General features: G+C 41.5%; 2 protein-coding genes across 3 annotated transcripts; one reads left to right on the forward strand and one right to left on the reverse strand.

Moving 5' to 3' along the window:
* Window positions 1–223,691: 223,691 nt before the first annotated feature.
* TTC6 (tetratricopeptide repeat domain 6) lies at window positions 223,692–486,702 on the reverse strand. Its single transcript, XM_036338786.1, has 31 exons — window positions 486,697–486,702; window positions 485,178–486,167; window positions 389,215–389,307; window positions 374,495–374,704; window positions 367,944–368,071; window positions 363,434–363,628; window positions 341,025–341,166; window positions 328,559–328,663; window positions 318,559–318,651; window positions 313,242–313,621; window positions 309,403–309,865; window positions 308,972–309,101; window positions 307,961–308,133; window positions 306,087–306,223; window positions 283,427–283,596; window positions 280,423–280,543; window positions 278,621–278,771; window positions 272,532–272,614; window positions 271,556–271,632; window positions 270,977–271,137; window positions 261,516–261,650; window positions 260,171–260,320; window positions 259,238–259,378; window positions 257,336–257,449; window positions 251,521–251,640; window positions 246,005–246,078; window positions 242,034–242,244; window positions 236,872–237,024; window positions 235,923–236,093; window positions 224,427–224,652; window positions 223,692–223,993 (listed from the first exon to the last, which is right to left on the reverse strand). Exons 1-31 carry the CDS (start codon window positions 486,700–486,702, stop codon window positions 223,863–223,865), a joined length of 5,634 nt encoding a protein of 1,877 aa, XP_036194679.1. The 3' UTR covers window positions 223,692–223,862.
* Window positions 486,703–525,267: 38,565 nt separating this feature from the next.
* FOXA1 (forkhead box A1) lies at window positions 525,268–530,787 on the forward strand. Of its 2 annotated transcripts, XM_036352856.1 has the most exons (3): window positions 525,268–525,767; window positions 527,962–529,261; window positions 530,558–530,673. In XM_036352856.1, exons 1-3 carry the CDS (start codon window positions 525,696–525,698, stop codon window positions 530,581–530,583), a joined length of 1,398 nt encoding a protein of 465 aa, XP_036208749.1. In that variant the 5' UTR covers window positions 525,268–525,695; the 3' UTR covers window positions 530,584–530,673. The 2 variants fall into 2 exon arrangements, with proteins under 2 accessions (XP_036208749.1, XP_036208741.1); XM_036352848.1 differs by having other exon boundaries at window positions 527,962–530,787.
* Window positions 530,788–567,264: the final 36,477 nt, after the last annotated feature.

Below are 567,264 nucleotides of genomic sequence, written 5' to 3' on the forward strand. Positions count from 1 at the left end.
TCACTTAGCATAATGCTCTCCAGTTCCATCCATGCTGTTGCAAAAGGCAAGAGTTCCTTTTTTTTTTTTTACCGCAGCATAGTATTCCATTGTGAATATGTACCACAGTTTTCTAATCCATTCATCTGCTGATGGGCACTTAGGCTGTTTCCAAATCTTAGCTATGGTGAATTGTGCTGCTATGAACATAGGGGTGCATATATACTTTCTGATTGGCGTTTCTGGTTTCTTGGGATATATTCCTAGTAGTGGGATCACTGGGTCAAATGGGAGTTCCATTTTTAGTTTTTTGAGGTAGATCCATACTGTTCTCCACAGTGGCTGCACCAGTCTGCATTCCAACCAGCAGTGCAGAAGGGTTCCTTTTTCTCCACATCCTCTCCAACACTTGTTGTTTGTTGATTTGTTGATGATAGCCATTCTGACAGGTGTGAGATGATAACGCATTGTCGTTTTGATTTGCATCTCTCGTATAATTAGTGACTTTGAACATGTTTTCATATGTCTTTCGGCCTTCTGTATGTCCTCTTTCGAAAAGTGTCTATCTAGGTCCGTTGCCCATTTTTTTATTGGATTGTTTATCTTCCTTTTGTTAAGTTTCATGAGATCCCTGTAAATGTTGGAAATTAAACCCTTATCGGTGGTATCATTGGCAAATATGTTCTCCCATGTAATGGGTCTTCTTGTTGTTTTGTTGATGGTTTCCTTTGCTGTGCAAAAGCTTTTTATTTTGATGTAGTCCCATTTGTTTATTTTCTCTTTAGTTTCCATTGCCCTAGGAGCATTATCAGAGAAGAAATTCCTTCGGCATGTGTTTGCGATTTCGCTGCCTGTGGATTCCTCTAGTATTTTTATGGTTTCCCGTCTTACGTTTAAGTCTTTTATCCATTTTGAGTTTATTTTTGTGTATGGTGTGAGTTGGTGGTCTAGTTTCATCTTTTTGCATGTATCTGTCCAATTTTCCCAACACCATTTATTGAAGAGACTGTCTTGACTCCATTGTATGCTCTTGCCTCCTTTGTCGAATATTAATTGGGCATAGTGGTTTGGGTCGATTTCTGGGGTCTCTATTCTATTCCATTGATCTATATGTCTGTTCTTGTGCCAGTACCAAGCTGTTTTAAGAACAGTGGCTTTGTAATACAGTTTGATATCTGGTATTGAGATCCCACCTACTTTGTTCTTTCTCAGGATTGCTGCAGCTATTCGGGGTCTTTTTTTTTTCCAGATGAATTTTTGGAACCTTCGTTCTAGATTTGTGAAATATGCCGTTGGTAATTTAATGGGGATTGCATTGAATCTATAAATTTCTTTGGGTAGTATGGACACTTTGATGATGTTGATTCTACCAATCCATGAACACGGTATATTCTTCCATCTGTTTATGTCTTCCTCTATCTCTTTTTTCAGTGTCCTGTAGTTTTTTGCATATAAGTCTTTTACCTCCTTAGTTAAGTTTATTCCAAGATATTTTAATTTTTTTTTGGTGCAATGGTAAATGGGATTGCTTCTGTAGTTTCACTTTCTGTAAGTTCACTATTGGTGTAAAGAAATGCCATGGATTTCTTAGCATTAATTTTGTATCCTGCTACATTGCCGAATTCATTTATTAAGTCTAATAATTTTTTGATGGAGTCTTTAGGGTTCTGTATGTACAGTATCATGTCATCTGCAAATAAGGACAGTTTTACTTCTTCTTTTCCAATCTGGATGCCTTTTATTTCTTCTTCTTGTCTGATCGCAATGGCTAGTACTTCCAGTACTATGTTGAACAGGAGTGGTGAGAGGGGGCATCCCTGTCTTGTTCCTGTTTTTAGGGGGAATGGTTTTAGTTTTTGCCCATTGAGTATGATGTTGGCTGTGGGTTTGTCATATATGGCTTTTATTATGTTGAGGTATGATCCCTCAATTCCTATCTTGCTGAGAGTTTTTATCAAGAAAGGGTGTTGGATTTTGTCAAATGCTTTCTCTGCATCAATTGATATGACTATGTGGTTTTTTTCTCTCAATTTGTTTATGTGATGTATCACATTTATTGATTTGCGGATATTGTACCATCCTTGCATCCCTGGGATAAATCCTACTTGGTCATAGTGTATGATCTTTTTGATGTACTGCTGGATTTGATTTGCTAGGATTTTGTTGAGGATTTTGGCATCTATGTTCATGAGGGATATTGGCCTATAATTCTCTTTCATTGTATTGTCTTTATCTGGTTTTGGGATTAGGGTGATGTTGGCTTCATAGAATGAGCTGGGAAGTGTTCCTTCCTCTTGGATCTTTTGACATAGTCTGAGGAGGATAGGTTTTAGGTCTTCCTTGAATGTTTGGTAAAACTCCCCTGTGAAGCCATCTGGCCCCGGGCTTTTGTTTGCTGGAAGCTTTTTGATTACTGCTTCGATTTCCTCCACAGTTATTGGCCTATTGAGATTTTTAGATTCTTCCTGGTTAAGTTTTGGAAGGTTGTATTTTTCTAGGAATATATCCATTTCCTCCAGGTTGTCTAGTGTGTTGGAGTAGAGTTGTTCATAGTATTTTCTAACAATCCTTTGTATTTCTATGGGGGTCTGTTGTTATTTCACCTCTATCGTTTCTGATTTTGTTTATTTGGGTCCTCTCTCTTTGTTTCTTGGTGAGCCTGGCTAGAGGTGTATCAATCTTGTTTATCCTTTCAAAGAACCAGCTGATTTTGTTGATCTTTTGTATTGTATTTTTGGTCTCTATGTCATTTATCTCTGCTCTGATCTTTGTTATTTCCTTCCTTCTGCTTACAGTGGGCTTTTTTTGTTGCTCTCTTTCTAACTCTTCGAGTTGTAGAGTTAGGTCATTTATTCTCATTGTTTCTTGTTTCTTGCAGTAGGCTTGTAGAGCTATGAACTTCCCTCTCAGGACTGCTTTTGCTGTGTCCCATAGGTTTTGGATTGTTGTGTTTTCATTGTCATTTGTTGCCATGATGCTTTTTATTTCTTCTTTGATCTCACTGGTAACCTAGTCGTTGTTTAATAGCATGCTATTTAGTCTCCATGTGTTTGATTTTTCTGGATTGTTTTTGTTGTGGTTGATTTCCAGTTTTATGCCTTTGTGGTCTGAGAAGATGCTTGATATGATTTCAATTTTCTTGAACTTGAAGAGACTTTGTGACCCAATATATGGTCTATCTTTGAAGATGACAAATGTGCACTTGAGGAGAATGTATATTCTGTGGCTTTGGGGTGAAATGTTCTGAAGATGTCAATTAATTCCATCTGATCTAGTGAGTCATTTAGGATTGATGTTTCTTTGCTGAGTTTCTGTTTAGAGGATTTGTCCAGTGGTGATAATGGGGTGTTAAGGTCCCCTACTATGATTGTATTGCTGTCAATCTCTCCCTTGATATTCTCCAGAAGATATCTTATGTATTTGGGTGCTCCTATATTGGGTGCATATATATTTACCAGAGTTATTTCTTCTTGTTGGACTGCTCCCTTTAGTATTATGAAGTGGCCTTCTTTATCTCTTTTTATGTCCTTCACTTTGAGATCTAATTTGTCAGATATAAGTATTGCTACCCCGGCTTTTTTTTCACTTCCATTGGCCTGAAAAACCTTTTTCCATCTCTTCACCATCAGTCTGTGTGCATCTCTTTTTCTGAGGTGGGTTTCCTGTAGACAGCAGATATATGGGTCATGTTTTCTTATCCACTCATTTACCCTATGCCTTTTGACTGGGGAATTTAATCCATTTACATTTAAAGTTATTATTGATAGAAACTTGTTAGTCGCCATTTTTGTTCTTTACCTCTGCATTCCTTCTTTGTTTCCTATTTTTTCTATTTACAGCAGACCCTTTAGCATTTCTTGCATTGCTGGCTTGGTTGTAATAAACTCCCGTAGACCGTTTTGTCTGTGAAGCTCCTGATTTGACCCTCAATTTTGATTGATAACCTCACTGGGTACAGTATTCTTGGATTCAGACCCTTCCTTTGCATGACTTTGTATATTTCATTCCATTCCCTTCTTGCCTGATGTGTTTCTGTTGAGAAATCGGTCGCTAGTCTGATGGGGGATCCTTTGTAGGTAACTTTCTGTTTCTCTCTGGCTGCTTTTAAGATTCTTACTTTGTCATTGGTGTTTGCCAATTTAATTATTATGTGCCTTGGCGTCGGTCTTTTTGGGTTCATTTTGTTTGGGACTCTGTGAGCTTCTTGGATTTGTGTGAGTTTTTTCTTCCCTATATCAGGGACATTTTCTGTTACTATTTTTTCAAACAGGTTTTCTATTCCTTGCTCAGTTTCCTCTCCTTCTGGCACCCCTATTATTCGGATGTTGTTTCGTTTAGCGTTGTCCCAGAGTTCTCTTAGGCTCTCCTCCTGCTTTTTAATTTTTTTTTCTAGAAGCTGTTCTGTTTGGGTATTTTTTCCTACCTTGTCTTCTAGCTCGCTGATGCGGTCCTCTGCTTCTTCTAGTCTACTGTTGATGCTTTCTATTGAGTTCTTTATAGCAGTGATGTCATTTTTCATTTCTTCTTGGTTTTCTTCATTTCCTCTTGGTTCTTCTTCATTTCCTCTTGGTTCCTACATATATTCTTGAATTTGTCTTCCATTTTTTTCATCCACCTTATGGCCATTTCTCTGAATTCTTTCTCTGACAGGTTGCTTGCCTCCATTGCCTCCATTTCGTTTACTTCCTTTTCTGATGATGCCTGTTTTTCTTTCATATGTGGGTTGGTTCTTTGTTTCACCATGATCTCTCTTCTCCAGGTGTTTGGTTATGTAGTTCTCTCTCTGCTTTCCGTGAGAAGAAGCAGTGCTCATCTGAGTTCACGTAGGCACACTGCTTGAGATCCCCTGTTTCCAGGTTCAATCTTTTATTTTTTAAAGCAAGTGTGATATATCCTTAAAATTAATTTTAAAATCAGAGAAAAGTGTAACATGGAAAGGGAAAGGCTCCTGGAATTCCACACCACACAAAAAAAGCTGTGCAGACCAAGCATGTCAAACTTGTGGCCTGCGGGCCACATGCCTCATTTATTTGGCCCGTGTTAGCCTTTGAGTTTGACATGCTTGGTGTAGATAGTTTAATGTATAATTCCTCCAATACATTTTATCAAAAAAGCCATCGCACTGTAGAAACTACTTTGCAATTTGCACTTCTTTTTCCTCTAACAGGTCCTGGACATCTTAGTAGTATGTCAGTATGTATAGATTTACTACATTTTTAATGGATATATAATATTTTATATTATAGGTACATAGCATATATAAAATATGTTATTGTATGATCTAAATTTGCTTCTGATTTTTATCAATTTTTCAACAATATTTCACTGACAATAGCATACATATATCTTTGAGTAATTCTTAAGAGTGCTTCAGGAGTATAAATTTTTAAAGTGCAAAATCTAGTTCATTAACTAGTAGCCCTTTACATTTTAAAAAATTTTACTGAAAAGTCCTTCAAAAACATTGAAATTTTGGATAGTCCCATCAGCATTGGATATGAATGCCCAATATACTTATGCTACTGATTTTTATTAGGACATTAGTAGAAAATGATGTGTTTGAAAAGAATTTTCATAGATGATGCTATGAACTCAATTTTGTTCTCCCCATAATTCATATGTTAAAATCCTAATCCTCGATGTGACTATATTTGAGGTAAGAATGAAGAGGTGATAATGCGTAAACGAGGTAATGGAGTGGAGCCCTGGTCTTATAAAGCTGGTGTCCTTGTAAGAAGAGAGACACCAGAGCTCTCTTTCTGTCATGTGAGGACACGGGGAGAAGGGGCGATCTGTAAGCCAGGAAGAGCAATTGCACCAGAAACCACCCTGCTGGACCTTGATCTTGGGCTTTCCAGCCTCCAGAACTGTGAGAAAATAAATTTCTGGTGCTTACGTCATGCGGTGTGAAGTGTTTTGTTATGTCAGCCCAAGCAAACTAATACATATGGCATTTCATTCAAAACTCCTACCACTGCAGTGAGGTATCACCATCTCTAATATACAGATGAGAAACCAAGGCATTAAGGACTTGCTCAGATCACATGGTCTTTCGGTGGTGCTGCAGGGAGTAGAATGCAGTTCTTTGTCTCACAGTCACTCCTTTCCGCTGCAGAAGAGTAGTCTTATTTATTATAATTCCAGCTCATTTATTAGCTTCTGCTAGGGGAAATCTAATAAACTCATAAAACTATTGAGCTGGAAAAGTCTTTGGAGATTATCTAGTCCAACAAAAAAAGTGAGGCCCTGGAAGATGAAGTAATTGGCCTGAGTTCACACAGCTAGTTAATGGAAAATCTGAGATCGAAATCCAATTTGACTTCAGTTTAGTATTCTTTAATTTTGACACACTCATATTTCAGAGTTACGTGGTTTTATTTAATGTAAAAATTATTCCTTTCTAAAGCTAAATCTTACACTAGTTATTTTTCAGGTGGCAAGCTCTATCTTATAAATAGTGGTTGCCCTTTAAAATACCAGTTGGGTTTATTTTTTTATGCCCTTTGATAAAGCAATATGGCACATAAAGGCCAATGTTTGTTTCACTATTTTTTAAAAGCATGATCAACCCTAATTCATTTATATAGGATTCTATTACAGGCCTTAGTTCATTCAGGGACTGCAGGCTTCCACATCTGTCGTTTCTATGCTAATTAAGATGTTGGTTTTTTCAGTCTCTGAATATGTGCAACAGGAGATTAGAGTCATGTCAGCTTCCTGGATATCAGCAAAATGGATGGCAATGCTGCCAGGAGAGTTCCATTAGTGTCATAAATCTTAGAAATATTGTAAATTTTCTGAGGATGAAGCCTGATATTCAGGAAGCAGTACAGTCACTTTTGCTGACAGATATGCCCACCAGGACAAAAAGGAAAGGGTCTCAGTGGGGAGACACAGATGATTCTCAACGTTAGCAAAGTAAGAGATGTATTTTGAAAATAATTATTTCCCTCTCAAAGTGGTACAGATGTTTTTAATTTTTTTACATTTTTTTCATAGTTAGTTTTGGCATTGTGTTTTACAGAACATCAGAGTTAAATTGAAAATGGCAAAGAAGAGAAATTAATTATCTCAAAAATCTTTTTACCTCCCTATAATAGAGCATATTCAGTAATGTGATAATTTCAAATATATTTTTTAAATAGCAAAGGGAATTAAAGTTAATAAATAATGTGTGAAATACAATATGTGAATTCACTATCTTCTGCAAAACTGTCTAGGTGTGGAATGCATGATACATAACTGTGGTATTAGTAAAATGAAAGGTAACGTTATTTCACTGCATGTTTTAAAAACTTAGGCAAATCTTTGACTAGAAATAGCTTGAAGACATCTGAATCATGTTTTTCCTGGTGTCCAGAAAAAAAAAATGGGGCTTTTAAAATCATTTCCCAATACTTTAAGTATTTACTCAATCAAGTATGTTGTACTTACCTTTTAGTGAAATAATCAAACACATTATAAGAGTACTAGAGGCCAGGTGCACAACATTCATTCACTGGGGGTGTCCCTTAGCTGGGCTTGCGCCCTCTTGCTGTCTGGGACCCCTCAGTCCACCTAAGCCGGCAGGTGGACATCCCCCGAGGGGTCCTTAGTGCTGCTGCGGAGGTGGGAGAGGCTCCCACCACCACCGCTGCACTCGCCAGCCATAATCCTGGCTTCTGGCTGAGGGGCACTCCCCCCGTGGGAGCCCACTGACCACCAGGGGGCAGCTCCTGCATTGAGCATCTGCCCCCTGGTGGTCAGTGCACGTCATAGTGACCAGTCGTTCTGCTGTTTGGTTGATTTGCATATTAGGGTTTTATTATATAGGATTCTCAGTAACACTATCCACAGGAAGTTGATTGTGAAACTATTTCATCATTTAAAATGCATGTTTTTCTCCACTCATAAGAATAAAGGCAATAGCAAGTAGGATAGTAGAGGGCAGAGAGAAATGGAACCCGCTCTGAGCATCAGAATCACTTGGGGTGCAGGGTTTCACATAGCACAAGTGCCCACATTCAGCTCTGGGATACTGATTCACTTGGTCTGCACTGGGGCCAGGCATGCTCATACCCAAGCCTTGGTTGAAAACCATTATGATAAGACAATGAATAAGTGCTTGTGAGGGCATGTGAGGCATCTCAGTGGCCTTGGGTGACTTGCAAAGATGGACACTTCTGCTATCTGAAAACGAGCATCCTAGCTAAGTGGTGTCCTACACCCAAAGACAGATGCTCTTGAGGGCTCAGAAAAGAAAACAATTGGCTCCACAGCCTGTTTGTTGTGCGAGCTGGAGCAAGTTACTTCACATTTGGTGCTTCAATTTCCTCACCTGCAGAATGGGGATGATACTGCTGCCTGTCTCATCAGGTTATGGTTAGGATAAAATGAGATAATCCACATAAAAGATTTAGCTCAGTGCCCAGCACATAGTAATTCTCAGTACATGTGATTGACTGCTCCATTGGGAGAAAGTAATGAGATCACTTCTTGGCCTTTTAAACACTTACTAGCCTAGATATTTACCCTCCAAAATACTCAACCGAACTGTGCTGCATACTTAATAAAATGAGAAATGGAAAGTAAGTGGAAGTGTATCTAATAATAGAGCCCCCTTCACAACTGCACTCAGGTTGCATCAGGCTCCCTCCCTCAGGCAGTGCCTCGCCTGCTCTGACAGCATGGATGGTGCAACAACAGCCTCTCTACTGAAGAGACACGGGGTAGTTGGAGCAAATGCATGTGTGTGGAGGTACTGTTGTTTAAATTGAAGAAACGTGAGTAGATATATAGGCAGGAAGGAAAGAGCCAATAAAGAGGCAGCAGGGAAACTGCAGGCAAAGGGAGATATCTGATGGGTCCAGAGCCCTGAAGTTGAAGGAACTCGGTGGCAGGATCAGCCTCAGCTCAGATGCAGCAGAGCACAGCCCTCCACTGAGGTGGAAGGGAAGGGCATTAGGAAGCCATAAAAGCAGATAAAGTCTGTAAGAGGGCAGGAGAGTGAGTGGAGTTCTTCCGTGTTGGTCTTTATGTTCTCTAAAATATGAGCTGAAGTCACCTATAGAGGTTGGAGTGGGAGGAGGAGAGGAAGAGCGCAGAGGGTTTAAATAGCTAGTGGGGAGGTCTCAAGAGCTGCCGAGGACCCCTTGCTGCAATAGGTCATTTAGATGGTATTCCTGATTTGTCTTCTTGGCAGATTCTTGGAAATTTGCAGCCATTTGGAGATAATTAGTTTTCCAAATAGCTCCCACTCTGAGAGAACCAATATTGCATTCTTTTAATGCAGGCTTTTATAAATAGCAATAAAACATTCTGCCATCTAACCATAAAGAAGAGACCCACATAAAGTCCTCCCTTCATTGAAAAGGGAGACGTTATCTTCTAAAACGATGTTACAAATATAGTTCCTCCAATGCATGGTCCGTTCCTACTACATAACTGTCTCTTAGTGGGGGAAGCAGAGGTTAAAAGCTGGTGTTTTTAAAACCAGGAAGATTTTTATTTTTACTTCTAAGCAATTAATTTTGTTTTACTTTTAGAGAGGTGGGGAGATGTTTTAAATCTAAAAAGCTATGCAGGAAATACAAAAATAGAAAAGTAAAAATGTAAATATATACATGCTAAAAGTCAACCACCTTGTTATTTTTCCAATTTAACCTTTAGACAAAAAATTGTAGTTTGAGCTAATGAATAAAAGGTCAAAGAGCTGAGGCTAGATAATAAAAGGAAGTATAAAAACAATTGAGAGAAATGTGGACAGCATTGGAACAAACCACTTTGCAGATGGAATTTATGCTGAAGGCCATATGCAGGCCAGAGCTGGAAATACAGCTGAAAGCTTAAAAGGTACAGTGGTAAGAAAACACAGCAGAGGCCACGAAACAGCTCTTCAGGGGTCTAATCACAAGTTCCCGGGAGGATTAGAGCTTTAACAAATACACTGCTTAGAGAAAGTCAAAAGCAAAATGAAAATGCCAGCCTCCAAAAGGAACCAGAGACCCACTCGATCTGAAAAAAAAAAAAAAAAAAGAAAGAAAAAGAGAGAAAGAATTATGATGTAAAAAGAATAATAATTGCTTTTTTAAAAAATCAGTACTCAGTGTATCTCTAATATTTGTTGCTACATCTTTTCTCTATGTTATTATATAACTCAAGTCATTTCAATAAAAATATTTATTTATTTATTTATTTTTTAAACATATTTTATTGAGTTTTTACAGAGAGGAAGGGAGAGAGATAGAGAGTTAGAAACATCGATGAGAGAGAAACATCGATCAGCTGCCTCCTGCACATCTCCTACCAGGGATGTGCCCGCAACCCAGGTACATGCCCTTGACCGGAATCGAACCTGGGACCCTTCAGTCCCCAGGCCGACGCTCTATCCACTGAGCCAAACCGGTTTTGGCAATAAAAATATTTAAATTAATGAACCCAGACCATAAAAATTTGTAGAAAGTACATATATACATATGTATAGAAAATATCAATTCATTCTTTTAAAAAAAATCTTGTTTCATTCAAAAGATCTATAGGTAATAATCTGAAATAGATTGTATTACTTTTTTAAAATATAGGCTTATACTTTCTCACTACAAAAATGTCAGTTTTGGCCATGAAACCAATGAAATGTGAGCAGAAGTGACATGTGTCTGTGCAGAAAGGAGTTAACCCAGCAGGTCAGAGGCTGCTAGGCTTAGGAAGGCCCACATGGAGGGTTTGTCCTTGGCTGGCCTTGGGGAGCCTGGTTTCAGAAAGGTCCCCGTCATTCTCTGATAAGAAGCCTTCCCCTGTGAGACAGTCTGAGCCTCTCTTAAATGGGTGAGGATCTCTTCCGTTATCTGTTTAAGCCTCTCCTAGATAAGTTTAAAGTTCCTCTTCAGGCACTCCTCAAAAGGCTCTGCTCTGCACCTGTGCCAGCTGATGCCCGCTCACGGCTAAAACCTGGAAAGCGAAGAAATCGACCTGTGTCTGCGCGTGGAACCCAGCCCTTGGTAAGCAGACCCCGCAGCAGTTCCGGGAGCCAGACTCTGCGTTGGTGTGTGTTCCTTTGGTGCATCAGGCTCCCTCCGTTACGTCCCTCCCTCCGCCTGGTTTCCACTGAGCCTGTTCTGCTGCATCTGTTTCACTTCCGCTCTTGATTTCTATCTGGAGGGGGGCAAGAACCCCTGTGCTGGTGACAACTGTCCCTAAACTGTTAGTGCAAACAATGTGGCTTAGCTGAGCACAGCATTCCCTTCTAGAATCCAGAACTGTGGTAGGTGCCGGGCAGAGGGTGCCTCCACAGCTGTCCCCCAGGAAAAGCCCTGAGTGCTGAACCTCCAACCAGCTTCCCTGGTAAACAGATTGCACATATGGTGTCACAATTTGATGCCGGAGCAATTGAGCACATCCTGTGTGGCTCCGCAGGGAGAGGACTCCTGGACGCTTGCTCCTGGTTTCCTCCACACTTTGCCTCGGGCACTTTTCCCTGTTCATTTTGCTTCCTATCCTTTCACCGTAATAAGTCATCACCGAATACTGTAAGTCCTTCTAGTGAATCGCCAAAGCTAGAGGTGGTCTTGGGGACCCCTGCCACAGTTCACTTCCAAGAAGTCCTCATGACTTTTTCTCCTCTCTCGTGACAAGTGTCACTGCTCCAGCCGGGGGCCTCTCTGCCTTCTGGGTTGTGGAGTGAAGATGACAAGGCAGAGGCATAGCCAACCTGAAGCTGGCTAACATGAGCAAAAAAGAAAACTCAGAGATTGTAAGCCTTTAATATTATGAAGTTTTCATTGCAACAGCAAAACCTAGCTTTTGCTGACTGATATATAATCCCAGTGATACATTTGCATAGTCTTTCCTGCTCCCAAAAACTTGTCTCATATTGTTTACTTCGACCATTCCAACCCTATGAAGTGCGGAGGCCAGATGATGATATTTCTATGCCAGAGACTGGCCGGATCCTTATCTTGTTTCCCAATATTTTATGTTTTAGATAAATAAATCTCTACTCAACTCAGAGCATGGTTCCATGGAATTGCCCATGTAATAAACAAGATAAATAGCAAATTAATCACTATAATCTGGAGCACTCACAGTCATAAGTTTCTATTTGAGGTTCCTATTAGTGTTTGTTTACTGGAGTTTATATATATATATATATATATATATATATATATATATATATATATATATATATATATATATATATATTGATTTCAAAGAAGAAGGGAGAGAGCTAGAGAGATATAAACATCAATGATGAGAGAGAATCATTGATTGGCTGCCTCCTGAACATCCCCCACTGGTGCTGGGGGGATCGTGCCCACAACCTGGGCATGTGCCCCCAGTCGGAATCGAACCGCGGACCCTTCAGTCTGCAGGCCGACACTCTATCCACTGAGCCAAACCAGCTAGGGCAACTGGAGTTTTTTTTAGTTTTTTTTTTTGTTGTTTATTTGTTTTTTGTTGTTGTTATTGTTTTCTGTTCACGACACCTTACTAGGCATAGATGCCTTTCCAGCCTTCTGGTTATCCATCAGTTTAATCTGCTCTGGTGATTAACAGTTTCTTTGAGGTAATCTTGTAGGACTACTAAATTAGATATGATTTAAGCCTATATTTTAAATCATACTGAATAAAACATAACCTACAATTTGGTGAAACTCAATTTATTAATTCTTTAGCACTGTATAATAACAAATTACTCCAAAATATATTGGCTTAGAACAATAAGCATTTATTAACTCACACAATTTCAGTCCCTCAGAAATTCAAGAAAATTTTAGCTGAATGGTTCTGGCTCAGGACTTACCAGTTTGCAGTCAAAATGTTGACCAGGGCTGCAGTCATGTTCAGGCTTGACTGGGGCTGGAGCATCTGCTTTTTCTTTTTTTTTTTCTGGATTGGTTGCTTTTATAGAGAGAGGAAGAAGAGGAGAGAGGGAGAGAGGGAGAGAGACAGAGAGAGAGAGAGAGAGAGAGAGAGAGAGAGAGAGAGAGAGAGAGAGATTTTGTTGTTTCACTTATTTACACATTCATGGGTTGCTTTCTGCATATTCCCTGAGTGGAGAGCAAACCCACAACCTTTACATTCTAATTGACTGAGCTACCCAGCCAGGACTTGGGAAATCTGCTTTTATGGCAGTTTGTTCATATGGTTGGCAAGTTAGTACTGTCTGTAGCAAAGAGGCCTTAGTTTCTCACCACATGTGGTTTCCATAGAGCTGCTTGAGGATCCTTGTGACATGACAACCCATCTTCCTTCAGGGTGAATGATCCAAAAGAAAGCAAAGAGGAATCCTATATAATAAAAGCGTAATATGCAAATCGACCAAATGGTGGAACGGCCAGTAGGCAGGGGCAGGGCCGGTGAGCAGGCAGTGCCAGGCCAGCCAAAGTGTGTGCTAGCAGGCAGAGGGAGGGAACAGTGGGGGGTGGCGGTGACCAGCGACAGCGGAGGGGCGATTAGGGGGGCTGGCATCATCCCCTGATCCCCTGTCCAGTCGCGTCTTGCAGAGGGAGGCTGGGCAGCGGCAGCTGCAGGGGACGGGCGTGGCGCTGTCCCCTGATCGCCAGAGGGAGGCCGGACAGCAGCTTAGGCCAGACTGTGGCAGTAGGACATCCCTTGAGGACTCCCAGACCTTGCACTGGGCCTCTAGTCCACAATAACTTTGATGACTTTATCCCAGAAGTCATACACCATCATTTCTGTCCCATTTTATTCATTGGAAGAGTGTCACTAAGTCTAGCTCACAATCAGGAGGAGAGAAGCTAGACTTCACCTTTTCAAAAGAGGAGTGTCAAAAAATCTGTGAACATATTTTATTTTATTATTATTATTTTTAATCCTCACCCAAGGAGTGAGGATTTTTTTTTCATTGATTTTGAGAAACAGAAAAACATCAACGTGGGAAAGAGACATATCAATTGGTTGCCCGTCCCGCATGCGCCCTGACCAGGAGCAGGGATGGAGCCTGTAACCCAGGTATGTGCCCTTGGCTGGGATTTGAACCCGTGTACCTCCTGTGAGCAGGCTGGCACTCTAACCACTGAGAAAAACTGTCAAGGTCAAAAACTCTGTGAACATATTTTAAAACCATCACGTATATGTAGACAATTATTGCTGTGCATCACTATGTCCAGTTTTCCCTGACTCTGGACACACTGTCGACATGGCATTTCCTGCCACCTTACAGTGAGTGGGGCCATGTGACTAGATCTGGTCCATGAGTTGTGAGTGGACTAGTCAGTAAATGCTCCTGGAAAATTGGATCTTCATATGCAAAAAAATAAAAATAAAAAATAAGAAAACATTCATATTTTATGTCATTTATAAAAACAAATGCAGATGAAACAAAGAAGAAGAAAAATCAGTAATAGGAAAATTTTCAAAAAAAGTTTATAATATTTTATGACATTGGAGAAAGTAAGAATTTCTCAAACAAGACACAACAAACATTAAAATTTCTCTTCCACAAAAGACATAACCAACAAAGTGAAAGGTAAGACACAAATGAAGAAAATACATAGAATAGCAAAGAATCCAGCATATAGAAAAAAGTCATAGACAACCATAGGGAAAATAATAATCCAGTAAAACTAGAAATAAATGATCTATGCAATAGAGAAGTCACAGAAAAGGAGATAAATGATGCCCAGTTCTACTAATAAACCAGGGAAATGCAAAATAAACTACAATGAGATATCATTTCACACAGCAGATTTAAAAATATTAATAAATCTGAGAACACAAACTCTTAGCCAGTTGGCAATTTGTTGGTGTGAATGTAAATAATTACAAAGGCTACAGAGAATAACAGAACAAGAGCAATAAATCTAAGACATAAATGATATGACCCAGAAATTCCACTTCTAGTTCCAGGTGCTTTGGAGAAGTACAAGGGAGAAGTGCACAAGGAGATGCATGCAGGATGCTCACTGAGGTACTGCTTAGAATATCGAGAACCTGGAAGTACTGTGAACTCTATTTTTAATGTGAAATGGAATGTAAGAAGCAGTTAAAATAAATGAACTAAATCTCCATTTACCAACATACTAATGGGTACATTAGTTGGTAAAAATCTCAAAAGTCAATAATAAGTAAAAAAACTTTGCAAAATAAAAGTCATAATATGATTGCATTTATGTAAATTTTGAAACATGTAAAACAATACCATATAATGTTTTTGAATAAACTAGAGGCCCGGTGCACAAAAATTTGTGCACTTGGGGGGCAGGGGGGGCCCCTCAGCCCAGCCTGTGCCCTCTTGCAGTCTGGGACCCCTTGGGGGATGTCCACCTGCTGGCTTAGGCCTGCTCCCTGGGGGGATCAGGCCTAAGCTGGCAGTCAGACATCCCTCTGGTAGCACGGCAGCCCTCGGGGGATGTCCACTTGCCAGTGGGGAGCAGGCCTAAACTGCAGTCAGACATCCTTAGCCCTGTTGACGAGGTGGGAGAGGCTCCCACAACCACCACTGTGCTGGCAGCCATCAGCCTGGCTTGTGGCTGAGCAGAGCTCCCCCTGTGGGAGTGCACTGGCCATCAGGGGCACCTCCTGCATTGAGCGTCTGCCCCCTGGTGGTCAGTGTGTGTCATAGTGACCAGTCATTCCCTGTGGTTCTGCTGTTAGGGTCAATTTGCATATTACCCTTTTATTATATAAGATAGAGGCCTGGTGCACTGGTGGTGGCTGGCTGGTTTGCCCTGAAGGGTATCCCGGATCAGGGTGGGGGTCCTGCTGGGGTGCCTGGCCAGCCTGGGTGAGGGGCTGAAGGATGTTTTCAGGCTGGCCACACCCCCTTCAGAGTGGGGGTCCCCACTGGGGTGCCTGGCCAGTCTGGGTGAGGGGCGGATGGCTGTTTGCAGGCTGGTCAAGCCCCCCAGTGGGGACCCTCACCCCATGGTAGTGTGGCCAGCCTGGGTGAGTGGCTGAGGGCTGTTTTCAGGCTGGTCGTGCCCATGGGCTGGAAGCAGGTACCTGGGATTTATTTAACTTGTATAATTAAAACTTTGTAGCCTTGAGCGGAGTCCAGGTTCTGGAAGCCTGGGTTTCCCCAGGCAACCGAGGCTCCCAGCCCCTCCTTGAGCAGAGGCCACAGCATCTGGAAGCAGGTATCTGGGGTTTATTTATCTTCTATAATTGAAACTTTGTAGCCTTGAGTGAAGCTGAGGGCCAGCCAGGGCAGGCGGGAAGCTTGGCTTCCTCCATCGCCAGGGGCAACCAAGCCTCCTGTTCGCTCCAGCTCTGTGGCCACCACTATCTTTGTGATGGAGTGATAATTAATTTTCATATTGCTCTTTTATTAGATAGGATAATATGTTGCAAAGGTTAAAAAATATTTTTCCTCTGGGGGAAAAATAGGCAAAATGATTGGAAAGTGTAAGAGCGGGTTTGCTGTGTCAGGCATATTTTTTTTCTATTTTCTAAAAAGAGATGTGAGGCAGATGTAGCAAAATGTTACCATCTGCTTAATACTGAAAGTGAATGTAGGCTATTGTTATTTTTCAGTCTTTTCAGTTTCGAAGAATTTCAAAGTTGAACACTAAAATTGTATTCTAAGAAAACTACTGGACTAGATATTTTCAGTTTCTTATTATATTAAAATCTGTGATTCTAGTGGGAAGAGGGTTCATCATTAAATTATCATAAGTGATTCATAAGATCCTGGCCTTTTTAAAATACCTATCTTAGCAACTTTTGCAAAATGAATTCTGTATATGACGTGCCAAAGCTACAGTCCCTGGAGCAGAACTCACTGATACCTGTAGCCCAGAAGAGTTCTCCAGCGGTGTGTTCCTTTGCAAGACAGTGCCATTATCTCAGTTCCGGACACTACCATTCAAAGCATCTATCTGTATAACCTCAAAAGAATCAAATTGGTTTGCACTCCACTGAGTGTTGCTATAATGTCAAATTAGCTGATAGAGTAAGTTTTTGTTTCAAAAGTGGTAAATTCACGGTATTATCTCTTTCCCAACAAACCAACCCAATCACATTTGAATTTATTAGGAATGAAAAAAATACACATAAATCTCCATCATACCCTAATTTCCCAAAGAAGGTATGGAGAGAGTGAAAACATGTGTAATTATACTTTCGTTATAACTGTCAATTCCTGGACTCAGCTGAATTACAAGAAGCTGTGAAATTGTCCCCCTACCCCCACAATTTTTAAAAACTCAACAGTTCCTATTTTGCTTTTAAGAATCACAGGAAGGAATCTTGTTATATTTCTAACCACATTGTGAGCTGGATGGGATAAATAATATAGATAAGCACCCAGCCTTCCAGATGCTTATCCAGAATAAATTGCCAAACTTTGAAGGGACTGCCTGGGAGCTAATCTTTTCAGCTTTGAGCTTGAGTCAGCCAATAAGGAACAATAAATGGAAAGCTGGTCTGTTTCCCAGTTTCTTTCCCTTCGTTATAGTACAGTACCAGGAGCAACTCTAACTTAAGCTATGGTGTTCCTGCGTTGGATGTGATTGTGTACGTGCGGATGAGCATGTGTATGTGGGGGGGAGTGTGCCTTTGTCCAAAAAGATCTTCATCCAAGGGCACAGAATGGCTGGCCCTCTTTCAGTAGCGGAGTTTTGCAAGTCTCCACAATCAGGACTGTATTTTGGATGTGAGCCAAATAATCAAGGCAGAAATTACAAAATAATCCTACTCATAAAGTGTCCATTTTAATGAGCCCAACCTGGTGATTATTTATTTAAATCATAGCTTTTCTATTTGCCTGTCATTCACTCACTCATTCAATAGCAAATGAATACTTAAGGGTACCTATACTGGGCAGTTTTTATACTAGACATTTCATAGCCAAGCTGATGAGATTATAAAGCAACATATCACTTTGTGTATCCCATGTCAATTAAACTGCATGAAAATTAAGTTTCAGAATCCTTAGTGAAATATGTTATTTCAGTCATATTTTCTCATTCCTGGTAATATTGAGCTGACTCTCCATCACTGTAATCAATGCACAATCAGTAACTTAGAAAAATTAGAATGTGACAACAGAGGAGATCAAAATGATTTGTAAAGCAAAATTCATCACATTTTCAGGGAAAATCACACAGTATCTTGAACCAAAAGCTGTTAGAGGGAAATGCACAGCATTAGCCTTGTTTTCTAAGGACATTTAAGATATAAAGCCATTTTGCCTTGTTTTTATTCTTTTCCTCCAACCTGTACCATATATCCTCATGTTGTTATGGGTGTTCTCTAATTGCCTTGGAATCCGAAAACAATTTTTAGAATATCACTAGACAGAATGGATTATATTTGGCCCTTCATTCCCTTTCCCTGGGAGATTTCAACAGGAACCCAAATCTCCATTTACCTCACATGTTTTACAGTTATTCAGTGAGTACAGTGATATGAATTCATATGCAGAACCATGTGATGGTATGAATTCAGACTGTCATCATATTCATGACACAAAGAGTGGAAAATTTAAAATGTATGCGTGTGCCCAGCCAGTGTGGTTCAGAGGATGAGCATCAGCCTATGATCCAGGAAGTCATGGTCCCATTCCTGGTCAGGGCATGTGCGAGGTTGCAGAATTAATCCCCAGTGTGGGGTGTGCAGGTGGCAGATGGTCAATGATTCTTTCTCACCATTGATGTTTCTACCTCTCTCTCCCTCTCCCTTCCTCTCTGAAATCAATAAAAAATATTTTTAAAATGTATGTGTCTTTGTGTGTTAGCATGAGTATATGTGTGCATGTAGAGAGATAAGTAAGAAGAAAGAGAAAGAGGGAAAGAAGCACTAACCGGTTTTGCTCAGTGGATAGAGCATTGGCCTGCAGGCTGAAGAGTCCCAGGTTCAATTCCAGTCAAAGGCATGTACATTGGTTGCGGGCACATTCCCAGTAGGGGGTGTGCAGGAGGCAGCTGATCGATGTTTCTAACTCTCTATCCCTCTCCCTTCCTCTCAGTAAGAAAAATCAATAAAATATATTTTTTAAAAAAGAGGGAAAGAAAAAGAAATAGAAAAACAAGAAGCAAGAGAGGGACAATTTGAAATAAAACAAAACAATAAAATTTATTTATGAATTAGTATGTATTAGTTAAAACATTATGGTAAACCTTGTGCGGTGAAAAGAGAAAGAACCAGAAATGATTTCTTTTGTTTTTATTTATTTTGAAGGTTGGCCTTTTTATATTTCATTTTTCAATTACATTTTACATTCACTGTACTTTACAAAGTGTTCCCTCTGACATTTCAAGTACCTACCTGGCATCATACATCGTTATTAAAATATTATTGACTATATTCCCTATGCTGTACTTTATATCCCCATGACTTTTCTGTTACTACCAATTTGTACTTCTTAATCCCTTTACCTTTTTCACCCAGCGCTCTCCACTTGCCAACCATCAGTCTATTCTCTGTGTCTATGAGTCTATTTCAATTTTCTTTATTTATTTATTTTGTTCTTTAGATTCCAAATATAAATGAAAATGTGGTATTTGGAAAATGACTTCTTTTTAAATAAGTGCACTAACTGAAAAAAAATTAAAAAGAATTGGCTTTGCTTCTTTTTTTTTTCTTTAGGCTATGCATCCACTTTATTCAGATGGATGAAGTGGTAGATAAATGTGGAGAGAGGAAAGTGAAGCTGTAATGTTCAGTTTGTACATAAATCTCTGGCCTTAAATTTAAGGGGGTTGTGCTTCTTAATCATGAAAGGAGTTGTAAAACTATTAATGAAGTCATAATTCTATGAATAAAGTGGTCTGGAAGGTGCTTCAATAGGGTTTGGAAGGACAGCACCACCAACATCATGGGGGAGGGGCAGTGGGCTCCGTGTGTTCTCCCATGGTTCAAGGTAAGATTATTTTCAGAGATACCAGAGCCTATAAACTGCTATGTTTTTTTACTCCAATATCAGAACACTAACACAAAGATAATCCTCAGTCTGCAAGTTAAAAGGGCACATATACCAGCATCCTGGTGGGAAAACTCTAGAATGACCAGTACTGTAACACAATTTGATAAGATTATTGGCCTTCAAGTTTGAGAGTGTACTGCCATCCAGGCCAAAAAGCAAGGTACTAAAGGCTGGCCTTATATTATTAACAAGAACTTATATATTTTAGGCAACAGGAAAAATATTATGCATGTGTATATTTATATATCTGTGGAAAATATCTAAATGTTATGCACCCTCTCCCTTTACTGGCATTGCAGTGGTAGTCTTTGGGGGTTGGAAAGTGATCTGTTTTTTTTTTGTTTCCTTTCTTTATTTTATAATTTTATGCATGTGTATACATTATTTTGTAGTAATAAAATGCTATTAAAAATAAAAATAAGTGCCCTAGCCGGTTTGACTCAGTGGACAGAGCATTGGCCTGCAGACTGAAGGGTCCCGGGTTCGATTCCAGTCAAGGGCACATGCCTGGGTTGTGAGCTTGGTCCCCAGTAGGGGGCCTGCAGGAGGCAGCTGATCAATGATTCTCTCATCCAGGTGTCCTCAAACTTTTTAAACAGGGGGCCAGTTCACTGTCCCTCAGACCATTGGAGGGCCGGACTATAGTTTAAAAAAAAACTAGTCGGCTGCTAAGCAACAGGCAGCGGCGGCAAAAACACCAGGCAGGCCAGATAAATGTTTTCGGCTGGCTGCATGTGGCCGACGGGCCGTAGTTTGAGGACCCCTCATCATTGATGTTTCTATCTCTCTCTCCCTCCCCCTTCCTCTCTGAAATCAATTAAAATATATTTTAAAAAAAATAACTAAAATAAAATAAAAATAAGAAAGTAAAATCATAAACAACAGTTAAGAAGACAGTGTAACACATACTAAAAGAAAGGAAACAAGACACAAGAAAATTATATGAATAAAGCAGTTTGATTTTAAATGTAATAGACACCCATGTGTTTTGAGGAGAAAAATAGAATTAAAAAATCCTTCTCCCCCAAAAGAAATAATTGGACAAGCCATTTTGAAAATAGTGTCAGTAAACATTGAATCATTTTGAAAATAGTATAATGTTAAATAAATTTTAGATACAGATTATAATAATACCAGTATTATACAGCAAAATAAAAATTTATAATTTAACAAACAAAATTTAGGAAATGAACTTCAAAAGACAGACTAAAGAGACACATTTCTTCATCTTACATAGTATAAAGTCACTAACTTCTATTTATGAATGATAAATAAAGTAATAGAAATTTAGGGATGTTCAAATGCATAAACATATCCCCAGGAAAGGCAAAACAGTGAAAATATGAGGAAGTAAGAAGGTTAATAATACCCCTAATTACTGTATAAAATGATAATAATTATAACACTACTAATCATAATTTTTTATTTTTTTATTTTTTATTTTTGCAGGGCCCACATTTCACATTTTATTGAACTTTTTCCACAATCACTGAGTCATGCTTGGCTGTGCCCAGGGCTCTGGAGGCAGGACCTGGAAGGTGAAGCTACGCAGGCAAGCCATTCGCGCAGAGGGGCTGACCCAGGGACCCCGTAAGGATGACCTAGTGGCCATGGTTGGGAGACCCATCGATGACTGAACCCCACCCAGCACCCACTTAGGTGGCCCTCAGGTCTCCACACCATCTCCCGGATGCTGCCCCCAAACATGGCTAATCATAATTTTTATATATATCACTAAAGTAATACTCAATAGAAATTTATACCATGTCATTCAAGAATAAATATTGAAAATAAGTGGAAATATGTTCTCCCACGCAGTGGGCTCTCTTGTTTTGTTGATGGTTTCTTTTGCTGTACAGAAGCTTTTTATTTTGATGTAGTCCTCTTTATTTATTTTCTCTTTACTGCATAGGAGAACATATTTGCCAATGTCATCACCAATAAGGGTTTAATCTCCAACATTTACAGGGAACTCATACAACTAAACAAAAGGAAGATAAACAACCCAATAAAAAAATGGGCAACAGACCTAAATAGGTACTTTTCAAAAGAGCGCATAAGGAAGGCCAAGAGACATATGAAAACATGCTCAAAGTCACTAATCATCCAAGAGATGCAAATCAAAATGACAATGAGATGCCACCTGTCACACCTGTCAGAATGGCTATCACCAACAAATCAACAAATGACAAGTGCTGGCAAGGATGTAGAGAAAGGAACCCTCATACACTGCTGGTGGGAATGCAGACTGGTGCAGCCACTGTGGAAAACACTATGGAGTTTCCTCAAAAAATTAAAACTGGAACTCCCATTTGACCCAGTGATCCCACTTCTAGGAATATATTCCAAAAAACTAGAAACACCAATCAGAAAGGATATATGCACCCCTATGTTCATAGTAGCACAATTTTCCATAGCTAAGATTTGGAAACAGCCTAAGTGCCCATCAGCAGACAAGTGGATTAAAAAACTGGTACATCTACACAATGGAATACTATGCTGCAGTAAAAAAGAAGGAATTCTTACCATTTGCAACAGCATGGGCGGAAATGGAGAGCATCATGCTAAGCGAAATGAGCCAGTCAGAGAAAGATAAATATCACATGATCTCACTCATTTGTGGAATATAATGAACAACATAAACTGATGAACAAAAACAAATCCAGAGACAGAGAAGCATTGATCAGACCGTCAAACATCAGAGGGAAGGTAGGGGAGGGTGAGGGTAAGGGGGAAAGATCAACCAAAGAACTTGTATGCATGCATATAAGCCTTACCAATGGACACAGACCCCAGGGGGTTGAGGGCACGAGTGGGGGGGATACCTTATGTAATACCTTAATCAATAAGGAAAACAAAAAAAGAAACAAACATTTAATTTTTTTATTCTAGAAAACAATGTTAAAATAAAATAAAGTAAAAAGGGGGAAAAAAAGAAAAGAAAAGAACTGGGGGAAAAGTAGAAAAAATAAATGCAGAGTGAAAAATACCCTAAGAAAGATAAAAGTAAAAAATACTTCCATAATGTAATGAGAAATGATGAACAAAGATAAGAGTGTGGTTCTTGAGCAGTAGAGAAAACAATGTGAAAATTGGTTCAAAGCACAAATTTGCAATGAATAGAGAGTAATGATTAGCAAAAATATTTTTGTAAACTTTTTATGTAAATTTAAAACATCTGGATGAATTCCATGTTTTAGGAAAAAATATTACTAAAATTGATTTTAGAAAGCTATGGGAATACATTTGATAACAGATATTTACTAGAAGCCCACAGCAAACACTCTTAATGGGTAAACATCAACAGTTTACCCATTAAAATAAAGAGCAATGTAAAATATCTTTTAAATGCTTTATTCAACATTGTTCTGAAAGTACTAATCAGTTCAGTTACCTAAGAGAACAAAAATAAGAGCCTTAGAGGAAAAGATGATATGATTCTATATCTAAACAACCCTAGAGAAGGAAGGAAAGAAAGAAGGGAGGAAGAAAGGAAGGAAGGAAGGAAGGGAGGGAGGGAGAAAGAAAACCACCAAATATTTCAGTCAGTTGTTAAAAAATTGATATCTTAAAAATCGTAAGTTTGAAATTGCATGGTGTTCTGAGCAGTGTGATGAACTCTCACACCCTCTCGCTCCATCCCGCTCAGGATGTGAATCATCCCTTTGTCCAGTGCACCCATGCTGTATGTACAGTCCAGTAAGGTATTTTGAGAGAGACCACATTCACATAACTTGTATGATAGTTTATTGTTATAATTGTGTTAATTATTCTTGTTGTTAACCTCATACTGAACCTAATTTATAAATTAAACTTTATCAGAGGCACGTATGTGTAGGAAAAGTCATAGTGTCGCTGTTTCAGGCATCCACTGGGGGTTTTGGAAGCTACCCCCACTGATAAGGGGGGGCTGCCGTAAACCAGCTAGCTATTAAAACTAAGAGTAAATGTTGCCGAAACCGGTTTGGCTCTGTGGATGGAGCGTCAGCCTGCAGACTGAGGGGTCCCAGGTTCGGTTCCGGTCGAGGGCATGTACCTGGGTTGCGGGCACATCCCCAGTGGGAGATGTGCAGGAGGCGGCTGATCGATGTTTCTCCCTCATCGATGTTTCTAGCTCTCTATCTCTTTCCCTTCCTCTCTGTAAAAAATCAATAAAATATATTTAAAAAAAAAAAAACTAAGAGTAAATGTAAATTCTTCCTCTACTCTTTGTATCAAAATAATGTCCAGCTGAATTAATAATAAATCATAACCATAATAAAAATTACATTCCAATTTTTCAAAATCCTGAAGTTGAACAACACTTTAAATCAAGATTAGAAAATCCAGAAACCATAGGGTATGTTGGTAAATTAACCCTCATGAAAATTTAAAACTTTTGTGTGGTTAAGAGCAAATAGTATAAACAAAGACAAAAGCCAGGAAACAAATTGGGGGAGAATATTTGCAATACATTCAAAGGTGAAAGCCTATTTTCCTCAAAATATAAAACCCTCCTAAAAATAAATAAGGAAAATAACCCAAATCCTTTAGAACAATATAGATTAAGGGGCATTTCACTGAAAAAATAAACACATATGGCTTAGTTTACAAGCAGATGGAAGGATGCCCAATCTCTCTCACAAATAAATGCAAATCAAAGCAAAAGAAAGATAGCATTTTTTAGCTGCCAGATTGGCAATGGTTTGATAGTATATAGTCTTGGCAGGGCTGTGAGGAAAAAGGCATTATCACACACTGGCAGTGGGTGTACACACTATCATAATTTCCTTGGAAGGAAGTTTGACAGTATCCATAAAAACTAAAAATACCCCCCAACTCAGAAATTTCATCTTGAGGAATTTATCGTACATATAGACTTGCAAATGTGTGCAACTGTGAATGTACAAAAAATATTTTGAAGTGTAATTTGCAACATAAAAATGCAACACACTGGGAGCCACCTAATTGGGGGTTACGTGGGCATGAGCCCTGGGACTCTAATATCTGGGGGTCCTACTACTACTGGCTCCATGATCCTGAACAAACTCCCTAAGCTCTCTGTGCTCAGAGGGAAGGTAGGGGGGTGATGCTAAGAGAAGCGTTTCTTTCATAGTGTTGTTGAGATTAAATGAGTTAACAATACAAAGTGCTTATGATACAAAATGGGTCATATGTATATAAAAGTATACATGTATACTTTTTAAATTGTAATATTTTAATATTGTGATATTTTCTATTGTGATATTTTATAAATTACATTTGTAACATTGTGATATTTAAAAATTACAGTTTTAAAATGACTTTTAATTATAATATTTTAAAATCATTTTAAAATAATGTAAGTTCATTGTTGATAAGAAAATATCTCCAGGATATATTAAAAAAATGAGATGAAGAACAGAGTGGGTCCTGTGCTCCTGCACATGTCCAAAATGATATGTGTTCACATAAAGCTCCAAGATGCGGTGAACCTCTAAATGTATCATGCATTTCTTACAGGATGCACTAGAAACTGACGCCAGTTGTTGCCAGTGGGAAAAGGGCTCAAGATCTGAGATCAGAAGCAGATATTTTAGTGAATATTTATGTATGGCTTGACACTTTTACCTTGGGATTACAGATCTAGGTATTTTTGTTTTGTTGTCCTTGTGTTAAGGAAACTGAACAAGCAGCTAATTAAAGAGACCCTTATTCAGCAATAATATTCATAGTCCACAACTTCCCTCTTCGATCTCTTCCATAGGATGTCCCTCCTGATTACATTACCTATCATATTTCCAGGAAACAGAGCAATTGGTGTCATGAAAACACCAATTGTGTTTTTGTGATTATAATGCTTAACAGCTCAGAGTTTCAAAAAAGTCCCAAGTATGAAAATAGAAACCAGTGATTCTCTGAAAATCCTTAGCCCATCAAACATCCTACAATTGGTTCCCGTATTTGACCTCATCTACGTGCAGAAATGACTGCCCTTCCTTAGCCTATCATCATCACATACAATTAAGGGCTGAGTATTTACTAATAATCTCTAGGTGAGGTCTTGAACTTCATTATGAACTGAAACCATTTTAAATTATATTAATACTCTACAGTTCTGCCATCACTCAGTTCTTTTCAATAGGACAATGAATATGAACAGGATAGGCGGCCATAGCGCCTATATTCATTTTCTATTGTGGTGCAACAAATGACCACAAACTTAAAAAACCCACATTTATTATCTTGCCACTTCCATTGATCAACTTTCTTGGACACAGATTGTTTCCTGGATCCTCTTTTTCTGGATCTCACAAGACTGAAATTAAAGTGTCAAGTGGACTCAGTTTTTATCTGGAGCTTGGCTTTCTTCTCCCAGCTCATTCAGGTGGTGGGGAAATGTCTTTCCTGTGATTGTATGATTTAGGTCTTACAATTGGCTCACATCTACTCTCAGCTTCTAGAGGACTGCCCTCAGTCCTTGTCACATGCCCCCCTCCACGGGCCATCTCCCAGTGTTCAGCTGATTTCTTCTAGGACAAAAGGAGAAGGTCTCACTCTGGTCTGCTAAGAAGGAGTTTTATATACATCACATGGTCACAGGAATGGCATCCCAGCACCTTTGCCATATAACATAACCTAATCAAGGGGTGGCATCCCTTTGCCATGTTCTATTCGCCAGAAGTAACTACTGGTCTATCCTGCATTCTGAAGGGAACTTATCTGAGGGCGTGACTCACTGGGGTCATCTTAGGGTGGGTCTGACACAGTGTTCCACCTGAGATGTCAGTTAGGAAAGTTTGAGCTTATTGCCCATTAAAGCAGCTGTAAGTGATAAATATAAAATAATTTATTGTGATGAACTTACAGATGAGGGCAATGCCAACATCCAGCAGAACCTGCAGTATGATCGTATTGGTTGACATGCTTCTTGGTAGTCAGGAGACAATATGAATTGATGAAAAATACTTGGACAGCATGTTCCATAAGTAGTTCATAAACTGCTTTTTTGTTTGTTTGTTTGTATTTTGCCTTCCAACCTATGCCTGCAGGAACATTTTTAAATAAACACACACCAAAAAAATAAAAAAAATAAAGAAGCCTTGCTTCCAGAAATTATCTATGTCCTACTGCAAGTCAAACCTGACATCTGGATATAATCCCCCTGGGAAATTTCTGTTGTTGTTTTTTAAATGTTATTTTTTCAAATCTTGACATTTAAGAAGATGGTAGCCACCTGTTCAGAAATAGGTTGGGGAGATAATATCAAGGGCATAGGTGCTTACAGGCTACTGGGTCTCCTGACCCCTCCCTCACTTCCTTTGAAATAACCTCTAGAGATGTAGCCTTCCCTCCAGTCACTGAATTGATTTCAGACCGATTAGAATTACCGAGTTCAACTGAGCCCTGGAGGACCTCATTAGTCACTTTCCCAGCATAAGTATCAGTTTTTGCTGAGATGGTTTAAAACACCAATGATTACCCTAACCGGTTGGCTCAGTGGATAGAGCATCGGCCTGCGACAGAAGGGTCCCAGGTTCGATTCCGGTCAAGGGCATGTACCTTGGTTTCAGGCAACATCCCCAGTAGGGGATGTGCAGGAGGCAGCTGATGGATGTTTCTAACTCTCTATCCCTCTTCCTTCCTCTCTGTAAAAAAAAAAATCAATAAAATATGTTTTTAAAAAAATACACCAATGATTATATTCACTTTCTGTAGGAAATTGTTATAGGCTAGTTAATAATTTGTATCCTATCTAATAAAAGAGAAACATGGTAATTAGCCGTACGTCTGCTACCCTTCCCATTGGCTAATCAGGGTGATATGCAAATTAACTGCCAGCCAAGATGGCGGCCAGCAGCCAGGCAGTTTGAAGCGAACATGAGGCTTGCTTGCTTCAGTGACGGAGGATTCCAACGTTCCCCGCCAGCCGCTGCCGGCCTCTGAGCTTGCAGTTTGAAACATTGTTAAAAATATAGAAGCTAAACAAAACCCCAGAAACCTGCTTTCAGCCAGCCGGGATCTCAGAGCTGGAGTTGAAACAGTGTTTCGATTATAGAACCCAAACAAACCAGATACCTGCTTTCAGCAGCAGAGGCCTAAGAGCTGGAGCCAAGCCTCAGAGCTAAAGCTGGAGCAGAATAAAAAAGAAAAAAAGGAGCAGTTGGGAGCTTCAGTCACCCACCAGCCTGAAAACAGCCCTCAGCCCCTCACCCAGACTGGCCAGGCACCCCAGTGGGGACCCTCACCCTGAAGGGTATGTGATCAGCTGCAAACAGCCATCATCCCCTCATCCAGGCTGGCCAGGCAAGCCAGTGGGGACCCCCACCCTGATCCAGGACACCCTTCAGGGCAAACGAGCTGGACCCCACCCGTGCACCAGGCTTCTATCCTATATAGTAAAAGGGTAATATGCCTCCCAGCACCGGAATCAGTGGAGCCGTGAGGCCTCCCAGCACTGGGATTAGTGTGACAGGGGGCAGCGCCCAAACCCCCTGATCACCCTGGGGCTCTGTGTGTGACAGGAGGCAGGGCCACAACCTCCCTATTCACCCTGCTCTGTTTGTGACAGGGGAAGGTGCCCCAACCCCCTGATCAGCCCTGCTCTGTGCCTGATGGGGGGAGCTCCCCAGCCCCCTGATTGGCCCTGCTCTGTTTGTGACAGGGTGTGGCGCCCCAACCCCCGCCATGGGCCCTGCTCTGTGTGTGACGGGGTAGAGCCATAACCTCCCCATCGGCCCTGCCCTGAGTGTGACAGGGTGCGGTGCCCCAACCCCCTGATCTGCCCTACTCTGTGCTTGACAGAGGGGAGCTCCCCAACCCTCTGATCGACCCTGCTCTGTGCGTGACAGGGTACAGAGCCCCAACCCCTGGTCAGAGAATCCATCTATATGAATGCCAATCACTATTCAATTATTCAGGTCTAGCACTTACTCAAAGCAATGATTTCACTACTTACAAATGAAGTTGACATGTGAGTGAAATTTCAAGATGAAGCTATGACATTAGCTGTATCTAAATTATCTTTGAAAAAAATCTTAACTAGAATGCTAGGATTGTCTATTTCTGGGTCTTAAGTAAATAAATGGAAGCACACTGCCAAAAAAATGCCCTTTACAGTGAATTTTCTTTACATATTTCTCCTTATACTAGCTGAGTTAAAAGTCAACTCTTCTGCATTACAATCTACATTTGTAAAATAGGGATGATTGTACAATCTATGAGGTTCCTCGAAGTTAAAGAGATATTACATGCAACTATTTTAACACAGTGCCTGGTACATATTAACTGCTCACTTAATTATAGCTAGTATTAATAACACTACATAGAAAAAAAGTTACTCAATCAGAATTTTATATGCACAAGTCTCTCCATTATCTCATTAATAAGGTCTATGTAAACTTTGTGGGTTTTAGTGTGTGTGTGGGGGGTGCAGTTTGAGTCTTTAAATACAAAATAACATAATGCTAATAGGTAATAATATTTCTTTATGTGTTAAAATTATGTTGCTCTTTAAATGCTATCTGTATTTTATGCCTTTGAAAGAAAACACAAACTTCTTTTCTAAAGTTTCTTTTGCATAACTGCTGAGAGGAGGGCAGCAGAGAATGTTCAAGGGGGCCACATATCTGAGTCAGAGAAGAAAGGCACCCTGGAGAGAAAACTGCTAGCATGGTATCACATGGTACATGGGGGCAGTTTGATTCGCTGTCTTCTTCATCTCACTTTGCATAGTTTGAGTTCCTGGGAAGTCTTTCTTCTTCTCTGTGCTCCTGTGCACTCCCAATATCTCGTCTCCTCCTCTCCCCTCCCCTTGCTCGCCCCTGTTCCTCCCACTCTGTCTGGAGCTGAGTAGCAGCAGATCTATACACTCACTCTGCCTGTCTCCCTCAGCCCCCAAGATCTGAATGTCTCATTATTGAAATGCCCTTTGTTCACATCTAAGGTAGATATTAACATTTTTGTTGAAAACTCAAGTAATTTGTTTACTGTGTGAATTCTCCGCTGCTGTGAACGACAGAGGAGACCTTCTTGCCAAGTGCAGTCACTTCAGATGCTTTATTACATGCAAGAAGGAAAGGGTCAGGGTTAAAATAAAGTTAACAGATTTGCTGAAGGGTATGTCTCTATGTGCAAGAAAGTGTTTCCCTTTCTAACATATTCTGTTGTTGAACTCTGTGCTCTTACTCTCCAGAGCTGCCTGTTAAGGGACTCAACACACACACAGCAATGAAACTCTGGGTCTAAACTCCTGAGGCCTTCCAGCAGCAGTTCCTGAGGCCTTCCAGCAGCAAACCAGAAAGTCCCCATTTATGCACAACATCCAGGGCAATGACCAAATATGCACTTCTTTCAGCTGGATATTTTCTGATCCAAGGAACGAGCAAGGAAACCACATTCCAGGCTCACTGTCAAACTCAAAAGACCCCAGCACACGGTATTTTCTAGCTTTTGGAAGCAAACAAATCCTCCCTGCATGGCTCCTGCCTCCCAGGGGTCTCCAGAGACTCCTCTCAGAGACCTCCCTGCTCTATTGTTCTAAACGAAATAGCATTAAGGACAACCTCAGTTTCATTACTAATTCAAGAGGTGTCAGATTTGATGAAATGACCCTGGGCACCCAGGAGACCTCTGGCTGTTAGGCCTATTTCAGGGACTTCCATTTCATACCAACTAAGGTAGCTTAAAACATCTAAAGAAACTTTTTCTATTCTTCTCAATAGCTTCCCTAGTTTAGTGAGAAAACCATTGACCTGGAAATCAGGGGACCTGGTTCTAATATTGCCAGATCACTGTCTAGCTTTGAACATTTTTTCTCCTGAAACTGAAGGTCCTCAGTGGAGATATAATGTGTACGAAAATGCCCAACCAATCTAATTGCCTACTTATGACAATCAAATAAATAATGTATGAGAAAGCATTTGATAAAATGTAAATAGTATATGAATGAAGTAGGGCAACCCCTTATAGTGATATCAGATTGTTCTGTCCTCACCCCAAAGCCATATTCAGGAGCCATAAAGCACTTCAAAGCCAGGAGATCAGCCCAGAGACTCCTCAGCATGACCCCGCCAGGCATACCCATGCCCCCCAGCAACACTGGCAGAGGCTTGGGGCCCCACCGCAGAGAAAGGAGGACCAGTGCCTGGCCAAGTTCTCAGCAGACACCTACTCAGGAGGTGGCTGATGCTGGTGGTTTAGGAGGAATTTATGGAGAGAAAGAAGGTAGGGTCATGATCAGAGTAATCTGCTCTTTCCTTTATCTTTCCACTATTCCTTCAAAGAATTATATTCTACCATTCTGGTCTTTGAAGGTATTAAGGCAAAACTTTCCAGCTAATTTCTCTTAAATTTTGGGTCTTTAACTCAAAGAGGATGAGTGTACATTGGACTTTTCTATGAGATGATGAGCTTATTCTGAAAATAAACACAAGCTAGAATATGGGATGAATCCAGGAAAAAGTCAGATCTTTCTTAAGGGAATTCTACCAGACATGCATAGATAGAGGCTCCAATGTCAAGGTTAATGCCGTTGATATTTCTGGAATGACCTCACAGAACATACCCTTTGAAAGGAGACTACTTCCTTGAAAGCCCAGGGTAAGTGTGGTTATTTAATGGATATGCTGTTAAGAAACATTCTGGCTCCTTTCATTAACAAAGGTGGAGCACTCTAACTGGATGGTCCCAGAACCCTCACACTCACTATGTGCATAGCTTTACTTTATCTTCCCTGTCCCATACCTTACTGTCCTCACCTCACAATCCCTATCGAGTTTCTTATCTCAATGCATGAAACAAACTTCCCAAATGAAAAAAAAAATAAGATAAAAATAGACCATTAGCTTTTTCCCCAACCTCAGGTTCCCAAATGCCACTCTGACAATCTGACCTCTAAAATAAACCTGATTTTACATCCACTTCAGTAGTATTTTAAATAAGACAACAATCATTCCTCACCTTGTTTACTGAATCTAAGCTACCATGGTGTGTAAATAGCATTATTCTTTTTTGGATCACTGGGAAAGAAAATAAAAACTTCCTGTTAATCTAAGACAAGACACTAATGGTAAGTGAATCCAGACTTCAGAGATAATAAAATGTAGAAAAGTATGTCTTAAAATTAATGAAATACAGTAATTTTTTGTCTCCTAATTGCTCTCCCTACATCTATTCCTGTCCTCCTTCATTATATTCACAATTCATCTAGAATGTTCTCTCCCTAATAGGATTGTGGTGCTATCTTTCTTGCTTAAGACAGTTCAAATTAGTCTTCATACATTCAAGCTAAAATCCAGCATTAGTACAACATACAAGGTCTTGCCAACTTCTCCAGCTCTTAACACTTTTATTCTCTCGCTCTAAGTTCCAGCCATGCAGACCTACTTCCAAATACTAAAAATAAAACACACACACAAAAAGTCTGTCCAAACTTCATATTTCTGCACATACTCTTCACTCTGCTACAATGATCTTCTTAACCTTCTAACCCCCTATTCAACCTTCAGGTCTCAGCCAGCTCAAATGTCATTTTCTCCAGTGCTTCTCCCAAATTCCAGAACAGGTCTCCGCTGTGTTCCCATAATACTCTGTGTTAAACATCACCACACTCTATGAATTGCCTCTTTATCTGTTTGTCTTTCCCTCCAGACTAAAAAGTCCTTGGAGTCAGGGGTTGTGTCTTGTACACTGTAACATCCCCAGTGCCAGCACATGGTGCCTGACACCTAAAGATTTGCTTAAAATTGACAGCACATGAAGAACCAATGAGAGAGGTTACCAGCCAAATAAGTAGACCAACCAGAGGATTTTCTTCAAATAATTCAGTCAGTGGACTCTCTACTAGCTGAATTAAGTTTCTTGTCAATGCATTAAATACATTGCAAATTACAATCATATGCCTAGCTAGAGTTAGTTGCTATTTTGTCTTTAGGGAGATCAGGCTCAGTTGAAGAGAAAAAAAATTAATATAATTAGAGAGCAAGCTTGAAAACAAAATAATCAGAAGAAAAAGCAATAGAGGCTAAGTCTAGATGCGCCAATTGTGTAACAGATTATGCTCATTGTTGGCACTCAAAAGAAAGACAGATCCCTAAAAACTGAACCAGTCATACAAGAATTTATTGAGGAAGTTAATCTTGAGCAATCTCTAGAATGAAGGGTAGAATTTAGAGTGAGCACATTTAGGAGGAAATAACCATGGGATACTGAAAAGAGGCCCATCTGTCATTTTATTGTTTTCACTCTCTTAGTAAAAAAAAAAAAAAAAAAAAAATCTTTTTCAGGAGGGTTAGAATTATAAATTTTGGGGAATGAATTAACTGAATTAATTTTAAATTTACTCTTAAGTTCTCAAATAGAGTCATTCTTCTCTCTCCTCATCCTAGCATAGACTTCCTCTTTTTCCTGCATCATATTCCTATTCAGCTTAGAAAAATATATATTATATCCTGAGGAAGTCTATGGAAAATTATTCTGAAAGTTAAAAGTTTTAAAAACACTGAACAGAGCTGTACATGAGGTCAGCATTTATCTGTCTCAGCCAATGTTAGCAACCCATCAATTTCTCAGACAAAAAGTCACAATGACCTGCAGTTGAAGAGGAGTCACTTAGCACCACTTACTCAAAATGGCAAACATGTCCCTAGTGACACAATGTTCAAATGGTTGGCCATGAGTTTGCTGGGATGATGGCCTATGGGTCTAATTGGAACTGCAATTTCCCCAAAAGCCCTTTTAAAGGCTTCTCCCATTACTATCTCCTCCTCTCTCTGTAAGTTTTTTAATTTTTATAATTATTCAGTTAAATGGTATAGAATTCTGCTTTTAAATTACTTTGTCACTATAAAATCTATGCTAATAAAATCTATGCTAATAAAATCTATGCTAATAATAATAATAATATGCTAATTAGACCAAATAGACCGGACGTCTTCCAGACATCCTTCTGGACTTCCTACTGGACAAAGCCATGGTGGCAGGGGCCAAGACAGAGGCAGCTAGGGGCAACCAGGCAGGCAGGCAGAGTGGTTAGGGGAGATCAGGCAGGCAGGCAGGTGAGAGGTTAGGAGCCAGCAGTCTCAGATTGGAGAGGGTACAGGCCAGGTTGAGGGACCTCCCCCCACCCCATGCACGAATTTTGTGCACCAAGCCTCCAGTAATTACAATAAAGTCATAACTGGAAAGTGTCCCACCACTGCCCTTGAGCCTGAAGCAGTAAGTAGAAGTCAGGTAAGAAATTATGGCCAGAAAGAAGTGCATGTATAAATAACCAGCAGTCATGTAGGTAATAAAAGATGTAGAGCTTCTTTTTTCCTGTCATGGTGGCTAAAACTGAAACTTTGTGGATATATTTTGGTTATGTACATTTCTGCTAGGACCTTTTTTTTAACAGAAATTCTACTTCCATGGTCCTTACTAGAGCCTCATCATTACCAATGACTATAATCCCTCATTTTTCATAATTTCATGTATTCTATTTCTGATAAGCCTATTTTAACCTGATTTCCTCTAGAAGCTAACTCTGATTCAACATTCTCAAACCATCTAGACAACCAATCTATTGATTATCCACCTTTACCCTGTCCCTTTGACATCTTCACTTCTTCCCTTACATGACTTAAATTCCATGAGCAATCATTATAATCACTTCTCTGCATCCACAGCTTAATAAATCTTTTATCTTTCTTTTCAAACAGGTTTGTTGGTGACAAATTCCTTTCAACTTTTGTTTATCTGAAGATGTCTTTATTTCACCTTTATTTTTCAATGATCTTTTTGCTAGATAAGAATTCCAGATTGAATAATAATTACTTTCAAAATTTTAAATATTTTTTTAGTGTCCTATGGCTTACATCATTTCTGATAGAAAGTCTAAAGGAATTTATCACTTTTCTATATGTAATGTAGTATATTTTTACATACCCTTTAAGGGTTTTATCTTCATCACTGATTTTCACCAATTTGATTTTGGTGTACTTTAGTATGATTCTCTGTGTTATTCTCCTGAGCTTATTGAATTTGTCAGTTTATAATTTTCATCAAATTTGGAAATTTTTAACCCTTGTTTATTCAAATACTTTAATGCTTCCCTCTCTCCTCTCCTGGGATTTCATCAACTCATATTTTAGATTGCCTTATATTGTCTCCAAGGTCACTGAGGCTCTATTCATTTTTGTCAGACATTTTGCTATCTGGGTAATACATAATATATATTTGGATAATATATAGTATATAATGGATAATTTGTAATATATATATTTTGGACATTATACACAGAGATGGGTAAAAAGTAGGTTTACAGTTGTGTAAATACATGAAACAGAGTTTATTCTTGTATTATTATTTATTAATCAATGTATTATTTTCCATAAGAACAACTGTAAATCTCCTTTCCCCCAATCCCGTATATTGTTATGTCATTAAGTGCACTGGTTTTTTTGTTTGTTTGTTTGTTTTGTTTGTTTTTGTTTTTTTGTAGTGTATACATCTTTTAATACCACCAGTGAATTTGTCATTTATGACACTGTATTTTGAAGATGTATAATTTCAATTTGGGTCTTTTTCTATTTCCTTTTTATTATGCTCACTTTTTCCTTTAAAGTCTATCTATTTTTTAAAGTCTTAGTATTTTAATTTTACATCTATATTATTTCTGTGTCTGCCTGAATTAGCTTTTTTTTCTTGGTAATAGGTCACATTTTTGTTTCATTATATTTATTACATTTTTAATTATATGCTATACATTTTGAATTTTATGTTGTTGAGTGCCAGGTTTTACTTGCTTAAAAATTGTTGAACAATTATCTGTCAGGTAGTAAAGGTACTTGTGAATCAGCATATTTTGAAGATTTTTGTTTGTTTCATAAATGTTGCTATGTTGGGTCTTGTTTAGACTTACCACTAAGACTTGAGCCTTCTGGGGTCTCTATTGAATATCCCACGTGTTCATTGAGAACTCTATGATGGCTGATTAGAACTCCAATGTCATCTAGCCTGGCAAAAACTATGAAACTTTCTTCCTTTGAAAGCTTCCCATTTGTTCTTTTCCCAGCATTATTTGTGGCTGAGTATTCAGCAAAAGGATTAATATGATTCCTATGCAAACTTCTGGAGTGTTTCTCTGCTATTTTCACTGCAAATGCCAGCTACCGCAGCCTCCCTCAACTCCTCAACCTTTTCCTTCTCAACTCAGTGTAACCACTGTGTTTTGGTAGGGTCCCCTCCCTGAATGATGGCCCAGAAATGCTTCCAGGCAGAAAACTAAGGAAGATGCAGGGTTCACCTCATTTGTTTCCCCTCTCTTAGAGATCACAGCCCCCCATTGCCTAATGTCCAATGTTTGAAAACAGTTGTTTAATATATTTCTTCTGGTTTTGTTGTTGTTCTTGGTGAAGTCTGACCCTAGTTATTCTAACTTGTGCAGAAACATTTCTAAATATATTCCTTTTTACTGATGAATCTCAGAGGGAAGGCAGGAGTGAGGCAGGAAGAGATTAACCAAAGAACTTATATGCATAAAGGAATTCCAAGATGGCAGTGGACTGAATAGAAGCTATACTGACATTCTCCCAGGACCAAACTGAAATTACAACTAAAATATAGCAAAACCATCCTAAATAATGAAGACTAGCTGTGGAGAACCCTTACAACCAAGGACATAAAGTGGAGACTGCATAAGCATTGGTAAGAAGTGTGGAGACATAAGAGGGCTGGCCAAGCTCCCACATAAGGCTTAAGTTCCAGAGGAATATCTCAGGTTCATGGAGTTCCAACTAAGAACTCTGGGGTCTAAAAAACAAGCTGGGCTCCCCAGCCCAAAGTGCCAGAACCAAGAAAGGTGCCCACAAAACATCTGACTGTGAAAGGCAGTGAGGTTGCTGTCTGCCAGGGGGAGATGGTTGGGAATTCAGATACTCTCTTAAAGGGCCAATGCACAAAATTTCATGTGCAGCCACTGACTTGGTATCTGGCAGAGGGAGTGGAGTGTGGACAACAGCTGTGTGAGCAGAATCCAGGGTTGGAGGCTCTAGGGATAGAGCTTGGAGGGCAGTCACTGGGGTTTCTGTGCTGAGTCATAACCCCATACTGCAGAGGACATCTTCCTCAGGCAGACTTTCAGTATGCAAGCAGCAATTGCCCCATCTGTTGGAAAACCTCTCGCCCCACCCTGTGGAGTTTATGCCTTGCTTTGGTCGATAGCCTGAGGCTTATTAAGAGACAGAATAACAATCACCTTACAGGCAGAGGCAGATATCTGGGTACATTGAGTTTTTCCTGATCTACTTCTAGACCAAAGGCTAGAAAAAGCAGATCTTGGTGCTCATCTTGTTCCTTTCTAAATGCACCCAGCATGAGCAGAGAGAGCCACAAGCTGTGGATTATTTATAACTCCAAACAGGGTACTCAGGATCAGTCACTGGCCTGCACCAGAGACCCTCCAAAAAGAATGGGTATAATACCAGATCTCCCTAATATATAGGACAAATCCAAAGAGGCAGCCAGGATGGAGAGATAAAAATAAGCTTCAAATAAAAGAACAAGAGAATTATCCAGAAGAAGTGCTAAATGAAATGGAGAAAAGAAATTTATCAGACATAGAGTTCAGAGTAATCTTTATAATGATGACCAACAACATGAGAAAATATATAGAAACTATGAAAATTGACAAGTCAAAAATGAAGAATGACAGCAGAAATAAAGACTACACTGGGAGGAATAAACAACAGATTAGAGGAAGCTGAGGATTGAATCAGTGAATTAAAAAGCAGGGTAGAAGAAATAACTCAATCAGAGGACTAAAAAGAAAAAGAAAAGACAATTTTAAAAAAAGAGAGTTAAAGGAAACTGTTGGACAACAAGAAATGTAATATTCATATCATAGGAGTACAGAAGGAGAAGAGAGTGAGCAAGGTATAGAGAACCTGTTTGAAGAAATAATGGCAGAAAAATGCCATAACCTGGTGAAGGAAAAAGTCACATAAGTTCAGGAAACACTGAGAGTCCCAAGCAAGAAGAACCCAAAGAGGCCCAGGCCCAGACACATCCTAATTAAAATGCCAAAATATAAAGGCAAAGAAAGAATCTTAAAGGCAGCAAGAGAAAAGCAATTTATTAACTACAGTGAAGCTTCCATAAAGCTGTCTTCTGATTTTTCATTAGAAATTCTACAGGCCAGAAGGAATGCTATGAACTATTCAAGATAATGAAAAGCAAGGCTATGAAACCAAGGTTAGTGTAACCAGCAAGACTATCATTCAAAATGATGGTGAAATAAAGAGCTTCCCAGACAAAGAAAGGCTAAAAGAATTTATCACCACCAAACCAGCATTGCAAGAAATGTTATAGGGACTGCAGTAATAAGAAGAAATAGAGATAGAAACAAAGGCATACCATATTAAAATGACAACCAATAATAACCTTAAGTGCAAATTGATTAAATGCTCCAATCAAAATACATAGGGTAGCTGATCAAGAAAACATGATCCATACATATGCTGTCTACTAGAAACCCATGTCAAAACAAAAGACTTACACAGGATGAGAGTTAAGGGATGGGAAATTTTTTTCCATGTAAATGGAAGTGAAAAAAAAACCAACAACACTAGGTAACAATACTCATATTTTCATATTTGACAATAAAGACTTCAAAATGAAGGCCATTATAAGAGAAAATAAAAGTCACTACATAATAATAAAGGATTGACACAACAAGAGAATATAACCTTGCTAAACATATATGCACCCAATATAGGAGCACCTAAATATATTTTTAAAAATCTGGAGGACTTTAAGGTAGCTATAGAGAGCAATACAGTTATAGTAGGGGATTTTTCACACACCTGGCTGACTTCACTGAATAGATCTTCCAGACAAAAATCAACAAGAAAACAGTGACTTTAAATGACACACTGGATCAGATGGACTTAATTGACATTTACAGAACTTTCCCCCAAAATTTCAGAATATATATTTTTCTCAAGTGCACATGGGTCATTCTCAAAGATAGACCACATATGAAGACACAAAACAAGTCTCTATAAGTTCAAGAAGATTGAAATCGCATCACGCATCTTCTCAAATCACATGGCATGAAATTAGGAATCAACTACAAGTAAAAACACTAAAAAACATTCAAACACATGGAGGCTAAATAGCATGTTATTAACCAATGAATGGGTTACTAATGAGATCAAGGAAGAAATTGAAAACTTTCTGGAAACAAATTAAAATTAACATATGACAAGCCAAAATTTATGGGACACAGTGAAAGCAGTTCAGAGAAGGAAGTTCATAGCACTACAGGCTTACCTCAAAAGAGAAGAAAAAAATTTAATAAACTATCTAACCCTACAATTTAAAGAATTAGAAAGAGAACAAGAAGAAAAGCTCAGAGTAAGTAGAAGTAAGAAAGTAATAAAGATTAGAGTAGAAATAATAGCATAGAGACTAAAAAAAATGTAAAAGATCAATGAAACCAACAGCTGGTTCTTTGAAAAGATAAACAAGATTGATGAACCTCTAGCCAGGCTCATCAAGAAACAAAGAGAGAGGATCAAAATAAATAAAATCAAACATGAAAGCAGTGAAGTAACAACTGACACCACAGAAATACAAAGGATTATAAGAAAATACTATGAACAACTATATGCAAACAAGCTGGGCAATATGGATGAAATGAACAAATTCCTAGAAAAATACAATCTCCTAAAACTGAATCAGGAAGAATTGGAAAACCTGAATAGGCTGATAACAACTGATGAAATTAAAGTAGAAATTTAAAAACAAACAAACAAACAAACAAGAAAAACAACCTCCAAGCAAACAAAAGACCTGGTCTACACGGCTTCACAGAGGAATTTTACCAAACATTCAAACTATTCCAAAAAATCCAAGAGGAAGGAACACTTCCAAGCTCTTTTTATGAGGTCAGCATTATCCTAATCCCAAAACAAGATAAAGACACTACAAAGAAAGAGAATTGCAGGCTAATATCCCTGATGTAAAGAGATATTAAAATTTTCAGCAAATTATTACAAAATCAGATTCAGCTATATGTTAAAAAGATCATATACTATGCCCAAGTGGGGTTTATTCCCGGTATGCAAGGCTGGTATAATATTCACAAATCAATAAATGTGATGCATTAAATAAACATATTGAAAGACAAAAATCACACAATTCTATCAATAGACACAGAAAAAGCATTCAACAAAATCCAACAACTATTCTACATAATAAAAGCCTAATATGCTAAGTGTCAAATCAACCGGTTGGCCATTCAACCAATCAAAGTGTAATTATGCTAATGATATGCTAAGGCCGTTCAACTGCCCACTATGACGTGCACTTACCACCAGGGGGCAGATAGTCGACCAGTCGACCAGTTGCTATGACCTGCACTGTCCACCAGGGGGCAGGCACTCTGACCGGTAGGTTAGCTTGCTGCTAGGGTCTGGCCAATCAAGACTGAGCGAGATGGGCAGGAGATGCCCTGGAGCCCTCCCATGGTTCCTCCCTGGCTGGCCAACTTCCGATGTCTCTCCCCTGCCCCAATCATGCACCGGTGGGGTCCCTAAGACTGGCCTGTGCCCTCTCACAGTCCGGGACCCCTCGGGGGATGTCAGAGAGCTGGTTTCAGCCCGATCCCGCAGGCCAAGCCGAGGGACCCCATTGGTGCACAAATTCGTGCACCGGGCCTCTAACCTATATAATAAAAGCCCAAATAACTGTTACAGCATAACTACCAGAACGACTGGTCACTATGATGCACATTGACCACTAGGGGGAGCTGCCCCCTGGTGGTCAGTGCACTCCAAGCAGGGCTCACAGCTGGTGAGCACAACTTCCACTGCAGGAGCCTCTCCCAACTCCACAGCAGCAGGATCAGTGGGCCGGGATGAGTGTGAGCAGCGCCTGGCTCCAATTTGGACTCCTCCCTGGCCACCTGCTGCTTGGCAAACTGCTACGTCCCCTGAGGTTTCCTGGACTATGAGAGGGCACAGGCTGGGCTGAGGGCCTCCACCCCCCCCCCCCGACCAGTGCACTAATTTCATGCACCAGACCTCTAGTTTTTAATAAAATCTCTCAGTAAAGTGGGACTAGAGGGATTGTACCTCAACATAATAAAGGCCATATATGACAGTCCTAAAGCCAACATCATACACAACAGGCAAAACTAAAACCATTTCCCTGAAAAACAGGAACAAGACAGGGATGTCCACTTTCACTACTCTTATTGAACATAGTACTGGAAGCTCTAGCCACAGCAATCAGATAAGATGAAGAAATAAAAGACATCCAAATTGGAAAAGAAGGAGTAAACCTATGACATGATACTGTACATAGAAAATCATAAGGACTCTACCAGCCTGGCTGGTGTGGCTCAGTGGTTGGATATCTAACTATGAACCAAGAGGTCACAGATTCTATTCCTGATCAGGGTACATGCCTGGGTTGTTGGGAGGCAGCCTATTGATGTTTCTCTCATTGTTGTTTCCATCTCTCTATCCCTCGCCCTTCCTCTCTCTCTAAAAGTCAATAAAAATATATTTTGAAAAGTAATAAAGACTCCACAAAAAATACTAGATTTAATAAATGAATTCAGCAACACAGAGGATAAAAAATTAAGACCCAGAAATTGGTGGCATTTTTATGCATTAATAATGAATTCTCAGAAGGAGAAACTAAAAATAAATCCCACCTACCATTGTAACAAAAAATTAAGATACTTATGAATAAACATAGTCAATGAAGTAAAAGGCCTGTACTCTGAAAACTACAGGATGTTGAAAAAAAGGATAGAGGAAAATATAAACAAGTGCAAGAATATACCATGTTCATGGATTGGTAGAATTAACATCAATAAAATGTCCATACTACCCAAAGCAATCTATAGATTCAATGGAATCACTATTAAAATTCCAATGGCATATTTCACAGGTCTGTGACAAATACTATAAAAATTTATATGGAACAAAAAAGACCTAGAATAGCCACAACAATCTTGAGAAAGAAGAATGAAGTAGGAGGGATCACAGTATCGTATATCAAGTTATACTACTAAGCCACTATAATCAAATCTTGTGCCTGGTACTGGCACAAGAACAGGCATATCAATCAATGAAACAGTACAGAGAACCCAGAAATCAACCCAAGCCATGATTCTCAATTAATATTTGACAAAAGAGACAAGAGCTTATAATGGAGTCAAGACCATCTCTTTAATAAATAGTGTTGGGAAAATCAGACAGGTACATGAAAAAAAAATGAAACTAGACCACCAACTTGCACCATAGACAAGAATAAACTCAAAATGGATAAAAGACTTAAATGTAAGTCATGAAACCACAAAAATCCTAGAAGAAAACATAGACAGCAAAATCTCAGACATTCCCCATAGCAATATATTTGCAGATTCATCTCCTAGAACAAGGGAAACAAAGAAGAAAATAAACAAATGGGACTATATCAAAATAAAAAACTTCTGCACAGCAAAAGAAACCGTCAACAAAATGAAAAGGAAGCCTTCTGTATACGAGAACATACTTGCCAACGATACATTTGATAAAGGGTTAATCTCCAAAATAAAGAACTCATACAATTTAACAAAAGGAAGACAAACAATCCAATTTAAAAATAGGCAAATGAACTAGAGTCAGGGGTGGGCAAACTTTTTGACTCAAGGGCCACAATGGGTTCTTAAACTGGACCTGAGGGCCGGAACAAAAGCATGGATGGAGTGTTTGTGTGAACTAATATAAATTCAAAGTAAACATCATTATATAAAAGGGTACGGTCTTTTTTTTTCAATAGTTTTATTCATTTCAAATGGGCTGGATCCGGCCCGCGGGCAGTAGTTTTCCCACGGCTGATAGACACTTCTCCGAAGTGACATTGTCCCAGTTGACCCCAAATTCTATTAATTTCTTATTCTGCCTTAGCCTGGTTGGGACAAGCGCAGGTGTCTGAGAGCCCGTGATAACAACGTCCCCCTCGGATCTGTAAGGCCTAAGACAACCGAGCCAAGTCATAAACATCAACACACAGAGACAACCGAGCCAAGTCATAAACATCAACACACAGAGACGGACGGTACTGTGCCATCACACAGGGCTTTATTGCCGGTTCCTGGTGGATCCTAGCACCAGCGCAGCCACCCGCGAAGACGAAAACAGGAGCGGCCGCGCCTCGGTCTCGGTGGAGCGTCTCGGGGTCGTCTCGCAGAGCAACGTGGAAGCCTTCTCTCTCGGGGCAGGAGACACTGAGTGTCAAAAGTCCGGGGTTTTTATGTGGTCGAGTAAACACGACGGTCCTTATCGGTGGCTGCCGGCTGTGGTTGCTGTATTGGTGCGATATGGGTCGGGTACAAGTTCTGGGCGTTCACTCATTTGGGAAAACACATTCGGGTTTTGTGGGTCTCACATAGGGTTACAACTTGATATTGAAATATGGGGGTCACTAGCTACTAATACAATCATAACTATAACAGACATACAAATGGACAAGAGATATATGAAAAAATACTCGAAGTCTCTAATCATCAGAGAGATGCAACTTAAAATGATAATGAGGTATCACCTCACACCTGTCAGAATGGCTACCATCAACAAATCAACATATGACAAGTGCTGGTGAGGATGTGAAGAAAAGGGATCAATGTACTGCTGGTGGGAATGCAGACTGGTGCAGCCACTGTGGAGAACAGTATGGAGTTTCCTCCAAAAATTAAATATGGAACTGCCAGTAATCCCTCTTTCAGGAATATATCCTACGAATCCTGAAACACCAGTCAGAAAGCATGTATGCACCCCATGTTCATAGCAGCACAATTTACAATAGTTAAGATCTGGAAACAGCCCAAGTATGCATCAGAGGGTGGCTAAAAAAGCCGTGGTACATTTTCACCATGAATACCATGTAGCTGTAAAAAAGAAGGATCTTTTACCCTTTGAACAGCATGGAGGGACCCGGAGAACATTATGCTAAGCGAAATAAGTCAGTCAAATAAAGAGAAATACCATGTGATCTCATTGATATGTGGAATCTAATGAACAAAATAAACTGATGAAGAACTTATATGCATAAACCTGGATACGGACAATAGTGCGGGCAAGCCCTAGAGGGTGCTGGGGTGGCGTGGAGGGCATCAATATTTGGAAAAAGTGGGGACATCTGTAATACTTTGAACAATAACAACAAATTTTTAAAAAATTATGAGATTATTTCACTTCTACCGAATAGAGGAGACTCTTTAAATATTTATACATCAAAGTTTAGAGATGCTGAAAAAGAATAAATAATAAATAAATAAATAATAATTGAGTACTTAAAATAGTGCTACAATTCAAAAGCTGGACATCCTCATCGCCAGTTAAATGTCCAAGAGGAAACATGAAGTTGGATTTGGACAAGTCTGGGCTTGAATCCTGGTACCACTATTTGTAAGTTGTGTGATCTTGAACAAGATCCATCCCCTCTCTGTGCTTGTTTCCTCTTCTCTGTAACAGCAGTCACAGTAACTGCCACAATGAGGGTGTCTGCAAGGTTTTAATGAAATAATACACCTGAAGAGCTTCCAGACAGTGCCCATTTCAGTGGCCTCTCTTTCCTCTGAGTGCCAACAAGCAGCTTAATCTGCCACATGTAAGTAGGTACTTCCAGACATACCCTGTATGGCTTTTTTTCTAATTTTTTGTTTTTTGTTTCCAAGCTTGCTCCTTAATTATATTAATTTTTTTCTCTCCAACTTATGGACACAATAGCATAAAACTCTAGCTGGGCATATGATTATCATTCACAATGTATTTAATGCATCAACAAGAAACTTGTGATAGAAATGTGATATTTGATTCAGTTTACTAGGGAATTAACCAACTGAATTCTTTTAAGAAAAATCCTGTGGCTTGTTTGGCTGGTAACCTCTCTCATTGGTTCTTCATGTGTTGTCAATTTTAAGCAAAGGTTTACGTGTCAGGTACCATGTATGGCACTGGGGATGTGACAGTGTACAAGACACAGCCCCTGGCCCCAAAGGCTCTCTGGTCTGGAGGGAAAGACAAACAGGTGAAGAGGCAATTTCCATAGCGGGTGGTGATGTTAAGCAAAGGGTGTTATAGGAACACAGAAGAGACACCTAGATGTGTTCTGCAGGTCAGGAGAAGCTCTGAAGGAAATGACATTTGAGCTAGCTGCGACCTCAAGACAGAGTAGGGGGTGAGGTTGAGATCACTGTAGCAGAGGGAAGAGAATGCACAGAAAGATCAAGTTTGGAAAGAACTTTTTAGGTTTCTTTGTTTTCAGAATTTGGAAGTAGCTGTGTATGGCTCGAGTTTAGATTAAGAGATTAAGAGAGCTGAAGAAATTAGCAGGTCCTTGTATGTTGTACTAATGTATTTTATCTGGAATGTATAGAGAATAATTTGAAGTGCCTTAAGCAGTAAATACAAAAATGAATTCCTGAAATAAAATTACAGGCATCTTCGTCTCGATGTATCTTAAGTGTCAAGATAGTGTCTGACACAAAAGTATGTTCAAAAGAGGTGTGTTGAATGAATAAATATAACTGTACATCAATCACAAACGTGGAGTCTTTACAATAGTGCTACAATTCAAAAGCTGGGTGTCCTCACCCCCAGTTATATGTTCAAGAGGAAACATGAAGTTGGATTTGGACAAGTCTGGGCTTGAATCCTGGTACCACTATTTACAAGTTGTGTGATCTTGAACAAGATCCATCACCTCTGTGTGCATATCAGTCCTATTACTCTACAATTTTTATGTTGCACATTTTCCTTTAATCTTCACAGAGGTTTCATCCCATTTGCTACTATTTGGCTTACACCAAGCTGCTCAAATAATTTTCTTATCTACATTTGCTGAAAACATGTACTCCTTCTATCTTGGAAAAACCAGAAACTAAATGGCCAATTTATTGGGAATAATTTCATTATTATTTGCAAGAAGAAATGTATCGTGTCTTAATTAGCCAGTGACATTGTCTTCACAGACTACTGTAGAGCCATGTACAGACTGCCTAAAGGAAACCCTATTTAGAAGTTATGAACAGAGCTCCTTAATATGGGTTCTGAAGGATATAATAATGAATGTTTTTTTTTAAGAATGACAGTATTTTTTTAAGAATGTACCATCTCTTATCAACTGTCACTTTTAAATACAGGTTGCTCTGAGTAGAGTGAGTTCCCTAGGGCAGTGGTCAGCAAACCAGGGCTCGCGAGCCACATGCAGCTCTTTGGCCCCTTGAGTGTGGCTCTTCCACAAAATACCACGTGCAGGCGCGCACGTACAGTGCGATTGAAACTTTGTGGCCCATGCGCAGAAGTCGGTTTTCGGCCTGGGCAAGTCTATTTTGAAGAAGTGGCGTTAGAAGAAGTGGGGGTACGTTCGCTGAGGTGGACCCCCCAGATTGAGGACGTTTTTAGCAAAGGCCAGATTAGGAGTACCCTAATTAAGTTAATAACAATGTACCTACCTATATAGTTTAAGTTTAAAAAATTTGGCTCTCAAAAGAAATTTCAATCATTGTACTGTTGATATTTGACTCTGTTGACTAATGAGTTTGCCCTAGGGGCAAGCATTGGTTTTTCCCATCCTTTCTCATCAATTCTCCATCGTAATGCAGGTCACATTATAGATGTTCAGTGCCTGCCTGTTGAATGAAAGTAAAGCCATCAAAACTCATTTGTTGAAGACCCTCTCTAAGAGGGCAATCTCATTCAGGAGGCATAAAACACACATAAAAGAAAAAAAAATGAAATAGCAAAGCCTGGAGATATGAAGACTTTACCCAGAGCACTAATACTGTCACAGTTAGTTGTACCCTATGGAACCCCAGAAAACAGTCACACTTTTCAAAAGAAAGGTGAAATAGCAGAGATGGGTTTTCTGCTTATTTATACCTTGAATTTCCTAGGGAAAAGAATATACTTGACATATCAAATTAAGGAAAAAGGGGTGGGGAAACATCTAAAAATATGTTTTACATTTCCCATTTTTTATCTAAAGGCAGAGTTTCTAAAACTTGGTAAGCAAAACAACATAAGTGGTCAGTGAAGCAAATGCTGGGTGGATTATTATTTAGCTATAGCTGAAAAAGCATTATTATAAGTATGTTTACTATTCTTTTCAAAGCAAAGTGGCTTTTTAACTCCATCTTTCTTTGTTTCTTTGTTTTATCATGGAATCTTTGGAGAGTGTCAAAGAACTTTGGCCTGGAATTCAGAAGAATTGGATTCTAAGGCTTCTTCTGCCTTTAAATAGCCATATGATTGGGGTAAATTTTGGTCGCTCAGCTATAAAATGAGAATATGTTCTTACAGAACTCCTAAATTCATTGACAATCATTCTGTAGGTCCACAATTCACAATTGTAAAGAAGTTACAAAGAGAATTTTTTAAAAGTCAAACTCCAGGTGAAAGACAACTTGTCTCGTTGTGGGACTCCTGTTCCTTCTCCATGTAATCAAAGCTGAAAGCAGCCTGAGGGGTGGGGAAGAACAACGCATCGCCGTTCCCATGATTAAATAGAGAGAGCCCCAGAGCTGGCTCGCTGCAGTATGAGTCACAAGTTAAAACGTTGTTGAGGGCGTTTATATCCCAAGAATAGCCTTTTCCCATAAGATGGTCCTAGTGATTACGGATCATCTCACACAGAAAAGAGGCATGTCTGTTGTAGTTAATACTGGTTGTGTCAGTCAATCTTGGCTGCGTGCAAGGGTAGTAAACTCAGCTATTTAAGCAAAACTGTGGCAAAGACATTGGCGGCTCCGCTGGAGAGGAGAACTGGATGCTGTGTAGCATAAACCACAAAGGTTCCGTGTGCACCACAGGGAAATCTGCTCCTTGAGCCTCCTCTGTGACCAGTCTGACCCCAAAACATTCTTTCCACCTCGTGTCATTCACATAAAAGCTCCAGGAGCCTGGGTCGGTGTGGCTCAGTGGTTGACCACTGAAAGGTCGCAGATCCAATTCCCAGTCCAGGGCTTGAACCTCGGTTGCAGGTTCCCTCCCTGCCCCCAGTGGGGATGCTCGTGCTTGTGGGAGGCAACTAATGGATGATGTGTCTCTTTCACATCTCTCTTCTCTCTTCTCTCTTCTCTCTTCTCTCTTCTCTCTTCTCTCTTCTCTCTTCTCTCTTCTCTCTTCTCTCTTCTCTCTTCTCTCTTCTCTTCTCTCTTCTCTCTTCTCTCTTCTCTCTTCTCTCTTCTCTCTTCTCTCTTCTCTCTCTCTCTCTCTCTCTCTCTCTCTCTCTCTCTCTCTCTCTCTCTCTCAAACGATGGAAAAAATATCCTCTGGTGAGAATTAAAAAAATAAATAAAAGAAGAAGCCAACCTCAGATTAAGGACCCACAGGTAGGAGTCTAAAGTCAGGGAACATCCACTCTTCCTAGACCATACACAATAGAAAATAACCACAAAAGGGAAATGAGGATCTAATATATGTGTGTCATGGGGTGGGGAGAGAGGTCCATGCTCTATATTGTTCAAAATATTAATAAAAGGAAGCAAGTTATATATGCATTTTTTATTAATGGATTAGGTGGGAAGTAATAATTACAGGATTAAAAAACACAGATTTTTACATTGCCACAGACTCAACTTTCAATATTATTTCTAAAGTTTGCTATTAAAATGTCTTCTTTTTTCAAAAATTCTGCATAAGTTTTATCACAATGCAATGGAGGCAATCAAGCAAAATAAAAGTGGAATACAAATGGTTCCTTGGTAAATAGCACCATGACATTAACACTGTGCTGGGAAGTTACAGATACATGATAATGTAAGTTCTGACTCACTGAATTTTATCACCCACTCTATAAGGATTAGCTTCATCCCCAAAGCAACTGTATCTCTCACCCAGATGTTCTATTGGCACTCTTACTTTCCTGGGCCACTCTAGTATTGACTGGCACCTTCACTCTACCCCAATTTTGTGCTAATCCATTACCAACCCAGCAGCAATAGAACATTAAACAGGAACGATACCCAGAAGGCCTCTTTGGAAATGGAAATGGGAGTCTTCATTAATTTAGAAAGTCCAGGAATGCATGTGAACATTTACCACAATAATTTCTCTTCCTGATTAAGTCAGTGACTAAACCAGTACTCACAGCCATATTATCCAGACTATCTGCTTTGATCACTTCCTGTGGTTTACAGCAAGCATTTATTAGTTCCTTCGCTCACAGGGTCTAAGAAGTAAAGAGGTAAATTTAGATGAATACAAGCCATACTTAGTCCACAATGAAAACAGGAGAAGACAATTCTCAGTGGTTCACTTTGTGGCCCTGAGCAGCACTTGCTGATGGGGTTGTGGAGAGACACCGGACAATGCTGCTGACGGAGGCTGTGGCCCAGTTACAACGTAGATGTGTTGTCATTGCATAGGTTAACTGCTGACATCTGTTCATGGACCATGTTCTTGTCAAGCTATAAATACCATGAGGGTATTTATAATAAGAACATACCAACATGGTACCCTAAAGTCAAAATATTTTATCTGCACTCAAACATACCTCATTAATTATTTTGGAAATTTTTAAAAAGAAATTTGGGGGTAGAGTTAAGAGAACTCACTTTATTGAAGTGGCTAAAAGATATATACTTTTAAAAAGTCCTCTATGCCATAATCCATTGTCATAATATTAAGACTGATAAGTGACAATAAATTCTAGTGTTGTTAAACATAAGATAAACTTTTCAAATATAGAGTGTTAATACTAATTACACACACACATGTGTTTATATCAGCCGTGGGCAAACTACGGCCCGTGGGCCGGATCCGGCCCATTTGAAATGAATAAAACTAAAAAAAAAAAAAAGACCTTACCCTTTTATGTAATGATGTTTACTTTGAATTTATATTAGTTCACACAAACACTCTATCCATGCTTTTGTTCCGGCCCTCCGGTCCAGTTTAAGAACCCATTGTGGCCCTCGAGTCAAAAAGTTTGCCCACCCCTGGTTTATATATACATGTTGCCCTTACTATCAGATTTGATGTGTGATGTTGCAGGGTTGTCTGTAATTCATGCCTCACAGCAGACAGGTTTTTTAATGTCAGCAGTCAAATGCCTATTCTTTTGGAACCTGCATTTCAATTGTGTATTATTGTTCTGTGGTTCAACAACCTGATTATTTTGGGGTAGAAATTTAAAGTTAAATGGCACCAGAGTATATTTAGAGAGGCCTGCAGCAGGAATCCAGCTGTCACAGACAGCATTCTGGCATTTGCTTGGGGACGATATCATTTTCAAAGGGCAAGAGTCAGCAATAGCAGGTCACTAAGAATTGCTGCAGGAAATCACTGATTCCTGGAAGTTATGACTGGTGTCTTGACACTCTGGAAGTATTCCCAGACCACTTGGCTAAAGCAGCTAAAGTTTAATTTATGCCCTGCTCATATGTCTTTCCTTGCTCATCATAGAAGATGAAAGCAAGTGAGAACTATACCTTGGATTTAATTTTGCAGGGGACAGAATAACATTTTATCCATTCAGTCAGTCATCCAACAAATAATCATTGGTAATTTACTATGTACTCAGGGATTGTATTTGATGTTCAACATACAATGGCAAGGGGATACAAATATCCCCATGTCTTCATAAAGCATAAGACTTAATGGATAAGATTAACATTACTCATGTAATCATACAAGTAATATAAAATTTCCACTCTCATAAACACTGCCAATGGAAAGTCTATGGTGCTATCAGGGCAGACAAGAGGGAAATTGAATATAGCCAAGGAGGTAAGGGAGGGCTTCTCTGGAGATGAGACAATTGAGACCAAGTTGGAAAGATTAGTAAACATTAAAAAGTGAAAGGAGAGGGAGATCATTTCATGCACTTGGAACAATAATGGCAAAGGCTCTGATGCAAAAGGAGCACACTTTCAGGGGCTGACAAGTCAGTATGGTTGAAGCAGAGAACAGGTTGTTTTAAGATGAGCCTCACAAAGTAGGAAGAGGTCCACCATACAGGGTTTTATACACCAAATTTAGAGCTCATATTCTCAGTCACATAGACAAAATTAGGGAAAACATACTTTAAAGTAATGGATGCTTATAAAAGAAGTTAAAGTCAACACATTGATTTGCTAATATTGAGTGCAAAGAACAAAGCTAAAGTCTGAATACAATGCCAAAGGCATACAACAGTCTGTGTGCACAATACATAAGCAGTCCAACTAATAAACAGGGAGTTTGTACCATGTTGTGAGAGAACGTCTTCAAATAATACAAAGATTTACTAGAGGAAGACATTATGCAAGATGACAAGAAGGAATAAAATCTGGGGAAAGCTTCATGTAGGAAGACTGGGGGACAGTCAATAGAATTTCTACAAATAGAACTGGAGGGTATGGGTTTGGGACTATTGACAGTAAAACCCAAACACCAAAAGTAGACCATGTTGGTCATCTTCAGGTAGAAATTCAAGTTAACTTGTGATACAGGTGGCGCATGAAGATGGTACAACATGTCAATGTCTTAATTTATATAATACTCTACAATTTTATTTATGTTAATTTTTATTTATGTTAATTTATAATCTCAAAAATCTATACTAATAAAAAGGTAATATGCTAATTAGACTGGGTCGACCAGACATCTTCTGGTCATCAGATCCTCCTTCTGGACAAAGCCACCGTGGCGGGGCCAAGGCAGAGGCAGTTGGGGGTGATCAGGCCAGCAGGGGAGGGCAGTTAGGGGTGATCAGGCAGGCAGGCAGGTGAGCAGTTAGGAGCCAGTGGTCCCGGATTGCGAGAGGGATGTCCAACTGCCAGTTTAGGCTCGATCCCTCAGGCAGTTGGACATTCCCCAAGGGATCCCAGATTGGAGAGAGTGCAGGCCTGAGCTGAGGGACACACACCCATGCACGAATTTCATGCACCAGGCCGCTGGTAATCCTATAAGAGAGGTAAGAAAGCTTTAGCAATTATTTTCATTTTACTGAAATCCAGGAAAGATAAATAATTTGACCACAAACACACAATTAGCAAGTGACTGATTCAGAATAAACACAGATCATAAATTTCCACTCCATTGTTCTACAAATTTCAATCATTCAGGATCCATCTTTATGATTTTGCCATATCTGCACATCACTGCACTTTCACATACTTAACTGTTTCTCTTTCAATCAATTTATTCTTTTTCCTTAAAAAAAAAAAATTAAAAGGAAATTTTGTATCACTCCAATAAACATAAACCAACATCATTTGCCACAAATTGAAGTTAGCCATAAACATAAATACTTTAAAAAACAAACAATTGTAGATTGTTCTTTAGAAGACTCTGAGATATGAACATTTCTTTGTTAAAAAAAAAAAAAAAGAGAGATTAGCAAATATTATAAAGGTTTTTAAAAACATGCTGGTGAGGGTATGGAGAAATGGAATCACTCAAATGCTCCCGGTGGTTGGAGTATAAATTGCAGGAACCACTTTGGAGAACATGCATATATACATATACTGGTATGTACATACACACACACATACTAGAGGCCTGGTGCATGAATTTCTGCATGGGTAGGGTCCCTCAGGGTGGCCTGCAGGGATCAGGGCCCAGCTCAGGCCCCCAGCCTCACAGCTCCACAGCCCCGCCTGGCATCCTGCTGTGGCCTGGCTCCGCCCCCTTACCTGCTCCACCATCCCACCTGTGGGGTGATCAATCTGGGCTGCGCCCCCTGCCTGGCTCCCTCAGCACCTGGGAGCTGAGCAGCAGCCCCGCCATCTGTGGAGTGATGGGCAGGACAATCACACCCGCCTTGGACTGGCGCCTCACCTGCTCCACCATCCTGCTGCAGTCCTGCTCTTGTCAGGGCCTATCAGGGCTGGCAGCACCTCCACTGCCACCTGCTGCCAGTGCTGCATTGCTGACATTCGCCATGTTCTGTGCCACCCCCTGGTGGTCAGCGCACATCATAGCAAGCAATAGAACTGGTTAAACAACCGCCTGAGGGGACAATTTGCATATTAGGTTTTTATTATATAGAATACACACACACACACACACATATAACTTTTATTTAATTATATACATTATTTTTAACAAAAATGTTTTACTTTAGATATACACTCGAGATCAGGAGCCAGTGAACTTTTTTCTGTAAAGGACCAGAGAGCAAATACTTTCAGTTTTGCAGTCTATGCAGTCTCTGGAGTGACTACTCATCTCTGTTGGGATAGTGTAAAAACAGCCATTGATAGTAAACAAATGAGCATGGTTGCACTCCAACAAAACCTTATTTTGGGATACTAAAATTTAAATTTCATACAGTCTCCCATGTCGTGAAATACTATTATTTGTTGGATTTCTCTCTCTCTCTCTCTCTCTCTCTCTCTCTCTCTCTCTCTCTCTCTCTATATATATATATATATATATATATATATATATATATATATATCTTTCTATATGCTGACTTTGTCCTAGAGAAATGTGCCTTCATGTGGATAAGGAGAAATGTCAAGCACAGTATGTTTATTGCAAGCATGTTTTGAATATCAATCTTAGTTTAGGTTCCCAAGGATAGATCCTGAAGCAAAGATCTGAGTGCACACAGTTAATCCGGGAGGTCGGGAGTGATCCCAGGAACAAATGAGTGGGAAAGTAGAGACATGCCATAAGGAAGGCAAAAAGCCGAAGGACTAATGATCAACATATTGCCATCGTGGACAATTGAGGCAAATACTGGTGCGGAGCACACCTCAGAGTTTCCTCATAAGAGGTATGAAAAGAGCTGAGTATTTATGCATCCACTAAATTCATGTCTATCACTGAATGAAGGTTACTTCAGACTCTTGGGCATTTCAACTTGCCCTGCAGGTGGACTGAATGTGTCAGAACAGAAACCCTATGGCACAGTGTCACAAAAAGTTGCCTGCCACGGGTACAAGGCAAAAATTACAGCATCTGCTAAATAGCACAAATGTATAAACATGAACCTGAAATGGATAAGTTGTTACTTGCTCATACAAAGGAATATTAAACAACAGTTCCAGTGAATGCTGTACTAGTATATCTATAGCATTAGTAAAGATGGATCATTTCAATGCATGATATTGAGAAAAATGGAATTTGTATCATAATAATTACAATATGCAACATTTATATAAAGCTTAAAAGAATGCAAAACTGTAGCAAATTCATGAAAGGAAAAGAAGAAAATTTACGCAGAGGACCTCAGCTTTATCTCTAGTGTCTTGTTTTAAAAAAACAGCATAAAATTGTGAAAAATTGGGGTGTGATTATATGTGTATTCATATTAATATTTCTATATTTTTCATTGTTTAAAAATTTATAATACAAAAAACTTTAAGAAATAAGTCAATCTGTAAATCTTGGTTGGTCTTGTCAAAGGAGTAAGCCCCTAGAAGAAAGAAGTGAATTAGTTATGCAAATAATAATAATAATAAAACCTTGAGAGTATTTTGCCTAGGAAGTTTTCAATATTCAGTATTTTTGGAAATGTCATTGACTTTGACAGAGAAGAATTGTATGGATATGAAATCTGTAAATAACATAAAATAGCTGGGAGAATTAAAAAATATAGCTAGCTAAGTACCTTGAAAAGAGTAAGTGCTATGGAATGTAAAAGAGTATAATTATGACTAAAAGGCAGTGACATTTTAAAGTGTTCAAATTCTTGATATTAGTTGTTGAATATTTATGGAAATTACTGCCTTGTCTTTTGTCAAAACAAAACAAAATTATTTCATTTTTCTCCTTTTATGTCCTCTATCATGTTAGTAAGATTTCAGTTTTTGGTGAAAATTCATGCATATTTTAACCATTTGGAAGTACCAACAGCTAAAACTTTTAAAAATATTGAATGGTTTTTGTGCTTTATACATAAATATTTATGGCATAGGTGAGAGTAAAAAGATGTCTAACAAATATCAGGTGCTTATAATATGCTAGCAGTGTGCTAAGCGCTTTAAACATATAATCTCATATATAATCTTTATTCCCGTTGTTACGTCGGTTTATTACTGTCACCGTTTTGCAGATGGGGGAAGTGGAAACAGCTCAATGTGACTTGCTCAGGAATACAAAGTTAGGGCTTGGGTGGTTAGGCATTTAAAATGAGTCCTGCCAGTTCATTATGAGTCTTTACCCTGTCACTCTGCAGAATACTGCCAAATACTCCCCTGCCCCCCCCCCCGCCCAAAAAAAATTTGCAAGTCAACTCACATTGTACAAAGCAAGGAAACATCAAATTTTATTTCAATAAATTGGCCATTAGTATATTTTTGAAGTATTTTGGGTCACAAATACTCCCTTATAATATGTTTTGTTGTAATAAGATTTAACCAATTAGCTGTAACTCACTTTCACTGATCCAATTGCACACTTGGAATACTGCATATTAAATTATTCCATGCAGGAAAACTAAGACAATTTCATATACTTTTATATACTCCTGACTGCCATACACTTAGTAAAACTTAAAACAAGGAGGGTCACTTTAAGAAAACACTCCCTCTGAATAAACAGATCAGGAGATCCAGGTGACCCTGGTATGGACGGTGCTGCCTCTGACATTCACAGAACACTTCAGCACCTGGCCAGGGTCTGACCACGTCCTATTCCTGGTCCAGCTCCAAAAGTGCCAACAGCCTCCGTGAGAAGCCTGGCTGCCACTATTCGGTTAGTAACAGGTGAATGGGAGGAGGGCTGAGTCAGAACAATTCCACAGGTTTTAGGGCTAGTCCTGAGCTTTGGCTGCTGTCCTTGCCTCTCACCTAAGACATGACCCTGCAAGCTGCCTGGTAAGAACAAATAAAGTACTGTTTAGTCAACTGTTGTGTGACGTTAACAACTCAAAGTTGCAGTAGCTTATAATACTCATTCTTTTATATAAAGGATGCAGGGCAGCAGCAGGTGTGTTGGTTACATAGGTAACCAGGTAGGGGCTGACCTGGGTTCCATGGGGCCAGCTCTGAGTCTGCTCACATTGCAATCCAGAATGAAGGAGCAGCCAGACATAGGTCCTGGTGTACTCAGGGCAGAGGGCAGATGGTCAAGTGTTGATGGAGAAAAATTGCACAAGCTTACTTAAATTTTCTGCTCAGATTTGGCTTACCTCGTAGCCACACATATTCCACTGACCAAAGCATGTCACATGACCATATGGTCAAAGTTAATGGGACAAGGATGTATGTTCCACCTGTAGAGAAGATACTACAAAATTTGTGGCAAAGAGCAAGTATGTAAAATTCTTTAGTATGATGAAGGTAATAATTGGGAACTATAATTCAGTTTACCACAGTAATAGAAAAATTTCAAAGAAGGGATGAAAAATATATATGCATATGTATCACACAAATCCTATCTAATAAAAGAGAAACATGGTAATTGGCGTACGACCGCTACCCTTCCCATTGGCTAATCAGCAAGATATGCAAATTAACTGCCAGCCAAGATGGCTGCTGGCAGCCAAGCAGCTTGAAACTAACATGAGGCTTGCTTGCTTCAGTGACAGAGGAAATCAACGTTCCCCACCTGTCTTGCCGGCCTCTGAGCCTGCAGTCTGAAACATTGTAACAAATATAGAAGATAAACAAAACCCCAGAAACCAGCTTTCAGTGAGCCGGGATCTCAGACCTGGAGTTGATACAGTGTCTCGATTATAGAACCCAGCAGAGGCCTCAGAGCTGGAGCCAGAGCTAAAGCTGGCTCAGAATAAAAAAAAAAAAAAAAAAAAGGAGCAGTTGGGAGCTTCAGTCACCCGCCAGCCTGAAAACAGCCCTCAGCCCCTCACCCAGACTGGCCAGGCACCCCAGTGGGGACCCCCACCCTGAAGGGTGTGTGACCAGCTGCAAACAGCCATCATCCCCTCACCCAGGCTGGCCAGGCACCCCAGTGGGGACCCCCACCCTGGTCCAGGACACCCTTCAGGGCAAACCAGCCAGCCCCACCCATGCACCAGGCCTCTATCCTATATAGTAAAAGGCTAATATGCCTCCCAGCACTGGGATCAGTGTGACAGGGTGCGGCGCCCCAACCCCTCCCCCCCATGGGCCCTGCTCTGTGTGTGACGGGGTAGAGCCATAACCTCCCCATCGGTCCTGCCCTGAGTGTGACAGTGTGGCGCCCCAACCCCCTGATTGGCCCTGCTCTGTGGGTGATAGAGGGTGGCGCCCCAACCCCCTGATCCGCCCTGCTCTGTGTGTGACAGGGGGCGGTGCCCCAACTCCCCTATCGGCCCTACTCTGTGAGTGACAGGGGGGAGCTCCTCAACCCCCTGATCAACCCTGCTCTGTGCGTTACAGGGGGGAGCTCCCCAACCCCCTGATCGACCCTGCTCTGTGCGTGACAGGGTAAGGAGCCCCAACCCCCCTGATGGGCCCTGCTCTGTGAGTGACAAGGGGCAGCACCCCAACCCCCTGATCAGCCCTGCTCTGTGTCTGACAGGGGGTGGTGCCACAACCTCCCCATCAACCCTGCCTTGAGTGTGACAGGGGGCGGTGCCCCAACCCCCCAATCGGCCCTATCCTGAGCATGACTAAGGGTGGCATTGCAACCTCCCATTCCGCCCTGCTCTGTGCATGACAGAGGACAGCACCCCAACTCCACAATTGGCCCTGCTCTGAGCCCAACCAGGGGCTGCACCTAGGGATTGGGCCTGCCCTCTGCCACCTGGGAGCAGGCCTAAGCCAGCAGGTCGTTATCTCCTGAGGGGTCCCAGACTGCGAGAGGGCACAGGCTGGGCTGAGGGACCCACCCTTCCCCCCCGAGTGCACAAATTTTTGTGCACCGGGCCTCTAGTAAATTTATAAGTATTAGAATCAATTTTTAACTGTTAAAAATATCTAAAATTGTAGACATCCAAAGTATAATAATATTTTGGGAGAAATCTCAATGCCCTGCTTATATTTCTATGTGGAAGTACTTCCAGACTCCACCTTCTTGTTCGCTCCTCCCAGGAAAGGGAATGGCAGGTGCATTGCGGAGTCATGGGGTTGCATGACCTTGCTGTAGACCTTCTCTAAGGAAAGCAACTTGGATCTTGTGAAGTTTTTTAAATGCTTAAGCCACTCAGCCACTGACTATTTTCAAAACTTGATATTTGGAGGTGTGACTTCTACCTATATAATTATAGAGCTCTTGGATTAAGCCAGAGATAAAGAAAATTTTCATCAGTGATAGCATTTTTGTACTTTACCTGATACTTTGGCATTTACCTGATCCTTTAGAAGGATATTTACATATTCTTTTAGGGTTTCTGGTCTTAATGTTAATGATAATATGCTCTCATCTCTCTTTTTCTTTCAACCCTAAGATTAATAAATTGCATTCCCGGAGCCTTCCCACTCAGATAAGTGCTATTATCTCAAAATCTTGATTTAGGGAAACACCACAAACCTCAATTCCTTCCTGCCCTTTTCTCCGTATTCCTTGTCAAACCATTATTGGAAATGAGCCTCTGACCTTCTTTTCTCCCACACAATTTCTAATAAAGATGCTGCCACACGGCCGTATCCTAGTAACTAGGTTTTACACTGAGAAAGATGATTAAGAAAGAGTCCAAGCTAGGGCTGGTTTGGACCATCAGCAAAGGTAATTTGCTAGTCTTGCTCCCTTTTCCAATTTCCTTAACTTAGATGAATAAGTGATCTAAGCTTAATGTTCTTTCTGATAAAAATAGTCATATAGACCCAAATTAGCATATTCGCTTTTGATTACCTTGCAGAATTCTATTTGCTCTCTTTTCTGAAAAAGCTTAATTATTCATATAAGCCTCCAGAGGAATGAAATCACTACGTGTGGCTGAAAAGTCCCAACTTCCCTGCTGGGGTTAAATGGCACGCTTCAAAGAATTTTTTAAATAAATAAAGTAGATACTCCATTTTGTTTCTAAATTGCTGCATGAGAAGTTCCTTAGTCATCTGAATTTGCAGAGACATAAAAAAAAAAATCAGCAGTCACACAAGCAGGTACTAGAGATCAAGAAGTTCCGTTTCCCAAATGAAGGGCAGAGATTGGAACCTTGTGCGTCTGGGAGTCCTCAACTTTCAATGCAGTAGCTTGCTTGATACTCCTATAGCAAGGGCATGAGATTAAACAAGGGAACAAAATGTATTCTTTTCAGGTGGGCTGAGGAAAAGAGAGGTAAAAATGTGCAGACACCCTGGAAAAGGGCTCTCTGCCTTGGGAGCTCTCCGCTGGGCAGAATAGGAAAGGTTTGGGATGAAAGGCCTGTGTGAGTGTACCACTATGTTATGAACATGACATTTTTGCTTTCAGGTCACAGAAGAAGACGTGCACCCCGACCCAGCTCTTACTTCCTCCAGCCTTAGTTTGGTTTGCCACTATCACCGAAAGTCATGGAAGTCATATTCATGCAGAATTCCAGGAGCTTTAGGTTGTGAACAGAGAGGTGGGTTTCCTAAGGCTGCTCCCCTCTCTTATTTGCTGCCATTACCTAATTCCAGCAACTTTAATGATGACTCACTGGGCTGGCTGATCTGTGGGAGTTTGGCCAGACAAACAGTTGGATTTGCTCATCATACTTCCCCAGAATATTCTTTACTATAATAAGCCACAAGTTAATTTTTCAGAAGTGTAAGTCCTTTCTAGAAGTATACTTTTCTTTTTTTCTCATGTTTTTCAGTTTTTTTTATTTCAAGAAAAACGATTTTAAATATGATAATGTTACATGCAATAAACAATTATTCAAGAAAAATGATCTTACATATAATAATATTACATGCAACAAACATTACTAGTTTAAGAATAAAAGGATTTTAAGTCTAATAATATTACCAAAACTGTACTAACATAGTACAGTTGATATCACAAAACTTGTAGGAAATATTAAAAATCTGCAAATAACAGGATTACTTCTATTATATTCTAGTATATTGTTTCCCCCTCTGGCTCTATTTTTGTTAATCAGTTTATGTTGTTCATTATATTCCACAAATGAGATCATATATTTATCTTTCTCTGACTGGGTTATTTCGCTTAGCATGATGCTTTTAAAGTCTATTTTGTTGGATATGAGTATTGCTACTCCAGCTTTTTTTTCTTTTCCATTTGCGTGGAAATTTTTTTTTCCATCCCTTCACTTTCATTCTGTGTATGTCTTTTGTTTTGAGGTGGGTCTCTTGTAGATAGCATATAGTTGGGTCATGTTTTTGTATCCATTCAGCTACCCTATGCCTTTTGATTGGAGCATTTAATCCATTTACATTTAGGGTTATTATTGAGAAGTACTTATTTATATCCATTTTAATTCTGTATGGCTAGGTTTCTCTCTGTTTCTTCTTCTCAGCAATCCCTTACAGAAATCCTTTTAGCTTTTCTTGTAATGCTGGCTTAGTGGTGATGAACTTTTTTAGCTTTATTTTATTTTTTTATATATTTTTTTTTTTGGCTGGGAAGCTCTTTATTTCTTTACTTAACTATCTGTTTTGAATGATAGCCTTGCTGGATATAGTAATCTTGGTCTCAGATACTTGCCTTTCATTACCTTGAGTACTTCATGCCATTCCCTTCTGGCCTGTAGAGTTTCTAATGAGAAATCAGGTGTCAGTATTATGGGAACTCCTTTGTAGGTAACAGTTTTCTTTTCTTCTTGCTGCCTTTAAGATTCTCTCTTTGTCTTTAATTTTTGGCATTTTAATTATGATGTGTCTGGGTGGGGGTCTGTTTGGGTTATTCTTATTTGGGGTTCTCTATGCCTCCTGAACTTATGTGGCTTTTTCCTTTACCAGGTTAGGGAAGTTTTCTACCAGTATTTCTTCAAACAACTTCTCTATTCCTTTCTCTCTTTCTACCTCTTCTGGTACACCTACTATTCTAATATTGTTTCACATTTTTCCACAGTTCCCTTAAGCTGTCCTCCTGTTTTTTTTCATTGTTTTCTCTTTTTTTGGTTTTCTAATTGAGTGATATTTTCAACTCTGTCTTCTAATTCACTGATTCGATTCTCAGCTTCCCTAATCTGCTGTGTATTCCTTCCAATGTGTTCTTTATTTGTATTATGTCATTCTTTATCTCAGAAGGTTCTTTTTTCATAGTTACTATATCTTTTTTCATACTGTTGAGAATTTTTAATATCATTACTCTGAACTCTATTTCAGATAATTTTCTTATCTCTGCTTCATTTATCTCGTCTTCTGGAGAATTCTCTAATTCTTTCATTTGGGGGTTGTTTCTTTGTCTCCTCATTTTGGTTGTCAGTTTGGATTTGTGACTGTGTTTTCAGTAGATCCTCTATACCTCTCAATCTCTAGTGCAGGGCAGTGTTAAAGGCTGTTTCTGACTAATTGGATCAGGCAAAACTCAGAGCCTCCAGAGATCGCCTCTGTCTACAGACTAGTAGGATTCTGACTTGAATTGCCCCCAGGCAATTGTCCTCAGGTGTAGGGAGAGTTTTTTCAGCAGGGTGGGGCAGTTGCTTCTGCTTGGAGGCTAATTGTTACTTTTAATCTCTTAAGTGGCCCCAGGGCAAGTTGTTTTCCAATAGGATGTGTTGACTGTCTTCCCCCCAGGCAAGGCAGATGTCTATGTGGGAAAGATATCCTCCACTGTGGGAGGGAATGACTCAGCCCAGGAAACTTGGGGTGTCTGCCTTCTGAGCTCTATCCCCCAAGTTCCCAGTCCTGGGTTCTGCTCTCACAGCTCCAATCCACTTCACCCTCCCTCTGCCAGAGCACAAGGTGGGTGGCTCCATAAGGAATTTTTGTGCATTGGCCCTTTAAGGGGGTGCTCTAACTTTCAGCTGCCAATCCCTCGCAAGACAGCACCCCACTGCTTTTCACAGCTAGATGTTATGTGGGTATTCTCCTCAGATTTGGTGCTCTCTGTTGAGGAGCTCAGCTTCCGGATTAGATCCCAGAGTTCTCAGTGGCACCTCCCCCCTCAGGCCCCCCCCCCCGCCCCCCCCCCCCCCCCCCCCGCTCCCTCACACACACACACAGCTGAGATATCTCTCCAGGACTTCAGTTGCCATCTGGGTGCCTGGCCAGCCCTTTCACGCCTCCACCCGTCCTACCAGTCTCTATGCGGTCTCCACCTTTGGTCCTTGGGTATCAGGGTTCTCTCCTGTGAGTTTTCCATTGATTATTCAGGAAGCCTTTCCGTATTTCAGTTGTAATTTCAGCTTGTTCCTGGGCGCATGTCTGTGCACCATCCTCCTACTCTGCCACCATTTTTAATTAGAAGTATACTTTTCAATCCTCTACTTAACTGTGTTTTTTCTTGTTGCAGTGAAATCAGTGCAACCTACACTAACCTCAGACTATGGACTCCCCATGGGCCAGCATTTCAACTATAACAGGGTTCCTTTCCTAAATGCTGCAAGCATCTGCTTTTTTTCTCTATTCCTTTACTGCAAAAGGGCTCCATATGTCTTGTATTATCACAGCATGTTTGCAGCCATAGCAGATTAAGCAACACCAATTGAGAACCATAAGGCAAAATCTGAAAATACAAATTTATGTCTCTATAATGCAATGTTTCCTGAATTTAGTCATTCACATAAGGTCATCATGATTTTTGTTAAATTTGTGTTCCACCTATAGTATGAGTTATTTAATATTTTTCTCTATTTTGACTTACATTTTTACTTCTGGAAACTAATGTCAAAGGAAGCTACCATACGTGTAACATATCATTCACCATGAATAAAAGGTAAATGTAAAAAAAGAAAATCATTAGAATACAAAATTTTTCATCCCCCTGAAAATCATCTTGCAAACTAACAGTGGTTATATACCATATTTTGAAAAGTTCTGGTATGCAAGCTTAGAATTTACAAATTTCTCTAGTATACATTAATCCATTTAATCTGCACAAAAATTGGCAGAGCAAATATAACCATCCCCATTTTAGAGATGAAAAGCAGAGTCACTGGCTCAAAAAAATAGAGTGTTCATGCTGAAAGGGACCTTCGATATTACTTTTATTTAAAGCTCATGTTCTCTAATTTTTCATAGTGGATTGCAACTTTCCTAGGATCATTTATGGTTAAAGAGTCTAAAATTCCAGAATTTAGATATTTTAGAACAATGCCTTTTAATTAGTTTCATGCACATTTACCATCAAAAATCCTTCTTGGAACTGTCCAGTTTTTAATTGCACTAAAACTGTGCCAAATTGTGTGTTTAAAAAAATTGCTGCTGAAACCGGTTTGGCTCAGTGGATAGAGCGTCGGCCTACGGACTGAAGGGTCCCGGGTTCGATTCTGGCCAAGGGCATGTACCTGGGTTGCGGGCACATCCCCAGTGGGAGATGTGCAGGAGGCAGCTGATCGATGTTTCTCTCTCATCGATGTTTCTAACTCTCTATCTCTCTCCCTTCCTCTCTGTAAAAAATCAATAAAATATATTAAAAAAAAAAAAATTGCTAATTGGTTGAACACTAAAAATTTCTTTAAAACACACACACAAAAATATTTTGGTAAGTTTGGTGGCATTTTTCTTTCCATTTTGCAGATTTAAAAAAAAAAAATCAAGTAGTATTTAAATTTGTCCCAAATCAAATTTTTTCCTATAAAATAAGAAACAAAAAACGTTTAAAAATTTAAAAGACTTGGGATGAGGAGGGGAAGAGGAACGGGGGTCAAGTGTATGGTGACAGAGGATTCTGGATTTTGAGTGATGAAGACGCTAATAGAGTGTATATCTGTCATATTGTTAAGATCTTGAGGGAACCATGCCAGAGATGCCTCGATGCCTAATAGTCAAGGCCAGTGAAGCAGAGGCCTTGTTAATACACCAGACATCCAAGACCACCCTGAACACGGGAATCTTAATCAGGCTGAGAAACAACAAGGAGGTACAATCCCACAGAATACTGTGCCTGTGTGCCCTTCTGTAGTCAAAATGATTGATGTCACTGTTGGAAACTAGCCTTCTTTGTCTCTGGAGTAATATACAGGTTACTGTCCAGCTAGTCTGCTAGAGAGAAAGCAGCTAGGAAGGGAAAAAGCTAGAGAGCTCAGACAGAGCTGAGAGCTGGTACTGCCATGATGTAAGGCTAAGAGCTCATAGAGAGCTCAGATATAGCTACCATGTTAACCAGCCAGTGTGCTGAGCAGGGGAGACAGGAGAAGCTGCTGAGCCAGAGAGGTTGGAGAGACTACTGAGGCTGTAGCTCTAACAAAGAGAGCTCAGATACCGTTACAATGTAAGGTGGTGAGTTTAGAGGCAGCGTGCAACTGCTCAGATAACAGCCATGGATACAGAGACTAATGCTGCTTTTTGGGAAGGATGTATTTGTTCACCAGCCAGTGTCCAGCTGCCTGCCTATATGGGATTGCTGTGAAGGACTGTGTTGTCTGATGGCTATATGACCACTGGCTTCTGCAATAAAGACTCATTCTTATATACCCACAACTTCTCATGGCTTCTCCATCTAAGACCCGGCGTCCTCGGAGGTCCAGCCCCAGGCATCGAGGCTCGGACCTGACACCTGTAACTAGTGAACAGAAGATAAAGGAAGAACTTGGACTGAGTTCCCAATAGTTAGTACAATGGACAGGGTTCAAGTAGGAACCAGCCCTGGTGTAGTCAGGAAGAATTTAGAAGAATATATGGATGCAGAGGAACTCAGAGCAGGAATGCTGAGCAGTGCTTTGACTGGCTCTGACAGATGTACACCTGAAGCTTATATGGTGTTATTATTAACCAATGTTACCCCAATAAATTTAATTTAAATTTAAAAAATCTTCAATAGGAAAAAAATTTAAAGACTCAAGTGGGGTCTAAAATAGTGCTTTATAAATTACATTGGAAAACACAACCATTATGTGAAATTCCTCATAGTGAAAAATAAATTAAAAAGATCTAAAGTATGTAATTGGGATAAAATGCTTTAATTATTTCACTAAATTAATGAAGATGTAAATTGTACTCACCTAAAGCAAATGGTGAACCTAAAATTGCAGGTAAATCTTTAAATGTGAGAAACACTCTATTTACTATTTAAATAAATAGAATAAACTACATCGATGTTCAATAAAAATAGCCACAAGATAAAAGACTGACATTATTATTATGCCATTATACATTATATTAATTCATGCTACAAAAAAATATGTTCTTAACAAATGCCCGTGACTTCTATAAATTTAATTTACTTTATTTTCAAATATAAATGTAATATATGAAAATTTAAAATTTTTTAAATTGTAATGCTAACCCAGTGTTGTGGCTCAGTTGGTCCCATGCACCAAGAGGTTGCCTGTTTAATTCCCAGTCAGGGCAAATGACTGGGTTGTAGGCTGGATCCAAGTAGAGGGCATGCAGGAGGCAGATGATCAATGTTTCTCTCTCACCAATGTTTCTAACTCTCTCTCTCCCTCACCCTTCCTCTCTCTCAAAAAAATCAATTAAAAAAGCATAATTTTAAAAATGTAATGATAGAAAAGAATATCAAATAAATATTTCTCTCTTCCTCCCTCCCCTTTCCCTCTCCCCAATGCTACCTTCTACATCCACTTCCTAGGGGTAATCACTGTAAAGTTTCTTATTTACTCTTTCAGAAAATTTCAATGTATATTTACTAGTATATTCTTTGTTTTTAGGCAAATGGGATCTAACTATACTTATACCACTCTATTTTGATTCACTTTTTCTTGATAGCAGGTATCTTTCCACATCATTATATATCAATCTTTTGTATTCTTTTAATGGTAGTATCCCATTGAACATTTATGAAACCATTTATATCAGTGGTTGGCAAATGTTTTTCTGCAAAGGATCATGCAGTAAACATCTCAGGCTTTGTGAGTTACATGGTCTCTTTCACAACCACTCAATTTTGCCTTGCACAATACATAATTGACAGGTATGGCTGTACTCCAATTTGAAAATAAACTAAATTAGATTTATAGAAGTCATGATTGCAGACTGGATTTGGCCCACAGGTCATAGTTTACCTATTCCTGATTTACACAGTATACTGGTGGAAACAATAATTTCCTGTTTGTTACTATTAAGAACAATGCTGCTATGAAACTATTCCAATACACTTGCTTTGTCAAGGTAGAATCCACTACAGAGTATTTAAAATATTGCTTTAAAGGTTAAAAAAAATGCAGACTATGGTTGATACGCCATCCCTAGTTTTTTTCCTGCCTACGCAGCATTTAAAAACATTTAAAATTTGCCAAAAAAAGTTTTAAAAAACTAATCTTGTATGTTCAGGGCTTCTTTCCATTAAGTCCATGTGGTCGCTCTATGGACAAATTGATATTGTTATTTGGATTCTTTTATTTTTTGATCTGGCCCCTTTCCTACCTTTATAATGGCTAAGGGAAAATCCAGAGGCTCAAGTCTATTATTTCATCTAGTCCCTATTTCCCCTGGCTGCGTTGTCTACTGATTAGTGATCAAAAGTGTTACATCTTTGGGAGACAATTGTCTAAGTCAAATTAATGTGTAGGGAAACACCTGGAGAAATGGAATGACATGTCTGTCTTTTCCTTTTCTTTTTTCTTTCTATCTTTTCCCCCCAGACTCTATGTAGCTAGTTGAGTGTATAAGCAACATATTTCCACACAATAGGAAGCTTCTGGAATCAGCATTTCACATTAAAAGACCTTCCTCAAAGACATTCCTATCAGTTACTTCAAAGGATAGAGAAGTTACTACACTCAACTGCCGGGTATTTGGGAAAACATCAGAATAGCAGGTATTATGTTATCACCAGGATGGTGGATACGATTTACTTCTGTTCCTTGAGTTAAATGTTTAAACACTGTCTGGCGAGAACTTATAGGGAGAGTTAAGCAGGAGCTTCTGTTCTGAGTTCTCTACAAATAGTCTCATAATCCTCCCCTGTGGTCTGAATTTTAACTCATTTTGCTTCCTTTATCACAGAGGTGCCCACTGAGGATGTCATTGTAGTGGGAGCACCTTCAATGCCCCTTTCCTCTGGTGCCTAAAAAAAGTAAGTAAGCCCTTGTGTCCTTGACTCGCCAACTTCTCATCAGACTTTGAAGCTGAGGTTTTTCAACAAATATCTTTGTGCTTGAAATTTATTGACTTATGACTGAATATCTCACCTTTCCAGGGAACACTCACCACATAAAGAAGGGTCTTAAACTAACAAAGGAGATAGACGTATACACCATGACGAAGGACTGATATGGTGGTTAATATTAATTTGGGTATGATATTTAGCTTAACTAAAATCCAATCAGGCTCATTGGATTCTCACAATGTCATGGTATGCGTGGTTGTAGATTCTGTCGTGAGCTAACTTATCTTAACCAGTGGCATCTAGCATATTCCACCTTATTAAAAAAGGGTTATATCCCCTTTAGTGCTTAAATTAATCCACTCCCAGGCACTCCCACTTACCTGGAGAATATCTTTATTTTCTCACCAGGATCTCACTCCCTTTTTATAATAAGTCTATGAAGTCCTGGGGTTTTATTCAATGAGGGTCAGTCCTGCTTATTAGCGATTCAAAGAAAAGACCTGAGAAAGTTTCCTCAGTCCCCTGAAATGCATCATCCTTAATCATATTTGCTGCTGCTGCTGCCAAAAATCATAGAGTCCGTCAGTAATTTAGTGACCGGGGCGTGAGCTAGCTACGCAGAGTCCAGGTTCTGGTGTCAGTTTCTCAGAAGAGAGGAGAAAAAGGCAAAGCCTCTTCCCAGTGTTCTAACTGCCTCTGGTCTCCTCACACAATGCATTATTGGAAACTTCCTAGGAGACAGGACCCTTTATGTTAAACCTGGCAATGATTGCCCCAGAGAAATCCAGCAGATACAGGATGGAAAAGTGAAATGTGTCTGTCAGGTTAACATAACTAAAGGAAAGGGGATGGGCCAGTTTGCCTAGGAGCCCCACTGAGCTTGCACAGCAGACTTTACTAGCACTACCTCCAGCTGAAAACATGTATGTGCGCATCAGAACATCACAAAAGGGCTCTTCTGAGAAGTCCCTACCTTGACCCAAGAAATCAGTTTTAGATATGGACTGGAATCATCTAGTTTTACAATGAATACGTGGGGGGGGGGGAGTGGTGGAGAGAGAGAAAGGGGGGGGGGAGGGGGAGAGAGAGAGAGAGAGAGAGAGAGAGAGAGAGAGAGAGAGAGAGAGAGAGAATACTTTATTATGTATAACTTCACTCCACCCAAATTGCCACAAAACAGCTGATCGTGATGTCAACCAGAACTGGCTGCAGGTGATGAGACCTTCCTTTCCAGTTGTTGTCTACATAGCCTGCCCAGTGCCAAAGAGGAGAAGCCCATAATCAAGGTGTCTGACAACAGCATATCATCCTCAGGACTACGGGGGGACAAAGGGCATTGCCAGGGCTTGAGAGAAGGTAAAAATGTGTGACTAAGGTAAGCCTGGGTTAAGTGATGCTATTTGTGCCTTTCTCTGTGACCCACACCCTACACCCCCCCTTACCAAACCTCTTTATGATGCCAGGAATGCTGAGTCAGCCAGGTGCTGTGCTGTGAGCACTGCTCTCTAGAACCTCTCAAAAGCTTGCATTCCCAGCTCAGAATTCAGAACATGACTTTCCTGCCAGGCACTTTCACCCTAGTACATCAAGTGAAGTTTAATAGCTTTCAAACTTAAAGGAAAGTTCTCAAAGTCTAGAGCATCATGTCCCTGGAAGGCTCTTTGGCAAAGTTGCTCACCTCTTCCCCAGCAACTTTTAAAGTGGGGGCAGGAAATAAATCCAGAGCAGTCAGGAGCAGGCTCTCTACCTCACATCTACTTCACCAAAAGGAGCCACTCAAGTCTTCTTCCCCAAACAAAAAGGATTTCCCCCACAGTGTCCTAATCCCGATACCCTCCAGGAACTTTGTCAACAGCATCTCTTGCTAGTACTTTGATTTTTTTCAAGTTCCCAGCTCCAGGCATTCTATTATACAGTGAAGTTGTAGATATTTAGCTGTCTATTTGATCACATATATTACAATACATGCACTAAACTAACAGCAGAAATTAAAACTTTGCCACTCAGTGTCAACAGAGCACAGCCAACAACTCTTAAGATACTTGTTTTGGAAATATTGAGAAAACAAATATGAATGTTCTGCTTCCGATAGAAAGTTAAACTAATGCATTTCTAAATTTTCTTCCAACCAGTAATCTCAGCGATCAGCAGGTCTATACCCATCCTGCTCATCCTCATCAAGACCTTGAGTCCTCTCGACAATATCCTCGACAGGGGTCTCTCCTTCGAGCGCCTGGACTCTAAGCAGCTATGTTCAAGAGCTTCCCCAGTCTTCACTTTTGGGTTTGCCTAAAATAAATCTAATCTCGCTTCCAGATCGCAGCCTTTTGAATATTGTCAGACAGATACCAGGTTCTTCGTCAGCTTTCCATCTCCAGGTTGAATATCTATCTGATTGTTCCAACTGATCACCTTATTGTAGGGCTTTAAGTTACTTCATGACTCCTCTGTGCTCTTTACCAGACACGCTCAGGGGAGCACAACCATTCTCTGTTGCAGGAGCCATGCTTCCAGGTGTTCCATATGGTTCATCACCACCGTCATTTTAGTGGTAACTATACTAAGTGGGTATTTAATGTGCATCACCGTGCGCAAGCGCTGCCCTGAGTGATTTGCATGCCCTGACTCTCACCACCTCAATGATCCTGACGCAGGTGTGCTCCTGCGGCTGATATTGGGACAGAGTTTGGGGCGGGGAGGGAGTGTAAAAGTGAGATGTTTTAGGGATCAACACCTGGAAAAGGACAGGAAAATCTTTAAAAGGAAATACAATTGCAAGGAGGGAGAAATAAAATTGTTGTGCAGACAATCCAGCAGGGGGCTCCGAAGCAAATAATTGCCCCAAACAGTTGTCCCTTGTGGAACCTGAATGGTTGTCTCTTATTCAACCCATTCAAAGCATTGCTCAGTCACTGGGTGCAGACTGCCCAGGGAGGGCTGTGACCTCAGGTGGTGTGGCTGTGCAAGCTGTCCCTACAGCTGGGTGACAAGTCCTTCCCAAAAGGCAGTGCATCTCCACATCTATCACAAACCTATAATGCAGGTACTTCTATTCTTCCCATTTTACGCATAAGGAAACTGAGGTGAGGCAGATTAAGAAATTTACCAAGATAATACAGCTAGTAAGTGAAAAATATTGTTGAAAACATTCACCCTATAGGTAAAATAAAATTGCAATTAAATTAAATGTACACACACTGAACATTCAGTTCACTCCCCTACACTGTGCCAGGCAACATACTAGATATTATAAAAACTGTCAATAACAGTGAAGGGTCTGTGATTTGCCCTACCTGCAAGCTATTGATGTTGGCAGAAGATACAAGACCTTGGGTCAGAGGGAAAGACTTGATAACTCACAGTACATTGGAAAATATGAGCTTTATATTCATACCAATGTCCCTTCCCAGCCCTCCCAAGTTTATTTCAGGTGAGATGGAGGCAGTCCCAGGTGAATGCTGCACACATGATGGGTTTGTGTCACAGCTGAGTAACCCAGAGCTTAGGAAACCTGATCTTTTAAAAGGGGTGCTAGAATCTACTCAACCCTTACCCCTAAAATGATGTTTTTATTGTCCTGGTCAGAAGAAAAAAATCTTCCCTCTGCTCTAGGGTGAGACACTACATCTTCCAAGGCTGTTTGCTGTACAAACATCCTTGAAAAGGTAATCCATAATAAAAGTTGATATGAAATGCCATGGAAAATTATCTCTCAGTCCAGCTGGTGTGGCTCAATGATTGCGCATCGACATACTAGTATGAACCAGGAGGTCACAATTCAATTCCAGGTTGAGGCACATGCCCAGTAGGGGGTTCAATCCCCAATAGGGGGCATGCAGGAGGCAGCTGATCAATGCTTCTCTATCATCATTGATGTTTCCATCTCTCTCTCCCTCTCCCTTCTTCTCTGAAATCAATAAAAATATATTTTTTAAAAATTATATCCCAAAAGATACAAAGAGGAAAGGGGCATGGTCTTTACACTCCATTCATTTAGAGAGAAACAAAAGCAAAATATTATTGCATGCAAATTGTAACTGAAAAATGAAAATAATAAAACAATGATAATAATAAAATTATAAAGCTTTTTTAAAAAACATAATTCGAGTACACTCTGAGAGTTTCTATAGTGAGGGTAAGACCAGGAAGCTATAGGAACACATAGAGAAGACACCGATGACTGGCTACAGCTGGGAAAGCCTTCAGGCACGAGGTGATTTTTAAGTTGGAGGTTGTTTTTTTTTTTTTTTTTTTTTAATATATTTTTTATTGATTAAGATATTACATATGTGTCCTTGTCCCCACGTTACCCTCTACCCCCCACCCCCCCCACCCCCGCTCATGCCCTCACCCCCCCGTTGTCCATGTCCATTGGTTAGGCCTATATGCTTGCATATAAGTCCTTTGGTTGATCTTTCCCCCTTACCCCCACCCTCCCCTACCTTCCCTCCAAGTCCCGACAGTCCAATCAATGCCTCTCCGTCTCTGGATCAGTCCTTGTTCATCAGCTTATGTTGTTCATTATATTCCACAAATGAGTGAGATCCTGTGGTATTTATCCGCTCTCAAGTTCCATCCATGCTGTGGCAAATGGTAAGAGTTCCTTTTTCTTCTTCCTCTTCTTAAAGAATACCTTTCAGCATTTCATATAATGCTGGTTTGGTGGTGATGAACTCCTTTAGCTTTTTCTTATCCGTGAAGCTCTTTATCTGACCTTCTATTCTGAATGATAGCTTTGCTGGATAAAGTAATCTTGGTTGCAGGTTCTTGCTATTCATCACTTTGAATATTTCTTGCCAGTCTCTTCTGGCCTGCATGGTTTCTGTTGAGAAATCAGCTGACAGTCGTATGGGTACTCCCTTGTAGGTAACTGACTGTCTTTCTCTTGCTGCTTTTAAGATTCTCTCTTTATCTTTTGCTCTTGGCATTTTAATTATGATGTGTCTTGGTGTGGTCCTCCTTGGATTCCTTTTGTTTGGGGTTCTCTGCGCTTCCTGGACTTGTAAGTCCATTTCTTTCACCAGGTAGGGGAAGTTTTCTGTCATTATTTCTTCAAAAAGGTTTTCAATATCTTGCCCTCTCTCTCCTTCTGGTACCCCTATAATTCTGATGTTGGTACGCTTGAAGTTGTCCCAGAGGTTCCTTACACTATCTTCATATTTTTGGAATCTCTTTTCTTTTTTCTTTTTCGGTTGGGTATTTTTTGTTTCTTTGTATTTCAAATCTTTGACTTGATTCTTGGGATCCTCTTTTCTGCTGCTGGATCTCTGTAAATTATTCTTTATTTCAGTCAGTGTATGCTTAATTTCTAGTTGGTCCTTTTTCATGTCCTCCATGGTCTCCCTATACTTATTGAGGGATTCATTAAATTTATCGGCAGTTTCCATAAAATTCTTGAAAAACCTTATAACCGTGGCCTTAAACTCTATATCCAATCGTTTGCTTTCCTCCATTTCTGCCATTTGTGACCTGTTTCTTTGTCTCCGCATTTTGGCAGCTTCCCTGTGTTGATAGAGTGGCCCTGTGCGCCAGGTGTCCTGTAGGGCCCAGTGGCTCAGCCTCCCCAGTTACCTGGGGTGGACACTCTTGGTGCACTCTTGGTGCCTTGGTTGTTGTAGGATCACTGGGAGGAATTGAACTCCAGGCCAATTGGCTGTGAGAATCAGCTGTGTCTAAAGTGGGAGAACTTCTGTGCTGAAGACACCCTTCTGGGGCAAGACTTGCTTCAGTGGGGCTTTGGTGCTCACTGAGTCTGCTCCCTGAGTGCGTCCCTTATGGATCTGAGGAGTTGCAGTCTGGATGGACCCCCTCTGACCACTGGGTACAGTGGCTCCTGGATCTAAGGAGGTGCTAATTCAGCCTCTGCCTGAGGCCACACAGCAGGAGCCACGAAGAGGCTCAGCTGTGAAGCAATGCAAGCCGCTGCGGGGCCTTGGGCCTTCTCTTGGAAGTTCCAGGTCTGCCTGGTTCGGCTGCAGTTAGGTACATTCACATGCAAAAGCCTCTGCGGCAGCCTGGGTGGGGCGGGGTCTCAGGGAGTCAGAGGGCGGAGAAAGCAGCCATGGCCGATTCTCCGCCCGGAGTCGCGCGTCTCAGTGTTCCGGTAACGGCTGCAAGCACCTCTGAGGGAAAGCTGCCCTCAAGTTCGCTCGCTGCCGGACAGACCAGCTTCTCCCCGTGTGAGACCTGGGTCCCCAGAGACTTCCCGGAACCGGAATTCAGAGCCGTCGGGAGTTTGTGATTCAAAAAGACAGCCGCGTCCTCAGGCGCCACCCCCTTTCCTCGCGCGCGCGCGCGCCGCTGTACCTCTGCACTTCACCTCCGCAGCACCTCTGGCTCTCAGCGTGCTTTTCTTTCCTTCTAGTTGTGGACTTTACACTCAGCCAGCCTTCCTGTTGTTCTGGATGATGTTTGCTCAGTCCTTTGGGGTAATTTTCAATTGTTGTGTGAGGCAATAATTTCCCGGTGTTTACCTATGCCGCCATCTTAGTTGCTCGAGAAAAAGATTTCAAGTTGGAGCTTGTTAACCAGTCTGAGCTCCCTGAGGGTGGCAACCATGCTCTCTCATGAGTGGAATTTAATAAGTTTTCTGGAATTTAATTAGTTCATAATAACGTTTGCAGAAAGAAGAAAGGCAGGAGGAATGAAGGAAAGTTTACCTCATGACCTTAAAATTTACCAGCATGTGAAGAACACGAACTAGTTTTTGTAGTAAAAATTTGAATCCTAAAGATTTTAAACTTTGACAGAATAATGGTAATGGAGACATTTACAAAACAGCTTTAAAAAAATCTAATGAATTTCCTCCCCCCCTCCCCCCTCATTTCTTTTATAGCTAATGACAGTACCCAGTTACTGGAACGTTAACATCATGCTTTATATTCAGATTAATATATTTAAATAGTTACTGCATTTCAGAAGGAATCCAAAGTAGAAGGTCCCAGAACTGGGAATTTCAGTTGCTAAGAATTCTTGTGCCCAAACCTGAAGTTCTACCTCCAGAAGATGTATCCTTTAGGCTTCTACAGGCTTTTCTTTCATCACTGTTTTTCTATTAAAAATCAAACACTGCTAGGAGCAGTGACATTTCAAGTAAGGATTAATTAACAACCTGCAGGGAATAAGGCAAGAGTGGGGGGCTATCGGGAATAGCAGAGCAGGTCCCCCAAAAGGGAAGACCAAAGGGCACTAGGCCTTGTGCATGTCTCTGCTCTGCCTACACAGGTCCTGGGTAGAGGTGATGATTTTAAACCTTCACAGAATAATATTGAGTTAACATATACACAGGTGAGATGGGAAACAAGGTGGGGTTGCTGCCTCTTCTCCTTGCAGGTGTGCACACCCTGTCTCCTCTACTACTTTATCCATTTAGAAAGCATCCTCCACACAGCACCAGGGCCAGTGACAACACGGGCGGGTGAACTCTGAGATGCTATCAGTCACTGTAAAGAAAACAGAAGAATCAATTCTGTTTGACTTTGAGCGAGTCACCCTGCTATGGCAAGACAGAAAAAAGTGTGGTCCTTGGGATCCAAGCAGCTGTCGGGTTCATCGCCGTGACTTTGCTACTGATACCTCCTAGCAATGGCAGCAACTAACAGGACGATCAATAAGTCAGGCTCGGAAGGCCAGGATCACTGATCCTGTGAAAGAAAGGAAATGAGCAGCCCTTTCTGATAAGAAAAATCAGCAGAGCAGCGAGAGCCCCATCACACGACAGTGCTACCCAACAGGAACGTAGGGACAGCAGCCAGAAAAATAGAAGGAAAGCAGCTCAACGTGCACACAGGAGCAAGGGTCAAATTAAGCTTCCTTTTCATCCTGTTAACAGACACGACTTCAACATTTAGAGACTACCTCAGACAACGCATTCAGTAATGCCCAAAGGGCGTGCGCTCCGTCTACCTTATTGCATAGAATCCCGACAAGCACTTGCCCAGCTTGTCACGCAGAGTGTATAGGCGTGGAGCCTGATTTCCAGTCTCAGGGGCCGTCACCTGCAATGTGGCCCAACAGTGCGGAGAACTCTCCACTTGCCTTCTCACTTTGCCTCCCCTGACCAGTCCATCCCCGGCCTTGGCTCACTCCTGTCCTTCCGCTCTGTTTCATAACCACCCTGGCAGGATGTTTATGAGCTTGGGCAGTCGAATCAGACTGCCTGGGTCCCAACTCTGCCGCTTACTACGGACGTGACCTGGTGCCCATTATTTAACCTTGGCTGTGTTTCTGCTTTCTTCTTCGTAAAATGAAATAACAATAGCAGCACTTCAGGCAGTGCCTGTCCTACAAGTGAGAGCTCAGTCCTTTGCTAGTACATTTCTTTCCCCCGTCCTCTCTGCTCTGCCTGAATCTCCCTGAAGTCTCCCCATACCCTGCCCTCAGCAGCAGCCCGCGCTCTCCTTTCTCCCTTTCCATTACCCCTGTGTTCCGCCTGATGGCCTCCACAGCAGTGCCCAGGATGCCCAGCCTGGCCGCCCCTGTGCCCTTGAGCAGGTAGGCTGGTGGAGGCCCGGCACTTCCTGGGGAGAAAGTGCAGAAACACATCCTGTGAAGCTGTTGCCGAGTGGGGAGCAGAGGGCTTTGCTGGGGGATTAAGGAGGTTGGGGAACACAGATTTCTAGCAGGTGCCGCTTCCTTAGAGGCCAGGGACTCGGGAATGCCTCAGGAATGATAATGAGCTCTCTCCTAAGGGCCCTCCCAGTGACTGCTGGGGAGCAGGAAAAAGCTATGCCAGCTAGTGTTTCAGGCTAATTTAAAAGCATGTTCACCTACCTTACCCATGTACACTCTACCGCTTCCTGCTCACCCAGGCCAGAAAACACAGCTTTCCATCTTCTCAGAATAGATCTCCCTGAACCCAGTTTCTCACACACAAACACACACACACACACACACACACAAATACACACACTCAAACAAATATACATTTACATACACACACTCACAAACTCACACACACATTAACACACACTCACATAAATATACACACACATTAAAACTCACACACATTAACACACACACATGCTCACACACACATATACTCATACACACTCCCATCTTACTGTCTCTAGGTCTTGAACAACCCAGACTGTGGACAGTCATCCCAAATTGACATTCAAAATGCTTCTATTCTGTTCTAAAAGATAAAACATGTAAAGGAATGACTCGTATATCTCACTCATAATCTCTCTAAATGTGTATATATATACTAGAGGCCCGGTGCACGAAATTCATGTACTGGGGGTTGGGGGTGGGATACCTCAGCCCAGCCTGCACCCTCTTGCAGTCCAGGACCCCTCACTCCTTACCGCCCGCCTGCTCACTCCTTACCTCTCTGCTCACTGCTTCTTAGTGCAGGCTCCTTACAACTGGGCTCACTTCTCCTTAGCACTGCTGCAGAGGCGGAATAGGCTCCCGCCATTGCTGCTGCGCTCACCAGCCATGAGCCTGGCTTCTGGTTGAGCAATGCTCCCCCTGTGGAAGCGCACTGACCACCAAGGGGCAGCTCTTGCATTGAGCGTCTGCCCCCTGGTGGTCAGTGTGCATCATAGTGACCGGTCATTCCCTTGTTTGGTCAATTTGCATATTAGCCTTTTATTATATAGGATATGACATTTATAGTACAAATCTTTTAAATTATTCCCCTTTCTAGGGAGAGACATGTGGCACCTTGTACATATTATTTCATGAATTATTTCAAAAAGCAAAATGGTAAATCTGAGAAGAAAAGCAGAGGCACAAGTGAACCAGTATTCCTGCTATATCAGTGTGACGTCACACCTATTACACACCCTAGTGTTTCTGAACCATGTTCCTTGATGATACTAATAGGAAGTGTCACACTTCTAAAACTAAAAATATTTCTGCCTGTGATCACAGCAAAATAGCCCTTTACTTCTCGAACAGAGGACAACAGCATCAGCCTTACCAGGAAACTTGTCAGAAATGCAGACTCTTGGGCCTCACCAACACGTTCGGAAGTAGAGTCTCCACCTCCAGGGATCCATGCGCACGTTAAAGTTTGAGAAACACTATTAACCAAGTCATCGCTATCACTTCCTGGAGTTTGTATGTGATCTTGGAAAGGGACAGGAATGAAATTTCACCTTCAAAATTACAGGGAAGATTTTTACTCTTCAATAAACCACTCAAGGGACAAAAAAATGTCAAAAGTCAGCCCTCACCATCTGTTCAACTAGACATTTAAAGATTCCCCAAATTCCAAAGGAACATAAAAGTTTATCCTGGACTCAGGCCCAATTTGCTGGGAGTTGCTTCAGGCTGAGACTCTTGCCTGGGTATTGACACCCATCAGCTTGGCTTCTGGGACCTGCTGCTCATCTCTACAAAGAGAGAAATTAAATACATCACTTTGTTCGTGTGGCCACAACAAAGGAGCAAGGTACCAAGTCCAATTTGTCAGGAATATCTTACACTGACAGTCTTGCCCCTTCACAAGGGATGACAGGAGCAGTTATGTAAGCCAAACTTTTGCAAACACGAACAAAGAATACAATAAAGGGAGAGAGGATGAGAAGGAGGAAGGAAAAGTATGGAAGGAAATAACAATCACAGTTAGGTGTCTTCTCCCATTTCTGCCCTTCTCTTTTTTCTCCTAGCTATTGAAACGCTGCTTCTACAAGTCACCCTCAGCTGGTCAGAGGCAGGAAAGGCATCCTGACAATGAACCTCTTGGAGGTGAATGAGGGAGACACAGGGCTTTCTTCATGAGCTGGAGGCCCACTGCATGTGTAGGAAAAGTCTGCCAAGTTGATTTCTCCTCCCTATTTAGGCCCTAGGCAGGCAGGCTCCATTCATTTAGTGAGGTTCTCCACTTCCAGCCTTATGTTCAGGCAAGAAAGGGTTGTGTTCCATAATTCAACTTTTATTCCCTGACATTCCCTGCATTGTCCTGCCAGCTTGACTGCGTATCCGTGGATACTCTTGATGGACAACACAGCATGTGACCAGCCATCAGCACAGCCCAATGGCTTTCACTATAAGGAAAATGTTAAATTCCACTCCCTAAGATAAAGAGATTATAAAATCAGCTCACTGTGTTCTTAAGACTGTCTTAAATTTCCCTCTAAAATTTTTTTTGCTTTTGTAGAGAGTAGATATTCCTGGAAAACACCATGTTTGCACACACACACAGTCCTTGTTTGAAGAAATTGCTCAGAGAATAATTTGTATAAATGTAAGTTTACTAGTGGCTCCTCTAGCGATGGAGTATCCAGGCTACCGCACCTTGGTTTAGCTCTTCGGGTTCTTCAGGTGTCATAGCACCCAACAAACAGATATCTTTAAATATTTTCTGTGAGTCTGGCACCCTGCTAGTTAACCTAAACCGAGTTGCTCATGCTCCTTCTGGGAAGAAAGAATTCATTAATCATGTTAATTTTACGGTTTTATATGATCAGTATAGGAGTGCCTCTGTGTAAAACTAGATCAGTGTGAAGCACGTACAAATAGCATCAAAAACTAAAAACATGACATGTGCTGGTTGAGAGTCATTTTTTTAAATAGCTGAACATTTTCACAGAGGGCATTCCCATAAGTCACATAATTTGAAGAAAAGTTTTTGTCAGCATAACGGGCCTCCCGCATGCAGGAGTGTCAAGGCTTTGGGAGTTAGAGAGCAGAATGTCAGGTCCCAGAGAACCTTGTTGTGCATAAACCATGGTTCCATCCATCATTTTCTAAAGCGACTCATATAGACAATTCTCTGTCTGAGGAGGGGCCTTGTTCACAGACCCCTGAGAGGGGCTGAGTGTGACCTCCTCAACCCTCCTTCTGCCACTTACTCCCTATCTCATCCCCCCTTGGTTTCTCTTTAGCACAAATCACAATCTGAAACTATTTTACTTCCTTGTCAGTTTACTTGCAGTTTGTTAACAATTATCACTCTCCATCCCAAACACTCCAGGAAGAGAGATCACGCTTCTCTTGTTTCCTGTTTTATCTCCAATGCCTAGCACAGTGCCCATCCCACAATAACTGTTTTTGAAATAGAGAAAAATAAGTGAATGTTTTGCCAAGATAATCAATCTTGAGGAGAAGGCGAGGCTTTACCCCAGTGTCACGCAGCCTTTGTCATACTCCTTCCTCAGGCTAAGGCCCGAGCTGGGTGTGGGGGTCTGTGATGAATGGAACAGGCAGCACCTCCACTTCCTAGTGAGATGTGAGCTTATAATCCAGTAAATACCACTTCAGTGAAGCTGAGAGGCCAAACACTGCTGACCAGAATGACTCCTCAAAGGGACAGCCTTATGGAAGCCACTTACACGTTACTAGAGAGTGGCACGCCCTTGATGCTTTGGGAAGAGCCTGGAGAGAGCAGCTCTTGGTCACTGTTCTAAAACGGCACAGCATTTCTTTCCAAGTGAAACTTGTGTCAACCACCCTGCAAATTATGGGAATGGCAAGGTAAGATTTCCAAGTGACCCCTAAAACACTGTTCTGAGACAGGTACCCTGAGCTTTGTATACTCAGCCAGCAGCACCTGATATGGAGGGCAATCCAAGCAACCTGATTGTTGATGAACTAATTAGGAAGCATTTTCCAAATTCTTGACTATATATATAATAATTTTTTTAATTCTTTTTTAAAATTACAGTTGACATACAGTATTACAGTAATTTCAGATGTATGACATAGTTATTAGACACTTCTGTAACTTACAAAGTGATCATAGTTATGCCATACTTATAAATCTGAAACAACTAGAAATTAAAATATTATGAGGAAAAGCTATAATTTGATATGTGCAGGAAGAAAAACACACCTTTTAATACAAAGGATTGGTGGAGAGAAAAAATTGAGTTAAAAAATTGGGGGAGCACATTTTTAAAAAACTAAATTCAAAGCTTCTTTTGACTTCTGTAAGAATTAATGATATATGAGGATGTACCAAAAATTATGGGAATGTATATATTATCACATATATCTTTAAAGCCTCGATTCTTCTTTAAATAAAGTACTGAGCATAACTTCTGACACAGGATCAGACTTAGCCTGTGGCGGTTTGTTTGTTTGCCTGGGTTTAAATTTAAATGAATGCTTCAGGAATTCACTGTTTCTCTGCTCCACCCTGGCCCTAGCTGTCTGGTTCTCTCTGGGCAAAGTTATTCTCACAACCAAATGGTTAAGTACTGTAGGTAGGACTAGTGAATGTATTAATTTATCATATGTAAAAGGTATATAAAGTCTTCCGACAAGAAGTCCAGTGCAATCCTTCCAGTGTGCTCAAAGGAGTGATATACTGGATGAACAAAACAAATCACTAAGAAGGAAAGGTAAAATGGTAGATGGTAGTCCTGAATCCCTTGTTCTCAGGCAGAAAAATAGACTAAGCATTCCAGAACAGACCTGATTGACGAAGCCACTGAACTGGGGAGATAACCAACAGAACCCCATCAGTGTGCTATGGCCAGATAAGTGCCCTGACAAGAAGTTCAAGTCTTTTAAAACATAGCCACATCTTTCAATACGTGATTCTGTGCCAGAATGGTGCATTCTAAAATTCATCCAGATAGTCTTCATTTCCTGGAAAACATTGAGCCTTTTAGCTAATTTCTCTGTTCCTCAGTTTCCTTAATTATAAATGGCAGTAGTTATAGTGACTAGCCCACAGAATTGTTACAAAAAATTAAATGTAAAGCTTTCAGAAGAGAGATCATGGTGATGATAATGTTGATGATTATGATGCCAATGATGTTTTTTCTTTCCTTTCAGGAAAGTACTTTCCTAGCAACCTTCAGTGATATAAAGAGATAATGTGTTGCTTTTAATACTAGGCCATTGTGGAGATTGTATTACTGACCTCACTTCTTCACTTCCTCCCTGTATCCATGCCTTACCTGCTGATTTTGGCCCATAGAATGGAATGTTGGAAGTGACATTGTGCCAATTCCATGTCCAGGCTTCAGAAGTCATGCATATGTTGCTTGCCCTCTTGAATGGTTAATGCTGCCACCACAGGGACATGCATCAGGAGGTTGCTGGACCACTGAGAAGCTGTGATGCATGAAGCAGACCAAAGATCTGGTGCAAAAGCAGGCTGCCTCATGTGTTCATTGTTATGTGCCATTAAGGTTGTTCATTATGCAACAACAGTTAACTTAGCCATAATCCATATAATTGTGAACTTAATAAGAATAAGCAATGAACATAATTACAGAATGAAACCATGGCTACCAATAAAAGGCTGAAGTCATGTGTATGTATATCAAAACATAGAATTGTTATTTTCATAAGTAAAAAGTGGTCAAATATGGCAATTCTATATGATTCAACCTAAGTATTATGTAGTGTGTGCATTGTGATCACTCTTTAAATTATATTTTTCTTTCTGCTCAGTCTTCCCACACTATCACCTAGAATTTCTCCCCGACAGCTGTCAGTCTGCTCTCTATCTGTCTCTGTTGTGCTTGTTAGTTCAAACTCTGGTTCCAATTAGGCAGGGTCAACAACTAGAAACACACACATGCATGTTCATTTCATCATGGTGAGAGGTAACAAAATTCAGGCTAGCTTTCTCCAAGCTGCTATACTAGTAAAAGCCTAAGCGGCTGTTACAACCAGACGACGGGACGACAGCTATGATGTGCACTGATCACCAGGGGCAGACACTCAACACAGGAGCTGCCCCCTGATGGTCAGTACACTCCCACAGCCAACCTCCTGTGGCCAGCCAATCTCCCATGGTCCCTTCCCCTGGCCCGGCTGCCCCGATCAGCCCCAAAAGGAACTGGGTGAGATGGCCCCAATTGGCCCTGATCGCCAGCCAGGCAGAAGGACCCCACCTGTGCATGAATTAGTGCACCAGGCCTCTATAATTATAATGTATAATTATAATTTGTGTATAATTATAATATTTAAGTTAAAACATTTAAGAAAAATAGATTTTTTATATTATTACTTTAATAATTTAAAGATTTACTTAAAATTCAATGTAACCCCTTAAATAATCTTTATTGCACATAAAAGCTATCCTCATGGACACCAAAAGAATCTGATTGAATATATTTATAATTTGTCATGATTCCTTATCCATGGACTTTTTAGATTAACCTACTAACTACTAATTCTGATTATAGTAAATAGGTGTTTTGATATTGGTGGGGTGTCCTCTGTGTCCCCTCCTATTACTGGTAGAGTGGAGGTCTTGAGGTGCCATTGAGAAAAGAATTTCCTGAGGCCTCCACGGGAGGATGAGGTATTGTGGAAAGCTTTTACTGATGACTGGAGGCCCAATGCACAAAATTCGTGCAAGGGGCTCAGCCCTTGCAGCCGCGGCAACTTGCCTCAACCCTCACAGCCCCAGCTTCATCCAGAAGGTGGTCTGGAAGAATGTCTGGTCTAATTAGCATATTATGCTTTTATTATTATAGATGTGAAATTAAGGAGGTTCCCTTCCAAGGTCCCATCTCCCTCCATCTCACCAGAAAAATCCCACTCTTGTCTTCAGCAGGATTAGGATTAAAACCAATGCCCAGAGTTTCTGCTCCGTACTAAAGTCCAGTCCCGCCCAGCATCTGGCCAGCTTAGCTTGTGTTCCCAGCTGCAGTCCACCACATGGATTACAGAGGAGCATGGCAAGTGAGGGTCATGGAGCAAGAGAGTACAAGGGAGCAGGAGTGGAGCAAGAAAACAAGTGAATTCTTTTTCTGGGAATTATAATTAGGAGAATAACCAATTAACCCTTCAGGATTTTGCACACTTGCAGTGGCTCTATCCCCCTAGTCAATTGTTTTTTCCCAGGTTAGACTGACAGACAAGCACTTTCCCTAGTCACCCCAACTTCACTGTGCATGCGCCTGTCTCCCCTTTTAATGGACCACTTCCTCCAGTGATTCCCTGGGGACCCTGAAGTGTAGCTTCCTGGTGAAGCTGCCCAGATGGCCATGCTTATAATGTCTGGCCTTCCCTTTGCTCTCTTTCTATCATTAATATTAGCTAGCTTATTACAACGGTAACAGTTTCATACATGATCCATTGGTCACGAACCATTGAGTCAGCCCAGAAGCCACAGTAGGGAGTTGCACGATTTATGTTGTTCAGCTCTATGGGTGTAGGAAGGCAGGACATACCTAAATTATAAGGACCTCTGGAGTCAGGTGGCCTAGGTTAGAAATCTGCTCTAGCACACACTACATGTGAGACTTCTAGCAAGTTAATTAACTTCTCCGTATTCAATTTTGTCACCTGTAAAACCTGCACTTACTTCATAAGGTAGTTCTGCGGTTTACATAATGCAACAGACCTGGCATACTTAGCACAATGTCTAACACATAATGAAATGTCCCATAAATGTTGGCTGTGTTTGCTATAACTTATTACCATTAGCAAAATAGGGTTATGGATGTGAATTTCACTCAGATGTTCTTGGGGGGCGGGGTGGTGATTATTGGTCAAAATTTACCATGAAGTCTTCTATTTGGGAAACTCCTAAATATACCTTTCCATATTTCCATTGCTAGGACTTTCCAGTAGCCCCAGGGCTGATGATGTAGCCTGAGGAAAATCCTGGTTAAAAGAAAAGAAGAGCCTTTGGTGTTAATCACTGGTTTCAGGCTTAAACCCTAAGGCTCTGCAGATGCTTTTATTTCAACTACTTGGAAGATTAGCAGTTAACAGACTAAATAAAGTCTTGCTGTTTTTTGACATTTGTTTGAAGAGCAAAACAGCTTTAATGACTTTGCTGGGATTGCAAGTGATCCTATCTCTTTAACCATTTGGCCCTTGAATGTGTAAATTAATAACAGGAATGAGAAGTGTTTCTAATAGTTACTTTTGAACAGCATAATAGCAATTACTTTTATAGCACTTGCTAGATGCCAGCCCTAATGTATAATGTTCTTTATACATTAACTCTTTAAATATTGTCCCAAGCTCACTCTTTGCCAGAATTTTCCCCTGCAGCAAGTATTTCAAGTCAAGTATTTTAAAGACAATAGAGGCTAAATAAAATTCTACAAAGCAAACCTGCATACTAGGCTGATAAGAGAATGAGAGCATGAAGTGGTCAGCCTGGTGATTATTAGAGGTCATTTGTAGTGAGTTAAGAGAATGAAACTGAAAAACAGACCCTGCTTTATCACGAAATTGCATGATGCTTAAGTGGTCACCTTGACTCAGGTCCAATCTGCCATAATATAGCTGAACTGAAGGCTGCTCTTTCTGTTCAGAGGAGCCATTGCTCATTTATTCTTCCCTCTGCCCTGTGCAAAGAGGAGAGGGCTCAGGAAAATTTTTTCAGGAAATGAAAATGCTCTAAATTTTCCTAAAGATTGCAGGTATTTATTTAACTAACCATGGTTAACATATAGATGGTCATCATGGAGAATGTGAGTGACCTCAAATGCTGTAAAAAGAGCAGAAAACTGTCACAGGTTCCGTGTCCCCTGGTGGAGATCATGAAAGGCACTTCCTTTTCCTTCTGTCTCTTAAAAAGTGAAATCTGCCCTAACTGGTTTGACTCAGTGGATAGAGCATTGGCCTGGGGACTGAAGGGTCCCAGGTTCGATTCCGGTCAAGGGCATGTACCTTGGTTACGGGCACATCCCCAGTAGGAAGCGTGCAGGAGGCAGCTGATCAAAGTTTCTCTCTCATCGATGTTTCTAACTCTCTATCCCTCTCCCTTCTTCTCTGTAAAAAAAGCAATAAAATATATATATATTTTTTTAAAAGTGAGATCCTATGATATGCATGATATATATCCATTTCTTCACTGGCTTCCTCTTGTCTTTTCTACTTTCTTTGTTCCTTTGGCCAAACTATTTTTACCTTTATATATTCACATTTATTTTATATTTTTATAATTTTGTAAACAAACTTCATTCTTTCTGGACAACCAATGCATCACTAATAAACATGCTGATGGTTAGCCTGTGGGGCACCAGCTGAGCCAGGTCAGGTATTTATGGCTAGTGGTCACTATCTCTGTTTTGATTTTCTTAGTCATATGAGTGCTTAAATATTTTTCATATGTATGTGTGTTTCCACAGAGTTGGCCTATGCTTTTAAAAACCTTTGTTTTTTCAGGTTCTCAAATACCAAAGAATGCAAGGAAATTAATCCCCCCAAAATTAAAAATACATATTCCAACTACATATCTTACAAAATACCCATTTTATATGGCCTATAGTAATAATCATGATTTTAGGAACTCAACAAAGGACTGAAGGCCACTAAGAGTTTAGCTGTCACTCAAAATTTGAATTGCTCAAAAGAGGAAGATTCTACATCTCTGATATGTCAGCACCTGGTGATGACCCTCAAGTCTAGTCCCATCCATCTGTGATTTGCCCATGTCTTTTAATGGGGATCTTCTCACTAATCATACCCATAGGATTATAAGACTGTCCTGGTTTGGTTTACAGAAGAGAGGAATTACTTTCAAAAGAAAACAGTTTTAAAAAAGATTCAGGTGTTTAGAAAATCATTGGCAGAGCTAGAGGAGCCGGCTCAAGGTTGGAGTCTGAGGAATGGCTCCCATAAAACCCCTTCTGAACTGACCTGCCCCGGGAACTGCTTCCTTTGTGACAATCAGCGAAAGTGGCAATCAGCCCTCTTAGCTCTGCTCCAAGTCCTATCTCTCAATGCCTACACAGCTAGTGACTGAACACGAGAATTCCGCAGAAATTCTGTGGAAAAACCTGGTGTCTTCACAACTCTGTTTTCCAAAAGAGAGAAATGAAAAGGAAAAAGAAAGGTTGAAATGTGGCCTCTAATTTCATGTAAATGAATTTGTTTGGCTAAATCTAATCACATCTGGGCCCTTATTATAGGAGTCTGGGACATGAAACTTTTAGCATTTTAGTATAGTTTCACCCAGAAGGAAAACATATTAAAAGGACATTTTTCAAATTATACATTGTAAATTACTTGGGAATCATAAAACCAATTTATTTAATGGGCCATGAAATAAACTGATTTTTAATGAAATGGAATCGGATAGAATATATTCCTATGTAATAAAAGAGGATTGTTTACAACACCTTTCATTTCAGGGTTGTGTGTGTGTACTGGGTTATGTCTTCAAGTGATCCTATGGTCCATATGGTCTAGGGTCAAAGAAGCTTGATACCCACTGCATTACAAGGAAGGCAGACTGGACTTTGAACACTAATGAAAATTTACAACATAAACTCTATAAAGATGAATTTGTAAACTGTGTTTATATGTCTGCTGTAACAAAGTACCACAAACGTAGTGGCTTAAAACAACACAAATTTTTTATGTTATAGCTCTGTAGTTACAAAGTCAAAAATGGGTTTTCTTGGGCTAAAATCAAAATGTTAGGGCTGCATTCTTTTCTGGGGGCCCTATGGGGAGAATCCAGTTCCTTCTTCTTTCCCCTTTCTAGAGGCTGCCCACATTCCCCAGCTCATGGCCCTCTTCTTCCATCTTCAAAGCCAGCAACACAGACCAGCTCTTTCTCAGATTGCTATCTCTCTGGTTGTCTTATACTTCCATCATTTCCTTTTACTGTAATTACATTGGGTCCACCTAGCTAATCCAGGATCATCTTCGTATTTTAAGTCAACTGATGAGTAATCTTAATAATTCCATCCTCAACCTTACTTTCACTTTGCCACCTAGCCTAACATATTCACAGGTACCAGGGATTAGGATGTAGATATCTTGGGGTGAGGCAGGGGGACACTATTACATGTACCACATTAACCAAAACAAATTAAGGATGGGGAATGTCTAAGTGCCCTATAAAATAGGGAGGAAAGGTACAACTGCTCTTGTAATTAAAATTTCTCTCCTCTCCAACACTTTCAGACTCAAGTGAGATAAGAAAAATACATGATTTTTCTTCAAGACAATACATAAAAATATATCTAATTTCATTAGACATTTAACATGCTTTCTGTTGGTTCACTACTGTGAACAATACTGATAATAGCTAGCTACCTTTTGTTCCTCCTCCCCACCAGCATCATATTTTAAATACCTCTTTACTTCAAGGTAAATCCATCAGCAAGTTTATACTATGTTTTATGTACGTACCCATTCTTCTCCTACTGTTTTTAGAGTCGTGCTGTACCTACACTGTCAGATCATTGCTATAATATATCTACAGTGTTTTCCTTAACTCTATCATTTAATCTCAGTGTGACAAGTAAATGTATTTTCAATACTCACAGATCAATATGTTGTCAATATTCCCCAGTCACAATAAAAGTCTGAAGATTCCTCAGGAAAAAAATTTGAGTTCTCATAAGAGTATCTATCGCCATTATGCTTAACAACAGTCAGTTTGGCAAAATATAAAACTCTTGACTTATATTTCTTTCCTTGAGTATAGTAAATGTTCTATTTTGGCATAAAGTATTGCTATGAAAAAAAATTTTAACAATGACTTTTTCTCCATTATAAGTGACCGAATGTCTTTTTCTTACTAATCTAATAGTTTTACGAGAATATGTCTCAGTGTTAGCTATTCTGGGACAATTTTCTCATAAACATAGTGTCATTTCAAGGCTTTTTTTATTACAAACAAAAACAAAAACAAAAACCCACAGAAAATAGCAAGTGTTGGCAAACATGTGCAGAAATTAGAACCTTTATGTACTGTTAGTGGGGATGTAAAGTCACAGCAGTTATGAAAAACTGTATGGCAGTTCCTGAAAAAGATTGAAAAGAGAATTACCATATGATTCAGAAATTTCACTTCCGGGAATTGAAATAATCTCAAAGAGGTATTTGTAAATGCATGTTCATAGCAGTATCATCCACCATTTGCCTACAGATGGAAGCAAGTCAAGTGTCCATTGATGGTTAAATGGATAAACAAAATGTAGTCTATACATACAGTGAAATATAGTAGTCATCCTTGAAAAGGAAGTTCTGACATGTTACAACATGGGTGAAACTTGAGGACATTATACTAAGTGAAATAAACCAGTCACAAAAAGACAAATAAGCTTGATCCCACTTATATAAGGTTCCTAACTAGAGCAGTCAAATTCATAGAGACAGAAAGTACAATGGTTGTTGCCAAGGGCTGGGGAAGGGAGGAATGGGGAGTTGTTTAAAAGGTATAGAGTTTCAGTTTGCAAGCTGAAAACAGTTCTGCTGATTGGCTGTACAAGAATGCATTTAACACTACTGAACTCTACATGTAGATGAGGATGGTAAACTGCATGTTTTATGTATTTTACAATTTTAAAAAGTCTTTTAAAGTTTTTTTAATATCCCAGAGTGGGTATGTCCTCCAGGGTGAGCAAATAGATCTACCCCGGGGCTCAAGCTAAGGAGGGGTCCAGGAGTCATTCTTGACTCTCGCACTTCACACCCAACCTATCATGTGATTCTTTTTAAAAAAATATGTTTTTATTGATTTTTAGAGATAGACAAAGGGGGGGGAGAGAGAGAGAGAGAGAGAGAGAGAGAGAGAGAGAGAGAGAGAGAGAGAGAGAGAAACATCTACCAGTTGCCTCTCTTATAATCTGGATTGAAACTACTACAACCTGGGCATGTGCCCTAACTGGGAATTGAGCCAGCAACTTTTCAGTGCTTTGGACAATGCTCAACTAAATGAGTAACACTGGCCAGGGCCCGTGATTCTAGATAGCTCCTAAATCTACCCACTTCTTTCAGTCCCACTGCTTTAATCCTAGTTCTCTTACATTATTTGTCTCTCTTTCACTCATGTTGGTAGCAATCCATTCACTGTACTTTAGCCAGCCAGAGTGTTTTAAAACAGAGAATGGATCACATTACTTCCTCAAGAAAAACCAGGCTCCTTAAACAGGATTATAGACGAGGACTACATAATCTGGTCACTGGTGATCTTCCCGGCCACATCTCTTACCACCCCATCCACTGAGTTTTCATTATGGCCATCATACCACAGATCTGGCGGTTAGTCTGAGCTACAGGTGAATCAGGTGCTTTAGAGAGATGTTCATATAGCCCAAGGCCCTTGCTCGTCTGCCCTGCTGCACTACTTAGCTATACGTAATCTTCATTAAATGCTTTTTTATTTCTGCTGCAAAATCTTCAGCCATGATCCACTAAGCCTCCCAAGCACATTAATATCAAGAAAGAAGCTGTAATGGGCTCTTAACAATATAATGCCCCAGAAAAATAGAATATAGTCTCCAAAATGTACATTTTTTAAGTGCAATAATAAAAGGTAATTCAGTTCCAGACATTTCCAATCACAGTTTTTCATAATCCTCTCTCTCTTGCTTTCTATTGTCCTTACTCTCTCTTCATGTATCAGTAATAAATAATGATAATAATAGTTACATTCCTCAAACGCAACCTCACACTCCTTTGGCTCAGGTTTCTTTTGAAACTTCGTCTTATTTCTTTAGGTTGTGTATTTTTCCCCTTTCATCATCTTTCCATTAGTCTCCAAGTCCCCTGGCAGTGCTGATGCCTGGAGGTTAATGTGTCTCACTGAGAGATCAAGGGAATGGGGCTTTTTAGGCTTTCTTGTCCTCTTGATCTGTTTGTGAATCTATACTTTGCTTTATGAGAATAGAAATAAAGAGAAACATATATCAAATAAATTAGGGAATTGCTTAAAGTTGCTGGGCAAATGGAAGCTCCTAAACTCAATAATAAACATAGTTGTTTTTGTTTTTTCAGATAGCACTCTTGGGGGAACTGAGAGTTTATTTTTAAAATTCTACTCTTTTCCCCCTAACTCCCTATTCTCAAAGACGTCATCCAGTCTCAGAACTGCAACTCTAAATTCCATCCTGCCAATTCATAACTCTTTATCATTGGGCCTGACATTTCACCCAAGATCTATTATTTCCAACCATAGTGAAGACATTTCTCATGGGGTTCCTGTCATTTCCAAAAGCATAGAATTTCTGAATTTTATTTCTTCCCCATCTATAACTCATACATTCTCCCAGGTACCCAGGTTCAAGTTATCCTCCGAAACACCTAATATGTGCCAGGAGCACAGAACTGGGGTATGTATACTCCTCACCCCCAACATGTTCCCAGTCCACCCAGGAAGACTGACAAATAAATCAGAGGGTGGCTGCCAAGATCTGGAAAGGAACACATTGTGGTCACCATTTACTTTTCCATTCTCTTCACCCCTGATATTCAACTTTTTACCAAGTGCTGTTGTCTTTTAATCCAATGTGGGTTTTTTAAAATATATATTTTATTTTATTTTATTTCATTTTAATTTTTTTTATTGCTCAAAGTATTACAAAGGGTATTACATATGTGTCCATTTTTCCCCCCGCCCTAGACAGTCCCCTAGCCTCCCCTATCCCCCAGTGTCTTATGTCCATTGGTTATGCTTATATGCATGCATACAAGTCCTTTGGTTGATCTCTTGCCCCCCTACCTCCTGCCCCCCAAAATATATATTTTATTGATTTCAGAAAGGAAGGAAGAGGGAGAGAGATAGAAACATCAATGATGAGAGAGAATCACTGGTCAGCTGCCACCCACACACCCTGCACTGGGGATCCAGCCCACAACCTGGGCATGTGCCCCCACTAGGACTTGAACCATGACTTCCTGGTTCATAGGTCGACACTCAACCACTCAACCCTGATCCACACCTGCTGGGCAATCCAATGTTTATAAGATTCATCACTGACACCAGTCTTCTTTCCAACATGAAATCTTCAAATTGTGTTTCCCACATTCTATATTCAATCAATCCCAAGTACAATCTTTGTTGGTTTGGTTTGTCTCACAGGTTCATTCCTCCTCTTTGCAGCGCTGCCAGGGCACCACTTCCTATATTGGGTACACCAGTATCCTCCTTTTAAAATTTTTCCACATTTTCGAATCCATCTAGGGCCATGGTCAGATGGATTCGCGAGCCACATGCGGCTCTTTGGCCCCTTGAATGTGGCCACGAAGTTTCAATCGCACTGTATGTGCGTGCCCGCACGTGGTATTTTGTGGAAGAGCCACACTCAAGGGTCCGCAGTTTGCCGACCACTGATCTAGGGCAGTGGTCGGCAAACTGTGGCTCGTGAGCCACATGCGGCTCTTTGGCCCCTTGAGTGTGGCTCTTCCTAAGCCTTAGGAATACCCTAATTAAGTTAATGACAGTGTACCTACCTATATAGTTTAAGTTAAAAAATTTGGCTCTCAAAAGAAATCTCAGTCATTGTACTGTTGATATTTGGCTCTGTTGACTAATGAGTTTGCCGACCACTGATCTAGGGCATCAGACTGAATTTCCTACAGTGTTACATTCACAAACTATTCCCTGTCTCAAGAACCTGGTGTAGATTTGATCCTATCCATGATGGGGAGCTTTCAATGAGTCTCCATTCCAGGCCCACTCCAGCTCCCCCAACTGTTCTCCCACTAATCTTCAAAGCTCTACTCAGGGCTGAGATCCGAGGCTCAATGACAAATGTGTGCCTTTGATGAGCACCCTTAGTCTGACAGCTCTTGTGAATCTATTCAAATTCTGCTTGGCCTTTAAGGACAAGCTCAGGTTTCACTTATTTCCCTAATTTCGGTAACTATACTTAATTGTTCCTTCTCTGACTTCATCCAGAGTTACTCCAGAATCCCCAGGCCATTCAAGGCCCAAGGGGCTGGTTAATATTGGTTCTGTCTTCTCTATTGTAGAGATGTAAAATTGATCGATGGCCTTTTATCTCTTTTGTTTTACAAATTATTTTAGTAAATTTTGAGTTTCCAAATAGAGTAAAAAAGAAGAAAAAGAAATGGCTCAGTCTTAAATAGATAAATACTTTTAAACTTGAGGTGTTTTGAGAAAATATCAAGTGCCTCCCAGGTTACAAATGGAATAAAAATGCCCTGCCCAATCAAGCCAGCCCTCAGAAAAATTATCATAGTAATAACCTCAGCCTTCCCTTCCCCTGCTTCCTTTGCCCTCTCAGGCTGACTTTTCTGCCTAGCACTTTTAAGATTTTAGCTTTCCTACCAAAACTTGCTCTCCAGAAAGGATCTCATGAGCCAGGTATAATAGCAAGAATGCTGGACTAAGAGTCATAATGGGGTAGGCAGTAAGATAGACATAAGCAGAGCAAGGATGATGGGCCAGGTACAGAAGGCCACCAGGTGGAAAGCCCCAGGTGCCTACCAAAGGATAACTGCAGGGTGGGACCTCACCCCCAGGGTGGCCTTTCCTCCCCTCCCATATGGCTGGTCATGCAGTTTGGACTCCCTGGCCTTTTCCTCCCCAGAGATAACATCTAAGCCTCAGTTATATTTTAGCTCCTGACCCAGAAAAGCAGCAAAAACAGACAAGTGTCCCCATAGCTGATCTCAGGACCAGCTGCTTTGGATAATGATCCCCTGCTCTGGAGTGGACAGATCAATCATTGGAGACCTAGACCCTGAAAGGACACACCTAGAAAGCTGCTGAATATTCTATTGAGATCTTTCCCTGGGACCTCCCTTAAAATCTCCACCCTTAAGACCCTCAGGGTGGAGGACCCAGCATGCTCTTCCTCCTGGGAGCACACCCACACCTTTCCCTTCTCCCTCCTTCTCCCCCTCCCCTGAGCCATGTCACCACTGCTCTCAAGCTCCAAGGGCTTTGTACCTCTATAATTTGTCTCCTAAACCCATTTCTTCTACAAATTACTTCTACCTCTGTGACTTTCCAAATAAATGTTCTCTTATAGTTTGAGTCTTGGCTCTGAATTCTTTCCTAGCTGGAACTCAAGTACTGAGGTTGCTAAACCCAGGTCCAGTCTGACCCCACCTGGTGCTGTTTTCACCACCTCCAACATTAAGATCTGTGTTCTCTGGTGCCAGTTAATAGAAAGAGTCAATGTCAAGAGAAGTCTCTTCACTTCTGTGCTTCATTTCCTTTGTCTGTGAAATAAGGAAATTGAACAAGATTTTTCTCTAAGGTTCTTCTCAGTTGTACATGACACTATATACATGGATACATGGTTATAATTAACCAGTGACTGATAAATAAGTACTGAGTTATTATTTCTTCTTGGAGTTAGTTTATTTAGTTTATTTTAGTGGCCCTAATACTATAAGCAAAATAAATGAATTTATATTTTATCTGGCTCTTCTAGAAAAAGAATTTGGGAAAGGAAGAAAAGTGAATACTGAACCCAGTGGGTGGCTTCTTCCTCATGAGGTCAACCTGGCTGCCCAATTATTCCATGGCACTAACATGACTATCAGGTAAAAACGAAAACAAGGGTTAGTAGTTCAGTCATACAAAAACAAGAACAGAACTTTCATTTCAAAGCCTCCATTGGTCCAACAATAGTTCATAGCTGTTTCTGAGTTCAATAAATAACATTATTGGTTGAGCAAAGACATTTCTGTGATTCTTTTTTTTAAAAAAAAACAACAAAAAACTGTTTCAGAGATGCTTGCCATGTCATGGGGGTTATAGGAGCTCACTAATTACTGTTCCAATCATCAGCAGGGTAAGGTTAGGGTTAGGGTGAGGGTTAAGGGTTAGGGTTAGGGTTAGGGTTAGGGTTAGGGTCAGGAAGTTGGAAAAAATCCTAAATAGAAATATCATAGACACTCACTTTTGCCTAATACCAGAAAAGGCCAGTGGAAACAGGTATTTGGACTCTGAAGTACATAACCGGAGAAGTCATAACCCAAGGATTGAGTAATACCTCCTGGAAAATGAAAAGCTCAGTGACCCCCCCCAAGGAAATCCCATATCCAACATCCCAGGTAAAAGGCAAGGACATCGCTTATTTCACTGGAATGATGGGTACAGCTACTCCTCAGAAAAGTCATCTTGTTGAGTCAGGTGTTTCTTTATCACCCCTAAGTTATAAGGGTGAAGATTATGACCATAAAACAAAAGGAATTATGAGAGAATATTTTCAATCAAAAAGCACCCAGTGAAGCATGTAATTAAGTAGAAAACTCAGTGATTGCTTATTGTATCTGTACAGAACAAGACATTGGTTTAACGGCTTTATATAAATGGGAAAAGACAACTTGGTAATTGACTTAGTACAACAGTAAACAATGTAGAAAATACACTTCTGGGGGGCAACAATCATTGAGAACAGTCTCAGGGGTGTTGAACACTTAGGGATGCTGAACACTGAGAAATGGATAGAGTTGAACAAATTATTCTTTAAATAATAGATGTATTTTAAAACAATAACAATTTATAAAATTGGCTGACTTGATAGCAAACAAGTAAGTTTATCTCTTATTGTTCCAACCATAAGCCACTTCTTTCTTCTAGAAAAAATTGGAGAAATATTCTCTGGACAGAACCAGATGCAATGTGTTAAAGGAGAGCAGGAAATCAGGAAATGCATTAAATTTCAGACAAATGTTTGCACTCTCATCATAAACATAAATGTCACTTTTTCCTACAAATTAAATCTCACTACAACTCCAAAAGATCTCTATATATAAAAGGCTAACATGCAAAGGTGTCTCCTTGGGAGTTCGACCAGGAGAATGGGAGTTCAATTACTCACTATGATGTGCACTGACCACTAGGGGGCAGCAAGGAACATGGCAGACGTCCAGCGGTAGGTGGGGGGGCAGCGCTGAGGGAGCAAGAGAAGGAGGAGGGGGGGAGAGAGGGAGGCAAGGAGGCAGGGATTCTGATCTGCCCTGATCTCTGGCCTAGCCTAGGGACCCTTCCCATGCATGAATTTTGTGCACCAGGCCTCTAGTAGTGTAATGTTTTAAGAAGTTCATGAATTTTATTACATTTAAGTCTACCTACAATAAATAGGTCATTGACTACAGATTGAAAATATTTCATAATGTGGAAGAGTTTGTTGTAATATGAGGAACTGAAAGCTTTGGCTGCTCTGTACTATCTCAAGCTATAGAGAAGGAAAAGAAATGAAATGACATAAAAACTCTGAGACAGAAAGCAATGATATCAGAATTATATCATGTTACAACTTCCTGTTCCAACGTAAGAAGCAGTAACAAAGTAGTAAATGAGAATTTTAAAGAAACAGTAGTGGCAGGAGAGGGAGAGCAAGTATTAGAGTAACACAGCATGGGGGTCCCTGTCCTTTCTCCTTTCCCCTCCTTTAAGACTTCTACACCTTGCTCTTTCACCCCATGCCAAAATAAACTTATATTATTATTTTATTGGGAATAGAATCATATAGAATACAGACTGCTAGCTGAGGGAACATGGTAGGACATTTTGCTTTTCAATATGAATCCATTTTATAGAAAACAAAATCAGAGATCTAACCAACCAAGGAACAGAAAAGATTGTGTAAGATGGAATAATTTTTAAGTTACTCTTCACTCCTTAATTTTACCACCTTAGCTTATCTTATATTTTTACAGTGGGATGGAGAGAAATAATATTCATCCAACAAATATTTATAGTTATTGTTGTTGTTATTATTGTTACTATTATTATTATGTGTGAGCACCTTGGCCATTACAAAGACGAACCATGGGCTCCTCTAAAAGAACTGGAGATTTTTGTCTTCTGTCTTTCAGAACATCACCCTTTTGCTCTGCTCTCATCTTTCTAAGGACATCATTTTTGTGTTTTTCATTTGCTTTTTTCAAACTTCTTACTTTACAAACTATCCTTAAGGGAATGCCTTCTTCTAAGATTTCAATTACCACCTCTTTTTTCATTTACTCGCCAATCTAGAATACCAGAGCCCAACATAATTCTTAAATTTTATTTCCTTTGCATTCCTATCCCTGCCTGAGTGTCCCAAAGGCATCTTCCCCTTGAAATGTCTAAAGCAGAATTTATTTTCCTGCTCACTATGTTCCTTTTCCCTTCCCTACTCTCTTAGTTTCCTTTATTCTACAGGTAAATCCTGAGACAAGAACTCCACTCCAAACAGTTTATTTGGAAAGTGATCCAGGAGAGATTGTTCGAGGGTTGGGCAGAGACACGAAGGAAAGGCAACTAAAAAGGCTTAGCTGTCAAACAAGTTACCACTATAGCAGTGGTTCTCAACCTTCCTGATGCCACGACCCTTTAATACAGTTCCTCATGTTGTGGTGACCCCCAACCATAAAATTATTTTCGTTGCTACTTCATAACTGTAATTTTGCTACTGTTATAAATCATAATGTAAATATCTGATATGCAGGATATATTTTCATTGTTACAAATTGAGCATAATTAAAGCATAGTGATTAATCACAAAAACAATATGTAATTATATATGTGTTTTCCGATGGTCTTAGGCGACCCCTGTGAAAGGGTCGTTCGACCCCCAAAGGGGTCGTGACCCACAGGTTGAGAACCGCTGCTCTATAGGAACATAGAGTTGAATGGCACCAGGGAGCTCTGGGAGTAGAATACACACCTCAGAGTATTCCCACCTGCGGTGCAAATGTGCTGAGGTAATTACCCAAAACTCCTGTCAAACAATGGTGGGGCTGTGCCAGGGCAAGAATTCCCCAGCACTTCTCGTCTCCTGCAGACTTGTCACCAGAGAACACCTCGGGTATTGGAAATGCGCTTCAGCTGTAAGACTTTGCTCTGTGGTTGTGAGGCAACCAGCAAGGTTGGCAGCTTTCTGGTCAATGTATCACATCATCGGTGACCTCAGCGATGACCTTGTAATCATACATGATATCTTCCTCTCCTTCGGACCCACCCCCCCCCCCCAACCCCCCTCCCCACACACACACACATTTACTCAGTCACCAAGGTCTGTTCATTTTACTCCCATCCTGGCATTATCTTTGCCCTTCTCAGTCCTTACGCTGTTGCCTTAATTCAGTGTGCCAATGCCTCTCCTGAAATATAGCCATGAATGGATTCCTAACTGGTCTTCTGTCCCCCAGACCCCTCCTTGGGGCTGTTAGCAGAGTCATGCATATTTTATACCACCCCTGGAGGAGTGTTAAGAACAGTAACAGCCAACAGGTACTAAATATTCTCCTTCTGTGCCAGACACTGGACCAAGTATGTGACATGCATTGTCTCACTTAAGCCTCACAATAAACTTTAGACAGGTAATGGTTTTTATCCCCATTCTACAGATAAGATCACAGAGGCTTAGAGAAGTTAATAAAGCCAGAGTAATACGATCAGAGAAGGAATCCAAACCCAGGCAGTATGACTGCAGAACACTGGTGCTGACAGCCATACAATATCACCCTTGTACTCAGTCATCGGTTTAAAAGGCAAATCCAGTTATGTCATTTTCCCAATTAAAAGCCCAACCACAACAATGGTTTCCTAACACTTTAATCATTAAAGTCTTAATTTTTAAGCATGACTTGACCCCACATCATACACTGGCCTCCAGTTCCCTCCCTAGTTTATCTTTCTCCACTTGCACTCATACAATATTAGTTCATAAATTTAAGCCACAGGAACGGGAAGCAGTGTATTTGACTAAAACACAGGGTGCTTTGAGGAGAGTTGTAGAAGATAAGCCTGTGTTTATATCAAAGAGGCCTTCTATAAATCACAGATCAAAGAAGTTCTATAGCCCTCCAAGAGGCAGTTACCTGCCCTAGCCATCTGCATTTCTAAGACAGCAGTCAGGACTTTCAATCTCCCAGCTGGGAGTGGCCTGAGCCAGCTGGGAGGTTAGCTGACTTACAAACCCCTGATCCATTCCTTATAGTCACCAGCAGGTGTTGTCTAGCTTCCTGCTGTTTCCTTCATCTGCCTACAGAAGCTCTACCCTTCTTTCCATGGTATTCCAGCTGTTTCTTTCTCTGCTAGGTCTTTGTCTGCTGCCCATGTCACTGTCACTCTTCCTCTGCTCTGAACTCACAAGGGACTCAGTGTCTGTCAAACGGTTCTGCCTTGAATAATTGCCAGGTCATTTCATTTTCCCTGAAAGTACAGCCTGAGTATGTTGTAAGCAGATAGAAGGCATCTAAACGCCCGTTGGAACCTAGCCTGTAGATGATTTGCAATAGACAATTGAATGAAGTTAGATGGACTATTTAAGATTTCTTCCAAACCTATGATATTTTAAATCCTAATGTTCTCATATTTTAAATACATACTGACATATAGTAAATTATACATATCACAGTTGAAAGAATATTAAATTCTGAAGGTCAACTGAAGCCTAATTAATAATAAGCAACGGGCTTATATTTCATATATGAAAGTGACTCACTATCAGTAAAGCAAACATTGTGAAAGTTAAATATTCACAGAGCTGGCTGTTATCAGACTAAATGGTGTTATGGGTGGTTAATATTGCACAGGACAATTCTGTTCTTTTAACAGGATGTTAATCACCTGCCAGGTCCCCAGCTCCACCCCTCTTTATGATTCTTCAGATTAGCACTTTGGATATAAACACATAGAGGCCTATTTCCTCAACAAGGAATAAGAAATGTGAATAGGTAAATGAGAAAATTACGGTTCACAGAAGAATTCACTTCACAGTGTTGAAAGCATATGCACATTGTTTTAAGTTTGTCATCTATTCATGCTGTTAATACCTTCATATGAAGTGATTTCAACTTTCTCCCCTCAGGAAAGAGTGGATATAGAATTATATTTTCATCATGGAGTCAGCATTTTATCATTGACATGGCCAGGAGAATTGTTACTATAAAGGCAGATATTTCTGCTGTGAAATATTGTGCAGCACAGAGGTGGAAGAAATTGAAATTGACCCTCAGTAAAAAGATGATGCCAGTGGAAGGCAACTTTTCTACCCATTTGTTTTTGTAATACAGACTAATGTAGTTGAAGAGTTGATATAAAGTAAGAGATTATTGGTTGTAGGCCATAAAAAACATAAGAATCATGAGCATTTGGATACTAATGAGCTATGTTTTGAAAATGTATAGTTTATGTGGTGGGGGGCGGGCAGGGAGTAGTTTGTACACTATTAAATTTTAGTAAAAAGTATTTTATTTGTACATCACACTAAAATATTTATTATAATGTGAATTGTCATGCTGCTGTTTTACCATTTGGGTTTTTAAATATAATTCATGTTTTTATTTTTATTACTTTTGAACCAAATGTGTTGATGTATTGTAATTTGAAAAGGATATTACCACTTCTCAGGGATACAGAAGGAGTATATTTTATAAGTTCTTATTATTCAGAAGGGAGTCTAGAAATATTAGCATACAAGTCAAAGTCAAGACAGGGTCCCCAGCATTTCACAGTGCAGAACACGGATCAGCTGATCAGAGCCAGATGGGGAACTTCTTGAAAATGCAGCTTCTAGAGCCCTACCCTCTACCTCCTCAATCAAAATCATTGGGGTTGGCTTCTAGAATCCACATTTTTATTAAGCACACCAACTGATTCTTATGCACATAAATATGAGAACCACTGATAATTCTCAGGCACTCTCCCAACCTCCCTACTACCCCCAATACACTCATCTAAATCACCAACAGTGCCTAGATTATTCTCTATTCCAAACCAAATTCTCTAGGTCAACTTCTGAGAAACAAGTATACTTAACTCATAACACTGAATATTAATAATCCCCCCAAGATATGCTGTCAACATACTCCAAAAATCTTAGACACTGTTGCTGGCAGGTTTATTTAAAATTCAGGGTTCTTCTATGTTTACATTCCTACTAGGATGACCCATATTCTTTTGGAAATCAAGGCATCTTTCACAATACATGTGAAAATTTCTTCAGGAGCACTTCCATTATGATGGATATAAATGATGAGAGGTGTTTTATATAAATCTGGCTTGAAAAGCAGTAGTAGCAGTAGGAGTATTAGTAAGTAATGATTGACTATATTGAATTATTTCCCTATGTACTTTATATTCAAATATCCTTGGACTCTCATTGTATATGTCTGGATTGGTGATTATATTTAAATTTCCTGTAGGCTTAAACCACTATTTCAAAGAGTTACCATAGTGCATTATCCTGGGGAAAGCATTGTTCCTTCATGTCTTGCCCCTGACTCTTACTCCCAGGCAGCAAATTATGGATTTAAAGGAAGCCTTTCTCTGTATGGAGTCTCAATTGAAATATATGAATTTTAAATGACACCCTATCATCAACAAATCCAAAGGAAGATTCCCTCACAAGGATATGTTATCTAAGATGATTTATGTTTGGCTTGTGAAGTAGAAAAGCACATATGATAAGAGATGCCTACCTATTGTAATTCCCATAGCAGCAGGTGCTCCAGGCTTCAGGGCTGTGTCAAGGCTCCTCCCAATGGGAACCCTGTGAGTTTCCTACTAATCATTGTACTGGTGAAGTTTTGGTCCTTTGACACAGGGAGAACTTTTATTTAAAGTTTTGAACATATACTAGCTCTAATAAAAAGACAGATGGCTCCATAAAATATGCAATAAAAGCAGTCTCTAGGGTCTTTTGAAAGTTGGAAATGTGAGAATCATTCTGGTGCCATTTGGTCCCTGAGGTTGTGAATCTGTCAGCATTTCATTTCCCAAATCCTGCATTTTTGTTGTTGTTGTTCTATTTGGGCAACACTAGTATCCTACATCATAGAAAGGAAAACTCTGTCTGGAAAATTGTCTTTTCCCACACAAATATGATTATATTATCTGTGGAATCACAAAACAATCACAAAGTGTCTTGATGCTTATTACGTACAGGAGAGCCAAGCTACTTCCTTCGTCCCTCTAGCTCCAACCCAAGACCACAGTGGGAGTCCCAGGTGTGTATTTTTATTTTGTTTTGTTTGTTTTTTATCTCTTCCGTAAGATAAAATGCTTCTTTTGAAATGCTTTTTTATTTTTGCCTTTAAAATTTTGTGTGATGGGTGTTATATTACTATATCATTTTTAATCAGAAAATACCTCACTAACCCCATATTTGTTAAATGTTGCATGGAGTTTTCAGGTCAGAACTAGAGATGGAGTCAGGGTCTGAAATGAGCACTAAGCCAGTGCTAAAGGAACACCTGAGAATCGGGAATTCTGTGTCCTGACTACCGTTAACAGCCATGGATTGAGGCAAGGCCGTGGAGCAACCCAACCAAATGCTCGTCCACTGCTCTGTGTGAAAGCATATCATCAGCTGGCATATTACAAAATGTTCAGTCTCCATCCTCAACCAAGCCTCACCAGTGTTCAGTAATGTTATACTACCACAGAGAGGAAATAGTTAAGAGTTCAAATTAAAAAGCAAAGACAGATGGGTTATAAAAGTGAATGAAAGGCCAAAGAAGCACATGGCATTCACTACTCTAATGCGTAAAGCTCGCAGTCCTCTGTAATTAATACTGAGGCCTACCGCATCCTGGTGGGAGAGCTCAACCTGCGAGTTCCACAGGCATGCATCAGGTGGCTGCGCATCCCCTGAAACTGGATAGAAAAGTAGGGGCTTATGTCCCTTTTCCTGGGGAGAGAAATCATTACATTTTTCACAGAGGTTCATGACAAAAATTATTTTTGCATATTATATAAGGAAAGGAAAGTGACACATTGTACACACCAACCTGGAAGATGGTCTATTCTTTTTGATTCTACAGTTCTGTGCATGACACACCTGCCATGTAATACACATTCAAAAAAGGGTTTCATGAATAAATGAGTGCATTAACAAATGAAAGAGCAAATGTTCCAGCCCCGTTTGGGAATAAGTGGCTGGGCACTGAGAAGCAACCTGCCTGCCTCAATTAGCACAGCTAATCAGAAGCCTCAGCTCCTCAATGAGCCGTGCTCTCTGCTTCCCCACAGCAATTTGTGGACAACATCCCTCCACTTTTCTTTCTACTAGATACGGTGCTTAGTATTATTGCCCACGGCCAATTAGCTTCAATGGAAAAATGAAATCTATCTTAATATCCATTTTTCTAATGGAAAAGTTCAAAGCAGTCTTCTCTGAAATAGAGATGCATGATAAAGGGCTTACTGGAATAGAGTTGAAAAGGAGCGCACTATTCTTGGGCCACCATATTAGAGTCACAAGAACCAGTAACTGCCCTAACCGGTTTGGCTCAGTGGATAGAGTGTCGGCCTGAGGACTGAAGGGTCCCAGGTTCGATTCCGGTCAAGGGCATGTACCTGGGTTGCGGGCACATCCCCAGTAGGCGGTGTGCAGGAAGCAGCTGAATGATGTTTCTAACTCTCTATCCCTCTCCCTTTCTCTCTATAAAAAATCAATAAAATATATTTAAAAAAAAAAAAGAACCAGTAACTAGCCAGAGACACTTGTCCATCAGGCCTCAGCCAAAGCCTTTGGCTTTAAAGTTTGCCCACTAATTTGAGAGCCCATTAAATTGTAACTACTTTGGCTCCTGATCATAAACCAAGAACACAAGTATCTTTGGTTTATTCACTGCAGTTCATATTCTCATCCTGGTTCCATCCCAACCAAGAGCTGTCATTTTCATGCTCCTGTTGCTGATGCTCTGTTACTCTGATCATATTACCCATTGAGATCTTTCTGAACTGCCTTAGAGATATGTCTGCATCTCCACATTCTTCAAAGTGCCTTGATGCTTATTATGCACAGGAGAGCCAAGCTACTCCCTTTGTCTCCCTAGCTCCAACACAAGACCACTGTGGGAGTCCCATGCAAGAACCAGAGAAGGCTCCTATTGCTTCTGTGAGGGTGCCATGAGACTTGTGCTGCAGGATGGCTATGTCGAATCTACAAAGCACTTCAACCTCTGCTCAATATATATGGTCTTCAAAATTTTTAACTGTCTTCCAAGAAAGTTGTGCCTAAAAGGTGGGCCTTGAGCTTGACTGTTTCCTCACTCTAACCTACCTGAGATAGGCCCAAAGAATACAGTTATTTGAGGGCCCAAATGTGGTCAAGAATCATAGGTTCTAGTTATGGGACTTACACCAGACTTCCCTGGGCCTGATGAAGAGGCACTTGTGCTACCCTGGTGACACTCTAGGATAATCTCTATGGGCTAATGTATCTGTGTTGGGTATCTGTCTATTGACCTCAGCTCAGTTTAGTCTACCTTACCCTTGCTAAATTCAACAACTACCTATCAATTACCTATTTTATTACTATATTATGTTAGGCATTAGGCATTAAAGTCCATACTCCAAGGACATTAGAGTTTAACTAGACAATGAGATAATTGTGGTAAAAGGAGTATATTACAATAAAGTGTTTTCTATTAGTTAGTATTGGTCTAAAAACAATTGGCCATTGTCATTAAGCAAGAAAATAAATGAGGCAAAAAATAGAAAGGAAAAGGGAAAATTATTATTATTTCAAAATGATATGGTTATATAACCATAAACCCAAGAGAGACAGCTAAAATTCTATTAGACACAATAAGATGATTCAGTGAAATCTCTGGTTACAAAATTAATTGCCCAAAATAAATTGCTTTTCTATGTACAAATTGCTAAGAAAATATAATGAAAACATAAAATAGTTTAAATAAATATAAGAAGTGTGTTGGATCAATGTGAAAAAAATTCTAAATTCTACCAAGAGATACAATGCAAGATGAATAAATAAAAACATAACTGTTCTTCAAGAGGCAATGTAAGTATTATAAAGACACCAATTCTTCTTAAAATAATCTATATAGTTAATGCATTACTATTTTTATAATACCGTGTTTCTTGCCAAGTTAGTAACTGACCAAGCTATAAAACTTACATTAAAAAGATGGCACTGACACAGAAATAAACTGACAGAAATATTTGTAACAAATTTGAGAGTTCAGAAATAGGACAAATATATATTTTTAAATTTAGTATACAAAACAGAAAAGTAGTTTATATCAGTGGGGAAAAGATAGATTCATCTAAAAAATGGCCTGACATTTGGACTAAAATAAAATGCATGGCTATTCCACTCCTTCACCAAACTAAATTCAAGATGAATCAAAGATTTAATTAAAAAATTTTAAAAACTATTAGGTAGTAAAAACAAAGAGAAAGAAAATTCTCACAGAGGTTCACAGGTAACAAATAAAGTACAGTGTACACATGGTGTTGAGGAGCAGGAAGTGAGGGGAGAAAGAATGGGGAAAACATGGTAGAGGTATGTCATTCCCCAATAAGAAGCAATGGATTAGCAGTTATAGAATAAAATAATTTGGTCATTAAAAATGGACTTATAGTTTCATCTATGACATGTAAAGAGTTTGGGATTCTTCACCTCAACTTACAAGGAAAAGCTGAACAAATGGCTAGCAATGACTTTTCTTGGACCCATGAGAGAACTGAGTTTTGAGGGCAAACCACTACTCCTCAGTCTGAAGAAACAGGAAAATCCAAAGTCACAGCCCAAATCTGCATATCTGTAGCAAAAGCCACCAGAACTATTAACTTGTAGGAACAGGGAAATGATAATTTTGAAGAATTGGAAAGAGGCCCTTTCATCTGTGGCAAGGAGGGGGAAGTACTGGGAAAGGCACCTAAAGGGATGAAAAGACAAGCCACAGACAGGGAGAAAATATTTCAAAACATGTATCTGATTTAGGACTTGTTTCCAAAATATACAAAGAACTCTTAACTGTCAGTAAAAACAAACAAACACTTCAGTGAAAGAATGAACAAAAGATTTGAAAAGACATCTCCCCAAAGAAAATATACAGAGGATAAATAAGCATATGACAAAACTAAAACCAATAACCGACAATACCAAGGACTAGTGAGGATGTGGAGAACAGGATCTCACATTCATTGTTGATGGGAATGCAAAATGGTACAGCCACTTTAGAAGGCAGTTTGGCAGTTTCTTACCAAACCAAATGTCTTGCCATACAATTCAGCAATTGCACTTCTAGGTATTTCCCCAGCTGATTTGAAAGCTTATGTCCGTGCAAAAAACTGCATGTGACTATTAAGGGCAGCTTTATTCATAATTAACAAAAATTGGAAGCAACTGCTCATTTGAATAAACAAACTGTGGTATGTGCATATAATGGAATGTTATTCAGCAATAAAGAAAGCTACCAACCCACAAAAAGACATAGGTAAATCAAAATGCATATTAATAAGTAAAAAAAAAAAAAAAAAAAAGCCAGTCTGAAAGCTACCTACTGTATAATTTCAATTATGAGACAGACTAGAGAAAACAAATGGCAATGGAAATGGTAATCTGCCAGGGACTGAGAGGGTGGGGGGGATTAAAAGGGGAAGCACAGAGGCTTATTATTTAGGATGGAGAGCCATTCTGTATGATGCTGTAATGGTACATGCAAGACATTAAGCATTTGACAAAACCAATAGAACTTCAGAGCACAAAGAGCAGTTTTATGAGTGTAAATTCTTCTTAAAGATTAATTTAAAAGTCATAGGATCCCCAGCAGAGGATGCAGAAGGTGACAAAAGAATCTAAATGTATTATAAATGTATGAAGCAACCTCAATGAAGTGGGTAGGGCGAAGGGGTTCAGAATAGGCCTCCCCTATGGGGCCACTTTGGGATAAGAATTATTTTGAGTTGAAGGCAATAGAGACACTTCAGGCTCAGAAGAAACTTCTACCTCTCCTTAAACAATTTAAATTTGGGGCTTTGCTCAATAAGAGTTATCACCAGAAATAACTTTTTATGGCCTATCTATACAGCAGGGCAAACATCTAATTACTGAACATCTGCTCTTCTTCTCAATCTGACAATGACCTTTCTCCCCTCTGGAGCCCAAGGTGCCTCACCTCACCCTTAGCTCAGAATGTCATGTACACCTCGCTTTAACTTTCTGTCTCTGAACCTCAAGTATGTGGAGTTCCCATGCACACATATATAAGTTTGGTTATTTTCTCTTGTTAATCTATCTTGTGTTGATGTAATTGTTAGACCACCTGAAGATCCTAGAAGGGAAGAGGAAAGTTTGTTCCTTCCCAACAAGAGGAATAAGGCACTGACGTAGGTAACTATGGAAATGAATGAGTCCATAAGAACAGAGGCAATAAGACCTGTACATAAGTGCTATGCTCTAGTTGATAAAAGTTTATTTCTCCATTGCAGTATGGGTGTACTATTTTGAAAGCATACCAGAACTGAATGATTAAGTGAATGCATGGCAGATGGTGGGAGTGGGGCACTACAGATAAGCAAGGAGAGAAAGCTAGAATGATCCATGTAGTAATGGATCACAGTTGTAAACATCAGTATGAACTCATTAGATCAAATATATCATATAGATACAGTTGGTTAAATATCCAAGTATTTTTAGATAAGTGTATTTAAATCAGTTAACATATATGCATACATCTTCCTTGTTCTTTCATCTGAAAAGCCCTGTACCAAGGAGCACACCCAGGGCCAAGATCTTAATTTTTAAATACCATCCTGGGAGAAGTAGCTGATTGTAGGACTGGGGCAGGAAATACACAATATGAGCCTAGAGCAAGCATGGCAAACTCAAAGGCTAACATGGGCCAAATAAACGAGGCATGTGGCCCGCAGGCTGCGAGTTTGACATACTTGGCCTAGAGCATCTTATAGTATCAGAAAGTGAGGAGGTACTTTTAAAAAAATGATGGAGGTATGTCAAAGGGATCCAGGATGCAACTGCAAGAGCTTTCAATGGAACTCTGAGCAACAAAGCTGGAGAAATTTGAGCAACAAAATTAATAAAGTAACATTGGGTATAACTCAAAGTATAAAATAAATACCGAGAAGTACTCATCAATCCATACTAATGTAAGTAAGTGATTGAATAAATAAATAAGTTAGGGAGAACCGACAACTTTCCGCAGCAGAAGAATTCCAAATAATTTGTGCAGATACCCCATAGTCAAGGGGGTGGGGCCTAACATCCCTCCGCTTAAACAAGGACTAAGCATAGCAATTTCTTTTCTTCCCTCATTTCCATAGTATATGGAAAGGGGTGAGAGTGAGAGGAGTAACTTTATAGTGGAAAAATTTGGATCCACAAGAAAATTTCCAAAATGTATTTTAAAAAGCAACAGCTGATTATGATTTTTTCCCCCAACATCATTTTTCAGGCTATAATGATTACCTTTCATGCCTTTGAAAAGTACAAATATCTATGCACTTCTAAAAATAGGTTTTTTATAAAAAAAATAAAGAAAATATGCAAAGCATAGCAACCTCTCGCATTGCCCCCACATTCTCTTAATTTCCAACAGCACCCACAGAACAGTTGTAAACTCTAAGAAAAATTATCAACACCATGTGTCTCTAGATTGAGCACAGAGCAATGAACTAGAAAGACAAAGTTAATTTGGTCAAGCAAGAAGCGCATTGACTTCCAGGCTTGTCCTTCTGCCTCTGGCCAACTGCACAGTCGGAGACAGGCTCTGGTGAAAGCATGTTATATTATGCAGTGCTTCCGAAGGCCGAAAGATACTGAACATAAAGTGAACAGAAGGACAGTTCACTTTAGGCCTAAAGGCTTTGGCTCTCAGATTTAATGGTGTTACACAAAGTTAAAAAGAAAGAAGAAAGGAAGGAAGGAAGGAAGGAAGGAAGGAAGGAAGGAAGGAAGGAAGGAAGGAAGGAAGGAAGGAAGGAAGGAAGGAAGGAAGGGACAACAGACCCAAAATGAAGTTCCTTATGCTAAGTCCCAGATCATCAAACCAAGACCTAACTTAATTACAGTTTTATCTCTCCCCAAAATGGAATCTTAATGCAATCAGGAATTATCTAATCAGCACAAGTTATGAGATCTGCCTGATAGACCCCTGTCTAAAGGAAAGTGATTTTGCAATAACCAACATGCATCTTGCCTAGAATAACTTCCTTGTTCCTCTTCCCTTCACCTACAAGTCTTTCATTTTGTACAGCTTCTTAGAGCTCCTTTCTATTATGCTAGATGCAATACTGCCCTGTTTAAATCAATTTTTGTTCAAACTTTTAAAATTGTAATATGCTTCAGTTTATCTTTTAATAACAGGAATCTCCATGATGCTACACAATGAGGAATCAAGTCCCAACAAGGGCTTTTAGAAAGGATATCAGAATGTGCCTCCCACTATTAGAAAAGTTGGACATAATTGTGACTGAAGGAGAACTGGCCCCCAAAAAAGGTATATAAATACAGAACAGAATACAGAAGAGCTCAGCATCATGAAAACCAGAACTATCATTGTGCAGAGCATACTGAAGTAAATCAAATTTTTCACATTAGTTCATCATCATTACAAAAGGTAGTAATTCATCTTTGCTATCCTATACTGTATATTCAATGTTCAGAGTGTGAGCCCCCTCCCAGTGACTTCACACTGAAATAGAAAACCAACTCTTAGAGCAACGGTTCTCAACCTGTGGGTAGCAACCTTTTGGGTGGTCGAACGACCCTTTCACAAGGGTCACCTAAGACCCTCCTGCATATCAGATATTTACATTATGATTCATACCAGTAGCAACATTACAGTTATGAAGTAGCAACAAAAATAATTTTATGGTTGGGACACAACATGAGGAACTGTATTTAAAGGGCCAGAAGGTTGAGAGCCACTGTCTTAGAGAATGTAGCAATTATGATAGTAATGGTTATTTAACTGATATTTATTGAGCACTCAGTACTGTGTGCCAGGAAATACTGCAAACTCATCTAAACTGATAACAGCCCTATGAGATAGGTATTTTTATTATTCTCATTTTACATCTTAAGGATAGAGACACAGGGAGATCTAGTGCATTAACAACATAAACGGAAGCAGGGCTTTAGTGTGTTTTATGAGGGGCAAAAAGACTTGCAAAGTGAAGCTCTCAATGAACAATTGTTTTCTTTTGGTTGGGTAGCATTGATCAGAAGAGAAGTCAATGGTGTTTAAGGATGGATTCCAGGCTTAGTTAGTAAAAATACTAACTTCGCACAGTTGGCAAGACTTTCAAACTGTAATAAAAGGAGGAGACTGCAAAGCTTTGTGTTCTTGGGCTATTGAGCTGAAAGGGGGCTGATCAAATAGAGAGAGGATTCTTCAGAAAACTAAAACCAGACAGTGGCACCCTTCTCATGCTAACATATTAAAATTGGGAGATACAACAGCAAATGAAGTAATTAGGAATCAGGCAGATCCTCAAATGCCACTTTGGCAAAGACCTGACATAATTTGGGAAGCCTTATGCTGAACATAAGGCATGGGAAAGGAGGGGGTAGTCTAGGTGTGCAAATAAACAGGACTAGGCAAAGCCAGCATATTCAGAATTTCATAGGCAGTACAGACCTGTTGTTCTTTTCTAAATAGGTCAAAATCAGTGTAAATAAATGTGAAGTAATTGAATTGCACAGAACTCCTAAAATCTTTGTAACTTCCTGAATGATAGGAGTATCTGACACCAAGCTCTTAAATCCCTTGAAACTCTCTCCATCTCTCTCTCTCTCTCTCTCTCTCTCTCTCTCTCTCTCTCTCTCTCTCTCTCGTAGGGATGTCTTTTGCTCTAATGTTACTCTTCCAGGGCTCCCTCAGGAGGGTTAGTCACTAGAAACACCAAACCATGATTACAAGCTTGGAACTTTCAACCCCACTCTCCCGTTGTCTGGAGAAAAGAGAAGCGAAAGGGGCTGGAAATGGAGTTAATAACTGATCATGCCTCCTTGATGAAGCTTCTATTCTGTAAAACTCCCAGCAGTACAGGATTCTGAGAGTTTCCAGGTTGATGAACATGTCCATAGACTGGGAGGGTGGCACACCCCAACTCCATGGGATGGAGGCTCCTGCACTTGGAACCCTCCTAGACCTTGTGTTATATATCTCTTCCTCTGGCTATTCATCCATATCCTTTATTGTATAATAAACCAGTAAATATAATTATTTCCCTGAGTTCTGTTAACTGTTTTTAGCAAATGATCAAATCAAAGTCAAACATAAGATCTGGGGAACCTGGAGACCTACTTGTGACTGGTGTCTGAAATGCCAACAGTCTTGCGGGACTGAGCCCTTAACTTGCACTTAGTGTCAAAATCAAACTGAATTATAGGACACCTAACTGGTGTCAGAGAATTGGTTGGTGTGGGAGGTAAAGCACACACATCTGGCCTCAGAAGTATTGTCTGAGTAGAAGAGAAACATGGAGTTGGAGTCTAGACAATAAACCAAATAGCCTCCCCTGTCTCTCTTGACTCCATGGAGGCTGGGAAGAAAGCAGAAGGGGTGGAGTGGGTTATGTAACAATTCTTAGGATGACTGATTTGCTCTTAGGAAGACTTCAGATTCAAACAAAATAAATGTCCATTGTTCATTATTGGTTAGGTAAGTTGTCTCATATATAAATAATGGAATGGTGTAGAGCCATTAAAAACTGTGTGTGGTGTCAGGTGGGTACCCTAATTATTAGGGGGATCACTTCATAAATTATATAAATGTCTAAACACTCTTATGTATACCTGAAATTAATATAAAATAATAATGAATGTCAATTGTAATTGAAAAAAGTTAAAAAATAAGAAAAAGATTTATAAAATCATGTTATAGAAAATGTTTAATCACATGGGGAAATGGTCATGAGATGGTATTAAGTAAAAAAATTAATATATAGCATGACACTGATAATACAATAATGAATAAAGCTGACAAAGACCCTGCCTGCAGGAAATTTACTTCTGTGATCATGGCAAAATATGAATATTCCATTAACTATTTGGGTATTTCCTGTGATGTGAAAAATATTCTGAGATGTTCTAAATTAAAATTATAGCAGCCAGAAAGTGAGTGAAAGAGATGAAACAGCCTATATATAGTCATCGTACCATCTCTGAAAGATTGCTCACATTCTTGTTTATCTGTTGGAATTTAGAATTAATTTCAAGGTGATGATTTCTGAGGTTATGCAAAGAGAGAATAGCTGAGAGACACAGAATCCCAGGAGCCTTCACTTCTTATTTACACGTGAACTTTCCATGCTGCCCACGGCTAAACGATGGGAGCAGACACTCTTTCTTTTGGACTCTGCTGCCCCTTCCCCAGAACCAGCCCGCCTTTTTTGCACCTCCTTTGCCTATAGCTAATGTAAATTCTCTCGGCATGACTTACATCTTTGGCTTCCCTACTTTACCTATAAACACTTGCAAACCTCTGGGATGATGAACATGTTGTTTTTCCTACCTAACCATGCTGCTCGTGGCTTAGACTCCTTGCCTCAGGACCCGTCATTTTTTTTCTAGCCATGGCCTTTTAATAAACCCTTTCTTTTTAAAAAGACTTTCAGCTGTAGAAGTTAAAACTGTTAATTAACATTAGTCTCATATCTTTTTGGAAACCAGTCCTTCCTCACTCTGATTCTAATAATTTTTTTAAAAATTCTTGATGTTTACTGATGAGCCTGATACTGTCTCTACCCCTCTTCAGGCTCTGGGCTGGGCAGGCAACACAGCTGTAATCCAATATCCAACACAGTTGTAGCCAATCAGAATAATAAATCCTCTGGCCACAGTGATTGTTACATAATAAGCACATGACCTAAACCGGGGCAATCAGAAGCATTATTGAGACTTTTATCAGAGCCAATGTTACAAGGACTTTTCTCCTCCTGCTATAATTGTTAAGCTCGTTAGGGTGGGAATCAGGCTACCCATGGTCATCATGCCCATAGTCACCAAGCTGAGAATTAGAAAGAGAAAACAACGGCAATTTTTAAAAATTTGTTGTTAAAGTCCTTTGAGTGAAATTTACTCCCACTGCAGAAAATAAAAAGTCCTAGTAAAACAAACGTATCCCGGGGATCTCAGCTTGATAGTTTATCTGGTTGTGTTGGGTCAGTAGAGGGTCTGTTTGCACACTATTATGCAGAGAAAAGTGTCCTGCTAGACATAGAGGGACAGGAAAAAGCATGGCGGTGTTCTCACGTCTCCATGTGTTTCAGCCCTAAGAATGGAGGACTGCTGGCTCCTAACCATTCATCTGCCTGCCTGCCTGCCTGATTGCCCCTAACAGCTCTCCTGCCTGCCTAATCACCCCTAACCAGTCACCTGCCTGTCTGATCTCCTCTAACAACCTCTGCCTCAGCCCACCACCACAGCTTTGTCCAGAAGGATGTCCAGAATGACATCTGGAAGGTTGTTTGGCTGTCTGGACTACTTAGAATAGATACATACATATATATTGCATCTTCTTTATCCAATCACTAGTCTAAGGACGCTTAGGTTGCATTTATGTCTTGGCTATTGTGAATAATGCTGCAATAAACATAGGAGTACATACATCTTTACAAATAAAAGTTTTTAAATTCTTTAGGAAGGTACTCAGAAGAAGGATTGCTGAGTGATGTGGTACTACTCTTAAATTTTTGAGGAACCTCCAGACTATTTTCCAGAGAGGCTGAATCAATTTACATTCTTACCAGCAGTTTACAAGTGTTCCCTTTTCTCCAAATCCCCTCCAACACTTATTTCTTGCCTTATTGATAGTTGCCAGTTTACCAGGCGTGAGATGGTATCTCATTGCAGTTTTAATTTGCATTTCCCCTATAGCTAGTGAAGTTGAGCATCTTTTTATATATTTGTTGGCCACCTTTTTGTGTTCTTGGGGGGAAAAATAAATGAATTTTAGATATATGCCTACTGCACTATGAACTTACTATAATCAAGACAAAGAAAAACCCAGGACAACGGCATTGCACCACTCTGGGGCACCACTCACACAGCAACTCTGGACAAATGCCACATAAAAAATTTTATAGAGAAGGTTAGTAATTGTTTCCTAAAGGATATAACAGAATAAGAAACATCCTCTAGTTTAACTTCTAGACTAGAGGTACTATTTTCCCCTCTTCCCATCGCTGACTGCTTATTTTGTGTCTCATTATCTAATTGACCATTTTCTCTGGTCTTTAATAAGATTCCACTCTGTTTCTGGCAAGTCATTTGTGCTAATAATTTCCGGCTCGAGTTCTTTCTATAGCCTCATGTAAATGATGACTTGTTGCTTTGCTGAGAGCTCATTTGCTGGACTGTAATTTTGGTTCAAGAAGAATTAACGTTTTGTAAAACAGATGGTGGATAATAATTCATCACACCTTGAAAGTTTCAATGATGCTGCTGCTGCCAGAATGAAAGCCAGGTTCATTTAACAGGTGTTCCATTACCTCTCACTATTGTGCCAGCTGATATAAACCTTTTCTTTCACGCATGCCTTTATTTTTTTCATTTTTTTTATTTTTTTCTTGCAAAATCTTCAATAAGCCAAAGGTTCTCTGAGTGGCAGACAGCATATTTTCACAGGGCGAGTCTTTCTGTGTGAATTCAAAGGGGGAAAAAAGCAATCCCTGGACATTCAGCACTTCTTTGGTAGAGAGACAACTACATGATTTTTGCTAACCTTTTAAGATATCCTCTTTGCCGAATCAAATTCAAGGCTTAAAATTGCATTTCTAAAGCAGCCATTCTGACTCAGCAACTAAGAATAAGACTGAAAAAAATTTTTGAAAGATCAATGAAATAGTCTTTTCCACACAGAAAGTTGTTTGCAAATTTAAATCCTCCAAGGAGTTACACTGACTTGCTTCGCACAGACTCAGACTTCAAACCTACGTTTTGAGGATTCATTCTATTAACCTTCTCAGGTACTGTGCACAGGCCATGGTGTAGACAATAATTCTTATGCAGGGATGTGTGTGAAGAGGCAAATCTAGGAGGAGGTGTCCTTCAGAATGATGTATAGAAAGTGATGGCTGGAATTTCTAGCATGATCACAGAAAGAACTAAGATAATCCCTACAATTCAATTTGTTTTTATCTGTAAGAAGTCCTTCTCATTATGATTTTGAAATTCAAAAATGAATATTAAGAGGTGGATCTCATAAAGGTAAAAAGTAAGCTCTGAAAATGCAAGCTGTGCACTCTAAGGACAGACTTCTGGGAGGAAGTAAGGGAACATCTGTTGTGAAAAGATAGGTATTTACCCGGCACCCCTTCTCTAGAGGGGAAATCTGAGGCATGTTCGACATTGTCCCTAGAGCTCCCCAATGGGATTGTGCCCCAGTGGAAACTGATCAACAGCTCATGTTCTGTTTATGTCCTTCCCTTCCCTTTTTCACACCCCCATTTGCTAATCAGTACTTCCTTGGGTCACCTCCAAAGAATTTACTTGCATACAAATCCTTATCCCAATGAGTGCTTCTGAGAAAGCCCAACCTAAGATGATATGTGTACCCATGAGTCCCTCTGAGCTATAAGAACACCCTGTTTCTTTATTTTCTACTTTTGTAGGCATTATAGAATGAAAGGCAATATAAAACTCAGTCTGAGAATAGAGTGTCTTCTGCAAAAAGGGCTCTTAGTATTGATGAAGATCAATTCCATGCCCAACAGGTATTAGTTTCCAAATGCTGCCATACAAATAACCACAAATTTAGTGGCTTAAAACTACATAAATGTATTTTCTCACAGTTTTGAAGCCTAGGTATCCAAAATTAGGATGTCAGCAAGGCCATACTTCCTCCGTAGGATCTAATGAAAAACCCTTTCTTGTCTCTTCCTGGCTTCTGGTGGCTGCTGGTAGCCTTGGCATTCCTATCCTTCCAACCTCTGCTTCTGTCTTCACACGGTGTTCTTCCTCGTGTGTCTCTGTATCTTCACAAGGCATTCTTGTGAGGACACAAATCACTGGATTTAGGACTTCCCCATCCCCCCAATCTAGTATGATGCCGGGAGCTGGTCCATCCTTGCTATTTCAAGGGACCTGGCATATATGGCATACTGTTCTTAATATGTTTGCTCACCTTGGCACTATGTGTTTTAACCAAGGTCACCTCTCTGAGAAAGGTTGTTTCCCCAGGTAGGGATTTTCCCCTGGAGTTAGGGAGTGAATAAAGCCCCTTAACTAAGTGCCAGGCGGGTAATTAATCACTTTAACTACGAACAATCATGCTTAGCTACATAATCTTTACTCCCTGGAATGGAGATAAGAAATGCCCTAACCTTTGGAATAGAGATTGATAGGATTGGAATCAACTGGTATAAATACAGATGTAACAAGACAACAGGACACAGAACCTAGACACAGAAACTGGCCACAGAACCTAGAGACAGAACCTAGCGAGAGAACATGGCAAAAGATCCTGGACAGAAACTGGCCACAGAACCTAGAGACAGAACCTAGCGAGAGAACCTGGCTGAAGAGCCTAGAGACAGAACCTGGCTACAGAACCTGGATAGAACATGGCAAGAGAACCTGACTAGAACCTGGTGACAGAACCTGGCTGGAGAACCTAGCGAGGGAACATGGCTACAGAACCTGGCTGGAGAACCTGGAGAACCTGGCTGGAGAACCTAGCAAGAGAACATGGACACAGAACCTGGCTGGAGATCCTGACCAGAACTTGGCTAGAGATCCTGGCTAGGCTGCTGATCAACTGAACGCTGTCTCTCTGTCATTCCTTCTTCGCCAACTCCATCCACACCTTTGGGGACCCCTGGACCTGCTGGGGTTGGACCCCAGCAGTATGACTTCATCTTAACTTGATTACATCGGCAATGTACCTATTTCCAAATAAGATCACATTCACTGATACTGGAGTGTGGACTGGGACATCTCTTTTTGGAGAAATAATTCAACCCACAGCATGCTACATCCACAGAAAAATCAAGTCAAGTAGTGTTACTGGTCTGAAGTCCATGTGCCCAACACTTCAGTAGGCAAATTTCAAAGCATCAGTGTTTGGAGTCAGGAAAGATTTATTGATCAAGAAGGTGTCAACGGAGAAGATGGGAGCTCTATCAGTGTCTCAGATCCATCTTAATAAAGTACAGAGTCCAGGCTTCTTTTATGTCAAAGGGAGGGGGATGGGGAGGGACTGTTTTGGTAAAACTCATGCAGCAAGCAGAATTCCTCTAATGATTAGCATGACTACATGCAAAACACAGCAGGCGTGAACAAGACAGTCTTAAAGCAGAGCCTTCACTGTTACATGAGCCCCCTTCCCCACTCACTCATACATAAATATGATGATCATCATCATTTAAAAAATCTCCTCCAGCCAGGAATATAGCTCTTAGCATAAACAGAAAACCCATTCTAATGTTTCCTCCTTATATCAGCTCCTGATTTTTCTTTCTAGGCTAGTTATAGTCCATAGTACTTCTGCTCTGAGAATTTAGTGTTTGCCTTGAATCTCTATTCCACTATCTCCTGAGAATACTGAGCAATTTTGACAAGACAGTGCCTTCCCTTAATGAGGCGAGAGCCAAAAGCAGCGGTTTATCAGCCCCTCACAATACCTGACCTTAGCTGAATCCTATTTTGGTCGCTCTGAAAAACACAAACAGCTGCGGGGGAAGCAGCCATGTGACATTTTCAGCCAGTCCCTTGCAGTGGAGCATGTCCTTTGTTAAAAGGCTATTTATCTCTCATCTTTGTAAGCACACCTGGTTTCCAAGGTAAATACTCCCGGGTTCTTGAGTAATTTACAAACCAGTCATGGCATTTGAGCCACATATGTATATTCAGCTTCTTTGATGTGATTTCTCTTTCGATAATGAGAAGACATTGAAAAGAAAGGGAAGGTTATTGAACATACAGAGCAAAAGGTCCATCACTAATTATCTGAAAGCCTGAAGATCCAGCATCCTGATTAGCACAGGCCTGGAAAAAACACAGAGTAAGACTGGACATTTATTCTCCAATTAGGGAGAAGAATAATGGCTGCCTTCCAGATATCCTGGGAGCAACACTTCAACTCCATCACTGCTTGAGCAGAAAAGTAATTTAAAATACAAAGAAGTGCACATTTAGGGTTGATGAACATAGCATCAAAATGCTCTAGCGTGAAGTCACTCCTGACTTTTTTCAGCTTTTATTTCTTAATCAAATTAGTCCCCCGCTGAGCCAAAAACAAAGAGCAGTTCACAAAATTGTGTATGCCATGCTATCTCAACTATTTAAAATGTACACACTATTTTGAAGGAAACATAACAAGTGACTAACTAGTTATCTTTGAGGATGCGATCATGAGTGTTTTATTATTTTTTTCAATTTTTTTATGTTTAACTTTTCTACAATGAGCACGTATTAGTAGTATTTTATCATTAATTTTAATATGTGTTGAATGCTTAATGTACATAACACGATGTAAAGAAAATGGTGCATTTTATCCTGTTTAATTCTGAGCAAAGGGGGAAATGAAAGAACTTAATGTAGGAAGTGTTATCTTTACCAGTGTGGGTGAAAAAGGGGCCACATACTAAGCCTGACAAACTCAGGTGAGGCCTGCATGGCAGGTCTTATAAACTCAGAGACCTAAAATAACCACATAGGATGGTCTGAAGTTAAAACTTCCTAACTAAAAGTGAGCCATAGTGGGTAGGGTAGCCATGTCCTAGGCTGGTATCTTTCTTGACAAATGTCAATCTTTACCTTAACTGAGCCTGTCTATTGTCTTTTAGTATTATGATAACACTAGAGGCCCCATGCACAAAATTCGTGCATGGGTAGGGTCCCTAGGCCTGGCTCGCAATCAGGGACGATAAGGGCCTTCCGGCTGCCAGCCGGGGCCTTCCTTCATGCCACACTGCCTCTTGGTCAGTGCACATCATAGTGAGTGATTGAACTCCCAGTCTCCCAGTCAAACTCCCGAGGGGACACTTCGCATATTAGCCATATATATATATATTCCACCTTTGGAATGTCAGAGTAATCCCCTTTTTTTCCAGACTCCTCAGGGCACATTCTCCCACTGGAATAGGAAACCACAGAACCACAACCCCTCATTGTTATCTTGTTCTTTTGCATATCATCTCCATGTGCTCTAAAAGTTCATTGTTAACTCTCCCATAACCACCAATGTAAAAGATGTGTCTATTCCTTTTACTTTTTATCCAATCTCAGAGATTTCCACATGTTGCTTTCTCCCGCCTTCCCAGTCTATCACCATGTACTCCCTTATGTCATCCCCTTTGACTCTGATGTATAAATAAGTGATAAAACTCCCATTTTCTGAAGCATTTTCTGAATTCTGGCAATCTTGCTTTCTGAAAATTGTCATCAGTTTGGTTCAAATAAACTCATAAAAAATCTCTACAGATTTGGATATTTTTTATGTTTACACTAGGTAACTTGCCTAAAATCACTTACCTGATAAATGGTAAAGTCAGGATTGAAACCCAAGTCTGCAATATTTCATTCTGTCTCAGAGAAAAGGGGCTATCCTAATAACAATATCTGAGATGTAAAAATGGTGGAATCAACTTTTATAAAATAAGCTTTGTAAAACTCAAATAAAAATAATACACCTAAATAAAATAGAAGTATCCCTGGCCAGTGTGGCTCAGTTGTTTGAGTGTCTGCCCCTGCACCAAAAGGTCACAGGTTTGATTCTCAGTTGGGGTACATGCCATGGGTCCTTTGTCTTGAGGCTTTTTATCTTTCTTTAGCCAGTGGGAATCCTAAAGGGAGGTCTTAAAAGAATATTTAGTAGCTTTCCAGGTGTGTCTTTCGATATGTTGATTCATCAAAGTGTGTGTATAGAGGGGTCAGGGTTATTTTCTGGTTAGTTTTATTTTTAAAGAATGTCATTGAAGAGAGAGGGGGACAGAGGCCAGTCTGCCCTGATAGGTCTGGAATGTGGAAATAATTTGTTCCTAGGTATCCTTGGCTAGGGGAGATAAAACCTTGTGATTCATTAGCTGGCTGTAAATTGCTCAAATTGTTTGGCCTTGTCTATTTTGTCTCAGTTTCCCTTATTCCACTTGCCAAAGAATTTCTCTAGTTTCTTACTATCCTGCCTCAATAACAGGAAATTCTCTCGCTCATCTTTCTGTTGGAAGTGAGGGAAAACCATTTCTTTTAGTGTTCACACCCAACAGAAGATTAATTATAATCTGCCTCTAGTGCCATTTCCTCATTTACCAATAAGTACTCACTTCCCAGCCCTGACTTCCATCCTGGTCTTGCCCAAGTCTTAGGCTAGAATCTGAAAAGTCAGATTATCACCAAAATTTATACATATCCTCATCTATGACATTTCTGCAAGCTAATGTCCCTCTTCCTAAATATTCTCTCCTTTGTCTTCTCTATGTCCCATATCTTTCAGGTTTTAGTTCAAGTTTCACTTATCTGTGAAATTTTCCACTAAAGTTTCCTGCATTACTGTTTTCAAACTTTTCATTTTAAGTCCTTATAGCTCAATGTCTTTAGTAAGATCTAATTTATCTGTTTCACATTTAGAGAGTATCTCATAGTTAAAGTGCAGCGAAGGCTGATTAGAAAATTTCCAGTGACGTTCATCTATGAAAGGTAGACATGTGTCAGAAGAAGCATTGGCTCTGATTTCAAATCCTGCTTTTCCTACTTTCTAGTATGTGATCTTTGAAAATCACTTTATCTTTATGTATGTGTATGTTTATTTGTGAAATCATAATACCCATCCAATATGAGTGTGAAAATATATGACAATAAACTAGTACAACACTTGGCACAGAGCAAGCACTCACTAAATGATAGCCATCAATATTAAAAAGCACTTCTTGCCTGATTATTCACCGCTAGAGGCCCTGTGCATGAAATTCATGCACAGGTAGGGTCAATAGGCTTGGCTGGTGATCAGGGCTGATCTGTGGGGCAACCGGTGGAGCAATCAGTGGGTCAATTGAAGCCCCCACTCACACCCGCCTTGGCCTGGCACCGCCCACTCACCTGCTCCACTATCCTGCTGCGGTCCCGCTCTTGTCAGGGCTCTTTGGGACAGCGTCTCCACTGCTGCCCACTGCCCATGCCGAGTCTCTGATGCCCACCATGTTCTGCACCACCCCCTGGTGGTCAGTGCACATCTAACTCCCGGTTGGTCAAACTCCCACCTGTGGGGAAAATTGCATATTAGCCTTTTATTATATAGGATTTTAATTCAACTCAGTACCAAAAATAGGTAGTGTTTTCTATCACCAATCAATTTTTTGAGGAAAAAATTATATATATATAGTCTTTGATGCCTAGAAAGGCTACTGAAGAGAATAATATTTGTTAATGAAATGGAAACAATGTTGTGAAAACTAAAATAAAAACAACTTCAGGAGATCGGAAGTGGACATGTTTGGATGTGTTAAGCCAAGTATCAAGAATGACCTCATGGTTTCTTGGTCCCTATAACAAGAAAGATATAAAATAACATACATTTCTTCTGAGGATCTCTTGAGGAATATCTTGACTGCCCCATTCCTATCGGCAGGCACTTTAAATCTGCACTGATCTGGAACAGATTAAAAATTATAGGACACAGATGAGATTTACGTGACAGCCTCCTGCATCATTTTCCTCACCTCAGTGACCTTAGTCCCCAGAAGGCCATTTTTATTTTTATTTTTTTTAAAGTGCTTCAATGCTGCAGAATTTAACAGGTTGCCTTCCTTTTGCTTACTTCTCCAAAATCCTGCTCTACAAACTTTTTGGCCTTTCAGCTACAGAAATTATTTCTCAAGAATACATAAAAGTGTCATTGTTACCAGGCGGTCTGGTGATGCATGGCATACCTCTTACCAGAGCAAAGGCGGTGGAGAAGGTGTTGCTTTGAATCAAACACTGACCGGGGCCCAAAATCATGATGTAATACATTCCCCGATGGACTAGGTAGAAATGTACAGGATTGGCCTGATGCCTGAGATGCACACCACACAGCAGGAGAGCAAGCCCAGCTTTACGATGAGAACTTGATGAGCCTCAGAACTGTTCTCATGTTAGCTAAATTGAAATTTTGCACGAAAACGCATCGCATGTATGTTTGAGGCAGGACTAAAGGAATGTGCTCTTTCTTCACTTGGCTGATTCCTGTTTATCCTTTAGCGCTCAACTCAGTAATTAGCTTCCGCAAGAAGCTTTCTGTAATCCTCACTGCATCCATCAATACCGCCAGCCTACACTGCTACAGCCGCCGCCACTGCCACCACTGCAGCCCCACCCACCTCGGTGACCCGCGCACACCTCCAAAGGCAATATCACACTCTATATAATTGTCGCTTGCTGCTCTCTCACTAGACTTACTTTTGTGGTGTCGGGGACTGCTTTTGTTAATTTTCTCTCCCGAGTGCCTAACAAAATGACTACCATATAGTAGGTACTCAACAAACGTTTGCTGAATGAATGGACAAACCCAAAACTGGAATTACTGTTGCGAAATGGTTGCATTTCTGATAAAAAGTTATCTGCTTTTTAAAACATTATAGTCAGATTTTCACAGTTCAGAAATTACTCTTAGTAACTTCATTCTTTCCAGCCACTAAGGAACACTAAAGAAACAGTTTACTGGATGACTTTCTAGTGACAAGAAACAGGTAGTGTGGCTAATTCCAAAAGTAATTTCCATGCAGAGTTTACCCACAAGAAAAATATGGCTAAATGCTTCTTAAGGCAGTAGGATGGGGAGCACTAAATGAATTCAACTGGCTGTGTCTTTCCAGACTCTGAGAATTTTGTATGATGGAAGCCAATTTTGAAAATCTGTTGTAAAAAAATCCTAGTGTGAGAACCAAGATGGCGGCATAGGTTAACGCTGGAGTTTGCTGCTTTGAACAACTACTTCAAAAGTGAAACCAAAAAACGGAAGGGACATCACCCAGAACCACAGGAACGCTGCCTGAGTGGAAGTCCTACAACTAGGAGGAAAGAGAAACGCATACGGACACTCAGAGGAGGCGCAGTGCTGAAGTCAAATTCTGAGGTGCGGAGTGCGCGAGCGGGCTGGCGGCGGAGGGCGCGGTTGGCGTTTTCAATCGGGAGGGAGTCGCAGACTCTGATCTCCAGATCCGGGCGAGTCTTTAGGGACCCAGACTCAAACGGGAGAAGCGGGACTGTCTGGCTTCGGTCAGGGTCAGAGCGAGTGCAGCTTTCTCTCTGAGCTTTGCAGCGGGTGCTGGGACTCAGAGAGGCAGAGCCCCTGGGGACAGGACTGAGAGCCGCCATAACTGCTCTCTCCGGCCCACTCTGTTGATCCTGTGCGACCCGCCCCGCCCAAGCCCTGCACACAGGCATTTGCCGGATAGCCTCAGGCAAACGCCAGATTAGCACCTCCCTAGAGGACAGAACTTCTCTCACTGCTGACACAGCTGATTCTCATAGCCACTTGGCCTGGAGGTCAAACCCTCCCTGGAATTAGCTACAACAATCAAGATTTAACTATAAGACTGTGAATAAAGACCACTAGGGGGTGCACCAAGGAAGCATAACAAAATGCGGAGACAAAGAAACAGGACAAAATTGTCAATGGAAGATATAGAGTTCAGAACCACACTTTTAAGGTCTCTCAAGAACTGTTTAGAAGCCGTCGATAAACTTAATGAGATCTACAAGAAAACTAATGAGACCCTCGATCTTATATTGGGGAACCAACTAGAAATTAAGCATACACGGACTGAAATAACGAATATTATACAGACTCCCGACAGCAGACCAGAGGAGCGCAAGAATCAAGTCAATGATTTGAAATGCGAGGAAGCAAAAAACACCCAACCGGAAAAGCAAAATGAAAAAAGAATCCAAAAATGCGAGGATAGTGTAAGGAGCCTCTGGGACAGCTTCAAGCGTACCAACATCAGAATTATAGGGGTGCCAGAAGATGAGAGAGAGCAAGATATTGAAAACCTATTTGAAGAAATAATGACAGAAAACTTCCCCCACCTGGTGAAAGAAATGGACTTACAGGTCCAAGAAGCGCGGAGAACCCCAAACAAAAGGAATCCAAAGAGGACCACACCAAGACACATCATAATTAAAATGCCAAGAGCAAAAGATAAAGAGAGAATCTTAAAAACAGCAAGAGAAAGAAACTCAGTTACCTACAAGGGAATACCCATACGACTGTCAGCTGATTTCTCAACAGAAACCATGCAGGCAAGAAGGGAGTGGCAAGAAATATTCAAAGTGATGAATACCAAGAACCTACAACCAAGATTACTTTATCCAGCAAAGCTATCATTCAGAATTGAAGGTCAGATAAAGAGCTTCACAGATAAGGAAAAGCTAAAGGAGTTCATCACCACCAAACCAGGATTATATGAAATGCTGAAAGGTATCCTTTAAGAAGGGGAAGAGGAAGAAAAAGGTAAAGATACAAATTATGAACAACAAATATGCATCTATCAACAAGTGAATCTAAGAATCAAGTGAATAAATAATCTGATGAACAGAATGAACTGGTGATTATAATAGAATCAGGGACATAGAAAGGGAATGGACTGACTATTCCTGGGGGGGAAAGGGGTGTGGGAGATGCGGGAAGAGACTGGACAAAAATCGTGCACCTATGGATGAGGACAGTGGGTGGGGAGTGAGGGCAGAGGGTGGGGCGGGAACTGGGAGGAGGGGAGTTATGGGGGGAAAAAAAAGAGGAACAAATGTAATAATCTGAACAATAAAGATTTAATTAAAAAAAAATAAAAAAAAATAAAATAAAAAATAAAAAATAATAATAAAATAAAAAAAAAAATCCTAGTGTTCCATTACCTTCCATTGTGACTGACTTAGATGGATTTCCATACAAGGAGGTGCATGTCAGATTCTAAAGTGTATTGTTATCAATGATCCTTAAATAATAAGGGGGGAAACCTGAAGTTACTTTATTTCTAAAGGTTATTCCTTTTTTGGAGGGAGACTGACACATATTTTAAAGATAATAGAAGGAACAGAAAAAGAAGGAAGAGAGGCAGAGAAAGAGATAGGAAGAGGGAGTGGAATATATATATTCAAATCATGTCAGACATAACTGCCAAAAACAGAATAACTTTGGAGTCTATAACTTCTGGTAACATGAAACTCACTTCCTCTGTCTGGTTCTAATTCTGGTGCTAACAATGTGGCAGACATTAAGGATGTAACTTCACCCTCTGTTTCTTTTCTATAAATTTGGAAGATAGTGGTGTTTACCCAAAGGCCCCTTCATGCTCTGTGGTTTCATAAACTTCTACAAATAAGTTCCAAGTGCTGCTTGTTTTCACATCGCTCTGCCTCTCTCTCAATTAGAAATCTAAAGATCCGTGTCAAGGTGGAGAGCACTAAAATGAGCACCTGCCTAGGAGTCTCAGAGGTGTTGTTTTTGTTTTTAACTTACACAGTGAAGGAAAGTTGCTTTATTCTGCTGCCAAGCTCAAGGGGAGTTATAGGCACAATATCTATGTTTGAATTTTAAGTCCTCTATTAATCAAAATCCCCCAGGTTTTGGTGTTGATCTCATTCCAATAATTCAGCACCTTACAACAAAAAGAAAATAAGAAAGACAAACCAACAGAGTTAGTTACATGGCTCTCCTGGCTGTTGTCACCAATTCCTTTCATCAATGTGCTCCCAGAGGAGGAATATAACCCAGGAAATAAATAAAATATTTGTGATAATAAAAATAATAAAATATGTGTGTCTCACCTATCCATTTATTTACCATCCAGCATTCACCAAGGAGGAAGACTTTCTCCCCTGCCTCGGCTCCCTCCCATCTCTGCCGCCTCACTCCCTCCAGTCTCCACTGCCTCGCTCCCTCCCTTCTCTGCCACCTCACTCCCTCCCATCACCAACGCCTCGCTCCCTCCCATCTCTGCTGCCTCGCTCCCTCCCATCTCCGCCGCCTCGCTCCCTCCTGTCTCCAACGCCTCGCTCCCTCCCATCTCCGCTGCCTCGCTCCCTCCCATCTCTGCTGCCTTGCTCCCTCCTGTCTCCAACGCCTCACTCCCTCCCATCTCTGCCGCCTTGCTCCCTCCTGTGTCCACCGCTTCACTCCCTCCCATCTCTGCTGCCTCACTCCCTCCCGTGTCAGTTGCCTCAGCTCCACTCCCGTCTGTGCTACCTTGGCTCCATTCCCTTCTCCACTGCTTCGCTCCCTTCTGCAGCACTTGGCTTCCTTCTACACTGTCTTCAGTCTTCACTCAGGGCCTGTGTATGCAAATTAACTGCCATCTTTGTTGGGTTAATTTGCATATCACTCTGATTGGCTGGTGGGCATAGTGGAGGGATGGTCAATTTGCATGTTTCCCTTTTATTAGTATAGATATCACCATGGCTATGTATTTTATTATTCCCTTTGTTATTGCTTTTTAAATTAACATTATTAATAGAAGTTTTTTTAATATGTTTTTATTGATTTCAGAGAGGAAGGGAGAGGGAGAGAGAAAGAGAGAAACATCAATGATAAGAGATAGTCACTATTGAGCTGCCTCCTGCACACCCCCCACTGGGGATCGAGCCCACAACCCACACATGTGCACTAACCAAGAATCCTATGGCAACCTCCTCATTCCTGGGTCCACACTCAAACACTGCGCAACACCCACTGGGCAGAAGTTTTTTGTTTTTGTTTTTTAAGTTCAAACCTGTTTCAACTAACAGATCTTCTTGCCCTCAAATATGTGCAATAATAAATAATAATAAAAACCAACACCTGCCATGTACCCCAAAAGTCAGGAGCAATGGGAATGGCTCAGGTAGCCAAGATAAAGGCCTACCAACCTAGAACAATGAGTGAAGTCCTCCCACCCCCTAAATGGTACTGATTACTGCTCCCTTCCCACCTGGATGTTCCCTGAATATATTTGCTCCTTCAAAGTCAAATTTCTGCAATATATTTAATAACTTAAAACCTCTAAATATACAAAAATTTTATACATTCAGTTCACCCTCTTAAAATTTTATCCATGGTAGAGTAAAAGTAATGGAATTAGGAAAATATCTACCAGAAATGTGATATTTATTAAATTCTCCTGTTGGAATATGTACCATTCTCCATAACATTTTTTGTAATGAAAAAACATAAATGCATCTCTGATAATAATGGGGATTTAAAGTTTTTATTATCTCAAAAGAGGAGAGGTTCTTCATTCCTTTTTATCAATATAAGCAAAGGATCCCTTGAACATCCCACATGAAATTAATTCAGCAATAAACCAGTGGGGTGCTAGTACACCATCTCTCTGAATAAAAAAGCCCTGTTTTGAATTATTTGCCAATTTCCGTGCTGTAACTATTCCTACCATGACCAATTTAAAGCTACTAATATTTTAATGAACAGCTTGCAAAATGTTTGATTATTTGGAAATCAGCCTTGTGAGCCAGTACAAGACAATACAGGCTAGATCCGGTGCACCAGCATCACATAATTAAACAACTTACGAATGCTTCTAAGAAATTAAACTTATTATTTAAATAATTTCAATAAGTCCATCAGAGTCTGCAATTCTTCCTTCTAAATTGTCAAATAATGGATCTCTAAAAATGGAAAAAATAGCTGTTGAAAAAGCAACATTGAGTATATTGCTTACTGCAGTGAGGGGATCACTTCCTGGAAAGATTCTTAGTAGCATTTAAGAGGGAGAAAGAAGCACAAAGAGAAGCCATTTATAATGTTTCAGGGTCTAATTTAGGCAGTTTTTTTTTGTTTTTTTCTCTACAGGTAGAGAAAGGGGAGCTTAATTGGGTTCGGTCAAGTTTTTCACATAATAGTTTAGGATTGGTGGACACAGCAAGGAAGGGTTTCAAAGTGAATCTTAAAGAATAAAGTCATTGATCTTATGTATCATGCTGAATAAAAAATTTATTATGATGAAGGTAAATTGAGTAGTCTAGTGTTCAGATCAATGGATTTTGGGAATGTTCCTGAAACAAAACAAAAAAAGTTACTTGCAACTTTTTCTGCCTGGGCAAGAGTTTCCTGGAATCTAAACATCATGCTAGAGAGTTCAGTCAAATAAGAAAATAATTTTAATCAAAATATTCAAATAATAAAGTTCCATGTAGGTGTACCAGGTTTTGATTGCCAGAACCAAAGGTCCATGACATGGAGGCTTCTCTGCCTGCAACTGGTGATCTTCTCATCAAAAATAGGAGTGGACAGTGATTTTTCCCCCAGGTCATGGGGATATTCACAGAGGAAGAATATTTGAAGACACCTACAGAACCCTGACAAGTTTCTGGACCTCCAAAATATAGAAAGAATAGTGGGTATAGGAAGGTTTGGCACTTGCCAGGCTACTGCTATAATCAGAGGATTCATAAGTGATCCTTTCATAGAAATGTTGCAAAATACCTACCACTGCCCTCATCTGTGTGATACAGGCCAATATCCCTTCAAATACAGATCTCTCAACTCAGAGTTCTATCAATACATTGTCTCTAATATCTTAGTGTGAATGTTTCACTATTTCATTCATTGGTTTAATCTATCAATTATTTAATCAAATATAAAATGCTAAGCCCTGGTAGGTGTGGCTCAGTTGGTTGAATATGTTCCCATACACTGAAGGTCAATGATGTGAGATTCCTGGTCAGGGCAGATGCCCGAGGCTATGGGCTTGATCACTGGTAGGGGCATGCAGGAGGCAGCCAATCAATGTTTCTGTCTCATGTCGAAGTCTCTCTCCCTCTTTCTTTCTCTCTCTTTTCCTCTCTCTCCCTCCCCCTCTCTCTAAAACAAATAAAGTGCCTATTGATTTTCAGACTGTAATAAGCATGCAGTGACCAAGAAAAATGGGGGTACAAAATATAACTGTCATTGGTAACAGAATCTTCCTACTCGTGAACTTTCAATCTTTAAAATTTTTTGTATGAATGACAGAAGCAAAAGCATGTCAACCTTGCCTGCTCTTAAGTAGCAGTTTTATACATTTATTTCAGAATAGTATATTACATTATTCATTAGCCTGAGGAGTATTAGCCTAATATGTTCATACTAGGCTATGTGGGATCATTGAAGAACATTATTATCCCTATCATATTCTATAAGCTTATCAGCAGTGAAAGTGGTTTAAAAATCTATTGTAAGAAGAAGGATACAATTACAATAGAAATAAAAAGATGCATATATGGATATCTGTGTGTGCACACCTTAGATAGTATTTTCTTTTTAGTATTTTTTTAAATTGGAAGTAATGATAAAATGGAAAATATTATGCTTAAAGTTGAACTGATATTCAACAAAAGTAAAGCATCTGATAGAAATGAAATAAATTGTGTCACCTGTGAAAAGATTCTGGGAATCAATAGTAAACATTAAGGAAAAAGCAGAGATTCCAAAATGGTGGCAGAGTAAGTGGATGCTACACTGACATGCTCCCAGGACCAGACTGGAATTACAACTAAAATACAGAAAAAACAAGCTGAATAATCAACTGAAGATTAGCTGAAAAGAACCCTGGTGGCCAAGGATGGGAAGTGAAGACCTCATGGAAACCTGTAGGAAGTGTGGAGGCACAAAATGTCTGGCCAGGCTCCACAGAGAGCAGTTGTGATTCCTGAAGGATATTTCAACTGTGGGGAGTTCCCACTGAGAACTTTGGGGTTTAAACCTCAAACTGGGCTCCCCAACTCAGAGCACCACAGCTGAGAACATCTGGTTGTGAAAAGCAATGGGATTACTGTCTGCCAGGGAGAAACAGCTGAAAATGCAGGCACCCTCTTGAAGGGCCATTGCAAAAAAAATTATATATAGCCACTCACCTTGGGCTCTGGCAGAGGGAGAGAGGAGTGGAATAGAGTTGTGAGAGTGGAAGCCAGGTTTGGGGGCTTTGGAGTTGGACCTTGGGAGGCAGAATCTTCCTGTGCTGAGTCATGCCCTCATGCTGTGGAGGACATCGTTCTTGGTGAACTTTTGCTATTCAGATGGTTTTTGCAAGGGGGGGAGCACAGTTGCCCCACCCTATTTTACAACACCTTCCCCACTCTGTGAAGTTTCTGAGGTCCATTAAGAGACTAAGAATAACAATCAGCCTGCAGGCAGAAGCAATTGCCCCACTCTGTTGGAAAACCTCTCATCCCACCATGTGGTCAATAGCCTGAGGCTAATCAAGACTGAATAACAATCAGACTACAAGCATAGGCAGGTCTCTGGAGGCCTTGAGTCTTTGCCTAATCTAATTCAGGGCCCAGGGCTAGGAAAAGAAGACCTTAGTGCAGTGGTCGGCAAACTGCGGCGCGAGCCACATGCGGCTCTTTGGCCCTTTGAGTGTGGCCATGAAGTTTCAATCACACTGTATGTGCATGCCCACACATGGTATTTTGTGGAAGAGCCACACTCAAGGGGCTGCAGTTTGCCGACTGCTGCCTTAGTGTATATCTTGGTCCCTTACAAAGGCACCCAGCCCCAGCAGAGAGAGCCACAAGCTGTGAATTGCTGATAGCTCCAAACAGGGTATGCAGGGCTAGGCAGAAACTGTCCTGCATAGAGATTGGGAGTCATAATAGATCTCCCTAATATATAGAAACAAACACAGACAGGCAGTCAACATGGGAAGACAAAAAAACAAGCCTCAAATGAAAGAACAGAGAATTCTCCTGAAGAAGAGCTAAATAAAATGGAGGTAAGAAATTTATCAGATATAGAGTTCAAAGTTATGATGGGAAAGATACTCAACAACATGAGAAAAGAAATAGTAACTATGAAGATTGACATGGCACTAATAGAGAACATGGTGGAAGGAATACTCAACAGATTAGGGGTAGCTGAGAATCAGATCAGTGAATTAGAAGACAGGGCAGAAAAAATCACTCAGTCAGAGAACCAAAAAGAAAAAACAATTAAAAACAGGAAGACAGCTTAAAAGAGCTGTGGGACAGCATGAAATGTGACAATATTTGCATAATAGGAATCCAGAAGGAGAAGAAAGTGAGCAAGGGACAGAGAACATGTTTGAAGAAATAATGGCAGAAAATTTTCCTAACCTGGTGAAGGAAAATGTCACAAAAGTTCAAGAGGCACAGAGAACCCCAAATAAGAAGAACCCAAACAGGCCCATGCCCAGACACATCATAATTAAAATGCCAAAAATTAAAGGCAAAGAGAGAATCTTAAAGGCAGCAAGAGAAAAGCAATTTGTTACCTAGAAAGGAGCTCCCATGGACCTGTCAACTGATTTTTCATCAGAAATTCTACAGGCTAGAAGGGAACAGCATGCAGTATTCAAGGTAATGAAAAACAAGGATCTGAAATCAAGATTATTATATCCAGCAAGGTTCTCATTCAAAATAGATGGTGAAATAAAGAGCTTCCCAGAACAAAAAAAGCTAAAGGAGTTTGTCACCACCAAACCAGCACTGCAAGAAATCCTACCGGGACTGCTGTAATGAGAAATAGAAATGGGGGGGGGGGGGGGAGAGAGAGAGAGAGGGAGAGAGAGAGAGAGAGAGAGAGAGAGAGAGAGAGAGAGAGAGAACTACATCAAAATTAAAAGTTCTGCACAGCAAAAGAAACCATCAACCAAATGAAAAGAGAGCTCACTGTATGGGAGAATATATTTGGCAATGATACATCTGATAAAGGGTAATTTCCAAAATATATAAGGAACTCATACAATTTAACAAAATGAAGACAACAAATCCAATTAAAAAATGGGTGCCGAAACCGGTTTGGCTCAGTGGATAGAGCGTCGGCCTGCGGACTGAAAGGTCCCAGGTTCGATTCCGGTCAAAGGCATGTACCTGGGTTGTGGGCATATCCCCAGTAGGAGATGTGCAGGAGGCAGCTGATCGATGTTTCTCTCTCATCGATGTTTCTAACTCTCTATCTCTCTCCCTTCCTCTCTGTAAAAAATCAATAAAAAATATATTTAAAAAAAAAATGGGCAAAGAGCCAAGATAGACACTTCTCCAAAGGGACATACAGATGGCCAAGAGACATATAAAAAATTCTCAAAGTCACTGATCAACAGAGAGATGTCAATTAAAATGACTATGAGGTATGACCTCACACCTGTCTGAATTACTACCATCAAAAAAATCAACAAATGGCAAGTGCTGGCAAGGATGTGGAGAAAAGGAAACCCTAGTACACTGTTGGTGGGAATACAGACTGGTGCAGCCAATATGGAAAACAGTATGGAGTTGCCTCAAAAATTAAGTATGGAATTGCCATTTGACCCAGTGATCCCACTTCTAGAAATATATCCTAAGAAGCCCAAAACAGAAATCAGAAAGAATGTATGCACCCCTATGTTCATAGCAGCACAGTTTACAATAGTTAAGATCTAGAAACAGCCCATGTGCCCATCAGTTGATGAGTGGATAAAAAGCTGTGGTACATTTATATCATGGAATACTATGCAGCAGTAAAAAAGGAGGATCTCTTACCCTTTGGAATTGCATGGAGGGACCCGGAGAGTATTATGCTAAGCAAAATAAGCCAGTCAGAGAAAGATAAGTATCATGTGATCTCACTCATATGTGGATTTTAATGAATCTCAGAGGAAGGTGGGAGTGAGTGGGTGGGTGGAAAGACATCAAGCAAGGAACTTGTACACATATATGCATAACCCATAGACACAGACAATAGGGTGGTGAAGGCTTGGGGAAAGGGGAGGAGGTGAGCCATAAAGGGTCAATGGGAGAAAAAAAAGAGACATATGTAATACTTTCAACAATAAAGATTTTTTTTTTTAAGTGACTAACAAAATGCTGCCACTCTGTAGCTTATAGAATAGCCTTCAGGCAAACATTTAAGGGAAATTGAAACTTATTTTATAGTGAAACTGAATGACTTCAAATTATCACAGTGACCAATAATATTAGAATTAAGGAAAATAATGAGGTACAGTACATAACTATTTCAGAAGGGTTCCATAAGTCTTTTTCCTGAGAATAAGAATGATTTGGCTCAGTGGATAGAGCGTCGAGCCATGGACTGAAAAGTCCTGGGTTCAGTTCCAGTCAAGGGCATGTACCTTGGTTGCAGGCTTTATCCCCAGTAGGGGGCATGCAGGAGGCAGCTGATTGATGTTTCTCTCTCATCGATGTTTCTAACTCTCTATCCTTCTCCCTTCCTCTCTGTAAAAAATCAATAAAAATATTTTTTTTAAAAAAAAAAATAATGAGAACACTGGCAAATCTCAATGGTCTTTTCATCTTACCTAATAATAGACAAACATATAAATTAACCATCCCTCCGCTATGCTCACCAGCCAATCAGGAGAGTATGCAAATTAACCCAACAAAGATGGTGGTTAATTTGCATATGTAGGGGCGAAGCGGCACAGCAAAGACTGAAGGCTCTGTCCGGAGCAAAGGCCTGGGTCCCGGGTGCCAGAGGAAAACTGGTGCCGGCAGTCAGGGGAAGGGAAGGCCTATGGCACAAATCTCGTTGTGCAATGGACCTCTAATAAAATATATAATTTCTGAAATATTTATATTAATTACTTTTTACTTATACAAGCTTAAGGGGAGATTGAGCATGTCTTTTGATTTGACAAATACTCCCATGTAATCCGTAAATTAGTGTCAGGCTAATTATGAAATGTATAACATACCAAACATTCCTAATTATTTCTAGCGTTCTTCTTTATAAAGTAAAATAATGTCTTTTTATTTTCCAGGGCCCTCTGGTAACACTCAAAGATTGTTTTAGGTATAAAAAACAGATGATTTTATTTTTCTAATTTTAGGGTCTGAACGTGGAAAGGAGTTATTAGAGTAGATCTGCGAACTTGATTAAGATAGCATCCTGGATAAAGTATAATAATAATATACTTTGTTTTAAAATATATTAAAATACTTTACTGACACTTGGTTATCTACTTAATTGTCAATAAAGTATTTTAGCCAAAACCGGTTTAGCTCAGTGGATAGAGCGTCGGCCTGCGGACTGAAAGGTCCCAGGTTCGATTCCGGTCAAGGGCATGTACCTGGGTTGCGGGCACATCCCCAGTAGGAGATGTGCAGGAGGCAGCTGATCGATGTTTCTCTCTCATTGATGTTTCTAACTCTCTATCTCTCTCCCTTCCTCTCTGTAAAAAATCAATAAAATATATTAAAAAAAATAAATAAAGTATTTTAAAATAATATCAAACAAGGTAACATGACTGTAAGGAATTTTAGCACTTTCACAAATGAAGAAACTGTGTTCTTTATTTTTGCTTTTTAAAAATATTTAAGGACATTATTAAAGTCAAAACAGAGCAGAAAAATTTACTTTGATGAGAGATAGAGTCTCTACTATACAGTAGATTTCCTAGAGGGGGCAGAATAGCACTTTGTTACCCCTAAATAAAGGCTCCAATCTATCTTTTTGCCAGGGAGAAAACCAAATTCTAGGTTTTCATTAGTATATTAGATAAAGATTCACAAACTCCTTTATGTTTTTTAAATTATCTTATGAATAAATTCTTCAAAATAAAAATTAAAAAAATTGCCAAAATGTTAGTATATTTTATGTTTTCTGCTCAGACTCAGTTTCTATAATTTAAGGCAAATAAGGTTTATTTTCTTCAAACCTCTATAACTTGCTATACATGCTCAGACTTTGTCCTTCACTGTGTTCTCTATACTCTAGAACAAACTGACAGTTTAAGAATAAATCACTCTCTTTTTTTTTTCCTTGAAAAACCAACATACATACAGTTGTATCTCCCTCTCACTATGGCTCCTGCTATAGTCTCAAGCACTCACATTTAATTTTAACTTTTAACTAAAATAATCCTATATAATAAAAAGCTAATATGCAAATTGTCCCCTTGAGAGTTTGACCAACCAGGAGTTTGACTGCTCACTATGATGTGCACTAACCACCAGGGGGAGGCGCGGAACAAAGGAAGGCCCCTGTTGGCAGCCGGAAGTGTGGGGAGCAGCTATAGGGTTAAGCCTCCGACTGACCTGTTGGCAAAGTCACAAACAAGTCCCAGCTTAGAGGGCACAGTCCTCTTAGTATAATTAGGCTTCACCTTATAAGGCTCTCTAGATCTTATCTGGGAAGCTAATGGGCTGAGGGAAGTTCAGCAAGTGCTGCCAAAACAAGTGAAACTCACAAGAACAGTGTAAACAAGTGAAACTCAAAAGAACAGTGTAATATGGGAACCACTACCTTGTTTACCTCTGACTATAAAATAAAGGCTCAGCTTGCCTCTGGATCTTTCTCTGTGGCCTCAGCCAGGCACAGGAAGATCCACGGAGACTAAAGAGAGCTATGCTGATCATCTGAACGCTGTCTCTGTGTAAATCATTCTTTGCCGACACCATTCACACCTTTGGGAACCCCTGGCCCACTGGGGCTGGACCCCGACACAGAAGGAAGGCCCCAGCTGGCAGTCAGAAGGTCCCGATTGGCCCTGATCACCAGCCAGACCTAGGGACCCTACCCATGCACAAATTTCATGCACCTGGCCTCTAGTAACTTATACTTCACAGAGCAAACTGGAAGAAAGAAAACTGAGAAATGTATCATATTTAAGGATTGTATCAGTCTAACAGAACTCATGCATACTAATAACAAAACTTTCTCCAGCTACACACAATCCTTTACACCTTCATAAAATGGCAAAAATAAAGCATTCATCAACACAAATATCCTAAAGAAATAACCATTTTATAGTGTGTTAAAAATCAGATGTGAAAATATGACTTAAAATTATGCTTAGTAATCAATATTTCAGTGTCAATAGTATTTATAAATTATCTCTGTATTCACTAATCATCCTTTGATTGCTGAATTTTTTTTAAAATATCATGGTTTTGAAGGAGAATCAAGAAAGCGGCATAAGGTATAAACCTGTGCATGCTGCCTCCCACAACAACACTGAAATTACAACTATAACACAAAACAACTATCATCCAGAAACAAGGGGAAGCTGGCCGAGTGGAAGTTCTACAACTAGAAGGAGAGAAAGAAGTGCATTGAGACTGAGTAGGAGATGCAGACGTGCCAAGAACAGAGGTAAGAAGGTGCGTGCAAGGCGGGCTGCAACTGGATGTGTGGTTTTTTTCAATCGGAAGGGGATACAAGCTCTCAAATGCACTGAGCTCATTTAAGGCGAGATTCTGAGGTCCCAGACTCCTACGGGGAGAAACTGGACTGTCTTGCAGTGGGTCTGAAAGTGAAGGTGGCTTTCTCTCAGAGCTGCTTGCAGGGATCATTGTTGCGGTGGGGGCGCGGGACTCAGGGACGCAGAGACGCGGAGTCCAAGACACAGAGACCTGAGGAGATGCTGGCAACAACCATTGCTGGTTGCTCCACCTTGGTGATTCTCTGAGACCCCACCCCACTCAATTTACATCCCCACCCAAGCTGTGCCAGTGGCGCAAGGAACCACCTGCATTTTTGCAGCCTATCCCAACAAACTGCAGCTGGGTCAGTGAGCTCCAAAACTTCCAAAATCCAAACAAAGAGGAGAAATCTGTTGATATCGCTATAGTTCCTGCTGGGTGGACTCACACAGTGGTTGACTTGGAGAGCCAGGAGCCAGGGTACCCCTGGCCAGATACCAGATTTCAATTCGTCACATCCATAAGGTACACACTCAAGAAGCAGACACAGTGAGCACCAAAGCCCCACTGAAGCAAGTCCTGCCCCATAAGGGTGTCTCCAGCACAGCAGTCCTTCCACTATAGACACAGTGGGTCCTTGCAGTCAGCCAAAAATGCGGAGACAAAGAAACATGTCACAAATAAAAGAAATGGAGGAAAGCAAACTAATGGAGGACATAGAGTTCAAAACCACAGTTATAAGGTTACTCAAGAATCTTCTACAGACACCCAGGGGAAGAGAAACTAAGATGGCGGCATAGATAAACACCGGGAAATTGCTGCTTCCCACAACAATCGATAAATGCATCAAAAACACAAGGTGGACATCATCCAGAACTACAGGAGGGCTGGCTGAGTGTAAATTCTACAACTAGAAGGAAAGAAAAGCACACTGCGAGCGGGAGGAGCTGCGGAGGTGGAGTGCAGAGGTACGGGGGCTCGTGCGCGCGGAAAGGGTCTGGCACCTGAGGACGCGGCTGTCTTTTTGAATCCGGAGGGAGACACAAGCTCCCGACGGCTCTGAAATCCGGTTCAAGGAAGTCTCTGGGGACCCAGGACTCATATGGGGAGAAACGGGACTGTCTGGCAGCGGGCGAGCTTGAGAGTGGCTTTCCCTCAGAGGTGCTTGCAGCCATTGCCGGGACACTGGGACCCGTGACTACTTAGGGCGGGGCTGAGGCTCTGCCATAGCTGCTTTCTCCGCCCTTTGATTCCTTGAGACCCCGCCCCACCCAGGCTGCGGCAGAGGCTTTTGCATATGAATGCCCCAGCCATTTGCAACCTGTAATTACCTAACCGCAGCCGGGCCAGATAGACCCAGAGCTTCCAAGAGAAGGCCCAAGGTCCCACAGCGGCTTGCATTGCTACACAGCTGAGCATCATCAGGGCACTTCCAAACTCCAAAAAAAAGGAAGGGGAATCTGCAGTTCTCTTCGTAGTTCCTGCTGTGTAACCTCAGGCAGAGGCTAAATTAGCACCTCCTTAGATCCAAGAGCCACTGTACCCAGTGGTCAGAGGGGGACCATCCAGATCACAACTCCTCAGATCCATAAGGGACACACTCAGGGTGCAGTCTCAGTGAGCACCAAAGCCCCACTGAAGCAAGTCTTGCCCCAGAAGGGTGTTTCCAGCACAGAAGTTCTCCCACTGCAGACACAGCTGATTCTCGCTGCCAATTGCCCTGGAGGTCAATTCCTCCCAGTGATCCTACAACAGCCAAGGCATAGCTACAATAAGACTGTGCACAAAGCCCATGAGGGGGTGCACCAAGAGTGTCCACCTCGGGTAACTGGGGAGGCTGAGACACTGGGCCCTACAGGACACCTAGCACACAAAGCCACTCTATCAACACAGGGAAGCAGCCAAAATGCGGAGACAAAGAAACAGGTCACAAATGGCAGAAATGGAGGAAAGCAAACGACTGGATATAGAGTTCAAGGCCACGTTTATAAGGTTTTTCAAGAATTTTATGGAAACCACCGATAAATTTAATGAGTCCCTCAATAAGTATAGTGAGACCATGGAGGACATGAAAAAGGACCAACTAGAAATTAAGCATACACTGACTGAAATAAAGAATAATCTACGGAGATCCAACAGCAGACAAGAGGATCCCAAGAATCAAGTCAAAGATTTGAAATACAAAGAAACAAAAAATACCCAACTGAAAAAGAAAAAAGAAAAGAGATTCCAAAAATATGAAGATAGTGTAAGGAGCCTCTGGGACAACTTCAAGCGTACCAACATCAGAATTATAGGGGTACCAGAAGAAGAGAGAGGGCAAGATATTGAAAACCTATTTGAAGAAATAATGACAGAAAACTTCCCCCACCTGGTGAAAGAAATAGACTTCCAAGTCCAGGAAGCGCAGAGAACCCCAAACAAGAGGAATCCAAAGAGGACCACACCAAGACACATCATAATTAAAATGCCAAGAGTGTGGGAAACTGTTTATTGCCTTCACTATCTGATAAGCATAGACAGAGCACTCCCCGAAACCCCCCGAAGGCTGGGTGCCTTTGAAGCCCTCCCAAAGGTCAGAGCTAGGCGCCACCTCTGTTTGTCCAGACAGTGGTAGCTGAAACTGCTCCCCCATTTATTATTATGTAAATCCTTGCTGATGGGCTAGTCTGCCTGTTGCAGGGGGTCACCTGCCTAGGGCTATGCTATAGGGGCATCCCAGATCAATAAAAGCTTGGTGAGGCCTGAGCATAGAGAAGAAGTCCTTCGGGACTTGCCGCCTGGTCCCCCAATATTGCAAAATTATCTCGTGTCTTTTTCTCTCATTTGTTGTGCGGCTCCTCTTTCAGATACCGAACCCTACTCCACGCGAGTCGTGGAAGGAAACACTCAACATCTGGCGCCCAACGGGTAATCTGGAAGTGCAGGTCTTGCTGGAGCGAGAAAAGGAAGTTTACACCGAAAAGGTGTGGAAAACTCACCGACAAAAGGTGAGGGGAAGTCTACCGCACGCAATGCCCAGGATCAACTACAGAAGCCCGGGTCTGTAAGTAACTGGGAACGTTTTCTCAACCAGGCTAACAAACGGGGCAGGATTTGGCTTTAAAAAAGTAGATTCAGCTTTAAAAAGGTATATTTGGCTTTTAAAAAAAGTAAGAAACTTTATTATAGACTTTTGATTTGCATGTTTAAAGTATTAAAATTTTAGAAGGTAATATTTTATAGTTTTTGCATGTTATTATAGAACATAACCCTTGGTTTCTTGAAAAAGGTACATTAGATCTTAAAAGTTTGCCAAAAAGTTAATCAGAACTTGCCAAAAATTGTTTCCCCTTGTGGAACACGGCATTTCATTTCCTAGAGGCTTTAGGAGAGGTCAAGGAGGATAAATCTCCTCCCCTTGCACCCTCTGCTCCTTAAGAGGAGCAGAAAGAAAAAAAAAAAATGGGAGGAATGGCCTTCATGGCTCCCTCCACCTCCATGTCCTAATCCTGATATGATTAATTTGCCGTTAATAGAATCACCTGTGCAAAAAGGCCAACTTATAAAGAAATTGGAATATTAAAAGGTACTCCTTAAAATCAGGCTGAAAAAAGAGTGCCATGGTCACCTCAATGTGGTTTCTTGTCCAAATTAAAATCTTAATTTGTATTTGGAATCTAAAATCTGTAATAAGAAATGAAACCCCGCTGCCGAATCTGCCTCTAGTGTGGAGAGATTCAAAGGTGGCAGGAGAGGGCAGAGCTACAAGCTCTCCCACAATGAGATTACTTAATGTTTTGTTTAAAAATTACCGGAGAACATCTTATGACAACCAAACTTTGGCTAAGATAACCTTGGGTGCTAGCCATGACTTTAGAAAGCGAAATAGGGAAAAACTTAAAATGTCTTTTTCAATTAAGCATGACTTTGGGAACAAATACACCATCTTTATCCTTTTTTCCAGCTAATGACTTAAAGCTTTTACAAATTTATAAATGCATCTGGGATTTCTGTGCACATGTAAAGGGAAAAGGCCAGTTTAAAAACGAGTGTGCATAGTTTTGAGCTGAACTTGACCTTTTGCTGTGTACAGAATAAAATCCCAAGACTGTTTTGGTCTTAAAAATGGCGAAGTTGAACCTAAGAAAGAAATTTCCCAAAGCGATTTAAAGTAGCTTTTGAAATTTCCTGCCCTGAGGCAAGTACCACCAGGAAGTTGATAATCAAATTTACATGTGAATACCTATGGTTTTGTTTCTTGACTTCCCCAACAGGAAAATTGTGACCATTTTAGCAGCTATGCCAGGCTTATTGGCTAGAAACTTAAAGCTTTTAAGTTCAAATCATCTAAAAGTATTGTAATTTATAATACTGAAATGTTGATCTGAGTATGCCTATTATGAAGTCTAGAAGATAGAAGTTAATCTATTAATTGAAAATGCCTTATATTTTATTTGAAATGTCTAAGATTTAAAGCTCTGAAAGTTTAAAGTGCAAATTGAATCGGGAGAAATTAATTAAATATCTAATGTATAACTTGTTTTTGAAAAAATAGAATGTGTTTTCTCTTAAATGATTAGGAATTCAAAATATGTTACTTCTTGGTCTGATTTTAAAAAGAGGATTAATTTTTAAGATCTCAACTGAAATTTTTAATACAAAAACCAGTTTAAATTTGATTAATATTCTTTAAAATAATTATAAAGGGTATAAACAGCTAATGAGATTTCTGTTTGTCTACAATATAATGTTGGCCATCTATCTTTTAGGGATTTTGGTTTGCTCTTCCCTTGTTTATTGTGAGAATAAGGAAATCATCTTTTCTGTTCAGAGAACAGTGTAGACAGCCTCAATGTTGAGCTGCCTGACTTGGCAGCCGCCATGTTGGCCGCATGGCCTGCTGCTCCCCTGGGGGCCGCCATCTTGGAACAGCCCCGCCCTCTGACTTAGCCAATCACAAAAGGGATGTCTGCTCACTGAGGCAGGATGGGATTTCAGGGGTGGAGTTTTAAGGCGGAGTTTTACTGCGGAAATTTGGATGGGGCAAACAGTGTGCTTGCCTCGTAGATTTATTTAATACTATTTTTAAGAAGATATTTTTAATACTTAATAAATTAGCAATCATGGTCTTAATATAATTTCAGTGGTATGATAGACCAATGTTTTAAGCAGTTGGCTTTATAAGGGCCGACAATAGAGCTTGTATTTCTTAAAAGGCTTGTAGATACATTTTTCAAAGATATCTTAAATTCTCAGTAGAACCACAGTTATACATATATCATAAACAAATTAAGAGTAATTGATTCCATGGTCAAGACTAGATCCTATTATGTTGAGAACTGTTTTTAAGTGTTAAATATTTTTTAATTAGATATGTATTTGACAGTTTTTCCAGAGTACAATATTTCAAAATATAATATACTTGGTTGCATAAGGAATTTCTGCCAAATAAAAGAAAGAATTGATTTATTAGTAGCAAAGTCTTTATTTAAACTAGCAATGTCTTTTATTTAAAAGCTCCTCACCGCTGCATTTTAAATTAGGCTGGAAGTGAAGCAGCGTTTGCACCTTGTGTATCAGACATAAAACTTTACTAAATTTACTAATCTTTGTAAGCAATTGAATCCTAGTAAAGTAAAATTCTTCTAAAAAGTTACTGAAGGCTTCCCATGATCCCTCTGTATATGCAAATAAGCCAAAAGGGAATGCTGTTTAAAAACATTATTTTAAATTTAATAAAAAGGAGAAAGTTTAATATTTTGAAATATCTTCCACTAATATTTACAGGATAATCTAATGATTTGCTGTTAAAATACCAAATCTGAAAATAAGTACAGTCACCATAAATGTATAATGACTTGGAATATATGGCCTTGCGGCACTATCAGTCAACATTCAAGAAGTAACCCTATAAGTTACTTTGTGTAAAAAAGAAAGATTTTTCCTTTTTAAGTTAAAGTTCTCCAAGTGTAATCCAGCAGGAGGAAGACAAACCAGACAACCAACAGCCTAGAGACCACCTGGGGCACGGTAAAGTGAAGTATGGTAACAATTCATTCAGGCAAAAACTGTAGTTCAGATAACAAGCCTAAGTTTTACCTAGGTTACCCAAGGACTCTAGATAATATGTTTACCCAAAACTCTAATTTAGATAGCATATTGTCTCTGCTTCTGTAAATTTCTTCTTTTTTTTTTGAAAACTAGGTTCCTCATTCCAAACCTTGAGTTTAAAATTAAGTTGTCATGACCTAGAGCAAAGAATATTCTTACATGGTATTATTCTACAAAGTTTCATTAATAATTTTTGATGCTTTATAACAGTATATTGTGCATTTATCCCAAACAAATTTACAAATGAATTTGAATGTTTTACATGAAGGGATTTATTCCTTTCCACTGTGTGGAGGGCCTCCTGGGGAAGGCACTTAAGCATTCTGTATTGACCTATCTTGACTTTTTTTGCCAAGAGGAATCCAATTGCCTACAGCTGTTATCTGAGCTCTCTGTTCAAGCTGGGATCATGAAAAGCTGGTACCATGGATCTGTCTCTGGCCCAATGGCGTAAGCTGGGCCCTCTCTGGAGGAGAAACCTGGGTTCCCTATGATCAATGCCGGGGCCCCGCCAGCAGGCGAGGGGATCCAAAGGCAGTTGCTGGGCATGGAGGCCAGAGGGACATAGGCTATCAAGGAGACAGAACTGAACCTCACATCACCCTACTTGGCCCAGAGATAGCTGGTAGTCAACGACGGTTAAGATCCCACAGGGTGGGACGACCTAAGACAGGCACAGCTGGGGGCCAGTAGGAGAAAACTTGGGGTGCAACAAAGGTGGGGTACAGATCCTCACCCCCCCCCCAATGGTGCACAGGCTTGAACGGTACACGGGCTTGAACACTCGCCCCTTCTGAGGAAGGTCTCCTGTCCCCATGGCTGCTTCTTGCTTCCCATGCCCAGCCCAGATCAGGAACCAAATAACAGAAGAGATTTGGTCCAGCTGAAATCAGTACCCAGAAAAACGGAGGCTTGGCTAACAGACCCTATGTCTAAATCTAGCCTAACAACAGGAATGCTCAGAGCCTTCACTAGGATGTAAAGTGATCCTTTTCATTAATATTTACAGTGTAAATTAAGATTATTGTTAAAATATTAAATTTGACAGCAAAATAGTTTTCAAATTAATTAAATTCAAGTTTTCAAATTAATTAAATTTGGCTATTTGAAATAAGTAATTATTCAAAAAGTATTAACAAAAATTTTCATTTCATAGTAAACATGCTATGAACCTAAAGCATGTTCAGGTTCAATTTTTTTTGTGTGCAAAAAATTAATATTTAAAGTTATCTAGACTGCATTAAAAAATTTTCCATAAGCCTCGTAATTAAATCAAAAAAGGGGGATAGTGGAAGAATACCATGTAAGGAAAAATATCCTGTAACTAAATTACATCTAGAAAAATTTCTTTTTTCATTTTGTAATGCTAACAGCAAGACACCCATGAAAAACATATGTGGTGTCAAAATAAGCCAAAGGAAAATCATTTGGGCAAATATAAAAAGGATTCCCCAAGTAAAATTTCAATTATTAACCTTTGGTCGAGAATATGTTTGTATACTTTCAGAGAACAACTCCAAGACCATGTGGATTCCTGTAACAACGGATCACAGAAAGCCAGCCACAAAGACAGAAGAGACAGTTCAGAGATGGAGATGGTGAAGACGCCTTGCCATGCTAGCAGTCAGCAGCTGTGCGTCGCTGCAGGGTGCCCAGGACCAGACCAGAGAGGACCGGACCTGCATTTTCCACCATCCAGAACCAACATTTCATTGCTGGCGTGTACACATGAACTTTTGGACATTGAAACATGGACTCAGAACTTATGGACATTGAAATTGGGACTTGATTATTTTTTAAAGAAAAAATAAGGGGGAGATGTGGGAAACTGTTTATTGCCTTCACTATCTGATAAGCATAGACAGAGCACTCCCCGAAACCCCCCGAAGGCTGGGTGCCTTTGAAGCCCTCCCAAAGGTCAGAGCTAGGCGCCACCTCTGTTTGTCCAGACAGTGGTAGCTGAAACTGCTCCCCCATTTATTATTATGTAAATCCTTGCTGATGGGCTAGTCTGCCTGTTGCAGGGGGTCACCTGCCTAGGGCTATGCTATAGGGGCATCCCAGATCAATAAAAGCTTGGTGAGGCCTGAGCATAGAGAAGAAGTCCTTCGGGACTTGCCGCCTGGTCCCCCAATATTGCAAAATTATCTCGTGTCTTTTTCTCTCATTTGTTGTGCGGCTCCTCTTTCAGATACCGAACCCTACTCCACGCGAGTCGTGGAAGGAAACACTCAACACAAGAGCAAAAGACAAAGAGAGAATCTTAAAAGCAGCAAGAGAAAGACAGTCAGTTACCTACAAGGGAGTACCCATACGACTGTCAGCTGATTTCTAAACAGAAACCATGCAGGCAAGAAGGGAGTGGCAATAAATATTCAAAGTGATGAATAGCATGAACCTGCAACCAAGATTACTTTATCCAGCAAAGCTATCATTCAGAATAGAAGGTCAGAGAAAGAGCTTCACGGATAAGAAAAAGCTAAAGGAGTTCATCACCACCAAACCAGCATTATATGAAATGCTGAAAGGTATTCTTTAAGAAGAGGAAGAAGAAAAAGGAACTCTTACCATTTGCCACAGCATGGATGGAACTGGAGAGCGGATAAATACCACATGATCTCACTCATTTGTGGAATATAATGAACAACATAAACTGATGAACAAGGACTGATCCAGAGACGGAGAGATATTGATTGGACTGTCGGGCTTTGGAGGGAGGGTAGGGGAGGGTGGGGGTAAGGGGGAAAGATCAACCAAAGGACTTACATGCAGGCATATAGGCCTAACCAATGGACACGGACAATGGGGGGAGGGGGGGGGAGGGCATGAGCGGGGGGGGGGGGTAGAGGGTAACGTGGGGACAAGGACACATATGTAATATCTTAATCAATAAAAATATATTAAAAAAAAGAGAATCTTCTACAAACCTCTGAGGAACTTAGTGAAACCTCTGAGGAACTTAGTGAGACCTTCAAGGATCTTAATGAGAATGCCAAAAAAAGGGAAAAGGACCAGTCAGAAATTAAACATACACTGACTGAAATTAAAAATAATATACAGAGATCCAACAGCTGACTAGAGGATCCCAAGAATCAAGTCAAAGATTTGAAATACAAAGAAGCAAAAAACACCCATCCGGAAAAGCAAAACGAAAAAAGAATCCAAAAATATGAAGATAGTGTAAGGAGCCTCTGGGACAACTTCAAACGTACCAACATCTGAATTATTGGGGTGCCAGAAGAGAGAGAGCAAGATACTGAAAACATATTAGAAGAAATCATGACAGAAAACTTTCCCTACCTGATGAAAGAAATAGACTTGCAAGTCCAGGAAGCAAAGAGAACCCCAAACAAGAGGAATCCAAAGAGGACCACACCAAGACACATAATAATTAAAATACCAAGGGCTAAAGACAAAGAGAGAATCTTAAAAGTAGCAAGAGAAAAACAGTTAGTTACCCACAAGGGAGTACCCATACGACTGTCAGTTGATTTCTCAACAGAAACCATGCAGGCCAGAAGGGAGTGGCAAGAAATATTCAAAGTGATGAATAGCAAGAACCTACAACCAAGATTACTCTACCCAGCAAAGCTATCATTCAGAATAGAAGGTCAGAGAAAGAGCATCACAGACAAGAAAAAGCTTAAGGAGTTCATCACCACCAAACCAGGAATATATGAAATGCTGAAGGATATTCTTTAAGAAGAGGAAGAAGAAGAAAAAGGTAAAGATAAAAATTATGAACAACAAAGTGACAACAAATAAATACCTATCAACAAGTGAACCTATGCGGGGCAGGAGGTAGGGGGGTAAGAGATCAACTAAAGGACTTGTATGCATGCATAGAAGCATAACCAGTGGACATAAGACATTGGGGGATAGGGGAGGCTAGGGGACTGTCTAGGGCGGGGGGATAAAATGGAAACATATGTAATAGCCTTTGTAATACTTTAAGCAATAAAAAAAAAAAAATAAAAAATAAAAAAAAAAAAAACAAAAAAAAAAAAAAAAAAAAAAAAAAAAAAAAAAAAAAAAAAAAAACAAGTGAACCTAAAAATTAAGTCAGAATAAACTGGTGAATATAATAGAAGCAGGGGCATAGAAAGCGAGTGGACTGACAATTCTTCAGGGGAAGGGAGTGTGGTGGTGGGGGGGCAGGAAGAGATTGGACAAAAATCTTACACCTATGGATGAGGACAATGGCAGGGGGTAAGGGCATGGGGTGGGATGGGAATCAGATGGAGGGGAGATATGGGGGAAGAAAAGAGGAACATCTGTAATAATCTGAACAATAAAGATTTATTAATTTAAAAAAATCATGGTTTTAAGTTACCTACAGCTCTTATTAGTGATGTTCAAATGGACACACTACAAAAAATACTATTAAAATATCAGAATTATGAAGATAAATTTTCATTTTTGCAATCTTAACCTTTATGTATTGTAATGTTATTTTGCTTAATCAGTAAGCCAAAGTAAGTAGTTTAGGAAGTTTATATTAAACTAGCCTCTTCATGAAAACATACCAAAATCATGCTAATAAATTCATATGCTATGTTATACTGAACACTGATAGACCAAAGAAAATTATTAAACTAGTATGGTTTGTCCAAATATTCATCTTATTTGTGTAAACTTAGATTCTTATATGTTCCTAAGCTAGCAGTTTCTGTAAGAAGGATTATTTCTCCTCAAAAACCTAGTGCATTTAAGGTAGTAAAAGATTGTTATTTTTTAAATTTTCTTCTCTGAATTCTGGGGACATTTAATTTACATAAGCAGTGGTTTATCTCTAAAACTGTTCAAAGCAGAGTTCCTTTAATTTAATAGACATTGTAATCTAATTTATTAATACCCTCCAGAAGTAAAAAAATACTTCACATTCACACACAAGAGATAAAAGTTTTTCTGAATTACAAGTACATAGCTTTAGCCCAGTTGTACAACTTCAGAGGCAAGTAAAAAATAAACCTAGAAATACAAAACTCACCAGTCTAGGTCTCAAGAGCTATTGTTCTTCCCAATGGTCACACACATACACACACACACACACACACACACACACACACACACACTCACTCACAAAATCAAGGTATTTGAGCTCACAAGTATAAAAACAGAAAACAATAACAAATCCAATTGTCATCTCTCACCCACCAGAAACTAGATCTCCATCATCCATTTGACAGAAATCACCAATGGTCAGACCACAAGACCAAACTTGCAACTATTGCTACCACCAATAGGGATTTTATTGACCACTCAGGAACCAGAAAAAGCAAAAACACAAAAACCAATGGAGAGAGAGAGAGAGAGGAAAACACACACACACACACACACACACACACACACACACACACACACACACACACTGGAAGAAACAGAGCATTAGAAAAGTTAAACTTCTATTGCTGCTTGGAATTTAGTCTCGGAGGATGGAGGTGTGGGAGAGAGGGAAAGGGAGTGGGGAGATGGACATGCTTGGGCCTAAGCAACACTGAGGTGACTTCTCCAAGAAAAGCAGTTCTTCAAGTGACTGCTCTTGGGCATTTCAATGGACATCCATTAAAGAATCATTTTCAAAAAGGTAAAACCATGATTCTCGTGCAATATAATATGAGCTCTTTTGTAAATGATTTTTAACTCATTATTTAAATTATTAAAACTTTACAGCAAAATGTTAAAAAAAGAGGGAAGAGATTCAAAGAGGATTCAAGAAGGTAGATACAGGTAATTTAATAAAAGAATGTTCAGATAAAATTGGTAGGTTAGATACAAGACTGCTTAATATCTTAGAGGCACAAACTGTATCCTTTGGGATTATTTCTTCCACCAAACAGGAATTATTTTCATTTCCAGCAGACAAAAATCCTCATGTTAACCTCAGCCACTACAAACTTGTAAAACAGCTCAGTCAAAATAAAGTCAAGCCCAGCGCTGCACCAAAAAAGTGCCCAATACTCTTTGACCTATTCCAAATTTGGATTCTTTTTTTTTTCTAAGCAGAGCTCAGGAATATTTGCCATGCCTCAATATATCTTTTGCCATGTATCCTGCTGAAATCTGGTGAGCCCTTTCAGTGTGCAGATTTAAATATTTAAATATTTTTTTCAAATCACAGACATTATTGACTAGTTCCTCTTTCTCCTTCTGGAACTCTCACAATGAATATAGTGGATGTTGTAGACTCAACCATATTTTCCTAATGATTTCCATCTCTTTCAAATAAGCAACTGAATTCATTAGATGGAAAATAATTTTTAATTACAGAGTCTTATTGCTCTGGTGGTGGTGGTTGTTGTTGTTGTTATTATTATTATTACTCTAGAGGCCCGGTGCATGAAATTTGTGCACGGAGGGGGAGGGGGGTCCCTCAGCCTGGTCTGCACCCTCTCCAATCTGGGACCCCTCAAGGGATGTCCAACTGCTGGCCTGATCACTCCTAACTGCTCTCCCCTGCTGGCCTGATTGCCCCTAAACACCTCTGCCTCAGCCCCCGCCACTGTGGCTTTGTCTGGAAGGATGTCCTATCCAGTCTAATTAGCATATTACCCTCTTATTAGTATAGATTATTTTGCTTCAGTTTTCTTCTGCTCTTTCTACAATTCTCTATTGCCAAGCATGACTTCTGTTTCTGCTGGCTACTCACCTTTCTGCTGCTGGGTCCTTTAGAGCAGCTGTATTTTATTGTTGGGTTTTTGTTGTTGTTGTTAACTCCTCAGAGTGTATGTCTGACACTCTCCCAGCCTCCTGCCTAGAAAGACTCAGCCTACTCATTCAGCTGATTCTTGGCCTGTTGCAGACTGGCACACCTCAGATATTTATGCAAAGATGACTTTAATCCTCTCTCTCCCACTCTGGGAAGAGACCTCTGCAAACCAAGCTCTTCCTAAGAACCTTTGCTTCACCCCAGGGTATCTCTAGTACTGCTTCACAAGTTCATACACAGTCCGAAAAACATCACACCCACTCCCCTCACCAAGAATCCCACAGCCCAAAGGCTCATGTGAATCCAGCAACCCATCTGCTTCACCATCCACATGGCTCAGCAGAGGCGAAAAGATTGGAATTGGGAGTGTAGGCAAAGGAGCAGGGATTCCTCACCATCCTTCAGAATTCTTCACCAGATATAACTTCACTGGTGTTATCAGAAACCCCTTGATGCTGCTGCTTCTGTCAGCCCATAATGAGTATACAAGTGGGTTAACAGGGAGAAGGGGTGAGGTTGGAGGCTGTTCTTAAGCTAAGCAGTCAATATGTGAAAATTAAATTGCGTTTGAATAGGGAAGCTAGTATGTGTTCCTTTAGCATTAAAGAAGTAAAGTGGTCATGCCTAGACTCCCTACATCGCCAAATCTCAGGCTGGCATTAGGATCGAGTTACCCGCTTGACCAGTTGTTTATCATTCAATGAACTTGCTTATCTGGGTTCTTTACTTATTTTGTTGAATTCCTATACTTCAGCGGGTAGGACACTTAAAGAATGGGGCATGTTGGTGAAATGAGGGAAAGGCTAGCACTCAGGCTTCCACAGAACGGAAAGCTTGCTTTTGCGTTTGTCTTTTTCTCAGGTTGCACCTGCTGCTGTAAAATGGGCCTGGGGCTGCCTGGCAAAGGGGAGGTCCCCATCCTGGGAAGGCCCAAGTGTGGATGCCCTAGACCAGCACTTCTCTGGGCCTTGGGACAAACCATCTCCTCTCTGACCTCAGTAAAGTCTCACTTGGTGTCTTTCCATCCCTCCTTTCACCCGCCGGGTGGTGAAATCCACCGCTGACTAGTGTGTGGGCTTAGGGGACAGACACCAGTGAGGCTCTCAGCGACCCAACAGCAGTTGCTGTGGTTTTCAGTGTATTTTTTAAGGTTTATCTCAACCACTTAAGTCTGACTGCTCCAGATTACCAGTAAAAACATTTTGTGACATATCATGGTATGGTTCACCTCCCCAAAAAACCTGAATTTAAGTTTGGAATTAAACCTCCAGCTATTCATAGTCTATCTGTACCTGAATTTATCCATTACTTATCACCTTTGCAATCTGGTGCAGAGTTGAGAGACTGATCACTGATGATATTCTAGTTAAGATAATGGACCTAGCTCTGTGGAAGTGGAGAGTGACACATCCTTTAGGACTACGTGAGGCAGCTCTAACGGGCCTAACAGATTTTATGTCTTCATAAAGCAGAGGCTAACTTGAAGCATTGTCAATACGATTAGAACCTTGAAATGGGTTCAGAGATTTTCCTGCCTTGTTGCTATTTACTGTCAATTATTATTCACAGATGCAATAAGAAAACAAACCTACCTGAATATTTTAACAGTAGCTTGATTCTGCTTCTTTTATTTTTTTTATTTTATTTTTTTTATGAACAGCAAACATTGCTTGGCTTTTGCTTTGACTTGTAGCTTTATTATAGTTTTATTATTTGTAAAAACACAAAAACATAGGAAAGAATATAAAAATCATCCACGATTCTAGTAACTAGAGGTTTCCTCTGCTAGCATTTTACTAAATTCATTTTTAGTCTTATCTCTATAGATAGCTAATGAGTTCAGTCATAGCTATGTATTTATTTTAGAGGTAGTTTTTAAATAATTTAATCAAATATTTTTAAAATCATACTTTAATTTCTATTTTTTCATTATGAAATCCAATACTTGTATAATTATTACTTTAATATTCTTTTACTTCCCAATCCTTGCCAGTACAACATGAGAATATGCATTTAAAATATCATTTAATTATTCTTTAGTTTGACTTTTATTTTTTACTAGAGACCTGATGCATGAAATTCGTGCAAGAGTAAGCCTTCCTTCCCCCAGCTGCCAGCACCAGCATCCCTCTGGCACCTGGGACCCAGGCTGGCTTCCCTCCAGCCGCCCGCTGGCACCCAGGACCGGGGCCTCCCGCTGGCCCCGACTTCATCCAGAAGGATGTCCAGTCTAATTAGCATATTATCCTTTTATTATTATAAAGTCATGTATTTAATTTTATTGGGGTACCAATTTAAATAATTAATCGGGTTTAATTCTACACAATTAGCAGACATTCTGTTCTGTCCAAATTGTCCACAGAGACATTTGGTCCATAGTTTATATAAATCCTACTTTTCCACAAGAGCCAAACCATGAGCCATCTACCTAACCCCAGCTAAGCTACCAAGACAAGAAGGGTTATTATTGGCAATACAACCCCAACACAATTATTGGACAATAAAACACCACAGTATTTTTTGTGTTAATCTTATAAATAAAAAATAGAAATAAACATGGGCTTTTTGAACATAGGAGCTTTTTCTAAGCGTGGACATTTCGACAGGACCAAATACCAAGGACCTTTAGGTGCCGATCAAATGTCTCTATGGCAGTTTGTACAGGACCAAATGCCCTGCAAGGCTGTACACGTATGTCTGGCATCAATGTCTTACCATGGTCCTATAGACAAGGAGCCACTTTATTTTTTCTGCTTGAAAACTTTAAATTATTTTGTTCTGGAAATTCATATTTTCATCAGCATATGCCTAGAACTCTTCTCATTTTATTCATTTTTCCTAGAACATTTTCCTTATTCTATAGTTTCAGGTATTTTTTTTCAGATATAGAAACTTTTCTTCATACATCTTTGATTATACACTAAATTATAGTTTCTACTCTATCCATATACTCTCATTCTCAAGGGTGCCAACTATCCATAGCTTTATATTGTATCCCGTAAACCTATCATTTTCTTTCTCCTGGTTTTCTTCCTGTATTATATTAAAGATTCTGTGTTAACCGTCCCCAGTGTGGATTTTAATTCTGCAATAGTTTTAATTACTATGAGTTTTCTTTTACAGTGGCAGTTCTTTTTTAGTTGTTATCACTCCCCCTTCTAATGCTCTTTTAGAGATATTCTTTTTTTCTTTTAATGACTAAAAGTAGGTACACTCTAAATTTTCTTTTTTTACCATGATGATATTTCACACATACTTTTAAAATAGTACTGAGTAGCAGTGGATCCCTCTTTTATGTTATACTAGTGGCCCAGTGGACAAAATTCATGCACATTAAAAGGGAATTAATTAGACGAAATATTTTAATATTTGCCCTTTCTCTATAATAGAAGTGTCAGAGATGAAAGAAAATTAGTAATATGTATATGAAAATCTTCCTCCTGTCAGAGTCTGGGGAACCAGAGTCAAGTCCCCACCCATCCACGTGTGCCTAGAAATTGCGCGAGACCCAGACCCGGCTGGCCCCACCCCCATCGAGCCCTGCTGGGTGGGGGGTGTGGCCTGAGGTTCCCTCAGCCCAGGCCGGGGAGTGTGCCTTAAAGTCCCCTGGCCTGGGCCAGGGGGCATGGCCTGAGGTCCCCATAAAGCCCCATCGGGGGGGTGGAGGTGGGCGCAGCCTCAGGTCCCCTGCCCCATCCCAGTGCCACACAGCCTGAGATCCCTGCTGATTGCTCGTTATTGCTCATTACGGAAACTCGGCCTCCACTGTGGGCACAGCCATTTGTTACAGCATGATGGTCAATTTGCATATTCTCTCTTTATTAGATAGGATGGGGTATTTTAAAGATATTCTTTTTGTGCCCTGGCCAGTGGTTGGAGCATCATCCCATATACAAGAGGTTGCCGTTTGATCCCCAGTAGGGGGCACCACCACCAATTCAATGTTCTCTCTTACACTGATGTTTCTCTCTCTCTCTCTCTCTCTCTCTCTCTCTCTCTCGCTCTCTCTCTCTCTCTCGCTCTCTCTCTCTCTCATTTCCCCCTACCTCACTTTCTCTCTAAAAAAAAAAAAAAAAATTTTTTTATAAGCATATCCTTGGGTAAGGTTTTTAAAAAAATATCCTTTTTGTTGTTGTCCGCCCCCCACCCCCACCCCTTTTTTTCTTACCCACCATGGATTGAGGGAAATTTTACCGGGTCTGGTGAATGCCAAGCAGTGAAGGCATCTTCCCTTCGTTCCCACCCTGCTTCCAGCTCTGACAGCAGCTCCCTTGCAGGCCTTCCCTGGATGTGGATGAGCCCAGCCCCTCCAGCCATTTATCTAGGAGACTCAGTTTCATCAGGAATATGGTGGGTGAAGGGAAAACATTTTCTAAATTGAATACAAAGAGAGTAGATTGTGTTTCTAACGGTATGTCTTGTTTATTCACAAGAGCATGGCTAAAAAGCAGAAAGTTCTAAATAGAGATGCTAAGGCACGGACGAGCTGTTTACTTTCTCGTGTCATCAATTACCATGACCATTAAATCAATCATGCTGATTGGCTCCCCACAGCACTCTGTAGAGTGCATTTTCTCATACGTTGATATACTGCCTTCTATCATTACTCTTTAATTATCAGCGGATGGCCAGTTTCCAGTACCCAGTGAATTGGCAATGCTCCAAAAATCAACTAGAGTCAAATCTTTCCATATCCATGTTTTCATTATGATTAATTTATTCACTTAACTAAGCTCATTACCATTTATTAATATTTATTCTAAGACCCATTCTAGGCTTGTGGTAATTACATTACAGCCCTAGCTTTCATGATAACACATGAATAGTCATTATTGGCGCGAGTGCTTACAAAATGCTACACACGGAGCCCAGGCCCGTGGCAGGCACACCGCGGTCGGAATGCGTGCTCCGTCTGAGGGGTGAGGTAAGGCCTCACAGAGGACCTAGCGTCTGAGCCTGTGTGAGCGCGAGGGGACGGCATTGGGAGGTGAAGGAAGCGCGCTCTCCGTCAGTGGGGCGGTGGGGAAAAGCACTGACATCCAAAACGTGGCAAGTAGCCCCACGTGACTGAAAAGTGGGCCACTTAAGGCAACAGCAGGTGTCTTCTGGGAAAGCAGGTTTGAGATACGTCAGGGAGAACTGCATGCCAGCCTAAAATAATTCTCTTTTGCAATCTCTCCAGCAAAATTTTGACATTTATTTTTAAAGTCTGACTGGCTATTTCCAATTTTTTTTTAATCTGAAGCAAGTCCTTATTTAAAAAAAAAAAAAAATTCAAAATCTACAGCATCAATGGCCTACACCAAGCCTGTCAAACACAAGGCCCACGGGCCACATGAGGCCCACAATGAATATTCTTGCGGCCCAACAAATAGAACGGTATGTAAGAAATGTTTTTTTGTTTTGTTTTTTTATCAATCAACATTTTAAAAGTCTCCTTTATTATATAAAAATATAACAAAACTTAAGACATGTCATTTGAGTTAACAAATATTCATAATCTCTTCTAGTTGTACATATACATATTTGAAACTTGATTTTTATTATAGTGGATAACCCTTAATGAAGAACTTTTTTTTTTTAATATATTTTATTGATTTTTTACAGAGAGGAAGTGAGAGAGATAGAGAGCTAGAAACATCGATGAGAGAGAAACATCGATCAGCCGCCTCCTGCACATCTCCTACTGGAGATGTGCCCGCAACTCAGGTACATGCCCTTGACCGGAATCGAACCTGGGACCCTTCAGTCCACAGGCCGACGCTCTATCCACTGAGCCAAACCGGTTTCGGCTAATGAAGAACTTTTTAAGATCTTGGTCATATATTCTTACTATAAATATGTTCTTCCAATAAAATCAAAAAGTCCTATCAGTACTTTAGATACATTGATTTGGTTTTACTGTTTAATTTTATGGAACTTCTATCTTTACAAGATTGAGCCTTCCTCTCTAGAGAAAAGCCTGATATCTCTATTAAAAATCAATTTTTACATGTCAAACACAAGGCCCACAGGCCGCATGAGGCCCATAATGAATATTCTTGGGGCCCAGCGAATATAACGGTATGTAAGAAATGTTTTAATAAAAATTTTGTAACTTAATTTTTTTCAAGATCCTGTTATACATAATTATTAATAACAAACTACAATGTTCACTAATGACTGATTACTATAATTGTGTTGTATTCATTTCCCTTACACACCTTATGCACAAGCGCACCATTTCTCTCCACTAATAGTAGCAGCGAGTATTTTAGCAGCCGATTGCCACATCATTAGCCTTGGACTGACTTGTTTGGTGTCCGCAACAGGAAATACTCACTTTCAGAGAACAAGAATATTAATTTGTACAGTTATTCAGTGTCTGGTAAGCTGATGTTCAAGAGAAAATATTAATTTTTATTAAAATGTTCTATTATTTTATGTTAACAATTACTCATTTATTTCAGCCCTTTGAATTCAGCATGCCTCTATTGAAATAAACCTACGTTTCTATGAAAGTTGAAGCTTTTGTTTTTTTGCAGCCAACATAAATTTAAACCTTATTTGTTTGGCCCATGTTAGCCTTTGAGTTTGACATGCTTGGCCTACTCTATCAAGCAGGAGATTTTTGAACTAAATTGAAATCCTCCTTTTTCACTGTCATTACATGTTAGACAGCGACACCTAATGGTAATAAGTTATTTTACAGCCACTTTCATTATTTGGGCGGTAAAGGGTGGACAAAGGGCAAAGAAAGGAGACTGCCAGGGACAGTAAAGGGTGTGATAGGCTCAGCTAAGAGCTAAGGTAGAAAATGATGGGGAAGAGCCCCAAATTTCTTTAATTACTAAGTTCCATCATGGCACCAAGTTTCAGTCAGCATTTCGGACCCTCTGTGCTTGTTCCCTGATGACGACAAACCTACAGTATTTTTAATTAAGACTATTATGAGAGTGAAAAATGAACACCTATCTAATATTAGGTTCTTGCAGGTCCCCATTGCTAATGCATACAGTACACACCAACAAGAGAAATCCCAAGTGTCCAAATGTTTGTCTAACCCTACACATAAACAAAGAAAATGTATAAAAATTGTCCTGCATTCTATAGCTGGCATCTTTCTGAAACAAAGAGGTAACATGGCAAAGTTCCCCTGATGCTACTTTCCTCACCTCCAGTTCAAAGGCCAATGCCAGCATCTGCCTACGGAGGCTGTGGCTCTGTGCTGGAGGGCTTTCTCTGTTGATTACCTCCTGCTAGTCGAGAGGGATGATGCAGGCTAGGATAAACGCTACTGAGCAGAGGTGGGGACAAATCCATCCTATTAAAAAGGAAGAGTCTCTGTCACATCCACACAGTGACTGTGATAATGTTCAAAGCACACATTCTCTTGCTCAACATATAATACTGGCAAACTCAGAAAGAAAATGTTCAGTTGTTTAAGTGAACAGGAGCTTAGTTTTTACTCACTGTCTGCCTGCTTCATATGAAGACCTGTCATCTCTTAACCAATGGGGACTCCAGGCTGCAGTCCAGTTTATCCTGGGCTGAGGAGAAAATGTAAGAGTTAACACCAAACACCTCAGTCATTTTAGTTTCTCAGCTTGTCAACAGCACAGCCTTCCACTCAAATCTCCAAGAATTAAAAAAAAAATCTAGCCTATCTAATAATAGACAAACATGGTAATTGACTGTACCTTCACTATGCCTCCCATTGGCTAATAAGCGTGATATGCAAATTAACCACCAACAAAGATGGTGGCTAATTTGCATACTGCAGGCAGGGCATGACAGCACGAGCTGCCAGTGCACCACCATCCAGCGGGTCCCGGGCGGCAAGGCAGGCGGGACCCAGAAGACCCAGAAGCCGACCTGCCTTGCCGCCCGGGACCCGATCCGGTCCTGATCTGGTCCCTATCTGGTCCCAGATGGCAAGGCAGGCTGGGCCCCACAAGCCCCAGAAGCCACCTGATATGGTAGTAACTCTATCAGTAAACACTCTGGAAGTCATTGGCATAGATGCACCAATTAAAAGACAGATTATGAGGGTGAATCAAAAACAAAACCCACTTTAAATATAAAGACACATATAGATGAAAAGTAAATGAAGCTGAAGCCTGTTTTGCTCAGTGGATAGAGCATTAGCCCATGGACTGAAGGATCCCAGGTTCGATTCCAGTCAAGGGCATGTACCTCAGTTGCTGGCTTGATCCCCAGTCCCTACCAAAGCATGTGCAGGAGGCAACCAATCAATGTGTCTCTCCCTTTCCCTTCACTCTCTCTAAAATTCAATGGAAAAATATCCTTGGGTGAAGATTAACAAAAACACAGTAAATGGATTAAGTAACATTAAAGAGATTATAAGAAAAATATATTCCAAATTTTGTTAGTTGTATAATGGTTATGTTTAAATTATTAACACCTAAGAAATTGGGTGAAGGGTACATATAATATGCTGTAGTATTTTATAGTTTTTTTTACATGTATGAGGTTATTTCAAATTAAAATATTAAAAAATTAAAAATTAATAAAATATTAATTGAAATGTATCTGCATTGCAAGAAAAAACTCCTAATTGCTTCTAGCATAATTTATTAAATTGTGCTAAAATTTACAAGGGTTCAATGAAAAAAATATCTTAATTCTAAATGATATAATAGAAAATATATAATAGTGCAGTTATAAGCACTTAACTGAAAATAAAAATTTAAAGAAGTGAATTTAAAGAAGGGATTAGCCAAAGAAAATATATGCACAACCCATGGACATAGACAACAGTATGGTGATGGCCAGAGAGAAGTCGGGGGCAAGGGCTGGGTAGAGGGAGCAAAAGGGGGGAAATAGGGACATCCTATCCTATCTAATAAAAGAGAAACATGGTAATTAGCCGTACCTCCGCTACCCTTCCCATTGCTTAATCAGGGTGATATGCAAATTAACTGCCAGCCAAGATGGTGGCCGGAAGCCAGGCAGCTTGAAGAGAACATGAGGCTTGCTTGCTTCAGTGATGGAGGACTCCAACGTTCCCCGCCTGCCGATGTCGGACTCTGAACTTGCAGTTTGAAACATTGTTACAAAATAGAAGCTAAACAAAACCCCAGAAACCTGCTTTCAGCCAGCCAGGATCTCAGAGCTGGAGTTGAAACAGTGTTTCAATTATAGAAACCAAACAGCCGAAACCGGTTTGGCTCAGTGGATAGACCGTCGGCCTGCGGACTGAAAGGTCCCAGGTTCGATTCCGGTCAAGGGCATGTACCTGAGTTGCGGGCATATCCCCAGTGGGAGATGTGCAGGAGGCAGCTGATCGATGTTTCTCTCTCATCGATGTTTCTAACTCTCTATCTCTCTCCCTTCCTCTCTGTAAAAAATCAATAAAATATATTTAAAAAAAAAAACAAAAAAAAAAAAAGAAACCAAACAAACCAGATACCTGCTTTCAGTAGCAGAGGCCTCAGAGCTGGAGCCAAGCCTCAGACTAAAGCTGGCCCAGAAGAAAAAAAGAAAAAAAGGAGCGATTGGGAGCTTCAGTCACCCGCCAGCCTGAAAACAGCCCTCAGCCCCTCACCCAGACTGGCCAGGCACCCCAGTGGGGACTCTCACCCTGAAGGGTGTGTGACCAGCTGCAAAGAACCATCATCTCCTCATCCAGGCTGGCCAGCCACCCCATTGCGGACCCCCACCTTGATCCAGGATACCCTTCAGGGCAAACCAGATGGCCCCCACCCATGCACCAGGCCTCTATTGTATATAGCAAAAGGGTAATATGCCTCCCAGCACCGGGATCAGAGGAGCCGCGAGGCCTCCCAGAACTGGGATCAGCATGACAGGGGGCAGCGCTCAAACCCCCTGATCGCCCTGTGGCTCTGTGTGTGACAGGGGGTGGGGCCACAACCTCCCTATCCGCCCTGCTCTGTTCATGACAGGGGAAGGCGCCCCAACCCGCTGATCAGCCCTGCTCTTTGCCTGATAGGGGGGAGCTCCCCAACCCCCTGATCGGCCCTGTTCTGTGGGTGATAGAGGGCGGCGCCCCAACCGCCCCCCATGGGCCCTGCTCTGTGTGTGACGGGGTAGAGCCATAACCTCCCCATCGGCCCTGCCCTGAGTGTGACAGGATGCGGCACCACAACCCTCTGATCCACCCTGCTCTGTGTGTGACAGGGGGTGGTGCCCCAACTGCCCTATCGGCCCTACTCTGTGAGTGACAGGGGGGAGCTCCTCAACCCCTGGATCGGCCCTGCTCTGTGCATGACAGGGGTGAGCTCCCCAACCCACTGATGGGCCCTGCTCTGTGCGTGACAGGGGGGAGCTCCCCAACCCCCTGACCAACCCTGCTCTGTGCGTGATAGGGGATGGCGCCGCAACCTCCCCATCGACCCTGCCTTGAGTGTGACAGGAGGCGGTGCCCCAACTCCCCAATCAGCCCTGCTCTGAGCCCGACCAGGGGCTGCACCTAGCGATTGGGCCTGCCCTCTGCCACCGGGAGCAGGCCTAAGCCAGCAGGTCGTTATCTCCTGAGGGGTCCCAGACTGCAAGAGGGCACAGGCTGGGCTGAGGGACCCCCCGAGTGCACAAATTTTTGTGCACCGAGCCTCTAGTATAATAATAATAAAAGGCTAATATGCATATTGACTGAACAGCAGAATGACCGGTTTCTATGATGAACACTGGCCACCAGGGGGCAGACGCTCAATGCAGGAGCTGCCCCCTGGTGGTCAGTGCACTTCCATATGGGGAGTGCCACTCAGCCAGAAGCTGGCTCATGGCTGGCCAGCGCAGTGGTGGTGGCAGGGGCCTCTCCCACCTCCATGGCAGCACTAAGAATGTCCAACGGTTTAGACCTGATCCCTTGGGGGCCTAAACTTTTAGTCGGACATCCCCTGAGGGCTCCCTGGCTTCCAGAAGGATGTCTGACTGCAAGCTTGGGCCTGATCCCCCAGGGAGTGGGCCTAAGTCGACAGGTGGGCATCCCCCATGGGGTCCTGGACTGTGAATGGGCGCAGGCCGGGCTGAGGGACGCCCCCAACCCAGGTGCACAAATTTTTATGCACCGGGCCTCTAGTATATATATAAAAGTCTAAGCAACCGGCCAACCAGCCAGCTGGCCGGTAATGACACACACTGACCACCAGGGAGAAGATGCTCAAAGCAGGAGCTGCCAAGCTGTGGTGACTTGGCAGGTGTGGTTCTCCGGTGACACACCTGGAACCAGAGAGGAGGGAGCCCGATTCTGGGGTGCGTCACCCAAGAACCACCCTCTCACAATATGGGACCCCTTTGGGGATGTCGGTGAGCCAGTTTCGGCCTGACCCCTTCAGGCCAGGCCGAGGGACCCCACCAGTGCACAAATCTGTGCACCGGGTCTCTAGTAATAATAATAAAAGAAAAAAAATAATTGTTTGCTTCTATGATTCTAATTGAACTGAAAAAATTTCAGTTTTCAGCTAGGGTTTTATCATTTTACTCAGATGAAAGCTTCGATTGTATTTCTAAGATCTAGGTTTGTGGATATAAATCATTTTTCTAAATGACATTAATTTAATGCCACATATTGAATATCTGATAGGTGGCATCGCAGAATTAGTTAGATACAAGGGAAAGGCTGATAGAAAAAAAAACCACAAGTATATTTTTTCCAACAGTGTTTATTTTTCCTCTATATTTGCATCCTTAGAAAATACTTATGCACCTCAGGTTTACTCAAATCTCTTAGCTTGATTTATGCTAGATTTATATTATATAATAGTTCAAATGTACTTCCAAACTTTTTCATTCGCATTCTTGTCTATGCTGTAATCTCCTGAGAACTTGTGAAGCATCAGAAGAAGAGAAGGACATTCAGATATACAGGACTCCCCTGAGAAATGAACATGACTGGCAATGCAAATGGAAATGTTATTGTTGGATCCAGAGGGATGGGCCCCAGCTGCCTGTCTCAGCCCCCAGAGGGAGGGAACTAGTGCGGATGGAAAGGCCCAATGTTCCCAAGGTGGCCGTGCATGCTAATGGCTCCACCAGAACAGGCTCCTTGGTGAGTTTTAAAGAGATGGCAGGCATGATGAGCGCTCCCAGCCACCCCAGCACAGGTTCCTTCCAGCTGGCAGAAGCCTGCCTCTGGGACAAGATATTTCAAAGGAACTGATTCATCCTTCAGTGCCTCTGCTTCTCCCACTTCTAGCAGAAAAATGTTCCCACTGAGAAACACAAAAAGTTAGTGATGCCTTTGGACCACAAATTTGTTCACTTCCTTTATCATGAACCCCAAGCCTAATTTGCATTCTCCTCTAACACCACAACTTGGCAACGTTCCTCGTAAAACTAGATAATGAACAGCTATATAAAGTCGATGCTACATGAAAATCTCTCCTCTACAAGAGCTTTTCAATCTTTATGGCCATTTGGCAGTGCAGGAATTTCTTTAAACAACATATAGCATGTTGTTGTTGTTTTTAACTCAATCTGAACTTTTCTTTTGTTTAGTGAATTTAGCCTATTCACAACTCACATGAGAAGAAATATACATACCTTGCTTGCCCCTGCCATCTGATTTTAGGTTTACTGTTTATTATTCTATACTGTTGTGGGTCCGTCTGTCCATAGTGGCTTCCAGACAGACACTACCAAGCAGTAGCACCCACAGAACATTCTGCCATGATGGAAATACATGCTGTCTGTGCTACCCAGTTCAGTAGCCCCAGCCACAAATGGCTATTAAACACTTGAAATGTGGCTAGTGCAACTAAGGAACTGGTGTGTTTTTTTAGTCTTAATTAATTTAAATGGCCGCATACGGTCAGTGGCTACCGATACCATTGTAACTTAACCCAGTTACTAATAACTGGAAAGGAGCCAGGGGACGCAAATAAGATGGACATGCCATTTGTGCAGTTTTGCCAGGAAGCTGCAGGTTAACGCTTCCCAGGGAACCACCGGCCCATTCCCTGCAGATTGAAGGGGAAGGACCTGGATGAGGGGAAATAAACTCATGCCCAGTAAAGTCTGGGTGAAATAGGGAAGGTACTTGCCTTTCAGTCACACCTGGGAACAGGTCAATGGCCAGAGTAGGTGTGGCCACAGCAAGCAGAAAATCTAGGATATTTAATCTCCTAAACAAAGGAGTTCACTCTCTTATGCTCCTGGTCTCAGGGGCTCTCATGCCCCTGTGCTCCTCATTCACCCACATGGCCCACGGTGGACCCCACACAATGGACTGATGGACTGCAGCTCACTTAACGTTAAACTGGACCCGATTACCAAATGGAAAGGAAACTCTGGACACTGGCTTTGCTTCTAGCTCCACTGAATCCCAGCTGCACATCTTACAAGACTGGAGTAAGGGAAATGGAACTTTGCAAACACAGGGATGTAATTCCACACAAATAAAAATCTTGTGAGTCTCAGAAAATTCTTTTTCTCCAGATATCATAAGGACTGGACCCCCAGCACCTAGTGGGGAAGAGGATAACCCACTTTCACTGATAACAGCTACCACACTGGACAATGCAGCCCCAAAGCTTTCATCAGACTGGGATGCTGAGAGGTGAGTGTCCCCACCCGCGAGGCAGAGGCCAGGAGCGTGGGCCAGCATGGCTGGCTTCATCCTGCTTTGCCAGCAACTCCAGAGCAGAGGAGGGTCCGGGCAGCAGGCAGAAGATTGCCATCTCGCGTGGGCGCTGGGTCCACTCTCCGGGTGTCTTTTGCATCTCTGCAGACCCCTGGCATCATGAGCCCTGAAGTGTGTCCTCCCTGGGACTCTGAAGGTCCCACACACCAGGAAGCCCTCTTGGGCCTCAAGGGCTCTGCCTGATGCTTTACTGCAGGTCCTGGGAAGCCAGCCCCTTCCTCGCCCACATTTGGCTTCCTGCTCTGGCCCTGGCCTCAGCCTAGGACAGTGGCTTTCACACTGCAGGAGACAGTAAGGTCAGGCAGTTCATCAGGAACAGGCAAGTAGACTGACCAGCTCCTTTTCAAGAAGATCCAGAAGCTTCCACTGGCTGGGCCCTGAAGAAGCCACAAAAGTCTGTCGTGTCACCCTAGACTTTGAGGAGCGACCAGCCCTCTCCGTTTCTGTCAGTGACTAGCTCTCCCCAGCACCATGGGGGACTGGCAGCCTGGGCTCTTCCAAGTCTCCTTTACTTGTTATAATGTTCCAGAAGGAAGTGGGAATGAGGGCGGTCAAGCCTGTCGTATTCCACCCACACATCACTTTGAGCATCTTCTCTAAGAAAGTGGTGCACCTTTGCCCTAACCACCTTCTAGCCAAACGACTAAGGAGTACTAAATGCTAGACTGTCTCAGCCTGGCCCCAGATGCCTGCTCACCCACAGTTGGATGGAACTTTCCTGAAACTTAGTGTTTCTTACATTCCACTTAAGGCAACCTTTCCCACCTCTAACTACAGAACACCAGTGCCTGTATTCTGCCCTCCCCCTTCATTTTATCTTTTGGGAACATGCCCGGTTTATGATTAACATTTTGGAACTACAAAGAGGCTAAAAGTCTTCTAGTATAAGCTCCTGATCTTACCGGTGAGTAAAAAGCATAAAGAAAAGACAAATACTGCTCTGTAAACAACATGACTAACCACTGTGCTGTACATCTGAAGCTAAAACAGAATAATATCAAATATAAAATGTAATTGAAAATGTTTCAAAAGTAAAAATCCTATCTAATAATAGACAAACATGGTAATTGACTGTACCTTCGCTATGCCTCCCATTGGCTAATCAGCATGATATGCAAAATAACTGCCAACAAAGATGGTAGCTAATTTGCATACTGCAGGCAGGGTGGGACAGCACCATCCTGCCTGCCCTGCCGCCATCCAGGCCTGCTATCTGCGACCGGGGGCAGTGGGCGTCCTGTGTGCGACCCGACCCGGGGCGGCGCTCCAACCCCCGAATCGGCCTTGCTATGGGCGCGACCCGGCGAGGAGGGGCAGGCACTGAGGGATTGGGCCAGCCATCTGCCACCCAGGGAGCGGGCCTAAGCCAGCAGGTGGTTATCTCCCAAGGGGTCCCAGACTGTGAGAGGGCACAAATGGACTGAGGGACCCCCCCCCCACTCCCCCTCCCCTGCAAGTGCACAAATTTTTGTACACCGGGCCTCTAGTCTTATATAATAAAAGGCTAATATGCAAATAGACCAAACAGCGGAACAACCTAGTTGCTATGACGCACACTGACCACAAAGGGACAGACGCTCAACACAGGAGCTGCCCCCTGGTGGTCAGTGTGCTCCCACAGGGGGAGTGCCGCTCAGCCAGAAGCTGGGCTAATGGCTGGCAAGTTCAGTAGCGGTGGCGGGAGCCTCCAAGGGCTCCCGGACTGCAAGAGGGCACAGGCCGGGCTGAGGGACCGCCCCCTTCAAGTGCACAAATGTCATGCACTAGGCCTCTAGTAAGAAAAATAAGAGAGGACAAATAAAAGGCATGCATGCTCTCACTCTCCCATCCTTCACCCATGGCAGAGATCACTAACCAATTAGAGAAATCTCTTCTACTGAACCTGGACATGGCCATAACATCTTTCTCAGCAGAATACTTCAGGCAACTTCTTCATACCTATAATAATAAAAGTGTAATATGCTAATTAAACTGGACGTCCTTCTGGACTTCCTTCCAGACAACCTTCCAGATGAAGCTGAGGCTGCGAGGGAAGCCCAGGTTCCAGGTGCCTGCTGGCAGCCGGAGGGAAGTCCAGATCCTGGGTGCCAGAGGGAAGCTGGTGCCGGCAGCTGGGGGAAGGAAGGCCTACTCTTGCATGAATTTTGTGCATCTGGCCTCTAGTTTAATCATAAACATGATTGGCCTCACACATTAAGCCCATTTTAAGCTAATGCAGTGTTAAAAGATGTCAAAGTAAATTGTGGAAAAACTAAAATGGAGACCTTAACCCATGTCCCTGCTTCTCAGGCCTCTGACCTTTCTAGCACATTGCAAAGCTGTGCTTATACTAAAATACTACATTTTAACATTTTCCCAGAAAATATTTCATTTGGGTTTAAGTTTTCCAAAAGATAATTCATCATGTTTTTGTTTTTTCATTTTTTAAATAAGTAATATATTTACAAGATTTAAAAATCAAAGCAATATAAAGCTACTAGAGGCCTGATGCATGAAATTTGTGCAAGGGGCTTGGCTCCCACCCACTGCAGTGGCTACTTCTGCCTCAGCCCCTGCCTATGCAGCTTCATCCAGAAGGTCATCCAGAAGGATGTCTGATCTAATTAACATATTATGCTTTTATTATTATAGATACCCTGAAAAGTCCCCATCTTTCCACTATTATTAGTTTTTGCTTATCCTTCCAGGGTGATTTTTATGTATGTAAACACAAGCAAATCAAACATATAGTCTCATTTTCTGTCCTGATCATACACAAAAAGTAGCACATTATATACAATTTTAGCGCCTTGCTTTCATTTTTTTAGCTTCCTATATAATAAAGAGGCAATATGCAAATTGACCCTCATGCCCTTACAAGATGGCTGCCTACAACCAGGCCGGCAGGGGGGTTAGTGAGGGACGACCAAATGACTGAACAGCAGGCTGTGTGGGGTGACCAGGCTGGCAGAGGGGTGGGGGCAGTTGGGGGCGAACAGGCTAGTGGGGGTGGGGGCAGTTAGGGGCAACCAGGCCAGCAGAGGGAGGCAGTTGGGGGTGACCAGACCAGCAGAGGGGGACAGTAAGAGGCCACCAGGCTGGTGAGGGGGGGCGCAGTTAGGGGCAACAAGGCCAGCGGGAGAGGGTGTAGTGAGGAGCAACCAGGCTGGCAGGGAGGGGGCAGTTGAGGGCAACCTGGCCGGCAGCAGGGGGAAGTTAGGGTTATCAGGCCAGCACGCAGAGGCAGTGAGGGGCAATCCGGTCAGCGGGTGGGGAGGGAGCAGTTAGGGGTGACCAGGCAGGTAGGCAGGTGAGCAATTAGGAGCCAGTGGTCCAGCATTGTGAGAGGGTTGTCTGACTGCCGGTTTAGGCCCAATCCCAGGGATCGGGTCTAAACCGGCAGTTGGATATCCCCCGAGGGGTCCCAGATTGGAGAGGGTGCAGGCTGGGCTGAGGGGAACCACCCCCCCCCCACCCCCGCATAAATTTTGTGCACTGGGCCTCTGGTAAAATAATATATTCTGGAAATGGCTTCTCATTTTTAAGCAGGTACATAATCATGTTGCCCTTTGACATTTAAGTCATTCAAGCAAGATCCGATCTGTCTTCTTCAGCCCTGCTTTTGTTCTGAGACTGAATGCCAGATTTGAAGGCTCCCATTTTTTTCATGTCTCAACCACTGTGAGGAGTATGCTAGCTTTTAATTCATGTCTCCATCAACTATTTCCTCCAGAACTTTCTCATCGAATGAATGTCATCTGGCTGATATTTATTTTGTAACTCCAGGCTGTTTAATTATTGGACAGAGGTAGTGATTGATTTGGAAGATAAAGTCACTAAGTGGATAAATTTATAAAGCCAAATATGCTATATCTTACTTTTCTTACATGGTGTTTGAGGGGAAAGTCTATGGAAATTCCATTTGTAGAGCCAAGTTGTCATGCCCATCCTACCACTGCATGCTACAAGGACTCTTCTGATGATGGAATTTTGATTAAAGTGCACTGGGAGGTGAAAACACAAAAACAGAACTGGCTACTACAGTTAATATTTAATGGTCGTCTGTGCATAAGTTTAACAACCATCCATGATAATCCTCAGAATCTAGGTGAAGTTTTCTATTACCCAGCAAATATGACCAATGCTTATTTTAAAATGAACTTTATTACAAACCACCACTCTTTTGAGAAACATTTAAAAAGCACACAGAGAGTTGCCAAGTGGAGACTTCAGAATTAATTATAAGGAGAGAGTCCTGTTTGTTATACAAATAAAGTGTCAATCATAGTGGCATTGATAAGCGTTCAGTATTTTGGAGTTGCCAAGTGGAGATTTCAGAATTAATTATAAGGAGAGAGTCCTGGTTCTTAGAAGACACACATCTGCTCCTAAAACTGGTGCCCCTTACACCGTCAGAAATCCTGAGGCTGCTCTGGCTAGAGCCTTAATAGAGCTCCTTTACATCTGCGACTACCCCTGAACTGACCTGCCGGAATGGGTTCTGACTAAATGGACCCCACAAAGTGTTCTTTTGTGTGTGTGTTTTTTTTAATATTTATTGTTGAAAGTATAACATATGTTGCTTTTTTTCTCCTATTGATCCCTTCTGGCCCGTCCTCTCCCTCCACCCCAAGCCTTCACCACCCTATTCTCTGTGTCCATGGGTTATGCATATATACATACAAGTTCTTTGGTTAATCTTTTTCCATCTATCCACTGACCCTCTCCTTTCCTATGAGAGTCTGCAGTCTGTTCCATGCTTCTATGTCTCTGGACCTATTTTGTTCATCAATTTATTTTGTTCTTTAGATTTCACATATGAGTGAGATTATGTAGTACTTACCTTTTTCTGGCTGACTTATTTCACTTAGCCTAATATTCTCCAGATCCCTCCATGCTGTCTCACCAGCAGTGTACTAGGTTCCCTTTTCTCCACATCCTCGCCAGCACTTGTCATTTGTTGATGTTAGCCATTCTGACAGGTGTTAGGTAATACCTCATTGTCATTTTAATTTACATATCTCTAATGATTAGTGAATTTGAACATTTTTCATAAGCTCTTGGCCATCTGTGTGTCCATTTTGGAGAAGTATCTATTTAGTTCCTTTTCCATTTTTTAGTTGGATGTTTGTCTTCCTTTTGTTAAGTTCTATGAGTTCCTTATATATTTCGGATATTAACCCTTTATGAGATGTGTCATTGCCAAATATGTTCTCCCATAGAGTGGGCTCCCTTTTCATTTTGTTGATGGTTTCTTTTGCTGCGCAGAAGTTTTTTTTATTTTCATATAGTCCCATTTTGTATTTTCTCCTTAGTTTCCTTTGCCCTACTTCTTATATACACAAACATATTGCTACAAGAGATGTCTTAGATTTTGCTGCCTATGGTTTTTCCTAAGATTTTTATGGTTTCACAACTTACATTTAAGTCTTTTATCCATTTTGACTTTATTCTTGTGTAAGGTGTAAGTTGCTGGTCTAGTTTCATTTTTTTTAATGTATCGGTTCAATTTTCCCAACACCATTTACTGAAAAGACTGTCTTTACTCCATTGTCTTGCCTCCTTTGTCTAATATTAATTGAGCGTATTGGCTTGGGTTGATTTCTGGGTTCTCTGTTGTGTTCAATTGATCTATATGCCTGTTCTTGTGTCAGTACCAGGCTGTTCTGAGTATAGTGGCTTTGTGTATAACTTGATATCTGTATTGTGGTTCCTTCAACTTTGTTCTTATTTTCCAAGATTTCTGCAGCTATCTAGAGTCTTTTTTTGGTTCCATATAAATTTTAGGAGTATTTGTTCTAGATCTGTGAAATATGCCATTGGTAATTTAATAGAGATTGCATTGAATCTATAGATTTCTTTGGGTAGTATGGACATTTTAATGATGTGAATTCTACCAATCCCTGAATACGATATATTCTTCCACTTGTTTATATCTTCCTCTATCTCTTTTTTCAATAACCTATAATTTTCTGAGTATAAGTCTTATACCTCCTTGGTTAGGTTTATTCCTAAGTATCTTAATTTTTTTATTGGGATTGTTTGTTTAGTTTCTATTTCTGAGTTCATTATTGCTGTATAAAAAATGCCATCAATTTCTGAGTGTTACTTTTATATCCTGCTACATTGCTGAATCCATTTATTAAATCTAGAAGTTTTTTGGTGGCGTCTTTAGGGTTTTCTATGTACAGTATTATGTTATCTGCAAATAATGATAGTTTTACTTCCTTCTTTCCAACTTGGATGCCTTTTATTGTTCTTCTTGTCTGATCACTGTATAGCTACACTTCCATACTTTGTTGAATGAGTGGTGAAAGTGGACATCCCTATCTTGTTCCTGTTCTTCGGGGAAATTATTTTAGTTTTTATCCATTGAGAATGATGTTGACTGTATGTTTGTTATACATGGCCTTTATTATGTTGAGGTATGATCCCTCAATTCCTACTTTGCTGAGACTTTTTATCAAAATGGTTGTTGGATTTTGTTGAATGCTTTTTCTGCATCTACTGATATGATCAAGTGTTTTTTGTCTTTCAGTTTGTTTATGTGATATATCACATTTATTGATTTGTGAATATTGTACTAGCCTTCCATTCTTGGAATAAATCCCACTTGGCCATGGTGTATAGTCTTTTTACTATGTTACAGGACCCAACTTACTAATATTTTATTGAGGATTTAGCATCTATATTCCTTATGGGTGTTGGCTTGTTATTCTCTTTCTTTGTAGTGTCTTTATCTGGCTTTCATATTAGATAATGCTGGCCTCATAGAAAGATGTTGAAAGTGTTCCTTCCTCTTGGATTTTTTGAATAGTTTGAAGAGGAAAAGTGTTAGTTTTTTAAATGTTTGGTAAAAGTCCCCTGTGAAGCCATCCAGAACAGGGCTATTATTATTATTATTATTATTATTATTATTATTATTATTACTGCTTCAATTTTATCAGTTGTTATTGGCCTATTCAGGTTTTCTGATTCTTCCTGATTCTGTTTTGGCAAATTGCATTTTTCTAGGATTTTGTTCATTTCATCTACATTGTCCAGCTTGTTGGAATATAGTTGTTCATAGTATTTTCTTACAATCCTTTGTATTTCTGTGGTGTCAGTTGTTACTTCACCACTTTGGTTTCTTTTTTTTTTTTTTAAATTAAATCTTTATTGTTCAGATTATTACATTTGTTCCTCTTTTTCCCCCCATAACTCCCCTCCTCCCAGTTCCCATCCCACCCTCTGCCCTCACTCCCACCCACTGTCCTCATCCATAGGTGCACGATTTTTGTCCAGTCTCTTCCCGCATCTCCCACACCCCTTTCCCCCCCAAGAATAGTCAGTCCATTCCCTTTCTATGTCCCTGATTCTATTATAATCACCAGTTCATTCTGTTCATCAGATTATTTATTCACTTGAATCTTAGATTCACTTGTTGATAGATGCATATTTGTTGTTCATAATTTGTATCTTTACCTTTTTCTTCTTCTTCCTCTTCTTAAAGGATACCTTTCAGCATTTCATATAATCCTGGTTTGGTGGTGATGAACTCCTTTAGCTTTTCCTTATCTGTGAAGCTATTTATCTGACCTTCAATTCTGAATGATAGCTTTGCTGGATAAAGTAATCTTGGTTGTAGGTTCTTGGTATTCATCACTTTGAATATTTCTTGCCATTCCCTTCTGGCCTGCAAAGTTTCTGTTGAGAAATCAGCTGACAGTCGTATGGGTATTCCCTTGTAGGTAACTGAGTTTCTTTCTCTTGCTGTTTTTAAGATTCTCTCTTTATCTTTTGCTCTTGGCATTTTAATTATGATGTGTCTTGGTGTGGTCCTCTTTGGATTCCTTTTGTTTGGGGTTCTCCACGCTTCTTGGACCTGTAAGTCCATTTCTTTCACCAGGTGGGGGAAGTTTTCTGTCATTATTTCTTCAAATAGGTTTTCAATATCTTGCTCTCTCTCATCTTCTGGCACCCCTATAATTCTGATGTTGGTACGCTTGAAGCTGTCCCAGAGGCTTCTTACACTATCCTCGTATTTTTGGATTCTTTTTTCATTTTGCTTTTCCGGTTGGGTGTTTTTTGCTTCCTCGCATTTCAAATCATTGACTTGATTCTTGCGCTCCTCTGGTCTGCTGTCGGGAGTCTGTATAATATTCGTTATTTCAGTCCGTGTATGCTTAATTTCTAGTTGGTTCCCCAATATAAGATCGAGGGTCTCATTAGTTTTCTTGTAGATCTCATTAAGTTTATCGGCGGCTTCTAAACAGTTCTTGAGAGACCTTAAAAGTGTGGTTCTGAACTCTATATCTTCCATTGACAATTTTGTCCTGTTTCTTTGTCTCCGCATTTTGTTATGCTTCCTTGGTGCACCCCCTAGTGGTCTTCGTGCGCAGTCTTATAGTTAAACCTTGATTGTTGTAGCTAATACCAGGGAGGGTTTGACCTCCAGGCCAAGTGGCTATGAGAATCAGCTGTGTCTACATTGAGAGAACTTCTGTCCTCTAGGGAGGTGCTAATCTAGCCTTTGCCTGAGGCTATCCAGCAAATGCCTCTGTGCAGGGTTGGGGTGGGGCGGGTCGCACAGGATCAACAGGGTGGGCCGGAGAGAGCAGTTATGGCGGCTCTCATTCCTGTCCCCAGGGGCTCTGCCTCTCTGAGTCCCAGCACCCGCTGCAAATGTCGGAGAGAAAGCTGCACTCGCTCTGACCGAAGCCAGACAGTCCCGCTTCTCCCGTTTGAGTCTGGGTCCCTAAAGACTCGCCTGTATCTGGAGCTCAGAGTCTGCGACTCCCTCCCGATTGAAAATGCCAACCGCGCCCTCCGCCGCCAGCCTGCTCCGCACACTCCGCACCTCAGAATTTGACTTCAGCACTGCGCCTCCTCTGAGTGTCCTTATGCGTTTCTCTTTCCTCCTAGTTGTAGGACTTCCACTCAGCCAGCGTTCCTGTGGTTCTGGGTGATGTCCGTTCCGTTTTTTAGTTTCACTTTTGAAGTAGTTGTTCAAGGCAGCAAACTCTGGCGTTAACCTATGCCGCCATCTTGGTTCTCCCCACTTTGGTTTCTGATTTTATTTATTTGAGTCCTCTCTCTGTTTCTTGATGAGCCTGGCTAAAGGTTCTGGTTTATCTTTTCAAATAACCAGCTCTTGGTTTCATTGATCTTTTTTGTTGTTTTTTGGGGTTTTTTTTAGATTCTATATCATTTATTTCTGCTCTAATCTTTATTATTTCCTTCCTTCTACTTACTCTGGGCTTTTCTTATTGTTCTCTTTCCAATTCTTTAAGTTGTATGGTTAAATAGTTTATTATTAATTTTTCTTTTTCTTTTTTGAGATAGGCTTGTAGTGCTATGAACTTCTGTCTCAAGGCTGCTTTTACTGTGTCCTAGAGATTTTTGATTGTTGTGTGTTTATTTTCAATTGTTTCCATGAAATTTTTTTTATTTCTTTCTTGATCTCATCGTTAACCCATTCATTATTTAATAACATGCTATTTAGCCTCCATGTGCTTTTGAGTGTTTTTTACTGTAGTTGATTTCTAATTTTATTCCACTCTGATCTGAGAAGATGCTTGATATGATTTAGTCTTCTTGAACTTGTAAAGACTTGTTTTATGTCCTAACATTGTGGTCTATCTTTGAAAATGACCCATGTGCACTTGAGGAGAATGTATATTATACAACTTTGGGGTGAAATGTTCTATAAATGTCAATTAAATCCATCTGCTCCAGTGTGTCATTTAGAGTCACAATTTCCCCTGTTATTTTTTTGTCTGGAATATCTACCCAGTGAAGTCAACAGGGTGTTAAAGTCCCCTACTATGATTGTATTGTTGTTGATCTGTCCCTTAATGTCCTCCAGAAGATTTTTTTATATATTTAGATGCTCCTATATTGGGTGCATATCCAGGGTTATATCCTCTTGTTGGATTGATCTCTTTAGTTTTATGTAGTGACCTTTATTTTCTTTTTGATGGCCTTCATTTTGAAGTCTATTTTGTCAGATATGAGTATTGCTAGCCCAGCTATTTTTCGTTTTTGTTTGAATGGAAAAATTCTTCCCATCCCTTCACTTTCATCCTGTGTGAGTCTTTTGTTCTGAGGTGAGACTCTTGTAGACAGCATATATTTCAGTCATGTTTTTGTATCCATTCAGCTACCCTATGTCTTTTTATTGAAATATTTAATCCACTTACATTTAAGGTTATTATTGATAGGTACTTATTTATTTCATTTTAATTCTTTTTTTTTCCCCACTGATTTTTAGAGAGAGTGGAAGGGAGAGAGGAGGGAGAGGAGGAAGAGGAGGAGGAGGAGGAGGACAGAGGGAGAGAGAGAGAGAAAAGCATGGATGTGAAAGAGACACATCAATTGGTTGCCTCCATCACCCTCCCTAACCGGGACTGGGGATGAACCTGCAACCAGGTATGTGCCCTTGACTGGGACTCGAACCCGTGACCCTTTGGTGTGTGAGCTGCTGCTCTAACCACTTAGTACACCAGCCAGAGCAACATATTTAGTGTATGGTAACAAAGGTAAGTAGACTTACTGTGGTGATCATTTTGCAATATTTACAAATACCAAATCATTATGCTGTATATCCAAAACTAATACAATATTACCTGTCAATTATAATTCAATTTCAAAATAGATTTATATGTTAAAATGTGTGTGTTTTATGGGCTGGGGAGTGGTCATTAATACTGTTTCTGGCTGACCTCTTTCCCTTCAAATAGAGTCCAGTTTCAATCTCACTGGCTGAAGTAAATGGTTTCTAAAACGGCTCACCGCCCAGAAAACACCCATGGATGTCAGAAACTTAGTGGTTTTTAAAGTGAAAAGCAACTGCTAATCACAAAAATAACTAGTTGACTGGCAGAAAAAAGAGATTCAACCCTTTCTCACATAACATAACGCCGCTTGAAACGAGTACAATACCTGCGTTTTCACATCCACACCCCTGTTCCAGTGCTTAAGGAAGCTACTCCCTGTTCATGAAGCAGGATTAATAAATTAGTACATGTCTCACAATCACTTTCAGTTCACTCTTGTTTACTTTCTAATGCTCATCTGAGTTCCTAACAGGAAAAGAAAAAAAGCAGAGATTTCTCAACCAGATGGTTTAATGCCCTCACTGCCTTATTATGCCCCAAGCAGGGCCTCTTCTGTTCACCGATTAGCTTCTGGGCACCTCAGCATGATCTCTGCATGTACCCAACCATGATCTCTGCACGGACCTGGCCATGATCTCTGTATGTACCTGGCCATGATCTCTGCACGGACCTGGCCATGATCGCTCATGTACCTGGCCATGATCTCTACATGGACCTGGCCATGATCTCTGCATGGACCTGGCCATGATCTCTGCATAGACCTGGCCATGATCACTGTATGTACCTGGCCATGATCTCTGCATGGATCTGGCCATGATCACTGTATGTACCTGGCCATGATCTCTGCATGGACCTGGCCATGATCTCTGCATGGACCTGGCCATGATCTCTGTACAGACCTGGCCATGATCTCTGCACGGACCTGGCCATGATCTCTGTATGTGCCTGGCCATGATCTCTGCACGGACCTGGCCATGATCTCTGTATGTGCCTGGCCATGATCGCTCATGTACCTGGCCATGATCTCTGCATAGACCTGGCCATGATCACTGTATGTACCTGGCCATGATCTCTGCATGGATCTGGACATGATCACTGTATGTACCTGGCCATGATCTCTGCATGGACCTGGCCACGATCTCTGCATGGAACTGGCCATGGATGGATGAAGTTGCAGCCAAAGCTCTGGATTCATGTGAAAAAAAAACTTTTCCAGGAGAAAACCCGCAGCCTTAATGGAATCTTAAAGTCGCCTAAGATCCATTTCACTCAACAGCCAAACATGTTTAGTTCCAGAGCTTGCCACCACGTTTCACACGCTCAGTACTGATAACTTCCCAACAGGGGACACTTAGAGGCCTTCTTTGTTTTTTAAAGGACAGGAACAATTAGGAAGCGGAACAGAGCTCCTTTCCCATCCTCTTCTATCCAACAGGAGGTCAGTCACACAAGAAACCTGCCTCCCTAGTTTACAAGAAGGACGCAAACACACACGTCTGGAGCGTGGGAGCTGGTTCAGAGCCGAGACGAGGCTCTGCAGGGAAGCTGTTCCAACACGGTGCTGTCTACCTATGGGCAAACTTGTGCCCAAACAGCAGCCCTGGCTATCAAAGGCTGGGAGGCTGACCTAGCCTGGTCCCTTACTGTACACCCACAGCCAAACGGCTGTTTCCTCAACACCAAAACCAAGCCCGCCCGCCCCTGTGAAGCCGAGGCGTGTAAGTGGGTCAGACTGGGAGGCACTGTGCAGAAAATAACACATGACCAAGTCAACCAAAGCACTCAGCACCTGTTTGAGCAGGACCCTCCATGGGGCCTGGACACAGCATCTCAGGGGCTGCTCCTACGATGCTATTCGGCCTGGGCCTCGCCCATTCAGCATCGGCCCAACAGGGTCCTCCGTCCCTGCTGTAACCTGGGGAAGGCGTGGCCGGGCACCTGGGCCCTTTGCAACCAACCCGTCAGGTTCCAGGGCCAGGGCCCCAAACCTGCTGTGACCTACTCTCCAGTCGCAGTTACTACGCTCCCCGGATCTCCACCTGCTCACCTATCACACGGGAGTGACCGCACCTGGCTCACGTCTGCTGTGAGGTGGGAGGAGGCAGTGCCTAAGGCTTAGAGCGCTTGAAAGGTGCTCCCTAAGTGCCCGCTACTGTTCTACCGGAGGGGCCGAAACTGACAGCCCACCCCGGCTCAGAGCCTCCGCCTCCAGGAAGCCCTCCCCGGGCGCCCCGCACCGGGCCGCACCCGCGCAGGAGGCCGGGGTGTGAAGCGCGCTTCTCCCGCTCCCTCCGGGGCGTCCCAGCGCCCAGGGAGGCGGGGAGGCGGCCTGCGGAGCCAGAGGCCCGGCCCGCCCGGCTCAGGGCCCCGCCGCCCGCGACGCGGGCAGCCCAGGCCCGGGCGGTGCGGCGGTTGGGCCGCGCCACTTACTGTTTCACGTTGTCACCCAGCGCCTTGCTCAGGTTCTTCTTGGCCGCCTCCAGCTCGCTCACAAAAGTCGCCATTGCTCCCAGCTCCCGGCCCGACCGCAGAGCCGGCCGCCGGGCCGGGCAACCGAAGAACCAACGCGGTGGAGGCCTCGCACCGGAGGCCCAGCCCACTCCCGCCCCCATTTTAATTCTTTATGCTTATGTTTATCTCCCTATCTCTTCTCATTACAGCAGTCCCTTTAGCATCTTTTGCAGTGTCAGCTTGGTGATAATGAACTCCTTTAGCCTTTTTTGTCTGGGGAGCTCTTTATTTCACCATCTACTTTGATAACCTTGCTGGATATAGTAATCTTGGTTTCAGATCTTTGCTTTTCCATTACCTTGAATACTGCATAACATTCCCTTCTGGCATGTAGAATTTCTGATGAAAAATCAGCTGACAGCCTTATGGGAGGTCCTTTGTAGGTAACAAATTGCTTTTCTCTTGTTGCCTTTAATATTCTCTCTTTGTCTTTAATTTTTGGCTTTTAATTATGATGTGTCTGGGTGTGGACCTGTTGGGTTCTTCTTATTTGGGACTCTCTGTGCCTCCTGAACCTGTGTGACTTTTTCCTTCACCAGGTTAGGAAAGTGTCCTGCCATTATGTCCTCAAAAGGGTTCTCTATCCCTTGCTCACATTCTTCCCTTTCTTGCACTCCTATAATGTGAATACTGTTATGTTTCATGTTGTCCCACAGGTCCCTTAAGTTGTTCTCCTGTTTTTTAATTGTTTTTTCCTTTTTGGTTCTATCATTGAGTGATTTTCTTCTACCCTGTCTTCTAATTCACTGATCTGATCCTCAGATTCCCCTAATCTGCTGTCTATTCCTTACTATGTGTTATTTATTAGTGCTGCATCATTCTTCATGGTTACCATCTTTCTCATGCAATTGGGCATCCTTGCCATCATTATTCTGAACTATATGTCTGATAAATTTCTTAACTCCATTTCATTCATCTCTTCCTCTGGAGAATTTTCTGTTCTTTCATTTGAGGCTATTTTATTTCTTGTCTTCTCCATTTTGGCTGCCTGCCTGGGTTTGCGTCTTTATGTGAGGGAGATCTGCTACAACTCCCAATTCCTAGTGCAGGACAGTGTCAGACACTGTTTCTGACTTGCCCTGAGTACCCTGTTTGGAGCTATCAGCAATCCACTACTTGTGGCTCCCTCTGCTGGGTGGGTGCCTTTGGAAAGGACCAAGATGTACACCAAGGTCTGCTTTTCCTAACCCTGAGCCCAGCATTAGATCAAGCAAAGACTCAAAGCCTTCAAAGATCTGCCTCTACCTGATGTCAAATAGTTATTCATTCTTGATTAGCCTCGGGCTGTTAACCACAGCCTGGGGTGGGAGGTTTTCCAACAGGGTGGAGCAATTGCTTCTGCGTACAGGCTAACTGTTATTCTTGGTCTCTTAATGAGCCTCAGAAACTCCAGATGGTGGGGAGGTAGTTTTCCAATTGGATGGGACAATTGCCTTGATGGTAAAAGTCAGCAGGAGAAAGATGTCCTCTGCAGTATGAGGGAATGACTCAGCACAGGAAACTAGGGTGTCTGCCTTCTGACCTATAACCCCAGAGTCTTCAATCTTGGCTTCTGCTCACATAGCTCCAGTCCACTCTGCCCTCCCTCTGCTGGAACCCCAGGTGGGCTGCACAAAAATTTTTTTACATTGACCCTTTAAGAGGGGGCCTGAATTTCCAGCTTTTTCTCCCTTGCAAGCAGCAACCCTGCTGCTTTTCACTGCCAGATGTTCTGTGGGAACCTTTCTCCATTCTGGTGCTCTGAGCTGGGGAGCGCAGCTTGGGGTTTAGACCCTGGAGTTCTCAGTGGGAATCCCGCACAGCTGAAATATACCTCCATAACCTCAGCTGCTGTCTGTGGGAGCTCGGCCAGGCCTTTTGCACTCTGCGCTTCCTAACAGCCTCTATGCGATCTCCACTTTCTATCCCTGGTTATCAGAGTTTTCTCCAGCTAATCTTCAGTTGATTTTTGAAGATGGTTTTTCTGTGTTTTAGTTGTAATTCCAGTTTGTTCCTGGAAGCATGTCAATGTAGCTTCCACTTACTCTATCACCATTATGAAACCCCACACTCTCTGTTCTTTATTCCCTTCTTTACAGGTACAAATCACTTGCATTTTTCAGTTTCTTTCAATTACCCTGATAATAAAGGATCTCCCCTCCCTAGAAAGCCAGCATCCCTATGGGAAAATAAATGCTAGAGACATTACACAAATCAAAAAACAGATTGAAGTAAATACATCCTCCTCTCCTTCACAACACTTCTTCGGATGGCCAATGTCATTAAACATAGGCTAAGAAAACACACTCTAGGTACAGTGTGGATGGTGATAAAGAATAGCAAGGACATGCAGCTTGGATTGTTGATGCCAGAGATGTGGGGACACCACATGGATCTTGTTTGTGCCCCTCTCCTACCCCTGCTCCTGGAGAGAGACAATCTGGGACCCCTTCAAGAAGAGCACACCAGGCAGCATTGCTGTATTTGCATCCTGCAGGGCTCAAGATCATGGCTAGAACCTGCCAATCTAACTGCTAGACCAAAATGTTAGCCTTGACGGCACTAATTAGTCATTTATTTCTTTGCCAAGTAGCTGAGCATTTAATGATGTGAATCTGGGGAGGGAGCTAAGTAAATGTTCAGTGCTGAACGACCCATCTTGACTTTGGACATTGCTACTGTTTTTCATTATCCTCAAGTGTTATCATTAGGTTGTAAACAAAGCTAATTTTCTTAATCATTCCCAAGCTCCCCAACCCTTCTTCACTAGAATAATATCATCAGCAGGCTACACAAATTGGGCATTTGAGATTTAACTGAATTAGTAACACCCTAAAGTTTACTAGTATTTCTGGCTGCAGTAATCAGCCTCCAATTTCTTCAAATTAAAGAGCAGGATTATTCTAAATCCTCACTAATATTTCAATTTTACCAACAATGAAGCAATCCTGATAAGGAAAATAGATGAGTTTCATAAAGCCACCACTTTTGTGGCTTTTGTGTAGGTTGTCGTTTTTGTTTTGTTTTGTTTTGTTTTTTGCTCCCTCTTCAATAACCTGACCACTATGCCTATGTACTGAAAATATAAACATCTGTCACAATAATCATTAGCCAAAAAATCCTCCAAATAAATCCCTCTGAATCTTCAGAAGCATTTTAATTCTGAGGCCACCCATCCACTAGGAACATACTGCTTTTATGCTTAAATTCTCAAACACTCAGGGACAGAGACAAATCTTGCTTGGACCCTTTTCATGAGAGAACTTAAGCATCTCTCCCAATAAATTACAGCTCATTTCCCAAAAATGTTACTTCTCAAAAATGCCATGAAGCATTTTTTTAAAGAACAGTCAGTAAGATTTCATGGGAAAACGGCACTCTGACTAAGCCTGCTATAGCTTGGTAAATGATAACTTTTTTCTTCTGTGACACATCTGTAGATATGTCTATTTTGAGCACACAAAAGGGTATTAAAATAAACATGAAATTTTAGACACAATGTTGGTGAGTGCGCTCCATAGGAAACAAGATGGAGAAATAATACAGGAATTGCTCAGAACAGGGCATAGAGAATGAAGACAAGAGCTGAATGAAGGAAGAGAGGGAACATGAATAGAAAGAAGACAGAGAAGAAGAAAAAGGTTAAAGGGTGGGAGAAACCCTGCTGAGGTCAACTTGACAAATGGTGTGTGCCACTCCATACTCCAGGAGGGAATGTGGCCGGTCAGCATGTGGGGTGAGTGAGTGTCCTGTGATTGTACCTGGCTTTGTCCCGAAGCTCTTCATGCACAGAGACCCTGGCAGGGTCATTTTATACCCGGGCTTACTTGGCAACATTATTCTGGAAGTAAGAGAGAGGTTATAATAAGAAAAGGGGTATTCAGTGGGATATTAGGAAATTCTGTGTTTCCTCTCTCTCAACAGAAGAAATTCAGGCAAGGTCGTTGAACATCTGTACTCGGCAAAATTAAATGCACAGCTCCTACCTGCCATTTACAATGAAAGGAGTACAATGGGCAGAGTTTGCAAGTTGCTTTCTGAGAGCTTAAAAATGTCTAGTCATTTATTTTAAAGTTAATTATTCACTTTGAGATGTGCAAACTTACATTTCCTAAAAAAGAACTAAACCCCTTGATTTTCAGAAGACCCACAGTAGTATAGCTCTATTAAGGCAAATGTCAGCAAGGGAAAGAAGGCCTGTCCGTTGTTTGCCCTCTCTCCATAAATGCAAACAGCACCCCAGCAGGAGTCTGAACACCTGTTTATTTTTGAACTAACAAAGGTGAAGGCTATTAAATGATGGAGTCAGATCTGAGTTCTATTGTGATGAACTCTGTGCTGTCCCATGCTTGTTTCCCGACCTGTAAACCACACATTAGTCAGTCCTTTGTATTCTGATTAATTACTAAACGTGTATTTCTCAACCTTCACAGGTATTTGAGAAGTGCTGAGAGGCCAAAGAGCAAGTCAAGGGGCCCCACCCTCCACTGGTGGGCTGCCTGACTCATCTGAAGCCATCCCTAATTTGGTAGAACTGAGGACCCTTTTAATAGTTAACATTTATTAAGCATTCAGTGTGTACCAAACAGTATCCTGAACTTTGCATGTGAATTTACTCATGTGTTACTCACAGCTACTCTGAGAAGCAGTTATGCCAATTTACGGATGAGGAAACTGACCGCTAGAGAGGTTAAGTGGCCCAAGGCCCCTGGGGATGCCAGTGTGAACTGCTGCTCCCAACTGTGCTTCCCTCTGGGACTCCAAGCCACCGTGCGCCTGTATTCTCTCTCCTTTTGTAAGCCTGCTGATGTTTTTCTTTAAGGTCATGCCTCCAAATGCTTGGTTTAAAAACAATGTTTTAATATGCTTTATCAATTAAATCTTCTACTAAACTTGTAATATTTTCCAAATGTTATTGTGTCTTTCCAGTATTTTATGTTGCTTTTTACTTAAAAAAAATGAAACTCAGATAATATATGGTCCCCCTCCTTCTTATCACAGCCTATGCAATCAAACATAACCCCAGAGATAACTAGGGTGAAGGGTTTGGAGTGTGTGCGTGTGCGCGCGCGCGCCTCTCTGTGTAATTATTGTATTATATCTATGTACTATATGTACTTAAATAAATACACACACCTTTTTACATAAAGGTATTATACCCAAGTTACATTTCCACAACTTACTACCTTCAATAAACTACAGGTCTTGAAGCTCTTCCAGATCCTATGCATATAGATATGTCATTCTCCTAACACATGCAGAGTCAAATATCTGAGGCCATCATTGACCATCCTAATAAAATAGTACCACACACGTCTTCTTGTCACTTATTTTCTTCTCAGCTTTTATCAACTTCAGACATATATTTATTTGTTTACTAGAGGCCCAGGGCATGAAATTCATGCATGGGGGAAGGGGGTCCCCTCAGACTGGCCTGCACCCTCTCCAATCCGGGACCCCTCGGGGGATGTCCGATCCTTGGGATCAGGCCTAAACTGGCAGTCAGACATCCCTCTCACAATCCTGGACCGCTGTCTCCTAATCGCTCACCTGCCTGCTTGCCTGGTTGCCCCTAACTGCCCCCCCCCCCCCGCCAGCCTGATCTTCCCTTACTGCCTCTGTGTGCCAGCCTGATCACCCCTAACTGCCCCCCCTGACAGCCTGATCACCTCCAACTGTACCCCTCTGCCAGCCTAGTCATCTCTCACTAACCCCCTGCCAGCCTGGTCACCCCACACAGACTGCTGTTCAGTCATTTGGTCATCCCTCACTAACCCCCTGCCAGCCTGGTCGCCCCACACAGACTGCTGTTCAGTCATTTGGTCATCCCTCACTAACCCCCTTGCCAGCCTGGTCGTAGGCAGCCATCTTGTGAGGGTGTGAGGGTTAATTTGCATATAACTCTTTATTATATAGGATTGTCCACCTCCCTCCACTAAAAGGTGACTTTATAAGAGCAGGACTTGTTTGTTTTGTTTTTTTACTGTTATAGTCCCAGCCTTTAGAGTGGTGCTGGTGCCTAGGAGGCTCTCAGACCTACTTTTTGAATAAGTGAATGCTGTGAGTTGATCCTTCAAAAAGACATCAACAATAATGCAGGCAAGCCTGTTGACCCACTAACACTGGATATGGTAAGACTTTGAAATTTTTGTTAATCCGATGGATTATTTTAATCTACATTCCCTAAGAACTTCTTGAGTAAATTACCTAATCAGTTACTTTTCCCTTTGACAATTGGGTTTTCCTTCTTACCTATATGCAGGAGCTTTCTATACAGCTGAATATTAATTCTTTGTATCTTACTTTGTCCTATTCTGTCACTTAAATATCACTGGTTGGGCATGGAAGCTTTGACTGGCTCCTCAGGGAGTCCTGCTTCTGATGGCCTTACCATCACCATGAACTGGCTTGTTCCAGATGGGCCTCCAGGACCACTAGGTCAGGGCTGCCATTCACAGAACCCTACCCTGAAAAAGGACTATTTGAGCACAGTGTGGAATTAGCTGCTGTCCAGCTCCCATCAAGCCAACATAAAACATTTAAGCAATATTGTTGGAGGACAATATTGAGGCCTTTATCTTTTCTATCCAGGCTAATTATCTGAGAGCTAAATGTTTGGCCTCTGCTCTCTTGGAGTCATGCCAGCTGATCTCCACTTATCCAGCTCGCTGGTTAACAGATGTTCCCCATTCCTTCTGAAAATGCACCAAGGAAAGCCCTCGGCCAGCTAAATGCTAGCAGGAAGCAATTCTGGGCAGTTATTTGCTTGCCAAGACTCAATTGTGTTTTTTCTCAAATTTATTTATACTAGTTAATTTTGTTATTATAATCTATATTTTGGTTAAATGTTATATAGAGTTTTGAAAATGTGGGTAAAAAGCCCTGGCCAGTGTGACTCAGTGGTTGAGCATTGGCCTGTGAACCAAGAGGCTGCTGGTTCTAATGATTCTCTTTCATCACTGATGTTTCTCTCTCTCTTTCTCTCTCTCTCTCTCTCTCTCTCTCTCTCTCTCTCTCTCTCTCTCTCTCCCCAGTCCTCTCTGAAATCAATAAAAATATGTTTTTAGAAAATATTAGGCACAGGTATCCAATCTGGTCAGTAAAATGACCCATTACTTTTACATTTTCTGCTTTATTCATCATTCAAAGGAATTCATAATCCAGGATTTGGTTGGGCATCTAAAAAGTTTGCTCAAAATATGTAAGACAACAAGAATGTATGATGTGACTTTTAAGTCAAGCCAAGAGGGTGCTGGGATAGCAGCAGGGCTGGTCAGATGTCTGTGTATAGAATTTGAGTGGGTGATAAAAAATATTTCCCTTTTTACCCAAATTGCACTGTTTACCCGAGGCTTCTGGAACCATTTCTAAAGACTCACAGGCCTTTAGCCAAGCCTTTTAGGTCAAAAAGCTCCCCATGGTTTGTCTCACGAGGATCTGAAGGGGAACAAGGTAACATTGACTTTGGTGCCTGAGAGACAGTGCAACCCAGCAGCAGGCAAGCTGGCACACAGCCAGCCAAGAAAATGAGACATCTGTGTGTGAGCCAAAACTTCCCGCTGACCTTGGGCTGAAGGGATGAGCTTCTGGCAGGGACCATTAAAAGGCTCAGACTCCCTAAGCAGAGAATGAACTTGACATTCAAGTGCAGGGGAGTGGCCCGTGTCCTGTTCACCAGCCTGGTACACACTAGTAATGAATAAAGTCAACTTGGTTAAGTAGGGGATACAGAGGACAATAAAGTTTGTCGATTCTTGCACCTTCAATTGAGATGAGTAGTGTCTGACAGAAATATAACGTAAGCTATGAAGATAATTTAAATTTTTCCAGTAGTCACATAAAAGTTTCAAAGAAACAGGTACAATTTTTTGTTGTTGTTAATCCTCACCTGAGGATATTTTTTTCCATTGATTTTTAGAGAGTGTGGAAGGGAGTGAGAGGAGAGGGAAAAGAGAAAGAGAAAGAGAGAAACATCAAACATCGATGGGAGAGAGACACATCGATTGGCTGCCTCATGCACACACCCCAACCGGGATGAACCTGCAACCCAGGTACATGCCCTTGACTGAGAATTGAACCCACCACCCTTCAGTGTTCAGGCCAATGCTCTACCACCGAGTCATACTAGCCAGGGAAAATAGGTAAAATTAACTTTAAAAATATCCTATATAATAAAAGCCTAATATGCTAAGTGTCCGGTCGTCCAGTTGGCCATTCAACCGATCAAAACGTAATATGCTAATGATATGCTAAGGCCGCTCAACTGCTCTCTATGATGTGCACTGACCACTGACTAGTAGGTTATCTTGCTGCTGGGGTCCAGCCGATCAGGACTGAGTGAGATGGGCCAGGCACACCCCGGAGACCTCCCTGGTCCCTCCCAGGCCTCAATTGTGCATCATAGGGGTCACGGCTGGCGAGCGCAGCGGCAGTGGCCTCTCCCGCCTCCGCAGCAGCACTAAGGATGTCTGACTGCCGGCAGTCGGACATCCCCTGAGGCCTCTTGGACTGTGAGAGAGTGCAGGCCTGGCTGAGGGAGCCCCCCTGAGTGCACGAATTTCATGCACTGGGCTTCTAGTGTTACTAATAATTAGCTATATTTAACCCAATATATCTAAACTATATGTTACATGCATTTTGCATACTAAGTCTTTGAAATCGACATCTCAATTTAGACTAGTCACATTTTAAGTGCTCAATAGGCACATGTGGCTAGCAGTTATAATATTAGACAGTGCAGAATTTAGATATTGAAAATACAAAAATGGTAAATAAGCAACTATAAATAGTGAGAAGGATCCTGGCAGCCACTGCCGTCCTTAGAGAGGACAGATGTGAACTGAGGTGACTGTTGCACGTGGAGTGAGGAGGAGTGCTGGAGTGCACTGGAGGGAGTAGAATGGTGTCCTGTGTGGTTGAGAGCAAACAGAACCTCACTTATGAAACCATTCAGGATAAGATTCTTTTCAGGTTGACATTATTAACTGGTAATTAATTATTAAAACATCTTTTACATTGCCCCCTCCAACTTCCCAGCCTTCACCTTTTCTTTTTCTCTCATGGTTGCCATTGACAACGATTCAGGAAGAACCTGCTCTTGCCCTGTAAGAATGAGGAAATTCCACGGACACAACCTATCGAACAGGTTAAAAGGTACTGCTGACTGGGGGGAAAGGGAAACACTTTGGGGAAAATTCTTCCCATTTAACAAAACTCAAAATAGTGTTTCTCTGAGAATGATTATTTCCCACATGTTTTATTTTCTTTAGGAAGTTTTGAACTGACACAAATTTTCCAAAAGACTTGTAAAAGTTGTTATCCAGGTTTCATACAAGTTTCGCCACGTGGCCTTTTGAGGTCAAAGCAGTAAAGTGTGGTTCCTTCAAAGGAACTCCTCTCCGCTCCTGCTGTTTGGCATAGGCTATGCTCTGTGCCTCTGCAGCTCCACAGGATAAAGCCAAGAGAAACCTCCCACACAGTCTCACCCTGCCGTGGTTCATAATCTACACCTACTGCAGTGTCATGCATGTCAAAACTGTCATGGGTCTTACTGGCAAGTTATTATCAATCAGGACATCTGGAATTAGTAAAGGAAGGTACCAACTAAAGCAGTGACTTTTTTTTTTTTACCTCAATCCACAGCACAAAATAGTTTTTATGTCATGAAGGTGCACATACATATGCAAAATACACAAAAATATAGATAAACTGAATCAAGAGAATCATGTAACAATACGTTAGTGCCCCCGAATGCATTCTGAAATTTTACTCCCAGATCAATTTCATTAAAAAATGAATAAAACGAACTTGTTGTTGCCCACTGTTATGATCATTGCCTATTAAATAACCTTGTTCGAAAAACTGGCCTAAAAGTTGTGGTTTCATTTCCTAAGTTGGCATAGTAGTGCCATGTTGATTTGCAAGGTCTCACAATCTGGACTCATCTCCCTGTCTTGTATGAGTTACCACTTCTCCTAACACAACTTTTAAATAATATAATAGTTTCCTGAAATAAAAGGCATCCAAATTGGAAAGGAAGAAGTAAAACTGTCATTATTTGCAGATGACATAATACTATACATAGAGAACCCTGAAAAATCTACCAAAAAAAAACTACTAGAACTGCTAAATGAATTCAATAAAGCAGCAGGATACAAAATAAATACCCAGAAATCAGTTCCTTTTTTATACCAATAATGAACTATCAGAAAGGCAAAATAAGAAAACAATCCCATTCACAGTAGCTTCAGAAAGAATAAAATACCTAGGAATAAATTTAACCACGGATGTAAAAGACCTGTACTCAGAAAATTATAAGACACTGAAGAAAAAAATTGAAGAAGATGTAAATAAATGGAAGCATATACCATGTTCATGTATAGAAAGAACTAACTTCATTAAAATATCCATACTACCCAAAGCATGTATAGATTCAATGTAATTTCATCAAGGCGCCAATAGCGGATTTCACAGAACTAGAACAAAATTTTTAGTAATCAAAACAGCATTGGACTGTCATAAAAACAGACCAATAAATATATCAATGAAATAGAATAGAGAGGCCTTTATAGTCAATTAATATTTCACAAAATAAGAAAAAACAAACTAAATGGTGTTGGGAAAATTGGACACGTCTGTGCAAAAATATGAAACTAGACCACCTTCTTACACTGCACATAAGAATCCTATATAATAAAACTGGCCTAATAAGCATAATATGCTAATGATATGCTAAGGCCACTCAACTGCTTGCTATGACGTGCACTGACCATGAGGGGGCAGATATTCTGACTGGTAGGTTAGCTTACTGCTAGGGTCTGGCTGATCAAGACTGAGCAAGATGGGCCGAACACACCCTGGAACCCTCCCTTAGTCTCTTCCCGTCTGGCCAACCTCCTGCATCCCTCCCCGGCCCCAGTCATGCACCAGTGGGGTTCCTCATCCTGGCCTGCACCCTCTCGCAATCTGGGACCCCTTGGGGGATGTTGGAGAGCCGGTTTCGGCCCAACAGTGGAACGACCGATTGCTATGACATGCACTGACCACCAGGGGGCAGACGCTCAATGCAGGAGCTGCCCCCTGGTAGTCAGTGTGCTCCCACAGGGGAGTGCCGCTCAGCCAGAAGCCAGGTTCACCCCTTATGAGCACAGCAGCAGTGATGGGAGGCTCTCCTGCCTCCATGGCAGCACTAAGAATGTCTGACTGCCGGTTTAGGTCCGCTTCCTCTGGGGAGCGGACCTAAGCTGGCAGTTGGACATCCTCCAAGGGCTCCTGGACTGCAAGAGGGCACAGGCCGGGCTGAGAGACCACCCCCCCACCCCACCCCCCCAGAACACAAATTTCGTTCACCGGGCCTCTAGTGAACTCATAAAAGACTTAAATGTAAAACTCTAAGACATAAACATTCTAGAAGAAAACACAGGCAGCAAAATTTTGGACATTCCTTATAGCAATATTTTTCTGATATACTACTCCTCAGGCAAGGGAAACAAAATAAAAAGATAAACAAATGGGATTACATCAAACTAAAAAGCTTTGGCACAACAAAGGAAACAATCAACAAAACAAAATACAACCCGCTGAATGGGAGAACATATTCTCTAATGATACTTCTGATAAAGGGTTAATATCCAAAATTTATAAAGAACTTAAACTCAACACCACAAAAACAAACAATCCAATTTTTAAAAAATGGGCAAAGGACCTGAATAGACACTTCTCCAAAGAGGACATACAGATGGCCAATAGACATATGAAAAGATACTCAACATCACTAATCATCAGAGAAATGCAAATAAAACCACAATGAGGTATCACCTCATGCCTGTCAGAATGGCTATCATCAATATATCAACAAACAAGTGTTGGCAAGAATGTGAGGAAAAAGGAAGCCCTGTGCACTGTTGGTGGGAATGCAGACGGTGCAGCCACTGTGAAAAGCTGTATGGAGTTACCTCAGAAAATTAAAAAATGGACTGTCTTATGACCCAGAATTCCGTTCTGGGAATTTTTCCAAAGAAACCCGAAACACTAATTCAAAAGAATATATGCACCTTATGCTCATTGCAGCATTACTTATAATAGCCAAGATTTGAAAGCAACCAAGTGTCCCTCAGTAGATGAGTGACTAAAAAAGTTACGGTACATTTACACAATGGGCTACTCTTCAGCCATTAAAAAAAAAAAAAAAAAAAAAAAAAAGGAAGTCTTACCCTTTTTTGACAGCGTGGATGGACCTAGAGAGCATTATGCTAAGTGAAAAAAGACAGTCAGAGAAAGACAAGTTTCATATGATTTCATTCATATGTGGAATCTAATAAACAAAATGAACTAACCAGCAAAACTGAGACAGACTCATAGATAGAGAGCAGGCTAACAGTTGTTGGGGCAGAAGGGAGGGGAGTGCCAGGTGGGGCGGGGGTGGAAGGGTTGAGCAAAAAAGAGACAAAGAGACATGGACAACAGTGTGGTGATTGCGGGGTGGAGCTGGAGAAGGGTAAAGGGGGATAAATGGTGATGGATGGAGACTTGACTTGGGGTGGTGAACACACAATACAGTCCACAAATGGTGTGTTCTTGAATTGTGCACCCGAAACCTGTATAATTGCGTTAACCAGTATCACCCCAATAAATTCAATAAAAAAATAAAAATAATTCTCCCTTTCACTGGGTACATACAGTGTGACAGTTTCTGTACTAGAGACTATATGTATAATATCTTGATTACTAACAGCCCTATGATGAGAGTATTTCCTCCCAATAGACAGATGAAGAAACTAAAGCTCAGGCAAGTTGATCAATCGAGTGACTGAGCTAGGACTTGAACTAAAATGGGTAAAACCCCAGAGCCCCTCCTCTTTCCACTGAACCCGCTGGCCTCCAAGTTGGTGCCTCTTTACTGCCCTCCGCTCACCCTGCCTGGAGCCCCCCACGTGCATTCTGCTCCTCTGCCTAGATGGTGCTAAACCTTCTGTGTCTTTGTTTCTCTTCTTCATAATTGCTCCTAACCCCAGGATTGTTGTCAGGATAAATGAGTTAATAAACATTAGAGCAACTTAGTCCAGAAGCTGGTACCTAGTAGGTGCTTAATAAATATTACTATTCAGTTGTACCCAGTAAGACTTCATTCCATTGTGTAAATGTACCCTGTCCTTCCCTGAATTATTTACTCGATAGTATGTGTTTTAGCTCTTTGACTACATTGCAAGCTCTTCCTGAGCAGGCCTGCACTACATTTATACTGATAGCCGTTCTCCAGAGTTACATAGTACCAAGCACCATATGCATCTAACAAAGAGCAGATTTGGGCATTACGATACTGGCCCATGCCAGATTAAGAACTTTTTTTTTTTTTTTCTTTTTTAAGCAAAGGCACAGCCCGTGAGGACCTGCCAGTGCAGGTAAATACTGGTTACCTTTGGGGGTGATTTTGTTTGGGGACGCTCACCAGGACGGTTTTAAGTTCCTCACATTGACGTGGTCTTGGGGAGATGTGTGGTGCAGAGTCCACTCTGTGCTGTGTGCAGTGATCGAGCCGATGCAAAGTTCATACATAATGTACTGAGACCGGGATCTGCCAAAATGTACATTTCTTTATTTCTCCAAAACTTGTGTTATTTTAGCTCTTGGGCCTTTGTTTCCACTTAAGTTTACCCAGTCTCTTCCAATGTAAAGCTGTCATTGTAAATATGATTCTCTGTCTCACTTCTCTGTCTCTCCTCCTTCCCCAGGGCAGTCTAAGTTCCTCAGCCCAACCAGGGCAAGAACGGAATGAGAAATAGGCCAATAACTCTGGAGGTTTGTTCCAGCTTCACCCTCTTAATGAGCCTGTGAACATGGCTCTCGGGGGTTAGCTTGCTGTAAGGGCCTCTGCAGAAAAAAGAGCATTTTAAATGTCAATGTAGCCACGTTCTCTGTCTCTGGCTTTCTTTGCAGCTTCACCTCGTTTTATTGTGTCTGCAAAGCCCCACCCCCACAATGAGCACCTACTGCAAGGAGCTGACAGTTCCAGCAAAGGCAAAGACGTCAGCCTGGCTGGCTTTTGCCACCAGCTATAATAGAAGCACTTTTTTTCTTGTACACAGAAACACAAAACAGTAGGTACAAAAAAAGGGCACAAAGAGAAATCTTACAGAAAAAAATTGCCCAAACATCTATAGGAAATCATATTTTACTCTATTTATCATCTTTCCCAAGAAGTGAAGGTACGTGACCCTGTACATATCTGCCTACAGGAAACACATTTCTGTTCCACCAGAAATACCCTTAATGATTTTGATGAAGCCCAAACACTGGTCTCCCTTCTGGGATTTCATGTGTTAAATGGCCCTATTACCAAATCCAATATCCGTTAGGTGTCATCTTTTTCTTTGAAGCCAACTTGATCTTCCCTCATTCTATACTTTCTCTTTAGGCACTTGATACTATTGTTTTTAAATCACAACTTATTAAATGGTTGTCTTCCTCATGAGACTGGAGATCAATGAAAGCAGGAACCATATCTGCCCTGAATTATTTCTCAGAGCCTGACACAGTGCCTGGCTCCTAGTGGGTGTTCAGTAAACCTTTGCTAATTGATGCCTGAGAATGGATGAAGCTGTGCAGGAGAACACAGAGGGCATTTCAGGTAGAAACACGTTCCATTGCTTGCATTCTGAAACCCCACCATGCTAATGTTTCCTACATACCATTGCAATTATAAAAACAAATTTTATAAATTATAAAAAAATAGACTTGGTAAAAACTTAGAGAATAATGTTAGTCTATCTTCAAAGCCAAAACATGACATTTTTATTAATAATTGTGGGGAAATATATGGAAGGTTAAAATATGAGTTAATTTTAATTTAGTGAATTTTTTTTACCTTAAAGTTACATCTATGCTACTTCCTGCTCTCTGTTATTGGAGGCAACCATCCGGGCTGAAATGAAGCAGAAAAAGACACCTGGGTCAGAATTCATCATGGCTGGAGGAGGTATTAGAGTGATCAGAGATACTTACCAAGTAGATAAGCTTGATCTCTCTATTTTTCCTGAAGTTAGTTGAGTTTAAACTAGAGCATCATTTCTCAAATATTCATGTGCAGTGAATAATTTGGGGATCTAGTTAGACTGCAGATTCTGATTTAGTAAATGGAGTGAGGCCCAAGATTCTGCGTTTCTAATGAGGTCCCTTCTAATGTCTCACTATCCTTTCAAGGGTCATCATTTAAGTAACAAGCAAGGGCCATGGGCTGACACAGGTCAGAGGGCACGATCATGCCCTGAAACAAGGATTTTCTTAACTGAGAGGTAGCCCAGAAGTGCCAAAGTCACATTTTAGTGGCTGGTGGAGCCACAAGGGGAAACAGCAAATACCATCTGTCACCAGAAGAGGGCAGCAGAGTGCAGGGGAAATTGCACAAGACTTTCCACAGGCCAAACACCTGGAAGGCAGTTCCAAAACTGCATGGGTCCGAGGGCAGTTGGAAAAGCAGAAAACTGGAAGAATGGGTAGCATGAAGGGACATACTCACATGGGCCAGAATGAACTTACCGTAGGGAGTACATTGTAGCAGTGGAAAGAACACCCTTCATGGAGTCAGGAAACCCAAGATTCACCAAAACTAATAAGCAGTGCTTTGGGCCACCATCAGCTTCTATTGCCTCATCAGTAAAATAGGAAGTTTAAAGAGTGATCTCTAACTTTCGCGTTCTGTGATCAGTGCTTCTTGTTTAGGCTTTGAGGAAACCAGAAAGGTCCTTATCCTATAGGTAAAGGATGGGAGTCAAAGAGAGCACAGAGCCGGTGGAGAGAAGGCTGACCATCAGGAGGAGCCCAACAGGGCACATGGGTTTGGTCTGAAAGTCAGGCATCTGTGGAGGCTTTGGAATTTTTTTTTTAATTTTTCATTTGTTACCAAAGATTACATTCAAATTGGTTTAAAAGTCCAATAAGACTATAAGGGTTATCACCAAAACAACAGTCCCTCATCCCTTTTATCTTCCTCATCATTTTCACCAAAAGCAATGTCTTTGCTTTCTTTCACTCTCTATCCTCCAAATATACCTCTATATTTCCAAAAATATGTACAATATAACCCTATTATTTGATTCAGTAGCAATTGACTTTTTACTATGGTGGATTATGATATTAATTCAATTATACACCATCTCTTACCCTTCATTATTCTCCAAATATAATTTATCCTATATTTATTATATTATACTAGCGCAGGGGTGGGCAAACTTTTTGACTCGAGGGCCACAATGGGTTCTTAAACTGGACCAGAGGGCCGGAACAAAAGCATGGATGGAGTGTTTGTGTGAACTAATATAAATTCAAAGTAAACATATATATATATATATAAAAGCCCAAGTGACCGGCCAACCAACTGACCATTCAACCATTGACTGGTAGCTATGATGCACACTGACCACTAGGGGCAGATGCTCAATGCAGGAGCTGGAACCACAGGCATGGAAAAGTGGAACAGACTGATGAGTCTCAGAGGGAAGGGGATGAGTGGGAAGATATTAACGAAAGATCTTATAGGCATACTAGAGGCCTGGTGCCTTGATTCATGCACCGGTGGGGTCCCTCGGCCTGGCCTGCACCCTCTCACAATCTGGGACCCCTCGGGGGATGTCAGAGAGCCAGTTTTGGCCCAATTTCCGCAAGCCAGGCCAAGGGACTCCACCAGTGCACGAATCCGTGCACCAGGCCTCTAGTCATTACATAAAAGGGTATGGTCTTTTATTTCAATAGTTTTATTCATTTCAAATGGGCCGGATCCGGCCCGTGGACCCTAGTTTGCCCACGGCTGTACTAGAGGCATGGTGCACGAATTCGTGCACCAGTGGGGTCCCTCAGCCTGGCCTGCGGGATCGCGCTGAAACCAGCTCTTTGACATCTCCTGAGGGGTTCTGGATTACGAGAGGGCACAGGCCAGGCCGAGGGACCCCACTGGTGCATGATCGGGGCCAGGGTGGGACACAGGAGACTGGCCAGCTGGGGAAGGACTGCGGGAGGGATCCAGGGCATGTCCGGCCCATCTCACTCAGTTTCAGTTCGCCAGACCCCAGCAGCTACTGGTCAGAGCATCTTCCCCCTGATGGTCAGTGCACATCATAACAAGTGGTTGAGCGACCTTAGCATATCATTAGCATATTATGCTTTGATTAGTTGAATGGCCCACCAGATGACCGGACACTGAGCACATTAGGCTTTTATTATATAGGCTTCACTGTTTCCATATTATGACTCTATAAATATTATTCAAGTAATATGCTATGACTATATTTAATTTTTTCTGTTTATACTGTAATTCTATCTAACTAAACTCTCCACATTCACTAGCAGCTCAGTAAAATGTTTCTTCCAAATACTTTTTTTTTTTTTTTTTTTTTTGCCTCATTTTAATGGAGCTTGTCCGCTGGTGGCCATGCCTCTCTGGTCAATGCCGCACCTAAAGCACATTCTCTAGTAGATTTCTCAGCAAGAACTCACAGGACCAGTACTTCCTAAGTCTTGGCAGGGTCATGATAGCAGGTCTGAGCCCTTTGTATTTGAAGGTGAGTTTGGTTGGATATAAACTCCTTAGCTTACATTTTCTTTCCTTGAGTATCTTAATTATATTATCCCATTGATTTCTGGCATAACAAGTTGCTCTTGAACTGTCTGATGAAAATTTATCTTCTTTCCTTAATACATGAATTGTCTTTCAACCTGGATGCCTAAGGTTTTTGTCTTTCTCTTTTTCAGGTACAATATGCTTATGAGACTGTGTTCTAGTGTTGGCTTTTTTGGGTCAGTTTTCCCAGATACTTTCCATTTTAACCTAAGGCTTTAAATCTTTTTTATTTTTTTTCCAGGAAAGCTCTCTTGAATTATAGATTTTAGTATTTATTGTGTTCCATTTATGTAGTGTTCTTCTTTGGAGATTCCTGTCATATATATATAAATCTACTTTGCTTGTCCTTGAATCTATCACTTTCTCTCAAATCCTGTTTTTTTCCTTCACTTCATATTTATTTATTTTGTGTTTTTGTGTTTTTTTTTACTTTTCTAAGACAATATTTATGTGGAGGGCTGCTGGCTAGCACCTTTGGACATTTCTTAAATATCATCGGCTGGACGCAGGACACAGGTAGAGCCATGCCCTGGGAGCGATCCTAGTCAAGAGGCTAGGATGCCACTCAGTCTGACTTTTCCCCCCGCCAGGTGCTAAGGGGGGGTGGATCCTATTATGTTGCCAGGAACTCAAGGCCCACCCAGATGTGATGTAACTTCCTGTTACTTCGAGTATATTAAACTTACTTCCAGTGCTGGGAGTTTGTCTGTCCCTCCATCAGAGGGACCCGACTTCTTCTATTTTTGTGTCCTGTCTCTCATTTCTTTCTCAAATCCCCATCGCCTCTACTTAAAAGAACTGGTTCATGTCTCTCTCTCTCTCTCTCTCCATGCTGGACGTGGAGGAGGGAGACCCCTGACATAATTGTATTTATTCGCTTTAGTTTTCTTCCTAGTTTGTCATTTTTTAATTTTTTAAAATTTTTACTTCTTTTGTGAATTCTATTATTTCTCACTTAAATTTCCTTTTCAACAATTATCTCATTTCTTTTTCTTATTCTGCTTTCTGTTGTTCTTTCATAGTTTTTATCAATTTCTTTGTTTCATTTAGCTTGTTTTCAAATATCAATTTATAGTTATCATTTGTTTTGTGGGTATATTTTTCTTTGCTCTTTCCTTGTGTGAGGATACTATTCTACTTCTTATTCTCCCTTTTTGAATAACTTTATATTGATTCACAATTCTTTTCTGTTGTTCATTTTTTCAGACAGATGACTTTTACTACTTTTATGAAAGAGTGTGAGTGGATAGCTTTTCTAGTTTCATGACTCAAAATTCCCTCTTCCATTGTTTGTGAAGGGATAAATGTGTAAGGCCTCGGGCTTCCTGAGACTTGCCTTCTCTGCTCTCCTCTCCCACTTTCAGCAGAACCTCTCATTTCTTTGCCATTATTACTTCTATTCTCAATTTGGGTTCTACTCCAGGCAGTTTCTCTTCAGTGCAGACCTTGCCTCTGAAGGGAGATTTGGGTTTTAGTTTCTAGAGTTGGTAGAACCCACACTACCCCCAGATAGTCTCCCATTTCTTATAGTCTCCAGCTCATCCAAATTCAACTCAAATGGGCAAGAAGATTCAGGGAAAGTGATAATTGCATGATTTATGAATCTCATTGAATCCCCCCTCCACATAAATACTGACAAAGCAACTATTAACCTCAAGATTTAAATTTCACCAGTATTTTTTCAAAAATTTGCAACTTGTTGGGTCTGTGGGTTTGGTTTTGCTACTGTAGTCACTCAGTTAGAGCACCTGACTTGAAGTGATCTTGGACTCACATAATCCACTCTTGAACCGTTTATAAGTCAGATAAACACTAATACCCACGAGTTATGACAATGATAAGACAAGGTAATGTGGAAGTTGAAACATATGAAACTGTCTATGATTTAACTGATACTTAAAAAATCATTTATAAACTGTAAAATAATCTGCCATTGTTAGTTATTTCAAAATAGATTTATTAAATATATGGAAAACCTATAATTTTATGTTTAACTGCATTGTTTTTGCCCAATACACTATTTTTTTTTTTCTGTCTTTCCCCTCACCCCTCACCCCACCCCCAGAATATTAGCTTCCTACGAGCAAAGGTTTTTATCCGGTTTTGCTCAATGCCATATCCCCACTGCCTACTACAGTGCCTGGCACATAATAGACACTCAATAAATACTTGATGGGTGAATGAATTATTTCTGCCAACTTTGCCTGGAAGCATATTACGCAAAGGATAAAACAAGTGGGCACAGGTTAAGCTATTCACCCATTGCTGGATGAGCCTGTGTAATGTGCTCTGCCACCCATTTCCTTCGGGACTGCGGTGTGTCTTGCATTCTTGCCTAAATATAGCATTGGCTCCCCTGCTGTCGGGACTTGGCAACACCCCGAGAGCCAGAAGCAGCTACTGCAGAAAATGTGGCCACATTTTGCTCCCAGGTCCATCCTCCAACCCACAATATAAAGAGCCTGAAACAATGTGGAGAATAGCTGGGCGGAGAACAAGGAACAGCACTGTCTTCCTCACTGGTGTTTACAGAAAGAAGTCTGGTGGTATGTTTTTAAGTAAATAGACTTGTGTTAATGGAGCAATCTGTCAAAATAAGCTGGGCTGCTCAGAAGGGCCTCCAAGGTGTAGCTCCGCTTCCCTGTCCCCTGGGAGCTGTTTATTTGAAGAGGATGACAAATGAGAGCAAGGCAGAGCCTACCTAATGACACTCAAAGCAAGAAAAATAATAGCGTGAGGCTTAGGATGGGCTCATCTTAACTGAACTAGAGATGGGTTTGTGTGTTTAAATAGCCAGCCCTTCCATTTGCATTTCAAACACACGGGGAAGACCGATGCAGAACCATCGCCAGGTGCTGCGAGTCAGTGGGCTTTGCAAGGACAGGGAGGTAAAAATATACAGATTAATGAGCAAAAGTTTAGTCTCTACAGGTTTTCTCCCTCTTTACTAATGAAGGGGTGACAAAACCAACAGTTTGCTTCATCACCGCACAGATCTTGATAAATGAGAATCATGTTTACATCCTGAGCTGTATGGGGTGGGGCGGCTTGTGCAGAGGGGCGTGTGGGAGAGAAACTTCCATGAAGACTCATATTTTGGACTTTACTCACAATATTTGCTGCTCGTGAAATGACACAATGAATGGGCCAGGTGTAGGTTAACCCTTTTAGTTTGTGCCAGAACCTTGAATTCTTTGGAAAGAAGAAGAGGATTTAACGTAAACTACAGATGCTTTAATCAAGTGGCTTTCTTCACATACCATGAAAGCATTTTGAAACATTCAAGTAAAAAAAAATCCCTTATTTTCTGAAAATGTAACCTCTTAAACACCAAGGACGCTGCCAGACCAAGTCCTGTCAAGTAACAAGGCACAATAAGAAGCTTAAAATGGGTAAGGATTAAGTTACATCTGTCTGAATAAGCTCACTTTTGTTGTTCGGGCCTCAATCCTTAAATGATCCTATCTTGTGCATGGAAGGTGTCTCCTCGTTAAATTATACATTAGTATTCTCAGTGTGGGCCCCAGTGGGACTCCAAATGTCCCCAGGGCTCACCAACCTTGGGAGACAAATAAATACATCAATAGCAATAATTCAGTTTGCTCACTTATTGTCCCCACTGGCAGGGCCCTCCCCTCACCCCAACCAGGTGTTCCTGGGACACCTTGGACACGGCTCATGTGCGCAGAGGAGAAATCCGCACCTGCTTCCTCAGTGGGTACAGGTACTGCCCCACTGATGGCACCTTCTGAGGGAATGCCATTCCCAAATGCCATTCTTGCCCTGGTGGACTGCCCATGTCCCCAAATCTGCAAACACACCAGCTGCCCAAAGGCACCCATCCCCTTCAGGCCTCATAGGTCAGAGCCATGCTGGTTCTGCAGCAAAAAGCAGGAGGCTCTCTCATACCAGCGCATGCCCTGTTTTATTTGGGGGGCCCCAACAGCCTGCCTTGTACCCCACATCTCACAAAATCTTGAATGAAAACATCTTCATCTGCTTCTGACTTCTCCTCTCTCCACCCTTCTCAGATCGAGACCATGGCCCTGAGAATTGATAAACACCCCTCTTCTGGCACCACAAGGGGCACAGATGTTCTCCTTCTAAGAAAAATTAAAGTCCCCGTGCAAATTAACTCCTCTGGGGCCCTCTCGCCATTTGATAAACACGCCAAGATAGATTTGAACCTTAACAGGAGAGTGTGTAATCCTGCCTCACCCTGCGTCTCACACCTAGGCACCAGGTGCTTGACATTTTTCCTTCTTAAAATTCATCCTCACTTTTCCTTTCCTTCTCGCCTTCCACCATCCTCATGCACGCTGATCTCTTTGCTCTGAGCTTACCTTCACGTTCGCTAATTGGAATCACTGCTCTGCTGATTTATCCAAACAGCTGCTCCCACAACCATAATCCTTACATGCTGCCTTGAACACATAAACTTTTTGCTGCAGTTTCCATTGGCCGTATGAACCGGGTATGTCAAAGTGGAGAGACTGGCAGCCTTGGAGTCAGCTGTCCTATCTTCAAATCTTGGCTCTGTGCTTGAATAACTTTCGTAACGTTGACTGCTTGGAGCCTGCGTTTCATCATCTGTAAAATGTGATGTTCCTGAGTCTCAGTGCTACTGTAAGGAAAAACCCAACAACGGATGGGACTGGGGCATTTTTAATGTGAAAATACAAATGTGAAGGATTTTATGAAAATTCAAAACACTTCCCTTGGAACTCAAGTCCTCCACAGCTGGCTGCCACACACTGTCCAACCTTTTCTCCCATTACTCCCATTGCCGGCCCTCCCACCCGGACTCAGCAATCTGTTTCTTGCCCTTCTAACTTGTCTTTCACGTCCAGATAATGTTAGTCGCTGTAATAGATAAACCAGAATGTCAGTGGCTTAATGTGAGAGAAGTTTATTACTTGCTCACCGAAAATCCAAATCAGCTGTTCCTACTCACCAGATGGTTCTCCTCCAAGGACTGATTCAAGGATTCAGGATCTTTCTATCTTATGGTCCCACCATCCTTAACAGGTGGTTTCCAAGCTCACTCCAAAAGTAGAGTGGACACAGTTAGTTACAAGGGAGGTGATTACGGGCCAGGCCTGGGTGTGGCACGCAGCAGAGCAGAGAGTGTCCAGTGGAGTGTCCAGTAGGAAGCGGACACAGGTTTGCTGAACAGCCAGCTACTCTGCGCCACCACCCAAGACACACAACTAGAATATATTTCCCAGAATGTATTCCCAAAATACATCCTTCAGTGCCAGCTCGGGCCTTGTTTCATTCACAAAGTCCTTTTGGAGCAATCTAGCTGATTACCTTATTCTCTAAACTCAAGCTCCTAGTGCACATTAATAATACTATTCTTAGGCTCATTCGTCTTCTTTTTGATAAATCACAAAGACTTATCCACTCTCTTCTCAAGTTATCTGAGACATTAAAACCTGATAGCACCTTCCTTGATGAGAGACTTCCCTATATCCTGGTCCATGACTTCAGACCTCCTCCTGCCTCCTCTGAGCTCTGTTGCTGGCTCAGTTCTTTTTCCCCATGGAATAACTGTGAGAGTCCATCATCCAAAGAATGATTCTTCTGGTGAAAGTGGTTAGGAGGCTGCAGCCAGACCTTGAACCTCAACTCCAACGCCAAGAATCACTGGCTGGGAAAGGAGCCAACCTCAACCCAGAGATCTCCCCAAGTTTCTAAAGCCTCTTCAACTGTTAAGTTGAGCTGTATGACATTAACACCTTAGACATAAAATATATTAGTGTAAAATTTATACTTTCATGTAGCTAATGATTTATGTATGGTAAGTAGAGGGTAGTATTGCCTATAGAAATAGTAATAATAACAGGAGTGAAATATTTACGGCAATGAGATTGGGAATAGTGGAAGGTGTAAAAATGTCTTCACTTCGTATAGTGTTCATCAGTCAGGCATAGTAAAATTCATGTCATTCATTTTCTCCCAGATGCCAACATGTGTGCTATTCACTCATCTGTTCTTCATGGCTATGAAAAACAATGAGACATTCTGAGATTTTTTTTTTTAAGGTATAATTTGGAGATGGAAGAAAATTAGGAAATGAGATTCTTTATAGAAATTTAAAATATGGGGGGGAAATTACCAGAATTTCAAAAACCCACTTGAGATTGTAAAATAGCCTCCATATCCCTGTGTCCTCCAGCCTGGGACCTTCATCTGCTCTGATCTCACAGGACCTTTTGGAATCTCTACCCTGAAGTCCCTAGAGAAGGCCGGGGGTTGGGGGGGTCTTTGCTCTCCCTCCATGCTGAGTAGCACAGCGCCCAGGCCAAGCCGTCCTGCTCTCTACGCAGGGGAGCTGGCTCAGCCCCTCCTTTTGAACAGACACAAACCTCACTGCTCGTTCCGCTGTTGACAGCACGGAACGCTGTAAACTAAAGGCTCCTTCACATTTATTCATGCAGCTCAGCTCCTGCCCTGTTGATGTTTCTAAGCAGGCCCAAGGACAATTAATGATGATTCATTCTGCAGGACGCCTGCTAAGGCAGGCCGCCTGGTGTGAGAGAAAACATCGTTTAGCAGTAGCTGATCTTTCCCTTTGGTTGAGGACCAAGTCAGACTAGGCATGGCTTTGAAGTTATTTCTGTCTCGGTGGATTAGAGGTATCAAAAGAAGCAGCTACACAAACCTTTTAACAAATATTTACAATCCTGCACTAAACAGCCTCCACCGTACCTTAACCTTTAAGGTCTTGTGAAATGCTTGCCTACCTTCCTGCCAAACTCCTGCACTTGCCCTAGGAGAGGGCAGCAGCTCAAAGGAAATGAGGCACAAACGGGAAGGCAGCCACTTTCTTCGCTGGGGAGGAGACAGGCCTCTGTGCACTACCTCCCTGCGGAGGTGGACTGGCTTTCCCAGGCCATTCCTCCCCTGGGCGCTCCTCTACTGAGAAATACTTCCCTTCCCCCACCTTGCCAAAGGGTGGGCCAAAGGGTGGCCGGCAGCAGCGCAGGAGGAACACAGAACAATAGGTTCAACTGAGAAGGAGATTGGCTCCCATGTTTTTGTCTGTGAGAAGACTGCAGTGCTTTGCATAGTTTACAGTATGAGGAGGTTGACTTGAGTTGTTCTACAATACTGCAGGGCTTACTAGTCAATGGGGGACGCCAACGTGTTTTTTATTTTAAAGACTCCTCACTGTGAGCACAAAGATCTCATGAGAAAAATAGATAAAGAATAAAGAGATAAATGAAAGAAGATGCAGGCAGGTACCATGCTGTTGGGGCGGGAAGAGCAGCGGTCCAACCCCGGCTCCTCTCCATCCCTAACTCCCAGGCCCCCACTGTCCAGGACCATGGCAAACCTTAGCCACGGAGCCAGGCCCAGGATGAGATACGTCAAGGAGACTCATAGCAACGGTCAGCATTGGTGAGTCCCCAAGTGGCTTTTAATCAGTGGCTCTATCAGAGAAGTTACCAAAGAAAGACAGAATGTTGGAGGAGCAGATCACAGCTGCTGACGTAACAGCCACTGAGGTTTGTGTATGAAACCACATGACATGGTACCCAAGCACCCCCAAAACTCATGGTGAGAGCCTCTGAGGGGCCCAAAGAGAAGCTCCACAGCAGTGACAGAGGAAAGAGCTAAAAGTACGTGCTACACTGTTAACAGGACTGCTCTTACCTCTGCTGGTGTGGCCCAGGAATTGCAAAGCAGAAGTAAATGAACTAGAGCAGCGGTTCTCAACCTGTGGGTCGCGACCCATTTTGGGGTCAAACGACCCTTTCACAGGGGTCGTCTAAGACCATCGGAAAACACATATATAATTACATATTGTTTTTGTGATTAATCACTCTGCTTTATTTATGTTCAATTTGTAACAATGAAAATACATCCTGCATATCAGATATTTACATTACGATTCATAACAGTAGCAAAATTACAGTTATGAAGTAGCAATGAAAATAATTTTATGGTTGGGGGTCACCACAACATGAGGAACTGTATTAAAGGGTCACAGCATTAGGAAGGTTGAGAACCACTGAACTAGAGATTTGGTGGCTAAGGTCGTAGTCAGGTATTTCATTGCTCAATTGATTGATTGATTGGTTCATTCATTCATTCATTCATTCTACAAATGTTTGTATTACAAAGCACTGGGTTAAATGCTTTGCAAATCAAAAATAAATTAACCTAATTCTCACACTAGTCACTACTATGAATACACAAATATCTATAATGCAGGTTAGAAAGGGGTCATTAGACAGTCACAGATGCAGTCTGCATTGCCTCAGCTCGGAGAGAGATGCTCTCCCTATTGGAGGAACTAGGCAGGGTTTTGTGTAGGAGCTAAGAGCTGAAGTAAAATTAATTCATGCAAGGAAGTAAAGAAGATATTCTCAAGAAGAAGCAGGGAGAGATTAGACATGCTTAAAAATAAGAGCTGAGGGTTCCATCTGACTCGGCAATGGTGTACAGAAAAGGAAACAGTGGGAAACGTAGTCGGAAAAGTGAGATAGTCAGGAAATGGAGGGCCCAGTGTGCCAGTTCGAGGAGTCAGGTTTTCAGGTTATAAAGTATTGGAAGTGATTAAAGATTTAGAATGACTTGATAAGATGGTTACTTCGGGGAGATCAATATTTGTTGAATGGCCAAGAAAACTCATGCATACAGGGCCAGGTTCATGATCAAACTACAGTAATTCCTGTTACAGAAATATTTAGTAGCATAAACAAGCAAGAAGATTATCAGTTTTCTATATCTCAGGGTGTGAACTCATGTAAACAATAGCCTATGTCAATCATAATTAGGGAGGTCTGTCCGCTGGAGGGAGAGGCAGAGCAGAACACAATGAATACAATAATTATTATATGTAAAATGACTCCCACTCATGCTTACCAACAAGGGGCACATTCTCTGGGAAGCTGTTCTGGATGCCTCACAATCTCTCCTGACCTCAAATGGATTGGGGGCTTTCTTTTATATCCCACAGCTACCAGGCACATAATCTTAATTTACTCAATATGTTGTGAAAATTTTCAACCATTTAAAAGGCACATAGTATAATAAAATGAACACCCATGTACTCACCACACATAGTAAGGCATTTTCTAGTTTATTTTATATCCTTACTGTGTATGTCAACGTATAGGCTTATTTAACATCAATGATGTTCAATATCATGTTTGTGAAGTTTATGCAATTGATATATGTAACTCTAGTCTTTCATTTTCATTGCCTCCTAATCCATTATATGAATGAAATGTATCGTTTAAATTATTTACCCATTGCCTTGTGAATGAAGTTTTATGTCGGTTTTCTGTGAACTTTCTTATTCTTATCTGCATCCATCAATGTAGGGACTTCTCAAGGATATGGACTTCTCAAGGATTTACACTTCTGAGTAGCATTGCTGAGTGTGGGAGGTACACATTTTCAGTTTTATACTAGGTACTAGAGGCCAGGTGCACAAAAATCTGTGCACTCGGGGGGGTCCCTCAGCCCGGCCTGTGCCCTCTCGCAGTCTGGGACCCCTCCGGGATGTCCACCTGCTGGCTTAGGCCCGCTCCCCGGGGTATTGGGCCTAAGTTGGCAGTCAGACATCCCTCTGGAAGCCCGGCAGCCCTCAGGGGATGTCCACTTGCCAGCGGGAGCAGGCCTAAACTGCAGTCAGACATCCTTAGTGCTGCTGAGGAAGCAGGAGAGGCTCCCACCACCACCACTGTACTGGCAGCCATCAGCCTGGCTTGTGGCTGAGCAGAACTCCTCCCATGTGAGAGCTCCCTGACCACCAGAGGGCAGCTCCGGCATTGAGCGTCGTTCTGCTGTTAGGGTCAATTTGCATATTACCATTTTATTATATAGGATGGAGGCCTGGTGCATAGGTGGGGGCCGGCTGGTTTGCCCTGAAGGGTGTCCCGGATCAGGGTGGGGGTCCTGCTGGAGTGCCTGGCCTGCCTGGGTGAGGGGCTGATGGCTGTTTGCAGGCTTGTCAAGATCCCCAGTAGGGACCCTCACCCCATGGGGGTGTGGCCAGCCTGGGTGAGGGGCTGAGGGCTGTTTTAAGGCTGGCCACACCCCCTTCAGGGTGAAGGTCCCCACTGGGATGCCTGGCCAGCCTGGGTGAGGGGCTGATGGCTGTTTGCAGGCTGGCCACAGCCCCTTCAAGGTGGGGTGTCCTGCTGGGGTACCTGGCAAGCCTGGGTGAGGGGCTGATGGCTGTTTGCAGGCTGGTCAAGCCCCCAGCAAGGACCCTCACCCCATTGGGGTGTGGCCAGCCTGGGTGAGGGGCTGAGGGCTGTTTCCAGGCTGTCCACAGCCTCTTCACAGTGGGGGAGTCCTGCTGGAGTGCCTGGCCAGCCTGGGTGAGGGGCTGATGGCCATTTTCAGGCTGGCCACACCCCCCGGCGATCCAAGCTCCCAGCCTCTCCTTTTTTATTTTTTTTCTGGGATTTATTTATCTTCTATAATTGAAACTTTGTAGCCTTGAGCAGAGCCGAGGGCTGGCCAGGGCAGGCAGGAAGCTTGGCTTCCTCTATCGCTGGGGGGAGACCCAAGCCTCCTACTCGTTCCAGCTCCGTGGCTTCTGCCATCTTAGTTGGGTTAATTTGCATACTCATTCCTGATTGGCTTGTGGGCGTGGCTTGGGTGTAGCAGAGGGAGAGTTAATTTGCATGTTTCTCTTTTATTATATAGGACTAGAGGCCTGGTGCACAAAAATTTGTGCACTCGGGGTAGGGGGTCCCTCAGCCCAGCCTGTGCCCTCTCACAGTATGGGACCCCTTGGGGGTGACCACTTGCTGGCTTAGGCCTGCTCCCTATGGGATTGGGCCTAAGATGGCAATCAGACATCCCTCTGGCAGCCCGGCAGCCCTCAGGGGATGTCCACTTGCCAGCGGGGAGCAGACCTAAGCTGCAGTCAGACATCCTTAGCGCTGCTGAGGAGGCAGGAGAGGCTCCTACCACCACCGCTGTACTGGCGGCCATCAGCCTGGCTTGTGGCTGAGCAGAGCTCCCCATGTGGGAGCGCACTGACCACCAGAGGGCAGCTCCTGCATTGAGCGTCTGCCTCCTGGTGGTCAGTGTGTGTCATAGTGACCAGTCATTCCCAGTCTTTCTGCTGTTAGGGTCAGTTTGCATATTACCCTTTTACTATATAGGATAGAGGCCTAGTGCATGGGTGGGGGCCCGCTGGTTTGCCCTGAAGGGTGATCCGGATCAGGGTGGGGGTCCCGCTTGGTTGCCTGGCCAGCCTGGATAATGGGCTGATGGCTGTTTTCAGCTGATCACACCCCCTTCAGGGTGGGGGTCCCCACTGGGGTGCCTGGCCAGCCTGGATGAGGGGCTGATGGCTGTTTTCAGGCTGGTGGGCGACTGAAGCTCCCAGCCTCTTTTTTTTTTTTTTTTTTTTTTTTTGTAATTCAGGATTTATTTACCTTCTATAGCTGTCACGGGAGCTGAGAGCCAGCTCCAGCTCTGAGGCCGTGGCTGGCTGAAAGCAGATATCTGGTTTTTTTTAGCTTCTATAATTGCAACATTGTTGCTTCCGGAGCTCAGAGCTGGGCTGCGGCAGGCGGGTAACCTTGGCTTCCTCCATCACCTGAGCAAGCAAGCCTCATGTTCGCTTCAGCTGCATGGTTGCCGGCTGCTATCTTTGTTGGCAGTTAATTTGCATATCCTGCTGATTAGCCAATGGGAAGCGTAGCGGAAGTATGGTCAATTACCATGTTTCTCTTTTATTATATAGGATTGTGCCATTGTTCTCCAGATTGGTTGACATTTACTTTGCTAAACTAAGTGTATAAGAATTTCCATTGTAGCCCTAGCTGGTTTGGCTCAGTGGATAAAACACTGGCCTGAGAACTAAAGGTTCCCAGGTTCAATTCCAGTCAAGGGCACATGCCTGGATTGCGAGCTCGATCCCCAGTAGGGTGTGTGCAGGAGGCAGCTGATCAATGATTCTCTCTCATCATTAATATTTCTCTCTCTCTCTCCCTCTCCCTTCCTCTCTGAAATCAATAAAAATATATTATTAAAAAAAAGAATTCTCATTCCTACACAGCCTCACCAGATTTTAGTGTTTTCAAGTTTTTAAACTTTCACCAATCTGATCAATTTATTTTTCTAGATCAACTTTAAAACTGTTATCAAGTTCTAATAGAATTTGTAATATTATATATTTATTTGAAAAAATTGCACCTATATATATATAATATTAATATGAAGTCTTCCCACCTCAGAAGATGATTTTTCTTTCCAATTTCTCTTTCACCTCTTTGTAAAGTTTTGCACTTTTTTAGTCTTGAACATTGCTTCAGTTAATGCATATGCTTTGCATATTTTGCTGCTATTGTGAATCTTTTTTTTAAAGTTGATTTTTTAAAACCAACAATTTACTTTATTCTTTTATTGACTTTAAATTTAAGTAGATTAGTGTCCCCCCAAAAGATGCAAAATAACTAAGAACAAATAGCTGAGCACATCCATAGCATTATCTAAAATGTCAAATGAAAGGTCAGCACTGAAATTAAATTTCAATACCATTATAAATACTGCTGGTCCCCTTCATGTGATGTGCCCCACTCTCCAGAAGCCCTGTTTTTCATTTTTCTTTTCTTTTTTTAAAGTCGCTTTCAATGGTGCCTTCTCCCAAAAGGCTAGTAAACTTCAGGTGATCCAGAATTCATCACTTGGAGGAGTGGACAAAGGGTGGGCAATTCCCTCAGGACCCCTGTCCCCAGGGCACTTTGCATACATTGCAATACCTTCCCAAGTTTTCCTAGCAGTTGTAAGGACAGTGTTTAACCCTTAGCTTTAACCATATTCTCAAAATACAAGAAGTAGCAGGAGTAGGAATGGGGGCTCCTTCCTCAATGTTACTCCCTTCCTCTCTGACCATCCTCCCTTTATCAGTAGGCATTATCAAACCCCTATTTTGGGCCAAGGGATGGGTCTCATGCTGCTAGGTAAGGGAGAGAATAAGAATAGAGCCAAAGGCATGGTGCCCATCCTTCAGCAGCATATAGTCTGGCTGGAAAGAGGATTAATGTGCATGCAGAATTAGAGAACAATTCAGCACCTCTAAAAAGTACTCTCTTTTTCTCTCTATACTATTCTTAGCTGAATGCAATTATAGATAAATAGATGTTTGATAAATATCTAGATAGATGATACATAAATGGAATACAGATAGATGGATAGGTAGATAGATGACAGGTAAAGAGATGACAGATAGATAGATAGATAGATAGATAGATAGATAGATAGATAGATAGATAGATAGATAGATGATAGATGAATAGGTAATAAATGGATGATAGAGGAGAGATAGAAAGATAAATAGATAGATAGATAGATAGATAGATAGATAGATAGATGATGATAGATAGGATAGGATAGAGATATAAAAGCCATTTGGGGTACATTAGTTTTTGTGTCACCCTGTGAGTTGGAATAATGGAAAATATTTTTTTAGTACCACAACTGGATAGAGGACCTAATTTACTGCCAGGTATGAAGGATGCCATTACTTCCCTTCAGGCTCTGAATGCATCCCTCCTGCAATCAGCACTCCCCGGCCCCCAGCTGTGGGTAGTTCTGGACTACAGCACTTTCTCCTGCAAAAGTATGTTGCATTCCCAGCTCTGTTTAAGCAATTTCTGGTGTGACATGTTAAACTCACCTGCTTCTCAGAACTTTGAAAGGATTAGGGGAAAAGTCCAGAACCTGTGTACCTGGGATTAATCTTACCTCTGTTCAAAAAATAATAATAATAATTCTTCTCTCCAGCCCATTGCTTTAGAATGGCACTTGGAGTAACATCTACTGTGAGAGAGAGATTAGTCTGCTCATTTGTCTTGCATTACAGTGTACATCATTAAAGACCCAAATACAAAAGGTATACACACAGTCATGAAGATTAAAAGTAAATTGCAAGCTATTTTGGTTCTTCAGAGGGAATTAATAGCATTACATTCCTTAATCTTTTATAGAGGATTTACAAAGTAGTTTCATAAATATGATCTCCTTTAATTCCCACAGCAGCCCAGTCGGTAGGCTGAGCAGGTAATACTATTCCCATCAAATCCATAGATCTTAAGGCTAGATGGGACTTGAAGATCTATCTTGCAGATAAGAAAACAGGTTCAGGGCAGTTGAGTTGACACACTGGTAGAGATGGGACAAGCAAACCTGGTTCTGACACCCAGGCTCTCCTACTACACCACAACGCCTCATCTGTCTCAAGTAGGGAAGGTTAAAAAGTGGTCCTTTAGTCTGTAGATGGCCACAAGGGAAGGAAGGAGAGTGAGGTGCTCACGGGTTTCAATAGAAGAATGTCTGTTTTGTGACCATATCAGCTGAGACCCCCACATTTGGGACCACCGCAGTTGGGGCATAGAACCCCTTAAATCTCCTGCAGTTCGTGTGCCAATGTGGCAGCGGATGGAGAAATGAAAAGACCCTCTGTCAGCCTTTCCAACTCCAGGGGACATTGGCTCCCAGTCAATGAATCCCACTGGCTCTCTCGGGATGCTTGGGTCTGGGATTTCGGCAACTCTGAGAAAAAAAGAGAATCTCTAAGGCTGTGACACACAGGGCCCAACTTTCATAAAAAATCTTGAAACCCCATTAGAACAAATTCCACCAAATTTTATAGTTTTCCTCCAGAATCAGAGCCATGGTGTAGTTCCAGGACAAGGATTACTTTACAGCCCCTGACTCCTACGACTGACTATTGATGCGGTGACAACCAAGCTAGGAAGGGAAGAAGGGGCCATTTATTTTATCAGGAAACCTCTGTGTCTACCTTCATGTTAAACAGCTACCATGGGAGAGGCAAAGGTGAGACCGGTTGCCTAAGGCTTGTGCTGCAGCCTCCTTCCCCTCCCGGGGTGCGGTAGTGTGTGGCCACCTCACTAAGCTCTTTTCTTGGCAAGCCACCAGGCATTTGGGACAGACAACTGGGTCACTGTGCCCCCGTGACACCAACACTGCTCAGACACTGGAGCGAGCAAGACAGGAATTTGATCTACAGATTGGTTTGGAGAGAACCACTCAGACTGGAAGGCTGAGCCCTGAAAAAGATCTGTCTCGCCAGCTGGCCAAAATAAATACACGCAAAAATAAAAGAAAGGGGAGAAAAGCAGATTATGAATAGTTTTTCCAGACATGCAATTCTAAACCTAAGTCCAGATATGTACTTTAGAAAAAAAAAAAAGCGCCCTAGTGTTTTGAGCTATTTCATCTCTGGGAACAACCTTATTTTACTTTAAATTTGCTTTGATTCAAAAAAACAGAGTTAGATTAAGGAACTTATATGCATTTATGTGGAGGTTTATAATTCTGAATATTAAAGCACATTAATATCAGACAGAAATGCATGTCAGTTGATTATTACCGATACCAAACATACATGACTACCTTTTATATCCCAACAGTTAACACCAACTGTGTTGTGAATTACTGAAATCCATGTTCACATTTTAAATTCTGCTTCCTCTCTGAGAGGTCAAATTTCCCTCCAAATAGCAAGTTAATTGACTTCAACAAACACTCATCAGATGCCTACTATGTGCCGTGCGATCCATTATTGATTGAAGACAGCCTGGCTTTTACGTTGAGGGCAGAAAGAGAATGAAAGTGAAATTTTCCTTTTGGGGGGAAAGAGCTGATAAGAGAACTGACTGTTTACAACACTAGTGTTCATGTACCTTAGAAAAAATGCATATCAAATTTGAAGAGGTTTGAATACTTTCATTAAGAAGAGGTGGGAATTGTTTTATTTCTGCTCATAATGAACATAGTCATCTTATTGTATTTTGAAATGGTAACATACATTGTTTTCAATATCAAGTCTCAAATAAAGACAACATCAGAGAAACAAATTTACCATGAATAATATATTATTATGTTCTACAAGTTTCATAGCAGTCATATAACTAATAAGTAGACCATTTCAAAGTAAAGTCTTCAACAGTAAAGAAATAATTAAATACTATAATGCAAAAAGATATAATGAACTGCCACATTCCTCTGTTCTAATGTTTACAACCAGTATTACCATCCATATCCCAAATAGCTTTTTAATGACACTGTTCTTCTTTTGTTAAATTGTGTCACATAAAACCCCCCAGAGAAATGAAAACGAACACAGTGATGAACAAGACATACAAAGCTCCCCAGCTCCTTCAGCCTTGCTGAAACGCTCATCCCCTACTCAACACACTCTCAAAGCAGCCAGCCTGACCTTTCTAATGGGCATCTTTTGAGAATCACAATTGTCATAAAAGGGAAGAGATCTTAATAACCAAGAAAGTTCAGATCCCACATAAGCCTCACACATTAAATATTACATAATCCCTTTACTCTGGAGTAGGAAAGATCAATATTCTAAGTATGATCATCTCAAATAAGCTTAAATGAATGATGTTTTTATATTTGGATAATAATGATATACTTTGAACCCTAAATTATGAGTAAACATGGTAATACAACGCACATAAACACTTCTTATTTTTGACAATCTATTTAAAAACTGTTAATTATGCCTTTGATGCCTGACCCATTTATATATGAGTTATATTATAAATGAAAATCAAAGAAAAGATGCCTTTACTTGGGCACCACATAGTTTGACTAATTTTCCATATCAAAGGATATTTATTCTTCTCCATTACAAATCGAGATAGATTGGAAAAGTACTCAGAAATATCAATCTTTATATATCCTGTCCAGGTTACTGTTGAATAATAATTTCTGTAGCAAAATATCTAAACATATCTTGTTTTGAAAGCTTTCCTATCAAAGAAATGTGGATCATAGGAGATGAGCATTAAAAACTTTTCAAAAACAAATCCACTCGTGTTGTATTGATGTTGCATCTGTACACTTCCTATGTTTAATTATGTCTTAATATGTGCTTACCCACATCAATGATGTCAGGCTTTGTGGTAAAACTCAGATTCATTATGTTTCTTTAATAGTGTCTAGCACATTATGGTGTCCATTTAATAAGAACCTTTGAAGATGGTTACAAACCCTGGCAGAACTCCCGGTTACCACGAAGATATCTTGTGTTAAAAAAAAAAAAAATGTTAACAAACATAATCACCAGTAACAAAGATTCTAGCACTAACTTGTCACTGTGCCACTGTGTTTAAGTACGCTTTTCGGTATAAAGGCAACTTCTGAGTGACGCAGTGCTTCTCCACTGTGAATGCTCAGACAACGCACCTGCAGATTCTGATTCTGACCCTGGAGTGAGGCCCAGATGCTGTTTCTAATCGCTCCCAGGTGAGGCTAGTGCTGCCGGTCCAGGAATCACCCCTGTGCACCCAGAGAAGAGAAAGATTTCTAGGAAACCAGTGAAAAGTCTCTGCACCTTCCTGTGAATTTCCCTAAGTTTTACTGTAAATAGGTTCATGCCAGACACTCCCTACTGTCTCAGCTGAACGAGTGACCTTCATTGCCCTAAAGAAAGAAATTGCAAATGGAAAATATAAAGCATTAACAGTCTAGCTCTAATTTAAAGGAATTAAATTTATCCTTTTTCCACTGGAGTGTTCATTCATTAATCAAACATCAACCAAGTGCCATTGTCAGACAAGACAGAATTTGAAAAGGCACACTTTGTATTTAAGGAGTTTGCAGTGTGGCAGAAAAGATGAAACACAACTAACTGTACGGATGTGAAAAGGAATCCTGCCCTTGCACCGGTGCAAAGCCGGTTGGGGGTTGGGTGGGGGGAGCTGAGGGGGACGCACAGCTGTGACTCAGGGCCGCCTGGAGAGGAGGGCCGGCTGAAGACGGAGAGATGCAGAGTGAGAAATGGTCCACACAGTCCTATAGATTGAAATGCGGGTGCTTTTGTTAATGTTTTTATTTCTACAACCAAAATGCTTAACATTTAACCTAGGTCATGTTTACTTAAAGGGTTTTTCAGGGCTTCAAAGATTAGAGATTCTCAAAAAGCTCTGGAGTTCTCCAAGCGAACCAACCGCGTCAGTACCACCCGGGGACTCCATAGTAAGGCAGGTTCTTGGCCCCGACCCGGGACCCACCGAATCAGAACCCCCGGGGCTGGAACCTAGAGTTCCGCTGAAACAAGCTTTCCACGCTCAAGTTGGAAAACCACTGGCCTAGCTCCTGGCTGCCTCAGTACGGAGAGGCATCTCCCTGGGCGATGCCTTAGAGAAATGGAGAGTCCTGGCCTCCCGTCCACTCCCCCTCCCTCAATCCCCCCTCCCCCCCAGCAACCCCAGGGGATCTGGTTCAATACAGTTGAGGGAAGGACTGAAATGGGCATTTGTAATAAGCATCCAGCCTGTCTGACACGGGTGGGCCAGGGCCCCATTCTGAGAGACACTGAGTTAGAGCATTGTCTCAGAGGAGGGATGAAAGAAAGAGGAAAGGATGTGAACAGAGTCAACAATAACAGGTCAGAGAGGGAGGAAAAGAAAGTAAAACAGCTGGATGTTTATCCATATGAAGCCAGCCAGGAAGGAAAGGGTTTGATTCTGAATGCCCTGGGAAGAAAATCAGATCCAGGAAGCTGATACCTAAGTAACTCACACATTTCCTAAGTTCTAATGACAGTTCCAGGAGGATTTTTCATCGCCAGGAGCAATTCCTCTTTCGGAGCAGAGGTCTCTGAGTACGGCTCCTCTTGACATTACCAGCGTAGAGAAATGGCTGAGTGCTTCCCTGCCCGATGCCCAAGAATTTGCTAAGCCATGGCCGTCTTTAAGGGATCGTCGTTTATTGCTTGTGGGTCACAGAAGAGCTTTATGGCAGAAATTCCTCTTACAGCTTGTCCTGTGGAGAGAGCTAGGTCACCATCAATCATTTCCTCTCAGAGGGTCCTTTTTCCTACACATTTTTAGGGATAAGCCTCAGAGAGACTTGGTACCTAGAAAATAAAGTTCTGATTCAGTCGAAGCTACAACCCTGCAGCACAGTTAATTACCAGGTTTTAAGTTGGGTTTTATCCTCTCTAATCCTCCTCATTTTAAAGCACATTGGGTCCAGGTTATGCCAAACAGAAGATAAAACATGGAGCTGCTGGAGACCCCAAGGAGGCGGGGAATTGCTGGGCACCAAGCAAGAGTTTCCAGGACACAGATCTCCTGAAACACGCAAGCTGCTGCCAGGCGGCTCCTTCTACAGCCCAGGCCTTGGTGGCCGTCCTCCCTCTGCAGTTTAGGATCTGGGTAAAGAGCACAGGCCCTGGAGTCAGACTGCTGGACTCCGTAATTAATGTGTGACTTTAAGCAAATTACCTAATCTCTCTCCACCTCAGCTTTCTCATCTATGAAATGGGCATGTTGATCATAACTTCATTTAGAAAAGGTCTTGACACTTAGTAAGCCCTTAAGTGTTTTTATATTTCCACATATTTTACATAACATAGAACAGATCTAAGTAGGTAAGGAGATGGCACCTGAAATGTTATAGAAAACACCTGTATCATTGAAGGTACTTTGAGATGTGAACCACTCTACACCTGGTCAAGAATTCATTAGAGCAGAATCCTAAAGAACCGCAAAGAGGAGCTTTAGCCTTTTTTTTCCTGCTTTATTGGTATTCCCAATCCAAAGTACAGTGGGGCCTTGACTTACGAGTGTCCTAACTAACGAGTTTTTCGAGATACGAGCCATCTCTCAGCTGATTTTTTGCTTTGAGTTGCAAGCTAAAATTCGGGTTACGAGCCAGCTTCAGATACCCCACCGCTAGTTGGCGCAGCGAACGTCACAGTGAACGCCACAAATCAGCCCAGCATCACGTGTCTCACTCGTTCACTTTTTGATTTGACATACGAGTAATTTGAGTTACGAGCTCCATCACGGAACGAATTAAACTTGTAAGTCAAGGCCCCATTGTATTTCTAAAATAACATCTTTCTTTTTTTAAATATATCTTTATTGTTGAAAGTATTACAGGTGTCCCCTCCCGCCCATTAACCCCCTCCACCCGGCTCCCACACCCTCCCTAGGCCTTCACCGAATTATTGCCTGTGTTCATGGATTAATCAAAACAGCATTTTTCAAATTTCTCAGGTTGCCTGGGGTTTTGTACTGTGACGCCTGCCTTAAATGTAGGACCTTGATGGACTACCTAATCTCTCTGGAGCCAAGTTTTCCAGTCTGTAAAATGGAGTCCCCTGCTGTGAGGGGGACCTCAGGAACAGAGTTGCTGTGTCACTGTGGGTGGCGGCTGCTACCGTCTCATGATCCCCAGCCACAGAGGGAAGCGAGTACTGATACCTATGGGTCTGTGGCACATCCCAAAGCAGCAGCCAAAAGGGAGAAATGTCACCAAAATCTTGTCTTTTACCTTTCAGAGTCATGTGAACTTTTATAGTTATATCCCATGACATATCTCTATCTTCCTATTTTAAAATGTTTTCAATTGCTTTCTAGTTAAATGACTTCAATTTCTCCCTCTTCTCTTCCTCTGAAAACCCTCAAGTAAAACTGACATTCCTTGGCTGCCCACTTATTCCCCTAGAAGTAAGGACACAGTGGTTCTCAACCTGGGGGTCGCGATTCCTTTGACGGTCGAACAACCCTTTCACAGGGGTCACCTAAGACCATCCTGCATATCAGATATTTACATTATGATTCATAACAGTAGCAACATTACAGTTATGAAGTAGCAACGAAAATAATTTTATGGTTGGGTCACAACATGAGGAACTGTATTTAAAGGGCCAGAGGTTGAGAACCACTGCGAAGCCCTATGCAGAAATCCCATTTTCACAACCAAGCCACAAAGCAAAGTCTAGGGAGGTAAACTACTTCCAGCATTGCCAAAGATTTGCAATTCTCAAATATTCTCCCCCCACCTTTCTACTCACCATCAAACGCACAGGACTGAAATAGGAAGCGAGAGATGCAATACTAGGGAAGCCAGCGTTCCGTGGAGATGAGAATGAGCTGAGGAGCCATTACATGACTCATACATACATTATTCAGCACCAAATACCCCCAGGAAAATTGTGGTGAGATATCTCCCACATTTCAAAAGCACAGGGTTGTACTGTAGAAGTTGTAAATTTTCAGAATAGGGCTCCAAGACTTTCTTAAAATCATTGCTCTATCATTTTTAAGAAAAGATCTCATCTCTAGTTTATGTGTAATAAAACACCTTAATTTAGACACTAAAATTCTTATCTTGGTCTTCAAATTTAAAGGGGAAATTTAGATTTGTTCATACCTTATAATAAATAAACATTTATTATATTTAGTCTAATAAATTCAGAATCCTTTGATTTATAACAAGCTTTTAAAATAAACTTTCTACTGTGTAATAGTCATAATGCCATAAAACATTAAATTCTCAATTATTTTTCTTTCTCTAACTATAAGTCAAGCTAAGTTGATTTATAGACTTACATAGCTCTTCTCTGGGGAAGGCTCTAGAAAAAAAGAAATACTTCACACAATGCCATTAGGAATCTATTCCTTATGTCTTAGAAACACATTAAGTAGAAATTGTACTTTAAACTGTCCAATAGTTTTATATTTATACTAGAGGCTCGGCACACAAAATTCATGCGCGAGTACAGTCCCTAGGCCTGACCTGCAATCAGGGCCACCTTCCCTGGCTGCCCGCAGCTGGCCCTGCCCCCCGCTGCCACCCACCCCCAGTTCCCTGTTTGCCATCAGGTGATTGGAGGGGGGGGGAAGAAACCGAGAGGTCAGCAGTTCCCACCTGTTCACCAGCCCCGCCCTCACCATGGGTTGCCCTCTGTGTGTGGGGTGACTGGTAGGGTGGGGGCCTTGGCCTAGCACCACCCGCATCCCCCGCCACCCACCCCTGGTTCCCTAATCACCATTGGTGATGGAAGCCTGCCAGCCGGGGAAAGGGACCAAAAGGTGGTCAGTGCTCCTCATAGTGACTGTTCGAGCGGTCGTTCTGGTAGTTCCACTGCTAGGGTCAATTTGCATATTACCCTTTTATTATATAGAACTAGAGGCCCGGTGCACAAAAATTTGTGCACTCGGCAGGGGGGGGGGTCCCTCAGCCCAGCCTGTGCCCTCTCGCAGTCTGGGTCCCCTTGGGAGATAATGACCTGCTGGCTTAGGCCTGCTCCCAGGTGGCAGAGGGCAGGCCCAATCCCTAGGTGCAGCCCCTGGTCAGGCTCAGAACAGGGCCAATTGAGGGGTTGGGGCACCGCCCCCTGTCACATTCAAGGCAGGGTCGATGGGGAGGTTGCGGTGCCACCCCCTGTCACGCACAGAGCATGGCCAATCAGGGGGTTGGGGTGCTGCCCCCTGTCACGCACAGAGCAGGGCCAATCAGGGGGTTGAGGAGCTCCCCCCTGTCACTCAGAGAGTAGGGCCGATAGGGGAGTTGGGGCACCGCCCCCTGCCACATACAGAGCAGGGCCGATCAGGGGGTTGGGGCGCCGCCCTCTATCACCCACAGAGCAGGGCTGATCAAGGGGTTGGGGCACTGGCACTGTCACACTCAGGGCAGGGCCGATGGGGAGGTTATGGCTCTACCCCGTTACACACAGAGCAGGGCCCGTGGGGGGGAGGGGGTTGGGCCGCCGCACCCTGTCACACACAGAGCAGGGCCGATCAGGGGGTTGGGGCGCCACACCCTGTCACACACAGAGCCGCAGGGCGATCAGGGAGTTTGGGCGCTGCTCCCTGTCACGCTGATCCCGGTGCTGGGCTTTTACTATATAGGATAGGTGCCTGGTGCATGGATGGGGGCTGGCTGGTTTGCCCTGAAGGGTGTCCTGGATCAGGGTGGGCGTCCCCACTGGGGTGCCTGGCCAGCCTGGGTGAGGGGATGATGGCTGTTTGCAGCTGGTCACACACCCTTCAGGGTGGGGGTCCCCACTCGGGTGCCTGGCCAGTCTGGGTGAGGGGCTGAGGGCTGTTTTCAGGCTGGCAGGTGACTGAAGCTCCCAACTGCTCCTTTTTTTCTTTTTTCTTTTTTATTCTGGGCCAGCTTTAGCCTCTGCTGCTGAAAGCAGGTATCTGATTTGTTTGGGTTCTATAATCAAAACACTGTATCAACTCCAGCTCTGAGATCCTGGCGGACTGAAAGCAGGTTTCTGGGGTTTTGTTTAGCTTCTATATTTGTTACAATGTTTCAAACTGCAAGCTCAGAGGCCGGCAAGGCAGGTGGGGAACATTGCAAGCCTCTGTCACTGAAGCAAGCAAACCTCATGTTAGCTTCAAGCTGCCTGGCTGCCGGCCGCCATCTTGGCTGGCAGTTAATTTGCATATCGCCCTGATTAGCCAATTGGAAGGGTAGTGGTCGTACACTAATTACTACGTTTCTCTTTTATTAGATAGGATATATATGGAATTGTCTAACCTATTAACCAATTGAAGTAAAGTTAAGGAGCATTTTTACATTTGGAATTTAAATTATGCTTTTTCTGCTTAATGATATTTTCCTTTGAAGTCACGGTTATAAAATTATATGTATCATCAGCATAAACCACTGGTCTCTTAAGATTCCTTTTTCTATTAAACTTTTATGTCATGAAGTTGTAGGTATGTTAACAGACAGTTCTCAGTGATTTTTTTCTTTCCATCAGAAGCCCTGGAGATCTTTGTTTCAGAGAAATAGAGCTCTAAAGTAAAGCAAAATCACTACATGAGCACATGCAAACTAAGAACTTCTCCTTTTGCAAATAAATTACAATGCAATGCTGGAAAGACAAAAGAACTCAATTGATTGAAGTTTAAGCAGCAAATTGTATTTTCCTTGGAAATTTTACTATGATTATTATGTATTTCTTAAAGATTTTTAAGGCTACACTTTCTGAAGAGATGATCTCGGTACTTGGACCTGAGATGCTTTGTGGGTAAGACCTGCCAGAACCTGTAGGACCTCTAATGGGGCACCGTTCACCAGCGCGAGCTGAGCTCCCTGGGGGCGCCCAGAGGAAAAGGCAGTATGCATCTTTTATCATCTTACACGTCGCCTCAAATAAACTGTTTATCTTAGGGGCTAAGGGAGATATTTTTATATTTTTTCCTGTTTAGAAACCAAGACACACTTGAGATTAAGAAACAAATAAATCAGACAATGCAGAAGTGTCAAAAGTAAAAATATCAAACTGAGGTTCTCTTAAACCTCCCACACTCTCTATCAAAACCCCTACACCAGCAATGTAGTCCCCATAAGAACAAAGGCTGGTGTATAAAAATTATTTAAGACTTTTAATGAAAATATAATGGGTATATTTTATATGCGTAATTTTACAATAAAATGGAATTATACTACAAATATTGTTCTACATATCCACATAGAAAACTAAATTTTTATTAGACTCCTTGGCTAGAATAGAATCAGGATGGGGAAAAGTGGTTGAATTGCCTGATGACTTAGTGCCTGAAGGCTGACAATGGCATGCTCCACTTACTTTATGGGGATTTACCAACTAACAAGAGGTCAAAGGATCAGAATGCTTCTGTCTACTCTCTAGAACACCAGCTCAACAGGCAGAGCCTGGAACATGCATATAAATGCTTGCACTCTGACCATTCCCTCTTCCCCTCCCCCATTCTAGGTTCAATAAATACCACGCCCCCTTGATCCTTCTTAAGATAGGGTAGTAAATTAAAATGTTGTTATAGTTTCTTATTCATTATACTTGATTGGGTTACAACTAGATTATGTCATAGCATCATCCAATTATAAAAATTACAGTGATTGGCTTGAGATGTTGATACACCATGATTTCAGACATTTCATCTTCATCACCTTGACAGAGCTGTTTTTCAGCAACATGTTTTTATTTTTTTTATTTTTTTTTAATTAAATCTTTATTGTTCAGATTATTACATTTGTTCCTCTTTTTTTTCCCCCCATAACTCCCCTCCTCCCAGTTCCCGCCCCACCCTCTGCCCTCACTCCCCACCCACTGTCCTCATCCATAGGTGCACGATTTTTGTCCAGTCTCTTCCCGCATCTCCCACACCCCTTTCCCCCCCAGGAATAGTCAGTCCATTCCCTTTCTATGTCCCTGATTCTATTATAATCAACAGTTCATTCTGCTCATCAGATTATTTATTCACTTGATTCTTAGATTCACTTGTTGATAGATGCATATTTGTTGTTCATAATTTGTATCTTTACCTTTTTCTTCCTCTTCCTCTTCCTCTTCTTAAAGGATACCTTTCAGCATTTCATATAATCCTGGTTTGGTGGTGGTGAACTCCTTTAGCTTTTCCTTATCTGTGAAGCTCTTTATCTGACCTTCAATTCTGAATGATAGCTTTGCTGGATAAAGTAATCTTGGTTGTAGGTTCTTGGTATTCATCACTTTGAATATTTCTTGCCACTCCCTTCTGGCCTGCAAAGTTTCTGTTGAGAAATCAGCTGACAGTCGTATGGGTATTCCCTTGTAGGTAACTGAGTTTCTTTCTCTTGCTGTTTTTAAGATTCTCTCTTTATCTTTTGCTCTTGGCATTTTAATGATGATGTGTCTTGGTGTGGTCCTCTTTGGATTCCTTTTGTTTGGGGTTCTCCACGCTTCTTGGACCTGTAAGTCCATTTCTTTCACCAGGTGGGGGAAGTTTTCTGTCATTATTTCTTCAAATAGGTTTTCAATATCTTGCTCTCTCTCATCTTCTGGCACCCCTATAATTCTGATGTTGGTACGCTTGAAGCTGTCCCAGAGGCTCCTTACACTATCCTCGCATTTTTGGATTCTTTTTTCATTTTGCTTTTCCGGTTGGGTGTTTTTTGCTTCCTCGCATTTCAAATCATTGACTTGATTCTTGCGCTCCTCTGGTCTGCTGTCGGGAGTCTGTATAATATTCGTTATTTCAGTCCATGTATGCTTAATTTCTAGTTGGTTCCCCAATATAAGATCGAGGGTCTCATTAGTTTTCTTAGATCTCATTAGATCTCATTAAGTTTATCGGCGGCTTCTAAACAGTTCTTGAGAGACCTTAAAAGTGTGGTTCTGAACTCTATATCTTCCATTGACAATTTTGTCCTGTTTCTTTGTCTCCGCATTTTGTTATGCTTCCTTGGTGCACCCCCTAGTGGTCTTTGTTCGCAGTCTTATAGTTAAATCTTGATTGTTGTAGCTAATTCCAGGGAGGGTTTGACCTCCAGGCCAAGTGGCTATGAGAATCAGCTGTGTCAGCAGTGAGAGAACTTCTGTCCTCTAGGAAGGTGCTAATCTAGCCTTTGCCTGAGGCTATCCGGCAAATGCCTCTGTGCAGGGCTTGGGCGGGGCGGGTCGCACAGGATCAACAGGGTGGGCCGGAGAGAGCAGTTATGGCGGCTCTCATTCCTGTCCCCAGGGGCTCTGCCTCTCTGAGTCCCAGCACCCGCTGCAAAGCTCAGAGAGAAAGCTGCACTCGCTCTGACCGAAGCCAGACAGTCCCGCTTCTCCCGTTTGAGTCTGGGTCGCTAAAGACTCACCCGGATCTGGAGCTCAGAGTCTGCGACTCCCTCCCGATTGAAAACGCCAACCGCGCCCTCTGCCACCAGCCCGCTCCGCGCACTCCGCACCTCAGAATTTGACTTCAGCACTGTGCCTCCTCTGAGTGTCCGTATGCGTTTCTCTTTCCTCCTAGTTGTAGGACTTCCACTCAGCCAGCATTCCTGTGGTTCTGGGTGATGTCCCTTCCGTTTTTTGGTTTCACTTTTGAAGTAGTTGTTCAAAGCAGCAAACTCCGGCGTTAACCTATGCCGCCATCTTGGTTCTCCACAAATTTTGATACAACAACGGTAAGCCCAGTGGCCGAAAGAGCAGCAACATGTTTTTACAGCAGATTGATCTCAATCATTACATTTGTTTTTTCCTAATTTCATTTTCTAAGCTTATTCATCTTACTCTGCAGGCTTAAGGTGTGTGTATGAGAGAGAGAGAGAGAGAGAGAGAGAGAGAGAGAGAGAGAGAGAGACAGAGAGAGACAGAGAGAGAGACAGAGAGAGAGACAAGGAGAGAGACAGAGAGACAAAGAGAGAGAGAGATTGTGAAAGCTGTGTAGATGTTAAGGAACTCTCTACTCACAGGAAATGTTAAATAAGAGCAACATTTAGGTTGCATGTTGTCATTGCTTTGACCTTTGAAGATTCTGGGTCTGCCTTGGATCTCACATGATGCTCACTTCATTGTAGAAATGGCTAGTAAAACATATATATGTAGTGTGTTGGGTCATATAAATATCTAGCCCTGCATTTTATGTAAGTAACTTTATCAAGTATTTATGAAGCACCTGCTATGTGCCATGAATTATGGTAAGTATCTTGCTCAGTGGTGAGCAAGATAGATCTATTTCTTGCCCTCAGAGTTTCTAGGTCTAGTGGGGAGGACAGTCAAGGATATACAGATATGAAAGGTATTCCAAAAGAATAAGTAGTAATGCTTTGGAAGTTTAGAGCCAAAAGATCTAAGCCATCATCCTGGGTTGGGGAAGGAATCTATTCCTGCGAATTAGCCAGCAAAGATAAATGAGGAGCCCTGGCCAGTATTTCTCGGTGGTTAGAGCATCAGCCTGCATACTGAAGGGTTGAGGGTTCCATTCCTGGTCAACGGCATGTACCTGGGTTGCAGGTTCTATCCCTGGCCCTGGTTGGGTGCATTCAGGAGGCAACCAATTGATGTATCTTTCTCACTTCAATATCTCTCTCTCTCTCTCTCTCTCTCTCTCTCTCTCTCTCCCTCCCTCCCTCCTTCCTTCCCTCCCTTCCTCCCTTCCAGTCTCTAAAAAATCAATGGAAAAAATATAGTGTGAGGATTAACAACAACAACGATGAATGAGGAGAGGAAGAGACATTGAATATGGGGATCTCCTAGTGAATGGTCATAAAGCGCCTCTTATTTTTTGAAAATCAAAGATTCTAAAATATTGGTTAACAAAGCATTTTTTATGCTATTGGAGAAACTCTGAAAGTAGGATTTTGTTACAACATTCTAAGAATCTTTAGACTGACTCTCCAAGCACAAGATTATTGCTTCTGGCTCGGATCTACCAGTCCAGGTGCCAATCAACTTCTGTGTTTGTTTGTGGGTTGTTGTTGTTGTGTTTTTTTTTTCCATTCTCTTTCTATTACCTAGCTCCATAGGTATTATATGTTGTTCCCTCCCTAAACCTAAGTACTCTTCCAGTTGTACCCATCAAGCATTAATATTATAGAGCACAACATTTCCCAAAATGTAATATGAGTGACTGGTATAAAAAGAGATTGTTTTAGGTAGAATAAGGACAATTTTTTAAATAGTCATGTATTTATTTTCACAAATTCCTTCCTTTAAGTAAATTCAACTAATATTAGCAAGTCGATTTAAAGAACTATATTTAGTAAATAAAAGCAAAGCAACATTTAGGTAGCATCATTATTGTAGGAGTGCTCAACCTGAAGATTTAACCTTTCTATATTACATATATTTCTTCCTTACAATGGGAATGGTAAGACCTGCTTCACTGATATTGGTGAAATGAACATGTCCTTAATGCCTAGCTGACTTTCTGATGCATGGTAAATTTTTAACAAATGATAATTTTCTTTTTCTTCCATTTCTTATTGCCTACATTCCAACCTTTTTGCTGCCAATTTCTGTTTTTTACTATTAAGGATAAAATTTAAGATACTGTCCATTGACTGCACTTCAAAATAAAAGGTTGAGATAATCTTATTATAGTGCACTTATTTAAAGTTAATTTTGATAGATACATAGATATATAGACATAGACACAGATATATGTCAATACAAAAAGAAGTGTAAGAAGACTGGAAATCTTATTTATACACTAATGATCATCAGGCAGAGAGCTTTAATAATGTGATAAAAGGTCTTTGATTGAATATGAGTTTGACTTGTTTTATTTCTCTCTAGGTGAAAAAGGAGAAACAGGGGCTTTTAAACTAGGAAGGGGATCGACTCTCAGCTCCATCATTTACTAGCTTTGTGACCCTGATTATAAACTGGATCCTCTGGGCCTGGGTTTCCTCATCTAATGATACCCACTACCTTACAAGGCTGTATAGAAAGTAGAGACAATGTATGTGAAGCATGAAAAACCTACTTTGCTTTTAAAAAGTGCTAAGATCATAATTATTATAGTTATTATTTTCAAGATTATCTACTGCTCATGACAAAATTATATAAATACCTCATTGCAGAAAAGACACTATTACTCTTAATTCTATTCATGAGAAAAGAAAATCCCTAAATTAGTTTTTAAATCTCTGAAATAATATCAGAATTCAATTATAGATAACAGAAACCATTCTTATAATTTTAAGCAGAAAGATTTTTTATACAAAGAATAAATATAAACATTGTATACATCTCATCATTGGAAGGTCTAGAGAAGCAAGCATGTCTAGGCTGGGCCATCAGAAGAACAATACAGAACAGGCCAAACTGGGAGGGAGGCTGATCTCCAAGAAGCAGCAGCTGGAGATCAGGAAATGGGCCCAGAAGCTGTTGGTTCTAGGAAGATGTGCATACCATCCAGGGCAGGAAGTCAGGCCATCACTGGGCTCCAGAGTAGGGCTGCTACATAAAGCACAGGATGCCAACTTAAATTTGGATTTCAGATCAACAACAAATAACTTTTAGTGTAAATGTATCCCATGCAATATGACATACTTATACAAAAAAATAAAATAAAATATTCAAGTTTAACTGGGAATCATGTGTTTAACTGGGCCCATGAATTACTCCTCCTTTATCTGAAATTCAAATTCAACTGGATGTGCTGTATTTTAATTTGCTAAATCTGACAGCTACAATCTAGCCACCCAGAGCCTGCTGTTATAGTAGCAGCAGAAGGTGGCCTTGCATGATGCCGCCTCGTTAGTCTCAGCATTGTGTCAAATTAGCAGAAACTAAATCACATTGTGAATTCTGGCTGCAAGGACATTTGGGAGATAACTCTTAGATTTCATTATCTGTATATAGAAGACACGCAAAAATATGAAGGAACATATGAAAAGTAGACAATTCATCACAATAGCTACACAATAATTGAGTATTGCATTTGTAATTTGCTTTATATTTAGCAAATTCATGTATCTTGAGCATCTGTCACTTTCCAGTCATTATAGGTATTTAAATATACCTATAGGTATTTTTAAATATCTTTAAACAAAAAAGGAACAATACTAAACAAAAAAGACAAGCTTCTCACAGAGCTTATATTCTAGTAAAGAAAAAAATACAATTAATACAACTACAAAAGTACAATTAATATAATTAACAAAAACCTGTAAATTACAGAAATGCATAAAATTGAAAGTATAAACTATCTATAATCCTACCATTCCTTCTTCCATCTTGACACACACAAAAAAGTAAAATTCTCCTTATCCTTTTCTCCCTCTGATTTTACTCACAGAGATGATCATTAGTAAAAACTGTGTAAATAAACTAAACTTAGTTCTACCATGGCGGGAAGTACAAAGGCTCAGTTGTCTGCTGAAGGGGTCAACACTCACAACGCTAATTAGGAAAAGACGAAATCCAGACATCTCTTTCCTCTTCCCTTGGGGTCCTCAGGGCCTGATTCAGCTCCCATGTCTGGAAGTCACTTTCTGGTCCACATGCCCGCTCCATCTGCCTCCACCTGCAGCCTCTCCCTTCACCGCCGGGGACCTTCTCCTTCAGAGAAGACTGAGCCTGAATGGAGCACAGAAAGGACAGAGCCAACCTCTTTCTGGAGAGTGCTGGTCAGTTTTCCTATGCCCGATGTTTATCTGTGATGCTAAAATAGCCTCAGGCCATCAATGTGAGGATGCGGGGAGAGAAAGGACTAAAGGGGTGGCTCTCCCCGCCCACCCTCACCTTCTGTCTCACAGGCAGTGAAGTCTTAACTCCTTGAGTTGTGACTTCTTGACATGCTTTCCACCCATTTCCTCCCCAAAACTTTGCTCCAGCCCTCCCCCAAACCTGCTTCTTTACTTCCCCACTTCTGTATCGCTGTCCTGACACCAGGCTGCACGGAGGACCTTACTATTCAACGCCCCTGCCCATGGGCCTTTGTGCTGCTCCGGACCCAGCTTCACTGCCCCTTCCTTGGTGTGAGGGCGCAGGGAGTAAGGCAGGGAAGGGAAAAGCTCACGAAGGGTGTGCATGGAGGTTATGGGGGGCGGGCTACGGTGGGGGGATAGGAACGCCCCAGAGAGCCAGAAGCCAAGAAGTACAGACCCAGGAAAGCAGGAGTGGTGACAAAGGGGAGCCAGGCAGGAAAGAAAGAAGCACTAATGCAAGGCAAGTTTTGGAGCTGGCTGCCATAAGTGCCAACTGATTGCTTCTCTCAGTACCAGTAGGATCCTCCGGGAAGCTGTGTAAACCACGTGTCTCAGGACAGTCCACCAACAGATGGGAGGGAGAAGAACCTACCTACTAGCTCCTTTCTCCCGTCACCAAAGGCTCATATGACAGGGACTTCGGTCTGCTACACACCCACAGTGCACGTGGGTGGACACTGGGAGAATCCCACAGCAGACGCCTCAGCAGGAAGCGATGCCAAGGCCATAGGTGAGACAGCTGTTGCTGGGCCTGAGAGGAGGGGCTGTCTGTGGCTGCCGGAGGTTGGCCTGAATCTCTTCTGGGGCTGGGGCTGGGACTAAAGAGATGAGGTAAGTGAGGGCAAGAGGACCTGAGCAGCTTGTTAAATGTGTGCGTGCCTCACCAGTCTGAAGTACCCCTCTAAAGATGATGGGGGCCACATAGCTTGTCAAGAAAGTTTTCTGAAGAACGTGAAGCATCACCACATTGAAAATCCACTTTCCATTGTGAAAGTCCGGCACATCAAACTAAGATCAAATGAAGCTCGGTGGAAGACGAATTCTTTCCCAGAATGCCCGACCTCAGTGAACACAGGTCTCCGGGGAGCTGGAGAGGTACGGGGAGAATGAAATGAACAAGGAAAAGAAACTGAGTGAAGCAAGTCTGAATGAGCTCCAAGTCAGAAGACCTTGTTACTATCAGTAAGATGAAGAAAGGGGTTCTCTGTTGGTTCACTCAACAGATAGTCTATAAAGCATTTTTAGCTGTTTTAACTTATTTTTACTTGTCACCTACTAAGAAGCACCAATTGCAAGTGCATGTTTACAAATTTACATTAAAGTAGAGGGAACATCCCCAAGGAACCGTGTGCTCAGAATCTTATAGGTGCTGTTCTGGAAGGGAGGGAACGTTACAAAAAGGGGATGTATTTATCTGTTGGAAGAATGTGAGCGGTAGGAGAGATACCAGCCTGGATAGACATCACTTAAAGGAGGAGAGAGGAAATGTACACAACTTCAATTTCTTTATAGTCATCAGCTCTATATTTATTTTTTAATCTGTGTACCATTGAATTTAATTGTGAGCAGATATTGAGAAAACGGTTGACACTTTTTCTACAATCATGCAGTAATATTTCAAAAGGAATTATTTTACTTTAAAGAAAATATTTGAAGTGTTAATAATCTTTAAGAAACATTCCCATTTAAATTCTGCATCTAATGAAGAAATTCAATTATTGAGGTTTTCCAAATATGCATAAAATGATCTAAATGTTTTAAAATTAATATAGAGCATAAATGTGTTGTTAAAATGCATAAAAGGGTTATAGAGAAGACGAAATATAATGAATACAATAGTGAAGATAGTGCAACTTTGTTTTAAACAACAAATACATTTCAATTTCTGGTTTAACAGCTGTGTAAACTGCTACAGAAACCAGTCTCTATAATCATATCACTTGGCAAATTCTTGAAGATCAAGTGCTTGGTTATAGTCAGCCATAGCTTCCTCAATCGCACCCATTTTACCACGAACTTCTGCTCTCAGATTATATACCAGGGCATCATTAGGGTTCAAAGACAGAGCTGTAAAAGAAAAAAAATGCAAGATGTGTTTTATGCTAATACTCGAAAGGTCTCAGTTTTTAAAATAAAAATCTTATAACAACTTTAGTATTACTTGTTTGAAAACATTTTCTTCATAGGCACCTATTTAAATTGAAAACATTGAATCTTTCTTAGAAAATTAAATTGGGGAAACAGTACAATGTCTTTCTTTGAAAGGCTGCCAATGCTTGTGTCTAGTTTCCCTAATAATTTTCTGCATCTAAACTGACCAATACTGCAAGTTATTACATAAAGAAACTCATATTGATTACATTAAAGACATGGTATATAAAAACACTCATTTCTAATGTAAGTTTTTCTAGACCAATAAACCTGATAGGTTTGTTCTTTTATTATTTAAAAAACACATCAACCACTGTAATCTTACCCAAAACAGTACAAAAAAATATACCTTTACTGAGGTCTTCCTCAGCTAATTCATATTGCTTTAAACAACAATAGAACTGTGCTCTGTTAAAAAACACGGCAGCCCAAAAGGGACAGCTTTCAACTACATTTGCAAAATCTTCTTTTGCTTCTTCATACTTCTTTAATATTGTATTTGCAATAGCTCGATTCATGGTAGCACATTCATTTTCTGGATCAAACTTTAAAGCCTTTGAGAAGTAGTCACTGGCCTATAAAATGTGAAGATAATGATAATCTGAATACAATTTAATTGGCAGCTATACAGGAATTTGAAGTATTTTTGCTCTTAATATAAAATTAAGGCCAATGGCATTTCCAGGGGATACTGGAAGCATTTCATCCCAGATACAGATGATAAGAAGGTGCATTGTCTGTAGAGAATGCAAAAAACAGTAATAAAACTGGCCAACAGGTGGTCTGCTTTTTGTTATCACCCCAAGTAGGCAATTTAGACAACATCAGTGATGAAGAATAGGAGACTTGACCATGCAATGCAGTACACAGATAATGTATTATAGAACTGTACAATTAAAACCTATGTAATCTTAACCACTGTCACCCCAATAAATGTAATAGTTTTAAAAAATAAATATTCTTCTCTGTTAAAGTGAAATGTTTTACTACCTTACCCCCACCCCATAAATTCCAAATCCCTACACAGCACAAAAAAAGGTAAAATATAAATTAGAAAATAAGGTCCCAATAAGAAGATAAAATATATTAGAAAATTAACACTTTTCATATAAAAGCAGAGTAAGAGCTAAAGAGATAAACTTTGAAAATAAGGTTCTAAACCATATTAAAAAGGGATTAAAAACTCGGTTATACTATGAAAAGCCATAAGGAAGGATAAGAGAAGATAAACACCAGCTTGTCAAGAAGATCAAAGACTCTATGTTATTCATAACTCATCATCAAGCTGGAAGGGCCCTTCAAAGTGTGGTCCATATACTGGTATTGGAGTCTTGATCAACAACAAATTAGAAATTAAAAAAAGAAAAAAAACAGGTCCTTTACCAATGGCTTGAGATGCTGATTAGACACCCTACCACTGAAGGTAAGAATCTCTTCTCTAACTGCATCATGGATGAAAATTTGGCTCCTACTTTAAACTTTCCTAAAGGAAAAGTCATTTTCCACAATAGAGCTTGCTCTCTCCAGTTCCTTACCACTTGATTTTCCCCCAGCACCACAATCTGGCTTCCACCTACCTCTCCCTCTTCCATGAGTTTTGCTCTTGTTAAGGTGGAAGATGTCCTCAGGCCCAGTGGACATTTTCTAGTTATTTTCTTCCATGACATTTGTGTGGCATGAACACTCTTGACCTCTCCTTCCTTCTTAAAACTTTCTCTGTCCTTGAATCAGGGTGCCTCCCTGTTTTTCTCCTACCTCTCTGATCATTTTCTATCAGTGTCCTTCACACAACTATTTTCCTCTGTTTCTCAGGGATTTTTCCCCTCAGTTCACTTCTATCATTGGTGAAAGGAAATCCTGATAGCATGGTCAGGAGCTCAGACCATGGAGCCAGATTTCTAGGTTCAAATCCTGGCTCTATTACTTATCTCTGCTTTGGGGTAACTAAAGCTCTCTTTTCCTCAACTTTTCTCATCTGTAAAATGAAGGTAACAAATAGAAATCTATGTCCAGTGCTGCTATGAGGGTTAAGTGAGCTAATAGTTAAGTATGGAGAATGATATGTAGAATCTAGTAAGGACTAAATTATTATTGATACTAGAGGCCCGGTGCATGAAATTCATGCATGAGTAGGATTCCTAGGTCTGGCCTGCAATCAGGGCCGATCGGGGCCTTCCTTCCCCAGCTGCTGGCTGCTGGCCAGGGCCTTCCTTCATTCCGTGCCACCCCCTGGTGGTCAGTGCACATCATAGAGAGCGATAGAACTCCTAGTCTCCCAGTTGAACTCCCGAGGGGACACTTTGCATATTAGCCTTTTATATATATACTAGAGGCCCGGTGCACAAAAATTTGTGCACTCGGGGGGTCTCTCAGCCCGGTCTATGCCCTCTTGTAGTGTGGGACCCCTCAGAGGATGTCCACTCCAGTGGGGACCCTTACCCCATGGAGGTTTGGCCAGCCTGGGTGAGGGGCTGAGGGCTGTTTTCAGGCTGGCCACACCCTCTTTAGGGTGGGGGGTCCTCACTGGGGTTCCTGGCCAGTCTGGGTGAGGGGCTGAGGGCTGTTTTCAGGCTGGCCAAGCACCCTGGCGACATAAGCTCCCAGCCTCTCCTGTTTTTCATTTTTCCTTTTTTATTCAGGGATTTATTTACCTTCTATAATTGAAACTTTATTGCCTTTAGTGGAGGCCTGGGAAAAGCTTGGATTCCTCCATCACCAGGGGCAACCCACTCCTGCTCACTCCAGCTCAGTGGCCACGGCTGGCTGAAAGCAGATATCTGAGGTTTGTTTACCTTCTATAATTGAAACTTTGTTGCTTTCAGTGGAGCTCAGAGCCAGGCCACGGCAGGTGGGGAACCTTGGCTTCCTCCATCACTGGAGCAAGCAAGCCTCCTGCTCACTCCAGCTCCGTGGCTGCCGGCCACCATCTTGGTTGGGTTAATTTGCATATAGTTGCTCTGATTGGCTGGTGGGCCTGGCTTAAGGCATAGCGAGAGTACAGTCAATTTGCATGTTTGTCTTTTATTAGTATAGGACTAGAGGCCCGGTGCACAAAATTTGTGCATGGGTAAGGTCCCTAGGCCTGGCTAGTGATCAGAGCGGATTGGGGCCTTCTGGCTGCTGGCCGGTGCCTCTCTTTGCCAGCTGCTGGCCAGGGTCTCCCTTCCCTGGATGCAGCTTTCCTTCCTTCCGCCTTGCCCCCTGGTGGTCAGCATACGCCATAGCGAGCGATCAAACTCCCAAAGGGACACTTTGCATATTAGCCTTTTATATAGATAGATAGATAACATTTTTCCCAGTGTCTATAAATGAAGATACATCATAGTCTTCAGGCAATACTCCATGAAATTTGGCTGCCTATGACTTTTGAGAGGCAAGTAGATCAAGATTTTGTAACCCATCTCATCCCAGAATGGCAACTCTTCTATGCTGCAGTTAAGTGCAATTGAGGATGTTAAGATAGCAACAGACCTGGCCACCTGTGAAGAGCTTAAAGAGAATTTACTCCTGGACAGAAAGCTGGACTCACAATCATCAGAAATTATGCAAGGGAACAACTCTGAGCAGGGATAAAACTTCCTTCAAAAAGCAACTTAGGCCCTGGCCTGTGTTACAGTGTCAGCCCACACACCAAAAGGTCTCAGGTTCCATTCCCAGTCAAGGCATGTGCAGGAGGCAACCAATCTATGTGTCTCTCTTGAATCAATGTTTCTCCTGCCCACCCCCTTCTCTCTCTTCTACTCTCTCTGAAAATAAATGGCAAAAATATCCTCAGGTGAGGATTAACAACAACAACAACAACAAAAGCAATTTAGGCTTCACCCTAATTCACTGATAGATGATTAATAAAGGTGACACAATTGTACATCACCAAAGCAGGCCTTCAGTCAGGAAGGAATAAATGCCTGCCACAGCTAAAAATAATAGAATTTAGTAAAACACCATATGTACCTAACTTTGAACAATCTACCTTTCTATTAAAATTTCTAAAATATATTATTTAAAAATAGAGGCCTGGTGCATGAATCTGTGCACACTGAAAGGAAATTCATTGGAAGAAATATTTTAGAGGCCCAGGAGGGACTGCAGGAGGTTGGCTCCAGGGCGTGCCCGGCCCATCTTGCCCAGTCCCCATCAGGGCCAATCAGGGCTGGCCAGCCGGGAAGGAACCACAGGAGGTTGGCCGGCTGGGGAGAGACTGTGGGAGGGCTCCATATCATGTCTGGCCCATCTCACCCAGTCCCAATTGGCCGGACCCCAGCAGCAAGCTAACCTACCAGTCGGAGTGTCTGCCCCTAGGTGGCCAGTGCATGTCTTAACGACTGGTGGAGCAGTCAACTGAATGGTTGACCAATCAGGCAGACACTCAGCACAGCAGGCTTTTATATATAGAGATATGAAAGCCTATACATTTAAATAGGACTTTTGAAGTATAGAAATATTAACTATGAATCAGAGGCCAAAAGCACCAACCACAATGGATGGCTTTGATTTTTTAACAATTGTTCTAATGCCCTTATAACTGTAATTAATTAGAAAGCAGATCCAATTATTTTTTAAGGTCACCTGTAGTTCATGATGCATACACATAGCTCATCCAAAAGTGTTTTAAAAGCATTAAGTCACTAATTAATGATTAAAGTTGTCAAAATGCACACATGTTTTAACCCTCTAGAGATTATTTGCTCTGTTGAAGGACCCTTTCTCCTGACCATAAATCTTTCCAGTATAGTCAGAAACAAAGGTAAGAGGCCTGGAGCATAGTAATATAGCTGAATGATTATATTAAAGTCTGCTTGTCTTTAATAAAGCCCAATCATCCAATACATCAAGACAGAGGGCAACATACATTTTAGATAAAATATTTGCCCAGCAAATGTATCCCCCCAGTTTTTAAGAAAGAGCCATATTAAAAAATATTTATCAAACTACACTTCAGATCTAATTGAAAAGTGTCATACATGATGCCCAGAGTTATTAATGACAAATATGTTTAAAATGTAAAGGTCTCCTTCTCATGTGGATCTTAAACATTTAAGGTAACAGAAAATTGCTCTGGGCATTTTAGTGGTCTTCGTCTCATTAACTAACTCCATGGTGCCAAGAAACATTGTTAGGACCTAGCCAGAGAGTGGTCTGAGTTTGATGAAGTTTAAATCAATTGACTCTGGCTTGTCAGCCTAGGGAAATATTAGCCTCCCAGCTGTCCACTGAGATCTCAGCTACAAGTCTCATTCATGCCTTAAGGAATTAGACTTTCAACAATTCCCTGTCCAAGCACCTAGATTCACCACTGAGGTCAGCCAGGCTCATCACAGGGATCAGCAAGCTGTTCAGGGTCATGCTCTAACTTGGGAAGAATAAGAGCTAAGCCAAGGCAATGTCAGAAGACACAGAATGAAAGGGATAAGTCTTGGCGGGGAGGAGGGTGGGTGCGGGGGCAGGGGGGGGGGGGGAGCAAAACTGACCGGATTAGATTAAGGAGAAGAGGAAGAGAAAGCCATGGTTGACGCTGGTGTTTTTACTAGGGTAACTTTAAATTGAGAGAAGATTTATATGAAGAACCACTGGACGGAAGGTAGAGGATATAGAAATTCTGTTTTGGCCCTAATGCACTTGTAAAATATCCAGATTTAGCAACTGGTGATAAATATGGGTTAGGAGCTCAGAAGAAAGGTGGCGGCTGACATGCAGTCTAAACCATGGGTACAGACAAGCTTTCTGAGTAAGGAAATCTAGGGAGAAAAGGAAGGGTTTTGATTCCTGGCCCTACAAGTTTATAATCTAATTGGAGTGAGTAGATAAGAGATCAACATACAGAAACAAGTGTGGAATGACACAAAGTAGCACTGAATCTGTATAGAAAGAATTGTATACAAATCAGCAGAGTCAAGATCTCATTTTAAATTCATGACCATAAACCTCAAATGACAGCTTAATGTTGTCTGATAACTATGGATGGTGCCAGATGAGAGGATTGCTTCTTAAATTATATAAATGTCTAACCATTATGCTATATACCTAAAGCTAATAAAAATATTGTCATCTGTAATTGAAGAAATTTTAAAGGGAAAAAAAAGAATTGTGCACTGAAAGACAAAAAGAGAACTTAATCTTTTCTGCTACACTTCCCTAGTGTGTTCACCTTACCACTCTCTAACACAAGCATTTCACATTTTCTCTACCAAACTCCTAGCCAGCCCGTTTCTCTTATTTTTTTTTTTACTTTTTTTAAAATTAAATCTTTATTGTTCAGATTATTACATTTGTTCCTCTTTCCCCCCCCCATAACTCCCCTCCTCCCAGTTCCCACCCCACCCTCCGCCCTCACTCCCCACCCACTGTCCTCTTCCATAGGTGCACGATTTTTGTCCAGTCTCTTTCCGCATCTCCCACACCCCTTTCCCCCCCAAGAATAGTCAGTCCATCCCCTTTCTATGTCCCTGATTCTATTATGATCACCAGATTATTTATTCACTTGATTCTTAGATTCACTTATTGATAGATGCATATTTGTTGTTCATAATTTGTATCTTTACCTTTTTCTTCTTCTTCCTCTTCTTAAAGGATACCTTTCAGCATTTCATATAATACTGGTTTGGTGGTGATGAACTCCTTTAGCTTTTCCTTATCTGTGAAGCTCTTTATCTGGCCTTCAATTCTGAATGATAGCTTTGCTGGATAAAGTAATCTTGGTTGTAGATTCTTGGTATTCATCACTTTGAATATTTCTTGCCATTCCCTTCTGGCCTGCAAAGTTTCTGTTGAGAAATCAGCTGACAGTCGTATGGGTATTCCCTTGTAGGTAACTGGGCTTCTTTCTCTTGCTGCTTTTAAGATTCTCTCTTTGTCTTTTGCTCTTGGCATTTTAATTATGATGTGTCTTGGTGTGGTCCTGTTTGGATTCCTTTTGTTTGGGGTTCTCTGCGCTTCCTGGACCTGTAAGTCTATTTCTTTCACCAGGTGAGGGTAGTTTTCTGTCATTATTTCTTCAAATAGGTTTTCAATATCTTGCTCTCTCTCATCTTCTGGCACCCCTATAATTCTGATGTTGGTACGCTTGAAGCTGTCCCAGAGGCTCCTTACACTATCTTCGTATTTTCGGATTCTTTTTTCATTTTGCTTTTCCAGTTGGGTGTTTTTTGCTTCTTCGCATTTCGAATCTTTGACTAGATTCTTGCGCTCCTCTGGTCTGCTGTTGGGTGTCTGTATAATATTCTTTATTTCAGTCAGTGTATGCTTAATTTCTAGTTGGTTCTTTATCACAACATCGAGGGTCTCATTAGATTTCTTGAGGATCTCATTACATTTATCGGCGGTCTCACCAGTCTTTTCGAGGGCCTTACTAAGTTTATCGGCAGCTTCTAGACAGTTCTTGAGAGACCTTAAAAGTGTGGTTTTGAGCTCTATATCTTCCATTTCTGACATTTGCGTCCTGTTTCTTTGTCTCCGCATTTTTATATCTTTTCTTGGTGCACCCCATAGTGGTCTTTGTGTGCAGTCTTGTAGTTAAGCCTTGATTGTTGTCGGTAATACCAGGGGTGATTTGACCTCCAGGCTAACTGTCTATGAGAGTCCCGTTTCTCTTTTTAACTGTCCACCCCCAACTGCCAACTGATGCTTGTATTTAATGGAGGAAATATAACCAGTAGGAATGCCTACTATCAATATTTACCAAACTATATTCAGCTGTGCCCTCTCTGCCTTCCCTTATGACATAATGCATCATGCACCCTGCTCCAAGCAAAGGCTACCCCTGCAACTTCCAAACTCTAACCCCATCAAATTCTCAAAGGTTTTGATCCTAATTGTCCCTGCCACTCTCTCCTGCATCAATAACTTCTACCTTTATCCTAAAGTCTACATCAGTGGTCGGCAAACTCATTAGTCAACAGAGCCAAATATCAACAGTACAATGATTGAAATTTCTTTTGAGAGCCAAATTTTTTAGACTTAAAACTATATAGGTAGGTACATTGTTATTAACTTAATTAGGGTACTCCTAAGGCTTAGGAAGAGCCACACTCAATGGGCCAAAGAGCCACATGTGGCTCGCGAGCCGCAGTTTGCCAACCAGTCCTAGACCCTTCTCATTATTATAGAGGCATGAATCAATTAGCCCTCATCTGAAAAAAAACAACAACAACACTTCTTAACCCACGCTAGCTACTACTCCCATTTCACTACTCTTCACAGAAGAATGTCTTGAACCAGCGGAATGGTCCCTAATTCTTCACCTCACGTTTTCTCCCCAACCCTTCCCACTCAAGCCTCTGCTGCACTGCTGTTCCAACAGTGTTCTTGCCAAAGTCCTCAGTGATCTCTTCCATCCTCCTTGTCCTTGACGCCTCAGCAGCATTTGACACAGGACACTTTTCCCTTCTCAGAACACTTATCCTTGAGAGTGAGTGATATGTTCTCCTGCTCATCCTGGCTGGATGCTCCTGCCTCAGTCTACTTTCCGGCCTCTCCTTTCCGCTTCATTTCTAAACATTGGTGCTACCCAGGACTTGCTCCTTAAACCCTTTCTCTCCATCTATACTAGTTACCAGGCAATCTTATATAGTCTCACAGATATGCTAATACTGGTGTAATAATGCTTATGTGAAACTGTATTAGGCATATATCACTTCAAATATTTTCTTATTTATTTTATATTTCTTCCTCCAATAAAATGTAAGCTACATCATAAGAGAATCCTTTTATACCTTGTTTACTTCTGTATCCTCAGGGCATTTATAAATGCCTATCACATGGCAGGTACATCATAAATATGTGGAGATTGAAAGAAGCTAAGTGGAAACAGGAAATATTTGCTGAATTTTTTCAGTGAAATATAGATAAGAACCATAGCCTCTTCACACATGAAAGCCTCAAAGTTTGTTTTATTAAGAAGTGTGGTGAGTGCTAGCCGGTTTGGCTTAGTGGAAAGAGCATCGGCCTGTGGATTGAAGGGTCCCAGGTTCAATTCTGGTCAAGGGTACATGCCTGGGTTGCAGGCTCAATCACCAGTAGGGGGCGTGCAGAAGGCAGCCAATAAATGACTCTCATCATTGATGTTTCTATCTCTCTCACTCCCTCTCCCTTCCTCTCTGAAAGCAATAAAAATATATTTTTTTAAAAAGAAATGTGGTGACAGTTTTGAGTGGTGAAGGAGAATATAAAGGTGACAGGTCTCAAAAAATGCAGGCAATAAAAACAACTTTTTAAAACGAGTGCATTATTTTAGAAGGCAAGGGCTGTGAAAAGCTCAGAGAAACAGACCTTGTGATAGCCTTCCAAACCGAGATAGGCTATTTCCCACAAGAACCTCTGCTACTAGAAAAGGAAAATAATTTTTACATTCAAATATGAGTAACAGAAAAGTAATTCACCTGCCTTCATGGCAAAAACAACGATGAAAGTAATTTAATTTTTTGAAAGTAAAAACTCACCAGAAAAAAAGTACTGCTACAGTCTAGATTAAAGATTATAACGTAGCATTTCAAAATGAACTAGAAAAAATTCATTATAAAAGCAATTCCATTTAAGAAAGAAGTAATTCAGAAACAAAGGATCTCAGAAAAGTTATGGCCAATGAGGTCTGACATGGAAATATGGAACTACAAAAACAAACAAACAAACAAAAATCTAAAGAGAACTTGAATTCTAAGGTCTACAAGGGGACAATAAATATCTCAAAAAACACAGTGAAGAAGGCAACAAACATGAAAAAGAAATTAAGAGGTTTAAGAAATGAGAGAAACACTTGATATATAGAAGCTAAAGGACAGAAGATAGAGTTGCCCAATGAAGAAAATCAAAACCATGAAACAGAAAAAAATTTTTCACTGAATTCAACAAAACTTTTCTGAAATCTACATATTGAAACCACATACTGTGTGCTTATTAACTTTGACACCAATGGTCAACTCTAAGGCGTGCATTTTGAAACTTTTCATTAAAAACATTTGGTTATCCTAACCAAAAAAAAAAAGTCACAAATAACAAAAATGGAATTGTATTCAGCTTCTTGACATCAACCTACAATATCAGAAAACAGGGAAACAACACAAGATACTCAAGGGGAAAAAAAGAGGCCAAGGGTTTTAAACCCAGACATGTCTCCTTAAGATATAAAGGCTAGAGGCAAACAGTGATGAACATGAAAAAAATCCAAGGAATATTGTTCGCATGAGCCCTTTCTCAGGACTCTATTAAGGGACCAATTTCAGACAACCAAGAAATAATTGGTTGGGATGGCAACTGGCAAAAAATCTGGTAATGTGAATTGAACATACTTAACTGGAGAACTAAGATGAAAATTTGAAATAAGAGTAACAAAATAAGACGCAAATATTAAATCCTTTGGCAGTATAGGAATTATGAAACTCACAAGAAAATGGGATAACAGTGACAGTGGATAGTAAGCTGATACAATAAACTCAAGCATATTTAAGAATACAAATAGAAAAAAAATTTAAAAGAGAATACTTTAAGTAAAATTGAATAATAGATGAGAGGGAGAGTAATTTATTGTTGTTCATAGTAGAGAAACTAAAAATACAAGGAAATTAGGGTACTATTTCTAAAAACTACTATTATAAAGGCAGCCAGTAGGACAAAACTGTAAATTTTCTCAATATCAGAAAAACTGAAAAAAATTAAACAGACCACAGAGCAAAATCCTTCTAAAATACATGAAAGCAGAAATAACAGAACAAAAACAAACATACTGATTATGCCAAAATGAAAATGGGCTTAACCCACCTATTAAAAGATAATTACATTCAAATTGGCTTTTTTTTCGTTTTAAAAAATAATTCCTTATTGTTGAAAGTATTACATAAGTATCCCTTTGCCCCCATTAACCCTGTTCAGCCCGCCCCCAAGCAAAATCCAACTCTATGCTACACAAAAGAGACACATCTTAAACAAAAAATTCTAAATGTTGAAAATAAAAGGAAGGACAAAGAAATACCAGGCAAAAGCAAACCAAATGGAATCAGAGGTCAGATCTGATTTATTCTAAAGAGCTTTAAAAAACAAAGAAGGACATTTATAATGCTGAAGGTTACAATATATAGTGCATATATAATATGTATTAATATCTATACAAGAAATAATGCAGCAGCAATTTTCATAAAGCATAAATTGCAAGAAATATCAAAAACTATATAGAACCAAACCAATAAACCTTTCTCAGTCCAAGGTCAACCAAATGAAAAAAAGAGAAGAATGGATATTGACTAATTAAAAATATAATTAATAAGGTATATCTTATACTTCTTTGAAAAGAACCCTTTAATGTTTTCCAATATTTGCCATATATTAGACCACATTAAAAAACTCAATAAGAACCCAAACTAGAAAATATAAAAGTCTGTCTATCTGGACATTTCAAATGCCTTATTAATTTATTATTGAGTCAAAGGGGAAATAAAATTGCAAGTGCAAAATTTGGGGAAAACAAAAATTAAAACTTCAAAGACCAAAATATGTAGGGTACTGCTAAAAGCAGTACTTGGAGAAAAGCCGTAACCATAGTAATTTATTACAATAGAAATGAAAAGGTGACATTAAATGATTAGCTTCTGACTCAAAAAGATAAAGAATGGATAGCAAGACACTTTGGTAAGTCCAAAATAATGTTTGCTGGACAAATGTTGAATGGATGGTGATAATGAGGAGAATAAATCCAGAGAGGTTAAACATTTAATTAATTATAAACATTCTTACGAAGGACATTTGTTTTAAAAAAACTAATGAATGATTAGCCTAGGATATAAGGACTGAATTTTAAAACTATATATAACAAAGAAAGCATTTAATGTAAAAAGAAAATGTTAAGGAAAACTCACATTACCTGGGAAAACTGCCTGTGGTGAAAGTAGATATTTCCTGCATTAAAGTAAGCCAGTGCGTATGTAGGGTTTAAAGAAATTGCTGCTTGATAGTCTCTCATTGCATTTTGTTGCTGGCCCATAAACTCATGAATCACACCACGATTTGTTAAGAATTCTGCTGTAGTATTGATCTGCAATTTAATAGTATGAGTATTTAGCATCTGGGAATAGTATTTATCTCTGATTTCATATCTGCAAAAATGAACGTTATGAAATCTACTTGTGGGAAGCTAGTAACTTTATAGTTCAGGTGAAGCCCTATTAGAGCAAATATTTTGTGAGAGGTCTCAGTATGAAGTTGGTTCAATGTCAACACTTTGTTGATTTTGGTTATAATAAAATAAATAATCTTAGTGCTTTACTCAGTTCCTTTCCAAAGAACATGGGGGAAAGCTTATCTGCTTAGCTCTGTTAAAGCTGGAAAAGAAATTAAATAGTTAACATGTTTATTTGTTCTAAGCAGCAGCAATGATCTTTCAGGTCTTCCCTTTTTCTCACCTCAAAGATTACAACATCTACTTGAAGCAACAGAAACAGAATCCAAAAATCTAGAAAATAAAGAGGAAGATTTTCTTTCATTGTCTATAAAACCTGAGGTATTTATTTGCCTTTTCACTACAGAAGAACCTGGGGAATTACATTATTCTTCCTGTAGTTCCTTCAAACCCAGAATATTATTTTTTTTGCATTCATTTTTTATTACAAAATAATATTGCCACCATAAAACTATAAATTGCATTTACTGAGAACTTGCAAGCCATAATAATTCTTTAGGAATCTCTTGGAACAAAATACATATATTATTTTCTCTACAAATCACTTTAAAACGTAACAGAATATTTTACTTAACCCTATTCATTGATGGTGTTAATTTATGCTAATTATAACACAATCTAAGTGGATTTTTACCTTAATGGCAATGTTAATATCCTGTATTGCAGCAAAGTTATTACCCATCTGAAGACAGACCACAGCCCTTCCTTCATAGGCTAGGTAGCTCTTTGGATCAACTTCTATGGCAATGGTAAAGTGGTTCCAAGCTTTCTGGAATTTTTCTTGGGCCTAAAATAATTTTCCATTTACATGAAGTAGGAAATTATCCATAACATGACAAATATTTGATTCTAACTTAATCAAATAAAACCTTTAGAAAGCATATATTTATACAGTGCTAAATGTAAGATATTTTAAACAAGAAGTAGGCTATAATTACCTCTGAGTATTTACACCAAATTTTTAATTAATTAAAATAAATCTAATAGAGTCATTTCATACCAATCTTGGACAACATAAAATCACAGCCACCTTGTGAAACACATATGCTTTGGACAATCACCACAAAATTGAGCTCTGCATACACAGGCAGAAATTGTATTTATTTGCTTGGCATTGGGTCTCTGGTTATGCATAATATACATAATAAAATAAATATGTGTTGAATAAATAAATGCATAAACTACTGGTGTAAAACCTATTTTGATAAATTGTACAAGCACCTGGAATTTTAGGATCACTATACATATTCCATGGAAAATGCATGCAAATCTATGAAGCATCTATTTATACTAACCTTAGTGACAACTGGAAAACAAGAAAAAAGGTCAGGAGAGGGATGTTGTGCATAGAATGATGTCAGAATATTTCCTAGAGAAGACCAACTGGCAACTAAATACCTCCTTGCGGGAAGGCAGTGAGTTGATGAATTCAACACGGTCCAGGGCCTGTCCCTTACAAGTATTCCCATGAGCTCAAACACCCACTGGCCAGAATCTCAGAAGCTGACTCACATTAACCAAGATGAGCCCAGTGGCTCTTGCATAAAACTAATAAGGCATATAACTAGTCAGATATAACTAATAAGACTCTGTTCTTTAACCAGCAAATCTTCTCCCTCTTGGCAAATTATGTGAAATTCACCACAACCATTACAAATACATTTCATAACAAGGAATCAGGCAAACTGAGATTAAGTTATTAGAATATTAAGCTGCAAACAGCCTCACAGTAGGGTTATATCCGTCATCAGCGCCTGACAACGTCTGTTTTGCTCACTTCCATAACTCTAGTGCTAAGCACACAGTAAGGAGAACTGTATTTACTGAGCAAAGGATCACTGGCCCCTGAGGAGGATCTGAACTCTCCTTCAGTCCTTCCTTTCCTGATTCAATCCTTCCTCAGACTAATGTTTTTTTTAATCCTTTTCCATGTTGATCTGCATCCAGTGACATCTTCATAAAACATGAACCGAATGTCACTGCTCTAGTTACTGATCCTCACATTTTTAATTTACTGGCAAGGCCTTCGCCTCCAGTTATTATTCAATTCTCTAGTCTCACCTCACATCACTCCCCACAATCCCTAACATTCCATTCCCTGGGCCCTCCGACTCTTTCGCTATCCTAACACTGTGTCCTACGCCCAACTCCTATGCCTGATTAATTACTAGTATTTCACACTTCAATTTAAATGTTAATTTCTTTAAAAGCCCTCCTTTACTCCTAAAAACTTGGTTTCCTTGCTATAAATGTTCCAAAAACCCAGCCCTTTCCTTTGTTGCACTAGTCATGCATATAACTAAATAACGAATCATATGACTACATGATGCTCATCTCTCCACTAGAGAGTAAACTCCAAGGAGAACCAAGTATAGTTTGTTCATTACTCTATTCCTAGGCCTAGATCAGTTCTTTCCTATACTATGTGCTCACTAAATGCTTATTAAATGCAATAAATGATGATAACTCATTCCACTGGGTTACAGTCAGCTTTAGATGCTTTGGTAGTCATCATGTATATCTCTTTAAATTGACTTTGCAACTTTCTACTGTGATCCAATAATGGCTAATTTTATGTTTAATTCTTAGAAGGCAAGCTTATTTCCCTTATTAAGAAGAATTTAGGAATATTTCACTATAACCACCAATCCCAACAACCACTTTCAATATTAGTAATCTTAAACCAGCCAAACTCACTTATTTTTAAATGAAAAAAAATCAACTTTAATTGCATTTTAAAAGAAATTTCTGCAATTTACAATATTTGAATATACTTTTTTGCCGAGTGTTTAAATTTTTGAAATTAAAAGGGATAAAAAGAGAATTTAAGATTTCTTAGTTCCTTTTCCTGGAGAATACAGCACTTTCAGCCCTTTATTTCAAGGAGGTCACTCTGTAGGAAATGGACCTCTGTGATCATCTCCAGCATGGTCAGGTTTTGATGGAATTTGCTGAATTTCCCCAGGGCAAACAGAATGCAGGGAGGAGGAGGGAGGATGTAGGAACAAAGAACTGTGTATGTGGGCCAACATCATGGTGGAAAACCTCTTTCCCACACACAACTCCCTCCCCCCCCCCCCCCCCCAGTGCCCGCCTCGGCTAGACAGGGGGAGATGGAGGCGGCTAGAAAGGGCCTCAATCCAATTTTTTAAATGGTCCAATGGAAGATAGCAAGACCTAGGCGATGTATGATGAAACAGGTGACCCCATAGTACTCAGCCAATGAGGAACTGGAGGGGAGACTGAATAAATAGACTGTGCTGGCTGCCCCAAGTGTACCAATACAATAGCGATGAACACCCGCTCTCATGGACGTATTAAAAGTCTCGTTTAAAGAACATTATAACCTGATGAACAAAAAGATAGATACAGAGGCAAAGCATCAAACAGACTGTCAAATTACAGCAGGAAGCCTGGGGAGTGTTGGGCGGGGGGGGGGGGAGGTAAGAGATCAACCAAAGCACTTGTATGCATGCATATAATCATAACCAATGGACACAAGACACTGGGGGGGGGGGGTGGTGAGGGCATGTGTGTGTGTGGGGGGGGGGGGGTAGAGGAAGCCGGGGGAAGGTCAATGGGGAAAAAAAGGAGACATATGTAGTGCTATCTGTAATACTTTAAACAATAAAATAAAATTTAAAAAGTCTCACTTTTGCCATACTTCTGTTTCTGCGGCCGTTATCTGAACTCGGACAGGTGAGCATTTCTCACAATAAACATATTTTATTAGTGCAAAGAACTTTTTGAGTGCATGGGTCAGGACAGAGTGTCCCAAAAAGCACTCAGAGGGCTGCTTGGCCTCACACAGAGTAGCACTCTTCCATCTTGCTGGAAGGACAAATGCCGGGTGTCTTGCCTTCCCAGTATGTTCTAATTCACTGCCATTTGGAAGATGCCCTAAATTCAGAAGTCCCTATACAGTGGTTGCCTGACCCACTGCATGGCTGGAGTCCACTTCAAAACTTTCATACATTGTTTATTCCCTTTAGCTTTCCACTAATTCAATAGGAGAGAAGTTATGAAAGTCCAGATATGAGCTAGTGAAACAAGTGCTGGCCAGGTTCTTATATGTGAAGCTCATCAGGCAAATTTTAAAAGTTGTCTATAAATGTGGGGTGAGGTAGAAAGGGGTAAAGGTGTTAAAGGAACCAGATTCAAAAGATCCTCATTTCACTAGTATACCAAGCCCCCAGATGGGTTCCCCAGGCAGGGTTGCTGAGAAACTGCTTCCTACTGCTGCTGTGGACACTAATAGTAAGAGGAAGGTAAAATGTTCCTAACCAAAGAAAGAGCAGGTATCCCCATCACCAGTAAAGAGTCAAATATATTCTCACTCTTGTCCAAAAGGTGCTTTTGCTATTGTTGTATTAATAACTAGAGGCCCGCCCCAACTGGTTTGGCTCAGTGGATAGAGCGTCGGCCTGCAGACTCAAGGGTCCCAGGTTCGATTCCAGTGAAGGGCATGTAACTTGGTTGTGGGCACATACCCAGTATGGAGTGTGCAGGAGGCAGCTGATCGATGTTTCTCTCTCATCGATGTTTCTAACTCTCTATCCCTCTCCCTTCCTCTCTGTAAAAAATCAATAAAATATATATTAAAAAAAAATAAAAATGAATAGAGGCCCGATCACAAAAATTTGTGCACTTGGGGGGGGGGGGGCTTCAGCCCGGCCTGTGCCCTCTCGCAGTCTGGGACGCCTCGGGAGATGTCCACCTGCTGGCTTAGGCCTGCTCCCCAGGGGACCTGGCCTAAGCTGGCAGTCAGACATCCCTCTGGCAGCCTGGGAGATCCTCAGGGGATGTCCACTTGCCAGCAGGGAGCAGGCCTAAGCTGCAGTCGGACATCCTTGGCACTGCTGAGGAGGCGGGAGAGGCTCCCGCCACCACCGCTGTGCTGGCAGCCATCAGCCTGGCTTGTGGCTGAGCAGAGCTCCCCCTGTGGGAGTGCACTGACCACCAGAGGGCAGCTCCTGCATTGAGCATCTGCCCCCTGGTGGTCAGTGTGTGTCATAGTGACCAGTCATTCCCAGTTGTTCTGCTGTTAGGGTCAGTTTGCATATTATCCTTTTATTATATAGGATAGGAGAAGCACAAAAAAAGGAGGCCAGACATGCATGTCACTGTACAGCTTCACCAGGAAGCTACAATTTTACACTCCCAGGGAACCACTGGCCCATTCCCCACAGATCACTAGGGGAAGAGGTCCAACAAAGGGAGATAGATGCAAGCCCAATGAAGTTGGGGTGATATAGGGAAGGTACTTGCCTGTCAGTCAAACCTAGAAACAGAGATTATTGGCCAGAATAGGCAGAGCCACTGCAAGCACATGAAAATTTAGGAACACATAGTACCCTAAACAAAGGAGTTTGCTCTCTTGTTGCTCCTGGCTCACTCTTGACCCTCCTGCATTCGCCCATATGGCCATGGTCATGTGGACCCCACAGGCAATGGACTAATGGACTGCAGCAGGGAGCACAAGTCAAGTTAGCCTGATGCTGGGCTGGAGTGTGAAGACATAGATGGAAACCCTGGACATCTGGACACTGGGTCTGATTTCAACTCTGCTGAAATCAAAGCTATGCTACTATGGCAGGACTGAGGGAGAGGGCACCTTGGAAACTCAGGGATTTAATTCCATGCAAATAAGAAATTACTTGTTCTCCGTGTAAGTCTGAGAAAATCCTTTTTCTCAGGATACTGCAAGAAACCCACTCCTACCAGCAACCGGCAGAAATGAGGACCTCTCCCCACTGGTAACACTTCCATGGCCCAAAGTGTCTTATGTAATATTACCTGCAAATTATAACCTAATGAAATTCTGGCTTTTGTGCATATTGGATTGTAATGCAGCGCTTTCAGAAAGTCCTTCTGTGCTTCTTTGACACCTTCATCGTGACCATATTCCATGTAAGAATTTCCCCGTCCAATGTAAGCATCCACAAAACAGGGATTAATACTAAGAGTCAATGTGAAGAAAGTGACAGCTTCTGCAAACTCTTTGTTTCTGAAAATAAATAAAATTATTTATGCTTTCTGTTGAGTTACCTAAGTAAACTCGAAATATAAAATTTTCGTAAAGATTTACATTAACCCTTACAAAATATTTTTCACTTTTATTGTCTACCCATCATAGGAAGTAAGAACATGAGTCCATATGACCTCAAAAAGGCTGAAGGGGTTTTTGAAGATTCTGGTAAAAGGGAAAAAGGGAGGTAAGGGACATTTTCATAGCAGAATATGCTGGGATAATATTCTAGAGTTCTTTTTTCAGAATTACAAAGGGCTGCATGGCATTCCTGAACCTGTTTTTAATAGCTATCTGTGGCCAATATGGGGGTGGGGGGGTGAAGGTATATAAATGGAATACACTATTTAAAGCAGATTATAATAAATTTATATGTATTTAATATTTCCTTATACAACAAAAGGAACCAAAATGTTATACATGGGAGTCCTTACTTCAGATCTATAAAGATAGGCCCTTTCTTTTTGGACACCAAGAGAAAAGAGGAAAAGAAGAAAAATGCATTTTATTTATTAATTTGTAAAAATATTTAACTATTATGCTAAGTGAAATAAGCCAGTCAAAGAAAGATAAATACCACATGATCTCACTCATTTGTAGAATATAGAGAACAACATAGACTAATGAACAGGGACAAACCCAAAGACAGAGAAACAGCGATCAGACTATCAGTCCTCAGAGGGAAGGCAGGGGAGGTAGGGGTGAGGGGAAGAGATCAACCAAAGAACTTGTATGCATGCATATAAGCCAAACCAATGGACACGGACAACAGGGTGATGACAGCATGAGTGGGGGGGGGGGGGGTTAATGGGGGGATGAGGACACATTTGTAATACCCTAACCAATAAAGAAATTAAAGATAAATATATATATATATATATATATATATATATATATATATATATTTAACTAAATAATAACTTAGTTTTTCTTCCCTATTTATTCTCTTGTGGTACGGGTGAGGGCTGATAAGGGAATCAAATATGTTTCATAAAGGAGTCACTTTTCCACCTCATATGCATATCTAATAATTACATTTAATCTCAATTAGCCTGGAGAAAGCCATTTTTCTATACCTATCTAGTTATCAGCACTAGCATGTAATGAGCATCTAGTCTGTTTCAACTAAGTAAATAATCATTAAACTTTAACAAGGAAAGGGACCTTGACAATCACCTACCAACACTTCAAAGCAGGTGACAACTAAAAATCAAGTCCAGGGGAAGTGACAGTGTCAAAGCCAGAGACACCTAGCTCCCCGCATCAATACGGAAAAAAATGATGCAGGTGCCATAATAGAAACAGCACTTTCATGTTTCTGAAGATGAGTATATCACAGTGTCCTGTAGATTGAAGCTCTTGTTAAATGATCACATGGCAGTTAGCAATGAAAAAATGTATAATGTCAGGATACATGTTCATCAATACATAAAAGTCTTAGGTATCAGTTACCACAAATATAAAAGTATATTAAATTCGTTTTTCTAAAATAAGATGTGTTTGTATAAATAATGTGATCACTGCCAGAGGTGCGTCTTCTCATCAGCGCCCATCCTTCAGTCGGGACTGTGAGCTGAGCTTGCAGTCTGGGCCACAGACGGAGGCCACCACATTTTCTACATTAATCACATACGTGCCCAGATGTGCCCTACTGAGTTGTACAAATAAATCATAAATACCTCCCCACACTAAACAATGTGGCTTGCAGAGTCAAAGTTTCAAAAATATTTTATGCAAACATAAGAATAGTAAAATCAATGCTCTGAGGTTAAAAAAAAAAAAAAGTGGCTAGGATATGTAACTCTGCGTAATCATGCTCTCCCTCTGTGACTTTTTTTCATAAAGGGATCTAAAAATTAACTGTGGCACAACACTCTTTGTGACCAAATTGGGCAACAAGTAGATATCCAGCCTACGGAATGTTGTCTCCTAGCAACCACAGGAGTAAGAACCAGAGTTATGCAAAGGCATGCTTCAAAAGTCTGCACCTCCCTGAGTTCAAAGATCAAAGCCCTAAATGTCAAATATTTATTCCTTTTTAAAATTGTTTTCCAACTGGGAAAATTTTTACTTTCCCCACTATAAGATACCAGTAATGAATCTCCAATACTGACAAACTGTGCTGCTGTGATATAAGTATGTTATAGATAGACTACCTCGAAAAGCAAAATATTTTTCCTGAAATAGATATAATGAATCACTAAATATTTCTTATTGTTAAATTCAGTAAAACTGTTAAAACTCAAAATACATGAAATTGGGACTGTCAGTTATTAGGGCTTTACCAGTGATTTAAATTCTACTTTTATTAAAGGACAATAGAGATTCTAATCAACTGATATAAGTTGGTTATTTGGAATTGCAAAGCAGTATCAGCTTAAGAAGGCTCCGCCGTGTAGTATATCCAGTGATTACAATTCATGAAAGAGATTGGGAACAGACACAGAGAAATTTACTGACTCAGTTGCTAAACACAGGAATGAGTTTGGGAGAAATTTTGGAGTCTGTTTTTAATTTAAGAGAATGCAATGACCTCAGACATTTTTGGTCTATACTCACCCACCAAAACAAACACATCAGTCATCATTATTCCATCTCTTTTCAAGAATAGCAATTACTTAAAGAGATGGATTGTACAAAGGTTGCTAGAGTAAAATAGAAAATGGTGTGACTATGTTTTGCTGTTTATATAAAATAAAGGTCCAAAATTAGGCCTTTAAACCCAAAGACATCTTCACAAGTTTCAGTTATTACAGTATTATGTTCATAAAATAAAAAATCTAACTTTCATAGGGAAATGTAGCTGTGCTGTGTTCTAAAAAGGAAAAAAAGAAACATTTATTTCCTAAATAATTCAAAATTGGATTTTTATACAGCCTAGTCTGTATAGTTTATGAACTATCCTAATTTCCCCTCCAATTAATTGCTATTATTTCTGTCTTAAAAAATAATACTGTAAACTACTACTTAACCAAATATATTTTATCTCACATTAAAATCTCCACATGCAGAATCTCTATACTTTTAAACACAAAATGACCAGAAACTAATTTTAGATGTTAAATGTATATGTAGAAATGTAAAACTTATAATTAGTAAAAATCTATGTAATATTATCTCAGAACAAATTATAAAGTGATGTTCTGTATTTTAGCCTATGTAACTGTTTTCTTCTCCCCTACTATAACTTGACTTACTCTTACAGTAATCTCAGAAGCAGGTAATAATGTCTTAAGTAATATATTTTTGTAGACTTTATTGTGTTTTGTAGATGTTTACGGGTATTATTTTAATTAGTTATAGATTTAGAAATATGTTTTCTAAATGCAAAATTTTTTGAAAATATTTAATTTTTGAAATCACCCTCTCTTGTAGGAAACAGGCTTTTTAAAGTTTAGTTTCATTTTAGGAACAAAAATGATCACTTAATTTTATTCTTAGATGTTTCAAGCTGTGCGTGATTTTATTCTGTGTATCACTCAGGTCTTTTTCCCCAGTAAATGGGCTTGAATCAGTGGGTATCCAATGCCAGGATGCAGGTATTTGCTTGCAGTCTTGGCTAAAACACCTTATTAGAAGGTAGGAGGGTGCTGATGACACACCTAGGTGTGCTCGCCAGCAGGGATTCTTTGTCTCTCCCCATTTTTGTCCCTGTCACTTCCACATTTTCCTCTTCCTATTCTTCTATTATAATCATTAGATGGTCCCACTTGCTTTCACTGCAACCTAAATTACGTACCTGTGATAGCACAAGGCGGTAGCTTGACAAAGGTTCACATTAGTCTCGCTCAGCAATGCAGCTTGTTTAAAATCCTAAAACAGTTTCATACATTTTTGTTAGTTTTGCAACATTATCCTTTGCGCTTTCTTAAACTTTATTCTAGCTGTGTTCTACCATGAATATACTTAACACAGCATTAACAAAGACATCTTAAAACTTTTTTTTCCTTTTAGTATCACATCTAGTGAGGACGAATGGAGCAGAGGAAACCCATAACTGAAACCTCACTCAGCATATTGTGCACTGGTCTGCACTTTCCCAGTGGTTTTGCCCTGATGTGTTTAATGAGACCTCATTTACTTTCTTTTTATTGTATTTTTTCCCCTCAGTTTACACCACCAGAGACTTGCCCATCTAGATAGAAATGGAAATTCTCCTATAGAGAAACTTGGACTTTACAGGGCAAACACACACCCAGGCCCAGAAAAGGACATGCATTGGGCCTTTTGTGTGGATTAGCTAAGGCTGCTCCTACCTTTGGAATTCACACGTCTGGGAGAATTCTAGAAGCCTCCTGAGAAGGAGCAATGGAAAACCCCAAGATTTTGAGTTCGGAAGTTAGCTGGAATGGCCCTGGGAAAGAGGTTGTTTTAAGAGAATTAAAAGTCTGCGAGAGAGCCTGCCCCTGCGCCCCTGAACACTGTCCTCCATTAGGCTCCAGAGACAGTGTCCAAAGAGCATCCGCTTTTCAAAGACCTACAAAAATATTCGAGGACAGAGGCAAAATAAGAACAGCACTAAATTGAAACTAATACAATATTTAGATGAATATCTACATATAAAATATCATGTAAACTGCAATGATTCTGCTTTTCCCAAAGGACTGCTTTCGCAGGCACCTTCACTGGCAGTTTTGGTTGTAACCTCAGGTGGCCAAGCTAGAACAGGAGAGTGCTGTCACCTCCTCTGGACTGTCTAAGAGACCCCCCTCCCCCAACCCCCTCCTGGAGGCTGGCGCCCACTCTCCAGCCTCAGAGGGCCGGTGTCTGAGTTCTGGTGTCCACCCTGGAGGAAGGAGAAAAGCTAACCATAACAGACAGCCTCCCTGTCCCTCTCCCTCCTCATTTCCCTCTTCCTCCTCCCCCTTCCACAAACCTTCCCTGGCTGTAGCAGAGGGAGGAAGCTGGCTAACTTTTCTGCAAATATTGGGAAGACAGAGGGAGTAGCAGGGTCAAGCAGGGTCCCTGGAATCCTATTGGAGGAGGAAGGTTTCAGTCAGAGACCAATCTGTAGATATGGAATCACACTTAGATTCCTTAAGTATATTTTGATAAGAAAAGGAACTATTATTGGAAGAAAATAAATCTATTGTCTAATCAAATGTAATATAATCAAATATGCTACCAGATAAATCCCCCGAATACTGTTTTATTTACTGATTTTATCCTCACCTGAGGGCATGCTTAGAGAGAGGGAGAGAGAGAGAGGGAGAGAGAGAGAGAGAGAGAGAGAGAGAAGTTCCTTTTGGAACATGCCCCAACCAGGGATCGAACCTACAACCCAGGCAGGTGCCCTGGCCAGAAATGGAACCAGCAACCTTTCGGTGCACAGGAAGATGCTCAACCAACTGAGCCAGCCTGGCCAGACTAAGAGGACTGTTTTAAAGTGGAAGCAAACTTAGTGAAATTGGGATTTATTACAAACGTTCCTATTTATTTATTTTGGAAGTTGTGAGGAGTGATCGAGAACTTAAAAGACTGAGAATGCCAAGTTCAGTTTTGTAATCAGATACAACTTACAAAAGTCAACCTGACTCTATATGTATAATTATCAGCAATAAACATGTGATGACTATTCTCATTACTTAGAATAAAGCTAACTAATTGTTACGATTTTTTCCTTCTGCATTAATTTTTTTTTAATATGAAGATCATAAATAACAAACCACACATAGCCACTCATACACAAAGCAAATTCCTTATTTGTAAGGACCTTCACGCCCACTGTCTTTGTGTCAGAAGACAGACTTTTGACCTTGTTCCTTCCGTTCTCCTCTGGAAACTTGCTCCATCATATTCCTGTCTTCTGTATTTTTAATTCTTGTTTCATGCCCTGACCTAACATGCCTTCCACTCAACCTTCCCTGCTACAAACTACACATGGCCCAGTGTTTCTAGTTTCTGTCACCACCAATCTCCTTGAAAGCATAGCTAACACTCATGGTCTCCACACCCCCCAATTCCATCAACTTCCTAGTAATTGTGTCATTTAATGAAGGCCAATTTTATTTTGTCATTTGTAAATTGCATCGAAAGACATTTTTTATTTATTTGTTTTTATTCTTATCAAAGTAGCCCATGTACCAAGTGTATGGTGTCTAATCCAACTAGAAAACTGACGGTGCTTGCAGCAATCCCCTGCTCCACCTCTCCTTGCCCCTGAAGCCCACTCCCCAAACACAATTGTTTTTACATCTTGCTGCTATTTACCTTCAAATTTCAAAATAGCATGAGAATTGTCATGTTTAACTTCCAAAATAGGATAGAATTTAGCTATCTTACCCCAGCACTCCGCACATCTCCTTTTCTCCCACCATCCCTAAAAAAAGAGTCTCTATTTTACCTCTTAAGTGTAGGATCCTTGGCTGCCCATTCATATTTAAGTTAGAGGCATTAGAATACAGAATGGTAGTTTTAGATGCCTGAAGATCTCTTTTCTACTATCTTCAACCTTGTGGAATTATATCTTTTTTATTCCTTTACTATCTTCCTAGTAGGTTTTCAAGAGGACAGAGATAAACACATGTTCTCAATCCAACCCACTTAACAATTAACTTCCTAAACAATGCCAGTCCAAATGCTGCACTCTACTTCCTGACCAAGGGCTCCTAGGAAGGCCATACAAGGATCAGTTACCTAGTATGTTGTCAGCACTCATCCCACCTGACCTCTCCGTTAATCATTCTCACTTAAAAAATGTCCCTGGGCAAGTGTTAAGACTGCTGTCTCCCGTTTCTTCATCTAGCCCTTCCATTATTCAGTCTTATACTTATTCATTGGTTCTTTCTCATTTTTCTAATTTAATTTTTCGAATAATTTTTTATTTACAAAAGGAGACTTTTTTCTTTCTTGCTTTTAATTTGTGTTTGCAGGGCATATTTTTTCCAACCTTTTACTTTTCCTATCTATACCAATATATTTAAAGTGTGACTTTTGTAACCAGAGACTTTTAAAAAAAGTTCTGATCTGATATTTTTATTACCTAAATTGGTCTATTTTTTACCATCCTACTAAATGTCACTCCTAATATGGTTGGATTTAGGTCTACCATCTTATTATTTGTTTTCTTCTGTTTTCCTCTGTTTCCTGTTTGTTTTCCCTGTCCAGACTTACTTTAATTTTCTAATATTCTATTTTAATTAATCTACACTTTTGTTTTGTTTGTTTGTTTGACCAGGAGCAAAAACCTGAACTAAAAGACGGGCATGAGTCACACACAGATTAGTAGGGAGAGCGTTCTATGTACAGAGAAGAGCTTTTGTGAGGACCCTGGGGCCGGAAGGAAGCCTGGCACTTCCAAGGAAGAGCAAAATGCCAAAGTGGAGGAGCCTGAGTGCAGAAAAGAACAATGTTTGACAATGAAGTCCGATCAGTGAGTGATCGATCATGACGGGTCTTCGTTGGCCACAGGCAACAGTGCAAATTTTATTCTAAGTGTGATGGGAAGCCACTGGAGGGTTCTGAGCAGAGGCATAACGTGGTCTGCTTTACCAGTATGTTTTTAAGAGGTCTGTCTGCTACTGTTTGAAGAACAGCATGTAGAGACAGGGACAAGAGCAGAGGCAGAGAGGCCAGTTGGGAAGCTCCTGATGTAGTCCAGGGGAAAGATGCGTGAGGGTGGAATTAGGAAGATAACAGTGACAAAAAATGAGAAATGACTGAATCAAAATATGCTTTGATGGAAGAGTCTACTGAACTGTTGGATATAGAGTCTGAGGAAAGAGAGGGGTCAAGAATGATTTTGGATAGACCACGAGCTCCTCAAGGGCAGGAAATCTGCCTTATTTATCTTCACGTCTTCAATACATAGGATTTGGAATCAGGGGAGACCTGAGATCAAATCATGCCCTAGCACTTCCTGGATAAAAGACTATTTAACCTCATTTGAATATCAGTTTCCTCATCTATAAGTTACAATTATAAATTGTATAGCACTGTTGAGAACCTGGTATGTTGATGTTAAATACCAAATAAATATGTGCCTTATAGATAACACAGGCCCTGCATTTAATTATCCAACAGCTGAGGTCTTTGGCTCCCAACCCCCATTTTCCTCACTTCTCTACTCCCAACACTGTTCCCTAGAGTTTCGTAGCTTTCTTGCCTACTCCAAACAAAGAAATTCCTTAGCTCCCTCTCTGAGGAAATTCCAAATGGTATTACCTAAACCTAAAGGAGTTCAACTCTTGGAATTACATTTCATCGTAGTGTAAATTGCCTAGAATCTGGTTTCTCAGACACTTCCTTAACACATTGCGGACCAGTAGCCAGGTAAGTTTCTATTGAATGAGTACAAAAAAGTTTTACATAAATGTTAAAGGCACATTTTAAAATTAAATACCCATTGCATTTTGAAGTTATTTATTACATGTTTTTACAAGCCAATATCTTTTTAAAGTATGATACTTTGTAAAACACTGTGTAATATGAAGCGAGCATTCTCATGATCCATCTGCAAAAATAATAAGTAATTCTGCGGGGCAGAACCTCAAAATCTGACTCCAAAGGTAGAAAAATAATACAAGTCACTTTTGGAGATGAAAAGAATCAGGAAACATTCCATTACATAATGTTCTATTGTGGTTCCTCAGAAACAAAGAAGCAAAACTACCATATTCAGCTGCAAACTTTTATTTGTCTTGTATCGCTTAATCTTAACTCCAAAGTTAATTTAAAAAAAACAATACAAATAAGATAAAAATGAGAATGGTAAGTTTTGTTTAATTGTTCTACAAAGAAATGCATTTTTTAACCGAAGAAACCACGTTTCTTTGTGATATAATGGAGATGCTGTCTTCTACTACAATCCTGTGTGCCTGTTCCCATTATTCTCAGCAGCTTATTTTGAGCAGGTATTTTCTACTCTATACAAAACAAATGGATTTAGTTTGATATATTTTCAGTGGAGAATGAGGAAAATTATAAATGAGAGCATCAAACAGCAAAGTAAATAATACATAAATCATTTTATTTGCTAAATAATTGAATTTTGTATATAGTCAAGATAGGAAGTGATAGCCTTGAACTTTCATCAAATTAGAAACTTTTTTTAAAACATATTGGCTATTTGCCTGTAATCAAAACAAAGTAAAAGTACACGTATTTTACAAAAATTCTATTAGTCAGTCAAAGTATTTCAATATGATTATTGCTAAAGTTTAGTTATTGCTCATTAATATTGCCATTTGGTAGTAAAAAAAACTTGTTCACTATTTTCAGAAGTGAGCATGAAAAATCACGTGGGTTCAGGTTTACCTCTAATGCGAAACAGTGATGCCCTTGTCCTAGATAGATGAGTCCACGATTAACTAAGGTATTGAATGCCACAGTTTTTCCAGCATCAAGAAGAAGCACGATTCCATAATCCATTAATGCCTAAAAATAAAAGAATCACTTACAACCTAGATTCCGCTCTTTAGAGCCTTGCTACATTGTCCAAGGAAAAATGTGTTAATGCCCAAAGTAGGAACCCACAGTTAGTATTTAATTTGACTTACAATTCAGGGCCCTAAATAATCATTCGTTGAATGTAAAGGGTCCCCTTAACTAAATACTTGACTGCTGCTGCATTTCAATATGTGGGGGACTGTGGCTGCACTTCACGTGTTCTTGTGAAGCATCCTTAGCACTTCCACTGTGTGTAGATGGAAGAGGCACACCACACACCCCCAGGCAGTTCCCCCAGGACCGCCCACATTAACGCAGAGCACTTGTTATTGGTGGAAATGTACGTTCTTTTTAGTATTTGATTGTTTTTCTCAAGGAAACCTAAGCTTTATGGGGGCAGAGCTTATCCTTATGTTCCACCATTACTGAGTCAGCAACTAGCACTGTGCCTGCACAGAGTAGGCAATCAATCAATGTTTCTTGAGAGAATAAATTATGAATCAATGAAAATGGGTCTTAATATAACAAAGAAGCCTGTTAGAAAATTACTTCAAAATATTATGATAGATATATTAGGGTTTTTTAAAAAGACATTAAGTTTAGAATTAACTCAGAGAATCTTTATTACTTTTAGCTTTCTAGTTCATTCATTGAATAAACAATTTTTTACTGGTCATCGTTCTGTACCAGGTAACAGGACCATCCCAAATTTGAGTTGGAGCTGAATCTCTTACCTCATTTTTCTACTGAACATTTTGTCCAGAAGAGCCATATAATTTCATCAGAAAAGGGCCAGATCTTACATGCTTATAGGACGTGCTAACTTAAAATGCAAATACATAGTATTTTGCTGTTTGCTCAGTGGTGCTCTAGTATTTCATGATTAGGCACTCAAGTGTCTAAAAGAATTGTACAGTTATGTACATTGTGGCATAATTAATAACAAACATCGCCAGGGCTGTAAAAATAATTCATAATACTTATCAAAACAAAACTAAAATGTTAGCACTTTTGCTTTCATAAAATCACAGAACGTAAAACCTTTAAGATACCACAAGATCCACTAGACAGCTGAATATGTGACACAAGAGGAAACAAAAGATATAAAATTAGTTTCATGAAGGTTAAGGAGGAGGATTTGTAACACACCTCTGCTATTATTGCTAGCTTTTTAGCCTTGGGTAAGTTACTTAACACTAGCTTCAGTTTTCTCATCTGCAAAACTGGGATATTAATAATTCATCATATTGTTGCACAAAGTAATTTTGATGATATATTGCTAAAACGTTTAGCCCAGTGCCTCCCACACCATTAGCTCTAAGTAAGTGGTAACTGTTACTACTTTTATTAAGGTGATAGGAACCAGAATTCACCTGTTCTTAATTTTTATGAAACCGTATCTTGGGAGAATGTCTAAGTGCATTTTCTGCAGAAAGTACTTGGGTTTTCTCAATGTAGTGTTGGCAGTGATGCTGAGAAATGGGTGGAGGTAGACATGAAGGGAGGAGGTAGACAAAAAGGGAGGTGGCCACACTGTTACATGACATCCGCTCCACGCGCTGAAGGTCAAATGTTTTTACAGAGCCACCTACAGACTGTTACCAAACCTGTGAACAGCTGCACAGGGCTTTACTCCCTGTGTGACTTGGACGTGTTTCTAACCACTCCCAACTTCCATTTCCTCGTCTGTACAAGGAGTGTTTGGATGAAATGGGTTGGGTACATGGCAGCTCCAAAATAGCCAATACGATTTATTCTAGTAGTTAGGTCCCTATTTCGGTAGTTTTTCATTTTCCTTGTTCAGAGTGTGGGGCTCTGTTACTTATAGGAGACAACAAAAATGGGAGTTCCCGGCCCCCGCCCGTCCCATTGTCTGTGGCTTCAGAGTTACCCAGAAGAGGCAGGGGGTGGGGAGGAGTCATCAAAGACACCTGCTCTGCAGGTTACTCTGATAAATGAGCCCTTAACTAGTCCTAGGCTCTTAACAGCTCCTTTGTTAAAAGTTATTCATTTGCCAGTGGTTCTGGAGGAAACCCAATCCTCTGGTTACCAGGAATTCTACATCCTTTGAGTAACAATGTTTCTCAACATCCCTTCCATAGCAAATAAATTTCAAAATCTCTAAATGTTTTAAACAGATTTGACTGCCCACGATTCCAGGAGACTGGGGAGCATGTTCAACAGCAGGCGTGTGACGTGGTCTGCTAAAGGAATGCCTCACTGACTGTGGACCTGGATAGAAATAAAGAGGGGAGACAAGAGGACAACAGGGAAAGAGAAACAAGAGGAGGGGACATCGCTCTAGGAAGACCACAGACCAGCTGCTCCCCAGTGAGGAATCTTGACTGGAAAAAGACCAAGCAGACAAAGAAAGGAGAAAGATAGAAACTCTAAAAAATGGCTTGCACAGGTAGCTATACAGGACAAATAGAGAAAAAGGATTGCTGCAGCCATCAGCTAGGCCTGCAAACAGCACAACCAGTACTTGTCACTGGTCACTGCTCCCATCACTGGAAATCACTCAAAACTGCTGCATCTGTGGTCTTGAGGAGGAAACTGGTCTTGCAGAACTTGCTATCTAAATGCAGAGGCCATGGAACTGTGAACAATGCACTGCCCTGGGGGTGGGGGTTTGGGGGGGGGGGTTGTTATGCTGGTGCCAGGACGGACCATAGATATGGCCTGACACCTGGGGGCCACCCCTACAGGGCCATGAAGGGGGCAGGGGGCATATCTGCAAGACAAAGACCCCAGTGGGATATATATAGACAGGCTCTCTGCATGTTTCTTCACTATGATTTGGAAATTATTCCCAGAGTCCACTAGTGTTAATAAACGGGGTCCCTCCCTTTCTCTAGGAAGTGTGCTTGGTATTTATTTCATCTTCTGTAACAGTCTGAACACTGTGCAAAAAATAACAGCAAATTCTGAAGCAACAATATTGCTAACAATCACTGCTTAAAAATACTGCAAATGGGAGAAACCAAGATGGCGGAATAGGTAAACAACAGAAATTGCTGCCTCCCACAACAAATTCAAAAATACAACTAAAAGACAAAATGGACATCATCCAGAACCACAGGATGGCTGGCTGAGTAGAAATTCTACAACTAGAAGGAAAGAGAAAAGCACATTGAGGAGGTGCAGAAGTAAAGTGCAGAGGTACCAAGGTCTGAGCACGGAAAGGGCTGGCAGCTGAGGACGCGGCTGTCTTTTTCAATCGGGAGGGAGTCACAAGCCCCTGACTGCTCTGAACTCCAGTTCCCGGTGAGTCTCTGAGGACCTAGACTCATACGGGGAGAAACTGGACTGTCCGGCAGCGGGCAGAACTCGGAACTCGAGGGCGGCTTTCTCTCAGAGATGCTTGCAGCGATTACCAGGACACTGAGATGCGGGGCCTCTTAGGCAGGGCTGAGGATCAGCCATAGCTGCTTGCTCTGCCCTGTTGACTCCCTGAGACCCTGCCCCACCCAAGCTGCAGCAGAGGCTTTTGCATATGAATACCCTGGCCCTTTGCAACCTGAAAATTACCTAACAAACTGCAGCTGGGCCAGACAGACCAGAATGTCCAAGAGAAGGCCCAAGGCCCCACAGCAGCTTGCATTGCTTCACAGCTGGGCCTCATTTGGGCACCTCCAAACCCCAAACAAAGAAGGGGAATCTGCAGATTTCTTCATAGCACCTGCTGGGTAGCCTCAGGCAGAGGCTAAATTAGCACCTCCTTAGATCCAAGAGCTAGTTTACCCAGTGGTCAGAGTGGAACCATCCAGATTACAACTCCTCAGATCCATAAGGGACACACTCAGGGGGCAGAATCAGTGAGCACCAAAGCCCCACTGAAGCAAGTCTTGCCCCGGAGGGGTGTCTCCAGCACAGAAGTTCTCCTACAGTAGACACAGCTGATTCTCACAGCCAATTGGCCTGGAGGTCAATTCCTCCCAGTGATACCTACAACAATCAAGGCTTAACTACAAGACTGTGCACCAAGCCCACAAAGAGGTGCACCAAGAGAGTCCACTTCAGGTAATTGGGGAGGCTGAGCCACTGGGCCCTATAGGACACCTAGCACACAAAGCCACTCTACCAACACAGGGAAGCATAAAAAATTCAGAGACAAAGAAACAGGTCACAAATGACAGAAATTGAGGAAAGCAAACAACTGGATATCGAGTTCAAAACCACACTTTTAAGGTTTTTCAAGAATTTTCTAGAAACCGCTGATAAATTTAGTAAGACCCTCAAAAAGTCTGGTGAGACTGCCGATAAATGTAGTGAGACCCTCAAGAAATTTAGTGAGACCCTTGAAAAGGACCAACTAGAAATTAAGCATACACTGAGTTCCAACAGCAGACTAGAGGATCACAAGAATCAAGTCAAGATTTGAAATACGAAGAAGCAAAAAACACCCAACCGGAAAAGCAAAATGAAAAAAGAATCCAAAAATACGAAGATAGTGTAAGGAGCCTCTGGGACAGCTTCAGGCGTACCAACATCCGAATTATAGGGGTGCCAGAAGAAGAGAGAGACCAAGATATTGAAAACCTATTTGAAGAAATAATGACAGAAAACTTCCCCCACCTGGTGAAAGAAATAGACTTACAAGTCCAGGAAGCGCAGAGAACCCCAAACAAAAAGAATCCAAACAGGAGCACACCAAGACACATCATAATTAAAATGCTAAGAGCAAAAGACAAAGAGAGAATCTTAAAGCAGCAAGAGAAAGAAACTCAGTTACCTACAAGGGAATACCCATACGACTGTCAGCTGATTTCTCCACAGAAACTATGCAGGCCAGAAGGGAGTGGCAAGAAACATTCAAAGTGATGAATGCCAAGAACCTACAACCAAGATTACTTTACCCAGCAAAGCTATCATTCAGAATTGAAGGTCAGATAAAGAGCTTCACAGATAAGGAAAAGCTAAAGGAGTTCATCACCACCAAACCAGTATTATATGAAATGCTGAAAGGTATCCTTTAAGAAGAGGAAGAAGAAGAAAAAGGTAAAGATACAAATCATGAACAACAAATACACATCTATCAACAAGTGAATCTAAAAATCAAGTGAATAAATGATCTGATGAATAGAATAAACTAGTGAATATAATAGAATCAGGGGCATAGAATGGGAGTGGACTGACTATTCTTGGGGGGGGAAGGGGTGTGGGGGGTGCAGGAAGAGACTAGACAAAAATCTTGCACCTATGGATGAGGACAATGGGGGCGGGGGTAAGGGTGGAGGGTGGGGTGGGAACTGGGTGGAGGGGAGCTATGGGGGGGGGGGGGGAGAAGAACAACTGTAATAATCTGAACAATAAAGATTTAATTTTAAAAAAAGTACTGCAAATGGTGTATAAGTAGAAACATTTACCCTAATGAGAATTATGTAATGCATTTTAATTTATATATGTCTTTAAATGCTTATATAAGCATTATAAAATCAATTTTTCATGTGACATTGTTGAGATTGTATAAGACAATTTTGTGATCACTAATAAAAATAATAATGTCCTTTGAAATGGTTCTTTGGGTTCTCAAGTTGTGTGTGTGTGTATGGGGGGGGTGCATATTTCCACAAGAATTATTTTTCAAAATTACAACAGAGGTAACAAAAAGTATTTTATACATGCTTTACATATGTTTACAAATGCTTTAACATTTTGTTGACTAAAATGGTCATCTTACCATCTGAAGTTCACCTATCTTGGTGTAACACAATGCTCTGTTATAAAATGCTACATAACTGTTTTTGTCCATGTTGATAGCGGTAGTTAAATCTGCAATCGCTAGCTTATAAGTCTGCAAAGGAAAAAATAATTAGGTGAGAAGGGTTAGTCATAATGGACTGACATTTAATTGTAAAAGAAATTATTGATTCTATCAGAGTTTTTGGAACACTCTGTGCAGCATCTGTGATATTAAGACAATCAAGCTCATCTTTCACCAAGTTAATTAAGAAAATCTCTTGGTAGGAATTATTATTATAGTTTCTGTTACTTGAAAATAAAATTAAATATATAAAGAATTTTAATTTAGATGACTATCTTATTGCCAATGTTGAGAAAATTACACTTCTTATTGGTAAAAGAGAAGCAAGCCATATTCCTCCAGCAAACATTCACCAGAGCTTGCTTGCGTCTGTCATTCATACTGTCAGATCCCATAACCGTCATGTTTTCTACCTACAGTCTCTTTTGCTTCCTCTTTGATGCTTCTCTGATACCTTGTGTCATCCATTTCTATAGACAGTAATTTTCATGGATTAATACAAAATACAAGGTCTTAGCTTTGCTTTAGCCGCGGTTCACAACCTGTGGGTCGCGACCCCTTTGGAGGCCGAATGACCCTTTCACAGGGATCGCCTAAGACCATCCTGCATATCAGATATTTACATTACAATTCATAACAGTAGCAACATTACCGTTATGAAGTAGCAGCAAAAATAATTTTATGGTTGGGTCACAACATGAGGAACCGTATTTAAAGGGCCAGAAGGTTGAGAACCACTGCTTTAAGGTATTATTTGCAAAATATTTCATATGAAATAGCTACAAAAAAGCTTCAGAACAGAAAAGTAGGAAAAATAAAGTATTCCATGAAGTATCAGATATCAGTGATGCTACTCACACCTTTTGATCTACTACTAACTTCTCTTTAGGAATCAACTATATATTCAAGCAATGACTGTGTTCTCAGTGTGTATACTAGTAACTGTATTGTGTAAAATAGTGAAAAAATTAAAAACTCAAATTTCCAACAATCAAGTGGTAAAAAATAAACTATGATAGAATATTATTCAGTCATTAAAAATGGTATCTTTAAAGGTTAAGTGTGAGAAGAAGGGCACAACACAAATTAAATAAGTACCATAATCCCACTTTGGAAAATATATACCATATATTATTAGAAAAACAAAAAAAAACAACAAAAAGACAATGCAACTGCTGCAGTTTGGTTTCCTGTTACAAACAGGAAAGCTGTCCGAGGTTCCCATCCCACCGCACTTCTGACTTACTCCGCCCCCCTCACTGTAGCCTCTTCTCACCCCACAACAAAGTTACCACGGAAGGTCCCCTTTGTATAGAATATTTATTTTGAAGCTCTATTTTAATAGTATTTATTTTAGAAAGTCTACTATTGTAAGAGTTCTTCTGTTTGTGAAGAAAAAACAAGTTAAAACTGAATGTACTGATTTAGAAAATATATATAAATATATATTGTTAAATATAAAAACAAAGACAAGGCAAATACAACAAATGCTCTCAGAAATTTTCAGTTGATGGTGAGATAATAGGTGATTTTAGTCTTCTTTATTCCCTCTTTGTATTTTCCAAATTCTTTACAATGAATAATATATGGCTTTCTAAATAATGTGCCACTTAAAATGTAAATGTCCAAAAAAAAAACCAAACCCAATATTTTGTAAGCCTTTTGATGTACCCTGAAAGTGTAAGGTGTTCCATGCAGCTCTGCCCTTAACACTATGGCGATTCTTCTCTCACAGACTAAAGAAGGAAGTGTGTCCCTACTGGCATCCAAGCATCCCTCACTCTAAATTTTCTGTAAACGAGACAGGAAATCACCAACCCTGTTGTGGTATTTTAGAACGCCTCTGTAGATGTAAGCCCGCACACTCTGAGGGTAAATGCTGATGGCCTCGTTACAATTCAAGATTGCTTTGGAGTACCTGCCTTTCAAACCATAGAAGGCCACTCGGTTTAAATATGCCTTTTCAGAGAAAGAGAAGAGGAAAACAGGAATGTGTGTTATAATCAAAGCATTAATTATACCAAAAGATATGATAGTTTGGACAAATCTATGCCACCCAAAGATGTTATAAAATGTAGTATTTTTTCCAAACATACAGAATAATTGAAATAGTACAATCAACATCCATATATCTGCCACCTAGATTAGATAATTATTAATATATTTGCAATATTTATTGTACCTACTTTTCCCTGAACTGTAAAAAAATATGTTGTAGACATTATAACAATTCACCCAGGTCTCTAGTATGAATCGCCTATGAAGAAGACATTCTTTTTGTACAATCACACTACCATAATATATCTAAGAACATAGTATTTCCCTAAAAACATCTAATATTTGATCCATATTTAAAATTTATAGACTTTTAAAATCAGGATTCAATAAAACTTCACCTATTGAATTTGTGCTATCTCTTTAGTCTCTTAAAAGTAAGAAATAAATGTGACAGCAAAACAAGAAGTAAATAAAATTAATAACATAGTATATAAAAATATAAATAGATACATTAAAATATTAACAATATTTATATACATCACAATTTATAAGACATATATAATATTCCTGTTGGAGGTAATATTTTCAGTTCAAAGAGAAACACAGATAGATGCATTATTAAAACAATTATATGAAAAGTAGGTATAAGTACTCAATTGTTGCTAACTAATAACAATGACATATGAAGGATTTAATAGTTTTAGCAAATCTATAACATAATCTCTAAATCACCAGAAGTGTTCATTTAAATACCTCATAATGTTTTGGATTGAGGGTAATTGCACGATTAAAATCCAGGATTGAGCTATCCTTGTTGAGTTTTACTTTACAAAGCCCTCGTTGATGGAAGCCTTCTGCAAAATTGGGATTTATTTTCACAGCTTTGGTAAAAGACTCAAAAGCCTAGAAGAGTATATTGTTACAAAGCAAATGGTTTAATGGGCAGAATTTATTAATTTATAATGCTAATAATTACAGTATATAGCTGCTGTTGAAAGTTTTCCATCTTTTCTGGTCATTTTAAGTACATTTTCCCCAGTGAAACTTGTGGAGCAAACAAAAGTAATATTTATTAGCAAGTCAGGTTTAGTATTAGAACTTACTAGCCCCTTATTCCCAGATTAATGTCTGTAGAGTCCAAGTTGTTAGATTTCAGTAATTTTGCATGTAATTTTAATCATTATTCTTCATACTGTGTTCCTTCAAAGAAGTCACAACCAGCACATTTGTCTTCCAAGGGGCCCAAACATTTCATAGCAGATGCATAGCTATGAAATTTCAGAATGATAGAACCCCCCAATTTTCCCCAACATTGTAGAGCAAAGTTAGTTTTAATGCTGGTTGAACAAAAGGGTTAAAAACATGGAAAAGATTTGTAATCAATCTTATACTTATTAGAATTTCTTAAGAACAACTAATCAAGTGCAACTCTGTTTCAAGGTTTGAGATGCAAGTTTTAGACACTGTCCACTCCTCTGAATAACAGGATAGGAATGGGGTGTGTATATAAAGATACAGTTGTGAAATAGTCAACATTAGCCTTTAGAAAATAACAATAATATTACATATTGGACAATTTTGAAATGGAGGCTTCTGTAAAATAGCCAAATATTGAATAAGTATGTAAATACTGACTCAACTGGTTCTCAAGGATAATCTGGCTATTTAAATAACCAGTTTCAATCTTTGAATTTTTAGTCATCATTAAGAGAAATCAGTGTGCTAATCATTTCCACTTAGTCTACATTAGAATGAATCACTCAATTTAAAGTTCTTAAATTTAATAAGTAAATTTATATTAATGTAATGAAATCATTTTGCTATAATAATTTCTTACAGTTAGGTTGTTTTGGTGAAAAACATACATTAGTCTTTACAATACTATTGACAAATAAGCATCAAATAAAACATGTTGGGTAACTAAAACAATGCAGTAGTATTGTAGGATACATATTGTCTGTAACAAGCCACACCTTATAAGAAGCATTGGTCTACTCTGTATTGGTCACTTCCTACAGAAGTAACCTTCTGAAATAGAACTAAATGCAAGCATTTTTTAAAATCACAAGTAACCTAAGTTGCTAAATATACAAAATACCATTTGGAAGTTGCCTTCATCCATGTAACAAAGACCCAAGTTATACAGACAGTCCACTGTTGCCTCTAAGGCATGTGGTCCTCTCTCAGAATGAGAACAGATATCCAACGCCTTTTTAAACAGCTTCACAGCTTCCTACAGGGTAAAGAGAGAGGGGCTGAGAACGTTTCTTTCTGCTGTTTACTTAACATGACAACCTTAAACGTTAAAAGGAATCCTGAGCACATAGCCCTACTCACGTACAGATCTTGTCCGTACACAGAGAGAAGACCGTTGCCTATCTGATCGCAGCATATCCCACGAGGTGCTGATCTTAGAGCCAGTGCGTAAGCAGGCTATCCATGAGGACTTTTGGAACTACACTTTCTAAATTCTAAAGATTATTTTCTTGTAGTCTTAAATTATATTTAAACTTGTAGACTAGTTTATGACCAATTTCCTATAATTTTCCTGAAAGGAATACTGGGCAGCTTTTAGGTAGTAGAAAATTTCCAATGATAATATCTGATGTGGTTTTACTCAGCCTTTGTTTTGTCCTGCTGTGCTGTTAATAGAGTTCCCCTGACACCAGAAAATAAACTCACATCAAAAATCACCCATTTAAACTATTTAATCAAAATACTTGAAAGGCATTAATGAAAAAAATTCACAGTTTCAGATAGAAATGCCTTTTCAAAATTAGCTAACTGAAGTACATCTTAGAAACCAAAAATCCTGTGCCCCTTTAGCCCATTTTCTTAATTCTATTACATTGCAAAAGAAACAGTGAGATTTAACTTGGATAGGCTAAGTGTCGATTTAAAAAATTTAGCATTTTCTCCACATGTTTATATCCCACCGCAGCATCCATCTTTCCATCCCCACTCTCAACATTTGACCTGGACATAAGAAAAACCATCACCTCAATGTCCCTCCTTTTAACTTTTCATGTATCTATTCCTTCCTCCGTTTCCATCTCTTTCTCTCCTGTCTTCAAATGGTTTCCTTTCTTTATCTTTTCAGAGCTAACTCAAGCTGTGCCCTACACCCCATTGCTTGACCTGAGTACAACCTTTAATGTCCTTCCTCTTTTGGATCTCTGCCCCTTCACTGTCTCTGTGAGTCCATAAAGTCTTTCCTCTCATTTAAATGTAAAAGAATACATATTCACTTCCTCCTGCTTTCTCCTCTAGCTGATGTCCACCTCTCTCTCACTGCTCTGAAAAGTCTTTTCAATACCTCTTAGGGGCTTGCAGGTAAGGCATATTTATTTACATTCTGAAAACAGCACTACAGCTGCTGTGTAGATGAACACTTGGAAGGGTGCAACACTGTTGTTATAATTCAAGCAAAATAACATCTAAAGCTGGGCATTGGGGGATAAATGGGGAACCTAGAAGGGAAGAAAGCATAGACTGTCCGCAGAGGCGGCCCTGCAGCCAGAAGCTCAGGGGAGAAAGCTGGTGGTGGCAGGCACTTCCTTCAGCAGAAGGAACAGAGAGCTGCAGAAGGGCACCCCAGCAGAGTGAACTTCAAACTTCAAGAGGCCAGAAAATAGTATCCAAGTCATACCCATGAGCAGTGAGAGTGAACAGTGATCACAGAGTGAACAGACTCCCAAAACTCACCTCCCATTGTCCTTGGAATTGGCTCCAGGAGCATATTATCTGTAACCTGAGAACTGTTGCAGTAGAATTGCTGTTTCCCTCTGTGACTGGTCCCTGGGGGTGGCAGGAGGGAGGTTGGGGCAGGACCCATGGAGGTCAGGGGTGGGCAAAACAAACCCCACTCCCAAGCAGCTGTGGATACTGTCCTATGGAAGCCTCCAAGGCTCAAATCTGGGAAAGCACAGAGATAAAAATCTTGCAATTCAGTGCCATCTACTGGAATAGTAGAAAGACCTCTTTAGAGATAAATGCAAAAACAAAGGAGGACAGCAAATAAACGAAGAACGACAGTAATGACGATGACCAGAAAGAAAATAAAAAGTCCCCAGAAAGTACAATTGAACACATGGAATTATGTGACATAAAGAAAATAAAAAAAATCCTCAGAAAGCAGACTTGACATAATTCCATAAGTCCAGATTTCAAGACTGCAGTTCTGAAAATACTCTAAGAGGTGCAAGAAAATACTGACAGGAAATTCAGTACACTCAGAAAACAAATCAATAAACAAAACGAGTATTTCACCAAGGAAAATGAAACTTTAAAAAAGAATCATTCAGAAATCCTGGAAATGAAGCATGCGACTCAAGAGATTAAGAGTAAACTGTTGAGCATAGAAAACAGAACCAAACAGAGGAAAGAACTAGTGATATCAGAGCTAGGGATCAAGAAATGATGCAGCGGGAAGAAGAGAGAGACCTGAGAATAAAGAAAAATGAAAGAGCTCTATGAGACCTCTCTGACTGCATCAGCAAAAGTAGTATCAGAATCGCAGGCATGTGGAGGAGGAAGAGAGGCAGCATGGAATGGAGAGTCTAATAAAACAAATAGTGGATGAGAACTTCCCAACTCTATGAAAAGAACTAGATCCTTGAATCCAAGAAGAAAACAGAACACCTAGTTACCTCAATCCAAAGAGACCCCACCCCCTCCAAGGCACTTGATAATGAAGCTCTCAAAAATTAATGACAAAGAAAAAATTCACCAAGCAGCCAGGGTGAAAAAGGAAGTGACCTACAAAGGAAACCCCATCAGAATTTCATCTGATTTCCTAGCGGAAACTCTACAAGCCAGAAGACAGTAGAAACAAATATTCAAACGTCTGAAAGACAAATTACCAGCTATAAATACTACATCCAGCAAAATTATCCTTTAAATATGAAGGAGAAATAAAGATGTCCCCACACATATAGAAGCTGAGGGATTTTATCACTAAAAAACCTCCACTGCAGGAAATATTCAAGAGAGTTATTCTATCTGTAACTAAGAATATAAGGTCACAACTCTACGAGGAAGATCACACAAAAAAACTTACAGCATAAGCATAGATAATTTGTGACAACAAAAACATACAAGATGCACTCAAAAGGGAAAAAAACTACAGTATATGCAACTTTATTTCTTATAAACCTAATGTCAACCACACACAAAAGTCTCTAACCCAGGACATATTGCTTAAAAAAAGAGAAAAATAAAAGAAAGATGTATGGAATACCACCAAACAGAAACAACAGGCCAACAGACATAAACATAAAGGAAAAGAACCAACGGAAGCATAGAGCTACCAGAAAACAAAAGATAAAATGGAGATAGGAAATCCTCATACATCAATAAGTACCCTAAATGTAAGTGGTCTGAATTCACCAATAAAGAGACACAGAGTACCAGAGTGGATTTAAAAAACAAAACCCAACCATATGCTGCCTGTAAGGGATACATTTAAGCAGCAAAGACAAAGATAGATTCAAAGTAAAAGGATGGAAAATAATTCTCCAAGCAAATAACATCCACAAAAAAAGCAGGTGTAGCCATATTTATATCTGACAAAATAGATCTCAGGATAACAAGAGATAAATATGGACACTTTATAATGACAAAGGGGACACTACACCAAGAATACATAACACTTCTTAACCAGGGAGCACCGGAATATATAAAACGACTACTCACAGAAATAAAGGGAGAAACAGATCAAAACACAGTCATAGTTGGGGACCTTCATACTCCATTGGCAGGTCTAGACAGATCAACCAACAAAAAATCTATAAAGAAATATTGGCCTTAAATGACACATTAGACCAAATGGACAAAATTGACATTTATAGAACATTACATCCCAGAACATCAGATTACACATTCTTCTCCAGTGCACATGGAACATCTCAAGAATAGACCATATGTTGGGTCACAGAACTAACGTCAACAAATTCAAAGATTGAAATTATACCAAGCATATTTTCTGTCCACAATGCACTGACATTACAAATCCACTGCAAAAAGGAAGTAAAGAAACCCACAAATATGTGGAGATTGAACAACATACTACTAAAAAATGACTGGATCAAAGAATACATAAAAATGAGATCAAGAGATATATAGAGACAAATGAGAATGATAACACAACATATCAAAACCCCTGGGATGCAGCTAAAGAAGTAATAAGAGGGAAATTTATATCATTACAGGCTTAGCTTAAGATGCAACAGAAATCCCAAGTAAACAACCTAACATTACATCTTAAAGTACTAGAAAAAGGAGAACAAAAGCAACCCAAAGTCAGCAGAAGAAAGAAAATAATAAAAATTAGAGCAGAATTAAATGAAATAGAGAACAAAAAGACTATACCAAAAAAACAGTATAACAAAGAGCTGGTTGTTTGAAAAGATTAATAAAATTGACAAAACCCTGGCCAGATTCACTAAGGAAAAAAGGGAAAAGATCCATGTAAACAAAATCAGAAATGAGAGAGAAGTCACTACAGACATCACAGATATAAAAAGGATCATACTAGAATATTATGAAAGACTTTATGCCATCAAATTCAATAACCTAAAAGAAATGGGTGCACTTAAAAATATATGACCTTCCTAGACTAAATCATGAAGAACTGGAAAATCTAAATAGACCAATCAGCAGTGAGAAAATTGAAACAACCATCAAAAAACCCCCCAAAACACAAAAGTACAGGACAAGATGGCTTCACCAGTGAATTATACAAAACATTCAAAGAAAAATTAAAACCTATCCTTTTCAAACTCTTCCAAAAATTGAGGAAGAGGCAATACTTCTTAACACATTCTACGAGGCCAATATAACCCTGATACCAACACCTGGCAAAGATAACACAAAAAAATAAAACTACAGACCAATATCTCTTTTGAATACAGATGCAAAAATCCTAAACAAAATACTAGCAAATCAAATACAACAGTACATCCAAAAAATAATATATCACAAGCAAGTGGGATTCATTACAGGGGCACAAAGATAGTTTAACATTTGCACATCCATCAACATAATACACACTAATCAAAGAAAGGATAAAAATCATATTATCTTATCAACTAGAGGCCTGTAGCAGGAAGATTCCTGCCAGAATAGGGCTTCCTCAGGCCTATTCCTGCAAGAATAGGGCTTCCTGAGACCGCAGCGAAGCAGAGAAGGGAGCGAAGCCCATCAAGGCGGGCTTCTCTCCCTTCTCTGCTGCCTCGCTCCCTCCCTTTGCCGCTTCACCCTCGGCTCCCTCCCTTCTCTGCCACCTGGGCTCTCTCCCTTCTCCACCACTTTGCTCTCTTGCCAGGTCATGGATCCAAGGCCCAGATTCCCCGGGCAGTGTTGGGCACTACTGGCCCTGCCTCGCCGGGTCAGGGGTCCGGGGCCCGGGTCCCGCGGGCAGCATCGCGTGCTGCCAGCCCCGCCTGCAGTATGCAAATTAGCCACCATCTTTGTTGGAGGTTAATTTGCATATCGTGCTGATTAGCCAATAGGAGGCATAGTGAAGGTATGGTCAATTACCATGTTTGTCTATTATTAGATAGGATAGGTGCAGAAAAAACATTGATAAGATACAACATCCATTTATGATTAAAACACTCAATAAAATAGGAATAGAAGAAAAGTACCTCAATATAATAAAGGTCATATATGATAAAACCTCAGCTAATATACTCAATGGCGAAAACTGAAAGCTTTTCCCCTAAGATCAGGAATAAGACAAGGATGTCTATTCTCACCATGCTTATTCAACATAGTGCTAGTAGTTTTAGCCAGAGCAATAAGGCAAGAGAAAGAAATAAAGGCATTCAAATCGGGAAGGAAGAAGTCAAACTGTCACTTTTTGTGGGTGATTCTGTATATAGAAAACCCTAAAGATTCCAGGAAAAACTATTAGAAACAATAAACAAATACAGTCAAATTGCAGGATATAAAATCAGTGTACAAAAATCCATTGCCTTCCTGCATACTAATGACAAAACTTCAGAAAAAGAAATTTTAAAAAAATTCTTTTGCAATTGCAACCAAAAAAATAAAACACATAGAAATAAACTTAACAAAGAATGTGAAAGACCTATATACTAAAAATTACAAAGGATTATTAATAGAGATTGAAAAAGATACAACAAAATGGAAAAATATTCCGTATTCATGGATTGTGAAAATCAACATCGTTAAAATGGTCATAGTACCAAAGCAATATACAGATTTAATGCAATCCCCATCAAAATCCCAGAGCCATTTTTTAAAGAAATAGAACAAGAAATCATCAGATTTGTATGGAACCACAGAAGACCCCAAATAGCCAAAGTAAACCTGAGAAAAAAAGAACAAAGTTGGAGGTATCACACTACCTGACTTCAAATTTTACTACAGAGTTATGATAATCAAAACATCATGGTATTGTCAGAAAAACAGATACACAGATCGATGAAGTAGAATAGAGAGCCCAGCTATAAAATCACACGTATATGGACAGATAATTGACAAAGGACCCAGAAACACTTAATGGAGTAAAGATAGTCTCTTCAATAAATGGCGCTTGAAAAACTGGAAAGCCACATACAAACAAATGAAACTGGATGACACTTGTCCCCATTTACAAAAATCAATTAGAAATGGATCAGAGACCTATATGTAAAACTCAAAACAATAAGTTACACAGAAGAAACTATAGGTACCAAATTTATGAACTTGGGTCATAGAGAACATTTTATGAACTTGACCCCAAAGGCAAGGGAAGTAAAGGAAAAAATAAATGAATGGGACTATATCAAACTAAAAGATTCTGCACAGCAAGAGAAACTGACAAAACAAAGAGGCAGCCAACCAGATGGGAGTTGATAACTGCAAATAGTACCTCCGACAAAGGTTTAATTTCCAAAATATATAAAGAACTCATAAAACTCAACACCAAATAGACAACCCAATCAAAAAGTGGGCAGAGGACATGAAAATACACTTCTCTTAAGAAGACATAGGAACAGCCAATAGATATATGAAAAGATGCTCAACCCCACTGGCAATTAGGGAAATGCAAATTAAAACTACAATGAAATACCACCTTACACCTGTTAAAGTGGCCATTATCAACAAGACAAGCAATAACAGTGTTGGAGAGGTTGTGGGAAAAAGGGAACCCTCATTCGCTGCTGGTGGGAATGTAGATTGGTACAACCACTATGGAAAGGGGTCTGGCAATTCCTCAAAAAATTAAGAACAGAGCTACCATATGACCCAGCAATCCCACTCTTGGGTATATATTGAAAAAGTCAAAATCATGTATTCACAAAGATATATGCACCCCCATGTTCATCACAGCACTATTCATGGTGGCCGAGACATGGAAACAATCAAAGTGTCCCACGATAGAGGGCTGGAAAAAGAAGGTGTGGCACATATACACAATGGAATACTACTCAGCCATAAGAAAGGATTAAATAGCACCATTTGCAACAACATGGATGGACCTTGAGAACATTATGCTAAGTGAAATAAGTCAGTCAGAAAAAGCTGAGAACCATATAATTTCATTCATATGTGGGAGATAAACCTGAAACCTATGAACACAAACAGCAGTGTCGTGGTTGTCAGAGGGTAGGGGTGGGGAGTGAAGGGGGTCCTAATACAAGGTGACAAAAGAGCTGACTTTGGGTGGTGGGCACAAGGTGCAGTATACCAATCTTCTAACATAGAAACCCACACATGAAACCTATATGTTCATGTTGACCAATATCATCCCAATCAATTTAATAAATAAAATAAAAGTAAGTAAAATAAAATAAATATGCTCTGACTAGAGTGATGACCATAAAAATCAAGAGAGGAAGTAGAGTTGAGAGATATTTAAAATATAGAACCAAGAGAACATCACTATTGATAGCATATGCTCTATCCACTGAAACAATCAAAGGTTACCCCAGTTTTCTAGCAGAGCAATGAGGGCATGAGGGGAGATTAAAGTTAATATAGTAGCATTTCTGAAAGGAATCAATATCATAAAGGTGTCACCTCTCCCTGAAATATTCTAGAGATTCAATAAAATTCAATCAGAATTCCAAAGGAATTTTTAATGGATCTTGACAAGCTGAATTTAAAATGTATATGAAGAAGTAAAGGCCCAATAATAACCAGAAAATGCCTGGAGAACATTGTAGGCACCTGTTCTACCAGATATCAAGAATTACAATAAAGCTATAGTGATTAAGACATCATACTCTTGGGACAGTAATTGAAAAATTGACCCAAGGAACAAAATAGAGATAGAGATATCAAAATCAGATCCATGCATTTAAAAACGTAATATGATAGATGTTGTACTTTGGATCTTTGGGTTAAAGAGAACATTTCAATAAATGATAATGATACACAAATATCTATATGGTAAAAATGAAATTTTATCCTGTCTCATACTCAAAATATATATTTAAGGTAAAGTCTTAAATGGAAAAAGTAAAACTTATAACCTTTTAGAAGGAAATATAGGACTATCTTTATGACCTTGGAGTAGGGAAGAAATTTCTTAACAATATGTTTAAAAGTCATGACAACAAAATAAAACATAGATATATTCAACCACATTAAAATTAAGAACTTTTCGCCAAAAGGCATGATGAAATAAATAAATAAATAAATAAATAAATAATAAGACAGCCACAAATTGCAAGAAGATATGTATCAAACATATAGCCAACCAAGAATTAATAAAAGAATTTAGTTTTAAAATGCCTAAAATTGATAGGAAAAAGATCAAAATTGTGTATAGAAAATTGATAGACTAGGAAATATGAGTGCCTAATGAACATATATAAAGAAGTTAAATCTGTGCTCAAACTAAGGAATGTGAATTAAGACCACAAGGAGTGGTCTTTCTCCTCCAAACTGACAAAAATAAACCATGACAACACCAATTATTGTAGAAGATACAGATTAGCAGGACGTTCATACTGCAGGTGGGAGAATAAATTGATACAATCCTATGGAACAATGTATCATTAGCTTGAAAGGTAGGCATTCACATTCTCTACACACCAACAACTCCACTCCTGGGAAATCCTGGGAAACTATTCCACGTGTTAACAGAAGACAGGAAAAGAATATTTTTAGTAACCCTACTTTTTTATTGTTGTTGTTAATCCTAACCAAGGATTTTTTCTATTGCTTTTTAGAGAGAGTGGAAGGGAGGAGGAGAGACAGAAACATTGATATAAGAGACACAGCTATTGGTTGCCTCCTGCAGGTGCCCCAACCAGGGCCCTGTAAGAGCCAGGAACCACATATGCGTGCCCTTGATTGGAATCAAACCAGGGACCTTTCAGTCCTAGGACCTGTGCTCTATCTACTGAGCCAAACCGGCTAGGGGAGCCCTACTCTTAAGAGGGGGAAAAATAATAAAAAGAAACAACCTAAATGTTAATTAACAAAAGAATCAATAAATAAATGATATAATTTAGTTTTATAAAAAGATATGCAAGCAGTCATTCTAAGCAAAATATTACAAGTCCATTAATAGACTTAGTAAGCTTACTCAAGACTTTGTACCTTGGTTCTCTTGGCCTTCATTTGGGTTTTTGCTAATAGAATAATTATGTTGATCTCAGGCTTATTCAAAGTGGCCCCATCCAACACCTCAATGGCCTTGTCATGGTTTTCACAAAATGAATAAATGAGTGCTTGCTGTATAGGACTCATCTCAATGAGACCTAAAATAAAAGGAAAGCTTATCAATACCTTTGCCAAGTATCTGGGATTCAGAATACATGTAATATTTTAATCAATGATCTATATTTTAATATGAGTTAACAAATCAATATGATACTAAAATCTATTTACTATCAACAAACAATAAGACATTCCAACACAAACAAACAAAATAAATAAAAGTGTAAGCCTGGTATTTCCTATAATAACCTCTCTCACAAAATTCACTGTTTTGAAGCATTCTACTAATTGATTATGTACAAATGAAATGGAACTTTTAAAGTTTCAAAAATCTAACTTCGATTTTCAAGTGAACCCTTCAAGCTATCTATGCATAGCTTTTGCAAATACCATAAAAATTTTAAAGAAGCATTTACTTTTAAGTTAAGGCAATTATAATTTTGCATTAATTATATTTACCTTTGTTCATTTCTGCTACTTGGTAAATAGTGAACTTTGCAAGATCATAACATTTCATCCTAAGAAGATATTGTCCTCTGGAAGAAATAATGCCTTTTTAATTCTAAGCAGTTAAAAAGAATTTTTCCACAACAAAGTTTCTTATAACGAGTTACTTGTAATTATATTAATTATAATACATTTATGTATACTTAAATATGTATGATAAAAACATTGTGAAAATTATAAACATTTTATGTTGTCTAAATGAACCAATTAGTTTGGAGATGTGATGAGAAAGCAATTTAGGAAATATGAAGGTGAAAGAAGAAAAACCTCAAATCTTTTTGCAATTACTGTATTTAAAATGTTAAACTATGTTGCTAAAAAATTAATAAAAAAATAAACACAGCTCAAGGTACAGAAAAGTGGAAAAGCATTACATAAATTGTTAAAATGTGGTTCAAGGGTTTAAAAACAACGCAAGCCCTTATCAGAAAGCATTGTTCTAGTCAATTTTCCTGTATCTATATGTCCATTTCCTGAGTTAGAGACAATAACATTTTTGGGGGGTGATAACTCATAATGTTCAATGAGTCTCTCTATAGAAAACTCTATGGCATTTGAAATACAATTCAATGTGTCACTTTTTCCCCCCACTGAATTAGCTGAGGTTCACATTTGGTACCTCTGTGGACACAATCAAATAATTGTTCAAAATATTATCCTACTTTCATGAGCCCTGTAATAATTACATAACCAGTAATGTGGAGAGGCTTGACATAATTTAAAACATGAAACAGTTGTGTTTTGATGTAAGGATAGAGCAAAGGGAAAGCTCTGGTTATGTTATAGTATAAATTAGTTCAAGCTTAACAAAACCAGTAACTATATCTGACTTGGTAGTTGGGTTTTGGCCACCGCTGAAAGATTAAATGTAAAAGGACACTGGTAGGATCAAGAGAGGACTTGAAGAATTTGATTTCTATGCCAATACCTTATTATATATAACTCGATTTGATCTGGCTGAAGGTGGATGGCACGAGTTATCTCTCTGACTGCCTTTTGCAATTTTTTCACCTGTTGATTAATAAACAGAAACTTAGCTCATAATAACACTCCTTTCTGGTGTTTATCCCCTGCCATTCTTCAATACAGAAATTTTGCAGAAACATTTCCTAATACATGTTTTTCTTAAGAATTATCATAGCAGCCCAGCCCAGTGTGGCTCAGTGGTTGAGCATCAACCCATGAGCCAGGAGGTCATGGTTTGATTCCTGTTCAGGGCACATGCCTAGGTTGCACATGACCAAAATATATAAGTATATTGCATTTGGAAGGGCACATGTAGTAAGCAGCTGATCAATTATTCTCTCTCATCATTGATGTTTCTCTCTCTCCTTCTCCCTTCCTCCTTCTGAAATCAATGAAAACATATTTGTTTAAAAAATAGTTACCACAGCAAATGGAATACAAAGAAGTAAAAAGAAAAGCTTGTGAGGCAGGCTTTTGTTTTTTAAAAACCAGTTATCTTTAATGTTGAAGAATTTTCACACATACCCATATATATAATCTACACTAATAAAAGACAAAGATGCTAATCGAGCATACCTTCGCTACACCCAAGCCACGCCCACCAGGCAATCAGAGTGACTATATGCAAATTAACCCAACCAAGATGGCAGCCGGCAGCCATGGAGCTGGAGCAAGCAGGAGGCTTGGTTGCCCTGGCAGTGGAGGAAGCCAAGCTTCCCACCTGCTCTGGCCAGTTGTGGCCTCCTCAAAAGGCAACAAAGTTTCAATTATAGAAGCTAAATAAATGCCAGATACCTGCTTCCAGCCAGCCTCCACTGGGAGTTTGGGTGGCTGGGGGATGTGGCCAGCCTGCAAACAGCCATCAGCTCCTCACCGAGGCTGACCACACCCTCATGAGGTAAGGGTCCCCACCGGGCGCTTGGCCAGCCTGCAAACAGCCATCAGCCCCTCACCCAGGCTGGCCAGGCACCCCAGTGGGGACCCCCTCCCTGAAGGGGGTGTGGCCAGCCTGAAAAGGGCCCTCAGCCCCTCACCCGGGCTGGCCAGGCACCCCAGCGGGAAACCTCAACCTGAAGGGGCTGTGGCCAGCCTGCAAACAGCCCTCGGCCCTTCACCCAGGCTGCCCAAGAACCCCAGCAGGACCCCCACTCTGATATGGGACACCCTTCAGGACAAACCAGCTAGCCCCCACCCATGCACCAGGCCTCTATCCTATATAATAAAAGGGTAATATGCAAATTGACCCTAACAGCAGAGCGACTGGGAATCACTGGTCACTATGACACACACTGGCCACCAGGGGCAGATGCTCAATGCAGGAGCTGCTCCCTGGTGGTCAGTGTGCTCCCACAGGGGGAGCTCTACTCAGCCACAAGCCAGGCTGATGGCTGCCAGTACAGCAGTGGTGGTAGGAGCCTCTCTTGCCTCCTCAGCAGTGCTAAGGATGTCTGACTGCAGCTAGGCCTGCTCCCTGCTGGCAAGTGGACATCCCCTGAGGGCTCCCGGGCTGCCAGAGGGATGTCTGACTGCCAGCTTAGGCCCAATCCCCTAGGGAGCAGGCCTAAGCCAGCAGGTGGTCATTCCCGAAGGGGTCTCAGACTGCGAGAAGGCACAGGCCAGGCTGAAGGACCCTCCTGAGTGCACAAATTTTTGTGCACTGGGCCTCTAGTTTTTTATAAATGTAATTATATCCAACATTTTGGGTTGTTTTCCTTTTTTGTTTAGCTTTTCAGTTTTTCTCCCTCATCTATAACACCTTTTCCACCAAACTTTATTCATGCAAAGAAGGGTAAAATTTAAAGTAAAAATCAATTCCACTTAAAAATTAGGGGGAACAAAGAAGCTTGCACTGAAATTAATAAGTAAATTAATAAATAAAACAAAAGAAAAGAAAAAGAAAAAAGATGACTGCTCAAAATCAATATGAATGTTCTAAACATTGATTATTTCCTTAATACTGGTCACAGCAGCATAATCTGGATTTGTACAAATTTAGGGACAAAAGCCTATTATCACTGAGAATATTATAAAAGGAGTTCTACAGAAACCCCAGCAGAATGAATCTGGATAAGCAACAGCTTGTCTACTGTACTGACATGGTGAAACAAAAAGGAGAATGCAGTAATTTGTGCATGGAAGCAGACATGGAAGCAGAAATTGTACAACTGTTTGGAGGAAAGAATGAGTGGGGTCAAAAAGGGGAAACCCAAAAGGAGAGAGTTTGAGATGTATTTAAATTAATTGGAGAATTTCTGTGGGACTTCAGGCCTGCTGCTTCTCAAGCTGACCCTGCTCAGGTTGGTGTAAGTATTAAATCACCTATTCACATGTCTGTTCCACCCGTAAATATTTATACATTGGAACCCAGACTGGGAAACTTGGAGGCTCACTCTCTGATCTTTATGAGCTGACCTGGGGATGGACTTCTCCAGACAGCCTTAGATTAGATTCACCCTGGAGGCTGAGCCCACAGAGTAGGCATATGTATTCTTCTATACTGTATGCTGTGGTTTCATTTGTGATTGTTTTATTTACATTGAGTTACATTGTACATACTTTATACTCCTTTCTGAATCTTGCTTTTCTTATACCAGTCAGCTGATATTCCTTTTTAAAATTAAAATTTATTGGTGTAACATTGGTTCATAGCATTATAGAGGTTTCATGTGTACAATTCTATAGTACATTATCTATATATTACATCACCTGCTTCCTACCCAAACCTAGTCGTCTTCTGATACCATATAATATAGTTCTAGTTGTTTTTTTATTGACTACACTAGAGGCCCGGTGCACAAAAATTTGTGCATTCGGGGGGGAGACGGGGGTCCCTCAGCCTGGCCTGTGCCCTCTCGCAGTTTGGGACCCCTCAGGAGATAACGACCTGCTGGCTTAGGCCTGCTCCCAGGTGGCAGAGGGCAGGCCCAATCCCTAGGTGCAGCCCCTGGTCGGGCTCAGAGCAGGGCTGACTGGGGAGTTGGGGCACCCCTCACTGTCATGCACAGAGCAGGGCAGATCGGGAGGTTGCAATGCCACCCTCAGTCATGCTCAGGGTAGGGCTGATTGGGGGGTTGGGGCACCGCCACCTGTCAAACTCAAGGCAGGGTCAATGGGGAGGTTGCGGCGCCACCCCCGTCACACACAGAGCAGGGTCAATCAGGGGGTTGGGGCACTGCCCCCTGTCACCCACAGATCAGGGCCCATCAGGGGGGTTGGGGCCCCGTACAATGTCACGCACAGAGCAGGGCCCATCAAGGGGTTGGGGAGCTCCCCCCTGTCATGCACAGAGCAGGGTGAATCAGAGGGTTGGGGAGCTACCCCCTGTCACTCACAGAGTAGGGTCACTAGGGGAGTGGGGCACCGCCCCCTGTCACACACAGAGCAGGGCAGATCAGGGGGTTGGGGCGCTGCACCCTGTCACACTCAGGGCAGGGCCGATGGGGAGGTTATGGCTCTACACCGTCACACACAGAGCAGGGCCCCTGGGGGGCGGTTGGGGCGCTGCCCTCTATCACCCACAGAGCAGGGCCGATCAGGGGGTTGGGTTGCTGCCACTGTCACACTCAGAGCAGGGCCCATGGGGTGGAGGGGTTGGGGCGCCGCACCCTGTCACACACAGAGCAGGGCCGATCAGGGGGTTGGGGCGCCGCACCATGTCACACACAGAGCCACAGGGTGATCAGGGGGTTGGGGAGCTCCCCCCTATCAGGCACAGAGCAGGGCTGATCAGAGGGTTTGGGCACCTTCCCCTGTCACAAACAGAGCAGGGCCGATAGGGAGGTTGTGGCCCAGCCCCGTCACACACAGAGCTGCAGGGCGATCAGGGGGTTTGGGCACTGCCCTCTGTCACGCTGATCCCGGTGCCGGGAGGCCTCGCGGCTCCACTGATCCCAGTGCTGGGAGGCATACTACCCTTTTACTATATAGGATAGAGGCCTGGTGCATGGGTGGGGGGCGGCTGGTTTTCCCTGAAGGGTGTCCTGGATCAGGGTGGGAGTCCCCACTGGGGTGCCTGGGCAGCCTGAAGCAGGGGATGATGGCTGTTTGCAGCTGGTCACACACCCTTCAGGGTGGGGGTCCCCACTGGAGTGCCTGGCCAGTCTGGGTGAGGGGCTGAGGGCTATTTTCAGGCTGGTGGGTGACTGAAGCTCCCAACTGCTCCTTTTTTCCTTTCTTTTTTTTTTTTTTATTCTGGGCCAGCTTTAGCTCTGAGGCTTGGCTCCAGCTCTGAGGCCTCTGCTGCTGAAAGCAGGTATCTGGTTTGTTTGGGTTCTATAATCGAAACACTGTTTCAACTCCAGCTCTGAGATCCTGGCTGGCTGAAAGCAGGTTTCTGGGGTTTTGTTTAGCTTCTATATTTGTAACAATGTTTCAAACTGCAAGTTCAGAGGCCAGCAGCGGCAGGCAGGGAACGTTGGAGTCCTCCGTCACTGAAGCAAGCAAGCCTCATGTTCGCTTCAAGCTGCCTGGCTGCCGGCCGCCATCTTGGCTGGCAGTTAATTTGCATATCGCCCTGATTAGCCAATGGGAAGGGTAGCAGACATATGGCTAATTACCAAGTTTCTCTTTTATTAGATAGGATAACATTCTGTGTGTGAATACAACATAATTTATTCACTACTGTGCAGAAATTTTTGCCTCCTCAGAACAATGAGTTTTTGAATGCATGTCCTTATACCCTGACATGGTGCTGGGGTTTTGGGTTTCTAAATGCACTCAAAGGAAATTTCAGAAGCCTTCAGCTCCAACAACATGTAGAAGCAAAAGGACCACACACCACAAGTATGCCCATCCCTTTCCCAGCAGGGGTCAAGAGCAAACTTTCCCTGGGGAACATCCTAACCCTAACCTGCCCTGGGTCTTCCACCTCCAGGAAGGTAAGAGCTCTCAATGGGAGTCTAGTCACACTGGGTCCTGAGATGTAAAGGGTGGACACCAGAGCCTCTAGTCAAATCGCCTAGGAGATGCAGTGTGAGGAAGAAAAACAAAACATTTTGTTATTTTAATAGTGATTTTGAAGTGGAGTTTTATGTTTGTTTTTGTGGGGTTGGTGTTTTGTTTCTGTGGCTCCACCACTCCCCCCCATCATAACCTGCCTAATCTGATGGAAACCAATGTGACCAGAGGACTTGTAGGAGACAAGAGCAAAAAAGTATTGAGCCAATTCACATGGGCTCTTGCAGGCCTTTCTTTGGCTTTTGCAGGATTTGGCTTTTATTCTGAGTGCCAAGGGAAGCTATTGAAGGATTCTGGGCAAAGAAGTGAAATAATCTGGCATGTTTTAACAGGATTACTATGGTTGCTGTGTTGAAGTCCATCATAAAGGAGTAAAGAACAGAAGCAAGAAGACCAGAAGGCTACTGCAATAGTCCTAATGAGAATGACAGGGTCTTGGTTAGCGGTGGAGTAGTGGAAAGGGCTATCTATTTTGAAAGGCAGAGACAACAGTTAACAGTGTTTCTCTCTGGAAAGTCAGATATGGTTGGAGTCAGCTGAGACTTCCTGTTTATTGTATTGTTTGAATTTGTTACATAAAGGATATGCTACATTTTTAATTCAAATAACATGTAAATCTAAACAAAATCTAAAGGAAAGCATGAGTGAGTAGGATCCCATTTTATGCACAAATTCCATTCAAAACTCACCTATCATGAACACACACACACACACACACACACACACACACAACTGATAGGATCCCAATGTTAATAGCAGTTATCCCTAAAGAATAAAATCATTGGTAGTTTTAAATTTATCTGTGACTATATACAAGTAAAGGTATTATATGCAACAAATATATGTTGCTTTTGTAATTAGGAAAAAATGTATTTTTTAAAAGAAAATGAAAGGCAAAAAGTCATACCTCATCAGTACAGTCTTTATAACTGGGCAATTATAGTTAACTATATCTACTTAATATGTATTGCTTATAAATGCATTAGCTACTGTAATTATCTGAAAAAAATACATTAACAAATTTTAAATTATATTGAACAAATATCCATAAATTTAAAACTTTTTTTAAAATCAAGGTTCTCAAACCTTAAATACCTTACTGTAAGTTTCTGCTAGGCACATATAGCTTTGAATAGATGACGGATCAATTTTGAGAGCCTCAGAAAAATACCAAGTGGCGTCCGTGTAGTTGTCTAAGTGTAGCAGATCTATGATGCCAATATTTATATAAGCCAAAGTAACAGTTCTAAAAAAAATGAGAAAGCAAAATCTTGTTAGACATTTTAATTACTCCACTCCAAACGTTCTTCAATTATGAATGAACCTAATGAAATACATCTTTTTATAGCAGGTTTCTTTTAATGCTTTACTAAAGCAACGTAAGTTAACTAAACACTCTGTTAAAAATCATATAAACACCTTTATAAAATCCTTAGCAGGGATTGAACATTTGTAGAGTTTGGGCTAGGAACAGAATTCCTGAGGTCTGATTCTTAGCAGTACTTTACTCTTCCTTGACTTAATCTTGATTTATCTTGAATTACAAGCTTGGTTTTCCAAAACTCAAAAATTTCTGGGCCCTCCGCAGGTGGCTCAGTGGGTTGGAGTGTCCTCCCATATACCAAAAGGTTGCGGGGTTGATTCCCAATTAAGTCATATACTTAGGTTGCAGGTTCGATCCCCAGTTGGGGTGCAACCAATTGATGCTTCTTTTTCATGTCAATGTTTCTTTTAAAACATACGTACAACCATATCCATCCATCCTTGGGGGAGGATTTAAAAAAAAGATTTTGCCTCGGGTTCTATTATATTCACCATGAGTAACAATGAGAAATAATGATAGTCTCAAGGCTTGTGGTTAAAAGTCCTCTTCACATAGGTATTAACCCAGCTTCTTTTCTAGAGCAAATAAATGTTTTCTATCTTAGAGCAAAACAATTTTCAATATGTAAATGACCTTAGAAATTACCTATTCAATGCTCCTGTTTCAAAATGAGGAAACTACACATCCTACAGCCTAACTTCATGGGAGCCCTGACCCCTTACCTACAAGATGCCCATGTTCTTATTGCCCATCTTTCAGCTTTTTGCAACTGAAACTCTTGTCTTTCCATTTCTGGCTCAAAAATATCCCAAAGAAAATCACCGTGGCTTTTATGGAGCCATACACCATGACTTTCCCGGACAAGTGCAAAATGTGCCTTATTGATATGCTAAGTAAACAGTCTGGGGGTTGGCATGGAATCCCCCTGCTTTATTACTCTTTCTGGCATCTTCCATTTGAATAAATGCTTCATTGGAGAAAGGGGGGAATATTTAATCAAATTTTGTTTTATAGCTTAACTTTCTGACTAGTGTATATAGCTTTCAGTTTGTGTTCCTTCCTTATACACACTAGTTCTAAATGTTATTGGCTTCTTTTCCTTTTGCTTTACTACGTTAAATGAAGTCGGAAGTTCTAAATAGAGGTTTCCTTCTATTGAGTTGTGTGTTGTGCATAGCAATGATATATCAAGAAGAATATTTTCTCATTATTTTAAAACTTGATGACAGTGTTATATAAAGTTAACTTCAAAAAGCTCTAACCTGGGCACCTTCAACCTGTTTTTAAAAAACTTGTGGGGTTTATTTTATCATTCATGGATTTAATTCCTCATAACCCGTTCAGTCTCTAAAGTTTTCAAAACCATCTGAGGCAAAACAGATGTTAACAACAGGTCTTATTTTAGAAGTAATCTTATTTTTAGAAGTAATATCTTAATTACTTCTAGCATAACTTCATAATTATAACATTTTTACCAAGTTATTAATGATGAGGGGGAAAAGCTTTTTCTTTCACTGTTTATTAAAAATTTTACACAAAAAGGATATTAGTAAAAATGGAAAGGAAAACCTACCTTTCTAGAGAAATAACAGTTTCAAAGTCACAAATTGCCAGCAACCACATTTTTAGATGTGCATAGAGTAGGCCCCGATGTAGGAAACAACTAAGATTCTCATAGCCATCATTTATGAGAGCTTAAAAATAAAAATATATCTCTTATTCAGGTTCTGAACAAACTTATCTGAGTTATATTTTAGTCTATAACCTTTCTACTTTTTTTAAAACATTATATAATGAAAAACATGTATACAATGAGTGTACTTCTTTGAAGAGTATAAAGTATTCATATAAAATGTATTTGTTTATGAGTAACAATGTGTCTCTCAGGGTTCACAAACTTATTAGAGCTGGAAGAAGTCCTGGTGGAAATCTACGATAGGCCACTCACTTTATAGATGAAGAGATTAGGGTCCAGTGGGGTGGGGCTGGGTACACTGGCCATGTTTGTGATGTAAATCAAGGGCAAAGATGGGCCTAGAATCTAAAATCTAACTTCTGATTCATTTCAGTGGATTGCAGTCAGAAGGGCGCCATTACCCTTGATCACCAAAGAACAGGTTCTAGTACAAGCGCAGACTGGGGCACACAGCAGAGTTCCAGCTGACACACACAAAGGGCTGGCGCTCAAAGAGGCTTCTCCGATGGAAGTAGAACTTGGGAGTTAAGGCAGATGATGATGCTGCAGGTCCCAAATAGCAGAAACATCAGGCAGAAGAGTCTCCTCTCAACACTCCAGGTTTGTGGCTCTCATTAGTGACCAGTCTAAGGGTTACCTCATGTCTTTCCGATTACTAATTCTCACACATGCTACTGAATTAGATGGGTTTCCCACACTATTTGATCTATGTCTTCTAAGCTTCTCAAGCTTGTTTCAGCTAAGAAGGAAAAGTTTTACCAAAAAAAGGTGCATCGTGCTCACAGTCTGGGACACAAATATTCACAGTACTAGATTTTGGAAAGCGTGCCTACTACAAAAAAAAAAAAAAAAAAAAAAAAAAAAAAAAAAAAAAAAAAAAGGAAAAAAAAGCTCATATAGATTAAGTAAATAACCACTTGAAGGAAATATGACTGTCCAGTTCACAGTATGACTGGCTAGCACTGAGAAAGTGGGTTGCAGTTTGGTGGTTGCTCTAGAAACATGGAAAAATTCTTCCTAATGAAACTATTATTAGAATCACTTAGCTTCTCTGTGCCTTGGTTCTCTCATCAGTAAAATGGGAATTATATTGATTATCTCGAATATTAATTGAGACATTCCAGATATAGCACTTAGAATAATGCTTTACAAATTAAAAATGTCCAATAAATGTTAGATATTATTAGTAGCTTAGAAAAAAATACCCTGAAGATCCTTTTTGATTGTGGAAGAGAAAACTCCTTAGGAAAGAATTGCGGCCCAAATCAAGCTGGTCTTTCCTGAATAATTTAATGTCAAGGATTTTATATTATTGTGATAGCTTAGAAAAGAGGGGGTGAGAAGCCCAAAATATGGAGAAGAGGGGAACATGAGAAAGAGGCCTTCAGAGACCAGGGTGGAAGAGGTGCAGCCAGATGCAGATGGACAGAGCTAAGAGTTAGATAAACTTACAGAAATAGGGGTGTTTGACCTTCAAAGTTAAATTGTCTATGCTAACTTTATCCTCTGAACACTAAAATGTTCAGTAACAGACAAGAAATAAGTGGGTAAGCAACAACAACAACAAAAATGCAGAATCGGAGGGCAAACATTAGCTACAAAGATTACAGGAGAATTAAACAGGAATCCGCAGCCCTCTCTTCCAAGAAATCTTGGAAATAGAAGGAAGGACACTAGACTCCTCTCAACATGTAGAGTGAGATTTGAGTTATTTTATTTTAATATTCATGGAAAGGGTAACGTCAGAAAGCAAATGGAGTTAGAGACATCAAGTAACAATCACCTTAGATTGCCTGCCTTGAGGAACTCTGTATTGCTTTGTGAGTATAGTCTTCTCTTAATCTCTGGATATAGCCTCATCTAGGATTCTAGCACTTTGTACCCAGGTGACCATAATCATGTTTGGAGTGTTGGGTGGAGTTTGCCAGTTAGAATGGGCTAATTTATTCAGATGGGGATTATTTCTTGAGCACTTACCTATGCCCAGAATTGTGCTGGGCATATTCATACACCAAGAATGCACTGATAATAGGGTAAGGAGGAAATGGCTGTTCCCATCTTCTTACTGAAGATTCTCAAAGCCCATTTTTAGTTTAAGGATTAAAAAATTCTGAATTTGACTAGTCCATGGACTTGACTTATGCAGTAGGACATAGCCCACCAGGATAATCCACTACCATTTAGCAAGCTGACTAGGAAATAGATCTTAATTTCCAGAAATATCCTCAGGACTCAAGATGTAGAAAGGTATTTTTTTGGTATGATATTCTCATTTTGCCACAATTACACACCTGGGTAAATACATATATACTCACATACATTAAAAGGGCATATCAGAAACATTTTTAGCTAAACTATTGTATCTTTTAAGTATATATGAATATGTATTATATAAATTAATATGTAAGTATATATGTAACTATATAATCTATACTAATAAAAGAGTAATATGCTAATTAGACTGGGTTCACTGGACATCTCCTTGACATCTGACTTCCTTCCAGACAAAGCCACGGTGGCGAGGGCCAAGGCAGAGGCGGTTAGGGGTAATTAGACCGGCAGGGGAGCAAGCAGTTAGGGGGCGATCAGGCTGGCAGGAGAGGGCAGTTGGGAGCGATCAGGCCAGTAGGGGAGGGCAGTTGGGAGTGATCTGGCCAGTAGGGGCAGGCAGTTGGGGGCAATCAGGCAAGCAGGCAGGTGAGCAGTTAGGAGCCAGCAGTCCCAGATTGTGAGAGGGATGTCCCAGATTGGAGAGGGTGCAGGCCAGGCTGAGGGACAACACCCCCCCCCCGCCCCTGTGCACAAATTTCATGCACCGGGCCTCTAGTAATATACATATTATATTAATCATCCTTTATATGTGCAGTTGAAAACAAAGTACCTGAAACACTATAATCTTGTAGTGCTCTAAAAGGGTTACTCTTTCTAAATAAGCAGCCTCTAAAATAAAATGCTAGCCAGTTATTAGGATCCAAGTGAATTGCAACAGAAAAATCTTGAGTTGCTTGCTTATAAAACTGCCGTTTAAAATACGCTCTCCCTCGGTATGTCCTAGAAAGAGAAAAGAAGTTCATTTTAACATGTATTGCAGAACAGATATTTTCTCTTTTTGGCAAATCTATACAATTAATTTCATATTTAAAAATTTGTAATTGGCCCTGGCCAGGTATCTCAGTGATTAGAGCATCATTCTTATTGGCCAAGGTTGCAGGTTTGATCCCAGATCAGGGTATATGCAAGAATCAACTAATGAATGCATGAAGAAGTAGAACAATAAACCTCTCACTCTCCCTTTTTCTCTCTCATTAAAATAAATTAATAATTAGTGATTATTTCTCCTTGATTTCTAAGAAAGATTGATCATAATGTTAATAGCAAAAAGGATACTTACTTTTTATAAATAAATAAATTATACTTTATTATATATAATACTAGAGGTCCGGTGCACAAAAATTTGTGCACTCGGGGGTGGGGGGGGGTCCCTCAGCCCGGCCTGTGCCCTCTCGCAGTCTGGGACCCCTCGGGAGATAACGACCTGCTGGCTTAGGCCTGCTCCTGGGTGGCAGAGGGCAGGCCCAATCCCTAGGTGCAGCCCCTGGTCGGGCTCAGAGCAGGGCTGATTGGGGAGTTGGGGCACCACCCCCTGTCATGCACAGAGCAGCAAGGATCGGGAGGTTGCGATGCCACCCTCAGTCACACTCAGGGTGGGGCTGATTGGGGGGTTGGGACACCGGCCCGTCACACTCAAGGCAGGATTGATGGGGAGGTTGCGGCACCACCGCCTGTCACACACAGAGCAGGGCCCATCAGGGGGTTGGGGCGCTGCCCCCTGTCACACACAGAGCAGGGCCCATCAGGGGGTTGGGGCGCTGCCCCCTGTCACACACAGAGCAGGGCCCATCAGGGGGTTGGGGTGCTGCCCCCTGTCATGCACAGAGCAGGGCCGATCAGGGGGCTGAGGAGCTCCCCCCTGTCACTCACAGAGTAGGGCCGATAGGGGAGTTGGGGCACCGCCCCCGTCACATACAGAGCAGGGTGGATCAGGGGGTTGGGGTTCCGCCCTCTATCACCCACAGAGTAGGGCCGATCAGGGGGTTGGGGTGCCGCCACTGTCACACTCAGGGCAGGGCCGATGGGGAGGTTACGGCTCTACCCCATCACACACAGAGCAGGGCTCGTGGGGGGGGGGGGGGGGGGGTTGGGACGCTGCACCCTGTCACACACAGAGCCACAGGGTGATCAGGGGGTTGGGGAGCTTCCCCCTATCAGGCACAGAGCAGGGCTGATCAGGGGGTTGGGGCGCCTTTCCCTGTCACGAACAGAGCAGGGTGGATAGGGAGGTTGTGGCCCCACCCCCTGTCACACACAGAGCCACAGGCCTCGCGGCTCCCCTGATCCTGGTACTGGGAGGAATATTATCCTTTTACTATATAGGATAGGGGCCTGGTGCATGGGTGGGGGATGGCTGGTTTGCCCTGGAGGGTGTCCTGGATCAGGGTGGGGGTCCCTACTGGGGTGCCTGGCCAGACTGGGTGAGGGGATGATGGCTGTTTGCAGCTGGTCACACACCCTTCAAGGTGGGTGTCCCCACTGGGGTACCTGGCCAGTCTGGGTGAGGGGCTGAGGGCTGTTTTCAGGCTGGCGGGTGACTGAAGCTCCCAACCGCTCCTTTTTCTCTTATTTTTTTATTCTGGGCCAGCTTTACCTCTGGCTCCAGCTCTGAGGCCTCTGCTGCTGAAAGCATGTATCTGGTTTGTTTGGGTTCTATAATCGAAACATTGTATCAACTCCAGCTCTGAGATCCCGGCTGGCTGAAAGCAGGTTTCTGGGGTTTTGTTTAGCTTCTATATTTGTTACAATGTTTCAAACTTCAAGGTCAGAGGCCGGCAAGGCAGGCGGGAATGTTGGTTTCCTCCGTCACTGAAGCAAGCAAGCCTCATGTTAGCTTCAAGCTGCCTGGCTGCCGGCCGCCATCTTGGCTGGCAGTTAATTTGCATATCACCCTGATTAGCCAATGGGAAGGGTAGGGGATGTACAGCTAATTACCATGTTTCTCTTTCATTAGATAGGATGATGCTTAATAATAATATGTTCCATATTAATTATTTTATTACTAATATTATTATATTTTTTATATTTATCAGAGAGGTGTATCAATAAAAATAAGTATCAGATTTTGACATTTTTATTATTTTTGAGTACCCAAAATGTAAGGCCCTAAATTACACAAGACTGTTTTGTAGAAAAATCAAATAATCCATTTTGAACAAAATGGGTATCATTGTCACTGGGTAGAATTGTTATGGTACTTTCTCCTGACAGTGAAGATATGCCCACATAAATGGGAAGCTGCTCTACATGGATAAGACTATTATATCAGTTGTGTGAATTGGATTCTATCTCTAATAACTTTGACTCCAGTTTCAAAATTATCATTATTATTGACTTTTACTCAAAATTATCACAAGTATATCAATTCCTGAAAATCCCATCTTCAATCACTTAATTTAAAGCAATTCAGCTTTTAGAAATAAAGGTAAAACAGTAGGAATAGCTAGTCTGCTCTGAAGAAAATAAACCCAAGGAAAATATAAAAGATGCTATAAAAGGTTATATTAGGAAAACAACAGTAATTTGGAGAAAAGAATGCAGCCAGGTCAGTATGGCTCAGTTGGTTGGGGGATTGTCCCATACACCAAAGGGTGGTGAGTTCGATTCCTAGTCAGGGCATACATGGGAGGCAGCTGATCTATGTTTCTCATGGTGATGTTTCAATCTCTCTCTTTCAATTCCTCTCTCTAAAAATCAATCCTATCTAATAAAGAGGGAATATGATAATTGACCCTCATGCCATCGCAAAGATGGTGGTGCCCACAGCCAATAAGGAGGGAATATGCTAATTGACTGCCCCACGCTCAAAGATGGTGGTGCCCACAGCCACAAGATGGCGACACTCAGTCCCCTCAGCCTCTCCAGGGCGGCAGGCACATGGCAAAGCCAGGCCCCACCCCAGGCAGGCCTGACCCTGCTGTGCCTGTGTCTGGAGTCTCTCAGCCCCCCAGCCACCCAGGGCTGGCTCGAGGAGCAGGCAAGTCTCAGATGTCGGCTGCCCAGCCGCCCAGGGCCTCCCAAGGCTCAGGTAACCAGGGCCGGCCGAGGCTTGCACTGCTGGCAGTAGCAGCAGAGGTGTGATGGGGCATCGCCTTCTCCATATCACCGGGTCACCCCTTACCCCTGAGGGCTCCCAGACTGTGAGAGGGGGCAGGCTGGGATGAGAGACCCCCCATCCAGTGCATGAATTTTCATGTACCGTGTCTCTAGTTTAAAAAATAAAAAATATATAGCCAGTATATTGGTAGACTAGTAACAGAGGTCTTTCAAAAGCACTAAACACATGACAGCCAGGATATTTTATCCTAGAGCAAAATATTTTTTTACCTAAATTTCAAGACATGTTGGAGAGATTAAAAATGGCAGTGGAGTAAGTGGAAACTACATTGACACTCTCCTAGCACCAAACAGGAAATACAACCAAAATGCAGAAAAAACACCCTGAAAAATCTACTGAAGACTAACTGATAACCTAGGATGGAAAATGGAGACTGCATGAGAGACTGGTATGCAGAGATGGAGACGTGAAAGGGGTGGCCAGGCTCCCACAGACAGCAGCTGAAGGTCCAGAGGGATATCTCTGCTGTAAGGGGTTCCCACTGAGAACTATGGGCTCTTAAGCCCCAAGGTGGGCTCCCCAACCAAGAGCACCAGAACTAAGAAAGATGAGCACATAACACCTGGCTGTAAAAAGCAGCAGGCACCCTCTTAAAGGACCAATTAAAATTTCATGTGTAGCCACTCCCCTTGGGCTCTGGCAGAAGGAGGAGAGAGTGAATTGGAGCTAGCTGTGTGAGGAAAATCTTGGGTTGGGTGCTCTGGGGTTGGAGCTTGGAGGGCAAACCCCCTGGTTTCTTGGGCTAAGTCTTCCCTCACTCTGCAGAGGCCATTTTTCTTTGATGAATCATGCTATCCAGGTGGTTTTGGCCTGGGGAAAGGCAGTTGTCACACCTGTTTGGATGACCCCACCCTGAGGTCAATAGCTTGAGGCTAATCAAGGCTGATAACAGTCAGACTGCAGGCAAAGGTGGATCTCTGGAGACTTTGAGTCTTTGCCCTGGGCTAGGAAAAGCAGATACTGGTGCACATCTTGGTCCTTTCCAAAGGCATCCAGTCCCAACAGAGGGAGCCACAAGCTGTGGATTGCTGACAGACACAAACAGGATACTCGGGGCCAGTCAGAAACAACACCTATCATTCATTGTCCTGCACTACAGGCTTGGAGTCATAGCAAATCTACCTAATGCATAGACACAAACCCAAACAGGCAGCCCAAATGGGGGGACAAAAAATTTTTTTAAAAAAATGAAAGAACAAGAGAATTCTCCAGAAGAAGAGATAAATGAAAATGAGATAAGAAATTTATCTGATATAGAGTTCAGAATAATGATGGCAAAGATGTTCAATAGCATGGGAAAAGATATAGTAACTATGAAAAGAGAACAAAAAATAAGAGGAAACAAAGAATGACACAGGACTAATAAAGAACAATAGGGAGGAATAGACAGCAGATTAGGAGAAGCTGAGAATCAGATCAATGAATTAGAAGATAGGGTTGGAAAAATCACTCAATCAGAGAAACAAAAAGGAAAACAATTTAAAAAACATCTGAAGGAGAACCAAGATGGCAGCATAAGGTACAAACCTGTGCGTGCTGCCCCCCACAACAACATTAAAACCACAACTATAAGACAAAACACCTATCATCCAGAACCACGGGAAAGCTGATCGAGTGGAAGTTCTACAACTAGAAGGAAAGAAAAAAGCGCATTGAGACCGAGTAGGAGGGGAGAGGCGCCAAGAACAGAGGTACAGGGGTGCGCGCAAGGCTGCTGCACCTTGGTGTGTGGTTTTTTTCAATCGGAAGGGGACAAGCTCTCGAACACACTGAACTCATTTATGGCGAGACGCTGGGGTCCCAGGCTCCTACAGGGAGAAACAGGATTGTCTTGCAGCGGGTCGGAAAGCAAAGGTGACTTTCTCACAGAGCTGCTCGCAGGAATCATTGTTGCTGGGGGCGCGCGGCACTCAGGGAGTCGCAGAGTCAGAGTCACAGGGTGGCTGAGGACACCATTGCTGTTTGCCCCGCCCTGGGAACTCTCTGAGACCCCGGCCTACTACATCCCCTCCCAAGCTGTGCTCGGCTGCACAAAGGAGGCACCTGCACTTTTGCAGCCTAACAAACTGCAGTGAATCAGAGAGCTCCAAAACTTTCAAACTCCAAACAAAGAGGAGAAATCTGTTGATATTGCTATAGTCCCTGCTGGGTGGACCCACACAGTGGTTGACTTGGAGATCCAGGAGCCAGGGTACTCTGGGTCAGATACCAGATTTCAACTCCTCACATCTATAAGGGACACACTCCAGAAGCAGACTCAGTGAGCTCCAAAGCCCCACTGAAGCAAGTCCTACCGCATAAGGGTGTCTCCAGCACAGCAGTTCTTATAGACACAGTGGGTCCTCGCAGTCAGCCAAAAATGCGAAGACAAAGAAACATGTCACAAATGAAAGAAATGGAGGAAAGCAAACTAATGGAGGACATAGAGTTCAGAACCACCGTTATAAGGTTACTCAAGAATCTTCTACGAACCTCTGAGGAATTTAGTGAGACCTTCAAGGATCTTAATGAGAATGCCAAAAAATGGAAAAGGACCAGTCAGAAATTAAACATACACTGACTGAAATAAAGAATAATATACAGAGATCCAAAAGCAGACGAGAGGATCAAGTCAAAGATCTGAAATACGAAGAAGCAAAGAACACCTATCCGGAAAAGCAAAATGAAAAAAGAATAAAAAAATGAAGATAGTGTAAGGAGCCTCTGGGACAGCTTCAAGCATACCAACATCTGAATTATCGGGGTGCTAGAAGAAGAGAGAGAGTAAGATACTGAAAGCCTATTTGAAGAAATAATGACAGAAAACTTCCCCCACCTGGTGAAAGAAATAGACTTACAAGTCCAGGAAACGCAGAGAACCCCAAACAAAAGGAATCCAAACAGGACCACACCAAGACACATCATAATTAAAATGCCAAGGGCTAAAGACAAAGAGAGAATCTTAAAAGCAGCAAGAGAAAAACAGTTACTTACCTACAAGGGAGTACCCATACGACTGTCAGCTGATTTCTCAACAGAAACTTTGCAGGCTAGAAGGGAGTGGCAAGAAATATTCAAAGTGATGGATGCCAAGAACCTATAACCAAGATTACTTTATCCAGCAAAGCTATCATTCAGAATTGAAGGTCAGATAAAGAGCTTCACAGATAAGGAAAAGCTAAAGGAGTTCATCACCACCAAACCAGGATTATATGAAATGCTGAAGGATATTCTTTAAGGGATAAATACCACATGATCTCACTCATTTGTGGAATATAATGAACAACATAAACTGATGAACAAGGACTGATCCAGAGAGGGAGAGGCATTGATTGGACTGTCGGGCCCTGGAGGGAAGGTAGGGGAGGGTGGGGGTAAGGGTGGACAACGGGGGGGGGGGGGGGGGTGAGGGCATGAGCAGGGGGGGAGGAGTAGGGAATAATGTGGGGATAAGGACACAGATGTAATATCTTAATCAATAAAAAATATATTAAAAATAAAAAAACCATCTGAAATAAATTTTTTTTTTTTAAAAAAAAGACCCTGAATAGCCACAGCAATCCTGAAAAAGAAGAACAAAGTTGGAGAGATCACAATACCAGATGTCAAGCTATATTACAAAGCCACTGTTCTCAAAACTATCTGGTAGTGGCACAATAACAGACATATAGACCAATGGAACAGAACAGAGGACCCAGAAATTGACCCAAGCCATTATGCTCAATTAATATTTGACAAAGGAGGCAAGAGCATACAATGGAGTTAACATAGTCTCTTTAATAAATGGTGCTGGGAAAATTGGTCAGATACATGCAAAAATATGAAACTAGATCACCATCTTACACCTTACACAAAAATAAACTCAAAATTGTTAAAGGACTTAAATGTAAGATGGGAAACCATAAAAGTCTTAAAAGACTCCATAGGCAGCAAAATATCAGACATATATTGTAGCAATATCTTTACCAATACAGTTCCAAGGGCAATGGAAACTAGGGAGAAAATAAACAAATGGGACTACATCAAAATAAAAAGCTTCTGCACAGCAAAAGAAACCATCAACAAACAAGAAAGCCCACTGCATGGGAGAACATATTCGCCAATGTTATCAATACTAATAAAAGGGTAATATGCTAATTAGACCGGATGTCTTCTGGATGTCCTTCCTGACAAAGCCAGGGACGTATCAGCCTGTAAACTGCCTGCAGCCCCTTTCCCAGGACAGCACCGCTCCCCAGTTGGGACTCCCACCCCAATAGGGGGCATGGCCAGCCTGAAAACCACCCCAGGACCCTCACCAAGACAGGCACTGCCCTCGAGCAGGGATCCTCAACCCAATCGGGGGTGTGGCCAGCCTTCAAACTGCCCCTGGCCCCTCGCCCAGGCCAGCCCCACCTCAGTGGGAACCCCGGCCCTGATCGGGGGCATGGACAGCCTGCAAACCACCCCAGGCCCCTGGCCAGGCTGGTCCCACCCCCAGCGAGGACCCCCACCATGATTGGAGGCATGGCCAGCCTGCAAACCACCTGCAGCTCCTTGCCCAAGCCAGACCCACCTCCAAGCAGGGGCCCCAACCCCAATCCAGGGCCCCCTTAAGGGCAGGCCAGCCGGCCCCCACCCACGCACCAGGCCTCTATCCTATATAATAAAAGGATAATGTGCAAATTGACCCTAATGGCAAAAAGACCAGAATGACCACTGGGCTAGTCACTATGAGGTGCACTGAACACCTCTTGGCCCCTTTCCCCAGCTGGCACAAACTGATCACCTGATAGCCACCTGCTTCAGGGGTGGGGCCGGCAAGTGGGAGGGAACTGCCTACTCCTCGGTCCCTTCCCCTGGCCATCAGGTACCAATCCCCCAATGGCGAATGGGAAACTGGGGGTGGGTGGTGGCAGGGGGCAGGGCCAGCTGCGGGCAGCTGGGGAAAATGGCCCTGATCGAAAGCCAGGCCTAGGGACCATACCCACACATGAATTTCATGCATCGGGCCTCTAGTCCCATATAATAAAAGGGTAATGTGCAAATCGACCAAACGGCAGAACGACTAGTTGCTATGATGTGCACTGACCAGCAGGGGGCACACACTCAACGCAGGGTTAGAAACCAGGCTCATGGCTCACAGCTCACAGCTGTTGAGCGCAGCAGTGGCAGCGCTAAGGATGTCTGACTGACATCTTAGGCCCGCTCCCCATAAGTAGCGGGCCTAAGCCATCAGTCGGACATCCCCCAAGGGCTCTCAGACTACGATAGTGTGCAGGCTGGGCTGAGGGAACCCCCCCCCCCCCAAGTCCACAAATCTCATGCACCAGGCCTCTAGTCTCAGATAAGGGTTTAATCTCCAAAATTTACAGGGAACTCATACAACTTAACAAAAGGAAGATAAAAAATCCAGTCAAAAAATGGGAAAATGACCTAAGTAGACACTTTTTTAAAGAGGACATATGGAAGGCCAAGAGACATAGGAAATAATGCTCAAAGTCACTAATCATCTGAGAGAAGCAAATCAAAACAACAATGAGGTAGCATCTCACACCTGTCAAAATGGTTATCAACAACAAATTAACAAAGGACAAGTGCTGGAGAGGATGTGGAGAAAAAGGAACCCTCGTGCATTGCTGGTGGGAAAACAGACTGGTTCAGCCTCTATAGAAAACAGTATGGAGATTCCTAAAAAAATTAAAAATGGAACTCCCATTCGACCCAGTAATCCCACTTCTGGGAATATGTCCCAAGAAACCAGATACACCAATCAGAAAGGACATATGCACCCCTATGTTCATAGCAGCATAATTTACAATAGCTAAGATTTGGAAACAGGCTAAATGCCCATCAGCAGATGAATGGATTAAAAAACTGTGGTACATCTACTATGCTGCTATTATAAAGAAGAAACATTTACCACATGCAACAGCATGCATGGACCTGGAGAACATTATGCTAAGCGAAATAAGCCAGTTGGAGATAAATATCACATGAACTCACTCATAGATGGGATACAGTGAACAATATTAACTGATGAACAAAAATAGATCCAGAGACTAAGAAACACTGAACAGTCTAACTTCAGAGAGAAGGTGGGGGAAGCGGGGTGAGAGATCAACCAAAGGAGTTGTATGCATGCATATTAGCATAACCAATGGATACAGACACTGGGGCAGTGGGGGCTAGCCTGGGGGGAGGGTGTGGTGGGGATGGTCAATAAGGGAAAAAGGAGACATATTTAGTACTTTAAACAATAATAATAATAAAAAAGAAACAAAGAGAGAGGACCCAAATAAATAAAATCAGAAATTAAAGCAAAGAAGTAACAACTGACACCACAGACAAACAAAGGATTGTAAGAAAATACTATGAACAACTGTATGCCAACAAGCTGGACAACATGAATGAAATGGACAAATTCCTAGGAAAATTACAATCTACCAAAACTGAATAAGAAGAATCAGAACACCTGAATAGGCAAAAAACAACTGATGAAATTAAAGCAGTAATAAAAATAAAAAAATAAAAAAACACTTCCAGAAAACAAAAGCTCGGGTCCAGATGGCTTCACAGTGGAGTTTTACCAAACATTCAAAGAAGAACTAACACCTATAATCCTTAAATTATTTTTTAAAATTAAGAGGAAGAAATACTTCCAAGCTATTTTTATGAGGCCAGCATTATCCTAATTTTAAGGCCAGCTACTAGTAGACAACTACAAAAAAAAGAGTATTACAGGTGAATATCCCTGATGGATATAGATACTAAAATCCCTCAACAAAATATTAGCAAATCAGATCAAGCAATATATTTAAAAGATCATACACCATGACCAAGTGGGAATCATTCCAGTGATGCAAGGCTGGTATAATATTCACAAATAAATAAATGTGATACATCAAATAAGACAAAAATCACATGATCATATCAATAGAGGTAGAACAAACATTCAACAAAATCCAACACCCTTTTTATATTAAAACTAGAGGCCCGGTGCACAAAAATTTGTGCACTCGGGGCGGGCGGGCGGGTCCTCAGCCCGGCCTGTGCCCTCTCGCAGTCTGGGACCCCGCGGGAGAAAATGACCTGCTGGCTTAGGCCTGCTCCCGGGTGGCAGAGGGCAGGCCCAATCCCTAGGTGCAGCCCCTGGTCGGGCTAAGAGCAGGGCTGATTGGGGAGTTGGGGCGCCACCCCTTGTCATGCACAGAGCAGGGCGGATCGGTAGGTTGCAATGCCACCCTCAGTCACACTCGGGGTAAGGCTGATTGGGGGGTTGGGGCACCGCCCCCTGTCACACTCAAGACAGGGTTGATGGGGAGGTTGCGGTGCCACCCCCTGTCACGCACAGAGCAGAGCCAATAAGGGGGTTGGGGCGCTGTCCCCTGTCACGCACAGAGCAGGGCCCATCAGGGGGGTTGGGGAGCTCCCCCTGTCACGCACAGAACAGGGCCCATCAGGGGGTTGAGGAGCTCCCCACTGTCACTCACAGAATAGGGCCGATAGGGGAGTTGGGGCACCTCCCCCTGTCACACACAGAGCAGGGCGGATCAGGGGGTTGGGGCGCTGCCCTCTATCACCCACAGAGCAGGGCCAATCAGGGGTTGGGCGCCGCCACTGTCACACTCAGGGCAGGGCCGACGGGGAGGTTATGGCTCTACCCCATCACATACAGAGCAGGGCCCGTGGGGGGCGGGGGGGGGTGGGGCGCCGCCATCTATCACCCACAGAGCAGGGCCAATCAGGGGGTTGGGGAGCTCCCCCCTATCAGGCATAGAGCAGGGCTGATCAGGGGGTTGGGGTTCCTTCCCTGTCACGAACAGAGCAGGGTGGATAGGGAGGTTGTGGCCCCACCCCCTGTCACAAACAGAGCCACAGGGCAATCAGGGGGTTTGGGCGCTGCCCCCTGTCACGCTGATCCCGGGGCTGGGAGGCCTCGCGGCTCCGCTGATCCCAGTGCTGGGAGGCATATTACCCTTTTACTATATAGGATAGAGGCCTGGTGCATGGGTGGGTGCTGGCTGGTTTGCCCTGAAGGGGTGTCCCGGATCAGGGTGGGGGTCCCCATTGGGGTGCCTGGCCAGCCTGGATGAAGGGATGATGGTTGTTTGCAGCTGGTCACACCCCCTTCAGGGTGGGGGTCCCCACTGGGGTGCATGGCCAGCCTGGATGAGGGGATGATAGCTGTTTGCAGCTGGTCACACACCCTTCAGGGTGGGGGTCCCCACTGGGGTGCCTGGCCAGTCTGGATGAGGGGCTGAGGGCTGTTTTCAGGCTGGTGGGTGACTGAAACTCCCAACTGCTCCTTTTTTTCTTTTTTTTTTTTATTCTGGGCCAGCTTTAGCTCTGGCTTCAGCTCTGAGGCCTCTGCTGCTGAAAGCAGGTATCTGGTTTGTTTCGGTTCTATAATCGAAACACAGTATCAACTCCAGCTCTGAGATACTGACTCGCTGAAAGCTGGTTTCTGGGGTTTTGTTTAGCTTCTATATTTGTTACAATGTTTCAAAGTGCAGGCTCAGAGGCCGGCAAGGCAGGTGGGGAACATTGGTTTCCTCCGTCACTGAAGCAAGCAAGCCTTATGTTAGGTTCCAGCTGCCTGGCTGCCGGCTGCCATCTTGGCTGGCAGTTAATTTGCATATTGCCCTGATTAGCCAATGGGAGGGGTAGCGGTCGTATGCTAATTACCATGCTTCTCTCTTATTAGATAGGACTAGAGGCCCAGTGCACAAATTTGTACACAGGTAAGGTCTGGCTGGTCTACCCTGATCGAGGTGTTGAAGGCCAATACGGGGTGGGGACAGCCAGGGAGAGGGGCCATGGGCATTTGGCAGTCAGCCTTGTCCCCAATCCAGGTGCTGGAGCCAATCGGGGGCCAGGCCAGCTGGGCTGGAGGTGGGCAATTGGGGTCCAGATCAGGCTGGTTGGCTACCGCAGTGTGTGTCATAGCCATTAATCGTTCTGGTCATTCTGGTCGTTCCGCCATTCTGGTTGCTGGGCTTTTATATATATCAATTCTCAAAAAAATGGGAATAGAGTGATCATATTTCAACATAATAAAAGCCATATATGACAAACATACAGCAAACATCATACCCAATTGAAATAAACTAAAACCATTTCCCCCAAACACAGGAACAAGACAGGGATGTCTGCTTTCACCACTCTTATTCAACATAGTACTGGAAGTCCTAGCCCCAGTGATGAGACAAGAAGAAGAAATGAAATGCATCTATGTGGACAAGGAGGACGTAAAATTGTCATTATCCACAGGCAACATGATATCGTATACAGAAAACCCAAAGACTCCAGCAAAAACCTACCAGACTTAATAAATAAATTTGCCAATATAGTAGGATACAAAATTAACACCCAGAAATCTATGGCCTTTTTATACAGCATTAATGAACTCTCAGAAATAGAAACTAGACAAATAATCCCATTTCCCATTGTAACAAAGAAATCAAGATACTTAGGAATAAACTTAACCAAAGAAATAAAAGACTTGTACTCTGAAAACTACAGGATGTTGCAAAATGAGATAGAGGAAGATGTTAAAAAGTGGAAGTATACACTGTGTTCATGGACTGCTAGAGTTAACATCATTCTAGAGTCCAAAGCAATCCATAGATTCAATGCAATCCCTATTAAACTACCAACAGCATATTTCACAGATCCAGAACAAATACTCCTAAAATTTATATGGAACCATAAAAGACCCCAAATAGCCACAGCAATCTTGAGAAAGAAGAACAAAGTTGGAGGGGTCACAATACCAGACATCAAGTTATACTACAAAACGACTGTAATCAAAACTGCCTGGTACTGGCATAATAACAGACATATAGACCAATGGAACAGAACAGAGAACCCAGAAATTGACCTAAGCCATTATGCTCAATTAATATTTGACATAGGAGGCAAGAACACACAATGGAGTCAAGATAATATCTTCAATTAATGGTGTTGGGAACATTGGACAGATACATGCCAAAAAAAAAAAAAATGAAACTAGGCTACCAACTTACACCAAATACAAGAATAAATTAAAAATGGATAAAAGTCATGAAACCATAAGAAACCTAGAAGAAACCATAGGCAGCAGAATCTAAGACATCTCTCATAGCAATATGTTTACCAATACATCTCCTAGGGCAAAGGAAACTAAGGAGAAAATAAACACATTGGACTATACAAAAATAAGAAGCTTCTTCACAGCAAAAGAAACCATCAACAAAATGAAAAGGGAGCCCACTGTATGGGAGAACATATTTAGCAATGACACATTGGATAAAGACTTAATATCCAAAATGTATAAGGAAATCATACAACTTTACAAAAGGAAGACAAACAATACAATTAAAAAATGGGCAAAGGACCTAAATAGACACTTCTCCAAAGTGGACATACGGATGGCCAATAGATACATGAAAAAATGCTCAAAGTCACTGATCATCTAAGAGATGCAAATTAAAGTAACAATGCGATATCACCTCACACCTGTCACAAAGGCTACCATCAACAAATCAACAAATGACAAGTGCTGGTGAGGATGTGAGAAAAGGGAACCCTCGTTCACTGCTGGTGGGAATGCAGACTAGTGCAGCCATTATGGAAACAGTATGGAGTTTACTCAAGAAATTAAATATGGAACTGACATTTGACCCAATGATCCCACTTCTAGGAATATATCCTAAGAAACTAGAAACACCAATCAGAAAGAATATATGCATCCCTATATCAGCACATTTTATAATAGCTAAATCTGGAAACAGCCAAGTGAACATCAGTAGATGAGTGGATAAAAAAGCTTTGGTACATTTACTCCATGGAATACCATGCAGCAGTTAAAAAAAAAAAAGGATCTCTTACCTTTGAGACAGCATGGAGTGACCTAGAGAGTATTATGTTAAGAGAAATAAGCCAGTCAGAGTCTGACAAGTATCACATTAATAAGGGTATCTAGCTAGCTTAATTAGGTAAACAGAAAGAGAGGAGGTCTGTGTAAAGTTTGTTCCCCCACTTCCCGTGTGGTTCAGGGTTCAGGATCTGGAAGAGGAGCCACACACAAATAAAAGAGGAGACACAAGAGATAATTTGGAAATACTGGGGGGCCAGGCAGACAAGTCCAACTCAAGAGGAAAGACTTCCACTGGTGCTCAGGCCTCACCAACCTTTTATTGGTTTGGGATACACCCATAGCCCTTAAGCAGGCAATTTCCAGTAATAGGCAGACTAGGTTTGGGATACACCCATAGCCCTTAGGCAGGCAATTTCCAGTAATAGGCAGACTAGCCCATCAGCAAGGATGGGGAAGTTGCTTCAGCTACCATTGTCTGGACTGATAGTGGGTGCACAGCCCTGACCATTGCCAGAGCTCAAGGGTCGCCAGCCTTTGGGGATCCTTGTCCACACCTCTCTGCTGGTGAAGACAATGAATGACTTCCTGCAGGGGTCCAGAGAGGATAGAGGCACCTTGGCCTGAGCAATTAAAACAGCCATAAACCAAGGACATTAGCAAATGGTTAAAAAAACAAAACAAAAAAACAACAACACCCTAATAAGAGAAAACAGAAAGGGAGGGGGAAAGGAAGAAAGGAAAAAAGGTCTGTTGTATTCCCTAAGCTGAGAAGCCAGCAGTTTCAGTCTCAATGTTTGGCAGGATAAGGTTTCTAGGTACCATAAGGTAGGTCAAAGTAACTCCAACTTGAACAGATAAGATGAATATGTGAAGGACAAAGAAAAGACACAAAATATCAGGAAAAAGGAAACATTTTCACCTAGGATAGAGGAATGTTGCAAAATAAGGGGAAAGAAGGAGTGGGGGCACCATGCGGGCTTTGGCCTTTGTAGAGTGACCAATGAGGAAAGCACAGGGGTCCTAAGTTGGGTAAGAGTCCAATTAAAAAGTGTCATGAGGAGACAAAGAACTACAGCTTTTATAATGCCTCAAGACAAAGAAAGCAGTGGCCAACCTCCTTAGGAGAGACAGAGTCTTAGAATTAGAAAGCTTAAAATTAGGAGTTTTAGATATAGTATCTATTTGCAATCAAGTTCTTCTGCTTGCAATAAAGTTTCTGTACTTCTCACCTACCACCTTTTGTCTATGGCTTCATTTTTCGAATCCATCTGGACAAGAACCAAGGAAAAAAAATCACTCTTACATTCTGCTCAATTAAAAAAAAACTTGACTCAACATGATCTCACTCATATGTGGAAGTAAAATAATGAGTAATGAGTAAAATAAACTGATGAACAAAATTGATCCAGAGACATAAATGCATAGAACAGAATTCAGAATCTAAGAGGGAAGGTGTGGAAGGGTGGGTGTAGGAAGAGATTATCCAAAGAACTTGTATGCATATATGCATGACCCACGAACACAGGCAATAGGGTGGTGAAGGCCTGGGGCGAAGGGTGGGAGCGAACTAGAAGGGATCAATGGGGGGAAAAGAGGACATATGTTATACTTTCAACAATAAAAATTTAATTAAAAAAAAGAAATTAAAAAAAGGCGTCTAATTTATTTTCTAATGAATACAAGTATTATTTATTTACTAGCAGCCTGGTGCACGGATTAATGCACCTGTGGGGTCCCTCGACCTGGCTTTTACCCTCTTGCAATCTGGGACCCCTAGGCGGATGTCAGAGGCCCAGTGCATGGATTTGGCCCGATCCCCACAGGCCACACTGAGGGACCCCACAGGTGCATGAATCCATGTACCAAGACTCTAGTATGCATATAAGATCTTTGGTTAATCTCTTCCTGCCCTCCCCCCTTCTCGCTGAGATTAATCAGTCTGTTCCATGTTTCCATGCCAGTGCATTGAGCATCTGCCCCTGGTGGTCAGTGTGTGTCATAGTTACTGGTCGAACATAGAACAGTCAAACAGTCGCTTAGGCTTTTATATATATACTAGAGGTCCAGTGCACAAAAATTTGTGCACTTGGGGGGGTAGGGGGAGTCCCTCAGCCCAGCCTGTGCCCTCTTGCAGTCTGGGACCCCTCGGGGGATGTCCTCCTGCTGGCTTAGGCCCGCTCCCTGGGGAAATGGGCCCAAGCTGGCAGTCAGACATCCCTCTGGAAGCCCAGGAGCCCGCAGAGGATGTCCACTTGCCAGGGGGAGCAGGCCTAAGCTGCAGTCAGACATCCTTAGCACTGCTGAGGAGGCAGAAGAGGCTCCCACCACCACTGCTGTACTGGCAGCCACAAGCCTGGCTGTGGCTCAGCAGAGCTCCCCCTGTGGGAGCGCACTGACCACAAGGGGACAGCTCCTGCATTGAGCGTCTGCCCCCTGGTGGTCAGTGTGTGTCATAGTGACCAGTCATTCCCAGTCATTCTGCTGTTAGGATCAATTTGCATATTACCCTTTTATTATATAAGATAGAGCAGTGGTCAGCAAACTGCAGCTCACAAGCCACATGCGGCTCTTTGGCCCCTTGAGTGTGGCTCTTCCACAAAATACCACTTGCGGGCACGCAGGTTCAGTGCGGTTGAAACTTCGTGGCCCATGCACAGAAGTTGGTTTTTGGCCTGGGTGAGTCTATTTTGAAGAAGTACTGCTGATATTTGGCTCTGTTGACTAATGAGTTTCCCGACCACTGGGATAGAGGCCTGGTGCATGGGTGGGGGTCAGCTGGTTTGCCCTGAAGGGTGTCCCGGATCAGGGTGGGGGGTCCCACTCGGGTGCCTGGCCAGCCTGGGTGAGGGGCTAAGGAACGTTTTCAGACTGGCCACACCCCCTTCAGAGTGAGGGTCCCTGCTAGAGTGCCTGGCCAGCCTGGGTGAGGGGCTGATGGCTGTTTGCAGACTAGCCAAGCCCCCCAGCAGGGACCCTCACCCCATGAGGGTGTGGCCAGCCTGGGTGAGGGGCTGATGGCTGTTTACAGGCTGGCCAAGCCCCTCAGCGGGGACCCTTACTCCATGAGGGCTTGGCCATCCTGGGTGAGGGTATGATGGCTGTTTGCAGGCTGGCCATGGATCCCAGCCACCCAAGCTTCCAGTGGAGGCTGACTGGAAGCAGGTATCTGGGATTTATTTATCTTCTATAATTTAAACTTTGTTGCCTTGAGCGAAGGCCACAGCCGGCCAGGGAAGGCGGGAAGCATGTCTTCCTCCCATTGCCAGGGCAACCAAGCCTCCTGTTTGCTCCAGCTCCATGGCTGCTAGCCACCATCTTGGTTGGATTAATTTGCATATAGCCACTCTGATTGGCTGGTGGGTGTGGCTTGGGGCATAGCAGAGGTGCAGTCAATTTGCATGTTTCTCTTTTATTAGACTAGAGGCCCGGTACACGAAATTTGTGCACAGGGGAGGGGGGTCCCTCAGCCCAGCCTGCACCCTCTCGCTCTGGGACCACCGACTCCTAACTGCTCACCTGCCTGCCAGCCTGATCCCCTAACTGCTCTCCCCTGCTGGCCTGATTGCCTCTAACTGCCTCTGCCTCGGCCCCACCACCATGGCTTTGTACGGAAGGACGTCCGGAAGATATCTGGTCTAATTAGCCTATTATCCTTTAATTAGTATAGATAGGTTTATTTTTATCCTCACCTGAGGGTATTTTTTCCTCCTTGATATTTAGAGGGAATAGATGAGAAGAAGGGAGAGAAGAGTGAGAGGGAGAGAGAATGAGAAAAATTGATGTGAGAGCAGCACATCAATTAGTTGCCTCCTACATGCAACCAGACCAGGCAGCAGAACAAACCTGCAAAGGAGGTATGTACTCTTGACTGATAATTGCACCTATGAACCTTCAATATGCAGGCCAACACTTTAACCACTGAGAAACACCAACAAGGGCTTTATATTTATTTGTTAATTATTTCTGATTTCTAGAAAATATTACTAAATATATATGATCCTGAACTTAAAATCTTACAGAATAAGCCTCCAGTAACATTTTTGGGGTGTCATTAAGTCATGTCAATTATGCAAACATACTGACTTTTCCCTCTGTTCCTTCTTTCATTTTTACTACCTCAATTCTTCAGATCCTCATCTGAAGTACTGACCTAGAGTGACCCTCAGCTCACACCTAGGCTACTTCTGTCTCCATTCCTCGTTCTAGAGTTGTAGTATTTGATCATTAAATAATACAGATCTATTTTTCAAAAACTTTTTACAGCTCCCCTTTGACAATGGGATAAGCCAAATTCTTTAAAATGGGATATAAGCCCAGTCCACAAGATAACAGCATCTTACAATACCGTGTATCAACCTTCTAGTTCTCCAACTAATTTGATTCCTTCCTGCAACTAATCCCCCTTTCAATCAAGAAGTAGACAACCAGAATAGACCAATAACTAGAGAATAATTTTTAAAGAGGTTCAAAAATGTTTTCCATCTTTTCAAATGGTATACTTTTAGAAATGAGTTATTTTAAACTTTCAAGAAAGAAAAATTATCCAATCCTAAAGGACATATTTCTAAGAAAAGAAGATGAAAGGCGTAATTCATTTTCAGAAAGTAGTCAAATTCTGAAATCAAAGTCTGACTACTAAACTAGTGAACAATTTTACTATGAATATAGATGAAAAAACTTTTAAAAAGTAAAGACAAAGAGAACTCAGTATAGTTTAATAATATCCTATCTAAAAACATATAATGATCAAAAGGCATTTATCAGATTTCAAAATTAACCTGTGAGCATGAGATTCTTAGAAGTACATCACAGAAAAAAAAATTGAAACAGGAATCTATACTAATAATAGAGGAATATGCAAATTGGCAAGAATGCCACCATGTAATGACCAATCAGGATGGGGTCTGATTCACGTCCCAGGTAGGATGGAGCAGAACAGCACAAGATATCATCACACTACTCAGAAAAGCATGCAATTTAAAATTTATGAATTGTTTCCTTCTGGGCTTGTCCATTTACAATTTTTACATCCCGGTTGACCATAGGTAACTGAAACTAAGGAAAGTGAAACCACATAAAAGGGGGAACTACTATATGTGTGTACAAGACACATGTACAAGAATGTTGAAGGAAACAACATTCATAATGATCAAAAACTAGAAATACTCAAATGTTCATTGACAGTAGACTGGATAAGTAAATTATATTCATACAACTGAATACTATTCTATATAATAAAGATGCAATATGCAAATGGTTGTTACGCCGTGAAGCGTAACAACCGACAGCATAACAACCCGATCGTGGATCAGCAGGAGGGTGGGACAATGAGCTATAAGCGGGTGGTGGAGAGGTACAGGAGGGGGCAGGGCAGCAAGCTATGAGGGGAGGTGGGGGGGCAGGAGGAGCTACTGGAGGGCGGGGTAGCAGGCGGAGAGCTACTGGAGGGCAGCAGTGAGCTGCTGGCTACAAGCAGTCAGCGGAAAGCTACAGGAGGGGGCAGGGCAGAAAGCTATGAAGGGGAGCGGGGGAGCTACAGGAGGGCAGGGCAGCAGGTAGAGAGCTACTGGAGGGCAGCAGAGAGCTACTGGCGAGCTACTGGCACATGGATTCATGCGCAGGGCTACTAGTCCTATATATTAAAAGTCTAAAATGCTAAGTGTTCAGTCGTCCATTCAACCAATCAAAGCATAATATGCTAATGATATGCTAAGGTTGCTCAACTGCTCACTATGATGTGCACTGACCACCAGGGAGCAGACACTCTGACTGGTAGGTTAGCTTGCTGCTGGGGTCCGCCCAATCGGGACTGAGCAAGATGGGCCAGACATGCCTTGGATCCCGCCCACAGTCCCTCCTTGGCTAGCCAACCTCGCATATCTCTCCCTGGCCCCTCTTGCAATCCAGGCTGAGGGACCCCTTCACCAAGTGCATGAATTTCGTGCACCAGGCCTCTAGTAAAAATTGAAAAGGAGTAAACTAAAGTCACCTTAAATATACATAATATTCAGCCAAAAAAGTGTGAAAGAATACTATGGTATGATCTACACTAATAAAAGACAAACATGCAAATTGACCATACCTTCACTATGCCTTAAGCCACGCCCACCAGCCAATCAGAGCAACTATATGCAAAATAACCCAACCAAGATAGCGGCCAGCAGCAACGGAGCTAAAGAAAGAAGGAGGCTTGCTTGACCCAATGATGGAGGAAACCAAGCTGCCGCGGTGGCTCTGAGCTCCACTCAAAGCAACAAAGTTTCAATTATAGAAGGTAAATAAATCCCAGAATAAAAAAGAAAAAAGAAAAAAAGGAGAGTCTGGGAACTTCTGTTGCTGGAGGGGCTTGGCCAGCCTGAAAACGGCCATCAGCCCCCCACCCAGGCTGGCCAAACCTCCATGGGGTGAGGGTCCCCACTGTGGGGGGGGCTTGAATAGCCTGCAAACAGCCATCAGCCCCTTACCCAGTTTGGCCAGGGACCCCAGTGGGACCCCCACCCTGATCCAGGACACCCTTCAGGGCAAATCAGCTGGCCCCCACCCATTCACCAGGCCTCTATCCCATATAATAAAAGGGTAATATGCAAATTGACCCCAACAGCAGAATGACTGGTCACTATGACACACACTGACCACCAGGGGGCAGATGCTCAATGCAGGAGCTGTCCGCTGGTGGTCAGTGCGCTCCCACAGGGGGAGCTCTGCTCAGCCACAAGCCAGACTGATGGCTGCCAGCACAGCAGTGGTGGCGGGAGCCTCTCCTGCCTCCTCAGAAGCACTAAGGATGTCCGACTGCAGCTTAGGTCTGCTCCCTGCTGGTAAGTGGACATCCCCCGAGGGCTGCTGGGCTTCCATAGGGATGTCTGACTGCCAGCTTGGGCCCATTCCCCCAGGGAGCGGGCCTAAGCCAGCAGGTGGACATCCTCCGAGGGGTCCCAGACTGCAAGAGGGCATAGGCCAGGCTGAGGGACCCCCCCGAATGCACAAATTTTTGTGCACCGGGCTGCTAGTCCTATATAATAAAGAGCTAATATTCTTATTAGACCTAACAGCAGAATGACCAGCCGGACGAAGCTGGGGCTGCAAGGGCCGAGGAAGCTGGGGCTGCAAGAGCCCAGCCCCTTGCACAAATTTTGTGCATCAGGCCTCTAGTCCTATTTATATACAGTTCAAAAAAACAGGCAAACTAAACTAAGTGTGTTTGGGGACACATACTTACATAATGAAACTATAAAGAACTACAATGAATTTATTAAAATAAAAGTGAGGACAGTGGTAACCTTCTGGGGGAAGCAAAGGAACAAGGGATTGTTAGGTTGCTAGAAATGTTCCTTAACCTGGTGATAGTTACACAGGTATTTCTATTGTGGTAAATCATTAAGCTGTACATTTGTATCTTGTATGCTTTTCTGGATGGATGCTTTATTTTACTATAAAAATTTTAATATTAAACAAAAATTGTGAGTGAAAAGATGAGCAGTTATGACTATATACACATTTTTTAAACCTCTTCATAACAAAACTTATATTAAAAGCAACAAAAGGAGAATTCTGTTATTCCTGGCCCGTGTGGCTTAGTTAGTTGGGTGTCATCCCATGCACCAAGAGGTCAAAGGTTCAATTCCTGGTCAGAGCATATGTCCAGGTTGTGGGCTTGACTTACCAGTAGGAGGCAGCCGATTGATGTTTCTATCTCTCTCTCCTTCTACCTTCCTCTAAATAAATAGATAGATGATAGATAGATGATAGATAGATAGATAGATAGATAGATAGATAGATAGATAGATAGATGATAGATAGATAGATAAAAATAAAAGATACAGTGGGGCCTTGACTTACGAGTTTAATTCGTTCCAAGACCGAGCTTGTTAAGGAGCTTGTTAACTCAAATTACTCTATCAACTCAATACAAAAAATCAGCCAAGAGACAGCTGGTATCTCAAAAAACTCGTTAGTCAGGACACTCGTAAGTCAAGGCCCCACTGTATTACAGAAACCTAAATGAATAGTTCTCTGTACTCATTGAATACAAAGAATATAAAAATATATCCAAAGAATAAAAACATAAGCCAATGCATTAAAAATTAATAATGTAACTAGAATTTATTTCTTTATTTTTATAGTTCAATTTTTAAAGATTTTATTTTTATTCTTTTTTCTCTTTTTTGATTTATTTTTATTTTTTAAATTATTTATTGTTGAAAGTTTTACATATGTCTCCTTTTTTCCCCATTGACTTCTCCGGGCCCATTTCCATCCCCCAGCACATGTATGTAACTAATATTTAGAAAATGCTAATGAAACTCTAAATTTATGGCTTATTAAATTAAATTAACCACTACTGTTAGAGTAAAGATTTTCTTCACTGAGGTCACTCAAAATAGATACATATTTTTAAAAGGCTGTCTGATGTATTTCAAGCAATTTGCTTTCCTGAGAATGTATTTCAAAAAATATTATAATTTCAAAAATTACATGTAAAATAATTCTTACCTTGCTTGAGAATTTTGGGAATCTACATTTAACAAGGCTGTAAAATCATGTATGGCTGCATTCCAGTTTTCATTTTCATAGTAAAACATTCCACGCTTCAATAATGCAGCTATTCTTTTGGGATCATAAAAAATGCACTGCATGGGGAGGGGTGTCAGGTTGGAGGGGAGAAACAAAAACAAATCACATAATGGGGAAAGGACAAACAAGAAAAATATATAACCCCATAGAAATTAAATGGGCTACAGCCACATTTTAAACTTCAGATTATATAAAAGCAAAGTACTGCAGATGCAAAAATTTTTAGATTTGCATTTAAATACCACGTCTTTAGGAAATTCACTTATCATCAAGTTCTAGAAAGAGGAGGTTTTCTGAAAGAGAACTAAAATGGCATGTACAAGCAACCAAGGCTTCACCCCACTGAAATTTTTACAGATAAAATTTCATAAATGACTTGTTCACTTAGTGTTATATTGGCTCTATCAATTTTACCCCAATATATTCTCAGCATTTTATTCCAATTAAAGATAATACATATTAGACTGTCTACATATTAGACTGAATAGACCAAGGCTGATTCTATCAAATAAAATATGGATTAATCTAATCCCTAAAATGGTAAAAGCAAATGAATTGGTATTGGCATGATTTATTCATTTCATATTGACATATAGACAATAGAGTAAACAGACTAAATCATTGTATACTCAGTTATAAAGCTCCTCACCATTGATACTAGGGGTGAGGGTGGGGAGAAGTATAAAAATTATCAAGTAATAATAATAATAATTATTATTATTATTATTATTTTTAAAATAAGGAAACAAAAAAACCTAAAGATATTGAAGTTTGTTTGGCCTAATGTTACTTCATTAGTCAATTTTTAAATTATTGGTGCCAGATGGAAGAAATGAATAAAATAGGTAATCTAATGATTTCAATATCTTCAAAAGAAAATAGTATTGAAAAGATTTTATTTAAGACCAGAGGTTATCAAACTTATAATCTCTTGAAGCAAAAATAATGTCAAGTGTATGACTAACCATCAAGGATTAAGAAACATGGCAGTTGGGAAAATGAAAAGATAAATTATGTAAATAACTTCTAAATTCACAACTGTACTAAGAACTAAGAATTTAGAGTTAAAAGTCAGGAGGTCAAGGTTAAAATTATTCTGCAATCAGAGGAATATTTTGCCTGGTTATATAGAGTCTCAATGTACAATTCAGCCAGAAGTTCACTTCTTGAAGGGAATTCCCTGATATCCCATAGCAAATATAAATTACCCCCCCATCTTTTTTATTTTCTTAATAGGAGTTATCATAATTTGTAATTATATATTTACCTATGTATTTATTTCTTTAATGTCTGTCCTTTAAACTATAGGCTCCGTATAAGCAAGAAGCATGTCTATTTTATTCATGAAGTTTTATTCACTACATTATAGAATGCCTTAGTCAATAAATATTTGTTCGTGAATGAATGAGTGAGCAATAAGCACAGCTTCTTTAGAAGTAGATGGTTTTGCGACAGAAGAGAATCAGCTGTGTCTCAAGAGTTAAGTGGAAAATGGTTTCCTCTGTTGTTTAAAGGGAAGAAGCAATTTTCAAAGGTTTCCTAGAAAAGTCAAACCCCCCTCAGGATTGACTCAAATCTCCAAAATCCAACTCTGATTGAATCTATTCATTCACTACTAATAATAGTTTTAAATTATTTGACATAGTAGTAATATCAATTCCATAATGAATGCCCTGGGTCCTAACCTGTAATAAATAATTTTGATTATACAATGCTTTGCTATAATATTAGGACGAGAATATCATAAACTAAAATATATAAATAATGGCAGCATTATATGTGATACAACTTACTGTAGAAAAGTCATCCATGGCCAGGAATTTGTTTGTTAATTCATACATCTCACCCCTCCTGAAATATATATCAGCATCCCTGGGCTTCAACTTGATTGCCTTGGTGTAATTTAGAATTGCCAGAGTAACTTCTTTTCTTTTCCTGAAAATTTCTGCCTTTGACAAATATGCCTCTAAAGAAAATATAAAAGGCACAATTTAGTGGTACAGTCCTTTTAAAGGAAAAATCTTTAAGACTAATCCCTCTTTCTCCAAAACTCCAGTCTTAGAATATTATACTTTCTTAACCATTTATGGCAAGGATTTTGTGGGGGTGTTCCCCACCCCCAACAATAAAAAATTTGTTCTCAAAGTCTGTATAAATAATCATTTATGGTTGAAAGCATTTTCAATTTCAATTTAAAGTAACAGAAATTAACTATTTCTTTTTTGAATGTCTGAAATATTTCATAATCTTTTAGTGTTTGTAGTAAAAGTTAGATTTTGATGGCACAAAATTTTTTGCAGTTTTAAGCTCGTGATACATTCTAGGGATATGTGGTGGACGCTGGGATACGAAGATGAGTATAACATTTTCTCACTCCCAAAAAGTTTCATGGGCAGTAGTTCGAGTTGGTTAGAATATGTTACAGAAGGTCAAATGTGTAGATTTCATCCAACCAAAAAGTCTTAGGAACACTACAATCTAATTCAGAGATTTGTGGTTAAGAAAAGACTTGCGACTCACTTCTATAGCTAAAAATTTTTAAAGACATTTTTCTCTTGGGGTAAACAGTAAGCAACCAATTTATTGTAATGTATACCAAAACCTTCACATTTCAAACCATTATTTTGAAAATAATATAGGATCATATGAGTCTTAAATTTATGTCAGTAGTAAATTTAACTTAGGAGTGTCACAACCTGTTCGGAGACCTGGGTCTATTGATTTATGTATCTTTATAGTACCATTAAATGACCACAGATTTGGTATAGATATAATTAGTATAACTGTCTGCACAGACAACCCACCTGCATTATTTTTATTGTATTTAGTTATATAATTCAGATCATCCAAAGCTTCATTAAATTTGTCTTGGAAAAGATAAATGAGATGTCGGTGCCAATAGGCATTGAGAAACAATGGTTCCAAGAATATAGCCTAGAAAATATATGTATAAATTCAATTAAAGTTGATTTACTGAAGGAAAATATACTATCAGATTTCAAGCACTATTGATCCCAATTGCTTTGTATGTGTATGATACAAAATAGTACCTCCCAATCTGACAAATAAGATCTAGTGCTTTTGATATTTATTATTTGAAAATGTCAATAAATATAATTTTATAATCTCAAAGGTACACTACGAATTAATTGTTTAAAATTTTAGTAAAAATTACTATACAGTTATATGCAAGTTTAAATTGTTAACATTGTTATTTTGATTAAATAAAACTTACTTCCTGTAGATCATCCATGGCACTCTGTAACTTCCCCAGTTTCCTATACAGAGCGCCACGCCTACAATATGAAAATGCAGAATATGTTGTCTTGTTATTTATTTCTTCAGTCAAGATCTTCACTTCAGATTCATAATGTTTAATGACTTCTGGAGGAAGATCACACTTCAAAGAATCATTCAGTTCTAGTTTTGGTGGTCCTTTCTCTTTGACAGGCACATCTTTCTGAACAATTATTTTAACAACTTTCTCTTTTCCGGTTGTCTTCTGAGGTTTTTTCTTAGAGAATATATCAAGAATCCATGTTCGAAAGTCACTATCTTTTGGAATTCCTCCCTTACTTTCGGCAAATTTGTCAAAATTTAAATATGCAGGCAAGCTGGGGCACCGAAATTGACGATCATATAAAGGAAGTTTGAGCAAATATTTCTTCTGTTCTGGAAGGATTCCATGAGACATTGACCTAGGTTTTAAAAAGTAATCTTTTTAATCTACAGAAATATAATTACTTTTATAATCAATAAATCAACTCAACCACAAACAAAATTACCATTTCTCTGTTGTTCACCCAAGTCACCCAGAGGCTTGTTAAACACTGATTTCTGGTGTATTAGCTGGATTTGGTGGTCACAATTACCAAAATAAACCACAGGGACAGAACAGTAATCACAGGATTTTAACTCGCAACGATCTGTGGCAATAACTAAATGAGATAGATGGGCAGCCCACTAAGGTGTTCTTTTACTTATTATTTATCTAAGAACATCTAGAAGGTTTTCACCTCTAGGTGAAACCTCTTACCCAACTTTCAGACCTAAGCCAGTTCACAGTCCAAAGCCTCTTAACCTGACAGGGAGGCCACGCCCCATTGAGAAAGGATCTTGCTATGTGGCCAAATTATTCAGGGTGTCCCAAAAAATGTATACACACTTTAACAACTAATAACTCAATTTTGAAAATGAAATGTATTTTAATAAACACTGTCTTTTTAATTATTCAAGTGTGCAGATACATTTTTGGGACACCCTATATTTAATGACTTATTCCCCAAAAGCTTCCAAAGATCTTGGAAAGAGTAAATACCCAATGCTTCTGGGACTTATTAGATACTGGCTCTAAAACTTATGCTGATCTACAGATACCCACTATAAATGCCACTGAAATCCATCAATGAAATTAGGGAATTATGAAGACCAAGTGGTAGAAAGAATCTTGGCCTGAAACCACCTAACAGTGGATCTAATGAGACATGGAACCATCCTGTGATAATTCCCCTAGTCCTAGAATGTGTAGTGGCAATAAATCAATTAATAACTACATAAGCTGTACACTGAGGGAGATAATGATAATAAAGGTTAAATGGAAATCTCTGGAACTAACCCATTCCATCCCATATTGTCCACCAACATAATATACTAAAAGCAATACTTGACCATTAGGAAAATTACAGATTAATGGTACTTAGGAATATAAGTCATCTCCTCCTTGTAGAAAATAAATCTGCCTGTCTTGTGTAGTGAAGCAAGACAGACCAAGAAAACCAGGATTGCAACCACAGATTCACTGTCAGGACGAGGTCAAGTTTGGAAGTGCTAGCCAAGTTTGGGAGCTAGCCAAGAATGAGTGTGATTAAACAAACTTAAAGAGCTGATATGCCGGAACCGGTTTGGCTCAGTGGATAGAGCGTCGGCCTGCGGACTGAAAGGTCCCGGGTTCGATTCCGGTCAAGGGCATGTACCTGGGTTGCGGGCATATCCCCAGTAGGAGATGTGCAGGAGGCAGCTGATCGATGTTTCTCTCTCATCGATGTTTCTAACTCTCTATCTCTCTCCCTTCCTCTCTGTAAAAAATCAATAAAATATATTAAAAAAAAAAAAAAAAAAAAAGAGCTGATATAAAATGGTAAGAAAGGTATTTCTGTGTTAACCAAGTTAAGGTTAGTGAAAGAAAGATCTCAACCTATAAAAATAAAAAATTTTTGAAGTTGCTTCATAAATTTGTTTTAAAATAACAATTATTTCATACTATAATTCTGTGGTAATTTAATGTAAGATTTTTTTTAAAAATAAAGTAGGAAAGCTCTACCAATGTATTATCTTAGATCAATATTCCCATAATTTGTTTTATTGCCTCTACCTCTGCCTATACAAATTTCAAATTTAGTTATTAAAAAGCAAATAAATCTCTTTATTTTTTAAAAATACATTTTTATTGATTTCAGAGAGGAAAAGAGAGGATGAGAGAGATAGAAACATCAGTGATGAGAGAGAATTATTAATCAGCTCTCTCCTGCATCGTCCCCAATGTGGGATCGAGCCCACAACATGAGTATGTGTCCTGATCGGAAATTGAACCATGACATCAACTACTAAGCCTGCAGTTGGGCAAAAAGCAAACAAATCTCTTTACATGTTAAATTTTATAATCAAAACTAGAGGCCTGTTACACAAGAAGATTTGTGCAATAGGCCTTCCCTTACCCTGGCTGCCGGCACCAGTTTTCCTCCGGCACCCGGGACCCAGGCCTTCGCTCCAGCCGGAGCTGCCTTCAAGGCCTTCGCTGCTCCCGCCGGAGCCGCTACAGTCTTTGCTCTGCTGCTTAGGGACTAGGTATGCAAATTAACCGCCATCTTTGTTGGCGGTTAATTTGCATATCTCGCTGATTAGCCAATGGGAGGTATAGCGAAGGTATGGTCAATTACCATGTTTGTCTATTATTAGATAGGATGACAAAGGACCAGGAAGCAGGAAAACATCCCACCAAAGCAGTGTTGAATCTGCTATTATCCTTTATATACTAATAGATAGAAATCACTTCAGTGCACAGCCAAAGTACAGGTGCACAGCCAAAATAGTGCTGTGTAGTATCCTTTCTAAGATGGTGAAATTCATAATACTTTGAAGAGAGAAAATGTATCAAAAATGTATAAGCAATCTTCTGATTCAGATCCAAAACATTTGTCAACATAGAAAAACCTACGTAAAGTCTTCTAAAAATGATCTAACAAAAAACCTTCCAGATATATTTGTTGCAGGGGAAACAAACTTTAGTGCACAGAGAACTTGGTGCTTGAATGGCATTCTCCACTAAGGTTGATCTCTATCTGCTTACACCTACATAGGATTATTCCCAGTCTCAGTCTTCTAAAGGACAATAAGTTACCACACTAACATATAATGAACCCTTTTCAGAATTAGCAATTATTTATAAAGTGAACAACACATTTGTGACTCTCTTATCATCAGGAAAGTCTTTACTTTTCAAAAGGACATAAGTTTAATGAAGTATTTATTGCAACTTGGGGATACTGAAAGAGAACAAAGCCCACAGCTTTTTGGAAACTATTTTGACAATGCCTGGGTCATAAGAAAGTTATGTTCTGAACACTTAAGTATTAACATACCTGGACTTTCAGTTGTTGTTAATTTAGGTCCCTCCATATTTCTAAACATGATACTATTACTTCCAAGGTGGAAGAAAAATTGTTTGTGTTGATCTCTGAATTAGGGTTCATAACATACAAAAAACAATTTGTCTATCTGGATTTATTACTCAATTCAATAGTTTAAAATTTTTTTAAATATTCAACTTCAGCAATCTATTTTGGCTTTGAATGGGTGGGATTTGTTTGGAGCAGTGGTTGGGTTTTGGTCCTAACTAACTTCGGAAAAATAACAGATTTTATTTTTTTCTACTAAAAGATTTCATTTAGCCATCAAATTGATTTAGTCTTCCTTCATGCCCTTATATCAGCCCCACATTCAATGAGTGTGTTTATAAAGTTAAATCCAAAACCACAATGCATTTCTTAAATATAATAATTATTGATTAAACAAAACCTGCTTAGAATTTTTGGAGGCTTGGATAACTCAGCCAACACAATTGAAAGTTTAGAGAATTTCAATGCTTTCTTCCATTTCATCTTCTTTTTCTTGGGGTAAACAATGTAACTAATGCCAGCTTTTCTAGATGCTTCAATGAGAGAAATAGACAGATTTCTCAGACTGTGACTGTCCTCCATGGTATCTAAGATGTTATCTATATTTTCTTTCACAGTGATGGTTTCCTCAGTTTCATTTTGCTCAAGCTTCTGACGACGCTCCAACTCCTTAGCTTTCTGAAACAGCACCTCTTTTATATTGCTTTCCATGTCATTCTTAACCTCTAATGGAGCTTTGGTAGTCTCCTTAATCAATTCAACTGCAGAATTTCTTCTCTTCTTAATGAGAAAACAAAGAGGCAGAAAAAAATAAAATCAATTTAGTTGATGTACATTTAAAATTAATTTAATTACAATTACTATTAATGCAGTTTGGTCACTATTGAAAAAAATTTTAAATCATGTATTCTTTTTTTAAATATATTTTATTGATTTTTTACAGAGAGGAAGGGAGAGGGACAGAGAGTCAGAAACATAGATGAGACAGAAACATCGACCAGCTGCCTCCTGCACACTCCCTACTAGGGATGTGCCTACAATCAAGATACATGCCCTTGACCAGAATCAAACCTGGGACCTTTCAGTCTGCAGGCCGATGCTCTATCCACTAAGCCAAACCAGTTAGGGCAAATCATGTATTCTTAATGTTCTTAAAAAGTTTATAAAGTTAATTGGGATGTAATGTGCAGCATTATAGCATCAAATACTGTCTTGCATATTTCAAAGTTGTTAAGAAAGTAGATCTTAAAAGTTCTCACTACAAGAAAATAATGTATAACTATGTGGTCATGGATGTTAACTAGACTTTCTGTGGTGATTATTTCACAGTATATACAAATATCAAATAATTATTGTATACCTAAAACTAATATGTTATATGTAAATAAAATAAATTTTAAGAATAGTGTCAGTGCCCAGGGATACAAAACAGAGGAACCAACAAGTTAATAAGAAAGAAGAATATCAGAAATATAATAAGAAGCATGATAAAGTTAGGCAAATTACGAGCAGGTCAGAGGCAACTGATGTGGAGAATCAAGAAAGCTATCAGATTTTGTGGGGAGGGGGAGCGTGGAAACACCTTGGAGCTAGGGCTCAATGCCACTGAAGGTAAGAACCAGCTGCTCAGAAATGCCTATGTATTGGTAAAGAGGAAGTCCATTTCATTTGGTAAGAAGAGGTGTGGGTTTAAAGTACTTGCTCTACCATTTATTTATTTACTAGAGGCCTGGTGCACAAAAATTTGTGCACTCAGGGTGGTCCCTCAGCCCAGCCTGTGCCCTCTCTCAGTCTGGGACCCCTCGGGAGATGTCCACCTGCTGGCTTAGACCCGTTCCCCGGGGGATTGGGCCTAAGCTGGGCAGTCAGACATCCCTCTGGCAGCCCGGGAGCCCTCAGGGGATGTCCATTTGCCAGCAGGGAGCAGGCCTAAGCTGCAGTCGGACATACTTAGTGCTGCTGAGGAGGCGGGAGAGGCTCCTGCCACCACCTCTATGCTGGAAGCCATCAACCTGGCTTGTGGCTGAGCAGAGCTCCCCCTGTGGGAGCCCACTGACCACCAGGGGGTAGCTCCTGCATTGAGCGTCTGCCCCCTGGTGGTCAGTGTGTGTCGTAGTGACCAGTCATTCCCAGGTGTGCTGCTGTTATGGTCAATTTGCATATTACCCTTTTATTATATAGGATAGAGGCCTAGTGCATGGGTTGTAGCTGGCTGGTTTTCCCTGAAGGGTGTCCTGGATCAGGGTAGGGGTCCCGCTGGCATGCCTGGCCAGCCTCGGTGAGAGGCTGAGGGCCGTTTTCAGGCTAGCCACACCCCCTTCAGGGAGGGGGTCCCTGCTGGGGTGCCTGGCCAGCCTAGGTGAGAGGCTGATGCCTGTTTGCAGGTTGGCCAAGCCCCCCAGCAGGAACCCTCAGCCCATGGAGGTGTGGTCAGCCTGGGTGAGGGACTTATGGCTGTTTGCAGGCTGGCCACAGCCCCTTCAGGGTGGGGGATCCTGCTGGGGTGCCTGGCCAGCCTGGGTGAGGGGTTGATGGCCATTTTCAGGCTGGCTTCACACCCCAGCAGGGACCCTCACCCAATGGGGGTGTGGCTAGCCTGGGTGAGGGGCTGAGTGCCATTTCAGGCTGGCCACACCGCCTTCAGGGTGGAGGTTCCCACTGGGTGCCTACTTGGTGAGGGGCTGATAGTCATTTTCAGGCTGGCCATGCCCCCCAGTGACCCAGGCTCCCAGCCCCTCCTTGAGCAGAGGCCATGGCCAGCTGGAAGCAGGTATCTGGGATTTATTTATCTTCTATATTTGAAACTTTGTAGCCTTGAGCAGAGCCCAAGCTGGCCAGAGCAGGTGGGAAGCTTGGCCTCCTCCATCGCCAAGGGCAACCCAAGCCTCCTGCTCACTCCAGCTCCGTGGCTGCTGCCATCTTAGTTGGGTTAATTTGCATGCTCGCTTCTGATTGGCTGGTGAGTGTGGCTTGTGGGCGTGGCTTGAGCATAGCAGAGGGACAGTTAATTTGCATGTTTCTCTTTTATTATATAGGATTTATTATTTATTTATTTTTTGCTCTTCCATTTATCACTTTTTGGCCATTGCTTTGTTTTAAAATTGTGCGCATGATGCAAGTGTAGGTCAATATTGTAAGTGACTTGATTTATAATATACCAGGTAAAGTCAAACTATGACTATGAGATACTTCCAAGTGCCACTGAAAATTTTAACTTGGAATCACCAACCACAATCATACATGGGCTACCAGATACACACTCAAATCCAAACTTTCAGTCAACTCTGGATGAAACAACCAGCCCCATATTTCAGGAAAACAAAAAAAGCACAGGTGGTGATTATTACTAGTAAGATAAATATTTCTTTTGAATAATAAAAACTGAAAATCATCATACCTTTAATATTGAAGATGGTGTGCTGAAATCTTTTGGGATATTTTCACATGATAAAGATTTTCTTTGGGACAATATCTAAAATAATAAAATGGTAATTAGGCCCTGGCAAGGTAGCTCAGTTGGTTAGAGTGTCATCCCAATGTGCCAAGGTTGTGGGTTTGATCCCCCTTCAAGGTTCATACAAGAAGCAACCAATGAATGCATAAATAAGTGGAACAATAAATGGATATATTTTCTCTCTCAATCTCTGTTTCTCTCTCTTCCTTTTTCTGTCTCTCTAAAGTCATCAATAAAGAAAAATTAAAAGGGTAATTATACACTGGCTGTAGATACCATGTGTTAAACTAAAATATATGACAGTTGACTATTGGTAACTGCTTAGGTAAGTTAACAAAATGCAGAAAGACTGATTAAGTAAGTTTCTTACTGATTTTGAAGTCATTAAATTGACAGAGAAGAGCAGAACATAAAATCTACTCATTGATTTTGAAATTCTTTTTTAAAATTTAACTAGTTAGTATCTGCTCTGTGTAAAGTGCTATGTGCATTTTTCCGGTTGGCATAAGTGGCACAGGTGCGTGTGAATGTGCCGTGGATATGCTGAGCCATTAATCCCTTAGCCCTGGAGCTGTAATTGTGGAACCTGGAGCAACTACTGCTCCATGAACACTCACCTCTAATCATGAGTAACTTCAACCTTCTACTCCACAGGAGCACACAAATGTTATCACTTATTATCTCTTACTATTATATTAAAAGAGTTGGGAAGTATATCAGTATGTTCCATGACCTCAACCACTATTATGGTAGAAACAGACATAAAGAAATAACTATAATCCAAATTGGCTGTGGCAGTGAGATGGCATAAATCAGATGTGAAAAAACCCAAGAGAGAGAGGTCAATTCTGAATGGAAAAGAACCTTAACAGACTGGCTTAAAGAGGTACGTAGCATCAGGGTTGGTTGTGAAAGGCCACGACATTTCTATGGACTGAGAAGGGATTGCGAACATCCCAGGCCAATGGAATAGCCTAAACATGAACCTAGAAGTGTCCAAGTGCTGGGATTTTGGTCCCCACGGACTCTGGTGCAGACAGAGTACAGGTACATAGAGGCTACATGGAGGCAGAAGTATACTAGGAAATAGGATAGAAAATATACTTGAGGCCAGGTTATGAGACTTAGTCAAGCACTCTAACTTTATTTGGTAGGTGGAATTATTCAGTTTGTTAAGACATAAGTAACATAATCATACCTGTGTTTTAAGAATATATAGCAGGGGCAGGAAAGAGGATAGATTGGAAAAAGCTGCTACTAAAAATGGGAATTATCTGACAGGTAGGTATAGGTCCAGCTACTACAGTAGTCTAGAAAGTGCAAATGGCATTTCAAACTAGAAAGTGTCATTTGTTGGTTCAATTATTTTGTATGTGATGGTCACCACTCTAGGTGTTATGGATAAAACAGTGAACAAGAATGATATGACCCCAGGCTGGTGAGGGAAACAAAGATCAAACATATATAAGGATAAACATTTAATAAGTGCTACAAGGAAAATAGAAAGAGAGTGGTCTGTATTAAATAGAAATATTATCCCCTCAAAAAAAAAAAAAGTATTACCTGAGTATATGGGAAAAGGCATGGACATATAGTCTAGTTAACTGACTAGAACAGGGATTTGATTTGTCCCGCGGGACTAAGACTCTCTACTGTGTAACACTTAGCTTCCCGAGATACCATCCAAGGGGAGTAGAGGGCTGAAGGCACTAATGAGAGAAAAATAACTGTTTCTTGCTTATCCCCATAGCATTCAGGAAACTTATTAGACCAATTATATAAATTGGTCTCAGTCACAATCTCTTTCCTCCATGATTGTGTGTATTATTTAATTCACTTACTTGGATACACTGTAGTGATAAAGATGAACACAAGTCTAATCGCCATTTAGAGAATTCAGTTTTACTCTGTTTCATGGCCATGAACAATTCCCCATTATAAAAACCCTTATAATCATGTTCCTTTGATCATTGAGGACCTAGGCAAGAAGTGGTGACTACAAAACCAGAAGTTTTAGAAATGTTAGGAAAACTCATAGCAGATACCCTGCCATTGATTAGTAAATAACATCTTGTGGGGGTCATGAAGACAACATGTTTCAAAAGAGAAAATGTGCTCTCAACAAAGACACCAGCAAATGTTGTGAGACATTTTCTGGATTGGAGAAGCACCAAGAAATAATTTCAGGATTTCTAGAAATATTATCTGAGCTACAGGCAGATAAAACAACCAACCTACAATTCAGAATTAAAAGTATACATACCCTCAGACTTCTGCTACGCTGACTTAAAGCAATGACACTTTCCTTGCTTTCAGATAAAAAATTCTCAATTAAAATTCTACTTGCTTGAACACTCTGTGGTAAAAAGATAACAGTTTTAAATTATATAGTGAAATACTTTTAAAAGCCTATGATTTTTTTTATAAACCTATGATCACTGTCACTCTACAAAACAATATTACAAAAGAGAAATGTATGGAAAGGATAGAATTGCAGAAAACATTCACTAGAGTTGCATCAAAGTCAAGTGAATACACCTACATTATTTCTGGCAACCCTAATCTTAGGAGCAATCAATGATCCTGTGATATACAGGTTCAATACAGGTTAGTATTGAATCTATGCAGCATGTCAACAGCAGGATTATGAATAAAACACATCATTTGGAGTGACTGTCAATGTTACTATTGACTGTGAACTACAAGTAAACATTCTAAATGTTAAACTAAATGAAAATCTCCTTATATTTCAAACTCTATCAGTGAATTTTTATGTATGCACATTTATTGTTGTATGGGTAAACTGCTGCAGTGGTTATAATTATTATTAAATGTGCTATTTCTCTATCCTGTAATCAGCAATTTAGATATGGAGAAACAAACAGTACTTATTCAATTCATTCAAAAAACACTTATTCAGTTGAAAATCAGCTTTAAAAAGCACCATGTAATTATCACTGCGAATGAAACAGATATGGAGAAGACTATGGGTAACTTAGGAATCACCAAGTATTTGGTTTTTTTTATACATCCTCTTTTGTTGTATTTCAAAAAGTAGTTAGAGCACATTGAAAGAATATTACCAGACATAACAAAAAGAGACTTGGGTTATTTTATCATTATTCTTCAAAGACAAACTATGGAACAATTTTGTCATACGCCTACACAAAATATTTAAATATGATGGAATAGCAGCAATTACATATAGGGTAGGGCTAAAGTAGGCTTACAGTTGTTTGTATAGAAAATAACACAATAATTAATTGGAAAATATAAGAATACATTCTGTGTTTCATTTACAACTGTAAACCTACTTCTGTCTCAGCTGTATTTAAAAGAATGCTTTTAACAATAACAAGGACAAAACCTTAATACAGCAGGTCCTCGAGTAACGTTTTATAACATTGATGCAATGCCATATGAACTTAACTATTTTTATATCAATCAGCCTATGGCAAAATCAGTCCTAGTACATGTCTTTTTGCTTTAAGTCATGGAACCTATCCACAGTGTTAAGTGAGGACTTACTGTAGTGTACTTTACATATACTAAAACAGCAGAATTTACTAACAATCAATTATTGCTTTTTAAAAGAGAACATGATTCATATGTTGGAACCTGTCAAAATATTGCCCAAACTAATTTGCTTTTAGGGCAATTACAGTATTGCTTACATGATACCTGATGGAATATTGCTCCACTCCAGGAATATTGCTGAAATTGGTATGCATGCAATAAAAGCTAGGATGCAGGTAAATATGAAAACAATTATGACTTCTGCTTTTAATTATGGCATGCTAGATAATTCTGCTGAGGAAAACTAAGAAAGCTACATGTAATATGAAAAACATAATCTTCAAAGCATCAAAAAGCTAACAAGATGATGAACAGATAGAAGGTCAAAATCTAAGAAAAGGCCGGAATCTGGAAAGGTAAGTCCAGAATTCAAAGATGCTTTTATTCTCAGGATGTATGCTAAAATAGCTGCCAATTTGAGATGCAGATATGCAACTTCCTGGGTCAAGGGTGACAGAAATTGAAGACCAGAATTTACCTGATCTACCTGAGGTGTCAAGCCTGATTTTATTTATATATATATATATATATATATATATATATATATATATATATATATATGTGTGTGTGTAAATATTCAAAACATACAAGTATTCAAGGCTATACATTCAGGTTAAGAGTGAATGAAAGGAGGGACCCTTTCCCCTTCCCCACTAGGAGTCTGTACTTGTTCTTCAATAAATCTCCACCTTTGCTATATATATATTAAATGAATGAAAGGGCCTTGGCTGGTGTGGCTCAGCTGATTGGGCATCGTCCCATGCACCAAAAGTCACCACGCCTGAGTTGTGGGTTTGATCCCTGATTGGGGTGTGTGCAGGAGGTGACTGATCAATGTTTCTCTCTCATATCCATGTTTCTCTCTCTCCTCCTTTCCTTTCCTCTTTCTCTAAAATCAAGAAAAACATATATATGCTCACAAAACAATCACATGTGTCAAAAAAAGGAGTGAAGGAAAGAAAATTAACCTTTGTGTAGATTTTCAGCTGGGGCTTTATCATGAGGGTGGTCAGAGAAACACAAGCCTCAACCTTATATTAAGGCTGTCTCTGAGTGGTAAAGTTCCCCGGTTCTGACAAAAAAATTTTTCCTGGAGAAAGTAACCACCATTCTATGTCTCAAATATTTCCTAAAACTAATGTCTTAAATATAATGATACACATTTAAAGACAGATACACAAAGAAACAAAACACCACAAAATAACAGATTTAGAGAAAAATTTAAATTCTAAAAAGAAAAACACAAAACCAAATTTTAAAACTACAGTAGCCCTGGACAGCATCCCAGTGGTTAGAGCATCGGCCTGTAGACCCAAGGGTCACTGGTTCAATTCCCTGTCCAGGGCATGCACCTGGGTTTCGAGTCCAATCCCCAGCCCCAGTTGGGGTGTGTGGGGGAGGCAACCAATGGACAGACGTTCCAACTGCAGACTTCCCACTTTGTTTAAAAAAAAAATCTAAAGGACATACTTTATGAAGTCAGTAGGTAAAATGATTCCAGAAAGAAAGCTCTGAGTTCAGAGGTTCTCAACCTGTGGGTCGCGACCCCTTTGGGGGTCGAACAACCCTTTCACAGGGGTCGCCTAAGACCATCCTGCATATCAGATATTTACATTACGATTCATAACAGTAGCAACATTACAGTTATGAAGTAGCAACAAAAATCATTTTATGGTTGGATCACAACATGAGGAACTGTATTTAAAGGGCCAGAAGGTCGAGAACCACTGCTCTGAAATGCTAGGAAAAGAAAATAAATAAAAAAGAAAGAAAGTTAAATACATGGGTAAAATGTAAGGAATAAGGCAAAATGATAATATTTAGATGGCTTTAAAAGATAAGTATAGAAGAGAAAATGGTGGCTGAATACACAAACCTTTCTTGCACCTCCTCCCAGGGCCACACTAGAAATAAAGCTAAAGTGGGAAACATACATCCAAAATTACCAAGTGAGGTCCAGCTGAGGAGGAGGCATATAGCAGGGAAGAACAGAAAACACCTGGAGACTGGTAGGAAGGGACAGGTTGAAAGAGGGACTAATCCATCTTCCATGGGCTGCAGGCCAAGAGTGAAGAGGGATCTTTTGGCTACAGGAGGGTCTTTTCCTTTAAAAGATCAAGGCCTCCCGGAACCCGTGCTGGGCTTCCCAGCACTGAGCTGTTACAGTAACTCATGTAACATCCAGCTGTAAAAGGTCGGGAGTCTGGAGCCAGTAGACTTGAGCTGGTCAGAGAGAAAGCCTTGGTTTCTGTTGTGTTTGTTTGCTTGTTTGTTTTTAAAATACAGATCACAGGAGTTTCATTTGCAGCTATTCACTGAAGGCTTTATTGGAGGGAGGGCAGTGTGGACTCAAGATGCATAAGGCAGCGGTTCTCAACCTGTGGGTTGCAACCCTTTTGGTGGTCGAACGACCCTTTCACAGGGGTCACCTAAGACCATCCTGCATATCATATATTTACATTACAATTCATAACAGTAGCAACATTACAGTTATGAAGTAGCAACGAAAATAATTTTATGGTTGGGTCACAATGTACTGGGCTGCATATCTGGCACTTTGGCCAGACGGGGGGCGCTGTGCTGTCTGTTCCTAAAACACATAGATAGGAAGGTACTGATACTATACTGTGTCGGGAATTAAGGTTTTGTAACTTTGTGGTTTTTGCAAATAAAAATTCTGTAATTCCTGTAGTCTGCGCTGCAGTTCAGCCTTTGCTTCGGCAGGGTGCTATAACTGTAGTCAGCTGGCCAGCTTAATAAAAGCTCTTAAATTTAAATTCTGAGTCGGTGGTCTATCTCGCTGAGTGAACCCATAACAACAACATGAGGAACTGTATTTAAAGGGCCAGAAGGTTGAGAACCACTGACATAAGGAGAGGCTGGGGCAAGAATCATTGGGGGGAGACGTGGAAAAATAGCAGCCAGGAGTCCTGCATTTGGGTATACCCACTCCCCAAACTGAAACAGCCATTTTTCCTGAAAGGAGCTAGCCCCTCCAAGAAGCCACAGCTAAGGAAAAGGAAAAAAACCCCACCTGACACACCCTCAGGAGCCCTGACAGCCACACCCAACATCCTGACCTTTCACAGAGGAGACAAGCCTAGGGGTTTGAACAGTCTTAGGAAGCAACAGTGACTAGACTGGGGATGGAGCCATCCACCCCACTATCCAGGGTACCTGACTGATGCTTCCCCTGAATGGGAAAGCTGATAGGAAAGGTTTCCAGGTGACCTCACTGGTCTTCACACAAGGATCTCTGCCCCACCAAAGGCAAAGTAATATTCTGAACCACTAGCAGAGGAGTAGCTCTAGCACAGGGATACACACCACCACTTTCCCTGAGATCTAAACAATACCTCCCCCTCATGGGAGACCCAGAGGTCTAGACTCCCAATTCTTCCTAAAGCCCTTTCAGAAACAGACATTTGAGTGATTAAGATTGACAGCTGGCTGGCAGGCAAAGGAGGGGGGAGGTGGAGACCCGGGAAACTGGGGAAACTCACTAATCCAGCTTTGAGGCCCATGCTGTTAAAAAAAAAAACTTGCTTTAGCCCTAGCAGGTTTAGCTCAGTGGATACAGCATCAGCCTGTGAACTGAAGGGTCCCAGGTTTGATTCTGGTCAAGGGCAGGTACCTCAGTTGCAGGCTCCTGGCCCTAGGCTAGGGCATGCAGGAGGCAACCAATCGATGTGTCTCTCTCACATCGGTGTTTCTCTCTGTCTCTCCCTCTCCCTTGCACTCTCTCTAAAAATCAATGAAAAAAATATTCTCAGGAGAGGATTTTTTTTTTTTAATTGCTTTAGAGGGCAACTTGGCTCCTCCCACATGCAGCCAAGTCCTGTGGAGACAGACCCAAACTGTGGGTCAGTTGGAGCTTCAAACAGGTTGCTGAAAACCAAAGGAGGACAGTTTCTGACAGTGGTTAGCAACTAAGTACTTCCCAGGAAGTCCAAAATTGGCATACAGAACAGTTGGCTGCAGTCAGAAGAAGAGCAGGATTCAAAGGGAGCTCCCAGGAGGCACTAAACTTTGCTAAGATGAATGCCACTTCACTTTTTTCTTTCTTTTTTTTTTCTCTCCCCTTTTCTAATTTATCTTCTGTATCTATCTACTTTATTGATTTGATAGTATTTTAGTCTCTACTGTTTCATTCATATATCTAATTTTTCTCTTCCTTTTTCCTACTCAATCATTTTTTTCTTTTTCTCCTGCTTTTGTATCTTTTTTCTTTCTTTCTTATTTTGGGCCTACCTGCTTTCTCCTCTATTTTCCTTTTCAACTTTTTTTCTTATTATTTTATTTTATACCATTTTCATTCTCCTAGACTTTATTCTTATTTTCTTTATTTCAACTCTTCCCCTTCATATACCTTTTTCTTCTCCCCCTTTTTTTATGTTTTTTTGTTTTGTTTTGTTTTTGTTTGTTGTTTTTTCCTCATATTTTTTCTTACTTCCTTTTCTTCTATCATTCTTACTATTTTTTTCTTTCTACTAATTCTCTCTTCTCTGGTGGTTACTTTTGTTATTGTTGTATGTTTTGGTTTTGTTTCTTTTGTTGCTGGCTTTTATATGTTGTATTTTGTCCTATTCCATCAGCACATCCACAAAGCCACACAACGTGGTCAGTGCTGAGCCTCATAGTTAGCCAGCCTGAGAGGAGATTCCATTCATGAATGGAACAACAACATTCAAGACACAATTACAAAAGGAAAACAAAAATAACTCAAACAAGGGGCATTCCTACAGCACCCAGCTCAGGAGATCTAAGACACTGCACCACTGGGTCCCACAAAACACCTACTAGATAAGACCACCCCACAAAGTTTTGGAAGCATAGCAGTTTGATATAGAAACAAAGACAAAGGAACAGCAAAAATGGTGAGACAAAGAAACAATTCCCAAATGAAAGAAAAGGAGGAATTGCCAGAAAAAGGAATTAAATGAAATAATTCAAAGTAATGGTCATAAAGGTGCTCAAACAACTTAATGAGAACTACAAGTAACTTAATGAGAATATTCTAGAACTTAATGAGAACTACAGCAGCATAAAAAAGAGGTAAAAACCATCAATAAGAATCAAGCAGAAATAAAGAATGGCATAGCTGAAATAAAAAATTCCCTGGAATCAATAAACAGTACAGTATAAGTGGAGGACCAAAACAGCGAATTAGAAAACAAGTTAGAAAAAAACACAAACTCAGAGCAGCAGTTGAAAACAGAGCTTTGGAACAACATAGAACATAACAATATTCACATCATAGGGGTTCCAGAAGTAGAAGAATCTGAGCAAGGAATAGAGAACCTGTTTGAAGAAATAATAGCAGAAAATTTCCCTCACCTGGTGAAGGAAATAGTCATTCAAGTTCAAGATGAACCCAATCATGATGAACCCAAAAAGACCCACACTAGACACATCATAATTAAAATGTCAAACATGAAAAACTAAGAAACAATCTTAAAGGCTACAAGAAAGAGACTGAAAGTTACCTACAAAGGAGCTCCCTTTAGACCAGTGGTTTCCAATGTGGGGCACACATCCCACAGGGGGGTATTTGATTTTTATGGGGGGCAATTTGAGAATTAGTTATTAACAGTGAATTTTTTGTATTTCTTATATTTCTAGGAGCCTCACATAGAGTATATAAATATATATTGTGACATATTTAGCATTTCAGTTCTCTATTATATGTTTTAAACTTTATTCACCATTTTTTCATATCACTGAAGTGATATGAAAAAATATTATTATTATTATTATTTTAACAATTTCTTAATTTCTTCCTCAATACTTCAACTGTCCTTTCATTCTTTCTTTTCTTTCATGGATACCATGTTCTTTGGAAGCTTGTTTAGATCAAATTAATGGCCTTTTAGGCTTCCTCTACATGAATAGGAATTCACTTTTTGAATAATAAGAATTATATGTTACAGGAAGCATTAGGATTTTAGAGATGCTTAGGTGGGGCATGGCCAAAAAAAGGTTGGGAACCACTGCTTTATATTGTCAGCTGATTGCTCAATAGAAACACTTCAGGCCAGAAAAAGGTGGCATGAAGTACACAAAGAGATGAAAACCAAGGGACCAAATCCAAACTACTCTATCCAGCAAGGCTATCATGCAAAATCAAATGTGAAATAAAGAGCTTCACAGACAAAAAAAGCTAAAGAGTTTATTACCACTAACTCAGCACTTCAAGATATGCTAAAGGGACTTTTCTAAGAAGAAGAAATACAGAGACAGAGGGCAACAGAGCCATAAAGAATGAAAATGGCAATAAATAAGTGCCTATCTATATTATAAAAACCCAGTGGCCCTAACGCCGTAATGACCAAAGACCGGCGTGGGTGGGTGGGGCTGCGCTATTTCATGCACTGGGCTTCTAGTCAATAATAACCTTAAATGTAAATGGTTTAAATATGTCAATCAAAAGACATAGGGTAGCAGGATGGAGAAGAAAACATGACTCATGCACATGCTGTCTATAAGATACCAAGCTCAGAACAAAAGGATGAAAGTGAAGGGATGGAAAAAATTTTTCCATGCAAATGGAAATTAAAAAAGCAAAAAAGCTGGGGTAGCATTACTAATACCTGACAAAAAATATTTCAAAATAGAGATCATTACAAGAGGCAATGAAGGGCCATTTCATAATACCAAAGGGATTAATACAATAAGAGAATTTAACTCTAGTAAACATATATACACCCAATACAGGAGCACCCAACTATATAAAAAAAACTTATGGAGGATTTTAAGGGAGAGATAAACAACAATACAATCATAGTAGGGGACTTTAATATCCCAGTGACATCAGTGAACAAATATTCTAGAAAAAAAAATAAATAAGGAAATAGTGATCCTAAATGACATACTAAATCAGATGGAATTAATTGATATTTACAGAACATTTCACCCCAAAGCTATGAAATATACATTCTTCTCAAGTGCACCTGGGTTATTCTCAAAGATAGGCCACATATTAAGACACAAACTAAGTCTCCACAAGTTCAAGAAGATTGAAATTATGTCAAGCATCTCCTCAGATCACATAGCATGAAATTAGAAATCAACTACAATAAAAACACTCAAAAATCTTCAAACACATGGAGGCTAAGTAGCATGTTATTAAATAATGAATGGGTTGCCAAAGAAACCAAGGAAGAAATAAAAAACACTTCCTGGAAACAAATGAAAATGAACACATGACAACCCAAAATCTCTGAAAGCAGTCCTGAGAGGGAAATTCACAGCATTACAGGCCTACCTCAAAAAAAAAAAAAAAAAAAGAAAAACTGCTGATAAACTATATAACACTATGACTTAAAGAATTAGAAAGAGAACAACAAGAAAAGCCCAGAATAAGTAGAAGGAAGGAAATAATAAAGACTACAGTGAATTCTTCCAAATTTTCAAGATTATTTCTATGCAACCTATCAATTCCAACATATTTAAAAGGATAAAGTGCTGTTCAATTAACATTATGAAGCAAGAATAATCCCAAGAGCAGAATTCAACTAAGGAAAAAAATAAACTACTTGCAGGTTTCACTCATAAACATATATTAAAAATAAATTATTGCCTAACATAATTCAACATACTATTTGAGAATAATACACTATAATCAAGTAATCCAAGAAATATAAAGACATTTCAATATTAACATCTTAATCATATAGTATCAATAGGACAAATATGAATGTGATTCCATCCCTGCCTTGGTTGCAGAGAAGCTAAGAGGTAAATTGATGACCCCATTTCAAGCAACAGATATGAACAGAATTTCTTTGTTTTAATCTTATCTCTAACTTTATTATGCTATTATTCTTATTATGTATTCCTGGTGATATCCTTAACTATTTTGTTTTATCCTTTTCTTATATGTTTTAGTAAGTTGCCTAATTTTGTGCAAATAAAATAATCCTTAAAATAATTTAAGAGGAAAAAATAAGGAAATAAAAAAGAGTAAAGGAGAAAGAAAAGAAGAAGAAGGAGAAAGAATATTTAAGAATGAAAGAAAATAGACCAAAAAGTAGATGGTAGTTGTCTTGAGGGCAAAGATTAATAAATGATTTTGGTTTTATTGTCTGGATTTTTCTAATTTTTAAGATAATTGGTATAACATAAATTTAGAGCAAACAAACAGTATTTGGAAAAAATTAATAATTTTATTGGGTAGTATGGTCAAAAAAATTTTAAATTCAACAAATTAAAAATGTACTTTTAAAAGCAAATGAAAATACCATGAAGATCTTCTAAACAACCCAAGTAGTCTTATATCTTGGAACAACAGTCAAATTAAATATCCTGTCAAAATGAAAATTTGACTGGCTAACATACATAGATAAATAAAACATTTTTTATATATAACCTATATATATAAAAGGTTAAGTTGACTTGCACATGTGCGATACATATAAAGTTTTCACTGGCGCCAACTGCACACATGTGTTTCGATCTGTCATTGTCAATTGTGAATTTGGTTGACACTTCTATTATAGAGAAAGGGTGAATAGTGATATTATGTATTATATATACAATTTCTATAGTATAGTTTGCTCATTCTTAATTATGGCAACAGTTGTCTGACAAATTACATAACAACTGTCCAGTAAAATTTAGTCTAATAATCAATTATTAAATTTAATTATTAAACAACAAAAATAGAGAAAATTTATTCAGTATGTTACCTCATATTTTGGATACAGTGTTTTCTTCATGACAGATACAGGAACAGAGAATTTAGGTGAAGCTGGTTTCCAAAACATCTTCGTAATTCCTGGATAAGCAGACACCTTTGAAAAGAACATAAAATGTTATTAAAAACTAACAAATGGTCCCTGAGGAAAATACCCAAGCTCCTATCAAAATCATATCTAGTTGCCCAGAAAATGAGGTGATTGGTTCCACAGCCTCTGGAAGTCTAGAAAAAAACTTTTCATATCCATCAGATTAGCAAAAATGTAAAGTTGGCAATTCCAAGTGGTGCCCAGAGTGTGGGGAAATTAGTAGAACTACACTGGAAGCAAAATGGTCATTTCTAGTAAAATGGGAAATGTACATGCCACATGATCCAGAAATTTCTCTCCACCTACATAGTATAAGGAAATTCGTACCCATGTGCATAAAGAGATATGTATAAGGATGTTCATACTGCATATGAAATAGCAAAAAACAAGGCCAAATCTCAATGTCCATTAATATAGAAACAGATGACTAAATATGGTATATTCATATAACTAAACACTAACAAAGCTGTTCAAGCACAAATAGTATAAACCAGTGATGGCGAACCTTTTGAGCTCGGCATGTCAGCATTTTGAAAAACCCTAACTTAACTCTGGTGCTGTGTCACATATAAAAATTTTTTGATATTTGCAACCATAGTAAAACAAAGACATATTTTTGATATTTATTTTATATATTTAAATGCCATTTAACAAAAAAAAATCAACCAAAAATATGAGTTCGAGTATCACCTCTGACACGAGTGTCATAGGTTCGCCATCACTGGTATAAACCATAGATGGATCTTAGCAGTATAGTATTGATAGTAAAATAAGCAAGTTTTAGAAAGAGGCATACAAAATAGTGCCTTTATATAAATGTATATAGAACACACAGAACTACGTATTTATTGTTTCAAGTCACAAATACACCTATCTACACTAATAAAAGACAAACATGCAAATTGAACATACCTTCGCTATGCCTTAAGCCATGCCCACCAGCCAATCAGAGCAACTATATATAAATTAACCCAACCAGGATGGCGACCAGCAGCCATGAAGCTGGAGCAAGCAGGAGGCTTGGTTGCCCCAATGATGGAGGAAGCCAAGCTTCCCGCCTGCCGCGCCGGCTCTGAGCTCCACTCAAAGCAACAAAGTTTCAATTATAGAAGGTAAATAAACCCCAGATACCTGCTTTCAGCCATCCATGGCCACGGAGCTGGAGCGAGCAGGAGTGGGTTGCCCCTGGCGATAAAGAAGCCAAGCTTCCCTCCTGCCCACCCTGGCTGGCTCTGAGCTTCTCTCAAGGCTACAAATTATAGAAGGTAAATAAATCCCAGAATTTAAAAAAAAAAAAAGGAGAGGCTGGGAGCTTCCGTCGCTGCGGGACTTGGCCAGCCTGAAAATGGCCCTCAGCCCCTCACCCAGGCTGGCCAGGCACCCGAGTGGGGACCCCTCACCCGAAAGGGGGTGTGGCCAGCCTGAAAACAGCCATCAGCCCCTCACCCAGGCTGGCCAAACCTCCATGGGGTGAGGGTCCCCACTGGGGGGGCTTGACCAGCCTGCAAAAGCCATCATCCCCTCACCCAGGCTGGCCAGGCACCCCAATGGGGACCCCCACCCTGAAGGGGGTGTGACCAGCTGCAAACAGTCATCAGCCCCTCACCCAGGCTGGCCAGGCACCCCAGCAGGACCCCCACCATGATCTGGGATACCCTTCAGGGCAAACCAGCCAGCCCCCACCTATGCACCAGGCCTCTATCCTATATAATAAAAGGGTAATATGCAAATTGACCCTAACAGCAGAACGACGCTCAATGCAGGAGCTGCCCCTGGTGGTCAGTGTGCTCCTACAGGGGGAGCTCTGCTTAGCCACAAGCCAGGCTGACACCTGCCAGTACAGCAGTGATGGTGGGAGCTTCTCCCGCCTCCTCAGCAGCACTAAGGATGTCCGACTGAAGCTCAGGCCTGCTCCCCGCTGGCAAGTGGACATCCCCAAGGGCTGCCGTGCTGCCAGAGGGATGTCTGACTGCCAGCTTGGGCCCCATCCCCCAGGGAGTGGGCCTAAGCCAGCAGGTGGACAACCTCCGAGGGGTCCCAGACTGCAAGAGGGCATAGGCCAGGCTGAGGGATTCCCCCCGAGTGCACAAATTTTTGTGCACCAGGCCTCTAGTCTATATATATATATATATATATATATATATATATATATATATATATATATATATAAAACCCTAATATGCAAATAGACTGAAAGGCAGAAGAACTGAACAACTAAACAACCAAACAACTGATCGCTATGACGTGCGCTGACCACCAGGCGGTGCATGCGGAATATGGTGAGTGTTGGCAGCAGGCAGCAGAGCATGGAACATGGCAGGCATTGGCCGTGGAGGGATGGTGGAGCAGGTGAGCGGGAGTGCTAGACCACAGTGGGACACCAGTTGCTGTCATCGGGGCGAGCCTCTGGTGGTTACTAAAAATTCATTGCTCCTGTGTGCCATGGTCCTGCTGGGCACTCACACCTGCTGCTGGCACCAGCCCCACTTGCACCCACTGCCAGTACCCAGTGCAGGCCCTGATCGCTTGGCACTATCAGCAGGTGCGAGCAGCGGCTGCCAGCCCCGATTGCCCTTCAGGGTTTCTTCACATCTCCCTGCTCCTAAGGGGCAACTGGGGCCAGCAGCTGCCTCTCACACCTGCTGCCAGCAATGGTCCCACTTGCACCTGCTGTTGGCGCCAGCCCCAATTGCTATGCACTGTCAGTGGGTGCGAGTGGGGCTAGCATGGTCAGCACGTGGGAGTGGAGGCAGCAGAAGCAGGACTTCTGGCAAACAGGGGACCAGAGGCCACAGTAGGACGGGCCAGGCAGGGGCTTAGAGGATGGGCTGAGACCCACCCCTGTGCCCACCACAGCCTGATGGCCCAGTTCCTTTCAAGGTGCACAAATTTGTGCACTGGGCCTCTAGTTAAAGTATAAAATCAGGGACTAGAAAGACCACAATTGTAAGAGAGACTACCCTTGGGCAAGGAGGAAGAGAAATGGAACTAGGAAGTACAACCAAATGTTAATATTTACAAATTCTTAATAATATGTCCCCAAGTATGTCTTAGTTTAGTTTCTGTTTTTATTTATGTTTTTAAAACTTTTTCCAAATAAATATTAATTAGGCATAGGGGAATTTTTTACAGAGGTGAAATTATTCTCTATGATGGTGGCCGGCAGCCATGGAGCTGGAGCAAGCAGGAGGCTTGGTTGCCTGGGCAATGGAGGAAGCCAAGCTTCCTGCCTGCCTTGAGCTGGCTGTGGCCTCTGCTCATGGCAACAAAGTTTCATTTATAGAAGACAAATAAATCCCAGATACCTGCTTCCAGCCAGCCTCCACTGGGAGCTTGGGTGGCTGGGGGCCGTGGCCAGCCTGTAAACAGCCATCAGCCCCACACCCAGGCTGGCCAGGCACCCCAGTGGGGACCCCCACACTGAAGGTGCTGTGGCCAGCCTGCAAACAGCCATCAGCCCCTCACCCAGGCTGGCCAGGCACCCCAGCAGGGACCCCTACCCTGAAGGGGCTGTGGCCAGCCTGCAAACAGCCATCAGCTCCTCACCCGGGCTGGCCAGGCACTCCTATATAATAAAAGGGTAATATGCAAATTGACCCTAACAGCAGAATGTCTGGGAATGACTGGTCACTATGACACACACACTGACCACCAGGGGGCAGATACTCAATGCAGGAGCTTAGGCCTGCTCCCCGCTGGCAAGTGGACATCTCCCAAGGGCTCCCAGGCTGCCAGAGGGATATATGACTGCCAGCTTAGGCCCGATCCCCCAGGGAGTGGGCCTAAGCCAGCAGGTAGTCATCCCCCGAGGGGTCCCAGACTGTGAGAGGGCACAGGCCAGTCTGAGGGACCCCGCCGAGTGCACAAATTTTTGTGCACTGGGCCTCTAGTGTGTGTGTGTGTGTATATACACATATATATGTATAAAATATGCAAATGAGGTCAGGACTCCATAACAGCCACAACCAGCTCAGGAGGAGGAGCCAGGTGCGGCCCCAAGCCTGAGAGAACAACAAGCAGGCACGGCCCAGAGCCCGAGAAATCAACACGGAGGGGCACCTGCTCGGAGCCTCCACAGCGCAGCTGGGGACAAGCCCCCAGCAGACACACACACACATACACAGGGTGCCTGCTCCAAGCCTCTGTGGTGGGGCTGGGGGCAGACCCCCAGCAGACACACACACACACACACACACACACACACACACAGAAACACACACACACACACACACACACACACGGGGTGCCTGCTCTGAGCCTCCACAATGTGGCTGAGGGCAGGCCCCCAGCGGACACACATACACAGACACACACACACACAAACACACATACACGGGGCGCCTGCTCCGAGCCTCCACGGCCAGACTGCGGCTTAGGCCCGCTCCCCGTGGGCCTAAACTGTCAGGGAGTGGGCCTAAGCCGTCAGTAGGACATCCCTGAGGGCTCCCAGACTGTGAGAGGGGGCAGGCTGGGCTGAGTGACCCACCCCCCAGTGCACAAATTTCATGCACTGGGCCTCTAGTATAAAACTAAAGGCCAAAGAAACTGTACACAGCTGATAAAGTGCATTCCATAGGAATATGGGTTAATAATTCTGATACATCTATACATGTACACTTCTATACTGGAATTGAGCAGTTAAGTAAATGGATGGAGAATGATAGGACCCAGGTTTGTCACTGTTGGAGTAAGAATTTAAAGATGAGCAAGGGAGGAGGCTAGAATGATCCATGTGGTAATGCACTAGAGTTGGAGACAGCAGCATGAACTCGTGTTTTAGACATGAATGGTGACATATAAAAACAGTTTTAAATATGTGTGTTTTATAGGTGTTGGTATACACATGTGTATTTCGTTGCTGTGTCAATTGAGACAGTGCCAACAAGCACACCTAATGCCCAGATCTTTACATTAATTACATTTTTTTAATAAAGGGAACTGGGGCTTCCAGTAGAAATTGCTAAATGTAGGGACTGAGGCAAGAAATGTACAAGATGAGCCTAGAGTTTATTGTATTGCCAGAAATTAAGAGTTTTCCAAAATCCCTCAATGGTGGGATGTGGTGACAGAACATACTAGTAGAAGCAAGTGAAGGAGCTCTCAATGACCAGAGCTTGAACTATTTTAGCAAAATAATAATAAATACTATTGGATTATAATTCAAAGTATAACATAAATATCCATGAGTCATAGTGATATAAATAATTGAATATAAAAGGAAAGCGTAGACAAAGCTCCTACACAGACAAATTTATTTTTGTATATACTGGGCCCTCAAGGAGGCAGAGCATAACTCCACATGGCTTAAGTGTGAGGTGCACATAGTGACTTCCTCCAAAGAATGCAATATGGAAAAGGGGGAAAAAGAAAAACTTCACAATGATGAAACCTGGCAAATGCTATCTTAGGCAGGTAATCGAGGTTAACAGTGATAATTCATGTTGATATTATGAAACCTGGAATGACACAATGAAAATGGCACCTTATGTCAGTGGTCTTTCTCCCCAAAATCACCTCAGGCAAATCCTAATTGGGGGACATTGTACTAATTATTTGCCAAATACTCCCCCAAACTGTCAAAGTCATCAAAACCAAGAAAGACTCAGAAACTGTCACAGCCAGGAGAAGCCTAAGGAGACATGACAGCTGAATATAATTGGTAACTTGGATGGGATTCTGGGACAAAAAATGAACATTATGTAAAAACTAAGAAATCTGGGTGAAGCATGGACCTTAGTTAATAGTAATTTTTAAATATTGATTTTAACAAATATAGCATACTACTATAATGGTAAAACACAATAGAAATATATTCTCTCACTGTTCTGGAAAATAGAAATCCAAAGTCAAGGTGTAGGAGGCTCCATGCTCCTTCTGAAGGCTCTAGGGAAGAACCTTCCTTCCTCTCTAGAGCTTCCAGTGGTTGCCAGCAACCTCGGTGTTCCTGGGCTTGCAGCTGCATCATTCCATCTCTGCCTCCATCACCTGGCCTTCTTCCCTATGTGTCTGTGTTAACATGGTGTTCTCTTCTTACAAGGAAACTAGTCCAGTCTTATTGGCTTTAGTACTCATCCTAAATTCAGGATGATCTCATCCAAAGATTTTTAATTAATCTACAGAAATTCTATTTCCAATTAAAGTCACGTCCATAGGAACTGTGGGGTAGGACTTTTGGGTCCACTTACCAACCCACTATTATCACATTAGTAATAGGGGAAAGAGAGTGTGTAGTATATGGGAAATCTCCATACTGTCTTTGTAATTTTTCTGTCTAAAGTAATTATAAAAAATAAAGTTTATTATCAATAAAATAATACAGGCATACCTCCAAAATATTGTGGGTTTGGTTCCAGACCACAGCAATAAAATGCATATTGCAATAAAGTCAATCACATAATTTTTGGTGTCCCAGTCATATTAAAATTATTTTTATACTATACTGTAATCTATTGTGTTCAATAGCATTGTATCTTATAAAATAATATATAGACCATATTTTTTAAAAACTTTATTACTAGAAATTGCTAACCATCATCTAAGCCTTCAGCAAGTCATAATCTTCTTGCTAGTGGAGGGTCCTGCCTCCATGTTGGTGGCTGATGACGGATCGGGGTGGCCGTTGCGAAAGGTTGGGTGGCTAAGGCAATTTCTTAAAATAAAACAACAATGAAATTTGTCGCATCAATTGACTCTTTTTTTCACTCAAACACTTAAGATGCCATTGTAGGTTATTAATTGACCTAATTTCAATATTGTTGTGTCTCAGGGAATAGGGAGGCCTGAGGAGCGGGAGAAACATGGAGAAATAGATGGGTAAGTAAGTAGTCAGAAGACACAACATTTATTAAGTTCTCCATCATAATGGGTGCAGTTTGTGGGACTCCAAAATAATTACAATAGTAACATAAAAATTATTGATCGCAAATCACCATAAAAAATAATAATGGGAAAAGTTGGAAATATTGTGAGAATTACCAAAATGTGACACAGACATGAAGCAAGCAAAATGCTATTGGAAAAATGGCACCCATAGAATTGCTCAACTCAGGGTTGCCACAAACATTCAATCTGGAAAGAAAAGGAAAGAAAAAGAGGAAAGGAAAGGAAAGGAAAGGAAAGGAAAGGAAAGGAAAGGAAAGGAAAGGAAGAGGAAAGGAAAGGAAAGGAAAGGAAAGGAAAGGAAAGGAAAGGAAGGAAAGGAAAGGAAAGGAAAGGAAAGGAAAGGAAAGGAAGGGAAAGGAAAGGAAAGGAAAGGAAAGGAAAGGAAGGAAAGGAAAGGAAAGGAAAGGAAAGGAAAGGAAAGAAAGAAAGGAAAGGAAAGGAAAGGAAAGGAAAGGAAAAGGAAAGGGAAAGGAAAGGAAAAGAACGAGGGAGGGAGGGAGGGAGGGAGGGAGGAAGGAAGGAAGGAAGGAAGGAAGGAAGGAAGAAAGAAAGAAAAAAAGAAAGAAAGAAAGAAAGAAAGAAAGAAGCAACATCTGCAAAGTGTAATAAAATGAGTTATGCTTATAATAATTAATGCAAAAAATAAAAAATAATTTTAAAACAAAATTGGAGGTGAAAATCAGGGACAAAAGAAGAAGAAAGGACTATTAAAGTTTTTCTTTTGAGATAATTGTAGACTCACATGTAGATTTAAGTCTGCAGGCAATAAATGCTCTTAGTTCTCTTCAATGTGAAATGTCTTGATTGCCCTTCATTCCTGAAGAATATTTCTCAAGATACAGGACCCTGAGCTCACACTTATTTTCTTTCAGCACCTGAAAAATGTTCTGCCACTGAATATTCTGCTTCTGGCCTCCATCATTTCTGATGATAAATCCACTGCCACTCATGTTGTTTTTCTCAGAAATTTGACTACTATGTGACTTGGTCCAGTTTGTGTGTGTGTCTTAAGATTTTTCTGCTTGGGGTTTGCTTAGCTTCCTGAATATATTTAAGTATTTTTCCAAATTAGGGAAACATTTAGCCATTATTTCTTTCTTTACATTTTCAGTCATCTCCCTTTCTTTTTTTTTTTATATGTACTTATTTATTTTTCTAGAAAAACTAAGTATTCCATAGACCAAAATATATTAGGCTGTAAAAAGGAAATTTTCCATGATAACTTTTTTAAAATTTTATTTTATTGTTTAAAGTATTACAGATAGTAGTACATATGTCTCCTTTTTTTATTTTTCCCCATTGACCTTCCCCCGGCCTCCCCTACCCCGGCACATGCTCTCACCCCACCCCACCCCCAGTGTCTTGTGTCCATTGGTTATGCTTATATGCATGAATACAAGTCCTTCGGGTGATCTCTTACCTCCCCACCCCAACAATCAATCCCCAGCCTTCTCACTGTAATTTGACAGTCTGTTCAATGCTTCTCTGCCTCTGTATCTATCTTTTCGTTCATCAGGTTATAATGTTCTTTATTATCCATACGTGAGTGAGACCATGTGGTGTTGTGTTTTTCTTTCACTTTCTGGCTTATTTCACTTAGCATAATGCTCTCCAGTTCCATCCATACTGCTGCAAATGGTAAGAATTCCTTCCTTTTTATAGCAGCTTAGTATTCCGTTGTGTAGATGTCCCATAGTTTTCTACTCCACTACTCTGTTGATGGGCATTAGGGTGTTTCCAAATCTTGGCTATTGTAAATTGTGCTGCTAGGGGTGAACATAGGGGTGCTAACCCTTTCCCCCCAAGAATTGTCAGTCCACTCCCTTTCTATGCCCCAGATTCTATTATATTCACCAGTTTATTCTGTTCATCAGATTATTTATTCACTTGATTTTTAGATTCACTTGTTGATAGATGTGTATTTGTTGTTCATAATTTGTATCTTTACCTTTTTCTTCTTCCTCTTCTTAAAGGATACCTTTCAGCATTTCATATAATACTGGTTTGGTGGTGATGAACTCCTTTAGCTTTTCCTTATCTGTGAAGCTCTTTATCTGACCTTCAATTCAGAATGATAGCTTTGCTGGGTAAAGTAATCTTGGTTGTAGGTTCTTGCTATTCATCACTTTGAATATTTATTGCCACTCCCTTCTGGCCTGCATAGTTTCTGTTGAGAAATCAGCTGACAATCGTATGGGTACTCCCTTGTAGGTAACCAACTGTTTTTCTCTTGCTGCTTTTAAGATTCTCTCTTTGTCTTTTTCTCTTGGCATTTCAATTATGATGTGTCTTGGTGTGGTCCTCTTTGGATTCCTTTGTTTGGGGTTCTCTGCACTTCCTGGACTAGTAAGTCAATTTCTTTCACCAGATAGGGGAAGTTTTCTGTCATTATTTCTTGAAATAGGCTTTCAATATCTTGTTCTCTCTCTTCTTCTGGCACCCCCATAATTCGGATGTTGATATTCTTGAAGTTGTCCCAGAGGCTCCTTACACTATCTTCATATTTTTGGATTCTTTTTTCTTTTTTTTTCCGGTTGGGTGATTTTTGCTTCTTCGTATTTCAAATCTTTGACTTGATTCTTGGGATCCTCTAGTGTGCTGTTGGATCTCTGTATAATATTCTTTATTTCAGTCAGTGTATGCTTAATTTCTAGTTGGTCCTTTTTCATATCCTCGAGGGTCTCACTAGATTTTTTGAGGGTCTCACTAAATTTATCAGCAGTTTCTAGAAAATTCTTGAAAAACCTTATAAGTTTGGTTTTGAACTCTATATCCAGTAGTTTTCTTTCATCCATTTCTGTCATTTGTGACCTGTTTCTTTGTTTCCGCATTTTTTATGCTTCCCTGTGTTGATAGAGTGGCTTTCTGTGCTAGGTGTCCTATAGGGCCCAGTGGCTCAGCCTCCCATATTACCTGAGGTGGACACTCTTGGTGCACCTCTTTGTGGGCTTGGTGCACAGTCTTGTTTTAGTTAAGCCTTGATTGTTGTAGGTATCACTGGGAGGAATTGACCTCCAGGCCAATTGTCTGTGAGAATCAGCTGTGTCTACGGTGGAAGAACGTCTGTGCTGGCGACACCCTTGTGGGGCAAGACTTGCTTCAGTTGGGGCTTTGGTGCTCACTGAGTCTTCCCCCTGAGTGTGTCCCTTATGGATCTGAGGAGTTGTAATCTGGATGGTCCCACTCTGACCACCGGGTACACTGGCTCTTGGATCTCTAAGGAGGTATTAATTTAGCATCTTCCTGAGGCTACCCAGCAGGAGCTATGGAGAGATCTGCAGATTCCTCTTCTTTGTTTAAGTTTTTATGTGCCCAGATGAGGTCCAGCTGTGAAGCAATGCAGGCTTCTGTGGGGCCTTGGGACTTCTTTTGGATGTTCTAGGTCTCTCTGGCCCAGCTGCAGTTTGTTAGGTAATTCTAGATTGCAAAGGGCCAGGCCATTCATATACAAAAGCATCTGCGCACAGCTTGGGTGGGGCGGGGTCTCAGGGAATCAACAGGGCAGAGAAAACAGCTATGGCTGATTCTCAGCCCTGCCCTAAGAGGTCCTGGAACTCAGCATCCCGCGGTAATCGCTGCAAGCACCTCTGAGAAAGCCGCCCTCGAGTTCTGCCCAATGCCAGACAGTCCAGTTTCTCTCTGTATGAGTCTGAGTCCCTAGAGACTCACCCGGAACTGGAGTTCAGAGCAGTCAGGAGCTTGAGACTCCCTCCCCGTTGAAAAAGACAACCGCATCCTCAGTTGCCAGTCCTTTCCACGTTCGCTTCTGTACCTCTGCAGTTTACTTCTGCACCTCCTCTGAGTCTCAGTGTGCTTTTCTCTGTCCTTCTAGTTGTAGAATTTCCACTCAGCCAGCCTTCCTGTGGTTCTGGATGATGTTTGTTTTGTCTTTCAGTTGTATTTTTGAAGTGATTGTGCGAGGCAGCAATTTCCAGTGTTTACCTATGCTGCCATCTTGGTTTCTCGATCATTGATTCTTTCATGTCTCCTCCATCCTACTTTTAAACCCACCCATTGAGTTTTTTAATTATTATATTTAATTAAAATTTTTGTTTATTTTCTATAGTTTTGGTTTCTTTATTAAGACTTTCTCTTTCCTTTTTGCTTATCTGATGATAAGAAGCTTGCTGCCTATGTTTTCTCTAGGAGTTTTATTATTTCAGTCTGTCATCTATTTTGAGTTCATTTTTATGTGTGGTATAAGATAGTGAACCAGTTTCATTCTTTTGCATGTGATTGTACAGTTCTCAAAACACTATTTACTGAAGGGACTGTTCTTTCCCCATTGCATAATCTTGTCTCATTTGTCCCAAGTCAATTGACGATATATGTGTGGGTTTATTTCCAGGCTCTCTAATCTGTTCAATAATCTATGTGTGTTTTCATGCCAATCTCATACTGTTTTGATTATTATAGCTTTGTAATATAGTTTAAAATCAGAGAGTATAATTCCTGTGCTGTTTTTCTTCTTTCTCAAGATTGCTTTGGCTATTTCTGGTCTTTTAGGTTTGTAACATGCTACAGTTGTAAAAAAGATGAAAACCTTACATTTTGCAACTGCATGAATGCTCCTAGAGATTATTATGCTAAATGAAATAAGCCAGCCAGAGAAAGACAAATACTATATGATCTCATTTATATGTAGACTAATGAACAAAATGAACTGATGAACAACATAGGACTAGAGGCATTGGTACATGGAATAAACTGTCTCATCTCAGAGGGGAGAGGAGTGGGATGGACTGGATGAGATTAGCCAACAAACATCTAAGCATATATGCATAGCCTGTGAACACAGACAACAACAATGAGGTGAAGGCTGGGGACTGGGGGGAGGGGTCCAAGGCTGCATGGAGGGGGACAAATGGGGGACATCTATAACAGTGTCAACAATAAAAAATCAGACATGAGAATCCAACCATCTTCTATTAAGCCAAACAAAGAGATTTCTAAAACAAATAACAACCCTAGTTTTCTCATCAAATTTTTTGTTTAAAAATATAATTATTTTTCATAAAAATACATTATTTATGTTGACATATATGACTTTATTACTGTTATTTTTTAAAACTGTAAAAAAAAATATTTTATTGATTATTTACAGAGAGGAAGGGAGAGGGATAGAGAGTTAGAAACATCGATGAGAGAGAAACATCGATCAGCTGTCTCTTGCACACCCCCTATTGGGGATGTGCCTGCAACCAAGGTACATGCCCTTGACCAGAATCGAACCTGGGACTCTTCAGTACACAGGCCGATACTCTATCCACTGAGCCAAACCAGTTAGGGCTAGTGTTATTTTTAATAAACAAAAAATAAGCATTTAGTATTTTCTCAGTTTTAATTTCCAACATTGTATCAATAGATATAATCCACATAAATAATTGTTGAGTTCTCCAATATTTTTAAGAGTACAAAAAAACCCTGAAATTTAAATTTGAGAACCTCGGAGGTAGAGAAAACTAATATTAAAGGAAGTTCTTACTTCCTCTCCAGAGAGTTGTAGGTGTGGTTTCTGAGCATGCTGTCTTGTTTCTTGTGCCAATTCAGGTGGTATCACTGACGTTGTTGGAAGGACGGGAACATACACTTGATTGTCACTCATAAGAGGGATTCCTTCCATTATTCTACAGTGTGATAAAAACAATAAATTTCTTGTTTACCTTATTGACAAACCAGAGGCATTTGCTCTCATTTCATATCTATATGGAGATAAATACATTAACATTTTGATTACTGTATTAAATAGAGATTGTTCAGAAGTCAGATAATCCAAAATGGGAAATAATTAAAAAACAATTTATCTTTGCTTCTAAACACATTTAAGTCATAACCTTTATGATGGTTTTGTTTTATTACATTGGAATAATAAGTTCGCCCTATGTAAACCTGATTACATAAGAGATTAAAAGTTGTTCTCTCTGATCGCTAACCTGCTCCCCACTCCAAACTCACAGAAAGTGCTTTCATTTCTTAGGCCAAGGTAAAGCATCAGCCTTAGCAGAACTCCCTTCTGACATTAAAATGTCCTATTTCTGATTCATATTAAGCACAAACAGAAAACTGTTATAGCATCAGGTCTTTCCTTCTACCCTGAAAACTGCATAAACATGAGGATATATATGAGGTACAAACTTATCAACAAAAGCCTTAATTTAAGCCAAAGAGATGAGCTAAATAAAAATTGAAGGTCTAATATGTCACTAATGACTGACTTCCAGACCACCTGAAAATACATTAAAAAAAAATTTTTGTGTGTGTGTTGCAGCACTTACTGTAAAAGAAATATAAAATAAGTGTAAAGTGAACTTATACAAACTATAAATAAATCAATTTCACCTGAAGTATTTAGAGCCAATGTTGCCTCTAACTTTTTTATATATTACTAGAGGCCCGGTGCACAAAAATTTGTGCACTCGGGGGGGAGGGGGCGTCCCTCAGCCCGGCCTGTGCCCTCTCGCAGTTTGGGACCCCTCGGGAGATAACGACCTGCTGGCTTAGGCCTGTTCCCGGAGGCAGAGGGCAGGCCCAATCCCTAGGTGCAGCCCCTGGTCGGGCTCAGAGCAGGGCTGACTGGGGAGTTGGGGCGCCGCCCCCTGTCATGCACAGAGCAGGGCAGATTGGGAGGTTGCGATGCCACCCTCAGTCATGCTCAGGGTAGGGCCAATTGGGTGGTTGGGGCACCGCCCCCTGTCACACTCAAGGCAGGGTCGATGGGGAGGTTGCGGCACCACCCCCTGTCACGCACAGAGCAGGGCCAATCAGGGGGTTGGGGTGCTGCCCCCTGTCATGCACAGAGCAGGGCCCATCAGGGGGTTGAGGAGCTCCCCCCTGTCACTCACAGAGTAGGGCCGATAGGGGAGTTGGGGCACTGCCCCCTATCACACACAGAGCAGGGCGGATCAGGGGGTTGGGGTGCTGCACCCTGTCACACTCAGGGCAGGGCCGATGGGGAGGTTATGGCTCTACCCCGTCACACACAGAGCAGGGCCCGTGGGGGGGTGGGGGTTGGGGCGCCGCACCCTGTCACACACAGAGCAGGGACGATCAGGGGGTTGAGGAGCTCCCTCCTGTCACTCACAGAGTAGAGCCAATAGGGGAGTTGGGGCACCGCCCTCTATCACCCACAGAGCAGGGCCGATCAGGGGATTGGGGCGCCACCACTGTCACACTCAGGGCAGGGCCAATGGGGAGGTTATGGCTCTACCCTGTCACACACAGAGCAGGGCCGATCGGGGGTTGGGGTGCCGCACCCTGTCACACACAGAGCCGCAGGGCATTCAGGGGGTTGGGGAGCTCCCCCCTATCAGGCACAGAGCAGGGCTGATCAGGGGGTTTGGGTGCCTTCCCCTGTCACGAACAGAGCAGGGCGAATAGGGAGGTTGTGGCCCTGCCCCTGTCACACACAGAGCCACAGGGCGATCAGGGGGTTTGGGCGCTGCCCTCTGTCACGCTGATCCCGGTGCCGGGAGGCCTTGTGGCTCCGCTGATCCCGGTGCTGGGAGGCATATTACACTTTTACTATATAGGATAGAGGCCTGGTGCACAGGTGGGGGCCGGCAGGTTTGCCCTGAAGGGTGTCCTGGATCAGGGTGGGGGTCCTGCTTGGGTGCCTGGCCAGCCTGGGTGAGGGGATGATGGCTGTTTGCAGCTGGCCACACACCCTTCAGGGTGGGGGTCCCCACTGGGGTGCCTGGCCAGTCTGGGTGAGGGGCTGAGGGCTGTTTTCAGGCTGGCAGGTGGCTGAAGCTCCCAACCTGTCCTTTTTTTCTTTTTTTTTAATTCTTGGCCAGCTTTAGCTCTGAGGCTTGGCTCCAGCTCTGAGTCCTCTGTTGCTGAAAGCAGGTATCTGGTTTGTTTGGGTTCTATAATTGAAACACTGTATCAACTCCAGCTCTGAGATCCCGGCTGGCTGAAAGCAGGTTTCTGGGGTTTTGTTTAGCTTCTATATTTGTAACTATGTTTCAAACTGCAAGCTCAGAGGCCGGCAGCAGCAGGCGGGGAACATTGGCTTCCTCCGTCACTGGAGCAAGCAAGCCTCATGTTCTCTTTAAGCTGCCTGGCTGCCGGCCGCCATCTTGGCTGGCAGTTAATTTGCATATCGCCCTGATTAGCCAATGGGAAGGGTAGCAGAGGTATGGCTAATTACCATGTTTCTTTTTTATTAGATAGGATTATATGAACAATCACATACAAGCCACCAAATGTGAAGATTAAGTGTACACAAACCCACCTGACTTTAGCTGACTGTCTCAAATTCCATCATTCCAGCTGTTAGAAAACAAGCCCACCCAAAACTAGGCTAGAGAAGATGGGGCTTTGCCAAAACAGAGTCACGGACAAAAGCTTCCTATTTCATGTAGTCAAATATTTGCATTCAGAGAGAAGATCAAGTTCAACTCCCAGTATGGTGACTATGATAGACTGCCAGTCAACAACCAATCCACCCTAACTCTCAGGTGCTTCTCTAAACTGCTGAGGATGGACAGGTAAAACTCTCCTGCAGCCAATGTCCCAGATCAGCGGTTCTCAACCTGTGGGTCATGACCCCTTTGGCGGTCGAACGACCCTTTCACAGGGGTCGCCTAAGACCATCCTGCATATCAGATATTTACATTACAATTCATAACAGTAGCAACATTACAGTTATGAAGTAGCAACAAAAATAATTTTTTGGTTGGGTCACAACATGAGGAACTGTATTTAAAGGGCCAGAAGATTGAGAACCACTGTCCTAGATATAATTTAAGATCCACTCACATACAGTTTGGAAGGCGGAAGGTTCTGGTCTTTTGTTGGCAAGCGGTCATGATCACATTGAGTTCTGTAGCAGTGTTCAGTTACTTCTTTTATGTTTTGTGTGTGTGTTTATTTCCAGTGAGCGTATCAACAGGCATAATGTGACTAGTGTGTTGCCAGTGATGGTTCTAGATTTCCCTCCCTCCTGACTAGGCCAGAGGAGCAGCTCCCCGAAGCCAGTGAAGCATGCTGTGTGAGTTAACTGTGGAAGCCCTCCCTGCATAAAACCCATTTTCCAATCTTTCCATTGATGTTATAAGCATTGAATTCCCATTACTAAATCCCCTTTTCCTTAAAATAGCTAAAATATTTCCTTTTTTCTGCAACTCAGTCTTGACTAATGTATAAAAAATAAAAAATAATAAAAAAACAGGGCAAGGTCTAGGGGCTAGAAGAATGAGCCCCTAGAAGAAAGTGCATACACCAAAACCAGTAAAGTACTTCTAAGGTCAGGGAGGAGATGAGGGACTCAAGAAGCTATCTGAGGCCCTGCTGTATTTTTATCTGTTCCTAAAACAAATAACAAGGTAGTAGTGGTCTTTCACAACTTACTACCTTTTCACATTCCAAATGTGCACTGGAGAAATAGAAATCCTGGTTGATTGGAAGGAAAGTGAAGGAAGTCATTAGACATTTTAGAATACACATCTCTGGTAGACATGAAGGTGCAACCTTAGTGGGAAGGCTGCCAAAAATTAGCAACTGTTCTTGTATGGCAAAGATAAGTCACTTACTCTGAAATTCTTCTCCACATGTTCCCTGCTTCCTTCTTTATGTCCAGAGGGAAGAACCAATCCTTTCTAGAGTTCTGCCCTTTGGAATACACCCCCCATTTCAGTTGTTCAGACTAAGTCTCTTCTACTCCAGGCTCTCCCTCACTCCCAATAGGAATCACTAACCCTGATCCTTCTCCATCCAGTCAGTCTCTCAGGTCCACTGCCTTTTCTCTCATCTGATTCCAATGATATCATATTTGCTGGTCTCTTACCTCCAAACTCTCCCTCCCCCAACCTATGCTACATACCCTGCCAGGGTTGTCATCAAAGACTTTAATGACTCCACCTGAGCTCCTGTGCCTGGCATTCTGAATCTTCCCGTCTGGGCACTATCTACCTTGCCAGTCCTACTTCCCTCCCCTAACACCTCCCCCAACCTACATTCACTCTGCAAAGGGTACTCTAGGTGCTGAGATTTTTACAAGGGCAAAGGGGGAGACAGCAAACCAAATTACCACACAGTGTGGCTATGAAAATGGCGAAACCAATGCTTTCAGATCTCAACTCCTCCATGAGACCTTTTTTTTAAAATCCTCACATGAGAATACGTTTTATTCACTTATTTTAGAGAGAAGGGCAGGGAAAGAGAGAGAGAAAAACAATCGATTATTTGTCTCCCATGCTGGGATTCAAACTGCACCTAGTTATGCGCGCTGAACGGAAATTGAACCCATCTTTCAATGTATAGAATGGTGCACCAACCAGCTGAGTCACAATGGCCAGGGCTCCATGAGACCTTTACAATGCCCCTCTGCCAAGTCAAAATTCATCTTCGCTTCCCTACTTTTCCTGTTGCATTTGATTTTCTCTTTCATTATAGAATATAAAGTACATTTTATTCCACATATCTTATCAGAGTAGATCATAGGTTGGTTTGGAGGGCCACATTAATTCTTAATTCACTTTCTGTTTCCCATGAATGCAAACGTAGTAGGTACTGAATAAGTACTGTTGAATTTTGGCTGAGGGAAAAAAGTCCCCCAGGAACAGCTAGTCTTAGACCCTGTCCTGGGGAACTAAGAACAATGTGTCAGCATGATGTGCTGCAGTATTTCTCAGAGTGAGTTCTCAACCTAACATTATCTGTTTTTAATTAAATCTTTATTGTTCAGATTATTACATTTGTTCCTCTTTTTTTCCCCCATAACTCCCCTCCTCCCAGTTCCCGCCCCACCCTCCACCCTCACTCCCCACCCACTGTCCTCATCCATAGATGCACAATTTTTGTCCAGTCTCTTCCCACATCTCCCACACCCCTTTCCCCCCCAAGCATAGTCAGTCCATTCCCTTTCTATGTCCCTGATTCTATTATAATCACCAGTTCATTCTGTTCATCAGATTATTTATTCACTTGATTCTTAGATTCACTTGTTGATAGATGCATATTTGTTGTTCATAATTTGTATCTTTACCTTTTTCTTCCTCTTCCTCTTCTTAAAGGATACCTTTCAGCATTTCATATAATACTGGTTTGGTGGTGATGAACTCCTTTAGCTTTTCCTTATCTGTGAAGCTCTTTATCTGACCTTCAATTCTGAATGATAGCTTTGCTGGATAAAGTAATCTTGGTTGTAGGTTCTTGGTATTCATCACTTTGAATATTTCTTGCCACTCCCTTCTGGCCTGCAAAGTTTCTGTTGAGAAATCAGCTGACAGTCGTATGGGTATTCCCTTGTAGGTAACTGAGTTTCTTTCTCTTGCTGCTTTTAAGATTCTCTCTTTGTCTTTTGCTCTTGGCATTTTAATTATGATGTGTCTTGGTGTGGTCCTCTTTGGATTCCTTTTGTTTAGGGTTCTCCGCGCTTCTTGGACCTGTAAGTCCATTTCTTTCACCAGGTGGGGGAAGTTTTCTGTCATTATTTCTTCAAATATGTTTTCAATATCTTGCTCTCTCTCATCTTCTGATACCCCTATAATTCTGATGTTGATACGCTTGAAGTTGTCCCAGAGGCTCCTTACACTATCCTCGCATTTTTGGATTCTTTTTTCATTCCACCCCTCCGGTTGGGTGTTTTTTGCTTCCTTGCATTTCAAATCATTGACTTGATTCTTCCGCTCCTCTGGTCTGCTGTTGGGAGTCTGTATAGTATTCTTTTTATTTTATTTTTTTATTTTATTTTTTTTATTGCTTAAAGTATTACAAAGGGTATTACATATGTGTCCATTTTTTCCCCCCGCCCTAGACAGTCCCCTAGCCTCCCCTATCCCCCAATGTCTTATGTCCACTGGTTATGCTTCTATGCATGCATACAAGTCCTTTAGTTGATCTCTTACCCCCCTACCTCCTGCCCCGCAACCCTCCCCAGCCTTCCTGCTGCAGTTTGACAATCTGTTTGAGGCAGCTCTGCCTCTGTATCTATTATTGTTCAAAAGTTTATAATGGTCTCTATTATCCATGAATGAGTGAGATCATGTAGTATTTTTCCTTCATTGACTGGCTTATTTCACTTAGCATAATGCTCTCCAGTTCCATCCATGACGTTGCAAATGGTAAGAGTTCCTTCCTTTTTAGAGCAGCATAGTATTCCATCGTGTAGATGTACCACAGTTTTCTAATCCATTCATCTACTGATGGGCACTTAGGCTGTTTCCAGATCTTAGCTATGGTGAATTGTGCTGCTATGAACATAGGGGTGCATATATCCTTTCTGATTGGTGTTTCTGGTTTCTTGGGATATATTCCTAGAAGTGGGATCACAGGGTCAAATGGGAGTTCCATTTGTAGTTTTTTGAGGAAACTCCATGGGAGTCTGTATAGTATTCTTTATTTCAGTCGGTGTATGCTTAATTTCTAGTTGGTTCCCCAGCATAACATCGAGAGTCTCATTAGTTTTCTTGTAGATCTCATTAAGTTTATCGGCGGCTTCTAAACAGTTCTTGAGAGACCTTAAAAGTGTGGTTCTGAACTCAATATCCTCCATTGACAGTTTTGTCCTGTTTCTTTGTCTCAGCATTTTTTATGCTTTCTTGGTGCACCCCCTAGTGGTCTTTGTGCGCAGTCTTGTAGTTAAGCCTTGATTGTTGTAGCTAATACCAGGGAGGGGTTGACCTCCAGGCCAAGTGGCTGTGAGAATCAGCTGTGTCTGCAGTGAGAGAACTTCTGTCCTCTGGGGAGGTGCTAATCTAGCGTTTGCCTGAGGCTATCCGGCAAATGCCTCTGTGCAGGGCTTGGGCGGGGCAGGTTGCACAGGATCAACAGGGTGGGCCGGAGAGAGCAGTTATGGCGGCTCTCAGTCCTGTCCCCAGGGGCTCTGCCTCTCTGAGTCCCAGCACCCGCTGCAAACCTCAGAGAGAAAGCTGCAATCGCTCTGACCGAAGCCAGACAGTCCCGCTTCTCCTGTTTGAGTCTGGGTCCCTAAAAACTCGCCCGTATCTGGAGCTCAGAGTCTGCAACTCCCTCCCGATTGAAAACGCCAACCGCGCCCTCTGCCGCCAGCCCGCTCCGCACACTCCGCACCTCAGAATTTGACTTCAGCACTGCGCCTCCTCTGAGTGTCCCTATGCGTCTCTCTTTCCTCCTAGCTGTAGGACTTCCATTCAGCCAGTGTTCCTGTGGTTCTGGGTAATGTCTGTTCCATCTTTTAGTTTCACTTTTGAAGTAGTTGTTCAAGGCAGCAAACTCCAGCGTTAACCTATGCCGCCATCTTGGTTCTCTCCTCTACCTAACATTATTGGCATCACATGGGAACCTGCTAGAAATGCAAAATCTTGAACCCCATCACACCTAATGAATCATAATCTCCTGAGGTGGGGCCCAGCCATGGGTGTTCTAACCAGCCCTGCAGATGCTTCTGCTGTAGGCTGAAAGTCGAAAACCACCGATGTACTGCAGTCTAGCCTAAAACAGCCTAATCATTAGAATATGCTGGGTTAGCTTCTCAGATTTCTCCTCTAGAGATTCTAACCCAGTGGGTTTGAGATAGAGCCTGAGAATTGATGCACTTACCAAACATTCCACATGGTCCTTATCCTCAGGAGAAGCTTAAAAAAAATCACCGATATCGTGGGGAGAGCTAGCTTTTGGAATGAGGCTAAAGCACGAGGTTTTAACCCCAGCTGGCCACTTGGTGTGCTATGTGGGGCAGGCCACTTTCTGTCCCAAGTTGTTTCCTCACCTATATACAGCAACAGTGGTCAGGCTTTTTAGGCTCTAATGCTCAGAACTAATACATGTGCAAGTTTGCACACAGTCCACTCTCAATAAATGGTTGATATGATAATCATTGTTATTATGATTAAGGCAACTGAATGACAGAATAATACCCACCTCTCTGCCAAGTGAGTTAAATCTCCTTCCCTGTCAACATCGGTCTCCCACAGGGCCAGAGATATAAAATGTATTTCTTATTGTAGATTGCTGTCAAAAAGGTTTATAAAACATTTGTACTGAGCTGTGAGCACATGTTAAAAATCTCTGCACACATATTCTGTGAGTTACATAGAAGTGATTATGAGCTCCATCCTGTGAAGCATGGAAAAAGGCTCTCACCTCCTTGGTGTGAGTTGAACCAAGTTCCCCCAACAAATCTTCATTCTCCCTTCCTGAGTGAATTAATTTTGCTCCTTGGGGTACAAAACGTCAGGGAGGTTTCACAGGATGGAGCACACAGTCACTTTTATGTAACTCAGAGATGTACACAGGGATATTTTAAGAGTACTCATGTATAGCCGAAACTAGTTTGGCTCAGTGGATAGAGCGTCGGCCTGCGGACTGAAAGGTCCCAGGTTCGATTCCAGTCAAGGGCATGTACCTGGGTTGCGGGCACATCCCCAGTAGAAGATGTGCAGGAGGCGGCTGATCGATGTTTCTCTCCCATCGATGTTTCTAACTCTCTATCTCTCTCTCCCTTCCTCTCTGTAAAAAATCAATAAAATATATTTAAAAAAAAAAAAGAGTGCTCATGTACAAAAGTTTCACCAAGTAATACATCCAATAGATTATTCTATTCCAGCCATTTCTTAAGGGCTGGTAGCAAGCCACTAAATTGATTTCATAACCCATTTATTGGGTCACAATCTAAAATTCAGAAAACAGTAACTTACCAAAATTGTTGTTTGAAAAGTTAACTCCTAGATCTAGAAAAGATTTTGGGAGTTCACCTTCTTGAAGATGCTAAACTACAACTAATTTTCTTTAGTATAGTCTTTAAAATCTGCATCAGCTTTAATGAATACTTTGAATACTTTTTAAAAATTCAGGGAATATAGTACTGATAAAATAACAAATCTAAATAAAAATAAGTGTATAACTAATATTTTTACAAAATATGAATAGGGAGGGGGTATTTTTAATCATTATAACTTCATTGCTACATGCAAACAGTGACATCTGGTGGAATGACATTGCTGTGCTTTAAAAAAATCCCAGCTTTCACATCTTGGCAGCTTTAAAATCAGATCAATGTCCAAATAATTCCCTTTTCTTTGTATTTCCATATAAAAACAAAAATCCAATAATCTAATCTATTATCAAACATTGAAAGTGCATAATGAAATGACTGCTTGTCATCCCAATCTGCATTTTATAAATGTGCATAGGTTTACTTAGGTAGGAGCTATTTTTTTAATGGATATAATAGAAATCTTATTGCAGTCGCTATTAATCACAGCTCTAAATCTGCCATTAATTGTGTTTGAGGCAAAATTCTGCCTCAGTTTCCTCATCCCTAAATATGAGTAGTTTAGGTAGGGAAAGGCTAAGATCTCTTATGGCTCTGATATAGGTATTTCTGTGACTCATCTTTAGCTGGAGCAAACAAGGATTAAGTTTTATGTGTTGTGGTATAATATCTTGGTTCTTGCCTGGATTATGTAGCAAGGAACAAAACCAAGTAAGGGGTATGGTGGGAGCACGATAGGATTGGACCTGACCATTGAGGAATGGCAGGACAACGCAGGAAACGGGCTGGTGGGGGAAAGTCAGTTCCAGGTACCCACACTGGAAGGAAATGTAGAGCAGAAGACAGAACACAATACTCTGACAGCAGTATGACAGATCACAGGTGGTGCACTACGGGTGGCGTCAGAAAAGTCTAGCATGGGACAATGTTCAAGTGAGGGGCAACCAGTGACAGGAATACAAAACCTGGCAGGATTTATGCAGGTTTTCAGTATTTAAGTAAATTAACATCAGGGAAGGCTCCCACAGTTGTCAATGCCCCAGTCCTGGCCTAGAACTCAGAAACAGGATTTCCATTTCTAAGAGAGAGCAAGCAATATAAGATAGAACACCCACCCTATTGTAAGCAGAAACTCTGCTTCCAAAGTTGGTCACAATGGATCAAATCCAAAACACCAACGGTGGGTAAAATAGACTTTTCTCATATTACTCAACTAGAGCTCTCACATTCTTCCTAGCTATACCAGATTTGGTTCTGAGAACAAATATTCAGAATGAGGCATAGAAAGAAAAAAAAAGAGATGTGAGGGCCTTCACAAGTTCACAAAACAGTGGGATATGATGGAAACCACATTTAGAACCAGCGAAATCTGAATCCTAGTTCTTACCTAGCTCTCTATATGTGTACTAGACACTTAAGCTCACCTCTGAACCACATATTCTTCATATTTGGGAAATAGAATGATTTACCTACTACATAGAGTTGTTGTTAAAACTAAATTACATGATAAATGTACCTCAATGCATTTTCCAATAGATACTTTTCTTTTTTCCTATTCATAAGGTTCTACCCTATTTGTAGGGTTCAGATAAAAATCTTTCAACTGGAAGCATACTTTATATATTTAATTTGTCAACTATTACGAAGTAGAGATAATGATACAAACAACAACAACAAAAAACCCACCTAGACAAATGTTGACAAACATGATAGATTATAGGAAATAGCAAAGAAGCTAAATAGAGAAAGAGAATGCAAAATAAGATGGCAAAAATAATACCAAATATATCTGATTTGACAACAAATTAACATGGAGTGATCCAATCTGTTATTTTTAAAAATTTCTGCTTGCTTCCACTTCATTTAGTTCTTTTTTCTGGAGATTTCTTCTGTTCGTTCATTTGTAACATGTTTTTTTGTCTCTGCATTTTGGCTGCTTCCCTGTGTTTGTTTCCATGTATTAGGTAGAGCTGCTGTGTCTCCTAGAATTGGTAGAGTGGCCTCGTGTAGTAGATGTCTTGTAGGGCCCAGTGGCTTAGGCTACCTCGTCACCTGAGCTGTACACTCTAAGTATGCCACTGTGTGGGCGTGTGCAGAGTCCTGTAGTTGAGCCTTGGTTGTTGGAAGGAACTGACCCCCTGGCCAACTGGTTCTGAGGATCAGCTGCAACTATAGTGGAAAAACTGCTGTGCAGAACACATCCCTTTGGAGTAGGACTTGATTCAGTGGGGCTTTGGTGCTCACCCAGTCCACTCCTTGAGTATGTCACTTGTTGATGCGGTAGAGTTGTAATCTGTCATGGTCTAAAGCTATCTACTGGGTACACTGGCTCTGGGGCCTTCCAGGAATTTAAAGACAAAGAATCTTAAAAGCAGCAAGAGAAAAGCAGTTAGTTACCTACAAGGGAGCACCCACACAACTGTCAGTTGATTTCTCAACAGAAATTTTGGAGGCCAGTAGGGAATGGCAAGACATTCAAAGTAATGAACAGCAAGGAACTACAACCAAGATTACTCAGCAAAGCTGTCATCTAGAATTGAAGGTCTGATTAAAGAGCTTCATGAATAAGAGAAAGCTAAAGTTTGTCACAATCAAACTAGCATACAAGAAATATTAAAGGGTCTTCTTTAAGGAGAAGAAAATAAAAGATTAAAAATGTGAACCTAAAATGGCAACAAATACATATCTATCAACAATTTAATCTAAAAATAAAAATAAACAAATAAGGAATCTAATGAACAAAATAAACTGATGAATACTATAGCACCAGAGTCATGGAAACATGGGACAGACTGATGAATTTTAGAGGGAAGGGGGCAAGGGGCCAGGAAGAAATTAAGTAAAGAATATGCATATATGCATTGCCCATGGACACAGACAATAGGATTTCGAAGGCTTGGTAGAGGAGGGCAATGAGGGGTAAAGAGGGGGCACATCTGTAAAACTCATAACAATAAAGATATTCTTTTAAAAATCTGATTGACTTTTAAAATATTCAAGTCTATGCAATCTATAAAAGACACGAATAAGAAAGTTAAAAATGAAAGGAGTGGTGAACATATAAATAAAGCAAAAAGTAAGACAAAGCACATTTCATTTTTTATGAATTTAGTGTACAATCTACAATGAAAACGGGACCAAAATTAACAGTTCCTTGAATTTTCTTCCACATAAAATTGCGGAGATTGTTTCTCTTGTTTGTAGATGCTTCCCTAGTGTCTAATTCTATGCCTGCCACGTAGTAGGTAAACAAAAAATTTTTGCTGATCACTTTAAGTGACTACTCAGATCTTTAGTTCTTGACATGGAATGATATTTATAACATAATAAGTTTTAAAAATCATGTTGCAAAACACTATGTATGTATCATTATTCCAAATAAATATGATGTATTTGCATACAGAAAATCAAATCTAGAATTATATTTAAGAATATAAGCAATATTATCTCTGGATGCTTTTGAGTAATTGTTTTTCTTCTTTTCATTTTCTTGCATATTTGCTAAAATATTGTATTTTTATTATTATTTTTTAACAAAGTCATAAATGATATTAAACATTGAATTATGACATTTAAATTTTCGTTTCCCAATATTGTTGAAGTTGCTGTTGTTTTAATGTATAGAACTAAAAGTCAGTCCACATTTTTTTAAATGTGACTAGGAATTTCCCTTATAATTTGAAGTCAAGTTGAGGATTAGGTCTGCTGACTATAGGGGGTACTTGATTTGAGAAAGTCAGCAAATTTTTATAGGGTAGCATTTTTGTTAACTCTCTCTTTATTAATGGTAGACCAACAACTTACACAAGCACTTTTACATAGACAAGTCAGTAAATAGAACAAAAATCCATACATAAATAGACTCAATAATGCATTGAAATTAAATGTATGCAAAACTGGCATTTCTAGCTAGTTAGTAAAAGTGGATTTATTGAATAAATGATATTATGCAATTGGCTAGTCGTTTGAGAAAAAAATAATACTTATTCTTCTTATCAAATTAATAATAGATTAGAAATTTAATTTTTTTAAAGAAAGCTATAAAATTAGTTGATGAGAATATGGGAGTATGCATTTAAATTTAAGCATTAAAATGCTTTTTCTATGAATGGCACCAAGACTAGAATACATTAAAAAATTGCTAATTTTTAGTATATAAAAATTAAAACTTCCATATAGCATAAAACACCAAAACTATACTGAAAACCGAACATCAAAGTAAAAAGAAGACTACAATGTATGACAAATAATTAAATCTTTAATATAAAAACATCACTTATCCACAAGAAAAAGATGAATGACAACTTAACAGAATAAACTGGTAATTCTCAAAAGGAAAATAATAGCCAAGAGACACCTAAAAATGTGTTCACCCTTACTGAAAATTAATAAAAAAAAATAAAGATAATTTTCCTCATTGGATTAGAAAAAATATATAGAAGATGGACAATTAGTAGTTTGACAGGGTGAGAGGAAATGAACAGTGTCATAATTGTTGGTAGGTGTAAGTTGGTAGAGTATGTATCAAAATTTTGAAAACAAAAGTTTAATAAATAACTCCACACCTAGGTATTTTCTTACATTGCTGCTTGGTTAAGTTAATGAATGATATGAAATAATTTAAATGTTCACATATAACATTGAGTAAAAAAGATCCTTCTATAAAATAGCATACATAGTTTAAGCATATGCACATACAAGAGATGCTCAGAAGGCTGTGCACCAAGTGTTTAACATTAATCTAGTTGTTTAAATGCCATTAGTAATTTCCCTTATTTTAGATATCAAAATCTAAAATTCCATGCTAAGGATTCTAATTAAATTTATATAAAGTTCTCTTTATAATACAGACATTTTAAAAGCAAAAATATGAATATAGGACATTTTTAGAATTCTCATCAAAATTGTTTTTTTAGCAAAATAAACCTGCTTGAACAATACATTGCTACTTTAAATAAACTTAACTATGTACCCATGCTATACTATTAAAGTATTCCTTGATGTCTGTCACAAATAACAATAACTATATACAGAATTAGGAAAAGTATTAAAACTATACAACACAGGTATTATTATGCTTTGTAGTTAACAGTTTATTGCACAGAAAACACAAAAAGTTAGTTGAAATTAACACAAGTGAAAGGGCATTCATTTCCTGTTTACAATTACCTTACTTGAGAACACTTATTAGTGCAGAAAAAAGTATACATTTCTCTGAATTTGCAGGCTTATCAGACAGATATATTTTGAAAAGGTTAAGCTATGTTTAGCAAGGTAATCCTCAAGAGATGGAGGGCAGAGAATTAAATATTTGGTACTTAAATGAACTTATCTGGTACCTAGGAACAAATTGCCAGAATTAAATTATCATCATCCATTACAATATTTATTGACTTTCTTGAAAAAAGAGAGTGAGATATATTTGAAAAAAAAATTAGAATTAGAAAGAAATCCGTATTTTTAACACTTTGCATGACTAATAGAAACTGTAATATATCTTTTGCTTGTAGATTGCTAATGGAAATGAATCAAAATAGTAGTATCACGACTACTAGATTATGTTTATTTTCTACACTCAGTTTTAGGCTTTTAAGAGACATTCCAGAGGAACCAAGATGGCAACATAGGTAAACCTGGTACTCACATCTTCCCACAACCACATCAAAATTACAACTAAAATACAGAACCACCATCATTCAGAACCACCTGAAAGCTGGCTGAATGGAAGTTCTACAACTAGAGAGGTAAACGAGAAAGCACACTGAGACTGGTAGGAGGGGTGGAGGCACGGATTGGGCTGGTCTGATACCCACGTGTGGTGTGTTCTTAACTGGGAGGAGTCTCTTGCTGAGGAAGCTTCCTGCAGTCACACCCTGGGCCCCCAGCCCAGGGTTCCAGTGCCGGGAAGAGAAGTCCCTGTAACTTTGGGCTGTAAAAACCAGTGGGGATTATGGCTGAGTGACAGGGAGGCTGTTGGAGTCCCAGGCAGGTCCTCCTAAAGGGCTGGTACATGGGCTTACTCAGACTCACTCCCTCTGAGCTTCAGCAGTGGGGCAGCAGCTTGAAAGGATCCAGGGATCCAGGGACATTCGAGGAGGAACTACATTGTCTGGCATCAAGGAAAGAACTTGAGGGCAGCCTTTTCCCAGACAAAAGTGCTGGGACCTTCTCCTGACAGAGCTGACTGGCAGGTACTATATGAGTCTCCATCAACCAGACCCACATCGTTCACCATGCCCTGGTGATTCCCTGAGATCCTGTCCCACCAAATTTGCAACCCCTCCCAAGCTGTTTGCAATGTTGTTTCCAAATGAATGGCCTGTTCTGGCTCAGGCTTCAGACTTTCCTAAAATCTCTCAAACATGCAGCAGCTGGACTCAGTGTGTATCCTACCTCTCAACAAGTGGCCCTAGGCCCAGCACTGGCAGCAGCTTGCCAAGGTTCACAGCTTGGCCTTTTCTGGGCACCTCTTAGCCCAACACAGGTAGCAGCCATCTGCAGATCGCTCTATAGCACTTGCTAGGTGGCCCCAAGGAGGGCATAGACAATGGCTGGCTCTGCACCTCCTGGGAGGCCCCAGAGCCAGGGCACCCAGAGGACAGCTACAGACCATGCCAGATTACATACAACTCTACACATCCATGAGCAACACACTCAAAGGTTGGATTCAGGGAGCACCAAAGCCCCACTGAAGCAAATCTTGCTCCATAGAGGTGTCTCCTGCACAGCAGCTCTCCCACTGTATTTGCAACTGGTCCTCACACCCAATTGGCCTGGAGGTTAATAACTCCTGTAACGCCAACAGCAATCAAGGTTCATCTGCAACAAGACTATGCACACAGACCATACTAGGGCATCCCTAGAATGCCAAGCTCAGGTGACTAGGAAGGCTGAGCCAGTGGGCTCTATAGGACACCTCTACACAAGGCCAATTCCAGGAGATATAGCAGCAGTTTTGAAATTTCCAAAATTCTTCACATATGATTCTTTTGATATAGCAAATATTGACTTAATTAATTAAAACTAAAATATTTAGATGCATAAGTTTATAAATAACAAATCCTAAAAATATATCTTTTTGCCTAAATAGCAAACAAACATGGGATTCAAATTGAATCTGATTATTAAAGAGGGAAACTAGATAATTTTAGACCATGAAAAAAAGAAGCAAAGTGTTACAATTTTTACTAAAATCAAGTTTGAGGAAATGGGCTCAGTATATTCCATGAAAAAACTAGATAAGTTACTAATAATTTTGTGATAGTGTAATTATTATTTTATAATATATTTTTATAGTAGCCCGGTGCACGAAATTCATGCACTGGGGTGGGGGCGGTGCGGGAGAAAGGGCCCCTCAGTCTGGCCTTCACCCTCTCCAATCTGAGACCCCTCAGGGAATGTTCAACTGCCTGTTTGTGCCCACACTTTTAACAGATAACAGCTCCATTGTTGTTTCTTTCTTATGCTTAAAACCATTGGAATTAGTAGGTATTCAGAGTGTGTATACATTTTGGGGGGACACCCTATATATCTCTAGTCAGCGATGAAAGAAACCAACAGCAGATTTGTAACCCCCAGACAGGGAACCTCGCTCACTCCCCACATGTCTCCCCACTTCACTTTCCACCTTCGTGGGCAGCAGGAGAATCAACGTTTTCTCTCATTAATTCGGAAAAGCACATCCTGTCACCCGCTGCCCGGCAGGAGTGTGCTAGGCCCCAAGCAAGCGAGGCTCAGTCAGGGTAGCCTTCGCTCATGGGTGCTGGCACCCAAAGTGCACATTCCTCCTCTACAGTCGCCCCGACTATCCCAGTTTCACTGAGAGGACAGAATTCCTCTCCACCTCTGGATTCTTGATCTTGAACGCTGACCCAAGGCACCTCAGCGAGGGCCTCCCGCACCCACCAGGTGTGTCTGTCTGCATCTGCTCCCGCCTCAGCACCTGCATTAACCCCCTAGAGGTGATCTCGTAGCTGCACTGGCCTCCATGGGAACAGGGCATCACTACTCCGCCCTCTCACTGTCATCTCATAGGCGCCCACCCTCAGCACCCAGAACACCCAGACACTTTCCAAAGGACGTGAGCACATCAGAGGGGATGTGTGCACATCCTGTGGGGGTGTTAGGCATGCTGGGTTGATGGAAGTGCAGTGGAGAGGCAGGGGGGACTTGTACACGCCTTGGTTTGCAACTGTTGCAGGCGCGGGAGGGTGACAGTGTGCTGGGGGATGTTAGCACGCCAGGAGGTGATGTGCACACCGGAGGCCTCTGGCTTTGCAGATCCGCAAACCCCCGAGGTGCGGCCAGGAGGACATCAGTCTGGTGGCTGTCCCTGTGATCCTGCACCTTCTGGGCCAGGAGGCAGATCTTGTGCAGCCACTCCTGGGAGCTGATGGCCTGCAGGTGCTACTTCAGCTCAGCCTGCAGGCTCTGCTTGGAGCGCTCACAGCTGTCACCACCACCATGTGGGGAGTACAGGCCGCCCTCCGCCGGCCTGCCTCCCCTGTCCAGAAGCTCTCTGTGCTACTCACCTGCCCAGAGTGACTGGGGCTGGGTGGAAGCCAGGTGTCCTGCCCTGCCCAACCCCAGCCGATCTTCCCCTGTGTGAGCTGCCACCCCGCGGGGAAGGGTCACAGATCTGGGTCCCGGGACCATGGACAGCCTCAAGCACTGTCCCCCGCCTGGCAGGGTCACAGATCCGGTCCCGGACCGCGGACAGCCTTGCCCGCTGCCGCCCTCCTTCAGTATGCAAATTAGCTGCCATCTTGTTGCTTCAGGGTGGGGGTCCCCACTGGGGTGCTTGGCCAGCCTGGATGAGGGGATGATGGCTGTTTGCAGCTGGTCACACCCCCTTCAGGGTGGGGGTCCCCACTGGGGTCCCTGGCCAGTCTGGGTGAGGGGTTGAGGGCTGTTTTCAGGCTGGCGGGCGACTGAAGCTCCCAACTTCTCCTTTTTTTCTTTTTTTTTATTCTGGGATTTATTTACCTTCTATGGCTGTCACTGGAGCTGGGAGCCGGCTTTAGCTCTGAGGCCCGGCTGCAGCTCTGAGACCTCGGCTGCTGAAAGCAGGGATCTGGGTTTGTTTGGGTTCTATAATTGAAACACTGTTGCGATCCTGCTGGCTGAAGCCCGGCTGGCCGAAAGCAGGTTTCTGGGTTTTGTTTAACTTCTATAATTGCAACAATGTTTCTTAGACTGCAAGCTCAGAGGCTGGCAGCAGCAGGCGGGGAACCTTGGCTTCCTCCATCACTAGAGCAAGCAAGCCTCCTGTTTGCTTCAGCTGCCTGGCTGCCGGCCGCCATCTTGGTTGGCAGTTAACTTGGATATCACCCTGATTAGCCAATGGGAAGCGTGTCGGAGCTACAGTTAATTACCATGTTTGTCTATTATTATATAGGACTGTTGATAGTATTACAGCTATCTGCCATTCCCTCCACACCCTTATTCCCCCTTCCTCCCAGCCCCTATCCCTGCCCCAGGTCTTCACTACCCTATTGCCTGTGTCCATGGACTATGCATATCCTATCTTTATTAGAAGGAATATGCAAATTGACCATCATGCCATCACAAAGATGGTGGCACCCACAGAGGAGACAGGGTTTCCATAACACAAGATGGCTGTACCCACAGTAGACGTTTAACAGAGGACCTCAGACCATGCCCCTGACCTGGTGCCAGGCTGGGGGACCTCAGGCTGTGGCCCCCACCCAGCAGGGCTTGACAGGGGACCTTAGGCCACACACCCCGCCCAGCGGGGCTTGACAGGGGACCTCCAGGTGCGTCCCCCACCCCGGTGCTGGGCCAGGGGACATCAGGCTGCTCCCCCCAACCCAGACTGTGAGACCCCAGGCCATGCCCCCCATCCTGGCACTGGGGTCTCACAGGGCTTGATGGGAAACCTGAGGTTGTGCCCCCTGTCTGGTGGGGCTTGAAGGGGGATCTCAGACTGCGCCCTCTTCCCGACAGGGTTTGACGGCCTGGGCAGGGGGACCTCAGGCTGTGCCCCCTACCCTGGTGCCAGGCTGGGGGATCTCAGGTTGTGCTCTCCACCTGGTGGGGCTTGACGGGGCATCTCAGGCCACGCCGCCCACCTTGGCACCGGGCTGAGGGATCTCAGGCCGTGCCCCCCACTCCGGTGCAAGGCCGGGGGACCTGAGGGTGCACTGGTGGACCTGAGGTTGCGCCCCCTGCCCGGTGTGTGCTGTGGGACCTGAGGCTATGGTCGTCACCTGGCACTGGGCCAGTGTACCTGAGGCTGCACCCCCTGTCCGGCAGGGCTTGACAAGGATGGGGCCAACTGGGTCTGGATCTCGCCCAGTGGAGGTGGGGCCGGCTGGGTCTGGGTCTCGTGTGATTTTGAGGCACCGCAAGTGGGTGGGGACTTGACTCTGTGTCCCTCAGTGCGCCCCAGACTCTGACAGGAGGAAGATTTTCATATACATTTTACTAATTTTCTTTCATCTATTATAGAGAAAGGGCAAATAGCAATATTAAAATATTTCCTGTAATTAATCCCCTTTTAATGTGCATGAATTTCATGCACTGGGCCACTAGTAAGTATTTAAGTTATTTGGTTTATCTCTTCTTATCCCCCCAATCCCACATCGAGGTATGCCAGTTTGTAATTAAAAATGATCTTTTAAAATATTATTCTATAGACCTAAAATAGCTAAAATATAATACTAAAAACATTTCTATTTAAACTTAATATTTTTTTAATATTTTGAAAACATGTAGACGAACAGTTTTTCAGGATTCCTAGCATATCTTTTGAAAGGACTTCAGAGCATGCATTCGAAATGGGCAGGTGATATTGCTCCTAAGGGGTAAAAATTGGTGCCTTGTGAGGGGGCTGATATAAGCTTACTCTTTTTATGTATATAACACAGCTATATAGGACCATACACAGATGTACAGTATATTTGGGGTATTAAAATGTAATAGGCCAATTAGGGGAAAGAAAGTCTAGAAAGGCTCCTTACGGAAGTGAGGAATTTAAATAGGAGAGATATAAAACACAAAACACAGTAGTAAAAGTATAATTACTGCTAAGTAAATGTTGGCTGCTTCTCTTTTCTCCTATCTTTTGTACTCTTCACAAAAGAATACTCAGAATCAAAAGAAAATATGACACAAGGAGAAATGGAAGAAACTCCAGAGGCAATGACTTTTGTACATGATCCCTGGACCCAAGTATGCCCAATGACAGTGAAATCTAAGACCAAGTCCCATAGCTGTGATTTTCTTAGTTGTACAAACCTGACAAAGTTACTTGATTTTTTATGAGCCTTAATTTTAACATCCACACTCCAAAGTTGTTATGAAGAACAAATGAGAAAATGTATATGACATTCTTTGGGAACCAAAAACCACTCAAGTTACCTTATGATAGGGCACAGTTCATGCTAGTGGCAGGAACTGAAGATACCTAGTCTGTGTAGGTACAGGAAAAAAATTGAAAAAGTCAGAATTAGAACAAATATTCCAAAATTTGATATGGACCCTGAGTAGCAACAGCAATCTTAAGGAGAACAAAATTAAAGGAATCATGCTACCTGATATCAAACTGTACTACAAGGCAGTAGAAATCAAAACAGCATGGTCCTGGCATAAAAACAGACATATAGATCAAAGGAACAGACAAGAGAGCCCAGAAATAAACCCCTGCCTTTACAGTCAATATTTGATGAAGCAGGCAAAAAACATACAATGGGATAAAGATAGTCTACTTAATAGATGGTGTTGGGACAATTATACAGATATGTGCAAAAAAAATGACACTAGACTACCTTCTTACACCAAACACAAGAATAAACTCAAATGGATTAAAGACTTAAATGCTAGACTCAAACCATAAAATTCCTAGAAGAAAACACAGGCAGTAAATCTTGCACATTTCTCATAGCAATATTTTTTCTGATGTATCTCCTCAGGCAAGGGAAACAAAACAAAACAAAAACAGGACTATATCAAGTTAAAAAGCTTTTGCACAGCAAAGGAACCCATCAATAAAATGAAAAGACAATCCACTGAATGAGAGAACATATTCACCAACAATGCATCTGGTAAGGGGTTAATATCCAAGATTTATAAAGAACTTGTAAAACTCAACACCCCCAAAACAATCTAATTTTAAAATGGGCAAAGGAAGAATAGACACTTCTTCAAAGAGGACATACAGATGACCAATAGACACATGAAAAGATGCTCAATGTCACTAATCATTAGAGAAATGCAAATTAAAACCACAATCAGATATCACTTCACATCTGTCAGAATGGCCATCATCATTAATCAATAAACAATTAAGTGCTGGCCAAGATGCAGAAAAAAAGGAAACCCTTGTGCACTGTTGGGAATGCAGGGTGGTACAGCCACTGTAGAAAAGAGTGTGGAGTTTCTTCAAAAAAATTAAAAATGGGACTGTCTTATTACCCAGCGATTCCACTTCTGGGAATTTATCCGAAGAAACCCAAAACACTAATTTCAAAGAATGTATGCACCCCCATTTTATTACAGCATTATTTACAGTAGCCAAGATTTGGTAGCAGCCCAAGTGTCCATGAGAAGATGAGTGGGTAAAATAGCTTTGGTTCATTTACACAATGGAATACTACTCAGCCATAAAAAAGGAGGATCTCTTACCCTTTGAGACAGCATGGAGGGACCTGGAGAGCATTATGCTAAGTTAAATAAGCCAGTCAGAGAAAGACAAGTACCATATGATTTCACTCTCATGTGGAATCTAATGAACAAAATGAATTACTCAGCAAAACAGAGACAGACTCATAGAGAGCAGGCTGACAGCTGTCAGAGGCAGTTGTTGGGGGAGGGGAGCAGGTGGAGAAATTGAGAAAAAAAGAAAAAGAATTCATGGATAAGGGCAACAGTGGTTGTGGGGAGGGGAGGTAGAGGAGGGCATAGAGGGGTAAATGGTGATGCAAGGAGTCTTGACTTGAGGAGATGAACACACAATACAGCATACAGACGATGTGTTGTGGAATTGTGCACCTGAAACCTGTATAATTTTGTTAACCAGTGTCATTGCAATAAATTCAATAGAAAGGGAAGGGAAAGACAAAAACTGTTCCTCTCTAGTGTCCAAGAACAAAATCAAGTCTTCAAATCTAAGCCTCAAAAGGCAGAATTTCTGTGCCAATTTGAATCATTTAAAGCAAAATTACCAATGGAACTCTTACCGATCTCTTTGCTCGTTAACTGTAGCGTGATCATCGAAGAAGGAATTTCCAAATACTTCAAGTATAGTATTGTGGCCTTCCTTGCTGGCTGTATGATACACTCGAGAAGCCAGGTGCAAGTCAATGGGCAGCACCTGGTCTGGGACAGTGGTGCACAGGTCATGAAGGGTAGGAGTGGAGTGGTCTTGTGGAATTCTGCAACAAAGAAAAGAAAGTGGGCTTCTTTTTTCATTGTGTGTTCTTTTTGTATAAAATACATTTACACTGACAGATTAGTGCGGGGTCTGAAAAGGATGCCTAAATGTAGGAGATGAGATTTAAAATGATAATAGTGATTTCTAACAAATTTAACATCACAATCTCAGGCCATTGGCCAGATCTGCAAAGCCATATATCCAACTGCCTGCTAAAATATCAACCTGTGTGTCTTATAGTTACCATAGAATCAACAGATTTAAAAGCAAACTTATTTTCATCCCACCCCAAACCTCTTCTCTCTTGAATTCTCTAACTCAGTTTGTGACACCATATCCAGCCATCATGCATTACTCCTTTGCAACTCTGCTCAACGGCTAATGTCCATGAAGAGGTAGAAAATATAGAACATGGCCCACTAACTAACATCAGTGGAACCCCTGGTCTAAGTTAATGTGATACCTCCCTTCCCACTATGCTAAAACTTGCCTTTCCAAAATAGGGAAGAGGGCATGAAGAATGCTTTCTTAATCCCCACCATCACTTGCCATCCTATGGACAAATGCTTTCTGAGCACCTACTGCATGCCAGACTCCATGCTAAGTGATTTACAGTCTCTCAGCAACGAGCCTGTATGGGTGGCATTATTATCCTTACATCGCAGCAGGCTTATTTTGGGTAAGTCACAAAATTAGCGAGCAGCTACTAGGGTCTAAACACAACGCTGCTGACTATAAGCCATAATATTTTCCTATTACTGCCTCTTCGTGACCCCGAGGTGGAAGTGGCCCTTATCCAGCACTGCTCCGCCCCCGCCTCCCTACTGACGTCATACTCTTACAGTAACCAAACGGCAACCTTGTTCTCAAATCAAATAAACTTTAGATATTTCGATAGTGTTCTCTATGAAGCTACAGCTGATATACTGATGACCTTTCTTGCAACTGCTCTTCCTCCATGAGCTTGTTAAAGCCTGCTCTGCCTCAGCTCTGTCTGCCTATCAGATTCATCACAATTTGACTTAGTCACTGGCTTTTCTTTCTCCGTCTTCTAAACTGGGTATGGCTTCCAAGGTTGAATTTTTCTTTCTACATTGAAAAATATCAGCTTCAGTGTCTCAGCTCGTTCCTCTGTACTAAGAGCTCCCAAATCTCATTTCAGTATCACTGTCGCACTCAGATTCCTCACCTTCGATATACAAAGCACTGCCTTTCCTTCGCTGGCCGAGCCAATGAAAAACTGAGCTTGCCTAGCCAATGAAAAACTGAGCTTCCCCTGCACAGGTTGCTCAGCCATGCTCCTTTCTCTCCTCACTTCCAACAGTCAAGGTCCTCATCACCTCAGTCTGCATTAGCAACAGGCTAACGCCAGTCGGACTGATCACTGCACCCTCTGTCTTTTCTCCTCTCCAGTATCGCCTGCAAAATCCTATCACATTGACCTTTAAATACTTTCACCTAGTATGAAGGTTCTTCGTTACTTGCTGCATTCACCTAACTTCCTTTCTCTGAGTTTCAGGGCTCCTAGGATCTGGCCCCACCTCTAACCTAGTGGTTAAAAGTGCAGAGTATAGTGAAGTCAAACTGCCCCTGCTCAAATCCCGTCTTAAATTATCACATGGTCATAAACTAGACAATTTTTATATCAGTAAATTGGGAGTAACAACTTTAGCACATCCTGGACAAATTACTTTAAGAAAGAAAGGAAGGAATGCATTTAAAAGAGTGTCTCTCACATGGCAGATGTTTGCTATTATTATTAGATTCCAGGACAATTCACAGGACCAGCAAGGCCTGTCCGTTCCTTCAGTTATGAATAGAATGCTGCCTGTCCTTTTGTCCATATCTAAGCATCCTTCAAACAATACCTCCAAGACAAACTTCTCTGCAAACTTTAATTATTTTCCTTTTTCACAAATATCTCTTTTCATACACTGTCCTATTCTTTTGCTACCCATTCTGACCATTTATCTAATAGGTTAATGCAGGTCTGCCCACCAATTGCTGTACATGTCTAGATAGCAGCATACTGTAATATAAAGAATATAGTGTTTGGAATTGTCAGGCCCACATCAGAATCTCAGCTGTAACATTTGCAAGCTGTATCATTGATTGCTCTAAATATCTTTTGCAAAATGAAAATAAAAATCCCTAACTTTTGCCCTAGCTGGTTTGGCTCAGTGGATAGAGCGTCAGTCTGAGGACTAAAGGGTCCTGGGTTCAATTCTGGTCAAAGGCACATACCTGGATTATGGGCTCGATCCCCGGTATGTGCAGGAGGCAGTCAATCAATGATTCTCATTATTGATGTTTCTATCTCTCCCTCTCCTTTCCCTTCAATAAAAATATATATTTTAAAAATCCCTAACTTTTGCCTTTGTAACAATTGATGACAGTGCTTGTTTTATTTGCATTGCTCTAGTCACTTTCACTGCACAGCACCTAACCCATTGCTAGGCATTACTGAATCACTAATAAAGAATGGTTTTGTGTCACTTCTAAAACAGCACAGGCACCAAAAAGCACAGAACATGAAATGTGTACATGTTCGAGTGGAGGAGGATAAAAAGAGGTAAATCTAAAATATTTGGAAATGCCTCAGACAAAGAGACCTAACTGGAAGAGTGAAAATGGGTGTCCAGGAAATAGGGATCCTAAGAACTGAAGAAGAAAAAAAAAGGGACAAAAAGGTAAGCTCTGATGTCAAGCTCATCTACATTATCATTCTGTCTGGGGCAGGTCCCAGCTAGTGGAATGTACTAGAGATTACATTACTTTATTTTTTTTTCTTAAAAAAGCAACACCACCAATCTGAATTCCTATGTTCCCATCATACTCTAATTACATAGGTCTGTAAGTGAATATCCCTTGGTTATCGAGCTAAATAATGCTATATTTTCAAAAGAGGGCTCAATTCCCAAGAAGACAATTTAATTTGGGGTCTATTCACAGGTGAGTCAGGTAAAAAAAAAAAATGTTTAAGAAAATAGAAGCAAGGAATAAAAGATCTTCAGAAATATAGTTTCCAAAATTCTTTTATTATACAATTTTTAATATCAGATTTTTATTCCTCTGCATCTCATTCTTATTTTTCTATGGAGATTTCTAATTTCCATTTTAATGAATTAACTCAGCACTATACATATCAAAAAGATCTACAAATATTTTTGGCATGCTCAAGAAAGGCTGTGTGTTTTTATAGCATACTCTCCTTAAACAGGACGATTTGTCATTCTTTGAAACACTAAGACATAAAAAAAGAAAAGGCTCTGACTCTGTGTGTGGCCATGCTACTTTGCCTAATGCACTAGATGCAAGGTTTTTTAGGGGGGAAATCAAGAAGTTTCTGCTTCATTGATAATCTGACAGTAACTATTTATTGAAGGTAAAATACCTGTTGTCCTCTGTCACTATTTGTTTTAATACATAATCTTGCTAACTAAATGAGCTTAAAGCAACGCAGATAAGCAATGGCATGTACAGGGTCACTTAAATGCCAATTTGACTCTTTCATAAACTCTGGAATTCTTTTCCCATGAGTCCATTTCCAGCTACTAAATAGTGAGTAATATCCATTTACAGAGTTTAGGCTGGCCATAAAACAGTTGTCTTCCATGACCAGCACACCTTTCAGTGCCCTAAGCAACAACAAAAGCTAATAATTAAAGCTTCTTTAAGCCCCCATAAATAGTTAAATGAAGAAGAGTCTAGAATAAACCAACCCATAAAAATCCAGTGGTGAAATAAGGAGAAAATCTTTTCAACAAAGTGAATGGCAAAACATAAAACCATAAATCTAAATTGTACACTATTATTCAAAATTGTAGCTACATCCTGGTATAAAAAGAAGTTCCATTTAAAGTGTAGTGGCAGGGGGGCGGGGAGGAGGAATGAATTAAAAAGTCATCTAAATAACCAGTTCTACTGGCCAATGGTAACTCAGAGTTGGTTGTCTTTTATTTTATAAAAATAAAATTAACCAACATAATAAGCAATTCATCTAAATTAGGCATTACAATGATTGAAAGAAATAAAATCTAACATGTTAACATTTAATTTTCTTTAGCCTCACAAACATCTATTTTTATTCTAGCATTGTTATGTCATTAAACCAAATGCCTTGATCAAAAATAGAAAGAGAAGCGTGGAGTACAGCATACGTGTCCTAACTGCCACCAACTGTTCTGTGAGAAGGTCTAACTTAAATCTCATGTATAAACTTCTAAAACATTCAATTTCCTTTAAAAATCCATTTTCAGGTATCAATGCTACTAAATAACTCTCTTCAGAAAGTAAAATTTATAAACTGAAGTTACTTTGTTTTTAATACTTTTTGATCCTGCTGGGGTTTTCCACACTTCCTTGGTCGTGGAATTCTTGGTTGAGTTTTTTGTGATCGTTTAGCTTCTTTTCCTCTGATTTGCAATAATTCTGATGCTATCACCTTTGAAAAATATAAAAGTGTGCTGTTAAAAAAAGTCGCCACATGAAATTAGATCTTTCGCTCATATTTAATGGTCCATCTCATATTTAAACTCCTAATTTGTATGTATATTTTATTTAAAAATATAAGTTCTAAAAGTGAGTTGATATATTCCTCTAAATCTCTTTCTAAAATTTTACTAACCTCCTAACAATAAAGATATTAGTACCATATTTATTTATAATATTTTTTGCCTTAAAACTAGTAAAGAAGTAATACAAGATTTTTTTCTCCTCCATAGATCTACTCTTCTTGATTGTTATTTTTTAATGGGACTTACCCTTAGTCTCTCTCTCTCTCTTTTTTTTTTCTTACCCTTAGCCTCTTAAAGTTTGGCATGACTGGTGGTTGCAAGTACAAGCCAAAATGAACTTTAATGCTTTCTTATACCTATTTTAAGCAATGTTTATTAATTTTTACTTCCTTACAGTTGTACTCTCTTCTACTGCCTGGAAAAAAATCAAACGCACGTCTGTCTCTGAAATAATTGCCTTTTAATCATAATAGGTATTAGGAGCACTGTTTTCCTAGATTTCCCAGAAAACTTGCAGAATTCATGGTAATAGTTGATCTAAAAACATTTTTCTCCATGGGTTACTCTGACTTTTTTTTGAGACTAGATTTGAGAAAGAAAGCAGGCTGGCTTTCCTTGGAGAAAGCAGAGATATGATTGAAAAGAGAGGAGGCCAGAAAAGAGGGGTTATAAATTAGGTAGCCGGTTTGGGTTCAGTGCAATAGTAAGGAGGGAGCTATTGCAATTTCTTGAGTAAGAAAGTGATGACAAATAAGGAAAGCTCAGAGTACAGATCATCCCATCTCGCCACCCAGTTAATGTTTAAATTTCCTTAGTTTCTCCACCAAATGGTTATTCATTCTGGCTTGAACCTGATCAGGAGCAGAGGATTTGGAAGTCTTTGAAACTCCTCTGGTTGTTAAAATTTTTGTTTATTTATTATAGAGCCTAACAACTTTCATCCACTAGTCTCAGTTCAAACCTCACAATCTGGCTCTCTTCCATTTGAGAGTCAAATATTTGAATACAGTTGACTCCCCTAGACCTGCACCTCCCCTCCCACGCTACCCCAGTAAACACCCCCGAGGCCCTTCAGCTCTACCTTACATGACATGGTTTGGAAGTACTGTGCTTTAACATTTTGAATGTTTTCTTCCAGTCTCCAATTTGTCAGTATTTCTCCTGGGATTGAATACCGATATCTGAACACAGTATTTAAGGTGTGATGTGATCAGTTCAACAACAAAAAAGATGATCCTCTTTTATGGTATTTGTCAATCAATGCAAACTATGATTGCATTTGCTTTCCTATCACTAAATTATAGTCTAAAACCCTGAAGTCTTTTTCACATTTACTCTAAATCACATCATCCCATACCTATGCATTTAGTTTGTGGCCCCAAGGACAGAATCATTATGCACATTTATCCCAATTAAATTTCAGCCAGGACCAGTTTGGCTCAGTGGATAGAGCGTCAGCCTGCAGACTCAAGGGTCCCGGGTTCGATTCCAGTCAAGGGCATGTACCTTGCTTGCGGGCACATACCCAGTGGGGGGCGTGCAGGAGGCAGCTGATTGATGTTTCTCTCTCATCAATGTTTCTGGCTCTCTATCCCTCTCCCTTCCTCTCTGTAAAAAATCAATAAAATATATATTTTTTTAAAAAATTTCACCTGAGATCTAACCAAATCTTACCAGTCACATTTTGAATGTTACCTACAAATCCAATCAGTAAATCTTACATTTTCTCATCAAAATTATTAGGATATACAATGGCTTGGACACAGCCATATAGCAGTCCACAGGGACTTTCATATTGAATTCTGCATCCTTTGCATAACTAATTACAAATCCATCTAGCAGTTCTCCTGACTGCAGTCTTGTTTACAATCTGTCATTGGGAGACTTTCATAAGTGGATGGCTGAAGTCCAAAGGATTATAACAACAACTAATGTGTGTTGTGTTTTCTTGTATACCAGGCTCTTTACCATGATACTCTTGTCCTGAACTTCAAATCTAACACTTTACTGATGTTCAGTCTAGTATTCTAGGAAAAGAAATAAGGTTGATTTTCCATGGTGTGTCCCGCAGGGAAACTCTGCTGGTTCCAAGTGATTGTTGCTTCCTCTTAAAAGGGGTCAAACACAATCTTTTTGTGTGTTTTTTTCCTCAGATGTGCAACTGTATTTGTCATTGGCTTGATATTACATTTCCAATCTCTTGTAAGCCTATAGGCTCTGACTGTGTTTACCTGCCCGTTCCCAATCGGTGTTTTTTTGTTTGGTTTGGTTTGGTTTGGTTTTTCTTTTAGAGAGAAAAGAAGGGAGAGAGAGGAACACCGATGTAAGAGAGAAATACCAGTTGGTTGCCACCAGTACATACCCCGACCAGGAATCAAACCTACCACCTAGGTACGTGCCCTGACTGGGAATCAAACCCACAGTCTTTTGGTGTATGGGACAATGCTCGACCAACTCAGCCACCCGCTGGGCTTGTTCCCAACCTTTTAATGACTCATTAAATCATTCCAGAATTTTGTCTAAGATAAATCATACATCACAGAAGCCATAACCATTACCCTTAGAAAAATAAAACTCAGATTTGCCATTGTCAGTCTCCAGGCATCTAGCACCTCCCTCTCCCACTGTAGCAGCTCCTCACAGCTGCTGCTGACAGAGGCCCAGCAGGCTTAAACCTATCTGCCTAAGCCAACGGGCTCAGACATCTAAGCTAACTCTTAAAATCTTTTACCAATCTTGGGCTTCAAGTTTCTTTTATCAATTCTTTTTCTCTTCTTTCTAAACTAAAGATCATTCACCTTGTCAGATTTAAGAGAAGTAAAGTGCAAGTTTATCAGCTTCCTTTTCTCTGTCATATTTTCTATTTATTTAAAACCTCACCCTTTTTCCAAAAATAAATTAAGGCAGCTCTGTCATATGTTGTCATCACATTATTCATCGAAACATTTCTCTCTTTGCTCCAAAACTAACATGAAAAAAAAATACTTTTTTATTTTTAGCATTATTCACAGGCCTCAACCCATTCTGGATCTTAGCCTTTTTAATATAATTGTTATAGCAACATGCCACTTTTATGTCTATCTATGGATATGTATTTCTTCTTTCACCTTGTGTACATTTTTAAAACTGAATGCAATAGATCATTCATAATTGTTTTATGAGAATTTGGGAGGTCTTGGGGCATCCCACATCTCTTTTTTAAAAAATAAAACATTTTTTATTGATTTTTTAAAAAGGAGATAGGGGGAAAAAGAGGAAAACATTGGCCCACTGTTCCTCCTATATATGCTTTCATTGGTTGCTTCTTGTATGTGCCCTGACCGGGGATTGAACCCGCAAACTTGGAGTATTGGCACAATGCTCTAATCAACAGAGCTATCCAGCCAGGACCACATCCCACATCACTGACATTCCCTTCTATTTCGAATATCTCTCTCTCTCTCTCTCTCTCTCTCTCTCTCTCTCTCTCTCTCTCTCTCTCTCATATATATATGGTTTAAATAATCATATTTAAATCTTTTTTTATAGACTTTTGACTTTTTTTCCTCCTAAAATGCTCAACAATCCTCTGATGGGCTCTTGTGTCAGTCATTTCTTCACAAAATCTCCATTATCTAATTTCTCCTTTTGATAGTCATAACTTAGACCAGAATCTTAATAATCTCTATTATACTAATGAGCTTATAAGAGTAGAAATGGCCAATAGAGTACAAATTGACCAAATTTTCTACTTTTTAATTGAAAGAGAACTTATGGTATATATGTGAGCTGTGAGCAATAAAAGTTCTGCACTGCTACTTTAACACATCTGTGCTAGTTCTATTAGCTATGAGCTATGTCAAAAAATATCTTTTAAAAAAGTGGTCTTCTTCTCCCACTGATATGGCCTGCAGTATGTTGTTCTTCATTCCTGTGACAGAGATGCTAGAGACTAACGTTATGGCCTCAAATGTCCAAACAAGGTAACTGATCTTGAGATGTTAACATAAATAAATACATATTATTGGTGAAGACTTGGTGGGATGAGTCACAGGAACACTTCCAATGCTATTTCCTATGGCATTTCTGTTGTGCCCCACAATATCCCACAACAACAACAACAACAACAAAAAAAAAACAACAAAACACATGCTTTATCAGACATTCTCTTCTCCTCCCCTTGAAACACTTCTGTTCTCAGTTTCGAGCTCTCTTAATTCATTCTCCAAGTCTCTCTTATCAAATTATTCTTCCTAGTTTCATGAGGGACATCCATCCCTAGTCATTTTTGCTTCTGAGAGTATGTGTTCTTGTACTTAACCAGATACCTATTAATTGTTGCTATGAAAGAGCAGCATTGATAAGTAGTAAAAAGTGAAAGTTCCAGAATTAGACCACCTCAGTTCAAGTCCTGCCTCTACAATTTAACCAGATGTTTGTACTTGGGCAAGTATTTTCCTTCTTTATGACTCAATTTTTTCAACTATAAGATGAGAGTAATAATAGGGTTATTATTAGAAAAAGTAAGATAAATCATGTAGAACACTTAGCAATGTGGTTCCCACATAGTCAACACTCAATAAACCTAGTTACTTAAAGAAAGGACTGCCACTTTTTATTAAAAAATACATAATTTTGTATATTTCTTAATAGCAGCCAATATAAGCAAAAAGAATTAACATTTGGGGACTTTTCTAATGAGGAATTTAAATTCTTGATAGACCATTGTAGTTAAACTATTGTCCATAAAATCCATTTGTCTTTGACACATTTAGTAGCTAACCATTTTCTTCTCATGACCACATTTTATTTCCAAAGTCCCAATGTTCAGGTAGAAGAATAGGTGACACTATCTGTGCCCACCAGTCTAACACTTTTTCAAGATGTCATAGTCTTTGAAGATGCTTTCTAAGGTCTCCACACCTAGAAGGTGTCAGCCTAACACAGGATTCAGCTGGAGGGATTAGCAAGGCTGTGGGTTTAGCTAACCTTGTCGGGCTTCACTTCATACCCCAAGCGCATCTTTAGAAAGACAGCATGACTTTTAAAGGAGCTGGTAGCAATCACAGGATAAGTCCCTTCTCCCTGACAGCAGTGGTAGATTTTCTCTGGCCAACTATTACCTGTGGATCTTCCTTATTACTCATGTTCCCAGAGGATCAATATGCTAGTGTCATACAGGATGAAACTAAGTAGGACTTGAGAAATTAATAAAAACCAGGACCCAGACTAGAAGGGGAGCAACTAGAAAAGAGAAGAAAAAAATCATAACCAATAATGTTTAGGAGCAATCTGGGCCTTGGAGACTGATTATATATATGTAAAGCTAAAGGAAGGGTAAGGTCACAGAGAAAGTCAAGGTTTCAGAGTTGGGAATTTGGGGCAAAAGTTGAAGAACTGGTAATGGTCAATTGACTGTGATAAATCTTAGAAGAAATATGGCCATTGGTGAGAAGAGGAGGACCCAGAAACAGAAAGACTAAGCAGGAAGTTTGTTAACCCAAGTGGTATCCATTGGAATCAGTCAGAGAGAGGATCTCTGGTGATAATCAAGATAATATGCTTTGGTTCAGTGAAAAGTAGCTTTTTTATAAATCCTAGGAGTAATGTATCTAGTTTAAAATAAACTCATTTATTTAAGCCAAAGGATGGCCCAAATTAAAGAACAGTACTAAGTAAATAGTAAGGTAATATGCAAATATGGTATTTAAAAATTATTTAAATTATAAATAAGAAAATGAATCTGGAAAACATTCTCACAATAGGAAAACACTTAGGGATTAGGATAAATCTAAAAGAGACAAAGTTATAAATGCTACATTTACCAGTCCTGACCACAGGGCTATAGTTCCTGATCCCCTCAAGATGGTAAGAAGACTCAGTCTAAAAGCCCTGAGATTCCTTCTCTCCTTAAAAATCTCTCTTGCCCGAACCAGTATGGAGCAGTGGATAGAGCATTGGCCTGTGGACCAAGAGTCCCGGGTTCAATTCCGGTCAAAGGCACATACCTCAATTTTAGGCTCCTCCTGGCCCCTGCAGGAGGCAACCAATCGATGTGTTTCTCTCACATTGGTGTTTCTCTTCATCTTTCCCTCTCTCTCCACTCCCTAAAAATCAATAAAAAATATCCTCAGGCGAGGATTAATATCTATATATCTAATATTTTCTCCCCAGCATTGTGATTAGGTTTGAGACTAAAATCTTTCAAACAAAATAGATGCTCCATTTTCCCAAATAGGCAATTTGCACATCAGGAGCCTTTTTTCAGGGTGAATTCCCCCCACATTCTTTGGCCCTTGCCTGGGTCATTTCTTCACACCTGTACATTCTCAACTCTCATAATTCTGTTTTTGATATAAATAGTGTTTTACCTTTAAAGATAGCTGTTGGCCTGTTTTTGATTCACCTATAGGCTGTTCATCTTCCAAAGGTTTATTTGAGTCATCAGCTTGCTGAATTTCTGAAGTTTCCTGAGGTTTAAATAACATACTTTCTGCGTCTGAGGTTCCCCATTCTAATATATCTTCTTGTTCCATTGGGAAAACACTTGATACAGTCTCAGAAATTTCCTCAGTCTCATTCTGTTGGAAAACATAAATACATAGGAATGCTTTTTTTATTGGTCCTTTTTAAGTCATACAATGTTTTCTCTCTGACAACAAAATAATTATGAAAATGCATGATTGAAATTAAAAAGAGGTAGTAAGTTCCCTTTGAATATTTATAAAGAAAAACTCAAAATGACTTAAGAAAAATATGAAGTCTGGCAAATTAATTTCCTCAGTCCTTTCTCAGGAAATATAGCTACTCCACAGTTATTACGCACCAACTCTAAGGAAATCATAAGACTCCAATCTGGCCCTGACTGTATCCCAAACTCATACAAAATCAAGGCCTACTGAAACAGCTAACCTGTGCCCAACCTGAGGTTCTTTGGTCCTGAAAAATGGGGTTCCTTGATGCTCTTCAAGAACCCTGACTTCAGGTACTCAGAGAAGAACTGGCCCAGAGACCTCAAGAAGACCACCCTGACACCCCAGCTCCATCCCAAATGAAAAATTCTTACAAAAATATCACTTCTACACCTGCTTTGAGTTCCTTAAAAATGTCTCACGCTCACCATTCTTATTCCACACAATTCTGGAAGTCCTAGCCAGAGCAATCAGGCAAAAGAAAGAAATAAAAGGCATCCAAATTGGGAATGAAGAAGTACAAGTGTCACTTTTTGCAGATGACATGGTTCTGTATATAAAATACCCTAAAGCCTCCTCCAACAAATATTAGAAACAATACATAAATACAGTATAATTGCAGGAGACAAAATCAATGTGCAAAAATCCAATCCACTGCATTTCTATATACAAATAATGAAATTTCAAAAAAAGAAATGAAAAAAAAATTCCTTTGCAACTGCAACAAAAAGAATAAAATACCTAGGAATAAACTTAACAAAAATGTGAAAGACCCATATACTGAAAACTACAGAACATTATTAAAGGAGATTTAAAAAGACACAATGAAATGGCAAGATATTCATGTTCATGGACTGAAAGAATCAACATAGTTAAAATGTCCATATTACCAGCCCCTGTGAGGCTGAGATGGTCCCTGTGAGGCTGAAACGGCCCCTGTGAGGCTGAGACGGTCCCCGCGAGGCTGCAACGGCCCCTGGGAAGCCAGAGGAACTGCGCGAGCCGCCCAGAAGGCTTCATCGATGGCCCGCGAGCCAGCTCACAGCCCTAAGCACCCGAAGGGCCAGAAGGGCGAAAGCAGCTGTAGTGTTGCTTTCTCCTCACTCTTGGTAGAAAAATCCTCATTTTAAACATAAGAGGACACATTATTTTAAAAAGCCGTTACATGTCTCTGTACCCTTTCTGAGTAGAGCGTGAACAAGTCATGAGAGACCTTTCCAAACACATTGCAGATGAAAATGGCTACAGTTTCCATGTGTATGACCTTTGACCTGGCAACAAAAAGTGTACACCTATGGATGAGGACAGTGGGGGGGTAAAGGCAGTGGGTGGGGTGGGAACTGGGTGGAGGGGACCTATGGGGAGAAAAAGGGGGAACAACTGTAATAATCTGAACAATAAAGATTTAAAAAAAAGGGGGGATGGACAATTTGAGCATTAAATAACTGCAATAGGTTAAAGTATATCACATGTTAAAACCTACAAATTCAGTGATCACCCAAAGGACTTGTAGGCATGCATATAAGCATAACCAATGGACACAGACAGTAGGAGGGTGGGAGCAGCCAGGAGAGGTCAATGGGGGGAAAAGGAGACATATAACTTCTTTCAACAATAAAGAATTTAAACTTTTTTTTAAAAATGTCCATATTACCCAAAGCAATATGCACAGTAAATGCAATCATCATCAAAATCCCAATGTCATTTTTTAAAAGAAAGAACAAAAAAAAAATCATTAGAATTATATGGAATTACAAAAGATCCCAAATAGCCAAAACAATCCTGAAAAAAAGAACAAAGCTGGAGGTATTACACGACCTGACTTCAAATTATACTACAAAGCAACGTTAATCAAAACAGTATGGTACTGGCAGAAAAAAAGACTCATGGAACAGAAAAGAGAGATCAAAGGGAGAACCAAGATGGCGGCATAGGTTAACGCCGGAGTTTGCTGCTTTGAACAACTACTTCAAAAGTGAAACTAAAAGATGGAACGGACGTCACCCAGAACCACAGGAACGCTGGCTGAGTGGAAGTCCTACAACTAGGAGGAAAGAGAAACGCATACGGACACTCAGAGGAGGCGCAGTGCTGAAGTCAAATTCTGAGGTGCGGAGTGCGCGGAGCAGGCTGGCGGCGGAGGGCGCGGTTGGCGTTTTCAATCGGGATGGAGTCTCAGACTCTGAGCTCCAGATCCGGGCGAGTCTTTAGGGACCCAGACTCAAACGGGAGAAGCGGGACTGTCTGGCTTCGGTCAGAGCGAGTGCAGCTTTCTCTCTGAGCTTTGCAGCGGGTGCTGGGACTCAGAGAGGCAGAGCCCCTGGGGACAGGACTGAGAGCCGCCATAACTGCTCTCTCCGGCCCACCCTGTTGATCCTGTGTGACCCGCCCCACCCAAGCACTGCACAGAGGCATTTGCTGGATAGCCTCAGGCAAACGCCAGATTAGCACCTCCCTAGAGGACAGAAGTTCTCTCACTGCTGACACAGCTGATTCTCATAGCCACTTGGCCTGGAGGTCAAACCCTGCCTGGTATTAGCTACAACAATCAAGGTTTAACTATAAGACTGCTAACAAAGACCACTAGGGGGTGCACCAAGGAAGCATAACAAAATGCGGAGACAAAGAAACAGGACAAAATTGTCAATGGAAGATATAGAGTTCAGAATCACACTTTTAAGGTCTCTCAAGAACTGTTTAGAAGCCGCCGATAAACTTAATGAGATCTACAAGAAAACTAATGAGACCCTCGATGTTATATTGGGGAACCAACTAGAAATTAAGCATACACGGACTGAAATAACAAATATTATACAGACTCCCGACAGCAGACCAGAGGAGCGCAAGAATCAAGTCAATGATTTGAAATGCGAGGAAGCAAAAAACACCCAACCGGAAAAGCAAAATGAAAAAAGAATCCAAAAATGCGAGGATAGTGTAAGGAGCCTCTGGGACAGCTTCAAGCATACCAACATCAGAATTATAGGGGTGTCAGAAGATGAGAGAGAGCAAGATATTGAAAACCTATTTGAAGAAATAATGACAGAAAACTTCCCCCATCTGGTGAAAGAAATGGACTTACAGGTCCAAGAAGTGCGGAGAACCCCAAACAAAAGGAATCCAAAGAGGACCACACCAAGACACATCATAATTAAAATGCCAAGAGCAAAAGATAAAGAGAGAATCTTAAAAACAGCAAGAGAAAGAAACTCAGTTACCTACAAGGGAATACCCATACGACTGTCAGCTGATTTCTCAACAGAAACTTTGCAGGCCAGAAGGGAGTGGCAAGAAATATTCAAAGTGATGAATACCAAGAACCTACAACCAAGATTACTTTATCCAGCAAAGCTATCATTCAGAATTGAAGGTCAGATAAAGAGCTTTACAGATAAGGAAAAGCTAAAGGAGTTCATCACCACCAAACCAGGATTATATGAAATGCTGAAAGGTATCCTTTAAGAAGAGGAAGAAGAAGAAAAAGGTAAAGATACAAATTATGAACAACAAATATGCATCTATCAACAAGTGAATCTAAGAATCAAGTGAATAAATAATCTGATGAACAGAATGAACTGGTGATTATAATAGAATCAGGGACATAGAAAGGGAATGGACTGACTATTCTTGGGGGGGAAAGGGGTGTGGGAGATGCGGGAAGAGACTGGACAAAAATCGTGCACCTATGGATGAGGACAGTGGGTGGGGAGTGAGGGCGGAGGGTGGGGCGGGAACTGGGAGGAGGGGAGTTATGGGGGGGGGGGAAAGAGGAACAAATGTAATAATCTGAACAATAAAGATTTAATTTAAAAAAAAAGAAAGAAAAAAAAAGAAAAGAAAAGAGATCAGAAATAAAATCACATGTATATTGGCAAATAATTTTTGACAAAGGAGCCAAAACTACACAATGGAAAAAAGAAAGTCTCTTCAATAAATGGTGCTGGGAGAATTGTAAAGCCACATGCAAAAGAATGAAACTACATTAAAGTTTGTCCCCATGTACAAAAATTAATTCAAAATGGATTAAAGACCTAAAAGTAGATCTCAAACAATAAATCACATAGAAGAAAACATAGGTACTAAACTTACCAACCATGGTCTTAGAGAATGTGTTATGAACTTGACCCCAAAGGCAAGGGAAGTAAAGGCAAAAATAAATGAATGGAACTTTATCTAATTAAAAAGCTTCTTTTCAGCAAAAGAAACTACCAACAAAACAAAAAAGCAACCAACCAAATGGAAGATATTATTTGCAAACAGCAGCTCTGATAAGGGGTAATATATAAAATATGTGGAGAACTCAATTCAACACCAAACAAAAACAATCGAATTAAAAACTGGGCAGAGGACCTGAATGAACACTTCTCCCAAGAAGCCATATAAATGGCCAACAGATATTAAAAAATATATGCTCAACATCACTAGCTTTAGAGAAATGCAAATCAAAACTACAATGAGATTCCCTCCCCAAACCTGTTACAATGGCTATTATCAACAAGACAGTACCAAGTGTTGGGGAGCATGTAGAGTAGAAGGAACTCTCATTCACTGCTGGTGTGAATGTAAACTGGGACAGCCACCTTGGAAAACAGTATGGAGGTTCCTAAAAACGTTAAGAATACAGCCCATGCTGGTTTGGCTCAGTGAATAGAGCATCGACCTGTGAACTGAAGGGTCCCAGGTTCAATTCCAGTCAAGGGTACATGCCTGGGTTGTGGGCTCGATCCCCAGTAGGGGGCATGCAGGAGGCAGCCAATCAAGGATTCTCTTATCACTGATGTTTCTCTCTCTCTCTCCCTCTCCCTTCCTCTCTGAAATCAATAAAATATATATTTTTAAAAATTAAGCATACAGTTACCATATGGCCCAGCAATCTCCCTCTTGGGTATCTATCCCAAAATATCAAAACAGTTATTTGCAAAGATTAAATGTTCACTGCCACATTATTCATAGTGGCCAAGACACAGAAACAACCAAAATGTCCTTTGATAGAGGACTGGATAAAGAAGATATAGTACATGTACACTATGGAATACTATTCAACCATAAGAAAAGATGAAATACTGCCATTTGCAACAACATGGGTAGACCTTAAAAATATTATGCTAAGTAAAATAAATCAGTCAGAAAAAGCTAAGAACCATATGATTTCACTCATATGTGGGATATAAATCTGAAACTCATAGACACAGACAACAGTATGGTGGCTACTAGAGGGATGAGACAAAGGGTGTAGGATAACGGGGGCCAAATATATGGTGATAGAGGATAATTTGATTTGGGTGATGGGCACACAATACAATATACAGATCATGTATCATAGAATGGTACACTTGAAATTTATCTGATCTTATTAACCAATGTCATCACAATAAATTTAATAATAAAAAGAAATGGCACAGCCACACACACACAAAAAAATGTCTCACTAACTTAATCTGTATCTCCACAAGTCTTAAAGAAACAACCTTTATAGCCATATTTGGGTATGGCCCAATTTCGAACCTAGCTTATTTGGGATTGTGGAGCACTGACAATTAAGACTTCACTGCCTCAGGTTAGCAGATAATAAAACCAATATTATTACATAAAAATCTGAATTCTGTAGACTGAATTGAAAATGCAATTATATCTCTTTGTTCTTTGATACACTTGATTGTTAATAAGTAAAATAAATGGTAAAGGTGGCATACAGTACAAAATGCTATAGAAGTTTATTTATATGCAAGGGATGGCTGAAACAAGAAATTTATATTTGTAAAACACAAATTGAACATGGAGCTCATATTTTTATAAATCTACTGGATGATACTGTGGAAAGAGTAAAATCTTTATAACCAGACAGGAATTAATTCAAATCCTGAATCTGTCAATTAATTGATGAGTGATCTTGGTCAAGTTACCTACTCTTTTTAGCCTCATTTTCCTCATTGGCTAAAAGGACTTAATAAAATCCTTTTCATAAAAATGGCAGAATAGATACACTGGGGTAATATGCGTTATGGGCTCTATACTGTCTACCTATGACAAATTTATTCATTTTATGTGCCATAGCTTTTGGCACTCCCTTTCTTTTTAATTTCTCTATTCCTGACTTCCTCAGCAAACTCTCCCAGGGTTCTGGTTTGCGAGACTGAATAGGTGAAGGTGCCACTCTCCAAAATAGAAAATGGTTGGTGTGGCTCAGTGGAAGACTCATGAACCAGGAGGTCACAGTTCAATTCCCGGTCAGAGCACATGCTTGGGTTGTGGGCTCGATCCCCAGTAGGGGGCCTGCAGGAGGCAGCCTGATTTGCTCTCATCATTGATGCTTCTATTCCTCTCTCCCTCTCCCTTGTTCTCTCTGAAATCAATAAAAACATATTTAAAAAAAAAAAAGGAAAATGGAGAAAGAAAAGCATGAGGATAGGGCAATGACAGCTCTCCAGCTGCAGTGACCCTCTTCTGGACTGTGCCCAGTATCACTGCCTCTACAAAGTTTCTCCTGCTCTCATCACCACTCTGTCCCTTCCTCTATTTTAGCATGTATCATACTATATTATAATTGTCTGAGTAATCATGATTATAATAATCAATATATGTGAGTACTGTCTCATTTAATTTTAATCTTCACCACAACCTCATGGAGTAGGACCCGTTTGTAGCCTCATTTTATGGATGAAGAAACTGAGGCTTAGAGAAGTTAAATAGCCTGCTCACGGTCACACTGAGAGTAAGCAGCAGAGCTGTGGTTGAACCTAGACAACCTGATTCTAAATTGTACTCTCTTCACCTCTTTTTCCTCCTCCCAATAGACTAGTGGTTCTCACTAGTGGTCCACAGACTCCTAATAATCTTCAAGACCCTTTCAGTGGATCTGCAAGGTCAAAACCATTTTCATAATAATACTAAGGCTTATTTGCCTTTTTCACTGTGTTGACATTTGCACTGATGATGGAAAAGCATGAGGTATAAAACAGTGACCAATACTTTTCAAATGATTAACACATGAAATTACAAAATCATGCAGGAGTTAAAGATTTGTTCAAAGAACAAGGAGGATCAATAGATTTTAATGTAATGATATACAGTAAGTTCATTTATGTGGCTTCAGATTCCCCACTACAACTAATCTTTAAGAAACTAACACTTTCAGAGTTTTAGTATATTAACAAGAGTATCTGTAACTATGTAATAATGCTATTAAACTATTACTCCCTTTTTAATTTGAGACCAGACTTACTTAATATACTTCAACCAAAAAACCATATACAACAGACTGAATGGAAAAGCAGACAGGATAATCTAGCTCTATATTAAATCAGATATTAAAGAGATTTGGAAAAATGTAACACAATCATACCCTTCTCATTAAATTATTTTCTTTTGGATAACATTTTGTCCTAAAAAAATGTTTTGTATTAATATGTAATTGGCTTATTTTTTAATAAATAAATATTTTATATTTTTATCTGTTTGAATTTCTAATATGGTAAAATTGGTTGATATAATACACATAGACTAAAACTCCTATGGACCTGTAAAATGTAAATATTTTTAAGAGTTTAAAGGTATCGTGAGACCAAAATGTTCAAGTACTTTAAAACTTAAAAGTTTGAAAATTCCTTTTTAAAAGTTGTGAATCAGTTATATTTTATATCTCAAACATTTGGATCATTGAAAACTCTCTGCTGTTATTTGTCAAATAGTAAATGAATAAATAAAATGAAATTATATCAATTTTTCTCTACTATTGAATTAGTCTCTACTTAGGATATACATTAAACAGTATTGTAATTTGTCTCTTTATATATTGCTCTTCATACAAGTTCCTCAAGGGGGAAAAACTGTCTCTTCTATCTTCTATAATCTATGAGTAAAACAATGTCAGCCACATTATAGCGGGGAAAATGAATAAATACATTCCTTGATTTATTTATAATTATGTCAGGAAATAATTCTCCATGAACATTGCAGGGCTGGGTAAAAAAGGTAAAGGGATTCAACAAAAATAAAACAAAACAGAGTGAGCACCAAAGCCCTATTGAAGCAAGTCTTGCCCTGGAGGGGTGTCTCCAGCACAGAAGTTCTCCCACTGCAGACACAGCTGATTCTCACAGCCAATTGGCCTGGAGGTCAATTCCACCCAGTGATCCTACAACAATCAAGGCTTAACTACAACAAGACTATGCACAAAGCCCACAAGGGGGTGCACCAAGAGTGTCTACCTCAGGTAATTGGGGAGACTGAGCCACTGGGCCCTATAGGACACCTAGTACAGAAAGCCACTCTATCGATACAGTGAAGCATAAAAAAATGCGGAGACAAAGAAACAGGACACGAATGACAGAAGTGGAGGAAAGCAAACTACTGGATATAGAGTTCAAAACCACACTTTTAAGGTTTTTCAAGAATTTTCTAGAAACCGCCGATAAACTTAATGAGACCCTCAAGAAATCTAATGAGACCCTCAAGGTTGTGATAAAGGACCAACTAGAAATTAAGCACACACTGACTGAAATAAAGAATATTATAAAGACTCCCAACAGCAGACTAGAGGATCGCAAGAATCAAGTCAAAGATTTGAAATACAAAAAAGCAAAAAACACCCAACCGGAAAAGCAAAATGAAAAAAGAATCCAAAAATATGAAGATAGTGTAAGGAACCTCTGGGACAACTTCAAGCGTACCAACATCCGAATTATAGGAGTGCCAAAAGAAGAGAGAGAGCAAGATATTGAAAACCTATTTGAAGAAATAATGACAGAAAACTTCCCCCACCTGGTGAAAGAAATAGACTTACAAGTCCAGGAAGCGCAGAGAACCCCAAACAAAAGGAATCCAAACAGGACCACACCAAGACACATCATAATTAAAATGCCAAGGGCTAAAGACAAAGAGAGAATCTTAAAATCAGCAAGAGAAAGACAGTCAGTTACCTACAAGGGAGTACCCATACGACTGTCAGCTGATTTCTCAACAGAAACTATGCAGGCCAGAAGGGAGTGGCAAGAAATATTCAAAATGATGAATACCAAGAACCTACAACCAAGATTACTTTACCCAGCAAAGCTATCATTCAGAATTGAAGGTCGGATAAAGAGCTTCAAAGGTAAGAAAAAGCTAAAGGAGTTCATCACCACCAAACCAGTGTTACATGAAATACTGAGGAAGAAGAAGAAAAAGGTAAAGATACAAATTATGAACAACAAATACACATCTATCAACAAGTAAATCTAAAAATCAAGTGAATAAATAATCTGATGAACAGAATGAACTGGTGATTATAATAGAATCAGGGGCATAGAAAGGGAGTGGACTGACTATTCTTGCGGGGGAAAGGGGTGTGGGAGATGCAGGAAGAGACTGAACAAAATTCATGCACCTATGGATGAGGACAGTGGGGGAGGGTGAGGGCAGAGGGTGGGGGTGGGAAACGGGTGGAGGGGAGCTATGGGGGGAAAAAGAGGAACAACTGTAATAATCTGAACAGTAAAGATTTAATTTAAAAAAAATAAAAAAATTAAACAAAACAAAAAACTCACAAAGACAATGGTGTGGTGATTACCAGAAGGAAAGGGGAATGGGGAGAGGCTGAAGAAGGTAAAGGGAGGATAAATTGTGATGGAAGGAGACTTGACTTCAGGTGATGAACACACAACATACAGATGATGTATTATAGAATTGTACACCTAAAACCTATATAATTTTATTAACCAATGTCACCCCAATAAATTCAATAAAAAATAAATGCTGATTATTTTAATTCAAAAAATCTACTATATTTTAAATGGTGGGTATTAATAAAAAGATATTCCATTAAAAATGCTCCTTTGTAAAAAGAAAATAAGTTGCATCAAAGTAATGAGAGAGATCTGCCCCGTGGAACTGAGATGTCCACATTGATGCCACCATGCTCTGCAGGCAGGGTGCCAGGACCACATTGAAAGGGCAGGCCTTCTTGGGATGAGAGCATGTTGGCCACTGCTTTCCACTTAAATCTTACCCAGCAAACTTCTAGAAGTCTAAGGAATAAGTAGGATGGACAGATATAATTCTGCTGTCTGGCAAAGAGTATGCACCCAAAAAAATGTGTCTGGAATGAAAGATACCACAGAGGTATCATGGTCAGCTGTCAACTTAAAAGGTATTTTATCTCCAAAGAAGTGGTAAGGGGAACCAAAATGGCGGCATAGATAAATGCCTGTACTTGCTGCCTCCCACGACCACATCAAAATTACAATTAAAATACAGAACAACTATCATCCAGAACTGTGGGAAAGCTGGCTGAGTGGAAGTACTACAACTAGAGAGGTGAAGAAGAAAGTGCATTGAGACTGGTAGGAGGTACAAAGGCATGGAACGGGCTGGTCCAGAACCCAGGTGTGCCGCTTTTTTAATTGGGAGGGAGATCGCCTCTGCAGAGGCTGCCTGGAGGAGCAAGGAGTCCAGCCCCACACCAGACCCCCATCCCAGAGTTCCACAGCTGGGGAAAGAAGTCCCTACGGGCAGTAAGAACTACTGACTGTAAAAACCAGTGTGGATTGGGGCTGAGTGACACACAGGCTGCTAGAGACCTGGCTGCTCCTCTTAAAAGGCCGGCACCATGAACTGAATTTACAAGCTCCCGCTTGCTCTGAGCTCCAGTGCCAGATGAGGCTCTGGGGGACCCCAACACATACAGGGAGAAACTGGACTGTCTGGCATTAGGGCAAGAACTCAGGGGCTGCTTTCTTCCAGACAGAGGTGCTCGCAGCAGTCATTGTTCCCCTGCTGGGACCTTCCTGATGCAGGGCTGACTGGCAGACATTTCTCTTCACTCAGCCCTGGAAATTCCCTCAGACCCCGCCCCACCCAGTTTACAACCCCACCAAAGCTGTGCACAGTGGCTTTTGCATATGAATGGCCTGTCCTTTTTCAGCCTAAAACCTTGTCAAACAAGCTGCAGCTGGGTCAGGGAGCCCCAAAGCTATCAATAAAAGGCCCAAGGCTAGCATCAGCACCAGCCTGCCTTGCATCAGAGCTAGGCCTCATCTGGGCACTTCCAAACCTGATACAAAGAAGATAAATCTGAAGATCTCTCTGTAGCTCCTGCTGGGTGGCCCCAGGCAGTGGCTGACTTTGCATCTCCTTGGAGATCCAAGAGCCAGTGTACCCAGTGGTCAGTGTGAGATCATGCCAGATTACAACTCCTCACATCCATAAGCGACACACCCAGTGAGCACCAAAGCCCCACTGAAGCAAGTCCTGCCCCATAAGGGTGTCTCCTGCACAGCAGCTCTCCCACTGGTCCCCACAGCCAATTAGCCTGGAGGTCGATTCCTCCCAGTGACACTAACAGCAATCAAAGATCAACTACAGTAAGACTGTGCACACAGCCCACAAAGGGGTGCACGAAGAGTGTCCACGTCAGGTGGTTGGGGCGGCTGAGACACTGGGCTCTATAGGACACCTACTACACAAGGCCACTCTATCAACTCAAGGAGACTTAGCAGCTACTGAGTACATAGAAACAAACACTGGGAAGCAGTCAAAATTCAGAGACAAAGAAACATGTCACAAATGAAAGAAATGGGAGAAAACAAACTACTGGATATAGAGTTCAAAACCACAGTTGTAAGGTTACTCAAGAATCTTCTAGAAATCACTGAGTAACTTAATGAGACCTTTAAGGATCTTAGTGAAAATGCCAAAAAAAATGGAAAAGGACCAGTCAGAAATTAAGCATACACTGACTGATATAAAAAGTAATATACAGGGATTTAACAGTAACCTAGAGGATCCCAAGAATCAATTCGATGATTTGAAATACGAGGAAGCAAAAAACACCCAACCAGAAGAGCAAAAAGAAAAAAGAAACCAAAAATATGAAGATAGTGTAAGGAGCTTCTGGGACAACTTCAAGTGTGCCAACATCTGAATTATGGGGATGCCAGAAGAAGAGAGAGAGCAAGATATTGAAAACCTATTTGAAGAAATAATTACAGAAAGCTTCCCCTATCTGGTGAAAGAAATAGACTTACAAGTCCAGGAAACGCAGAGAACCCCAAACAAAAGGAATCCAAACAGGACCACACCAAGACACATCATAATTAAAATGCCAAGGGCAAAAGACAAAGAGAGAGAATCTTAAAAGCAGCAAGAGAAAAACAGTCAGTTACCTACAAGGGAGTACCCATACGACTGTCAGCTGATTTCTCAATAGAAACTATGCAGGCCAGAAGGGAGTGGCAAGAAATATTCAAAATGATGAATAGCAAGAACCTACAACCAAGATTACTTTACCCGGCAAAGCTATCATTCAGAATGAAGGTCAGATAAAGAGCATTATATGAAATGCTGAAAGGTATCCTTTAAGAAGAGGAAGAAGAAAAAGGTAAAGATAAAAATTATGAATAACAAATACATATCTATCAACAAGTGAATCTAAAAATCAAGTGAATAAATAATCTGATGAACAGAATAAACTGGTGAATATGATAGAATCAGGGGCATAGAAAAGGAGTGGAGTGACAATTCTCGGGGGTGGGAAAGAGGTGTGGGGGATGCGGGAAGAGACTGGAAAAAAATTGTACACCTATGGATGAGGACAGTGGGGGGGTGTAAGGGCATAGGGTGGGGTGGGAACTGGGTGGAAGGGAGCTATGTGGGGAAAAAGAGGAACAGCTGTAATAATCTGAACAATAAAGATTTAATTAAAAAAACAAGTGAATCTAAAAATCAAATGAATAAAAAATCTGATGAACAGAATAAACTGGTGAATGAAATAGAATCAGAGGCCTTGAAATAGAACAGACTAACAATTCTCAGAGGGAAAGGGGTGTAAGGGGTGCGGGAAGAGATTAGACAAAGATCTTATATGCATGCATGCATTACCTATGGACACAGACAATAGGGTGGCAAGGTCCTGGAGTGGGGTGGGAACCGAGTGGTGGGGAGCTATAGTGGGGGGGAAGAGGGACATCTATGATAATCTCAACAATAAAGATTTTTTTAAAAAAGAAGTGGTAAGCTTCATTTTAAAAAGCCAGTAGCTAGAAGAGGTCTAGTGATTGCTCATAAATGTCAAAGCTGAAGGTATTACAAATACCCATAAATTACAAATAAATCGATATTTTTGTTCAAATCTTTATTTTATATCAGCAAGATGATGTCTAAGACAGACACCTGAAAATTGGCCTTTTTCATAGTTTTCTTCACTATGGTATCTTTCCTTATACTTTATATAAATATGTAGTGAATGGTATTGTCATTTATTCTATTAGTGATGATTTCTATTTATCTAAACCTAATATTATATTTTCAGTTTATTATACCTGTTAGAAACTTAGAGGTCAGAGGTTTTCATGTCGACCTGTGAATGTAGAGAAACCTAGAGGAACTACATTCAAAGACAGTATTAAGCCCATAGTACATACGGTAAGGCTTCAAAATTGATTTATCATATTAATGCCACAAATGCTGGGTTCTGAGGCAGGTGATGTGACTACAAGGGGGAAAAGACATGGTCTACAGAAGTGTCTCGATTTCCAGTAGTTCAACCATTTAAAATAACTCTAAAATTACAGGATCAATGGCTTTTGTGGAAATATTCCAAACACTTTCTGAACATAATATATTAGCCTAAAAATAAAGTTAGGTCTAAATTATTATGCATGTGGAATCATATTTTCAGGAACTAACTATAGGAGCTTTCTATTCAATACCTTATAAATCTTTCCTAAGGGAAGTGATCATCGCACCACCATTGTTTTACATAAATGTGGATCTCTATATACAGAGAGACACTTCCCATTCACATGGAACATGTTCTAGACTGCTTTGAATCCGTAAGTATTTTGACGATGATGGAGGAAAAAGAGCTTTATTTCTGAAACAAAATTCTGACACCACTGTCCATATTACTCTACAAAGTTATCCCCTTGTCAATGTTTTTCACAATTCTTCTAGCTAAATAAAGAATAATGTGATACATTCATAGAAGCTAAGACAGCTAATACTTTTTTTGGGGGGATGCCCTTGACTAGAATCAAACCCGGGACATTTTAGTCCACAGGCCGATGCTCTATCTACTGAGCTAAACCACTGAGGGATAGAAGCTAATACTTTTAATTAATTCTCCAACTATCTTCTGGATCTGAATGCCTCTAGACCAAAAGAACTGTTAAAATCTTTCCCTCTGAAAAATGTTTGGGACCTTTTCTCAGAAGGTCTATGATAGGCAGCAACAGTGGTCCAAAATATCCAAGACTCCCAATGTGGTACTGGATTAAGTGTGCTTACAGTTAAACACACCTCTAAAACACATTAAAGGAGATTTAAAAAAAAAAAAAAAAACCCTAGATAAACATTCAAGCAACAGGAGGCAGACTATTACTTTAATATAGGCAAGGAAGATTTTTATTAAAGAAGGTATTTACCATTTGAGTTTCCTCAATACTTATCTCTAATCCTTGCTCTGTTTGCACTGGAGATGATCTGTGCGCGTACATTTTTCCCATTAAAGAAATATCCTTGAAGGAAAAAAATAAATAATTAAATTAGTGTCAATTTTAAAAATCATCGAGGCATATTATTCAATGCAGCAAAATGCTAGTCAATATAGTTCAGTAGCCGAAACCGGTTTGGCTCAGTGGATAGAGCGTCGGCCTGCGGACTGAAGGGTCCCAGGTTCGATTCCGGTCGAGGGCATGTACCTTGGTTGCAGGCACATCCCCAGTGGGGAGTGTGCAGGAGGCAGCTGGTCGGTGTTTCTCTCTCATCGATGTTTCTAACTCTCTATCTCTCTCCTTTCCTCTCTGTAAAAACTCAATAAAATATATTTAAAAAAAAAAAAAATATATAGTTCAGTAAATGAGGACTATATAAAAGAGAAATATAAGCAAGTCAATATTATGCATGAAATGAGAAATACAGAAAAAAAGATACAATAAAACATGTTGTCTATTATTCCAATGTTATGGCTTTTAAAAATCATTGATCTCTATAGGTATATTATCAGATTGAATAAGACAATTAGGTAATATTAAGTCAGATACTGTAAATCACTGCTATTAAATATTTACACAAGAAAGATAAAATCAAAGCTAAAATTTAATCTAACCAAGAGCAAGAAATAATATGAACATACTTAAAGTTTAAAAGGTATAACTGTTAGTGTCATTTTTGTTATTACTAACGCTAAATTCTATATTATACTCTCTACACAGCTGAAATGGTAAGAAGACAGCACAGCACAATATCTAACACTGGATAGGAAAAAAGAGACCCAACTTCTACCCAAACTGTAAAGACACAGATTAAACGTCAACAGAAGTTATTTTGCTTCCCTTCAATTTCATCTTCATACATGACTTTTCTCCCCTAGCCTTTTAATAATGTCAATAGCAATATATGGACCTTTATTGTGCTTTAAAACTCTGTTTTCCTACCTTTTCTTTACTACATTACAAAAAAAATCCATCTGAGACCACTGACTTCTACTCTACCCTCTTGTCATAAATAACTATAAAACTGAACAAAACATGAGAACAACAGGCAATACAAGAGTATGATGACTAAGAATATGGATGCAAAAAAAGGTTAAGAGCTAAATTACCCCAGATTTCTGCTTTACACAATCTCCAGAACATGACACAATGAAGGGGAAACCATACAGCGCCCAGTGTCTTACTGAGTTGAAGAGACAGAAATTAGAATAAGAAGACAAAGAGGGTAGAATTTGTTAGGCACAGTATGGAGAAAGAGGCTTCAGAAATCTGCAGAAACCCCCAAAGAGTCCTTGACTCTGGCTGAATACCAATTCTCACGTGCAAGGGTGAAATCCATGAGGCCAGACAAAGAAAAACTGCCAATGGGGATGGAGGGGAGGGACAATTACCAAAAAGCTGTAAGCCACAATTCCCAGAGCTCAGGCAAGCTGGGAATCATTAGCTCTTCCACCAGACAGAGTACATGGTACATTCATCATAAACCTCAGAAGGGTCGTACATTGGTAGCAGTGCTAAATGAGCTCCAAAGTAAGGCTCCTCTGAACTTGAACATTTTAAATAATACTTAAAAAGATACAGGTGATCTTCGGGTAGCTTAACTGACTATTAGATTAAACTCTAACGCTTTTTAAAATGAAAACAACCAAATCCAGTACTATAATTTTCATCATTCAATCAGAAGATATTAATTATAGAAAAATCAAAAAATATATAATATACAACCAGGAGAAAAATAAGTAGGAAAAAAAACAGATATGAGAGATGCTGAAACGAGAAGATACGAATGTTTGGGACATTAGCTGAGAAGGTCTTTGATAGGCAGCAACAGTGATCCAAAATATCCAAGACTCCCAATGTGGTACTGGATTAGGTGTGCTTACAGTAAAACACACCTCTAAAACACATTAAAGGAGATTTTAAAAAAACCCTAACATTCAAGCAACAGGAGGCAGACTATTACTTTAATATAGGCAAGGAGGATTTTTATTAAAGAAGGTATTTACCATTTGAGGTTCCTCGGTACTTATCTGTAACCCTAGCTCTGTTTGCATGTGAGATGATCTGTGCCTGTACATTTTTCCTGTTAAAGGAATATCCTTGAAGGAAAAAAAGAAATAATTAAAATAATGTCAATTTTAAAAATCATCAAGGCATATAATACAAATACTATAAATATTCAAAAAGATAAACATAAGGAGGATTTAGTGTACGGTATAAAATAAAAACCAAATGGAATATCTACAAAAAACATACATTTAAAAAAAAATTTTCATTGGGTGGCATAATAGCAAAGAAGACATTGCAGAAGAAAATATCAGTTCATTAAGACATAGGAATAGAAGCTATACAAAATGATTTACAGAGAGATATAAAAACTAAAACAAATATTCACTCTAACATACATTTTAATTAGAGTTCCAGAAAGAGGTATGGAGAAAGGAGAAAATATTTGTACAAAAAATGGCCGAAAGATTCCAAATTTTATGACAACTATAAACCTCATACTGCAAGAAGCTCCATGAACTCTTAGCAGAAACACACAAAAAACACTGTGCCAAGCACATTATAATCAAAATTATAAAAACAGCAATAAAGAAAAAAATCTTATAAATATCCAGAGAAACATTAAGTATAAATAAACAAAGAATTACCAGTGACTAATTACCACAAATTAATGCTACAGACTTTTTGTCAGAACTATAGAAGCCAAAAGATAAGGAAGCAACATATTCTAGAATATTTGCACTGAAAAAGACACAATTGTCCACATAGAATTCTATATGTAGAAAAATATCTTTCAAAACCAAAGGTGAACTATCTTTTCAGCAAACAAAAAGTGAAAATATTAAGCATCATCAAACCTGCATTATAAGAAATATTCAAGGAAATTCTTTAAGCAAACAGAAAATTAGATTAAAACTTGAATGTTCACAATGGAAATAAATAGTAAAATGATAAAAATGTCGGTAAATAAAAGACACTTTTTGTTTTTTAATTATTTCTTTAAAATGTAATTAGCTGTTTAAATACAAAATAATGTATTGAGATTTGTAACATATATACATGTGAAGTATCTATACTAATAAAAGCGTAATATGCTAATTAGACTGGATGTCTTCCGAACAACCTTCCAGATGTCCTTCCTGACAAAGCCGGGCCGGGGCAAAGCCACCCACACAACGGTCCCGGGCACCAGTGCCTGCGGCCCGGGAGAAAGAAAAAAGCCCCCGCCCCACGGTCCCAGGATCCTGCGGCTATGGCCTGGGTGGAGCCACCCACCCACAGTTCCCTGTGGCTGCGACTGGACCGGGCAAAGTCGGCCTGGGTCCCTGCGGCCAGTTGGAGGAGGGAATCCTGAGTCCCAGGTGTGGGTCTGAGGCAGAGGTGGTTAGGGGTGATCAGGCCAGCAGGGGAGCAGTTAGGGGCAATCAGGCAGACAGGCAGAGGTACTTAGGGGCGATCAGGTAGGCAAAGGTGGTTAGGGGAAATCAGGGAGGCAGGCAGAGGCATTAGGGGAGATCAGGCAGGCAATTAGGAGCCAGCAGTCCCGGACTGCAAGAGACATGTCTGACTGCCAGTCTAAACTGGCAGTTGGACATCCCCTAAGGGGTCCTGGATTGGAGAGGGTGCAGGCCGGGCTGAGGGGACTGCCTCCCCCCCCTGCCCACACCAGTGCATAAATTTCATGCACCAGGCCTCTAGTGCATTAATAATAGTACAATGATGGAAAAAGGAAAAAATATATTGCTATAAGGCCCTTATACTATATGTAAAATGGTATATTATTTCCTGGGATAAGTTAAATATGCATATTATAAACAATATAGCAGTCACTAAAATAATAAAGAGATAAATAAGCAAATCATATGGAATAATATGAAATGCTAAAAAAGTAATAAAAGAATAGTAAAGAGAAAAAAAGAAACAAATGTGACAAATAAAAACCAAATAACAACATAATAAATATAAACCAAATCATATCAATAATTACATGTGAATGGTTCTAAACATTTAAATTGAAAGACAGATTACCAAACTGCAGAAGAAAAACAAGATCTCACAGTATGATTATTATAAAAAATATACTTTTAAGTATAAAGACATAAATAGGTTAAAGTAGAAGGCTGAAAGAAGATATAACATGCAAATACTAATTATAAAAAACTGGAGAGGCTATAATTATATCAGACATGGTAGACCTCGAAACAAGAAATATTAGCAGAAGAAAGAGGATTACTTCATAATAAAAGTGTCAAGTTCCTCAGAAGACATAAAAGTACACACTAATGACAAACCTTCAAAGGACATAAAACAAAAAACTAACAGAACTGAGAATAAAAATAGAATATTTTATTATTATAGTTGGAAATTTCAAACCAAGACTATATCTGCTCCAGAGACTTCACAAATATACTAGCCAGACAGTTAATGTGAAATGGGAAAGCCTGCAAAATATTTTGTACAACCTTTTAGGTTTAAAAATATATAATTAAAAGTACTGGTATAAAAAGATAACAATAATAAACACCAAATTCAGAATACAGTTCACATCTGAGGAGGGAAGAAATTATTGTAAAGAAGTACAAAGGAGGCCTGTACTTTCCTTGCAATTTTCAGTTTATTTAAACAATCTGAGGGCTATATGAAAAATATTAAATTTTGAAGAATCTGAGTGATGCACACTTTTTCTACAGTTAAAATATTTCATAATACAAACACTCTAAAGAAATTTCTCAACCTATTTTAATTGGGTAACATAACAATGTAAAGATAAATAAAAATGTCTTTTTAAAATACCTTATAGTTTACCTCATTTATAATACCTTATAGTTTACCTCATAAATGCAAAAATCTCAAAATATTTACAAATGAAATTAATCAGTATATTTATGGAGAAACCAAGATGGCGGCATAGGTAAACATCTGAAATTGCTGCCTCGCATAACCACTTCAAAAATACAACTAAAAGACAAAACAGACATCATCCAGAACCACAGGAAGCCTGGCTGAGTGGAAATTCTACAACTAGAAGGAAAGAGAAAAGCACACTGAGACTTAGAGGAGGTACAAAAGTAAAGTGCAGAGGTACCAAGGGCCAAGCACGGAAAGGGCTGGCAACTGAGGATGTGGTTGTCTTTTTCAATCGGGAGGGAGTCACAGGCTCCCGACTGCTCTGAACTCCAGTTCTGGGCAAGTCTCTGGGGACACAGACACATATGGGGAGAAACTGGACTCTCTGGCATTGCTCGGAACTCAAGGGCGGCTTTCTCTCAGAGGTGCTTGCAGCGATAACTGGGATACTGAGACGTGGGGCTTCTTAGGGTAGGACTGAGGATCAGCCATAGCTGTTTGCTCTGCCCTATTGATTCCCTGAGACCCCGCCCCACCCAAGCTGTGTGTGGAGGCTTTTGCATAGGAAAGGCCAGGCTCTTTGCAATCTGAAAATTACCTAACAAACTGCAGCTGGGTCAGAGAGACCCAGAACTTCCAAAAGAAGGCCCAAGGCCACGCAGCAGCTTGCATTGCTTCACAGCTGGACCTCATCTAGGCACCTCCAAACTCCAAACAAAGAAGAGGAATCTTCAGATCTCTCCATAGCTCCTGCTGGGTAGCCTCAGGAAGAGGCTAAAATAGCACCTCCTTAGAGATCCAAGAGCCAGTGTACCCAGTGGTCAGAGTGGGACAATCCAGGTTACAACTCCTCAGATCCATAAGGGACACACTCAGGGGGCAGACTCAGTGAGCACCAAAGTCCCACTAAAGCAAATCTTGGCCCAGAAGGGTGTCTCCAACACAGAAGTTCTCCCACAGTAGACACAGCTGATTCTCACAGACAATTGGCCTGGAGGTCAATTCCTCCCAGTGATACCTACAACAATCAAGGCTTAAATACAACAAGACTGTGCACAAAGCCCACAAAGGGGTGTACCAAGAGTGTCCACCTCAGGTAATATGGGAGGCTGAGCCACTGGGCCCTATAGGACACCTAGCACAGAAAGCCGCTCTATCAACACAGGGAAGCATAAAAAATGCTGAGACAAAGAAACAGGTCACAAATGACAGATATGGAGGAAAGCAAACTACAGGATACAGAGTTCAAAACTACGCTTATAAGGTTTTTCAAGAATTTTCTAGAAACCTCCGATAAATTTAGTGAGGCCCTCAAGAAATCTAGTGAGATCCTTGAGGATATGAAAAAGGACCAACTAGAAATTAAGCATACACTGACTAAAATAAAGAATATTATACAGAGTTCCAACAGCAGACTAGAGGATCGCAAGAATCAAGTCAAAGATCTGAAATACAAAGTAGCAAAAAACACCCAACCGGAAAAACAAAAAGAAAAAGTATGAAACCAAAAAGAAAAAAAGAATCCAAAAATATGAAGATAGTGTAAGGAACCTCTGGGACAACTTCAAGCGTACCAACATCTGAATTATGGGGTTGCCAGAAGAAGAGAGAGAGCAAGATATTGAAAACCTATTTGAAGAAATAATGACAGAAAACTTCCTCTACCTGGTGAAAGAAATATACTTACAAGTCCAGGAAGCACAGAGAACCCCAAACAAAAGGAATCCAAACAGGACCACACCAAGACACATCATAATTAAAATGCCAAGAGAAAAAGACAGAGAACCTTAAAAGCAGCAAGAGAAAGACAGTCTGTTACCTACAAGGGAGTACCCATATGACTGTCAGCTGATTTCTCAACAGAAACTATTCAGGCCAGAAGGGAGTGGCAAGAAATATTCAAAATGATGAATAGCAAGAACCTACAACCAAGATTACTTTACCCAGCAAAGCTATCATTCAGAATTGAAGGTCGGATAAAGAGCTTCAAAGATAAGAAAAAGCTAAAGGAGTTCATCACCACCAAACCAGCGTTACATGAAATGCTGAAAAGTATCCTTTAAGAAGAGGAAGAAGAAGAAAAAGGTAAAGATACAAATTATGAACAACAAATACACATCTATCAACAAGTGAATCTAAAAATCAAGTGAATAAATAATCTGATGAACAGAATAAACTGGTGATTATAATAGAATCAGGGGCATATAAAGGGAATGGACTGACTATTCTCGGTGGGGAAAGGGGTGTGGGGGGTGTGGGAAGAGACTGGACAAAAATCGTACACCTATGGATGAGGACAGTGGGGGGGCGGTTAAGGGCAGAGGGTGTGGTGGGAACCGGGGGGAGGGGAGCTATGGGGGGAAAAAAGAGGAACAACTGTAATAATCTGAACAATAAAGATTTAATTAAAATAAAAAAACATCAGTATATTTATAAACAATACAACTTTTTTAAATTAGTTTATGTTCAATATTATTTTGTATTACATTTAGGTGTATAGCATAGTGGTTAGACAATTATATATTTTGCAAGGTGTTCCCCCCAAGATTTCCAGTACCCCCCGGGCACCATATATTACAATACTAGGGGTCCGGTGCACGAAATTCGTGCACTGGGTGGGGGTGTCCCTCAGCCCAGCATGCCTCCCTCACATACTGGGAGCCCTTGGGGGATGTCCTAGTGACAGCCTAGGCCTGCTCCCTGCTCCCCCTAAGCCACAGGCTGGCCTCCCTTTGTGGGAGGTGACCGGGCTAATCAGGGAAGGCACCAGCCCCATCACCCCACTGCTGAAGCCACTGCCAGTCACCGCAGCCAGCAAGGGTTTTTCATCAACACAGACTCCAGTCCCTTCACCATGAAAAAATGACAACTTTCTTTAGGCATTTTCAAGATGTTCAAGATGTTTCTTTCATCCTATCTAATAAAAGACAAAAAGGGTAATTAACCATACCTCCTCTATGCTTCTCATTGGCTAATCAGCAAGATATGCAAATTAACCACCAACCAAGATGGCGGCCAGCAGCCACATAGCTGAAGCGAGCAGGAGGCTTGCTTGCTCCAGTGATGGAGAAAGCCAAGGTTCCCCGCCTGCTGCGGCCTGCTGTAAGCTCCGAAAGCAACAGCTCCAAAAGCAACAAAGTTTCAATTATAGAAGCTAAAGAATCTCCAGATACCTGCTTTCAGCCAGCCGCAGCCTCAGACCTGGAGCGAGCAGGACGGCAACAAAGTTTCAATTATGGAAGGTAAATAAATCCCAGAATAAGAGAAAAAAGAAAAAAAGGAGAGGCTGGGAGCTTCAGTTGCCGGCCAGCCTAAAAATGGCCCTCAGCCCCTCACCCAGAATGGCCAGGCACGCCAGTGGGGACCCCCACCCAGAAGGGGGTGTGACCAGCCGCAAACAGCCATCAGCCCCTCATCCAGGCTGACCAGGCACTCAAGCAGGACCCCTACCTTGATCCAGGACACCCTTCAGGGCAAACCAGCTGGCCCACCCATGTACCAGGCCTCTATTCTATATACTAAAAGGGTAATATGCAAACTGACCCTAACAGCAGAAAAACTGGGAATGACTGGTCACTATGACACACACTGAACACCAGGGGGCAGATGCTCAGTGCAGGAGCTGCCCTCTGGTGGTCAGTGCGCTCCCACATCGGGGAGCTCTGCTCAGCCACAAGTCAGGCTGATGGCTGCCAGTACAGCAGTGGTGGTGGGAGCCCCTCCTGCCTCCTCAGCAGCGCTAAGGATGTCCGACTGCAGCTTAGGTTTGCTCCCCGCTGGCAAGTGGACATCCCCCGAGGGCTGCCAGACTGACAGAGGGATGTATGATTGCTAGCTTAGGCCCAATCCCTGGGCAAGCAGGCCTAAGCCAGCAGGTGGTCATCCCCCGAGGGGTCCAAGACTGCGAGAGGGCACAGACCAGGCTGAGGGATGCCCCCCAAAGTGCACAAATTTTTGTGCACCGGGCCTCTAGTATAATAATAACTTATTTATTATTTTTTTTATCCTCACCTGAGGATATGTTTCCATTGATTTTTAGAGAATGTGGAAGAGAAAGGGAAAGACAGAGAGAAACATCAAAGTGAGAGGAACACTTTGATTGGTTTCCTCCTGCATGAGCCCTGACCTGGGCCCTGGCCAGGGAGAAGCCTGCAACCAAGGTACATGCCCTTGGTCAGAATTGAACCCAGACCCTGCCATGGGCAGGCCAAGGCATTATCCTCTGAGCCAAACCAGCTGGGGAAGGATATGACATTTCTTAGCCCTCCAGCGGCAGACCTTTGTTTTTTTTCCCCAGGAGTGTGGTGAAAAAACCTAGATCACCTTTTTGAATTCTTATTACCCAAGTTACTAAGAATATTACCAGTGGCATACAGGGAGCTTAGCCAATGAGTGGTCAGAAAAGGTGTTTCCTCTGTAGTTCACACCAATCACTGGCTTGGCACCCCTGGCCCAGGCCTGATGCCTCTGGCCCAGGCTTCAGGCCTAGGCAGGTGACTCCCATCTCCCCCTGATCACCAGCTCCGCCCTCACCCAGGCCTGACGCCTCGGCCAGAGGCGTGACCCCCATCACCCTCCCATTGCCAGATCGGCCACTTGCCCAGGCCTGACGCCTCTGCCAGAGGCGTCAGGCCTGGGCAGGGGACCCCCAACTTCCTCTCATCACCAGCTCTGTCCTGGCCCAGGCCTGACACATCAGCCAGAGGCATCGACCCCCAGACCCCTCCGATTGCGGGCTCCACCCCCGACCCAGGCCTGATGCCTCGGCCAGAGGCGTCGACCTCCATCACCCTCTGATCGCCAGGTCAGCCCCTTGCCCCGGCCTGATGCCTCTGCTAGAGGAGTCAGGCCTGGGCAGGGGACCCCTATCTCCCCCTGATCACCAGCTTCTGGGCAGCTTCTGGGGCTTCTGGGGCAGGGATCGGATCCAATCACAGCAGGAGGCAGGCAGCTTCTGGGGTCGCACACAGGGGCCTGGATGGTGGCTCTCGCGCTGGCAGCTGCGCTGTCCTGCCCTGCCTGCAGTAAGCAAATTAGCCACAATCTTTGTTGGCGTTAGTTTGCATATCATGCTGATTAGCCAATGGGAGGCATAGAGAAAGTACAGTCAATTACCATGTTTGTCTATTATTAGATAGGATTGTTGACTATACTCTCTATGCTGTATAGAAACAATAAATCTTGACCAAGGAAATTTTTCCCAGAAATGCATTGCTAGCTTATGAGATCAACAGATTAGCATGACATTTTATATGATCATTGCAATAACTGCTGAGGAAAATAAATAAAACTCAATATCTATTTCTGAGTAAAAAGTAACTAGAAATAGAAGAAAACTTCCTTAACACCACAAGAGATATTTGCAGATTCCTGCACCAAACACTTATCCTATCTAATAAAAGAGAAACATGGTAATTAGCCGTACATCCGCTACCCTTCCCATTGGCTAATCAGGGTGATACGCAAATTAACTGCCAGCCAAGATGGCGGCCGGCAGCCAGGCAGCTGGAAGCGAACATGAGGCTTGCTAGCTTCAGCGATGGAGGAAACCAACGTTCCCCGCCTGCCTTGCCGGCCTCTGAGCTTGCAGTTTGAAACATTGTTACAAATATAGAAGCTAAACAAAACCCCAGAAACCTGCTTTCAGCCAGCCAGGATCTCAGAGCTGGAGTTGATACAGTGTTTCGATTATAGAACCCAAACAAACCAGACACCTGCTTTCAGCAGCAGAGGCCTCAGAGCTGGAGCCAGAGCTAAAGCTGGCCCAGAATAAAAAAAAAAAAAAGAAAAAAAGGAGCAGTTGGAAGCTTCAGTCACCCGCCAGCCTGAAAACAGCCCTCAGTCCCTCACCCAGACTGGCCAGGCACCCCAGTGGGGACCCCCACCCTGAAGGGTGTGTGACCAGCTGCAAACAGCCATTATCCCCACATCCAGGGTGGCCAGGAACCCCAGTGGGAACCCCCACCCTGATCCAGGACACCCTTCAGGGCAAACCAGCTGGCCCCCACCCATGCACCAGACCTCTATCCTATATAGTAAAAGGGTAATATGCCTCCCAGCACCAGGATCAGTGGAGCCACGAGGCCTCCCGGCACTGAGATCAGTGTGACAGGGGGCAGCGCCCAAACCCCCTGATCACCCTGTGGCTCTGTGTGTGACAGGGGGCGGGGCCACAACCTCCCTATCCACCCTGCTCTGTTCGTGACAGGGGAAGGTGCCCCAACCCCTGATCAGCCCTGCTCTGTGCCTGATAGGGGGGAGCTCCCCAACCCCCTGATCGCCCTGTGGCTCTGTGTGTGACAGGGTGCGGCGCCCCAACCCCCTGATCGGCCCTGCTCTGTGTGTGACAGGGGGCAGCGTCCCAACCCCCTGATTGGCCCTGCTCTGTGCGTGACAGGGGGGAGCTCCCCAACCCCCCTGATTGGCCCTGCTCTGTGTGTAACAGGGGGTGGCGCCGCAACCTCCCCATCGACCCTGCCTGAGTGTGACAGGGGGCGGTGCCCCAACCCCCCAATCGGCCCTACCCTGAGCGTGACTCAGGGTGGCATCGCAACCTCCCGATCCGCCCTGCTCTGTGCATGACAGGGGGTGGCGCCCCAACTCCCCAATCAGCCCTGCTCTGAGCCCGACCAGGCGCTGCACCTAGGGATTGGGCCTGCCCTCTGCCATCCAGGAGCAGGCCTAAGCCAGCAGGGCGTTATCTCCCGAGGGGTCCCAGACTGCGAGAGGGCACAGGTCAGGCTGAGGGACATCCCCCCCCCCCCCGAGTGCAAAAATGTTAGTAATAAAATGTTACACATCTCAGACCCAATCTAACAAGAAAACAAAATAAGTGATAAAAATAACATAAAAGAAAGGACCAAAATGTCACTATTAATAGATTATGTGACCATAGATTTGGTTGAATAAAGAAAACCAATTGAAAAATTATCAGACCAAAGTAAATGTACTAAACATAGTAAATAAATTCAACAAATAAAATTTCAGTCCATCAATAACCAGTTAAGATTCCATTCTTAATGACCTACTAATATAAGCAATAAAATAAATGCATCTCAAAAACACACTGAGCAGAAGAGGTCAGGTTAAAATGGCATCAGAATGCCCAAAAGTATACTCTCCTAACCACCCAATAAAATAAGTATAAAAAAAAAAATATTTGAAAATTTAAAGTATTTGTCTAGTAAGTCCAATGCCTGGGCTTCTTCAAGAACAGCTTCTATTAATTGTTTGTTTGTTTTTCTGTGTATGGACCATACTGTTTATTTTCATGTCTCATAATTTATTGTTGAAAGACTTATAACAACCCAGAGAGCACTTATTCAATAAAAAGGATAAATTTCAGAAGAAATCGTGAGTTTTTTAGTGTTTTAACTTGCCCTACTCCCATACTCTGCTGTTCAGTTAAGCAGTAGCCTTGAAAAATAAAGATAACAATAAAATATTTTAATGACTTGCAGCCATGTGAATATATAGGCTGATTACTTAGGGTTGGTCTCAACCTATTAATAGTGATGCTATCTGCCAGAAATACCTGTGGGCACTCACCTGGACTGATACTATTCGTGGTAAAACCCCACAGACATTTCCCTGACTGGAGCCAATGTTGTAGCTAGACCAGATCTTTCACTCTTGTTATGATTTAAAGATGCGCTTCAACAATAATTAGGGACCTTTGAAAAGTTTTATTACTTACAAGTCTGGATGTTACACACATGCCCAGAGTCACAAAACAAGCCATTGAGGCTGGGATGCCCAGAATTCAAGGGATGTATTCTTTATTGTGAATAAGAGTGGGAAATAAGTGTGGAAATGAAAAAAAAAATGCAGTCAGTTAAATGGTCAATTATCTAGGTCAACCAGATAATGCCCAAAAAGGGACATTTCATGGGTTTGGCAACTTTGCTTTTTATCTAGTTTGTAACTAGCAATATGTTTATTCAGTATAGGTGTCTTTGAAGTGAATGTCCTGGCAATCCACAGCTTAATGTCTAGCACATACATTATAATAAAAAAAAGAAAAGGCTAATTGTCAGGTGCTTACAATGCATTGATGTGCATGCCAAAGGCTGTGCACATGCTCAGAAAAGACATATAAACCCTAATTTTTCATCTTTGGCTAACCTTGAGGCTCTAGGAAACCTGGAAGTGAGAGCTAAAAGAGAGTTGTAAATTGCCTGCTTGAGCACTGAGGGTGTGTCCTAAGACACACACACACACACTTAGCAAAAGCTGAGAAACCTTGGTTCCAGACACTTATGGAAATTTATATTCAATCATTACCTGACCATTACGATAACAAGAAGAGACTTTACTGGCCACACACAATAAGTAATACGGACTTTACAAAATTAGTTAAAGTCACACTTTTTTTTAATGACAACAATAAAATCAAAAGCACACAGCAACAATAACAAAACCTGGGAAAAAAAAAGACACCGATTTCCACAACTATCACATTATATTATGTTAACTATTCAGTTTTCAATAAAAAATATGAGATATGAAAACAAATAAGAATGGATGGCTAAGTTCAAGAAAATGTCAGCTGAATAGGTGGACCTTTTGTGACCCTCTTCCCAGGGCCAGACTTGAAATAAAACTAAAGTGGGGAATATACACTCAGAATTACCAACTGAGGTACAGCTGATGCCAACAGCAATCAAGGCTCAACTACAACAGTACATTGCACACAGCCCACACAAGGGCACTCCTAGAGTGCCCAACTCAGGTGAGTGGGGAGGCTGAGCAACTGGGCCCTATAGGACACCTACTACACAAGGCCACTCTACCAATTCCAGGAGATATAGCATCTGTAGCTAATACATGGAAACAAACACAGTGAAGCAGCCAAAATGCAGAGACAGAGGAATGTGTTGCAAATAAAAGAACTGAATGAAATGGAAGCAAGTAAACTACCAGATACAGAGTTCAAAACAGTGGTTATAAGAATGCTCAAGGAACTTAATGAAAACTTCAAATAACTTAGTGAGAACATCAACAACATAAAAAGGAGCAATCCTAAATGAAGCCTACACTAACTGAAATGAAGAATAATTTAAAGGAAATCAATAATAGAAGACATTGAGAATCAAATTAGAGATTTGAAATATGAGGAAACAAAAAAAAACCCAATCAGAACAGCAAAAAGAGAAAAGAATCCAAAAATATGAAGACAGGGTAAGACTGGGACAACTTCAAGCATACCAACATTCACATCATGGGGGTGCCAGAAGGAGAAGAGAGGGAGCAAGAAATTGAAAGCCTATTTGAAAATATAATGACAGAAAACTTCTCCTACCTGGTGAAAGAAATAGACTTACAAGTCCAGGAAGTGTAGAGATGAACTCCAAGAGACCTACACCAAGACACGTCATAATTAAAATGCCAAAGGTTCAAGACAAAGAGGGAATCTTAAAAGCAGCAAGAGAAACACAGTTAGTTACCTACAAGGGAGCACCCATATGACTGTCAGCTGATTTCTCAACAGAAAATTTGTAGACCAGAAGGGAGTGGCAAGAAATATTCAAAGTGATGAATAGCAAGAACCTACAACCAAGATTACTCAGGGTCCACAGAAACTGTTTCTGAGCTGGGCTAGGCTGTGAGCAGCATTTTGTGCCATGGGGTCTCAGCAGTGTCGGCTGCAATTTGGTGGGGTGTCGCTCTGGAGTGATGGTGGGGCCTGTGTCCCACTTGCGGGAAGCCAAGTATTGCTTTGTGGACTCCAGGTCCACGGTGCTGTTTCTCTGTAAATGGCCAGTGCGTGTAATAGCAGCTCCTGAGCTGAGCATCTGCTCCTTGGTGGTCAGTGTGCATCACAGAGACTGGTCAGATGGACACTTACCATATTAGCCTTTTTATATATAGACAGGAGGCCCAGTGCACAAAAATCTGTGCACTCAGGAGGGTCGGTCTCTCAGCCTGGCCTGTGCCCTCTTGCAGTCTGGGACCCCTCCGGTGATGACCACCTGCTCGCTTAGGCCCACTCCCCAGGGGATTGGGCCTAAGCTGGCAGTCAAACATCCCTCTGGCAGCCTGGGAGCCCTCGGGGGATGTCCACTTGCCAGCAGGGAGCAGGCCTAGCTGCAGTCGGACATCCTTAGTGCTGTTGAGGAGGTGGGAGAGGCTCCCACCACCACCGCTATACTGGCAGCCATCAGCCTGGCTTGTGGCTGAGCAGACCTCCCCCTGTGGGAGCACACTGACCACCAGGGGGCAGCTCCTGCATTGAGCATCTGCCCCCTGGTGGTCAGTGTGTGTCATAGTGACCACTAATTCCAAGTCGTTAGGGTCAATTTCCATATTACCCTTTTATTATATAGGATAGAGGCCTGGTGCATGGCTGGGGCCGGCTGGTTTGCCCTGAAGGGTGTCCCAGATCAGGGTGGGAGTCCCACTGGGGTGCCTGGCCAGCCTGGGTGAGGGGCTGAGGGCCATTTTCAGACTGGCCACACCCCCTTTAGGGAGGGGGGTCCTGCTGGGGTGCCTGGCCAGCCTGGGTGAGTGGGTTATGGCTGTTTGCAGGCTGGCCACAGCCCCTTCAGGGTGGGGGTCCCCACTGGGGTGCATGGCCAGCTTGGGTGAGGCGCTGATAGCTATTTGCACGCTGGCCACACCCCCTTCAGGGTGAAGGGTCCTGCTGGGTTCCCTGGCCAGCCTGGATGAGAGGCTGATGGCTGTTTGCAGGCTGGCCACAGCCCCCAGCCACCCAAGCTCCCATTGGAGGCTGGCTGGAAGCAGGTATCTGGGATTTATTTAGCTTCTATAATTGAAACTTTGTTGCCTTTTGTGGAGGCCACAGCCAGCGAGGGCAGGCGGGAAGTTTGGCTTCCTCCAGCACCAGGGCAACCAAGCCTCCTGCTTGCTCCAGCTCCGTGGCTGCCGGCCGCCACCTTGGTTGGGTTAATTTACATATAGTCACTCTGATTGGCTGGTAGGCGTGGCTTAGGTGTAGCGAAGGTATGGTTAATTAGCATCTTTGTCTTTTATTATTGTAGATGATTGAATGTATTCCATATGCTGTACTTTACATCAGATGACTATTTTATAACACTAATTTATACTTTTTTTCCCTATGTTTTTGTATTGAACTTAATTAGTTCATTATGTTTTTTACAGCTTAACAATATGATTTACAGTCTTTTATTGTTTATTATTTATTCCATGTGTGTTACTTTAAGTTTCTAATTAGATTTTAAGAGTTGGAGGTCAGGAGTGAAGTTCTTAGATAGTGGTATAGCAGAAAGAACAATGACTTTTAATCATGATTCAATTACTTCTTGGCTCTTAAGCGAAAGTCTCACTGAAATTGTTTTCATATTAATTAATTAACTAATTGATTAATTCTTTATTGTTGAGAGTATTACAGATGGCCAATAGACATATGAAAAATGCTCAGTGTCACTATAATCAGAATTGCAAATTCAAACCACAATGAGATATCACCTCACACCTGTCAGACTGGCTATCATCAATAAGTAAACAAACAACAAGTGTCTGTGAGAATGTGGAGAAAGGGAACCTTTGTGCACTGTTTATGGGAATGCAGATAGTGTAGCCACTATGGAAAACAGTATAGAGGTTCCTCAAAAATTAAAAATCAAACTGCTTTTCAACCCAGCAATTCCACTTCTGAGTATATATCCAAAGAAACCCAAAACACTGATTTGAAAAAATATATGCACACCTATGTTCATTGAAACATTATTTACAACTAGAGGCCCGTTGCACGAAGAGATTCGTGCAATAGGCCTTCCCTTCTCCTGGCTGTGGGCACTTGTTTTCCTCCAGCACCCGGGACCCAGGCCTTTGCTCTGGTCGGAGCCTTAAGTCGTCGCGGCTCCACTCTGCCACTTCGTGCCTTGTATGCAAATTAACCTCCATCTTTGTTGGGTTAATTTGCATACTCTCCTGATTGGCTGGTGAGCATAGCGGAGGGATGGTCAATTTACATGTTTGTCTATTATTGGGTAAGATAATCAAACTATGAAAACAGCCCATGTGCCCATCAATAGACTAGTGGATAAAAAAGTTGTACATATACAATGGAATATTACTCAGCCATAAAAAAATGAAATCTTACCATTTGCAACAGCATGAATAGACGTAGAGAGTATGATGCTAAGTGAAATAAGTCAGGCAGAGAAAGACAAATACCATATAGTTTTACTATATGTGGAATCTAAAGAGCAAAAATAAATGAATAAACAAAATAGAAACAGACTCATAGATACAGAGAACAGATTAATGGATGCCAGAGGGGAGGAGTGGATGAAAAGGGTGAAGGGAGTGAGAAGTACACATTGATAATCACAAACTAGTCATGGGGATGTAAAGTATAGCATATGGAATAGAGTTAATAATCCTATATAATAAAGAGGTGATGTGCAAATTGACCCTCACACCCTCACAAGATGGCTGCCTACGACCAGGCCGGTAGGGGGGTTAGTGAGGGACGACCAAATGACTGAACAAGCAGGCTGCGTGGGGCAACCAAGCCAGCAGGGGGGGTCAGTTGGGGGCAACCAGGCCAGCAGGGTGGGCAGTTAGGGACACCCAAGCCAGCAGAGGGGAGCAGTTGGGGGGCGGGGTGGCGGTAAGAAGAGATCAGACTGGCGGGGGGGGGGCAATTAGGGGCAACCAAATGACTGAACAAGCACGCTGCATGGGGCGACCAGGACGTCAGGGGGGTTAGTGAGGGACAACCAAACGACCAGGTCAGCAGGGGAAGAGGGGGCAGCTTGGGGCAACCAGGCCAGCAGGGGGGACAGTTAGGGGTGACCAGGCTGGCAGGGTGGGTGCTGTTGGGGGTGATCAGGCCAGCAAGGGGGGACAGTAAGGGGCGATTAGGCTGGCATGGGGGGCAGTGAGGGATGACTAGGCCGGCAAGGAGGGCAGTTGGGGGCAACCAGGCCAGTGGGAGCAGGGGCAGTTAGGAGTGACCATGCTGGCAGGAAGGGGGCAGTTGAGGGCGAACTGACCAGCAGTGGGGGACAGTTAAGGGAGACCAGGCTGGCAAGGGGGGTGGGGCAGTGAGGGGCAATCAGGCCGGCACGCAGAGGCAGTGAGGAACGATCAGGCTGGCAGGGAGGGCAGTTAGGGGTGACCAGGCAGGGAGGCAGGTGAGCGATTAGGAGCCAGCGGTCCAAGATTGTGAGAGGAATGTCCAACTGCTGGTTTAGGCCTGATCCCCAGGACAGTCGGACTTCCCCAAGGGGTCCCAGATTGGAGAGGGTGCAGGCTGGGCTGAGGGGACCCTCCGTGCATGGTTTTCATGCACTGGGCCTCTAGTCTATATATATAAAAACCTAAGCAACTGAACAACCAAATGACCAAATGACCAAACAACTGGTCGTCCAGTCACTATGATGTACACTGACCACCAGGGGGCGTATGTTCAATGTAGGAGCTGCCTCCTGGTGGTCAGTGTACTCCCACAGGAGGAGTGCCACTCAGCTGACTGACCCATCCAGGCAGCCCACCAGCCCAGCAGCAACCACTCACTCCCTTAGTAGTCCTGCAGGTCCAATCTCCGGAGAACAGACCAGTAACTGACAGACCGGCACCACTGGCACGATCCTGACAGCATCGCCGGCCTCCTGGAAGTTGACCTCGGGCACCGTGGCCACTTTCCCTCCCTAGATGCTCCCAAGGAAGAAATGATATAAAAGCAGCCATCAGGTAGCTCCCAACAACTGGTGCAAATGTCAGTAGGATGAATCCAGATCCTAGGCCAACAAGGGTGTCCCACTGCCCACCTGGAGGGCCGATCACATGCCACCCCCACACTCACCCCCCTCGGGATGGGCGCCAGATGCAGGGTTCATAGCTGGTGAGTGCCACTGCAGCAGTGTGAGCCTTTCCCCATCAGGACTGACTTGACGTGAGCCTGCGGCAGGTGCAGCAGGGCCGGCAAGAGTGAGAGCAGTAGGCAGGAGCAGCAGGCAGCATTGTACTGCTGGTTTCAGCCCAATCCCCGCAGGCCACGCCAGGGACCCTACCTGTGCACGAATTCGTGCACCAGGCCTCTAGTTGAAAAATAAAATAAAGTGAACACTGTCTACCTGAAGATAGCATCAGATCCCACAGGTTAAGGGCTCAGTCTTACAAGCTGTGCTCCAACCATTTCAGACACCAATCATAGGCCTAGGTTGTGACCTGTGCTTCTGACCTACAAGCTATAGATTGGATTTTGACACAAACCCTTCCTTGGGTTTAATTTATTAGAGCAACTCACATAACTCAGAGAAACATTTTATTTACAAGATCATCAGTTTATTATAAAAGGATATAAGGTAAGGTGTGTGGGAAGGGGTGAGGGGCTTCCATCCCCTCTCTGAGTGTCTCTTTTCCCAAATCTCTATGTGTTCACCAACCCAAAACTCTCAGAACTTGCCCTTTTGGTTTTTGTTGTTGTTTTTTTTAATATATTTTATTAATTTTTTAACAGAGAGGAAGGGAGAGGGATAGTTAGAAACATCGATCAGCTGCCTACTGCACACTCCCCACTGGGGATGTTCCTGCAACCAAGGTATATGCCTTTGACCAGAATCGAACCTGGGACCCTTCAGTCTGCAGGCCGACACTCTATCCACTGAGCCAAACTGGTTAGGGTACCCTTTTGGGTTTTTATGGAAGCTCTATTACATAGGCATGATTGATTATATCTCTGGCCGTTCTTGACTGATCTCAATCTCCTGGGGATAGGAGGATGTGGGGGCTGGGACTGGAAGGTTCAACCCTCTGATCACGTGGTTCATTCCCCAGTAATTAGCTCCCAGCTTTAGGTTACCTAGGGACTTTCCAACAGTCACCTCTGCAACTAAAGACACCTTTATACTGTCTTCTTATCACTTAGGAAATTCCAAGAGTTTTAGGAGTTGTGCCAGGAATGGGACTGTGGATGAAAGGGGCCACATGCTAACCTGACAAGCTCAGGGAAGGCCTGCATGGCGGTCTTGCGAACTCATAGACCTAAAGTAACCACAAAGAATGGTCTGAAATTAAATTTTAACTAAAAGCAGTTATGGTGGGTAGTTATGTCCTAGGCCGGTATCTTCACTGACAATGTCAACCTTTACCTTAACTGAGGTCATGTGTCTTTTTACATCAATAATAGCATACACTTGAAATGTCTGGGTAACTTGTAACTTCCCTTTTTCCGGATCCCTTAGAGCACAACCTAAGATGCCTGGGCGCCAGGACAGATACCACAAATTCCTTCATTGTTATCATGTTAATTGTTCCTGAACCCACCTAAGTATGTGTCTATCATCTTACTTTTTACCCAATCCCAGGGGTTTCCCCCGCTTTGCTTTCTCCTACCTCTCTAATCTATCACCAATGGATTTCACGTAACCCTTCTACATCCCTTCCTTTGATTGCAATGTATAAAAATAGATAAGAAACCACCATTCTCTGGAGCACTATCCCAATCCATTGATATTTCCAAAAGCACTTCCCAGCAATTGTCAACAGTTTGGCTCAAATAAACTCACAAAAATTCTTTACAGGTTTGAATGTTTTTTACGTTAACAGAACAAAGATCAATATTATATATATATATACACATATATATGTGCATATATCATTATAAATCATAATATTACAAATGTGAAAATTAATTTATGCCCCAGGCCTGGTCTTTTTAAAAACACAAGCCAGCCATGGTGGTACACAGTGAGGTGGGAGCTTCTTGCAAGCAGGGGTTTTGTTGCATGCACAGCAGTTGGGGCTCTGGAGAGGACTTCCAGCCTCACTCCTCCGAGTGTGATCCAATGTCCAGGGGCTCAGGTCCCACCCCAGACCAGCTAAATCAGAACCTGCATGTTAAGCACGTCCCACATGATTCATGGTGTGGACCCTGAGAAAAAGCGTTCATTTGATGTGAACCTTCAACTCTGGCTTCCTGAACTATACCCCCACTTGTTTATGGGTCTGAGTCAACCAATACCGGAAGCCCTGGTTTTTCACTGAAGGACTGAGACCTGCAAGTCCGATCAGAACTGCACAAATTGTACCCTTATTTATATAAAATGGACCTAATTGGGAATCTGGCTGGGAACTTTCCCTATAAAAGGTGGCCTCCCCTTTATCTTGGCAGAACACAATTTAGGCTGCTACCTGAATATGTGTCTTCTGGACTCCTTTTGCTCAAATAAATGCTTATTATTCTTGAGAGAGAAAAAAGGAAAGAAAAATCACTGTAGGATAAGAGAAAGAGGATAACACCTTGAAATCTCAAAGGAATAAGTTTTAATAAACTGTGTCATGTGCTCAAAAGATGCAAAAAGATATGAATTCTATCAATACATACAGAAATCCATGCAGAGTAAAGAGAATTAGGTGAAACAACAGCAAGAGGAAAATGAAACTTAAGCTGAATAAAATAGGAGCTTTGAAGGAAAATAAGGTGCAATGATTGTATTAAAATATTTAAATGTTAAATTTATATATTAAAAAGCAGAGTTTTTAATATGAAAATGAAATCAGAAGGTAGAGGACAAATGATGAGGTCTTCCAAAATATAGAGAAAAATGAGCAAAGGGAGGCAATGGAAAGACAGTAATAAAACCAATGCGAGAAAATGGAGACAAGGTGGAGATAACTGATGCTTCTGAAGACAAAAGTACATGAAATATAAGCAAAAGTCAGTCACTTGATAGAAAAAGATATACCTGATTCAAAAGAAAAAAAAAGGTATAGGTCAGTTTAAAAGGGTTTTCATTTTCATGTTCCAGGTGGGAAAAAAATCAGTCATAATAAAAGCATTCCTAAACATGTTCTGTAAAATATTTAATTAGAAATATAGCAGATGTCTCTGTCTGTACCCAGAGATAGATATTCCGACATATTCTGAAAGCAAATGATGGCCTGGAGGGAAGAAATCCCAAAGGTCAATTTGGGCAAGAAATGCTGTATTTAACCTTAGGAAATTCATTAATTTAAAAGTCAAATTAAAAACAACAACAACACACATATAATCATCTCAATGGCAGTTTCAAGTGCAAATCACATGGGAAACAGTATGATAGATAAGTTGGTTGAGTACACAGGCTCTATTATCAAACTGCTTGGATTCAAATCTTGACTCGGTCACTTTAGGGCAGACTTATATCAATTATTTAATCTCGCTAGGACTGAGTTTTATAAAATGGGTATAATAATAGTATACACCTCACATGTTTATTGTGAGGAGTAAATGAAATAATACATGAAAACAGAAAATAGCTTGTATATAATAGCTATTATTATTTACATTAAGATAAAAAACAAAATAAGGATGCCTGATGTTACCATCATAATTTGACATTATACTGGCAATTCTAGATATAAAACATATAATCATAAAAAATGAATTACTGCCGAACCGGTTTGGCTCAGTGGATGGGGCGTCGGCCTGCGGACTGAAGGGTCCCGGGTTCGATTCCGGTCAGGGGCATGTACCTGGGTTGCGGGCACATCCCCAGTGGGAGATGTGCAGGAGGCGGCTGATCGATGTTTCTCTCTCATCGATGTTTCTAACTCTCTCTATCTCTCTCCCTTCCTCTCTGTAAAAAATCAATAAAATGTATTTAAAAAAAAAATGAATTACTATGATTTGAAGAGGCTATGACTATATGCTTAAAAACTCAAAAAAAAAAAAAACCTATGGCAAACTATTAGAAATAAGGTTATTTAGATACAGATCAATTCACAAAAAACAAATTGAGAAAATGAGAAAAACAGCAAAAATTATAAACTACCAAAATAATGCCTTAAGAACTGTGAGGAAAACTAAAAAATTAGTGAGATATAAAAATTGCCTTGAATCAAAAATCTTGTACTTGGGACTCAGATGAAAATCAAAGAGAATTTTTTATTAAAAATACAATATATGTTAAAAAAAATAACATATTAATTCTATCTTGTCTCCATAACTGAGTCCAAAACTATAATTAGTGTTATATTTCTACATTGTTTAAAGAGCTGGCACAGTGGTGAACAATTTTGTCACTATTTGAACATTTATAAAGCCATGAGTAGTCCAATTTCACAATCCTGGAAGCATTTTTCTTGTGTTTCACAAAGAAGTTTCTAACTTAGAACCCAAAATGGCAGAGCTGGAAAGAAATGAAAAGATCAGTAGAGTCTGAAGGAAACACAAATTTCACAGACACTAAACCAGAGCTTTGTAGTATTCAAAACAGAGTACGTGGTCTTTCGCTAAACTGCTTCAAGCAGATGCGCCAACAGAAGCAGCAGTGTTCCTCGGCCTGTTAGGCAGGCCCAGTATCTTTCAATCACCTTTAAAAGAAGAGGTGGAGATGGGGGGGATAAGGACACATATGTAATACCTTAATCAATAAAGAAAAAAATAATAAAATTAAAGAAAAAAAAGAAGAGGTGGAGAGAGCAACTTCCCCACACTCTTTCCTCATGGACTCCAGGTTATCCCCAAATGAAGCTGGCTGCAAAGACATGAGGCAAAAGAGTGTTCCTAACATATACCCTTTTATGATTTCATTGGCACTTATTCAGGTACATTGCCTTTAAGTAACTTACTACAAAGTTCAAGTTTCAGAAAGAAGGAAAGAAAAGGCATTTTTTTATGGCCATAAACAAATACTTGTCTACACAGGCTACTTTCTTGAGAAAGGGCCCTGATTTGCATTGACTCTCTCTTGCATCCCCCAGGCAAAAGCCTGCAGGCATTGGCCTGTAGAATCCTGCTCAGGGGCACAAAAAAATGTGCCAGGCTGCTTTGCATTCATTCTTAACCACATTTGACTTTTTTTAAAAAGTAAATTAAATATTTTATATGATAGTTCTGGGTGGCTGAACCCAGCATTCATTAAACTGTCAGTTTTGAAAAATATTATTTGGGGGGAAAATCCAACCAGAACTTTACTGGCTGCCACATAAATTTAAACATCAAAATTGCTGCAGACACTATCTATAACAAAGTATGTATATATGATCCAGCCAATGGTCAGGCTTGAACTCCTTTACTCTGTGACATTTGTACAAGGGAACACAACACAAAACTTGGGTTTTTTTTTTTTTACAAAGTCCTAATAGGATATAGCCCATTATTTAAGCCTTTGAAAAAACAAAATATTTCCAGAATCACAGTGTTTCAAGTAGACTTCCACTTTTTATATCACTTTCCTGATGGATGTCATATACCATAAAACTACATAGTGCTTTTGAAAAATAATAATATTGAAGCATTTATGAAAAGCTTGTTTAATCCAGGTTGTCTAAAACAGATGCAATCAGGAAAATATTTCCAAAATATGATCCAGCCAATGGTCAGGCTTGAACGCCTTTACTCCGTGACATTCGTACAAGGGAACACAACACAAAATCTGTTTTGTTTTTTCCCCCTTTCAGAAACCTATAGTTATTTTTAAATTAATATGCGTGCTTCTAGGTTATAGCATCTGCTGTCTCAGATATGACATTCCTCTGAAATAGGCACTGACTACTTAGTGAATCATGATCAAATAAGTGAGCAACACCATACTACAGTGCTTCGGGTCTAGGAATCCAAGAGAAATAGAAGGCTAGGTTATTTTTCTCTAGAAGATTAGAATATAGTTAGAAAGATGAAAATAACAGACTACAAAATAATGATTTTTTAAAAATGCAACACAATGTATTTAATCAAGCATAATAATTATGCATGGGCTCCAAGTTCAATAGGATTTCAGCTTATATAGAGAGATGGCGATGAGAGTATAAACATCAGAAAATGCACCAGTTCCAACTATGCCACTGAGAAATAAATTTGGGTAAGAAAATAAGTATGTGTCTACATTAATTTTTTTTTATTATTTTTATTGATTTCAGAGAGGAAGGGAGAGGGAAAGAGAGATGGAAGCATCAATGATGAGAGAGAATCACTGATCGGTTGCCTCCTGCATGCTCCCCACTGGGGATCAAGCCTGCAACCCAGGCATGTTGCCTTTGACCGGGAATCGAAATGTGACCTCCTGATTACTAGGTGACCGCTCAACCACTAAGCCATGCCAGCTGGGCATGCGCCTGCATTATTTTATGTTAAAGGTCTTATATCTCATTTGTTTTTTAGTACCAAAAATCTATAAATAAACTAAAATTTTCAAGATACAAACTGAGGAAGGATAAGTAAACATAGTTGTTGCTGCTTCTCGAATGACACTAAATCTGAAAAACTGTTTCTGTTGATCCTAACTCAATAAGTTCAATTAATTTTCTTAAATGTTTTCTATTGTAAAATCGTTCAAGACATTTTAACGAAAACAAAACTTAATATGCAGCTAATGTTCAGCAAAAACATTTTCAGTACCATTTTCAGATCTTATTACAAAAAGGCTCTGGTAGTCATTGTCCAAGTTGGTCCCAGCGATTTCTATCTCCTGGTATTCATGCCCCTGAGCAGTCCCTCCCCATGGTAGGCAAGTGGGGTTTCCTGCCAACAGCCAGCACCAGATTGCCAGGTGTCACTGAGGCTGATCCTCCATCCCAACCACGTTTTCAAATAGCAGCAGCCCCCGAAAAGATCTTGACCACAACCCCATGAGGTTCTCGAGCCAGAATCAGACAGCTAAGCTGCAACTAGACTCCTCACCCACAGAACTAAGTGAGCAACACGATGCTACAGTGCTTCAGGTCTAGGAATCCAAGAGAAATAAAAACTAGATTATTTTCCTCAAGAAGATTAGAATATAGTTAAAAAGATGAAAATAACAGGCTAGAAATAATGGTTTTTTAAAAATGCAACACAATGTATTTAATCAAGCATAATAATTATGCATGGGCTCCAAGTTCAATAGGATTTCAGCTTATATAGAGAGATGAAAACTGTGTAAAATAGTAAATGCTCATTGTCTTAAATTATGTCTGAGAGTAATATGTTACAAAGAAATAATTAAAATGGACTCCAAAGGTATAACCCTAGCTCTTTAGATATTTTGTATCATTTCCTAAAGAATCTAAGATCTCAAAATCATATAACAATTATTATTTATTTAGGAAGGTATGTGTTTTCTTCCTTATTATCTAATATTGTGTAATTTTTCTTAGCTTTTTTAAAGATATGTATTTTTTTAGAAAACCCATTTGAAAGTGGAGCATTTTGTATTAGGTCTTTGGGAAAACAAAAAAGGTATGTGAATGTATACTGAGTGATGCTTAATACTGCTTTCTTTGTCCCACATACATGTCATACATCACAAAATATTTTAACATTTCATTACATATGTTAGCAACTTCAAAGACACATCCCATGCACCGTTACTACAGTATCTATGAAAACTACACAACCACAAAGAATTAAAGAACTTACTAGAAGTCAGATGTGTTCTAAATCCACACCAAGAACATGATTCTCTGTCCTATTATTAAACAAAGCTAATTCTGTAAGTCCTCCAAGTAACACAGATCTATAACTAACAGTATATACTATCTAATAAAAGAGAAACATGGTAATTAACTGTAGCTCCGACACGCTTCCCATTAGCTAATCAGGGCGATAAGCAAATTAATTGCCAACCAAGATGGCGGCTGGCAGCCAGGCAGCTGAAGCGAACAGGGAGGCTTGCTTGCTCCAGTGACCAGTGACGGAGTAAGCCAGGTTCCCCGCCTGCCGCTGTCGGCCTCTCAGCTGCTCTCTAAGAAACAATGCTGCAATTATAGAAGCTAAACAAAACCCAGAAACCTGCTTTCAGCCGGCCGGGAACTCAGACATAGAGTCGCAACAAAGTTTCAAATACATAAGGTAAACAAAGCCCAGAAACCTGCTTTCAGCAGCCAAGGTCTCAGAGCTGGAGCCAAGCCTCAGAGCTAAAGACAGCTCTCAGCTCCAGTGACAGCCATAGAAGGTAAATAAATCCCAGAATAAAAAAGAAAAAAGAAATAAAAGAGAGGTTGGGAGCTTCAGTCACCCGCCAGCCTGAAAACGGCCCTCAGCCCCTCACCCAGACTGGCCAGGCACCCCAGTGGGGACCCCCACCCTGAGGGAGTATGACCAGCTGCAAACGGCCCTCAGCCCCTCATCCAGGCTGGCCAGGCACCCAAGCAGGACCCCCACCCTGAAGGGGGTGTGACCAGCTGCAAACAGCCATCATCCCCTCATCCAGGCTGGCCAGGGGCCCCAATGGGGACGCCCACCCTGATCCGGGACACCCTTCAGGGCAAACCAGCAGGCCCCCACCCATGCACCAGGCCTCTATCCTATATAGTAAAAGGGTAATATGCCTCCCAGCACCGGGATCAGCGGAGCCGCGAGGCCTCACACCCTGGGATCAGCGGAGCCACGAGGCCACCCAGCACCAGAATCAGCAGAGCCGCAAGGCCTCCCAAACCCGGGATCAGTGGAGCTGCGAGGCCTCCCAGCCTGGGATCGGCGGAGCCACAAGGCCTCCCGAACCCGGGATCAGTGGAGCAGCGAGGCCTCACTGCCCTGGTGTCAAGCCAAGCTGCAAGGCCTCCTGGCACCGGAATCAGCGGAGCAGCAAGGCCTCCCGAACCCAGGATCAGTGGAGCCGCGAAGCCTCCTGGCACCAGGATCAGTGGAGCTGTAAGGCCTCCTGGCACCAGAATCAGCGGAGTAGCGAGGCCTCCCAGCACGGGAATCAGCGGAGCAGCGAGGCCTCACTGCCCCGGTGTCAAGCAGAGCTGCGAGGCCTCCCAGCACTGGGATCAGCGGAGCTGTGAGGCCTCCTGGCCCCTGGAGCAGCGTGACAGGGGGCAGCGCCCAAACCCCCTGATCGCCCTGCGGCTCTGTGTGTGACAGAGGGTGGGGTCACAACCTCCCTATCCGCCCTGCTCTGTTTGTGACAGGGGAAGGCGCCCCAACCCCCTGATCAGCCCTGCTCTGTGCCTGATAGGGGGGAGCTCCCCAAACCCCTGATCGGCCTTGCTCTGTATGTGACAGGGTGCGGTGACCCAACCCCCCCCATGGGCCCTGCTCTGTGTGTGACGGGGTGGAGCCGAAACCTCCCCATTGGCCCTGCCTTGAGTGTGACAGGGGGTGGCGCCCCAACCCCCCAATCGGCCCTACCCTGAGCATGACTTAGGGTGGCATCACAACTTCCTGATCCGCCCTGCTCTGTGCATGGCAGGGGAATCTCCCCAACCCCCTGATCGGCCCTGCTCTGTGGGTAACAGGGGGAAGCTCCCCAACCCCTTGATCGGCCCTGCTCTGTGTGTGACAGGGCACGGAGCCCCAACCCCCCTGATGGGCCCTGCTCTGTGGGTGACAGGGGGCAGCACCCCAACCCCCTGATTGGCCGGCTCTGTATATGACAGGGGTGGCGCCACAACCCCCTGATCTGCCCTGCTCTGTGCGTGACAGGGGGTGGCGCCGCAACCTCCCCATCGACCCTGCCTTGAGTGTGACAGGGGGCAGCACCCCACCCCCCCAATCGGCCCTACCCTGAGCATGACTGAGGGTGGCATCACAACCTCCTGATCCGCTCTGTTCTGTGCATGACAGGGGGCGGCGCCCCAACTCCCCAATCGGCCCTGCTCTGAGCCCGACCAGCGGCTGCGGGGCAGGCACCTAAGGATTGGGCCTGCCCTCTGCCACCCGGGAGCAGGCCTAAGCCAGCAGGTCATTATCTCCTGAGGGGTCCCAGACTGTGAGAGGGCACAAGTGGGGCTGAGGGATATCCCACCCCCCCCCTCGCCAGTGCACAAATTTTTATGCACCAGGCCTCTAGTCTATAATAATAAAAGTGTAATAAGCTAATTAGACCGGTGCTCCTTCCGGACGACCTTCTGGATGAAGCCCGGGCTGTGAGGGAAGCCCAGGTCCTGGGTGCCTGCCGGAGGCCGGAGGGAAGCCAGTGCCGGCAGCGGGGGAAGAAAGGCCTGCTCTTGCACGAACTTTGTGCAGCCGGCCTCTAGTGTTTATATATAAGACAATGTATACACCTTCCTCTGTTCAGATGAAAAATGACTGATGAAAAGCATCCACTAGGGAGCATTTACACTCAGCCATTAGTTATCTCTTCTCTACACTAAATTCCAGCTCCTTCAAACTTTTCTCATATGGATCTGGGAGTGGAAATAAATTTTCTAAAGAATCCATAAGAATGTGCTTGAAGCTTAATCTCATACATGATTTCATAACATAAACAAATACTTCAATAAGAAAATTCAGGTCTCCAAGAGCAAGCATTTTTTTTGTTTACATCATTCGATAAATATTTATTTACTGAGTGACTAGGAAGTCCAAGGAAGTCTGAGTGATATAAGAGATATAAGGGCAAAGGTAAGTAATCTTGCCTCCAGGTTGTTTGTAGTCTTATAAGACAGATTCACATTCATTTTATCCATCCAACTAAAAATAAAAAGACGAGTAAGATGCTATTCTAATCACTTAAGTATTCACAGTCTAGATAAACATATATATTGGTGTGTACATTAGTAATAATGCATTGGTGTGTACATTAGTAATAATGCATGTTATAGGAAAGGCAGAAAGTACATTTGTACCACAGAGTTGGGGTGAGAAGGGGCAGATTAAATAGGTTTAGAATAGAAAGCAAGTACTTCCTTAAAATGGGCCATAAGAGAAAGGAACTAAATGTGCCCAGTGGATACGAAAGTCATTCCTTGTGAGAAAAGACTCTTTGGGAAGATTTTCAGGTCTTTTCTCATCCCTGAGGCAGGCACACACATGCCACTCAATGCAGATAAGCAGGTTGAGGGTGGAAGGAATCTTCACATTGGGACTCAGATACATTTGAATGTATCTGGCAAAGTCTGGTGGGACAGATGTCCCAAAATCTCATTTGCATGAAGAGTCACCTGGGAGGAGGGGAACAAAGAAGAATGGAGCTAGATATGATGAGCAGAACCCCATGAGTAAGTCTTGGTCTTCTGAGAGAGGAGACAATTCTCTCTCTCAGATTTGTCTCCTGATTTAGCCCAATGGGACTCAAGTCTGATTCACAGTAAGTACAAGTTGGACTGGAGAAAGGGATGGTGTGGAGGGGGCACCAGAAAATGAGGATGGGTGTTATAAGTAGACAATGAAAGACTTAATTAACACTGTCCCATTAAGAGATTAATAATCCTCTTCCCCAAATCTAACTAATCCCACTGCCCCAGCCAGGACTGGCTTATCCAATACACTCAGTAGGTACAGTGCCTAGGGCCCATGATTCTTTAAGGACCTACAAAAACGTTTTTATTTCTTTTAATGTAATAACAAGTATATAATAATGATTAAGTATATATAATAATAATAATGTAATAATGAATATAGCCTGAATTATATTTCTCTTTATGCCAACCCAAATATAAAAGTTTTTAATATTTTTATGGCATAGGGGCTCCTAAGGCAAAAGTGCCTAGAGCCCACACAAGTCATAATGTAGCCCTGGTGCCATCACAGTATAACTTTGCAACCCTGAGATAGGACGGGATTGGGTAATTGTCCTTCTCCTATGCCCTCAGAAGATATAGGTAATAAATAATAAGGCTGGAGCAGAGGAGGTATTTAGCAAATTGAGAGCAAACATGTCTGGGGGATATCTCCTGTTTTTCCTCTCCTCTGTTCTCCTAAGGGAACCTCTGCCCCCTGACAAGGCATTCCGCCAGCAGTATAAGAGAGCCACCATCTGAAAAAAAGAAATCTCCCCAGTGGCCTCAGCAGATTCTCTGCTTGCACTGGAAAATTAAAACTATTGGAAATACATTTCAAATCAGCGACTTTCAACTTTTTAAAAGCAGGATCTTTTTGTCAAACAAATTCATACACACTTGGAGGTCCAGCACATAAAGCAGATCCATAGGGAATGCTGCAGTTAGGTGGGGGCTGATGGAAAGTGTCTCAAGGGCCATTGCCCTGCAGACTCACTCTCCCCTAACCCCTCCATGGGACCCCAGGACTCTCTAGGACACTGGAAATCACTGCTTTTGCTAAATTACAATGTAATGTAGATCACCTTTTTTAATGTTTCTTTTTTAGTTTTACTGAGATATAATTTGCATATAGCATTTATAAGGTGTACAACATAATAATTATATATATTTATATAATTTACAACTCTGAGTTTAGTTAACATCACTGCCTCACATAATGCTGCAATGAAGACAGGTGTACAGATACATCTTCAATATAGTGATTTCATTTTCTTTGGATATACATTTAGAAGTTCTAGATTGCATGCTAGTTCTATTTCTAATTTTTGAGGAACCTCTATACTGTTTTCCATAGTGGCTACACTAATTTATATTCCTACCAACAGTGTACAAGGATTCCCTTTCTCTACATCCTCACCAACTCTTGTTATCTATTGTGTTCTTATAATGGCCATTCTAACAGGTGTAAGATATCTAATTGTGGTTTTGATTTGCATTTTTCTGAAAATTGGTGATGTTGAGAACCTTTTCATGTTCCTCTGGCTATTTGAATATCTTCTTTCAAAACATGACTATTCAAGTATTTTGCCCATTTTTATTGGATAATTTATTATTATTACTACTAGTGGCCCGGTGCACAAAATTCATGCACATTGAAAGGGAATTAATTAGAGGAATATTTTAATATTGCTATTTGTCCTTTCTCTATAATAAAAGTGTGAGAGATAAAAGGAAATGAGTACAATGTATATGAAAATAATACATAATTTTATTAATAAATAAACAATAATAAAATGACATAACAACAACAAATTCATGATATAAAAACAACACTGATGCAAATAATGACTGATAAAGTGATTAAACTTATTCTAATATCTGTCTGTATACCACATTAAGAGTAAAAACACTTTCAGGGTGCTTGACTAATTTCCCTTGGGATAAAGTATTTACAACTTTAACTTTAACATCACACGCTCTTTGAACTTGAGAGAAAGCAATATATAATTGACCATGTGCGAAAACGGGTTCAGGTAGGAATATTCCTACTCTATCTAGAGTTTGTCCTTGTGATTTATTAATAGTCATTGCAAATGCTGGCATCACAGGAAACTGTTGTCAAATTAATTTAAATGGGAGACCAGTGTCAGATGGGGACAAATCAATTCTTGGAATCAGAACAACCTCTCCCTCTGCAGATCCAGTTAATACTTCAGCTTCAATAATGTTAGGTTGTAATCTTTTGACAATAAATCTGGTACCATTACAAAGACCCCATTTACTATTGAGATTTCTCAATAGCATGATGATTGCACCTACTTTCAATTTTAATTTATGACACGGCATTCCCGAAGGAGTAATACTATTAAGAAATTTGATGGGAAAATTTTCCTTTTCAGCATCATCTGTGGAATCAATGGAATCATCACTCAAATATGTGTGAAACTCTCCATCAAGTATATCCAAAATTTCTTCATTTAAGTTTTGACCATGCTCATTTTTTGGACAAAGAATTGCACGTTTATATATTTTTTTAATATTATCTATAGATATACTATTTCCAAAGGTGGCTTTAATAATAGATCTGTTACAAATCATTTCATGGGGGATTTCAATAGTATCCGTTCCTAAATGAAAACTGCTATCAAGTTTCCCATCCTCAAGTTTTACTAACCATTCACTATAAGCAGAATCCTCTGATCTCATATTTGTTGTAAGAGACAACTTTCTGAAACATCCCCAAACATTGCAGTACTTTAAACTCATTTGTACTATGGCCGATCGCATAGCATGCGGTACAATACTGAGACATTGTCGAAAATCCCCTCTGAGAAGGAGAACTTTCCCACCAAATGCAACATTCAAATTCATAATTTCTCTTATGGCGTTTATAGCATGACTGGATGCCATAGTGCATTCATCAATAATAAGAAGTTGGGCCTTTTTAATGATTTTAGCAACTTCGCTCTTTATATCGAGTCTAGAAATTGAAGTTTCATTTAATGAATTGGTAATTTATATTGGGAATGAAAGGTTCTTCCACTGAGTAGTAAATTTGCAGCAATTCCTGCAGACGCTGTGGGTAAAACAGTACCACCACGACCTCTAATATAATGTGTTAAAACTTTATACAGATATGTTTTTCCACTACCACCTGGACCATCCAAGAAAAAGCATTTGAGGTGTACAGTTTGATCTTCGATGGCTGAAGTTATAGTCTGAAAGGCTGCCAACTGTTCATCATTCAGAGAATTTATCAAAACCTCTGCCCTTTGTTGCTCATACAATTGATCACATGTATTTGTATTTGTTAATAAAGGATAGTCCGGAAGTTTGAAATGTGAACATTTCATTCCATGCAATGTGAATACCTCCTGAATTTCGTTAAGGGCATGCGTTTCACAGTTTACACAGGCACCTTCTCTTCGGTGTAATTTCCAACAGAAATCTTCAATAAAATGAGATTTATTCTCATCCCATAATTTGTCTGCAGCAGAAGGATATCCAAACACACATATATATGCAAAAAGTTGCCATAGTTTTTTGGGCATATTAAGGATGATTGCATCGTCAATCGTATCTTTCCAGATAGTGTCATCAAGTAATAATCCCCGGTGTTTAGCAGCTTCACGAAATGTATCATAAGATACACCTCCTACAGTTGGCAGATCCTCAAAACTTACCGCAGCTTTTACATGCAGAAGCAAAAGTCTAAGGTAATATCATTCTGGTTCTCTAAAGATCACAGTGAATAGTCTACCTAATACTTTGTTCCCACCCTTTCAGCGTTTTGTCCATAAAGAATTATTAAACACATAATGCTGTGGAATCTCCCAATAATAATAATTACATGCATCAGAGTCTTCTCTATTCAATAAGAACCAAGCCATCAAAGTCGAGTTATGCCTTTTAGTGCTATCTAAAACTTCAGTAAAATCATCTGCATGAAAATATAAATCCTGATCATCTGGCAAATGAATAGCTAACCTTGTGATTTCACGAAACTGGTCATGCATTCGCATTCCAAAAAGTCTCCAAACAGCCTCAGGAGCGCTCACATACCTGGAGTCAATGAAGTCCTCTACTTCGTCATGATTGATAATATTTTTTTCAGAAATTTGAATATTTGCACAGTCGTGCCCTTTATAGATGTATTTAAATAGATATTTGGCACTTCTAATTGATGCACAGACTTCAACATTTATATGACAGTTATACTTGAGGTACAAATATGGGTTATAAGGGACAATCCAAGTATTATCGACAATTTTATTTCCAATAGAAATGGTGCTACCAGATCTTCGTTTGTATTTGGGATATCCATCAATATTTCCAATGGTCGCATTTTGAAATTCTTTTGGATATCCCTTTGAACATTTTCCATTTTCCATACATGGACTACTTGGACTTTGCATTCCACATGGTCCATGTACCATATTTGATTTTACAATTTGAAAAAGTCGAGGACACTGGTTCTCATCTGGAATTTGTGGGTGTGGCCGGTGGCGGATCGGTGCGTTAGTGCCCGCCAGCCCCAGATCCCCGCAGGAGGGCTGTTTGTGGGTGTGGCCGGTGGTGGATAGGTACAGTTGCGCCCACCAGCCCCGCACCCCCATGGGAGGGCCGTTTGTGGGTGTGGCTGGTGGCAGATCACTGCGGTCGCGCCCTCCAGCCCCGGATCCCCCGAGGGAGGGCAGTTGGGGGCATGGCTGGTGGCAGATCACTAAGTTCCCGCCCGCCAGCCCTGGGTCGGGTCCCATACAGGACGCCTGCCGCTCTGGTCACAGATAGCAGGCCCGGATGGCGGCGGGGCAGGCAGGATGGCACTGTACCAACCTGCCTGCAGTATGCAAATTAGCCACCATCTTTGTTGGTGGTTAACCGCCATCTTAGTTGGAAGTTAATTTGCATATTTCCCTGATTAGCCAATGGGAAGCGTAGCGGAGGTACGGTTAATTACCCTTTTTGTCTTTTATTAGATAGGATTATTATTATATTTAATTATCTGAGTCCCTTAAGTATTTTGGATATTAACCCTTTATGAATATGTGGTTTGAAAATATTTTCTTCTATTCCATAAATTTCCATGTAATAGTTTTTATTATTTTTGAGGTGCAAAGAAGTCTTGTTTTCTATATGGGGTAAATCTAAGATATGTTAAAATTACTCTATAATAAAAACAATAATTCAGGTATGGTTATTGCAATTTTTAAGCCTCGTAATCTGGAAATATACAACCAGCTCCTGACATCTCATTGATAATTGAAAAATGAAATAATTTAATAACAGAAGACATTAGGAACTTTCCAAACTTAAGTAAATAGAAGACCAGGCCAATGTTAGAGGAAGTAGTAATGCTATTTTTGTGGCTGCAAAAACCAGGAGAACTATTGGTGTCCATTCAAAAAGTCACAAAAGATAAAACAATGAGATAACTCTAGAGCAGAATTTTAATGTCATATCATTTCAATAGATATTCTGTGGCTATATATATTGTTTTGGATAACTACTATATATCATCTTTCCCTGGTTTTATTTGCTATATCGAAGAGATTCTTTTTTTAAAAAAAAAAAGAATTTCTTGGGGGGACCTCTAAGCAAGCTTTAGCTTTTAATATATATCACCTTTATATTTAGAACTCATTTTATTTGCAAGTTGCTTTGTAACCATATATTCATTTAGCTCCCAATATTGAACTCTGTCTACTGGGAGTAGGGAAAATAAGTCTGGTGTATGCATGAGATGACAAGCTTAACTGGGCTGCTACCTAAATCGTCTCAGTTCCTACAGTAGCCTCAGAGGATGAGTATCACACTTAAGGTGTGATTCTGGTTACAAGGAGTGGTACAGTCCTAAACATTAACCAGCCAGGATATCTTGGGCTCATCTCAGGTCCCTTGGACATGTTTGGAGACAGTGTAGTCATCTCACATGGCCCCTTTTCCTTTGAGATTTTCAAGGGTAATTTGTTCATCATTTTCAACTTAAGTGCTCATGTGGGAGCCCAACCCTCTCATAAGATAAAATTCCACATTAACTTTCATCATGCCAATTCTTTTACTTTCAGACAATCAACAGTGGCCTCCAGCTGCCCTCCCCTGCCGGCCTGATCTCACCCCCAATGGCCCTCCCCTGCTGGCCTGATCTCACCCCTATCTGCTCTCCCTTGCAGGCCTGATCTTGCCCCTAATGGCCCTCCCCTGCAGGCCTGATCTTGCCCCCAATGGCCCTCCCCTGATGGCCTGATCTCGCCCCCAATGGCCCTCCCCTGCCAGCCTGATCTTGCCCCCAACTGCTCTCCTCTGCTGGCCTGATCACCCAGAACTTCCTCTGCCTGCCTGATCTCCCCTTCTGCCCTCCCCTGCTGGCCAATTTGGTTCTGATTGGTTGGTTTCTATGCCAGTCAGTGTCAAAAGCCCTGCCTCCTAGGCAGGCATTGGCTCCTCACAGTTCACCCAGATTTGGTTCTGATTGGTTGGTTTCTATGCCAGTCAGCATCTCTGGGCCTATCTCCAGGCCTGATCAGAGAGGCATGGCTGATCAGCAGCCCCCGTGGAGGCCAGGAGAGAAACAGAGTCATGGCTCCTGGTGAAGCCCTGAGAGAAAGAAAGAAAGGCAATGGCTGATCAACAGCTGCTATGGAGGCTGTGGATCAGACCCTGCCTCTCTCTCCGGGGCTGACCCGCAGCCCCTTCAGCAGTCAGTGCTGGGTCACTACACTTGCACTCGCAGCAGGATGACTTCTGATGTTCAGTCGAGCCTCCGGTCGGTCATTATGGACCCTGGGTTTTTATATATTAGGATGTCACCCTAATAAATTCAATAAAAAAAATCATGAACATCATGTCTGAAATAATTGACGTAACTAATAAAGAAAAAAGTTTTTATTTGATAATATGACTAAGAGAATTAAGGATTTAGATTAACACTTGAAATCAATTTCTAGAGAACCAAGATGGCAGCATAGGTAAACATAGTACTCACCACCTTCCACAACCACATCAGAATTACAACTAAAATACAGAACAACCATCATTCAGAACCACTTGAAAGCTGGCTGAATGGCAGTCCTACAATGAGAGAAGTAAAACAGAAAGCATGGAGACTGTTAGGAGGGGCGGTAGCATGGAACAGGCTGGTCCAACACCCACATGTGTTGTTTTTTTCAATCCAGAGGGATATCTAGACTGCAGAGGCCTCTCGTGCAAAGCAAGGGGTCCCAGCCCCAGACCAGACCTCAATTTCATGCTCCAGAGCTGGCAAGAGAAGTCTCCATTACTTCCATAACTTCAGGCTGTGAAAACCAGCGGGGATTATGAATGAGTGACATGGAGGCCACTGGAAACCCAGGCAGTTACTCTTAAAGGGCCAGAGAATTAACTTACACAGGATTGTTCCCTCTGACCTCCAGCACTGGATCCAATGGCTCAGCGGGACATACAGGAAGAACTGGATTGTCTGGCATCAAAGTAAGAAGTTGGGGAAAAACTATCTCCCAGACAGGGAAGCTCACAGGGGTCATTATTCCTGTGCTGAGACCTCCCCATCACAGAGATGACTGGCAGCCATATCTGAGTTTCCATCAACCTACCTCACACTGTTCTCTTTGCCCTGGTGATTTCCCTACACCCCGCTCCATCCAATTTGCAGCCCCACTTAACCTGTTTGCAGCAGATTTTCCATATGAATTGTCTGTCCTCACTCAGGCTTCAGACTTTCCTAAAATCTCTCAAACAAGTAGCAGCTGGTGTCAGTGTTCCTAATCCTTAGCAATAAGAAGCCCAAGACAGCCTGGCCCCACCTGTGCACTTCCATACCAAACACAAGTAGTATCATCTGAAAATGACTCTGTAGCTCCTGCCAGGCAATGGCTGACTTTGCACCTCCTTGGAGGCCCCAGAGCCAGTGCACCCAGAGGACAGCTTCAGACCATAACAGATTACAACTTTACACATTCACGAGTGACACACTCAAGGGACAGACTCAGCACACGCCAAAGTGCCACTGAAGCAAGTCCCGCTCACCCCTGTAGGAGACATCCCTACACAGCAACTCTTCTGCTGTAGCTGCAGCTGTTCCTCACAGCTAATTAGCCTGGAGGTCAACTCATCCCAGTGATGCCAACAGCAATCAAGGCTCAAATGCAACAAGACTATGCACACAGCCCACACAGGGGTGCACCTAGAGTGCTCAGCTCAGGTGAGTGGAGAGGCTCAGCCACTGAGCCCTACTACACAAGGCCACTCTACCAATTCCAGGAAACATAGCATATCCACATAATACATATAAACAAACACAGGGAAGCAGCCAAGATGTGGAGACAAAGAAACATATCACAAGTAAAAGAACAGAAGAAATCTCCAAAAAAAAAGAAATAAATGAAATGGAAGCAAGCAAACTACTAGATACAGAGTTTAAAACAATGGTTATAAGGTTGCTCAATAATCTTAATGAGAGCTTCAAGGGATTTAGTGAGACTTTCAAGGATCTTAGTGAGAATGCCAAAGACATGAAAAAAGGACCAGAAATTAAGCATACAAGTAACTGAAATGAAGAGTAATTTACAGGAATTCAACAATAGAGTAGAGGATTCCAAGAATCAAATCAATGATTTGGAATGTGAGGAAGCAAAAAACACCCTATCAGAACAGCAAAAAGAGAAAGAATCCAAACATATGAAGATAGTGTAAGGAGCCCTAACTGGTTTTGCTCAGTGGATAGAGCATCGGCCTGTGGACTAAAGGGTCCCGGGTTCGATTCCGGTCAAGGGCATGTACCTTGGTTGTGGGCATATCCCCAGTTGGGGGTGTGCAGGAGGCAGATGATCGATGTTTCTCTCTCATCAATGTTTCTAACTCTCTATCCCTCTCCTTTCCTCTCCATAAAAAAATCAATAAAATATATTTTTAAAAAAAAGATAGTGTAAGGAGACTCTGGAACAACTTCAATATTTGCATTATGGTGGTGCCAGAAGTAGAAGAGAGAGAGTGCCAAGATATTGAAAACCTATTTGAAAAAAATAATGACAGAAACATTCCCCTACCTGGTGAAAGAAATAGACTTACAAGTTCAAGAGGCACAGGGAGTCCCAAACAAGATTAACCCAAAGAAGCCCACATCAAGACACATCATAGTTAAAATGCCAAAGGTTAAAGACAAAGAATCTTAAAAAAATAGTGGAAAAGAAGAAGAAGAAGAAGAAGAAGAAGAAGAAGAAGAAGAAGAAGAAGAAGAAGAAGAAATATGAATAATAAAATGGCAATGAATACATATCTATCAATTGAATCTAAAAATCAAAATAAATGAACAAGGAATCTAATGAATAAATAAACTGATGAATAAAATAAAACCAGAGGCATGGAAACATGGAACCAACTGATGAATCTCAAAGGGAAGGGGTGGGGGGTAAGAAGAAATTAACCAAATAATTAATATGCATATATACATTACCTATGGACACAGACAATGGAGTGGTGAAGGCTTGGGGTGGGGTGGGAACTGGCTGGAGGAGGGTAATAGGGGGAAAGGTGGACATCTGTAATACTCTTAACAATAAAAATTTTTTAAAAAAGAAATCAACTTGTCATTTTGGTAATCATCATGTAATTTATATTTTAAGAAAAATAAACTCCATGCCCCACAATGATATTGGTTTTGTGAGACTAAGATCTAAATTTTATATTTTAAAAATTTATCTTTACTAGTATTGTTGAAAATATTACAGGTGTTCTCTTTGTTTTTTTGCCCATTGATGCCCTCCACTCTACACCAGCCCCTCTCAGGCCTTCACCACACTATTGTCTGTGTCCATGGGCTATGAATATCTATCTATATAAAAGCCTAATATGCAAATTGTCTCCACAGGAGTTCGACTGGAAGACCAGGAGTTCAAACGCTCACTATGATGTGCACTGACCACCAGGGGGTGGCCCGGAATGAAGGAAGGCCCCATCCGGCAGCCAGAAGGCCCCAATCAGCCCTGATCACCAGCCAGGCCTAGGGACCTTACCTGTGCATGAATTTCATGCACCAAGCCTCTAGTATGCATATAAGTTCCCTGGTTAATCTCTCTCCCAACTCCTCCTTCCCTATAAAATTCCTCAGTCTGTTCCATGTTTCTATGTCTCTGGATCGATTCTGTTCATCAGTTTATTTTGTTCATTAGATTCCATATATGAGTGAGATCATGCTATACCTATGTTTTTCTGACTGGCTTATTTCAGCATGGATGGAATTGGAGAGTATTATGCTAAGCAAAAATCTAAATTTTAGAGTGGGTGCACAGATACAGTCTAAAAAATGTCATGAGTTTCCATAATCATTTCATTTTTACAAACACTTCAAAAATGAAGGTGAAATATTTTTTCAGACATTTTACTTATCCAGGGCTTTTCCAAAAACAGCAAGCCAAAACTAGACAAACCAAAAATGCCTCCACCAGAGAGAGGTCCCACTACCCCTTTTTTGTGTATTTGTGTACACACTTTCAAATAACAATGACCAATGTCCCCATGTTCTCTCTTTTGTTCAAAAGCAAAAAATATGATCACATAAAATGACAGAAAAACTCTTTCACAATATAATGTAAATTAAGAATTGGGGAAAAAAAGTCAACGCCCCAAATATAGTAAACCCTCTGTTTTTGTGTTTTGTTTTGTTTGTCCATCACCATTTAGACTCTCTTTTCCAACTACCTGTTTTTGTTTGGCCCATGAGCTAAGAATGGTTTTTACATTTTTAAATGGTTAAAAAATCAAAATAAGAATAATATTCATGACAAGTGAAAAGTATATGAAATTCAAATTCTAGTGTTCATTGATAATTTTTGAATTTCATCTATATGCATTTGTGGAAATTTATTTTCTCTCATTATTTAAGTACCAAAATGCCATCCTTGATTTTGCCTCTTGGCCCACAAAGCTTAAATTGCTTTCTATCTAGCCCTTTACAAAAAAAGCTTGGTGATCCCCAGTAAATGACTAATAATAAGAAATCACCATTCTGTGAGAAAAAATACATCTCTTATGGGAACCAAAGGAATGAGTTCTTCACTCTGGAATTTCAGACAAAAAAAATACAGTACTTTAAGAGTTGGTACATAGCAGAAAAGAAATCAACTATCTCCCTATGTAGAGTTACATGGGTTACCCTAATTTTATCACCTCATTACATACCATATTGTATGAAAAACAGATAAACTGAGATTGTTCATTGAGAGTTTAGGGCTAACAATTAACCACTCTAATTTTCCTCTATCTCTTTCATTTAACAAGATTTTTATTAGTCAAAATAATATATTTACAAAACTGATATCCATAGAAAATATTACTTAATGACAATTAATGTTTTAAATCATTTTAAATTCATAAAGTATATCAATAAACCTTTTAGTTTTCTTTATATATTGTTAAAATCATTCATAGTTTAAAAGTCTGTTTCCCAAATATATTGGGCCCTTTCTTGGCTCCGCATCCTTGCTTATGCTTATCCCTCCATCAGAAATTCTCTTTCCTCTTGTGGTTTCTTTGGGGCTTGAGGGGAGAAAGGTTTATTTCTTCCTTTCTCCTTTCCTTCCTTCTTTCATTCCTCCCATTTTTTTCAGAAATCTTCCAAACATTTTGAAACCTATTTTTTATTTAAATGCCTCTCCTCCTTGAAAGTTCACTCAGAATTCATTGTCCCCAGCACAATACTTGTATTTCTATTTAGCCTTTATGCCATTCTACCTGATTAGAATGTTCTTTAAGAATCATTAGCTCACCCTGGCCAGTTTGGTTCAGTGGATAGAGCGTTGGCCTGCAGACTGAAGGGTCCCCGGTTCGATTCCAGTCAAGGGCATGTACCTCAGTTGTGGGCACATCCCCAGGAGGGGGTGTGCAGGAGGCAGCTGATCAATGTTTCTCTCTCATCATCGATGTTTCTAACTCTCTATCCCTCTCCCTTCCTCTCTGAAATCAATAAAGATATATTTTTTTAAAAAAAGAATTATTAACTCTAATGCTTTAAGGACTTAAGAAGCTGGTTGTCTTCTGATGTTCCTCATCTCTGGAATGGAATCCCAAAGAAGCCAGCTGCAGATGACAGAAATTGGGAGTCTTCCTGATGTCCCCCCTATCCCCAATCCAATTCATCACCAAACCATTAAATTTCTACCTAAATATCCAAATCCCCACTGTAGTCTCTTAACTATATAACCCACAACCAGTCTCACCACCTCCTACCACATTCATTCATTCCTCACATTAGAGTCAGGGTATTCCTCTCACATCAAACTCTGATGAATATATACACACACTGACATCTCTGACTAGTTCACGTATCCATAACACAGGCAGTCATAGCACCATGTGGCTTGCAAAATTGTGTTAGTGTCTGAAGTCTGTCTCTCCCACCAGATCACAAGGGCAGGGACTACACCACATACCTGGCACACAAAGGCTTCTCAAAGATGTTTTGTAAATGCATTAATGCTGGCCAATGATATTATTCTTCTTTGCATCCTTGAGGTTGACAACTACTATACAGGAGTCCATTTTGGAAGTTCTATAAATCTGTAATTTTTGGAATTGCTTTCAGAGACAGTTTGCCATCCACACAAGAAAATGTGTCCTCTTCTTCATTTCTACATCTGGATTTTTGACCCACAGTGGGTTTACTATAATCAAAGTGTTCAATCAAAGTCACTAAGACATTGCTTTAAATGATATTTGTTTTTTTCCAAAAAATCCAATCTATTCTCAAGTAATTTACTTGACAAGAGATATGCAAAAGAATGTACCATCTAATCTAATAATAGGCAAACATGGTAATTGACCATACCTTTGCTATGCTTCCCATGGGCTAATCAGGGTGATATGCAAATTAACTGCCAACAAAGATGGCAGTTAATTTGCATACGTAGGCACAATGATGGGAGGTGAAAGGGGAAGGACGGTGATTGGAAACCCAGGTGGCAGGCAAGAGCTGGGTGGCAGGGCAAAGGCATCCCTGGGGGCTGCCTTTGCCCTGCCCCCGGCCCTGGATCGGAGAACCAGGGCCACCTTTGCCTGCCCCCCAGCCGGTGATCAGAGGAGCCGGAAGGGGGCAGGGAAGAGGCAGACGCCAGCGTCCACCCCTTCCCTGCTCCCCCCCCCACCCGCCCCCGGCTGGGGATTAGTGACCAGAGAAGCCGTCTCTTCCCTCCCTCCCTCCCCCGCCAGTGTTTGGAGAAGTACCTGTATTTTTTTTTTCAAAGTACCTGTATTTTTAATAATTTCTTGACATGGTAAAAGAATTTTACATTACAATCCAAGGGTGGTGGGGTGAGGAGGAGGAGCAGCAGAACAATCCAACAAACAAAAACAGAATGCATGGTGGAAGGGATTTGAAGGGTGGGTAGGGGCATTGCCCAACTAAAATGCAATTGGTTTGTTACTGAGTACTATTCATGGGAAGACAGCATCCTGACTCCTTCTTTATACAGCATATTGGGAGTAAAAATGATGCATCCAGGTGGAAATATGATTAGGGGTTGGAAGACAGACAGGGAAAGAAGAAGTCAGAAATAGACACTGAGAGAGTCACTGGCTGGCTGGCTGCAAATACTGACTCTCCAGTAGTGATAGAATAAAAAAGTGGGGGATATCTCTGGAAGATTCAAGAGATAGGGGGCAACTCTTCTATGGTTTTCACTTGCCCAGCAGATTTCCACATACACACATGTACACGCCTATGTTTGCATGCACATACATATACACATAACTGACTGCCCTCCTGGAAGCACAGAAGAAGAAGAAGCCGCCAGAAGAAGAAGCTGACCACCTTTGGTCCAGGCCTGTGGCCAGGAAAATAGGTTCCCTCTTCTCCTACTGCAGTCATTACTTCAATATTCCCCTTCTGAGTTTCTCTCCTGTGCTGCAACCCAACTCCACTTTTCATCAGACGGATACGGAACAGAGAGAGCAGTGTTAAAAGCTTACATTTTTAAGCCGGTAAGGTTGGTACTTAAACATATAAATGGAAAACTAGAGTCCTTAAGGTAACAAAGGCTACAAAGGACAGGGACAGCGCATGACCTATTATATCCATCAATCCATATGGGGACTGAAAACTTTGCAATGATGACAATTAGTGAAGATATGAATCAACTGAAATAGTTGACAGGGACAATTCTCCCATCTTTGAAAATATCTACATCAAATCTGTTTAAATACATTTTCATCTGCATAATATAACACATTCTGACAAGACCACCACCACCACCACCAATGTAGTCAGTGTTGTGCCAATAAATGTTTAATAACTGAGGGACCCCCCACCAAGTGCACAAATTTTTGTGCACTGGGCTACTAGTCCTATATAATAAAAGGCTAATATGCAAATTAACCAAATGGTGGAACAACCAGTCGCTATGACACACACTGACCACCAGAGGGCAGATGCTCAATGCAGGAGCTGCCCCCTGGTGGTTAGTGCACTCCCACAAGAGAAGCACCACTCAACCAGAAGCTGGGCTCACGGCTAGTGAGTGCAGCGGCAATGGCAGGAGCCTCTCCCACTTCCACAGCACTAAGGATGTCTGACTGATGGCTTAGGTCTGCTCCCCATCAGTCGGACATCCCTTGAGGGCTCCCGGACTGTAACAGGGTGTAGACCAGGCTGAGGGATTCCCTCCCGCCACCGAGTGCACAAATTTTGTGACCAGGCCTCTAGTGGACTATGAAAGCTAACAATAACTAAGCATTTACAGTGTGCCAGGCATTGGTGAACACTTTACAAACATTATTTCATTTAGTTCTCATAAGAAATTTATGTGGTAGTTGTTATTACTTCAACTTTACAGATTTAATAAAACCAACAAACTAAAGTTTTAAAAAGTGGTTAAGAGTTTGAAGATGTTCAGCCTTCAACCTTAGCTTCTAAAGAGGAGTGATTTCGTAGCAAAGTCCCTTACGAATATCAGTGAATGAAGTATTGGGTCATGATTGTATCAGATTGCATTTCCTGGGAATTCACAATCTTATTTCATTATCTTTTGTTGGTTTGTATTCAACAAAAGATACTGAGGCGCTTTCAAGAAGCTGAGTCACGCTGAATAAACCTGGAAGGAGCTATTAGGAAAATAAAAAATCTAAAACAGGAATATCATGTGCCTTCATTATAGATATATAGAAAAAAGTTCAAGGGAAAGGAAGGTTATTTCAAATTGACACAAAAGTAGCTCTGGAAGGAAAGATTAAATCTGGTAGTTTCATTCTCATAAATTCAAGATTATCATGACTCATATTAATAGCATGATAGCAAAGTAGCAATATAGACATTAAAACATGAGGTTTTATTTTAAAACTTCTGGAAATAACTTAAAATACAGAACATTACAGTGAAAAATAAAAGAATTAATATGAAAAAGTATCCATTTTGTACTTTTTTCCCCCGCTTTTCAGTCTTCCTCTTCTGGATATCATCCAGTTTCTCTATTTAGATAAACATGACTGTCAACTAATATTTCATCATAAATGTTTATCTTTATAGTATCAAAATTTAAGAGTAGTACTGGCCATTATTCTTGCTTTTCCAGTCTTTATGTTAAAACCTCCTCTAGGCTGTTACACTAGACAAGCAAATGGTTTAACAGCTGGGGCCAGGAAGGGTGAGGGTCAGGGGTTGTTAAGCAGCCAGAACAGCTCATTCATAATATTCTCAAACCCATCCACAGAGATATGAAGTCATATATTTAGTATGAATTTAGAATTACTTAAAGAACAATTGATAAATGGAAAAGTATAATCTCCAGGTTAACATTAGGAGATTGCAGTTGATTGTAAAATCTAACATCGTTACCTGTGGATTAGAAAACAAAATTTTTCAATGACTCAAGTACCTGACTTACTCATGTTTCTGGGAGTACTATTATTTAAACTAATATAACTTTTGTCTGGTTCCAACCGTATATTTTCTCTTAAATTCATGAGACTAAATAAAAAGGAGAAAAATTATTTATTCATGAATGACAATTCAGTCAGTTATAACTTCTATTTTCTTAAAGTTATGTTTAATGTCTTCTCAATAAAAAGAGGATCTCTAGAGACAACCAAGATGATGGCATAGGTAAACATCTGAACTTGCTGCTGTGCACAACCACATTAAAACTACACCTAAAAGACAAAATGAATATCATCCAGAACCGTGGGATGCTGGCTGAGTGGAAATTCTACAACTAGAAGGAAAGAGAAAAGCGCATTGAGTCCAGCAGAAGGTGCAGAGGTGTGGAAGTGTGGAAGTACAGAGGCACACAGGAAAGGGGCTGGCAGCTGGGTACACTGTTGTCTTTTTCAATTGGGAGGGAGATACAAGCTCCCAACTGATCTAAAATCCAGTTCCAGGTGAGAATCTGGGGTCCCAGACTCATACGGAAAGAAACTGGACTGTCTAGCAACAGGCTGGAACGTGAGGGCGGCTTTCTTGCAGAGGTGCTTGCAGGGGTCATTGTTCCTACACAGGGGGCACAGAATGCAGAGACGTGGGGACCTCTCTAATGCAGGGCTGACTGGCAGCCACTGCTGTTTGTTCTGCCCTGGTGATTCCCTGAGACCCCGCCCTACCCAATTTATAACCCCACCCAAGCTGTGCACAGCAGCTTTTGCATACAAATGGCCTGGCCTTTCTCCGCCTAAAAACCTGTCAAACTACAGCTGGGTCAGAGAACACCAGAGCTTCCAAAAGAATGCCTAAGGCTCGTCAGCAGCTTGCATTGCTTCACAGCTGTGCATCATCTGGGCACCTTCAAACCCCAAACAAAGAGGAGGAATCTGCAGATCTCTCTATAGCTCCTGCTGGGTGCCTCAGGCAGTGGCTGACTTTGCACTTCCTTGGAGATCCAAGAGCCAGTGTACACAGGGGTCAGAGTGAGACCATCCAGATTACAACTCTTCACATCCATAAAAGACACAATCAGGGGGCAGACTCAGTGAGCTCCAAAGTCCCACTGAAGCAAGTCCTGCCCCATAAGGGTGTCTCCAGCACAGAAGTTCTCCCATTGTAGACACAACTGGCCCTCACAGCCAATTGGCCTGGAGGTCAATTCCTCCCAGCGATACCAACAGCAATCAAGGCTTAACCACAACAAGACTGTGCACAAAGCCCACAAAGGGGTGCACCAAGAGTGTCCACCTCAGGTAATTAGGAGGCTGAGCCACTGGGCCCTATAGGACACCTAGCACACAAAGCCACTCTATCAACACAGGAAAGCAGCCAAAATGCGGAGACAAAGAAACATGTCACAAATGAAAGAAATGGAGGAAAGCAAACTACTGGATATAGAGTTCAAAACCACAGTTCTAGAAACCTCCGAGAAATATAGTGAGACCCTCAAGGATATGAAAAAGGACCAATTAGAAATTAAGCATACACTGACTGAAATAAAGAATAATATACAGAGATCCAACAGCAGACTAGAGGATCCCAAGAATCAAATCAAGGTTTGAAATACAAAGAAGCAAAAAACACCCAACCAGAAAAGTAAAAGGAAAAAAGAATACAAACATATGAAGATAGTGCAAGGAGCCTCTGGGACAACTTCAAGTGTACCAACATCAGAATTATAAGGGTGCCAGAAGAAGAGAGAGAGCAAGATATTGAAAACCTATTTCAAGAAATAATGACAGAAAACTTCCCCCACATGGTGAAAGAAATAGACTTACAAGTCCAGGAAACACAGAGAACCCCAAACAAAAGGAATCCAAAGAGGACCACACCAAGACACATCATAATTAAAATGCCAAAGGCAAAAGACAAAGAGAGAATCTTAAAAGCAGCAAGAGAAAAACAGTTAGTTACCTACAAGGGAGTACCTATACAACTGTCAGCTGATTTCTCAACAGAAACTATGCAGGCCAGAAGGGAGTGGCAAGAAATATTCAAAGTGATGAATAGCAAGAACCTACAACCAAGAATACTCTACCCAGCAAAGCTATCATTTAGAATTGAAGGTCAGATAAAGAGCTTCACAGACAAGAAAAAGCTAAAGGAGTTCATCACCACCAAACCAGTATTATATGAAATGCTGAAGGGTATTCTTTAAGAAGAGAAAGAAGAAGATAAAGGTAAAGATACAAATTATGAACAACAAATACACATCTATCAACAAGTGAATCTAAAAATCAAGCAAATAAAGAAACTGACGAACAAAATAAACTGGTGGATAGAATAGAATCAGGAGCATAGAAAGGGAGTGGTCTGACAGTTCTCAGGGGGAAGGGGATTTGGGTGGGGGGGAAGAGACTGGACAAAAATCATATGCCTATGGACTAGGACAGTGGGGGTGGTAAGGGCAGGGGGTGGGGTGGGAACTGGGTGGAGGGGAGCTATGGGGCAAAAGAGGAACAACTGTAATAATCTGAACAATAAAGATTTATTTTAAAAAATAATAATAATAAGAGGATCTCTAAAAAGCATTTATAGAAAGAATTACCTTAAACATGCTTTAACTATAATAAGATATTGCTTTAAATAAAAACTCTTCTAATATAGCCGAAACCGGTTTGGCTCAGTGGATAGAGCGTCGGCCTGCGGACTGAAAGGTCCCCGGTTCGATTCCGGTCAAGGGCATGTACCTGGGTTGCAGGCACATCCCCAGTAGGGGGTGTGCAGGAGGCAGCTGATCGATGTTTCTCTCTCATCGATGTTTCTAACTCTCTATCTCTCTCCCTTCCTCTCTGTAAAAAAATCAATAAAATATATTTTTTTAAAAAAACAAAAAAAAATACTCTTCTAATATATTAAAGGAAGTTTACTTTGGCCATGACTTGATAGGCAGTAAGAACCTCAAAATGTATTCTACAAGACGGATATTTATTCTTGTGTCTCACTATTGTAATATATATAGTAAGTTGCCAGTATATAAACAAATAAGTAAAGGTACACATTAAAAACAGTAAACATTGATAAGCTGGCATGAGAATGTCTTGTAAATATTTTCCTATTATTTTATCAAAAACTCCTATTATTTTATCAAAAAGGTAGCCACAATTTACAAAAATGAAGCCCAGAAGCAAAACAAGCCCTACTATAAAACCTCACAAAGATTAAGGAATTGGAGGTGTCGATCTCCAAAAGTGAGAGTGCAAGGGGGGCTGACAATAAACTTCCTGGATCTCCCTCCATACAGCCAAAACTCTCTCACACCAAAGCAGAAAATGGAAAGTGCTGAAAATAAAATATGCTCGCAGGAATGAGTACTTGAATACAAAGAAAGTGCTTCTGTGTTTATGTTTGATCCTCTTCTAAATATCAATATTTTTACTCTCCCTCCCCTGCCACACACATGTTTTATGTTTTTGATGTCACATTTTACATCGTTTTATCTTGTGTATCCCTTAACTAATTATTGTAACCAGTTATTTTTACTACTTTTGTTTTTTAACCTTCAAAGCTTCCACTGGTCTGGAAAACTCTTTATCTCTCATTGGATTCTGAATGAAACTTTGTAAGATGGAGTATTCCTGGTTGAAATTTTGTTTTCTTTCAGCACTTTGAATATATTCTAATAACTCTTATCTTCCAGTGCTGGGAAATTCTCTTTTGTTTTAATACTCTCTTTCTGGAACTCCTAGTACTGGGATGTTGGTCCTCTAGAGAGTGGTACTTTTATTTTTATATATTTCTCTCCTATTTTCTTCTTCATTGTCTTCTCTTTGTTCTAGGAGAAGCTTTTCAACATCCATTTATGATAAAACTCTCAATAAAGTGGGCGTAATGGAAACATACCTCAATATAATAAAGGCCAAATAAGACAAGCCCATAGCTAACATTGTACTCACTGGTGAAAAGCTAAAAGCCTTTCTCCTAAGATCGGCAATAAGACAAGGATGCCCACTCTCATCACACTTTTTCAATATACTATTGAAAGTCCTAGGCAGAACAATTAGGCAAGAAAAAGAAATCAAAGGCATCCATATTTAAAGAAGTAAAATTGTCATTATTTGCAGATGACATGATATTATACATACAAAAACCCTGAAGACTCAATTTAAAAAAATCCATTTGAACAAATAAACAAATTCAGTAAAGTTGCAAGGTACAAAACCAGCATGCAAAAATCTGCTGCATTTCTATACACTAATAATGAACTATCAGAAAAAGAAATAAAGATAACAATCCCATTTACAATTGCATCAAAAAGAATAATACCTAGAAATAAATTTTACCAAGGAGGTAAAAGACCTCCATAAAATATTAATAAAAAAATTTTAAAAAACACAAATAAATAGAAAGATATTCCATGCTAATAGACTGGAAGAATTAATATTGTGAAAATGTTTATATTATCCAAAGCTCTCTATAGATTCAGTGCAACCCCTATGAAAATGCCAATGGCACTTTTCAAAAACAATAGAAAAAATAATCCTAAAATTTTTATAGAACTCCAAAAATTTCTAAATAGCCAAAACAATCTTGATAAAGAAAAACAAAAGTGGAGGCATCATGCCTCCTGATTTCAAACTATACTATAAGGCCATAGTAATTTAAAAGATATGGTACTGGTATAAAAGCAGACACACAGATTACTGGAACAGAAGAGAGAGCTCAGAAATAAACTCAAGCATATATGGTCAATTAATTTACAACAAAAGAGCCAAGATTATACAATGAGAGTAAGCGAGTCGCTTCAATAAATGGTGCTGGGAAAACTGAACACCCATGTGTAAAAGAATGAAGCTCGATCACTATCTTACATACGCAAACATTAACTCAAAATAGATTAAAGATTCAAACATATAACCTGAAACCATAAAACTCCTAGGAGAAAACATCAGTGATAAGCTCCTTGTCTTAAGTGTTGTTGACAATGTTTTGAATCTGACACCAAGAGCAAAAGCCACAAACACAAATTAAATGTGTGACTACATCATACTAAAAAAGTTTCTGAGCTGCAAAGGAAATCATCAACAAAATGAAAAGGTAACCTACTGAATGGATGAAAATATTTTCAAATCATGTATGTCTGATAAGGGGCTAATATAAAAAATGCATAAAGAACTCATGTAACTCAATAGCAACAACAAAAAATACAATCCAATTAAAAAGTAAGCAGAAGTTGGGGAGGTGGGTGAAAAAGTAGAAAGGATTAAGATTACAAATTTCCCATTGTAAAAGCAGTCATGGGATGTAAAGTACAGCATAAAGAATATAATCAATAATCCTATATAATAAAAGCCTAATATGCTAAGTGTCCGGTCGACCGGTCGGCCATTCAACCAATCAAAGCATAATATGTTAATGATATGCTAAGGCCGCTCAATCGCTCACTATGACATGCACTGACCACCAGGGGGCAGATAGTCAACCAGTTGACCAATCACTATGACATGCACTGACCACCAGGGGGTAGACACTCCAATCAGTAGGTTAGCTTGCTGCTGGGGTCCAGCCGATCAGGACTGAGTAAGATGATACGGACATGCCCTGGAGCCCTCCTGTGGTCCCTCCCAAGCTGACCAACCTCTCTCGTCCTCCCCTGGCCCTGATTGTGCACTGGTAGGGTTCCTCAGCCTGGCCTGCACCCTCTTGCAATCCAGGAACCCTTGGGGGATGTCAGAGAGCCGGTTTCGGCCCAATTCCACAGGGGGAGTGCGGCTCAGCCAGAAGCTGGGCTCATGGCTGGCGAATGCAGTGGCAGTGCCGGGAGCCTTTCCCACCTGCCAGCTTAGGCCTGCTCCCCAAGGCTCCCAGACTGAGAGGGCGCAGGCCAGGCTGAGGGACCTCCACCCCCAAGTGCACGAATTCCATGCACCAGGCCTCTAGTATTTTAATAACTATGCATGGTGTCAGGTAGGTACTAGACTTACAGAGTGATTGCCTTATCTTATATAATAAAAGCTTAATATGCAAATCGACCGAGTGGCAGAACAAAGGTCGCTATGATGCACACTGACCACTAGGAGGCAGACGCTCAATGAAGGAGCTGCCCCCTGGTAGTCAGTGTGCACTGCTCAGCTACAAGCTGGGCTCATGCTGGTGAGAGCAGCGGTGGTGGCAAGAGCCTCTCCTGCCTCCATAGCAACACTAAAGATGTCTGATTGTGGCTTGGTGGGGACTAGGCCTAAGCTGTCAGTCAGACATCCCCTGAGGCCTCCTGGACAGGCTGGGCTGAGGGACCCTCCCCCCCACAGTGCACAAATGTCATGCATTGGCCTCTAGTAAGTTATATAAATGTTTAATCACTATCTTGCACACCTGAAACTAATATAATATTGTGTGTTAACTGTAATTAAAATTTTTTAAGTTATTTTTTAAAAATTGGCAGGCCCAGTCAGTGTAGCTCAGTGGCTGAGTGTCAACCCATGAATCAAGAGGTCACCAGTTTGATTCCGGCTCAGAGCACATGCCTGGGTTGCAGGCTTGATCTCTAGGGGAGGTGGGGGGGAGGGTGCAGGAGCAGCCAATCAATGTTTCTCTCTCATTGCTGTTTCTATCTCTCTATCACTCTTCCTTCCTTGCTCTAAAATCAATAAGAACATATATTTTAAAAAATAGGCAGAAGATATGAACAGACATTTTTTCAAAGAAGACATCAGATGGCCAACAGGTACATGAAGAGATGTGCAACATTGTTTCATTATGAAAATACAAATCAAAACCACAATGAATTATTGCTTCACATTAGGATGGATATTATCATCCTATCTAATAAAAGAGAAACATGCAAATTGGTGTCACTCCGCTACCCTTCCCATTGGCTAATCAGGGTGATATGCAAATTAACTATCAGCCAAGATGGCGGCCGGCAGCCAGGCAGCTTGAAGCGAACATGAGGCTTGCTTGCTTCAGTGACGGAGGACTCCAACGTTCCCTGCCTGCCTTGCCAGCCTCTGAGCTTGCAGTTTGAAACATTGTTACAAATACAGAAGCTAAACAAAACCCCAGAAACCTGCTTTCAGCCAGCCGGGATCTCAGAGCTGGAGTTGAAACAGTGTTTCGATTATAGAACCCAAACAAACCAGATACCTGCTTTCAGCAGCCGAGGCCTAAGAGCTGGAGCCAAGCCTCAGAGCTAAAGCTGGCCCAGAATAAAAAAAGAAAAGAAAAAAAGGAGCAGTTGGGAGCTTCAGTCATCCGCCAGCCTGAAAACAGCCGTCAGCCCCTCACCCAGACTGGCCAGGCACCCCAGTGGGGACCCCCACCCTGAACAGTGTGTGACCAGCTGCAAACAGCCATCATCCCCTCATCCAGGCTGGCCAGGCACCCCAGTGGGGACCCCCACCCTGATCCAGGACACCCTTCAGGGCAAACCAGCTGGCCCCCACCCATGCACCAGGCCTCTATCCTATATAGTAAAAGGGTAATATGCCTCCCAGCACTGGTATCAGCAGAGCCACGAGGCCTCCCAGCACCGGGATCAGTGTGACGGGGGCAGCGCTCATACCCCGTGATCACCCTGCGGCTCCATGTGTGACGGGGGGGGGGCCACAACCTCCCTATCTGCCCTGCTCTGTTCGTGACAGGGGAAGGCGCCCCAACCCCCGGATCAGCCCTGCTCTGTGCCTGATAGGGGGGAGCTCCCCAACCCCCTGATCGCCCTGCAGCTCTGTGTGTGACAGAGTGCGGTACCCCAACCCCTGATCGGCCCTGCTCTGTGTGTGACAGGGTGCAGAGCCCCAAACCCCCCCCCCCCGCCATGGGCTCTTCTCTGTGTGTGACGGGGTAGAACCATAACCTCCCCATCGGCCCTGCCCTGAGTGTGACAGGGTGCAGCGCCCCAACCCCCTGATCCGCCCTGCTCTGTGTGTGACAGGGGGCGGTGCCCCAACTCCCCTATTGGCCCTGCTCTCTGTGTGACGGGGGGAGCTCCCCAACCCCCTGATCGACCCTGCTCTGTGCGTGACAGGGGGCGGTGCCCCAACCCTCCAATCGGCCCTACCCTGAGTGTGACTCAGGGTGGCATCGCAACCTCCCGATCCGCCCTGCTCTGTGCATGACAGGGGGCGGTGCCCCAACTCCCCAATCAGCCCTGCCCTGAGCCCAACCAGGGGCTACACCTAGGGATTGGGCCTGCCCTCTGCCACCTGGGAGCAGGCCTAAGCCAGCAGGTCGTTATCTCCCAAGGGGTCCCAGACTGCGAGAGGGCACAGGCCGGGCTGAGGGACACCCCCCTCCCCCCCCGAGTGCACAAAAATTTGTGCACTGGGCCTCTAGTAAATAATAATAGCAAGTGTTGGCAAGGATGTGGAGAATGGGGAACACTGTGCATTCTTTTTGAAAATGTAAATAGATGTAACCACTATGAAAAACAGTATGGAGGTTCCTCAAAAAATCAAAGATAGAACTAATATGTGATCACAATTCTACTTCTAGATATTTATCCAAAGAAAACCAAAAATACTACCTCAAAAAGAGATATGCACCCTCATGTTCACTACAACATTATTCACAATAGCTAAGATATATAAACAACTTAAGTGTCTATCTATGATTGAATGTACAAAGAAATTATGATATATACATTCAACCTTTAAAAAAAGAATGAAATCTTGCTATTTGGGGCAATGTGGATGGACCTCAAGGGGATTTTGCTAAATGAAATAAGGAAGAGAAAGACAAATATCATTTGACCTCTCTTAGATGAAATATCTAAAAAACAAAATATAAAAAAAATCTTATAGATACAGGGAACACACTGGTGGTTGCCAGAGAAGGGATTGGGGGAAAAAAAAAGAAAAAAAAAAAAAAGTGTGAACTGTCTTGTTTTTTTGGTTTTTTTAGTTTAAATAAATTGTTAAAAAAAAACAAACAAAAAAAAAACAGAAGGAACAGGCTACTGAGGGCCTCCCACAAATAAATAAATAAGGGACCATGTCAAGTCATGTCATTTTTTTTTTTTAAATATATTTTATTGATTTTTTACAGGGAGGAAGGGAGAGAGATAGAGAGTTAGAAACATCGATGAGAGAGAAACATCGATCAGCTGCCTCCTGCACATCTCCTACTGGGGATATGCCCACAACCCAGGTACATGCCCTTGACCAGAATCGAACCTGGGACCCTTCAGTCCGCAGGCCGACGCTCTATCCACTGAGCCAAACCGGTTTCGGCAAGTCATGTCATTTTGAAATCCCAGAAAACTAGGGTGAAACGTTTTTCGAGCTGGAGAAAGGATCATTAAAAAGGAACATACATTTTTCCCTTCAGCATATAAACATTCTTTTAAAGAAAATCCTATATAACTTCTTACAGCTATTGTCCAATTTCTTTTCTTTCCATCATAGCCAATATTGCTGCAAATTATTATCTACTCAGGTCCTCACTATCACTCCTCAATCTGCTGCAATGGTTTAAGTTGAACCATATTAAATTGCTGATCTGATCATTTTTTACCTATAAAAACGGAAATTTCATGGGGTTAAAACGCATGGCTTTCTGTCATCACCACTACCAAATTTGGAGTCTGTCACTGGAATACCTCTTGCTGTCTGTTTCGTTGTGCCCTGCTGTCCAGCCACCTTCCCTACCTTAATTCAGGCGCTCTTCATTTCTTTTTGGATGAAGGCTTCAGTCTCCTAACTCTTGCTTCCCACTAGTCCATGTTGGCACTGCAACCAGAATAATATTTCTAAAACATTCATTGTATCACGTCACTCCCTTGCTTAAACTACTAGAGCAGTATCTCGATGCCATCAGAATCAAACTTAAACTCCTCCCCGTGGCCACAAACTGGCCACTGCCTGCCCTCCCAGCTACATCTCCCTTCAGTCTCTGCACCCACCCCCAGCTTGACCTCAACCTTGCACTCTATACCTGAGTCATATGAAACAACTCACATGCAGAAATGATCATATCTATATATATGAAAAGCTAATATGCAAAGTGTCCCTTCAGGAGTTCGACCAGGAGATCATGTGCTGATCACCAGGAAGGCCCCAGCTGGCAGCCAGAGGCCCTGATTGCCGGCCAGGCCTAACGACCCTACCCATGCACGAATTTCACGCACCGAGCCTCTAGTATATAAATATGGAACTAGATACGTGATATATTTAATTATATAACTCTAATATTTTGCACCTTGAAGGCACTTGGTAAATATTTATGAAAGGAAAATTTAGTGTTTTCATAAATGACCCAAAAGGGAATCATGATGAAAAAAAATATAAACATTCAATTTCTTCTGAGAGCCAAGTGAATATTGAAAAGGTGGACTATGTTTGCTTAAATATTCAAATACCTACTGACAGGAAACTAAGAACTTATTAATTGTATCGGGAAGAGGGGAGAGAGGAAAGAATGAGAAGAAAAAACAGGAGTGTGAAAAGGGGAGGGGTCTGAAAAAAAAAGCTTCATTCAACATGACAATGTAACAAGTAAGTGACGAACATCTGTAAACATGACAATTAATGTTTCTGAGGAAGCTCGTAGGAAAGCTGCTGAGGCCCTCTCTGTGTGCAGGAAATTGTTCTCCATTTTCCAAATAGTGATAAAACTAAGACCTTATGGTTAGCCTTAAAGAATATATGCAGTAAGTATCAGTACTTCTATTTGTTTTCCGGGGAAGAAGTGCATAATTACATTTCAAAAGCTGTCCAACCAGTTCTCAAACTAGCACCCTCTCCAACAAAAGTTTCATTAGGTTTGGAGTTTTGTTTAAACTGACAGCTATGTTCAAAATTCCCCCAAGGTCAGTGGTATAGTTTGCATCGTAAATGATCAGATTGCCCAAAGGTATTCTGTGGTTCTACAGTTATTTTTTTTTTTTAATTCTGATTTGCAACATACCTAGTTAATAGCTCTATGCTAAGAACACAGCTTATTCTAATGCAAAATATTTTACAGTCTCTCTCAATCCACAACAACAAAAAAAGAGGAAAGCAGTTATTCTTCACCTGCTCACTGTGCAGACATCCTGCAACCTCACGGATCTAGCAGAGACAGGATGCAGGATGTAAGCCAAAAAGGCCTTAGAGCAGGCAAAAGAGATGTTAGCAAAGGCCTGTGCAGAGGAAGCTCACAAACTTTCCCATAGGAAAGCTGCTGAGCCCTCCCTCAGAGGCTGTTTACTCTCACTTTACAAACAATATCACCAGGCTTATTAATCTAGTTTCAAAACCCAAGGCAGAATACAAATAAGACATTAGAAAGAGAGCTGTGGAAGAGGGGCACCTTACAGTGTACTTAAATATTGACTGCAAAACAGGGGCAGTCAGCCTAGTGGGAAGGAGGAAGCAAAAAATACAAAAAGGAAACAAAAGAAGTCAAAGCACAGCTGAATACAGGGTGTGAGGCAAACACTTCATTCACCCAGTAAGACCTTGAGCATCACTATACCATAGCGTAGCATAAGGAACCAACATCCAAAGTGGTGCCCTTTGTCCCCCAGCAAAGGATCAACGTAGCACCTCCACTAGGACCTCCCCACGCTCGGGGATGTGAATGGAAGGACAAACAAGTTACACCTGTTTTTACAAAGGGAAAAAGCAGAACAGATTCTAGACAATGTTTCCACTGAAAAAAGTAAACATTAAAAAGGCCATATTTGACCTTAAAGGACTGAACCCATAATTACTAAGAAATTTCAGCAATTAAATTTATCCATTTGCTAAGAAGCCTCATGCTGGCAGTTACAATGTATTTAAAAATCTAGGTAAAATATGTATTGGGTTGTAAAACCTAAAATCCATGTTTCAAATAACTGTTAGACAATATTTAACAACAAAGAACAGAAGGGTAGTAGTTAGGTTATCCAGAGTTTGTTCTCTCTGTTCCACCACTAAGTGTTTGTAGCCTTGGAAAATCAGTTACGTCTCTGAGATTCTGTCGCTTCACCTGTTAAAAGAAGGGTCTGAAGAGATAATTTTGAAATATCCACTGACGTCTCCCACCAACCCACATGCCCAATATCCTTCTCCCTTTACCCAACTTGGCCCTTCTGGGCCCAAAACCTCAAGTAAAAGGTGTTAGTGCATAACACAAAGTAAAAACAAGGGTCTTTCCCTGGCTTTCAGGTTTCCAAAATCTAGGGAGCCCGTGGAACAAAAGAACATAGGATGATGACAATCAATTTGAGAGAAAACAAGATGAGTTGTTATTTTTTTTTTTCAGAAATATTTCCTCTCTCTGCAGCTAGAAAAGAATGAAATACTTGGGTCAGAGGAAGTTGGCAGGGAAGTGATGACAGGGACTCACACTCAGCACCCCAGGGCTAAAGCCCTAAGGATACAAGATCTGAGAACATTTCCTAATGGAGAAGCCAGGAAGCAGCAAGATCCAAGAGAAGAAACGGCCACGGGGGAGTGTTGAGGCAAATGGAGTTTTACATAATCTCGCAGCGTTTACCTGGCCCCAGCATGGCTTGAGAACAGCAAAATGACTTCTGTATGCCCAAGAGTTGCAAACCCAGATGGGTGATCTGGGAAAACTGAAGGAGCCTTAGACATGTGAACAAGGGTCAACTCAGCAGAGACCTGTGTGGACTGACAACGGAGGGAAGATCTGTCCAGCAAATGGCTTTGGTTGCCTATCACCAGGAGTAGAAGTCCAAATACTTCTGCCCACTACATCTTGGTATTAGAGTTGCCAAAAAACAAACAAACACAAAAACAAAACACAACACAGTCAAGCACTGATAGAAAAGATGTTACATAAAGAAGAGACAGAGCAAGATCAGCTTTCGTAGTGGTCATCAGTCTGCCATGGCTAGCAGGGCCTTCCCAACAGCCGATACAAAACCATAGGCCTTCACACACCCCTCCTGTGCTGCAGATCAAAGAAACCTGTCCCCTCCCCATAGGGGACAGATGCAGTAGCATGGCTGGTCAGGTGCCATAAGGCATACACTTAAATAGGACAAAGAAGCATACATTGAGTCTAAAGAAAAGACATCCCCACACAAGGTTTAAAGCCCAGTACAAGTTATGAGGACTCTATCTCTTGGTAAGAAAGTGTTCCTGGCCCAAGGCCCATTTGTGTGAGACAAGTAGGGATAAAAAGACTGCATGCTCAGGACTCCCTTTTCCCAATGAGACCTACATGGACCACCAGAATGAAAGTTTGAAGTGTCAGCAGAGGTCAGCATGGCACATTACCTTAAGGAACTCTATAAATAACCCAGGAATGGGGACTGAGTTTCCAAATTGCCTAGACCAGCAGTTGCCAACCGGTGGTCCGTGAAGTCTGAAAGGTTGGCGACCACTGGCCTAGACCAAGTTTCTGTGGTCCTCGTGGCATGGAAAATTCAAATAAAGACTAAATTGTGTTTTAGAGAAATAAACATACTTCTTGCACATCTGTGCTTGGAGACTGAGATTTATACCCACTACATGCTGAGACAGACTCTGCAGCTATAAAATCAAAAGACCAAACCACAGAATAAGAAGTAATAATCTATGAATAACTTCATGCCACTAAGTATGGGGAAACTTAGATTAAAAAATTATTTTCTAGAAAAACATGTCACAAAATGGACGAAGGGTGGAGGGGGAATTAAAGGCCTGAATAAATTAATAATCGCTTTCTTATACAAGCTGTTTTTAGAGAATAGGAAAAGATAGAAAAGCTTAACCTATGCAGCTAGTACAGTCTTGATACCCAAAATGGACAAAAGTAGTACAATAAAAAATGTACACCAATCTTACATATGAACACAAATGCAAAAACCCTAAAAAAATTCTCAGTGTATAAAAACAAACTGTAACAGAACCAAGAATGCTTTTCTAGAACACAAAGAGAATTTAGATGGACTAATATATCACAATAATAGATTAAGGAGGAAAAGTATGATAATCCCAATGGAAGCAGAAAAAATCTTCAACAAAATTCAACACTCATTCATAATAAAAACTTTTAAGCTGAGAAAGGAAGTGAACATAAAGAATATCTATCAAAAAGCTATAGAAGATCATACTTAGTGGTGACACTAAGAACCAAGGCTTTTTTTTAAAGTCAGGAATAAAACAGGGGTGCACATTACTACCATTAACATTAAACACCAATTTTATTAAGAAACTAGTGGCCTGGTGCATGGATTCGTGCACATTTAAAGGAAATCGGGAGCCCCCGCCCACATGCCCGGGAAGTTTCCATGTCCCAGTGAGCTGCCGGGAAGTCGCGTGGGGAGTCTGTCCTCCTCAAAGCTTCCTGAAAAAATATTTCCAAATGTCCCTTCTGCGGCCAGGGTCACGCCTTGCCAACTGGGAGGTCCCCAATGGACACCTTGGGCCGTGCTGAACACTTTCCACCACTGGGAGCTAGATAAGAGATGCTCTGAGGTGAACAATACAAAGTTAGGAATCTTGGAGGGTAGGGGTGCTCTCTCGCCCATGTCCCCACCCTCCAGGTCGATCTCTCTGACTTTTACTCCAATTGTCAGTTGCCACCTTGTGGCCATTTTTATATTGCTGCCTTCCTCTGTAGCTGGGGGATCAATTGGTAAGGGACGAGATTTGATCTCGATGCCTGAGGCAGAGTTCCAGGAGCCCAGTGGTGATATCAGGCTCGTGCTGGTTACTCCAAGTGTCCGCGCTTCATCTGTTCCCTGGAGATTGTACCAGTAGGCTTATGGGCTATGTGCCTCGCAGCAAGTTCTGGCTGAGCTATGAGCATCCTTGGGGCTGGGTACCAGCAGCACCAGGGGGTCCATCTGCCAGGGATCTGCAGGGAACGTGGGAGCTCAGATGCTGGCCAGGCCCAGGAAGGGCACGGTGGGCTCAGCCATGGACACGAGTGGGAGACCCGCTCATTGGATTGGGATTTTCTCACTTTATTCCGGGACTCTCCCTAGAGGTGGGGGCTAGTATGGCTTGGAAGTGGCAGCTGGGGGTAGTTGGAAGGAAGGAGGGAGAGGCTGATCATAGTCCCTGTAAGGCACGTTCTTAGTATTTCAGTTCTGCATCCGAAGAAACACAGCAATAGCTAAGAGGTGGAATGTGGCCCTGATGCCCGAGGGGGAGTTCCAAGGAGCTGGCATTGGTGTCAAGGTCTTCTCGGTCACGCACAGACATTCCACACTGCATTTATTCACAGTAGACTGTGCCTGCAGGGTACAGGGGGTGATTTTTCCATACAACTCCCGGCCCAAGTGTGGGGCTGCCTGAACCAAACAGGTCAGGCCAGCACCTGCTGGTGCCCCTCCGCCCACCAGAGCTGACCAGCACTCTGCAGGGAACCAGGACACTGACCTTTCCGGGAGATGGGGCCAGGTAGTAGGTGGAAGTTGTTAAGGGCTCACTCACGGACACACGTGGGTGTCGGTCATTGGGCTGGACTTCACTGGCGCTCGCTCTCAAGATGGGGGCCAGCCCAGGCAGTATGGGCATGAAGCACCTCTGTGGGTTTTTCCAGAGACCCAGACAGAGATAGGCAAGGGGTGCGATGCAGCCACAGGATCTGAAGGGAGAGTTTCAGGGGCTGGTGGCGGCTGATCCGTGGTCATTTTGGCTACCCACACCACCCAGGTGTCAGGACTGCAGTCTATTCGCTGGAGATTGTGCCTGCTAGAGGCGGGAGCGGTTAACATGCCGCAGCCACACTTGCCAGCCATGAGCCCGGCTTCTGGCTGAGCGGTACTCCCACTGTGGGAGCACACTGACCACCAGGAGGCAGCTCTTTCATTGAGCGTCTGTCCCCTGGTGGTCAGTGCATGTCATAGCAACTGGTCATTCTGGTCCTTCCGCCATAATGGTTGCTGGGCTTTTATATATATAGCTTCTACAAGCAATCTATTCACACAAATAAGAGAGTTCAGAGAGGCTATGAGGTACATGATAAACATATTAAAGCAAATATGGTAAAAAAAAATAAAAAAAAAAAACAATTTAAACTGTAAATAGAAGCATCCCATTCAAAAGATCAATAAAAATCTTCAAGACAGGTGACATCAGAGGAATGGCAGGTGGTGTGAGAGAGTCCCTTGGCTTCTCCCCCTGAAGTTTCAACAAGCTAACCAACTATAATTCAACAAAGAATTTCTGGTTCAACACAGAGGCATGCCTGAGAAACCTGCACATTGAAACTTCTAAAGGTGGGCAACCAGGAATAAATGGGGAGACAAGAAGAGAAAAAGCACAGATGCAGCCCTGCAGCCAGGAGCTCATGACTTGGCCTGGAGAAGAGAGGAAGCCAGAGGTAGCAGGTGCTTCTGTTGGCTGGGAGAAACAGAGAACTGTGGGTGGGCAGCCCAGCAGGGTTAGTGGTGGGGGAGCAAACAGTGTCTGAGTGAGCAGACACCTGATAGAGCATGGGGTTCTGACATGTGGCTCTGCACTGTCGGGCCAGGCAGTGGCGGTTCAGACAAAGAAATAGAACACAGAGCCTTGCCACCCCTTGGACTCCCAAAACTCACCTCCCATTGCCCTTAGAATCAAGTCCAGGAGCATATTATTTGTAAACCAAGAGCTGTTACAGTAGAACCACTGTTACCCTCTGTGACTTATCTCCATGAGAGGTGCTTGGGGCAGGAGAACATGGAGGTCAGGAGTCACCATTACAGTGAGGGCAAAACAACCCCTATCGCCAAGCACACAGCTGTACTGTCTGACAGAAGCCTGGAAGTCAAGACTGGGAGATCACAGAGGTAAAAAGCTTGCAATTCAGCACTATCTACTGAAAAATAGAAGAAAGACCTCTTCAGCCATTAATATATACGGATACAAATGCCTAGGCAAAGGAGAACAGCAAAAACCATGAATAATCATGGTAATGAGGATGATCAAAAAGAAAATAAAAAATCCTCAGAAAGCAGGATGCAACACATGGAAATATGTAATATAAATGACAGAGATTTCAAGATTGCAATTCTAAAAATACTCAACAAGATGGGACAAAATACAAACAGGCAATTCAATGCACTCAGAAAGTAAATCAATGAACAAAACGAGTACTAAAAAGATTGAAACTTTAAAAAAGAACCAATCAGAAATCCTGGAAATGAAGCAATTAAGGAGATTAAGAGTAAAATACTGAGCATAGAAAACAGTCAACCAGATGAGAAAAGAATTAGTAGAAATCTAGAAATGACACAGAGGGAAGAAAATAGAAACCTGAGCATAAAGAAAAGTGAAAGAGCTCCATTAAACCTATCTGACTCCATCAGAAAAAACAATATTAGAATAATAGGCATTCCAGAGGAGGAAGCAGGAAATGAAGAGTCTATTCAAACAAATAGTGGATGAGAAATTTATAAGCCTATGGAAAGAACTAGATCCCTGAATCCAAGAAGCAATCAAAACACCTAGTTACCTCAATCCAAAGAGACCCTCTCCAAGGCACTTTGTATTAATACTGTCAAAAATTAATGACAAAGAAAAATTCTCAAAGAAGCCAAGAATGGAAGTGACCTACAAAGAAAAACCTATCAGAATTTCATCTGACTTCTCAGCAGAAACTCTACAAGCCAGAAGAGAGTGGAACCAAGTATTCAAATGTCTGAAAGAGAGAAATTGCTAGCCATAAATAATATATTCAGCAAAATTATCCTTTAAATGTGAAGGAGAAATAAAGACATCCCCACACATACAGAAGCTGAGGGATTTTATCATCAGAAAACCTCCATTGTAGGAAATACTCAAGGGAGTCATTCTACCTGAAACAAAGAACAGAACATAAGGTCACAACACTGCAAAAGATCACACACAAAAACTCTCAGCATAAACGGATGATTTGTGACAACAACAACATAAAAGGGGGGGGGGTAAAAGTCTGAAGTGGCAAAGGAGGATGAAGATCAGATACACTCAAAAGAAAAAAATTCTGTATATATACAACTTTATTTTTTTATAAACCTAACTAGAGGCCTAGTGCATGAAATTCGTGCACTGGGGGAAGGGTGTCCCTTGCCAAGCTTGCACCCTCTCCAACTGGGACCCCTCAGGGGATGTCTGACTGCCAGTTTAGGCCCACAGGGATCGGGCCTAAAATGGCAGTTGGACATCCCTCTCACAATCCGGGACTGCTGGCTCCTAACCACTTGCCTGCCTGCCTGATTGTCCCTAACCACCTCTGCCTGCCAGCCTGATCACCCCCTAACCGCTCCTGTGCCAGCCTGATTAACATTTAACTGCTCCCCTGCCAGTCCGATTGCCCCCAACTGCCCTCACCTGCTGGCCTGGTCACCCCCAACTGCCCTCCCCTGTTGGCCTGATGGCCCCCAACTGTCCTCCCCTGCAAGCCTGGTACCCTCCAACTGCCCTCCCCTACAGGTCTGGTTGCCACCAATTGCCCTCCCCTGCAGGCCTGGTTGCCCCCAATTGCCCTCCCTGCCAGCCTGATCTCGCCCCCAACTGTCCTCCTCTGCTGGCCAATTTGGTTCTGATTGGTCAGTTTCTATGCCAGTCAGCGTCAAAAGCTCCGCCTCCTAGACAGCCATTGGCTACTGACAGTTCACCCAGATTTGGTTCTGATTGGTCAGTTTCTGTGCCAGTCAGCATCAAAAGCTCCACCATTGGCTCCTCACAGTTCATCCAGATTTGATTCTGATTGGTCAGTTTCTATGCCAGTCAGCATCAAAATCTTCTCCTCTTAGGCAACCATTGGCTCTTCACAGTTCACCTGGATTTGGTTCTAATTGGTCGGTTTCTATGCCAGTCAACATCAAAAGTTCTGCCTCCTAGGCAGCCATTGGCTCTTCACAGTTCACCCAGATTTACTTCTGATTGGTTAGTTTCTGTGCCAGTCAGTGTCAAAAGCTCTGCCTCCTAGGCAGCCATTGGCTCCTCACACTTCACCCAGATTTGATTCTGATTGGTTAGTTTCTATGCCAGTCAGCTTTTCTGGGCCTATCAATGGGGCCTGATCAGAAAGGTGGGGCTGATCAGCAGCCCTGGTGGAGGCCTGGAGAGAAATGGAGGTGCCTGCTGGAGAGAAAGAGAGAGGCAAGTGCTGATCAACAGCTGCCACAGAGGTAATGGATCAGACCCTGATTCTCTCTTCAGGCCTCTCTCCAGGCTTGATTTGCAGCCCCCTCAGCAGTCAATGCTGGGTCACCGTGCCTGCAGCCACAGCAGTCAGTGCTGGGTCCCCACGGCAACCCAGCACTGACTGCAGGACTGACTTCCTGTTGGTCAGCCTCTGGTTGTGACAGACCCAGGGTTTTTATATATTAGGATGGTAACCACACACAAAAATCCCCAAACCAGGTCACATAGCTTAAAAGAAAAAGGAAACAAAGAAAAGAAGTATGGAATGCCACCAAACAAAAACAACAGATAGAAACACAAAGGAAAAGAACCAATGAAGGCACAAAGTTTACCAAAAAAAAAGAAAAGAAAAGAAAAAAAATGGCTATAGGAAATCATTATACATCAATAAGTACCCTAAATGTAAATGGTCTGAATTCACCAATAAAGAGGTACAGAGTAGCAGAGTGGTTCAAAAAACAAAACACAAACATGTTGCCTACAGTAGACACATCTAAGCAGCAAAGACAAAGGTAAATTCAAAGTAAAAGGATGGAAAAGGTTCTCCAAGTAAATAACATCCACAGAAAAGCAGTTGTAGCCATACTTCTATCTGACAAAATAGATTTCAAGATAACAAGAGACAAACATGTACACTTTATAATGATTAAGGGGACACTACATCAACATAACACTTCTTGATATATATGCACCCAACCAGGGAGCACCGAAATATATAAAACAACTACTCACAGAACTAAAGGGGAAAACAGATCAAAACACATCATATTTGGGAACCTTAATACTCCATTGACAGCTCTAGACAGATCAACCAAACAGAAAATCTATAAACATCAGCCTTCAATGAAACACTAGACCAAATGGACATAATTGACATTTACAGAACCTTTCATCCCAGAACATCAGATTATACATTCTTCTCCAGTGCACATGGAACTTTCTCAAAGATAGACCATATGTTGGTCACAAAACCAGCATCCACAAATTCAAGAAGATTGAAATTATACTAAGTATAGTCTCTGACCACTATGCATTGAAATTAAAAATCAATTGCAAAAAAGAAGTAAAGAAACCCACAAATATGGGGAGATTAAACATACTACTATAAAATGACTGGGTCAAAGAAGAAATAAAAGATGAGATTAGAAGATATGTAGAGACAAGTGACAATGACAATACAACATATCAAAACTTCTGAGATACAACGAAAGCAGTGATAAGAGGGAAGTTGATATCATTGCAGGCGTATCTCAAGAAACAAGAGAAATACCAAGTGAACAACCTAACAACATATCTTAAGAACTAGAAAAAGAACAAAAGCAACAAAAAGTCAGCAGAAGAAAGGAAATAATAAAAATTAGAGCAGCCCTAACCGGTTTGGCTCAGTGGATAGAGCATCGGCCTGTGGACCAGATCTCAGGTTTGATTCCAGTCAAGGAATGTACCTTGGTTGCGGGCACATCCCCAGTAGGGGGCATGCAGGAGGCAGCTGATCCATGTTTCTCTCTCATCGATGTTTCTAACTCTCTATCCCTCTCTCCCTTATTCTCTGTAAAATCAATAAAATATATTTTAAAAAATAAATTAGAGCATAATTGAATAAAATAAAGAATAAAAAGACTATACAAAAAAATAATAAAACAAAGAGCTGGTTCTTTGAAAAGATTAATAAAATTGATAAACTTCTGACTAGACTCACTAAAAAAGGGGGGGAAAAGACCCATGTAAACAAAGTCATAAATGAGAGAGGAGAAGTTACCACAAACATAATAGATATACAAAGGATCATGTTAGAATATTATGAAAGGCTAAATGCCACCAAATTCAATAACCTAGAAGAAATGGAAAAGTTCCCAGAGATATATATCCTTCCTAGACTAAATCATGAAGAATTGGAAAATCTAAATAGACCAATCAGCAGTAAGGAAATTGAAAGAAAGTATCAAAAACCTCCCAAAAAAGAAAAGTCTAACCTGGCCAGAATGGCTCAGTGGTTGAGCAATGACTTATGAACCAGGAGGTCAGGGTTAGATTCCCAGTCAGGGCACATGCCCGGGTTACAGGCTCGATCCCCACTGTGAGGCATGCAGGAGGCAGCCAGCCAATGATTCTCTCATCATTGATGTTTCTATCTCTCTCTCCGGCTCCCTTCCTCTCTGAAATCAGTGCCGGGAGCCGGTCCATCCTTGCTGTTTCAAAGGACCTGGCATATATGGCATACTGTTCTTAATATGTTTGCTCACCTTCTTGGCACTATGTGTTTTAACCAAGGTCTCTGAGAAAGGTTGTTTCCCCAGGTAGGGATTTTCCCCTGAGGTTGGGGAGGGAATAAAACCTCTTAACTAAGTGCCAGGCGGGTAATTAATCACTTTAACTATGAACAATCATGCTTAAGCTACATAATCTTTACTCCCTGGAATGGAGATAAGAAACGCCCTAACCTTTGAAATAGAGATTGATAGGATTGGAATCAACTGGTATAAATACAGATGTAAGAAGACAGAACTAAGAAGACAGAACCAGGAGGCACAGAACCTGGCTGGAGATCCTGAACAGAACTTCGCTGGAGATCCAGACCAGAACTTGGCTGGAGATCCTGGCTAGAGATCCTGGCTAGGCTGCTGATCAACTGAACGCTGTCTCCGTGTCATTCCTTCTTCACTGACTCCGTCCACACCTTTGGGGACCCCTGGACCTGCTGGGGTTGGACCCCGGCATCTGGCGCCCGAACAGGGACCCCTAGGTAAGCCCCACTCTCGGGATGGATAGGACTCCACCGTAGGAAGACGGTGGATAGTCTTTGCCAACTCCGTCCACACCTTTGGGAACCCCTGGAACAGGATTCCCCTAGGTAAGCCCCCCCCCCATTGAGAACCCCACACTCAGGATGGATAGGACTCCACCAGGGTACTGCAGACCCCCCTATAGAGGATAAGTAGGGTAAGAAGGTGGATAGTACAGAACTTAGATTGAGAAGATGTGCCATACTGAGTCCAAAGAAAGAAGACTCTGTATTGATTCTTAGATTGAGAAGACGTGCCATACTGAGTCCAAAGAAAGAAGACTGTATTGATCTTTAGATTAAGAAGATGTGCCATACTGAGTCTAAAGAAAAAAGACTCCATATTGATCTTTTAACACATATGCTTGCTAGCAGAGGAGTTAAGGTTATGCCCAGTCAGATGGAACGTTTTATACAAGAAGTATGTCCATGCTTTTCTGAGGAAGGAAAGGTAAATGTAATGGCATGGGAGAAGGTAGGCCCAAGGAGCCTTATCCTTAACCCCACTGCAGCCTTTCCACCCCGGGAAAGTGCAGGATTGGCAAGCTCTCCCTGGGGTGATAGATCAGGACTCAGGTAATAGTGGAAAGCGCCAATCCTACTCTTAAAATGGATACAAGAGAGCATTTGGGGTTTTTCTTTTTAATGCCTGCTTTTAAAAAATAAAAAAGGGGGAATTTGCCAGGAGCCGGTCCATCCTTGCTGTTTCAAAGGACCTGGCATATATGGCATACTGTTCTTAATATGTTTGCTCACCTTCTTGGCACTATGTGTTTTAACCAAGGTCTCTGAGAAAGGTTGTTTCCCCAGGTAGGGATTTTCCCCTGAGGTTGGGGAGGGAATAAAACCTCTTAACTAAGTGCCAGGCGGGTAATTAATCACTTTAACTATGAACAATCATGCTTAAGCTACATAATCTTTACTCCCTGGAATGGAGATAAGAAACGCCCTAACCTTTGAAATAGAGATTGATAGGATTGGAATCAACTGGTATAAATACAGATGTAAGAAGACAGAACTAAGAAGACAGAACCAGGAGGCACAGAACCTGGCTGGAGATCCTGAACAGAACTTCGCTGGAGATCCAGACCAGAACTTGGCTGGAGATCCTGACTAGAGATCCTGGCTAGGCTGCTGATCAACTGAACACTGTTTCCGTGTCATTCCTTCTTCGCTGACTCCGTCCACACCTTTGGGAACCCCTGGACCTGCTGGGGTTGGACCCCGGCAAATCAGTAAAAATACATTTATAAATAAATAAACAAATAAAATTAATTCCAGGACCAGATGGCTTCCCCAGTGAATTTTACCAAATGTTCAGAGATTTACAATCTATCCTTCTCAAACTCCTTCAAAAAATTGAAGAGGCAATATTTGATAACACATCTTATGAGTCCAACATAACCCTGATACAAATACCTAGCAAAGATATCACAAAACAAGAAAACTATGGACCAATATCTCTGGTGAATACAGATGCAAAAATCCTAAACAAAACACTAGCAAATTGAATATAATAGTACATCAAAAAAATAACACATCATGATCAAATGGGTTCCATTCCAGAGGCGCAAGGATGGTTCAACATACACAAATCAATCAATGTAATACAGCACATTAACAAAAGAAAGGATAAAAATCATATGATCTGGGAGAAACCAAGACGGCGGCATAGGTAAACACCGGAGATTGCTGCCTTGAACAACCACTTCAAAAATACAACTAAAAGACGGAACGGACATCACCCAGAACCACAGGAAGGCTGGCTGAGTGGAAATTCTACAACTAGAAGGAAAGAGAAAAGCATACTGAGACTCAGAGGAGGCGCAGTGCGGAAGTAAAATACTAAGGTGCGGAGGTACATGAGGAGCAGGCTGGCGGCTGAGGGCGCGGTTGTCGTTTTCAATCGGAGGGAGTCTCAGGCTCTGAGCTCCAGTTCCAGGTGAGTCTCTAGGGACCCGGACTCATACAGGAGAAGCGGGACTGTCTGGCATCGGTCGGAACTCAAGGGCAGCTTTCTCTCCGAGGGGCTTGCAGTGATTACCGGGACACTGAGAAGCAAAGCCTCTGAGGGCAGGACTGAGAGCAGCATAACTGCTAGCCCCACCCTGTTGATCCCCTGGAACCCACCCCGCCCAAGCCCTGCAGGGAGGCTTTTGCTGGATAGCCTAAGGCCGAGGCTAGATTAGCACCTTCCTAGAGATCCAGGACCCGGGAGCCACCCAGAGGTCAGAGTGGAACCATAAAGGACACACTCAGGGGGCAGACTCAGTGAACACCAAAGCCCCATTGAAGCAAATCTTGCCCCAGAGGGGTGTCTCCAGCACAGAAGTTCTCCCACTGCAGACACAGCTGATTCTCACAACCAATTGGCCTAAAGGCCAATTCCTCCCAGTGATACCTACAACAATCAAGGCTTAACTACAACAAGACTGTGCACAAAGACCACAAGGGGTGCACCAAGAGTGTCCTCCTCAGGTAATTAGGGAGGCTGAATCACTGGGCCCTAGAGGACACTCAGCACAGAAAACCACTGTATCAACACAGGGAAGCATAAAAAATGCGGAGACAAAGAAAAAGGACACAAATTACAGAAATGGAGGAAAGCAAACTACTGGATATAGAGTTCAAAACCACACTTTTAAGGACTTTCAATAATTTTCTAGAAACTGCCGATAAACTTAATGAGATCTACAAGAAATCTAATGAGACCCTCGATGTTGTGATAAAGAACCAACTAGAAATTAAGCATACACTGACTGAAATAAAGAATATTATACAGACTCCCAACAGCAGACTAGAGGATTGCAAGAATCAAGTCAACGATTTGAAATATGAAGAAGCAAAAAACACCCAACCAGAAAAGCAAAATGAAAAAAGAATCCAAAAATAAGAAGATAGCGTAAGGAGCCTCTGGGACAACTTCAAGCGCACCAACATCCAAATTATAGGGGTGCCAGAAGAAGAGAGAGAGCAAGATATTGAAAACCTATTTGAAGAAATAATGACAGAAAACTTCCCCTACCTGGTGAAAGAAATAGACTTACAAGTCCAGGAAGCACAGAGAACCCCAAACAAAAGGAATCCAAACAGGACCACACCAAGACACATCATAATTAAAATGCCGAGAGCAAAAGACAGAGAGAATCCTAAAAGCAGCAAGAGAAAAACAGTCTGTTACCTACAAGGGAGTACCCATACAACTGTCAGCTGATTTCTCAACAGAAACTTTGCAGGCCAGAAGGGAGTGGCAAGAAATATTCAAAGTGATGAATGCCAAGAACCTACAACCAAGGTTACTTTACCCAGCAAAGCTATCATTCAGAATAGAAGGTCAGATAAAGAGCTTCACAGATAAGGAAAAGCTAAAGGAGTTCATCACCACCAAACCAGTATTATGCTGAAAGGTATCCTTTAAGAAGAGGATGCTTCCTTTAAGAAGAGGAAGGTATCCTTTAAGAAGAGGAAGAAGAAGAAAAAGGTAAAGGTACAAATTTTGAACAACAAATACACATCTATCAACAAGCGAATCTGAAAATCACATGAATAATCTGATGAACAGAATGAACTGGTGATTATAATAGAATCAGGGGCATAGAAAGGGAGTGGACTGACTATTCTTGGGGGGGGGGAAGGGGTGTGGGGGATGCGGGAAGAGACTGGACAAAAATCGTGCACCTATGGATGAGGACAGTGGGTAGGGTGGGAACTGGGTGGAGGGGAGTTATGGAGGGGGAAAAGAGGAACAAATGTAATAATCTGAACAATAAAGATTTAATAAAAAAATCATATGATCTTAAGAATAGGTGCAGAAAAAGCATTTGATAAGATACAGCATTGTTTTATAATTAAAACACTCAATAAAATAGGAATAGAAGGAAGGTACCTCAACATAACAAAGGCCATATATGATAAATCCTCAGATAATATCATACTCAATGGTGAAAAACTGAAATGGTGAAAAACTGAAAGCTTTTCCTCTAAGATTAGGAACAAGACAAGAATGTCCACTTTCATCACTCTTTTTCAACACTAGAGGCCCAGTACACAAATTCATGCACTGGTGGGGTCCTGCCGGCCCACTGCAATGGGGGCCATGTGGGCTGGCTGGCTGGGGTGAGGTGCCACAGGCAGTTTGCCGGCTGGCCCTGCCCCCCCCATCGGGGTGGGGGTGCTTGCTCCAGGGCAGGGCTGCCGGGGCAAGGGCCCGCAGGTGTTCCAGTCATTTTGCTGTTCGATCAATTTGCATATTATCCTTTTATTATATAGATAATGCTGGAAGTCCTAGCTAGAGTAATAGGGTAAGAGAAAGAAATAAAGGCCATCCAAATAGGGAAGGAAGAACTCAGACTGTCACTGTTTGTGGATGACATGATCTGTATATAGAAGACCCTAAGGACTCTACCAAAAAACTATTAGAAACAATAAACAAATACAGTCAAGTAGCAGGATACAAAATCAATGTGCAAAAATCAATTGCTTTCCTGTATGCTAACAACAAAACTTCAGAAAAAGAAATGGGAAAAACCCAAAAAAATTCCTTTTGCAATTTCAACCAAAAGAATGAAATACACAGGAAAAAAACTTAACAAAAAATGTGAAAGACCTTTATACTGAAAATTACAAAGCATTATTAAAAGAGATTGAAAAAGACACAAAAAATGGAAAAAAGTCCTATGTCCATGGATTGGATGAATCAACACAGTTAAAATGGCCATATTACCCAAAGCAATATACAGATTTAATGCAATCCCCATCAAAACTCTAATGCCATTTTCTAAAAAAAATAGAACAAGAAATCATCAGATTTGTATGGAACTACAAAGATCCCAAATAGCCAAAACAATCCTGAGAAAAAAGAACCAAGTTGGAGGTATCATGCTACCTGACTTCAAATTATACTACAGAACTACAATAATCAAAACAGCATGGTATTGGCAGAGAAATAGACACACAGATCAATGGAACAGAGTTCAGAGCTCAGCTATAAAATCACATGTATATGGACAGATAATTTTCAACAAAGGAGCCAGAAACACATCATGGACTGCATAACAAAGATGTGATAACATATACACAATGGAATACTACTCAGCCATAAGAAAGCATGAAATAGTGCCATTTGCAACAACATGGATAGACCTTGAAAATATTATACTAAGTGAAATCAGTCAGTCAGAAAAAGCTAAGAACCATATGATTTCACTCATATCCTATATAATAAAAGGGTAATATGCAAATTGACCCTAATGGCAGAACAACCAGAACGATGATGACTGGACCAGTCACCATGAGGCTCACTGACCACCTCTTGGTCCCTTTTCCTGGTTGGGAGGTTCCGATTGCCCAATGGCGAACAGGGAAGCAGGGGTGGGTGGCGGCGGATGTGGGTGGTGCCAGGCCAAGGCCCTCACCCTGCTGGTTGCCCCACAGCGGGGGCCAGGCCGGTGAGTGGGCGGGAATGGCCAACCTCTCGGTTCATTCCCATGGCCATCAGGCTCTGATCACCCAATGGTGAACAGGGAACCGGGGGTGGATGGCGGTGGGGGGCAGGACAGCTGCCTGAGAGAAAGTGATCTTAAGTAAAACAACACGTTTAAAATACTGCCTGAAGCCGGGGAAGATGGTCCTGATCACAAGCCAGGCCTAGGGACCATAGCCACACACAAATTTCATGCACTGGGCCTCTACGGTGGGATATAACAGCATTGCAGTGGTTGCCAGAGGGAAGGAGGTAGAGAGTAAAGGAGGTCCTAATATATGGTGACAGGAGAGGATCTGACTTTGGGTGCTGGGCACACAGTGCAATATACCAATCTTATAACCTAGAAACCCACACCTGAAACCTATATGATCATGTCGACCAATGTCACCCCAATAAATGTAATTTTTAAAAATCTTCAAGATAGGTGTGCGTGTATGTGGTTAAATGTTACAGTTATAATGCTATAGTTAAACCTTACAGTCCTCATCTTACGTGACTTTGCAGGATTTAACACAGTTATTGCATCCTTTTTGGAAATACTTTATTCACTTGATTTACAAGACACCATACACCTTCTTCTGTTTTTTCTCCCACACCTGGCTCCCCTTCTCAGTGTCTTTTCATCATTTTTGGGCTAAGTGTAATAAGTCAGAGAAAGACAAATATCACACGATTTTACTTATATGTGGAACCCAAAGCAAACAAACAAAACAAAACAAAAACAGTCTCATACAAATAGATAACAAACTGATGGTCGCCAGAGAGGAGAGAGTGTGGGGATGGGTGGAAAAGGTGAAGGAGATATAAGTCAATATCATGATAACTTTGCATGGTAACAGATGGTTAATAGACTTAGTGTGGTGATCACATTGCAAGGTATAGATGTCACATCACTATATTGTACACCTGAAATTAATATACTGCATGCCAACAACACTTTAATATTTTTAAAAACTGATGGATAGATGAATGTTTTAAAAGCCAACTAGTATACTGGTAAGAACCTGAATCCAGCGAGTAGCTGGATTCCAGGTCCCTTGTTCCCAATAGAAACACTGTTGCCATGCTATTAAATGTTTGGAATTTTAATATTCATTTAATATTTCATTTAAAGAAAGGTTTCCAAACCCTACAAGTATTAAAAAGCCATTGGTCTTTAAATTAGCAAAGACTCAAAAGCATAGTAATGCACAATGCTAGTAAGGATATAGGGAAACAGATAGGTACTCAGTATTTGTAGGAATACAGATGGTTCAGCTTTACTGGAAGACAATGTGGAAGTATGTACGAAGAACCTTTTAAAAATGCAGTATTTTAAACGTGTTGTTTTACTTAAGATCACTTTCTCTCACAGTTTTATAAGGTAAGTATTATTGACTGTATTGCACAGATGAGAAAATTGAGGCACCAATAATTTTAATGAACAAATAAATTACAAATCAAGGATACTTTCTAGGTCATTAAACTGCAATCCCAGGGCTTTCTCCACCATTTTTCCATTGTTTGCTACTTCTCTTGTTTCGCCACCTAACTCCTTAATACTAAAAATTGTGCCACATCCTCTGGCTGGTGTGTTGACCATCAACCAGGAGGTCATGGTTTGATTCCCGGGCAGGATACATGCCCGGATTCCAGTGTGGGATATGCAAGAGGCAGCCAATCAGTGATTCTCTCTCATCATTGATGTTTCTATCTCTCTCTCCCTTCCTCTCTGAAATCAATAAAAATATTTTTTAAAAAATAAAATAAAAAATGTGTCATATAAAATCTTTCAATTCTTAGTGCCTAGTACAATGCTAAACAGTGCAGCTGCTCCATAAATCTTTAGAAAAGGGAAGCCACAAAAGTCTCCATAGACGGTGTATGACTCATACAGACAATGACAAAAACTGCCCTTCTTTCATAATAAATAGAATGTGAATATTGGCACACAGTTACCCACAACAGTGACTTCATTTTCTTCTCTTTTGTAGCTAATGTGGTCTTGTGGTTAAGTTTGGGTAGTAAAATATGAGCAGAAGTAGCAGGCAACTTTAGACACACAGTTTTCTTGTTTAAAACCTTCCTACTGGCTGGAATGCAGATGTGATGGCCAGAGCAGCTGTACTGAACCTAGAGATGACCTTTATAATGAGGATCGCAGTCAATGAAGCAATCGAGAGCAGGACACTGGCTTCCCTAACTCTAAAACAGTCCTACATTTCTGTTTACATGACCTTTTACAAGGAAGAAATAAACTTGCATCTTGTCTAAATCACTATTATTTTGGATTTTCTGATTATCGGCACCCATTAGCTGCCCAGAACTAGTTCTATTAAGACTGCCACTTACTCCCATTTCCTTGTTACTTGATATTTGGCTAAACTGATTTGGCATTGTACTCATGACAGCCTATATGAATTATGCATTCCACTTAGCATTTTCAAAGATTCTATTGTAAATGGATACTCAGTAAGCCTTTTCACTTAACCCTAAAAAGTAATAGAACATAGTAATGCATAAAAATCCATAATTCAGTGAACTGTTTAATAATCACTTTCCAGAGTAATAATTGATTGTCAAAGACGGTACATCTAGGCAGGTCTCAGTAGTATAATGAAATCAGAACAATGAAAAGTGTCTCAGCTGTCTCAATCTTTCATTTCTTCATAACCCTATTGCCAATGATTGAGAGATGAAGAGCTTGAGACTAAAAACGTTATTGAGAGGAAATCTGGCTGAAATGATGAGGTCTGGCTTTATTATAATCTCCGCCTGTGTGCCTAATAAATTTGTAGTAATCCAAGCAAAGGACCGGAACTTTATTTACTGTATTATCTGTGAGATCTAGAAAGAAGACAGACTACTATTTTAAAAGGTGGGGAAAAGGATAAAGGGCGCAGGATATTTTACTTTTTATCAAAAATTACATAAGTTGCTGGTTACATGATCAGCATTGGCTCTCCCTCCTGGTTTTTGGGAATTCCTGGTAAGGCCACTGACCCAACACTCCATTCTTTCAAGTTAAGGCATCTCAACAGACCCAACCTGCTACAGATAATAAGATTTCAAGTATGTCAAACGTAGATCTTCTTCCCCAAAGAGTGGGGACTCATAACCTATACCAACTGGGCTAAAAATAAAAAGTACTTGTGGGTAGTTCTTCGCTATGAGCATAGCTCAAAGATTTCAAAATAGAATAAAGCTGATAAGATGAAATAGAAGTTACTCTGTCTTTATGTGACATGGGAGATGGCAGATAATGGAGATTTTATCTTATATTCATATTAATAGAAACCTAAGTTGGCAGAAACAGTGGTACTTGACTGAATGCACTAGTTAGTGATCATGTAACCAGCAACTTATGTCATTACTACCTGTAATTCATCTGACCTATACCATTTCACCTTATGACACAATATAGTATGTTATCTGCCCAACCTGAGCCCCATCCCACACCCACCATCTCTACCATCACTCCAGGGCTTTGTGAGCAGTAAATCCTTGCTTCTTGTTGTCCTTCCCAAGGCTTGAGTGTGCTGGGCTTGGAAGTCACCAGCAAGAGGCTATAGTGGTCATCCCAGGAGAGGAGAATATGATGAGCCTCACACTAATGCAGAGTCATCAGAGAGAAATGAGAGAGGAGAACACGCAGTGAGAAATAATTCTGGATAGCTGGAGTCTAGGTCTTAAGACAATGAGGGGGGAAAAAGGAGGAAAGATGGGAGCAAAGAAAAAGGAAGTACCATCAACATGACATAACAAGAATAAACACAATTCTGGTCTGGCTATCAGGACTAAGTAAGTTCTGGTCCAAACTGTCTAATTAGCTGTATGGCCTTGCAAAAATCACTTTTTCTCACTAAGTCGCAGTTTTGTGATCTCTAAAATAAAGTTAATTGGGTTACCTTCCAGCTCCAGATACTATACTAAAAAAATGAAGGTAAGGGAACACTATGGAAAAGTTATCACCAAGACTCTGAAAGTTATTTTCCATATAATAAGAAAACAAAGTAAAATATGTCAAACATTTTATTAAACAAGAATGTATTATTTTTAGTTTCAATGCAATATACTGAGAATTTAATCTTTTAACTGCTATGCTTGAAAAAAATGCATAAAAATAATAAATATGGCTGATTTTATCAAGCCATCTTTCTCTTCTATGGTGAGACCAGGGTTTAGCACACTTTGCAGTGAATGAAGGAAACCAGGTACTTGTGAAAAAATATTCCTCCAAAAATGAAATATATATAATAAGCACAACTCAATAATGTGCTACACAGTCTATGAGAGATACTTAAACACAATTGTGCTTAGCTAGTTCTCAACATTTTGATTTTACTGTCAAAACAGTTTATAACCTTGTTTACCTATTATGCTTTAAAATAAGCATTATAAAAACACACAGTTGCCTAGATTCAGGCTGTTTACAGTTCAATGATGGACTTAAATCACAACCAAATACTGTATTTTTCAATAATAAAAAATAAACAGCTTCCCATGTACAATAAGTCAACAATGTGTACAAAAAGAAAATGGCAGCCGCATAGGCAAACATGTCATACACCTTGTCCCAGGGCCAGACTATAAAAGCAACTAAATCAGAGAACATCCACCCAGAATTAACAAATTAGACACAAGTGAGGAGACAATTCACAACAAGGAAGGGCAGAGGACGCCTGGAGAATGGTAGCAATGGGGTCTGGGTTGGAGAGGGACACTGCTCAGCGGGCCAAGATGGTGAGGAGGGAGCTGTGGGTGAACCAAAACCGCGTCCCTAGGCAACAGGAGTAACATCCAACTGTGGGAAGCAAAGCCACAGGGCTGCTGCTGGCCGGGGAATCTGGACATAAGACCACAGCCACAAAAGGCTGAGGCGGCCCGAGCAGCGTGGTGCTGGGGGAAGATAAACCTGCAGTTTTGTGGTTGTTTTGGTTTTATTTCATCTTTGCTTTTATTTTCTAAACCCAGAACACGGGACTTTTCAGTTGCAAACACTCACCGGAGGCTTTGGCACAGGGAGAGAGGCACAGACTCGAGGTGCCTGAGGAGAGGCTGGGGAGGGAAGCAAGGCAGGGAGATGTGGCCAGCATTCCAGCATTGGGACATTCTTAAAGCTTCCAAACCTAAGCGGCCATTTCTTCCCTGAAGAGCTAGCCCCTCCCAGTAGTCTCAAGGCAAGTAATGCAGCCTGCCACACCCTGCTTGCATTTTGAACTACACAGAGGAAACAAAGGCAGAGGTCTGAATAGGCCCAAAGATCCCTCAGTGACTGGGCTGGAAGAGGGGCCGGTCTGCCCCGCTATTCTGGGAACCAGACTGATAAAAACTCCAGGTTGCCAGCCAACCCCATTGGTCTCCATTCAAGGATCCCTGACCACAAGGCCAGAGTAATAATTCGGGCCACTCTCAGAGAAATAGCTCTGGGTCAGGGAAAAAACATCCATCTGATTCCTGGAAAGCAAAACAGCACCACACAGACCTAAAGCCCTGTCAGTGATTAAGACTGAAAGCTAGTAGACAGGCAAAGCAGATAGATTGGCCCCAACTGCTTGCAGCCAAGTCCTATGGAGACAGACACAAGCAGAGAAGTGGTGGATCACTTGGAGCTTCAACAGGGAGCTAAAAGCCAAAAGACAGTGCCTGACAATGGTCAGCACCTAAATACCTAACAGGAAGCCCAGAACTGGCAGACAGAACAAGGGAGTGGGGTCCTAAAGCAACTCCCATGGGGCATCAAAACTCAGCTGAAGCGAACAACATTTCACTTTTTAAATTTTTTTTTTTATTTAAAAAAATTTTTAGAATTTTTAATATTTTTATTGTTATTTTATTTTTTATGTTCACTTTTTCTTCTTTGCTTCTTCTTTATTCATCCTATTTTTCTTCTCCTTTCCTCATTTTAGTTTTTCTCTTTCTTTCTTTTTACCCCTTTTTATTTTTTTTTAAACATATTTTATTGATTTTTTACAGAGAGGAAGGGAGAGGGATAGAGAGCTAGAAACATCGATGAGAAAGAAACATCGATCAGCTGCCTCCTGCACACTCCCTATTGGGGATGTGCCCGCAACCAAGGTACATGCCCTTGCCCGGAATCGAACCTGGGACCCTTGAGTCCGCAGGCTGACGCTTTATCCACTGAGCCAAACCGGTTAGGGCTTTTTACCCCTTTTTAAAAATTCATCATCTTTACCTGCTTTGTTGATGTTATTACTTTTGTAATCTCTGTTGGCTTAGTAATATATCTAATTTCATATTCCCTGCTCCTACTCCATTTCCCCTTCTCTTTTCTTTATCTTCACTACTCAACTTTTTTTTCCCTCTCTACTCTTCCTTTTTTCTTTTCCTAATTTTTCAATTGGTTTTACTTCCAAAATTCAGGCCTATCTGTTCTCTATTGTATTCTGCTTTTCCTAAATAAATAAATAAATAAATACTTTTTCTGTTCTTGTCCAATTATTCTTTTTCCCTCCTCTATACTAAACCATGGTTCTTCCCCTATTCATCCAATTCCTTAACCTCATTTTCTGTATTTAAACTCTGCCTCTACATATTCTTTCCCCCCTCCCATTTTTTTTCTGGGTGCTTTTTGTTTGTGCTTTTTTATTTATTTATTTGTTTTGTTGTGCTTTCCCCTTATATTCTTTATTTTTTTTTTCTTTTCTCGATATAATTTTTGTTCTCTTTTCTTTTTCCTAATTCTCTTTTCTCTGGTGGTCACTTTTATTGGGGTTATATGTGTCTTGTATACATTAGTGTTCTGTTCCTTCTATGCTGTGTCTTGTCATGACTTTGTGCTGTTCATTCAGCACCTCTACAATGGCTGGCATGATATGGTAGAGAGCTAGCCACATAACGAACACCCTGAGAGGATATGCCATCTACAAATGGAACAATAACATTCAAAACCAAACTACACCTAGAGAACACAAAAATCTCAGGTAGGGAACCTCCCTAGAACACCCAACCCAGAAGACTCAAGAGACTGCACCACTGGGTCCCACAAAACAACTACTACATAAGACCAATTCAGAAAATCTGGGTGGCATAGCAGTTTAATACATAGAAACAATTACAAAGGAACAGCAAAAATGGGGAGACAAAGAAACAACCCCATAAGAAAGAAAAGGAGGCATCACAGAAAAGGAAATAAATGAAATGAAGCAAGCAATTTGTCAGAGAAAAAATTCAGAGTAATAGTTATAAGGATGCTCAAATATCTGGATGGGAAATTCACCAACATGTGTAAGAATAAAGAGAAATAAAGAATGGCATAGCTGCAATAAAGAATACAATGGAATGTTTTAACTGTAGACTAGAAGCAGCTGAGGACCGAATCAGCGAGGTAGAAGACAAAATAGAAAAGCACCCAAGGAGAGCAGCAACTGGAAAAAAAGAAAAACAACTTAAAAAGCAGGAGGAGAATCAAATGGAGGTTTGGGACAACATCCGCATAATAGGGCTGCCAGAAGGAGAGGAAGCTGAGCAAGGAATAGAAAACTTGTCTGAGAAAATAATGACAGAAACCTTCCCTGACTTTGGGAAGAAAAAAAATTACACAAGTCCAGGAAGCATAGAAAGTCCCAGACAAGATGAACCCAAAAAGACTGACACCAACTCATCGTAATTAAATTGGCAAACATCAACAAAGTAAGAATCTTAAAGGCTGCCAGAGAGAGACAGAAAGTTACCTACAAGGGATCTCCTATTAGACTATCAACTGATTTCTCAACAGAAACACATCAGGCCAGAGAGAATTGAATGAAGTATACAAATTGATGCAAAGCAAGGGATGAATCCAAGAATACTCTATCCAGCAAGGCTATCATTAAAAATCAAAGGGAAAATCAGGATGTTTGCAGATTTTAAAAAGGCTAAGAGAGTTTATTACCACCAAGCCAGCAATGCAAGAAATGCTAAAGGGACTGCTATAAAAAGAAGTAATAGAAAGGGACTAAAGAACATAGGCATAAAGAATAAAAATGGCAACAAACAAGTACCTACCAATAATAACCTTAAATGTAAATGGATAAATGCTCTAATCAAAAGACATAAGGTGGCTGAATGGATAAGTTAACATGACCCATCCTATATAATAAAGAGGTAATATGCAAATTGACCATCACACCCTCACACAAGATAGCCACCCCCATGTGATCAAAGATGGCTGCCCTGATATGGTTACAAGATGGCCACCACAAGATAGCCTGCAGGGGAGGGCAGCTGTGGGTGATCAGGCCAGCAGGAGAGGGCAGTTAGGGGCAACTAGGCCAGCAGGGGAGGGCAGTTGGGGGTGACCAGGCCTGCAGATGAGGGCAGTTAGGGGCAACCAGGCTGGCAGGGGAGGGTAGTTGGGGATGACCAGGCCAGCAGGGGGGGTAGTAAAGGGTGACCAGGCTGGCAGAGGGGGCAGTTAGGAGCAAGCAGGCCATCACGCAGAGGCAGTGAGGGGCGATCAGGCTGGTGGGGGGCGGAAATTAGGGGCCACCAGGCAGGCAGGCAGGTGAGCGATTAGAGGCCAGTGGTCCAGGATTATGAGGATGTCCAACTGCCAGTTTAGGGGGCCTAACCCGGCAGTCGGACATCTCCCGAGGGGTCCTAGATTGGAGAGGGTGCAGGCTGGGCTGAGGGGGACCGCCCCCCGCCCCCGGTGCATGAATTTCATGCACTGGGCCTCTAGTGAAAATATTTTAAAAACTCCAAATGATTAAAACAAATATCCTTATTTAATATTAAGAATTTTTAAATCATAATTTAGACCACTTTTATACTTATATTTTTATTACTATAGCTCACCCACCCAGCCACAGCCATCTCAACAAATTCCACATTGTTCCCTTATCACCTAAAAAAAACTTGTGAAACCGCTTTTATTCAAAACTAGAGTCCGAGTACATGGATTTGTGTACCAGTGGGGTCCCTCGGCCTGGCCTGTGCCCTCTCGCAATCCAGGACCCCTCAGGGGATGTCAGAGAAGCAGTTTTGGCCCGATCCCCACAGGCCAGGCTGAGGGGCCCCACCAGTGCACAAACCCATGCACCGGGCCTCTAGTAAGCATATAAGATCTTTGGTTAATCTCTTCCTTCCCTCCCCTCGCCCCCCTTCCCTCTTAGATTCATCAGTCTGTTCCATGTTTCCATGCCTGTGTGTTGATCATCTGCTCCCTGGTGGTCAGTGTGTGTTGAATGGTCAAATGGTCTCTGAGGCTTTTACATAGAGAGATTATGCAAAGTTTCATGGTCTGGAATTGTTGGTGCCAGAGAAATGGAGATTGAAATAGCAAGAATGAAATCTAGGCTGCGCTAAAAATTAATGTAATGGAAGGCAGAGATGGGACTAAGCAATTTCAGACTGGCCAAGTCTTATATGGCTTGTGCCTTGGCTTCTGACTCTACTGCTAGAGGTTACTCTCCTACATAAAACAATTCAGTTAACTGAAGCATCAATAATGGATACATATGAGAAATGGAATAACAGAAAGAACAGAATTCACTATCTGGTGTTCATTTGCCATTTGACACTCTCCCTTCTTGTATTCTATTTTACTTGAACCCTTCAAAATATACTCTCTCTCAAGGGTCCTTGCTCTGAAAGTGTAACTTTCCCCAACTGTACAGGATCTCTGAGGCCCTTCTTCATGTCAAGTACTTTGACTATGTCATAGAGTTCCTTCTCACAGGGGCTGGCACTGAGGCCTTTGTTCTCTTTCTTAAGTCTTTCAATTCACGTCCCCAATTCTTTTTTGTATTAGTCCCACAGAAAACCTTATTAGAAATATCCATTTTGAAATGGCCCAATCAGTCACACTGATCTTATTCATTAACTGGTAGGGAGGTATGGGACTTAATTGAAAACATTTGTCCTACTCTGCTGACAAACATTAGGTCAAAGAAAACTCTGGGGAGTCTTGTCCTTACATGTTTTTGTTTCTGTAATGGGCTTTATGATCACATTCTTTAAATCACAGCCAAGAGTGTATTCTAGACCTGAATTTATTTTAAAGACAATGTGGCAGCAATATTCTGTGTACTAACAAGAGGTTTGGAGCTTCAGCCAAGAATAGGAATATATCTTCCCTCTTACTGTCATTCTCATTGCCATTCTAAAAAATTACTGCCTCTTTTGTTCTCTTCCTCTCCACCACCACACCCCCCACTTTCTGTGTGGGACTCAGACTCTCTTGTCATTATTTTTGTTTTGAATGTCCTTGCCAGAGCAAAATCTATATATGGAGCAAAATATCTTAAACTATGACCCTATCTAGCTTTGCTCCCTGCCTGCCAGGGACACATCACAGTCAACAAATGGACAGCCCTGGCATGGCTCCAGTCCAGTCTCTGGAGTGTGATTGCCTAGGATGGAATCCCAGCTCCACCATGCATTAGTTGCTAGGAAGCCTCCTGTGTAACATGAGGCTCTTACCAGTATCCGCCTAATGGAGTTATTTTTGGGACAAAAATACGCACACACTTTGTCCCATAGTGCTTGGCACATGAGAATCATTTACAATTGGGAAGACCTAAAAAGTAAATTTTAAAAAAAAATTTAAGAGAGGATTGCAAGGTGGCTGCAGAATAGGTGGAAGCTACACTCACCTGCAGCATCAAATCTGATTTACAGCTAAATTACAAAGCAACCAACCTGAATAACCCACTGAAGACTAGCTGAATGGAAATATGATAACCAAAGATTTACAGAAGAAGCCACTTAGAGACTGGTAAGAAGGGAAGAGACACAGAAAGTGCTGGCCCTGCACCTGATGGGTGAGAAGCTGGAGGGATATGTCCAGGAGCATGGGGTCTCAGCTTTATGCAGCGATCCCCAATCCAGAGCAACAGAGATGGGAAGAACTCGAATAGCATCTAATGGTGAAAAGCAGCAGGGGTTCAGTCCACCTGGAGAGAAGAGTCTTCTAGAGAGACAGACACCACCTTCCCAGGGTCAAGCACTCCTATGGTCATAGCACCAGCCTGGGGAGTGCACTGCGCGGTCCTCCGACTACTGGCAACACCGCTCGGCTGTGCTCAGTCCTGCAGTGGGGTCTGCTGGCTGCACCCAGCATGGACCTTTGAAGAGCTCTTTTTCTGGAGAAGCTCTTTGCAGAGACTCAGACAGTGATGGAACTGTACAATTTTGGAAAGGGGACCATTCTTTCCTACCTCGAGTGCACAGCCAGTGCTTCCTTCCCGTTGAATCACTTGGCCTGACCTTCTGCTCCCTGTTGCCCTGCCCTGCTGAGTTCTGTTCCACAGAGGAATCAAGTGCCACCCAGAGCTGGGATTTGCACGGGGCTGGGATTTTCAAACACATTTCCCGGAAGACTTTTGTCCAGGAATCAGACAGGCAGGAGCTGGGTTGTGTGGCTACATTACAGTTGGGGGGGGGGGGGGGCGGGGAGGGCACTTCTATCCCCCCTGCTAGCTTAGTCCATGTTATTCCATCAACAGGAGATTCATTTAACCTGCCTTCCTGGCAGCCAGGGTCCTGACCATGCTGAGCTCAGTCCAGCAGGGGAATCTATGAGCTACTTGGAGCTGGGACCTGCTTTTGCCCAGGAAGGGGAAGATGTACCCACCTCTTCTCCCAGGCTTCGTGGCACTGCCTGCAATGGGAGACTGTTTGGATCTGTCATCCCAAGTCCAGTTGGCTGTGAGCTCAACTCTGCAGGTGTGAAGGGAGTGCTGCTAGGAGTTGGGACATTCAGAGTGTGTATCACTATTGTCTGAGACCTGGATGAAGTGCTTGGCCCCTTTCTGCAGGCTCAATCTAGTAAGGCTATCATTTAAAATTAAAGGTGAAATAAGGAGCTTCCCAGGAAAATAAAAGCTAAAGGAGTTTATTACCACCAAATCAGTATTGCAAGAAATGTTAAAGGACGTGCTTTAAGAAGAAGAAACAGAGAGGGAAATATAGGTATAAAAAAATAAAATGGCAATAAATAAGTACTTATCAATAATAACCTTAAATGCAAATGGATTAAATGTTCCAATTAAAAGGTATAGGGTATCTGAATGGATTTAAAAAAACATGACCCATATATATGCTATCTACAAGAAACCTACCTCAGAATAAAAAAATACACACATACTGAAAGTATGAAAGAAATTTTCCATGGAAAAAATATTCCATACAAATGGAAATGAATAAAAGCTGGAGTAGCAATACTTATATCAGATAAAATAAACTTCACAACAAAGGCCATAAAGAAGTTCACTACATAATACTAATAGGATTGATCCAACAGGATGATATAACCCTTGTAAATAAATATGCATCCAACATAGGAGCGCCTAATAGGTAAATAAAATATTAGTGGACATTAAGAGCAAGATCAACAGCAATACAGTCATAGTAAGGAATTTTAACACTCCACTGACGTCAATGGATAGATCTTCCAACAAAAAATCAACAAGGCAATAGCAAATTTAAACTGATACCACAGAAATACAAAGGATTGGAGATGGTGGCTGGCAGGATGGAGGTGAGGGATAGGAAGTGAGTGAGGGGATGAAAGGAGAGTGAGTGGATGTGCGTGTTGTGTGTGTGAGTGAGTGAGGGAGGGACAGTTAAATCCGGCAGCAGAGGCTGGCAGACCAGGCTCTCTGGCACAGGGAGGACTACCACCGCTGCGGCACTCCCCGGACTGCAGGGCCCGGGCACAGAGCCCACACCATCTTGAAGGGGAGAGCGGCCTCTTCTAAGAACTCATCAGCACCACCACCCAGACAGGCCTGGGACACACCCGCGACCTGGCAGCCACTCCAGCCAAAATCCTGCAGCCACACCCACAGATTCGCAGACCCTGGGATCTCCACTGACAAAGGAGCACCGCACCTGCCCGCAGCAGTAAGTGCAGCCTTCCCCTCCCCAGCAGCAGACCTCTGACGTCGCATTCGCGCATCTCCAGCGCGCAGGTCTCTGAGGCACACCACTCCATACACTTCTCTTAAAATATATTTCTTTATTGATTTCAGAGAGGAAGGGAGAGGGAGAGAGAGAGATAGAAAAATCAATGATGAGAGAGAATCAGTGATGGGCTGCCTCCTGCACACCCCCTACTGGGGATTGAGCCCACAACCCAGGCAGGTGCCCTGACCCGAATCAAACCTGAGACCCTTCAGTCCGCAGGCCGATGCTCTATCCACTGACCCAAGCTGGCCGGGGCCATAGACTTCTCTTAGAAGTCTCTGTGAGCCTCGGCTGGGTGTGATTTTGTACAGACACAGACGCACTGCCCACCAGTAGAAATTCTGAATTCCCTCTGCCTGAATAACTGCCCACACACACCCAGCTGCACAATTTCAGCGCCAGGGCCCCTCAGCACCAGGGTACCTCAGGGTGCGTCAGAGCTCAGCGCCAGCGAACTGCACTGCCACAGTTGCTCACTCCCCCTGAGCCCATCTATCCACAGGGCACTTTGGGGAAGCTGCAGTGAGCCTCTGCTGGGTCCAATCTTGGACTAATAGGGACACACTCCCCTGGGCAGTAGAAATTCTGAATTCACCCATCCTGGATACCTGCCCAAAGAGCTTCAATTAAACATACCAGGGCCCTTCAGAGTGCTTCAGTGCGCCTGCGCTAGCAAACTCACTGTGGGTGCTCCTGTGTGCTGCCACTGGGAACGCGAGCCTATTCACCACAGGTGCATCAGCAGAAACTGAGTTTCCCCACTCCACAGCTGCAGAACTCTGGACACTACAGTTGCGTGCTTTTCCAGCGTGCAGATCTTCCAAGACCACCGCTCCACAGGCAGCCCTGGGGCCCTGCTGTGAGTCCCGCTGGACACGCACTTAAGCAAACAGGGGTGCACTGCTGGGCTGTAGAAATGCTGAATTCCCTCTTCTGGGATACCTCCCCACAGACACTGCAATCCAGTGGCTTCAGTGCTAGGGCCCATCAGAGTGTGTCAGTACACCCTGCTGGCAAACACACCACAGGTGCCCCTGTGAACTGCTGCTGGGATTGCGTGTATCCAACCACGGAGGCAGCAGCAAAAGCTGAGTCTGCACATCCCACAACTACAGAACTCTGGACACCACAATCACGTGTTGCCAGAACGCAGGCTTCCTGAGCCCCACCACCCCAATAGATGGTTCCTGGGTGCCACTGTGAGTCTCTGCAGGGCACGCGTGATTTCAACCAAGGGCATACATAACACAGCAAAAATTGGAACACCCCCTCCACGGCTGCTGACTTCAAGACACATCAGTTGTGCCTTTCCAGCTCGCAGGCCTACATCAAGAGAACCCAAATAGCGCAAGTAGGGAGCTACAGGAGACTACCAAACCCAGGAGACCTGAGAGGTCACACCAGTAGCACCATACCCTAAAGAAACTGGGTAGCAAGCAATCGGAGCTACAATTAAAACATTACAGCAGCCGAAACCGGTTTGGCTCAGTGGATAGAGCGTCGGCCTGCGGACTGAAGGGTCCCAGGTTCGATTCCGGTCAAGGGCATGTACCTGCGTTGCGGGCATATCCCCAGTGGGAGATGTGCAGGAGGCAGCTGATCGATGTTTCTCTCTCATCGATGTTTCTGACTCTCTATCTCTCTCCCTTCCTCTCTGTAAAAAATCAATAAAATATGTTTAAAAAAAAAAAACATTACAGCAAAACATAGGAAGACAAAAAAGCAATCCACAAAGGAAAGAAAAAGAGGATTCACCAGAAAGGGAGTTAAATGAAATGAGGCAAGTAACACGTCAGAGAAAGAATTCAGAGTAATGGTTATAAGGATGCTCAAACAGCTGGATGACAAATGCACACAACTCAATGAGAATTATAAGGAGCTGAATGAGAATGTCACCAACATGAAAAGGAACCAAGAGGAAATGAAGAACAACATAGCTGCAATAAAGAACACAATGGAAGGCTTGAACAGCAGACTAGAAGAGGCTGAGGACCGCATCAGCGAATTAGAAGACAAGGTAGGAAAAAACACACAAACAAAGAGCAACTGGAAAAAAAAAAAACTTAAAAAGCAAGAGGAGAGCCTAAGGGAGCTCTGGGACAACGCAAAACGAAACATCATTTGCTTAATAGGGGTATCAGAAGGAGAGGAGGAGAAGCAAGGAATAGAACACCTGTTTGAAGAAATAATGACAGAAAACTTCCCTGATACTGGCAAGAAAAAAACTACACAAGTCCAAGAAGCACACAGAGTGCCAAACAAGATGAACCTCAAAAGACCAAGACACATCATAATTAAATTGGCAAACACCAACGACAAAGTAAGAATCTTAAAGACTGCCAGAGAGAGACAGAAAGTTACCCACAAGGGATCTCCTATTAGAATATCAGCTGACTTCTCAACAGAAACACACCAGGAAAGAAGGGAATGGAATGAAATATACAAAGTGATGCAAAGCAAGGGAATGAATCCAAGAATGCTATACCCAGCAAGGCTATCATTCAAAATTGAAGGTGGAATCAGGAGCTTCACGGACAAAAAAAGCTAAGAGAGTTTATTACCACCAAACCAGCAATGCAAGAAATGCTAAAGGGACTGCTGTAAAAAGAAGAAACAGAAAGGCAAGAAGAAACACAAACATTAAGAATAAAAATGACCACAAACAAGTACTTTTCAATAATAACATTAAATGTAAATGGATTAAATGCTCCAATAAAAGACACAGGGTAGCTGAACGGATAAGAAAACATGACCCACCCTAACCGGTTTGGCTCAGTGGATAGAGTGTCGGCCTGTGGACTGAAGGGTCTCAGGTTCGATTCTGGTCAAGGGCATGTACCTTGATTGCGGGCACATCCCCAGTTGGGGGTGTGCAGGAGGCGGCTGATTGATGTTTCTCTCTCATCGATGTTTCTAGCTCTCTATCCCTCTCCCTTCCTCTCTGTAAAAAATCAATAAAATATATTTAAAAAAAAAAAAACATGACCCATATATCTGCTGTCTGCAAGAGATCCACCTCAGAACAAAGGATTCACACAGACTGAGTGTGAAGGGATGGGAAAAAAATTTTCAGGCAAATGGAAATGAGAAAAAAGCTGGGGTTGTGATACTTATATCTGACAAAATAGACCTCAAAGTAAAGGCCATAACAAGAGATAAGGAAGGCCACTACATAATACTAAAGGGAGCAATTCAACAAGAAGATATAACTCTGGTAAATATATATGCACCCAATACAGGAGCACTCAAATACATAAAACAACTTCTGGAAGATATCAAGGGAGAGATCGATAGCAATACAGTCATAGTAGGGGACTTCAATACCCCACTGACACCACTGGATAAATCCTCTAAACAAAAAATCAGCAAAGAAACAGCAATCCTAAATGACTCACTAGATCAAATGGACTTAATTGACATCTTCAGAATATTTCACCCCAAAGCTACAGAATATACATTCATCTCCAGTGCACATGGGACATTTTCAAAGATAGACCATATATTAGGACACAGGCAAAGTCTCTTCAAATTCAAGAGAATAGAAATCATAACAAGCATCTTCTCAGATCACAATGGCATAAAATTAGAAACCAACTACAGTAAAAACATTGAAAAAAATCAAACTCTTGGAAGCTAAATAGCATACTATTAAACAATGATTGGGTTACCAGAGAGATCAAAGAAGAAATAAAAAGCATCCTGGAAACAAATGACAATGAAAACACAACAATCCAAAAATCTATGGGACACAATGAAAGCAGTCCTGAGAGGGAAGTTCATAGCTCTACAGGCCTACCTCAAAAAAAAAGAAAAACTGGCTATAAATGATCTAACCCTACAACTCAAAGAGTTAGAAACAGAGCAACAAGAAAAGCCCACAGTATCCAGAAGGAAGAAAATAATAAAGATCAGAGCAGAAATAAATAACATAGAGACCAAAAAAAAACAATACAAAAGATCAATGAAACCAAGAGCTGGTTCTTTGAAAGGATTAACAAGATTGATGAACCTCTTGCCAGGCTCACCAAGAAACAAAGAGAGAGGACCCAAATAAACAAAATCAGAAATGAAAGAGGTGAAGTAACAACTGATTCTACTGATATACAAAGGATTGTCAAAAAATACTACAAACAACTCTACTCCAACAAACTGGACACCCTTGACGAAATGGACACATTCCTAGAAAAACACAAGCTTCCAAAACTCAATCAGGAAGAATCAAAAAACCTGAATAGGCCAATAACTACTGATGAAATTGAAAGAGTAATCAAAAAGCTTCCAGCAAACAAAAGCCCTGGACCAGATGGGTTCACAGGGGAGTTTTACCAAACATTCAAAGAAGAACTAAAGCCAATCCTTCTCAGACTATTCTAAAAAATTCCAGAGTAAGGCACACTTCCAAGCTTTTTCTATGGAGCCAGCATTACCCTAATCCCAAAACCAGATAAGGACACCACAAAGAAAGAGAATTACAGGCCAATATCCCTGATGAACATAGATGCTAAAATCCTCAACAAAATTCTAGCAAAACAGATCCAGCATTACATTAGAAAGATCATGCACCATGACCAAGTGGGATTTATTCCAGGAATGCAAGGCTGGTACAATATCCACAAATCAATAAATGTGATACATCACATAAACAAGTTGAGAGACAAAAATCACATAATCATATCGATTGATGGAGAAAAGGCATTTGACAAAGTCCAACACCCTTTTCTGATGAGAACACTCAGCAAAATGGGAATAGAAGGATCATACCTCAACATAATAAAAGCCATATATGGCAAACCTACAGCCAACATCATATTCAATGGGCAAAAACTAAAACCATTTCCCTTAAAAACAGGAACAAGACAGGGATGCCCATTTTCACCACTCCTGTTCGACATAGTACTAGAAGTGCTAGCCAAAGTGATCAGACAAGAAGAAGAAATAAAAGGCATCCAAATCAGAAAAGAAGTAAAATTGTCATTATTCGCAGATGACATGATACTGTACGTAGAAAACACAAAAGACTCCATCAAAAAATTATTAGACCTAATAAATGAATTTGGCAATGTAGCAGGATACAAAATTAATGCCAAGAAATCTATGGCATTTTTATATGCCAATAGTGAACTTACAGAAAGAGAAATTAAGAAAACAATCCCATTTACCATTGCACAAAAAAAATTAAGATACCCAGGAATAAACTTAACCAAGGAGGTAAAAGACCTCTACCCAGAAAACTACAGGATATTGAAAAAAGAGATAGAGGAAGACATAAACTGATGGAAGAACATACCGTGTTCATGGATTGGTAGAATCAACATCATCAAAATGTCCATACTACCCAAAGCAATCTATAGATTCAATGGAATCCCCATTAAAATACCAACAGCATATTTCACAGATCTAGAAAGAACTCTCCAAAAATTCATCTGGAACAACAACAACAAAACAAAAAAACCCGAATAGCTGCTGCGATCCTGAGAAAGAAGAACAAAGTAGGAGGGATCTCAATACCAGATATCAAGCTATATTACAAAGCCACTGTTCTCAAAACTGCCTGGTACTGGCGCAAGAACAGACATATAGACCAATGGAATAGACTAGAGAAACCAGAAATCGACCCAAACCACTATGCTCAATTAATATTTGACAAAGGAGGCAAAAACATACAATGGAGTCAAGACAGTCTCTTCAATAAATGGTGCTGGGAAATTTGGTCAGACACATGCAAAAAAATGAAACTAGACCACCAACTTACACCATACACAAAAATAAACTCAAAATAGAAAAAGGACTTAAACGTAAGATGGGCAACCATAAGATTATTAGAGGAATCCACAGGTAGCAAAATCTCAGATATATGCGGAAGGAATTTCTTCACTGACACAGCTCCTAGGGCAGTGATGGCGAACCTATGACACACGTGTCAGAGGTGACACACGAAACTCATTTTTTTGCTTGATTTTTCTTTGTTAAATGGCATTTAAATATATGAAATAAATATCAAAAATATAAATCTTTGTTTTACTATGGTTGCAAATATCAAAAAATTTCAATATGTGACACAGCACCAGAGTTAAGTTAGGGTTTTTCAAAATGCTGACACGCCGAGCTCAAACATTCACCATCACTGTCCTAGGGCAATGGAAACTAAAGGGAAAATAAACAAATGGGGCTATATCAAAATAAAAAGTTTCTTCACAGCAAAAGAAACCATCAACAAAACAACAAGAAAACCCACTGCATGGGAGAACATGTTTGCCAATGATATATCCGATAAAGGTTTAATCTCCAACATTTATAGGGAACTCATACAACTTAACAAAAGGAAGATAAACAACCCAATAAAAAAATGGACAATGGACCTAAATAGACACTTTTTGAAAGAGGACATACATAAGGCTGAGAGACATATGAAAACATGCTCAAAGTCACTAATCATCTGAGAGATGCAAATCAAAACGACAATGAGGTACCATCTCACACCTGTCAGAATGGCTATCATCAACAAATCAACAAATGACAAACGCTGGCGAGGATGTGGACAAAAAGGAACCCTCATTCACTGCTGGTGGGAATGCAAACTGGTGCAGCCACTGTAGAGAGCAGTATGGAGTTTCCTCAAAAAACTAAAAATGGAACTTCCATTTGGCCCAGTGATCCCACTTCTAGGACTATATGCCAAGAAACCAGAAACACCAATCAGAAAGGATATATGCACCCCTATGTTCATAGCAGCACAATTCACCATAGCTAAGATTTGGAATCAGCCTAAGTGCCCATCAGCAGATGAATGTATTAAAAAACTTTGGCACATCTACACAATGGAATACTATGCAGCTGTAAAAAGGAAGGAACTCCTACCATTTGCAACAGCATGAATGGAACTGGAGAGCATTATGCTTAGTGAAATAAGTCAGTCAGAGAAAGATAAATATCACATGCTCTCACTCATTTGTGGATTATAATGAACAACATAAACCGATGAACAAAAACAGATGTAGAGACAGAGAAGCATCAATCAGATGCTCAAAACTCAGAGGGAAGGCAGGGGAGGGTGGGGGTGAGTGGAAAAGATCAACCAAGGGACTTGTATACATGCATATTAGCATAAGTGATGGATGTGGACAAGAGGGGGTGAGGGTGAGGGCAGGATTGGGGGGATGAGGGGACATTGGGGGGATAAGGACACATTTATAATATTGTATTCAATAAAGGGAAAAATAAAATAAAATAAAATTCAGAGCAAAAAAAAAAAGAAAGAAATACAAAGGATTGTAAGAAAATACTATGGACAACTAACTATAGGCCAAGAAATTGGAAAACTTGGAGGAAATGGATAAATTCCTAGAAATATACAATCTTCCAAAACTGACTCAAGAAGAATCAGAAAATCTGAATAGACCAATTACAACGAATGAAATAGGAGCAGTAATAAAATTTTAAAAATTCCCAGAAAAGAAAAGTCTTGGACTGGATGGCTTCATAGGTGAATTATACCAAACATTCAAAGAATTAACACCTATCCTTCTCAAACTATTCCATAAAATTCAAGAGGAGGGCCCTAGATGGTTTGGCTCAGTGAACAGAGCATCAGCCCGCAGACTCAAGGGTCCTGGGTTCAATTCCGGTCAAGGGCACATACCTCAGTTGCAGGCTCAAACCCCGGCCCTGGTCAGGGTATGTGCGGGAGTCAACCAATCAAGGTGTACCTCTCACACTGATGTTTCTCTCTGTCTCTCCCCTTCCCTTCCACTCTCTTTAAAAATCAATGGAAAAATATCCTCAGGTGAGGATTAACAAAAAATAAAATAAATAAAAAAGACATTCAAGAGGAGAGAAGATTTCCAAGCTCTTTTTATGAAGCCAACATTATCATAATTCCAAAACCAAATAAAGACACCTCAAAGAAAGAAAATTATAGGTCAATATCCCTAATGAACATAGATATTAAAATCCTCAGCAAAATGTTAGCAAACCAGATCCAGCAATACATTTAAAAGATCATACACCATTATCAAGTGGGATTTGTTATGGATATGCAAGGTTGGTACAATATTTGTAAATTAATAAACATGATACATCACAGAAATAAAATGAAGGATAAAAGCTGCATAATCAGATCAATAGAGTCAGAAGAAGCATTTGATAAAATTCAGCACCCACTTATGATAAAAAGCCTCAGCAAAGTGGGAATAGAAGGATCACACCTCAACATAACAAAGGTCATATATGATGAACCCGAGGCCAACATCATACTCAATGGGCAGAAACTACAAGGGTTTCCCTCAAAATCAGAAACAAGACAGGGATATCTGCTTTCCCATGCTTATTCAACATAGTTTGGAAGTCTTAGCCATAGCAATCAGACAAGAAGAAAAAATAACAGACATCCTAATTGGAAAGGAGGAAGTAAAACTATCATTAGATGTCATGATATTGAATATACAAAACTCTAAAGACAGCACCAAAAACTACTACATCTAATAAATGAATTCAGTAAAGTAGCAGAATAAAAAATTAATATTCAGAAATTAATTAATGGTGGCATTTTTATACATTAATAATGAACTATCAGAAAGAGAAATTTAGAAAACAATCCCACTTACTACTGCAACAACAAAAAATAAGGTACCTAGGAATAAATTTAACACAGAGATAAAAGATCTATACTCAGAAAATTCCAGGATACTGAAGAAAGTACAAGGAAGCTACAGATAAGTGGAAGCATATACAGTATTCATAGATAGGAAAAATTAACATCACTAAAATGCCCATGTTACCTAAAGCAATCTACAGATTCAACTCAATTCCTATCATGATACCAATGGCATATTTTACAAAATGAGAACAAATATTCCAAAAATTTATAAGGAATCTTAAGAGACCCAACTAGCCTCAGCAATCTTGAGAAAGAACAAAATTGAAGATATCATACTACCTGATATCAAATTATACTTCAAAGCCATAGTAATCAAAACAGTATGGTATTGGCACAAGAACAGGCATATAGATCAATGGAACAGAATAGAGATCACAGAATTAAACCCACACCTTTATGGTCAATTCATATTTAACAAAGTAATTAATTCCCTTTCAATGTGCATGAATTTGTGCACGGGAGCACTAGTCATCAATAAATCAAGTGCTGGTGAGGATGTGGAGAAAAGGGAACCCTTGTGCACTGTTGATGGGAATGCAGCCACTATGAAGAACAGAATGAAGTGTCCTCAAAAAATTAAAAATGCAATTGCCTGTTTATCCAGTGATCCCACTTTTGGGAACATATCTGAAGAAACCCAAAACACTAATTCAAAAGAATATATGCACCCCTAAGTTCACTGCAGTGCTATTTAAAATAGCCAAGATCTGGAAACAGCCCAAGAGCCCATCAGTAGGTAGTAGATAAAAAAAAAGCAGTGGTACTGCAGGGTCCATGTGACTCAGTGGTTGAGCATCAACTTATAAAACCAAGAGGTTACAGGTTTGATTCCTATAGAGAGAGAGAGAGACAACAGTGTGGTGATAGGGGAGTGGGGGTAGATGGAGGTGAGCAAAGGGGAGAAAAATGGAGATGGAAAAAGACTTTGCTTTGGGTGATGGGCACATGATACAGTGTACAAATGATGTTGTTATTGAGTTGTACACTTGAAACCTGTATGGTTTTGTGAACCAATGCCATCCCAATAAATTCAATTAAAGAAACATTTTAAAAGAATGGTTTTCACTGAAAATGTTACAGAACTCTTATAAATTCAATTTCTTAATAGTAATATATTGATCTTCTTGGGATATAAATTCACTGCTAATAATACTAAGCTGTAACAAGAAAAGACTTGAGTTTTCCATATGAAACATCTGCTCTGTTATTTCAATACTCAATAATCGCAGAGGCTTTGAAAGAAAACGTGACCGGTGATGTGTGACTCAGGCCTATACCTGTTGTTTGAACCCGTTTTTGAAATAATCTCTCGGTTTTTTCCCTTTGAAAACAGGATACTCTCCTTGGATGGGAAACTTAAAAATCCAAATGCAAAATGCAAAACCTTGACTAACCCTGCAGTGCTTTATCTGGCTCGCCACACACCGTACACACTGTAACATTTTATGTACGTCTCCTAAGGTTGCATTGACCTGGGAGGGCTACCACGCTCCTCCTTTTGCACCTACTTCCATCTTAATGTCGTAGCTCTGGCCGAGGACAATCTGTATGAGCTCTCTGATCGTCTGGTCCGAGGCCAGCTGGGCCTCCGACTGCAGCGAGGCGATGATCTCCTCGATGGACGTCGGGACCACTCGCACGGGCAGCGGCGCGAGCAGGACGGCCGCCAGCCGGTCGCTGGCCGGGAGCGTGTCCGCGCTGCTTTTGGAGGACGACCTGGACGCTGCCCGCGGGACGGCGAGCGCGCCCTCGCACAGGACCTGGGAGCGGATCCGCACCCTCCGCCGCCGGATGGCCGCCTCCGCCTCGCCGTCCTCGTTGGAAGTCCTGGGAGTCGAGCGCCTCTTCATCTCTCTGGCGGCCAAGGCGCCTTCGGGCGGAGCCAACGCCAGCTTGGGGACCTGCGCCGGGGCCGGGACCCGGGCGGGGGCCGGGGTCGGGGCCGAGTCGGAGACGCGCTGGGCCTCTGCGGGCGGAGGGCTCCAGCGCTCCCCGGGCTTCCTCCTTGACGCAGGGGGCGGCCTCAGGACCACGGGTCTGGACGTGCCGGCTCCGGTGGCGATGACCGGCGGCTCCTTCGGGGGCCGGTGCCGGAGGAACGCGGAGCTCCGCAGGTAGAAGTCCCGGGGGCGAAACCGCCGGGGCCTCCAGGGCGCGGCCCCTCCGCCGGGGTCCCGGGGCCCTGCGCCGCGGAGCGCCCGCTGCAGGAGGGCAGCCGCGGGGATCGCGGGGCCCTGAGGCCGAGGGAACCCGGACGGCTCCCGGGGTCCAGCGCAGGGAACGCCCGCCTTCTCCCCAGACCAGGTCGGGCCGAGGGCCCTGCGGTCGCAGACCGGGGCTCTGTCCACTAACGTCTTGGAGGCCAACTCCTGCTTCAATCGGAGAAAATCCTTTTTGGTCTGCCGGCGAACCTTCTCATGCTCTTTAAAGATGTACGATTCTTCTCTATAGCTCAGTCCAAAGTGCTTCGAAATCGTGGACATCTTGACTAATTTGTCCTGCAAAATAACAGTATGTTAACATATAACAAAAGTTCTGTTGACAAACATTCCAACTCAAAAAGCTTATCATCGCAGCCCGCTCCCTGTGCTCCCCGAGACACCAGTGGGCAGTAGCACTTTATATCATTTTAAAAGCAACTACTGACCTTTTCACAGGATTCATGAAAAACCTTTAAAGCCTTTGTTACGGTTTCTGAAACCCCTATTTGATTTATTGTAACCCTAGAGACCCAGTTCACTAAATTCTATTCTGCACTGGGGGGAGGGTCCCTCAGCCCACGGCGCCGCGCCCCCTCGCAGTCCAGGAGCCCTCAGGGCATGTCCCTGAGGCAGGAGAAGCTCCCCGAGTGCCCAGCCCGGCTTCTGGCTGAGCAGCGCTCCCCCTGTGGGAGCACACTGACCACCAGGGGGCAGCTCCTGCTTTGAGCGTCTGCCCCCTGGTGGTCAGTGCGCGTCATAGCGACTGGTCTTCCCCTGTTTGGTCGATTTCCATATGAGCCTTTTAGACTATAATGTAGTGTCCCACTTCCATAGTGCACATAGTACACAGAGACCATAGTGCACACAGGCACAGAAAACCTCAAGCAGTCTGGCAGGATAGCACTTGCCGCCACCTCCTCCAGCTGGTCCTGGGTGTCTCCATCCCTTACCCAGCCCTCTTCCCTCCATGTGCCACCTGAGCACCAGCAGCCACAAGGTAGGCTGCAGTGAGATCATGAGGCCTTGCAGGCCAGGTGATTGAACTTTCTCTGTGAACTACTAGAAACTATTCCAAAACTTTTCCATAGAAAAGTGATTTGACACCATCTAGTGCTGGAGGGATATTAATTTTGAGTGGGAGAAACAGTAAAGGGAGGGACAGCAAATAAGAGTATCCACAGCTTGAGCCTTAGGCCTGACCTTGGTAACCAGCAGAGTGAAAACAGAGACCTAACAAGGTAAAACTGATAGGATCTGGCCAATGATTAGGAATAAGTGGGAGCAATTAAAGCTCCTTCATAAAACAGAAACTTAGAATCACCTTCATAAAGTCTTGGTCATAACCAAATGCATAATAAACCTTCTGCTATTCACTGCACTGTACACTTAAAAATGGTTAAGATGGTAAATTTTATGTTTTGTGTATAGGCACAATTAAAGAAAAACACTTCTGCTATTCAGCAGGGCAAGTTCTCTATGATCATAAGTGGATTTTGAGATGTTAAGAGCTCTGAAGTCACTACCAAAAACAGGACAGGAAATATAAATAGAAAAGGATCAATGACAGATTGTTTGGCAATGTCACCTGTGGCAGGTAGGATGGGTGAGAGAAAAAATGAGTTAGGAAAATGAGAACGGAGTTCCACCGAAACCAAGAAGAGAAGAGTTTCGAGAGTAAAGATAAAAGAACCCTGGCAGATGTGACCCGGTTGAGTGTCACCCCAGGCACCAAAAGGTCACCGGTTACCCAGAGGTCGCCAGTTCCTGAGAGGGGATGTTCAGGAGGCAGCCAATCAATGTTCTCTCTCTCCATCTCCCATCCTCTCTCTCTCAAATCAATAAAAACATATTTTTAAAAAAGAATAAGGGTAAAACAATGAAAATAAAAGCAGAAAATAATGAATTAGAAAAACATTTATTTTTTAGAAAACCCAAGGCCAAGGTTCTTTGACAATAAATAAAATAATAAAGCAGAAACACCTCTGGAATGTCATCATTGTTTCCAAATATGATTATCTACCTACAAAACCTAAGCACTAAAAGCTAATCCTATTTAATAAAGAGGGAATATGCTAATTGGCCCTCATGCCATCGCAAAGATGGTGGCGCCCACAGCCAATAGGAGGGAATATGCTAATTGACTGCCCTGCCCTCAAAGATGGCAGCGCCCACAGCCAATAAGGAGGGAATATGCTAATTGATTGCCCCGCCCTCAAAGATGGTGGCACCCACAGCCACAGATGGCAGCGCCCAGTCTCCTCAGCCCCACTGGGGTGGCAGGTGTGTGGCAAGGCTGGGCCCACCCCCAGGGGGCCTGGCCACTCTGCGTGCCTGCCTCTGGAGTCCCCCAGTCCCCTCAGCCCCCCAGCCACCCAGCCGACACCCTAGGCACAGGCAAGCCTCAGATGGTGGCTGCCCACCTACCCAGGGTCGCTCAAGGCACAGGTAACCAGGGCCGGCCAAGGCTTGTGCTGCAGAGGTGTGATAGGGTGTCGCCTTCCCCTGATCACCAGGTTGCCTCCCACCTCAGAGGGCTCCCAGACTATGAGAGGGGGCAGGCCAGGCTGAGGGAACCCCCCTCCAGTGCATGAATTTTCATGCACCGGGCCTCTAGTTAGTATTATAATAGAGTTGTACAAGGCATTTAAATTTTAAAATAACTTCATTTAAATCAAAATGGTGCATTCAAAAGCAAAATGTTAAAATTCCATTATATAAGATTTATAATTTATTTAAAAAGTATCTAGGGATAACAGAACAAAAAAGTCCTAAAACTGCATGAATTAATTTTTTAAATTTTTCTGAAGTACATAGAAGAGACTCAATTAAATAAAAAGTTAATGTTCCTTGGTGAGAAGACCAAATATTTTAATTATAGCAGATCTTTCCAAAATACTGTATTGGTTTAATGCTATCATAATCAAAATCTATTTTAAACTTTGAAGAGTAATTCTGAATTTATTTGAAGTAATAAACAGTAAATTAGCTAAATTTTGAAAAGGGAAATGAGTAAGCACTTGTCCAACAAGATAATTAAAACTTATATGGCCCGGCCAGCATGGCTCAGTGGTTGAGTGTTGACCTATGAACCAGGAGGTCAGGGTTTGATTCCTGGTCAGGGCACATGCTCAGGGTTGCGGGCTCAATCCCCAGTGTGGGGTGGGCAGGAGGCAGCCAATCAATGATTCTCTCTCATCATTGATGTTTCTCTCTCTCTCTCTCCTCCCTTCCTCTCTGAAATCAATAAAAATATTTTTTAAAAAACTTATACAGATACAAGCATTAAAACTGATACACTGATACTAGAATCAACATATAGACTGAGCAAAAGAATTATGAATAATATGGCTTATGTTATAAATACAGTGTTAAATTGGTGATAAAAGAATAAATATTAATAAATTATGCTAAGGTGAATGGTTGAATATAGTATGGGGGTAGGGAGGGAAATTACACTTCAATGTATGGCATGCTTCAAAATACAATGGATTTAAGACTTAGACATGGAAAATAGGTTCTTTTTTAATTGGCATTTCTTTGCTTAGCAGCTATTTACATTTCTTGGTTGAATTCTTTGTATCAATTCCTAAAAGAGTTATTTTTACAATTAGACTTCTTCATTTGTCATACGGTATGTGAAATATGAAGAAAACATCCTATTTATCAGCCTGTAAATATAGTCATGTTACTTTTAATTTCCAAAATGTCCATTGCTGTCTCTCAAACCCAAGACCCTGCTACATGCAGAGCTCTCATCTGTGAATCAGTAGGCTTTCTTTCTCTGTGCAGCTTCACTGCTGACCAGACCTTAGATGATTCAATTCTATCTGTAATAAGACTTCATATTAAAAAGTGAAAATAATAATCTTTTGCCTCTTTTTCAGGCTATAATATATGAACATTAGAAATTATTTCTAAAGCTCTCAAGGAAGTTTCCTTATTTTTAAAATGCTGTAGAATCTTTTTTATAGTGTTTTGACTTATTGTTTGCACAGGTGGTAATAGGTCTATACTGACACCATCTGCATTTCTTTCTATAAAAGACTAAAAGGTAGTGCCTAGAACAGAACACAGACCAAAAATACATTAATGCATTATGAGAATTTGACTTGACTCTCCCAACTGCACTTCCCTTTTTTTTCTTAGTTCCTGCTTTGTATTCCCTTCCCAACTTCTCCTGGCTTATAGTTTGTTGTTGACGTTTAACAGGTGGTTATTGTTCAAGATTTCTCATTACATTCTATTGAGTTCTTCATAAGAAAGTTGCTCTTTATATGTTAAAAATAAACCAATAGGAAATAGAATTAGTTGACAGGAACTTCTATTGTGTTTTCAAACTAGGTGGTATCCCAATGCTAAATGGGCCAGTCCATCAAAGCTTGGTGCCTTTATAGCCCCACCCCCACCCCTCAATTCTGCAAAACATGTAAAATCCTTTTTAAACATCCAATATTATGGGAAAATAATGTGCTCTCTTTTTCTTGGTAGTAAATTATTAAAAAGAAGAGACTAGGTCTGATTTGAAGATACTCAAGGAAAAATGATGTAACCATCACAAAAAAGAAAGTATTAATCTACATAGGTATTAAGCATGCTGCTCATAATCCAGGTTGATTAAGTTTATTTTTTAAATTGGGAAAGAGTGTGCTTGAAATCTTTGCAACCTGCGCAGTAATTTCACTCTCCTCTTTTTTCCTAATGATTAGAATTCTGTGCTTTTTCCTTCCTGCTCTACCAGGAGGGTCAATGTCTAAGAAATGAGGTAGTCAGAAAGGTCTATAGCCAGCCCTCTCTCCTATCTCACAAGGTCTGGTCAGACATAAAAAGGAAGCTCACTGGCCAAAAATGGCTAAAAGTCAGGAAGGGCTACCTGTGTGAATGCTCTAGTCTCTGGGACAGGTTGCTCTCTGGTTACTGCAGGTGTAGCTGTTCCTCCTATTAGAACAGAAGATACAAAACTCTACTCTAAACTCTAACTAAGGTAGAAATAAGTAGAGCGGACCACCAGATGACTTGGCTGCAAGTTCCATGAACACTTCATATGGCGAAATGAGTCCTTCTACAGTAAGCCTAGCTGATTTGAGTAGTGCACTGGAAAGGAGTTATCAGAGTCAGACATTGGGAACGGAGTCAAAGCCGCAGCTGGTTATATGGATTACTTCACCTTGACCTCCTCCACTCAGTGGGGAGGGTGAACCACCAAGAATAAGATTTAGGTTCTTTGGATCCATTGCCAAATATCATCTCAATTCACTTCCTAAACTTCACATAAACATCAACTTTCACTGCACAGCACTACAGTTCCAACAGGAACATTTAAGCCAAAGACAGCTTATTTCATCTAATAAAATCATCAGCATTGCAGAAAAAATGAAAATATTCTGAAAACAATATTTGCTCTTGAAATATCAGCGGTAGAAACAAGATCTCTTTGTGTATTGATGATAATTTATGAAGAAATCTAAAAGGAAATATACAAACATTTTAACAATTTTGCTAAGAAAATGGGATAACTTTTTTCTATTTTTCCACACTTTCAGGTGCAGGGCAAGGCAGAGGCAGTTAGGGGTAATCAGGCCAGAAGGGAAGCAGTTAGGGGCGATCAGGCCAGAAGGGAAGCAGTTAGGGGCGATCAGGCCAGTAGGGGTGCAGTTGGGGCAATCAGGCAGAAAGGCAGAGGTGGTTAGGGGTGATCAGGCAGGCAGGCAGAGGGGTTAGGGACAATCAGGCAGGCAGGCAGGTGAGAGGTTAGGAACCAGTGGTCCTGGATTGTGAGAGGCAGTTGAACATCCCCCAAGGGGTCCTGGATTGGAGAGGGTGCAGGCCGGGCCGAGGGGCCTCCGCCCCCCTCCCCATGCACAAATTTCATGCACTGGGCCTCTAGTTTTCAATAAAACCCCTTTACCATTCTGGCCAGAAGAATCAGAGAAAAGTTCCCAGGCAACCACCCCATGGTCTTGGGTGCCAGCACCTGCGTCTGTGGCCAGCCCAGGCGAAGCCGGCCTGGGCGATATGGAGGAATGAGAGAGAAATCCTAGAGGAGAGAGAGCCACAGAAAGTAACCTCCCAATTCTGTGTAAACATCACACAAGTCTAGACTGACCTCTGAACAGTGCGTATGTGGGACAAATTCAAAGCAACACAGCAACGGCTTAAAGAGCTGAAATGAGATTTAGCTGAATGTAACCTCCAACTGTTGAGAATGAGATAGAGTTTACAATGAATCTAATCTGGTGAATTGCCTGCAAAACAAACGAACAAACAAAAACCCATCAACATTCTTCAGAGGGATATAACAGGTCAGAGTCTACACAACTAAACATTCACAATGTCCCAGGATATAACTAAAAAGTACTTGACATAAAAAGACCTAGAAAAATCTGATCCATTTTCAAGGACAAAGATACCTAAGACGTCAGTCCAGAGATGACCCAGGTGTTGCAATTACTAAATAAGGACTTTAAGGCAGCTATTACAATTATGCTCCATGAAGTAAAGGAAATGTGCTAAAGATGACTAAAAAGATAGAAAATCTTAACTGAAAAATTAAAATTAAAAATATAAATATTATTTCTGAAAAAATAATATTTGAAAATGTCAGATGAAAGTCGGTGAATTGGAAGATAAATCAACAGAAATTATTCAGTATTTTTAAAAGAGAAAGAAAAGCTTTAAAAAAGAACCCTCAGAACCTTATAGACAATATCAGAAGCTATGACATATGGGTAATCCACATCCCAAAAGGAGAGGGCAGAAAGGGGTAGAAAAATATTTGAAGAAATGATGTCTGAGAACATTCCAAATTTGGAGAAATACATACATTTATAGATTCAAGAAGCTCATTACATTCCAAGTAGGTTAAAGTAAAAGAAAACCACATTTAAACTGCTGGAAACCAAAGACAAAGATAAAATACTGAAAGCAGAAAGAGAAAACAACACATTATTTATAGGGAAAACATTTACAGTGTTCAGGATATAACCAAAATGACTATGGATTTCCCATCAAACATGACTGAGAACAAAAGACAGTGAAATAGGGTTTATTACATGCTAAAAGACACACACACAAAAAGTCAACCCAGAATTATATATCAAATAAACATTCTTTTAAAAATGACAGCAAAGTGAGACATTCAGATACAGGAAAACTAAGGGAATTATTTACCAGCAGACTAGAACTACAAGAAATGCTAAAGATAAAATTCTTCAGGCTGAAGAGAAATTTTATGAGAGGAAAACTGAATCTTCAGAAATAAGCCTGGCCAGTGTGGCTCCGTGGTTGAGCATTGACCTATGGCCACTGGTTCGATTCCCAGTCAGGGCATATGCCTGGGTTGCGGGCTTGCTCCCCAGTAGGGGGTGTGCAGGAGGCAGCTGGGCCATGATTCTCTCTCATCATTGATATTTCTATATCTCTCTCCCTCTCCCTTCCTCTCTGAAATCAATAAAAACATATTCAAAAAAGAAATAAATAAATGAAGAATCAGAAATGCCAACTATCTGGTTAAGTTTAAAAGGCCATTTTTAAATCTTATTTTTTTAAAAACTGTATAGGAGAGAAAACAAGATGGTGGCATAGGTAAACACCTGAAATTGCTGCCTCGCACAACCACTTCAAAAATACAACTAAGATAAAACAGACATCATCCAGAACCACAGGAAGGCTGGCTGAGTGGAAATTCTACAACTAGAAGGAAAGAGAAAAGCACACTGAGACTCAGAGGAGGTACGGAAGTAAAGCGCAGAGGTACGGAGACTCACGTGGAAAGGGCTGGCAACTGAGGATGCAGTTGTCTTTTTCAATCGGGAGGGAGTCTCAAGCTCCCAACTGCTCTGAACTCCAGTTCTGGGCGAGTCTCTGGGGTCCCAGACTCATATGGGGAGAAACTGGACTGTCTGGCAACGGGCGGAACTCGAGGGCAGCTTTCTCTCAGAGGTGCTTGCAGCGATTACCGGGACACTGAGATTCGGGGCCTCTTAAGGCAAGACTGAGGAGCAGCCATAGCTGTTTGCTCTGCCCTGTTGATCCCCTGAGACCCCACCCCACCCAAACTGTGCCCAAAGGCTTTTGCATATGAAAGGCCTGGCCCTTTGCAATCTGAAAATTACCTAACAAACTGCAGCTGGGTCAGAGAGACCCAGAACTTCCAAGAGAAGGCCCAAGGCCCCACAGCAGCTTGTATTGCTTCACAGCTGGGCCTCATCTGGGCACTGCCAAATCCCAAACAAAGAAGAGGAATCTGCAGATCTCTCCATAGCTCCTGCTAGGTAGCCTCAGGAAGAGGCTAAAATAGCACCTCCTTAGAGATCCAAGAGCCAGTGTACCCAGTGGTCAGAGTGGGACCATCCAGATTACAACCCCTCAGATCCATAAGGGACACACTCAGGAGGGAGACTCAGTGAGCACCAAAGCCCCACTGAAGCAAGTCTTGCCCCAGAAGGGTGTCTCCAGCACAGAAGTTCTCCCACTGCAGACACAGCTGATTCTCACAGCCAATTGGCCTGGAGGTCAATTCCTCCCAGTGATACTAACTACAATCAAGGCTTAACTAAAACAAGACTGTGCACAGCCCACAAAGGGGTGCACCAAGAGTATCCACCTCAGGTAATTGGGAAGGCTGAGCCACTGGGCCCTATAGGACACCTAGCACAGAAAGCCACTCTATCAACACAGGGAAGCAGCCAAAATGTGGAGACAAAGAAACAGGTCACAAATTACAGAAATGGAGGAAAGCAAACTACTGTATATAGAGTTCAGAACCACACTTATAAGGTTTTCCAAGAAATTTCTAGAAACCGCCGATAAATTTAGTGAGACCCTCAAGAAATCTAGTGAGACCCTTGAGGTTATGAAAAAGGACCAACTAGAAATTAAGCATACACTGACTGAAATAAAGAATATTATACAGAGTTTCAACAGCAGGCTAGAGGATCCCAAGAATCAAGTCAAAGATTTGAAATACGAAGAAGCAAAAAACACCCAACCGGAAAAGCAAAAAGAAATAAGAATCCAAAAATATGAAGATAGTGTAAGGCACCTCTGGGACAACTTCAAGTGTACCAACATCCGAATTATAGGGGTGCCGGAAGAAGAGAGAGAGCAAGATATTGAAAACCTATTTGAAGAAATAATGACAGAAAACTTCCCCCACCTGGTGAAAGAAATAGACTTACAAGTCCAGGAAGCACAGAGAACCCCAAACAAAAGGAATCTAAAGAGGACCACACCAAAACACATCATAATTAAAATTGTTGGGGTCCAGCTCCAGCAGGTCCAGGGGTTCCCAAAGGTGTGGACGGTGTCAGTGAAGAAGGAATGACATGGAGACAGAGTTCAGTTGATCAGCAGCCTAGCCAGGATCTCCAGCCAGCTTCTGTCCAGGTTCTCTTGCCATGTTCTCTCACTAGGTTCTCCAGCCAGGTTCTGTGTCCAGGTTCTCCCGCTAGGTTCTGTGTTTATTGTCTTGTTACATCTGTATTTATACCAGTTGATTTTAATCCTATCCATTCTATTCCAAAGGTTAGGGCATTTCTTATCTCCATTCCAAGGTTACTCTATTGTTCTATTAAGCTACAAGGAAGTAACTGAAGGAGATTATCCTAAGTAATGATTATGTAGCTTAAGCATGATTGTTCATAATTAAAGTGATTAATTACCCACCTGGCACTTAGTTAAGGGGTTTTATTCCCTCCCTAACTCCAGGGAAAAATCCCCACCTGGGGAAACAACCTTTCTCGGAGAGGTGACCTTGGTTAAAACACATAGCGCTAAGAAGGGGAGCAAAAATATTAAGAACAGTATGCCATATATGCCAGGTTCCTTGAAACATATGCTGTGCTGATGTTTCTTCCCTTCAGCGACTGTGTCAAGCAGCAAGATGGACCGGCTTCCGGCATAAAATGCCAAGGCAAAAGACAAAGAGAGAATCTTAAAAGCAGCAAGAGAAAAACAGTCTGTTACCTACAAGGGAGTACCCATACGACTGTCAGCTGATTTCTCAACAGAAACTTTGCAGGCCAGAAGGGAGTGGCAAGAAATATTCAAAGTGATGAATACCAAGAACCTACAACCAAGATTACTTTATCCAGCAAAGCTATCATTCAGAATTGAAGGTCAGATAAAGAGCTTCACAGATAAAAAAAAAAAAAAGCTAAAGGAGTTCATCACCACCAAGCCAGTATTATATGAAATGCTGAAAAGTATCCTTTAAGAAGAGGAAGAAGAAGAAAATGGTAAAGATACAAATTATGAACAACAAATACACATCTATCAACAAGTGAATCTAAAAATCAAGTGAATAAATAATCTGATGAACTGAATAAACTGGTGAATATAATAGAATCAGGGGCATAGAAAGGGAGTGGACTGACAATTCTCGGGGGGGTGAGGCGGGAAGGGGTGCAGGGGGATGCGGGAAGAGACTGGACAAAAATCGTGCACCTATGGATGAGGACAGTTGGGGGGGGTTAAAGGCAGAGGGTGGTGGGGGAACCGGGTGGAGGGGAGCTATGGGGGGGGGGGGAATAGGAACAACTATAATAATCTGAACAATAAAGATTTAATTAAATAAATAAATAAATAAAAATTGTATAAAAAATTACAATGTTGTCTTGTGGGGTGTTTGTATATGCAGATATAATATATAACAACAACCAAAAAGCCTGGGATGAGGGTGGGTAAGGGAACTATGGTTGAATGTTTCTGCATTTTATGCAAACTAGTTCAATATTAACTCTTGACTGTGACATGTTAAGGATGTATACTGTAATTCTTAAAGAAACAATTTTTTAAAGTAATACAAAGAGGTATAACTAAGTCAATAGATAATAAAAATAAATACAAAAGTATTATTAAATCTTAGAAAATATTTTAGAGTAAATAATAATGAAAATACAACATATCAGAATGTGAGGGTGTAGCTAAAACAGTGCTTAGATGGAACAGTACAGTTTAAATGCTTCAATCTAAAGAAAGGTCTAAAATCGATAGCCTAGAATTCCACCTTAAGAATCTAGAAAAAGAGGAGTAAAGGATACACAAAGTAAATAGGAAGATATAAATATGAGGATATAAATCAATCAAAATAGAGAACAGAAACATAATTGAGAACATTAACAAAGCCAAGAGCTGGTTCTTTCAAAAATATCAACAAAATATTTAAAGCCTCCAGCTATATTGTTCAAGAATAAAAGTGAGAGAACAAAACTCACCTACATTAGGAATGAAAAGAGATTTTCACTACAGATCCTAAAATAGTAAAGGATAATAAGAGAATATAACTTTATACCAACAAATTCAATAATTTAGATAAAATGGGCAAATCTGTGAGAATTTCAACTTATCAAAATTAACATAAAAAAGAAAATCTGAAGAGTCCTATGATAAATAAACTTATTCATTGCCAAAAATCTTCAAGGGAAGTTCCAGGCCCATGTGGTTCTCTTAAACACTCAAGAAAGAAATAACACCAATCTTACACAAATGTTTTCAGAAAATAGAGGAGAAAAGAACTTATTTTCTGAGACTTGCATAACCCTAATACCAAACCTGAAAAGGGTATTTAAAAAAAAAGAAAGGAAACTACATACCAATATCCCTCATGAACATAGATGCAAAAATCTTCAATAAAATATTATCATATCAAAACCAAAACTACACACACACACACACACACACACACACACACACACACACACACATTTTGTTGTTAAAATGCACATGAACATATTTTTTCCGTTGCTTTTTTCAAAGAGAGTGGAAGGAAGAGAAGAGGGGTGGGGAGAGAAAAACATCAATGTGAGAAAGACACGTCCACTGGTTGCCTCTCGCACCTGCCCTGACCAGGGTTGTGAAGCGAACCCGAAACCCAGGTAAATGCCCAAGGGAATCAAACCCATGACCCTTCAATGTGTGGGCCAACACTCTAACCACTTAGCAACACGGCCAGGGCCAAAACTATATTTTTTAAAAGCATAATATATCCTAATCATATAGAGTTTATCCCACAGTTGAAAAATTGATTTAAAATTTGAAAGTCAATATAATTCATAATAATAACACAATACAAGAAGATAAAAATGATCACTTCAATAGATAATGGAAAATCATTTAACAAAATTCAATACCCATTTATAATAAAAAATAAGTAAATAATTCTAGGCAAGCTATGAATCATAGGGAACATGACTAGATGAGTTAAACTCCTCAATCTGATTAAGAGAATTTACCAAAAAAAAAGAAAATGTAGAGCTAACACTATATTTTTAGATTCCCCCTAAAACTGAAAAATAGAAAAGATGCCTCGACACTAACTACATCTAGTCAGCAATGTACTGGAAGCCCTAAGCTATTAGAATATGGCGAGGAAAAGGAAGAAAGGGAATAAAGGTTGAAAAGGAAAACTGTCCCTATTTGCAGATGACATGATTTTTAGGTTAAAAGTCCCAGTGAATTGCCCTGGCCGGGTAGCTCAGATGGTTGGAGCATCACTCCATACACTGAAAGGTCGTGGGTTCAATTCCTGGTCAGGGCACTTACGTAGGTTTTGGGTTTGGTCCTGGTTGGGCATGTACTAGAGGCAACCAGTCGATGTTTCTCTCTCATTGATGTTCCTTTCTCTCTTTCTCTCTGAAAAAATAAATAAATAAATCCCAGTGAATCAACAATTACTAATGCTACTGAGTAAATTTTCAAAGTTGTGCAATACAAGGTTAACACACAGAATCAACTGTATTTTTATATGCTAGGACCAAACTTTTGGAAAATAATGCCCCCCTCCAAATTAAATACTTTGAAATAAATCTAACAAAGGATGTCCAAAATCTACACACTGGAAATTACAAAATATTTCTAAGAGAAATTAAAGACCTACAAAAATTCCCAAACCATGTTTGAAAGAATCAACATTGTTAAAATGGCAATTCCCCTCCAAATAGAGCTATAGATTCCATGTAATCCCAGTCAAAATTCCAGCAGGCTTTTTTTATAGAAATTATAAGATGACTATAAAATGCATATACAAATTCAAATGACTTTAAAAAGTGATTTTTAAGAAGAAACAGCTAGAGGACTTACAATTTCAAACCTTCCTATAAATCTACAGTAATCCAGGCAAAGGTCCTGGCAAATCATTATTGCTGAATAAAGGAAGTCAGACACAAAAAAATATGTCTTATCTGTTTCCATTTATATAAACTTCTAGAAAATGTTATCTATTCTATGGTGTCACACAGCAGATCGGTAGTTGATTGGGTGGTAGGAGGGGGTGAGAACAGGGGTAGATAACAAACAGGGCAGAAGAATGGAAAGGTTCAGTGACCTTGTTTACTGTAACTGTTTCAAAGTTGTATACGTCTGTCAACACTCATCAAATTGTACACCTGTACATGATACAGATCGTACATTCTGCACAGTTTATTGAATATAAATTATACCTCTGTCAGGTTGTAAGTAGGAAGAAAACAATTTGCTGAGCTTTTATATTTGCATGTTAAAAATAAAAGAACCATGAAACTCCTTCAATGCCAAATAATCCTGCACTAATCCTACAGTGCCCCACTGCCCATCAAAGGCTTTTAGGGCCACACTCAGCACACAGCTCTCCAGTCCAAAAGCAGGCACATTGATCTCAGTGCTGGAGGGGAGCGTTAGGTAATGAAGTTTAAGGTTTGCCTAAAACAGCCAGCCGCTGTCAAGGGATAGCAGATAAGGTCAGGGAATTGGAACCTAAATTCCTTCCACTGTGACCTCTCACCCTCCACAGGCCCTCTGATTCCTACCCCTCTTTGCCTCACAACCCCCTTTCTCTTTCCCTACAGCCTCGTAGTCACATCTACCTATTTTCCCCTTCCACCCGGTTTTCACTGCTCTCAGTTCCTCCCCAACCGGTGCTCTCCAGCCCCAATCCCGACAGCAGCCCCGCCCTGTTTTCTGCCCGGAAATGGGAGCGGATTAGAGAGGGGGAGCACTGGAGACCAGTGTAGCAGCGTGCCCTTTCCACAGCCTCCCAGACAAGTCACCCGCGCCCCAGTCCACGTCCTTCGCTCACCCGCCTCCGGGGACGCCTCAGCTCCACTCGGGTGCGGGAAGGTTGGCACCGCCGCCGCCCGGCCGAGCATCCAACCGGCCTGCGGGGGCCAGCGGTCGGGTGGGCTTGCGCCGCTGGGGAAGGATGAACGCGCTCGGTCGCCCAGCAACAAGCCGCGCGCCCTCCTCCGCCCGCCCTCTGCCCCTGGCCGGGGCCCCTCGGTGCTGTGGACCGCCACCCCGCGAGTTTCTGCCCCGCGGAACCAGCGCCAGGGCTATTCGGACTAGGAACCCAAACCCGGGTTGAGCAGCCTCACCTCTCCGGGCGGTGACGACACTGGTCCTGAAGAGCCTCAGAACTGAAGGCGCCAGATGGGCCGATTTCGCCTAGCCTAGTCCACTGCTTTCTTGGCACTTTTGTTCCTCCTACATTTAATGAATGTTGCTGGGCCACGAAACTTAAAGCTTTTCTTAAAAAAACAAAAAAGGACAACATTATATGTCTGCATTATATGCCAGTTAAGGGCACAGTTTCAGAGGGTGGAGGGGGGTCCATGCTTTCCACCTAGAACCCAACTCCTAAAGGGAATCTTGAAATCAAAGGCATGAGATTCGGGAGAGATCCTATTAAAATACCAGGTTGGGCCATATTCAGAGTTTCTGATGTCCAAGAGGAAAAAAGTTATACCAAGCAATCATTGGCATTATCTATTAAAGTTGAATATACACATATTCTATGAGCCAGCATTCCACTCCCAATAGAAAGGCATTCACATACGCACCAATAAACATGTACACCACTACTCACAGTAGTTTCATTCACAATAGCTAAAAACTAGTAACAACCCAAATGTCCATCAGAAGTAGGATGCATAAATTGATTGTGGTATAAAATGCAGTGGTATGCATGAAAGAAATGAATAAACTTCTCTGTGGGTAACAGCACAGTGATGGCGAACCTATGACACGTGTGTCAGAGGTGACAAGCGAACTCATTTTTTTGGTTGATTTTTCTTTGTTAAATGGAATTTAAATATATAAAATAAATATCAAAAATATAAATCTTTGTTTTACTGTGGTTGCAAATATCAAAAAATTTCTATATGTGACACGGCACCAGAGTTAAGTTAGGGTTTTTCAAAATGCTGACATGCTGAGCTCAAAAGGTTCGCCATCACTGGCCTAGATGAATCTTTCACAAATGTAATATCCAGCTATTAAGCCAGACACAAGAGAGTACATTCTATACCATTCTGTTCACATAAAGGTTAAAAACCCAAGTCAGCAAAAACTATAGGACTTACAGGTGTGTGCTCAGCTGATGTATGACAGATAAATGCAAGAAAGTAATAACCATAACAGTTAAGGTAGTCTTCTTGCAAGGGAGGAAAGTGATGGTGAGTGGGAGGGCAGCACAGGAGTCTTCCTGTGCTAGGGGTTTTCTATTTTTTAACCTTGATGATGACTGCTTGAGTTTTTTTATTTGTGACAAACCATTATTTTCTGTTTTGCTCATTTTCCTGTGTTATATTGCACCAAAGGACATAAAGAAAAAGAAAACCCGGTTAGATGAAATAGTGTAGATGGCAGTTCTCTGCTCAGTACCTGGCACATATCAGGCCCTCAAATATTTATTTTATATCCTTCTACTCTCTCTCAAACTCTCTTCTCTCTACAAATACTCAGGCAACCAATAAATAAGATCAGGAAAGAGAAAAACCTGACATCCCTGAGGCTTCCTGGCACCCACCTCACATCCCACTGCCCTGTGGGTGCTCCATGTGGGCAACTTCTCTCTAAGTGTGGCAGCAACCTCTCCAGACAATAAGTAAATTACTTTTCTGTGCTAATTAAAATCATGTGCAAATAACCCAAGTGCTTAGGAAGTGACTCACTGTTCTTGCTACCATCCTAGATCCTGCACAGAAATAATGTATAGGTATGTTCCTAAATTGGAAACATGTGAAAATTACTCTAACTTTGAATGGTTTAAATGAAAAATAAATATTTTTCATTAATACTTTTTATAACAAGAGCGGAGGAGAAGATGGCGGCGATATAGGCAGACGTGTCCCAGGTCGTGTCCTGGAGCAAATGCAGTGAGCAGCTGAAACTAATAACACCCACCCCAAATTGGCAAAATTGCTCAGCTGCTGAGACGATTTGCAGCCAGGAAGGGCAGAACTCCCCTGGAAAGGTAAAAACAAAACAAAACAAAAAAACAAACAAACAGGGATTTGGGCAGGAAAGTTTGCCAGATCTTTGAGCCCAGAGGGTCGGAGGGAGACCGCGTGGCAGACAGCCGCGTCTCTTGGGACAGGCACAGCCCCTGACAGGGGAAAGGAGAACCGTGGGATTCCTGGTGCCGCAGGGGGAATTGAGAGCTGGGTTCTGTGATCACGGAGGACTGAGCCTAAAGGGGGCAGCCTGAAGAGCTGACCAGACCATGCAGTGCTGGTAAGAGAAGAGCTTACAGGAACCAAGCCTTCCCCGTCTCCGCGGCCGGCGTTTGTTTGTTTGTTTGTTCTCACTGAATCCTGTTCATGGGACATTTCGGATACAGACACTCACCTGTGCTGAAGAGAGGGAGAGGGTGCGGAGGAGTGGAATCTGGGGAGAGACTGAGGAGGGGGGGGGGGGGGCCGGGAGAGGTGGCAGCGAATTGAGTGCTGAGACACCCCTGAGCCCAGGACTGGGCCAGCCATTCTCTCCAGAGAGTGAGACTCCTCCCCCCAGCCCCCAGGCAAGGAGCACAGCCACACCCAGATTCCACCCTGAACGAGATCAAGGATTAAAATAATCTGATCAGTCCCTGGGAGTTAACAGGGTCTGGCCTATAGAGGGATTTTCAATCCCAGCAACAACACAGAGCGGGTAACTATTAAGGAACCAGCTCTGCATAGTTGACCTCTCCAAATCACTTTTAAGTGCGAAGATGCCTTATAGCCTCAGAGGCCAACCCCAGAACACTGCCACCCAGAGGCTGACCCACAAACTGACTCTTTGCTAAACACAAAATAAGGCAGTCTGGGAAACAAATACGGCCTGCTTTAAAATAAGGACTGTGGTTTACAACACAGAGGAACAGTGTATTGCAGGGAAACTCAACACTCTCCTGAATACCTGGCAGGACTAAAGGCGAGCCAGACTGAAGAATAGAAGAACCGAAGGACCTTCACCACTGCAATTTTTTTTTTCTTTTTTCACCTTTTAACTAAGAAACCATTTTTTTTCCTTTTTTTTTCTTCTTTTTTTTTTATTTTTCTTTTTTTTATTTATTTATTATTATTTTTACATAACCTGATTTTACCCTTTTAATTACTACCTTCTTATTTTTAACCAGTATCATTGCTACCATTTTACCATTTTTTAAAGTGCCATTTTATTTTCTCTTTATTTTATTTTGGGATTAGTGTTCTCCATTCTATTTTCATCGTTATATTATTGGTTGTTTCTAGTTTGCATCCATCTCCAGGGAGCTGTTGCTGGAATTTGTTGGGATTAGTGGCGGTTCTATAGGAGTATTTTCCTCATATAAAAAGTCTTTTCCCCTCTTCCACTTCATTCTCTCTTTTCACTCTTTTTTTTCTTTTCTTTTCTCGCTTTTATTTTCCCCCCTCCTTTTTCCCAATTTCATTTTTGCACTCCTCTTTTTGGTCCCTAATTTTCTTTTCTTTTCTTTTTTCTCTTTTATCTTCCTTCTTCCTTATCCCCTAATTCTCTTAATTCAGGTGGTCACCTTTATTTGGGGTTATTAATATTGTGAATATATTTGTGTTTAGTGCCTGGTACGGGGTGCCTTGTTGTGTTGTATTTTGTGCCTTTAAATCAACGCAGCAGATCCAAGCAACAGCAGCCTCCTGAGCACCACACCCTCTGCTGAGGAACAGCAGCTGTACGTGAAACCTCCCCCCACCAGCCAGAAGAGCCACCACAGCTGTGAACAGCACCCACCAGAGGAGCTGCTGCCAACTGAAGAGCAGCTGCTACCGCAACCGCCCGAAGAGCAACCACAGACCAAGGAGTCACTGCCACCAAGGGAGCAACCACTGAACGACTCAACATCTAGATATGTCAGTGAGATCAAACATGGGTAGACAAAGAAACCCCCAAAGGAAAGAGAAGGAGGACTCTCCAGAAAAGCAGCTAAGTAATACAGAGGCATGCAACATGACAGAAAAAGAATTCAGGATAAGGGTCCTAGAGTGCATAAACCGGATGGAGGAAAAAATCGACAACCTCTGCAAGAAGCAAGAAGAAACAGATGAAAAAATCGATAACATATGGAAGAAGCTAGAAGAAACAGATGAAAAAATCAACAACTTAAGTAAGACCCAAGAAGAAATGAAGAGTGATATAGCTGCAATGAAAAACACCATTGAAAGTATCAACAGTAGACTAGGAGAAGCGGAGGACCGAATTAGTGAATTAGAAGACAAGGAAGCAAAACACACCCAAAATGTACTGCAATTGGAGAAAAAAATTAAAAGACAGGAGGAGAGCCTAAGGGAGCTTTGGGACAAGATGAAATGAAACAACATACGAATAATAGGGGTGCCAGAACAACAGAAAGATGAACAAGGATTAGAAAACCTATTCGAAGAAATAATATCAGAAAACTTCCCTGAGGTGGGGAAGAAAAAAGTCACACAAGCCCACAGAGTCCCAAACAAGGTGAACCCGAAAAGACCCACACCAAGACACATCATAATTACCATGGCAAATGTTCAGGACAAAGAGAGAATCTTACAGGCTGCAAGAGAGAGAGGGAAAGGTACATACAAGGGAACTCCCATTAGATTATCAAATGATTTTTCAACAGAAACACATCAGGCCAGAAAAGAATGGACGGAAATTTACAAAGTGATGCAAAGCAAAGGACTGAATCCAAGAATACTCTATCCAGCAAGGCTATCATTCAAACTTGAAGGGGAAATAAGAAGCTTCACAGACAAAAAAAGGCTAAGGGAGTTTATCACCACCAAGCCAGCAATGCAAGGAATGCTAAAGGGTCTGGTATAAAAAGAAGAAATAAAAAGCTCAGAAAGAAAACAGCCACACAAAAAAAGAAATGGCTACAAACAAGTACCTTTCAATAATAACTTTAAACGTAAATGGACTAAATGCTCCAAACAAAAGACATCGAGTGGCTGAATGGATAAAAAAAAACATGACCCATACATCTGCTGTCTACAAGAAACCCACCTCATTAGAAGGGAATCACACAGACTGAAAGTGAAAGGATGGAAAAATATCTTTCAGGCAAATGGAAAGGAAAAGAAAGCTGGGGTAGCAATACTTATATCGGACAAAATAGACCTCAAAGTGAAGGCCATAACAAGAGATAAGGGAGGCCACTTCATAATACTAAAGGGATCAATACAACAAGAAGATATAACCCTGGTAAACATATATGCACCCAATGCAGGAGCACCCAAATTCATAAAAAAAAAAACTCCTGGAAGATATCAAAGGAGAGATTGACAACAATACAATCATAGTAGGGGACTTTAATGCACCACTGACAGCACTGGATAAGCCCTCTAGACAAACAATCAGCAAAGATACAGCAATCCTAAATGACTCACTAGATCAGATGGACTTAATAGACATCTTCAGAACACTTCACCCCAAAGCCAGGGAATATACATTCTACTCAAATGCTCATAAGGCATATTCAAAAATAGACCATATATTGGATCACAAGCAAAGTCTCCCCAAATTCAAGAAGATTGAAATCATAAAAAGCATCTTCGCAGACCACGATGGCATAATATTAGAAATAAACTACAATAAAAACAACCCAAAATACTCAAACACCTGGAAGCTGAATAGCATGCTATTAAATATTGATTGGGTTACCAATGAAATCAAAGAAGAAATTAAAAACATCCTGGAAACTAATGACAATAAAAACACAACAGTCCAAAACCTATGGGACACAATGAAAGCAGTCCTGAGAGGGAAGTTTATAGCTGTACAGGCCTATCTCAAAAAACAAGAAAAAATGGTAGTAAATCATCTAACTCTACAACTCAAAGAATTAGAAAGAGACCAACAAGAAAACCCCAGAGTGAGCAGAAGGAAGGAGATAATAAAGATTAGAGCAGAAATAAATGACATAGAGACCAAAAAAACAATACAGAAAATCAATGAAACCAAGAGCTGGTTCTTTGAAAGGATAAACAAGATTGACAAACCTCTAGCCAGACTCACCAAGAAGCAAAGAGAGAGGACCCAAATAAACAAAATCAGAAATGACAGAGGCGAAATAACAACAGACCCCACAGAAATACAAATGATTGTTAAAAAATACTATGGACAGCTCTACTCCAACAAACTAGACAACCTGGAGGAAATGGACATATTCCTAGAAAAATACAACATTCCAAAACTCAATCAGGAAGAATCTAAAAATCTCAACAGGCCAATAACTATGGAAGAATTTGAAGCAGTCATCAAAAAGCTTCCATCAAACAAAAGCCCAGGACCAGACGGCTTCACAGGGGAGTTTTACCAAACATTCAAGGAAGAACAAAAACCTATCATCCTCAGACTACTACAAAAAATTCAAGAGGAAGGAACACTTCCAAGCTCATTCTATGAAGCCAGCATCACACTAATACCGAATCAGGTAAAGACAACACAATGAAAGAGAATTACAGGCCAATATCCCTCATGAACATAGATGCCAAAATCCTCAACAAAATCTTAGCAAATCGGATCCAGCAGTACATCAGAAAGATCATACACCATGACCAAGTAGGATTTATCCCAGGGATGCAAGGATGGTACAATATCCACAAATCAATAAACGTGATACATCACATAAACAAATTGAAAGAAAAAAACCACATGGTCATATCAATTGATGCAGAAAAAGCATTTGACAAAATTCAACACCCATTTTTAATAAAAACTCTCAGTAAGGCGGGAGTAGAAGGATCATACCTCAACATAATAAAAGCCATATATGACAGGCCCACAGCCAACATCATACTCAATGGACAAAAACTAACACCATTTCCCCTAAGAACAGGAACAAGACAGGGATGCCCCCTCTCACCACTCCTGTTCAACATAGTACTGGAAGTGTTAGCCATTGCAATTAGGCAAGAAGAAGAAATAAAAGGCATCCAAATTGGAAAAGAGGAAGTAAAACTGTCCTTATTTGCAGACGACATGATATTATACATACAAAACCTTAGAGACTCCATCCAAAAGCTACTAGACTTAATACATGAATTTGGCAATGTAGGAGGATACAAAATTAACCCCAAGAAATCTGAGGCATTTCTATACACCAATAGTGTACTTTCAGAAAGAGAGACTATAAAAACAACCCCGTTTACCATTGCACCAAAAAAATTAAGCTACCTAGGAATAAACTTAACTAAAGAGGTAAAAGACCTCTACTCAGAAAACTACAGGACGTTGAAAAAAGATATAGAGGAAGACATAAACAGATGGAAGAACATACCGTGTTCATGGATTGGTAGAATCAACATCATTAAAATGTCCATATTACCCAAAGCAATCTATAAATTCAACGCACTTCCCATTAAAATACCAACGGCATACTTCATAGATCTAGAACGAACTCTCCAAAAATTCATCTGGAATAAAAAAAAGACCCTGAATGGCTGCAGCAATCCTGAAAAAGAACAAAGTAGGTGGGATCTCAATACCAGATATCAAGATGTATTACAAAGCCACTGTTCTCAAAACTGCCTGGTACTGGCACAAGAATAGGCATATAGATCAATGGAATAGAATAGAGAGCCCAGAAATCGGCCCGAAACAATATGCTCAATTAATATTTGACAAAGGAGGCAAGAACATAAAATGGAGCCAAGATATATGCAAGAAAATGAAACTAGACCACCAACTTACACCATACACAAAAATAAACTCAAAATGGATAAAGGACTTAAATGTACGACAGGAACCATAAAAATTCTAGAAGAATCGAAAGGCAACAAAATCTCAGACATATGCTGAAGCAATTTCTTCACTGATACAGCTCCTAGGGCAATGGAAACTAAAGAGAAAATGAACAAATGGGACTACATCAAAATAAAAAGCTTCTGCACAGCAAAAGAAACCATCAACAAAACAACGAGAAAACCCACTGTGTGGGAAAATATATTTGCCAATGTCATATCTGATAAGGGCCTAATCTCCAAAATTTATAGGGAACTCATACAACTTAACAAAAGGAAGATAAACAATCCAATCAAAAAATGGGCAAAGGACCTAAATAGACACCTTTCAAAAGAGGACATTCAGAAAGCCAAGAGACATATGAAAACATGCTCAAAGTCACTAATCATCTGAGAGATGCAAATCAAAACAACAATGAGGTACCATCTCACACCTGTCAGACTGGCTATCATCAACAAATCCACAAACGACAAGTGCTGGAGAGGATGTGGAGAAAAAGGAACACTTGTGCACTGCTGGTGGGAATGCAGACTGGTGCAGCCACTATGGAAGACAGTATGGAGTTTCCTTAAAAAACTGAAAATGGAACTCCCATTTGACCCTGTGATCCCACTTCTAGGAATATATCCCAAGAAACCAGAAACACCAATCAGAAAGGATATATGCACCTCTATGTTCATAGCAGCACAATTCACCATAGCTAAGATCTGGAAACAGCCTAAGTGCCCATCAGTAGATGAATGGATTAGAAAATTGTGGTACACCTACACGATGGAATACTATGCTGCTCTAAAAAGGAAGGAACTCTTACCATTTGCAACAGCATGGATGGAACTGGAGAGCATTATGCTAAGTGAAATAAGCCAGTCAATGAAGGAAAAATACCACATGATCTCACTCATTCATGGAAAATAGAGACCATTTTAAACTTTTAAACAATAATAGATACAGAGGCAGAGCTGCCTCAAACAGATTGTCAAACTGCAGCAGGAAGGCCGGGGAGGGTTGCGGGGCAGGAGGTAGGGGGGTAAGAGATCAACTAAAGGACTTGTATGCATTCATATAAGCATAACCAATGGACATAAGACACTGGGGGATAGGGGAGGCTAGGGGACTGTCTAGGGCGGGGGGGAAAAAATGGACACATATGTAATACCCTTTGTAATACTTTAAGCAATAAAATAAAAAAAAAATACTTTTTATAACCAAAAATGGTAAGTAAGTATTCAGATATCAATGCTATATAATAAAAGCCTAATATGCTAAGTGTCCGGTCGTCCAGTCAGCCGTTCAACCAATAAAAGCATAATATGCTAATGATAAGCTAAGTCTGCTCAAATGTTCACTATGACATGTACTGACCACCAAGGGGCAAATGTTCTGACAGGCAAATGTTCTCAGCAAGGTTAGCTGGCTGCTGAGGTTTGGCTGATTGGGACTAAGCAAGATGGGCCACACACGCCCTGGAACCCTCCCGCAGTCCCTCCGCAGCTGGCCAACCTCCCACATCCCTTCCTGACCCCGATCATGCACCAGTGGGGCTCCTTGGCCTGGCCTGCACCCTCTTGCAATCCGGGACCCCTCGGAGGATGTAGGAGAGCAGGTTTTGGCCTGATCCCGCTGGCCAGGTGAAGGGACCCCACTGGTACACGAATTCATGCACCAGGCCTCTAGTATCATATAATATCATACCATCCATGAGGTAGATAGTATAGCTTCATTTTATAAATAAAGTACTATGTTCAACGACATTAAGGATTTACCTTAGGTCCCCTAGCTAGTAATCAACCCTGTGTTAGGAGTTCTATTCTACGTCTACTTTCACCGAAAGAAAGAAAGAAAGAAAGAAAGAAAGAAAGAAAGAAAGAAAGAAAGAAAGAAAGAAAGAAAGAAGGAAGGAAGGAAGGAAGGAAGGAAGGAAGGAAGGAAGGAAGGAAGGAAGGAAGGAAGGAAGGAAGGAAGAAAGAGAGAAAAGGGAAAAGGAGGAAGAAAGGAAGGAGAAAGGGAGTGAAGGAGGAAAGGGGAGGGAGGAACAGGGAAGGAAAGAGAGAAAGAAAAGAAGGAGGGAGCCCTGACCAGTTTGGCTCAATGGATAGAGCGTTGGCCTGCCGACTGAAGGGTTCTAGGTTCGATTTTGGTCAAGGGCATGTACCTTGGTTTCAGGCACATCCCCAGTGGGGGGCATGCAGGAGGCAGCTGATCGATGTTTCTCTCTCATCAATGTTTCTGACTCTCTATCCCTCTCCCTTCCTCTCTGTAAAAAATCAATAAAATATATTTTTAAAAAAAAAAGAAAAGAAGGAGGGGCAGAAGGATGAATAATAATAATAGTTATGATCTAAAGGCACTTCAAATTCATTGTTGATATTGTAATGTCTTCATTTGAAAATGTTAATGCTTTTGGTGCTGTCTTAAAAGAGCAGCATAAAAATAACTCAAGCAATCATTGAAACACTATGATATCATCTAGTTTTTTTCACTCTCAAGCCATCACCTAACACTCCTCTTGTCATCTAGTTTTGGAGCCCCCTATTGGTTCACTACAAAGCAAGTAAAGGAAGATCCAGTGTAATATTCAGCTTCCATAGCTCCACAGAATCCTCACAGAACAAATTCCAAACAAAGTTCTCCAAAGAGAATTCAAGGCCCCTCACAACTAGGGCTTGCCCAAAGGTCAAACTATTTATAAAATAAATAATTGAAATTAGATCTTCACTTCATATTTTGCATCAAAATAAATTCCAACTGGATGAAAGATTTTATTGTACATAAGAGTAGCAGATGTGTGCCGGGCCAGCACAGCCAAGGGTTCAGTGAGCCTGAGGGTTGGCAGCAAAGGATGTAGAAAAGACAGACAAAGAGAATAAGCTGGGTCTAGGTGGATCTCCTGTGCCTGGCTGAGGCCACAGAGAGAGATCCAGACAGCAAGCTGAGCCTTTATTTTATAGCCAGAGGTAAACAAGGCAGTGGTCACCATAGTTACAATGTTCTTGTGAGTTTCACTTGTTTTGGCAGCACTTGCTGCACCTCCCACAGTCCATTTGCGACCCAGATAAGATCTAGGGAGAGTCATAAGGTCGAGCCTAATTATGCTAAGAGGGCTGTGCCCTCTAAGCTGGGACTTGTTTGTGGCTTTGCCAACAGGTCAGTCTGAGGCTTAATCCTATAGCTGCTCCCTACACAGATGTAGATAAGACTTGTAAGCATCTACATATATAAAAGGCTAATGTGCAAAGTGTCCCTTCAGGAGTTTCGACCGGGAGACTGAGAGTTCGATCACTCACTGTGATGTGTGCTGACGACCAGGGGGCGGCACAAAACAAAGGAAGGCGCTGGCTGGCAGCCTGAAGACCCCAATCAGCCCTGATCACCGGCCAGTCTTAGGGACCCTACCATGCACCAGGCCTCTAGTTAAACCATAAAAGGCAGAAACTATAAACAAAAATATTAATGGGTATTTTTAAAACAACTATGCATTTAAAAATAAAATCATCCTATCTAATAACAGACAAACATGGTAATTGACCATGCCTTCGCTATGCCGCCCATTGGTTAATCAGCACGATATGCAAATTAACTGCCAACAAAGATGTCGGCTAATTTGCATACTGCAGGCAGGGCGGGCCAGCAGGAGCCACCATTCGGGCCGTGTGCTGCCTAAGCCCAGCCCCCAGCCGGACCCCCGTGTGCGGTCCTGGGCAGCGGGGCTTGGCGGCGCGATCGGCCCTAGGAAACCCTATTCTTGCAGGGGTTGCTGGGGGCCTGATCAGAAACACAAACATGCAGACCCGGCATCCAGCAGCCCCAAGGCCCACCACCTTGGTGCTGGGGCTGCTGGGGGGATCAGAGACACAAACCCACAGGCCCGGCACCCAGCAGACCCAAGGCCAGCCACCATGGTGCTGGGGCTGCTGGAGGCCAGATGAGAGACACAACACACAGGAGGGCCCGGCACCCAGCAGACCCAAGCCCTGCCACCACAGTGCCGGGGCTGCTGGGGGCAGGATCGGAGACACAAACCCGCAGGGGGGCCCAGAACCCAGCAGCCCCAAAGCCCACCACCTCGGCGCTGGGACTGCTGAGGGCAGGATCAGAGACACAAACCCTGGGAGCCCTGCACAGGACGGGTGCTCTGCTCCAGGCGAAGTGCTTTCCCTCCAACCCAGCTCTCCCTGGGAGTCCAGCATGGAGGGCGGTCTCTCTGGGAACCCGGAAATCTGCCTCTGGGGAGACTGCGCAGCAGCCACGCCTGGTGAGCCACGGAGAGGGTGACCCACCCATGTGGATGTGTACGCTGACGGAGGCCACGCAGCTGCCATAGTTGAAGTCGTCCTTGATGTAGGAGCGGGGGAAGCAGGGATCAGAGTTGGCCAGGTTGGCAATGGAACCCCAGCTCCCCACCGAATGACTAGAGCATACGGTCCTCAGTCACTTCCTGAGCAGCAGTCAGCCCCGACCGGGGATCAACCCTAAACCTAAGTAGGTGCCCTGGCCGAATGGAACACAAACCTTTGCTGTAGCAGAGGAGCTCAGACCCACAGCAGCGGCCAGGGCAGCTGGTGAGGACAGCGGCAGTGGCGAGAGCCTTCGCTGCAACACTAAGGAGCAGCAAGCCTAGCCGTAGAAAGCAGCAAGGAGGTGGGCAGTAAGGAGGGAGGGGTCCCAGACTGCGAGAGGGCACAGGCCGGGCTAAGGGACCCCCCCACCCATCCCCAGTGCACGAATTTTGGGCACCGGGCCTCTAGTAATGCAAATAAAAGCCTGGTGAAAAACTCACATTTATGGCAGGCATGGAATTAATATTCTTCGGATGAAAAACAGACAAGCAGTCAAAATTTTAATTGAATAATGAAGACATGAATTGGCAGTTTCCAAAAAAAGTATTTGTGGCCAATAGAAATATAAAAATATTCAACTTCAGTAGTAATCTCAGAAATGCAAAATTAAACAATGGTAGGCAATTTTTTTGCCAATTAAATTTAAAGTTCAGTAACAGAATACATGCATGGGAGTAAGAAAATAGGATCAGTCATAGATTTCTGTTTTAATTTTGCTAGATGTCATATAGTAAAATGTCTCAAAAGCCTTAAAAACTTGCATGTCTTTTGACCTAGAGATTCCGCTTTTATTAACTTTTTCTAACCACAGAGGCATGTAAATTTAACAATAATGATTGAAGCATTGTTTTAATCACTGGAAGGCATGAATCCTGGCTTAAATTTAGTATCCTCAGTGCCTAGCACAATGCCTGGCACATGGAGAGTGCTCACAGATGGATACATCTAAATAATGTCACTGATTTAGCATTAGTTCATACTGAGCTGTTGCCGGAACACAGACTTACCATTATAGAGATGTGAAGCCAAAGATGCTCAGGCCTTGGGGAATGTGCATGAACATTACCCATGAGCCCCTTGATCACTGGACCTACTTCACTGCCTGGTTATATTCATACAATTCGCCACTAGCAAAAGTCTCAGTCCATGGTTTTTTAGCAAAGGTTGGTTATTCAAAGGTAAAACAACAACAACAACCTTGGATACTATCAATATTTGGTTTTGACATAAATTACTTTAACGGTGATATAAAATGCAAATTAGAAGTTAAAGTGGTGAACAAAAAGCAAATATACTCAGAGTTTGCTCCCCTGCTAGACCCAAAAGCAGCCTTGCCTGAAGAAAGCAGCCACCACAGAAGCTGCACTCCAATATGGTGATGAGGAAGGAGTAGAGCCTTTTGATGAGTTACAGTATGAGGATGACACTGGAAAGAATGGAAGACATCATATTGCAGTTGTATGAGTCTTCATTCCTTTCCTCTTCAGTTAGGTCACCACAGGAAACAGGTGGTATGCTCAAGAGGATTTAACAGGGTTCAGGGAGCAGAGAGAAGTAAGAGAACTAACATTCAATGTTTAGCAACAACAGGGGGTATTGCCACATTTGATATGAAGGGGCAAGGGTGAAAAGAGGTGTTAGCAGAGCCTGGTGAGAGCTGAAGCTGGGAAGAGGGGCCACCTGGCAGGAGCTGTAGACACAGAGACATTAAAGGACAAAGCCACAGTGATGTGGGGAGAAAGCAGAAGGAATAAGTACACCCACTGTTCTATCTTCCCGGCCTCCATTCCTGCACTATCGTCCCACATTGGCCAAACCCAGTGGGAAGTCCATAGAGATTGGCTTCTGGGGCAGAGGACAGCAGATCAGAGGAAGGAGCTCAGAAGAATAATAGAGAACAACCAGCAAAGTCCACTACCCCAATTTGCCTGCAATGCTTTAATCCACACAAACTAATGTACGGAGGCTGCTTCCCTGCCTGAAGCTCCTCCCTGGCATTGCTCACCGCCAGCCTGCTCACCCTATTTCCCCCCTGGTGACCTGATTAGCAAATGGAGTTTAGGAAAGGACCCCTGAGAAGTCAGCCTTCACCCTTCCCTAGGGTGCCTCAGAAGTCTGGCCACCCAGCTTGATCTCAGGATGTTTAAGACTAGATAAAAATAGCAAGCACTGGGCAGAAAGAAAACTCTGTGAATAAAATTATCCATTTAAAAAAAAATACAAACAACACCAACAACCTGGGTACAAAGCAGGTATACCTGGCTGAGAATTAGGGTTTATTTTTCTTGGGTAGTGGCTGGTATTTAGCATTCCAGTTACACTTTACACTTTCAAAGGGTTTGCTTAGGTGTTCGCCAAGTATCGTAATGCACTAGAGATTTTACTGAGTTTGAGGTCAGAACCATTCCTTTTCTGGAGGTAGACATGTAAGACTGTTGGATGTGCTTTGTAGCCTAAACATTGAGCTTAGAGAACCAATGCCTGGTTTATCCTTAGAAAAACTAACAGCTCTCCCTAAGTAAGCTGTAAAAACACAAGCTGCATTTAGCTGAAGATCGCTTGCTGCCTGGGACTTCTGCGCACCAGTCCACTTTTCCCAAATGCACCTCCCCCAGAACCAATCCATGGGAGAATAATAAGCTTTGAAGATGTGTTGTTTTCTGTTCTCTGGTGAAGGAAATATTTTTTCTATCCACCTGGTTCTGATTACTAAGTAAAGCAGAATTCAAAAACTATCAGAGCCTGGTAAACAGAGCCCATTGAAGCCCTGTCTAAAATTTGTGGGTCATCGTTCACTGAGCCCAGGAATTCACCCCAAAACTCCAGCTCTTCCAACTCATGAATCTTCACCTCAGCAGATGGATCTATATCTGTTGAAACCCTTTTGTGGTTTTGATTTTTCATATAGTATATTGTTTGTCACAAGTAAGCCCTGGGCACCCCACTAAGCTTCCTTGCACATGCAAGGTAATATTTAGGGACTTTAATATTTGAAGTATACATGATAAGCTTAGTATGCTTGCTTCATTTCAGATGGACTTAGACTCCCAGGAAGAAACTTTTTAAGGGAATCTGTATCAAATAATTCTAAAAGACAGCAACTGAAGTTTCTTTGCAGTAATATCTTGGGGTTTGAGGATTTTAGAAAATGACTTAAGTGATACTTCTCCAAATGAGTCTGAAGTGGTTCCTTCTAACTCTGTCCATGAGAAGAGGGTATGAGGGAGAAAGGAGAAAGTGTCTGGATGAATTAGGGGTCCTGATTTCTCATTTTAGTACTCCCCAAGTTCAGGTGCTAAGGGTGGAATGGCCTCCTCGAAGCCAAGACGCACTTCCTTCACCTTTCCTATAGGGATGCTTCCTGGACCCAGGCCCTAGTTCTTGCCTGTAGTCACCATAGCCAGGGAGATGGTGGCGTAAGAGGCATAGGATCTCTCATCTCTTCCACATTGAGCCTCCTCTCTCCTCCCCCCCGGCCCCCCCTGGCCCCAAGGTCCTTAACCTGTGCCTCTGGCAGTATCTACATCCTCTTCAGGTGTCGTTTTTTCTCAGGGCAACTAAGAAGGGATTCTAGGCAGGGTCCTGATGGGTGCTGAGAGGTGGGTCTGGCTGGACACCAGGACCTCACTCCCCACTTGGGAGCTCCCTTTTCCTCTCAGACTGTAGCCAGGAGGGACTGCGATTTCCAGGGAGCCAGGCTGGTCATCTGTAAAAGACCTGTAAGAGGAGGGATGAGCGTGCCTGGATTGCAGGTCTGCAGTACCTGCCAGCACGCATTCAGCATCCTACACCACCCAAGCCCCCAGAGTAGAAGGCTCTTTATTTTTGTTGTCATTTAGTGCATTTGCTCTGCACACAATTGGTGTTAGGTAGGTATTAATACACATACCCCTTTTAAAGTTGAGAAAACAAAGGCTCAGAGAGAGCAAATCTCAGAGTACAGATTAGAATTCAGATGGGATTCCAAATCCCATGACTTTAAACATAAACCCTATTATCCCTGTCAATTGCATGAACAAGTCAAGTTGGAGCTTGTGTAATGAGAGAGACCTCAGCCTCTAAGAAGCCAGCCCTGCCAGGGGAGTGTGCCCAGCTCCATGCCTTCTATTAGCTGAGGAGACCTTGCCTGTGCCTGGAAACTGAAGACAAATCTCTCTCTCTCTCTCTCTCTCTCTCTCTCTCCTCTCTCTCCTCTCTCTCTCTCTCTCTCTCCTGCTGCTTGCTGTCTTTAGAGATGCTTGGAAGTGAAAAAGGAAAGACTTTTGCCCCAAATTTACCATGAAACATAGACCACAACTAGAGCAAAAGATACAAAAACATGCTCAAAGTCACTAATCATCCAAGAGACACAAATCAAAATGACAATGCAGTACCATCTCACACCTGTCAGAATGGCTATCATCAACAAATCAACAAAGGACAAGTGCTGGAGAGGATGTGGAGAAAAAGGAACCCTCGTGCACTGCTGGTGGGAATGCAGACTGGTGCAGCCACTGTGGAAAACAATATGATGTTTCCTCAAAAAATTAAAACTGGAACTCCCATTTGGCCCAGTGATCCCACTTCTAGGAATATATCCCAACAAATCAGAAACACCAATCAGAAAGGATATATGCACCCCTATGTTCATAGCAGCACAGTTTACAATAGCTAAGATTTGGAAACAGCCTAAGTGCCCATCAGCAGATAAGTAGATTAAAAACAGTGATACAAAAAACAAATAAACAAAAACAAACAAACAAACCAAAAAACTGTGGTACATCTACATGATGGAATACTATGCTGCTGTAAAAGAGAAAGAACTCTTACCATTCGCAACAGCATAGATGGAAATGGAGAGCATTACCCTAAGCAAAATAAGCCAGTTGGAGAAAGATAAATATCACATGATCTCACTCATTTGTGGAATATAATGAACAACATAAACTGATGAACAAAAATAGATCCAGAGACAGAGAAGCATCGAACAAACTGTCAAACTTCAGAGAGAAGGGGGGGCGGAGGGCGGGGGAGTGGGGGGGGGGAGGGGAGGGGAGGTGGGGCAAGAGATCAACCAAAGGACTTGTATGCATGCATATAAGCATAACCAATGGACACAGACAATAGTGGGGTGAGGGCATGTGCTGGGGGGTGGGGGTGGCCAGGAAGAAGTCAATGGGGGGAAAAGGAGACATATGTAATACTATATGCAATACTTTAAACAATAAAGAATTAAAAAAAATAAAAAACTAGAGCAAAAGGGAGGGAGCTCTTCTTCCTGGTGCCTGTTCTCCCAGAGTGTCCTGCCCCTTCTGCAGAGACACTATGCATCATCCCCAGCACCAACCCTCCCTAGATTCACACAGGTCCTGGTGCCCCTGGGTGGGGTCATCAGGCCTCATGGTCACCCCAGCTCCTCCAGGCTTTGTTCCTATAACTCACAATAGCTGGAACTGGGAGTCCAAGCTCCTCATTTGGAAAAGAAGGGAACTGAGACCCAAAGGGTCTCCCCTAGTTCCACAGAACATTCTGCTTCAGTTGGACCATGGCCACGCTCCCCACCTCTCCAACCCCCTGTCTGCCTCTCCTCATATCCTCTCCAGTCCTCGCTTCCTCCCTCTCCCGCCTCTTGGGACAATGACCTGGTTTATTCTCATTCCAGCACCTGCAGGAGTTTTAGAAGCGTCTGCCCCAGTGTAAACTGACCTTCAACCCGAGGACTGCGCACTTTATTTATTGAAGCCACTTCTTTTGGTGGAGTGTGAGGGGAGGGTCAGGAGGAGGTCAGAGGAGACCAGCGATTCACAATGAAAGGTATTTGGCAGGAGGAGGTCGGTGGGGTGAGGAGAGTGAGATCCACCCAGATTGAATGAATCATTGAAAGCATTTGAAAAAAAACAAACTTACAGGATTCCCACACCATCCCGCGGAAGGTAGGGGACATCAGAGCACTAGTGGTGGCTGGGGCACCGTGCTGCCAGGGGGCTTGTCCAGGGACAGCAGCCCAGAAGAAAAGGAGGCACACGTGGGCCTCTCCCAGGGACTCCCACGCATGCTTTCACTGCAAATGAAACTTCAGGAGTTTATTAACAGGGGTCTCCAGTTAATACTTCGCAACAAGGCAGGTTCAGAGGGTGTGGTCCTTTAAGAAAATCATTCCACCACACAGGTAAGGTGTGTGAGATAAAAATGGTTTGGATCCTAAAGACAAGAAGGAAAATAAGGTAACCACCTGATGATTTCAACCGCGCTGCCATCGCCAAGGCAGCCAAGAGCCTGGCACCCAGGATATCAGTAACTCTCTCTGCGCAAACCCAAATCTGGCCCAGCCTGCCCCCGCCACCCCCCCAGCTTCAGGGTGGGAAGGCTGCAGACCACACCCTAGAAACCCAAGAGCACCACCACGGAGTTCTGCTGCAAGGCTTTTCCTTCTCACTGCATGGGCTGGCTTCATTTGTTTGCCAATTTAAACATACTATTTAAACATGGACGTTTCCTTCACGGCAACAAGTAAAATATTCTGCTTGATGGAAAGTTGATGGGGCTCTTTAACTTTTAATCAATATCTGCTATTGAAAGGCATGGCTGCTGCCTTGGTGGGGGGGGAGGGGGGGTAAGTAATTGCCTTGGGCCACACGTTGATGGCCCTCGAGGGGGCATTGATTCTGCCAAGTCCTGGCACCACCACCGGTGAAGTGGGGCATTTCTGATTTGATCATGTCAACCTGATAATGCTGCTTAAAATTGACAATGGATGCCAAGGCGAGAGCCATGCCCAGTGGGCCTGGAAGCTCAGGGATGCCAGGACTCTGAGACCCTGGCCAGCAGTATTTGCCTCTATTCGTTCATTTCTCTCTTGGTCCATTCATTCCACAAGCCCGCGGGACTGAGACAGTCTCTGGTGTACTCTCACTTGGAGGCTTTGGAATGGGTAGATATGGTTTCTAGACTCCAGCATTCTTTCCCACCTGACACCAGCATGTCCAGTGTCTGGATTGGGGTAATTGGTTCATTGATTGAGCCAACAAATCTTTACCGAAAGCCAACTATGTCCCAGGCTCTGCTCTGGCAGCAGGGAACACTGTGGTTCTCCCAGCTCCCCAGAGCTTCTAGTCCAGTGTCGATGACAGGTAAAATGAAAGAAAACACACACACACACACACACACACACACACACACACACACACACACAAATGGAGCTTGCTTTAGGAGAGTAATAAAAGCCTGGCAGGAATCTGGAACAAGGTGTGGACCTAAAAGGAGAAGAACTCAGCCCTAGCCGGTTTGGCTCAGTGGATAGAGCATGAGCCCCTGGACTGAAGGGTCCGGGGTTTGATTCCCATCAAGGGCACATACCTCAGTTGCAGGCTGGATATCTGCCCCTGGTCCGGATGCATGTGGGAAGCAACCAATCGATGTGTCTCCCAATCGTGTGTCTCTCTCACATCCATGTTTCTCTATGTGTGTCTCTCCACCTCCCTTCCACTCTCTCTAAAAAGCAATCGAGAAAATATCCTCTGGTGAGGATTAACGAGAGAGAGAGAGAGAGAGAGAGAGAGAGAGAGAGAGAGAGAGAGAGAGAGAGAGAGAGAAGAGGCTCATTTGGTTGGGAAGGTTGCAAAGTCCTCATCACAGACCCAGGGAGGCTGGGCTGGACTTGCTACAACAGATAATGATAAGTGTTGGCAGCTGCATTTCTTACATTGGTCCATTTACAGTAGGCAACCAGGACTGCAGCATTCAGAAAGCGGCCAAACTTCCTGCAAATCTTGCTAGTAATTCAGTGAAAGGGAATGCTGCCAAAGGGGTTTCTTCCTAGTGTTTCTGTTTAGAAGCAAAGTCACTGCAGTGTGAGCTAGGTACTGGCTTTTGCTCTGTGGCCAATAGGACAAGAAAAATCAAACAACTTCAAACAAATGCATGATTTTTAAAACAAAATTTTCTTCTGATGTTAGTTTTGAAATAACTGCTGAAAGTCTCAGAAGCCACTCTGAGCAGTGTCCTCCAATCGAATTTTAATTTTAAATAATGAATGTAACCACCTTCCAGCCATGCCAGTAAATTAGTATTTTGTCAGTCCAAAACACAGTTTTAAAATTAGGAGATAATCAGGATGCCTGGCTAGAGTGAATTTTTACTACCCCCCCCCCATAATAGATATGAGTGGTTTTTTATTGGTACAAAAGCTTTGTTAAATAGAACTATGTAAATTTAGGATCATCACATTTGAATAGCCAAAGCTAAACCACTAGGTCCAAGCAAGAGGCCCTGGGAAAGCTCCTGGGTATGTGTGTGTGGGGTGGGCAGGGGTGGATTGAAGGGGCGGTGGTGGTGTCGGTGCCTGAGGAGCTAATATTTCTAGACTATTCTGGAAGAATTCAAGCTTACGGTGGCAGCCTGGAGGCAAGAGATGACATTCAGAGAGTTTTCTGGAGCCCTCAGTTTCCATCACAGCTCCCCATTATCTGGAGCGTCTGTGTGGGGAGGTTCTGATCTACCCTCGCCCAGGCCTTGCTGCGGTCTGTGACACACAGTAGGACTCTGCTCCTAGACCATTCCTGCTACCAGACCTAAAATGTGTCGCGTTTCCCCCTAATTTTCCAACTCTGTATCTGAGATGTGCACTTCCATCCCTCCCCTGAGCCCCCGCCCCCGCAGTCTCAAGTAGCCAGAGGAGAGTATGGGCACCACTGGCAGAGGTAGGGCTCCAGATTCGCACAGGGGTGAGGAGACACTCCCTGGGACCCGGCAGGCCCTCGAGCTGGCGCTGGCCCCTGTGGATAAAGCAGCCCGGAACTCGGGAACACTGGTGCCTGGGGATGCTCCACGGCTGCGAGGACCAGGCCTGAGCAGGGGCGCGTGCCCAGGGAAGGAGGTGCCGTTCTCTGCGGAGACCCAGGGAGCGCTTACTCCTTCCTCCCAGGCTAGTGGGTGCCCAGGAGGGCACGCGCCCCTCCCAATCTGTCTCATTTGAATACATGAAAATGCAAGTTGACTTTGGCAAGGCGACGCTCTTTCGCAGCCAGAGGGACCGTTTTGTCGCTCGAGGGTGAGGCCAGGAGTGAGGGGCAGCTCCGGCTCCAATATCCGGCTCCGGCCCGCGTCTGAGCAGCTCCGAGATCCCAGGGCGCCTCCGGCAGCAGCAGGGGAAGGGACAGCAGTGGTAGAGAACTGGGGTTGAAATGTTACATTGGGGTTTTTTTAGTAAAGTGAAGCCCTACGTGTGTGTTTGTATTGGTCCACACACACCTACATGGCCAAGCGGGAGGCCGGGAACTTGACTTCTCCGCGCGGAGCCAGGACCCGGCCAGGGAGGGGCCCAGGGCCCCTACCTCCTGCGGATGGCGAATCAATTTCCTTATTAACTATTTAATGATAGGAAGGCAAGTGTGAAAAAAAAAAACGAAAATGAAAAGAGGCAATGAAAGGCCGGAGGAACCATAGCTCCGAGCGTCTGTCCTGCCCCTGAGCCTCAGGCTGGTCCGGGCGGTGGGGGCCCGAGGGCTGGGCCGCGCCTCCTGGGTGCGGGACTGAGGCTGCGGGCAGGAGCGGGGACCGCTCCTCCCGGCGCCCGCGCCCCTTCCCAGCTCCCGCACACGCGGTGGTTCCCGTAGGCCGGCGCACGCGAGGGCGCACAGTGGCACCGGCGCCAGGCCTTCCCCAGCCCTAGACCGCGGACCACCCGTCTCGGTTTCGGTGCCTCCGATTCCCTCTCGCAAGTGGGGGCCTACGGAGGAGCCCGGACCGCCCTGCAGAGCGCGGCGGGACCCGCGGCGGCCGAGACCTGCCCGCCAACCCCGTCGGGGAGAGGGTCGGCGGGAAAGCGGACAGACTAGGGACACCGGAGCAAAAAGTCCTCGAGCGGCCCCAAGGGCCCCGCAGAGCTGCGCCTCGCGTCCTGTTCTCTGCGCGCTCGCGGTCCCACTAACCGGGAAGGACCCGGGGCGCCTGCCCCCGCCTCTCATTCATCTCTCGCCGCGGTCACCCTCCGCTCCTCCCCGCCTCGGAGAAGATCTAGGGAAGGGGCTGCGGCCAGGCACTGCCGGAAAGGCGAGCGGAGGTGCCGAGTTTGGCCGCTGGACCGTGCGCCGCCTGCTCCCTCTTCGAGGGGGTGTGAGGCGCAGACCCCAAGGGCGTGGAAGGCTCAGCTTCCGGGAAGGGCGGAGCCGCTTCCTCTCCCTGGTGCCCCAGGAGTAGCCCCGAAACCCACTGTCTGACCGCCCCCCTGACTTCTCTGCCCCAGGAGCCTGCCTACCCCGGCACCCGGGGCGTCTCAGGCTCGCGCAGACCCGTTCTCTCCCAGGTTTGGCCCGGGACTCCCCAGGAGCCGCCATGTGGCTGCCCTTGTGGCTCCCCAAGGCTGAACACAGGTCTAGCTCTCCGGAAGGCGCAGCAGTCTTCTGCAAAGCCTAAACACAGGGCCCACTGGGAGAAGACGTTGGAAACCACCGAGATGCAGCCGCCAAGGGGTGCCACCTGACTGCCCACTGGCCAGCAACCCCAGGCAGCAGCTTTGTTTATTTGTTGTTTATTTTCCACATCAAAGATCCGGCATGGCCCAGATGATTCGTCGTTAAACCTTGGGGAAATGACCGGCTGGATCTGGGTGCACCAAACCTTCACCTCCTAAATTTATTAGGTGTCTTGGAATACCGCCCACTGAGATGGAGAGACTGGGAGCTAACCGAGGTGCCACCTTTCCTCCTAGGCCTTACTTAGGCAGTCGGCTGTGTGAACCAAAATCTCTGGCCGCGGGAGGCGGGCGAGGTCCCGGTCTCCCGGGGGAAGCTTGCTAGGGGCGCCGGCTGAAGGATTCAGCGCTCCCTCCCCACGACAGGAGGCGCTGTGCTCACGGCAATGCCTCGGTCTGCAGGGTCTGCGGATCGCGGAACCCCTCCGCCCCACCCCCACTCCCACCCCAGCCGGATCAAGGCTCTAAAGCTGGCAGCGTCCACTCTTGACCACCGGTCTTGGGCTTTGAGGAAGCTCAGGAGAAACTTCGCTTTGGCCATCCCGCTGTGAACAAGGGCTTTATTCTTTTTCTTAGGTTGACTTTTTCTTTTTTTTTTTTCTTTTTTTTTTTTTGAGATGAGGCCTAGTAGGTTTGGCAAATGTAGGCTAAAAGAGGAAAAATACTTGCTTTCATTGACCCCCTTTCAAGGGAAAGCAGTTTGCCCCCTTAAAGCACCAGCTTCCTGTGCACCATGAAAGCTGTTACTAAGTTGTCACTACCCATAGAAACATGCCCTGGTCATGCCAGGACGGCGTCGGAGTGTCACCACGGGAGGAACAAGGAAGCTCATTAGCAGTGAAAGCCCCAGCCCCGGCCCCCGCCCGCACCCACCCGCTCCAATCAGGCGGAGGAAGCGAAGCATCCGTGTTCTTTACAAGTGGAACTACGGTCCTGCTGCTGATGGGAAATACGTGCAGACCCCCACGGTTCTCAACACATTTACACAAAGTGATGGGTCTGACTTGCGCAGGCTGCATTTAGGGAGGGCGCCCGCTCTTCTAATTTCCAGGGGGATTTAATTTCACTCTCGTTCCTTTTCTTAGAATGTGAGGTACCCCCCCCCCATTTCTGTTAAAAAAGGGGGAATTGTAATCCAATGCTTTTATCTTTTTTTTATTTCCTTAACTGCACATCTTCACCCTCTCCTGCTCCCCTGCTGATTTAAGAGATTTGTTTGGTTCAAGGATTTAACCTGATTCTGATGCCAGATTTCAAGGAAGAAAGATTTAAAAGAACAAAGGGGGGCGGGGGTGGGTATCGGTTTGGAGGACAAGTTAAAACACACTTCTCGAAATGAGATTATAACATTTTTAAAACTTTGCCAAACAAGAATATTTTGTGGATTCTTGGTCATTTTATTGCTAAAGAAGCCTGGTGCTTCTACAGAGGGTACGACACACTTAGAAACACACGGGCACATTTAAAACACACACGCTCAGACACTCACACATGCAGCGTCACGCAAACCTATCACCAATTTCGCGCCTGTCTTCCAGTCACTTCAGTTGGTCTCCTCGGGACTTGTGGGCAACCCACTACCCAGGGCCTCATGGGAGTCGAGAGACTTTGCTCCGGAGAGAACTTCCCACAAATGTCCGGACCGATTAGGAACCCAGTGAGAGCCTACTGTCCTGGCCCGGCCCCTCCAAGCCCGGGCTGGGCCAGGCGCCGCTGCAGACCACCGCGGGCTCCGCCTGGCACCTTCCTAGCCGAGCGGCTGCACTCCCGCGCCGGCGCCCCGGCTCTCCCAGCTCAGGCGCTTCATTGGGGAGCCGTCCCCACCCCCTGACCTTTCCCTAACAGAAACCGGACGGTCGCCTCCAGCTCAGTCCCCAAGGCTGGGGAAGGGGGGTGGGAGGAGGAGCTGGGCAGAGGGAGGACTGCCCTATCACGCAGACATCTGTTCCCAGTTTCTTCCTCTTTATGACTGCTACAGATGACAAGGAGAGTAGAGCGGACCGAGGCAGGGAAAAAAAAAAAGTTATGTCATAAAGGTATAAAACGGTGCTATGACTCACCCGCTCTCAGCCGCAGGTACGGCTTTCGTGGCAGTGTCTCCACTCTGCTAGCCAGGAGCCCGGTCGGCCTAACGTCCCTGGGCTCGGCTGAGTCAGATGGCCGAGTTTCTAGTGACGGGGCAAAAGTGGGACTTTTTTCTTTTTCAAGCCTGAAGTCCGGAGGGGAGGGCGTGAGGTTGTACCTTAGGGCAGGAATCAGGACGGTGGGGGCTGGCCGCGAGCAGAGGAGCAGGAGGGGCGCGGGACGGGGTGCTGTCGGGCCATCCAAAAGGTTGCAGGTCCCTGGGGAGAGACCTTGGGTCGTTAGGCGGGTCTGCCCCGGGTCTGGGTTCCAACGCCACCGCCCCAGCTCTTCCCCGGCTGCGCGGGTCCTATGGACACTCCTCGCCCGCTCGCCCGCGCAGGCTGTTGTTCTTTTTTCCTCTTCCAAAGGGGGTTGCACCCCACCCCCACCCCATTTCCCTCTTCCCCCAGCCTCCGGGCTTAAACCAATTACGCTGCTTTGCAAACAAAGTGAGGGCCGGGTCTGGGGGAGGGGGCTCGGCGGGAGGGGGCCCAGGGGGCGCGCGCGGCGGCCGCGCCGCGGGGCGGGAGGCGCGGCGGCTGGACTGGCGGGCGGCTGCCTCGCAGGTGCACCTCGGGCTTTGTAGGTGCGAGCGTCTTTGTGCGGCGGACAAATGGGGAGAGGACGAGGAGGTGGGCACTCGAGCGACGTAAGATCCACATCAGCTCAACTGCACTCGTCTCACAGAGGCCTCCCGCTCACTTCCCGCGGAGGCGCTCCCGGGCGCCGCGCTCCGCGGCTGCCGCCTGCCCCCGCCCGCCGCGCCGCCGCGCACGCCGCGCCCCGCAGCGCCCGGCTTCCTCCTCGCTAGGCTGGCGTTGGACCGGCGCGGGCGCTCGGGTGGCTGCCAGCGCTCGGCTCCCAGCTCCCCGCCTCGCCCCTCGCGGCCGCCTGTCGCTTTGCACAGGGCTGTATGGTTGCATCGGGGAGGGTGACTCCAGGATGTTAGGAACTGTGAAGATGGAAGGGCATGAGAGCAGCGACTGGAACAGCTACTACGCGGACACACAGGAGGTGAGAGACGGGCAGCGGGCGGGACAATCTGGGGGCCCGTGCCGGGGTAGGCCGGGCGAGGCGGACGCCGGGCCGGGCGGCCGGCCGGCGGGCTGGGGACGCCTCCTCGGTTCCACCGCTGCCCGCCCACCCGGTGTGGCCCCGGCTCGACCTTGGCGGGGCCTCGGAGCCAAATCCACTGCCCCGCGAGTGGGGCCGGGACACGGCGCTCGGCGCTGGGAACTGGCGAAAGGATTTCAGGATATTCTGGGCTTTGAAAGCACCCGCCCTGGGAAGCATTTTCCACTTCCGCGTGGGGAGCCGAGCCCGAGCCGGCCCGAGGTGCCGCGGTTGGCGGGTGGGCGCTGGCAGGAGTTGGGGCCACTGTGACAAAGCCATCATTTGCCTACAAGGGCGGCTCTTCCTCCCGCAGTTTAATTCGCAGAGGTGTTCCGATGAATGCTCTTGGCCGCTCAGTTGAGCGACTTAATAACGAGCCGATTCCAAAATTTTATAAAACTTCAAAAGCTGTTTGAGAAGTGTGTTCGTTCTTCTCTAGAACCGCTGGGTGGCGCTGGTGCAAGCTGACTTTTCCTCCAGGCGAACCTGTTTCTCTTTATTGTCCCCATGGTGGCACGTTCATATAGTTTATTTTACAGTGTGCACAAAGGGATTGCGAGGAAAATCAGGTACTGGCCGGGCCACCACCAGTAAACTTCTCTGGAAACAAATGGCGATCACCTCTCAAAAAGTTTATCATTATTGAAACTGCCTTGGACAGTTTCGGGGAGAGGAAAAGAAAAAAAAAGTGAAACAGTTTAAGACATAGAAAAATATGGCATCAGGAAATATTGTCATGGTAATTAATTGATTTAGATTTGTATATTTATATCTTCACAAACTTAACTCAGGGTTTATTTGCATATACCATAGCAGCGTGTGCCCAGTTAAATCTGTTCTCCTTTTGTTTTAAAATAAAGTCGTATTTCCTGATGAAAATAAATTTAAGAATATCATTATTTTTATAAAGTTATCAGAGGAGTAGCTGTTATATGTCTGGACTCTATATTTTTAACGTATCTATTGCATTCCAAAATTTCTGTGGATAAGGGTTTTTTCCAACTGGTGATTTTAAAAGGAGCTCAGAACTCTTTCTCACGTTTAATTCAGATGCAGTCATATCAACCCACTGGTTAATTAAGCTCTCTGTGGGAAAAGGGGTTCCTTACAGGTTAAAGCTGAGATTTGGGAAGTAAAAAATAAGTAGACTTTGATTTTGGAATTTTAAAGTATTTGAAAACTATTAGCCAGGGTTTGTAATGATCAGCAGCAACATGTCAGTATGTGAAAAAAAAATAGATGAATATTTCAACAAGCTGTGTCACAAAATCTTCAAACATCAGGGGACTGGAAATACTAATGAAATCAGTGCACATTTTTGAATGGCTTAAAGAAGTGTACATGTAGTCATGTTACAGTTAACTGCATTGATATTATCATGCAACCCTTCCTGAACCTTCCCCTGTTGTAGGTCTATTTTACATTTTTTTCCCAAAACCTATTTAACCTGCGAGTTTCTCTCTATATTACAGTTGCTACAGGTAGATGGAAAATACTATTTCTAAATATAATAAACAACACAAAGTCAACATTTGACAAAAACTGCCAAGACAGTAAAGCCAGTTGAGAAATGGATAGTCATATGGCTGTGGATGCTTTATTCTATCAAGAAAGTTTAATTAATAGCCACCCCACAGATACATGGCTGCTATTTGGTCAGCCATCCTGGCAGGTGTAGGTGAGATGGGTGCTGAGTTGTTGCCAACCCACCTCACTCTAAGGGTGGAGTGAATAACCAGAGGGGTCAGAGATTAATCCTGTTTTCGGAGTTTTAACTCCTTTTAACCAAAGGGCACTTTCTTTGCGGAGGCCTCCTGGCCTGGAAGGAAGAGGTGGTGGAGAGACCCCAGAAGCCAGCCCTGGAGTCTGGAGTGTAAGGGGATTACACATTTTCCTGGGGACATTTGCTGTGAGCTTGTCTTTCATGCCTGCCACGCTAGGATTTTTTCCCTGTGGTGCAAGACATTTGTTCGTTCTGGGGAGAGCGCTGCCGGTTTGCCCTGGGTAAGGGGTCCTATGCTCTCCTCTTGCCTTGGGGTGCGCGCACCGCTAACTCTGCCCTTCGGGGCCTCTCCTCCCGCTTTCTCCACTCCAGGCCTATTCCTCAGTCCCGGTCAGCAACATGAACTCGGGCCTGGGCTCCATGAATTCCATGAACACCTACATGACCATGAACACCATGACCACAAGCGGCAACATGACCCCAGCTTCGTTCAATATGTCCTACGCAAATCCGGGCCTGGGCGCCGGCCTGAGCCCTGGCACGGTTGCTGGCATGCCTGGGGGCTCCGCGGGCGCCATGAACAGCATGACAGCCGCGGGAGTGACGGCCATGGGGACGACGCTGAGCCCAGGGGGCATGGGCGCCATGGGCGCGCAGCCTGCGGCCTCCATGAACGGCCTGGGCCCCTACGCCGCAGCCATGAACCCCTGCATGAGCCCGATGGCCTACGCGCCGTCCAACCTGGGACGCAGCCGGGCCGGGGGCAGTGGCGACGCCAAGACTTTCAAGCGCAGCTACCCTCATGCCAAGCCGCCCTACTCCTACATCTCGCTCATCACCATGGCCATCCAGCAGGCCCCCAGCAAGATGCTCACGCTGAGTGAGATCTACCAGTGGATCATGGACCTCTTCCCCTATTACCGGCAGAACCAGCAGCGCTGGCAGAACTCCATCCGCCACTCGCTGTCCTTCAACGACTGCTTCGTCAAAGTGGCGCGCTCCCCCGACAAGCCGGGCAAGGGCTCCTACTGGACGCTGCACCCGGACTCCGGCAACATGTTCGAAAACGGCTGTTACCTGCGCCGCCAGAAGCGCTTCAAGTGCGAGAAGCAGCCTGGGGCCGGGGGCGGAAGCGGGGGCAGTGGTGGCGCCAAGGGCGGCCCTGAGAGCCGAAAGGACCCCTCGGCCTCGGCCAACAGCAGCGGGGACTCACCCCTTCATCGCGGGGTTCACGGTAAGGCCGGCCAGCTAGAGGGCGCACCGGCCCCGGGGCCCACTGCCAGCCCCCAGACTCTGGACCACAGCGGGGCGACGGCGACAGGGGGCGCCTCGGAGTTGAAGACTCCAGCCTCCTCAGCTGCGCCCCCGATCAGCTCCGGGCCTGGGGCTCTGGTATCTGTGCCCCCCTCCCACCCAGTGCACGGTCTGGCACCCCACGAGTCCCAGCTCCACCTGAAAGGGGACCCCCATTACTCCTTCAACCACCCCTTCTCCATCAACAACCTCATGTCCTCGGATCAGCAGCACAAGCTGGACTTCAAGGCATATGAGCAGGCGCTACAGTACTCGCCCTACAGCGCCTCGTTGCCTGCCAGCCTGCCACTGGGCAGCGCCGCGGTGGGCACCAGGAGCCCCATTGAGCCCTCAGCCCTGGAGCCGGCCTACTACCAAGGTGTGTATTCCAGACCTGTCCTAAACACTTCCTAGCTGCCCTAGACCAGGGGTTGGTTTGTCGTGACCATGCTGGTAGCAGGAGGGGGGGGGGAAGCAGCAGCAAACAAAACCACACATACCAAGCTGACGACAGCAGAATAAAATACCAACTATTTTTATTTCTTTTTGTGTGTGTGTGTGCACAATCTTTTTCCCAGTGCAAAGGACTGTTACTTTTTGTTATTCAAATGCCTGTGTATATCAGTAGGAAGAAAACCGACCCCAAACCAACTGAATTTTTCCCTGCAAAGTTTAATGATCCACAAGTGTATATATCAAATATTCCTACTTCCTTATCCCTTTCTTTCCTCTTTCCCATCCAGACACATTCTAGTGTGTGCAGGCTTTATTTAAAAAAGAAAGAAAGATGGTCAAGCTTGTAAAATATTTGTTTGTACTTTTTTCCCCTCTTCACCTGACCCTCCTCTTCCCCTACCTCCCCTCCCCCCCCCCAAACACACACACTACACACAAGTTTACAGGTCTATGGCAATACTCTTAACCATAAGAACTCAAAGAGTGAGGAAACAAGTAGAACACTATGGGCTGTTAAAAGTATTGAAGGACAATACTGCTATTATGTAGCAAAACATAAACAGATTATAAACATCAGAGCCTTTTGTTTTTCAGCTTACATTTCTGATACATTCAGATAGCAGCTGTCTTAAAATGAAATACTTAAAATGAAATACAATGTACCGACATTTATGCACATGCTCAGATATGTAGACATCCTCCATATATTTACATAACGCATAGAGGTACTAGGTAGGTGGTATACATGCTACATTTTCAAGAGTTGCCTGACCAAGAAATTACAAACACACCCCCTCCTTGTCCTCTCTACCCACAGATAGCCCTGGGAATCAATTCCCCAAGAATTGTCCCTCTCAGTGACTCTGCTTCTTACTTTGCAGAGTACCATGGTCATGTCATTCTGAGGTCAGATAACATGTATAAAATTAGCTTCTATGTATCTATACCATTTAAAGAATATTTTTCTCCAAAAGAAAGGGAATATTACAATGTTTGAGGAGAGATGTTATAGGGAGCCATATTTCAAAATTTGGTTCAAGATTCCAAAATCCAATTGATTGTGGTAATTTTAATTATTGTCATCGTGTGCTTGTTCATTCAGTGTTAATGCACTTTTCACAGTTGGACATGGTGTTAGTATAGTCAGACGGGTTTCATTATTCCTTTTTGCTTTCTCAATGTTAATTTATTGCATGGTTTATTCTTTTTTTCTTTACAGTTGAAATTGCTTTAAATGATGGTTAAAGATACAAATTAAAATGTTAATTTCTATCAATGTGATTGTAATTAAAATATTTTGATTTAAATAATGAAAATAAATTTTAAGCCGTGGCACATGTTCTTGATCATTTGCAGTTAAGGACTTTAAATAAATCAAATGTTAACAAAAAAGTATTTTTGTTATTTTCCTTAATTAAATCCAAAATAGATATCTGAATATGATATTTTCCAAAGTCTGGCACTGAATATAAGTGACAAAAAGGAAAATAATCTAAAACAAAATTGTTTTGTGTATGTTTATTATAGGAACATGTAGTTAGTAAAAAAAAAAAAGTTAAAGAAGTTCAATAAAACTGGATAGATAAATTGATTTAATATCCCAAGAATTGAGATTAAGATTATTTTCAGTAATGCTTACTTCAGTTTTTGACATGGGCTTAAACCTACTGTTTCCTTTGAGATCTACCAGTGGATCATGGACCTCTTTGAAATTAAATACACAATTAAATAAACTGAAATAAATACAATTAATTTAACCTTCCCTCCTTCCCAAGATACCATTTTCCTTTATCTGAAAAGTATTTGAATGAAAATAAAATATCAGATGGGGCTGTTAAAATTAAGTTGTCTGCAACAGAGAATCCTGAATCCTCTTTACATTAAAAAGAGAAACAAAACTTAACCATCATGGTAGCTTTGCAGGGGATAAGGAAGGCCAGCTAATTCACTCCTGCAGGGGAAGCTTTATGCCAGCAGGCCGTTTCACTAGCTGCTGTTTTGTTTTGTGTGAAGATATTTTTAAAATATTGTTTCTAAAAAATATTGTTCCCGAGAACTTAAAGCCGATGATTTCTTTGCCTTCTAAGAAGCTTTAAAATGCAACTTCACACCCCTACAGTTGCTTGAGATCACCAAATCATTAATCTCCTTTGATAGTAGGCTCACTTTCCAGTCCACCTATTTCTTTGTAAGCCTTGTTAGGATTGACATCAACAATAACAACACCAGCCCAAGCAGAGGCTGGCCTGCCTGAGGCCTTGTGTGTGAACCCCATCGTGGCCAGGGCTTGAACTTGGACAGCCTTTACTTTGATCGCCCCACTCCACACTGAGGACAAGATAAAAAGAGCTGTGTGAGTCCCTTAATTGTCGAGTAATTGCCTCCCCAGATGAGAGAAGGGGTGCCATGTAGCACTTGAGAAAGATCCAGAAATCCCCAAACCCCTGGCTCTCACCTCAGCTAATGAAAGGAGGAGAGGGAAATTGCTGGTTAGAGTAATTTCAAAACCTAATTTGGAGGCCGGGGAAGGACACTAAAGGTCCAAAGAGGATAAAGCTTTCAATCCCAACATGTATTTATATTTAGAGAGCGGGTAAACAGACGTTGGCAAATTTGAATTCCAAATGTAATATAAGGGTGAGCTTGGGCGTCGGGATTTTATCCGGCCGCACGGAATCTGAACGTTTGCGAGCGTCCGCTCCGTGCAGCTCCCTTCCCTCTCTCTGCGGTACAGTGTCTACGTTCTGCCCGCACCCCGGTGGGAAGTCGGCTCAGCTCGCTCTCCTCCTGGGCGGAAACTTTCTACGGGCTTCGGGGCGAGAAGCCTCGGGCTTCAGGCTCCCGGCCACTTTGGGGAACGGCCTGGAGCTAGAATGGCGGGTCTCGCCTCGGGGCTTCTCCCTGGGTTTGCGGCCGCCTCTGGGCACCTTCCGCCCGCTCCGCCACCCCCGCGCGTAGCCATCGGGTCCCGGCGCGTTAGGACTCGCGCGGGCCGGGCCGGGCGGCCGGTTGCCGGGAAGGAGGGCCGAGCAGGACCAAAGCATCTCGAGGTGACGGTGCAGTTAGCCCCTCATTGTGTGGGCCTTCTCCCCTCCTGGCGAATGAAGCTGTTGAGCCCAAGACTTAAAAGTCAACAAAGAAGGCCAGGCCCGTCGTGCCGGCTCTAGCGGCCCCGACGCCCGCGTCGCCGCGGCCGCCCCCGCCGCGTAATCCCGTCCTCGGAAACGCAGACCCGCCGCCGCCGCCGCGCCCGGGCCGGGGAGCAGCGGTGGCCCCGGGGGTGCTGGGACCCTCCTCGCGGGCACCGCTTCCCGCGACCCGCTCCCCCCTTTTCCGTCGAGCTTCTGTGTTTCTTCACCAAGGACGCTCCCGCAGACCAGGGCCCGAAAGGGGGTGCGGACCGCACAGCTGCGGGGCACCGGGCTCGCTCTATTTAGGAATTTCGCCCGAGGTGGGGGAGGGGTCGGGGGGGAGGGAGGGGGGAGGGAGGGAGAAGGGAAAACCTTGCAACACACCCAAGTGCAAAAAGCTCCGGAGGCCCTCGGATGCGCAGACAACGCTGCGGAGCAAACATTCAGAAAAAAAGAAAAGTGTGCTAGGCGTGAGTATAGTGCCTGGAAGGAAACTTCAAACGTTACTTTCACCTTGTTCCAGGCCTGAAACATTTTTTTAAATTGATAACGCGAAAAGACAACTAAATATAGATGAGGAGAAAGAAAAGCTCACCAGTTCAATTCAGCAGAAACTACACAATTTAGAAGTGTTCCCAACTAGAAGGCAGCTTAGTCTGTTTTCTACATTATGGCAAATACAGTGTTTAAATCAAGGAAGAAATTTAACTTACATTGTCCTTCATGGTCCCCTCATAGCAGAATGGACTGGTGAGACTTGCTATGGGAGGAAGGATTAAACAAACAAAATCCTATTAAAGTTCTTAACTTCTGTTTTCATTTTCTGCCGGCCAGATACCCAACTGATTTCACTGAAAGTAGAAAAACATTGCGTTTTTACAGGACTCGAACAGATTTGAATGAACCATAGCACAAAAGTATTTTTGGAGAGGCAAAATTTTACCTCGTTGTTTTGGCACTTTAAAAAGTTGATCTCAATTCCAGAAAAATGCTTATTAAATTTCTTTATAAAAACGTCTCCAATCAATACAAATTCCATTCGATGCAGACTAAAGTAGGAGACCTGTAGCCTAAATTAATTAACCTTTCCTCAAGATCAATTGGTTTTCTGTTGATTTAGAAGTAATATTGTAGAACACTTAGCCATAATGTATTTTAAGGTGATACCTCAATATGTCAAAAGGAAAAATTTGTTGAAAAGATAAAGTTATTCATTAGATGCCTACTAAATTTGTAAAAAACATTTTACCTTCATAGTTAAATTTTAATTGTCTATTGAATTGTAGTAAAATGTGTTTTGTAACTAAAAGTAGTTATGATAATGTTTAATTACTTCAAGATAATTATGTGCAAAAAGGTGATTATTTATAGGCTATCTTGGGCTAAGTATGTAATTACATTATGCTGAAATTTAGAAATAAGTTTTTTCCCCAAATGGTAAGAATCATTAGCATCAATGGAAACTCACGAGAGTAAGACTGTAATAAAATTAAACAATTTGTAAGATATTACAATCTTCCTATTTAGAAATAGAATACATTTGAGGAGATACCAGGTTTTCTTAAAGTAGCCATTTATACAAATTTTATTTTCTACTGATGATTCTATTTGTTCTATTCAAATAACATTTAATAATAGATTACTTTAAATATTGTTTTTTCTCATTCCAGATAGTTAAGTTCGAGGTCACAATGGTTCCACTAGTGTTTCTCTTTTTAGCTCCCAGTCTAGCTTGGTTCATTGACCTTTGGACAGCTCCGACTGCAGCCCTCACCTTTTTTGTTTGTTTTTTTGTTTTTCTCCAGCCATCACTCCAGCAAGCAATAAGCGGGTTGGGGGTGGAAAATACCTATGCAGTTCAATTTTAACTTGAAAATGCACACATTTTCCTACTGTATGTCTTTAAAAATCGGACAAGGGGGAAATCCTCACTTGCTGCCTTTCACTTTCTAACTTCCTCATTTCTCCAATTATTTCAGCTGTAACTACACAGCATAAAAGCAAAACTCATGGGGAGCCTGAGCTCCCCCCTCTGCAGCCCTGGAAAGTGAGGAGCATCACTCTAGCTAGATGCCACTTCATGATATTTTAGGGTTTTCTATGTTCTAGTGAGAGTATAAAAGCAGAACACTCTCCCTCAATATCCAGCAAGGAAAGGGCTTAGAATACCCCTTGAGGACCTAGGGGTTCAGGTGGGATGCTGGTCAAGCCGATTTCAGAACCTGGCCTGTGGCATGGCAGGCCTGACTCAGAGTTGGAAGTGTGGGTGTGCTTTGGGTTGACTTGCTACGTCTCTCTTCAACTGCTCTTCGAGATTATACAGTAGGGGCTTTTAGACAAGTTTTAAAAATCCCAGCCACCAAGAAAAACAACCTGAAAGTACTCCCCAAAGCATTGCCTGGAAATAGGGAACAAAACATTCAACTGGAAACCTCCTTAGTTTTTCCCCTCTCCCATGAAATGTTAGTGCTTGTTTAATCACGTCCCAGGTCAATTCTGGCCTCTCTCTCTCTCTCTCTCTCTCTCTCTCTCTCTCTCTCTCTCTCTCTCTCGTTACTTTAAAACACAAACAATTTAATGACAAGAATGTAAGGGGCTTTGTGGTGGTTTGTATGGTTTGTATGGGTTACATGTTTACTTTTAAGGCCCCATTATGCAAGAAGGAGGAAAGAGGCTTTTTGCGTTATTCAGGTGAGTGGGGTGCTTTTGTAATATTTCCCGGGTTCTGGGTCCCACCTGGAAGCCTTGGGCTTTGTTTCCACAGTCCAGCTACGAATGCCTAACCCAACAGCTGCTCAGCCTGCGCACCGACTCCCGCAGCGCTCCCCACCGCTTTTTCCGAGGTGGAGGCCGATTCTCAAGCTCCGACTGCAATGAGCCGTGCTGCAGCACAGGGCGCGGACCGGCTCCCTCGCCTCTCCTCCACACGGCCTTCTGCTGACACGCGCTTCCCCGGGTTATGCCTGGCTAACACACTAATGGGGCGGATAACCCGGAGCCTTTGAGGAGAGGTGGCGGGGGTTGGAGACCAGGCAGGGAGGGAAGGGAACCAAATCCCTAGCTCTAGTCTCTGACCCTTGGGCCAGAGGAGTTCAGAGGCGGGCGGGGCTGGGGCTGAGGAGTGCATGCGAACCGAGGCGAGGAAAGTTCATGTTGCAAGCACTGAAAACAAACTTAAATGACGGCAACAGTTTTTTTTTAAAATGTTATCTGATGCTAATGTGCTTTCCTGGGTTAGAACTGCGAGGCCAGACGCCGCGGACGCTGGAGAAACATCCCTGCGGGCTGAGTGCGGGTCTTGCCTCTCGCTGCGCCCCCCACCCCCGCGGCCGTGTGCAGTCACAGGTGACAATTCCAACGGCCGGTGGAGCGGAGCCCCTCTCTGCGGGGTCCACCTCCCGAGACCATCAAGCTCTCGCTGAGCCAAGCTCCCTAGATGCTGGTCCCAGTGGCTAAAACACAGGCGTCCAGCCACCCTGGCCATTTGCACTCAGCGAGACCCCTGCCTTCTCCACCTTCATCTGCAAAGGGCAGTCTGACCTCCCCGCCCAGATCTTCACTGAGTAACCACCGACGGAGCCCCTGCGCTGGGCCACCACGTGGGCGCGAGGGCCCGCGGCCCGGGTGGAGGCTTGGGGCCCCGGGAACGCTGCCCCCGGGTGCGGACCTTCCCGTGTCCGGGCCCCCTGGCCGAGCGCGCGGAGCCCCCTCCCCGCCGGGCCTGCGCCCCGCCCGCCAGACGGTGCCCGGGTGGCCACGACGCAGGCTGCCTGCAGGCCGCGCGGCCCGACGTGGTGTTGCCTGCGAGGCGGTTCTCAGCCCATAAAAAGCCCAGCTTTCCCCAGCCGTATGGGCCGCGAGGTGAACAACAATGCCCGGCCCTTCACTTCAAAAGCCGCGACCAGGGCAAGGCTCCCCCAGAGATTTTTTTTTTTTTTTTTTTTTGCCTTTTCAGCCTTTCATTCCTGTTTTTTTTTTTTTTTTAAAGGCATCAGCAACTCCAGGGCCCGGGCGAGCCTAATGCCCTTTGATGGGGATTGAATTCATTATCTCCAATAACACAATTGTGCTGGGCCAACGAAAAGAGCAAAGCGGGGCTCTATCCCGCCCGAGGGGCCCGGCCGGGCGGGGCTGCAGGAGGGCGAGGCGGGCTCCGGGGACCCGCTCGGGCGCTCGGTCTGGGCCGGCCGGGCCGGAGAGGCCGCTCCCTCGGTGCCGGGGCGCGGGGGGTGCGGGTCCCCGTAGAGGCTGCGAGACAGGTGACGGGCCAGCAGAAGCCGGGCGGGCGGGGGCGGGGCGGCTCTCCGGTTTGATTTATTTTTCGCGTCTCCCTTTGCAATCATTCCCCGAGGGATGGGCGTTGACCCTCTTCAGTGCCCACCTCCGGCAGCGAAGCGGCCCCCGGACCCCGAGCCCGAGGGCCACGACGGCCCCCGACGCCCCAGGCTGCGCGGGAAGGACGCGGAACACCCCGCCGCGCCGCCCCGCCCCGGCGCCCGGGCTCAGCGCCAGCGTTACTCGCACCCAGCGCAGATAAACGGGGTTTTATCGCCCTGCCCCGTGCCCACTAGCTTTCACGCCACCCAGCGGCTCTGATCGCCGAACGGCGCTCCTTGAAGCCTGGGCCGCGACTGTCGGCGCGCCACGTCTGGCACCCGAACGCGGGCTCCCGGCTCCCGGCTCCGGGTTCCGGGCTCCGGGCTCCGGGCGTGTAGTGCCGCCCCCTTCGCCCCCTTCGCTCCCTTCGCTCCCTTGGCTTCTTCCGTGAACACTGCCAGGGACCGCGGCCTCCACGTGAGCGCTTCCTCCCGGGTCCCACGGCCACCCTCGCCCTTTTAGCGCCGGCTTCTCTGCTCTCCTGAGCGCACGGAGGCGAAACCAGCTCGTCACGTGCCTGGACCTCAGTGTGTGTGTGTGTGTGTGTGTGTGTGTGTGTGTGTGTGTGTGTGTGTGTGTGTGTGAGAATTACTGGGCCACTTCCTACACAACCCTGTGTTCTCACCCATTGAGAAAAGTATGTATTGCAGCTTTATTTCAGTCGGATAAAGAATAATAATGCCAGAATTAAAGTGCTTTTTTCTTTTTCAAGAACACTTATGGAATGCTCAACGGTAGTACCCATGGATCAGTTCCTGTCAATTAATCATGACTATCCCAGTCTTCCAGTGATCCACTACTCCTCAGCTCTTAACCTTTCTCTTCGGGAATTAGAGCCAACAGGAGAGAGAGAGAGAGAGAAGGAGAGAGAGAGAGAGAGAGAGGGAACACACATATAGTCCACCACTCTGTCCCCAAAGCAGGAAAACAATAAATTGTTATGCTGCTTCAGGGTAAACCAAGAAAAACATAAGACTTTCTGCTAGGAGGGAATAGGAATTTAGTTATTTAAGTCCCTTCAGTAGATCAAAATTTACAAGTTCAGCCCATGGAACTCTGACCAATCCCTTCAATTTTTAGGCCTAGGCACTTGGGGAAGGGAGAGGAGAAAAATTCCCTTGTGACAGGTAAGACTACAGAGAATACTTCAGTTCTTTCTCCTTTTCCTTTCCCTCTCACCCTTTTTGTCTTATAGATGAAGAGCATCCTGAATGTCACTTACATTAAAAACATTACATAGTTACTTTTGTGAGGTCTTTATGGCGTTCATTTACATAAAAAATATAACACATTTACCTTGAATATATTCTGAGTCTCTACTAAAGAATCTATGAGTAATGCTATTCTTACATGAGCTATTAAACTCCAAATATTTATTACAAGTTATCAAAGAACGAGTGACTTATCTTCTGAACCTTTACCCCAATTTCTATGAACTTATTAAAGAATCGGTTTGAATCTTGGTGACCAACACATGTACAGTGTGGTGCCACTTCAGTCACCTTTTATAAAATCTCCTCTGCACCATCAAATGGAGGCTTAATCTTTGTCTTTAGTTGTGACACAACATTCTGCACCTGGCAGGCTGCTGTGCTTTCTTTGCCTTTTCATTATCACGTGTTTAGAAATACTGGGGAGGGACCGGCCTTTATACAGGATAAAAGTAGCAGTGATTTAGATTTTCAAGCATTAACAATTTGAATAATTTAACACAACATGTATGCCCAGAATTAGTTCTATGTAGGTATAGCCATTTGGGAATTAATTTTTATGATTATTTTGAAGACTTCAGAGTAACCACATTCTGGACTCAGTGTAAGAACTCTTCCATGAATAACAATATGTTCAAAACAGCCACCAAAAGAGCTTTAATTCTGACATACCCACCAGACCACAGAAGCCACAGGACAGTACTGTGGTTTATCACATAAACAATTTGTCTCGTGCCAGAGCACACATGAGAGATGATGACTTCTGATGAGTTGGGCACCACAGAATGGATAAATTACTTACTAAACAAAAGATACCACAATTTTCATGTCTTTTGCTAAGAAACAAAATTAGGAACAAAACATTTCAGTAGAAATGAGAATTCAATGTTATTAAAGGTGCAACCCCTTGAGCCTTGAGATTAACTGAATCATGGGACCATAGACTATAGCGATGGAAAATACTTATGTTGTCTAGTCCACTCACCTGCAAGATTACTCCCCTCAGAGTTTTCCCAAGCCAGGTCCAGAAGAGATTTAAATGTCAAGAATTGACGGACTCCCATTTTCTGTGTTTATCAATGTAATGGAGAAGCACTATAGTCACAGGGCAAAACATCTTGCCAATGGAATATTTTCTCTGATATTTATATAAAATCCATGTGATTTACTGTATGTCTCTTTGAAGATTCATTTTCATTAGGTCTCAAACCTGTTTCAGATACCTGAATGCCTGCCCCTCTAACTACTTATTTAGCCAATCTATACACATTTACTTTCCTTAGTTACCACCTGAGATTGATCCAAATAAAGTGCCTCAGGTTGGAAACCTTAACATGTATAAGCATTTGGCTTTATATCCTTAATACTGAGAAGGAAAAATAAGATTAAACCTTAATATTTTCTTTTAATCACACCAGCATTATAAACAGGAGGCGTGGTCCATTTGTGCAATGTCACCCAAATATTAAGAGTTACATCATGCAGCTTCCTCACCTTTTAAGCTTATTGATTGATTGATTTTAGATAGAGAGAGAAGGAGGAGGATGATGTGGAGGAAGAAGATGAGGAGAGAGAAACATTTGTTTGTTGTTCCACTTGTTTATGCATTTATTTGGTTGATTCTTGTATGTGCCCTGACCGGGGATTGAACCGGCAATTTGAAACGGATGAGATTTTAACCAACTGAGCTACCCATCCAGGGCAACCTCCTCACCTTTGAATATGACTATTGTAAGAAGCCAAAGGACCTCAGCTTCTTAAAATATGGTAAGTTCTTATCATAAGAACAGGACCTAGAAACCTAGGGGTTGGATCATTTAGAAAAATTTCTCTTTCTCATACTGGAGAGAGTTTAGAGTATTTGTTAACTCGTGGCTCACAGATTTACATGTGGCTTATCAGAAATCTGTTGGAGTACAGTATAGTAAAGAGACCAAGGAAGTTCATTATAAAACTTCTGAAGAAAAGCTAAACTTTTACATTTCAGTCTCAGAGGTGCAGAAGCTGAGGCTTCAAAGCTGCACTATGCTTTGGAGTCTGAGACTCAAAACCAGACTCTGGGCTCCCAAGGATTCACCCTTTTCTGTATGGTGACCACTGGGCCATGCTATGGCAAGAAGTAACACTCCAGACCACACCCAGATCTTAAGTTACAAAATCTTGACTGAGTCAGGCAATTAGAGGAAATGCTTAACAATCTGACAAATACTTTATTTTGGAAGTATAATCATAGTAGGAACAGATTGTGAGTTAAGTAGGGAGAGCAAATGAGAAATGATTTCCACTGCATTCCACTCACCTATCTCATCTCAGAAAATATAATAGGTGAAACGGAAAAGGGAAATTGTAATCAAAACGAAAGATTGTAAGGCCTCTGATGACTCAAAGAGTAACATTAAGAAGTTGTGTAATAATATTATACTCCATATAAATGCAATGAAAACAAAATGGCAAAGATATCAGTTCCTAACAAGTTGGTGGTTGGGTTCTGAGATGGGCAAGTTCTACCAATTCTTGTTTCATATGGTATATAGTAAGTGAAAGTGTTGGGTTTTGTTTAAATCATTGAATGAGTAGAACTTTGACATTATTCAAAGAGCCTTCTTATATAAAATAAGGGCTGCATTTTTGGGGACATATTTTAATATAGACTTGCAATTGTTACCAGATGATACTGTCTGTGGAATAAGCTGTGATTTTAATAATTAGCATAAATTACCTTTAAGGGAGTAAAACATAGCCCTTTTTATTTTAGCCTTGTCTTACGCAACAGAAGGGGCGATGTAGTAGCCAGTGTTCAACCTGAAAAATAAAAAAAGTAGAACATAGATCATTCTTGACTACAGTCAAGGCCCCTAAAAATATATTTATTGTTTTACTTGAGGGGTAATAACTAATGATTACCATGCTGTGACTTTGTGTGTGTGTGTGTTTCTGTGTTTTCAACTCAGGGAATAAACTTGTTTTCAAGAGAGACAAGACATTAGAGATTGCTGGGGAAATGTAAGGGATGAAAAAATGAGAGGGAGGGAGGGAGGGCGAGCGAGGTACCATAGCAGAACAAGCAGAAAGGATCGGTTCTTATATAGACTCACAGACCAAGAGATTGAGGGAGTGAGAGATGGGACGGAGGCAATTAGTGGCTGGAGAGAGCTAGACAGTGTGCTTAGGGGAAGGGCCAGGCGTGAAAAGATTTGGTGTCGTCATAGCAACGCGCTCAGCCCTGCTCCCCCTGAAGCCCATTCAGCTCTGAGCTGCCGGAACACGTTTTTAATTAAAGCGTATAAAAGTTGTTTTGTAAGGACTTCTCCTCATCCGATAGATTTCAAAATGGTTAATCAGGCTTCATCTCCTTTTGATGCTCACAAGAGCATGGCTACAGCGTGCAGAGAAGCTGCTGCCGCCTCTGAGTAAGTTATCTCTCAATCACACCTAATACCAGGAATGAGGAGGCATCTAGTTATTTAGATACACAGAAACAGAATTCAAGTGGGAGTGGGGGGTCCATTTTACGACGAAGTGGAAATGTTAATGTTAACTTTCTTTGCTCCAGAAACTGTGGAACTCATCTTCCTGGATGGCTAAATAGAACATTTAGTCTTTAAAAATAGCAAGATGTTTTTTCTTTAGGAGACACAGTCCAAAAGCCAAAATAAAAGTTACAAATTATTTGTATCAAATAATATTTAATCTAGCATGAGTATCCCAAGGAAAGGCTTGTTTGTACCGTCCCATTAATTTTAGAGAATAAATGGGTTCTCACCACTAAATCCTCCATAAATCCACTACATACAGCAACAGTTGGATTTTTTCCTCATAAAATGGAAGGCTTTATAGAAAATAGCATCTTTTGCTGATTCACTAGACAACTTCTCAACAGATGGCTCACACCTTCTCCAGGCTCTTTCACCTCCTTTTCTCCCAGATCTGGCCGGTGATCTTGTTTCTAACTTCACAGCAAAATAATAAAAAGGAAAAGACTTTACCTGCCACCCATTCCTCCATCTTCCCTCCATTCAAACTCAAGATTTCTCTGTCTGTCCCAATGCCTCCTCTGCCCCATTCAGGAGGACAGGACTCCCATCCCTTGCCAGGACAAACATGTCCACTGACGTTCTCGGCTCCAGACTTTAAAAAAATATATATTTTATTGATTTTTTACAGAGAGAAAGGGAGAGGGATAGAGAGTTAGAAACATCGATGAGAGAGAAACATTGATCAGCTGCCTCCTGCACACCCCCTACTGGGGATGTGCCCACAACCCAGGTACATGCCCTTGACCGGAATTGAACCTGCAACCCTTGAGTCCGAAGGCCGACGCTCTATCCACTGAGCCAAACCGGTTAGGGCTCAGCTCCAGACTTTTTATTCCCTGGTTTTCACTTCTCTACTAGCATCTTTACTGTTTGTTTTTCCAATGGCTTCGTCTCTTCAGCTTCAAACACATAATGGTAATCTCTATTTTAGGGAGAGAAAAAGCTCCTGACATTGGTTTCACAAAATCTTCCAGTTATCCCCTTGCTCTCTTTTTCACTACAAACTTTATTATTATTATTATTTTCAATCTTTAATGTCTTTATTGATTAAGGTATTACATATGTGATTTCATCCCTCCATAAACACCCCCCCCCCACTCATGCTCTCATCCCCCTGTTGTCTGTGTCCTTTGGTTGGGCTTATATGCATGCATACAAGTCCTTTGGTTGATCTCTCCCCCTTACTCCCACCTTCCCCTACTTTTCCTCTGAGGTTTGACAGTCTGATCGCTGCTTCTCTGTCTCTGGATCTGTCCCTGTTGTTCACTGTCTATGTTGTTCACTATATTCCACAAATGAGTGAGATCATGTGATATTTGTCTCCCTCTAACTGGCTTATTTCACTTAGCATAATGCTCTCCAGTTCCATCCATGCTGTTGCAAATGGCAAGAATTCCTTCTTTTTTTTTTTTTTTTACCGCAGCATAGTATTCCATTGTGTAGATGTACCACAGTTTTTTAATCCACTCATCTGCTGATGGGCACTTAAGCTGTTTCCAAATCTTAGCTATGGTGAATTGTGCTGCTGTTTGCAAACTTTTTAAATGAGTGGTCTCCATCCAGTTTCCACTTCTCCATGGCCTTGCAATCTGACCTGTGGCCCCATAAACTTCTTTCCTAAAGATCATCAGTGATGCCTTGATTCAATGGTGTTTTTACTCCTTTTTTTCCCCTCTGAGTTTCAAACAACCTTAATAGTTTTGAATATTCTTAGCAATGTTGAACACTCTTCCACCAAAGACTCCTCGGCACCCGCCTATCATCATTTTCCATCTCCTGCTGACTGCTTCTCCATCTCTGTAACTGTCTGCTCTGCCTACTTCACCCTCCACGGTTGTTCTCCAAGGCCACGTCCATGGCCTGCGAGAGAAAAAACAGTCCCTCACGCTTGTAAACTGGCTGGCCACTTCCAGCAAGGCTCTGGTGTCTTAGGAGTTCACCTGGCACTTATAGTTAGACCTAAATGTTCCTTGTCAAATGTAAACAATTTCACTGAACTCCAGCGATAGACAAGGCCACTCTATAACCACGGAGAAATGAGGCAAAAAGAAGACCACTTTGTAATTTTGTCCAAGCACAAATAAAACCAAAGTCACTGCAAACCACAAAAATAGTAAAAATTTCCCCATCCTAGCTAACTAGTACTAATAACTGTTGTTTCTTTTACAAATTACAGCTTTAGCTTTGTTCTTGCCTTCTCTCCTAGATAAGACTTCTTAAGATGCCCAGTCATAGAATTACCCTCATAGCATCTAATTCAAAGTCCCACTTTCTTGAACCCTCCCTGAAATCAGAAGCCCAACCCTGTAAGTCCTTCCCAACGCCCTCTAACTGAAATGCCACGCGGTTCTCTAGAGTGTGTTGTCTCCCTTGTCTGCAACAAGCAGTTAACCTGACTTGTTCTACTGTAGGTATGTCGCTGAAGGCCTTTGGCTAGAGGACATTGATAGGCCCTTTGTTCCCCGGTTTCATGGCTTAAGCTATCATATACCAAAGTAAAAGCGTCCTTATCCTTTAACCAAAGCTCCCATCTTAGTTCTATACTTGTATAAAAGCTATTTTCATGAATATGCAATACATTTAAATTATAGCAAAACATGTCTCCAAATTACAAGGCATGCTTCCTGACATCCATATTTTTTCTCATTCTCTTTATTACTCAGGCTTGAAAAGTCATGTTCATCATTGACATTCCTTCTATTGTCCATACATTTTCACTTAATTAATATACCCTATCATTACCCCCATTTCCCCAAGCTTTCCTTCCTTGACATGCCAAAGGTCCCAATTTTAGTCCATGCTGCCCACTATCTGTTGAAATAGCCTCCAGTATCTCTTTAGCCAATTCTTGTCTGTGCACCATTTCTAGCCTAATATCCCTGAACAATAGCTTTGAGTGAACACAAATAAGTCCTAACTTCTTGAGGTTAGCATTTTCACAGAGGTTAAATTAGGAATTATATATGAATTAATTGCATGATTTGGCCCCCCTAGAAGAGATAAATGCCATTGCTGCACGCATGGAATGCTTTGGTCACCACAAGATTGTGTTTTATGTGTTGGAATCTGTTCATTGAGAAATACAGAGAAAGAGAGGTGCATTTAGAATATTCTGAGTTAGAGAAGAACTAGAGCATGCCTTGTGATGAATGGTTTATGCTGGGGATGTTTGGCCAAAGAATGAACAATTTCTGTTGTATTGGAGGATACTGTAATTATTTAAAGTATGTGTTAGGGAAATTAGATTATTTATTGCAGCAGAATGAGGGCCAGAAGATAGAAATTTGAGAGGATTACAGATTACAACACATTATAAAGACATTTGCAGCATGGTTATAGACAGAGTAGGGTACCTCAGGAAATAGTAAGCTTATCAACATTGAACATTCAAGTAAACTAGATGACCACTCAGGTAAATATTTCTCTCTAGTTCATGCTTTATTTGAATATTTAATATTCATTTATCTTATCTTACACATTTGCCTTTTCTGCTGCTCTCATTCTTTCTTAAAATACCACTAGAGGCCCGGTGTATGAAATGCATGGGGAGGGGGGTGTCCCTCAGTCTGGCCTACACTCTCTTCAAACTGGAGTCCCTCAGGGGATGTCCACAGGGATCAGGCCTAAACTGGCAGTCGGTCATCTCTCTCACAATCCGGGACTGCTGGCTCCTAACCACTTGCCTGCCTACCTGCCTGCCTGATCACCCCTATCCACCTCTGCCTGCTGGCCTGATTGACCCCTAACTGCTTGCTCCCTTGCCACCCTGATTGCCCCTAACCACCTCTGCCTCAGCCCCAGCCACCTTGGCTTTGTCCGGAAAGAAGGCAGGACGACCGGAAGATGTCCAGTTGACCCAGTCTAATTAGCATATTACCTTTTTATTAGTATAGATGATTCCATCTATGTCACTTTCCATTGTATAGTTGATTCCATCTATGTCACTTTCCATTTAGGATTTCTTTTAGTGGATTTCTGTTTTGTGTTATTCTCTCTCTCTCTCTCTCTCTCTCTCTCTCTCTCTCCATTTAATTCTAGGTTGTTTATATTTTTTTAATTTCAGCACTTTAAAGATGGTATTTCATTTTACTCTGATCTCTGTTTCTCTGAGAAGTTAACTGACAGTCTTATTATTACTATTTTGAAATTTATGTACTTTTATTCTTTTTTCTCTTTTTAAAGTCTCTGGTAATTGTAACATCTCTGGGTCTGGCTCTATTCATTATATTAACTTTCCACATGGATCTTTTTCCTTTCTTTTAAAAAATAAATGCCAGATATTGTGTATAACAGAACAGTAGAATTGATATTCAACTTTCAAATTTACTCTCTTATTCATATTTGAGGTCACGTTATAGTAGCATTTATTTTTCTGTAAATTTTGGATGATTAGTCAATAAAGATCACTTGGTTATATATTATAATTCTAGAAGAGTTGAATATTTTGATACTATTTAATTTAGTATGTTTTCTTACCTAGAGGACAGAAAACTACAGAGTAACATCTTTTTGAAGAGCAAACCATTAACTTAGGATACAAATAAATGTACTGGATTTGTATTGGAGTTTACACTGTTTGGATTAGATAATTTCTTTAACAGAGGAAGAAGTCTCATAGAGAGGCAAGTTTCATAAATGCATATTGGATTAAAATTAACATAGTAGTTGAACAATATGTAGAAAATGAGTACAGGAATACATGAAGCTAGGTTAATAAAAAAACTCCCTTGAAAATAGATTTTAAGCTGCATTCTCAATAGCTGGAGTGACAGTAAATTCTGCTGTTGGCAGTGAAGAGGTAGAATGTTCTGGAGGTGAAGAACATTTTAAGCTAAAGATTGTTGGAAAGTAGCACGAAGTTGGAAAGGAAGTGTGTTAGTATTAAATAGTTTTATAATGTTTAAAGAAATATTTAAAAAGGAAAATAACCTGAATTTATATTCAAAGCTAACTCGTGTAGGATGGATTGAAAGAAGGAAATGACTAGAGTTGAGTGACCCCTTTAAGAAGGACATTGAAATATGATTACCAGCTAAGCGAGGCAGTAATGGGGGTCAATGGAAGGATTTGGTTAATACTGTAACTTGTGGAATCTTTCAGTGGAACTGATGGAGCTGAAACAGGAAAAAGTTTAAAAGAATAAATACAATGAAGTCAAATACCATTTATTTACTTTTAAAATCTATTTTCAGACAATTAAGCTGAGACAGTGACAAATATTCTTGCAGATAATTGTAAGAGGGAACTTCATGGCAAGGAGGCTAAAAGATTTGGCTGCTAGCTTTGTCTTAATGAATTTCAAAGACAACTCATCATTTGAAATTAATTTATTCATTAACATAATAAACACATTTGTTGAATAATTATCTATGTAAAACATAAAAGATACTTCTAGAGTTATATTAGATGATTTTTGATCTCTAAGAATTTATAATCTGATAGGAGTGATGAGACAAAACAGTTATTCAATTATGGGAAAAAAGTAGAAAATGGCGATTTCAGTTTCTGGCACATAGTTAGTACTCAATAAAGGTTTGTTGAATGAATGAATGAATAAATAAATTAATGAATGGAGGGCTCAGAGAGGCACATATAAATACTGAGTTGAGAAAAAAGTTGTATGTAGAAAGGTCAAGAAAAGTTTGTATGCAGAATGTGACAACTGAGTAAAACCATGAATGTCAGATACATCTAGATATGAAATTGCAGGTGGAGGCAACAGTAGCAGGAAATGGAAGCCAGGAAGTTCAGGGTGCATAGAGGGAAAAGTAGAGTTGAGGCATGAAAGAGGAAGCTACAGGAAGAAAAAGCTGATAAAGTAGGTTGGAACAAAAATCTGGATGGTCTTGCATGTTCTAAGGAGTTTGGAATTTATTCAGTAGGTAATACTTAGCATTAGAAAGATAAGGCATGGATAATAAAATATTTGAATCACTTGAGTATATACTGTTAGAAGTACAGAGAGAATTATGAATAAGATGAGAGTGAAAGGAAAGAGAAAGTTTCATTGTGGTGCACTTGGCAACTGAGACTGTGGAGCTCCCGAATAAGAAGGGAAAATAGAAGAATTCAGCATCAAAGATATTTATAATGCAAAGGTGTAGATATAACTCTCCTTCAGGTGCTAAAGCTCTTGCTGAAAGGATTCATGTTATTGAGCTTGTACAAGTGGAATGCAATTTATTCACTAGCACTTAGAAAAAATCCATTACTATCATTAGACTTACTTATGCTATGCAATGTGATATTCCTTATTTTTTTCCGGAGGTAGCAAGTAAGAAGAGTTAGCAGACAATTTCCTGGGGAAAGTAGTCTATATTGACTCTCTCCATTTCTACATTTTTCATTCACTTCTTAATTCCCTGCAATCTGGATTTTTTTCCTCTCATTGCAGTAGAAATTGCTTTCATTGAAACCACCATGGACTCCTTAATTGCCAATCCCAGTGGCAGTTAGCTCAAACTCCATCTCCTCTGGGAAGCCTTCCTTAATCTTAGAGAAAGGGCAAGATACCCTTTTACCTATTCTGCTAAAGCATTCTGAGCCCAATTCTGTTATAGTACCTATCACACTGTATTATAATGATCTACAATTATATCTTCCCTCTGGACTGTAATTTTCATGAGAGCAGATGCTGTGTCTTATTCAACTTTATATCTCTGGCACCTGGTATGGTGTTGTCTAAATTATTGAGAAATACAACAATAAACCCCCTCTATTATCCCTTTCAATTCTCTCATATAGATACACTTTTAGAAAAAATACTGAAGACTTCCAAATATATCAGAATAGAAACATTTCCTCTGAGAACACTACTTTCACCTTCACTTGTAGGGTAAATATTGTAAGTCATTAAATGATTAGTATATTAATAACATGTAGATATTTTACAGCTGATTCACTTGTCCCCTAACCCTCACACATTGCCATAGGCCATTCTCCGCACTTCTTGTGACTCTACTGTGTTGTGATTTCACTGGGCAAGGACTATTTTGATTTAGCTAAAAATTTCTAAGTGTTTCTTATGCTCATATGTTCTAGTTAGTGCTGAAGATTCAAATATAAGAATTAATATAAATAAATACCTTCCATAGAATTTATGTTATAATTTATTTTAAAAAATTTTACCTAACACAGTTTTGTCTAGTACTATAGCTCATTGTCTATGAAGATGTTCCCATAGAGGGAGATGTTATAGATGGTACAGAGGGAGAGGAAGATAGAAACATCAATGATGAGAGAGAATCATTGATCAGCAGCCTCCTGCAAGCCCCCTATTGGGCATCCAGCCTGCAACCCTTTGCCCAGAATCGAACCCAGGACCATTCAGTCCACAGGCTGACGCTCTAGCCACTGAGCCAAACTAGATAGGGCTATTGTCTTCATTTTTATAAACACACACACACACACACACACACACACACACACACACACACTCCTACCCTCTTTTATCCAATTTTACAAATACTTTGAGAATTACCAGAATCCGTATATGTGATAGTTTGGAATTACCGTTGCTCCTTTCTTTCAGTTTTTGCCCAATTGTTTCTTCCCATTATCTACAAAGTTCACACTTTTCATTCTTTTCTTTGACAAGTGTTCACAAGTGATAGAACTAAGCTTCAGTGATTTTCACATGAAGATTGGTTAGTGCAGTACCAAGTATAGGTGGGGCTGAGGAGGAGAGCAATGATGCCCTGATTTGATATTACCTTTAAGAAATGTCCTAATATCCTAAACGTATTATGCATATATCCCAGATTTCTACAAAACATTTTTATCAAGCTAACTTAAACATTATAGCTTAAATGAAATATACTATGAGATAATGAAATATGTGACCGAAGGAATCTGTAAATGTATTGCTATGGTGTTTTGTTTTGTTTTGCTAAGAAATGTTCAATTTAATAATGCTGAAGGTGTTATTGAGTAGAGGAGTTGAAGACATATCTATTTAAAATGATGTTCATACATATTATTTTAGAATAAATGAATATCTAAGCTTATATTAAAATTTAGTTTGTGATTATTTTCCTTAATGTAACAAAAGTCAATGAAGAAAAATCATCTAACAAATTACAAGTTTGTTAGTAGATGCTATTAAAGAAAATATAAGCACTCATATAAACAGTGTTTTTTAAATGTCAATTTAAAAATTATTTTTGGAAATAGTTTCCTTGGTCTGTTATGATGGAGTGGCAGCAATGGGGGTTTGGTTTTCTTTTTTTTAAAAAAGTGTGGTACATCTATAGATTCAGGTACATTAAAGACATAAAGATTGCAACAGACTGAAGGGGGGGAGGTCGAAATTGGATTTTCAAACATACCTCATCAACATTCCTAATGTAAAAGTTTCTTTTAATTATTTTACTTCTAATAAAGTATAAACTATGCATACATGACAATGTTTGCTAGGAAGAGAATCTTAGAAACAATTTTTAAGAAATATAATTTTTAAGAAATACAATATTCTTTACAATGTATCATTTGTTAAGGAATTAAGAATCAGAACTCTAGTTAATAAAGATAAAAGAAATTAACAAAATTAACAATAAGATATATGAGTATAACCTGACTACACTTATTTAATTTTAAAGATATCAGAATTCATATATTGCACAAAACCACGTATCCTTAAAAGCAAAGCATAATTGTTTGCCACATTTTTAAAATACACTTCCCTTCTACGATAAATTTTTAACTCAGGAAAGCAAGGTTTGGAAGGAGAAGAGTTAAACAACACGAAGCAACAGTAACCCCATTTAGATAAGGGGATAGACGGGTGGAGCAAGGGAACAATACACTAAAGTGCTTTTCTTTCACAGATCTTGGTTCAAATTAAGGTTAAATTCCACAGGAGGATGTTTTCCCCATATGGAGTCTTAAAGGACATGCCTTTGTTTCCAACTTCCCAGAGCAGATATATGTTAACACAAACAAAGCATTTCATAATAAATTTCACTTTTATAGAGTGACTAATGCCCTGTGGAGATAAGGTAGACTCCCAGTCACCTGTGTTTAATCCAGGCTGAGGAAATTATGCCAGGGGCACACTGACAAAGCTTTATTCCTTTGGCGAAGATGGCAGTAACTTGGTAGGGGCAAGAAAGGGTCTTGGTTTTAAAGTCTCATTGGAATGGCTCTCCCTTCCTCACTGTGAACACAGTTTAGCATTATTTACTTTGGAAGGACAAAGAGGTGAGGTAAGCCTGCCAAAATTTGAACCTGTGTTTCTGGGAGCCTGTTAGTAGGTCAACTGTTACAAATGTGTGAGAAGCTGCAAAGGCACGGTAGGTACCTGAAATTTGGGAGTTGGGCTACAAATAGCCTTAGGAAAGCCTGCATGCTGCTTTTTCTTCTTCTAGCCCTCGAGTGAGGTGGCGTGATATTTAAGATGCCACAGAGGATCACTATTATTCAATCAAATCCGGCTTTGGGGGAAGGTAGGGATGGGAGGTGGAACAGCATAGAAAGAGATATCCTTTCCCCTAGAAATATTTACTTTACAGTTAGAAAAACTATCTTTAAAATTTTACTTAGAATCAGTTAATAATTTATTCATCTACCTCTTCTTTCTCAGAAAAAAATTATTTATATAAATAGTGCTTTCTCCCCTTTTTTCTTTCTTGTATCTTTATTGACTAGAGGCCAAATTCTTAATTCCTTATTCTTGCGAAATGTCCCTGAATTGGTGGCCAGGTAATAAGCTCATTGAACATATACATTCCTTTTCCATATGCAAATCCTATGGGCTCCACCTGAAGATGCAAGTTAGTCCTGCGGCAGGTGAGGGAGTTCCTTTTGGAAGAGAGGGAAATAAAAACCTGTTTGTATACATCGTGTCAGACGTATCCGACCACGCAGAATATATAGTTTATTTTATTTTTTTATATTTATGGATTAATTCTTATGAAAGGAAGGAAGTAGAAAGTATATTTAAATTTTAAATAAAACAGAATAGCATTCACCCCTCCTCCTCCACTGACTAAAAAAGGACACACTGACATAGAAGAAACTTGATTTTAAGTTTATGAGACTTTCCTAAACATTTCTTCGGCTTATCAATCTGCAGATCACTAATATTGATTCTAGATAAAACATCATTATTTATTCCAAGATACTTATTTCTTTATAGAACTAATTTCCTTCCTGTGCTCTGAAATAAATTAAAACACACACACACACACACACACACACACACACACACACACACACACCCATCCATCTTTTTATGTTAGTCAGTGGCTAACAGAATAAAATTTTCAAGCCTTAAACTGCTGGACAAGAGTAATGAGATTTCTCTTCTTAGGCTATATAATAACAAAATCAAAATTCAGGAATCAATTAACTATTCAGAGAGGAACACCACAAGGGGGCAGGTGAATCCAGGCTAGGTCCTAGGTGAGAGGGTCTCAGCACTGGGAATTCTGGCCAAAAAAGGGGAAAGATGAAATGAAAATTTGAAACAACTCTAAAGATGATATTTCTTCATGAACAGAAGCATTAGATCTGGCTCAGCCAAGTGAAATTTTATTTAGACTATATCCAAAAACATTCACTGCAATATATCAAGAAAATAAATGAAAGACATCAAACCAATGTAGTCACACATTGCAAGTGCTTACTCTATTTACAAAGGCCAATAGTATGGCTTTGTGAAGAAGAGGAAGACTGTTGCTGAGAAGAAATTCAAAATTTACTACAGAGGAACTAGGGTATTCTTTGAAAATAAATTATAAGTAAATAATTAAGAAGATATTTGTGATCTTAATAACCAACAATTTCACAGCAGAGGTATAAAGTTTGAATAACAGATCTGTAGCAGTTTTTTTCCCCCACACACAAAAATTGAGAAATTAATTTTAAGCATTTCAGGAAAGACAAAAGCTACTGCTTAAAAAAGTTATTTAAAGGGTCTGCTTTGTTTTTCATTAGAAATTAAACTTAACCTACCCATTAAGAGGCAAAAATTGATATTAAAAATTACTCCTCCTAAACAAATATTTTAAAATTGATACCAGACATCTTACAGGAGACTGTCAATGACAATATCTTCAATGGCCAACCAATGCCTACTTTTTATGCCAAGTAGCCAAGATTAATTTTATTTGGTAAAGCTGGAAATTAGCCCCAGCCTCCCTTTTATATCTCACTAAGAAAACACATTTAATTACTTGATGTGGTAGGTAGTATGTTATTTTATCTTTTACAGATTAAAAAATGAAATATGTAGACTATGATAGCACAATACTATGGTATTATATAGCATTATATACAGTAAAAAATAATATAGTATAATAAAATAGTGTTCTATAATATAGTATACTGAAGTATACAAGTTTTGTTTCTTATTGGTAGTGTTTATTTAGTTTCTAATAACAATTAGAATCTTTAAAATGAACTTTTAAGCAGCTCCTATTATTTATGATTAATAAGATTATACACTTTAGAGCAACTTATGTTTTAGAACTTGGGGTGCCAAGTTGAGTATCTTTCTGTTATACATGACTTATTTTGGTTTCATGATACCATAGGACTTAACACTAGCTGAACTAGGAAGCCCCTTTTAAAAGCAAACCTCTGGATTCAAATATAAATGTCCATTCTAATCACCATAGCAATCTATTTTTCTCAAAAACATTCATTCTTTTTGTGTGTGTGTGTATATGGGTATATAAAATGTATGCACACATACATACTATACACTCATGCACACATATATACATACACACACATACATACTTGATGCAATCCATCGGTGGGGCTACTTTAGGTTATTCTTTTTCTTCTTTCAGCCTGTGAATGAACTTTCTCTTCCTTGTCTTCCTTTATCCCATGTAACAGTAGGGTCCTCACAGGCTTTCTCTCCTAAAGGACATGGAGGCAGCTTCTGCAATGCTTGAAATGATAATGCTTTGATTTTTCAATGTGAAAAGTTGGATGGCTTTTAAAAGTCCAGGGCTATTTGCACATAGTAGACATTCAATAAATATTTGTTGATTTGATTTATTCTAGAATAAAGAACTGGGTAACAACTCTTTTTTTCTTCGCTGATGTGCTATGGTTGAGCCCGTGTGTAAATGCATTTATGGGTAAATATTATTGGTCATGGTCATTGAAAATATATTAGAAGGAAAAAAATCTGAATCTGCAGGCTGTTTGTTAGGAATAGCAGTGATTGGGAGTATTTTTTTAAAAAAATTCTTACCCCAGGATATGTTTTTATTGATTTTAGAGAAAGAGGAAGGGCGGGGGGTGGGGGGAGAGAGATAAACATCGACTGGTTGCCTCCCGAATGCTCCCCGACCAGCGATTGAAACAGCCACTTGGATATGTACCCTGACCAGGAATCCAACCCACATCTTTTTGGTGTATGAGAGGACACTCCAACTGACAGAGCCACTGGCCAGGGCTAGGAGTGTGTTAATGAAATATTCTAAGTAGTGATAAAATAGTAGATGACAACCACCATCAAAATAGGGCCTAACTGAAGAGCCTGCTGACAAATTATTTGGAAACAAAGTGGCTACTCCATAGTTTTGAATCAATCACATGTTGAGGGCTTAAATTTTTGACTCCATATACTAAGGCAAAGGGCTTTATTATTTAAAAAAAGAAGGATAACATTTTGGTTATAAAATTTAATGAGCATATTTAAGCCCCATAACATTTCCTTTGGTACATTCTTCCTTGTAATACTCACAAAAGTGTTTATGTATGTTTTACTGACAGTTGAGAGGCCTCGTACATACAAGATAAGAATTTCTTCCAAATTTCAAGTAGTGTGCAGCTTTTAAAGAGTTAAACTCTATACTCTTATCATTCAAAGGAACATAATTGATTTATTTCCTTTTCTCGTCACTAACAGTAAAAACTGTTTTTGAGCTTACTACATGTTAAATTTTGGCTCAAGGCAAGTTTACAACAGCAAGGTTTATGATAAAATCTGTCAAAACATTAACCATGATGGCACATATTTCAGCTCTTAAGAGAAACAGGGAAGCAGGGGCTGAGGAATGGATGCACATCTGCACTTCTAGCTCCGAACATGCCTGCTTATGTCACATTGTGAAAGTTGTTTAATTCCTTTGTTCTCATTTTACCCAAATATGAAAGTTCCATAAGGTGACTATTGTTTTAATTAACTGGTTTCAAAAGGAGAAGAGATCCTTGGATTAAAGACCTCATTCTAAGTAAAACTCAGTAGCGAAGAGGACTTCAGATGTTCAAGACAAAAGCTAAGACTCTATAGCATTTTCATTTCTTGTCTGATACATTTGGAGGGAAAATAAATCTCACTTAGTATCTTCACTTTCTGCTACTCTAAGACAGAGATGATGCATTGGGCCATGTGCAGCATTTGAGCACTATTCATTAAGATGATTTTAATTTAAACAATGTTGGTAGTTTTGGCTTACTGTTGCTCTGTGAGTAAAGAAACTGTATTTCCTAGAAAATTACGAATACTGTTCTTGAAAGCGAGTCAGTCTGCTGGCAATGAAGTGTAACAAAATCGTGAAGAGGTGCGTGCTAGAAAGAGTTTCAGAGAAGGCCACACTATCCTGAAAAGCGTAATTTGATTAGACGCAGCCAAGACAGATTAATGAGAAGACACTCTTAAAGGTTTCTGTGTGCTAATGTCATAGTCATACACATAAAATGCAGTGAATATTCTATGCTTGAGTGTTTAAAAAGCCTTTGATATAACTGACCTATTTATTGAAGAATGTATGGATATTTTTTAAGCTTTAGGATTTTCATTCAACAAGTAACGTGATGAAAATTGGTGGAGACTAAAGTAGAGATGAGATAAAATTAGTAACTAAATATTAATTTTTGAAATTATAGCTTGTTGGGTAATGTTCATGCACAAATTATTTTTGCTCTCAAATATCTTAAAGTATGTATGGTTCAGGTACTGAAAAAATAATATGTAACCAGAAAGTAAAATTCTCAAGAAAATTTATTGCAACAATAAAAATTCAGAAAACTTTAGTTACTTTTAGGAAATGAGGTGTCACTAAGTTATGATTTAAAGCACATTGAAGCAATATCAGAGGGAAAACACCCCACATTGGTTTATACATCGCTTGCCTGATTTCTATCTTTGCCTGAGTTTTGGCACACTTAGTTTCAGAAAGCAATTTGGTTATAACCGTTGTTCATAAAGATTTACGTGGCCAATTTTGTGGTCTGGAGATTTTGTATAAACTTCCCAAGACAATGAAACCATGTCTTCATGTCATCATAAAGTGAAATTTTCAAACTTTGGAATGTATGAGACCAAAATTTAACAGCTACACAAGAAATTCTGATTTAAAAAAACCCCAAACCAAACTAAATCAAAACAAACAAACAGAAACCAACCAAAAACTCCAAAACTTTTCACTGTAAATTGACATGGTTAAAAGTTAAAGTCTTCAGGTGAGCACAGTGTTTTACCTGGTGATGTGGCAGGTGCTAGGTAATTTGACATAATTGTGTATTTTAATACCATTATTTTAGGGAAGGGTATTCAAATCTTAATCTTCTAATATATATTTTTTAGGAAGATGGGTCACACAGTGTTTATAAAACAAAAGTAAACTCTGAAAACTTAGGTTTCATTATCAACCAGAATGATTATTCGTCAAGTATTTATCAGGAAGAAAAAATATGAATGCGACTGAATCTCTGACCTCCAAAAGCTGCCTCCTAACGGGAGAGAGTGCAGGGAAACTGAGGGAAGAGGAAACAGAACAACTGCTCTAACTGAGAGGAAGAAAGGGCTGCAAGGCAGAGAAGAGAGATTAGCTGTGACTTGGTGGGGAATTAGGGAAAGCTCCATGCAGGGCTGCATATAAGTATTCTTGAAAAATGAATTGGATTTAAACCCATGAAGGTGGATTGACAGAGTAGAGGATTACCTATGGCAAATGAATTAAATAAAGTACAAGGATAAGAACTGAAATGGAGTGTATGCTTGGAGCATTAGGGTCCAAGGTATTAGCAAGGATGGGAGTCACTTTTAGTAACTTTCTTGCCATTCATATGAAAACAGCATAATGTGTCAGAACTTCAATGCGTGGTCTGGACAATTGGTTCTTCAAAAAAAAAAAAAAAATTCAATTTGGGCCCAGAAAAATCTTCCTAAAATCTAAAAAATAAAAAGTACACATACTTTGTTCTTTGATTCTAGAGCCGATGAAGCCACAGTTTGTCTTACTGCAAAGTAAAGACAATACCTGAAATATTTCAACTTTCAGTCCACAGTATAGCTATATTTCTTGAAAAAGTTGTTGCAATTTTTATAAAAGCAGAAATGAGGTAAGGATTTTGGTATGGTTGAGGACGTGAAAGGAAACTTCTGATTTCACAATTTTTCCTCACTTGTACTTGACAAACAACATTACGTATTCACATTCCTCTCTGTCACCAAAACAGAAGTATACAATTGCTCTGTATAATATAACCACAGGCTGAGAAAAGAAGAGACAAAAAGCTAATATAATTTTGCAAAGTGATAAGACTCCGATATACAACATTAGCAATCAATGCACACATTGAGTAAAGAGTAATTCTTCAGGGGAGTGGCAGAGACATTTTATGTCAAATTATCATGTCATTGTTCAAACTGTGTTTGCGTTTTCCTCCTCCAGAATTACCTTCAGAACTGGTTTATGACTTGGAGAAGAAATTCATTCTGCTTTCTTTCAGTCACCTGGCTTTGGCTTCAAAACAACGTGTGGAGAAGCAAAATGAAGCTGAGAGATTTAAAGTCAAAACTTGTCTTTAGCAAGCCCAGTGTGTGCCTAATCATACGGGTCTGAGAAACACGCTCTGGGACATTATCTGGAGGATCTCCCTGAGCAACCGGACTGTTGGCTTGAAAGAAAAGGCCACGTGAGACAAAGTATACTTTACCGGTGCGTTTGGCAGCTCTCGCCTTTTCAAATATGTAATTTTGGTTCCTCTATTTTAGGCAACGTTCCTGAGTTTTACAGCAGGCACGCATTTTGAAGTTTCTGTTACAATAGGTGTGTCTTTTGAAATGAGAGTCACTTCTTAATTTGAGTGTTCTTAGGTGCAATTTGGTTAATTTTTTATTTTATTTTTTGTACATAGTATGAAGGCTGCTTTTGGGGGAGCCGTTGGACTATACAGGCAAGAGCATCATCTACTTGCCTGAAGTCATAAATTATACATTTTAGTGAAGAAAAAACACACAAACCAGTAATGTTGGTTGCTGCCGTTTTCTAGGTCTTGCTTCACGTGGAGCCAGTGTTAAAAGTTCATTAGCTAGAGCTTAAGAAACACAATGGCTGAAGGAATGGAGTTACCACACAAGTGTTTAAATTCCACGACGGATCCCTAGCTACAACGGAGAAGAAAGTTCAAACAACAAAACAGAGTTGCAAGGTCTGAACTTGTGTGTCACGGATCCCTTACTCATCACCAGGCAGCGCTCAGGCAGGGCAGCCAGGCCTCCCCAGCAACGTGGTTAACTGAACAAGGATCCTGAACATTCTGGCTACAGATAAACCAAAGTGGCACATGGCTCATAACTCAAACATTTCATTTAAGGCAGCTGTAGTTTTCTTGCCCAGGCTAATTCGGATTATTCAATCATAATTCCTTTCCATAATGAAAAACTGCTTGTAGTTACTGGTGGGGACAAAGAGTTGCAATTATGGATCCTGGAAAGTAAATTTATTACCTACTCATTTCCATCAGATATATAAGTGATACTAAATGTGGAACTAAATTCAGAACATTTTATTAGCAGTACAAATATGTGTGTGTGTGTGTGAATTTAATAGCATTCAACCCTGACTACTGTTTCCTGCTATGATGAACCTGGAACCTCTCTCATTAAGCAGCTGAAAACTCTGGGTAGAAAATGACAAACATCTTCTCAAATGCATCAAAATGTCGGCAAGTTGGTAGATTGGTATGGAGAGGCCAAACCCAAAGTAAAATTGTGAGTTCTTAACGGTAAGTGAAGCACAAAAGGCAGGTTTTTTTTTTGTTTGTTTTTGTTTTGTTTGTTTTTTTTTTTTTACCTTGAAAGCATTTGCCTTAGGATAGGGGTGATATCCATAGCCTTCTAGTGGAGCAGGGGATAGAGATAAAGTTCAGGGTCCACCCAAAGAGAGAAATCTTGAACTCAGGTTATCAATAAAAATAATTCCCCTGTGATATTTTTTTAAGATTCCACATATGAGATCATATAGTATTTGTCTTTCTCTGTCTTATTTCACTTAGCATCATGCCCTCAAGGTCCATCTATATTGTTGCAAATGGCAGGGTTTCCTTATTTTTTTTATGGCAGAATTTATCCTATATAATAAAACCCTAATATGTAAATCAACCGAACGGCAGAATGATCCATTGCTATGAGGTGCACTAACCACAAGGGGCCAGACGCTCAATGCAGGAGCTTCCCCTGACCTGCGTTGAGCATCTGCACCCCCCCTGAGAGGGAGGCAACCAGCAGCGGTGATCAGGGGTCAGGACTGACCAGTGGGCGGCACCAGGTCACCAACCATGGTGATGCCAGTGGGGGCCCCCAATTGCCCTGCCCACCGGTCACCCCACAGATGGCCCTGATCACCGGCCAGGCCTAGAGACCCTACCCTATATATTGGGAACAGTTTCTTAGATTTAAAAATTAAAACTCTAAAACTGAAAAAACAGGATGATGCAGCAAAGACATGCATAGACTCTAGCTTGCACATTTTGTGGTCAGCCCTGATTTTGACACTTATAATGGTGTGACAAAGCCAATTACTTAACTTCTCTCTGCTTCAGTTTTTCCACCCATAAGATGGGGAAAATGGTACTACTGCCTCAGAAGGATCATGCACTTTTTATAATCAGGGCAAAAATATGTAGTTGCCCATACAATAGCAAGATGCCTTTCATACAACAAGTGTATGAAAAGTATGGTCACTGGTGCATGCAGCATCCTGGATTGAGAGAGGGATGTCCAACTGCCAGGTTAGGTCCAACATCCCCCGAGGGGTCCCGGATAGCAGGAGGATGCAGACCGGGCTGAGGGCCTCCTCCCCCCCCGCCCCACCATGCATGGGTTTTATGCACTGAGCCTCTAGTATATATATAAAAATCACAGCTTTTTTATGCATCCATCTGATGATGGACACTAGGTTGTTTCTATGTCTTGGCTATTGTTAATAAGGCTGCAATGAACATGGGGGTACAGATACCTTTTTGAGTTATTGTTTTTGTTTCCTTTGGAAATATTCCCAGAAGTAGAGTTGCTGGATCATATGATTTCTATTTTTAATTTTTTGAGGATCCTCCATACTGCTTCCCACAGTAACTGTATCAGTTTACAATCACACCAACAGTGTACAAGTATTCCCTTTTCTCCACATCCTTGCCAGCATTTCTTTTATCTCTTGTCTTTGTGATGATGCCCATCTTAACAGGTGTGAGGTGATATCACATTGAGGTTTCGATTTGCATTTCCCTAATAACTAGTGATGTTGAGCATCTTTTTATGTACTTGTTGGTCTTTCATACTATTATGTCTTCTTTATAAAAGTGTCTACTCAGGTCTTTTGCCCATTTTAAAATTAGATTATTATTATTATTCAGTTGTATAAGTTCTTTATATATTTTGGATATTAACCCCTATGTTTACTTCTAGGAGTTTTATGGTTTCATGTCTTACATTTTAGTCTTTAATCCATTTTAGTTGATTTTTGTGAATAATGTAAGATAAGGATTTAGTTTCATTCTTTTACATGTGAATATCCAATTATCTTAGCACCATCTATTGAAAAGACTGCCTTTTCTTCATTGAGTATTCTTGTCAATTATTAGTTGACTATATGTGTTTAGTTTTATTTCTGGGCTCTCAATTCTGTTGTAATGATCTATTTGTCTGTTTTCATGTTAGTGACATACTGTTTGGGTTACTATAGCTTTATAGTATAGCTTAAAATCAGGAAGTGTGATGCCACCTGCTTTTTCTTTTTTTCAGGATTGCGTTGGCTATTTGCAGGTCTTTTGTGGTTCCACATAAATTTTAAGATTTTTTTTCTATTTCTATAAAAATGCTATTGAAAGCTTGATAGGGATTGTATCAAATCTATAGATGGCTTTCTGTAGTATGGACATTTTAGGAATATTAATTATTTCATTCCATGAAAGTGGGATTCACTATTAATTTTATACCCATAAGCTAGCCCTCATGTCAGTTTTCAACCCAAATTATCATTACTCAAGTTGACCAGTAGAATTCAAATTAATATTTTAAAGTATTCAAAAGCCTGCACATGTTCCCAGGTGACTGGCAGAAGCACATGCAAAACTTCTGTGGAGGAACCCACTGAAACGCAGGCCTGGAAAAGTCCCACTATGGATAATTCTAAGAAATAGAAGCTCACATTCATGAAGCTTCAAACATTCAAATAAATTAGGCAACATAAATGTGCTAGCAGAAATAATAGAAAGCAAAATTTGAGCATTAAATACTTGAGAAATTAAAATAATCAGAAATTAAGTATAGAACAAGCAGGTTTATTTTAAAATGCATACGAAAATTAAGAAGGTATTGAAAATGAGATGGGAACAAGAAACCATAAAAATTACCAAATAGATTTGGGGATGAACAGAATATAACCTCCAAAGATAAAAAATATGACAGAAATGCAAAACTCACTGGAATTCTGCTTCCAGACACAACAGAGTAGTTTGTGGCAGACCAATGCTCCTGCCAAGAACAACTAGAAAAGCTGGATCAAATATAAAATTTATTTGTTTAAAAGTATTATAGAGAGGTTGAAACAAAGGCAACTGGAGGGATGAAGATTCCAGAGAATAGAGACCAGAGAGGTAAACTGATGATGTGCAGCTGCTCTCCCCCAGAGACATTTTGCTGGTTCTGGGAGAAGGTGACAGGATGATAAGCTGGGCTTTGTTCTGGCAGAAGACAGTTGCTCGGGACAGAGGAACCAGCAGTATTTTGGCTACCTTGCAAGGCTGAGTGACAGATATGGAGAGCCAAAGGGCCTGAAACACATGCCTCGTTTCCCTTTCAAAATATGTGGCAAATTTTGAGCTGTCCCAAGTGGGAGGTTAAGAAAAAACTCAGATGAGAATATCTAAAAGGACTCCAATGAAGATATCACTTTCACCTTTGCAAGCCTTAGTGAACTACGCCATAAGAAGAGAGGCAAACCAGATAAAATTGAGTCTTTTTTTTTTATTTATTTTTTATTTTTTTAATTAAATCTTTATTGTTCAGATTATTACATTTGTTCCTCTTTTTTTCCCCCCATAACTCCCCTCCTCCCAGTTCCCGCCCCACCCTCCGCCCTCACTCCCCACCCACTGTCCTCATCCATAGGTGCACGATTTTTGTCCAGTCTCTTCCCGCATCTCCCACACCCCTTTCCCCCCCAGGAATAGTCAGTCCATTCCCTTTCTATGTCCCTGATTCTATTTGTAATCAACAGTTCATTCTGTTCATCAGATTATTTATTCACTTGATTCTTAGATTCACTTGTTGATAGATGCATATTTGTTGTTCATAATTTGTATCTTTACCTTTTTCTTCCTCTTCCTCTTCTTAAAGGATACCTTTCAGCATTTCATATAATCCTGGTTTGGTGGTGATGAACTCCTTTAGCTTTTCTTTATCTGTGAAGCTCTTTATCTGACCTTCAATTCTGAATGATAGCTTTGCTGGATAAAGTAATCTTGGTTGTAGGTTCTTGGTATTCATCACTTTGAATATTTCTTGCCACTCCCTTCTGGCCTGCAAAGTTTCTGTTGAGAAATCAGCTGACAGTCGTATGGGTATTCCCTTGTAGGTAACTGAGTTTCTTTCTCTTGCTGTTTTTAAGATTCTCTCTTTATCTTTTGCTCTTGGCATTTTAATTATGATGTGTCTTGGTGTGGTCCTCTTTGGATTCCTTTTGTTTGGGGTTCTCCGCGCTTCTTGGACCTGTAAGTCCATTTCTTTCACCAGATGGGGGAAGTTTTCTGTCATTATTTCTTCAAATAGGTTTTCAATATCTTGCTCTCTCTCATCTTCTGGCACCCCTATAATTCTGATGTTGGTACGCTTGAAGCTGTCCCAGAGGCTCCTTACACTATCCTCGCATTTTTGGATTCTTTTTTCATTTTGCTTTTCCGGTTGGGTGTTTTTTGCTTCCTCGCATTTCAAATCATTGACTTGATTCTTGCGCTCCTCTGGTCTGCTGTCGGGAGTCTGTATAATATTCGTTATTTCAGTCCGTGTATGCTTAATTTCTAGTTGGTTCCCCAATATAAGATCGAGGGTCTTATTAGTTTTCTTGTAGATCTCATTAAGTTTATCGGCGGCTTCTAAACAGTTCTTGAGAGACCTTAAAAGTGTGGTTCTGAACTCTATATCTTCCATTGACAATTTTGTCCTGTTTCTTTGTCTCCGCATTTTGTTATGCTTCCTTGGTGCACCCCCTAGTGGTCTTTGTTCGCAGTCTTATAGTTAAATCTTGATTGTTGTAGTTAATTCCAGGGAGGGTTTGACCTCCAGGCCAAGTGGCTATGAGAATCAGCTGTGTCAGCAGTGAGAGAACTTCTGTCCTCTAGGGAGGTGCTAATCTGGCGTTTGCCTGAGGCTATCCAGCAAATGCCTGTGTGCAGGGCTTGGGCGGGGCGGGTCGCACAGGATCAACAGGGTGGGCTGGAGAGAGCAGTTATGGCGGCTCTCAGTCCTGTCCCCAGGGGCTCTGCCTCTCTGAGTCCCAGCACCCGCTGCAAAGCTCAGAGAGAAAGCTGCACTCGCTCTGACCGAAGCCAGACAGTCCCGCTTCTCCCGTTTGAGTCTGGGTCCCTAAAGACTCGCCCGGATCTGGAGCTCAGAGTCTGGGACTCCCTCCAGATTGAAAACGCCAACCGCGCCCTCCGCCACCAGCCCGCTCCGCGCACTCCGCACCTCAGAATTTGACTTCAGCACTGTGCCTCCTCTGAGTGTCCGTATGCGTTTCTCTTTCCTCCTAGTTGTAGGACTTCCACTCAGCCAGCGTTCCTGTGGTTCTGGGTGATGTCCCTTCCGTTTTTTGGTTTCACTTTTGAAGTAGTTGTTCAGAGCAGCAAACTCCGGCGTTAACCTATGCCGCCATCTTGGTTCAAAATTGAGTCTTATTCAAAATGTATCCACTCAGCACAATACTGACTGGAGTAAGGTGATTAGCTTCCACTCAAATTTCCCAACAGAGGAAAGGCTAAGCCCTCACTGGAGGAAGAAAAAACCATCTGAAGGTTCAGGATGTCTTACATTCAATCAACAGTTAAGAGGCATGCCAAGAGACAGGACCACACATCTAGAAATCAAGAAACAAAACAGACAGTAGAGAAAGACCCATAGGTGATTCAAATATTGGAGTTAGTAGACATAGACTTTTAAATAACTGTGACCAGTATGTTCAAGAAACAGATGCAAAAGGCGGAGACAGTATAATTAGAAAGATGAATATTTCACCTGAGAATTGGAATGTACCAAAAAAAAAAAAATCAGGAGGAAACTATAGAATTGAAAAATACCAAATTTGAAATTTAAAATTGAATAGATGACTTTGACAGCAGAAGACAGGATTGGTGAAATGCAAGACAGGTAATTTTGAAAATTCAAATTTACTCTATAATGCACATAGAGTAAAAAAGGGCAACACAGAAGAGAGTGGAAATGATATATGTGAACAGGGTGAAAATATATATAATTGGAGTCTCAGAAGGAGAGGAAGAGGTATTGACCAAAGATTTCCTAAAATTGACAAAATATATCAAATCAGAAATTTAATAATATCTATGAACTCAAGCAAGAAATATACAAAGACCACATCTATGCACACCGTAAAGTGCCAAAACAAAGAAACAGAAAAAGTATAAAAATCAATCAGAGAAAACAGAGACTTTACTTTAGGAGAAGAACATTAAGATTGACAGCTGATTTCTTAACAGGAAAGAGGAAAGCTAGATTCTAAAAAACTGACATTTTAAGAGTTATAGGAGGACAAATGGAAAAACCTTTAAAGCAGTCAGAGGACATACTATATACAGAGAACAAAAATAAGAATGACAGCAGGATGGGCTGGACACACCTTGGAGCCCTCCTGCGGTTCCTCCCCGGCTGGACAACCTCCTGCATTTCTCTGATCATGCACCAGTGGGGTCTCTCGGCCTGGCCTGCACCCTCTCACAATCCGGGACCCCTCGGGGGATGTCGGAGAGCTGGTTTCAGCCTGATCCCACAGGGGGAGTGCTGCTCAGCCAGAAGCTGGGCTCACGGCTGGCAGGAGCCTTTCCCATCTCTGTGGCAGTGCTAAGGATGTCTGACTGCTGGGGAGTGGGCCTAAGCCATCAGTTGGACATCCCACAAGGGCTCCCGGACTGTGAGAGGGTGCAGGCAGGCTGAGGGACCCCCCAAGTGCACAACTTTTGTGCACCAGGCCTCTAGTATTAGTATAAATGATAAGTACTTGTGGAATAAGGTAAATGATAACCAATGGAAATAGATCTACACAAAGAAAAGCACTGAAAATGGTAAATATGTAGTAAATATATAATAATGTTCTGATTTTTTAATTCCTGAAAATATTTGGCTGCTTAAAAGAAAAATGACATTGTTATTACTGTGTACATATGTAGAAGTAAAATGTATGGCAATAAGATCACAAAGACCATACATGGTGAGACTTTTTTTTTGTTATTGTTGAAAGTATTACATATGTCCCCCTTTTTTTCCCATTGACACTCTCTACCCTGCACCCCTCCCCAGGCCTTCACCACACTATTGTCTGTGTCCATAGGTTATAAATATATTTAGGGAGAAAGGAAGGGAGAGGGAGAGAGAGAAACACTGATGAGAAACATCTATCAGCTACCTCCTGCGCGCCTTCTACCTGGGATCAAGACTGCAACTAGGGCATGTGTCTGAACTAGGAATTGAACCTGCGACCTCTTGGTGCACAACGGCCAACCAACCGAACCACAATGGCCAAGGCAAGACATCATTATTTTAATACACAGTAATGGCAATTTAGATATTACCAATTTATAGAATCTTTGCCCTGAAGACTTCTATGGCCCACCCCCACCCTGGTCCTCTTTTAGTCATGTACCCTAAGCTTTAAATTATAAGTTCACTACAGGTGATAGACTGTTATATAGTCTGTTTATATTTCTCTTGTCATGATTGAGTAATCAAACCCAACAGAGGCAGCATATTCAGATTTCAGCTGTTGGTTCCACTTACACATTTCACATTTCACAGTTAGTAGAGGTACTTTATAGTAGACTTGACTCAGCCTATTATTTTTTAATTAGAATTTGATCTCTTTCCTTAGGGTTTTCCTAGCCATTTTGCCAAAAATAATGTTTTTCTTTAATATTTTATTACTATAATTTTAGTTTATATCTAAACTAGAGGCTGGTGCACAAATTTGTGCATGGGTGGGGTCTGGCCAGCCTGCCTGGATCAGGGACGGTCGGGTCGGGCTGGCCAGGGGAAGGGGACATGGGAGGTTGGCTGGCCAGCCCCACCCCTGATCGGGATGGAGAGGGCCAATCAGGGGGGATTAGCTGGGGGAAGGGGCTGCAAGCGGTTGGCTGGCCAGCCCCGTTCCCTGGTCAAAATCCCGGTCAAGAGAACAATTTGCATATTAGCCTTTTATTATATAGTATAATTTAGAAAGGTTCCTAAGGTACCTAACAAATTTGTTCATATTGACTTTTATCCTTATTAAAATGGTTAAGGAAGTCAGACAGTTTCAGAATGAACTTAATCTGTTGTCTTACTGCAGTATATTTTATAGTGTATATCCTGTCTTCAGGACTGTACACTTATAAATTTGATTGAGATCAATATATAAGAACTGCACTGAAGTATGTAGAATTTACAATAGAGGATTTTATGCGAATAAAAAGTAAATATATATTTTAGATATTTGAGTTTGAGCATTAAAATGCACCTGTGATAATAATTAGATAGTTGAGAAACTGGTGTCTTCCAAAGTACTAGCATATTCCAAAACTATATTTAGAAAACAGAAAAAAACAATAAATATGTATATTGGATTTCTGCAAAGAAATATCAATAATATACAATATTTTAATCATCCTCAAAAGTACATTTATCATTGTCAACTTCTATTTATGAAATTTTACATTAAAAATAATAACTGCAACCTTATGCTCTGGTTTCTCTTCAGACTGCATAAATCTTTCGCCTTTTAAAAATAATAACTGCAACCTTTATAAATTTAATTTAAAGTACATAAAAGAGAAAAATAGTTTTTCATAAAGATTATTCTAGCAAAAGGATTACAAGTTTGGTAACTTGAGATGCTATTCTGGAACCTATGCTAGTAGTTCAAATGTGCAAGCTCCAACTTAACAAATGTTTAAAATATTTGAGTTTTTAAAACAGAGCCAAAATAAACTACATCTTCTCTAGAGATGACATATTTAGCTAAGCTCCAGCAATATAAATCTTTCAACCATCCCATGTATTTGTTTAAAAACCTCAGAAACCATGTGCATTTCTAATAAAACATGGACAAAATACTGAAATCACTGGAGCCTAACAGTTGTCTTACAAATCAATATTTATAAAAGGCAAATGTACTTTTCTGTATGTGTCTGTGTGTATATACCTGTGTATATAGTTGCATACAT

Source organism: Myotis myotis, unplaced genomic scaffold (assembly GCF_014108235.1).
Source record: "Myotis myotis isolate mMyoMyo1 unplaced genomic scaffold, mMyoMyo1.p scaffold_m19_p_1, whole genome shotgun sequence".
NCBI classification, from domain to species: Eukaryota; Metazoa; Chordata; class Mammalia; order Chiroptera; family Vespertilionidae; genus Myotis; species Myotis myotis.

Coding starts and splice junctions, on each gene's coding strand:
- TTC6 (XM_036338786.1), bottom strand. Junction 308,134..308,971: donor ATACAATAAAAATAATGCAG/GTGGGTTGTCTG, acceptor TATTTTCTTTAG/AGGCATATTTGTCAAAGGCA. Junction 271,633..272,531: donor ATCGAGTTATATATAATAAG/GTATTGGCATAG, acceptor TATTTCTTCCAG/AGGACAATATCTTCTTAGGA.
- FOXA1 (XM_036352848.1), top strand. CDS start 525,696: ATGTTAGGAACTGTGAAGATGGAAGGGCATGAGAGCAGCGACTGGAAC. Junction 525,768..527,961: donor ACTACGCGGACACACAGGAG/GTGAGAGACGGG, acceptor TCTCCACTCCAG/GCCTATTCCTCAGTCCCGGT.